Below are 535,464 nucleotides of genomic sequence, written 5' to 3'. Positions count from 1 at the left end.
GAGAACCTGACAGTGAAAGTGGCTGTGTAAACTACAGACTTCATGCCAGTTTACTGGCTCATCTGAAAGGAATGCAACAAGGAAAAAGATTAGTGATAAGTGTTGTCAGTTTTAATCTACCATTGTATTAGCAACAGAGGTAAATTAATGGTTTATTCAGGATTTTTTTAAATTGACAGTATCCCACTTACACCTAAAGTTTAATCTAAACCAGTGAATTTATATGTTAGAGAGACAAGGTGAGGCAATAACTTATTGGACCAACTTCTGTTGGTAAAAGACAAGCTTTTCAGCTTACACAGAGCTTTTCTTCAGGCCAGCTGAACCTCTAAAGGGCACCAGGCTGGAATGACTTATTTCATCAAAATGAATGAATACAATTCTGGATCAGTTCTTACATCACCATAGTATAGCACACCCTCCCGTCATGCATTAAATCACATGACTAACATCCGTCATACATGTTCTCTCATCCTCTCCCTAGGGGGAGAAGTGTACAGTAGAGTGTCTTGTTTTGGTAAGGCTTTTTTTGTGAATGGTAGGCAGGAGTTAATATGCAAGTTACATACTCGTTAGAAAAGGGAAATCAAAGAAAACACCAAACCTTTCACTTGAGAAATTTAGAATATAGATTTTAAAAATATATTGACAAGGGATCTGTTTTGTCAGTTCAAACAGTAGAAATTGCCCTCTCTCTGAAAAAAAATTACTAAACCACCTATCTAAACTCCACAGCAAAACAGTTGTTTATAGAAATACAGAAGTTCAGCAAGTGAATCCTTAGTACACACACGCCTTGGTGGGGGGGGGGGGAACTATCCTTTTGTCAACTTCATTTGAAGAACAGCAGTATAGAAAAGTTCATAGGACTGGCATTTCAGTAGTTTTCTTCTCTAGAGTCGTCTGTTATCATGCATTTAAAAATAAATAAATAAAATAGAAAATCAGCACTTAGCTTACCTTTCATATAACACTTACCAGTTAGAAAAGGTTGGTAAAGTAAATGTGGCAACCCCTTATATTCTCTTATAAAGGCAGCAATTTTGCACTGATATGATTTTATACATGTTCAAATCACTGGATAGATATTCAGGCCTCTGTACACTCAGGAGTAGCCCCACGTCAGTAATGAAGGGTGCAAACCGCAGCTTGTCCTTGTCTAGTTCTACTTAGTTGCACTGGTATTGAGTCCTATGCCTAGTGCTGGCCATTGATTGCTGAATCATAAGACTGGAAAGGACCTTGAGAAGTCATCTAGTCCAGTGTCCTGCACTCATGACAGAACTAAGTATTCTCTAGACCATTCCTGACAGGTGTTTGTCTGACCTGCTCTTAAAAATCTCCAATGATGGAAATTTCACAACCTCCCTAGGCAATTTATTCCAGTGCTTAACCACCCTGACAGTTAGGAAGTTTTTCCTAATGTCCAACCCAAAGCTCCCTTGCTAAAATTTAAGCCCATTGCTTCTTGTCCTATCCTCAGAGGTTAAGGAAAAAGATTTTTCTCCCTCCTTGTAACAACCTTTTACATACTTGAAAACTGTTATATCCTCCCCCTCCCCCCTGTCTTCTCTTTTCCAGACTAAATAAATCTGATTTTTTCAGTCTTCCCTCATAGGTCATGTTTTCTAGACCTTTAATCATGTTTGTTGCTCTTCTCTGGTCTCTCTCCAATTTGTCCACATCCTTCCTGAAATATGGCATCCAGAACTGGACACAGTACTCCAGTTGAGGCCTAATCAGCACAGAGTAGAGCGGAAGAATTACTTCTTTAGTGCTAGACTAAATTACCTAGGGAGGTTGTGGAATCTCCGTCATTGGGGATTTTTAAGAGCAGGTTGGTAAAACACCTGTCAGGGATGGTCTAGATAATACTTAGTCCTGCCTTCCAGGTCCCTTCCAGTTCTATGATTCTCATGTCTTCCTTACAACACGCCTGCTAATACATCCCAGAATGATGTTGGCTTTTTTTGCAACAGTGTTACACTGTTGACTCATATTTAGCTTGTGATCTACTATTACCCCCAGATCCCTTTCCACAATACTCCTTCCTAGGCAGTCATTTCCCACTTTGTATGTGTGCAACTGACTGTTCCTTCGTAAATGGAATACTTTGCATTTGTCCTTATTGAATTTCATCCTATTTACTTCAGACATTTCTCCAGATCATTTTGAATTTTAATGCTATCCCCCAAAGCACTTGCGACCCCTCCCATCTTGGTATTGTCCGCAAACGTTATAAGTGTACTTTGTATGCCATTATCTAAATTATTGATGAAGATATTGAATAGAATCGGACCCAGAACTGATCCCTGTGGGACCCCAGTCGTTAAGTCCTTCCAGCATGACTGTGAACTACTGATAACTACTCTCTGGGAACGATTTTTCAACCAGTTATGCACCCACCTTCTCGTAGCTCCATCTAGGTTGTATTTCCCTAGTTTGTTTATGAGAAGGGCATGTGAGACAGTATCAAAAGCCTTACTAAAGTCAAGATATACCACATCTACCACTTCCCCCCCATCCACAATGCTTGTTACCCTGTCAAAGAAAGCCATCAAGTTGGTTTGACATGATTTGTTCTTGATAAATCCATGCTGACCTTTACTTATCACCTTATTATCTTCTAGATGTTTGTAAACTGATTGCTTAATTATTTGCTCCATTATCTTTCCAGGTACAGAAGTTTATCTGACTGGTCTGTAATTCTCTGGGTTGTCCTTATTTCCCTTTTTATAGATGGGCACTGTATTTGCCCTTTTCCAGTCTTCTGGAATCTCTCCCGTCTTCCATGACTTTTCAAAGATAATCGCTAATGGCTCAAATATCTCATCAGTCAGCTCCTTGAGTATTCTAGGATGCATTTCATCAGGCCCTGGTGACTTGAAGACATCTAATTTATCCAAGTAATTTTTAACTTGTTCTTTCCCTATTTTAGTCTCTTCTGATCCTACCTCCTTTTCACTGGTATTCACCATGTTAGACATTCAGTCACCACCAACATTCTTGGTGAAAACCAAAACAAAAAAGTCATTAAGCACCTCTACCATTTCCACATTTTCTGTTATTGTCCCACCCCCCTCCCCCCATTGAGTAAGGAGGCCTACCCTGTCCTTGATATTCCTCTTGCTTCTAATATATTTTTAGAATGTTTTCTTGTTACCCTTTATGTGTCTAGCTAGTTTGATCTCATTTTGTGCCTTGGGCTTTCTAATTTTGTCCCTACATACCTTTGTTTATATTCATTCTTTGTAATTTGACCGAGTTTCCACTTTTTGTAGGACTCTTTTTTGATTTTTAGATCATTGACGATCTCCTGGTTAAGCCTATCTTTACTATGCAGTGGGATAGTTTGCTTTTGTGCCCTTAATAATGTCTCTTTGAAAAACTGCCAGCTGTCTTCAATTGTTTTTCCTCTTAGTCTTGCTTCCCATGGGATCTTACCTACCAACTCCCTGAGTTTGCTAAAGTCTCTCTTCTTGAAATCCATTGTCTTTATTTTGCTGTTCTCCCTCTTACCATTCCTTAGAATCATGAACTCTACCACTTCATGATCACTTTCATACAAACTGCCTTTCACTTTCAAATTCTCATCCAGTTCTTCCCTATTTGTCAAAATCAAATCTAGAACAGCCTCTCCCCTAGTAGCTTTCTCCACCTTCTGAAATAAAAAAAATGTCTCCAATAAAGGATATTCAAGAGTGTAGAAAAGGCCTAATCTTTGCAACACCACTGTGAAATAGTTGAGTAAACATTAATATCCCTATTTTACAGATGAGGAAGCACAACAAAGTACAGGAAGTGATTTGCTCAAGCCATGCCACAAGGCAATAGCAGAACCAGCATTAAGCCTCCTGACGCTGGACCTTGTGCTCATTCCTCCTCCACATCACACTGTCTTGAGCCAAGCAGTAATGCATACACAGATTAGACTGTTTTAGTGAAGCTGGAAATCTCAGCAAGGCATCAATCTTATGCCATATTTGAAAAAATGAGGGAACTTTTCACCTTTGACAGCCACATCAGATCTTGGTTAGAATAGCTCATCCAAGGACTGCCACGTCTAGCAGTTGTCTAGTTCCGAATTATAGAATCAGAATAGGATTAGACAAAGGGTCTATAGCAGTAGTTTTCAAACTTTGGGTTGTGACCTGGAATGCAAGGCACTGGGTCACCTTGCTGGCAGCCGGCCAGTAAAAACTAGTAATCCCTACCTGTTCTGACACTGCACTGCACCCCGGAAGCGGCCAGCAGCAGGTCCGGCTCCCAGGCAGAGGGGCCACAGAGCTCTGCATGCTGCCCAAGCACCGGCTCCGCGCTCCCATTGGCCAGGAACCGGGCAATGGAGCTGGGGCAGCGGGCAGCGCCTGAGGGCGAGAGCCGTATGGAACCGCTTATGTGCCTCTGCCTAGGAGCCGGACCTGCTGCTGGCCACTTCCGGGGCGCTGCGCAGTCCACGGTTCCAGGACAGGCGGGAAGCCTGCCTCTGCACCCCGGCTGCACTGCTGACCAGGAGCCATCGGAGGTAAGCCCATGCCCCAACCCCTGCGCCAGCCCCCCCAAACCTCTCATCCCTGGCCCCACCTTAGATCCTGCACCCCCAGCCCAGAGCCCTGACCCCCTCCCGCACCCCAACCCCCTGCCCCATTCCAGAGCCCCCTCCCACATCCTGAACCCCTCATTCCCAGCCCCACTCCACAGCCCTCATACCTGCACCCCAACCCTCTGCCTCAGCCCACTCCCACACCCCAAACCCCTCATCCCCAGCTCCGTTGCGTCATGGGCATCAACAATTCTCTTCAACTGGATTGCCAGAAAAAAAGTTTGAAAACCACTGGTGTATGGAACCTGAACCCAACCTTCAGTCTCAAGGGAAAAGATTTCTTCCCAATGTTCCATAGTGATATCTACAATTTTTTTTCTTTATGAAACGGTAAAGAACACTAATGCTAGATATATTTAAACTTTAGTGAATGCTATAATTCAAGCAAATGGCTACCCAGGACAATAGTCACCATGTCACATCTGATAATTGTTAGTAATGAACAATTACTGATTATTTAATTCTATGGAGTACTCTTTACTGTGGAACGGAGCCTTCACAAATAAACTTATGTCCACGGATATGACTAAGGTATGGTATTTTAAAAAAAAATATTCCAGGATTATCAGGTCTCTGCAATTTTCCACACATTCTAAAATTTAATTTGAAAAAAAATTCTATCCCCCCTCCAATATAATAGGCCCTCCACAATATAAACTATAAATGCAGCCCTTCTAAACTGACAGAAAACTAGAAACAGTAGAAACAAAGATGTGAATTAGCTGCTCCTTCACTTCAGTGCCTACACAGAGGATTGTATCAGTAAATTACTAGACTACTCTAAAATTACACTTACTTGGAATCAAGCCATTTAAAAATAAATGTAAAACTTTAGGACAACGTTTAGAATTATGCAAAATGCCCCTTCTCCCACAAATATAAGCAGCATTGTTTAGCCCCTTCCCCTGTGCAAATTAATCTTTCTGAATTATTATACTGAAGCTGTAACATGTTGTGTTATTATTATTCCTCCTTCCCAAAAATCTAACCCACTAAGAAGGTATTATAAATTTGAGTGAAAGAATGAGTCTGAATCTAAGCATGGGTTTCGCATGCTACATAACCCTCTTTTCATTGTGCCACTTTTTGCTGGAGCTTACCTATTTACCATCTTTAAAATAGCACACCACTAAAGTAACTGGATCCAGGTAAATAGCTGAATAATATGTAAGTGACCTGTACAATGCACTGCAGAAGCATACAACAAAAGTCTGTGAAAGTTGGGAAAAATTCCTTTTAGTTTCATGGCTTTTTTTCCCCTGCAGCTTTCTTCTGCAAGAAACACATTACTTTCCATACACAAGTAATTAAACTAATAATATACTTATGTAGTGATCAGATTCCTAATATCTGTTTGTTTAATAAAAACAATGATTTAATATGAATCTAACTGAAATATTAATTTTGTCCTGTTATTTATAAAGAGAAGAAACTCATCAAAATTATCTCTTATTTAGGAAAAGAAAATGACTTCTGCTGAGATGCTACCATCAAGTACCCACACGGAGAAAATCAAATCTGTTCAACTGCCTTCCTGTGCAAATCCTGGCAATCCTGTGTTTTCCTGTATGTTGGACCCAAAGACACTCACTACCAACAATTTCTTGACAAACCCTCAGCTTTTACTGTTTAAAACAACTTCAAGTGAATATGGTGCTATACCACCTACCTCCCAAATGGTACCGTGTACCTACCATCCACAAGATGAAACATTTACAAAACATTTGTTAATTTGTGGTTTGACTCAACATAATTATATAAACACTGCCATTGACAGAAGTAGGGTATATGACTACCCAAATATGCAGCATACTCTGTAAAATTGTACTATCTTACTTTTCTCACGTATTTACTGAAATACTACTCATTTTAGTTTTGGGAAAACAAAATGCAGGACTGTTATTTTTGTTGTCCATTTTGGGAGTAAAGTGGCAATACGTATTACAGTAAAACACTTTTTTGATCATTGTAGTAAACAGGATTTTAAGTGAGTATTTGTTAATACATTTCTATGCATCAACCCATACATGAATAAAGTATCTCTCTTTAAATGAATGTGTTAAACACAACACTTCTTGTACATTAAAGAGCTAAGTGCAACAGAAATTCACTTAAGAGGATAGATCTTTGAGATTAATGTTCAAAACAAGTGTCAGATCCCGTGTTACAAGGCCAGACTTTTTTTTTTTTTTTTAATTGATCAAATCCTGCCAATATTTCCACCACCTGCAACCCCAAGGAAGCCAATAGGGTAAGTGAGTGCAGAATTTGTCTCAATATAATTTTGATGTGAGTAGGTTGTCCTTTAACAGGTTTGTGCTCTGCTTCAGTCTTAGAATTTGTACTGTGCAACTTACGCAGAGACAAATTCTGCAACTCCTTCCACAGTTGAGGAAAGTCAAAACCTTAAAGCTGTTCCCAACCTTTTTTGCATAAAGTGGAGTTGGGACTATACAGTTCTGCATGGAGAAGAGGTTCAGTGGTAAACTTTCTGCACAAAACATGGGGAAAGTATTTTGCATAGGTCAGGATAACAGCCAGTGGATCTGATAAACACACTGATCAACTAGAACACAACGCAAGTATAAGGGAGGTGATACAACAGTTTGCAGCCAACCTACTGGCTGTAATGTAGTGTCCAAAATCAAGCTGTGCACACTGCCTCTGAGTTGCTGAAGGGGGGATGCCATCTATTCTTATCAATGTAGTTTTCCCCATGTACAGCCCTTTGAGGTCTGCATGTGAGACAAATGTTTTAATCTATAGGCACTGTTACAATACGCACCTTAAAATACTAATTTAGACTGAAGGGTGCATAAATATGAAAACAAAAGTAACTGAACATCTATATTTGACCATATTTTTAACAGTAGGTAAATGGGAATTCAGTCACACAAATCTTTGTTAGGTACACACATGTTTGCTTGATAAATAGGGGTTTTGATGGCACAAATATAGAGATTGGGTTGAGGGCAGCTAAAAGTTGGGTTAGGAATTTTATGCAAGAATGGTTCATTTTGTCCTCATGTGTAAAATATAGTCTGAACAGAAGATTAAGTATAAATCACATGCTCTGGAATAAAACATTCACTGCATGGAACAGACAGCTCAGAGGAAAACACACAAAGAATAAATGAAAACTTCAGGCAGATAATATCTTGTGAACATCAGTAACTGTGTCTTTAGGTCCCAAAGAAGAGGCATTCAGAATAAGTGAGAAACAAAAAATTACATTTTAGCAAAAATGGGTGAATGCTAATCACAGCCCTGCATTAGGGATAACAAACAGAGGGAGCACTGGGAGGCATTATGCACAGCTGCTTCACTATGCTTAAAGAGAGCATAATATAGTGTCTGCTAACTGGTTCTAAGGAATGGTAGAGCCCTCTTGCATAAAATTCCCAGAGTGTCAGAAATTCCCTAATTGTCAAATCAGGAACAAATTAGTAACCTAAGAAATTCAGAATGAGATCAAGTATTGCATCATAGCTGTTCGCCATCAGTGCCAAGCATACTCAGAAATAACAGAAGTTTAAAATAAGTATAACTGTATCCCAGACCACATTAACAAAGCCAGTAAGGTCCAATTTTTTCAGCCTAAGGGCCAAGCTTTAGTTCAAAAAAGTCAAAGGGCCACAATCAGTACTCTGGGGGCAGATTCTCTGCCCTGTTCCACTCCATTTGGGCAATGCAACTTCTCTTTTCCTCATCTCTAGGGCTGCCCAACTTGGTTTTGTTCGGGAAGGTAGTCACATTTTGTTGGTGCTCCCTAGTCTCAAACAGGGCCAGTCAAGCTCCTATCCTGCTATCCCCAACATTCCCATAACCACATGTACTTATCTCCTCCCAGAGCCCAGGCTCCAACCCAAGTCCAGAGTGCTTGACCACTACATTCATTCAGTGCAAAAATGCAAACTACAGCTGTGAGCTGATGGAGTATTAAACACTTTAGAAAATGTTTTTTGATACCTGCTTAGCAACCATGAATACCAAAGAAATAACATCTCTAGCAGTTATCTATTTTACTAATTACTTACAAATTGTCAAATCAGGAACAAATTAGTAACCTAAGAAAGAAATTCAGAATGAGATCAAGTATTGCATCATAGCTGTTCACCATCAATGCCAAGCATACTCAGAAATAACAGTCAAAAGTTTAAAATAAGTAGAACTGTATCCCAGACCACATTAACAAATCCAGTAGGGTCCAATTTTTTCAGCCTAAGGGCCAAGCTTTAGTTCAAAAAAGTCAAAGGACCACAATCAGTACTTTGAGGGCAGATTCTCTGACCTGTTCCACTCCATTTAGGCAATGCAGATGGCATTAAGGGAGCAGAAACCATTCACATATCCTGTAGGGATTCTCCAGGCATGAGAGAGTCCCCATGGGACATAGAACAAGTGTAACCCCTGCTTCAGTACTTTCCTCATTGCAGCATGGAAACACGTTGGGCAAGAAAGGAGCAAGTTAGGAGCAGGGAGAAAGTGGCTTGAGAACAATGTGTTCTCACTATATCCAGCTGGGATGTAGTCTTTAGGGACCGTAACCAGTTGGCACAAATTAAGGCAGCCTGCAGGCTGTTCTAACCTGCTTTGGGGCTGGAGGAGAATCAGGGATCCACAACTGGTTATTGGTTCTCAGCTTCTCCTCTTTTCCTCATCTCTAGGGCTGCCCAACTTGGTTTTGTTTGGGAAGGTAGTCATATTTTGTTGGGCTTCCTAGTCTCAAACAGGGCCAGGTAAGCGCCTATCCTGTTATCCACAACAATCCCACAACCACATGTACTTATCTCCTCCCAGAGCCCAGGCTCCAACCCAAGCCCAAACATCTATACAGCAATTTTAGAGCCCCACAGCTCAAGCCCTGGAACCCCAAGTCAGCTGACCCAGGCAAGCCGCAGGTGCTTAATTGCTGTGTAGATGTACCTTAAGATTCTGGCAGGTTTAAGTGATCATTAATAGGACACTTTATAACAAAATTAATGCCATTATGAAATAAGAGATTTACAGATGTATTTAGCCAACAGCAGGCTTGCTGTTTTTCATTTAAAATGCATTACTACTGACAAAATTACAATTGCATCATAACCGTTCGGTCAGTTCAATCAATATATGTCAAATCTTTTTGAATGGGTTAGAAACATTTAATATACATTGCTTAATACTCAAATAACATTTCACTGCATTTTACAAAGATTATATTAACCCTTCTCCAGACCAAGATTTCCCAAGTCGTATGCCTGATATTAAGCACCTAAATTCAAAATTAGACACCTAAATACATAGCCTGATTTTGAGAGGCACCAAGTTTTGAAAACTTTGTCTTCAATGGGAGCCTCTAGTGCTGAGCAACTGAAAAATCAGGCCTTTAAAGTTCACCGCATCATATTTGAATATTTTGGCTCCAGTTTTTTAAGGAAGTGTTTTAGGGTTGTTTGTTTGGGCAAATTCGTATACAATATGAGCATTATTTAATTTCTAGTCCTATGTGAAATATTTCTAATTGGATGACTTCTGATTCCACAACAGTTCTGATGGCTGTTCCTTTCTACATTAGCACTTTAACTTTGGTAGCAGAACTATGAACATAGTTAATAATGTTGACTAACCACTGAAGTTGTTTTAAAAATCCATGAGACTACATTTGTTTACTTAATAACAGATTTGAAATTAAATATAGTAAAGTATGTTCTGTTATTCAGGCTAGCCAATATTTCATAAAAAAAAACAAATGACAATTTCGGAAACAGGTAAGAAAATAAAATGTGTATTATTTACTTCTCTTTCTGCACTATATTTACCCAAGTTATAGTAGTTCTTATGAGAAGTATCTTCTCTTTTACCCAATTTTATAATTGGGATGAGCGCAGAACAAAAATGTCTGGTGACTTCACTGGCTCAGGCAGAATTTGAAATAAGGGTTTTCCAGATTCCAACCTGTTAAATACACCACCATGCTGATTCTAGCCTTTGTTAAGAATCTTGTGCAGTTCCATGAATCATATGTTCAATCTTCTCAGCATCTTGTTCTAAAGTTTTATTTGTAGGATCGATCTTGAGAGCAGCTTCATAATCCTGGAGACCTAATATTAATACAGCAAGCAGATTATTAATCCTATATACAACAGTATTTATACTTTTTAACAGCTAGTTGGAAGTAACTTTCCCTAAGTTATATGCAAGTAAAGGTAGGGCAGCTTGAGTTTCAGATAATTTTACTGAATGGGATTTGGAGCAGAACAAAATATGGTCTTAAATATTTTCATACAGCCCAAAGTTAATTTAATAATTTCATAAGACTAACAATGGTTTCTAATGGAAATATCACACAGTTATATTAAAATCTTAAACTATTATTAAAACTTACAACATTATTCTAAAACACAAACAGAACCTTTTATATATTTACATGGTGCCTTGCAAACTCACTTTGTCACATCTTTGCCCTAAAAAGCCTGCAGCCTAAGGCCTCAAACCTGCAAATGGATCTGCACAGACAGAGACTTGAGTCTCTGTGGTACTCCACTGAAGTTATTAGGTACGCACACAGGCACTAAGTCCAACCACATGGATTCGATTGCAGGATTGGGGTTTAAATTAGAATAGACACATGTACTGTTCAGATAAGCAATGATGCAGTGAATACTGATGAGAAGAAAATAAGAAAGATTTCTGGAAGAAGTGGATTCTGAAGAGGAGAAAAAGGATGTAGGAAGGCATGAAGCTGAGAATGCAAGAAGAAAACTAAGGCTATGTCTATACTATGGACCTTACAGAGGTACAGTTGTAACGCTACAACTGTGCTGCCGTAAGGTTTCCAGTATAGCCGCTCTTTGCCGGCAGGAGAGAGCTCTCCTGACAGCACAGTTAAACCACCCGCCAACAAGCGGCGTTAGCAACATTGCAATGTCCACACCAGCACTTTTGTTGGTGAAACGTACGTCGGTCAGGGGGGTGTTTTTTCAAACTCCTGACTGACAAAAGTTTTACCGACAGAATTGCTAGTGCGGACAAAGCCATAACCTGTGAATAGAGTAGTCTGAAAAGCCATAATGAGTGCAAGGGGGAATAAGAAATTATAAAACAAATGTAAGAGGTGAAAAGGTTTATATAGTCTCAAACTGGATATGAAACAGCAGGAGAAAAGCCAACAAAGTGATTCAAAAGGAGAGGACATGACCAGAGTAGAGGGAAAAAAATACAAGTTTAAATAGTGGCATTTAAAAAATTTACCTCATACCTTCTCTCTCATTTTTAACTTTGCCTTGTGAGATAAGAATGGTATATTATTAGAAAGCTCGATAGATACGCACCATTATTACAGATTTTCTAACAAATACAGGGGAAAATATTTTACCTGTCAAAAATTTATACATTTCAGAATAAAAATAATGTTTTAAAAAGACTTGTTTCTGATGACTTCATAAGAAAATATTTACAGTTTATATTTTTACGTCTTTGGAAAAATTTGGGAGTTTAAGATTTTTCACTTTTTGTGATATATAAACTGTAACTGTATGTTTTTTCATACTATACATATATGTATCTCAGCAATAAAACAGAAGTTCTTTAAACATTATGGCCCCAATACTGAAAAGATTTAAGCATATGAGTAGCCCATTGATCCTAATGGGATTACAGTCATGTAATTTTAAACACATACATAAGAGTTTGCAGACTCAGAGCCTGAATTCTTACCTTCAGCATACAACTCCAGCTGACAAAATGCTGTCCCACGCCTCACATAAGCTTTCACTCTAGCATCAGCATTGTCTGAAACAGGTGGTATCAGTAATTCTAGTGCCTTTACAAATAAAAATATCCAAGATATTTAGAGACAGATTTTCTGTGGCCTAACCTCCCATTTGCAGATACACATGCACCCACAAAAATCTGCATTCTCATTTAAATTACCTGGTTTGTGGTGTAACCACTATGATTTGCATTCACAATTTGTTTGCAGGTGCGAAAACGCAAGTGCAGTTTTAAAAGTGTAAACTGTCCCACAGTAGGGAATCTGGATCTTAGGTTGGTGCATAAAGTGTTAATGATTATTTGTAAACAGCAAATATATTCCATTATCATAGTCCAATATCACAAATAGTGCTCCAAACAAAATATTAATCTCATTACTACAGTTACTAGGAGAAATAAGTTTAGAGCCTCATGGAGTGCTTAGTTCAAGCAAAGATTTTGGGACCCATTTTTTTCAAAATATCCATGTGTGTCAGGTAATGAGTTTTTTTATTTTTTTAGTAAACTAAGTAAAAACACAGTACAAATTGTGCTGAAGCACTATTAGATAACAGAACATAGAGATTTTCGGTCTTTCCACAAGCAGTGGTTGATCAAATATTGAGACATTCCAGCAATCTTTTAAGAGAATCTTTTGGATTATTGTTGGGTTTGTTTTTTTTTAATTCTTCATACTAAGTGCAGAACGAAAGACAGATTATGAAATTTATGTGGGTATATTCTATAAACCTTTGTCACTAAAAGCTTTTTTAAAAGAGTAAGTATATCTGTTTATGTTCTTTTCTTGATGGGCACTATTTTATTAAAAATATAGTTACTGTACTATCAAGTCCCAACTTGTTAGATTATACTGCATGAACACAAAATTTTGAAACCATCATTAGCCAATCATTTCTCCTTTATCCAACCCTTTAATAGTCATTTTATTTATCATTAGGGCTGAACAATCCAAAATGTTGATACATCATTGTCTGTGTATCAAACTTAAGCTGTTATATAGTGTCCATAAGTATTTACATTCTTGCTTGACAGAAAAATTAGCTATATGTTAGTTTAATATCATATCCATGTTATACGGAGATTAACTATAAAAATCTACTTTGTGTGTAATATATGTATACCTTAGATGAATCTTCAATGGTCTTGTGCAAGTTTCTCAATTTAAGGTGACAAGCAGCACGATTCAGATACAGTACTGGAATCTTATTATTTAACAGAATTGCCAGGTTATAAGCATTTACAGCTGCAAGATAGTTTCCTGTGGCAAACATTTTGCTGAAAACATAATAAAAAGTACATTTTAAACAAGGAAAACATAATACAATACAGAATGCCTATCTACTGTAAACAATTTGGACTAAATTAACAATTTCAAACAAGTTAAAAAAAAACATTAAAAACTGATCATTTATGACATTTTGGATGACATAATAAACAATGTAGATGCAGTCTACTCAAACTTCATGCTGGCAGCCAGGTTGGCAAAAGTTTAAGACAAAGTAAGGTAACACAGCACTGAAGAACAGGAAAAGCAGATCATATTTCCATGGATATGGTGCAGACAATTAATAGACGTTAATGCCAGACTTTTCTCAGATAACGATCACCTAATCTAAACTCCTGAATAACAGAGGCGATAGACTCCCACCCAGTAATTCCTGCATCAAGTTGATAACTTCTATTTGGGCTTTATCGTATCTTTTACACAGATATCCAGTCTTGATTTAAAAGACTTCAAGTGATCGAGAACCCACCACATCACTAGGTACATTGTTCCAATGATTAATTACCCTCCCTGTTAAAAATTTGCAATTTACGTCCAGTCTGAATTTGTCAGCATCTGCTTCCAACCATTGGATCTTTTTTGCATGATTAGAGAGCCATCTGCTATTAGGAATCTCTTCCCCATGTAGGTACTTATAGATTATGATCAAGTCCCCTCTTAACCTTCTCTTAAATAAACTAAACAGATTGAGCTTCTCATATTATAACAATAATATTAATATACCATCTAGTTGTTATATAGCACTTTTTATCGATAGTTTGCAGAGTTTTACAAAGGAGGTCAGCATCATTATTCCCATTTTACACATGGACACAGGGAGGGAAACGATTTGCCTAAGCAGGCCAGTGACCTCGCAAGCCTGTGGCAGAGCAGTCTTCCGAGTCCAATCCAGTGCACTATCCCCTAAGCCACAGGCTCACTATAAGGCATTTTTCCTGGAACTCAAAGATGTGGTGTATACATTATTTGTAAATCGTCCAGTGAAAATGATGGAAAATAAAATTCTGCATGGAAAGATAACATACAAACTAAAAATTTTCTACACTAAAAAACGGAATCAGCATTTAACTTCCGAAAAATAATGTATTCGGTAGTTATGTTTCTGATACATGCTTGTAGTCATATCTTGGAATGAGTTTAACTCACTTTCCTTTGTCCTTCAACCAGTCTGGGTTCTTCTCCTCCTCATTTAAATCCTTCAGCTCAGAAAAATTAGCATTCATTGCTCTACGAGCCTCTGCTTGCTTATGCAGCCACTGTGGTAGGAAGATGTGTGTGCAACGTGTTAGCATTTTGTTTGTTTGATTTACTTTTTGAGATTTAGGTTTTCATTTTGCTTTCATCCTTTCACTTACTTATTGAGGAAATATTTCTTTACCCCATTTTTAGTAGAAACACCTAGCTGTTGATTCAAGATCAGAAAAGCTCTAAGTTTTCCCATATATTTTGTTTCTAAATGAGCAGTAAGGGTGCAGTACTGCCTGACTACTAAACTGTTTTTTGTTTATTGTGATTACAAAGAAGAATGTATCAATGCTCATCCAACAGAGTCCCAAAGAACAGATTGTGAATTTAGACCAAAAAATGTCATAATCTAGTTTGATCTTAACCCCACAAGAGGATAGAATTTATAGACTGCATTTCATCCTTGTATGTGAAGTGAAATTTGGTATGGAATTCAAGTATAAACGTATAATTCTTTAAAACTGTTTAAAATAAAAACAAGCTATTTCTGTAAATCTGAACAATCACATCTTAGGTGAATAGTGATTTAGTTGGAAACATTTCTTTTAATATTACACATAAATAAGATTGAAGAATCAGTGGGAAACTGGTGTCTTTTCAGCTGCCATCCAGGACTGAGAACAGGGGCTCCCACTGTCAGCCTCCTGTATGGTCGGGCTCCTGCTGTCGAAATTGCAGTTGAAGCCAAATATTGTGGGATCCACAATTTCTGCAATATCACAAATTAAGTAGGGCCTTACTTATAGTACATATTCAAGGTGATTACAATAACTTGGTACCGTTATGTTTCTTTTAAAAATACAATTTCAAGAAATAATGTGACTGTTTTTCCAGACCAACATTTAATATAAATTATTTCAATTACTTCAATTTATAGTCCTGTCTTCCCTGCCATAATAGTCATATTACACAGTACAACCAAGGTTCCTATTTGCAGTTTATCCGTGATGAAAAGTGTGATCAGTGATATAGAATAGTTTACTTTTCAAACTAACTTAGCAACCTGTACATATTCAGTAGGAAAATCGATAGAAAATACAGGACTCAAAGAAATATATAAAGGATGACAGGAAGGACCAAAGCAATGCTCAGCACTCTACAACCACAGGAATTGCTTAATAAGGGATATAGCTTTCTTAAGTTAAAGGTGGATGACCACTACTCCACATAAGTATAGAAGAGAATATATTTGTATCTCGGTTAAATTAGAAGTGACCATTTCAATGGCTCACAATATCTCTAGTTTAAACTAATTTCAACAAAGAAAAATAAATGAGAAGTACATATGACTTCATGAAATGACAGGAAGATTGGTAAAGATGTATCAGTCTCATGTCAAGAATAAGACTTCCACATTGTAACTTCTATTTCCAACAGTATTACTACCAAAATGTGAGCTTCCCTGCTTGGTTTAGTAAAGCAATCGAAGACCCATTCCTATAGGACTGTAGTTGGCCACATGAATGAATAGCACTACAAGCACCTCTGAGTGCAGTGAGAGCACCCTCACAAAATGGAAAAATATCCTTACCTCTTCCTCTTCTGCTACTCGGGATTCTCTGAGAGCTGTAGGAAACACTCGAGATGTGAAACTAATTTTAATAGTACCAGCAGATCGAGGAGCAGGGAAAGATTCTTCTTTTAACTTCCCTGAAAATATATTTTCAGAACTACAAGCTGCAAAGATAGGAGTAGAACAATAGAAGAAAGCAAATTTATTTTTCCATTTTCTCCTTTCCCCATCATATTTTCAAGTAGACCTAATTTACAGTTTTATAAAGTAGAAGTGCACCTCAAGTTTTTCTGTTTTGTGTCCTGAAGGAATAGCTCTAAACACATTAAAATCACACTTTTTTATGCAAGTTGGTTATATCGCCATACACAGTAAACTCACAGTATGTACAATTCCTGTAGGATGTACAAAACCTCTGTAAAATTTGAGTTTCATATAAATCAGTTTTGGTTTTCATATGAATTTCAGATACAGGGACAGATTTGAGGTTTGGAAAATGGGGGCTTACACTGAAGGCTATATGCAGAAGTCACCCAATCATTTTGCAGTATATTTTACACTGAATATCATGTAACATTTTGGGGCATTTCCGCTTGTATTAGGAACTTGGTAGCTATGTTCCATGAGAGAGAAGGTTTTTTTAATCCAATACTTCTGTGGTTTAGGAGTGCACAGAAATCACTAATTAATTAGCATTAAGAAGCAGCATTTAATGGAATGGTATTATTTGCAATGAAGTATTATGTTGAGGGGCTCGGAAGGAAAGAAAGGGTAAAAAAAAATGCTAAGAACCAAAATCTCCCCTTACGTGTGACTCAATACATTGACAGCAAGTAAACAAGAGACTAAACCAACTGGAGTCAAAAAGAAAAATAAGTAGTTCAGTACAGTACCTAGATATGAAGGTAGAACATACCAGAAACGCCTAGAAAGGTTTAAGAATTGAATTTTTAATACCACAAACATAGTATATAGGTTATAAAAAAGGTAAAACTTTATTCCACAAATACCACCTCTTGTAGATATACTTCTAGTCTTGGAAGTTCCTGCATTTAGAGTTTTAGCTTTATTTATTTCTTGCTTTTTCTTCTCCTCTATTAGTTTCCTTTCTCTGCGTATTTCCTCTTCTCTTTGTATCCTTCTTTGTTTCTCCTCATTTCTCTGCTTTTCTTTCCATCTCTCCAGCTCCTCAGTGACCTTCTTTCGCTCCTCCTCTTTCAGATTTTCAATTCTCTTTCTCTCCGTTTCTTCTAGCTGTTTGAATTGCAGAACTATCAGAACACGTAACGTTTGGTGAAAATGAGCAGAACAGAAATGAGAGTGCATAAGTATCTTCCCAATTCTACACAGCACTATTATTAATATGTGACATTATATACAGAATTGAAGGATTCTAGACAAATAGTTGGAAAAGGAGGAAACTGATTGGCTTATACGTATTAATACGTAAAATAACTCACAGAGCTTGAAAAACATATGCCTCAAGCTATTTTAATATCACTATTAGAGGGGCAGGCTTAGGAAAATTTAGGAAAGTGTGATGCTTATTGAGTTGTTTTATTCTGAGGAAACTACATTTTTCTTAGCACTTTGGGCTGCTTTATAGTACTTGGTGGGAGACTCACCAAGACTATGTAGAAGCTTAGCATGTAACATTCTTTCCTTCGATTCAGTAATGGACCACTCCTCCAGCATGATACTTAGGAATACTTTGCTACTGGAGCTGCTACACCCTTCTGATGGAGTCTCTGACCACTTCTGCTTACAAAAGATCCTATGGCACTATTCAAGAGAGTAAGGGTTCTACCCCAGTATCCTAGCTACATTTCAGCTCAGTATCTCAGGGAAATTTAGAGCTGTAAAATATACAGTTTCATTTGAATACATTATTCTTAATTTCCCACTTCTCCTGAAACTTAGATGCTCATGTAGAATAGCTAACACATGTCTACTCAAGAAATAACTCCATTTGCCCGACGCTGAAAGTGATTCCTGCATATGCAATCTTGAAAGCTCTAAGATTCTGCTTGTTATATTTTTAAAAGCTATGAAGTTTTGACAGTCCTCTTGCATTTTATGAATATCTTAACAACAAAAAAAGTTAACATAAATGGTCATTTCATGAGGTATGCAGAAAAGCAATTTGGTGCAAATAAAGGAATATAAAAGTTACCGTTTTTTGTGAGTGAAAGCATCGTAGAACAGAGGTAGGTGACTAAGGATCAGCCGTAGCGCAAAAGCTGCATACCACAAATTTTATATTCCAGAACGAAGGTGAATAAAATATTTCTTAGAGTCTACATTGCTTAATCCATATATAGAGCTCACCTTACCTTTTGTGCCAAATTATTGCAATCCTAATCTCCCTTTAGATACCAACACCTGCCTGATCTCACCAAAAAAAAAAAAAAAGTCAGTTTATAATTAATGTGTTAACAGTCCAAATTTTTTCACAACTGTTTTCTTCTATATGGATATACCCAAACTAAAAGTAAATGAGGAATTAAGAGTTATGCAAATTCTCCTGCCACTTTAATAAAGATGACTACTTTAGAAAAGATATTTTTAAACAGCATATTTAACCCCAAACCTGTCAGGTTAGTTGGAAATTATGTAAGATTATATTTCTTGTATTTAATTATTGTAAAGTCGCATATAAATTTACCTTCATTGTGGCCTCCAGAGCATATTTGTTATGTTCTCGTTTTGTAACAGCTTTTGATTTTTCCTCTTCATCTGCCTTCTCTTGGGCTTTTATTATAGCATTCTCCCTTATTCTCTGCATTTTCTCTTTGTCACCTGAAAGAAAATCATTTGAGAAATTTAAGACTGAGGTTCATGTGTTATTCATTGTGTACAGGACAAGAGAATTTCTCTCATTATTGTATCTGAGACAGAGTGGCAAAAATGTAGCCCACCCAGGTGCACAATACAACCCTCTGTTAATCACATCTTTAAAAGGGACAATATAAACTACACTTAAACACAACTACTATGTTTTATAATAAGGTTCGACAAGACCTATAATCTGTAGAAATGTTTCGTTTTTCTTTTTAATTCTCACAAAGAATAATTTGGTTTGGATTTAAATATTCCTCTACAGAGCTTGCTATCCAAACATTGCACAGTACAAGACACAGAAAGCAACTATAACAAAAGTTAAGCTAATTTATTTTCATTGTCAAACATAACTGCAATGCAAAAAGGAAGCAATCAGCAGTAACAGAAAATGATGAAATGAGATAGCTATCTATCTGTATAATCTAAGGTTCCTGGTATTTCAGGGAGAGAAAAAAAAAAAAAAGAAAACCCAGTAGTTTTCTTCGAACACACCCATATATTCCTCTCCCCCAAAACGATTCATAAACATTATCTTCCCCAAGAGCTGGAAAATATGGACATGCACAGCTGAAGTCACCCAAACAACCTTTACTTTGCCCCATGCCATTGCCAGCATTCCATGTTTCACACAACATATACTTCCACACTTACTATATAAGAGGTAACCTTACAAAAATGAGTTTTGAAAGCTCAGATTTATTTTCCTTAAGTCCGCAGTCATCTGTAGGATATTAGCTTTATACACATCTCAAACATCAAATGTGATCCTTTGCCTTTCCAAAGCTCCATACACTTGACACATAGTCACTTCTGGTCTTAGATTTGTTTGTGTAGCTATGGACTATTTATGGCAATTTTAAATACAATAAACCAGAAATTTCAAACAATACTTATACATTTGGAAGCAAGAGTTTGTTTGGAGATCAGGGCAGAAAGTTTGCTGTTATTTATCCCAAAAGCAAGTTTGTATACTGCTGAGGAGTTCAAATGGCTCTTCATAATCCCAAAGTCATTAGTATTTGTGATGAAACTGAAAGGTTTCAGTTGAAATGTCAGTGAGGAATCACTCTCTAGCATTAAGAATAAATCAATCCAATAAAATGTGTTCTTACATTTGGAAGTAACTTGTGTGTTAGCTACAGCCTCACATTGCCTAAGTTTCTGGTTCTTCTCAAAGGGTTGCTAATGAGGCAGAGTTAAGGTTCTTTGAACTTTGATTTTCTAGGTTAATATTTGCTGTTGTGTGTATGTGTTTCTGCTACTCTGTTCAACTAGAGCTTGAGGTTGGAGAGAGAAGAAATGCATGAGCTTTGTTACAAAGAAAAAAACTACAATGTGCTACTTCATGTACCTATGAATTCTTGCAGGGAAAGGGTTTGGTATGTTTTTGCCTGTCTTTTAAATAGTCCATCTATGTTCCACAGTAGACAACTTACCGTTTTCCATAACCAGGGATTCCCACATGGCCACTTCTTTTTTATATAAAGTGAAGAAAATGGTCTCATTTCTGATCTTTGCTGTACTACTAGTGTCATCAATAGGAGCATACAGAATGGCTTCAAATAAAAATGGAGGAACATTTACCTATAAAATGTAAATAGCAAATAAATATACATGCGTATTTATTTTAAAAGTGCTTCATTAAATAAAATTTTTAATAAGATTGTGGCTAAATAATAAATCCCCAACATATATTTTAAATAGTTAGCAAATGTTTTCTCATAATAAACCAAGAAAATCATAAAAGCTGGTGAGTGAGAGAGACTCCACTAACTAGACTGTAATTTGCAGTAGAAGAGATCATTTACAGTAGCTTAACCATCTCATTAAAATATTAAAATAAAATTAACATTTATAAATGAGTCCCAATTCTAGTATACAGTGTGAAATGCCAAACAACATTGAAAGAATTAGAGCTGCAGTGATAATGCAAATTATTATTTGCTTGCAAATGCTTATAGTATTAACCAATACCAAAAACTAATAATAAGTAATAAAATATACTACTTTGGAACACTAGTTGCAGCTTGACAATTTCCATTACATATACTGTAGTCACAAAAAGTGCAATCATGTGAAAAAAACCACCCAGCAAAGTACAATGAGAAACACGGGACACTGACAAGTACTTTTTAAGAAAAAGATTTAGTTTAATACAAACTAAAAGTGTATGCACAATTTCCCAATAATTATTGCATTGATTACAATGTTGTATTTTTTCTTCTTGTTACAGTAAAGGAAACTTTTCAAAGGCATAAAAGACAGCTTGATGCCCAACTTCCATTAAAAGGCTTCCAGTAGGAGTTAAGTGCCTAACACCCAGTGATTGAAAATCTCTTCAAAGGTGCCAGAATCTGCCCTCGTTTTTTCTTGTGCAAGCCACAGGGTTGCGGAGCTGTAAATGAGTGGGAAATTTGACCAATGGATTACAAATCATTGACGGATGGAGTTTGGCTTAAAATCCTGAGTCTACCCTATATCTGATTTTAAATCAATAATATAAAGAGAAAGTAGGAGATAAAGTATAACCACAGAAAATTGCTTCATGTAGTTAAAGTGTGATAAAGCAGCAGTGGTGGCTAAAGAATATTTCCCCAGTCACCTATCATAGGTCAGTTTAACAAGAATACTGTTATATTACGAATCAATATTTAGTTTTTAAATGGTTTACTCCCCACTAAATTGTAGTTTGTTTGGGGAATACAAAACAAAACAAACAACTCTCTATCACTTTTCCCTTGTCTAATTCATTCATTTATGTACATAATATGCCATATTTGCAGGGGTGAAAGTAAGTTAGAGGACTTACCCATAGGCCAGAGACCTGAGCAGGGGGCGTGGCCTTAACCGAAAGAGGCAGGACCTTAAATCCCCGGGGCCCTTTAAATCAAGATTTAAAGGGCCAGGCTCCAGCTGTAGTAGTGGCAGCTGGGAGCCCAGGGCCCTTTAAATCATCCCCGAGCTACCAGCTGCAGGGGTGGCTGGGAACTCCAGGGTTCGGGGGTGATTTAAAGAGCCCAGGGCTCCAGCTGCTGCTACCGCAGCGGAGCTCGGGGCCCTTTAAATCACTGAGGAGCCCCGGGGGCTCCCGGCTGCCACCACTACCCCAGGGCTCTGGGCTCAGGTAGAGCTTTAAAGGGTCTGGGGCTCCGCTGTGGTAACGGCTGACAGAGCCCCGAGCCCTTTAAATCCCCGCCTGAGCCCTGCTGCCCGAGCCCTGGGGTAGCTGCGGCCGGGCTCTGTCAGGGATTTAAAGGGCCCCAAGGCTCCAGCTGCGTTACCGCCCCAGCCCTTTAAATCCACTCTTGAGCCCCGCCGCCGCTACCTCAGGGCTTCGGCAGCAGGGCTCCGGCAGAGATTTAAAGGCCGGGGCGGTAGTGGCGGCTGGAGCTCCGGGGCCCTTTAAATCCCCACCGCAGCCCCACCGCCACTACCCCAGGGCTTTAAATTGCCATCTAGGAAAGCCGGTCCCAGTACGGCGCACCGGCTCTTACTGGTACACCGTACCGGGGCATACCAGTTTACTTTCACCTGTGCATATTTGTAACATAAATCAACATAGCTCCCAAAGGTTAATTTCTGTATCTGCCAACTAGCATCCACATACACACACGGTGGTCGCAGAACCATGTGTCTGTCCTGAAGAACAACAAAACACTGTGCCTGAGAGACATCTACCACCTTTAAGCAGTAAATCTGAAGGCCTCTCCTTCCTGCTTTAACGAATTGTAGTCAACCTTTCCCTGCAAATCCCTTTCAACTCTCTTAAAGGGTTGCTCGGCTGGTGGCACAGGTTGAAGAGCATCAGTGACAAAACCCTGACTTCTGGCAGGCTTGGTGCCCAGCAGCGATCCGGAATCGTTGCTCGCGTTCACTTTGCTATTGCTGCCATAGTCCAAGCGGCAAAAGGGAGAGTCAGACAGACAGATGAGAGTGGAAGGGACACGGGAGGACGGGTTCCCAGCTGGTGGAGGGGATGGGAAGCGGAAGGGGCGCTGCCTCCTTGCCCAGACCGACCTACGGAGAAGTCGTCGGCGGCTAGGGACTCCCGCGGAGAGGCGAGTGGGGAAGGCGAAAGGAAGACAGTGCAAGGCTCTGCTCAGGCTGGGAGCGGGGGAGAAGAGCAGAAGCCGCCCCACCTTCAGATATTGGTCAGTACAGAAGATGTTTGCCTGGGTGACCCGGACACCCCGCATCGGCAGGGAGAGGAAAACAGCAGTGTCCGTCTGCCGCCAGCTGTAATCGCGCACCCAGACCGGCATGGCCGCCGCTGCTAAGGGCGCCCTGCAGCGGTTACTAGGGGAGGGTTCAGACTTTCCGCTGCCCTCCCCCTAGCACTTCCGGGTTTGGAACCAGGCCTGAGTGGTGCCCCGCTGTTACGTAATACGGGAAGCGAGCAGCGGGGATACAGGCAGGAGGACTTCTGCCCAGCCAGGGCACCGCTGCATGCTGGGACTTTGGGCTATCCCCGCCCCTGGGGGAACGTTGCACGCCGGGATTTGTAGTCTGCAAGGTGTCGCCGGCTGCCCAGGCGAGCCCTTGGCAATGAGGCCCGTGGGCGGGCAGCTAGGGCGTGATGACCGGCGTGGCCAGACGCATCATCCCCGCCTCACCGGAACGCTCTTACAGCCGCCAGGGGAAGGCCTGGTCGGGCACCACCTGTGAAGGGCTCGGGGGCAGAAACTCTTCAGTCTCTCGGGCCCCCTCCAGCACCGGCTCCGGGTTGGGGCCCCTCCCCGCGCAGGCCGGCCTGGCCGCTGGCAGACGCGGCCCTTGGGACCGCACCTGTCCGCAAGCCTCCTGTACGCTGTGTCAGGCTGTCCCCAGCAGGCCTCTCGCCCGATGCTGTACGAGACCCCCCCACACACACACACACCCACACACACCCCCCAAGCCAGGGGACGGAGCTTCTCTCCCACGCTCTGAAAGGAGCAGATGACAGAGGGCCCGGCCCTTCAGCCTTCTGCGAGGGTCACCAGATGTCCCGATTTTGTTGGGACTTTGTCTTATATAGTCTCCTATCCCCCCATCCCGATTTTTCCACACTTGCTGTCTGGTCACCCTACCTCCAGCAGTGACTGGCTGGAGGTGGCATTTGGGCCCACAGTATTTAAAAAAGTTCAGACCAACCAACGTCATATGGCAGGTGACAGAGCCCCTTAAAGTCCCATCTCGCCTCAGCTAGAGGAACTGCGGAAAGCAGAGGGCCAGATGCTCTGGCTATTTTCAGCTGCGCAAAGCCCACCAGCTGCCACGGGGAGTCCAAGAATAAACCAGTTAAACCTGCCATGTACCGTTTTAGATTCCTGCCCTCCAACCCTGCACAAAATTTAGAGAATCAGGGCCACTATTACGTTGTGTTTTTTTAGTTTTGTGTAGTTTGTAGCTAGGGAATGAACTCGTGTAAATAATTATGGTGTACTAGTTTAAAATTGTGGATTTTCCAGGATTTTTAAACATTTTAACATGAGGCAAACTTCTTTTGGGTGCAACTGAGTGATCGCTGTAGCTTTTCAAAACCGATCACGTGTATGAGAAGCTGTTTCCAGAATCAGGACTTAAATTAAGTGAATCGTGCTCGCATTAACTTTGTGAATCCTGCAATGGGCTCCATGGAGGTGGATCCTCGTGCCTGTAAAGAGCCAGTTGCAAGACTGAGGCCTTAGAAGACCCTCATCCTGCAACTGATTTTGCCTGAGCAGAGTCCTGTTAACTGCATTTGAGCTCTGAGTTGGTGCATCCACATACAGTAGAACCTCAGAGTTATGAACACCTCAGGAATGGAGGTTGTTCATAACTCTGAAGTGGTTTTTAAAAGTTTACAACTGAACAATGACTTCATACAGCTTTGAAACTTTACTATGCAGAAGAAAAATGCTGCTTTTAACCATCTGTAAATGAAACAAGCACAGAAAGTTTCCTTTGTCAAAAAAAATTTAAACTTTCCCTTTATATGTTTAAGTAGTTTAACACAGTACTGTACTGTATTTGCTTTTGTCTCTGCTGCTGCCTGATTGCATACTTCCAATTTCAAATGAGGTGTATGGTTGACTGGTCAGCTCATAACTCCGGTGTTTCTACTGTACAAGAAATTGCAAGATAAAAGCCTTAGCTCTTAGATTATAAAAAAAAGTTTGGGCAGGAGCCCTATTATGTTCTGTAAACAGTTTGTGTTAAATAATGAAAATTTACCTTCCATGGAGCTCAAAGTGTTACTGTGGGGAAAATAAATGCAAGTTTAAGTACTATTTTTAGGTCTTTCCATAATGCTACAGCAAAGGTTAACTGACAAATAAAACCCTACTGCAAATATTGGTTCATTTACTCACCAAGATCTAAGGTCAGGCACACAGTTCTGCTTTTCATCACTCACACTTAAAGCAGCAGAGAAAGGAATGCAGCTCTTGTTATCCAAAGTATGTTTCCATAATAGACTGCTAGTAGTTTTAGAAATTCTGGAAAAAAAACTATTGAAGGCTGCTGATAAATTGAATAGTGATACACTGGAAATTCCAGATGTCATGTAAAAAGTAATTTGGCTGTACTTATCATTCCAGGTATTAGCTTAAATAGTTTGACTATTTGGAGTCACTCTCTTTCATAAACTTAGGAGATAATTTGTGGATTGCTGTTTGACCTAGTCCATCAGACAAACAATAATAGATCTATCTGCCGAAGTTAAGCCTAATATAGGGGAACAATTAAATATATCCTGCTTCTGATCTACATCCCTTGAAAGTCAGGCCAAACACATTAGGGTCAATCTCACACAATACAGATTTTCTACAATTCAAGTAGGTTTTTAGTTGCTCAGAAGCATACAGATCACTGCAGTTAGTTGCAAAAATCCAAAAGAACCAAGAAGTCTTCCTTGACTTACCTGTTCTAGTGTGACCTAGAGAAATTGAGTTCAACCTTACATACATACATACACACACACACTCCCTCCCTCTCTCTGAAAAAGAACAAAAAAGTTAATTTACTGTTTGTGAAGGATATCAGATTTTGTTTTCTGATAGTCATGTAATTTATATTTTCAAAGGATTGTTCAAAGAATAAGTGGTGTATGAGAGTTAAGTATTGTTATTGATTTTATCCACATATAATCAGGAATTGCAGGGATTCTAAAACTTCTTCAGATCATGAACTACATATTAATAGAGATTTTTCTGTGGATCCTTTCTCTCATTCACCTGTGGCAACATCAGCAGTTGCTTACATGGAAAAGGCAGGGGACTGGGACTGAGATCAAAGTTAAATTTCTGGTTCCATGAATGAAATGTCCAGGGGAAAATCTTCATTGAAAGTCAATAGGACTTACTCTCCAAAGTCACTTTTGAAAAATGGGATTTAGGCACTTGAAAACTTTGCCCCATATAACCTTTAACATGTGACTTGGGCATGAACCTGCAGTAACGAAATGGAAGTTTTGCCACCGACTTCAGTGGGAGCAGGATTGGACCTTGAATATTTCTGTGCCTCAGTTCCCCATCTTTAAAAAGACAATGAAAATATTTCCCAACCACACAGGAGTTTAGTGAGAAAAAATCATTAATCTGAGGTCTTCAGATGCTACAGAGATAGGTATAAGATAAATAAATCAGCTGATAAGGAAAAGGTGGAAAGATTGTATTTTTAAATTAAGGTAGCTAGCTGGCAGAGTTCCTGTTTAAATGATTATTTTAATGTTTCTGGGATTTTTGTTGTACTACTCGTCAGATGCTAGGAACCAGGAGTCTTGATTATTACATTTAAATAAATAAAAATAAAACATACCTATCCAGAGCCAAGCTGTGTTCACTCAAGGTGCATACACCACTTCTTCCATGAGCTTGGAGGGTTCATTCATGGAGGAAATGAGTCCTAAATCTATCCTAAACCCTGGTCTTCTGCTTAGGTTGCTAAGATGTACTTCTGGTTTAAAAAAATTAAATTATGCAGTCAAAATGAAAGTACTACAGACAAACTGCTCATTATTTATTCTTCACCTAAAAAGAACATGCTGTAATTATAGAGCATAGTTTCTAGAAGGACAAATTAGAATTATAGTTACATCTACTTCTTTGCTTATACCAATCAGCTCCCTGTGTAACTTAAGAAAAAATACCTAACAAATTCTGATCTGTTTACTTGTGAGCTGGGACTCTTAATTTAAGCAAAAACTAAACAGCATTACTTATACTAGTAACGAAGTAAGTAATATTGATTTTTTTAAATTAAGCTAGGTCTGCTTGTTTGTAGACCCTTTAACAGAGAGAGAGGAAGTGGGCTACGTTTCAGACCTCCTTCATGAACCACATACTGGTACATGTGCATTGACACTGCCTTCCTTTCAGGCATTCCACCTCTCTGGCTTAATTCTGCAGATGATGGAGCTGTTGCTATGACGACTCATAGGAAGTGAAACCTTACAAGACTTGCCATACCGGACCAGACTAGTGGTCCATCTAGTTCAGTATTCTGTTTCTAATAACGGCATGTGCCAGCTGCTTCAGACAAAAATAAGAAACTGATGTATACAGTCAGGGTATAGAGTATCCAGACGGAAAGTTTATTCCTAATCCTCAACAGTGACCGGTTGGTTTGTGCCCTTAAGTAGGAGGGTTTATATCCTTTCCAAAATTCTTATAGTAAATTATTTTTAAAACAACAACTCTGGATCTTCTAGTTATTAATATAACTGAAAATTTCTGAAAATGTTCTGAAAATTTTTAATTTCTCAGCCTCAACAACATCTTATGGCAACGAGTGCCACAAGTTAACTGTGTGGGGAAAAAATACTGATTTTAAATTTGCTCTCTTTGAATTTCATAGGATGTCTCCTTCTTCCTGCTCCTTTCAGATATCCACCTATGCCTTTCTCATTGAAACTTTTTTCCAGAGAAGCTTTCTATTCTAAGTAATGCTTTCTTGAGTAGAATCCAACCCCTTGGCTTTAAACATGGGTCCATAGCACTGGGCTTTTAAACATTATTAAATCATAGACTTACTACGTTTTAAGTGCTTTATATAATACAGTGACCAAGCAGGGTGAAAGAGCTATAAATTAAATAACGGTTAGCACGTCACATGTTTAAAGAACTCCACAAACATCTGACCCGATGCAAGCAGGCAATAGGGCCCAGGTTGCAAGAAGCCTTCCAGCCTCTGCTCCAGGACTGCTTTGGGCTCGTGCCCCTACAAGAGAGTAACCTCTCCCAAAGGGGCAAGGATAGGGAGGTTGCTGACTGCAGAGGACATGCTGCACTCTCTAAAGGTTGCCACATTAGCTGAACAGCCCAGAAGCTACTGTGCCAGAGTTCCTTCTCAGAACAGTGAAATTTTACATTGTTCCCTGCCCAAGTTTGGGTCTTAGCCAAATTAATCTTCACAATATAACTGCAATGCAAATTAAAAATTGTGCAAGCTGCATTCTCTGTATTAAATCAACAGGCATTTCCCCCTCAAAAATTAGCTTTATTTTGAAAGAAACTGAAGCTGAACACCAGAAATGCAACAATGTTACATGTAGCATGTGAGAAAAGCTGCCATATACATTTGCTACTAATGCTGGACCTATAATCTAATAAACATGATATACCCACTACTAGACAGAATTATAACATTTTTTGTTTTAAGAATGAAATGTCAACAATATTTATCAGCTCATATTATGTACTGTCTGAATGTCAATAGATCTGTAACTTCCTTACATTAACTCAACATTACACTCGGGAAAAATGCGCATAAGGGACTAAATATCAAAAGGCCATAATGAAATGCAATATCCACTCCGAACTCTATACGTGCAAGTAGTTAGGAGGATTGTATGTACAATTTTAAAAATCCACAACTATATTTTTCATTTTAGAACAGAAGATTCCAACATCAAGGAAGATAAAAGAAAAAGAAAAGAATAAATATAAAAGAGATGAGAAATATAATTGCCCTCTGTATATTACACAGTTGTTCAGATTTTTAAACGATCTTTGACACCTAGGTGTACCAAAGAAGGTGAATGGTTGGGAATATAAAAGACATACATTGGCATTGTCAAGGTTTTCCTTTCATTCTTCATAAAATATAATACAGCACAATGAGTAATGCTTAAATTATATTTCTCCTGAACCAAAATAATCGAGTTTGTGACAAAAAATGCAAATAGAATGTAAAAATTCTCCCTGTGGAATTTAAGTCACAGCATTATCTTTCTCCCTGTGAAACATTTTTCCCTCACAGTTATCTTTGACACAGCAATTCATGAATCAGAGTGCATGGAACACTCCTTTGAAGGATGAGAACATGGAGCTGAATCCATAATCATTCAAAGACTTACAGCATGGGTCAATACAAGAGAGTAAGAGAAATCTACAACATAGGCCACACTCAGACATGTGAAAAAAAGGTATTTCTTATGCTCTTGGGATGAGTCATTTCTGCAGGTGGCTGTGCAGGGTTGTACATCTGGACCAGCCAGAATACAGGCCCACATTAATACCTCTATGCTAAGGACAGAGAGGTGCTGAGCTCCCTTAAATTTCTAATTAAGTTAAGAAATGATGACACTCAGCACTTTATCGGCTCCAACCTAAAAGCTCTTAGAGCCTGAAATCGAACATTTATTTTTATATAAAAACATGAGCCTCTGAGAAAGTATACTAGTTCAATGCAAACGAGAGAACACTCATACGCCAAATGTAATGCATGGTAGTTATATTGCCTTGTTTTAGAGTTCTGCTTTTCAGTACACTTAATTCACTCTGATTTAAAAGAAGAAAGTATTCTAATATAGCAAATCCTCAAACAAAAAATGGACCTTGACCATTACAAGAATAAATTCAAAATACATTGATGTCTACAATAGCCTGCATTTTCATATCTATGTCCAAAAGAGAAATAAATCAATGAAATTACTTTTAAACCACATAGAAAATGATGTAATGGGATTGTCACACTTGTTATATGCCATCAAATGTGCACTCATTTGTTAGCGATATACTGTGAAACTCTTACTAACCAAAAACACTTATAGCAACAAATTTAAAAATCAGGCACATTGTACATAAATTCTATGTGTTGTGAAAAGTACTCACTGTATTAGTTATCATTAATTGCTGCCATCTACCATATCTCATTCTATGCAAGGATACCAGGCCAGCTACCAATCCATAAAGTGTAATGTTTCACATACTTCATAGAGTAGTTTAAAACACATCATGATATGAAATAATTTGTATTACATAGTAATTTAATCCCTTGCAATAGGGTTAATGTTGGACAAAGTCTGGACACTTTTTTTCCAATTTGAATTACGTACATTAACTTTGCCACACACCACAGAACTAATGCATGTATTACTTCAGACATGCTTTAATTTATAATCAAAACAAAGAAGTTGTTGCAAAAATACATGTCACCAATGTGGAACACATTCAAGATTGTATAAAAGTACTGAACTGATATCCCAAAACAGGTATATGTAAGCAGTACATAAGGAAAGACTAGTTTTAATATGAAACAGTCATTGAAGTCACATACAACATAAGAAGCATGACCTTTTTATAAAATGTCACAGATACTTTTAGGCAGGCAATATTAGATATAAATGAGAAGTACAGTTATTTTATGCAGAAGTTATTATTAATTTCTATTATGTTGGAATAAAGAAAATGTAAAAAGGTGCTAAATTTCAACACCACTGATTTTGTAAACATCTCAAACCAAGAAATACATTTAAGAATATCTAATTATGAAGTCCAAATGAAGGTCCCAATCCTGCAAGCACTCTGAATTTTTCTTAACTTCATGCACATCATTTCACTTACTTCATTAGGACTATTCACCTCCTTACAATTAAGTACATGTGTAAGAGTGTTTGCAGGATTGGGGCATAAGCAGAAATTTATACAGATAGCAAAGTATCTTCTTTGAGCAGCCGTGAAAATTATACTTTTGTTTTTAATAGAGCAATCACTAAATATGTTATAATACTTGGCACTTCTATAGTGTCTCTCATCTAAAGATTTCAAATATTAAGCCTCTCAGCACCCTGTGAAGTCAGTATTAATCCTATCATACAGATAAGTAAATTGAGGCACTGGTAGTTAACTGATTTGTCTAAGGTTACAAAGATAATCAGAAAAAGAGCCAGGAACAAAAGATAGGATTTTTGACACCCACATCTCTCTAATCAATAGATGGCAGTGCCTCTTATCCTACCACTAATTACAACACAATATCAGAATATTAAACCGGTACATAAAATATTTGCGCATTTAAAATGGTCTAAGGCAGAGGTTCTCAAACTTCACTGCACGCGACCCCCTTTCAACAACAAAAATTACTACACAACCCCAGGAGGGGGGACCAAAGCCTGAACCTGCTTGACCTCCATCACCCGGGGGGGGGGAAAGCTGAAGCTCAAGGGCTGCAGCCCCAGGCAGGGGGCCGGTAACCTAAGCCCCACCACCCAGGCCTGAAGCCCTCAGGTTTCAGCTTCAACCCCTGGCCATGGGGCTCGGGCTTCGGCCACAGGTGGTGGGGCTCAGGCTTTGGCTTCAGCCCCGGACCCCTGCAAGTCTAACAGCAGCCCTGGCAACCCCATTAAAACAGGATTGCGACCCACTTCGGGGTCCCGACCCACAGTTTGAGAACCGCTGGTCTAAGGCAAAATAAGTTTGTCAGTGTAATCGACTATTTAATTAAGTTTCCAATCATTTATTTCATTTGGGATGAAAAATTAAAAAACTTGGGCAGCCACACACTGAGAAGTCATTCTATGAAGCAGCATTCTGAGCCATTTTATAAAGAAGATGGAATTGATCCACTTCCTCCATAAATCTCCAGGTTTGCAGATTTACAAAATCCTTACAATATTTTGGTGTGAAGCACCAGTACAACCTAAAACACTAATACTGAAAGAATTACATAACAGCTCAATACAAATTGTTTCATGTAGAGTATTACAAAAATCAGGTATACTAACCAACCCTCCTAATCCCATAACTAACATGGTTCTAATTTTAAGCAGGTGACATTACTACTACCCTACTAATAAACATGATTGTTCTTTTTCTCATACATACTTGAAATACTATTAGCTAACACACTCCGAAACAAATGAATCTGCTCTCTGTAAATAGAGAGCAGAAATACTGAGACTACATCAATATCAATGCTATGATAGCTATTTAATTTTGGTACTTTGATGGCATTTGCTAATGCCTTTTATTTGTAGGACTAAACATTTGGGTGGAAACTCACAGGTTTTCACTCCATGCCCACCCCAAATGCTAACCAATTAGTACATTTGGTTACATTCATATGGCAATGTTTTGCTAACAAATGTAGAAAGCATATGGCTACTCTGAAATACTGGAATTAGTAGGGAGGGGAGGTGCAGGAAATTCTGTGATCATTTTAAACACAGTATCTGACTCCTGCACCAGATTGTAAAATGTCCAGTGGACTTCTAAGGACAAACACCGGAATCTTTTATTTGTATTAGGAATCTAGAAGAACTCACATCATCACAAACTAGCAAAGAAAGCATGGTCCCTAAGCCTCTGGTGGATTTCTTAGGTGCTGAGCAGAATTCTGATTTCAGTTATATCAGTGTAAATCTGGGGTAACATCACAAGCTTCACAATTTCCACTGGTGCAACACAGATCAGAATCTGGCCCACAGGAACCTATGCTATCTGAAAAAGGTTTTGGTTTTAATTTCTACCTCAATACTACAAGCAAATTAGAATTAAAGTAGTAAGTCACAGGTAAAATTCCTGAAGACATTACTTTAGCAGAGATTACTAATGTAAGTCATCAAATCAGTAAGAAAAATAGGAACACTAAAGGTTAGCCTTTGAATTGAACTAGTAATGTTGAAAAAACAGTCCCAAATTCTCCTTTACACCTCTAGGAGATTCTCAGTGAGGCAATGTAAAAGGTGTGAGAAAGTACAACCACCTCTGGTCATCATTCTCCAGATACTGCAGAAGGTCCTTTAATAATGTAAGCAAGCCGTACGTAGCCCTTTACGCTCATACATAACCTATAACATTACTGGGGAGCTACACACATATACCAAAAGGAAAGCACATCTCCAAGTAATGTTTGGAAGCACAGTTACAGTAGAACCTCACTAATTCACACTCAGTGGGGGAACCTTGTAAACTATTGAATTAATAAACAATCAAAATTAATTAAAAGAATGATGATATATCACAAAATGACCTTTATGTTTTATTCTATTTAGGTTCTTACACCATCCTTACCACCACAGTATCTGAGCGCCTTCAAGTAGTGCATTAAGCAAGATGATTAGCATCTGTCATGTTTGACAAGTGTGGTTTGGTTTTAATGATTTATTATTATAACTTATTAGCATAAGGGTAAATATAATAGACAGATCTAGTAGTGCTACCTATTATTAAGGCTGCCCAACACCTTTCATTATAAAACCTCATTTTCAGTTGCTTATAACTTCGCCAAATTTTAACTGTTCGGGTTGAACTTTCATGCCGGGTGTCTGGAAAATTAAACAGTTTAGCTGTGTCCAAGAACAAGTTTAGGAAAAATATGCTGTGTTGCCCATGTTACAATATATCTTAGAATTATTTAAATTGAGAAGCTCTATCACTTCCATACTTTGGACAGGGACTTGAGGTTTGGCAGGTAGATCACAATTTTTCCAAGCCGTATAAAAATTCACCCAAGTTGGCCAAATTACAAGACACTGAAAAAAATCACAGTTCACACAAGCTCAGTAAATATGAGAGCAGGGAGATGGTCTCTCTTGTGCTGTCAATGCTCTACCAGCTGGTGCTCTGGCACCTCGGAGGAAGCATGCAATCATGTCAAATTAAAGACTATTTCCTACTGTGTATGCACAGAAAGGGCCAAATTCTGGCATTCCCTAACTTTTGAGAGCTTGACTTTGCAACCTTGATGTTATTTTAAATGTAATGCTAGGATATATTTTGTAAATATTTTAGTAACGCAAGGCTTCACTAGAGTTCTCAGCTATTAAATATTTGCTGAGAAGTCAGGAGGCACTGTAATCTGAAGTGTAAACATCACAAATACTAAAACAATCAAATGCAACATTGCTTCATTGTTTCAGATGCAGAATAAGAAAAAAAATTTAAATCCTTAGTACTCATCCTAAAATAAAATTCATTAGTACTCCTCTTTCTCCATGTCACCTTCTCCACCTTTTCTCCTACCCACAGAACAGATAACATTGTATATGAGCAAAACAGTAATGGACATTCATAAAACATAACAATAATGAATGTTTCCAATACCATCAAGTACCATCAAGGCTCAGCACTATCTGGCAGCCTGTATTCATCAAGGCAGATGTTCTGACAGCAATAATTCAATAATTCCAGTAGTTCATTTTTTAATGCAAAACTTGCTTGTGATCAAACAAATACCAGTCATATTTTGGATCTTCAAACGTTGTCTGTGTTTCTGATCAAAGTTTAAATACTCACATAAACAGGCATAAAACAAAGAACACAGAAACAGATGGAATTTCATGAGTGAAGATAGTTAGACCAAAAGCAAAAACAAAACAAAACAAAACCAACCTTGATTGTCTATAGAAAATGAAGTACACCATCATGAGCTACACCTCTGTAGTATGTATTTCAATACTGCATCAGTAGATGTTGTCATCCATCAGCATTCAATGCGGGTGGCCCTGCAGTCTCCCTAGTACGCATCAACTGGACATCCTTTTCAGCCATGCAAGTATCACAGCCCCATACTGCTGATGCTTCTGCAGTGAGGAGGCCATAAGCTGACTCAGTCATGCCCGTGCAAATCCGATGAAACCACTTTTGACAAGAAGCTTCACACAAGATGGCATCCTGGTCATCATTAACTTCATGTGTACAAATTCCACATGGATAGACTGGCTCAGAGGATGAATGACCATGACGACTGGGGTGGAGAGATGTTTTGCTGCTCTTTTCAGAGTTGCATCCTTCAGCTGTAACCCTAGGCTGACGGGACTTGCTCTGTGTCCCATTAGCATGGCTACTGTTAGTGTTATCTGCATTATGAGAATGGTTGCTCTCTTGATTTACTACACTGTTTCGATTAACATTTTTTAAGTCAGCACTACCTTGGTTCATGATGTCATCTGTTCTGTGGTGATGCTGATGTGTAGCAGTGTTCTGGCTGGGAGTTTTGCCTGCACCTTGACTGAAGTCTTGCTTTTGTGCTGATGGTTTTGTCTGATTGTAGGTGTTGGGTGGTGGAACAAAAGAATGATTTGAATCTAACTGGGAATTAAAATTTGGATTGCTTGCAGGTCCAAAGTTAGATGTCATGTCAGGGTGTGGTATTTGACTAGTATTTTGTGGAGGAATGTGACCAAAGTTCTCACCAGGATTTGGTCTGAAGTACTGACTGGGCATATTGATATTTTGACTCATTTGACCACTGTTATAAGATGGCTGATTTCCAAAACCTGTGTTATCCTGTGGACCAAAGTTGAAAGCATGAGGTCGATTAAAACCCATTCCCACAGGGTTCTGAGGAAGTGGGTGTGGCTGGTTTCTGAGGGTGTAAGAACCACCATATGGCGAGGACATTCTGGGCAGCATGTGAGGTGGCATTCTGAAAGTGTTATAACCTCCAAAACCAGGGTAACCAGGATTGCTGAAATAAGGACTTCCTGAAGGTAAGGGTTTATAGGAGACAGTATTATAGTTATCATCAAATGGGTTAGCTGCTACAAGGTGGTCTGAACTTGGATTCGGCGGTGGAGCATATTCAGATGGAGGAGGAAAGGAAGATCCCTGAAAATATTTAGAATATAATATTTAAATTAGCATTCGTATAAACCTCCCTACAAGAACACATGGGCTTTCAACCATAAAAAAGCTGGATTGGCAGCATGAGTGAACCAAAGTCTTCTGTTTATTCAGTTAGGTGCCACATGGGCAGCAACAGTCAGTGTAAGCTTCCCCAAACTACTCTGCCAGTGAGCCTTAAGTCTCATCAGAAAGGGAGAGAGAGAATAGTTCAGGCTCCAGGCTCATTCCTCCCTGGGCCTCTCTTGCAAGGCTGCCAATATGGGCACCAGTTGTGGTGGTGATTTTTGTGATACAGCAGCCCCTGGAAGAGTGGATCCCTTTGCAGGTATACCAGTCTAATGCCACAGTTGGTCTTTATATTATTAGGAGTCTGATCCTGCATTGTCTCCCACACAGAACCCTGACTGAAACGAACTGAGTTCTGTGGTTGGAGTACATAGAAAATATTTGATAAAATAAGAGTGAGTTTGTCTTAAGAGCTATTTCATAAAACTCATGATGCCGTTAAAGCGATTTAGATTAATTTTACTATTTTTAAAAACCGTTCAGCTGTACAACATGCTGCCAAAAATGCTCACTGTGTGGTTTTGTTTCCTTCTTTTATTTAAGAAAAGCAGGATTCCCACAAAATCATATAATTAAAAACATAAAAACTCATGTTTAAATACTGTTTAAAATAGATTTTCCTTTGTTTCCTCTCAGGCTAAATTCACTAAATTAAAGGGCAAATCTTTCCCCTGACCCATCCCACTTTTGATGAGGCTATGCAAGACTTAAAAGATAGCAATACTACTGTATCCATGCTGCAAGGTGTACAGGCAGGAGACAGTCTGCCCAGCGGGACTCTCCATCTTCTGCGAACCAGAGGGATCTGCTCTACTACAGCACTTTGTGGGGCTTGGCTGGGCGCATGTGGGGTTTAGTGGACACAGAGGCTGCATAAATGACTGTAGAGAGTAACTGCACAACTGACTGTCATTCTGGTCCAGTTTGTGGGGAGAGTTCTGGCCTGCTCACCCCCACATAGCTCCCTCATGCACAGAAGGCAAGAATTTGGCCCCAAATATTTAGTAGCCTCGGCTGGGGAAATGATTCTCCAGATTTCTGTTGCTCTGCAAACCTTATTGGAGGTAACAAAAGAGGAGGAACTTGATCTGCAACACCATTATATTTATCGTCATTCTGCTGCGAAAGGAAAGCTTCATTATTAGAGAGAACTAAGACATCCAAAAGCCTGACATTAATTGTATATGCCTACAACAGCGGGTTTCACCACTACTTGAACAAGAAAAAGCAATAGACACCCAAGTCAATGGGAATTGGGCATGCATATCACAAGGTGGTAACTGGCCCTACCTGAATAAGATTATTCTCATTATTTGCCACAAAGTAACTAATAGCAGATATTCTGAGACAGAGTGCTGAGTGGACACAGGAGAGGACAATTCTACTTTACAGGTGACCATCAATATCTGTGTTTTGCATTAGCACCCAAATCCTATGTCTTCCCACACACTCTCTGAAAGCCCCATTTCAGGAAATGGAAACCATATATTTCCAGTGGACAGAAGAGCCAAATGGTATAAATTCAATGTACCAAGTGTTCCTCATGGCTCCCTGCATTGGAAAGCATTATAAGGGTGTACTGAAGGTGTGGCCAATGGGTTCATGAACTGTATGGACCCATTAGTCCACAAACCTTCATATATGGAGAAAGCAGCAGCCCACAGCTACCACTCATACCCTGGAGAGTCACACCAAACAACTGAAGGCTGGGAATTAAATTCTGTTCCTCAGAACCATGTCCACACGACTGAATGAACAGCCTGTTCATTCTGTGCATCTTTACCAAAGACTTTATATTCTCTCGTTGCAGGATACAAACAATCTCCAGGGATTAAAAGAACTTCATCAGGCGTTACTAGTAACCAGTAGGGGGATGGAGAGGGATCTAAGATTTTACCTAAACACTTAATTATAAAATACTGAAAGCTACTAATCTGTGCCTGTGATAAAGGACTGATATTCCTAGATGAAAGAGATAGTCATATTAGTAAGCAACATCTGAGTGTGTTATTTATTCAAAAAATTGAGGAACATCAGAAGCAATTTACCTGTGTATTTGACTTGCGCTTTTTCTTATCTGGGCTTCCAAGTTGTAATCCTGGTCCTCCTAACCCATCCAATCCACTGTCACCACCTACAAAATTTCAATCAATATAATTCTGCATTTGTTTCAATATAGATTTTATATTAATGTGTGCCTTTCTGTGTCAAACATCAAAGTATCACTAATTCTAGCTTAAAACTACGAAGTTTATACAATGAACAAATGAATACAAAGTTTATACAATGGAGGTAACACACCTACTGGAGTCCATCTCCATTAGAACATTAAGGCCTGATTCAAAGCCCATTAAAGTCAGTGGAAAGACCTCCATTAATATAATTGGGTTCTGGATCAAGCCCTTGGTGCTTAAGACTTCGCTCACCAAAAAGGAATTATCTAAGATTCATCTCCCACTTAATTTACACAGATGTGGTGTTCATCAGCCTGGGACTCCCCATGCACAGTGGGCAGTTACAGTATGTAGTTAAGGAAAGAGCAAGCAGAAACAAGTCTATGAATGAAAATCCGGCATTCTATTAATGAAAATCCCTGAAAACCTGGCATACAGCTGAGACAAGACTCTCAGCTTGCCATTTCCAAACTCCCATAAATTAAGTCTTGATCATGCAAAAGGTCACTGCAGGAAAAATCTCACTATAATCAATGAGCCAGCACTGGGGGATTCCTTTGCAGAGGCCATATATCCTTATGTAGCAGTTAACAAAAGCTATTTTGGTACAAATACAGTTTCCTGCAATATGAAGGATGCTTATCTTCTTGATCCACTTTTTTCATTTTAACTAAGAGAAAGAAAATCCAATGTGAAATCACGTGAAGTTCAGCTACACCTTTCACCAGAATGTGACAGACGCCTGAAGTTCTACATGATCCTGTAGTACAAATTATGAATTTTAATTTTTTAATCCCTTGTAAAGCTATAGCTCAGTGGTGGGCAACATGTGGCCCATGGGCCACACACAGCCTGCCAGGGTAATCCACTGGCAGGCCACAAGACAGTGTTTACATTGGCCGTCCGCAGGCATGGCTGCCTGCAGCACCGGTTCGCCATTCCTGGCCCACGGGAGCTGTGTGAAGCAACAGCCAGCACGTCCCTGCAGCCCACACTGCTTCCCCAGCTCCCATTGGCTGGGAACAGCTAACCGCGGCCACTGGGAGCTGCAGATGGTCAATGTAAACACCGTCTTGCAGCCCGCTTGCAGATTACTGTGACAGGCTGCAGGTTACCCACCACTTCTAGAGATGGATAGAGAAGATTTTAGTGATAAATGTCCCATTACATTAGTAGAAGAAATTGTTAATTTGTTTTGGGAATGAAGAGTAACCTTGAGCCAAAGCCTGAGTGTTTAGAAAGTCACGGAAAGACGATGTTAAGGTGACAATTTTTAACCTGGTAGAACCATCAATATGAACAGACTGTATACAAGTTCATTCTTTTTTGCCCATGTTCTGTCTACATCTTTACTTTGATAAACAATTATTCTTTCCTGCTACATACAGTGGAATGCATGTAAAATGACCTCAGATTGGTACTATCATTTGATATTTTTTAGAAAAGTGTGATGTGTCCCTATGTTTAAAATTCACATTAAAAAACTAGCTAAACTCTACCAAGATACAAATGTTTTGCTGCACATGAGAATATGTTGCCACTGAGAATTTGTTATTATTGCAACACTCTCATCTGGTTACATAGGGTCAAATTTTAAAAGGTATTTAGGCATCTACAGAGAGGCATCTTGGGCTGCTAAGCAGGCTAGGTGCCGAATTCCCATTGTCTTCTGTTTAGGTGCTTTTGAAAGTCCCATTAGGTGCCCATCAGTATCTGTAAGCATCTAAAAGTATTTGAAAATCTGACCCATAGCAACAATGATTCTGACCCTTGAGCCCAGCTAAGGAGGGCTTGGTCCAAGTCAAGACCCTTTGCACCTCACCCATCCTCAGTCCTGGATTGTTCTGATGCCAGTTCAGGTCCCTAGCATAAATTAGAGAAGTCTGAAGTTAACTGTGTTTTACTGGGGCATATGGATGCTAGTTCACGTTCCTTTCTTCCCACACGTCCCCTATGCCAGTAAGGGATACAGCATAGGAACCATTACAACAACTCTCCGTCACTCACGTTCCTTTCTTCCCACACGTCCCCTATGCCAGTAAGGGATACAGCATAGGAACCATTACAACAACTCTCCGTCACTCAGAATCCTCCAGCAGGCAGCTGAACCACGGCTGCTTTGCACACACAGTATCACAAAGCTTCTCCCACACGGAGGAAAATCAGGCCAGTATACCAGTTAAATTATCCTCAGATATTTCAAATATTTTTGATGGATTCCTTAGCCTCAAAGTCAGTATTTTGCTAGTCAGCAGGGATTTCGTCTTAGTCCCCTCACTAGGAGGGCAGAAAAAGCCATTGGGACAATTTCCACTCAGATGACTCATACTGCTTCAGAACAAGGCTTTCAGGGAAACTACTTCCCACCTCATGGAGGAACCCTGTTCTGTCCCTGCTTTAATAACTTCCTCTTGGCTCTGGCTGTCAAAGTTAAAATTCCCCCTCATATTTCATATCGTCTGTGTGTGTATATATATTTATAAATATTTATATATTATAAAAAAATTATAATCCCTAAAATATTTCACCAAACACAAGGAAGAAAAGTGACCGCCCCAAATCATTGTGACTGGAAGAAAACTGGTAAATTCAAATCCTATTAAATATCAGGCAAGGGGAAATTTTTTATCATGTTCAAGAGTTAATATACCACAGCAGATCACCACAAAATTTGTTGCGAGAATAACTCTTTGGGATTTGGGAGAAGTCCGATTCTTACAGTTTATAATGTAAAACCGTGTCTCCCCTTATGGTGCTATGTAAAGTATAGCAGCCCATAGATTGTAAATATTAAATATTCCAATATAAGTTCTGCAGGAGGAAGGGATCATTACAAATACTCTCAAAATTCCTGCCAAAATGTCCTAGCTTGGTAAACTATAAACTATCTCCTCAAATTTTTCCCTCTGTTTTTCATCACCCAGGTGTTCTCAAACATTCTTATAGACGTACCGCAGTTTAACAGAGAGATTGTCTCATTGGCACCTTCTCTTTCATTCACAATTACACAAACAATTTTCTCTCCCATTCATGTTCACATAGCTTCCACGTGTCAACAAGAGCAATTGCTGATATGGAAAAATATTATCTGGAAAGTGTTTAATGTATTTTAGATTCTTTTAATGAAATTCAGCAGCTAAAAATAAGGAGAGTGTTAAGTGTGTGACCAGACAATTCTATAAGGACCACCAGCAAATGCTCACCTTCCTGTAGCAGTTCAAAATACAGCCTAAATCTCTGTAAGGTTTGTTAAGTATAAACTAGTACTCAAGGATCTGATCCTGCAAACACTTAAGTACATGAGTAACCCTACTTATGTGAGTAGTCCCATAGGAGTCAATGGGACTACTCACATGAGTAAAGCTACTTGGATGCTTATTGATTTTCAAGACTGTTTGATGAAGTACTAAGCTTTTGTGATCTCAGCTTTCTCTATGTGAGGCCAATAATGTAAGTTAGACCTATGAATTTATGTATTTTTCCTTTTGGGTTTTATAAGAATTTAAAAGGAAAATTAATGTTAGTCCTCACATACCTCCAAGAAAAGTGAACAAGGGTCATTATCAAGCAGCCAAAATAAACTTTCCTGAAAGTCACTTCTTGTATCCACAGTCTTTTCAGTAAACGATACACTGAACATTTTGGTATTTTGCAATATACTAGAGTTAAGGTTGCAAAATGGTTTCAGCATAACTCCCTGTTCTCAGACACTCTTGGCTTTCTATAAAAAACAAACAAAAAAACCCAAAGCATTTTGGCTTCGACTCTCTATGCTTGTCACATATGAAAGCTATTATTCCCCTTTCAAATTTTTGAAAAAAAATGTAGTTTACCCATTTTTGAATGTCGGGAGAGTGGGGGACTAAATCTGCGCACTTTATTTTACACACACACTCAAGACAGGTGACGCTTAAAACTTTATATGTAAATAAACAGACCCTGATTCTGCAAAGACTTTTATGCAACTTTACACAGTAAGCACAGTCCGGTATTTTACAGTATGTGAAGTAAAGCACATGTAAGCCTTTGCAGGACTGCGGCCATAACCCTTGATGAGTAAGTAGTCCTTTAGCTAAGTAGGGATTTTGGGTTTTTTGTTTTAAGAAATAAACAACCAAGAGACTATAGATCATAGAACATTAGGGACCTCAGGAGGTCATCTAGTCCAATCCCCTGCTCAAAGTAGGACCAACACCAACTAAATCATTCCAGCCAAGGCTTTGTCAAGCCAGGCCTTAAAAATCTACAAGGATGGAGATTCCACCACCTCCCTCAGTAACCCATTCCAGTGCTTCACCACCCTCCTAGTGAAACAGTGTTTCCTAATATCCAACCTAGACCTCCCTCACTGCAACTTGAGACCATTGCTTCTTGTTCTGTCATCTACCACCACTAAGAACAGCCTAGCTCCATCCTCTTTGGAACCCCCCTTCAGGTAGTTGAAGGCTGCTATCAAATCCCCCCTGACTCTTCTCTTCTGCAGACTAAATAAGCCCAGTTCCCTCAGCCTCTCCTCGTAAGTCACGTGCCCCAGCCCCCTAACCATTTTCATTGCCCTCTGTTGGACTCTCTCCAATTTGTCCACATCCCTTCAGTAGCGGGGGAGGGAGACCAAAACGGTACGCAATACTCCAGGTGTGGCCTCACCAGTGCCCAGTAGAGGGGAATAATCACTTCCCTCGATCTGCTGGCAATGCTCCTATTAATACAGCCCAATATGCCGTTGGCCTTCTTGGCAATGAGGGCACACTGCTGAGTCAAATCCAGCTTCTCGTCCACTGTAATCCCCAATTCCTTTTCTGCAAAACTGCTGCTTAGCCAGCCTGTAGCTGTGCATGGGATTCTCACTAGTCCTTGTTGAACCTCACCAGATTTCTTTTGGCCCAATCTTCCAATTTGTCTAGGTCACTCCGGACCCTATCCCTACCCTCTAGCATATCTACCTCTCCCCCAAGCTTAATGTCATCTGCGAACTTGCTGAGGGTACAATTAATCCCCTCATCCAGATCATTAATGAAGATGTTGAACAAAACCGGCCCCAGGACTGAGCCCTGGGCACTCTGCTTGATACCGGCTGCCAATTAGACATCGAGCCATTGATCACTACCGTTGAGCCTGACAATCTAGCCAGCTTTCTATTCACCTTATAGTCCATTCACCCAATCCATACTTTTTTAACTTGCTGGTAAGAATACTGTGGAAGGCTATATCAACAGCTTTGCTAAAGTCAAGATATATCATGTCCATTGCTTTCCCCATATCCACAGAGCCAGTTATCTCATCATAGAAGGTAATCAGGTTGATCAGGCATGACTTGCCCTTGGTGAATCCATGTTGACTGTTCCTGATCACCTTTCTCTCCTCCAAGTGCTTCAGAGGACCTGCTCCATGATTTTGCTGGGGACTGAAGTGAGGCTGACCGGTCTGTAGTTCCCCGGGTTCTCTTTCTTCCCTTTTTAAAATATGGGTACTGTATTTGCCTTTTTCCAATCGTCCGGGACCTCCCCCAATCGCCATGAATTTTGAAAGATAATGGCCAGTGGCTCTGCAATCACATCAGCCAGCTCCCTCATCACCGTTGGATGCATTAGATCTGGACCCATGGACTTGTGCATGTCCAGCTTTTCTACATAATCCTTAACCTGTTCTTTCACCACTGAGGGCTGCTCACCTCCTCCCCATACTGTGTTGCCCAGTGCAGCAGTCTGGGAGCTGACCTTGTCTGTGAAGACCGAGGCAAAAAAAGCATTGAGTACTTCAGCTTTTTCCACATAATCTGTCACTATGTTGCCTCTGCCATTCAGTAAGGGTCCCACACTTTCCCTGACCTTCTTCTTATTGCTAACATACCTGTGGAAACTCTTCTTGTTACCCTTCACATCCCTTGCTAGCTGCAACTCCAATTGTACCTTGGTCTTCCTGTTTACACCCCTGCATGCTTGAGCAATATTTTTCTACTCCTCCCTAGTCATCTGTCCAAATTTCCAATTCGTGAGCTTAAACTCCAAAAGAAAGCTTACAAGAAGATTTCACTGTTAAGCCAAGCTGGTCGCCTGCCATATTTGCTATTCTTTCTGCACTTCAGGATGGTTTATTCCTGCGCCCTCAATAAGGCTTCTTTAAAATACAACCAGCTCTCCTGGACTCCTTGCCCCCTCATATTAGCTTTCCAAGGGATCCTGCCCATCAGTTCCCCAAAGGAGTCAAAGTCTGCTTTTCTGAAGTCCAGGGTCCGTATTTTGCTACTCTCCTTTCTTCCTTTTGTCAGGATCCTGAACTTAACCATCTCAGTTGTCACGGAGTGTGGGGGAGTCCAGGCCCTGCACCCCTCTTCCTGGGATCCACTGAGACTCTCAGCCAGCCAGTAAAACAGAAGGTTTATTGGACAACAGGAACACAGTCCAAAAACAGAGCTTGTGGGTACAACCAGGACCCCTCAATCACGTCCTTCTGGGGGAGCAGGGAGCTTAGACCCCAGCCCTGGGGTTCCCTGTGTTCCTCCACCCAGCCCCAAACTGAAACTAAACTCACCCAGCAGGTTCCCTGCTGCAGCCCCTGTTCACATTCCTGGGCAGAGGTGTCACCTCCCCCTCCCCCTCCTGGCTCAGGTGACAGGTTCTCAGGTCTCCCATCCCCAGGGCACATTCCCAGGTCAACACTCCCCCCTCCCTGCTGAGTCACATCGTCACATCTCTCCCCCCTTTGAGACTGAACTGAGCGGGGTCACGCTGACCAGTGACCTGGGGAAGTTCGGGGCCCCCTCTCCGGGACAGCGCATCCGCTATCAGGTTGGCACTTCCCTTCACATGGACCACGTCCATGTCATAATCCTGCAGGAGCAGGCTCCATCTCAGGAGTTTGGCGTTGGCTCCTTTCATCTGGTGCAGCCAGGTCAGGGGAGAGTGGTCGGTGTAGACGGTGAAGTGCCACCCGAAGAGATAGGGTTCTAGTTTCTTGAGGGCCCACACCATGGCCAGGCACTCCTTCTCGATGGCCGCGTAGTGTTGCTCCCGGGGTAGCAACTTCTTGCTCAGGTACACGATGGGGTGTCTCTCCCCCTTTTCATCCTCCTGCATTAACACCGCCCCCAGTCCCGTGTCTGAGGCGTCGGTGAACACCACAAAGGGCTTGTCAAAGTCTGGGTTTGCCAGAACTGGGCCACTGACCAGAGCCTTCTTCAGCGCCCGGAAAGCCACCTGGCACTGCTCGGTCCAGACCACCTTGTCTGGCTTCCCCTTCTTGCATAGCTCCGTGATGGGGGTGGCGATGGCGCTAAAGTGGGGCACAAATCTTCGGTAGTATCCTGCCATCCCAATAAAGGCTTGGACCTGCTTTTTGGTGTGGGGAGCGGGCCAGTCTAGTGGTCACTGCTGCCTAGGTTGCCACCCACTTCTACTTCCCCTACCAATTCTCCCCGTTTGTAAGCAGCGGGTCAAGAGGAGCACGGCCCCTAGATGGGCGTCACGGGGCACTAGTTCAATGGGCATGTGTTGTGGCCCTAATCGTGCAATGGTTTATGCACCTATGTAACTTTATGCCCTTCATCAGTATCCTATTCAAATCAATTGGCTACTCACAAGTATAAAGCTATACGTGTACTTAAGTGTTTGCAGGATCAGAACCTATTATTTAAATTAACTTAATAAATTCCAGTCTTTCTGTGACATACTTTCTCTGCCTAACCTGCTAGGTACAAGTAGTGCTCCTCTACAGGTGTTGCTAGAACAACTGAAAGAAGTGAATTGTAAATATCTGAATAAATACACACAGCAAAATCCTTGTCCTCTCCCCTCCCACCCCCCCCAAAAGGCTAACATAAAGAACATTAGAAAAATTCCAGGGGTGAAGGGAAAAGGAACAATGAATCCCTGACTTTATAATTTCACCACAATTTTCGATCCTTTCACAGACACTCTGTACATTCCATTATTTCATTCCAAAACAAATGTCTCTTTTGCCTTTCTAAAGATACAGCTATCACTATGTAAAGAGATGTGCTGCTGCCCTGTTAAGCCAGCCTTGCAGAAAATGGTCTCCAGCCAAACAGCAGCAGCAGGGATGGGATGGAACTGTACTTTCCCAATACATTTCAATGAGGCACGAGCTTCAAAACCTCACCGGGACCATACCAATACTGCCATTATTAACAGAAGGTAATTTTTTTCTTCTCTTTTCCAACAAATTAAAAAAAAAACACCAAATATTAGTTTAGTATTAAGGGTCAGAAAGTGAAAACTCAAAGTTTGGAAATGCAATTGACTCTCTGTGCAGGAGCGTTACTATGGGCACATGTACTATACCTATTGAACAATGTATACTAATATATTACACACCAAGAAAACGAGTAGAAATACTGCCTGTGTGTAACATGGTTGGACAAGTTAACAATGCTCCTGGATCCTTCAATATTAACTTTTGTACTTTAAATCCCCAATCCTACAACTGAATCCTCGCGGCTGCAGGGGTCCACCCATGCAGATCAGTTCGCGGAATCGAGGCCTCACTGTAGACTTAATACGGCATTCAAAGAAATGCACTTGAGCAACGCTACTTCCAAAGGCAGCTGGAGCCACGGCAATGCATACAACAGATCGCAACAGCGATGCGTCAGCCGGACACACCAAGTACACATCCACATAAATGACACCCCCATGGGGTGTAATAGGAGCTGGGGCGAGCGGGAGCCCCGCGTCCCGCTGCTGGAGCAGCTCCCTGCTCAGAAGTGCGGCAGGGGCAGCCCCGCCAGACGCCCGGAATGCAGGCGCTGCCTCCAGCTCCCCGCGGCAGGCAGAGGGCGGCGGCAGGGGGGACGCTTTGGCTCAGACGGCGAGCGGGAGGATGCCATGTCTCCTCGGCGGAGTTAGGCCCGGGACCCCCCGGCTGTCCCCAGGGTGCCTGCCCGGCTCCCTCCCCCCCGGCCCGCTGTACCTCGGGATCTCTTCAGCGCGATGGGATCCTTCTCCTGTTCCGCTGACATTACAGACGGCGGCGCATGGCTCCCACGGCAGCAGGAATCGAGGCGCTTTGATGCGGCGGCGGCGGCGGCTGGCCCGCACCCCGCCTCCTCCTCCGCCTGCTGCTTCGGCTGCCTCGGCCGCCGTAAGCCGGGCCGGCCCCGGGGAGCTGCCAGACTTTGCAAAGTTTGGGAGCGGGAGGGCGCCGGGGCTGCCTCAGGCGGGCGAGGCGCAGGGCGGGCTCCGCTCAGCGGCGGCTCAGGGGCGGCTGCTGTGGGCAGAGCGGCCGGGGGTCTGCTCGAGGGGCCTGGGAGCGCGCAGCTGAGCGAGCCCCCTGCATATCGCAAGCATGTGCCTGGCTCGGCGCCCGCTGCCGCCGGGCTGTCAGGCTAGCGCGTCCCCTTGGCTGCGTACAGCGCCCTCTGCGGAGACAAACCCCGCGCCTGCCCCTTGGAGCTGCAGGCTCCAAGCCCCCCAAGCCTGCGCCAGAGCCCTGCAGTGGGGCTGGGAACTGCCGTGGCTTCCCTCTTCCTCCGGTCCTCTGCCACGATCGACTGGGGAGAAGCCTGGGAAAGGATCCCCTCCAAGCCCCTGCTGTTTCCAAATGGGCCATAGCGTCCCGGAGAGGGTTTTACCCTGCCTGCTCCTCTGTAGATTTGCCTGTGGTTTGCATTATCAATAAAGTGCGTAACAGATCCACAGCTACCTAAAGCCACGAGCCTGCAGTCGGATCAGTGCAAGCAAACTGCGTCCACGTGGAGGCCACTGAAATCTTGAGGATTCCGTTCTGCAGGCCCGTCATGGTCGGCCAGCACAGTCAGATGGCAGGATCAGGGTTTGGTCTACGCTTAAAAGTTAAAAGAAAAGGAGTACTTGTGGCACCTTAGAGCCTAACCATTGGTTAGTCTCTAAGGTGCCACAAGTACTCCTTTTCTTTTTGCAAAGACAGACTAACACGGCTATTAATCTGAAACTTAAAAGTTAGGTGGACATAGCTCCAGTGCACAGGCGTGTCAAAAATTCAGGGCGCAGAGCCCTGTATCTATGTAAACGTAACACCCAGAATGTTTCCATCAACCTACCTACCTTCACTCTGGGAGGTGGATTAAGCAATGGAAAATTCCTTGCCTCCCTGTAGAAAGTGTCTACAACACAGTGACACAGGTGTGCAGCTGTAGCTGTGCTGCTAGAAGTCCTGGTAGTGTAGGCATAGCCTGAGGCCTGGTCTACACTAGAAAATTTAGTGAGTTTTGACTTGTCTACACTGGCAATTTACAGCATTGCAACTTTCTTGCTCAGGGGTGTGAAAAAACACACCCCTGAGCGCAGAAAGATTCAGTGCTCTGAAGCGCCAGTGTAAACAGTGCACCAGTGCTAGGAGCTACACCTCCCGTTGAGGGGGGGGTTTCAGCGCGACAACACAAGGCACGTTAAAGCACTACCAGTGTAGACTAGCCCTTTAACTATCACAGTCAGGGGTGTGAAAAATCCAAAGCCTAAGTGGCATAATTAAATCAGCCTAACCCACAGCGTAGACAGCACTAGATGGACAGAAGAATTCTTCCATCAACCTAGCTTCCTCCTCTCTAGGAGGTGGATTACCTATGCTGCTAGGAGAACCCTTCCTGTTGGCATAGGTACTAGTGTCTATGCTGAAGTGCTACAGCGCTGCATTGTGCTGCTGTAGCATTTCAAGTACAGACAAGGCCGAAGACTTCACAGTAGCACATTTTGCTGCTTAGTGGGAAGTCGCTGCAGCATCAGAGATAGAACTTGGAATTACCTGCTCCAGAGTACACTTGTGCAAAATCTCCCTTTACCATTAGCAGCACAGGTCCCGTGCCACACAGCTGAGCAGAGTTCGGATTCCATCTAGTACAAGGCAGCAAGCAGTACACAGGAACACTAGCCACTCACTACAATATATTACAACCCACTATACACTTCACTCCAGTCTTAAACAGCTGTGTATCTCACATAGTATTATTTATGTGGACTGCAGTAGTGCCCATAAAGTGTTAGGTGCTTTCCAAAAATACCTAAGATGTCGTCACACTCCTGAAGAGATTAGAATCTGAAAGAAAGAAGAAGAAAAAAAGAAAAGGAGGGTGATCAAACACAATCCAAGGGTTCCAAGTGATGGCTGGCTCACAGATTGGTATATACACTTTTTGTGTTATTTTATTTTTTATTTATTGCAGGCAGTCATCTACCTCCACTGTTCTCCTGTCTAGAAATTTCTAACTATACTATCTGTTGTTCCCTGGCTTCAAATGTGCAATCACTTCCCAACACTTGGGAGTATATTTTGCTCCTATGTTCTGTATATTTTTGCCATTTATTTACCCCCGAGCGATGTACTTATACTGAATTCTGTACTATAGACCTGCCCTTAGCTGCTAAAGTTCAGGCAGATCTGAACCAAGAACTGATCCCTATTGGTTTACTGAATGTTTCTGATAAATAGCAACTTCCAGCAGGAACATCTAGGGCCTTGAGCTTTGACTACCCGCTCACAGTCTCATCAAAAATGGAGAACAATAAGAAGATAGAAACACAGTGGGGAAAAATACATACAGATCAAAGAAGTCTACTGGAATTAAAAGGAATGCAAAAAAGAAAAAAGGGAGAAATCTTGGCCCTGCTGAAGTCACTGATAGCACCCCACAGACCAGCAGGGCCAGGATTTCACACAAAGAATAAATTTGGAAAAGAAAAGGGGGTGGGGGAAAATAAAAAGAAGAAAAGAAAATATAAATGAATGCCTGGAATCTACAACAATCCTATTCAGTTATGGTCACTAACTTTTATATTTTTGCTGCATATAAACTATATTTATTTTAAAATAAGAATATCTTCCAAATTTTATAAGATCATAATTCTATTGACATAACAGCTCCTCACAATAAGCGTTCTCTCTCATGCACTGACACCAATCTTTTAAGGTTTGTATATTTGAATTCCACTATTTATATAGTAACTTTTCTCTCATAGTACTGCTAATGCAGTGTATTTATTAGCTTGATTAGAGGTTTCTTTGCTAACAACACTGACAATTAAGCCCGCTTTAGAACTTGGAATGGACAAAGCTGTACAGCCTTATAAAAAATTGTACTTATTAACCAGTTCCAGAGCTGTCGCATAAGCTAAGCAAACACTCTGAATCTTCCAGGCTGTCTTGCATTACAAGAACCATTCTTTGGCTTAAAGTACATTTGAAATGACCTAAAGAACATTAAGCACAGAGCTGCTATACACATCTTAATTTTTGCTGAGTGTAACCACTGCTCAATTAATCTTTACAGGTTGTCAGCTGGCTGTGTCCAAGTGCTTTAGCAAGTATTCCAGGTAAATCTTGCATATTACATTTATGAAAATGATGAACATGAATGTGTCATATCTGTCATGTGGCTAGCTGCTAGAGTAGACAAATGAGTAGAATTAGTCAAAATGGTAAGTATGTTTCATTTTAAAAAAATGTCAAAATTTTTGAAGTTTTCTAATTTTTTGACAAAGCCCCTGAAAATTGAAAAAAATCAGAGGTTTTTTTTGCTTTCTCCTTCTCTCCCCCTTTTCAGTGGCAAAATGGAAAGAAAATGGGGAGAGGAAGGGAGGGGAGAGGCAGGAAAAACACCAGCAGGAGAGTGAATTTGTGTGGGGGGTGGAGGGTGAGAAAACCTGGATTTGTGCTGGAAATGGCCCACCTGATGATCACTTTAGATAACTAAAAATAGATCACTATTACCAGCAGGACAGTGGGGTGGGAGGAGGTATTGTTTCATATTCTCTGTGTATATATAAAGTCTGCTGCAGTTTCCACGGTATGCATCCGATGAAGTGAGCTGTAGCTCACGAAAGCTCATGCTCAAATAAATTGGTTAGTCTCTAAGGTGCCACAAGTACTCCTTTTCTTTAAGTGAGGAAGAGAAACTAAAAATGGTTGTAGTTGTTTCTTTGGGGAAAGTGATCAGAATTACATTTTTTTTTCCACGCAAAGGCCATTTTTAGTCAAAATAGTTTTACAAATTAATGTCACAAGCCTGCAAACATGCACATATTTATCTTGACTGTTGTGAGTAGTTCCACTGAATGTTACCATTGAACGGTAATGCATTTAAGAATGTGTGGTTTCAGAGTAGCAGCCGTGTGAGTCTGTATCCGCAAAAAGAAAAGGAGGACTTGTGGCACCTTAGAGACTAACAAATTTATTTGAGCATAAGCTTTTGTGAGCTACAGCTCACTTCATCGGATGCATGCAGTGGAAAATACAGTGGGGAGATTTATACACACAGAGAACATGAAACAATGGGTGTTACCATACACACTGTAACAAGAGTGGTCAGGAGAGCAGGGGTAGAGGGGACCTTTTGTAGTGATAATCAAGGTGGACCATTTCCAGCAGTTGACAAGAACGTGTGAGGAACCGGGGGGAAGGGGGGGGGGAATAAACAGGGAAAGATTAAGAATGAGCTCTCAAAACTGGATACTCTCATAAAAAACCAACCTTCCACACAAACTTTCTCGTGGCTGGACTTTACAAAAACTAGACAAGTCATTTACAACACACACTTTGCTTCTCTACAAAAGAAAAAGAACACAAAACTATCTAAACTATTACATGCCACGAGGGGCCACAACAGTGGTTCCCTTAACCCACCCAGCAATATTGTTAATCTATCCAACTATACTCTTAGCCCAGCAGAAGAATCTGTCCTATCTCGGGGCCTCTCCTTCTGCCTCTCCACCCCCACGAACATGATACAGTTCTGTGGTGACAAGAATCCTATTTTCGATGTCTCCGACTCAAGGAATATTTCCAACATACCTCTGAACAACACACTAACTCACAGAGACCTTCCTACCAAGACTACAAAAACGAGGATTCTGGGTGGACTCCTCCTGAAGGTCAAAACAACCGACTGGACTTCTACATAGAGTGCTTCTGCCAACGTGCATGGGCTGAAATTATGGAAAAGCAGCATCACTTGCCCCATAACCTCAGCTGTGCAGAACACACCACCATCCACAGCCTCAGAAACAACTCTGACATCATAATCAAAAAGGCTGACAAAGAAGGTGCTGTCGTCATCATGAATAGGTTGGAATACGAACAAGAGGCTGCTAGGCAGCTCTCCAACACCACTTTCTACAAGCCATTACCCTCTGATCCCACTGAGGGTTACCAAAAGAAACTACACCATTTGCTCAAGAAACTCTCTGAAAAAGCACAAGAACAAATCCGCACAGACACCCCTGGAACCCCGACCTGGGGTATTCTATCTGCTACCCAAGATCCATAAACCTGGAAATCCTGGATGCCCCATCATCTCAGGCATTGGCACCCTGACAGCAGGATTGTCTGGCTATCCAAGACTCCCTCCTCAGGCCCTACACTACCAGCACTCCCAGCTATCTTCGAGACACCACTGACTTTCTGAGGAAACTACAATCCATCGGTGATCTTCCTGGCCACTATGGATGTAGAAGCCCTCTACACCAACCTTCCACACAAAGATGGACTACAAGCCGTCAGGAACAGTATCCCCAATAATGTCATAGCAAACCTGGTGGCTGAACTTTGTGACTTTGTCTTCACCCATAAGTATTTCACATTTGGGGACAATGTATACCTTCAAATCAGCGGCACTGCTATGGGTACCTGTATGGCCCCACAGTATGCCAACATTTTTATGGCTGACTTAGAACAACGCTTCCTCAGCTCTCGTCCCCTAATGCCCCTACTCTACTTGCGCTATACGGATGACAACTTCATCATCTGGACCAATGGAAAAGAAGCCCTTGAGGAATTCCACCATGATTTCAACAATTTCCATCGTACCATCAACCTCAGCCTGGACCAGTCCACACAAGAGATCCACTTCCTGGACACTATGGTGCTAATAAGCGATGGTCACATAAACACCACCCTACACCGGAAACCTACTGACCGCTATTCCTACCTACATGCCTCCAGCTTTCATCCAGACCACACCACACGATCCATTGTCTACAGCCAAGCTCTACGATACAACCGCATTTGCTCCAACCCCTCAGACAGAGACAAACACCTACAAGATCTCTATCAAGCATTCTTACAACTACAATAGCCACCTGCTGAAGTGAAGAAACAGATTGACAGAGCCAGAAGAGTACCCAGAAGTTACCTACTACAGGACAGGCCTAACAAAGAAAATAACAGAACGCCACTAGCCATCACCTTCAGCCCCCAACTAAAACCTCTCCAACGCATCATCAAGGATCTACAACCTATCCTGAAGGACGACCCATCACTCTCACAGATCTTGGGAGACAGGCCAGTCCTTGCTTACAGACAGCCCCCCAACCTGAAGCAAATACTCACCAGCAACCACACACCACACAACAGAACCGCTAACCCAGGAACCTATCCTTGCAACAAAGCCCGTTGCCAACTGTGTCCACATATCTATTCAGGGGATACCATCATAAGGCCTAATCACATCAGCCACACTATCAGAGGCTCGTTCACCTGCACATCTACCAATGTGATATATGCCATCATATGCCAGCAATGCCACTCTGCCATGTACATTGGTCAAACTGGACAGTCTCTATGTAAAAGAATCAATGGACACAAATCAGATGTCAAGAAATATAACATTCAAAAACCAGTTGGAGAACACTTCAATCTCTTTGGTCACTCGCTTACAGACCTAAAAGTGGCAATTCTTCAACAAAAAAGCTTCAAAAACAGACTCCAACGAGAGACTGCTGAATTGGAATTAATTTGCAAACTGGATACAATTAACTTAGGCTTGAATAGAGACTGGGAGTGGATGGGTCATTATACAAAGTAAAACTATTTCCCCATGTTTATTTCCCCCACACACACTGTTCCTCAGACATTCTTGTCAACTGCTGGAAATGGCCCACCTTGATTATCACTACAAAATGTTTCCCCCCCTCCGCTCTCCTGCTGGTAATAGCTCACCTTAAGTGATCACTCTCTTTACAGTGTGTATGGTAACACCCATTGTTTCATGTTCTCCGTGTATATAAATCTCCCCACTGTATTTTCCACTGAATGCATCCGATGAAGTGAGCTGTAGCTCATGAAAGCTTATGCTCAAATAACTTTGTTAGTCTCTAAGGTACCACAAGTCCTCCTTTTCTTTATGCGAATACAGACTAACACGGCTGCTACTCTGAAACCTATGCTAAATTTGTTTCAAGTGGAAGTCACTCCTGGTATTTACCACAGAGCAGCTTTGCCCACTTTCTGGTGAGTGGCCTATATATGGATGGTGTAAATCAGGGCTTCCAAGCCTTACATACAATTATGTTTAATGTATATTAATTTCTGTTGATTAAAACAAAATGTTTTAAGGAACCATCTGCGTAATACAAAGTGAAAAAATAAATAAGAAATCCATAAACTTGATATTAGCCATTTATGTTTCAACATAAAATTAATACAAAACTGTGCTTAAATTTGTAGGAAAAATAAGTGCAAAACAGATTGCTTTGCCAACTAGTCAATGAAAAGAAGACTTTTTGTGTAGTGTGAAGCATTTAGAAAAGGAGTACTTGTGGCACCTTAGAGACTAACAAATTTATTTGAGCATGAGCTTTCGTGAGCTACAGCTCACTTCATCTGATGCATTTGTTTTCTTTCATATGATATGCCCTCCAGCTAAGTAAACATGCAAGCTGAGGCAGCATATGACTTGAAATCTAGTCAAATACTTTAGAAGTAATCATCCTTGTTTCAGTTCACAAGGCAAAAATTATCACCAAATGTTCAAATGCATTTTTCAAGACAACCTGTAATTTGAGGCAAATTGATAGCATAACAAACAATGAATGTCCCAGAAGTTCATGTTTAGGGCATGTTAGTGGTGTATTTATGTTGGAATAAAATAATTTACATCCAGGGCCAAAATTGTTGACAGGTCTTAAAATCATCATGCACAGTTGTCAGCCTAAAATTGTGCTCCTAACTTTTTTGTTCATGTTCAAACAAAGATTATATCCCAGATTCAAAATTTTGCATGCACAAAAATTAGGGTTTGTCTATACTACAAATTTAGATTGATGTAAATCACCTTGCGTCGAGCTGGTTGTGCATGTATCTATGCTTAAATTTGTCTCCCACCAACATAGTAACACTACTTCCCCAAGCAGCATTGAGCCATAGTTGATGTACTGAGGTCGATGCATTTCGACTGTAAACGGTGCCTTACTTATATTGACCTAAACAGTCTTCCAACAGCTGTTCCACAATGCCCCACACTGACTGCTCTAGTCACAATTATCAGCTCCACTGCCCAGGAGTCACAGAGAGCAGAAGGCCTCCCCCACTCAACCCTTTACAACTCTCTGAATATTTGAAATGCCTTTTCCTGATTATCCAGCGTGGTGAGCACACCTACCAAGTCAGTGCTGCATCAGACTTCAAGCAAAGGGCCTGGAGGGTGAACATTGCAGACACCCTGGAGAAGGAAAGGGAAGACAGGACAAAGGTCCAGAAGTCCCAACAGGAAAAGGAGAGGGAGATGCATGGACACAATGGGGCTTCTCCTGCAGCAAACACAGATGCTGCAGACTCTTGTGGACTTACAGGTACAACAGTCACAGGCTTGCCTCCCTTTGCAGTCCATAGAGAACTCCATTGCAGCACCTCCCTACACCCTTCCCTCAACATTCCATGTGGCATCCAGGGCCACATCCCTTCGCACACCACTCCACCCCAGGACATTAAGGACAACCACAGCTTCACATACACTGACCTGTGAAAGCCACGGTTGCTGTATGTATAGGTAAAAGGAACACAAATGATCTTTCCTCATTATATTCTGTTCCATTAATTTATTAAGTTATTAATCTATTTGCTTGTAAATTGCACAGATTTTTCTTTGCACTGATTTTGTTACTGAATAAAATTCTATTATTTGGAAAAGAATTCATCTTTATTAGTTTACAACACATGCTGCAGTGTGCCTAGTAATTCTGAAAGCACCCACTTACATCTTACTGTACAATGTGAAGACTTATAGGATCGAACAAACAGAGTGTAATCATCATAAATGTTCAGCAAGCACCACAAAATTAATAGATGCAATGACAGTGTTATATTCATAGATATGCACCAGGCACAGTTCTTAACAGGCCCCAATCAGCAGGCCAGGTAAAGCGTAGTCCACAACACATTACTGTGGCTCACTGTTAAAGTGCTCTTTCAAAGCCTCCCTGAGCTCTCCTAATAGCCCTTGGCATTTCAACATTGCCAATGGTAATTCTCTGGTTGGGAAAGAAAGCCTCTGCCAATAGCTTTCTTAACTTTCACTTTCTGTGAAACTTTCACTTTAACTCTGTGTTCTTAGCGATGTGAGTATCATGCATCTTCCCTGACTAGCCAACACTGATGTCAGTGAAGTATTCCTGGTGATGCATCAATGTTTGTATAACCATAGAAAGGTAGCTCTTTCTGTTGATGTATTCAGTGGCAACGTGGTCTGGTGCCAAATGTGCTATCCATTGTTCCACCACAGTTCGGGAACCCCATTGCTGCAAATCCATCCACTGTGTTCTGCACATTGCCAAGAATTACAGTCCTGCATAGTAGGAGACCATTAACGGCCCTGCACACTTGCATGACAAAAGCTCCCACTGTGTATTTCCCAACTTCAGAATGATTTACCACTGACCAGTAGCAATCCAGCATTTCAAGTTTCCATAGTGCGATCACCACTCACTTCTCTACCATCAATACAGATCTCATTTCGGTGTCCCTGCACTGGAGGTCTGGGGTGAGGCTGGTGCACAGATACAGGAATATGACATTGCGCATCCGAAAGTTCTGCAGCCACGGCTCATCATCCTAAACCTGCATTGCGATGCCATCCTACCAGTGCTAATTTCTCAAGTCCAGAAGTGGTCCTCCACCATTTGCAGCTGCTTCGTGACGTGAACACCACCAACAACCTTGAACTGGTTCTCACTGTGTCCCACAGCAATCTGTCTTCCAAGAAATCATCACTTTCACCGCTGATTTGGTTCTTCTTATGGCTCTGCAAATACCAGAGGATCACACGTCCTGTGCTTGCAATGCTGATGACAATAGTGCAGATCTGTGCAGGCTCCATGCTTCTGTCAGAGATGGCATACAGCAAGGAGGGCCATGTGGGTTCATGGAATTTTTAAAAAAGATGAGAAAATCATGGTAAATAGGTGACATTATGGGATGGAGAGAGTTGCACACTGGGATGTTGACCCCTTGTTCCCAGTTACCCCTGCACTACTCATTTCTGCCCCACCATGCATTGCCAAAACTTCCCAAAAAACAGAGTAGTGGATGGTGGCAGGTTGCACATTGGGATACCTACCCATGGTGCACCACACAGTGCACCAACACAAGCATTCCTGGTGAGTATGTGCAGCAGAGATGCAAAAAACCAAATACACACATGGCACAGGTGGTATGTTAACTGTGGGGGGTTTATGCCAATGTAACTTGCATCCACCAAAGTTTGTAGTTTAGACATGGCCTAAAATGCTAGTATTTAGGAGTACAAGCTGAGGCATGCAAGTTCAAAGTTGAAAATTTGTCTGATAGTGTTAAACAGCAAAAAAAAAAATATGTATAATATGTAGTGTAAAATTAAATAAAATATAGAAGCTAATGTTTTCAAACCTAAGCAAGGACCACTAAAAATCAGGTCCTACTTATTCAGGAGCTTAAACATGGAATAATAATATTTTTATGCATCCAAGCCTGAAAATTTTGGCCAGAATCACAGAAGTTATAGGTGAATAAATTCCCTAACTAGATTCTCTAGTCATTAAAGAGCATAATGTTTCTTTCCTCTCTCCATCAAGAACAGTCTGAAGTAAAATGCAACTTTTAATTTGTTGTGTTAAGTCTATCAATATAATACAATGATAGCAGTGGTAGTAGTGATAAGCAAATGTTTAATCATCCCTCACTGGAATGATTTAGTTGGGGATTGGTCCTGCTTTGAGCAGGGGGTTGGACTAGATGACCTCCTGAGGTCCCTTCCAGCCCTGATATTCTATGATTCTATGAATCATAACTCTGTTAATCTAATCTTTGAGGCCAACTTTTTTAGATGGGCAATTTCTCTACTCAAAAATGTTTTTCAGCTAAGCAATGAATAACATAAGGGCAATTCTCTGTGGGGCAAGAGAGGATATGCACTTTCTTAGTTCTTCTGTATTGTCATCTCCTTTAAGCTTTTCCATTTGTTCCTGTTTACCATGAAGAACAAGGAAGCTTCTATTTAATTCTGTCAGTCTTCTCAAGAGTCCTCTGTGGACTTTTCCAAAGGCTGATCAGATTTATGTAATAATTGGTTAGGCTCGTGCTCTTGGAGCCCAGACTCTCCAAATTCCTTTGTTAAGAGTTATAAAATGATAAACCTGTTCAGAGCTGCTTTATGCATCAATGCACACATAATTAATTTACTGTGGGGAGACAACACCGTTGGGACTTGAACTGGGGCAACGCCAAAGTGAATTCTCTGCTATGAAGCCAAGGGAGTAGTTACACTAAATTCAGCCAGCGGTCTCTGTTGTAGACATAGTTTTCCTTAGAGCATGTTCTCAATTTTCTATGCCTTCTATTACTTAAAGTCCAGGAGTGTCACTGCACGGAGGCTGGAGGATTGGCAGAATGGCTCCATGTGGGATCCTCCTCATTCCTTGTGGGTGTACTTTGTGCGAGCTGAGAATTGGCTGGCATGGAGGATGCTGGCAAGGGAATGTGGGTCAGGTGGCTCCCACTGAACTAGTGGCCAAGAACCCCTTCATAATTGACTCTCAGAGTCTGAAGCCAGTTAGCAGAGATGTCTCATTCATCTTTGCGAGACAGGCAAGATGGCATTTCTAGGGGCTTTATACCAAAGAGGACTTATGCTTAAAGAAATCTTGCTGGACTGATTTTTCCTTTGTTTAGCGCATAGGTGGTTCCCAGCTCTTTGCGTACTGAGCTATCTAACTCATGTCACTGAAATCAGCTGGTAGCATCTGTACATAAATGAAAATTCAGGGGGCAAGCCACGAGAGCCCACAACAAAATTCATGTCTTGGTTCAGGGGTGGCCAACCTGTGCCTAAGGAGCCAGAATTTACCAATGTGCATTGCCAAAGAGCCACAGTAACACGTCAGCAGTTTCCCATCAGCCCCCCACCGCCGCCCCCAGAGTCTCCCACCCGCCAGCAGCTCCGCCAATCAGCACCTAACCCTTCATCCCTGTGCCTCCCACCCGCTGCGATCAGGTGGTGTCCAAGAGGTTTGTGGTGTGCAGGAGGCTCGGGGTGTGTGTGGGGGAGGAGGAGCAAGGGCGCAGCAGACTCAGGGGAAGGGGCGGAGGCCTTGGGGGAAGGAGTGGAGTGGGGCCAGGGCCTGGGGCAGAGCCAGGGATTGAGCAGTGAGCACCCTGTAGCACACTGGAAAGTTGGTACCTGTAGCTCCAGCCCTGGAGTTGGTACCTATGCAAGGAGCCACATATTAACCTCTGAAGAGCCGCGGATGGCTCCAGAGCCACAGGTTGGCCACTCCGTCTTGGTTGGTGGCTCTACCTGGGTTGAGAACATGAGATGCACTGGCTAACAGAGATGGTTCTGTCATTGGGATGCTACGCTCACCAAAAAGATGAGTGAATTCAATCAAATTAAAGCAAAAATAGAAATTTGCTTTTGTTTTATTTAATGGCCAGTAAATGAACGTCTAGTGTAGTGCTTTAGATGAAGAGCCCAGGCTGAGTAGGCTGGGAAAGTAATGCAGCCAAAGACCCACAGGGTCTGCCCGGCATGTCCCTTCCTCTGAGAGAACATAACACGTTTGGTAAAGAACAAAATAATAACTGTAGCAAAAAACCAAAACAAAACCAAAAGCAAGCAAACAAACATCCTGAACACAGGGCTCCTAGCCCAGAGTCCTGGGTTCAGAGTCGAGCCTCTCCCCTCTGCCTGAAGCAACTATTATTATGGTTCCTCATTGGTTTCACCTACATAGTAAGCTTGAGTTGTTCAACCTCTCATGTTTCAGGAACAAAACGATCCCTAATCTGTCACATGCATACTCCATTAGAGGACTCCAAAACAGCAACTGGATTTCAGTGAGGGTACTTATATTGCATTAAAAAATCTTGCAGCCAGAGCAAAGGAGTGGTATGGCTTTCCCTTTTCTCCATAGAGGAGAAAGGTAGCCACATCTTTGGGTTGCATTTAGTATGTCCTTGAGGGCAAAAAAATTAGTGGAATTGAAGCAGGATGCTCTGACATCAGCTCCACGATTAAACAGCAACTGAGGCCAACATTGTAGAATCAAAGTGCAATTTTACAGAATGACTATTATTACCATAGCACCACACTTATTTGCGGTATTCATTAAGAGATCCATTCAGCATTGCCACAATTTTGTAGATTAGCAAATAAGTGAAGAAACGTGATTAAAAAAACCCACCAAGCTGATTGCCCTCAAAATTTTACTTTGTTAATTTGTTTTGACAATTGTCATTCAATTTTAATTATTTAGGATAATACTTCAGAGTATACACTAGTAAGCATCCTGCAGTGAGTCTGCTTTGGAAAAGTAATTAACTCTCAGTAACATGAGATCTGTGGAGGAGCGGGGAAAGACTAGTTAGTGTTTTCCGGGAGAACTCTCGGGGAAAGTTGTAGATTAGTAAAGTGAGAAGTAGCATAGATTCCTGTATAGGCATTTATGCAGGGCCACTCACTGTGGCAACTAGCCATGCAACAGGAAAAGCACATCATTAAAAACCACAGAGAGAAAATATCAAATCACAAACATGACAACTATAGAAAAATATGTAAGAGTCCTCTAGAAATCTCCTCGGGATTATCCCGCAATTAATAAAGAGGAAACAAAGAATCAAGGCTTTGAGCTGTTTGTTCTTTACACAACAAAAATAATCTGAAGAAAACATATGGGCACAGTTTGATTCCAATTAACCATGGTGGGTCTGGGGAAATGTGCCAGCGGCTGCAGGTTGAGGGTCTGGGGCTCCCCATAACAGCCCGGCTTCAGCTTCCAGCCTGGCCAGGGGACATGGCCTTGGGAGGAAGTGGAGGGGCAGGGGTCGGGCCACAGAGGGGGAAGGGCTCCTTCATGTGTCCAGCTTTTGCCTTTTGAAAAGGTGATCACCCTAATTTAAAGGGTGCATAGTTTTGTGCTGGCCCTCTACGGAAAGGTGAATTTCACCCATTTGAGAATAAACTACTGCTACCAATTAATGGGATTACTCTTTTAGGTCAAGTGATAGAGGCCTATGCTTCACAGCTGAGGGTCTTGGGTTCTGTCCCTGCTGGCAGGGGTGTGCACAAGGTGGGAGCAAGCAAGGGCAAGGGCCCCTCCAAATAATTGGCAAGGGCACAGAACTCCTCCAGCCCCAGGTCTGTGGCGGGGAGAGTGAGCTCCTCCAGCCCTGGGGGCTGTGGCAGGTGCACAGAACCTGCCCCTTCAAAAGCAATGACATTCCTGTGCACACCCCTGCCTGCTGGTAATCTATGGTATTGTGTTTATTGGACCATCAATACTACCAACAAAGGTGATCACAGCTCCATTGCATTTGATTGTTCACATCAGAAGGAATAAAGGAGCAAGCTATCATTCTCTGACTAGAAAACACCATTGACAGAACACACATCAGGTACAGTATAGCGCATGGTATACACACACAGAAAGTTAATTCAACATGAAGAGAGGCGTGACAGTATCTGCACCTTAGCAGTGGTAAATCAAGTCAACTAGGTGTAGTCTATGCAGACTACTTTCACCCCCAAGATAGTTAAGGAGGGGGAGCCTGCATCTCTAGCTAGCAATCATGGCTTCAGATGAATTGTGGCAAATTAGCCGCTCTTTTGTTGGCATGCCTGACACAGATATGAATGCATGACAGCAAGCAGACCCCAAGACTGTCTGTAATTTAACTGTCTGTGGCTTCCTTAACTAGGCATCCCAGTGACCTAGATATGTGAATCCAATTAAAATACTTAATTAAAAGTGGCACTACAAGAAATCGCAACTTTTCTAATCTTTCAGGAAAAGGGCACCATTGGGTCCATGGGTGTTGTACTCTCTTAAAGTACCACATCCTGGCAGTTAACTCCTAGATCTAGGGAAAGAAAGCAGGATATTTTACACCTGTGATTAGGGTTTGTAGGGTGAGGACAATAGCAATAAAAGAAGATAAGACTGGTGGGGGCAGGGGACAACTGTGGGGTGTTCTTCATTAACATTTTTGCTTGTTTTTTGCTGTATTCACCCACCTCTACCTTTGTAGAGGAAAGTAGTAGTCCTGATCCCTTGTCTAAAAACCCTGGACAGTCCTGAAATTAGACAACAAACATTAAATCAGTTATTTCAAATACATGTTCCATCTGCCTTTGAACACTGCCTAGATGAACTTCCTTTGCACTTACCTGCGTTATGCATAGTAAGTAGGACATTAGAGATGCCAGCCTCTAAATCTGAAAGCTTCATGCTCTGTTAACTGCTGGGTGGCTCACGGAACTTTACTGCTGTGTCTAAAGGGAGTCATAGCATCTAGTCCTCTATAGCTGGAGACTAAAGATTTGAAGTGGGGGCTAGTGGAATGATAGAAGGATTACAGCAGGAAACCATTGCTGTGGATATCCAGGGCCTCTGTAAAGCACAAAGCAAAGTTATGGAGAGACCCCCCCACTAAAAGGATAAAATATAACTAGGGAGACAGACAAATTCGGTGAACAAAGGAGGACAGCTACTGAAAAATAATGAAGGGAAAAGTACTAAAACAGGAGCATTGAGCTGAAACCAAAACTGTGTACAAAGCTGTACAGGACAGTGAAGGGAAGAATCTCACCTCAGCTTTCAAAGTCCACTGTGGCAGAGGCTTTTCCTGTAGATGAGCACCAAACTAAGAGAAAATGGATTAGGCTGGTTGGACATGGGAGATACATGACAACCTGAGGAATTTATTATGTTCGGTGGAACTGGCAGTGTCGCCTCTAGTTAAAGTTGCCTGATACTTCTCATTATACAATTGCATGGACCACCTTAATTCTGGCATTTCCTAATTTTTGAGTGCTTGACTGTACAATATTAATGGTCTTTTAAAGTAGCTTTTTGTGTGTAATGTATTAAAACTGATAATTCTCCAACACATTGTTGCTTAAATCACCCTCTGTTCCTCCTCTTTTCCCGAACACCAGTTGTGGTGGTCACATGCATCAGAATCTATTCACTTGGAGCTGCGTGAGTTCCCTGTTGAAGCTGAAAATTGCTAACTGCCTCTTTATGCTGTTGAGGCGTGAGTGTTCTGCAGAGGAAGGGTGAACAATTCCACATGGGATGGCAACTATGATTAGTCTGAAAAAGCATGAGCTAGTTTGTAAGGCCTTGATTCTGCAAATGCCAAACGTATTGATTTCAATGGTGCAGAATCAGATCCTTACTGGGGAGGACTACTAACCATACTGAGAGAGGAAAAAAAGTGACTGGGGGCAAAGGAGATCCAAATAGAATCACTCAAGCACTGAGGTCAGGTATTAAATAAACTGGAGAGCTATAGGTATGAGGGTCAAGACTGGGATAGCAGGAGTGTTAGAAGCCAAAACTGAGGTGCAATGGCAGAAATTCAATTCTGCCACCAGGCATCAGTACAGTAAATTCTTCATTTACAGACCCACACCTTAGTTTTTACCTTCTCCATCTGTGGCTCTCTCAACTAGAGGTGAATTAGAAGTGTTCTCCCTTTTCCATCAATCATAGGACCCTTTTCCTCTTAAAACAAGCTCAGTCATTGTTCCACAACGTTCTGTGGAGTCCAGTATCAAACTGTTCTTCCCTTGTGGGTATTAAGCACACCAAAAAATCCTCTCACGTTTCAGTTTTGCAGAAGAATTGGAATGGAAAGTTTTTGGAAATCAAACTTCCAGTCAGTATGATCCCTGAATTTGGAATCTTGATCTCAAGAAGTTCATTATACCTCTACTTTGTGGATTTTGTATGAAGCTGAAACCAGATTGTTTTCCTTGGTAGAAAATGAGTTGTTGCTTTTTCAGCATTCAATATTCTAAGCATGAGGGAGGCTGACATGACTGATGTCATCATTCATGGAAATGCTTATGAATTGGGTTTTTAATTTTACAATCTGTGCTGCAAACTAACCAGCCTCCAAACTCTGCTGTGTTCTACACTATTTCAACTGAGTCAGAGGATTAACTAGCATATCAGGCCAGTGCACTAGAGATCCAACAGCCTGCCATCTCCATAGCAGACAGTAGTCTTGGCCTCCCTAATGGAGGGGCTGAGCTAGCCTGTTGGTACATGAGTAACATGCACCTTCAACTGGCAGTTTACACTGCTCAACAATCTAAGCATCCCGGGGAAGCCCTAAGCCTGCCCTCCCCATTCTGTATTTAAAGATTGAGAGAAGGTCAGTTTCTGCAGAGCCAGTTGCGGAGAGATCAGTGTTTTTGCTGCCCTCAGAGGCTGCAGCAGCTTTGGCAGCCTTGCCATGATGTCCTGGGTAATCCTGAAGTCCCATGTTTTATGACTTTGCTGATAAAACTATCAGAGCTTTTCTCTCCATGATTTTGCCCTGCAGACAAAGTGATTCAAAACAATTTTGTTAACATGACTTTCTGGGAGTTCACACTGATTTATTTCTTTATATGCATAAAGTGCCATACAGCGCTCTGAACACTGTACTAACACTTTAAAACAATTCAGTTTAATAGGTCAAAGACTAGAAACATATCCCTCAACCACCCCACAAATTAATTGCTCCCATAATTTTAAACTGCAGAAGGAGATCTCAGCATCTAATGTTTCTTGTCCCACTAGATTCCAGCCAACCCCCTGCTCAGCCTCCAATTATCCCTCAGACTCCTCCCCAGGAAAAGTCTAGAAAAATAGGAGGATCTTTTAGAGTGTTGCAAAAGTCACCCAAACTGGGTTCGAATACACCAAGTGGGAAAACACATTACACATAAAAAGACCTTTCACTAAGGCCATGTCTACACTACTGGATACATTGGAACTGCTGCGATCAATGCAGCAGTGTCGATTTAGCGGGTCTGGTGAAGACATGCTAACTGTGTAGATTTAGCAGGTCTGGTGAAGACATGCCAAATCGATGGGAGAGTGTTCTCGCATCCATTTGTGTACTCAACCTCCCTGAGAAGTGTTAAGTCAGCAGGAGAGTGTCTCCTGTCAACACAGTGCAGTGTAAACACCGCGGTATGATCTAGCTACATCAACTTCAGTTATGTTATTCATGTAACTGAAGTAGCATATCTTAGATTGATTTACCATGGTAGTGTAGACCAGCCCTAAGAATGCCTTATTGCCAGCGGTCACAGTTTAGGACAAGTGCACCTGTATTCCCCTTCTATTGCCCACCACATGCATCTCTCTCCCTCCTGAGTGGGGCATTTTCAGGCTGCACAACTCCCTGCCTACACTATGAATTCCCCAGCAAAGTCAGGCCCTAAACAGGCATGCTTTACTTTTCTCCTGTGAGAGGGTAAACAGTGTAATTGCCACAGTTAAGCTCCCACACAGTTCCTTCTATGCAAGCACATATATTCTTAAGATAAAAGTATTAAAGAAAACATTATGATCCTCTTCTAAATCAGCCTGGAAACAAGGTAAGGCTGCAACAATGATCAGCCCTTCCATTTGATAACCATTTCTTTCGTATGCTCAGTGGTTATTGTCTTTAAGGGCTACAGTGGGAGGGGATATTATTTTCCTTTTTAACGTGAGCACCTCCAATTACTTCTGCTAGTCCCACAACAGAGGGAAAGACAGGAATTTTCTCAAGTAGACAGGACTCTAACCATGTAGGGCTTTAAAGGTCAAAACCAATACCTTAAATGTCCCTCAGAAATCAATCAGTAGCAGCACATATCTCATAACACCAGAGTAATAGGTCTTTCTGCATAAGACACCGCTTAATAAGTGAGTAGCTGGATTCTGCACCAGCTACATTTTCCAAGTGGTTTGAAGATTCAGCCTCATGTAAACTGCAATAATCTAACCTCCAGGTGTAGAACAATGCTTATGGCAATTAAAATAAAGGTTAAGAAAAGCTCTGCTCTTGCAGAATGAAACAAGGTTGTTTCTCTCAAATCAAACTTCACAGATTGAGTCCCTGTTAGCGTCTCACATGAATGAAGGAAAAAGTGACTGGAAGTGAAAGGTAAACCATGGAATGGGAGGCCGAGGCCTCTAACATGGGTTTGGAGTAAGGTGTGTGTCTCTGTAGGTCAAGCATATTGTTCAAACAAGAAGCCTACAACAATTTATATTCTACAGATTTCTCCCAGCATCCCTTTTACTTTTAAATTATGATATGGACTCTCAACCTTAACTCCTTTTTTTCTTTTTCTTTTTTTTTTTTTTGAATTTTTTTGCTTTTTAAAAATTATTAAAAGTTGCACATGCAAAACCAAATGAAGGCCACCATGGGCTAGTTCTAACAATTTTAAGATATGTAGCATCCAAGTTAGCAGTGAAGTCAATGACAAAATTCCCATTGACATCAGGGAGGTAAGGACTTCACCCTATTCTTTTTGTTAACTGTTATGGGCTTCTTTAGTGGTACACCTGAGCAGCTCAATACAGCTTGAGAGTACTGGCCAGTTAAACTGGATTCACAGATGAGTGCTGCCAGAAAACTACCCAAATACAAGCATGATTAGTGGCAAAAAACCCAAACCCAAAAAATATAGTGGGGGTGGAGGCAGAGGGGAAAGGGTTTGAATTTCTAGTCATGACACTGGGCAGAGATTTGTGTCATAATACCAGGGGGAGCATAAAAATAAAATAAAAAGCAACCCAGAAGACAAACAGCAAAAAATCGTTGCTCTTGACTGCCTAAAAAATGCCAGCCCAAAATGGTCAAAAAAGAAGCAGAAAATTACTTGTTTTAAGTAGACCCAGCACTACCAATCAAATTGTTTTATACAACTTAGTTGCAGAACTCATGATTAGTTGAGTTTCCTCTCATGCCACTTAAGAATTAGTCCTTTTGCTGCTGAATTCATGAATCTGACACAAGAACAATATTCATGCAAGTTGGAGAAGAATTCTAATGGATTTGTTTTAAAAGCAGTTTCATAAAGGCAACTTTTTTCCCGCAATTTCATGAAACCATTTTATCCATGTTGTGAAATGTAACTGTCAAAGGGATTAACTGGCCTGTAGCGTCAATGCCATGAAGGAGCCTTCTTACTCCCTACGGAGTCTGCAGGCATTTGCCAACAGCAACCTGCAGCTGTGTCCCCCTTTATAAGGCCCAGGTGCCTTCCCTGAAGCCCAACTGGGCAACAGGTTCAGTTCAGGTGCAATGGACCCCGTTCCCTCTTAAAGGGGCCAGTCACCCTCTGACAGTAACAAAAATGAGAAATAAAAACTTAAAGATGATATAGAATCATAGAATATCAAGGTTGGAAGGGACCTCAGGAGGTCATCTAGTCCAACCCCCTGCTCAAAGCAGGACCAATCCCCAACTTTCCTTGTATTTTGCCTTTGATTTGTTTCAATAGCAGTAAATCTCCACTCTTGCCTGCTTATTGACAATTTTATTCCACTGGATAACAAGGGAAAGTCACTTGTTTCAAATGTCCGTATTTCAGCATTAGCCCATGCTCCGTTCCCCTTGTCCAGGTTGTGGGCCACACACTGCCTCCCAGTCATCACAGCTGGCTTTTTCTTGGGAAGGTGTTTGTGTGTATGGGGGAGGCTTCTCCTCCTGCAGCCCTTGTTTAAGAACCATTCATTTACTAGGCATATAAGAAGGAACATCGAGTTTAAACCACATCATAGTTCCCATTGTAAAATCCTATTTTCAAGAATTTTAAAATGTCTATAAAATAGTATTTCCTTCCACATAAGTGAATTTAGTGCCTGTGAAAGGTGCCAGATGGACAGCTCATAGCTACTGACACCCGCTGTGAGCAGTGGAAGAGCAGGCTTCTTTCACACAAAGGTTTTGGAGCTCCAGAAAAATTGTCAGTGTAGTTCGGTTTCTGTGGCTGTTCTGGTTTTGTCTTCTCTCCTGGGTCTGTAAAGAAGGGGGTCAATTATTGCAGTTTTGTTACATGTACTGTAAGAACTGATTTGAAACCACCATCTTATTTCCAACTTAATTCACACAGGCCACAAAACAGACATCAGATGGTACTGACCCCCTTGTTTAGTCATTGGCCTGGGCTGCATTTCAACTGCCTTCAAAGTGATAAGAAAAGGAGGACTTGTGGCACCTTAGAGACTAAGGCATTTATTTGAGCATAAGCTTTCGTGAGCTACAGCTCACTTCATCGGATGCATGCAGTGGAAAATTCACTGGGGAGATTTATACACATAGAGAACATGAAACAATGGGTGTTACCATACACACTATAACGAGAGTGATCACTTAAGGTGAGCTATTACCAGCAGGAGAGCTGGGGGGAGGAAACCTTTTGTAGTGATAATCAAGGTGGGCCATTTCCAGCAGTTGACAAGAATGTCTGAGGAACAGTGTGTGTGTGTGTGTGTGGGGGGGGGTATAGTTTTACTTTGTGTAATGACCCATCCACTCCCAGTCTCTATTCAAGACTAAGTTAATTGTATCCAGTTTGCAAATTAATTCCAATTCAGCAGTCTCTCGTTGGAGTCTGTTTTTGAAGCTTTTTTGTTAAAGAATTTCCACTTTTAGGTCTGTAAGCAAGTGACCAAAGAGATTGAAGTGTACTCCAACTGGTTTTTGAATGTTATAATTCTTGATGTCTGATTTGTGTCCACTGATTCTTTTACGTAGAGACTGTTCAGTTTGACCAATGTACATGGCAGAGGGGCATTGCTGGCATATGATGGCATATATCACATTGGTAGATGTGCAGGTGAACGAGCCTCTGATAGTGTGGCTGATGTGATTAGGCCCAATGATGGTATCCCCTGAATAGATATGTGGACACAGTTGGCAACGGGCTTTGTTGCAAGGATAGGTTCCTGGGTTAGTGGTTCTGTTGTGTGGTGTGTGGTTGCTGGTGAGTATTAGCTTCAGGTTGGGGGGCTGTCTGTAAGCAAGGACTGGCCTGTCTCCCAAGATCTGAGAGAGTGATGGTTCGTCCTTCAGGATAGGTTGTAGATCCTTGATGATGCGTTGGAGAGGTTTTAGTTGGGGGCTGAAGGTGATGGCTAGTGGCGTTCTGTTATTTTCTTTGTTGGGTCTGTCCTGTAGTAGGTGACTTCTGGGTACTCTTCTGGCTCTGTCAATCTGTTTCTTCACTTCAGCAGGTGGCTATTGTAGTTGTAAGAATGCTTGATAGAGATCTTGTAGGTGTTTGTCTCTGTCTGAGGGGTTGGAGCAAATGCGGTTGTATCGTAGAGCTTGGCTGTAGACAATGGATCGTGTGGTGTGGTCTGGATGAAAGCTGGAGGCATGTAGGTAGGAATAGCGGTCAGCAGGTTTCCGGTATAGGATGGTGTTAGTCGTGATAGTCTCTCTACTCTGTTTAGCCATCCAAGTCATCCAGTCCTCAAAGAAAACATAATTTCCTTGCTAATTAAACTGGATTCATGTTAATCTAAAATAAATTCCTCTCCAGAATGGTTTTCAACTAACAGCAATTGCATTTTAACAGTGTTTTCATAATTTGGTATGCAAGCTTCAATAGACAAGTGAAAAAATGTTGTAAGTGAGGTAGTTTGTGCCAAATCAGCAGCAGCAAACTTTCAAAATTTTGTGGCAACACACACTGGAACTGCAGATCTCTATCATTCTCAGTGAAACTAGCGTGCCAAAGCAGAGAATATGTGTGGTAATGGGAGGAAGGCATGAGGTGGATGATAATATCCTATGGTAGATCATATATTCAGGGGCAGTGAGTTATAATGGGCCCGTGGTGCCCGCGCTCCAGGAATATTCAGGGCCCAGGAGTCCAACTCCACGAATGTTCGGAGACAAGTCTCTCCCCCAACCCCGCCTGCTGCCCCCACATGCCTTCCCTGAAGCATGGCCCCGAGAGCCAACTCTGCAGCTCCCATTGGCCAGGAGCTGTGGCCAATGGGAGCTGCAGGGGTGGTGCCTGCAGGCAGCGGTGCATGGAGACTCCTCTGAACCCCCCACCTTGGAGCCGCTGCCATAGTGGTTTGCGGGTGGCTTTCGGGAGCTGCCCAAGGTAAGCGCCCCACCCCTTACCCTCTCCTGCACCCCAACCTCCTGCCCCAGCCCAGAGCCCACACCCAAATTCCCTTCCAGAGCCTGCCCTCTGCACCCCCAGCCTCTGCCCCAGCCCAGAGCCCGCACCCAAACTCCCTCCCAGACCCCACACCCAAAACTCCCTCCCACACCCAAAGTCCCTCCCAGAGCCTTAGGCAGGTGAGCCGGGGGGGGGGGTGGCGGGGAGGGGAAGGGGGATGGGACATGGACTTCGATCCATTCTGGGTACCACCAAAAATTATACAAGCCTGCCACCCCTGCACATATTAGCATGTGCTTGGGAAACTTTAGGATACATGGTGGCAAGATCAGTGCTTTATACTCACAGTCTGTCTTCGTAATGAAATGCTATGGCACACAATAGCACGAAACTGTGCTCAGTCTGAGAAGAGGCCAACACGAACCCAGACTTAAGCGCCCTCCTCCAAAACTTCCTTAAGACTCATATCTGTGAAGAATACATCCTACTTTGTTCTAGGCACTAACAATCTCAGTACCCTCCTTACCTGATCTGTTGTCATGTATCTTGGTTTGTCTAACTGCAAACTCTTTGGGTCAGGACACCCTGTATATTGTAAAACAACATGCAGATTTATGGCATTGTAAAAATTACAGTGTCTTCCCATGCTTTGAACCACTAGCCACAGAAACTGAAAAGAAAATGAATTCCTTTTAAAAAAAGAGTATATTTTTACTAAGGAAAACTTTTATTTAAACTGTGCAATCAATCAGTATTTAGACAGCAGTTTCATAAACATTTTGGCATTTAAACTTCTATTAATTTTTGGCATGACCTTTGGGTAGTACATAAACAACCCTGAAAAAAAAAACACACACACACTAGGTAACATTTACTAGAATGCTATAAAAAGAAAAACAAATCCACATTATTAAACAAAATATTTTTAAAAAGACATGAAAAGGGTACATTCAAAATCAAGGCAAGCATTAGCCTCCCTCATGCAATGGAATTCACAGAGCTGATCCCCTGAGTCAAATATAAAATTAATATAATTCAGCTCTATCCTCCATTAGCAAGTCAGCCATTGCTGCCCTTACAAGAAAATGGCATACAGGAGTGAAAGGATCCAGAACACCCACCATATGAGATACATAACTGGGTCCTACACTTGCAATTAATTCACACTTTTAAAAAACAAAACAAAACAAAAGGCAAAACAACCAAAAAGCAACATTTTTGTATATAAAAAAAAAAGTAGATTTCATATACAATCAGTTTTTACGGAAAACACCAGGCAGATACAATGAAGGTATATGTAATACCAATGTAATAGCAAATTCCTACAATGGGCTCAATTCACTAATAAAATTGTAGGATTTCTGCTCTCAGGCCCCAGTTCAGCAAAGCACTTACACATGTATTTAAGTCCCTTTAAAGTAAATCAGGGCAGATGTTACAGTGGTGTAAATCTAGAGAAAATCAATTGAAATAAATTAAATCACACCAGATTTATATCAGCACAGCTGAGAGCAGAATTTAGCCTGAATTCAACTTATTTTTTGATGTTAGAACCAAGATGGATTTAACAATATGATGATAATATGAATCAGGTACTAGTTTTTGTGTTAAATATTTGAAGAGTAATGATATTTTTAAAGGCAATTTCATAGAAAATGAGGTTTCATAAAAAGAAAAAAATTGTCTTAAAATACAGTTCTTTAAGTTAGTTACAGACACGCTCTTAAGAGTTCCTAGAAATAGACAGAGTCCAATCTCCCTCCCCTGATAACTACTGGGTACCAGCAGCTCTAGAGTTCCAGTAGCTAAGCTCAAGATATTTAGTAGCATTAACTGATCAACAGTGCACTAAGGTTAACCAGGAACATTGGAAGACACTGGAATTAGCACTTACCTGTCCCTGAAAATATTTTTTCAAAAACCTCCAACAAGAACAGATTGCGTAGTTTCAAACAAATACTTAAATTTGTTAATTATTTATTAATCCTACTCTAGTACAAATCATTAGTAAATTGGGCCCATTGTCATTTAAATGCTGACTTAGGTTATACTTCAAAGACTTAGAAATACCTTATGAACAGGTATTTATTTGGAATGAGCATTTAAAATTCTTTTTTGTTACACTGAACTTCTAGCTATCCCAATAATTTTAAATATCTGGTAAAAGGTTGGTTTAAATCACTATGAGAAAAAAAGGCCTTTTGAGGTTACTGCATTACAGTGTCACTTTCCAAAGGGCTTGTTCTGAATTATAAAACCGTAAATACACACATGAGGCAGTGTACTTTTCCACCACATATTAGTCTAGATTCTGCTCTCAGTTGTATCAGAGTAAATCCAGAGTAACTTTGCTGACATAAGTGAAATCACTTCTGATTTACACCAATGCAAATGAGATCAGAACCTGGCCCTGCTATGCTGTGTTTTCAGAAGACTTTCATACAATGGCCTTGATCGCTGCATACCACTCCTTCTGATGTCAATGGGAGTTTTGCCACCAACTCAGAATGATGTTATGAATAACAGTCCCTCTGCAATAAATGGAGTGAACATGATCATGCAGCTCTTACTCGATTTTAATGGGAATTTTGCCTGAGACAGGATTGCAGAATTAGGCCCTTTGAAGTACACTTAGGACACTAAAATACAGTTTTTAACGCCCAATTCTGTTTGTTCACATCAAGCAAATAATCCCACTGAAATCAACAGAACTATTTATGGGCCTGATCCTGCACCACTGAAATTAATGTGAATTCTGCCATTGACTTCAATGGGAGCAGGAGCAGGGCCTATGTGAGCAAGACAAACAGGATTCAGCCTTAGTTTAAAGCAATGGGATAAAAACACAGAGCAAAAGAGTGTGACAAATAATATAAACTGGTACACACACCTTAGAATACTTTCTCTTTGTCAAAATCCCATAAGTTTGGGAAGAAGCAGCTCAGTAAACTGATGTCTATACTGTGCCATAGTGCAGACTATGGGGGTGCAGGGCACACCGAAGTGTTGTGCTCTAACTGGTCCACATGGACAATGCTGGTGTGAACTAACAGGTACCTAAGTTTGCGATTATGTAGTGCTGGTTGAAGGAGGTAGCTAGGGCACAAGACTTTGTGCGCTCTGCAATTCAATTCACACACCCCACAGTCCGCACGCTGTGGCACAGTGCAGACAAGCCCGCAGTCAATGAATAAACCGATAAGTGTTTCTTTTACAAGAACAGATCTGTGAAAAAGACGTTCAGTTGAGATGCAGCAATTCTACAAGGGAAAACTAAAAGCATTCTTCCAGGAGAATTCTTGAAAGCTGGCAATTGAAAGACTTTCATGGTTTCTGAAATGCACAGAAAATAAATCAATGCAGCCTCAAGCATGCTGGGTCTTCTGGTTTGTTCCCAATTCATTAATTCACTCAGTCAATTTTAGGATTTTCTCTGTAAGTTTTTACATGCAAGCTTCCAAGTCTCTTCAACTGAATTTCACTTTTAAAATACAAGGGTTGCACATACGTTCATTACACCAGCCATGGCTCGTTAGTTCTTAACACAGTTAACAAAATCAGTTCACATGGTGTAACAGAAAATTCCACATTTATGGTCGTCTTCCAAAGCATACTCAGTAAAATTCATAATTAGAGAATGGGTGTTTTCTCGTCTCCAGAACCCAGGATCTGTGGACACAGACAACAAAAATTTCTGGATATTCTATTATTATTTTGCCTTTAGAGTTGTCACACATTCCTATGGCCAACGGAATGGACAAAGTCTGCATATGAAAACTGCCCTTTAAGAATCATAAATGTATTTGAAAGTTCATTCCCATAACTGTCAAAGTAATTACATGCATTATTAATCATATGGCACCCTTACTGGCTCTATGTCCTGAAGGATACCACAACAGTTAAATTGTGTGTTTGATTTTGCTCCCACTGGAGTCCATAGGAGTTCTGCCATTGATTTCAATGGGAACAGCATCAAAGCATATGTGTAGGAATTACCTTGCTCACACTAGGCTTCTCCTGAATTGTAAGAAAATTTGTTTCCCATAAAATACTATTTTTGTGATAAAGTCCAAATTATCATGAGGCCACATAAATCTTTGCTGTGATCATACTCTTTGTTCCATAGTAAGAATGTATATTAGTTTGGATTAGGTTTATGACAAAGTAAAGGGAAGTATGTCCATATCGGCTAGGTTCTGGAGATAGACATTATATTTGGTTAACATAAAACAAAGAAAAAGACAGAACAATTTATTGTCTAACTAAGTTTGCCTATATGCTGAGGTAACCTTAAATATCTTTGGTTTTCTTCATTTGCTGATAAAAAGTACTTGAATGACAATGTATGGATAAACAGCATTGTGGATGTATTGCTCTTTAGTAAATTTAATACTTCAATCTCTTTGGCTACTGAGGCTAGCTAGACTCTCTATCAGACTGAAAAATATTGGTATCTAATCTGTTCCTCTCTGATTATTTACAGGTTAACCTATGTAGCTGATCTTTGGCATGAAAAAGTTGAGGAGTAGAGTTAATGGTAATGTGTGGCATAAAAGCTGTATCAGTGTATCAGTACTTACAGCAAACAAGTCTTTGGAGAGGAAAAATAGTTACCCTTTGCATATCAGCACTTTTTGAGTGAAACACTAAAATGAGGCTAATCTGAAAGAAAAAGTGTGAAACTTCATGCTATGGTTACACATTCTTATCTAGTTTCAAAGAATTCACATTTTAGCTATCTAGAAACAGTACTTTGCTGTACACTAAATATTTTGCCTGATGAGACCAAAAAATAAATCTTTGGTGAAAAGGTTTTCTTTTTCTTCAGCGAGTAGATATAAACTATTCAAAAATATTTTATCTAATACTGTATTGTTGAAGAACTACATGCTGAAGAAAAAAAACCAAATTACACTTGGAAGTCTTTGGAGATATCTGCTGGTAAGACATTATTACAACTTTCTTTAAAGGCTCTTGTAACAATAAGGTAGTTAAAAATTGTAGAAGCATACAACTAAACTATGCAATCAACTACTACAATCAATAGAAGCCCTATTGTTTTTCTGTTAGTAACAACTTATACAATAAAATGTATTCAGCTCTTCAAATCTATAGTTTTTAACTAATTCAATTATTTTTGGAAAATAATATGCAGTTTTCTTCTTTTTTTTCCACAGAAAATTCTTTGGTATAAGATTATTTTAAAGCCTTTCTATCAACAATGCTATGAAAAGGTGAACATGTACTGTCTGGTACAGAATGAACAAACAGTTACAAGCTAAAGATCTATAGTAACTACAGGCCGCTTCATCAAAAAATAAAAATAAAATAAATAAAAACAGAACACTAGGGCTTATTGATGGCTTTTGACTAGCTTCTGAGTTGTAAGTAAGCAGCCAAAAGTAATTCAGATCACATAAGGGGTGAAATCTTGGTGTTAATTAAGCTGATGGGAGTTTTGAAACTGAGGATTTCACCCGAGCTGTTTTTCCACAACCTTAAATTTTTGACATTTTGAAAAATATAAACAAACGTCTAATTTTCTTTTTCAAAATGAACTGTGGGGGGAACTGTCTATGAACTAGTTTACGACATTGATGAATTCGACCCCCATCCCCACCCCGCCCATTAAAAACGAAAACATGATACCCTGTCAGTTTGCCCCACATTTCTCTGAGGCAGGTCAAAAGTAATACACTGTTCCCTGAGTACAGGAAAAAAAATAACACTAGAATAACTTTAAAAGGAGGTAGTATAAAACAGGAATTGTATGGGTACAAGGCAGTATCAACATTCACCCTTTCAACAGACTTTTCAACTAAAGCTCTGTCTTTTTATTTTTCATTGAGGCTTAATTAGAGTTTTAGACTGGCATGTGGTTGAAGTCACTCCCTGAACTAAAATTCCTCACTAATAGCATCCTAAACTGAGGCAAGAAACAGGACTGCATTTTAACAACAGCTCAGACATACTGCAGAGCTGGGTAAAACTGAAATATAATTACTAATCTCACAATTTACCCAGAAATCTAAGAAGCATTTAAGGCATCTTTCTATGCTCCGAAGCAACTTTATGAATGCTAAGAAGGCATAAGGCAAAGTAGTAATTTCATTATATATAATGGAAGGCACCATTGCTATGAAGTACAGGGATACTGAAACATTCAGCATTACTTGTCTATTCTATGTGTTTTTTTCAGGCAGAGTTTTCACACCACTCCAAGCTGGCTGGAAGCTGAATACTAATTAATTTCACCAAGCTTTCTAGCATTAATCGTCAATAAAGGAGCAGTTTTATGTCTTTGTGGGGAATCCAGCATGCCCTAGAGCCCTGTGGATTTAACATACATCCCGTCAGCAACTGCTGGCACAACAGAACTGTGTGGAAAAGGCACTGTCCTCTGTAGGCTGGGACACTGGAAGATATAGCAATCAAGTGGGTTAAAAGGAAAGCCCAATTACTTTTTAGAGACTCAAAGTAGCGGTTTACTGAACATTTTGAAGTACTAACTCCATTATTCCCACACTGATGCACAGTTTTCTCAAAGGTAACAGCCCTACAGTTTTCTCATTTGATGTTCTTCAGGTCAGTCATGTTAAATCATTTACTAATCCCCTCAGGGGTCCCTCTTTTTAAAGTCAGAGCTTCAGCTAAACTGTCTTGTTCATCTACCTATACAACTCCTTTGATTTCTCTCTCTCTCTCTCTCTCTCACACACACGCAGACAACATACAGCCAAAAAAAAAAAAATCCTACTAGGAAGTATCATCAGTTATGTAGCTGAGACCAACTATAATACAAATGAGGTAAAGCAGTTGTCATTCAGAGTTCGCCATTTGGCAAACTGAGGTAGATATTCAGCAAAGGGGCCAACAGCCTTCCCTTTGCGCCAGTGATAGATTTTTAACTCTAGTCAGAAAGCTTTACTGTCCTTTCACATTGTTTACCACTGAAAATTCAAAGTGAGTGACTTAACAACAAAAAACATTCAAAAGAAATACGGAATCACCTGATGGGTTATCAGGCTTTTCACAATAAACTTTGGCTCCCTGTTCATTGTCCTTCGAACAGATATACATTGTGAAGATATCTGGCATGACTGTCAGGATAGGTAACTCAGTTTTGTACCGTGCACTGTATCTGAAGAGATGAGGTAGAAGTCTGGTCAGTAGCCAGTGGTACTGGAGGCTCTTCACAGTTACTCAAGACAGGGTTCACGTTCACACCTGAGTCACTGCCTACAAAGGAACTGGAGGTGCGTGGGCTGGCACTTCTAACAGAAGAAAGGTGTATCTCATCATTGGACTCATGAGAGAATCTTCCAGAGTCTCCTGTCTCGTGGCTTCCTTCACTGTTGGCTGAATGCTCTGTATCAGCTACAATACTGAATGGCACCTGGAACTTAGATTGCTGGCCTGGGGAACTGGGGGAGTCATCTTCACAGATCAGTACAGTGGTTCCTGGCTGATACAAGCACACAGCTTGGACAAATCTTCTCTGAGGCTGGATAAAAACAAGGTGTGAGAGAGAGGTTAATCAGCCTCTGTCAATAGATACATGAGCAGTGCTTGTTTAATTCCCCACCCCATTTGGCTGGAATGCCTAAAACAGCACTACCTGGGAGCAACAATCTGTGCCATCCTACAGGAGGAGAAAAAAGGTATAATCCCAATTCTCTCTCATTTTCTTCTACAGTACTAGATGAAATAATTAATTCTACCTAACTAACCACAGATAATGGAGGCTGATTTTCATTGGGGACCCTGTTTGTATTTTAAAGTTATATTTGTGTATCTGTTTTCCCCTCCATGGATTTTCTTTCATGCAGCACGTTTATGGTTGCTCCAAATATTTTACCTGAAGAAGCATCAGAAATATGCAGCTGCATACCAGCTTCTGAGCAAGCTTTTGGCTGGAAGTGTATTGGAATATACATTTTAAACATAGCTATGGACAGTCCCTATTTCTTGACTGTATGAGAGAACAATACAAGTTATAATGATTACATAAACATAAGTCAGAGATGATTCTTTGCAAGTATAAGCTGGCATGGTTGTCCTGTAGACTTTACTATTATATACTGCCTTTTATCCAAAGAGGGTGTGGTCAGAGCCCACACAGTATTAGGAGCCATTGGCTCTGGAGTTCCAGTTCTAGCTTTACCTCAGAGTTCCCTTTATACTTTGGATGAGTCATTTAATGTCTCACGTTCTGTTTTCCTTTTGTAAACACAGAGATAATACTACCTACTTACTTAGCACTCAGATTAGTGGGAGGATTATTTAATTGATGTTCATAAAATAAGTTGCAAATTTAGTACTATATCTGTGCATAGGATTGTAATATGCAGGAACCCCTTCATCCACTGATGGAGTGCAGTCAGTTTAAGGTAAAACTTAGCACCTGTTTAATGTTAGAGAGCCACACTACACAACAGATTAAGGGACAGGAAATGAAGAATTTGCATTTATAAGGAGACAGTTTAACCTTCATCCTTTAACACCAAGACACAGAAACCATCCCCTTAGAGGCTAAGCCCTTAGTAATGCATTTTAATAACCACAAGCCTAGCCATCCTTCCTTGCAACGTCATGGGACTGTACCAGGCCTTTCATGTTCACAATAATTTGGGTAGGTTACCTCCTCCGTTTTCACCTTCTTAGAATCTTGGAAGAAAAGCCACCTTTTCTTGCAGCTGGTCTTTGAGATAGGACCATAACTGTTAATAATCATATCAGTTCCCCCCTAAAATAGAGAGAGGAAAAGAGAGAGAGAGAGAATCTTGCTTATTAAATTAAAATGCCATGAGTTTAAAAATAAACAGCAGCACAACAATCATGACAGCACCATGAATACAGCAAAACATTTCAGCCACCATTGCTTCTAGACATCTCCACTTTGAGCTAGCATCACGGATGGGTGTGTGGTGTTAGTCTCTAAGGTGCCACAAGTCCTCCTTTTCTTTTTGCGAATACAGACTAACACGGCTGCTCCTCTGAAACCTGAATTAGGACTGGTTCCTGCAAACACTCTTCAGATGAGCAGCTCCATTGAAGTCAGAGTACTGTGTGTTGTACATACATCAAGTCAATATGACAACATACGAAAGTAAGGATAACTCAGGTTTGCCAGATTGGTCCCTTAGAACTGAAGTTTCACGGGGAAGGGAGCGTGTTTAATTATATATCTGCACAGTGGTGAGCATCCTGCGAATACATGCTTTATTATACAACTTGACTCTAGTAAACCTGCGTCTGTAAGATACATATCGCCTAACGTACTTTACCCATTAAAATATACAAAAAAGATATTGATGCACATTTTAGTACCTGCTCAGCATCACACTCATTGAATGACAGGTTTCAGAGGAGCAGCCGTGTTAGTCTGTATCCGCAAAAAGAAAAGGAGGACTTGTGGCACCTTAGAGACTAACCCATTTATTTGAGCATAAGCTTTCGTGAGCTACAGCTCACTTCATTGGATGTGTAGCTCATGAAAGCTTATGCTCAAATAAATGGGTTAGTCTCTAAGGTGCCACAAGTACTCCTTTTCTTTTTACTCATTTAATGGTGCTGCTTAGAATATTTATGAGCCTGAATGGACTCAGGGCTCAGATTTTTGACAAGCCCTGTTTCCCAGTGCCTTGAATAGAACCCTCTGAGCCAGCAGAAGGATACTCTGAATAGCAGGCTCTTGGCCTGTGGAACACGCGTCTTCTGACGCTTGTCAATCTCAGAGCACAGTGTAAGGCACAGGTAATGGGCAGACATTTAGCTGAAATTTATGATGAATTTACTGGCAAATTAACGTTCCCATCAGACTGCAACACTTGTGGTTGTCCTACCTCATGTGGATGATTATTATTATTGATAAGCATTTATATCGCATATATCTTTAATGATGGGAGGCACTCAGGTGCTATCCCAATGGGCACCATGGAAATATTTATATACTGGAAGTGAATAAGGCTCACAGTACCTTAGCATCAATGAAGCTGTTTCCTACTATCATCGGCAATAAAGATTCTTCATTCTCTGTGATTCCTTCAGTACTCTTCCCCACCTCATTCGCACTGGCTAAGGAGATGCTGGTATGTGACAGCTGGTCCGTGCCTTGCTGCATAGTTTTAGGAGCAGACGTTTTCCTGTGCAATATTAAGCAGGAGTATAACTGTCCCAGAGATAATATGTATAATATAAAGACTAATGCCTTTCATTGAAGTTTTATGAGCCAAATAATACTGATAAGTTCTTGATCTTTAGCTTTTATTCGTGTGCTATTCTAACTCATACAGAATTCAAATGCCATCATGTGCCATAAAATCATATTCCCCCAGGAAATCACACTGCACAGTCTGTAAATGTATATATGGAGAGCATTTCTCATGAATGATTAGTAACATTATCCAGGGGGAGTAAACAATCAAGAATATTAGAGCAGTCCTAGAGCCCCAAGAAAGCTAAGGAGACCCTCTCATCATACTTGCACTCTGCTGGACACTTTTTTTAAATGCATGTTTAAGCTGAACTGAAAAGCTTTTTATTTTTAAATAACTATTAAAAATCCCCAAATCCCAAAACCATGGGTTAAGACTTACTAATTACTAATGTATTAGTCCTTTTCTTACCAGCCAAGACCCATGAGTTTGTGTACTTTGTATTCCCTCCAGAAGTTAATCATATAGGGTCAGATGGTGACCTCCACTTGCACTGGTACAAGGGAGCTGGGCTCTAATTTGATGGTTCCTCCTGCCCCAAAAGCTTACAGAAGCTCTTACATAGGAATACTGTGGGGCTGAGACTCTGTGGCCTGGCTGGGGCCAAGCAGGTGAGTATTTGATAAATACCAAATATTCATCTGAGTCTGGAGGGAAACCTGCCAGAGACTTAATGACACTTCAAGCAGCATTAACTCCCCTTTGTGTCTTCTACTGCTTCCACAGGAGAAGGGGGTTGTGTGAAGCAGGGAGGGCCAAAGAAAGCATGGGATCTGAGGGAGATACCCATCTGTGGTATGAACATGATGAAGCGAGGCTGAGAGCTTCAGAGTTCCCTCATCCAAAGCACTTGGACAGTACTCTAGTAAAGAAGCGTCCCTGACGGCTCACATAGATACAGGAGCAACTGAGAACGGCTTATACAAAAGAGTTCATTTCTCAGTAATAAAAGCATACCTGGCTTTACTGCGGTAGATTAAAATCAGGATGCAGATAAGGATGCAGGTCAGGGCTATGCAAACTCCTACAACAATGCCAGTCATTGATTTCTGGTCCAGGTGGTAATAGCCAGAATAAGCTGCAGCACGAAAGAACACATGGCACTTAAAGACTCACTGAGTAAGTATAGTCATCTCCTGTCTTTATATCTGGGAATCGAAGGAGTCACAGCCACAATACCGACAAATTCTTCCTTTCAACATGACTTCTTGGCTTTTGCTATCATATATTTTCACATTGCTTTTGAAATAACTTGCAGTGCATATAAATGGCTTGGGGCATTTTCACCTGTGAGGGCTCAATACCATAGGGTTGGGGTTTTTTGTTTAATATATCATATTGCACCAAATCCTGGGAGCGTGTACTCTGTTGTTACTCAATGTGTATTCAGGCAAAATTCTTATTAACGAGAGAGAGAGAGAGAAAATAGTTGCCTGAATAAGGAAAAATTCAGTTTTTGGCCTATAATGTGTAACATCTCAGCCTAGAAACAATAAAAGGCAAAAAGTACACATCTCTGAATAACTACTGCCCTGTCCTTATTTCTCTCACACTCACAGCTTTAGAAAAACCTTCCAAATCTTGATGAACACACACAGATAAATTCCACCCAGCGACAGCAGAGGGCAACTTAAAATTCCATTCACATATGAAAAAATTACTAAGAGCTATAGCTTAATTTTCACAAAGTATATAATGGATACAGACGTTCACAAAAAGTACCGTAGGTGGGATGCCTTCTTTGGTAAGGACTGTTTACAGGTAGGTAATGACTCACAAAGTCTGTTCTGGGGCTGCTGGAATCCCAGGAACCAGAGAAAATTTTCATATATCTACTTAGGGAGCCATCTTGCCCCTGCTGGCTTCATCCTTACAGGAGTTCTTACCATAACTGACCCCATGACTCTAATATATCATATTAAATATGGGTTGTCTTTACATTTTAAATGCCATAAGGGAGTGATCACAGATTGAAAAAAATACAGACAGCTACAAAGTTGAAACTGATGCAACATTCTAAACCACATTCAAGACAAGAATGCGCATTTCAGTCCTACGTTCTCTGTAGCTGGAGAAAAACTGAAACCAGCAACTATGCAGACTGAGACAAAAAACAGTTACAGATCTTTTTCTCTGGGACTTGACAATGACAGTAACTAACACATTTTTACTAACTTGTGGCATCTGCTGAATCTAATCGTTTAGGCCTTTGATTGGACTCCGAAGTCTCCTTTGGCAGGACTGCAAGCTCCACTGCATTTGAAAAAGGTCCTTCTCCCACCTCATTGGATGCTGCTATTTTAACAATGTAGACATTTCCAGCCACCAGGTTCTCCAGCAAAGCCATGGTTATTGCTCCTATTAAAAGATTTTTTTAAAAAAAGTTTAAGTTAGGCAAACAATGCAAGGAATTTACTGGAAATTTGCTAGCAGGGGCTAGATTCAGCCCCTTTCTTCCTCACAACCTCTGAATCTTGTGTAGAAAAGAGAATACAACCTTCATATTCTAACCATCAGATACAGGATTTGAAGTGAACAGTGACAATCCCTTCTCATTCTGTGTGTTGTATTCTCTCTGTACTGTATGGGTAAAGCACACACTGGTAATTCTGATGTTACAGTAAAGATGTGCTGATACAGTGCGGACTCAAGATTCTCGTACTGTCCACAGAGTCAGCAAACTTAAACCTGACCCTAACTGCATTTCAGTATGACAATATTTGCATTGTGATCCATGCTCCAGGAGCTTGCCCAATATATTCTGCGATGTGTTCCCAGATTACAGCTCCTTCTTCACTGACATCATAATGCAAATGTGACACGGCATTGGGATGCAGGCAGTTGAATTGAAATACACAGAATTTCAGGTCAGTTTGGCAAAATGAATGAGACAGGTTTGGGCAGCATCATACTGTAATTTTAAGATCAATTCAACCCTATTTAGTTCCAGCCAGGTTCATCTGATTATCATATACTGAAACAGGACTACTAAGAAAAAGATTAGAAAAAATGTCTCTCTCACATATGAAGACAGGCAGAAACACAGATTACATAAGTGAATAGGACTCACTCACGTAGTACTTACACAGGCAAAACTCCTATCAGAGTCAATGAGAATTTTTCCTTCACAGGGATTGCAGACTGGTGCTTACAATTCCAACTGCTTTTTAAAATGCCATAGACATACATTTCTGTGTTTCTTCCTACTATAGAAATATGTTACTTTTCTTTCCAAAATCGTGGCAGCTCCAGGACCTAATGTATCCCTGTGCTTCTCCATAGATTCCACTCACTTAGCTACCCCAGTTTTTCCATAAAAAACATCCATTAGCTGAAGGCATTTGAAGTAAAATGTAAGGTATCGGTAACCAAAGAAGCTATAACCATCAAGGGTGAAAGGTTATTTTTCAGTACTAGAGGCTCTTTCCCCCAGCTCCTTTTGCATCAGCTGCAATTCTAAAGCAACTAAGCAATTTGTGCTGATTTACTGCATACCGAGTGTGTAAAGGCTGTAACTTCTGATCCACTGCAAGTAAGTTTGGAAAAAGGGGTAGGGGGGGAAAACAAACCAAGGAAGAAAGATTCTTCACATTGCAAATAAGCAACAAACTGCAGCAACATTTCAGACTCTGCTGTTGTTGGCACGAGCTCAGTCAAATTAAGGATTTTTTAAAACGTTGCTGAATGCATAATAATCCTCAGTGTTACTTGAAATGTACCCCTGAAGTCTGAGCTGGGAAGAACTCTTAGATCTCTTGACATTTTGGAATCTTCTGCAGAAGGTTAGTTTGGGGATAAATTAGTACCAGGTGTTACATGTGACTCGCTATTCTTGTCAAAATGAACATTAAAAATGCTACTACCTCAGCTTTCCTGCAAAGGGAGGAACATGGGACTATCATTGCATTTGCCCAACCTTCCTTTCATGCCCCCCTCAACATACCTATCACTAGACTATTTAAATCTAAACTTAAAAGAGCATAACAACTTATTTTAAAGTGTCAGAAACTTGAATTCTTCCCTAACCCTCAAGCTTTAACCTATCACTCAAAACACAAAATCAGTGACTGCAAAGCTGATTGAGATTTATGGTTTTCCATTTCCCTACCTTCTACAGCATTTTTAATATGACATCATATGAAAATGGACAGTGGTCTATATAAAAACTATAGGTCTCCATATCCCTTGTTCTAAGTATACACAGCAAGTTTTTACTGGAAATTCCCATAGTTAAGATTGAGTTGAACTATATATTTAAAGCAGGGATTCAACCACTTAATACTATATGATGAATACAACATGTCTTCCCCAATACTACAGCACTTATACTTCGAGTACAAAATAAATTTTCTGAGATTTACAAGTAAATCTGTTAATTAGCTTAGTAGTTAAAATGGTTCCTTTAAGAAATTTAGCACTGGGTGTCAGTCCATTCTTGGACTCAAATGGTCTTAATAGCGTTCATCAAACATGTTAATCAAACTTCCACTTCTAGTCAAAACTCACTGAAATCTCAGGTATTGGCTACATTTCAAGACTTCTTTAGGATCAATGACCTTTTTGCTGTTATTCTTCAGAGCTGAACCCTTCTCTTTGGGCAGAAGTTGATGAATAATGTTCTACTACACAGAATTTCATCGAGAACTACCATCTTTCAAAATGTCTGCCATCCCCCAATATTCTCACTGGGATTGAGGACACAGTAGCACTTAGTGAGTGGCTGTTTGTAGAAAAGCATCTCTCTCCAATTGTTCTCAAAGGGGTTGTATGTCTCCATCTCCTGACAGAATAGGGGACATCCATCATTCCTGAAGTGCACTTGGCTTCACTCTCATTGAAAGTAATGGGACATTGAAGCCATTCTGAAAAAGGGCAAATTCTTTGTGACTTTCCCTGAGGGACAGTCTTTAGATTCCAGAGTCCAGCCTCTGCTGACAAATACATTTTCAGTTATGAAAACAAAAAGAATTAAGCCTAGATTTTTTTCTTCAAAAGTTACCTATTGCACTACTCTGCCCTACAACTCCCTGGGTTTCTAATGCTTGTTTTAAGGATAATGACATTACTGGTGGAATGTTATTTATCCTAAACTACCGATATGTATTCTGACCTCCATTTTCATAGTTTTTCTGGGAATAAGAGAAGCCTATTGTTGAGATGCAGCTCTTCAAAGAGCAAAAATCCTACTCTATAAAAATGGCACCTTCTTACTCACCAGATCTGCTTTCTGTTTATTCAGAGTCATCTCAGATTACTTTACTGACAAAAATAAGCTTTACTTTTACTTTTTCTTTATGTTAGTTCTGCAGATCCAACACAGCTATATGAGAGAATGAGGTGGATTATATTCTGGCTCTTGTATCATCAATATAATTAGTTAAATTCCAATTGCAAAATCTTTATGATTGGGGGTGAAAAGCCAGAAAGCATGATGTTTGGAACCCAAATTGAGTTTGCACAGTTAACAGTGAGTATTATACAAAAAACATGGAGTCCTGCAATGTCATTTTTACAGTCACTTTACAGAGTATTGCAACACTTTAGGAACTTGAGGTCTGCACGTGTGCGCTTAAAAATGAAACCTCCACTATTATCCTGACAGTGGAACTATGTGGAGCTGATTAAGTATAACTGGATTTATGGAAAGTTTCAGTTCATTGTGCAAGCTGAATGGCAATGCACTGCAGAAAGCTTCTCTCCCCGCTCATTTTGTTCTATTTACCAGTTTTAAATGTCTTTCCACCACAATCCAGTGAATAATTCTAAACTAAACACATTCAGAATTGTCGTGGTATTGCCATGAATGTTAGCAGCACTTTTTTCTTTTGTTGTTGATCACAAGACATTTTGCTATTTTCAGTTGTCTTACAGTGGATTGCCATAGCTTTTCCAGCTCTAGCCTTTATGATTATAGTTTACCTTCTCTGTGTAGCACCTGCCACTCTCCAGCAATCCAAGCCTTCCTAGATGCATAGAGGATAGTATAGCGAGTAACAACTGTTTCAGGACCATCAGGTGGCTTCCAGGAAACCAAAGCAGTATCATCTTCTATCAAAGTCACCTTCACTCCAAGTGGAGGGCCAGCTGGCGCTAGGAGGATAGTAACACAATATTATTAGGGTAAACACATTCATATGCACTTAAATTACTCCAAAGGAAAAAGATGGGCAGATTCTAATACCATAGCAATGGCTATAGCTAAGTTCTAAGTAGACAACTGGGCAAACACACACCAGTGTGCTCAAAAGACACTTTCTTTTCAGTTCAAATTTAGTCTACAGCTTAGATTTTGTAAAATCAAGCTTTTAAAAAATCATGATCATGATTTTCCTTTTCATTCCAATGGAGACAGTTGTTTATAAACAAATTAACATTTCCCTTAGTGTGTGCCACTCAAATACTGCAACACAGAGAAGGTGAAAGTGAAACTGACTTTACTACAGATTTTCATAGTCCAAGTTGACAAATGCAAATGTGTAAACAAGCATCTCAAATAGTGAATAGGAAATTGGATTTTTAACATTGTTTTAGTTTTGATAGTTTCAGGTTTTGATAACACAGATAAAGATCATTTCCTCCCAAAATATATGATTTAAAAGTTGACAGTCTCCCTTTAATGTGATAATTTAAAGCTCTTATTTATGTTATTTTAATCCAAATGATATTAATGGAGGAAGCAAGTTACATTTTATACTCCATCATCTGTGGATTTTCTCTCAGAATTCCTATACATTTTCACAGCTGCAAAATAGTGAGGGTGTGCAGAAATGCAGTTAGAAGGACAATCCTGACAAACAGGAGCAATAGCAAAGCAACTGGGAGAAAGATGAAAGACAAAATTCACTTAACAAAAATCAAAACAGACTAGATGACAGTTTCCAGGCCCACTGACTTAGAAAACGTCCTTTTTAGTACAGTATTATTATTGGTTAACTATACCCTACTGCCCTTACCTTCTGGAAGTGTGGTATGGTAAACTACTGGACTCCAAGGACTAGACAACTGATCCACATGCAGTCGAACTGCAAACTCATACTTGGTTTTTGGTTCTAGACCTTGAACCAACATGTGAGTTTCCGACCTATACAAAAGAATTAATAAAAGATATTTAATAGTAAGAGTGGCTGATGGTTTCAAATCCAGATGAGATCCCTTGGGAACTAATATGCAATTCACCCCTGTGCAGAGGGCTAGTACAAGGCTTGTGGACCAGTTAAACCTATTTTGAGTTGTCCACCAGTGAATGTCACTCTGGGTATTTAGAATGATGCTTATAAGTCACAGTTTAGAAGTTGGTCACAAAATTAATGAGACATTTGGATCCGCTTTGACTCTTTGGGGCCAAATTCTGCTCTCAGTGATACCCGTGTTAATTGTAATGATACCCGACTAGCAGTACTGAGATCAGGGGAGTAACTCTGAATTTACACTGGCATTACAGAGCACAGAATCTGCCTCTGGCCATTTATTTAATCTCCCATGTACTGTTTGCATCTTCTGTGTTCAAATTTTGCAAGCCTGTATTTGAAATTTTTTATTTTTGTCAGAAATGGGAGTTTACTGCCCTGCTGCAGTTATTTTAAGTACAAGTAACAATGTGAAAATTATACCACATCTAATTTTAAAGTCAGAGAAATGGAGAGAAATGTATTAGTAATAAAATAAAACCTAGGTTTTAAAACACCACTTTTCCTTTCCTAAACACATGTGCAATACTTTATTAATAAACACAATCAAAATACTCAGCACTGACAGAAGTTTTCATTGTCTAAGTCCTTTACAAGCATTAACAAAGCCTTACAGCACCCCTGTGAAAGCAGGTAAATATTAGCCCCATTTTACAAATGGGAAAATTGAGGCAGAGAGGTTATGGCCCAAATGCCATAAGTGATCTCTAATTTTGGGTGCTCATCTTAGGACATCCAGGGCTAAATTTCCAGGCATCCTGAGCACCCACAACTCCAGATGAAATTAAGCAGAGTTGTGGGTGCTTAGCACCACTGAAAATCAGCCAACATCTCAAATCAGGCACCCAAAACTAAAGAAGAGTTTGGGGCCAACGTCATAGAGGGGTATGTCAGAACCACAAGTAGGACTTGATCCTGCCAGGGGTGCAAAGGGAAGCCCTACCATGTGGATGGGATCCACAAAAGTGCGGAGCACAGCTTCATACTGCTGGCACAGATCTCTAGTTGTGCTCGGAGCAGAGTGTGTTACACATACACATCTCTCAGAGTGGAGGAGGTCCACAAGCATCTGGCTCTGCAGAAGCAGGCAGAAGGAGTGTGGTGCTACACCCGCTGCACACATGCAATCCAGGTGGCAGCAGGTGAATGTAGATGTCCCTCTCTCACCAAATTCCTCTACACCTATCAGCGGCAACTTTAGGGGCCATATGCACAGGCATGGACTGGGTAGGGACTGGGCTATTTCTTGATGAGCACCATGGCCCCAAACACAGGCAGCCTTAATGGAATAGCAGCATATTGGAAGGCTGACCAGCCCATGCTGTGTGCCCACCTCAACCAGCTGGAGAGGTGACCCCTGACAGACTCCCCCGCCCTGTACAGTTGCAGAGCCACGCGTTCCTCTGATGCTTGTGCTGCCTCTCCATGGGAACTCGTCCCCTGCCACACAAGCGGGCTTTGGATTCTGCACCACTCCGCACACTCTTCAGGGCTCAGTGCATTCAGTGGCATGCTGAGATCAAGCTATGTAGTTTAATCCTGGGATTAGATCACTTGACCATGTCCTATCTTTGTCAAGTTTATCTGTAAATAGCACATCTATTTCATTTTGAACACTCTTCCAGTCTCTCTTTTCTTTGGACAAAGAAGAGCTCAGAGATACATTAAACTTGCGTCACATCACTGACAAGCAACTCAACATTCGTGTCCTCATTCCATGACTCAGCTACACTTGGAGCAGGGCTGGAACTGAACACCTCAGCAAAGAGAAAGTGGCAGGGAGGAGACCCAGTCTGTCAACAAGGGTGAAGAACTACAGTGTTCTAATAGCACCTCCTAAGAATCAGAACTGGCAGAAGCCTGGGAAAAGTACCTGCCTTGCAGCTAGAGGGAAATATTACAGTAAGCGGTAATCAAAAGGGGCAGACAGACGAGACAGTAAAGAGGAAGGATCTGGGGAACAAAGAATAACTTGCAGAACTGTACATACGTTTGAAGGTAGAGCACCAAAGAGGCATTCTGCAGCCCCACAGGATTACAGCGAATGGTGTAGTTAATGACTTGTGCAGAGGTAAATGCAGGCCTTCCCCAGTGGAGGTAGATAGAAGATGAAGTGTTAGCTTTGGCATATAGGTGGTGAGGTGGTGGTGGAGGAGGAACCATACGATCACGGACAGCTGTTTAAACAAAGAGAAGTAGGATTTGTTTCATGAACTCTTTACAAATGTTGGCAGATTAGATAAATCTGAGTAGATAAATTTGGATCCAGATCTGATATTGTCCAAGGTTAGACAGTGCTCAGGGGTCTGGTTCAGACTGTTACATGATTTCTAGCAAAATCTAGCACCACATCAAGAGATCGGCCCTTTAATCTAATTAAAAATGGGGACAAAACATCAGCAGGAACAGTGGAAATATCTCTGAAAAAATCATTGACGGGGCAGGTACTAACCAGAATGACAAAGGAAGGAAGTGCTGCTTGCTATTTATCTTGCTTTTCCCAGTTGTATTTCATGTTTTATAAGTACAACTAAATGGTGGGTAGAGAGGATTCGGGGGATCTGTAGTTGACACAAATGTTATGATTTTTAAAAAAAGTTTTATAAATTGATATTTTAAGAGATTAAAAACACAGACATGCAGGGCCGCTATGGATCCTGAACTGCTCAGTTGTTAGTAGAACTGGTAATGCAACTTCAGCACTTACAGACACATCCTGGAGTACTGACTGTTTGATCTGCCTGGTAACCTTCTTCCATGCTATTATATGCCAATAACCTTACATGGTACTTTCTTCTGGGATCTGCACAGAGAGAAAAGGAATAATTAGACTACAGATGAAGAATACAGATTTTCAAAAATCTACAGAAACACTAGGATGCTGTTACGATCAGTTTGGTCCTACCACAATTCCGGTTCAAAACTTGCTCACTGGAATCAGAGAATAACTCCAATCTTGCTCCCATTGGCCTAAACCAGAGTTATATCATAGACTTCAGTGGAGTGGGATTAATCTCAATTTCCTTCCACAGCACTGGCTCACTTTTGTGAACATTAGTCAGTGCACAGAAATAACATTCAGAATATAAGGTAGGCTATTGGAGTAGAGTATATAGAATGAGTTCCAGAAACCAAGATTTGTTTCTGGAGATACAGGATAGAATGAGATGGGACAAAGACAGGAGAGTGGGACTGGAATCAACCAAGAAACAGGCAGAAATTATATGGCTATGGGCCTCCAGAGTTTATACAGTGAATACAGTAATGCCAATTAATATGTCTTCTGACTTATAACATTAGATTTTAGGTATTTTCTTTAAAGCTGATTCTGGCTTGCTTAATGGGTCACTGTCTACTTGTTTTTTTTTTAAAAGGTGATTAGTTTTTAAAACTTCTGTTTTCTAATACAGCTCCTTTTATGCCCTACATTTTTTTTAAAAAAAATCCTTTAAATATTTTGTTCTAAGGGTTTTTCTGCTTCCCTGGTGGGTTTTAGATGGATCTTTTGGGTAGGCCTGAGAGTAATGCCACCAAACATGCTTAGGCCTTTTCTTTTTAGCCTTTGAAAATCTTCACCAAAGTAAACAAACTGAAAAATATAGGGAAAAAGTGTATTTTTTTCCTTCTAATCTCTCAGTTTTATTAAATGTGTGTGTTATTTGCAACAAGAGTGTACATAAAGTTTTCAGGTTGATTTTCAAGTAGATAAGTGTCCCTTTAAGGAGTAAATTTTCTGCTACTGCTACATAAATTCTCCATTGCTGTTGCTGGAATTCTTATAGTGCTATAGCATTGGGAGACACGTTAGGATGTTTCCCTGTGTTATTGTTTGTGGATACAGGATCTATTTCCTTCCAAGATTTAAGTTAAAACGGAAATTACAAAAGTGTGTTGGCCTTGTCTGATATTTTCTTCATCCTAAAATATCTGCATCATAATTTTATTCTTTCTGAAATTAAACTAACTTCTTTTCTGTTTAAACTAGTATTTAATGCAGCTCATCTCAGACAATTCAAGTGGACTTAATTCAGTGACATTTCTTAAAACAAAATATGACCCTTTGTTTAAGTTAAATTCTTAGCTCCTTCTGCAGGCCCTCTGCATTTCTCGTACCATTTTAACAAAATCTCGTTAACTTGAAAATTATCATCATTATGGAAGTGTCACAATCTATATTTTGTAAAATGCTTTCATGATGGTTTTGAAATAAATGAATATATTGACATAGGCAGATTCATATACTTAGACAGTATCTAGGAGGGATTAACAACAACTTTTAATGGGATTCTGTTGGGTAGAGAATAAAGTGTTGCAGTAGCACAGATAAGGAATATTGTTTAATTTTATTTAACCTGAAAATATATCTTTATAAAGATATATTTATCTTTATAAACCTATTAAGTCAAGTGCTACTAGACCACAGACTACAATTAGAAAGGCAGACACAGATACTTAGATTGATCTCAAGGAAAAAATAAAAAAATGTCTGGATGGGTTTTAAAACTGGAAATTTCAGCAGAATGTCAAGATCTCACTGTTGTCTCCCAAGTAATTAAAGGAAATGAGAAAAACATCTAAGCATTTGAAAAACCAAAAATGAGAGAGAGATGAACATCCGAAGTACCCAAAAGTTGAGATAGACCAAATCCAAACTATTAAAACCTCTTGGCGCTGCAACATTAGGTAGGGAATCTCATAAAAATGGGATCTTATTCTTTCCAGGGCTTCCTGCTTGGCCAGCAACACCATCCCATGATATTTAGGCTCCTCTGCTTCTAGCTGAGAGATCTAAGAAAACTTTATTTTTTAACATACATTTAGTTATAAGAACTTCTTTCAACATCCCAGAGAATTACTTTTGCAGTGAGGTCTGGAGGAGTTGTTTTTCATTTATTATTTGAATTGAATTCTCCCATCCTTTCCCAGCAAAATCCAGAATTCAAATACTACTTAGAGGGCCTTTAAAGAGACACCATATAGCCAAGTGGTATTCAACTGACCAAGTTTCACAGTCTATCATTTTCTTTACAAGTTCCTCCAGAGGAGACCCCTGCTGCATTTCTGCAAGACACAGGATGACAGACATGACAATCTATCATCCTGCTGAGCACCTTCAAAAACGTCTTGTGCCCTTTGAAAGTGGTCACCCAGAACTGATCATCTTCACTGTGCAATGAAGAATAGCTAAGGCCTAATGTCCTGCTGAGCTGAATGAGCCTGTGAGGTCTGTTTATACTCACTGCTTTTTTCTTAACCTGAATTCCTCATTAACACTTGATAAGGCTTGGGGAGCAGAGGGAGAATTTCACTCCCAAAAATCAATAAAGTAATTTTTTAAAAACGTCTTCCCGTCACACTATTTTTAATCAGACTTTTTTAAATAAAAGCATCTGCATTAGTCTGCATCAAGTACAAAATTTAATATAATTGCTCTTATTCGGGCACAATATGAAAAGCTTCAAAGACTGATCACATAAAGAACATTAACTTTATATATAAACACAAGCAATCTGCTCCTTTTTTAACACAGGAAGATCTCTGAATTGTCTTTACTGTTTAAAAGCAAAGTTCTTTACATAACGAATCTGCTACACTTGAGACAGCATGGTTCAATTCCTAGCTAGGTTGCCTAGATCAGAAATTGATCCATAATCCTTGTAGAGAGTTTACTAAGCTGCTATACATTGCTGCATTTCACAAGACTCTAGGTTTCATGGCTGAGAAAGCACATATTGGCATTATAGCCTGTTACTACTAAAGGGTGCTGCACTATGTACAAGACTGAAACAACCTAAAAATAGTGGAGATCAAAAAAGACAAAAGGACAAAAAAAGGATGTAAGAGGAAACTGTACTGGACAGACAAAGAAACCAATATAAAATCACAAATTACTCTCATAATATTGGTGCAATATCCAATTCAAAGGATATTTGCAAAAGATATATTGGTCAAGACAAAACATATGTAAAACAAAATCACCAGTACCTACAGATCTGGATCTAGCTCAGATAAATCAGGAAAAGGAATTTTCACAATCTATTTTATGAAGGGGAAAGAAGATATTTTTGTTTTGAAATAGCCTGTATTTAGAATATGAAAGGCATTATTTGTTGGGTTGATTTACTGTCTTGAGAAATGATTTATTCCTAGGTGGCAATCCCAATACATACTTGGCATAAACACTTTTAACTTTCAGTTCATCAACTGGATCAAACAGTCATTCCCTAAAGCCAGGCATATCCTGGGAGAGAAAACAAACTTAAGGGGCTTCCTTATCTTTATCCAGTATGGGTATCCTGAACAGTTTAAACATAAATCACTGATAAAAGATTGGTAATGGCATGCCAACCTGGGGGTCTGACAGTTTGGAGTTTAATTTATGTCATCCATGTACATTAGACAGCAATGGGGTGGCTTCAGAGCCTCAGAAGTCAACGCAAAACCCACAGAGGCCATCACTCATGTACAGAAGTAACACATCTCTGCCACAAAAGATTGTTGCTATTCAGCAACAACTGGGCTTAGGGATTCACTTAACCAACTTCACACAAAATGCAGTATCTTAATTGAATTCAAAAACTGAATATAACATAAAGACATTGGCTGTGTGTGATATATTTGAATAGTTTGATATAACTATGAACTGTTTCATTTAACTCCAGAAAGTCTGATTTATTTGACTGGGTTTCACTAAAAGTATGATCCTGGAGACAAGGTGAATAGGAGCTATTTTTAGTTGATTCGCTGGCTGAATTGAGTTAACTTGTTCCTTTCTTTTTTTCTTTAAATAATGCTGTTGCCTGTATAATATATATATTATATATCGTAAGATTGAGCGCCAGGCTACTTAGAGCTTTTCTGTAGGCATCTTTTTTATTATTTAAATCTAAATAAATATACTGGTGAAAAGGACCTAAACTGTACAGCTCATGTAGATCAAAAGACCAGCACTGTTGAGATATTAATATAAATTTGGTAGACCTATTTCATAAGTTTTACTGTAATTGTACTTCTACAGTACATAAACTAGTGCATAAACTGTGAAAACATTATGGACCAGATGCTCAAATGATATTATCTGGCATAGCTCCAGAGGTCTCAGTGAAGTTATGCTGAGGATCTGGTCCATATATCTAGTACCACCAATAAAGTCAACATTAAAAGAAAAATATATGACTTCAACCATAAGTTGTACTTTGATAGTGAGACCAATAAAATAAGCGTTGGCAAGAGCCAACGTGTCTAAAAAGACATGGATTAGTTTAAAAAGTATTTACTTAAATGTTCCTGATTCTGATTAACTTTCTTTGCTCAAAAGTATTAATATTTAACCCGTCTTGATGTAGGACCTACAACATCTTCTCACTAGGCTGCAAAGCTGTGCAGTTTCTTTAGGTACTTCAGTATCTTCTGGTGAAATGACATTTTGTAATCCACATCCCTTTAGTTCACCCTCCCACAAAATTCCTCAGTGAGCCAGTACTACTATCTGCAAAAATAACAAGGAGCACGTGTGGCACCTTAAAGACTCACAAATTGGAGCATAAGCTTTCGTGAGCTACAGCCCACTTCATTGGATGCGTGCAGTGGAAAATACAGTAGGAAGAGATAGATATAGATACACACACACACACACACACAGAGAACATGAAAAAATGGGTGTTGCCATATCCACTATAACGAGAGTAATCAGTTAAGGTGAGCTATTATCTGATATTTCTCACAGCAACAGGACACTAGGGGGAAGTATTCTCTCTCTTCAGCAGCTGACTGACAGGTTTCACATAGTAAAACTACAGATCTAAATAAGGTTAGCACATATTTTAAAATGTATGTTTACTTAAATTTTAAATTGCATTTTGGACTTTCAATTAAAAAGCATATATTATAACCTGAAGTAATAGAAAATTGTGAAAGTGGTTAAAATTTCTCATAAGAGGTCTTGGTAACAAAGTTTCGCTCCTGTACTTTATCTGGTGAGATTCCAAAGGTGTGGTTATACCCATGCAATTCACAGTTACTAAGCATATATATAGGTATAGCATATTGTTATTACTACTATACACCGAGTTATCAAAATCAAGTAAGGGCTATAAGAAAAATCTGACTCTGGGAAGTGTTTTTTTCTATTAAGTTAGCCATATTTATTCACTATTTCATATAACAGAATGATCCTGATCTCGGCACTGAAAGGTGATGGATTATACAGGAATCCAATTAAAAAGGAGCTCTCAAGTTACAGTCCTATTTTCATGGAAAGTCAATTCATTTCCCAGGAAAATGGGGGTAATATTACTACAGAATTTTTCTATGCACAAGGAATCCAGAGAACTGCTGAGCACTGTGAAAAGTTGAGGAGACTTGACTTCTTGGCAATACTGCTACTCTTAGGTATTTTAGAGCCTGCCATGCTTTATTAAGCATAACTATTTTTACCATTTACTTAATAACTAGATCTAATGACGTCAGCTCTGCTTCTGGCAAATCTTCCACTTCCCTTTTAGTGAAGCCAATTGATATAAAAATAAAAGAGTACTCATTACAAAACGACAGTCAGCTAGGAATATTTGTGTCTGAAGTAAGTCTTTTTTATAATTCTTTAAAAACTAGATTGAATAGAAACTTCTAAAGCTACATGAAATTACCATCTAAATACTATTTAAAATATCCATGGCCAAATTTTCAAACAAAGGCACCCACTTCCAAATGTAGATATTCTAAATGGTACAAGAAATGCCCTTTATTGTACACTGGTATAGAAGTAGCCAGTCTATTAATGTAAACAAGGACTTAACCACCAATGCGCCAGAACTGACTTACAGTGTATGTGGCAGAGCATAAAATTCCTTAGGATGAATAACGTCACAATGTTCTTATTTAGTTCCAGAGTTTCTAAAACATTGTGGCAAATAAAGAAAAATATACAAGATGACCTTACATTGTCCAAAACACAATAAACTTCTGCTGACACTCAGAGGCCTCTGAAATTTAAGTTGAAATCCTAGCTTCTGCTGGAATATGAGGAGATCACAGTAGCAGTTATTGCCATTTTACAGAAGGAAAAAGATTCCCTTTGTTTTGTAGATGTTTCCCCAGGTGGTAAAAGCAACATGGAGAGAGGAAGGGATGTCTCCCCACACACAGGTTGGTTCCATCTGCTGGAGTTATACCTCGTTACTGCCAGATGGTGTCATCATCCACTTCCATTGAATACACTGCCAGAAAGAGTGGGGGCAGTGAGAAAGGAATGTCTGGATGAGAAATCAGAGGATAACAAAAAGCAGCTCCTGATACCTTTGCCACTGGTGAAATTATTAAATATAATCATTCTGCTCAAGACTGCACAAACAGAACTCCCAGGAAAGTCACTAAGAATGATTTTCTGCAATTGTCAATTCTGTATTTTCTGTAAACCTTCAAAGACCTTCCATTATACAGATGGACCTTCCACATTATTTTATATATATATATATACACACACACACACATACACTCTTTAAAGTAAAAAAAATAAAATAAAATAAATCAGCAATAGCAAACTGTATGTCCTGATAACTTTTTAACATTATCCTTTTAATCAGTTTTATTCAAATAAAAAAAACCAGGAACTGTTTGTTCTATTGAAATTTTGGTAAATCTTCTTGTCTCCATGACTTCCTTTTACTCCAAATGTACCCATAGTGTTGAAGATGGATAGTGATGAAGAACATTTAGTGTGTGCTCCCAAGAGCATATTTTACACATCAAACACCCTGCAGGACAAACTGATGGTCCTAAATCAAGAATTTTATAGAGCTGTGTTTGCTGATGTTAACACAGCCAACATTTTGGCTTTCTGGCAAATGCATCATAGAAAGCATTTGTTTACAAACTATTTAGCCGAGGTTAAAAGAGAGTGTAATATTGCAGCCCCTAAAACTCCTGTCATTGTTTCTTTCAGCTGCTGCATGTTTGTGAAGCTCCAAAGGCCTTGAAAGGAGCCAGAGCAGAGCCAACAGGTCAGGGCTAGATAAAATTAAGAAAGAATCCGAGGTCAGGACCATGAAAGAACTCCCTCCCTTCACCCCCCCAGAACAGCGAGTTCACCTCCAGCAGCCTTTCATTCAATACTCATAGAGGTTTAAAAGGCGAGAGGGCACTCCAAAAGCTGAATTTGAAATTTAAAAAATAAATCATTCTTGGCGACATAAACAGATAAAGGAACCTAAAGAAAATAGGGCATTTTAGTATCACTTATTACTGGTTCATATTAAATCCAGATACTGGACACTCTCCTGTACCTCACTGCTCTGAACATCTCAGTTCTCTGACACACTGGAAAGAAAATGATTTCTCAGTAGATAGAAAGGAAAGGCTTTCTCTCCCGCCTGCCCTGCCTTCCTCCAGGATGAGAATTGTGTGGGATTGCTTAAGAAAACTGTCATTCTAGTGCTTGAGATTCTGAGCATACCAGCAACTTATACTTTTCAGCCCAATATAGTGATTTAAAAAGCTGGGGTGGGGGAGAAGAGAACCACGTCAGTGTTGCTCTAACATACTAAAACAATTTTAAAACATTTTTTTCTTTCAGTTTAAAAGTTTTTGAAAACACTATTGCCCTTTAAAGGCAGAAAGAACTGATAGGGTTAGATCCTTAGGTTTAAGTTCTAAGAATAAACTTATCTGGCCAAATGCCCATTTTAATTTAATCTTTTGTGCTGCCTTTTTTTGCATAACCTACAGGTCCATTGTTGTGTAGCAGTCCGGCTGGATAGTTCATTGGTCTGGCTTTCCAGGGTGACTGCACTGCCCCCAAGCCCATCCCTTCAACACAATAAACTCCAGATAATTATTCAGAGAAGAGGCCAGCAGCATGGGCTGCTGTGACATCTGGGTCATGGCCTTTGACATAGAATCTGGGGCTAGCCAAAGTCTGCTCCAAGCAACAGAGGTCCAGGGGAATTATTAAGGGGGAAGGGTGGGAAAAGGACAAAAGTGAGAAACACTATCCTTAAAAATGCACTTTTGAAGCAAAGTAATGTAAATACCACAGAAACTTATTAGAAAAATAAGCAAATACATTTCAGATACACAAGGCAAATGAGAGGGAGACCAGCGCATCACACAACACAATGAAATAAAAAAGTTTGAAGCGGTATTACAATATATATTGCAAGCAGTTTCCTTCCAAAATAGGCAATCCCGCTTCAGTAGTCCTCTCACGACTGGATTTTTATGTATTTCCATTTTTAAAAAACTGTGCCTATACACTGCCCTAGGCATGTGTACTAGATAAAATGTATGGGTGAAATACACAAACAAAAAGTTATTATAGCAACACTATCACATTATACTTTAAACAATCTTCTATATGTGCATTGTGTGACTTATAAATGTACAAGTAATTTATAAATATTTTTACTAGTTAATTTGTGAATGTTTAGGGAGGTTTTCTTTTTTTAAAGGGACTTGGAATTTCCTTAGGTAACTACAATTAAAACACAGCTCTGAATATACAGAATGACACTCTGAAAGATTTAAAATACCAGAATTTCACATCTCAAATAGTTTACACTTCAATTTAAAGATAATTGAAGATGGAACAGAGATTGTCTGTGGTACTCATTTCAGAGTAGCAGCTGTGTTAATCTGTATCCGCAAAAAGAGAAAGAGTACTTGTGGCACCTTAGAGACTAACAAATTTATTTGAGCATAAGCTTTCGTGAGCTACAGCTCACTTCATCGGATGTATTTCCACTGAATGCATCCGATGAAGTGAGCTGTAGCTCACGAAAGCTTATGCTCAAATAAATTTGTTAGTCTCTAAGGTGCCACAAGACCTCCTTTTCTTTTTGTGGTACTCATGTTTTCCAAGTAACTAAAAGGGAAACGATACATTTTTTCTTTCTACAACATTGTGAAAGTTTATTTGGGTAGAAACTAGACCATATGACAGATGTGAGTCAATCCCACTAAACAGTCTAGCTTTCTGTGGCTTTGGATGGCTCTCGCTTATTTGTCTAAACCTGAAAAGGCTCCATATATCCCTTTTGTAGCTTTGTTCTATCCCCTTGAAGGGCCTCAGGACAAACACCACCTCACACCCCCTTGCAGTAAAAACATCACCTCTCCTACTGCCCACAATCAGCAAAGGGGGGTGGGGAGCTGCTGAAAGAAATTGCCTGACTTTATCATTTAGGTATCTGATGGCTACTGAAATAAGGGATCTATTTCAAGAGTTTCAAAATCTTTATGAAAAGTCTAGGCAAATTTCAGAAATCCTGGTTTAGTTTGGCTAATTTTTTCTTTAGAGTAACATAACGCAGTATTTCTACTAGTAACTTGCATATTGTTTTGGATCAGTTCCTTCTATTTAAACATTTTTCTAAAACAGGAGGAGAAAAGCCATCTCCCAATATTATACTAGTAATACACTTTAAAACATTTGAGCTATCCTAATGTTAACTAGTTTGGGTTACAGTTTTCAATATGAGCCTTACTAAAGAAGATTTTGGTCCATGTTCTTAAAAGCTGACTTGAAAGTGATACCAGAGGCCTGGATAAACACCTAATTTTGATCTTTTGTGCTCGTCTTTTCTTTTAGGAAACCTTTTCTTTTGTTGCTGCCCAGTGGGAGGAACGTAGCTCATTGGTCCTGCTCTGTAAGATGACAGCACTGCCCCTAAATCCACCCCCTCAGAGTACAATCAGTTTAATGGAATTATGTAGAAAGAGGCCATCTTTGGAATAAGAAAGGGGGTAAAGAATACCCAGAAGAGTCAACAGAGCCTTAATTAACCCATATTTCTAACATGGATACATCCGCTAGGAATTCATATAGTGAGTCTAATTTGCAAAGTTGTGCAATACTACGAGTATCCATGTCTATATTTAGTGAATCGAGCAACAATACACTACAGGATAAAACTAGCTAAATGATTCTATAACCACATTTCAACAGAGACACGATAGAGTTAAGGATTTACCGTTCTGGATTAGCAGGAAGAGACCAAGAACACAAATGATTTCCACAATGAAGTTCAACCTTTCCCACTAAGCAGAAACAGTTTTGATAATTTGCCTGATCTTTGTAATCATAGAATGCTTTCTCAAAAAGCATCTAAACAAAAGGGTAAAACTGTGCTACCAAATTTGGTTTAACATCTGTTTAAGTAACTGCCATGATAACACACATATATTGACTGTCAGACGTATAGCATCATCTTACAAACAATACATTTTTATGCTCCAACAGAAGAAATCTATTCACGGCACCCCAAACTTCCCCTGAAGCTATGAAATAAATTTCCTTTCAGAACTAACATTTCTCTGTTGGGCTGTCATTGGCACCCTATGCCATTTTGACCCTTTTGTGCAGCAAAATGAAAACACCATCTATCATTTCTTGTACTTCAGTGACTTTCTAGGAGGTGCACAGTTTCATTGCAAAAACATCTGTGTTTGGTGACTCCCATCCCAAATCCTGAGAATTAGGAATTCTGCTGTTGCAAGCATGTTTACAAAATGCAAGAGTTTCAGGTAGGCTCCTCACAAACAGCTTAGCTTTTTCCCATGGGCATAGTTTGGGAAGAGCAGCGGGGTGTTGCCCCTCCCAAGGGCAAACAGTGGACAGGCACAGAATTTGCCCCTCCATGCATGGCCCTATTGGCCTCAATGGAGCTCCCCCTCCAAATATTGAAGTCAAACTAGACTTATGATTTCTCCTTCATTTGATGGCAAACAGGAATTGCAATGGTTAACTTTCAAATTGCCATGTATAAAACAAGTCAGTAGCAACAGGAAAACTAGCAATGGATGAAAACAAAATATGTACAATCAAATGACCCTTTATTTTATTTTTATTATGCCAAATATTATTTACACATCTCATGCCCAACTGCAGATAGGGCCAACATTTCAGTCGTAGATTCCAATTTTGTGGGTGCCTAAAGCCACCTGAAAGCGTTTGTGCTGGGGCCTATGTCACACACCAACTGGTACTCACAGGTACAAATTAGGTAGCTGGGTACCCAATCTGCACATGCAGTGTATATGTATATGCAATTTTGTGAGCCCAATCACTTACCTGCTCAATTTGCAGATGGAAATTCAGAGGCTGGTTAAGGACAATGAAAAATGTAGCCCGTAACTCCACTGAACTTTAGGGTGACAAACTGAACAGCTGCTACAGAAAAGTTAAATAGTGATCTAGCTAAATTTATCTAGGCATTTATAATAGACCAGTCTTGCCTTTAATACAGCTTTCTATAGCATCTTTAATATTTAATTTGCTGAAGTCAAATCAACCTGTATTTAAAATGACTTAACAGACAGGACTGTGAGCAAGTTGCCTTTGTAAGTCTGTTTCAACACAAGATTATTTCAGTGCACTCTCTGAAACTTTGGCACATGGGATGCATAATGTTAAATTTGCAAAGCAATTTCCAATTACAAGGGTTAATAAACCAGGAAGGAATGGATCCAAATAAGGATTCTTGAACCAGCCATCTGTTATCACCTTCTAGGGATTCCACCCTTGTGTCTCAGGTCAGCAGGTGATCATGCATTTGTGTGGTGGGCCCTCGGTTGTGGAACTCACCCCATCTCAGTACATCTCTTCACACATGTACATTTCTGACTATTTCTGTAACCTTTCTCTTCCCACCCCCTTTTGCTTGCCTCTTTTTTTGTAGGAGATTCTTTGATACGTTGTCTAGCTTCCTTCAGACTTGGACATAATAGATTACTCTTATTAGCCTTTGATATTTCCCATGAACAATACCCTAACATGTGATAGCACTTCTAAAATATGCCTTGAAAAAAATAGCCATTTGCCACTAGATCAGAAATAATATCCAAGAAACTAGTACAACCTCTGTTCTAATGCTATACTCAGTAGTATGTGTTGTTCATAGAAAGTGCTTCAGGAGGAATCTGCACAGGGGAGCTACATGAAAGTACATTAACAATAAAGCTTTATCAGTGGGAAATAAACCCTGAGATGCATAAATTTAATGTTTTTGTTTCTTGGGCATTTTCAAGCAGTCTAAAATTTGGTACAAATACTCCTCTGCATGGCCAGGTTTTTCTGCTCCTGGTACACAAAAATCATATTAACCTTTCAGAATAAATGGATTCTATCTAAAAACTTGTTCCAACAATAGTTTCATCTCTTTGCATGCCCAGGCTCTGCTGTCCTAGGATTATGCCAAGATGAGTTACAGAATTCGTTCTAAGTGGAGCAGCAGCTCAAGCTAACATTGTTGCTTTTGTGAGTTTTAGTCAAACACGTAATGTTAACACAGCTTTAAAAAGTATTTAATTCTGAGTCTTCTGGTCACGATTCTGGGAAACGCTAGGAGCTAAACTTCCTGCGAGTGTAAATGGGCCTACCTCATTTCCACCAGCACGGAAGTTGGCCCTAATGTTCTCAGGTGCTCATATCTTTTCCTCCTCTTCACTGAACAGCAGTTTAATTCTCTAAGTTTTTGCTCTAAGCATTGATATGCTTCCCCAAATGTTGTTTATTGTCTTTTAAAAGCAGCAGCAGCAAAAGGGGCACTCTGACACGTTTTTGGGCCACCTGAAGCTTTTTGGTAATCCTTAGCTCCTCTGACTAACAGTACAGACTCTGCTATATCTTTACTCCTCGTGGGCTGCCCCCTCTCTGCATATTTTGTAAAGACAAAAGTTATTTCCCACTATTTGGAAATGGATCAAAATGTTTTGAGCCCCAGATAGTTCTGTTCTTTAAAAGGAGGTATTCTATATAGTGTAGCCACATGAAAATTAAACAGTAACTGACTCGGGGGGTGGGGAAGTCCACAAATTTAGAAGACTGGAACACAGTTTCACTGACTGTATGTGTCCCTTTTCCAGATATCTTTAGATGCTTTCATACTTCTAAGATGTGTTTCTTGGTCTTATAAACTGGAATAGAGAGGGTTGAAAATTTTCTATCACAACTGTTTTGACAGAATATTGGTTTTAAGAGAAAACAATTTTTTCCAAAGAAAGGGTCTGTTGTTTTTGTCAAAATATTCCAGCCAAAAATCCAAAAGATTTTTAGCTGAAATCTTTTGGTTTTTGAGGTTTATGGCTGAAAAATGGAAAGTTTCCACAGGAAATTTTTTTAAGATCAGCAATAATTCAAATTCCTACCACCATTTTCTTCCAAGTGAGGTCATTTTGTGATGGGGTTGGAATAGAGCAAAGCGTCAAATAGTCTACTAAAAATTTGAAAGTTGCTAACCACAGTCAAAAGTTATTTTTATTCATCTTTCTTAATGCATTCAGGATTTAGATCTAAGATATATTAGCATCTTGATTTAAAGAAAGACCAAAGTTCAAACAACTCCTGCTTCAATGTCTCTTCATGTGAAGGTATATACAACATTTAGAAACTTGAGCCATGACAAAAAACTTTGCTAGACTGGTTGATTGATTACTTAAATAAAATAAACAAAATACCACTGAGCTCATATTTAGCCATTTTCATTTGTAGATCTCTAAGAGTTTCCATTTTATGTTGGGGACACTGAGGCTGAGAGAACTTAAGTGATTCACCAAAGGTCACATAGCGAGCCAGTAGCAGAGCAAGCAGTAGACTAAATCTACTGGCCCTGTTCTATTCACTTTCATCAGTGCCTCCTATTAGTAGGATTGGGGTCTAACAAATTCAATGTTCCTGTAGCTAAAGTTGGATTAATTAGAGTTGGGTTATCCATGGTCAATTATAGGAGAGCTGTTTCTGATAAACTATCACAGCAATAGCTACAGGTGTATAATGATCATCACATACTTGGTACTCAGATTATATGGCAATTGGTGCTCTGTACATATATTCACATTACATAAATGAAATACTGTAGTCACGTCTGACCATCTACTGCACTGAAAGTGCAGTGTGCCTCATGTTATTACTGCAGTGCCCAACCCAGGACAAGACAACTTGAATAAATGACTTTCATAACTTGAAACCATCTCTCTCCCAGACAGGTGGGCAAGTGATTGTTTTGACTCTTGCCATTCCTGAAGGCGATTGGTGTGATCATGATGCCAAAAGCAATTTACCCAGAAAACACAAGGGATGTAATAACCATATTATAAATTCCACCAATGAGGGAAGCTCCCCTAAAGAGCAAGCTGTGATCTAATCAGCTGAGCACAGTGTTGTGAATCTGGAGACCTAGGTTCAATTCCCACCTCTGCCACTGATTCCATGTGGCCTTGGGCAAGTCATTTAAGGGCTGATTGTTGGAAATGATGAGCAATACAAACTCATGCTGAAGTCAATAATAGCTGTGACTGCTCAGCTATTCTCGCCCTTACTTTCTCTGTGCTTCAGTTACCCAATTTGTAAAATGGGAGTTATAACACTTGCCCATCTTGTGAAGCTCTTTGGTGACTATGGATAATAACACAAGTGCGAAGTATTATTAGTATTACTAACAAACAAGAGTAAAAATATGAGAAATTGATGCGAATAACCATAGTATCACTGATATAATCAGGAAATATATTATTAGGGCCACAGTCTACCACTGCCTGCATCCCCTTGGCTTTCCTTCCCTAGTTTCAGAGAGGAAAGACTGTATGTTCCAGCACAGGTCTTTAAGCAGCTGCAGAGGAGGTAGGCCCAGGCAAAAGGAGAAAGAGGTAGATTATTGAAATCTGATTGAATACCATCTAAATAGTGCATGCACTTTAAATAAGCCAAACAGTTTACCTTTCAGTCCCGCAGCTTGAATATTTTCATGTTTTCTATAAGGTATTATTATTACACTGAATTCAAAGCAGGATTCAGCTTTCCTTACTGAGGAAGATTTGTACAGATCATCTCACTTTATTATTGTGCATTACACCCAGGTCCAAATTTTCAAAAAGTGTGTGCGTGCCATTTTGCACTCCTTTGCATACACAATTACCACATCTGCACATTTAGACGGCCATTGTGTACACAAATGGGTTCATACTACAGGCAGAAAATGTGGCTCAGGCTTAATAAAATTATTAATTCTACTAAGCATGGGTCAACTAATAAATTCCCCTTGTCCTACTTCTATAACTGTGTTCAACATCTTTGCTTTGCAGGCATTGACCAGTTTGACTCAGGGTAGTACAATTTTGCCATTTGAACACTGAACACAGAAATTTTTTAAAAATTTTTATTTGTGGGGTGGAGGGCAGTGGTGGGGAATGCAGGATGCAAACATTCCACTTTTTGTTCAAAACTAAGTTTTCATGAAGCTATTTCAGGCACAAACTCAAAGGTTTTGCAGAGAAATTTCACAGCAATTTTTCTACCCCACAGCAAAAACACCCTTTCCCAACTGCCAAAATTGCTCTCTCCCCCTCCCCGCCACCAAAAGAAACCCAGGCAAAATTGAAAAATAATTTGCTTTTCCACAAATGCAAATTTCACTAATGGTGAAAACTGCTTCATGATGTAAGGAAGGTATTATTCCAGGCATGTGAATGCCCAGAAAGCATATTTGCTTATCCTTACAAGTGTGTTTGCTTATCACCAAACCCGGGGCTTTTTGCAAACACAAGGTATTAACTTTCCCATACAACTTTATCACAAGTGCTCAAGTATCAATTCCTGGACAACAACAAAAATCCAGCAGCAATTTATCACTGACCCTAACATTTTGATCACAACATCTGGATTTTAGTTAAACAAATGAAGTTAAAAAAAGAAAAAAAGGAGAGGAGAGAAAATTAAGAAATGTAACTAGCACTATACAGCAAATGTTTTCTTCTGTCCACTCTGAAGTCTCTTTCATGTGCTAATGGTGGCATTTTTTTAAACTCTTCCCCTTTGACTTATTCAGACCTTTAAGGACCTCACACATCTAATGGTTCCTCACATTCACTAAGAACAATCGAGAGAGAGGTCTGGTGGCTGACATGCAGTATGATTAATGGACAATGTTTATTTAATTTTCTACAACAAAAGTTTTCTCTAAGCCTTCTACAAGGAGCTGCTGCTTTACAATTTGGGCCTTCATTAGTAAAATACTTAAGTCCAATAAATAGTGAATTAAATAATATTGCCCAGATATATGTGCCCTTCCCTTTAAATCCACATATTTAAAAGCTTTACTGGAACAAGGAAAGCAACTTTTGTAACAGCACGGTAAGTAGTTGCTTCTTTGTAAGAAATGATGAAAAATTAACTATCATTTACTGTTGTTTCAACTGACTTCTTTTAATAACAGTTGAAACATGCTAAATATTAAGCATTCTATCAGAGGAATGTTATTATTTAGCAATAGACTAGAGCAGTGTCAGTTTCAAAATACAGCAATTTAAGAACATTTATTTTTAAAAAACTTCAGTTAAAAAGATATTTAAAATTAACGACTTTTTGAAAATAATCAGGAAATCTCAGTGGTTTGGTTTGAAATGATGCTCACTGTATTTTTGCATGAAATAAACTAATTTTCTGCCCAGCAAGTGAGTTACTGAATACTATTTGCCTAAAGCATAACTGTTACCTAATCAATATAGCATAATATTCCTAGCTGAATTCCAGTGCATATTCATTTTTAAATGGTGGAGTGTCTAGGACCAGGAATGCCAAGTGGCACAGAGTTTTCTTCAAAATTCCATGCACTCTCACACCGGGCAAAAAATTTTACATTTAAATACTTGAAGGGGATACAGTTTGCTGCATTAGAAACCAGTGGCTTATCTCCAGGCACAATGCAAATAACATCCCTTCTCTTAGCTTCAAGAGAGATCCTTTAATCCAGTTCTTCAAACAGTTGCTACACATTCGGCCTCTCTGTTGTCCCTAAAGAAACAACTGTATCTGATATTTCAGCTGGGATAGCAGCTGGGGGTATAGAAAAAAAACAGAGATCCTCATTGCAGGTAACTGCCCTTCATGCCACTTGAGTAGACATGTCTCCTGCCTCCTCCACCCCCTTTTAGTCTCCATGGTAGTTTCTGCTGTTGGCATATCAAAGCCTGTGTTTTCTCATTCGTATTTTATGGATTCTTGCAAAGCATTGTCACTTGAAATAATGGAACTTCCTTCTTCCTGATAGCTCCCACTGACTACTCAGGAGGCCTTGCTTAGCTGGATTTAATGCCCTATTTAGTTATCTGAAGCCAAGTTGCACCAGTACAGAAAATCTTTATCCAGTGCTGGGGTTCAAGTGGTATGTACTCTGTACATTTTTAATGCCAAAGAATTGTTTTCTCCCCTTTTTAAAGAAAAACAAGCCTTGGAAGTTAAAATGAGCTACAACAAAAATGAGCGCATGTCTTAAGTAATGACAGTAGACCTAATTTCCGGTTTCAAGCTGAACCCCCACACACACCACTTTTAGAGCAGTTACATACAAAGAATAAAATCAGAGAATCTCTCCAACACACAAACTGCCAGTTTTCAAAAGGAAACTTAACTGCACAGTTGAGAAGGCAATAAAACAGCTTTCAGCCCCCAAAATAGTGGTTATCATTTTGGCAGATAAATCATTTTCCGCTAGTTTTTAAGCCATTCAATGACATTACATTTAATCCAAAGAGGCCTAGAACTTACTCATTTTTTTAAATGAGTGTTTGTCATGTTTGTCAGCTGTAACACCCTAATCAATATCGAAACAGATATGTTGCTCATGCAGATGTTATAGCTTTCAGTATTTTAGAACTATTAAACTTGATTACAGGATAAACCAGTAAATTACAGAGTCCTGATGGTGTAATTTAAAATTGACAAATACATGAAACTTTAATTAAAGCTTTGCATTATAAATGAATTGGATAAAATAAAATTTATTTTCAAAAGCAAAATGAAGAGTGATGTATTCGTGGTGCTAGATTTTTTACAAATTCCAAAGTTTCGCATTCTTTATGAACACTAGAATTAATAGCAAATATGGCAAAAGGAGTGTCTTGTGATCATCCAAAGTAAACAATATTGGTTGATACCATAAAAGAATAATTAAGGCTCAATATATTTGCCTTGGAGATAAATATGCACAGGTACTCAGAGTATGAGCCAAGTATAGTCATACAACCACAGAGAAAGGAAAGTGGCCACATCAGTAAAAGTCTGGCACCGAGTTATATAATAAAAATGCCACATTGGCAGCTGATGGTTTTCTGGTGTTTCTTGACAAATATGGCCAGAACAAGCTGACATTTATCCAGGATTCGCTCTCCATGTCATATACTGGTGGTTAAACAAACTGGGCAATATTCAGAACTCATGTTAGTGAATGCCATTCCAACAGAATCCAACAAAGTGGCACCCAATTACGACAGGTCTGAATTTGACCCTGTGGGAATTAGATTTACAGTCTGGATAACGCAATTTGTTATCCCAACAGAGTGAAGCAGTTTATGTTTTAGGGGAGGGTATTTTTGTCATAAAAAATGGAACATAAGAAGTGGGTAATTTTGCAAATGACTAATTTAGCCTGTCTGGGCACATCAGCTCAGTTTATTCTCACTGTGAAGTCTTTTGATATTTAGCACCTGACTGTCCTGGTGCACGTCAAACTTCACATGTGTTAAAAATTACATAATCAAGCATGCTGTGAAAGAGAGATTCTTGATTCCTTCCTTTTCCCACCACCCAAGCTAATGCTTGTACATTCAAGGCCCGGTTATGTCACTGGAACTCTAGGACACAACTTCTCACTGTAGTTGGAGCCTGATTGATAGTAGTTTTACCTGTACCAAATGGCAAAATATTGTACAAGTTTGCAAATTCCTACCATAAAAGACAAACAAAAAACCCACAACACCTGATTTATGTTCAGAATTAAGGCCTCCAAAAAGTAATCACATGAATGGGAGGGAAGAAGGCTTTCCAAAGCACATGTTGCCTCAATGTTTTGCAGGTGAAGGAAATCTAGTTTTAATAAACCTCTCTCCTTTATATGTCTAGTTCTAAAATCTTTTTTTTTTTTTTTAAAGTCTGGAGGAAAGTCCAAAAAAAAACAAAAAAACAGATATGCAGTGTCTGAGGTTAGAAGACAGGCTCATACTTGATAAGTGATGACAGGTCTACAATTTATGATTATAAAGTAAAGAGTATAATATCTCTTTGCTTATTGAGTAGTATCCTATCAGGACTAGCTGGAGGATTTTGTTTTATTTTTGTTAAACACACACATGTATTAAACTACCATGGACCTGGGGAGAGCAAGAGATCAGAACCAGCTGAGGCAAAGGGTGCCTTTAAATGCACCCAGTCTACTTCTAGAGCCTTGGTTTTATCACTTTGCAGTAAGACTGACTCCTCCACCTCCTCCCCCCAAAATCCCTTATGTTTTCGCTGATAAGTACAGTAGCAAGCTTGTTATACACAATCAGGAGAATTAATAGATAAGAGGTTTAGTTTAAGGATGTAATCAGGGTGAGTAAACACCAGGCTGACCAGCTGTAAACAGTGGTAAATAATGATAATATTTGTCCTGGTCACCTACTGAGCTATTAACACACTTTCCACTAGGTAACAATGTAAATATGTCTTTCCAATGTCTACAATATATACAGTGTACCAGACTATCCTTTAGTCACATAACCAACTAAATAAGCTCTCTTTGTTGATCTTTACTGAGAACCAGTGTAATATGGATTAATTTTTATTTTTGTTAAACAAAGGTGAACTTCCGTCCTGTCAACATTTTCACTAGCTCTGAAAATCTGACTCAACATGCAACATTCAAACATACAGAGTCAAGATCAGTAGTTACTGTATTCTATTTTACAGAATGCCATGTGGCATAACTGCCAACACGGAGATGTCATAAATAGGGAAATTCACAAAGAAATGTAAGGATAGAACTTTTTACTTCATGGAAATATACGGGATACAAAATTTTTGGGAGGGTTAAGAGTGGAAAACCTCTGGGGTTCAAAAACATGGAACTTAAAACCACTTCCTTCAGCACCTGATTTTCAGATTATCTCAAATTGGCCTGCAAGGTTGTGTTGCTAGAATGCACACATACTCTGGTTCCCTCAAAACTGGGAATGAAAATTAATTGCTTGGATTTCCAGCTATATGTTTCCATGCACCAAATGGACAATTTTCTGGATGTAAACATTTGGGAATATATTTTGATTCCCACAAAATTTGGGGCTGCAGCTGAAAATCTGGCCCTAAACATCAGGAACAGAATACACTGACAGAGCAGATGCCATGGTCATAAGCATGTTATAAAAATCTATGATAGCCATTGCAAGTATTAATGTCTGTATATACACATTTATCATTTCTTTTTTCACCTTTGTAAGTTTGCTTCTGCTCTGTGGTTTATTTGGAGATTTATTTATGCAGAAAGAGGTCATCAATTTATAGTTAAGGTCTGGAGAAGCCTCCCATTTTAAAGACAATTCTCTCTCTCACACACACACAATTTGATAAAAGCCAAAACTACATGCCACATCTTATCATCAAATTGATTTTGTTTTGCTTTCTTTTTTGCAAACTTTGTGATAAATAAATAAAGGTGTTTACAAGATATTTGGTTGCAAAGCTGCAGGTGGTTGAACTTTATAAAAATTCCTAACTTTTTTTCTGGTCTACACTTATTCCTTTATCTTTTCACTCCAGAATGTTCTTATTCTCTTTACCTCCATGAGCAGTGGTACCTTTGTTTTACTAGAGTTAAGAGTATAAATATGTTCAAGCATCTTAAGTGAAAATTAAATATTAGAATGCCAAGCTTTTGATATAATTCATAGTGCAGTAGGCTGGTTGATTCTTTGAAGGAAACCCTTCTCCAACACAACTTGGGCACCCCAGGCATCAAGAAGGAAAGTTGGCAAACCATTAAACAATTGGCTAGAGCCGGTTGCTTTAAAAAAAGGTACACATCACAAAAAATTTCAGGAGAAACTAATTTTGATTGCATCATTTAAATTTCGTTAAACTTTTATTTTCATGTCAACTGAAACTTTCAAAATTAAATGTTTAAATTTTTTTTTATTTGAAAAAAAAATTCCATTTGCCATCATTTCTTTAGTTTTTTCACCGGGGAAAAGGTGGGAAAAAATAAAATGACAGAAAATGATTTTTTTTTTCTTATTGAGATGAACCTTTCTAAATTATTTTGAAACCTAGTCTTTAAAAAAATCAATTTAATTTTTTTTTTTGGTTTAAAATAAATTTCTTTTGTCAGAATGCAAAATTTTCCACAAATATTTTGGATTCTGTCAAGTCCTTTTCCATCTAAAGAAGTTTGACCAACAGTTTTCAATCAGCAGTTCTCCTGACTGATATCTTCCATTGTGTGATTACAGAACATCTTGAAAAGAAAGATTTTGAGGAACCCTCTGCTAAGACAGCCTCAATCAGGGATCGGCAACCTTTGGCACGCAACCCGCCAAGGTAAGCCCCCTGGCGGGCTGGGCCGGTTTGTTTACCTGCCACGCCCATAGGTTCAGCCGATCACAACTTCCACTGGCCGCGGTTCGCCGCTCCAGGCCAATGGGGACTGTGGGAAGCAGCGCAGATCGAGGGATGTGCTGGCCACCACTTCCCACAGCCCCCATTGGCCTGGAACAGTGAACCTGCTGGTGGGAGCTGCTATCGGCCAAACCTACGGACCTGGCGGGCCGCATGCCAAAGGTTGCCAATCCCTGGCCTAGATGCATCCAGAGGTGAAAGTAAGCCACTGCGGGGAGCCCCAGGCCCTTTAAATCACTGCCGGAGCCCTGCTGCCACTACCCCAAGCGGCAGCAGGGCTCCAGCGGTGATTTAAAGGGCCCGGGGCTCTGGTCTCTGTGGGGAGCTCCCAGGGCCTTTAAATCTTTATTTAAATGCCCCACCTCTTCCAGTTGATGCCACGCCTCTTCCAATTGAGGCCACGCCCCCACTCAGGACTCCGGCGTACCGGTAAATCCTTTAAATTACTTTCACCCCTGGATGCACCCAAAATAGAGGGAGTCTTTCCAGCTCAACCCTCAGAGAAAAGCACCAAACAAACCCTCAGAGCATGGGATAAGTTCCATTTCATGATCCCCAAATCATGCAGTGGGTTCTGTCTGGTTTTCAATCTAAAGCCCTTAAATATGCCCATCTCGCAAAACAAATTAAGCAAAGTTAACACAGATTAAGCGAAGGACAGGAAATGCCAAAGGTTCTTCTGGAAAGGGGAAGGTGTTGGTGTTTGGTCTCCGCATGCCCCAAGGGTTTTCACCAAGGTTATCAGACCAGTTTTTCCATCTCCTGAGGCCTCTGGGGTGAAAATGGTTATTTACTATATCATTATCCCGAATGCAGCAGACAGGAGAAAGCCTAGGACTGCACATCTTGGCCACCATCCATTTGCCTCTGGGTTTCTAATAAGTACAGTATTAACCACCACTTCCATTTGGAACTTTCTGGGATTCTAATTAGAGCTGTCCTATACAAGGTGTAATTGTTACTGCATAGCAACAATGAAACCACAACTACATTTAGGGAGTGAGTCTCCCTTCCTCTCCTCAAAATTCAGGAGCCTGAATGGCACAAGAAGGGACAATTTGCATTTCCTCATGCCATCCATGATTAATTTGTTTCAGTGTATTTAAGCATGACTATTACTAGCATGGTTTTGTGCTGAGGGCATTGGACTGGAACAGTGTGTGTGTGTGTGTGTGTGTACTGAAAGCACAAGCGCAGAGAGAGAAGAGTGTAAGAACAGGAGCAGGTGCCTATCTCAATGTGCCCTAAAACAAAATCCACACATTATGTAGAGTCAAAACTCACCCCCCTTCCTTTAGTTTAGTTAAGAAAGAAGCTGACAATAAGGTGACAAAGTTGATTTCAAGGCTTCCACCTGCAGTTGGCCAATCATAAGGCTTCTATCTCTGTCTCTCAAGAGAGACATTCCTGCTTCCAGTATATCTAGGCAGGGTAATGAGTCAGTAGAACCCACTTAGCCCTCTCTCTGCTACAACTGCTAACAAGGGTAACTGTTTCAGTCAAACACTGTCAGCCTGTTACAGATAGAAGAGTTTCAGATATAGCACAAACAGGGCCTATCTGCCTGTACTTACAACACCAAGCATGTTATAGCTGCAGCAATTTGAAAATAATATTGAAAGAGTAATTTGAAGATCTTTAATAAGGGGAAATGAGCTTGTGTCTTTTTATGTCCATTTCCTTTGTTCTGTTTTAATTGGTTTTCACACTGCGCCAGTCCCTCTCCTGTGCTGCACAGTGGAAAGCTTTCCAAACAAATGCCTCTAACAGGAAAGCTAATCTGATCCCCTGACTGCATTTACTCTGAAACCATATGGAAACAAAGGTTGGAGGAGCAGGTTTACAAAGTGTCACAACCTGAGTTTCTTTGGTAGGAGTCAGAACTTCCTAGAGCAAGAGGGAGCAAAGGAAGAATTAAAAATAGAGGCAAAAATGCATAGCATGCACCAAAGGTCTGTTCTTGTGGTAAATTCAAGTAATAATGTTAATGGACTTTTATGCTGGAACTAGGAAACAGTCTGCTGCTGAAAAATAAATGCCAAGACCTTTAACATAAACAAATGTCAACATGAAGCTGGGGATATTTATTTTGAGAGTGACAGGCATGGATCCGGTCACAATGTTTAATTCCATATACATGGTGACTATCATGGCAAATAATCCAGTTAAAAAATAAATAGGGGTGACTGGGCAGACCTACACTGGGGTGGGAGATGTAGTCTGGCAACATACATTAGGAAGCAATATGAGAGTGAGAAAGAGAGTGACATTTAATATTCATTAATCTTAACATGTTTAACATTTAACATCTTTTTGTTGGCATCCCAATTCCAAGTATTCCTCTGTCCCTCCACCTGGCACACTGGTGCCACTCACAAGGAACTGACTTTAAAATATTAGCTCGGCCAACATTCTTCCTGCTAAAAGGAGACTCCCTTTGACTTTGCAGTGTGTAACATTGACCCTCGAGCAGGAAAGTGAATTGCCTTTCATGCACAGATAGGCTTTGCATCACAGACATAGGTGAGGACACAGCTTGTCTATTCTTTGCTTGCTGCCACAGCCATGAAAGTCTGCTTACCCCTGTTCTGACACACACCCAAACCACATTGGCATGAGGATATCTCTGCACTATAGTAACTATACGAGCATAGCTACAGTGCCATAACTATGTCGGCATACCCCATAGTGTAGTTGCACCCTACACAGACTAAAGGGGTTTTTCTGCCAGGGCAGGAACCCCACCAATCTGAGCGATGGTAGCTAGGTTAATGGAAGCATTCTTCTGTCGACCTAGCTGCATCTACACTGGGGGTTAGGTCAGCATAGCTACATCTCTCACAGGTGTGGATTTTTTGACCAAAATTTTAAGTGTAGACCAGGACTAAGGTGAAAGAGACCCAGCTGAATCAAACTCTACACCTGGCAGAAGAGGAAAGTGCCAGGCTGATAAATCCAGCCTCTGCAAAGTAGTGTGGATCACTAACAACCAAGCCAGTTGTTAGATTTATGAAAAGTTAGATTTATGAAGTTAAAGTTAGATTTATGAAAAGTAAGAAGATGAAACTCTAGAGCCAAAAAGCCAATCAGAAACCAGCCTATTCCAATGATCTTTCATGTAATATAGTGACAGACAATCCATGTTCCTGAAAATCTGCATTCCAGCTAGGCTAAAAAAAACCCAAAAACACCTACGTCAGTGTTACAAATTAGCAGGTTTCAGTTTTGTCTTTTTTTCAATCACTCCAGATACATATGTAGAGTCAGCACATTCAAGGTGTCTTGGAGTTACCTATTTGCATCTGCGTTAATAATGTCCAATAACATACTGTATCAATGGTTAACTTAACAGAAATAAAAAACAACACAAGAAACTTCTTTGAAGCACAAAAGTTACAGCTGATTGTCTCTCTCAAGTATTGAGGAAGCCTTCTATCCTGAAACACTTTTTGTACAGAATTCGTTTTCCTAAAACACTATTAAATCTGGACAATATAACTTCAAATTCCTACAATCAGTCTATACAAACAGGCTCTCCACAACCTTGGTACTTAAGGACTCTAACTCAGGATTGAAAAACAACCTTTAAGACATATTAATAACTAGGGAGAGAGACACAGGGATAGTTAACATTGTTATTTCAATCCAACAGCCTATTATTAAGGAATCATAGGCTATTGTTCTCTTTACTTTTGTGTTCTAAATGTATATAATAGGAAAAAGTAAAACGTTTGAGCTTGAATGAAAGAAGTTACAATGAAAATTATAATAGGTATTAAGGCTTTTGAGAATTAAGGTATCCCTCACCTTCTGCCATGAATAGGACCTGGGATACAAAAAAATATTCCCAGGAAGTTTAGAGGGATGTGGGATTAAATTTCTTGCATAAGTAACATTTCCTATAAATCCTGTGTCATGATCTTCTTGTCTGAAGTAAGTGATTTACAAAAAATGTGAGAACAACAACATTTGTGTGGGATGAAGATCAGTATGGACTAAAATAAGAGGGCAATGGCAAAGTCTGAAGTAAATTAATTTCATAGGAGTAGGGTATAAAATAGAATTTTATCACCAGACAAGGACATTTACATACCAATATAGCTCATACGCATATGTGGAGATGCACAACATAATCTGCACAGTTTTCCAGTTTTCAAATGCTTAGTGAATATCAATACCTATGCCCAGAATAGTGCAAAGCCACGCAATTTCACCCACAGGCACAAGTCCCATACAGGCCTACACCTGTTGTTTGCCCCATTAGATCATGTCACAGCACCTGATTCCTAAAAAATTCATTAGGTGCTTATTTGCAAGGGGGGGGGGGGAAATAAGAAGCAAAAGCAAAAATAAAATAATATCTGGCAGTTGTTCCAAAATAGGAAGGGGGAGAAGAGAGAGAGCAAGAAAGGGGGTGGGAGGAGAGAAAGTTTGGAAGCCAACACCAAAACTTCTCATGCATTGCCTGTTGATACTGAAAGCATTGCCAGGTTCTGGAGTTACTTGTCCTTTTGTATTCTCTGCTGCTGGTAAGTACATAATAGCGGGAGAGGACAAATATCATGACACGTACAAGCTTCCACGTATTCACTCAATTTGGAAATAACCCTTTTATTAACCAAAATATATAACGTGCCTGAGACTGCTAATTTGACATGCCCTTTCCCTTGTGTTCTCATACACCTCCAGTGTCCTATCAATGCCTACAACTCATTTTGAAGATACTGAAGGTCCCTTAAACCACTGATATTTATTGATAGCCACCCTAAAACATGTCCTTAGGAGACACAAATGGTTGAGAGAACACTAGTTTTCTAAGCCACTGTCTGGTCCACTAAGATTCCATTTACGGTAAACAGGTAATCCAGGGAGATGGGTTAAAGAGTGATTTATCTCAATATTGCCAGGTACAGCAAAGCAAATTCCCTACAAGTTCGTTATTACATGAACACATAACTAATTATCTGAAGTGATATTTTAATTAGCAACAGAAATGAAATAATGTTGTCAAGAATGATTGTGATTACTCATGTAAAATCCAACAAATGAAGAATCCAATTCCTTCCTTTATTGGGTGGAGATCTACTCCTGGAGATTAAATTCTCTGTGGTTTCTTACACTGCAGGGCATAATATTGGAATCATCCTCTACGCATGCATCTGTAAACAAAAGTATTTCCTCATGTCCTGTTGGCTGGATAAAAGTTAAGTGTTCACAAAATTTGAAGCACGCAGCTCGTGTGTGAGTGCAAATCAAGCAGTTCGGCATCTACAGTAACTACCTGAAATTTGAGCAGAACTACCCCAAGCTTAAGCAAGTGTAAAAAACTTAGGTGTGAAAAACTGCCTAAGTAAAATTTCACAGGCCAAATGGAAACCCCTTTGAAAATGCAGCAGTTTGTGACTTGGATGTTTCGCTTAGATAGTAAGGGGAAAAAAAGAATGCCTATATTTCAGGGGCGGGCAAACTTTTTGGCCTGACGGCTGCATCAGCTTTCTGAAATTGTATGGAGGACCGGTTAGGGGAGGCTGTGTCTCCCCAGACAGCCAGGCGTGGGCCGGTCACTGCCCCCTATCCGACACCCCCCCACCCTGCTTCTCGCCCCCTGACAGCCCCCCCCCGGGACTCCTGCCCCATCCAACACCTCCTGTTCCCTGACGGCCCCCCAGAGACCCCTGCCCCATCCACCCCCCCAGCTCTCAGTGCCCTGACCGCCCCTGGACCCCCCACCCCTACCTGCCCCCTGCCACTACATCCAACGCCCCCCTCTCTTTCCTGACTGCCCCCCCAGGACCCCTGCCCCATCCAACCACGGTTTCTCCCTGACCGCCCCTGGACCCCTCTCTCCTAACTGCCCCCCACCACCCCATTCAACCAACCGCTCTCCTTCCCGACTGCCCCCCCGAACCTCTGCCCCATTCACCCCCCCCCTGCTCCCTGTCCCATGACTGCTCCCTGCCGCCCCATCCAACCCCTCCTCTCCTTCCTGACTGCCCCCCGGGACCCCTGCCCCCATTCCCCTCTGACTACCCCAACCCCTATCCACACCCCTGACCATGCCCTGAACCCCTCTGCCCTCTATCCAACCCCCCCATCACCACCACGTGCCTGGAGCACCGGTGGCTGGCAGCACAGCTGCACCAGGACAGGCAGCCTCACCGCGCAGTACAGAGAATTGCGCCGCGCGGCAGCAGGGGATGGGGGACAGCAGGAGAGGGGCCGGGGGGACAGCCTCCCAGGCCAGGAGCTCAGGGGCTGGGCAGGACGGGCTGGATGTGGCCTGCGGGCCGCAGTTGAAAGGCACATTCAATAAATCTTTAGCCACAACTTGTTAAAAGTCAGCACACTAGCACTTACTCTGAATCTTCTTGAAGAATACTATGTAATCAATACATCCATCCTATGGCAGCATAGATGATGCACGGCCGGGGTGGGTGGGGGGGGAAGGATTCATCCATGTAACCTTAATCTGAGCCATAATGTCCAGTTTTAGATACTTGTAAGTAAGTAAGTTAGAGTGATGCAGGCCCATATTTTCAAAACCATGTGTACACAATTACTATGACAGCATGTACAAATTGTGAATGTGAATTTTTGCACATCTATAATTTAAAAAATTTGGGACACAATATGGCAAATTACAGATTTTACATGTGCAGATTTGATTGGTCTAAGAAGTTTCCACTTCTCCCTAAATGCTTATTAGTAAAAGAAACCATCAGATATGATACCTTAATGGAAAAAATGTGTGTGTGTGGGGGGAAATATTTTGTTTGCACCATTCTTCGAAACACATCTGATCAGAGGAAAATTGTTGAACGAAGAAATTCTATGTGAAAAGGGCTACACAGTCCTTTAGAGTTTACATGTGTTTGGAATATAGTTTTGTCAACTGCATAATGAGAAGACCCCCCCCCCCCAAAAAAAAAAAAAAAAAAAAAGAATTTACTTCTTAAGACCCAGAAACACCATCTCCTCCTAAGCTACTCTCTTTTGGTCTCACTGCTCTGTTAAACAGTCAGCTGCTGCCAGATGCTCTGGATAGAAGTGGTTGCAGATGGTCAGTTGTCCAGTTAACAGAGCAGGATGCTTTCCTCAGTCTCTCCTTAACATAACGTCTGGGCTATCTATAGCAGAGGCCATTTGACCTAGTTAAGACTACAGGTCAATTTTGATAATTTAGTCAAGATTAATTCTCCATCCTGTCCGAAGTAAAAGTAAACCATCTTGACACATTAAGAACATGAAGTGTCAAGCCTTGCAGTGATTTTGCAGATTTTACTATAGATCACATCTTTAAAGAAAATTTGAATCCCCCTGTTGCGTAAACAAACAGGGGCACCTTCAACCTATGCGTCTACTTTGCTTGTTTGAACTGCATGTTTATGACTGACATTGACTATAAGCGCTATAGGGAAGGAACTGTGGGTCTAATCCAAAGCCCACTAAGATCAATCAGTGGGAAGACTCTAGCTGATTTAAAACAGGCTTTGGATCAGGCCCCGTGTCTTCTTTTCCATACCCAATCCTGCAAATGCTTTATGTTACAAATTGGATGATGCATGGTAGTAAGCATGCCTACTAGCAAGTATTTGCAGGATTGGGCACTAAAACTATACTATACTGAGCCAACTGTTGGTGGTCAATACATTGCTAGAAATAGTAAAGAGATCAATCCTCGATCCTTTGTAGTAATATTTCAATTCTAATAGACCAGTTACAGAGATATAAAAGCAGATTACCATTCAGAAAGTGACTTGTATTCCTTATAGATTGCTGGTCAAAACTGTTTTAGTAACTGACAGCCTCAAAGGTTCTGATAAATGACCTGGCAAATTTATATTCCCAATTATACACGGTGACAAATTTACCTAATTTTGTTTAAAGCTGGTAAATATATATTCAAGAACTGGATTAGTTTGACAGCAATGTAGCTCACACTTAAGATTCCTATTACGGGGGAAATAAGTAGTCTAACCTAATCTTGCTGCCTTGTACAGAATGTTATGGTATGATCCTAAAAGTTAAAAAAGCTTTCAGCTCCTATTTAGATGTCATTTGACTTGATTTTCTACCGCAACTGTTCTGGAGTGTGTCATTTTTGCCTGACAAAGTGTTAGACAATTAATGCATGTACTCACCCAAACCACTGAGAGTATACACAAGGTCACTGGCAGCCAGTAGAATTGGTCCATTCTCCTGCTGGCCTTCTTCCTTGTAGTACAATTTGTACCCTTCAATAGTTGCTGTATCCTCAGAGTCCTGATGCCACCTCACTGTAATGATTGTACAGTTCAGTGGTTCCAAACTCAGCTCAGGAGACTTTGGTGCTAAGGTAAGAAATTATATATTTTTACATATTAGAAATAAACAATTCTTGCAAACACATTTCTTCAAGATTCAGCATTTCAAACCCCAAAGCTCAAGATTACTCAGAACTGGGGTTCTGGTTCCAGCCCAGCTGTATAATTGATACTGTATAATGTAGGCCAGCCTTATCTATGCCACCTATCTAAAAGCATATCAATCTGGGCTATCTTGGAGAAAGGGTCACTTTGTAATTTAACATTTTTATAATGGAGAATTAAACTTTGAGTTAGGTTATTTTAGTTTTGTTTTAAACTAAAGTCCCCACAAGATGCATTTGACTGAGCACAGATTAAGTCCAGATTAAACTTTGGTGTCTATCTATAAAAATGAAACAGTCACTACTCATGTTTTAAAATTATTCAGAGCTGGAATAATTGATAGCTTGTTCAAGAAGGTCAAGCAGGGAAAAAAAGGAGGAAGTGTTGCATTATACATCAAGAATATATATACTTGTTCTGAGATGCAGAAGGCAGAGAGTTAAAGGCAGAGAAGTTGAAAGTCTCCAGATAAAGATAAAAGGGGGAAAAATAGGGATGACATAATGGTAGGGGTTTATTATAGACCACCAAATCAGGAACAGGAGGTGGATGAGGCATTTCTAGACAACAGAAAAATCCAAAACACAAGACATGGTAATAATGGGAGACTTCAAATACCCAGATATCTGTTAGAGCAGTAATATGGCAAAATACAAAACTTACAATAAGTTCTTGGAATGTATTGGGGACAACTCTTTTTCTTTCAGAAAGTGGAGAATGTACAGGTGGACAGCCATTTTAGACATGATTCTGACCAACAGGGAGGAATGGGTCCCCAGGGAAGAAATTCTAAAGAATAAAGGAGTTCAGGAGAGCTGGCAGCTTCTCAAGGAGACAATACTAAAGGCACAATTGCAACCTATCTTGATGTAAAGGAAAGATAGGAAGAATAGTGATCCAGGAAGAATATGGATGACCTGAAAATCAAAAAAGAAACCTATAAAAAGTGGAAATATGGATGAATTGCTGAAGAGAAGTACAAAAGAATAACGCAAGCGTGTAGGAACAAAAACCAGAAAGGTTAAGGCCCAAAATCAGTTACTCCTAGCAAGGGACATAAAAGGCAATAAGAAGAATTGAATACATTAGGAGGAAGAGAAAGACATAGGGAAGTGTAAGTCATCTACTCTACTGAGTAATAGGCACGGAAGGAGAGCTAATAACTGATGACATCAAGAAGGCTGAGGTGTTTATTTAATGACTATTTTACTTCAGTCTTCACTAAAAGGATTAACAGTGATCAGATAGATACTGAACAAAAGTAATATTAACAACAGGGGGGGAGGAATGCAAGCCAAAATAGGGAAAGGACAGGTTACAGAATATTTAGATAAGTTAGATGTATTCAAATCAGCAGGGCCTGATGAAATTCATCCTAGGGTACTTAAGGTACTAGCTGAAGCAATCTTGGAACTGTTAGCAACTATATTCAAGAGCTCATGGAGGACAGATGATGTCCCAGAGGACTGGAGAAGGGCAAACACAGTACTATCTTTACAAAGGTGAACAAAGAGGATCCAGGGAATTCTAGAACAGGGAATTCTAACTTCAATACCTGGAAAAATACTAGAACAAATTATTAAACAATCAATTTGTAAACACCTAGAGGATAACAGAGTTCTAAGGAATAGCCAGCATGGATTTGTCAAGACCTTTTGCAGTCCCTTCCAGCCCTACATTTCTGTGATTCTATAATAACCTCCTACTTCCCCTCTGCCCCAAGCATAAGAATTTAATAAATGATTACATCACCCAATATCAAATATGGTCTATCTAGGCTACTGCCTCATTAAGTACATTTAAGAAATAAACCTTTACACAAAAACCTACAAGTTTCTGAATATCATATTCTTGCTGAAGTTTAGTGCTTTCATAAGTGTTATTACTGAGTAATAAGCTTGATTTACACTACTGTAAAACACACTGGATCAGACTGAGGACTAATGGATCAAAAAATGAGGCTGACTGACATATGCAGAAAAATATAGGCACAAATGTGACTATATTGATGTATGCACTTCAAGTAGCCACATGCACAGCTGGTATGTGTAAATCCCCTGATTTGCAACCACAATTTTTCGCACTCCATTTTTTAAATTATATTTATGCAAGAGACTTCAACATCATTGTTAAGGAGGCCAAATGCTAACATGCTTGAGCTGCTTCTGGCTTAGAAACATGGCTTAATGCCCCATAAAATGAAATGTCAAACTTGGATATATCAAATATGAAAAGAACTCAGACCAACACAGTGACAGATCAGCTCTTTGCCGTCAACACCATGCAAAAGGCCCCACGTAGTACAGATTAATTAAAATAGTTAGGTATAAATCAAATTGTGTCTCAGAAGCAAGACTGATCTAAATTAATTAATTGATTGAAACACCGAGTAGGTTAAGCAGCTTGAGCTCTCGAGATTCCACACACAAAACGAGGGTCTTAGCAATATCTGCTGCAGCACTCCAAAAAAAATTCACCTACTCTCTCCCCCACCCAGAAAAACATTGTATTTCAAATCTGCACAACATGGCAGGAAATCATCATCTGAAATTCACTAAATAAAAATGCAGAACTTCTAACAGTGGTCTGGTCCACACTGAAGTCAGTTGGAGTCTTTCCGTTTTCTTTAATAAGATCTGGACCAGGCCCACACTGAACTTTTATCCAAGGAATTTTAGGAAAAGAGAATCACCTTTCACACTTGTGGCTTTGGGGGTCCGGTGGGAAGTCCACAGAGAGGCTTCTCCCCAGCCTATCCTCGTCGCTGCAGTAATACGAACCAAGTAGACACTATCAGGCTTCAGGCCTCCCAGGAGATACTCATTTGTGGTCCCTGGAAGCTCCAGAACTTGGATAGTGCTTTCTGCATTGAGGCGAAAAGATACACGATACGAGACCACTTGGCCTCGCCTGTATTTGGCTGGGATAGGCAGCCAGGAGATGAGAATATCTGTGGGACTTCGACTTGTCAAACTGATTTCAGGAGCTCTCAAAGGAACTAAAAATAAAGGAAATAAAGTTTTGAAAACTTGATGTACGTAAAAAAAACCATAACATATAAAACACAAAACCCTTAAGCAACTGTCTTATTACTGTGCCCTTCAATAAAATTTCCCTAGAATATTATTAGGCTGCCAGCCAAAGAAAGTCTGGTGAATCCAATTTATTTATTTTTTAAATAACGTGAAATTGGTTATATTTCTACCTTCTGTATACAATAGTGACCACAATAAACCTGATCCTAGAAGATGCTCAGTACTTTGTCTCCTACTAATTTCAATAGGAGTTGATTGTAACAGCATCTTGCAGAATTGGGTCCAAAGTGAGCACATTTTTGTTGCAGCAATAAGGCACATGTTAACTAGATAACAGCAAAGGAAATAGGGAGAGAGTTTTTTCTCAACATTTGAGATCTTTGCAATAAGCACATTCCACTCAAAGAATAAAAGTCCCTCTTTTTTTTAATATATCCTTTTAGGTAGAAATGGATTTCCATTCAAAGCTAAAGAAAATGCAATGAATATACAGTTTAGGTTACATATCTGATCATTTCAGATGTTTGTGAACAATACAGATTCTGTGTGAGCAAACAATGAATCTCTCGCTGCTAACAAAATGAGAGATACACATGTCCCAGTGAGGGGTTCTTTACTGGCAGAGAGGTTCTATCAGACATTTCAGACACCTGGCTGTTACCTGATGGGTAAAGATCCAAAAACTGTTTGTGGCTGGGTGACGCCCTAATTGCCACCAGGTGAACCTACAGAGAGCTAGGGAAAAGGCACTTTGTTTTGAGGGTAAGACGACAGTAGATATTCCTGCTATTTTGAACTGCCTCTGGAGATAACCAGAGGAGAGCAACAATAATGATTAAAAGGTTTAGATATAAAATGGTAAAAGGTTTAGAAAACCTGACCTATGAGGAAAGGTTTAAAAAACTGGGCATGTTTAGTCTTGAGAAAAGAAGACTGAAGGGGGACCTGATAAGAGTCTTCAAATATGTTAAGAGTTGTGATAAAGAGAATGGGGATCAATTGTTCTCCATGTCCCTTGAAGGTAGGACAACAAGTAATGGGCTTAATCTGCAGCAAGAGAGATTTAGGTTAGATATTAGCAACATTTTCTTATTATAAGGGAAATTAGGCTTCTAAGGGAGGCAGTGGAATCTCGATCACTGGAGGTTTTTAAGAACATCTATCAGGCAGTGTTCCCTCTAATTTCCCCCCCCCCCAGGTGCAGAATGAATTTTGTTATGTGCACCAATATGGAGGTGATATGTGACACATCACCTTCATATCGGTGCACATAACAAAGTTCATGTGGTGGGGATAGGGTGGAGGGGTGCAGAGCGTGGGAGAGGGCTCAGGGCTGGGGCAGAGGGTTGGGGTGCAGGGGTGTGAGGACTCCGGCTGGGGGTGTGGGCTTGAGGTGCAGCCAGTGATGAGAGATTTGGGGTGTAGGAGGGTGCTCCGGGGATACAGTGGGCAAAGAGGACTCCCCTCAGCTCTCTTTCCCCGCAGCAGCACCTGGGCTGGGGGGGAGAGGCACCTCTCCCCGCCGCGACATCTCCAGGGCTGGGGCCACAGGATAGACACCCCTCCCTCGGCCCCTGCAGGTTCGGACCAGGGCTGGGTTCAGGGAGGGTGCGCCCCGCGATAGGTTCGGGCCAGGCTGCCCCAGGCCTCCCGATTCCAGCTGCGGCAGGTCCAGGCTGTGGCATAGTTGAGGCCGGGGGGCTGCCATGGCAGGTTGGGGGCCGGGCTAGGTTGGGGCCAGGGGAGAGGCACCTCTCCCGCAGCAGGTCCCCGGGCGGGTTCCCTGAGCGCCTGCATAGTGCTGAATAGTGTGCCACACAGCTCACAGGGAACTTAGCTATCCGGGATGGTCTAGGTTTACTTGGTTCTGCCCCAACGTAGGAGGCGGCACTTGATGATCCCTCTAGGTCCCTTCCAGCCCTACATTTCTAAGATTCTATGATTGTATATATGGTTTTGTTAGGCCCAAGCAGAGAAACGTTTCCATTTAGCTAGGTAACATTTTCTGATGGAGTCTTTTCTGCTGTTAAGAATGATTTGCACAGCTTCAGGACAAGAATGTTCCAGACTCAATGTCCAAACAAACACCAAGTCATGAGATGAAGATCATTGGGCTTTGGTTGCCTGACCCTGTCATTTTGCTGGGTCAAGATATTTGGAAAGTTCCAAACACTGATAAGTGGACGGAATGACACTTGTAGGAGGCTTGGAAACCAGAATTACCTGGGCCATCTGGGGGCCACAAGGATGACTTGTGGCCTGTCTAGACAAATCTTCTGTAGACCCTGAGATAGTAGCAGGATGAGAGGGAAAGCATAACCAAAATGATCTAAGGAAGGAGGAGGGCACTGCCCATGGAGCATTGACCTTCAGCTCCCCTGTAGCAGTATATGTTGAACTTCCTGTTTGCCTGAGATGCAAACAGGTTCCAAATGAGGGTTCTCCACTGAGTAAAGATACTATTTACTAATGAATCATGTAACTCCCACTCGTGATCAGTGGCAAAATGCCTGTTGAGGCTGTCTGCTGGTTAATTCTGGGTTCCCGAGAGGTATACTGCCAATAGGGTGACATGTGGTTCTGTATGCAGCAGTTTCATAAGCTGACTGCTTCTATTCAGAGGGGGATGGAGCGCGCCGTCCCTGCTTGTTTATTTAGAAAACAGTGGTTATGTTTTCTGACATTATCAGGATGTGCTGGGAATGTATGAATGGTAGGAATGCTTTGCAAGCCTCTTGTACTGCTCTCAATTCCAGAAGATTTAAGTGCATTCTGGCTTCTCGAGGCATCCACGTGCCTCGTGCTCTGTGATGGCCCATGTGGGCTCCCCAGCATCTGTAATTATCATCTTATTAGGTGCGGAGGACAGAAAGGGAACTTCCATACAACATGTCCAGGGTCCTTCCACCATGCCAGAGAGGCCCTCACCTCAAAGGGAATTGTCACTATGGTATTCATGCTGTGCTCGCTCGATGTATATAGTGTTCAGAGCCAAGCTTGCCAGCAACAGAGGTGGAGTCTGACAAATGGCATCACATAAGTACATGATGCCATATGGCACAGAACAGTAAGGAATACTGAGAGGTGAATAGCCACATGAAAGTATGCAACTTTCATACTGAGAGCCGTGAACAATGTGCCTTTTTCTAGGGATGGTATTATTAATGCCAATGTAACCATGTGGAATTTCAGTTTGTGAATAAAAACGTCGAATTGACACAGGTCGAGAATAGGTCTCAAGCCTCCTTTCCTCTTGGTGCTAGGAAATATTTTGAATAGAATTCTTTTCTCCTGATGTCAAGGAAGTATGTGCTGTATTATTCCTCACTGAAGAAGAGATTGTACATGTTGAAGGAAGATCCCTTCATGAGAGTGATCCCTGAAAAGGGATGGGGAAACGCGTTTTGGAGGAGGTGCATAGAGAAACTTGATAATCTGGAATGGATGACGTCCAGCACGCCTCTGTTGTCACCCAATTGTGGGAAAATTTTGCGAGGTATCCCCTGAAATGGATCTCAGAATCATGTGGAGATGGGATCAGTATTGGTTCACAGCTCCATAGCATCATGTCAAAAAGTATATCTTGATTGGAGGGTGAGGATGGGTAGCTGTGGCTGAAATGGTAGGTGCAGGGTATCTTGACCTCAGCATTTTGTGTTATTTGTGAGGTGGCTCATAGGAATGCTGGTGATAGAAGGGTTGTGGTAAAGACCTTGGTTTGTAGGGCTGTTTATTATATTTCTCTTTGGGTCAGGTGTATATATATCCAGGAAGTAGAGGGTTGCCCTAGAGTCTTTCAAGGAGTGCAAACACTCATCCATCTTCTCACTGAAAAGACTTGTCTCATCATAAGGCGAGTCCTCAAGTGTATTTTGAACTTCCCCAGGAAACCCCAAAGAGCGTAGCCATGATTTCCAACACTGCAAAATGCTGGTTGTCCTGGATCTTGATGCCATTTCAGCCACACCAACTGCAGCTCATAAAGCGGTTCTGGCCACTAGCCTGCTCTCATCAATAAGGGCTTGAAACTGAGCCCTGTCTTCCTGATACTTTGAGGTTCTAAACTGGAGGCTGGCAGATGTAAACACCATTCTCCCCATAACCACCTGGCTTCCTTATCTGAGAGGATGGCGCTTGGGTGTTGTGTTGCCTGGATCTTTCTGTGTCTGCCTGAACCACCAAGGAGTTCAGGGCAAGGTGGGTAAACCAGAACTCTACTCCCTTAGCTGGGACAAAGTACTGCTTCTCTGCCCTTGTGATAAATGAAGGGAGGGGCAGCTCCCTTTTATGGACTCCCAGCCAGACAGTTAGCTATAAAATCCCTCTTAGTAGCTGTTCTCTACTTGCTTTACCTGTAAAGGGTTAAAAAGTCCATAGGTAAAAGGGAGGGAGTGGGTACCTGACCAAAAGAGCCAATGGGAAGGCTAGAACTTTTTAAAATTGGGGAAAAAACTTCCCCTTTGTCTGTCTGTGCTGTACTCCCAGAGAGTAGAGACAGGACTGGAACTATGCTGGAAAAAGCTGTGGCCAGGTATGAAAGATCACCAGATCATACCTGGAAACTACTCATTTGAAACCCCAGATATGTAAGTAGATCAGGAAATGTCTAGGAAGACATGATTAGGTTTATCTCTTTTATTTCTTCATGGCTTCTGGCTTCCTCTGTGCTAACCCCAGATGCTTTTGTTTTGCTTGTAAACTTTAAGTTGGCCTCAGGAGAGCTATCTTGATGCTTAATCCTTGTAATTGTTTTTTTTAAATCGAGCAAAAAGCCTAAGTTCCAAATGTATTTTCTTTCTTTTTGTTTTTAAACAATTTTACCTTTTTTTAAGAACAGGATTGGATTTTTGTGTCCTAAGAGGTTTGTGCATGTTGTTTAATTAGCTGGTGGCAACAGCTCATTTCCTTTGTTTTCTTTCTCAGCTCTTCACTAGGGGGGAGGGGGATGTGTGAAAGGGCTTGAGGGTACCCCACAGGAAGGAATTCCCAAGTGTGCCTTCCTGGGTTCTCAAAGCTTTTTTTTTTTGCACTTGGATGGTGGCAGCATCTACCCATCCAAGGTCAGAGAGAAGCTGTAACCTTGGGAGTTTAATACAAGCCTGGAGTAGCCAGTATTAATTTTTAGAATCCTTGTGGGCCCCCACCTTCTGCACTCGAAGTGCCAGAGTGAGGAATCAGCCTTGACAGCCCTCTTGAGGGTAGGGACATAGGTAGCCAGTTTGTGTCATACAGCCCTTGCCAGTTCTAGTATGGCTTCGTTTACTGGGAATGCAACCCGTCTGGAGCCTGTAGGTTGCAGGATATCTAGGAGCTTATGTTGACGGTCCTGCACCTCCCCTAAGGAGTTTTAAAGCTCTTCTACCACCCTCTGTAAGAGCTCCTGGAACTGCCTATGATCAGCAGGAGGAGACAGAGAGGCTGGAGTGACCATTTCATCAGGTGACGAGGATGATACCCATCAGAACCAGGGGTACCAGCTTGTTTTCCCCTTCTTCCATGAGTTCAGACTGTCCCCTTAGAGGAAAGGGGAGGTAAGACTTCCTGTTGGAGTGGACAGATTCCAGGTAATGTGTGTAATGGTTCCAAAGGTCCCAAGCAAGCCAGTAGGAGGGGCCAACAGCAGGTTGTGATGGTTCCCAAGGCATTGGATCCAGCCACACATCTCCTGTCTGTATTGGGCAAGGCAAGTTCCAGGAGATTTTCGATCCCCTGTCTGGGTTGAATTGCCTGGGTGGGAGAGAAGCTGGTTAGAGAACTCTCCTAGAGATGCAATGGTCAGATCTGGGTCCACTGGCTGCGCGGGTGGATCTGTTGGGAAGAAACTGTTACTAATGGATGGGACAAAGGATAGATTTCTTTCAAAATCCTGGATTCCTGCAGGTGTGTGTGTCTCCCTGGTTAGGATTTGTCCCAATAACGAGGGAGACGTTGGGTCCGGGAGGACAAAGATATTCTCTGGAAAGGTATAAGTCACAAGCACCTTCAGAGGTTGCATCTTTTCACTCCATACCATCACAGTAGGTGTAGATAGTGATTCCTTAAGGGGCCATGGTGCTGAATGAGTCTCCGACCTTGTGAGTTTTGACAGTACCAGCAGTTCCCACTCCTTCAGGACCAGCGTTTATTTTTAGGTGACACCGCAGTCGGTGTTGAAGATGATGCAGAGGCTGGTGCTGAAGGAGTCTTGCTCCTATGAGTCTTTTGAACATGCTCATGCGGTTAGAAGGGCCTAAATCCTAATGGCTTGGGCATGAAGGCTCACCCGACTTGTACAGGGTCAGAGAGGGATTTCTTCTCTTAGAGGACTCTGGTTTTGTTTGTGAGCGTGCTCCTTACTCTCATTAGGGGCCCAGCCAAAGGTTCCTTCCCCTCCTGCACTCTGGAGTCAGACATAGTACCAGTGGTGCCCTCCTTGCTGACTCTGGTCACTGTTCAGGGTGGTCTGCCCAGCCTGGGTCTGACTAGGGCCTCATTGAGGGCTCCATAAGGTACTTTGAAAGCCCAAGCTACCTTGCCTGTCATGTTCTGCTGGGAAAAAAGAGTGGCAGATACCGCATTTAGTTGAGATATCTGCTTCTCTGGGGCAGCACTGGTGGTCACCGCTGACCAAAAAGCAGGGGCAGGAGATGAAGGTTGTTTAAGCCCAGTATCCTCAGCATAATCTAAGTCCCCTCCTGGTCTCCCAGTGCACTTCCCCATTGTGGATTCTAACACTAAATAACTAAGAATAATTTATAACTTTGAATATATTTACAGAAAAAAGTGAAAAGACATGAGGATTCCAACTCAGGTCATGCAGCAGAATGGAGGAACTGGAGAGGCAGTTGGTCTGCCCCACCCCACCCCTTATACCCTCAGTGCAAAGCAGGAGGAGAGCAGGGGCACAAGTGCAGACCAACAGACACTATCTGCAAGCATTCTCCAAACTCGAACGCATGTGAACTCACAGTGGAATACAAAGAGGGACCAGCACTTGAAGAAGGATGTTCTTTCAGCATAAAATACATATACCCTTTGTAATAGAGCATGTTTTTTATCCTCATTCATTTCAGTGGCCAGTTCAATTTTGTATGTACCCAAAACTTTCAGTGATGTCAGTGGCACAGGATTGCGCATCTGTTTTAAATAGATAAATAATTATGCATATTTTGCTCTACAATATTTATTTGACTTACCATCTTCAAGGGTGTGCTGAGTCACATGATCCGACATCTGACTGGCTCCCATGGGCATGTAGGCCACAATATAAAACGTGTAATTGCTGGCTGGTTCCAAGTCATCAATAATGTAATGAGTTGTGTCATTTCCAATAACCACTTGATACTCTTCATTATTTAAACCTGGAATAAAACAAGAAGTTAACAGAAACAAAAATTGCTGTCAGTCTCTTAACGCAAGATGATCCATTGCTGCCAGGATGGTGGTCATGCAAGTTAAAGGTTGTTTAAAAATAAAAATCCTACAATGTAGTTCTTTTGTGCATGGAAGTAACTGTGTCTTGCTATAAATTACAGTGGTTCAGGATTTTTTCTGAATAAAAGATGCTGAATTGCATTAATCTATTCCAAAATCTTTTCACGAATTAGTCACAACAAACTGTGTCCAATGTACAGTAACACAACAGACGAGCTCTAATAACCTTATCATTTGTAGCTAATCTTTAATTCTACTTATTTAGAACCAGTGTGTTTTTTCAAAACCTATTTACAGAGCCTTCATATATTAGACTGAAGAATGTGAGGCTCCATTCTGTTTAAAAAAACAAAACAAACAGAAAGAAGTCATTCTGCAAAGGATCTCATTTTAGCCCTGGGAATTCTATTAAATTTGATTGACATGCGTTTTTCTCTAATTCAGAAAGAAGACAACGGGATTGGTACAGAATGAACTTCAAAAATGTTTTGCTCCTTAATGAGCTGTAAAAAAATTCTCAGCAATTCATATTAAAATATGCATAGCAATGTATAGAGCAGGCCTTGTCTTTGTCGGGCTTTATTCCTATACAGAGAAGCTGCAAAGTAGAAAAAGTTTGGCGAAAGCTGCTGTGCTTAACAAACAATTCACACCAAATGCATGTCAACTTAATCAAAACTCTCTAAGAGCCAGCCCCTCCTCTTCACAATTGAATTTATAAACAAAACGAAAGGCAAATTCCACCATTAAGTTTTCCCACATTTCTGAATTAACTTGATAGCATTTTAATTAGACAAGATTATGACCATCTCATAACAGACTAGTTAACGGCTTGTTAATTAGGAATTGCATGTCACGATTTCTGACCTGCTAAACAAGATCCTTGAGCTCAAATTAAAAGGACTTGTTCTTTCATTGAATGGATTGCTAGGCCTCATGTGGAGGTCCTAATGAAACAGCCATAATAGAGAACAAGGCTTGCCTTCCACCACAATCAGTATCCCCTTTGTACCTTTTCTAAATCACTAACAAGGAATTAACACACTCCAACATGTATTCTCATCAGACTCGTATTCTTCTTGCTACCATGACCCCTGATTTGAATGTAAAATATTCTGCTTTTAAAAATACAAAAAACACACCTGTTAGTTTCTTCAACCAACTTTGGGGGCAAGAGGAGATTGAGGCAGTTTTGAGAGTGCATTTTATAAATGTTAGACTTTTTGTGGAATTAAACAAAGAATGCAGGGATCTTTTGTTTTTAACCACCTACAATGTTGTGAACGTGAAGAGGGAAATCTTTGGAACTGCATATGATTAAGTGCATTATAAAATATTACTTTCTGTTTAAACTAGAGTTTATGAGATCCTGATTATCTTCTAATTTAGGAGAGCTCCATCTGAAAAAATTGTTTCATTTGGATATTTTAGCACAGGATGACTTGCTTACTTTTACACTAACCATTAATGTGAAATTCCATCCTTCTGCTAATTAAGAAAAGCTTAAAAACCCACACCTATATAAACACAGAAAAAAACATTACGATAAAAAGATAGTATGCATTATATTGCATGTATGTATGAAATATTTTCCTGTGGGATTTTTATGCCAGTACGCACAACATACAATTTGAGCAAACATAGCAAAAGAAAACAAGAGAAGGAGATTAAAGTGGTTTCACATGATTACTAATTATTTTATTTTAGTAAAGCCCAGAGGCTCCAATGAGCTCAGAGCTGCAAAGAATTTATACACTAGTGCCCCGATCCTGCAATAATTTACGCACATGAGCAACTTCAAGAACATGACTGATCCCATTAAAATCAAGCCCGTCTGTGAGCTTTGCAGTATCAGGGCCAAGTTAAGATTCCATAAGTAAGCATAACAAACAGGGAGAATGGAGAAAGGTAGGATGCGGATAACAGTGATAGTCTACTATAGGCATGTGTTCCTCTTTCCAATGAACAGCAGAAAGAATTTAAGTTTTTGAGATATAAACAAGTGAGCTCTCAGCAGTCCAGTCCATGCTGGTCACTTCCCTAGCTATATGATAGGCTCAATGACTTATCAAGCCATCTGTTTTTCCTTATTAACAGCTAGCTTACATCTCTCTCTGTGCAGTATGGGCACACACATATACAGCTGCTTCTGTAACAATACAAACTGCCTGATATGACACACACTCATGAAAGCAGAGCTTTTCAGGGCAATTTTTCAGGCTTTGATTAATATCTGTGATGTGGAGTAACCTGTTCTCAAATGGTTTCACACACTTTCATTTGGGAGAACAATTGTATCTGAAGCAAGTACAACCCCAGACGCTTCTGAACCCTTATGCTTTTTCTACTCTAAAAAAACCTGAATGTGTTTTTCCGCACAGGTGCAGGTCCACAGGTGCTACCCACCTGGAGCAGGGCTGTGACAAGATGGTAAAAAAAGCACACATTCTACTTACATTTCGGTTTCCATAGCTGAAGTTACCCAGTGAAAATACACCGGTAAGTGTTAGGGGTTATCTATATGAAAGCTAAACAACAGCCTTCCACACAGTCAGGCTATTACATGAAGGTCTGGAGGGATGAGCAAGCCCTTTGGACAGTTGAACTAACAGGCCCAGCAGAGCTCAGGGCTCACTTGGCTTTCCCAAGGCCACCCAGCTGTGTACCACCCAGCTGTGTACCATCACAGCAGGTGAGCTTCAAACTCTGGAACATGTTTGACCTTTGGATAAGTAAGAGTTTCAGTTAACCAGGGGCTGGATAACGGATACACATCTCTTCAAAGAGCTACTCAGCTGGTGCACTTCCTGTACAAATATTCAGTACGATATTACTTCCCAGTTCCCCATGAAGTTACCCAGGCCCTCACATACTGCAGTAATGGAGGCCATATAAGTACCCAGATAGATTATATAGCATGACTTTAACATTCATATTTAATTTGAATGGGAGTTGTGTGGCTAATTCCTCAGCAATTTTGAAAATTTAGGGGAACTTCCTGAACTTCATCAATTCTCTGTCCTCTTATCTTTTAAGGCTCTTTCCTCCCTTCAAACAAAATCATCTCCTGTCCTGAGAACATCCCATTTACAAAAGCAAAGACAGCTATTCCTGCATCAGTATTAGAGTAATTATGCTGTCCTTCCTGTCTTCTGCCTACCAGATGGCAAGGCGATATTCCACATGGAGAGCCAAGCATCTGCAATCCTGCCCTTGAATAAACTAGTTGCTGAACAGAAGCAGAAAAAGCAATCATTCCACTTAGAAAACTGAGTCACAGCTAGGAGATAGGTGCATAGATTAAACTAGGCTGCAGTATAACTAATTTTCAAGTCACTTGTCAGACACTATCATAGAGAATAAAAACAGGTGAAAATGTCTAGTTACATCCTTCTTCCCTATTTAACTATGCTTTTTTATAAAGGAAGGATGTAACATTCTAGAGGCTACAGCAGAGCCTCTAAATAATTAGTTATTTCAGCAAATTTTAAAATCTCTGATACTGGCTAGCAGGATTGCTGAACTTGACACAGTTTCAGCATGGACGTTACAAAGATCACTGGGGCTGTCTGGGTCTGGGATGATTTAGCTGGTGTTGGTCCTGCTTTGAGCAAGGGTTTGGACTAGATGACCTCCTGAGGTCTCTTCCAACCCTAATCTTCTATGATTCTGACATACCTTCACTTTAGTCAAGGAGGGGATGAAAGGAGAGGAAAACCCACTCCTGCGGGTAAAATTCTATCAAAGGGAAGGGAGTAGAGCAAATTGGTCACTAACTGTCCCCCTCTCAGTCTAGCCCCTATAGAAGCCCCTTTGCACAAACTCCATGAGTTTGGGGATCTGCAGTAGAGAGAGGAATCTGGGGAAAAGCTACTCCCTGTGAAACCACTGGGCCAGCATTATCTTAGGGCTTGTCTGTATGACCACTTAGCTTGTGGCAAGGTGGGATGTAAATGTACCTTGCACTAGCCTTACAAGCAGTACGTATTCTGTAATGTGCTTTGATCTACTCCCAACTGATCAAGTGCACCAGGGAACTTTTACCATGCAGCAGCATGGTCCACACAGACACTTAGGCTATGTCTATACTACTGCCCAGGTCAGCAAAACTTATGTCACTCAGGGGTGTGAATATTCTACCCCCCTGAGCAACATAAATTACACTGATGTAAGCGCTAGTGGGCACAGCGCTATGTCGGCAGGAGTACTTCTTCCACCGACACAGCTTATGCTGGTTGCGGAGGTAGGTTTTTTATGCTGACAAGAGAGCTCTCCCCCATTGGCAAGAGCATCTTCACCACATGTCCTACCTCAGCACAGCTGTACTGTTACAGCTCCACTGCTGCAGTGCTGACGTGCCATTAGCATGCAGCAAGCTAGCAGGAGGCAGATTCACACCCCAGTGTTCATATAGACATGCCCTTACATGAACCCTACTTCTGTGGTGTATGCTCCCTAGCCTAGCATACATGTGGGAGGGAAAATTGGCAGACGCTCCTGTTTCCATGGGAGATGAAAAGCCAAAAGAGAGTAACATGGAGGCACTGGGCTGCTGTACCAATGCTCCTGCCTGCAATGAAGGCCATATTCTTCATCCTGAAGGTGGAGAGGTAAGCCATGTACCCAGCCCCATGAATGAAATGATCTGCCAGAAGCTTTGAAGGGTCAAGCATGTAGAGTTTACCATCTTAACCTGGCTGTTCTGTGGGAGCGTGTGATTTATCCCCAAAATTAACATATGAGATCTTTGTTATTGGCAGACTCTTCCTATGATGAACTACTGCAGAAAACCCTGGATGCATGAGACTGTAACAAATATTACACAATCCACTTCAGACTGACACTGCTTACCTTCTGCTTTCATGTAGTGCACTGAATACGCAATCACTTTTTCTGAATTATAGAGTGGCCTCTCCCAAGCTAGCAGAATTGCTGAACTTGACATTGTTTCAGCATGGACGTTACAAGGAGCACTGGGTCTGTCTTCTGACATAACTACAGTCAATCTGGCCCGGGATAGGATAGACCCCTGGCTATTTTCAGCCATGCACTGATAAATGGCATCATCTTCAGGAATGATCTGGTTAATCACCAATTTACTGAATTTAAAAAGAAAAAGAAAAAAAATCATGTCTAACAATAACTTAGCTCAATGTAATGCAAGCCACAACTTGGCTTTTGCCCCTGCTCCAGGAATCTACTCTAAATATCTCATACTCCATTTTGTGTTCATTTTTTCTTAACATAAATTTATATTTAGTCATAAAAATTAGCCTCTTCTGGTGCTCTTCAAAAACTTTCATGCAGGCACCCAGACTTGCAATGCTAGTGCCCTACAAAGTCAGGGAAATTAAAAAGAAAGAAAGAAAAAAATGTTCACAAGCTCACTTTATTAAAAAAATTACTAAAATTGCTCTTTAGTAACTTTGTACTTTCTCTTTTGTAATTGATAGTATTTTTTACCTTTGTTTTTATTTTTATTTTTTAAATAAGAGTTTCTCACTCTAAGTTAATGAAATAGGAGTTCAAACTATGGGCCAGATTCTGATCTCTGCTACACCAATATAAATCTGGATTAACTCCACTAAGTCAATGAAATCACTCCACTTTTACACAGGTATAGCAGAGATCAGAATCTGGACCTATATCCACAGAAGGTTTTAGCTGTGGTATTTATGTATAAGCTAATTTGTGTTTATTTGTGTTCCAAGAAGTAGTTGCCTACTGTCATAAAAAGACAGATTCAATGTTTAATTTTACTTCCAAATACTTTAATGAACCTGGGAAAGCTGTAATTCACTGACCTGAAAACTCTGTTCTCTCCTGTTTAGCAACAATTTATAACTACTGTATATTTCATGACATAAATTATAATGTAATGGTAATCTCACCTGTTGTACATTTTAATTCTACCATTGGAGTGTATCCTTCTTCCATTTTTCAACCATGACATTTTGGGTGCTGGAATTCCTTCTGCCTGACATGCAAAACGGGCAGTACCAGCTCTGGGCCTTGTTAAACTTTCCGGCCATTCCACAAATGAAGGTGGTGCTACAGGTAAATAATACGCAAAAATAAAAAATACAAAAGGTCTAAGGTGTGAATAAAACCAAGAGAATAAGAAGCACGACTCAGGCGAAGTGAAGTACATGTGGACATCTCCATGTGAAAAGCACGTGTGTTTCACATACACATATAGCATGTCTTTTGTTTTTTTAAAGTTGTATGTGTGAAGTGAACATATGAAAGTAAAGACTTTCATATTAGTTCATGTATGAGTGCATATCATATTAAGTCCAATGTATAAAATGCTGATCATGAAGCATTCACATGAGTTACATATATTTATACACATTGCCATATTTTTTTTCCTGTTAGAAAATTAATCTTTCAATAGCAAACGTGTAAAAACTCCATTACATCTGACTGTCTTTAAGAGCAAGCAAGCTGCCATACAATTCTTAAGTTACCAGTATATGGCACTAACGCATCTATCTAGTAACTCCATTTCACTGTGTGACCTCACTGCAATCCATATAGCTATATGGGTATAACAGAGGGTAGAATTTGGCCTAAAGTATCAAGTACAGAACAAAATTTCACATAGTAGCAGGCCGTTCTGGCACACTGTGGAATTCAAAGCAAGCTCACCTAATACAGTGAGAGTTGCCATTGCAACTGTGAAGTTCCGTGTGCCTGGAATAGTTGCTCGACAGACATAAACTCCAGCATGCTGCACCTTCACATCAGAGATCATGAGGTTCCCATTTCCGAGGACACGGGTATTGAAGACATCAATGGACTTGTGGTCTATTTGAGAGGAAAAGTTATTTTACAATGTTGCTCCCCAGTGAGTATTTAATCTAATCTACATGCTATATGGTCAAAAGCCTGGGGCAATATCCGATGCTGAAAAGATACAGAGGGAATTCATAGATGAGTTTATATAGGTTTCCATTTGTTATTTGGTTTGCCTGTGCATGTACTTTACTATTACTGGCCTACATGTATAATCCATTCTAGTATATATTTGAAGTTCTGCCTGTTTGCTGAATTCACTGCCAGGATCCCATGCAATCTACTGGGCACATTTTTACATCCTGTCCTTTGGCATTTTTTACTTCCTGCCTTGGGCTGGGACCGAATTCATCCCAAGTAACGTCCACATGCTTTTCACAGAGAGACAGAATTCAACTACTTGTAGGTTATATTGGGAGTGATCACCACATATTTTCTATAAACCTCCCAGCAGACACGATGCAGAAATCCTATTAAATTAACCATCATTTTTCCTTTTTCCTTATTTGTTTTTCTATATGTCTCCAGGCTCATTCAAACACATCTCTATTTATCTAACCTACCCTTAGAAGATGTGAAATACAGAAGCACCACTTTTGTTAATTTGTAAACCAGGTCTTCTATCAACACAGCCCTATATTTCCTTTTTATTGGTAAAGAACATTAGGCATGTGTGCAGAGGGAAGAAATAAAACGTATTCTTGTAGAAGAGTGAGACTTACTTGTCAATATTAGTTACAGCAAAATTCCCTCCCCCCTTCTTCCCACTCATTCTACTTAGGGGCAGATTAAGGCTCAATGTGACTTGAACCCCAAATGGCATTTGTATATTCCTCGGAGGAAGGTGAGGGGCAGAATTTGCAGGACCGTTTGTTTTGTGGTACATAACCACTCAAATCTGTCTGACTCCACCACTGAGTCTACTCTAGTCACAAAGTCCCCAAAGGTCATCCCATGCTCCACCTTGTCAATATCATACCAGGGGCAGCGCAGAATTGACAGCAGGAGGTATGTAAATCCTAAGTGCCAAAAAACACCTGCAGGCTTATTTACAACATTGTGGAAAGATTGTGCAGAATGCTTTTCACTTATTTCACTCATCCCAACCTTTTCCACTAATCCATGGCATACACAAAACCCAAATAATAACCTAATTGTTGACATTTTAATGCCTACCTAAACGGCTCCATGAGATGATCGGCTTTGGATTCCCTGTAGCAACACACTCCAAGATGACAGTCTGATGAAGAGATGCTGTAATGTTCTGAGGACCAGCTATAATGGCTGGCTTCTGGAATGGCTTCAAGTCTAAGGCTTTAAAAAACAAAGATGATGCACAGGATTAAATTCAAACCCAAAGGATCATATGAAAATCCAATCAATCAAGAAATAAACCATGATAACCATATGTTAAAAATGAGGCAGCTTAAAGGTCATGCCTAAAGTTAAAATTACAACAGAAACACATTGTTTAATTGTGATGTTGCTAATAATGTATATTAAGGAAAGGACAAGAGGACGGTGAGGGGAAGAATTTGTGGGGAAAAGGAGCTGTTACTTCCACAGCTAATGGGTCATTTTCAGAATACATGCATCAAGGACAATTAGAGCACTATACTGCAGGCATGTTTGTATTTTGTAGATTCTATTAAGTCCAAGGCTATCAAATATGGGGAAGATGTTAAATGAAGGGATTATATATGTGTACCTGGAATAACACGTAGTGCTGCCTCAACACTTTTCCGTCTATTGGCTACAGTTGTAGCAACACATCGATAATTCCCAGCATCCCTCTTTTCAACACTATAGATCTGCAAAACTCCTGTTGGTAAAGCAGTTATCCTGTCAGGAAAACAAAAATACAGTATAGTTATGAATATTCTATTTATTGTAGAAAAGAACACAGACCACAATTTACTGACTTATCTGAGAGCAATCACCACATCAGTCTGAAAATGGCTGGCAGGAACCTCATAAAAACTTCTAAACACATGACTCACCTCTCTGTATTCCTTACCTTCAATGATCTATCAGGGAAATCTGCTCCATGCCCCATCCCCCACTGATGAAAGCATAGGAATTTACCTGTAAACATTGTTCGGCACCCTTAGGGCTTGTCTACACTACCGCGTGGGGTTGATCTAAGATACGCAACTTCAGCTACGTGAATAGCGTAGCTGAAGTAGACATACTTAGATCTACTTACCACGGTGTCTTCACTGCAGTAAGTCTACAGCTGACGCTCTCCCGTCAACTCTGCTTTGCGGCTCCTCATTCTGGTGGAGTACTGGAGTTGACGGGAGAGCGCTCAGCGGTCAATTTATCGCGTCTATATTAGACGCAATAAATCGACCCCCGCTGGATCGATCACTGCCTGTCGATCTGGCAGGTAGTGTAGACAAGCCCTTAGTGTAGACAAACCCCTCATTATTCAGCCTATTACTCTCAGATTGGTGGGTCTGAGGATTCATAGTCAAATATTTTCAAAAACGTTAACTGGTTTTCAGTGGTGATTTCCAGTTCAAGTGAATATCTGATCTCTAGAGAAACACACTCCATGCTGCCTGTAATTGCATCTACTATGCTTCCAACTCTTCTCCTTTTTCTCCCTCTGTTGCAACCAGGGAAGAGCGAACACAGACAGTCAACAGGAGTTATCTGGTGAAGTAGAAAGTTTGCCGGGGGGAGGAGGGGGAAGAATGCAGCAAAGAAAGGTGTAGGGGGACAAAGAAAAATCTATTGGGAGCATGCTGTGAGTTAAGTGATGATCAGGTCAAAGGAAAAGCACTACTGAGAAGGAATTCAATAGTATTAAGTGTTCCAGCCCAATTTACCCAGATACCATAATTCTTTATCATACCTGTCGGGAAAAGTATGCCCAACACTAGCTTTCTCACAGCAAACCTCATACATACCACTTGCGAAAAATTCCTCCAATTCAAATTGCTCCAGCAGCCAAACCCGCCCACCCGCACAGCACCCCATGACTACACATCGCCCTTTTACTTTAGTCATGGCTCCAGGCCAGAGATGGCTCAATTTTTTCATTCTATAGCGAGTAGCGCAAGGCAGCAATTTCCTGATGATTCCACTTCTCACAATCTCCTAATAATTTGTTTGATTAATTAACAGTCCAGTGAGTATCTTGAAACTTAAAAAAAAAATCCTTAAAAATAAACATAGATGGGCTTTCTATTCCTTTGTTGGTGTCTTTTGAGTGAGAAAATGGTTAAATAAGGCTTCAGTTCTGTGATATTTATTCATGTGAGTAACTTTATGGAAATAAGTAGTCTCATTGACATTAGTGGGACTACTCTTTTATATAAAAGTTACTCACATGATTAAGTGGTGCCAGGATTTATTTATTTATTCTGAAAGTCTGGACTGCAGTCCCAGTTTCTGTGTCAGACATATAATGTTATTCTGGTTGTTAATGATTCTGAGATGTTAACATCTGGGGTATAGTGCAGTTAGTGCTTTGTTATCAATAACGGCATTGAAAGGGTAAGATTCTCCATTCATACTGTGGTTTTAAGAATGACAGACTCAAAATGAGCACACAGAGTAAATATCATTCCAAAATGTAAAAAATCTACATACCTGTCCAAGGCTAGAGGTAAGGTTGTTCGATTCACTTCCCATGTGATTACGGCAGGAGGGTTTGCTGTTATTTTACAAGCAAACCGAGCCACTCCACCTTCTTGGACCTCAATTGAAAGTGGTTGGACTTCAAATGCAGAAATGGCTAAAAACAAAGAATGAAGAATTAAAATGCTGAAGAAAAATAAATTAGAAACAAATAAACCATACTAGAATCCAGTGAAGTTAAACATCAGATTACACAAGAAATGTACTTGCAGATTAATTTGCATAAAAATTGCCCAGAATGGTCCACTTCCCTACATTTAAAAAAGCAAGCATCTTTTAGGCTTTGTCTACACTAAACTTGCATTGTTTTAACTGAAGATGTGCTTTTAGACAAACTTAGTTAAACCAGTGCAAGTTTGCCTCTGGACCCACATAATATGATCTAAGAGTGGCTTATTTTGGTTTAGCGTAGCTGTTAAAAAATAAAAAAAATAAAGTATTAAACTAAATCAAAATAAACCACTCTTAAACTAAATTAAGTATATCTATAAACAAAATGGGCTCTGCTTTAACTAAAAGAAAAAAAGACCTCTCGTTAAATTGGTACAACTGTATGTTTACAAATGAACTCCAATCTGGAGCCTGATCCGACTATCCCAACTCTGGGTAAATTCCCATTCATTACAATTGGAACTTTGCACAAACAAACTGGGCTCCTGCCAGTTAAGTTTTGGTCCTGACTTTATAACAGCAGTAATTACTATCCTTCCTCAGTTCCAGAAAAGGCACCTGTAGAATTGTACAAATTTGGTTAGGATATTATTCTCAAGCCTCCCCAGGAAAGGGGGTGTAAGGCCTTGGGGGGATATTTTGGGAGAATAGGAACTCCAAGTGCTCCTTTCCCTGATTCTTTGTTAAATCACTTGGTGGTGGCAGCGTACCCTCCAAGGGCAAAGAATTTGTGCCTTAGGGAACTTTTAACATCAGCTGGTAGAAATAAGCTTAGGGGGTCTTTCATGCGGGTCCCCACATCTGTACCCTAGAGTTCAGAGTGGGGAGGGAACCCTGACAGGTGGGAATTGCGTGATGAAACAAGAGACCAGCATAATCCTACAGTCTCTTTGCTGATAGAACTCCCATTGACTTCAAAAGATGTTTGGTCTGCATAGGAACTGAAGGATTATGCCCACAATTTCCTGGTGTTTGTTTGCGATGTTATTTAAGAGGATTGTCAGGCAATCGATACTTAGGTTTTGTTAGAAGTTGTACAATCCACTTGCTCCCAGTTTTAAAGGGAACTATGTTCATAACATTTTAAAATGCCAGTGACAATAATGTATTTCCATGCAACACATACATTGCAGCTGGTGCAAGAGAACTTAAAAGTAGCACGCACCAGGGACACAAGTGAAACTGAAAAAAAGGAAGAGCAGTGACCTGCAAAAAATAAAATTGCATTAATGATGGATTGCTAACAGATTTACCAACTATTTTTATTTAAATAATCCAAGGTATATGTCAGTTACAAAGACAAACATTTTAAGTAGATTTTTTTTCCTTTGAGTGCCTTTTAAAACAAGAAAAGGAGTACTTGTGGCACCTTGTGAATGAGGTCTTAGGGATTCTAGATATCATGATTATGCAAAAAGTTGCACAATATTTTCACAAATAGCTTCCTATTTATTAATGTTACAAGGTTGGTTTTAAATATATATATATTTTTTTACTTCCAATCAATCCCAGTTCATAAGCTGTTCTTCAACATAGCTCAATACCCACTCCTTCTACATCTTGCTTCTTTATGCAAATCTCTGATTTCTTCCTAATTCTTGACTTGTTTGTGCCAGTAAAATCAGTTTTTACAAGTCTATTGCGGTCTCGTGAAACCTGACCCTTTTGTAACATGCCTGTTTTCATTGAAAGTGCTGATACTAACTCCGTATCCAAGAACAAGTCATTATAAAGCAGTGCGGTTAAGAGGCCTGAGCTCTATAAAATTGATAAGAAACAAAGTCTCAAGACACGTGCATTATTTCTGAAAACAACCCTACAAAATGCAATAAATGTAAATCCCTTTTTATTTGAGGTTTCCTCCTCTTCTGTAGTCTAATTATTTTGTTCCCAGATTTACAGCCAAGAGAAAACTAACATTACTCCAGGAAGTTGGTGCTATCACCATTAACTTGTAAAATACAGTATCAAGCATACATAGCAATAATGAACTAGTTACTAACTGTACTCAGTTTTACAAATTCCAATAGTTCATTTGCTGGGAACCTGTGCTTGTACAGCTTCTTTGGAATACGTATATTTGTGTTATCATACATATTTCCTCAAAGGCACATTACAAAAGTCACCAATTCATAGAGGATGAAGAGCCCAATTCCGGAAGGTGCTGATCACCTGGAATCTTAGCATCTTTCAAAAAACAGACCCTAGAAAAACAAAAGAGCACATGATGTCATGCACTGAGGCAATGTTCTAATATAACATATTATTTATATTTATATAATATAAAAATGTGGATCAAGGTTTCTTGTACATGTATAAAATGCGTGCACAACTGGCTGAAAGACCATACTCAAAGAGTAGTTATCAACGGTCTGCTATTAAACTGGGAAGGCATATCTTGTGAGGTCCTGCAAAGGTTAGTCCTGTGTCTGGTACTATGCAATACTGTCATTAATGACTTCGATTACAGAGTGGAGAGTATGCCTATAAAATCTGCGGATGACACCAAGCTGGAAGGCGTTGCAAGCGCTTTGGACGACAGGATTAGAATTCAAAAAGACCTCAACACACTGAAGAATTGTTCTGAATTCAACAAGATGAAATTCAACAAAGACACGTGCAAAGTACTTCACTTAGGAAAATAATAACATAAACAAATGGTATAGAAGGGTACATCTTGCTCAGGAAGGACCGGCAGGGAAAAAAAGAGAGGTGGTGTTGCTTTATAACTAAAAATGAATACTTGGATTGAAGCTGAGAGGGAAATAGGAGACAGACTTGTTGAAATTCTCTGGGTAAGGATAAAAGTAGTAAAAAACAAGGTTGATGTCAGGGTAGGGGTCTACTACAGACCACCTAACCAGGAAAAAAGAGGTGGAAGAGGCTTTTTTAAACAACTAACAAAATCATACAAAGTACAGGACTTGTGGGGGGACTTCAGCTACCCAGACATCTGGTGGGAAAATAACTCAGCAGGGCACAGATGATCCAACAAGTTCTTGAAATGTATTAGAGCAATTTTTTATTTCAGAAGGTGGACAAAGCTACCAGGGGAGAGGTGTTCTAGATTTGATTTTGACAAACAGGGAGCAACTGGTTGAGAATTTGAAAGTGGAAGACAGCTTAAAGTGATCATGAAATGATAGAATTCATGATTCTAAGGAATAGTAGGAGGGAAAACAGCACAATAAAGATAATGGATTTCAAGAAGGCAGGCTTTAGCAAACTCAGGGAATTGGTAGGCAAGATCCCATGTGAAGCAAGTTTAAAGGGAAAAACACTTCGAGAGTTGGCAATTTTTCAGAGACATTATTACGGGCACAAGAGCAAACTATCCCCTCAAGTAGGAAAAATAGGAAATATGGCTCGGCTGCTAGTCCTAGCTGGGCTGGGGGGGACCAGACTTGCTCTTCCCCTGCAAGGAGCAGCCAGAACCAGGCCCGAGGCTGGAGCTGGGGCTGGGTCAGACCTCCCCTGGCTGCAGGAACCTCCACACCTCCCTCTGTTTGGGTGAAGGGGTGGGATCTGGATGCAGAGGGGGGTCTGGGTGCAGGGAGCCTCAAATGCAGTGGATGAGGCTCATATGTGGGACACTGAATGGAGGGTTCTGAGTGCATGGGGGGGGGCGTTGAGGCTCAGCAGGGGGGCAGGGTATGGGGGAGTCCAGATGTGCAGGGGTTATTAAAAAGTAACAGAGTCCGACATATGCCAAAATCCTTAACAAATATTATTACTTAACTGATCCACCACTTGTCAGAAGCTAAAAATTTACTGGTCAGTAAAGATAATGCATGCTTGTATTGTACAATATCTTTGTACTGTATTACTTGTAGAACAGGTTCAAACTAACTGGTAGCCAGAACCATGGGGGTAAAAGGGTAAAGTTTAAATAACTAAAGGCCTTCAAGTCAAAAATCATGCCCAATCTCTGTCATGGTAGATGTCCCGCCGGTGACAGCCTGGAATACTACCAAAAATTTCAGTGCTTCCCTTGCAGCTCAATAATAAACTGTATGATAAATTTCATCTCCAGGACACCAACCCTTCAATCAACATGTTAATCTACTTTGTGGTTTAACAAATCAAAACAATCTAAAACACAGTTGTTACTTCCTAGAACTGTCAGACTTTATTACTGCCCCATTCATTGAGAGCCAGGGCTTCCAGTCTGCAAGCTCTACATATGGCAGGGCACAGGAGGCTGCAATACACCACAGAGAAGAGCCAACACGTAACTGTGCTCCTTTGATCAGAGCATCAGGGAATGGAGCACAGAGTCAAACAATCCTGCACAGATAGCAACACCTAGGTGATTGCCACCCAAAACAAAACACCTGGTTGCTATGCTTTCTAGGGACCCCTCAACCTGTCAGATGTAAGCTTCATGTCATTAGGTGAACCCTGATCTGGTATTTAATGGAAATTGCAGTGTTTCCTAGTTGCTTCACAGTAATTTGCACCAAATCAAGGTAATCTGAAGTCTAACCCTGGAAACAGGGTCATAGTCAATAACACTCCTAATAAATTGGCCTACAGGGAAAATGAGAAAAAAAGGCACCATCCCCTCCTTTCCTAGAGGGCGATTTAAAGGAGATATTCTCTGCAAGTTTATATTTAGAGATGGGCATGATCCACAAAGTCTGGACCTGAATCCAAACTTCCTCAAACTTTGCAGTCAGGTATGTGCTCACTTCTGGGGCTTGGGGTGAGGCCAATTTCTATTTGAATAATAGCAATATTTAAATAAGGAACAATCTCTGTTTGCATCGGACATTGTAGGGCTGAAGATATTTGTTTAATATCTACATATACCCTCCCCTCCCATATTGGCCCTTAGTGGTTTTGAACTGTGTGCTGGTCAGAGGTAAATTTCACACAGTGCTGCATGGTAGAGTGATTGGGCTGTTCAGGACACACAAATGAGGATGTCCTTGTCCTGAAGAGAGATACTTGTTTGTTAGCCATAAGCAACATGGTTTCTTATACCGTCTCTTGAAAATATTTAAGATAAAGTTTAACTAAGCTCTGGTTAAGTCACAATTTAAAAGACAGATAGATTAGGAAGAGTTTAAGGTTGAGCAACAAAAATAAGAGGTTTAGAAAAATCAGACCTATGAGGAAAAAGTTTTAAAGAATTGGAAATGATTAGTTTGGAGGAAAGGAGGCTGAAGGGAGACATAACTGCCTTACAAATACATACAAAGAAATATTAGAAAGGACAGAGACCAATTATTCTCATTAATCAGTGATGATTGAACAAGTAGTTTGAACTAGGCATTGAACAAGGCTTTAGCAACAGCAGGGGAAATTTAGGTTAACTACTGAAGGGAAACTTTATAGCTATAAGAACCACTAGTCCATGGAACAAGCTACATTTGGTACCTATCTATCAGAGAGTATTTAAGCATCATAAAATTGATCCTGCCAGATCTCAGGGAGTAGATGACACACTAGAGATCCCTTCCCAATGCAAATTATTCCTTCCCCAGGAAATCTCTAGAATCTGTCCACTAGGCTTTTCAAACATATCAGGGCATGCATGCTTCCACTGGTATGTTACATGCTTTCATTGCTATGTTATGGCATGATGAATCTTTGCATAGCTGGCCTTCCCTCCTTCACCCCTCCCTTTTCTTTTACACTATTCTTCTCTGTCCAAGTCTTATCAATGCAGTAAGCTGTGCATCAATAAACCCTAAAACCTATGTAGATAAGATACTGTGGATAGCCTATACATGAAAGGACATCTAAGTAAGAAACAAAGAGTAAGAGAAGCAGCACTAAGTGGAATATGTAAATATCAGAGAATTCAGGAGTTCAGTAAAACAAGTTAAGAAGTGTAACACTGCCAAATAACCAGGAGCTATATCTTCAAATCCTCATTTAGATACTTTTTCCCCATCTGTAACATGGATGTGTTTACTTCAGGAAAAAAGGGGTAGTTTTATGGGTGTTCTGCTATATCTGTATTCTTTTCAAAGCACAGCAAGTCAATGTACTTTATCTGTTACTTGAGATAAAAAGTGACAAGATGATAGAAATCTTTAGACCATTTAACTAAAAAGGGGGGGAGGGAGGGGAGAATCACAATTCCTTGTAGGAAAGAGAGCCACAGATTCCCCCCTTGCTGTCTTGGTAACTGTTCAATTATATCAGAAAGAATGATATCCTTGTTGCATTTTAAAACAATTGATAAGATTTTGGGAAAGATTATTACTATTTTTAATCTATCTATTTATTTAAAAACATAGCTGAATTCAAGATACCAAATTTATTTTACAGATGTCTGAACGGCATGACCCTAAACCTCTCAATCATTACAGAGAAGAGAAATCTGACTAAATCAATATACCAGCAGTAAAAACAGCTGTGCTTTTTTGGAAAGCTGATAACTTTGTAGAAAGAACAACAAAAAAGATACAAAGAAAAAAGATGGTTTCAAATTAAATGTTGTTTCCTTTTAATCATAAAACAATTTATAACCAAGTCAATGGATTATGTTCCTGTATATAGCTCATGATGTTTATAAAAGACTCCAGCATACAAATATCCTAGTTCCCAGATGACTTTCCATGCAAGAAAAATCTTTCCAGGAGACTGCAAACACTTTTCAAGAATGATTTCCAGGATGCTGGCAGATGACAGCTTCTTGAGGCATTTAAAATTCCATGTTTCCAGTAAGCTGCTAAAGGCTCTTCCCTTGCACATCAATTGACTCAGCAGCACAAGGACAGTGAGTGCCATCTAGTAGAATGTATGGTACCCAAAGGGCTGTGATGTATTCCTCTCAGCTTACTGAACAACACTGCAGCAGCCTGACTTCAACCAGAATTTGTGTTCTAGGCAGGGGACATACAGACCCCTCTTGCTTTTGTATTTGAAGCTAATACAATAATCCTGTCAGATCAAGCCTCCAAGGTCCTGACTGCCTCTTGGGAGGTACTGAATACATTTACCTTCAACTCCCATTGAAGTTAGTGGATGGGGTTCAGTATCATCAGGCCCTCAACAAAAAATAAACACTGAGGGTAAATTTATGTTAGAGGCCAATAAAAACTCTCGCATCCAAAACTTGCTTTATGTTTTAATATGAAACTTTATCTTGAACCAATTTAAAATTCATAAACTAGGGAGTGGGATAGTGCCTTCCTCCTGCTATTTATTATCTTTTCTCTTCTGTATTAGGCCACTCATCCTTTGCTTTGTGGCTGTATTTATTATTCAATGGAACTACTATATTGACAACAAGGGAAATGATCATTGGTGAAGGGGGTTACTAGGCTTGTCTTTTCCCTCTGGAGTCCTGTTCACAACTGGCTTTGTTCAGAAATCAAATACATTTGATGATTTTATTATAGTCCTTTGTGGACATTTGCCTGGAACACAGAACCTCCCAGGGATTCAACACAACTGGGCAGCGTCTGCTCAGCAGAAGCCCAGAACCAAATTTCTAGAGTAGCTGCAGTGCTGGGGAACAGTAGTAAAATGCACCAACACTTATGTGGAGCAAATCTGCAAAGTGCCTGCCACCTCCTTCTCACTGCACACTCTGCCTCTCCCTTTTAAAGCAGTAAAAATAAATAAATAAATAAATAAAAATAAACCGAAGCAAAGTTTGTGGATGTATTAGCCAGCAGACCCATTTTGATTATTAATTAATTAGGACACTAGTATAGAAAAACTCTTTTGCAGGTAAAGTCAACAGGATATATAATCTGGAAACCAACCTGGAAATGAGGTAGATAGTATATTTCTACCATAATGCACTGGAAAGTGGAGACAGCACTCTAGCTTCCGTGAAAGGAATGCAATGAGAAACAAATCCATGTTGCTCTCTAGTGATTTTCACTCATCCACAGTGAAAGTGGCGGTGTCATACTAAAATGGGGGCAACACCAAGTTGCCCTGATATAAGGAAGGGCTACCATAACACCATGCCCCTTTTGGAAGAAAATTACTTGGCACTCTCTACACCATGCTCTAAGCTGAACATGTCCTACACAATCTGAAGCATGCCAAGGACATGGAGGCTTTAGGAGGCGATCATGGTGGAGATTACCTGATGCACCCAGTCTCTCTCTCCATTCTGTCATTTCACTAAAGACACGCTTTAAGTCCAAGGGGAGATGGATATTTATGATCTTTTGGACCTTGGCACAGGATGACTGCTCCAAAATGCAACCTGACACAGGTATCTTATCTAGACTCAACACATTTGGCTCTCTTGGTCTTCTTGGCCAACCTGTAGATTCTTCTGAAGCAGTTTCTGAAGTCTGGTTGGGCGACTCATGGGAGGGACACAAGGGGAGGCACCACCTAAAGGGGGGCATGTGACCCCCCCATGTGACTCCTCCCTGCCCCCAGCCCAGGGGCCCCGCACTCTCTCCATCCCCTCCCCATCCCATGTTACTGGGGTGGGTGGGGGAGGGGTGTCCTCCTGCTGCACTGGGAACCGCAGTGGTGAAAGGAACAGAAAGTGGGGCTGACAGGCAGCCTCACGCCGGCAGCTCCTCCGGTGTGCAGGTGTACCAGTACCAGCCCCGCCCTCCCCACCACATCCCTGTCCTCTGGCGGGGCTGTACAAACCCTAGAGACACAGCTGCGTGGAAGGACTGGGGGCAGGGCTGGGAGCAGTCCAGCCATGCCAGAGGAGCTGCCGGCCTGGGGCCACCCAGTGGACCCACATTCTGCTCCTTCTGCCACTGCAGTTCCCTGTCGAATGTGACTCTTCTTGCCCCTCCCAGGCATCACCTTTCCTTCCGATCTTCCTTCTTTTTCTGCATAGCCATAAAGAGAGCTTGTTTAACTACTGGAGACAAACAGTTGTGAACTGCTAAGCTCCTTCTATAAAAGGGAGTGACATCACCCTAAAAAGCCTCTTTTAGACTGTCTCCATCTAATGGCAGGGAGGAAGCGGGTCAGTGTGCCAGACTGTCCTAGAACAGTGGTTCTCAACTAGGGGTATGTGTACCTCTGGGGGGTACACAGAGGTCTGCCAGGGAGTATATCAACTCAGCTAGACATTTGCCTAGTTTTACAACAGGCTACATAAAAAGCACTAGCGAAGTCAGAACAAACTAAAATTTCATACAGACAGTGACTTGTTTATACTGCTCTACATTTCATATGACTCTATATACTATACACTGAAATGTAAGTACAATATTTATATTAAAATTGATTTATTTTATAAATGTATGGTAAAAATGAGACAGTAAGCAATGTTTCACTAATAGTGTGCTGTGACACTTCTGTATTTTTAGGTCTGATTTTATAAGCAAGTAGTTTTTAAGTGAGGTGAAACCTGGGGGTAAGCAAGACAAATCAGACTCCTGAAAGGGGTACAGTAGTCTGGAAAGGTTGAGAACCACTGCCCTAGAAGAGCAAATAGTAAAAGATAACTCAAAAAACAAGAAGTGAAACTTACCTGTTATGGACTTTTCTTCTTAGATTGGCAGAGATTTAGCAAATGTCTTATTTAATTAAAAGCATGGCTTTCCCTGGAAACCACCAGCTGCTTTTCAATTATACCAGATATATACATTACCACAACCAAAACTTCTTGATAAAAAATTTAACAACATGAAATTCTGTTCACAGATTAAATTTCCTTTTCCTATATTCTTGCTTTTCATTGAGAACTTTGAAATCGGGTATTTTTGCAAAGGAATAAAATATGTTACATTGGGATTCCTGGAACTTGAACAAACAAGCTAATTTCCCATTTATGTTAGAGTTATATATATGAGGCTACCCTTTGAAGAGAGATCAGTAATAAAAATACACAGTCAATAAAAGCAGCACCCATTTTATTCAGCTGTCTGAAGAGTCACAGGCCAAGTTCTTGCTATTCATGCTGAATAGGGAAATATATATATTGCTAGTTTTTCACTGTTCTTGGTATTTTTGACTCTAGTGGTGGAGGTGGATATCGTACTGAGAAGACACTAAGAGCCAGATCCTACAAGGGGGTGAGATCTCTTATGAGATCCTAAGCACTTTCGATGGACATTCAGCACCTCACAGGATGCGATTCTTAATCTGTGATGCCAGAAGGTTAAACCGGATTATAAAATGTTTATGTACATTATTTCATTGAAGGTGAATGTTTTCCAAACATAGCAATGTAATAGGCCACTGTAGATTAACTCATCTAATTTCTCAGAGTGCTATTCCAAAAAGAAGTTGATGGCAAAGCAAAACCAAAGAGAAGTATAGCCGTCCCTTGATTAATTTCCTGAATTTCCCCCAATTCATTTATCGATCGTTACGATTGGTAGAAATGGACAGAGATGTTAAAATATAGGGACACTGCAGCAAACACTGACCTTATTCACAGCTACTACAGTAGCTGCTCACTTGAATCCTTGGAAATGTTCCTGAAGTGTCTACGGGAGGAAGGTAACAATTTCTAAGCCTCTTCCAACCACCTGAACATTACTATATATTGTATCCCATGTGCTTGAGGTGGATAGGAATAGGATATATTTATTTCAATAGTACAGGAAATTGTATATTCATCCTTACATACACACAAAAGACAGTCTAGTTTTCAAGTTGAATTGAGTATCATCCATTTTAATATTCATTTGCTCTTCAGACTAAACTGAATCCAAATCCACTTCCAACCCCAGGAAAGCAATTGGTTGGGTGAGAGGGGAGCCTTGCCCTTCCTTCTCTTCAAGATTTCAAGCCCTTAAAGGTATGGTCTCCAGATTCCTTCCCCAGCCACCATTCATTCCCAGGACACGTAGGTCTCTATATGCACCTACTGGACTCTTCCAAATCCTTAAAGAGCCAAGCCAGGTGGCGAGGTAGGCCAAGCATTGGGCACTATTGCCCTCAATGGTAGACTACCCCGTCACAATGATGGAACGTTTTTAAAGTCACTTTTATTTAGCATTTACTCTGAACTCCAATTACCCCCCTTTCCTATTAAAACCCCCAGAGGGAACTCAGGAGCATGCACCAGTAAGAAACTCAGCAGCTGACTATGTTAACTGAAAATGTCAAAGAGTATGTTAACATTCAGTGTACCACTAGAGAATGTTTGCTATTTGTTGGTAAGAAATAGCACATATGGTACATATTTTTCCAGCTATTGCTCAGACTCAATAAGTTGCCAGGATAAAGGCTGACAACAATTCTGTATCTTCCTAAAATTAGAGTGATGGATGAGGATGTATTTTCTCTGACTTTACCAGTGTTAAGGGACTTCAATATTTGGAACACCTAAGAGGCACAGTTTCAAAGGAGGTTATTCTAGATACTACTGGAAAACATTCCAGTCTCATGCAATTACCTTAGACTATTACAATTAACTAATAGGGAGGTTAAATGAGACTGAATCAGGACTGATATTGCTGCATTGATTTGACCTTAACAATAATTGATGTGGGGTATTTTTTAATCTGTTTATCTTAAGGATTTTTCCTGTTTCCCATTTTGAACTCTCAGCCAGGCAATTAATTATTTAAAAAGGAGATGAATCAGAATTACAGGCTCACCACTGAAAGTCTGAATTGATTTCTATTATTTTGATGGTTTTGGAATGTATCTATTGAAGGGAATTCTGGCACTTGTTTTATTTTCCTGAGCTGTTTATTTAGTTATATTAAAAGCTACATTTCTTCATTCTTCTTCCTCAACATTTTTTCCAAGCCAGATTGTAGATTTTATTGAAGTGGGGATGGGGGGACTTGGAGACTGTATATGCAACAGGAAATTTGGCATCATTGGGAGTTGTGTAACTAGATCAAGGGAAGAGTAGAGCCCAATACGTTTAAAACTGTTAATGGACTTTTTTCCATTTTCCTTTCTCAGAACCTGATCCAAAACCCATTGAAGTCAACTGGTAGCCTGTCCCTTGACTTCAATAGGCTTTGGATCAGGCTCTTACTTTTGAGGCACTGGATCCTTTAAGAGTATATTAGTTCTCTGGTCTGTTTTTACAGCAGATGTGTGCTTTGGGGTCAGAGTGCTCTGGTGTATATTTGGTTTTACAAATACCAGTAAAAAGAAATTTAAAAAACCAAAACAAAATTAGTGTAAAGTTAGCCAATTGCTTAGTTCAACCTAAAATTCAAACCTATAAGCTAGAAAGGTGAAAAATAGGTTGTCCAAACACTTGGATAAATAAATAGCTGAATTACAAATCCTGTTTCAATAATGTGAAAGATGCTTAAATACACATAATAAGCCAGATGTGATTATGAGCTTTTACACTGTCACTACAAACATCCTGATCACACATGCAGTGCACTCCTCAGACATAATTTTTCTCCAAGTTATATAAAATTTCATTATTATCAGAGCTCAGAAGCTAGAGTACATATTTGAAAATCCAGCAGTCAATAGCAGGTAGACTACACCAGGAGCCAATTCTTTTGGGAACCTTAGTGCTGATGTTCCTTGCTTTCAACAACATGTTTGTTTTTTTTTTAATTTGGGGGGATATAAATCTGCCTTACTTACAGAGGTAATCACAGAAAGCTTTCATCAATAAATAGTGGGGGGATTCCAGATGTAGTAATGAGAAAGGATTCTGGCCATCTGCCCCTTCTGCTATCCTCAGTTCATCACCTTTGCCCTAGACCAACCTTCTCTAGGGCCTGGATCACTAAACTAAAGGCTGATCCCCTTCACAGAACTTACTGCAGTTCTGGCTTCCAGTAACCTGTCAATCACTCACATCTGGGAAACCCTATGCTCTGATGAGTTTGAGACTCCATGGCACTCCAACAGAAATTTAATTTCTAACCCACATGAGTTAATGTCATCAAACACTTTAAAAAAGTGAGGCGAGAGAGAAAGAGAGAAAAAGACTCAAAAACACTATTCTGTAGAGACTCCAATGCATCTTCATCTGATCCCTGTCTCTTAAACTTAAGCAATTTAGAGTAGGATTTGAGTCTGTATGGCTTGTACAGCACCAAGAAACTGTTGATTTTTAACAAATAAATATTAACTGCTTTGTGACAAACCCTGTGTAACAGAGAGATGGTTGAATTGAAGATAATGGAGATAATAAATGAAAGATATCTATTAAAGGTTCCCCTAGGATTACCCTTGGGTCAATATTACAGCCACAGTAAAACAAGAAAAGCTTCTGGAAAATAGGTTAACCCAAATAAGCCACTCAAGTAACAGGTAGCAAAGTGAAATAGCTAAACTCCTGCAGCTGGACTGATCTGTTTTCTACTTAATGTCAGCTTTAGATGCAAACATTCACTAAGACCTGGTCTCTACTAGGAATTTACTTTGGTATAGTTACGACTCTCAGGGGTGTAAAAAATCCAGGCACTCAAGAGACGTAGCTAAGCCGACCTAACTCCTGGGGTAAACAAGTGCTAGGTCAACAGAAGAATTCTTCCATTGACCTAGCTACTGCCTCGCAAGGAGGTGGATTACCTACACCGACATGAGAAGCCTTCCCAAAAGTATAGGTAGTGTCTACACCAATGTCCCCTCTAATTTTTGACAGGCCGTGTGCTCAAAAAATTTATTCTGTGCAAATAGTTGTGCGCGTTGTGTTTCACCGTGTGCGCGGGGTTTAGGATCTGTGTGCGCATACACACATGCATAGCTTAGAGGGAACAGTGGTCTACACTGAAGCACTTCAGCAGCACAGCTGAAGCATTTTAAGAGTAGCCCTAACTGTCAAAAGACAGTTGCAGCTACATCTTATCGATCACTAAACATGAGCACCTTACCCATAAGCAGGGTGGATTTGATTTAAATCAAATTGATTTAAATCATGGTTTAAATCACTAGTCAGGAAGACCCAATTTAATCATGGATTTCTACATAAAAGTGCATTCTTCTTGGTTGTTATATCCTTAATATATGTTCTTCACAACTCAGAGATAGATATAGGTTTCATTTTTAGAAGGTACAAACTACACATTTTTAAACAGGGATGTACTTTGAAAACTTCATATTAGTTTTACAGCTATATCAGAAAACAAATGATTGTTTGGTTATTTCATTTACCAAAGGTAATTGAAACAGATATTTATGAAGTCATTGGGAGGTTAACTATCTCCAATTCAACCGGTTAATCATATATATTTGGAGGATTTTCTTGCCATGCTGTTTTAGGAGGAGAACATCACCAGACAGACATTATTTTATTTAATTAAAACAACGTTAAGTATTCTGGATTTTTTTCTTCAGCAGCAAACATATAATATTTTAACAAAACAAACATATGTCCTTCGCTTCTCACATTTATCTCCAGACTTCTTCTCCGTGTCCAGATCTATTCCGTCCCCAACAATCTTCTATTCATTGAACTTTTTGAAACTTTGCACTTTTAGAGAGCGGTAAAGCATTGACTCTGTGTATACAAATTTGCAGAGGGACAATAGAGTTGAGGTCTGTTATGTATCACCTCTATACATTATTTATTTATTTAAAAACATTTTTGCTGTTAACAAGCATGTTATCTCTGGAGAGACAAATCCACAGTTTGAGAACTGCAAAACTAAGCATCTCTGATGGTATCTTCTAGACTGAGCACTAAGCCCCATTGGCTAGATAGAAAGATTAACCTAAATAATCTATACAGAAGCCCCTGGAACCTCATAAAATTGGGTCCCTAATCCATGAACTATTGGAACTCATTTGCAAAACTTTTCTTAAACATCACATGAATATATTGTCTCATGCTATAGAATTAGAAATTTATAATCCCTATTCCATGATGAGATATCTTTGAGCTATCTTTAGATAGGTTTTCTCCTCAAAAAGCATTTTATCAAAAACATCCAATTTAAACCCAAAAAAAATCCAAAAAATTTGATTTATTTTAAAAAATCATTGATTTTTATCCACCCTGCCCATAAACTCTATGGAAACTGTTCTTTGCATCTACATGTGCACACATTTTCATTTTCTGAAGTCTGGGTACCTAAAGTCAAGTCTGCTAAATTCTATTTCCTCTCTTGTGCTGGAAATCTTCCAAGAGATAGTCACAAAATTACATATTTACACAGTAATTATGAAGATAGAAGACAGCTCATCATCAATTTAGATTAAACTGATGTGAGGCTGAGAAAAGAAATTATCTTGTCGGAAAAAAACAGGCTTTGAGAAAGCAATGCAAAACTTTTATACATTAAAAATATATTTGCAAAATAATGTCCAAAGATTATTTTCTGTTTTTAAAAATTTCCAATTCTAGGAATCAAAGATTTTATAGCGCTTAACAGATAACTTAACTAAGAGGTCAAGGCAGAGTAACAAAGTTTTTGTCTGCCTAGACTCCTCAAACTAACTGCTGATTTTCTGGTATCGAAGAATGCTACAATCCAAAGACAATGCTGCTCCTTTCTTGAAGGCTCCTAATTTAACAGCTGACAAATGATCACTCTGAAATCTCCATATGGGGAGGACACATGAAGACTTTGGTTATTATGAAGAGATGCTAAACCACAGTTAAGGCTGGAGGTAGCTTCTCATAATAAAACCAATTATGACCACACCCCCTCATCCCCACTAGCTTCTCAAAACTAAATTAATCCATCTGAAGTTTCATCGGTATGATTTTCTCTTTCTGAAAAAGTTTGAGACTGGGCATTTGGGGGAAAAGGTAAGGAGAAGCACTCACGATTTTGAACATTTTTTGTAAATATTTAGGCTCTTCATAAACTTCAATATGGCTTGGCCTAAAAATTCCTAAACCTGTTTTTCTCAGGGACTGGGACAGAAATTGAGAAGGCAAATTTCCTGTTTAAGAGGAAAAGCAGAGACCACCTTGGAAACGAAACCAGGCTAAGTCAGAAAACTTTCTCCTTACAGAAGTCACGTGCAAAGACAGCAATTGGCCTGCAGGCCAATGTTATGGCCACATTCCAGAACAGAAGGGCAAGGAAAGGAAGAAGCTCAAAGGAGTCTATACAGAGGTAGTTCAGAAGACAGTTTTGACTTCAGGCAAGGAGCAGAGCTTTGAAGGGGTGGATAAGTAACCACCTTGGATAATCTGGATACTAGGAGGTGAGATTCAACTGATACTCCACACCCATCCACGGAGGACACTGGCCTGGACCCTAAAGGAATTAGCTGAGAGGCCTCGCTTGACCCCATCCTGGAGGAGCTCTAGAATGGAAGAGGATCTTGGCTTTCCTGGCCAGGATTCAGTAGATTTTACTCCAGGAGGAAAAGATCAAACAAATTCTGCTGGAGATATAAGAGGTGCCCATTTTTCAGAAAAGAAGGAGTATGTGTGAAATTCCTAGTCTAGGTAAGCAGATTCGCTAATAAATCCCACTATGAGGGTGGAGAATGGGCCTTCAGGACAGGAGATCCTTTCTTTCTGGAAGGGGAAAACTGCTCCCTCTCTGGAGAGGCTGAGGAAGTCTGCAAACCCAATTCACCTTGGCAAACCTGAGGCAGTGAGGATCAGGGAGTTACAATCCTGTCCTGCTTGAGATTATAAGGAATTCATTCTGAGCCCAGGGCCTGGGGTCACAGTATCTGCTGCAGTACTTGTGTACATTTCAATTGCTGCTTCAGGCAAACTGATGGATGGTCCTGGACTGAATCCTGAAAACTACATGGAAGACCGCTTTCCAAAGCAGGGAGCCTGAATGAAGGCAAGTGTGCTTTAGGCAATCTGGTTGGAGACTGTGCTGATCAGAAACATGGAGAGCCTTGCGCACTTCCCAGGTGTTCTGCTCACTTGACCAGGATGATGGATCCAAAGAGAAAGATCTCTTCAAGGAGTTGGCTCTGATCAGTCACCAACCATGGCAATTTCCTGGGGATAGCAGTCAGGGGAGGAGGCTACAGTTCCACTTCTGTAGAATGGACAGAAGAAAGCAAATGCTGAAAGGTCCAGGCGTGGAACTGAGCCCAGAGGACCAGACCCTGATAGGACACCAGGACTGCCAGTAAGGCTATCAACAACCAGGAGTTTCTTGGTAGGGGAGAAGAAAGGATCCCATAATTCAGAAAGCCAGAAGGCCACAAACTGATTCACATCATGGCTCTCACGTGGCCGGTGTCCATGGATAAAAAGAGCAGTTCCTGCCTAAGACCATCCCTCCAAATTTTGTGTCCATCAGATCTCCTGTATGATCTATCCCTCCAGGATGTAAGCACCCAGTTGAGTGCCACTTTTAGACCCACTCCCACCATTTTAACTGGAGCAGAACTGCTTGAATTAGTGAGGGTGGAGATCATTCCCAACAGCACAGGCCTACAATGGAGGACAGGAAAGTCTTTTTCTGCTCATCCTCGTTAGTTCCATAAAGGAATTTTTGGCTTTCTTTTGCTCCATGGGGGGTTCTGGAATCTGAGGGACACGCAGATGGTGGTTCAGATAGACTGTACGAGCTCCAGCTGCTCAAGAGATACATAGGAGAATAACTGGGAAAAGTCTGCCTACTTGTAGCAGCGGGAGGGACTAGGCATGAAAATTCCAGGCTCTGGATTGGTTGCCTGGAACCAACTAAGAGATGCCCATTGCACATACTAGTAGTAACTACATAATGGAAAAATAAATAAGAGTTTATAGCGTTTTTGAACTTTGCAGAATCAGGTTATAACCTATAGGTACCAAGTTTCTTCTGATGATTTCTCAATGCTATATTGAATATGTGACTCTGATTCCTGCCTGCACTTGTCAGATGATGTTTATGGCATAAACAAGGCTCTGTCATCCTTGTCTATCCTGGGCTGCTCTCTGCATGTCCACTATGTTGTTAAGCCCCATTAGTTTTCCCTCTGAGTAGTGTTTGACAGAGAGATTGAACAGCATATTGAACACTGAGCATATAAATAAAGACAACAAAAATTGCCAGTATATGCTTTCCTTTTTAGAAAAAAACTGTGGATTTGAATTATTGGAATAGGTGCGTGTGAGGTGGGGGTTAATGTACAGATCCATTTTTCCCAGGTTCAGAAGACAAAGGCAATCATTTGACCTCAAGAGGAGCGTGATTTCATTAAGTGTGCTCCCTATCTTTCCCCAAACAGGAAGCATGACTATTCAGTGTTATTTTTGCAGGACATTAAGAAAGTCAGCTTAGGAACAGAAAATGTTTATAAAGTATAATAGTGGATGTAAATTAAGAACAAACTTAAGTGTTTGTAGTAGGGTTTTTCTTACTGGGGTTACATATTTAAAGTTTAAGGCTGACTTTAAAAAAATCATAATAGAAATAATAGAAAAGAGAAGGTTACTGACTGGAGCGAGGTCACGAGGCGCAGTTTTTAAAACTGCCTTGATGGGGCATAATCCCCGGGCCAGGGAAGGCAGAGAAGCCCCTGAAGAGGAAAGTCCAACGAATAATCTAACTATGGACAAAGAATGGACAACTAACTAACTGAAAACTAGGAGAACTATGTACAGTGAAAAAAAGGGTTGAACAGAGTAATTTTAGGTGACTAAGAGCACGGAGGAACAGGGTTTCAACTCTGGCCATGTGGTGATAAAAGGGAACTGGAGCAGCGTCGACCCGCACAGCCTCTTAAAGCCTCGGACCCACCATGTGGTCGACCCACAAAGCATGCAGGGGTCAAAGGAGTATGAACAGTTCTGGCTCCAGCGCATGGTGCGTATGTGCACCCCAGTTTGGAATCGACATAGGGACCAGCACTCAAAGAAGAATTACAACTTCAAGGATAATTACAGGCAGATTGACAAACATTACCAGTTTTCAGGTAGTTTGTAATACTTACAAAGGATTTTCTAAAGTTTGTTGGCCTCTTCAATCACTGAATAAGATAAAGATTATTTGAAATTTGTGATATTTTAACATATCGCCATCATAAAATGGGATCTTAGCCTAGATGGATGTACATAAAGAAATAAAGACAGGTTTCAGAGTAGCAGCCGTGTTAGTTTGTATTCGCAAAAAGAAAAGGAGTGTTGGTGGCATCTTAGAGACTAACAAATTTATTTGAGCATAAGCTTTCGTGAGCTACCACCAATACTCCTTTTCTTTTTATAAAGAAATAAAGGTACCCTTAAACAGAGTCTTAGTAACATTTCCAGAAATAAAAAAATTAAGATCCATAACATGAGATCTGAGGAACTTTTTTAGCCTTTACATTTCTTTTACCCTTTCCTCTTTTGCACATCAGCTGTTTTTAGGTCCAGATTCAGAATAGGATCTTGAATGAATGTGCAAGATTTATCACTAATAAATTCATCACTAATACTTCCAATCTGTGGAATGGGTAAAGTACAGAAATAATACACACAGATGCCCCCGTGTTTTTCCTAATCAAAACTAGCTGAGTTCAATACCACCTCAACACTGACAGCAATTTACTGCTAACTGTAATACTCTCCCCCATTTGTAACTGGACTGTAAATTATTCAAGTAACTATGTCTAGCACATTATTACAGACCTAGATGCCATGCTTTTAATATTACTATGCAGTAAGATGTATACCACCAACCCATTTTCCAACTGATCAAGCATACGCTTGGGCATATGGCGTCACCTTAAAGAAAGGGATGGGTGAAGGCTTGGAAGTTTTTGGCGCCATACGTTCAGCAGTTTCTTGCTAGTGCTGATGACATACTCAGCTGAATCATGTAAAGCCAACAAGTGAGATTTGATCTTCTCACTTTTTAAGGCATCCCAGCTGGGTTTTTCCCTTCTCAGCTTATCTATCATCCAGACAACAGTGTGTGGTCATAGAAGTGTGCAATAAATGTTAATATATTTATCAGGTTCCCCTCAGTTCCTCAACAGACAAGAAATGCAGGAAATAGGATAGAAAAGGTGCACAGTAAGCAGCTTCAAAGCCGTTCAACTTGTGTGGCTGCTGTGCATTCAAGAGCAGGAAGAATGCACTGCTTTGCCTTTTGCAAGGGCTGCTTTTCCTTCAGCAGCGTGCCAAGTGATTATGCCTTCGAGCACTGATGCTTAATCCTACAAGATGCCTTTCTTTGGGCTTGTTGTCATACACAATTAATTTGGCTTAATAGCTGGACTGTTGTGTGAGGAATGTTCTGTGCAATCTTATACTTTGGAGCATCAACAGAAGGACGGACCTCAAGCAAAATTTTCGAACAAAATGCATATAACTTCATTACTATCCTAATTTCAGATCACCCAACACAAGAACTGCAGCCAGTTTTCAACTCTTCCACTGAGATTCTCTGGTTACCCAGAAAGGTAACTCACAAGGATAGAACAAGCAAACCATACAACAAACGTCAGTACATGTAATACAGAAGACACAATTTTAATGCTATGCAGCATACACTTAATATATTACTCAAAGGCCTTATGCTACTCCCACTGAAATAAATGAGAGTTTTGCTATTGATCCCAATCATAGAAGGATCAGTCCTCTACTGATCTGTGTTGTGTGTCTTAAAAAAAAACAAAAACAAACCACCAAAAAATGAAAAGCAAGTCACTGCTGACCACAAATAAAATGAAACTAAGTTAAAGAGATTGCACTGCCCTCTCAACACCACACTGCACCCTAGCTCATCAATCAATGCATAGCAATACTAGGAACAGCGTACGACAGAACCCGGACCCTAAGCATTCCACAGGTATGCAACCTGCCATAGGACCCTTCCCTTCCATCTGAATCCTAAGTTTCCATCTACACTAAGGTCTGGTCAACACTATAGATCTATATCGGTATAACTACGTCACTCAGGGCTGTGAAAAATCCACACCCTTGAGCAATGTAGTCACGCCGACCTAACCCCCTTTGTAGACACTGCTGTGTCGGTGAGAGAGCTTCCTGCTACCACTTTTTGGGAATATAGATTAAATAAGCCAACAGGAGAGCTCTCTTCAGTTGGCTTAGATTGTCTTCATTAAAGCGCTACAGGTGCAGCTGCGCCAATGCAGCGTTTTAAGTGTAGACATGCCCCCCGGGGGGGGAGGGGGGCGTTTCCAGTCCTTACACCTGCAAAGCAAATCTTTCATGTGTGAGCCAAATATAAACTAATGTGGTGATGTCTTCCTGAACCTTCAAAGGCCTGAAACATTAGCTCTGAGAGATCTGAACATTGCCCATTGCTATTCTGGATAGAAAGCTGGCTATATTGTCTGGCTCAACAGGTAGTGATAAATGGCTCGATGTCTAGTTGGCAGCCAGTATCAAGCGGAGTGTCCCAGGGGTCAGTCCTGGGGCCGGTTTTGTTCAACATCTTCATTAATGATCTGGATAATGGGATGGATTGCACCCTCAGCAAGTTCATAGATGACACTAAGCTGGGCGGAGAGGTAGATACGCTGGAGGGTAGGGATGGGGTCCAGAGTGGCCTACACAAATTGGAGGACTGAGCCAAAAGAAATTTGGTGAGGTTCAACAAGGACAAGTGCAGAGTCCCGCACTTAGGAAGGAAGAATCCCAAGCATAACTATAGGCTGGGGACCGACTGGCTAAGTGGAATTTCTGCAGAAAAGGACCTGGGGATTACGGTGGACGAGAAGCTGGATATGAGTCAGCAGTGTGCTCCTGTTGCCAAGGCAGCTAAGGGCATATTGGTCTGCATTAGTGGGAGCATTGCCAGCAGGTCGAGGGGAGGGATTATTCCCCTCTATTCGGCACTGGTGAGGCCACATCTGGTGTATTGCATCCAGTTTTGGGCCCCCTACTACAGAAAGGATGCGGACAAATTGGAGAGAATCCAGCAGAGGGCAACAGAAATGATTTGGGGGCTGGGGCACATGACTTATTTAGGGAACTGGGCTTATTTAGTCTGCAGAAGAGAAGAGCGAGGCGGGATTTGATAGCAGCCTTCAACTACCTGAAGGGGGGTTCCAAAGAGGATGGAGCTAGGCTGTTCTCAGTGGTTGCAGATGACAGAACAAGGAGCAATGGTCTCAAGTTGCAGTGGGGGAGGTCTAGGTTGGATATTAGGAAAAACTATTTCACTAGGAGGGTGGTGAAGCACTGAAATGGGAGGTGGTGGAATCTCCATCCTTAGAGGTTTTTAAGGCCCACTTGACAAAGCCCTGGCTGGAATGATTTAGTTGGGCTTGGTCCTGCTTTGAGCAGATGGTTGGACTAAATGGCCTCCTGAGGTCTCTTCCAACCCTAATCTTCTATGATAATAGAACACACACTGCGAAATAGCAGATATTTGCGATGGGGACGTTGGTCACTGTGAAAGGTTGCTGGGAAGGGGAACTAGGAATTCAAGCCCTCACCCCAAATGTCAACATTGCTGCTCCCACAAGGAGGAGAGAAAAGAGGTGAAGCATTCCCTCTTCAGAGCCAAAAGCCTAAATTGCCTCCACTTCCTTCCTGGCTGCCAACAGTCCTAATCATCTTCCAAAGTCGACTGCTTTCTCTGTGACAACTTCAACAGTGCCATCATGTGCTACTAATGCAAAACCTGCAGAAGACAGAATATGTGGGAGCACTGACAAAACACAAATGGAATAGCAAAAATAAATAGCACAAGAAATACTGAAATGACTGGTTCAGACCTCTTCATATTGCTAATTCAACAGAATCCTCCAATTTGAAATTTGTTGCCAGTGTTGCCAACTCTTGACATTTTTATCGAGAGTCTCACATTATTTCATTTTCTTCGGAAAACTGCAATTCCTGGAATCCTTTGATTCCATGGCAATCTCAGCTTTTGGGGTTTTTTTAGAAAAAGAATATGTCTAGCCCGAATGGGTAGGGAGAAAAGCTTGAGAATGTGACCTCAGTGCACCTGAAAGGTTTAAAAAACAAAAGGCAAATAAAAAGACCCCCAAATTTATTATTTTTAAACCCATCACATAATTTTCTTTAATGGTTAGAACTGCAAATAGTCATTTCCAGTTAGCCTATGGCAGAAACCAGAGTGCCCAACCACAAAGTACACGGTATTCCCTTGCCTATGTTTTATATAGCTAATACATCCGATTATTGTATTATTTCTATGCTCAATGCAAAATAAATACAATCACTAAATGCCATGTTTTTACACATTGGAATGTGCATAGAGCAATTAAACCTCTAGCAAATCAGGCCATTTACACCTACTTGAGAATTTTCAGTCTCCTTTCTCCCCCTCCTCCCTGATTTTCAAGAGCTCATGCTGTATTTCCAATGCAAGGCCATAAGCTGAGGCTACCAGATAGGCGCCTAGGTAATGTTATCTGCAACACAGAGGAGCCAACGATCAGCTCTTGAAGGACATTATTCCCCTGTCTAAAAGACCCACGTACAGGCAAAAGGAATTGATGCCTGGGCTGGGAACATGTATTGTTGTTATTGTTTGTATTTGATCAGTATAAGATCAAAACAAGATTTCCAGGCTTCAGTGAGGGGATTATCAAAGTGCTAAAGGAGTTCTATGCAGCGTAGTCTGTTATACTTAGCCCAGATTTCCTGACACACACATAAAAGAAAATCATAACAGAGAAGAGTTCAGCAAGGCAAGGTTATCCCAGAGTGCCTTCCTCCCTTACACTCAGAAGAAAGCTACATCGCTCATTTATCTCAACAAGTATAAAACCCTCCTTTGCCCTGGAGGCGGGGGGGGGGCACAACAGACCAAACAACACCCACTATACAGTTTCTTATAAATTATAAACTTGTATTTCTACGAGTAACATCTTGGCCTAAAGCCAGTCAGAAATCCCTCATAATACATTCAATAAGCCAAATCAAAACAATACATAGTTTATATGAGTTAAGTTAAAGAAACTTGTAGGTCATATTTCATCTGTTGCAGCCTGTCATGTTCATTCAAACAGAGACAGAAGGTTAACTGGAGGGATCTGCTCTTTAATGCCTATTATTTCCAGTGGAAGGAGCCAAGCAACATGCTTCATTCCTCAGAAGTTTATAATGACCCTCAGCAAAAAAAAAAAAAAATCTTATTGCTCAAAGAAATAGGACACAGCTGAAGGGAAGACTGAGCAAAAAAGCTAACAGTACTGTGGGGGTGGGGAAAGGTATCCCCTTTGGTACCTAAAATCAGTTTCCAAGGGTCACAATAATGAAGTCCAGTTAACATGGAAACATATGGCCCCTTTTGTCTAAAAAGAATACAGTACTTGACTAGAACGTGACAGCAGCATCAGAAAAAAGTCTTTGGACCAGATTACAGTCCACATAAAAAATGCACATTTTAGAAAGTGCTTGGTTATGCACAAATGCTTGGTTATACAATGAAGTTTAAAATGCCTCACAAGACACAGGATTTAGCAACTGCATCACGGCCCTTGATACCAGAAGCTTTTGAGTTCTACTCACAACTTTGCAACTGACTACCTGTATTGTGTGAAGTAAAGAAGCTTATTTGTTAGGTGTCGTTGTGTTGGACACTGAGCTATTTACTCTCATTTCAGTTTTCTCCATCTCTAAAATTGAGATGAACACTCATTTGCTTTTACTTGCCTGAGGTTTTTCTTTGGCACCCATCAGCGTTATATCTAAAGGGTGTTGTGGGGATTAATGTTTGTACAGCATACATTTTAAAAACTGGTTGTGATGTCATTTTAACAAATGTCTGTCAGCCTCTCTGCCACACCACCTAACCAAAAAAACAGAGGGAAAACTACATGCATGACCTTTAAACAAAAAAAACAAAAAAAAACCCCTATAGACTCACAGGCAGAAGGCTTTGAGCTCAGGGAATGAGAATCATACTGGAAAACAAGCTATTGCATTGCTGGATTTGAAACAATCTGTCCTCTTCATGAGCAACACATCGTGCTGATAAAAACCTAAATCCCTCTCTGATTGAAGGCCAAATTAAAACAGAGCAATGCAGGAACTCTTCTGACCCAAAAGTAATCCACTCAGTCATATAATGCATCCCTTTCCTTTTAGTAAAATGAATAGCCCTTCACAGAACCTTTTTCTCCCTTGACAAGTCCTTGAGAATGTGAATCTGGACAGTTAAATGAATCAATCACCAGCTGCTAGTGTATGGCCAAGATGGTGAACCGAAAGGCCTGCCAGAGTTCACTGACCACTGGTCAAAGCAGGACAAAGGCCTCGCCTCTATGAATAGTCGGCTTCTGGGACCCAAAGGTCAGTTTTGCTGCCCTGGAAACAGTCACCCCTAGTTATTTAAAGTTCTCAAGATATTCCACTGCAGATATTATTGTTTCAGGTGGTCAGCATCTTTTCCTGTTGTGAGTTCATGAAAGGCCAAGCTACTTTTATTTAGGTAAATACAAAACAGTGTAGAATTCACTGGTCACCAAATAGCAAGGAAGGGAATAATCATAATAAATAAAATAATCCTTTGAACTTCAAACTGAATTCAGCCTCCCAATACTCCAGTGAGTTCAGCAAATAATCATCACCATCATTTTATAGATGGGGAAACAGGGCCCCAAGAGGTTAAGTGACTGGTCCAAGGTTACACAGGGAATGTGGCAAACCAGAAAAAAATCCCAGGTCTGAATGCTGTGCTCTAGCCAAAAGATCAGCTGTCCTTTTAAAAAAAAAAAAAGCAGAATTGGGCTGGCACAACTGGGTGGATCTCTAGCTATGTGCTGCAACATACGGGAGCGCGCTTCAAAAATTATCTGCAAAAACACTCCATTATTGGACTGGTACCATCCTAAGTGTGCCATTTACAACAGGGAAGAGATTAAGTGTCCTCCTCTGCACAGAACAACTGCAGTATTTCTGGAAGGGAATTAAATATGAGAGAAGTGGGGAGAAGGCAGCCCAACACATGAAGGAGTGGGTCAAAACCATGGAACCCATACACACACTGGACAACTCTACAACTGTACTGGAGTAATGAAGTCCTCCTTGATATATATACAGTGAGGGAAAACCAGCCGTTTCAAACCTAGAGAGAGAAGCTCTCTTCCTCTAGATCAGTAAAATTTGACTCCCAATATGGATTATTTTGCAAATCTAGCAAAGACTATATCGGGGCGGGCAAACATTTTGGCCTGAGGGCCACATCAGGTTTTCAAAATTGTATGGAGGGCTGGTTAGGGGAGGCTGTCTCCCCCAAAACAGTCAGGCATGGCCCAGCCTCCGCCTCCTATATGACCCCCCCCGACTCTCGCCCCCTGACGGCTCCCCCAGGACTCCTGCCCCATCCAACCCCCCCGTCCCGTGACAGCCGCCCAAGGACTCCTACCCCATCCGCCACCCTCTGCTCCCTGACCACCCCCGGATTCCCCACCCCTGACTGCCCCCTGCCGCCCCATCCAACCCCCCCTCTCATTCCTGACTTGCCCCCTGGGACCCCTGCCCCATCCTACCACCCTTTCTCCCTGTCCCCTGACTGCCCCCAGAACCCCTGCCCCTGATTGTCCCCCACCCACCCCATCCAACCCCCCCTCCTTCCTGACTGCTCCCCTGGGACCCCTGCCTCATCCAACCCCCCTGTTCCCCACCTTCTGACTGCCCCGACCCCTATCCACACTCCCGCCCCCTGAGCAGCCCCCCCAATTCCCCTGCCCTCTATCCAACCTCCTCTGCCCCCTTACTGCACTGCCTGGAGCACTGGTGGCTGGCAGCAATACAGCCGCACCGCCGCTCTGCAACTGCGCTGCCCAGCTGCCCAGAGCGTTGTGCCGGCAGCATGGCGCGCTGAGGCTGTGGGGGAGGGGGAACAGCAGGGGAGGGGCAGGGGGTGAGCCTCCCGGGCCAGGAGCTCAGGGGCCGGGCAGGAGGGTCCCGCAGGCTGGATGTGGCCCGCAGGCCATAGTCTGCCCACCTCTGGGCTATATGAAGCAGCAGAAAACATCAGAGAAATGTATGGCTGCATTCTTAAGCAGAACATGCTCTGCATTTAGGCCCTGACTACACACAAGCCAAAAAGGTGCTTAAACATGGTTCTTGCTAGTAAAGTGCTAACAGGGTTTACTAAGCTCCAGGATGAACTGAGCTATAAACCAATTTATAAAACCTTACTATACACCAGGGGCTCTACACCATATATGCTGGTCTGAGAAACTGTGTTTTTACACCTTGCTAGCAAGAACCAAGTTAACACACAATTCTAGCTATTGTTTGAATTGCATTGTACATATGTGATTAAATATCAGTCCATCTTAGAATATGCTATCTTGAATCAAGCAGTCAGGAGGATTAAACTGAAAACTTTATTTAACCTGATTCACAATTTGTAGCAGCTCTCCACCATTTTGTTATTTCCTCCCCCTTCCTCTGACTCCTTGCCTGAACTCCTTCTAGTATTCCAGTATGTGTTGAATTAATTAATTCACTCTTACACATTTGATACAAAAGTAGGTAATTTCATGGTGAATGTGAATAGCCTAAGAAGTTTCCAGTAATATAGTTTCTGTTTGTTTTTATACTATGTCTCATGTCTGTCAGACACACACACACCAACCAAACTATGTTAAAAACATTAAGAACGCAAAGTCAAGCACTCAAAAGTTAGAAAATGCCAGAATTTAGGTTGCCCGTGCAACTTTCATTTGGCCCCCTTGTGCTTTTGGATTATGATACAGTCCAATTACATGATCACATACTATTTTTCCCCTAGGATCCCTATCGCATTCAGTAAACAGAATGGATGTGGTCACTGAATGAGCATCTATTCGATATTTTGCTTTCTCCTCATTGTGCAATGTGTGGCCACAGGTCTTATTTACTGAACCCAATTCAAATCCTGTTCTGGAGACAGAATTATTAATTTCCTTAGGAGCTTTTCTATGGTATTCAACACTGTAGTTAGAATCTGGAGATTTTAAAATAAATTCATTAATATTTGTGAACTCCCCTCTGACATGAGGGGATATTATCATTCCAGTTTTACAAACTGGGAACTGAGGCACAGACAGATTAAGGTCAAAAGTATCCACTACTTTTGGCTGCCCAAATTGAGATGCCTAGGACCTGACTTTTCAGAGTTCTTAGCATTATATAGCACTTGATATGTTCAAAGCATAGCGCCCATTGACATCAGTTGTAGCTGTGTGCTCAGCACTTCTGAAAACCATACCCTAGGGTATCAAGTTGGGTACCAAGAAATTGAGGAATACACAATTGTGAAAATCTTGGTTAAAATGACCTGCATAACATCATAAAGGAATTCTGTGGCAGAGGCAAGGAAAGAATCCAGTTCTCCAAGATGGCATTCAACTGCCTTAGCCATGAAACTACCTTTCTTTTCCTGCAATCCTCTGACTCATTGACTCCTACAGCTTCCAGCTTCCGCAACAAATGAGCCACAGGTTCTACAGACAACAGTCTCCTTTGCTACATAACCTTGATTCATCCCCAGACCAGCTCCAAATTGTGCACTGAATAAGGCTGGGGTCCTGTGGAAAAAAATCTGATCATGTAATTAAATACTATATCATAATGCATATGCACACAAGGGATTGAATTAGCGTATTAATAAAGACATTTCTTAACTTTAGAGTGCTTGACTTTGCAATCTTAATTTACTTTTAACATAGTTGTGAGAGTATGAGAGAGAGAGCGAAAGCGAGAGCGCAAGAGCGAGCGCACGGAGAAGGGGTATAATTTCCTAGGTTTTTAAAAAAGTAAACTGGAAAAAATAAACACAAGAATTCTATCAGGTAGCAACATTTTGACATTGACATAGTTCAGGGGTGCTCAAACTGGGGCTTTTGTGGGGTGAGGGGGTCACGAGGTTATTATGCGGGGGGGGGAGCAGTCATGAGCTATCAGCCTCCATCCCCAAGCCACACTTCGCCTCCAGCATTTATAAGTGTTAAATTTTTATAGTGTTTTTAATTTATAAGAGGGGGCGCACTCAGAGGTTTGCTGTGTGAAAGGGGTCACCAATGCAAAAGTTTGAGAGCCACTGACATAGGTCATTAACAGGTTGGAAACTTTACTTCCACCAAACAGACATCTGCCACTTAAATTGACAGAGTACCTGTAGCAGATTGTCATTCTCAATGTGGGCCAGCACTAGAGGGAGATGGGATACTTTGCCAGTGGATTTCACAGATATTTGGTGACAGAGAAATGTAGAGACTCAGCAATCTTGGGTTCCACTCCAAGCTCTGGAGGGGAGTGTGCTCCAGATTTTTCTGTCCCCGCCCCCAAGCTTGCCCCCTTCTGCCCTGTCCCCTCCAATTTGTTCCTGTCACAGTCCTGTCTCTTCCCCACCCCTTGCTCCTCATCCCAGCCCCATTCCCCTCGTCTAGCCAGTCCAGTCTCCACTCCTCAGGCTTCTCATTCCTGTCCAAGTCTCCTTGCCCAGCCAGTCTTAGTTCCCCCCTCCTGCCTCCTTATCCTATCTGTCTCTCTCCTCCACCATGGTCTCCAGCCACCACCACCCCCCCCAAACCATTTGAATCAGACAGCTTTCTCCTGCTCACTGTCTGACCCCAGCAGGGATTCACTGAGTGCCCAGGAGATCGGATTGGATCATGCTATACCTTTCTCTACTAGATGGATGAGCCCATTATTAACTATTTGTTCCCTATATAGATACTATGTAATCAAGTCACCCCTTAACCTTCTCTGTTGTAAACTAAATAGATTGAACAACAAAATATTCAATCTGAGGCAGTCACCTGGCATGGAAAATTTCAACCAAAATGGTTGTAGTTTGGCAAAGTTATAAGCAACTGAAAACGGGCTTCTAAATGGGCAACTTCAATGACAGATGTATTACCAATTCCACCTATAATAAGAGTAATTACTTTCACTTTAATAATAATGAATAATGACAGAGAAAAAATGAAGGCAACCATCAAGATTATTTTAAAACCAATGATTAGTTAAAATACACAAGCAGGCTAAATGCTTACTCCATAAGAAGAGAGAGTTCTCCAATCATTTTTTTAGAAAAATTCGTAGTTTGTTTCAGTATCTCTCGGCATCATCATGCATGTACAACTCCTGATGCAGTTAATGGAAGTTTAGCATAAAAATCTGCTGCTGATTATGGCCCTGCTAATGGTGCAAATGTTTTTACTTCAGTGGGAGCTTGGGAGCTGACATTTTGATGAAGTTTGATTATGATAGCATGTAGGCTGAGACACAGCATCAGAGATTTTCAGAGTTGTTGTAGAGCTAGTTCTAGAAAATTTGTAAACAATTATTAAATTAAAAAGTGATGAAATTTACATTACAATAATTTTCAAAAGTTCTGATTTCCCGGGTATTCAAATGGAGATCTGCATTTCCTAATTCCTATTCTATACATTTTAAAGTGCAAGATGGATAGCTGTTGCATTATTTTTAAGACATAATTTTTAAAAATAAATAATTATTTTTCTTCTTATTTGCAATCACTCGTAGTGAATAGAATTCTTTATATTACACTTCAGTTTCTTTTTAAGTAGTTTCATTGTGATACCCTCCATATAGCTTCATGTCTTGTTCAGACCCAAAAACCAAGAAACACTCACTAAGGGATAAAGGAGGACAATAAAGCAATGGTCAATATTATATAAAATTAAGCTAAACTCAAGGCACAGCCTTGGAATATAGGGACACAGGAGCTTTTCTAGCTCTGCAGAGTTCATTTTTCATTCTTATTGTGGGATCTACCTCCAGTGTCACCTCTGGTGCACAAAATGCAATATATTATCTTTGACAAGCCACTAAAAGAAAAAAATAGCATGTCTAATCCGGAAAATAATTTCTATCTTGTCTTTGAAACAATCGTTTGTGAATAAGATTGGCAGTGAAATTCCTCATGAAATCATGGAAAATATGGACTGTTATTCTTAAAAAGGCTTAGTTTCTGCATAAAAATGATCAATATTTAGTATACCACAATATGTCTCATAATGGGACCTGGTACTAGATTAGATTCTCTTTGTTTATGCAGAGGAAAAAAGTTTTCCACTGTTAACTTATAATAGCTCAATAGTTTTGTTTGTTTGTTTTTCAAAAAATCAGGCTGCCCTAGTAATTCTGTGCACAAAAAGCAAAAGGCCATCGTGTGGATTTCAGGGATTCGCCATCTGAAAGCTTTTATTCTTCCACAGTGAAGGAAAGTTATGACCTTTGACATGTGGCTATGGTGCCAAAGAAACTGCTCATAAATGTGTGTCACTAAAGAAGCAGAAATCAATAAATTCATTTAATCCAGTGAACTATTATGCAGTGGGATACAATATATTTTAAAAGGGCCAACTGCTCTCCTGTTAGTTTTTTTTTTTTTTTTTTTTTTTAAAAAAGCATATTGCTTCTATGGACATTTTGGATAGTCACTTTTCTTAATGGTAATATAAAATACACAATAATCTCTGATCAATTACTCAGTTATATTTTTAAATTATTAATTATTTTAATTCTGACCTGAATCTCAGATACAGTCTGATTCAGGCAAGATAATAGGAACATTAGCTAGTAGGCCCATGTCCTGTTAGCACCCTCAAGATAGCTACTCACAAGAATCAAACAGTCAAGCATGTGTTATAAGCAGGGTCTTTTCACACTGGGAGCCCAAGACCAAAATGAATGAGATACTGTCATTCCAAGCTAAAAGTAATTTTAAAAGACAATTTGCATGGCCACCTACAACAAACATTATGAAGCCTGTCAGCAAATCACTCAGTCATGCACAGTATCGTTTTTATGTCAGCCAGCAATAAGCATGGTCAGATAGCATAGATGAGATTATCATAGACAGTTGGAGGTAAATATTCAGTGCCATGTGCTGGGAATTAGCCATGGAACTCCCATTAACAGTAATAGGTCTCTCACAGCTAACTGTCTGAGCATTGTATCCATGTCTGCTCCTTCAAGCATTTAGTGCACCCAATAACTCCAGACGTTTAGATATATAAAAGCAACATCTAAAATCAACTACAAACAAAATAAGTTTCATTCTACTAACTGGTTCTATAAAAAAAGCACCCTCCCAACAAAATGCCTGGATATGCTTTTCTCTTAAAAAAGAAAAACATTAAGTTTGCTTTCAGGAATACTAGACAGTTTAATGTTAACTTCCTCACAATAAAAACTCCTACTTCTTAGTTGTGTTACCCATTGCATGTGGAGAACTGTGTACTTGGGGTATGCCAATTTTTACAACAGTGCAATAAAGTGAAATGGATGAGTTGCTTTCCTGGCACAGATAGGTTGAAATAATATGAGTGTGTCCATTTTCAGCCTCCATTGGAGATCAATGATAAATCTGTTTGACAGCTGAGCCACTCAGTGGCTCACATACATGAGTTTAAAAAAAAAAAAAAAAACTTGTCACGTGCTCATTTATTTATTTATTAAAACAAAGACGTCTCACCCTTGTAATTTGGGACATGCTTTATACAACGTTTCTCTCTCCTCAGGCAAAATGACTGAGTTGTGCCAGAACTCTCAAAGAATATTTCTAGTTAACATCAATTTGCCGGATGTCACAGACAAGTTTAATGAACAAAATGATGAATGTCTGTCAACGGCTTCATAAACTCAATGAATTCTATTTACAAAGAGCATACATAATGCACAGCTCTGCCTGAGGCACATGTTACAGTTATTAAGGATTTACCAGAGGCCACAATGCAGAGAATAATGGTAATTTAACATTTACACTAGTTAAATAACTAAATCGGCCGATAAATTACCTGAACGCTTATCAATCTACTGAAGCCTACAAAAGCACAAGTGAATCAAAAAGTTCTTTAAAACTCTTTTTCATGTTTAAAAAGGAGCTTCACATTTGATTAAAAGTGTAAACTACTCTCTTTTCAAATAACATGATAAATATTTTAAAATATAAAAAGAAAAGTGAGAAATCCCACAACACACAACACTTGGTAATATCTGGTATTCTTTAAAATATGCATAAAAAGAACAAAGTGGCCTTCTCTTTAATTGTAGTCAATATCTGGTGTAAAAATGATCATCTTACCATGACAAACAAAAATCTGGGCCTGTGACCCATCTTTGAGAAATCTCACCAAAAGAGCAAAAACAGCCTTAAAACAGATCTAACTGCCACTGAATAACCCTGGGTTGTACAAAGAAAAGGAGTACTTGTGGCACCTTAGAGACTAACCAATTTATTTGAGCATGAGCTTTCGTGAGCTACAGCTCACTTCATCAGATGTGAAAAATCCCTGAAGGTAACAGCAGTGTAAAAACTAAATAGGCAGTTTTCTCTAATATTTCCAGGGTTAATTCAATAGATGGGAACATTCAAACCTCAGCCTAGAAAGATCTTTTTTCTACGGAATATGAAGAGTGGCCTTATAAACGTAACAAAGTCATTCATTTAGGGGCTATTACACAGAATGAAGTCAGTGGCAACACTTCCATAGACATTGGATCGAGTCTTTTCAGAAGCCTACTAAATTCCAACATTAGAACAGAGCTTAAGGCCCCAACTCAGGAAAGCAGCCCTATTCAGGGAAACACTCAAGCATGTGCTTAACTTTAAGCTTGAGTTTAAATTCCACTGAAGTCAATGGAACTTTAAAACACATGCTTACATGTTTTCCTGAATAGGAATGGATTTAAGCATATGCTCAAGTATTTCCTTTAATTGGACCTAAGCAAGGGACCAGTGCTGGGAAAGATTCAAAGGATAAAAGTGTTTCTGTTAGCTCTTCAACCTTGAAAGTAGCATTGCCAGGAGAAAAATCATATATATTTAAAAAAACAAGTGTCCTTTCCTGTGTTATGACATCAGTGTAGATTATTAAAGCTGAAACTAGCTTTTACAAAATTAAAGTAACATTTTCCACTGTTTTTCACTTTCTGCACATCTCTCAGTTTAGAAAATGTAAACAATCTCACCGTAGTTTACAATTAGTTACCGCTTAATTTTACTGCAAGGTTCTCACACGCTAGTACTAGGCAAGAGAATATTTCTTAAATAAAATGTATCCATTAATTTAAAAAAAGGATGAAATTTTCTATTAGTTTTAGGTTTTGCAAATGCTTAGTTTTTTACTAAGTCTAAATTTGGGGGCAAATTTGACCTCCATGTGTCTCCTAACCCCCCCTCTATCACAGCTGTGCAAATAAGTCTGCAGAAAAAGAGCACCTCCTCCCAGTCATTAGAAAATGCTGTTTCTTAAATTGCTGAAACACACATTGGGAGAAAGGGAGGCAAAACACATTCAGGTTTGAAAAAAATCAAAAACGAAGTACAGACTACGTAGAATATTTTAAAAACCTGACTGCCTGTAGAAGGATTGATGTGCATCAGGCATGACAATTAGGAAATGGCAGGGAAATCAAGGAACAGAGCAAAAGAAGAGAGAGAGGAGACTTTATAAAACAAAACTGATGGGGAAAAGAAATGAGAACAGAGATGGAAGGATGTTAAACAACTGAGGTGGGAACACAGATCAGAAGGAAATTTACAACACTGGACTCCCTGCTTTTATGATGACAGGTTTCAGAGTAGCAACCGTGTTAGTCTGTATTCGCAAAAAGAAAAGAAGTACTTGTGGCACCTTAGAGACTAACAAATTTATTTGAGCATAAGCTTTCATGAGCTACGATGAAGTGAGCTGTAACTCATGAAAGCTTATGCTCAAATAAATTGGTTAGTCTCTAAGGTGCCACAAGTACTACTTTTCTTTTTAGTTATTTTAATGCACACAGGAAATGAGTAACAAGCCACAATTTTACAGAAGAGCAGATAGTACCCCCTCACTGATAGGCTGATGGAGGGTCCCTGTAGAGGCAATGCTGGAGAACATAGGGCTGACCATTACCACCTCATACTTGCTCAATACTGCCTCGAGGCTTAAGGAGATTTAAGAAATAAAGGCCAGTTGTTTTTCTCTTCCCAGTTCTTCAGGTACTACTCAGTCCCACATGGTCAAAGGTGAATCTGGAATCAAAACCTAAACTCTTTTTGCCTGAGGAGCAAAATCTTTGGCAGATCTGAACAGTGAAGTCACACAAGGCTGTAAATGAGCTGCAGCTCTCTCTTCTGTGATGTGTCTACTAAGAAGCTCTGATAATTCTATCCATTTGCCAATGAAATTAACAAACATTAACTTTTCTTGCATGAGAAAAGTTCTGACACACAGAATTACTTTTCCTGAAATGAAAACAAACGTAATCAATCAATGCGCAAAGGAATCTAATCTGGAGACACTGAAAATCAATCAGGAATTATAAAACTGCTTCTATCCATGTAATCCCTTTCAGCTTTCATATTCACCCATCAGAGTGTATAAAGATACACATCACAGTCTCCTATGAATTAGTTTAACTTCCCTCTAGCTATATATTAAAAGGACAACAGATGACATGTTCAATGCTTGTAATAACTTTGGTGTACTCCTTCCCTCCCTCTGGCCAATCAGACTGGTTATTTATTTCAAAACTGTTTTTCATAGGGGGAAAAAACACACACTCACACACTTTGAAAATGACACTACAGTTCCCCAGACTAACATGCATCTTCTCAACACAAAGTCTTACTGTCATTAATATCAAAATTACAATTCTAGTACTTAGTGCAGTGGTCCCCAAACTCTTTTCATCATGCCCGCCCCCCACCCCGACCCATAATGGAATCTGTCCTGGCCCCACCCACCCCCGCCTTTCTCTGGGAACTGCAGTTGGGGCCGGGAGTGGGGCCACGGCTCGGGGCAGAGCACAGATGGGTGGTGCTCCTTCCCCGACCCCCATGGGAGCTGCCACCAATGGTCCTCTATGCCCCTGTAGGGAGGCACACCCCGCAGTCTGGGGACCACCGACTTAATTGAACTAAGTGAGTATATTGGACTCAGAAATGTGGTTTAACTGTATCGAACTGGTTAACATTCTCTGCTTTTGCAGCATTATGCCAATTACTATAAATTGTGATTAGAGTTAAGCACCTCTATCATTCTGAGCACATAAAATATCTGAACAGCAGTGTCAGAATTAAGCTAAGATTCAGAAAAGCATCCCTATTTGGGACAGCACTTAAGCACAGGATTTAAAAGTTTATTCTTTTATTTATTTTTAAGAGATGTCCTCAACAGGAACGGACTTAAGCATGTGCTTCAGGGCTTTTCTGCATCAGAGTCTTGGTGCAGAGGTTCTTGACCTGAATAAGAGTCAGAGAAATGATAATGGTCTTTCTATGGTCATATCCAACACTGAGATCAGAACCATGCTACAACCAGGCTTGAATTCAGTATTCTAGCCTGGTTTCAATACCTAATATGGACAGGGATTTCCCCCCCCCCCCCAGCAATTGTGGTAAGCAGCCAAGTCACAGCGAAGACACCTTCCCTGCTAGCGTAGTGCATCCTTTTCACCAGATTTCACCAACAAAATCCTGCTCCACTTTGCTCAGAGAAATTATACCAGAGAACCCTACTAGGGACAATCATATTTAAACATAGCTGTAGCTAACATGGTCTTGATCCCACTGTGAACTAGGAACATACTTAGCATTTGACTATCATAACAATTAAAGCATAATTGCAAAGCTCTACAGTTTTGTTTTTTGAAGGAAAGGTTTTTCTAGGGAATATTTTTGGTCAGTATATCTATAGAAAAGGCTTCCTAATTCTTATTGGCTGAAGAGACCAGCAGGGATGACTGCATAAGAAAATTATATCATTTCTCACTGAAATTTGTCATAAAGAAAGTCATTCACAGGGAGCAAGCCTTAGAGGGATTGTCAAATTGCATGTCTGTGGTTTACAGATTATTACTGTCAATATTTTAGACTAGATTTAATGTAATGTTCAGCATTCACTACAAGACAAAGTATATTCTAAAAAGAATGGAAAAGGAGAGACTAACTTCCAATGCCCCATCTCTCCACGCACCCTTCTGCAATCTTGACATCTAGTAATCAAGAGGGCCTTTAGTACCACATGCTACTGCTGATGTTAGCATAAGGTGGAAAGGATACATGTAACTGCTAACCTGCTAATTCCCTGACGGTTCTACTATCTACAAAAAGGCATTCTCCATCTTATAGACTCAGACCTGTATTATCCTTCAACCTCTCCATCTCAGCTGCCACTCACCCACTAAAGTTACAGATGGATTGCTATTTGTATGTGTGTTAGAAATATGGGGAAAGATGTATTTTTAGTACTAGAAACTTTCCTCCTTACTACATAACTAGAATATAGAGACTCCAAAGAATTTGTAGTGTCCTGAACCATGCCAGTTAAAAACAAAATGTGCTACTGTGGATTGAACAGGGGGAAAAATGCATATTTGAAAACTCAACACACAAAAATATCTACTTGAGTAATAAATAGATCACAGATTTAAATTTTATTCCACATGCACCCTGGAGCATACAGCCAAATTTGAAGTTGGTAGCATGGACAAAGCAGCACATTTGAAAAAACAGGCCTTAGATGCTTAGACAGTCTAGCACAGTGGTCACCAACGTGTAGATCATGATCGACTGGTCGATCCTGGAGCCTCTGCCTGTTCATCACGATCTCCAGCCACTAAAAGTGCAGCGCCGCAAAGGCAGGCTCCCTGCCCTGGCCCCATGCCTCTCCCAGAAGCGGCCAGCACGTTCCCGCGGCCCTGGGGGTGAGGGTGCAGGGGTCTCCACGCACTGCTCCTGCCTACAAGCACTGCCCCTGCAGCTTCCATTGGCAGGAAACAAGGAACTATGGCCAATGGGAGCTGCGGAGGCTGTGCTCGCAAGCAGGAGCAGCGTGCACAGCCACATGCTCCCACCCAGGGACCCCAGGGGTGTGTTGGCCACTTCCGGGAGGAGTGTGGGGCTGGAGCAGGCAGGGAGCCTGCCTTAGCCCCGCTGTGCTGCCGACCAGGAGCCTGCACCCCAACCCCCAGCTCTGAGCTCCCTCCCAGAACCAGCACCCCATACCCTCTCCTGCACCCCGAACCCCTTCCTGCACCCCGAACCCCTGCCCCAGCCCTGAACCCCCTCCTGCATCAAACTACCTCCCAGAGCCCACCCCCCCACCCCCCCCAACCCCCTGCCCCAGCCCAGTGAAAGTGAATGAGGGTGGGGGAAAGCAAGCAACAGATGGAGGGAGGATGTAGGGAGTGGGGCGGGGCGGGGCTCCAGGAAAGTGGCAGGACCTCAGCGAAGGAGCAGGGTAGATCCTGGGTTGCACTTAAATTCAAAAAGTGACCTTGCACGTAAAAAGATTGGAGACCACTGGTCTAGCAAAACATGCTGCATGTTTATACCAGTTTAGGTCCCGAACCTGCAATCTGACCTGCATAGGTGGACTCTCAAAGAGTGGTTTTGCCTTTTCCACTTCTTATGGAATGTTCTAAACTTCCAATGCCACCTCTCTCCCACTCACCCCACCAAACAAGATCAAAATCACTGTGACTCTGCAATTTTTAATTGTTCCCAAAATGACTGAATTAATTCTAAAAAGTATGTTGTTTCATGTTATTATTTATGTTTTACCAAATAAGACTGGAGAACAAAGGTACGGGAGATAGGAGGAGGATTCCTAGGCAGGAGTTTTAAATGTTGTACAGGACAAGAATGTTTTTCATTATTGATCTAAAAAGGTTAAAAGTCGCCTTGGAATCATTTCCCATTAACACAAAGATTTCAGATTCTAACATTTTTAGGTTACTACAGCGAGAATGGTCTAAATAATCTTAATAAGTACAAGGCAGACCTTAAGTGCATTTAAAAAAAAAAATTCCACATCTGATTCTTCCATGTTACAATTGCACCAATATGTCAAAAATACCTTCCCAGCAGGCCCAACAAAGTCAGGCAGTTGAGGAATAAGCATTTTAAAATAGGACCCTGCACAATGATGGTATTATCCAGATGTCACTTCATTTATCTTCCCTTTGCAAATGTTCATGTCGTAAAAAACCACAGTGGGTAATGGGTAAATTTTCTAGAAAGGGGAGGGGAGAAAGCTTTTTATTTTAAATTTGGCCCCACTAGATAAGATATTAAGAATTTGGTCTTTAAAGACTGTTGAGAGTTAAGAGACAATACATATAAAAGCTAGTTAAGTAGTAAAGGAAATACTTCATATGAGTGCTGAGCCTTCACTAGAAATGTTTGCTTTCTCCTTTCTAACATGACACAAAGCACCTCCCCGCCCCTCAAGATCCTCTGATTAGACTTAAGAATGACAATAAATTAGCAAGGGTTGGAATGATGAAGCTAATCATTTTAATCAAGTACTGCCCCCCTGTTGTGCTGCAGTTTCAACTCCATCTCCTTCATGTATCAGCTGTTTATCTTTTGTAAAAAACATGTGTTATGTAGAATTATGTGAGAATATTATGAGTGCAATGAATAATGCAAAACAAAAAGTTGTTCCAGTTTGAGTTCAGGTTATTAGGTCTACCCACAGACTCCAAATATCAGCTGGTTTTTAAGTAGTTAGACATAATACCAGTTTTTCCCCTCCCCTAACTTTGTTGTAGAGACTATCAGATTTAAAAATTGGGATTGCTGCTCCTTAAGAGCTTCCTAAAGGCTGACTCTAGTAACTAATGCTGACCATACAACCCACACTTGCTCAACAAAATGCCAAGAAGTTTACATTGTTGATTACTTTTTCACTTAGGTGGCAATTACCAGTTATAAAGACTGGAAGTAATCAATCCCAATTTAACAGCTGGGCCTATTGAAGGAATAACAAAAACAATACAAAACTGAAACAAAAGATTAATCTCCAAAATTCTAGATATAAAATGTAGTAGATGAAGGCATTCCATATTTACTTTTAAAAAAGGAAATTTCCAACAAGAGAAATCACCATGTTTCTGTATTAAAATACTTAATAATTTTAAGCTCTTTCCTGAAGATTCTCTTTTGTCATTGTTTTAAATTGTTCTGCACTCCATCAATAGGCCCAGCTGTTAAATTGTGAAGATGTGACAACAAGTATCTAGGCAAACAACTGCTCAGAGACCCTTTTCTTTAGAATAATCAGAGCTGGCTGACAAAAGGGAGCCATGCTGAATACCCTTTCAACAATTCCTACAAGAAGCAAAGGAAGACTTGTAAGTAGAGCACCATCCCTTGCTTCAGTGCATTGCTTTGCAATAAAAAGTCTTGCAGTTTAGAGCAACGGTCACACATGGAACTTATGCAAGTGACAGAGTCATAGCTCTGAGCAACTGCACAAGGAAAGAGTGGTACTGGGCTACATTTCTCAGGTACATGAAGATTTTATTAGCTTCTAGGCAAGCTGCCAATAAAAGTGAGTGCTCCTTTAAAAAGGAGCCTGTAAAACTATTTACTACTTTTATCACCTTACATGTATAATACATAACAACATAGCCTTGAATTTACTAGCTGAAAAGGAGAGCAAGGTCAGCCAGAAATGCCAAACTGAGGCATTTTAACACAAAATTAAAATTCAACTGTTGTGAAAACTCACCAAAACCATATTTCTCCAAAGGAGATATACTACTGCATTGGCCAGGAAATGAACCCAGGTCAACTGCTTGGACGACAGTTATGCACACAACTATACCACCCATGCTTCTCCAATAGGGATGCAGAAGAAAAAGACACTGTAAGAGTGCATCTAAAATAGGCATTGCCTTGCCTGTTTTTGGCAAGGACACTGGCAAAACCCCCAGCATTCAGTTCACACTAGAGCATATGTGGTTCGTAAGACCAGTGCAGCTAAATCATTGCTGAAAAAGGGGTAAGAAGTTTCCTAGTGCACAAGGCTAATTAGTGCTGGTCTGATATCGCAACTTGAAAGAATGGGTGTACTATTTCTTTTAAATGGTTGCAGGGGGGGAAAAAGCTTTGAAAGGTGGCTGGGGAAGGTTCCAGAATGAAGCTGTACAGTGAAGCCGGGCGGGAAAGTGTCAGTATCGGTTTCTCATTTGTCTAACACTGATCCAGGAACTTTTATTAGGAACAAACTCCTTTGTAATTATTTACCAGTGCCACGTGACCAAATTCACTTGCAGGAGGCAAAACACTGGGACAACTCTAGTTCCTTCTCCCTCCACAAATATCAAAATCAGACTATCTCAAGGGCTGACCACCCACTTTTGTTTCTAGCAAGGTGTATTCTCCTAGAGATGCATGCTGAGAAAACCTACTAACCAATATGTCTGCAACCGTGGAATTAAAAAGAAAAAAGCATTCAGCCAGTCTGTAATCCTAAATGTTTCAGAATTAGTACCTTCATACTACTCTTATTACAGGAGTGTTCTCTTCTAGAGCTCCTGCCATCTGCAGTTATAACAACCTCAGTTGAAAACCATCTCTTTTCTTCTATACTTGTACCTCATCACTTGTTACTAGTATATGTATGATATTAATAACGTTTTGAAGGTAGTTTGAAAGTAAAGTGATATACAAAATGAAATAACATTGGATTGCTGTAAATGCCTTTATAAAAGTATTTTCTAAATCCACGTATAAATTTTGTTTTTATAACAGGGGAAATGTTTTCAGTGTGGATACACATTCATCAACATTCAGCTCACTGCTCTTTTAAGTAGTCAAAATATTTAAAAACTGAAAGCAAAAGGTTGCATTAAAAACACTGGCAAACAGCATTACCTAATCCCACTGTAATGTGACTAGAAGTAAATAAGAGGTTACAGGCACCTCACTGTTTGTAGTGGTCAATCAAAATTTTAAATTTATGTCACTGATGCAAAGTTTAGCCTGATAAGTTCAAAAGGATCTGCAGCTCATGAGCTGCAAGTCAACATGAGATTACTGTTGTGCTCACAGGAATTAAATCATAGTGTTAAGACATGTTTAATATTCAGTCAACCTACCGCTTGTGTAACCTTTCATTCTCATGTAACATAGAAACAAGCATGTTAACTGTGGAAAAATTACGTTTGTTTCCGTTTGATTTAAAATCGGGCGTTTAAGATCAATTCAGCTGAAGCCTACAAGCTGAGAAAAAGGGGTTATCTCAGAATGTTCCAGGCAGCTGTATGTGCCCCCTCCATCCATCTTAAGACTTCAATTTCCACCTTTTGTGGAAAGGAAATAAACAATTAGCATCCTGCCCAATCACTACTTAACAGCCAGCTTTACTGACTTCAGAACACAATCCTCCTCCTCCACTTTTTCCTAATGCCATGTTATCTCACGACTAACTTTGTTGCAACAGATGTATTTTCAGACAGTTCATACAACTCTGCACTGTGAAATTTTATTCCCATTTTAGCATTTCAAGTTTACAAAGTCTAGGTTTGTGTTACTTTTGACTGGTTGTCGCGGTACCAAAAAAAAAACTTTGAGAAGTTATCCATATAATACTGCTTTGGTATTTTGGCAGTGGGAATCCTGCTAGAAATAGCAGGGATGGGCTGAACTTTGAATAAACTATTTAAATCTTCAGGTATTAGCATTTTCCTCACACATGGCACCTCACAAAGAATTATGCTGCAGAAGGAATCTCCTTCTCCCCTTCCCCCACACTTCAATTACCCTAAACTGGAAGTAACTACAAACATCAACCAAAAATAATATTTATTTTTACCTAACTGATATCTTAACTCAAGAGTATCCTTTAAAAAAAAAAAAAGAGTAGGGGGATCTTCTGGAAAAAACTAAATTAGTCAAATTCTTTTGTGCATGGATGAACAACAGGAAAGCAAAGCCTTGGGGCCTCTAGGGAGGAACCTTGTCCCTGCAGACCTGCTCTGATGTGCTCATGAGATAAGGCTCCATAGTGACACTTAAGGAAAGGCCTGCTCACATTTGAATTTCTGCATTCCTCAAGAACAATTCATGGCAATCACTAACTTTGCAGAGGAGCTACATGAAAGCTTTGGCCAATGAATGAGGGTCATCTGCTCTTTATCACAAGGGTAAACCTCATCCTGGCCAGTTTCTAACCTTTTAACCCTGTGAATTCTTAATTTGCACATGAATAATGGAATTCTTGCCTAGAGTGCAACCTTCAGCTTCCAGTTCCTAACTTTAGAAACCAAGACCTGATCTCCTTGTGTGTTCAGATCTTAAACTCTTGGACAGATTAAAGTTTTAGGTTTCCAAATGCAACACGAAGTATTACACTTCTGAAGCAAAAGATAAGCTTGCTGGTGAAAGCTATGACAATGCAAAGTAAAAGAACATCCTTGCACCCTGCTGCTACCAGTAGCTAAGACAGCATTTTCTTTTTTTTCCTCCAAAGAAAGAATGCCCATTTAATGCCTATTCTCCACCTGTTTAATATATATAGTTCCTTCTTTACCTTGATCACAAGATAAAGTCATTTGCTTTTACAGCAACTGACAACTGCTCTGAAATACAATGATTTGAAAAACTACACACCCCACAAAACTTTATTTTCATAAGTTCAGAATGCGGGCAGTTCATTCAGATCCTGTTAGTAGATAGAATCCTTATGAAAAGGGGGCTTTAAAACAGTTTTGCATCCATATTATATGGGTTTCAAAATATAACAATATCAGTTATCACCTTATTTCATGGGCTAATAACAGACTGACATTTCAAGTAGTAAGACTGCACTATGACAAGGAACACATTTCAACACAAGATTACATCATGTTTAGCTATTATTTAAAATAATCATCTATATGCAGCTAACACCTATTACAATCACTGTACCCACTTGCCTTTTTAAAAAACATTCATCTAGAAATCCAGTATCTCTTCCAGTTTTGTCAATGAATAGGACAGCTTTAAACAAAATAGACAAAACACGTTTTTTCCAAGGGAAGAATCTTAATTTTTTTTAGTAAAAAGAAAAGAGGAAAGCACAACCAGTAAAACAAGAATGCCATTCCACAACTCAAATCAGTTAGTCACAACTTTTCACTTGTTAAAGTCTTGAATAAAGATTTATCACAAACAAAATTACCTTTTGAAGAAGTAATGTTTCATCTGGATTTAATACTAAAGTTAAATACTCTCTTAATACAGACTCCAACAAGAAACTCCAGGAGTCTTATACTAATATCTTTCAGGGTGCATGATGCCACACCACTCTTCTGGAAGTGCCCTGTATTAAACAATGCCCTGGATTTTCTGAAAGTCTACAGGTCTAGACACAGGATCCATCACCTCCTGATGAATCTAAGCTTTTTTAAAGTTAAGTCTTGCTCCCTCTGGTTGTTAAGAAAACAAAAACTTCCAGATGTGAACCAATGCAACACTGTCTTCCTGAGTCTGCCAATACACTGCCTGAAACAATGACTCTAAGAGAGACAAACTGTCTCAATTCATCTCAATGATGCATAAAAATGCTAAAATCAAATTTAAGTTTCAACTCGGTCACTATTTCACTTCTGACCATTCTATCAGAAATATCCACCTAATATCTTATCCATCAGTTTTTTATTTAAATGGAAGTTAGAAGTGGGGGTGGAGGGATAGCTCAGTGGTTTGAACATTGGCCTGCTAAACCCAGGGTTGTGAGTTCAATCCTTGAGGGGGCCATTTAGGGATTTGGGGCAAAAATTGGGAATTGGTCCTGCTTTGAGCAGGGGGTTGGACTAGATGACCTCCTGAGGTCCCTTCCAACCCTGAGATTCTAGGATTCTAACAACAGATGTTGCTTTCAAGAGTAGAGAACTAGAGTTCAGTCCCTCTCAAGATGATGCCTTCCCCAGTGTCAAATACCCCCCACACCCAAAAAATCATCACTTCAATACCTAAAGGCCTGATTAAACTAACACAAACCTTCACTTCTCCTCCTGACACCTTCTAAAAACCAATGATATCAAATCCTAGAGCACAGTGAAATTGTGGGTGTATAAATAAACTGAAAGCTTAATTTTCTGAAAAAAAGTATTAAAATTAATAACATTAATCTAGGAGTACTGCACTGATTGTATTAATTAGCTTCAAATTAGGTAGCACCGCACAGTTCTGAATTTATTTTAAGCTGCCACAGAAGTCATGGTGGAAATGAGTAGAGGAAGACCCTGCTGGAGAAATTAAGACTATCTTCACAGAGAAAACCAGAGGCTTGACTATAATCATACAAGTTTATATGTACTTTCTGGTATGCTGTTTCTTTTGTTCCCAAAGACACAGCATAGCAGAAAGTACATATAACTTATATGATTATAGTATATAAATCACACACACACACACACACATTATGTGGAAGGAATCAGATAACTTAGTGGCAGACCTCTTTATTGTCATGCAGAAGACCGGAGTTCAGTTCCTAGTCTGCAAAGACAGCACATTCAGGGGCAGAATTTTAAGGATATTTAGGAATCTAAAGAGGCAGATGGATGCCTAGCTTAAATACATTCAATAATCTGACCCTAGTAGTAGTTACTAGCAGTACTCAACAGTGACCTCTGGTTCAGTTAAATAGTAGCATCAACCAATTCCAGAAGGAACCCAGTTCAGTTCTCCCTGGCTATAAGAGTGTGTCTGAGTGTGGCCTCACCTCAAGAGTTCAACCCTCAGGGCTCCTCAGACCCTAGAAAACCACCTTACACACATTAAGGTTCTCCTCTGTCTTGCGATATCTTAAGAACTGGTCAACAATTGAAAGCCTGTCTTACAAATTTATCATTTCACTTACTTGTAGGCAACAATTCTAATGTTACAACTGTAGTGTTTGTAAAACAATTCTTAAAAACGGTTTGAAACAGAACATGATAACTTTATATTACCAGTGTATTTTACCAAAGGGAATGCCACAAATAGTGGGTCAAATTAACTCCTGGTGTCATTCCAATGGCTTCTGTGGAGTTACAGGGAAGGATCTGGCCCATAATCTCACACACATTATAAATAACAAAGGTTTTAACAGAAATTAAATCCATTTGTTTTATTTTTGGTAATATTTGTTTAACCTGTCTTGTACATAGAACAATACAGGGTTGTGCTGTCTTAAAGGTAGTGAAGCCACAAATATGGAAACAGGTTAATAAATTGGTAACTACATGTAACTGTGATAAACAAGAGATTCAAGTGCTAGAACTTACTTGCTAGTGTAAGGTGACCTTTTTGACTGAGAATGGCCCCATATTTGTTCAGTGCTAAACACTGGTAAAATCCTTCATCAGATGGTTCTCCTCTTTTTCCTTCCACCTCACTGATGTATAAAGAGCCATTGGATAACGTGTAGATCCGTTCATTTTCAGAAACTTTTGCTCCATTTTTCAGCCATGTGATCGTAATGGGAACTTCGCCATGTGCCTGGCAATCTAAAACCACTGGGTCCTTCCTTGTGACGGTTATATCCTGTGGCTCTTTTACAAAAAACAGCTCACTAAAGCACCATACTCCTGAGAGAAATAAAACCATTTTTGTCTGTAAGTACAGGTATGCAAGCATCATAAAGCAGTCTTGCAAAGCATATCACAATTGTACTGGTGTGATAATTATATCTGTGCCCTGCGAATACCAGGTGCTACTCCCACTGAAGTAAAATCTCTGTGTTCTGGGGAAGCAAAAGGATCAGGCCCCAAATAACTACACAAATATTTGCTTCCTTGTTCAAATGTATGAGAAAGCAGGATTAGAGTTTTAAATATTTATGTTATCATAACCAAGATTCAGCACAAAAAATTGGAATCTGAATATTCAAACAAACTTTTCTCCATCTCTCTCCTTTCCCTGATTCCCACCAATCTAGGCAAAAAGATCTGATGCTTTTGCAAACAGAGTAATAAAATAATCCTCATACAGATGTGGAGCTTTTGCTGGTAAAGTATTAGTATCATCTTCAGGGGAATCAGGGAGCACAAACTGTTTGCTAATTTTACAAGCTTGTCAAAAAGATCTTGAACAGGGTAAGTCATAAAACTCTAATTTTACAAGAAATCATTAGCAAAACCCTGTCTTTGGGAGCTAGAGGGTTCTTTCCTATGTCCTCAGAAGTGTCTGGCCCCTCTGCACCTATTTCCGTGGGAGAAACTTTTATCTTTTGTGACAAATTCGGGGGGTTGGAGTCTTGTGTTTTGGAGGCGGCAAAATGTCAACTCTGCCAGAAAACCTGACCAATTTGCTTCACTTCTGCAGTTCAGCAGAGGTATTTAGAATACAAACAATGCAATTTTCCAGAGTTGGTAATTCTTGCCACTGGTACCCAGCGGGGGAGGAAAGGCAGGAATTAGCAAACCTTTATTTCAACTTGTGTGTATGGCCAACTGTTCCAGAAACGCGTGACTAATTGATCGCTTACTGTCTAATGGGGGTGGGGGAGGTTTAATTAACCAATACACATTTCGTTAGAAGAACCGCTTCGCAGAGGAAACCAGGTTTTCCCAGCCTTACTCCCGCCCCCAACACACGCCTAAATCGAGATAAAGTTGATGAGTAGCGAAGAGTCCCCGTACACCCATCCCGCTTCCCCTCCACTGATAAAGGCGAGGGGCTTTATAAAAAAAATATGTTCTCTCTGCAGAGAGATGGGGGGGGGGCTCACTGAATGGGCAGCTCTTGATTAGGACAGAAACTCCTTGGCAATAGATTTCTCGGGTCCTGATCAATAAACGTCCAGGAACCCTCCAATCATGCAATTTGCCCAGGATCCGCACACATCTGAGAGCTCCTGCCTGCTCCCTTTCATAGCAGCTCCCGGGCTATGCAGATTACGCCTGCACCCTCCTCTCCTGTTGTGACTCCAATCACGGGTCCGCCTTTGATCCCTTTCTCATGCTAACAAAGATCTGAGCCGGGAAAGTGAAAGCCAGACACTGGCAATTAAAAAAGAAGGTGCAGGACGGTCTCTAACCCAGATGCAGTGAATGAAAATGCCAGCCAGTGCAAGGATTCAATTGGCGGCGGCTTCCCCTGGCATAGTATCTTCCCCAATTCACTCCCAGCCTTCCCCAAAAGCATCTCCCACCACTCCGTTTGCCTGCTGAAAATCATCCCCCACCCGCTGCCCCTCTCGGGCCTGGGCCCCTCTTCACGCTGCAGGTAACTGGCTACACGGGAGCAAACGGCAGCTACCCAGGCTCGCCCCCCCCCCCCGCGGCTCTGTAACTTTCCCGGCGGCTGGCTGGAAGCGGGGCAGAGCCGGGCTCCGGCACTGCCCCCGCTGGAACAATATAAATAAAACCACGTGCGGCCGCAGCCCCAGCCCCCGTTCTCCTGGCTGCACAGAGAGCCGGGCCGGAGAAAGCCTCCTCCCCCACACGGGATACCCGCCCTTGCCCCGGGAGCACTGGACAGTAGCAGCCCCCAGTCCCCCTCCCCGTCGCTCCCCCTCGCCCAGCACAGGGCCGGAGAGGGGACAATGGATGGGGCCGGGGAGAGCAGCCACCACCCCCCGCCAGCTCCCTGGGAGCGCTGCCCACGCGGGATGCCCGGGCTGCGGAAGGTCCGTGCAGCAGCCGCCCCGTCGCCCTCGGGCTCGTGGCCGAAGAGGAACCCCGGGCGTGCAGGCGGGCTCCCGGCCGGCGGCCACCGGGGACAATGGACGGGAGCGGGGGAGGCTGGACAGCAGCAGCGCGGCCATTAAGGGCAGCGGCCGGCCGGGGAAAGAGAAGCGGGGACCGGTGCCCCCCAGCTGTCGGCACCGACGCCCGGGGGCTGCCCAGGCTCCGCGCCAGGCGGGCAGGTCCCCGAGGGCGGCGCTGGCTCCCCGCCCGCCGCGGAGATGCAGGGGCCGGGCAAGCGCTGCAAAGTTTGCGGCCGAAGCAGCCCGCCCCCGCCTGGACTCACCTGGGATGGGGACGATCAGCGCCCAGAGCAGCATCCGATGGGGAACCGGCGCCATTTAGTGGGCTCTGCCTGGCATGCTCCCGCCGCGCGCCCCCAGCGTCCTCGCCTCTCCCCGCTCTGAGCCGGAGCCGCGCCTCCGCCGCGGATTCCCACTCCCGCGGACTCTTTCCCTGTGGCCGAGCCCCGGCGCACGGACACAGTGCAAGGGGAGAGAGCGCGCCCCTGATCAATGGACAAGGGGAGGAGAAAGGGGATGGACAGAGCCTCCCTGAGTGCGCGGCTGTCCCGGCTCTACTTTCTGCATCTAGTCTCCATTGGCCTGGGAGCTGGGCGAGGGGCAGGGCCGCGGGGAGGAGGGGAAAGAGGGACCCTGAGGGAAGACGGGGGCGGGACACTGGGGCTCTCTGGGGGTGGACAATGCACCTGGAGCCAGGCTTGCAAGTTGCCCTGGCGGCTGCGGTCAGGGCTAGTGGCTCGCGTGCCTGCTGCAGTCAGCGGCCAGCCGAGGAACCTGCGCAGACTCCTCTCCTGCCAGGGGCACCTTAGCCCTGGGGCGGTGGGTGATGCCAGGGCCCCCGCGGGCTGCTTTTGTGGGGAAGGCGAGGCGCGAGCGCAGGCTCTATCTTTCCTGCCCGTCCCCCGCTCCCCCAGGGGTTTCAAGCTGTAAATCTCCAGGCCGTCAGAGCCAGACCTGACCCCATGTCTCTCCCTCTCCCTCATCTCCGGATTAGTTTTGAAGGCAGCCTTTAAAGTCTCTCCCCTTCGAGTGATGATGGATTTTTTTTTTTATTACCATGTGTACGTTTCAAAAACTAGAGGGGGGAAACCTCACTCACCCTGATCTGAATTCTCCCTTCTTCATTTGCACACAGCTTGCCCCAGTGGAGAGAGAGCACGTTGGTCCTAAACAGTTGTTTGAGGGGCTTGTTTAAAAACAAATGAGGAAACAAGTTTTACCTCATTCCGTGTTACTGTCATTTTTCCTTAATAATGCGATTAACCTTCAGAGCTTTGAGGTTCTCATCATTATCAAGCAGGCAAAGGAAAGGAAACACTATGAACAACCGTTTTAAAACCAGTTTGAACCATGTTATCTTGACATCGAATCTGGCTTTCTGGGTGGCAGTAGCCACTCCACAGTTTAGGTTTCAACTGAGTGCATTACTCATAAAACGGGGATAATGATGCTTCCTACCTTTATAAAACACTTTGAGATCAGATGAAAAACACTACATAAGAACTATTATAAACCTAGTGTTATTCCCTCCCTTTTAAAATCCATAAAAATGTCATATCATATTCTCAAAACTAGTAGGTTAGACCTAGGGCTAAAGTACAATTTTTTCTGAAAAACTTGAAGACAATCAGATATGGGGTTCCTGCATTATGACACACTAAAAATGTAGGTACTCATCAGAACCAAAGATGTTTTTATTATTGCCACAGTTTAAGGAGGGGTGGAAGTGAGGAAGAGAAAGGAAAGAGATAAAATCTAGTTTACTGGACTCTCCTAGCAAAGTGGTGGTGCCCAGGTCTACAGATGAGCTAATAAAAGTGCAATTTTCCATGTTATTAACTTTGAATTTGGAATGTCTCTGAGGGTAATTGGGCCTGGCAAACTTAGTACAGGGCATGATATAGCTGCTGGAGATCAAGCCTTCATTAAAAACAAAACAAAACAGTAAGTCTCCAAGCCTTTTCGTTTCATAGATAGATGTCAAAATGGAACCAATTGCCAACAAGGCCTGTCCATGGGAAAAGGATTATTTTCCACCAGAAGGTTTGTGGGGATGGGAGGGTGTGACAAACCTGCTGAGCCCCCTAAGCTTTGCAGGAGGCTGGGACCTTCAGGAGATCCAGGAAGAGGACAATGCCTCCAGATCTCACCCAGTCCCCCTTTCCTAAAGCAAGCAGGAGGGAGGAATGCCTAGCAAACCATAGAAGATGCACTTGCCCCCACTTCATGCCCTAGCCTGAGGATGCTTTTTGCTGCTGCACCCTCATACTGTCACACACAGACTCCATGAGCACTAGACTCCTTTGTGGCCACCTCCATACCCTCCTATAACCTTACGAGTTTCACTGGGAACCCCCAGAACCTTTGGAGATGCATCAGAGGCAACCAATAAAGCCCTACAAGCCTTAGGATCATTGAGGAACCCACACAAACACACACTTCAGGAGGCTCATCAGGGGCCATCCTGACCTCCCCCACACACACAAACTTTAGGTTTACTGGGGGCCCAATATTGCTTCTGTGCCTTAGGTAGCTCATTGAGGAGCATCCCATCCCCACAAGCATTCCAGGGCTTGTTTGCCCCACCCAAGTCTATTTTGGATGATCAGAGTGGGGCCTGAGAAGTCTATTTTAGTACCTCAGAGGCTAAGACTATTCTGATCATTTGGGGGCTCAGGAGCCTAAGGAGGCTGTTGGAGGACCCTCCTAAATCTCAGGGCTGGGGGTAGGGATAATGAGCCTTCTGGGCATGGGGGTAGGTGCACGAGGCCCCAAAGAGCCTACTGAGACTCATGAATGTGCAGGGATGTGCCTCGCAATGCTCAGCCAGTGGCCACAAGGAGGTTGGGAGCCCTGATGAGCATTCTACACCTTATCTACACTTGCAGTGATATGTAGGCTATGTGTAGCTACATGCTGCAGTGAAAGGCACGCTGCATCTATGCTTGTAGTAACAGGCTCCAGCAGTGGGGAGTCAGTGGGGAAAGACTCTGGCAGCAAGTAGCAGGACACTGCACTGCTAAAAATAGCTATATAAGTGTGGGAGGTACTGCTTGGCTGTGTAGATAGATGCACAGGGTATTTACCATTAGGTTCAGACGTGTAGACGTGAACCTACCCTACTGTACTTGTGTAAGCAGTCCCTCACTCTCCACAGTGCTATTTATATCCATACTAGTTGGGCATGCAATATGCTATATATGCTGCATAAGTATAGATGTACTAGTGAATTGCTATCTCTTGACAGAGAAACGAATGTCATGTGTTCATTTTAAAAATTGTGTTTCCCACGTGCATGGTGACAGAGTGTATTTTGAGTGAGTACTGGAAAGGGAGTCTGCAATAGAGTGCAAGTAGAAGGAAGTTTATGATAGCCTAATTCCAAGGGTAGTATCAAAACTACTGTCTGATGACCATTTAATGTAACAGAATTATTTTTCCCTTTCAGGTATGAGTTTTCCCCATTTGTTGTCTCCAGAAGAATTAAGGCAGAATTAAGCTTGGGGCAGAATTAAGCTTGTGGTTGATATGTGGGGCAGAATTAAGCTTGTGGTTGATATGTGAATGGGACTCTGTGGCTTGTTTAAGTGCAATCTGAATATATAATTTGGGAATCTTGTTACCATGGCTGTACTTGACTGGCAGTTTGTATAAAAGGTGTTATAAAGTTATATGTATTTATCACTGGAGGTTTTTAATTCCTCTTGACTTGTAATTTCTATCCATGCATATGATCTGAATTCTTTGCTCAGGCTAAACCCTCAGTACAAAATTTGTAAAAGAGTGCATGATAAATCACAGTATGCACACTGGTGGCACCAGTTCAGACATTTCTTTGCCATGGGCAGAAAGAATTCTGGACCCCTGTCTTCCCCCACCAACCCCCATAGGGACACTGGGTTTCCCGTGGCCAGGAAGTCTCCCTTATCTCTTACCTAGACACTGCATCAGCAGGTGCTGCCAGCCGGTGCTTTCTCAGAGGATTCCCCTGTGCTCTGCAGTACAGGACTAGACTACCCCTGTATCAGGTCATACCATCATTTAGCCCAGCCACCCTTCATCTGGATGAAGGGGCAGGCAGGCCAAATTTGAGTGATGTTGCAACCCCATGTGCCAGTCTGCAACACCTCTCACTCACATTTGGCCCAGCTGCTCCTCCATCTGTCAAATTTCGGTGCCATTGCCACCACACAGTCGGAACAACACTCCGGTAGCAGCCATACTGATTTAGAATGGGACCTCTGCTTAAAAGTGGTCAGGACATGCCCCCCACTCCAGAACCTTTGGAACTTTGAGCAAGTGCTAAAATCTTGGTGGGTAGGGTTGGCACACGCACCCCAACCCCTCCTAATTGGTGCCATTGATGCACATACTTTAACACATTCCCAGTTTGTATGCCTGCAAATTCCAAGGCACACATATGTCCAGTCCCTGCTTTGTACACACACAAGTACAAAAACACACAAATCAGGATCTGTGCATGCTCAGAAGTGAACACAGACTTTTGAAAAATGTGGGCCCTATTGTTTTCAATGGGAGTTTTGCTTGTTTAGAGCAGTTCTATTCTCAAAAGTTACGATGTAAAAAAGGCATCTTCTTACTCAGCAGATCTGTCCCGCATTGTATTCACTGTCATAGCTGCTGACTTTAGTGACAAGCAAGTTTTAACTGCTTTTTGTTCCTGCTAGCACTGCACAGCTGACACAGCCAAGAGAGCATGAGCTGGGCTATGTTCCTTGTGCTGCATCATCAACGAAATTGTTTACTAAATTTCAAATAGCTATTCCTCTGCAAACCCAGAGAAGGCCTGCCAAAAAAAATGGCACCAATTCTATTAGACTTTGATATGGCCAGGGTGAGCCATGTGTATGTGATTTCCAACCATTATTATTGGAACTCACCACATCTAGGAACAAAACAACATACCACATTTAGGAACTAGAAAACCCTAGCTCATACAAAATGCAGCAGCCTGTTTGTTTAGCAACACAGGTCTCATGAATGTGTCACTCTACTCCACTCTCAACCCTGAGTGTGACTTCAGTGAAGGCTGCTGTGTGCTCAGTACTTTTGAAAAATCAGGATACTGATTTAGATTCCTAAATCTTTTGTCTCCAATAATTAATTTTCCTTTGACAACTAATGTTTCAAAGTGTGTGTATACACGTATGTATACATGCTTGAAATATAAATGTTTGGGAGTTATAATTTGAAATTTCTTCCCCTTCTTCCTCATTAGTAGTTATTGACCCCTCTTAATCCTCTTTTGCATGTGGCAGTGCGGCAGGAATGCTTTGGACCTGATAAGATGAAAGCAGAGTGATAGAAGTTCTGCAGAGCAACTGTGCAGAACAAAAACATCCAAACAGTTAAAATGTGAATAATTTTTTACAATTTCTTATTTTTGCAAATGTTAGGTCATGCAAAGCCTCAGAGAAATACATATTAAGCACACGCAAAATTTGTGTTCTACCTTGAGGTATTCAGTTGTGAAATAATTTACAGAACTCTTTTAAAATTATTTTTGTTAAAGTCATTTTTATACTATATATGCAAGTGATAATATTACAAAAATAAATCAGGAAAATGTATCTCAGGTTTTTGAACAAAAAAATGTCCATTCTTTAAACCTGTGGTACCCTTCATCTTTGGATCACTGGTAACCACTTCCTGCTGCTTCTCTGAGAAGTAAAATGTTAGCATGGCAGAGTGATGGAAGCAGAGAACTTTAGATCCACCCAAGTCCACTACAATCTAGTTACATTACTGCAACAGTTATTAAATAATTACAGGGCTAGAAGTACCCAGTATTTGCCCAGTGAACAAGACTGATAAGAAGTGTAACTGTCTAATAAACTATTCCTATTATTTCTCTGGCTGTATTTTGCCATGGGTTTCTGATGATGACCATATAATGAGAAAGTATCTTGAGCTATTATAATCTGATGCACTACTGGATGTTTTTTGTTTTGTTTTTTTTGAATAGCAACATAATAAAAAATAAAAACACAATCACCCACTCTTTATTCTTCAGGAATCAGAGGGAGTGGTGGGGGGATGAGCTTCTCAGGTTTGGTTCCATACAGGCACTCTTTTATTTTATTCCATGCTCTTAAACACATTCAATTAGGCCTACAGACCTTCTTCACTGTTCCTACCTGAAATCAGTCAACCTGTGCGTGCCATCACCTCAAAGACCTCACATTGATGGGGGAGTGTTAACTCTTCAAAGCCTTCAGATTGCCTTAAGGGGAGGGCTGACCCCTTTGCAGGAGTTCAGATTGCTTACAGTGATTGTCTTTCCACATCCTTTAGAGCAGTCGTTCTCAACCAGGGGTCCGAGGCCCCCGGAGGGCCGCAAGCAGGTTTCAGGGGGGCCACCAAGCAGGGCCAGCATTAGACTCACTGGGGCCCAGGCAGAAAGCCGAATCCCTGCTGCAAGGGATTGAAGCCAAGGCCCTGAGTCCCACCACCCAAGGCTGAAGCTGAAGCCTGAGCAATGTAGTTTTGCAGGGGCTCCTGTGGCATAAGGCCACAGACAACTGCCCTGCTTGCTACCCCCTAATGCCGTCCCTGGCTTTTATATGTAGAAAACCCGCTACTGTCTCACAGGTGGGCCATGGAGTTTTTATACATGTTTGGGGGGGAGGGGAGGCTCAGAAAGAAAAAGGTTGAGAACCCCAGGTTTAGAGGTTGTTTCACTTTGTAATTTTTAATGTAGAGGAAGGTTGGCCATTGCCACCCTTTGCAAATTTCTCACATGAATTGGAGGGTGTCCATATTCTTGTGTATTCAGAGTAGGTCTTCCAAAGTTTTCTTCTTTGGAAGATTTCTGTTTTTATGGGACATGCCCCCTTCAAAGAGATGATTCCATCTGGTACCATTTTAATTTCAGGGTCTTGGAGAAGCCCCTCACAAGCTATCATTCAGAATACATTTGTGGAAACCTATGAACAGGCAGTTACTCCAATTTTGAATATATCTTAGCAGCATCCTCACACAGACCTTTTAAAGAAAAGCTTGTAAGTTCTCCATTAGTAACTGATATGGAGGAAATCCAAATGCTACGGATTTCACAAGTACCTTAGCACTATAGTTCGATCTACCAGAAATTCTTCTGTCACCAACACATTTTTCACACTATTTATTGATCCTTTCCCTCATTCCCATCATTAATGTAGTATGTGCTGAATGATAGCTACCCCAGGTACTTCAGTGACTTTTCTGTACAGCATTCTTTGATCAAAAGCTTTAGATAATTAAAAAAAATTATAGAACTATATTTTAGCTAATTTCCTGTCCAATTCAATTGTAAGCTCCTTGGGACAATGACTGTTTTTTTATTCCATGTACAGTATGTAGCTCAGACCCTTCATGACTAGGACTCCTAAGCAATACCACAATATAAACAAATAATAACAACAGTAAGTTCAGTGCTGGGTTTCACTAACTAGGGGCCCAATCCAGATGCCACTGGAGTCAATGGAAAGATTCCCATTGTCTTAAATGGGCATTGGGTCAGGCCACAGAATACTAACCATCCACTTTCAAATGACAGTTGAGCAACTGTGTTGCCTGTAGTGTGTCCTTCCATCAAACCCATCTGGTGAGGGATGTCTCGATTGCCTAATTAATTAAATCCCTGAAACCAGAAATTACACACTAATGGGCTAAGGCATAAAAATCAATCAAGGCGGGGGAACCCTCGGCAGGAAACCCTCCCAAAGGATAGATAAAAAAGGAGAGTTTGATCTCTTCCAGTGGGCTGGTTTCCCATAAACTGGGTCATCTGTTCTTACTACTCCAGAAGCCCTGCCTGGGCGGACTCGCTGCAGGAAGTGCACGGTGTGGAAGGGGATGCTGAATGCTTCGAGGTCAGACCCAGGAAGGTCAAAGCTGTGTAAGCTTCTTGCCCTGGAGAAAGTATGCTCAGAGAGAGGAGGCATACTCCCCCAGAGTCCTGACTGGCTTCATAGGGAGTAGTTCCAGAGCATCGTCCCGGTGACTCCGTGACACACACCTTCCAGTTTCAATGTGGTTATAATTCAACCCATAACAAGGTTTTGCCCAGCTGATAATACTTTGTTATTGTTCTGGAAACTGCATTATTGTCAATGTGAAGTTTTCACTAGGGAGATTAAATGTAATGTAAATTATGAATGGTTTAGAAATTAAGAGTCAGAGAATTTTAGCACACTACATGTCTGTATTAGGGTCTCACCCTTTGAGACCAAATACAGCAGAGATACCAAGAGCAACCTTTAATTAACATGACTAAAGCCTGTGGACACATGACCAAAAAAAAAAAAAAAGACAAAAGACAATTTACAATAAACAGGCATTGTGCCAGTTAAATCCTGAACACACTCTGAAAAGCCCATTATTTATTATAACATCTGTAATAGACAGCTGGTACAGCTCCTTGATATCTATTTTCAGAACAGTACAATTCCACTTCCTGTACTCTCTCCTTAACCAATGTGCCTACTAATCATATTATCATTTTTTAGCCCTCTAGTTTGTGAGCATCCTTCAATACCAAAATGCCCAGAAGTTAACAGATAAGGTTGAAGAAGTTATATTTAAAGAACCATTACCTCTCTAGCCTGGTCCCAATAATGCCCTACTGTATGCTTCCCAGAAGGCCATTTATTTTTATTACAACTGTATCACACTGCACAATCCTGATTAATTAATCTACTATCACTACCAGGTCAGCCTTGGCACTACTGTCCCCTAACCATATTCTGGCATCCCAAGGGCTAGATCTCACGCCATATCAGCACACACCACCATCTATCAGCTATAACACATCTAATGGCAGAGACTACAGCCTTTCCTGAGCCTCTTTGTATAATGTCAATTAAACCCACCTGTTTTATTTTTCTTTCATGAAGAATCAGATTTGTTTTTCTCCTGGTTTCTTTGGTCAGTGCTCATACCCCAAAACAGTCAAATCCAGCTGAGGTAGCCTTTCAGCAAAATACTATAAGATACTAGATAAGAAAACACACACAAAAAGCATTAAACTTGCTCTCTCTAATCTTGAGCTATTAAGTGCTATGCAAGGTTATTCTCTAAAAGCTTCGGGCTTTAAGTGTATGGAGCAGGCTCTTAATTTCTTGGGGCTGATTATCACCTAGTGTAAATTGTCTTTACTCTTAACTTCAGTGGAATTATAGCAATTTACCTCAGCTGAGGATCTGCCAGAGTTCTAAAAATCTACACATGCTTCTCCTGGAAGCTATCTTACATTCTTCTCACTCATGGTAGGGTATCACTGAGTTTTTTTTCTCAGGGACCCCTTTCTTCTTTATAGTTCTTATTTTGAGTGATTTTAAGATATTGAAGTATCATAAGCACATTTAGACATTATCTTGTTTTTCATGCAAACTCATTGCACAATTGCAATTGTATTCCCAGATTTACAGAATATTTGACTAACTCCATTATGACTCCATATACATATAAAAGGACTTTTACTTTCCTTCTGCATGTTTGGTCATTTCAAAGAACATTTGTTCCATTTCAAATAGCTCCTTTGAACCTGCATACAGTTACCATCTTTGTTACCTTTTCAAAGGATATTCTCTCCTTCCACGGGTATTTGGGCAAACACAACTTAGAGCCAGGCCCTTTAGCATGCTAATTAACTCTCTCCCCAGGGAGTCTTCCTGTACAGTAAAGCCACAATTCCTTTACAAAAGGACAGTAGCACAGATTTCATATAGCTATAAACCCACAGAAATGTTTAACTGAGGGAATAGGTACAATTCTTTATCACAAAAGCATTCCCTCATTTGGTATCCTGTATGATATTCTCCCATTAACTCAAGTCTCTAATTTGTGCATTTAGTAATGCTCAGTCTCATGTTACTCATCAAGATATCCTCTAAATGTTTACAGAATATGGGCTGGCTCCTGCTCCCACAAAATGAATAGGAGCTGTGCTATTGATTTCAATGCGAGAAAGATGAGGTCCCAGAGTGCTAAAACTTTAAAGTTTCCCATGTTGAAATTAATTGGTGATTAGTTCTTGGGACTTGCTTTTTGGAGGCTTGCAAGTATATTTGCTTTTCTCCCTGGCTTTGCTGCTGCTCTTAAGTGATTTGTGTTTAAAAACAAAAATTATAGCCACTGGCTCTGCTATTTCCGTTGATACTTCCTTTAGGACCCTTGGCTGCAAATCATCAGGTCCTGTTGATATTTCTGTCTAATCACATGGCTATTGCAGCAAGAAATTGCAAATAGCCCAGCAAACTTACATTATTCCAAGCAATATCTCCCCCCACTCTGATCCTTCACATACCTATAGCGGCTCTATGGCCGAGATCAGCAAAGCACTTAAGCATATGCTGGGATTTAGGCACATGCTTAAAAGGCATGATTCAAAATCCACAGTAAATGAGAGTCCTCTGTCAACTTCAATGAGCTTTGGCTCAAATTCCAAGGGCCAGATTTTTTGAGTTATTTTTAGCTGCCTACCTGCACCTTTAGACACCTGCATATCTTTTCAGATATGATCCTAATAGCTTGATCCTTCACTGTATTGAGCACCCTCAACTCCCATTTACTTCAATGGGAGATAGGGATGCTCAACACATCACAGGATCAAGTCCCAAGTGCTTTGCTGAATAGGGATGGACTTAAGCACAGGCTTAAGTGCTTTGCTGAACTGGGACTTAAGTGGCTGTAGAATGTATAAATGTACTGCTGAAGGGTAGATATATGCCAAGATGCCAAGGAAATGCATGGAATAACTTCATTAAGTGTTGATGGATACACACATGTTACACAAAGAGAACAATAACTAAAGACACTTGAAGAGATGCTTCATTTGATTACATGCTGAGATATTTTTATTGGCTCAACATTTTCCCTTCCCCCAAATAAAAAAATTCTGCAGCACTATGCTTTCATGTTATTGTCTATAAATCAAGGTGTCAAGTTATTGGGTCAGTAAAATATGAGACAATCTAGCCCAGGAGAAACTGACTAGAAACAAAATAAAAATACGCAATAATTTACCATCCGGTCACCATTTATTAATTTATTTGATTCTTCTAAGTAATCTATTAAATCGGCCAGCTAAATGTCTCTTTTTGTTAATGTCTTTTATGTCATATTGTCAAGTTAACACAAGACTCTGCTGCTTTAATTTTAAGAACATAAGAATGACCATACTGGGTCAGACCATTGGTCCATCTAGCCCAGTATCCTGTCTTCCAACAGAGGCTGGTTCCAGATGCTTTAGCAGGAGTGACCAGAAAAGGGCAATTTATTGAGCAATTTATCCATGCCCTGTCATCCAGTGCCAGCTTCTAACAGTCAGAGATTTAGTGATACCCAGAACATGGGCTTGCTTCCCTGACCATGCTGGCTAGTAGCCATTGATGGACCTTTCCTCCATGAACTTATCTAATTCTTGTTTTAACCTAGTTATACTTTTAGCCTTTACAGCATCCTCTGGCAATGAGTTCCACAGGTTGACTGTGCATTGTGTGAAGAAATACTTTTGTTTTAAACCTGATGCCTATTAATTTTATTGGATGACCCTGGCTTCGTGTTTTATATGAAGGGATAAATAATGCTTCCCTATTCACTTTCTCCACACCATTCATGATTTTATAGACCTCTATCAATCTCTTTTCTAAGATGAACAGTGCTGGTCTTTTTAAGCTCTCCTCATTTGGAAGCTGTTTCATCCCCCTAATCATTTTTGTTGCCCTTCCTTGTACCTTTTCCAATCCTAATATATCTTTTTTGAGATGCGGTGACCAGAATTGCTTGTAGTATTCAATGTGTGGCTATACCAGGGATTTATATAGTGGCATTATGATATCGTCTGTCTTATTATCTATCCCTTTCCTAATGGTTCATAACATTCTGTTAGCTTTTTTTGACTGCCACTGCACATTGAGTGGAAGTTTTCAGAGAACTAACCACTCCAAGATCCCTTTTTTTGTGTGGTAACAGCTAATTTAGAGCCCATCATTTTGTAGGTCTAGTTGGGATTATGTTTTCCAATGTGTATTACTTTGCATTTATAACACTGAATTTCATCTACCATTTTATTGCCAGTTGCCCAGTTTTGTGAGATTCCTTTGTAATTCTTCGCAGTCAGCTTTGGACTTAACTATCTTGAGTAATTTTGTGTTATCTGCAAACTTTGCCATCTCACTGTTTACCCCTTTTCCGAGATCATTTATGAATATGTTGAACAGCATTGGTTCCAGTACAGATTCTGCTATTTACCACTCTCCACTGTGAAATCTGACCATTAATTCCTACCCCTTGTTTCCTATCTTTTAACCAATTACTGATCCATGAGAGGACCTGCTCTTATCCCATGACTGCTTACTTTGCATAAGAGTCTTTGGTGTGGGACCTTGACAAAGGCTTTCTGAAAGTCCAGCTACACTATATCCACTGGATCACCCTGGTTCACATGTTTGACCCTCCCTCAAAGAATTCTAATAGATCGGTGAGGCATGATTTCCCTTTACAAAAGCGGTATTTACTCTTCTCCAACACATCATGTTTCTCTATGTATCTGCTAATTCTGTTCTTTACTGTAGTTTCAACCAATTTGCCGGGTACCAAAGTTAGGCTTATCAGCCTGTAATTACCGGGATTACCCCTGAAACCTTTTTTTTAAATTGGCATCATACATTATTAGCTATCCACTGGTCATCTGGTACAGAAGCTAATTTAAGCAATAGGTTACATACCAGTTCATAGTTATGCAATTTCATATCTGAATTCCTTCAGAAATCTTGGGTGAATACCATCTGGTCCTGATGACTTATTACTATTCAATTAATCAATTTGTTCCAAAACCTCCTCTCTATTGACACCTCAGTGTGGGACAGTTCCTCAGATATATTATCTAAAAATAATAGCTTAGGTGTGGGAATCTCCTTCACATCCTCTGCAGTGAAGACCATTGCAAAGAACTCATTTAGCTTCTCTGCAATGGCCGGGTCTTCCTTGAGTGCTCTTTTGGCACATCGATCATCCACTGACCCCAGTGATTGTTTAGCAGGCTTCCTACTTCTGATATACTTTTGTTTGTTTTTTTGCTGTTAGGTTTTCGGTCAAGGTTTTTGGTCACTGTCTAGCAATGGAGATTAGTTATATTTATCAGTTCTGTATAAATGTTATTCATAGCTCTGTTCTACTGTTACAATGGGTATATACTCATTTCTTCTGTTTGTTTCTTATATGCTGATTATTTTCTGATCGTTAAGTACTGAAAATAAAAATACATTAAAAACAGCAGCTACCTACAAACCCTGTTTTTTAAAGACAGGAAATTTGCAGGACAAACTGCTTAACAGACCATAGCACTGAAAATAGATATTCGTTCCTGTGGTGAGAGATTGCAGGTCTTTTCTGTCCCTGCTGATTGCTCAGCTTTCTAACAATGCAGTCTTTTCCTTTATCTACAATTTCTTCAGAAGAACTATTAAAAAGAAGGATTGGAGTAGGCTTCCTGCTGGTCTTATCCCATTTCATCTTATACAGACATAAAGAATTGCTGGTCAGGGAAAGGCCACTTGGCCCAACAAGCCTGCCCCTTTAAGTTTATCTTAACCTCACCTCCTTGCTCCCTGAATGTACCTCACTACAGTACACTCTGTTGTCACAGAGAGAGTGATTACCTCTCAGGAGTGTGAAGATAAACAGATTTGAAGCCTTCAAGGCATGTTCCCAGCACCTCCTCCCCCTCACACACATACGCAGATTCATCCTGGTAACTCCCTTGGGTAAAACAAGACTTTAAGGATGGACATGGAGATTTTTGAAAGACTCTTGTATGCTGTTAAATGCCCATCACATAGAAGAGCCTCTCAAACAATAATTCAGGCCTAGCTGTTAAAGGCAACACCCAAGTGCAATGTGTCAAAAAAAGAGGAGGCCAAACATGGAGAGAGACAAAAGCAGCAGGGCACAAACAGTTTTCCCTCAGTGGTGGAATTGCCACCAACATTAGCAACAGTTGTTGGAATCTTATCTCAACTGGGCTGCTAGATTCATGTTTGGAGGGGGAAGGGAGAAGGTTCACATTTTTTTTAGAGGCTGTTGCTCTTGCAAGATAGAGCTGTCTGCCTCATGGTGAACTACAGCCAAATACAGAGAGTTCTTCCATAGTTCTGTTGTATTTGAATTATAAGATATCAATCACATCCTTCACTCACTGTGCTGGGCCTACTGTAAATGAGTGCACAGGGTGTTTTAGGAGCTCTGCTTGTGGCTCTATGATTGTACTTCCAGGGTGTGTTTTTTGTTTGTTTGTTTTTTGGGGGATGGGCTAGTGGGGACGTGAGGAGCATGGCTTGATGGTTTTACATAAATCAGTGAAAAGGATGAGCAGGAATGTTTCACTGCTTAATTAAATTAAGCCAGTTTGACCATTTCTGAAGGGGAAAATTAATACGCTGTATTGTGTCCCCATATCCAAAGCAGGTCTGTCTTTAGGTCAATCATTTTGCTGATTAATAGTTTATGGTTTAGAATGACATTCACAAATAAGATGGAGGGGGAGCACAACACTCAAGCTTCCCTTTAGGGCTGCATGCACGGGGTGCTGGCAGAGGGATGCGTAGAGGGGTAGGTCCCCTGAACTTCTTACTTGCTGTTAACAGAATTTTCTGTAGGGGACGCACGTAGGCTGGTGTGGAGGATAGTCCTGGGGGAAGGCTGGGGTCACAGGATTGTTCAGCTGTTTATGCAGATCCCGTGGCCTTGCTCCGCTTGTACAAGTGGCACTACAGCCAACACTTAAGACCAAAGGCTGCAAAAGCAGACAGTGGGAAGGAAGAGGACTGTGCTCATGCTGGAGCCTTAGACTCTGAAACCAGCCTTGGGATGGTTGATTTAATCTCTCCAGTTACCCCCTGCCATTATACTTTACCCACATAACCCTCTCTCCCCCCGCATATGCAGGCTTTATGTGCATTAAATGAATTTCACCCGAATAGATACAGATTTCAGCACAATGCATGCTGAGCAGCTAACACTCCAGCTAATGAGTATGTACACACAATCCCCATAGATGGGAATGGAGGTGGTATGTATATTCATCATCAGGCAAACCGATTCTTGCCTTTCTGCCATGTGTGATTTTTATCACAAAGACTTAACATACATGCACAACAGCAAAGTTAATAGTAATGGATCATAATCTGTGAACAGCAGGTTAAAAAAGATTTACTTAATGATCTTCAATAGCTCCTTACAACCCACTACAATCAATAAGTGCTAACGAATATGGGTCAGTTCTGCTCTCAGCTATGTTGTAAATCTGGAGTAACTCCACTGAAATCAATTTTGTGACACAGCAGAATTTGTACTTATATGATGGACAGTAAAAGCTCCCTCACGGGGTAAATAATATGCATATAAAATATACATAATATGCATACTAGAATACTATACTCTACTGGATGAATATTATGCCTCAGTCACAATTATGCAGCCGAGTGTAAATGCTTATGCCTGCTGCAGTGTTTTTTTACTGGAATGGGACTTTCAAACTTGTGGTAAAAGACTTTTTTTTTTAGACTATACTTATAGAAAAACAAAAATCAGTTTCTTAATAATCCAGAGATTATGGCACAAATGGACAAAAGTCTGTGGAACATACAGTTTGGGTTTGATCTTCAGAGGTGATGACCTGCAACTCCTCATGAATTGCAGATGCTCAGCATTTCTCAGGATTGGGGCCCTAATGCGCACACTTTAGGCTAAAACACTCTTGGGCCAAGATGAGCTGGTCAACGCTACGTTGCTCAGGGGGGTGAAAAATCCACAGGCCTGAGCAGCATGGGTAAGCCAATCTGAGTCCCCATGTAGACAGCGATAGGTTGATGGAAGAACTCTTCCATTGAACTAGCTACCACTGACTGAAGACCCCATCCTGGCAGAGCTGGCATTGTCTACACTGAAGTACTAGAGCAGCACAGCTGCAGTGCTGCAACTGGGCTGCTGTAGTGTTTCAAAAGTAGACAAGCCCTAAAGTCGGGCACCTAAATCCATCTGCAGGTTCTTAAATAAGGGACCTGAACTCACTGACTTCAAGGGAAATTGGAGGCTGCTCACCATTTTTGAAAATCGGGCCGCTGATTTAGGTGCTCAAAAACGGTTTTGAGATTCTGATTCCTATTTTTGAAAAATCTTAGCCCTGGCACATAGTATCATTAACTGCTGTGGGAGCCTGACACTGCGGCAGAACAATGCAAGTAAGTGGAAGTAGAACATGTTTATTCATTCTACATTTCACAGTTCACGTTTTCTGTGACTGTCGTGAAGACTCACGTACTTTGCTCTGTTCCTTTGAAATAACTAGGCACAAGAACACTTAAGGAGGGGGCTATTTTCATTCCGAATTTCTGTGCTCAATTTCTGTACACTGGGCATAGGAGTTTGTCGCTGGTATTAAAATAAATAAATCCACTAAGCAGATTGTTTTAGGAAAATCTCCAAACCCTCAACCTAAGCATACCTATTTAATGATTTTGTCTTTGTCTTTGCTTCCAGGTATGACTCTTTCAGGCTCATTTTGTTTGAATGAATCTTCAGTGCATCCCCAGCACACCATGGCACCCATCTTCAAACACCCAAAACATTTGCCCTTGGTATGGTACATTACAGACCTCCTCCTCCTCATCCCCCAAGCTATTGCAATGAAACATCAAGCCCAGAACTTGTGTATTCAGGATAACGCAAGCCAGAATTGTTCATTTATATTTGTTTTAATTAGAAAAATAACAGCGTGGCTGTAGAATGATGCATGGTGTGATTTTCAAAAATACTCAGTTTTGTCCTAATTCTGTTCCCATTTAAGTCAATGGAAAAACTCGCATGAACTTCAATTGGAGCAGAGTTAGACCAACACTGAATACTTTTGAAAATTCCACACATAATATCTATAAAAACCATCAACTTAGCTCGGGGTGGCCAACCTGTGGCTCCGGAGCCACATGTGGCTCTTCAGAAGTTACTATGCGGCTCCTTGTATAGGCACCGACTCTGGGACTGGAGCTACAGGCAACAACTTTCCAATGGAGCAAGGGGTGCTCACTGCTCAACCCCTGGCTCTGTCACAGGCCCTGCCCCCACTCCATCCCTTCTCACCTCCTCCCCTGAGCTTGCAGTGCCCTCACTCCTCCCAATCCTCCCCAGAGCCTCCTGCACACCACGAAACAGCTGATCAGAAGGTACAGGGAGGGAGGGGCAGGCGCTGATCAGCAGGGCCGCTGGTGGGTGTGAAGTGCTGGGACCAGGGGATGGGGGGAGCTGATGGGGGGCTGCTGACGTATTACTGTGGCTCTTTGGCAATGTAAATTCTGGCTCCTTCTCAGGCTCAGGTTGGCCACCCCTGATTTAGCTGTTAATTTATCAAGTTAATTAATGGTACATTTAGGGCTAATTTGGCTCCACAACTATGGGACATAATCCACTCACAGGAGCTCTACCAATAAAATTGCAAGAGCTGGCAGCACTGCATACTTTTGCATGATGAGTTAGCAGCAGTTAGAGGCTCCTGGGCTTGTTTGTTTGCTGCTCCCCCTGGAAGAGAGCTGCCAAAAGAGCATCAGGTCTGGGGGGCATCTCAGGGGTCCCTGTCTCATGACAGGCCATCAAGGTTTGTAAATGGATCCTGAGCCCAAATAAGTTGAAATCACTGTTGTAGAGGATATTAGTCTAGAAGATACATTGTGAGCTTTCTCCACAACATTACACATTATTTCCCACTCAGAAGCAGGGGAGATGAATTATATGGGCCCGTGGTGCCCGTGCTCCAGGAATATTTGGGGCCCGGGGGCCTGGCTCCACCAATGTTGTTCAGGGCCGGGTCTCTCCCTCCCCACCTGCCACCCACGCACACCTGCCCCGGAGCGTCCCCCAGCCCCACCTGCCACCCACAGGTGACGTAAAAGGGCCCAAGGGCCCCCGACTGCCGCTGTCACCACCACCGGTAGTGCAGTGGGGCTAAGGCGGCTTCCTGTCTGCCCTTGCTCCGCACCACTCCCATAAGCAGCTGGCACATCCTTGTGGCCCTGGGGGGTGGGGGTGTCCCTGAGTGCCAGCAGTGCCTGTGGGCAGCGGCGCATGGAGACCCCCCCTAGCTCCCCTGCCAAGGAGCCGCAGTCAGAGGGGCGTGCGGGTCACTTTCAGGAGCAGTCAGAGGTAAGCGCCGCACCCCTCACCCTCTCCCACACCCCAACCCCCTGCCCCAGCCCTGCACCCCTCCCAGAGCCCGCACCCAGCACCCAAACTCCCTCCCAGAGCCCATACCCCTTCCACACCCAAACTCCCTCCCAGAGCCTTAGGCAGGTGTGGGGGAGGGGCAGGACTTGGACCCATTCTGGGCACCACCAAAAATTATTCAAACCTGCCACACCTAAGTTTGTGTGTATTTTAATCTTACATTCTGCTAATATCATAAATGTGATCCCTCTAAACAGCCAACCCCCTTCACTCCCTCAAGTATCTAGTTGCAGATTTATTTGCCACTTCTAGTTTTAAGATCTGTGAGGAGGGGATTCAGCCATTTCCCCCACAGAATAGTTTGGGGAAAAATTAGACCTCTTCAGTCAAAGGAAAAGCACACTGAAGAAACTTCGCTAGGGGTGGTATTTGTGTCCAACTTCTCCTTATGACAGCTACAAGAAATGCAGGGCACATTTTCCCTCTCCAAATCACTGCTTCCTATGGGTCAGTTTGTGGAGCACTAACTCATGCTGGGTGCTACATTAGATGGCAGTTAATGCCCCTTGGGATATGTCTACACTGCAATAAAACACCCGCAGCTGGCCTGTGTCAGCTAATTGTGGGTCAGGCTTGTGGGGCTATTAAATTGCAGTGTAGAAGTTCAGGCTCTGGCTGATGCCTGGGGTCCAGGCCCCCATAAAGGGGGAGGGTCCCAGAGCCCAGGCTCCAGCCCAAGCCCCAACATCTATATTCCAATTTTATAGCCTTGTATACCCGAAGTCAATTAGGCTACTCGTGGAGTAAGATATTAGTCCCTCTGAGTAAAGGCAATGGGACCGCACCCTACCCGTACCCACTTAAATTAAATTGTCCTAATTTGCTTGAGACTCCACAGTCTCATCACGAGGTTCCCAATATTTGGTGACTCTTTGGACAAACCTGGTTCAACTGTCACTTCGCGAGAGTTTATTGATTGAAATTTTACTTTTGCGCCTGCCTAGTGTAGAGACAGCAGTGATCCACTTTGAAACCAGATGGGTATTATCATAGGGGACCTAGCAACTTTTCAACATAAAGGAACTGAAGTTGGCTTGGAAAGCAGAAGCAAGTCGCGTGACAAAGGCTGGTACCTCCTTAAGGCTATGAAATCTACTAAAGCCACTTCTGACCACAGCTAGCTCTGGCTCAGAGACACTCCTCAAAAAAGCAATTAGGAGAGCAATTTCAAAAATACCCAAATGTAAAAAGTACAATGACAAAATAAAATTAATACAAATAAAATATGCATATTGCTCCCAGATCCCTGGTGTTTTCCAGTGTGCCAGCCAAGTGAATAGTTAAGATTTGTATATAACCATATCAAATAAATAATAAAATACTAATAACTTTGCCTTTTATCTGTATCTCTCTCAAAGTCCACGTACAGACTTTACCCACAGACTCCAAAAGCCAAATCGGATGTTTTATAAACAAGAAATGTGTATTTTGGGTGTTTTGGGGAGAGAAAGGGGTTCTTCTGCAGATATTTTCAGCCTCTCTCTTCCTGAACTAAAAGCACCTAGAGACAACTTCCAGTGACCCTGGTCCCTCTAGACCAAACTGGAACACAGACAGGCATACTTTCATTTGGGGAATGGGGTGTTTAGGAGTAAGAGGAATAAACCCTAAACTAAAGAAGGGCTGAGGAGGCATGGTTCAGGCCCAAGCTGCTTTGGGGGCTAGAGGGGTAGGTTTTGGATTCAGCCTGCCTTGTGTGCCTGTTGGATCATATTAAAGAAGTTCTGTATTAAAATCACAAATGAGTTTGATTCCCCAGAGTTTAAATTCCAGGGTATTACTAATTAAGAGGTCTCTTGGTTTTTGGTACTGTTTCTCTCCCTCTATGTGTGAAACTTGCAAGCTGCTAATTGTGTTAGTACATTCTAAGACAGAGTCTGTTCTCAAAGCAATTCACAGAGAGAGAGACTCAAAGCAATACTCTAACAACAGAAACAGCACCCAGAGACTCCCCGCCCTTTTGTTGTATTAACAATTGTGATTAAAATAGAGATAGAGGATGTATGTGGATGGATGCTTGGTGTGGATAATAACTGAATGATCAGGGAGGTGCCAGACTAAGAATCCAGTGTCCATCGGCTGAAGAAGGCGTCAAGTGGAAATAACCAGAGGACCCCCCCCCCCCCGGAGGGCAGACTGGAATCCACCCAACAGCCTCAAGAATGGGAGAACCAAAGAACAAGATAACATCTTGGAGCCGTCAGGAATGTGCTATCTGCTGATTGATTCAATTCCCATAGACTGGCATAGGAAGAAATTCCTATAAAAATAGACTCTAAAAAGTGAGAATTTTGGGGTCTGATTCTGCAAACCAACTTCCAGGAGCATCAGATGAGCATCTGACAAGGCCCTGCTCCCTCCTTGTGTCCAGGCCACCTGGCCAGTGGCTTGGCATGAGCAACTCTAAGGCTGGTAACTATGATAACAACCTTGCAGAACCTGTGTGTGTGGGTGTGTATGTGTGTGTGTGTGTGTGTTTGTATGAATGAATGTGTGAATAAATATGAGATTGAATGGAATGTTATAGCTATAACTAACTGCTTACTATGTTTCTTTCTGTATTCACAATAAATGTGGTATTTTGCCTTTTTCCCTTTAATAAGATCCTGCTGGTTTTTATTTTATTGGTACAACATGCCCACTGAGGAGGCAGACTGGGTACTTCTGCTGCTTCTCTGATACAGGAAACCTACAGACTCTTTATTTATAGAAACTCTATGGAATCCAGCAGAAACACAATTCCTTAAATTCTATAGTTTCTGAGAGTAATTTCTATAGAAGCCTGTCGACTTAGTCCCCTATTCAATTCCATAGGATTTTTTTTTCCATAAAAGGCACGACTTCCTGTAATTCTTCTGACTAACAGCTGTAGTGCTGCTCCTGTAAGCAGCCCAGAGCATGGACATCTCATTAGTCAGGATTGTCAGACATCAGTTCATAGGACAATACGAGAATTCACAACTCTTTTCCCACCAGAAATTATTGCATCATATATTGTAACTGGACTGGATTATAAATGATACCATCATATATTACTGATAATGCTGTAGTCTAGTCAGATAAGTACTGCAACTTCAGTTGGACAATAATAACCAATCTATTCTATGTAGCAAACAGCTATGCACTGTGGTAACTGGAGAAAGGAAGAGGTTCTTTGGCTAGCAGAGTGAAGGTATGGCAAGGAGAGCTACTAACTAATGGTAGCTTCTATTAAAACGGTATAGCTTGGTATATAGAACACAAACTCACTGAAGAAAGTTATCACCAATTAAAGGCCTCACTCTGCATTCCTTAAGTATGCAAACCATCCCTTTGAAATCAATGGGAATTTTGACTGGATAAGGATTCCAGGATCAGGCATTAATTTCTTCAGAGGGATTAAAAATCTCTCTCATAAAAAGAACAGAATTATACTCCCTTTGCAATAACTCCACGCTGATGTGGGTTTTCCCTAACAGGGATCTAGAACAGGATGAGCTGCTGAATGTTATTCAGTGACAGGGACTTCCCAAGAGTCAGGAACTGGCGATTTTCTGTTCAGATTGATCCACCTTAAATGTTCTTCTCTAGTTGGTGTCTAGTTGAAGGGTTTGACAGCAGTTGCATTCAAAATGTCAGTAATCAGTCCTCTGGGTAGTTTGATTTAAACCCTTAGCATTTAGCATTCTCTCACCCCGCAATGCTTAGTGGGTCTACAGCTTCCAACAGGTTAAATAAACTTAGAGGCCTTTGGAAGAAAATCTGGGTCAAAAATATTCCAGCCTGTAGAAAATATTAGAGAAACAAGGAAACATTATTAAAACATTTTGCTTAAGATGCATTAAAACTTTTAAGTTAACTTTACACTTTTGATCTAGAGCTTCTTAAAGGGATTATGAATCCTTTTAGACCTTTGTGTGTATTTTTAAAACATAGACTGGAAATCCAGCTCTTGAAATTTATTTCACATCCTTGCATACTTAGGAATGCTGTTTATTCCACCTTTTAAAAGAGCTGTATCCACTTAATGTATGTACTGTGACAAAGTTCTTGCTCTACCTTGGTGGGTCTTGTGCTCATTGGCGAATTTGGTGTCCTTGGAGCTTCACAGCAGCCCTCAGCTTGGCCGTTTTTCTGAACCCACAGTCCAGGTTGACTCCTCCTGTGTCTGACCAGGAGGTGGGAGGGTTTGGGGGGAACCCAGGCCCACCCTCTACTCCGGGTTCCAGCCCAAGGCCCTGTGGAATGCAGCTGTCTAGAATGCCTCCTGGAACAGCTGTGTGACAGCTACAGCTCCCTGGACTACTTCCCTATTGCCTCCTCCCAACACCTTCTTTTTCCTCACCATAGGACCTTCCTCCTGGTGTCTGATAATGCTTGTACACCTCAGTCCTCCAACAGTCCGCATTCTCACTCTCACCTCCTAGTGCCTCTCACTCCCAGCTCCTCACATGCACACCACAAACGGAAGTGAGCTCCTTTTTAAAACCCAGGTGCCCTGATTAGCCTGCCTTAATTGATTCTAGCAGCTTCTTGATTGGCGGCAGGTGTTCTAATCAGCCTGTCTTAATTGTCTCCAGAAGGTTCCTGATTGTTCTGGAACCTTCCCTGTTTCCTTACCCAGGAAAAAGGGACCTACTTAGCCTGGGGCTAATATATCTGCCTTCTATTACTCTCCTATAGCCTTCTGGCCCGACCATCTCAACCCCCCCCCAACACTACGGGGTTGGGCAACTTGGGACGTCAGACAGTGTACTCATGACAAGCCATCTGCATTGCCATGGTGGCTTCCAGCCTGGTGTTGTATGGTGAATTGGAAAGGTTGTAGGGACAGAAACCATCTGATCACCCTTGCATTCTCTTTATTTCACTGCATCCGCTGGAGGGGTGCATGGTCGGTCACAAGGGTAAACCGTCGTCCCAGAAGGTAATAATGTAGTGTTTCCATGGCCCATTTCACAGCTAGGCACTCTCTTTCAAACACGGCATACTTCTGCTCTCTCAGGAGGAGTTTCCTGCTGAGGTAGAGGATTGGGTGTTCTTCATCTCCGACCATCTGCAATAGGACAGCTTCCAATCCTACTTCAGATGCATCTGTTTGTAAAATTAATTCTTTGTTGAAGTCTGGGGCTATAAGCACGGGGTTACTGCAGAGGGCTGTCTGTAGATTCACAAATGCTTTCTCTGCGGCATCTGTCCACTTCACCATGACTGGACCCCGGGCTTTTATCAAGTCTGTCAGGGGACTCACTCTGGTAGCAAAATGGGGAATAAATCATCGGTAGTACCCCACCACTCCCAGGAATGCCTGGACTTGCTTTTTCCGATTCGGCCGGGACCAACTTTTGATAGCCTCTAGTTTGTTTAGTTGGGGCTTGACCATGCCCCTTCCTACAATGTAGCCAAGGTATTTAGCCTCGGCTAGCCCTATAGCACACTTGGCTGGGTTGGCTGTGAGGCCAGCCTGTCTTAGCGTGTCCAGAACCGCTTCCACCTTTCCTAAGTGGGTTTCCCAGTTGGGGGTGTGAATAATCACATCATCCAGGTATGCCGCTGCATAACTGGTATGGGGCAGTAGGAGCTTCTCCATAAGACACTGGAAGGTGGCAGGTGCCCCATGCAGTCCAAAAGGAAGAACAGTATATTGAAACAGACCCTCTGGTGTAGAGAATGCCATCTTTTCATTCACATCTTTGGCAAGGGGAATCTGCCAGTATCCCTGTCATAAATATAAAGGGAAGGGTAAACCCCTTTAAAATCCCTCCTGGCCAGAGGAAAAAGGGTTAAGGGTTAAGAAGGGTTAAGAAGCTAAAGATAACCTCGCTGGCACCTGACCAAAATGACCAATGAGGAGACAAGATACTTTCAAAAGCTGGGAGGAGGGAGAGAAACAAAGGGTCTGGGTCTGTCTGTATGCTGCTTTTGCCAGGGATAGACCAGGAATGGAGTCTTAGAACTTTTAGTAAGTAATCTAGCTAGGTATGTGTTAGATTATGATTTCTTTAAATGGCTGAGAAAGGAACTGTGCTGAATAGAATGACTATCCCTGTCTGTGTGTCTTTTTTGTAACTTAAGGTTTTGCCTAGAGGGATTCTCTATGTTTTGAATCTAATTACCCTGTAAGGTATCTACCATCCTGATTTTACAGAAGGGATTTCTTTACTTCTATTAAAAGTCTTCTTGTAAGAAAACTGAATGCTTTTTCATTGTTCTCAGATCCAAGGGTTTGGGTCTGTGGTTACCTCTGCAAATTGGTGAGGATTTTTACCAAACCTTTCCCAGGAAGTGGGGTGCAAGGGTTGGGAGGATTTCGGGGGGAAAGACGTGTCCAAACTACGTTTCCCAGTAAACCCAGTTAGAGTTTGGTGGTGGCAGTGGAGATCAAGGGCAAAGGATAAAATTAATTTGTACCTTGGGGAAGTTTTAACCTAAGCTGGTGAAAGTAAGCTTAGGAGGTTTTCATGCAGGTCCCCACATCTGTACCCTAGAGTTCAGAGTGGGGGAGGAACCTTGACAATCCCTTTGTTAAATCAAGGGTGGTCAAAAATCGGGCATTGCCCAGGCAACCAACTAACTCATCGATACGGGGTATGCATCGAATTTGGATATCTCATTCAATCGGCGAAAGTCATTACAAAACCTAGTGGTGCCATCAGGTTTGGGCACCAGCACAATCGGGCTTGACCACTGACTATGGGACTCTTCGATGACTCCCAGCTCCAACATCCTTTTTACCTCTGCCTTGATCTCCTCCCTTTTAGCTGCTGGGACCCGATAAGTTACCTTTGCCTCAGGGTCTGTGATAATGTGGTGATATGCATCGGTGGTCCGGCCTGGTTTGGTTGAAAACACGTCCTGGTATCGGTTGATCATCTCAGTTACTGCCTTCTTCTGGTTTGGTGTCAAATCAGTGGATATCCTGATCTGCTCCTGCATATTATTTCCCTGGATCGGGGTCTCTTGGGCCACTACACATGCCTCTTGTTGGTGCCAAGGCTTTAAGAGGTTAATGTGATAAATTTGGTCTTGTTTCTGGTGTCCTGGCTGCCACACCTTGTAGGTTACTTCCCCCACTGGTTCAGCCAGCTGACAGGGCCCCTGCCACTGGGCCAAAAGCTTGCTTTCTGCTGTGGGTACCAACACCATCACCCGATCCCCTGGTTGGAACTGTCAGACTTTTGCCTGATGATTGTAATGGGTTCGCTGGGCCTCCTGCGCCTTTTCCAAATGTTCCCGTACAATAGGGGTGACCCGGGCTATCCGTTCTCGCATCTGCAACACATGGTCAATTATATTTCTCCCCTCATTGGCTTCCTCTTCCCAGATTTCTTTTACAATATCTAGTGTGCCACGGGGGTGGCGTCCGTATAATCATTCAAAAGGGGAAAACTCAGTTGAGGCCTGAGGTACCTCCCAGATTGCAAACATAAGGTAGGGTAATAGGGTGTCCCAATCCTTCCCGTCTCGACTTACCACTTTCTTTATCATTGCCTTGAGGGTTCTGTTAAACCTTTCTACCAGCCCATTGGTCTGCGGATGATAGACTGAAGTTCTCAGGGTATGTATATGGAGCAGCATACAGAGGTCCTTCATTAGCTTCGACATAAATGGGGTACCTTGGTCTGTTAATATCTTCTTTGGTAGCCCCACTCAGGCAAAGATCCCCACCAACTCTTTAACTATCGTTTTAGAGGCCGTGTTCCACAGGGGGACTGCTTCTGGGTAGCGAGTAGCATAATCCAGAATGACAAGTATATATCGGTGGCTCCGAGCTGTCTTCTCCAGGGGTCCCACTAGATCCATGGCTATTCACGCAAAGGGGACCTCTATGATGGGGAGGGGTACTAAAGGTGCCCTCAAGTGGGGATGGGGACTGTGTAGCTGACACTCCAGGCAGGACGCACAATACCTCTGCACTTCTTCATGTACTCAGGGGCAGAAGAATTGTCGCAGGACCCATGCCAGGGTCTTCTCTACCCCCAAATGCCCCCCAAAAAGATGACTATGGGCCAGACTTCATACAGCATTCTGGTGTTTTTGAGGTACTAGGATCTGCTGTACCTTCTGCCCCTGTACTGGTGCAACCCAGTATAAGAGATTATTCTTCATTATGAAGTAAGATCCTGGTCCCTGGGTTTTCCCTTCCACGGGGGCGCCCTCTATTTTGATCACCTCCATCCTAAGGTTGTCGTACCTTGGTTCTTCAGCCTGGTCCCGTCCAAAATTTCCTCTCCCGGGGCTAATCTGCCCAAGATCTAGGGGGCCAGTCTCTGTTGCCTCTACTGGTTCAGAGGCATTAGTGTGTGGGTCAGACTTGGGTGCTTCTCCCTCCTGGGTGGCCTCCTTTTCAGCTGCTCAGGTCCACCTACCTACGAGAGCGACCCTCTGGCTTTGGGCCAGTATTCGGGTTCCCAAGGCCTTAGCTGCCCTTCTTTCCCTTTTCATCTTTCTATGCTGTCTGGGAGTGGAGAACAAATCTGGGGATATTTCAGAGAAGGTTGGGAGTTGACAGTCTACTGTAGATGCCTCACTACTTTCAGGGCTTCCCCCTTTCTCCAATTCCCCTACCGGGGGTAAGTCTCCAAACCCTGGGAAGTCCTTCCCTATGAGCACTGGGTATGGGAGTTTAGGGACTACACCTGCTGCTACCTCAGTAGTGTTCCCCTGAATCTCGATTTTTACTAGGATGGTGGGGTAATAACCAACTGTCCCATGGACGCATGTTATCCCCGTACGCTTAGCCCACAGCAGCTGACTATGCTTCACGAGCTTCCCCGAGACAAGCGTGATAGCACTCCCCGAATCAACCAGTGCTGTGGTCTCTACCCCATTTAGCTTCACTGGTCTAGTGTTGTCAAGGTTCCTCCCCGACTCTGAACTCTAGGGTACAGATGTGGGGACCTGCATGAAAACCTCCTAAGCCTACTTTTACCAGCTTAGGTTAAAACTTCCCCAAGGTACAAATTAATTTTATCCTTTGCCCTTGGAATTTCCACTGCCACCACCAAACTTTAACTGGGTTTACTGGGAAACGTAGTTTGGACACGTCTTTCCCCCCAAATCCTCCCAACCCTTGCACCCCACTTCCTGGGAAAGGTTTGGTAAAAATCCTCACCAATTTGCATAGGTAACCACAGACCCAAACCCTTGGATCTTAGAACAATGAAAATGGATTCAGTTTTCTTACAAGAAGACTTTTAATAGAAGTAAAGGAATCCCCCCTGTAAAATCAGGATGGTAGATACCTTACAGGGTAATTAGATTCAAAACATAGAGAATCCCTCTAGGCAAAACCTTAAGTTACAAAAAAGACACACAGACAGGGATAGTCATTCTATTCAGCACAGTTCCTTTCTCAGCCATTTAAAGAAATCATAATCTAACACATACCCAGCTAGATTACTTACTAAAAGTTCTAAGACTCCATTCCTGTTCTGTCCCTGGCAAAAGCAGCATACAGACAGACCCAGACCCTTTGTTTCTCTCCCTCCTCCCAGCTTTTGAAAGTATCTTGTCTCCTCATTGGTCATTTTGGTCAGGTGCCAGCGAGGTTATCTTTAGCTTCTTAACCCTTTACAGGTGCGAGGATTTTTCCTCTGGCCAGGAGGGATTTTAAAGGGGTTTACCCTTCCCTTTATATTTATGACAAGTGTACATATGTGGGGTTAGGAAGCATGGGTCTGCCCAGTTCCCCAGGTTACACTGCTTAGGCTCCTCGGCACTGGGACACTGTGCAGCTATGTGTCCCCCCTCCCCGCAGGCGTAACATCTGTATGGAGCCCTAGGCGCTCCTCGGTCTCTTGGTTTGGGTAGTCTAACATCACGATCCTCTTCCCCCTCAGTGCTCCGACTCTTTGTGGCTTCTGGTGGGCCTTCAGCCCCTCTCTTTTTCCACCTGGGTTCTCCTGGCGGCCCAGTCACCTGAGCTCTAGGGCTTGGTGCTGCTAGTTTAACCTGGGGTGCTTCTTCCTTAACTGGTCAGGTCAGTTCCCTCGCCGTCCTTCACCTTTCTACCAGCGCGACAACTTCGTCATAGGTGGAGGGTTCATTCTGGCTTACCCAGGTGCAAAGGTCTGGTGGTAGTCCTCTCATGTACTGGTCGATGACCAGAACCTCTAGTATCCCCTCCGGACTCCGGCACTCAGTTCATAACCACTTTAGTGCGAGATGGATGAGGTCATATAATTGGGACCATGGGGTTTTGTTTTCCTGGTATCTCCACTCATGATATCACTGGGCCCGCACTGCGGTCGTTACCCCAGATCTGGCCAGGATCTCTGCTTTCAGCTGGGGGTAGTCTGCCGCAGCCTCTTCAGGCAAATCATAGTAGGCCTTCTGGGCCTCCCACACAGGAATAGAGCAAGGATGCCAGACCACTGTTCTCGGGGCCAAGCCTCCCACAGGGCTGTCCTCTCAAAGGCCAGGAGGTATGCCTCTACATCATCCTCCTGCGTCATTTTCTGCAGCCAATTGCTGGCCTGCATGATCTGCGTCCCATCATGGCCGCAGTTCAGCTCTGTAAAGGCCTTTACCTGGTTTACCAGGTCCCGCAACATAGACGGTCTTGAGCAGCCTGGTCCATCAGCAGGCGATTAGTCTCTTGCTGCAGCCACACTGCCTCCTGTTGAGCGGCTGCCTGGACACGAGTAGCCTCCTGCTGGGCAGCCGTGGCTTGTATCAGTGCCCGCACTACTGCCTCCATTGTGGTGAAAAAAAATAAAAATAGACCCTTTTCCCTTTTTCTTTTTTCCTTTTTTCTTCCTTCCAAACACCCTCCTTTTTCTGCCGCACTGTGGACACCAGATCCCACTTCCGACACCAGTTGTGACAAAGTTCCTGCTCTACCTTGGTGGGTCTTGATCTTATTGGCGGATTTGCTGGCCTTGGAGCTTCACAGCAGCCCTGAGCTTGGCCGTTTTTCTGAACCCACAGTCCAGGTTGACTCCTCCTGTGTCTGACCAGGAGTTGGGACGATTTGGGGGGAACCTGGGCCCGCCCTCTACTCTGAGTTCCAGCCCAGTGCCCTGTGGAATGCAGCTGTCTAGAGTGCCTCCTGGAACAGCTGTGTGACAGCTACAACTCCCTGGGTTACTTCCCCATGGCCTCCTCCCAACACCTTCTTTATCCTCACCATAGAACCTTCCTCCTGGTGTCTGATAATGCTTGTACACCTCAGTCCTCCAACAGTCCGCGTTCTCACTCTCACCTCCTAGTGCCTCTTGCTCCCAGCTCCTCACACGTACACCACAAACTGAAGTGAGCTCCTTTTTAAAACCCAGGTGCCCTGATTAGCCTGCCTTAATTGATTCTAGCAGCTTCTTGATTGGCTGCAGGTGTTCTAATCAGCCTGTCTTAATTGTCTCCAGAAGGTTCCTGATTGTTCTGGAACTTTCCCTGTTACCTTACCCAGGGAAAAGGGACCTACTTAGCCTGGGGCTAATATATCTGCCTTCTATTACTCTCCTATAGCCATCTGGCCCGACCCTGTCACAGTACACATTTTCCATACTGGATTGATTTTTATCTTCAACCTCTGTTTGAACTGAGATCCTGAAACCGCAAATGCAGATTTTGATTGAGATTTCAGTAAGCGAGAAACTTAGAGTTAAGGACAGCTCAGCTCAGTTAAGGACAGCAGACCTATATAGAAATAAATCCTAAAGCATAATTATCCCATTCACAAGTTTTTAATATTCCATAAGTGGGGCTTTTTAAAATGGAATAACAATGATCCATAGAGAAAAGGGTATGTCTACACTGCAATTAGACACCCATGGCTGGCCCGTGTCAACTGACTCGGGCTCCTGGGGATAGGGCTAAAGGTAGGCTTGCAAACACTCCAGGAATTAAAAATTAATCTTTAATTAAAGATTATGTCATGTGATGAAACCTCCAGGAATACATCCAACCAAAACTGTCAATCCTAGCTAAGGGGCTGTTTAACTGCGGTGTAGACATTCGGGCTTGGGCTACAGCCCGAGCTCTGGGACCCTCCCACCTCCCACGGTCCTAGAGCCCAGGCTCCAGACCAAGCTCTAATGTCTACACCATAGTTAAACAGCCCCTTAGCATGAGCTCTAGTAAGGTGGCACAGGCCAGTGACGCATGTTTAACTGCAGTGTAGGCATACCCATAGATGAGTGATAACTTGAAAGAAAAATGATTTAGTGGCATCCCCTAATGGGAGAAAATATTGAGCACACACTGAGTGTTCAAAACCAGTTACATGGTCCAAGGTGGTGCTATGGGGCAGATTTCCAGAAGTGCTCAGTTTCCATTCAGAACAATGGGAGCTGCTGGGTACTGAGCACTTTCTGAATATCTAGCTTTTTCCAGTAGGTGCCTAAATGGGAGCTGAGCTCTTTTGAAAATCTGGCCCTAGGTTCATAAGAAAATGCAATTATCTTAAGTTCATGCATTTGTATCTTGAGGGCCACCTACAAAAGTAACTATCATTTGTTGTGTTATTGGCTAAGCTCTAATTCTTTAAAGGGTTTGTCAAAGCTGATTCCCCACTCTGGCACTTTGAGTGCAGAAAGTGGGGACCCGCAAGGATTCTAAAAATTAATACGGGCCACTTCAGGCTTGTATTAAACTCCCAAGGTTACAGCTTTTTTCTGACTTTGGATGGCTAGATGCTTGGATGGATAGATGGGTAGACCCAAGTGCAAAACCCCTTTGAAAACCCAGGAAGGTACACTTGGCAATTCTTTCCTGTGGGGTATCCTCAAGCCCTTTCACTCCCACTCCAGGGAAGAGCCGAGAAAGAAAAAACAAAGGAAATCAGTTGTTGCCACCAGCTAATAAAAAACAACAACATATGCACAAACCTCTTGAGACACAGAACTCCAATCCCATTCTTAAAAAAGCTAAATTTTACTTAAAAAGAAAGAAAGAAAATACATCTGAAAACTCAGGCTATTGCTAGATTTAAAAAGAGCAAATATTAAGCATTAAGAACAATTTTCTTGAGGTCCAGCTTAAAGGTTACAAGCGAAAGAAAAGCACCTGGGGTTAGCACAGAGGAATCCACAAGCCTAAAAGAGATAAACCTAATTGCATCTTCCTAGACATTTCCTGATCTACTTATATATCTGGGGTTTCAAATGAGTAGTTTCTAGGTATGATACAGATGATTTTTCATACCTGTTGGAGACATGTTGGAGGCTTCTTCTGACTCAGATTGTATCCCTACAAAATTATGTCCCCCCCATTAGTACTGACTTAGCACCCAAAGCGTGCTACAGACTTTACAGGAAAAAATGCCGCAAAAAGCTTACAATTCAGTTTTAGACATGAAACAGAGAAAAAACAAATCAAAACAGTGGAGTTAGAGAGGGAGAAGTTAGATGAAAAAAGAAAAGAAAAGAAAAAAAAAAGAGCTACAGTAACATATTTGCCCAGTTTTGGTATAAGTGGATTCCCCAACCCCACCCTAGTTTAAAAAAAAAAAAGTGCTCATTATAGGAGACACTACAGACGTGAGGAAAGATTGAAGAGGATTTGCCTTTAAAGTCTGGTTCTGATGGCCTCACTTGACATATATACCACAAGAAAAGTGAAGCCCCCAGTTGTAGTCAGAAGAAATTATTAGTCATTCTAGCCCTGTAACAAACCATTTAAGAGATGCCTTATGTTATAACTAGAATGTTGCAATGGAATTAGAGAAAGGCAACACTTCATCGTGAAATAAAAAAGAGAAATATAGACTGTACAGAAAGCAAGAGGACTAAATCCATGCCAAAAAGTTGCATCAGTTAAAGACAGAATTGAATTTTCAACAAAAATAAAGAAGTTGTCTTGTTGAAAACCAGTGCTTCTAATGCATAAGGGAAGACTTAGTTACACAACATATGGTCCTGAAGTGGTGATATATATGCACACATGTCCCACCAGGAGGCTACCGTTTTGAGCTACAAAATGTCAGTCTCTGCACAGCATGACCTTGCAGGTATGGCGCATGTGAGGTCACGCTGTGTGTTGTGGGTCCACCATTTTGTAGATCAAAACAGCAGCTTCTTGGTGCAGTGTTTGTGGAGTAGGTCTGGACACATTGGCTGTGCAGAGGTGACTGTGCAGATGCTAATTTGGCCATTTGCACCATCTGGCTGTACAAGCATCCAGCAAAGGAACTTGAATGTAGATAGGATGACCAGATGTCCTGATTTTATAGGGACAGTCCTGATTTTGGGGTCATTTTCTAATACAGGGTCCTATTACCCCCCACCCCATCCCAATTTTTCACATTTGCTGTCTGGTCACCCTAAATGTAGATTTCAGAGTAACAGCCGTGTTAGTCTGTATTCGCAAAAAGAAAAGGAGGACTTGTGGCACCTTAGAGACTAACCAATTTATTAGAGCATAAGCTTTCGTGAGCTACAGCTCACTTCCTCAGATGCACCTGAGGAATTGAGCTGTAGCTCACGAAAGCTTATGCTCTAATAAATTGGTTAGTCTCTAAGGTGCCACAAGTCCTCCTTTTCTTTTTCCTAAATGTAGAAGATCCTTATCTGGGGGCAGCAGCCTCATCAACAAAGCATCCTCTCTGCTCCAGCTGGTAGGAGCCTGTGCTGGCCTTTTTGGAGATGGGATCTGCAGTGGCTTGTAAGCTCCTTAAGGCAGGGCCCATATCTTCTTTTATGGCACCTCAGTCTCCTGTTGGCACTCTAGAATAGAGAATCATTGTAAGTCATGGTCTCTGTGCTGCCCTAGTATCACCCCACAGAGTCTTCCTAAGTCCTGGCCTCATTTTCTCGACAGTGAATTCCTCTTTCTGATCAGTGATAGGAGGCACAATGGACGCTTTTTTACACAGAGTATCTCCTTCAACCTTCAGCAGTGAGTCTAGTGATGAAGTTAGGAATGAAAAACAAGAACCCAAGAAATGTGCTCACAAGTATGAGGAGGCTTTCTTAGCAAATGAAGTTGTTCCACCGGGTGTGTGGACTCACTGCATGATTCATACAGAACAACTGGTAGCTAAAGCTCTGGGCCCAGAGCTAGGTGAAGTTTTGCAGCAGGTTTCATCTATTGTGAACTACATCCAGACTCAGCCTCTTAGTGCATGTCTGTGTGGAGAAATGGGGTCCGCTCATGATACACTGAAGCTCAATTGTTCCCTACACTGAAGCTCAATGGACCTTGAGAAAAATGTACCGGGACAATTTTTTGAACTGAAAGATGAGCTGTGTGCTTATGCAATGGACTGCAAAAAAGAGTGAATTTGTTGATTTTCTTTGTGACAAAAGGAAAATGAGCCCTCTTGCCTATGTCACAGACACATTTGAGAAACTGAATGAATTGAATACACGTCTGCAAGGAAAGAACTCCCACCTCCTTCAGTGAGTGATCGAATCACAGAATTCATGAAGAAAATGGTTTTCTGGACTAATCTATTGAAGACAAACTATGAATCCTTCCCACAGCTTTGCAATTTTTTGGCTGACAATGAAATTATTCAGCCTCCCACCCAGGTGAGCAGCTCAGCCAGCTGGAGGAACAGTTTGCATCCTTTTTCCCTCAACATGGACATGACAAAGTATGATTGGGTGCAAAACCCCTTTCACTGCAAGCTTGATGCCATGGATTTGCCAGCAGCTGAATATGCTGCATGCTGAACATGCACCTTGAAACTGATGGTGCCATTCACAAGCATGTGTTTGTGTGAAGCTGGTTTCAGAGCACTTGTTTCCATCAAGGCTTGGACACAATCTATCATTGATGTCACATTGGAGAGTAGATACGCAATTTCTACAACACCGCTGGACTTAGAGAAGCAGTGTTTCAACACACAAACCCATCTGTCACATTAGAGAGTATTAAATAATGTACTTAATGTGTAAATTCCTTAGCACTATATGTTGCTGTCTGGGGTCACAGGAAACAGTAAGTCACAAAATGGGGTCATTCATGCAGGCAAAAAGTTTGAGACCCCCTGCCATCAATCAAACAGAATTGCCTCCCAAACCACATTCATCCAGGAACATACCTTCCATCTTTCCTCCAAACCTGTGAAATGTTTTTTGCAGCATGCCTTATCTTTCCTCTTGTACAAGCAGAATTCATTTTATTATAGTATAGGTCAGTAACATCTACATGGTCAATATCTCTCTTTTCCTCCCACCCTTCGAAGGATGAGGACAGTGATCTTTTATTTTGTTAGTAACTTCAGTGGGAGGTCAGGATTTCAACCTTGATCTTTTCTGTCTCCTTGGGGAATGAGAAATTATTTTTTCCATGCATACTTTGCTTGTATACTATCACTCTAGATCTTACATAATGATTTCAGCCATAAACCTATATACAGCTGGTTTATAATGCCCTCTGCTGGATTTTGTTAAGTAGTGGAGGTTTTTTCATGCTGACTATTATTTCACATTATCAGTTAAAGAACGTTAACTATAAGCCTGTGAGCTTGATGTTTAATGAAACATAGAATGCTTGATCCTAGGAACAAAACATGCAGTCAGACTGCTGGGGAAGGAGCAGGTTGCAGAAGAACAAAATTGAACCACTATTCTAGAAAAGAAAATTCAGATGGTTTACTTAAATTGAGGCACCTAGACTTTCTGGAAAAGACAGTTACCTTTTTCCGTAACTGGTATTCTTTGAGATGTGTTGCTCATGCCCATTCAGCTTAGGTGTGTGTGCTTGCCAGAAGTTTGTTCCCTCAGCAATATGCATAGGGGACCGGCTCTGGCGCCCCCTGGAGTGGCATGCACAAGCTGAGGTATATATGGTGCCACTGGCTCCCCCCACCCTCAGTTCCTTCTTGCCCCAAACTCTGACAGTGGGGAAGGAGGGCAGGTTGTGGAATGGACTCTTAACTGTTGTGCTTTGAGATGTGTTGCTCATGTCCATTCCAATAGGTGTGTGGGTGCGCCATGTGCACAATTGCAGGAAGGTTTTTCCCCTAGCGGTACCCGTCAGGTCAGCTGTGGAGCCCCCTGGAGTGGTACCTTCATGGCAGTGTATATAGGTCCCTGCCGACCTGCCGCCTGCTCAGTTCCTTCTTGCCGAGATACTCCGACAGAGGGGAGGCAGGTGGGATTTGGAATAGACATGAGCAATACATCTCGAAGAACAGCAGTTACGAGAGGTAAGTAACCATTTTTTCATCTTTGAGTGATTGTTCATGTGCATTCCAATAGGTGACTCCTAAGCAGGTTCCTCGGAGGAGGGGTCGGAGTTCACCTTGTTGCTAAATGCGGGACTGCCTTGTCAAAGGCTGTATCATCCCTCGCCTGTTGGGTGATGGCATAGTGTGACGTGAATGTGTGATTTTCACCAGGATCTTGCTGATGAGCGGAATCAGAGGGAACATGTACATCAGGCTTCCTGCCCACGGCAGGAGGAAGGCATTGGAGAGGGAGCCCTTGCCCAGATCCTGTCTGGAGCAAAATCTCTGGCACCTCCTGTTCTGTCTGGTGATGAACAAATCCACTCAAATCACTTGAGTTCCTCACCTCTGGAAGATCGTGCTGACTACCTCTGGTGGAGCACCCACTCATGGTGAGAGGAGAAGTCCCTGCTTAGGTGATCCACTATTGTGTTCTTGGCACCCAGGAGGTGACACACTTCCTGGTGGATTCCGTGGTCGATGCAGGAGTCTCAGAGACGAAGTGCCTCTTGGCAGAGGTCTGAGGATCACGCTCCCCCTTGTCTGTTGATGTAGAACATCAAGGCTGTGTTGTCCATCAAGACTCTGACCCCTCTGCCCGACAAGTGAGATAGGAAGACCGTGCACACCCTGAGCTCTTTGACGTTTATGTGTAATGTCATTTCCTCTGGGGTCTGGAGATTGTCAAGGTGCGCCCCCCCCAGCTAAGGTCTAAGGAGTCCAAAACAAACTTGATTGAGTGAGGAGTGCTGACAAAGGAAACTCCTTCCAGGATTTTCCTGGGGTCGGTCCACCATCGCAGCGAGGTAAGTATTATCACGGGGATGGCAACAACCTTTTCCAGGTGGTCCCTAGACTGGGAGTAGACCATCACCAGCCAGCCATTGCTGCAGGGGTAGCATCTGGAGCCTGGCATGGTGCACCACATATGTGCATGCTGTCATGTGACCTAGGAGGCGCAGGAAAACCCTGGCCATGGTCAGGGAAAATGCAGAGACTTCTGCGATGAGGTCCATCAATGCCCTGAATCTCTCCAGCGGCTGGAACGCCCTGGTGCAGGTCGAGTCGAGCACCACTCTGATTAACTCTATCCTCTGAATCGGAACTAACATGGATTTTTTGTCGTTTACCAACAGGCGGAGGCAACAGTGGCTAACAGCATTGCAACATCCCTTTGGACCTGAGACCTGGAGCTGCCTTTGACTAGTGAGTTGTTGAGGTACAGTAGATCTGGACACCCTGATGTCTGAGGTAAGCAGCCACCACCGACATGCATTTGGTAAATACCCATGGTGCTGTCACTGAGGACCCCTTGGTTTGATGTTATAGATGCCCATGCAGGGAGGAAAGGAGAAAGGCAGTTGGCAAAAATAGGGGAGGAAGGATCCTGAGAACAGTCCAGTAGGTCACCCTCGGGCATACCCTCAAAATGGGCGCTTAACTGCCTGCTTATTGCGGGTCGAGCAGGACTGGGAAGCCTGCGGAGGCTGGTGGCTAGGACACTGCTTGAAGCCTCTGGATTTCTTATGGGGAGGCTCCTGGTGAGCGTGGTTCCCCTGGCCCTAAGGCTGCTGTGGCTTGAACCACTTGTGGGCAGGGCCGGGAATGTACAGGCCCAATGTTTTAAGGGTCATGCAGAAGTCCTTGAGGCCATGGAACTTATTGTCCGTCTGTTCCGCAAATGGGGCTTTCCCATTGAAGGGGAGGTCTTGCATTGACTGATGCGCCTCCATGGACAAGCCAGAGAGGAGGAGCCAGGATGCCTGGCACAGAGCGACAGCTGAGGCCATAGTTTGAGCAGCAGTGACTGCTGCCTCCACCACTGCCTGGAGCGTTGCTCTGGCCACAGTTGTGCCCTCCTCTATGATTGCCCAGAACTCCTTTCTAGAAGCCTCAGGAAGGGAGCCCTCGAACTTGGCCATGGCTTGCCACATGTTAAAGTCATGGCATTCCAGGAGGGCCTGATGGTTGGCTACCCTCCACTGGAGACTAGAGGATGAATAAATTTTACGCCCAAACAAGTCTAGTCTCTTGGAGTCTTTATTCTTAGGGGTAGCCTCAGGTTGACCCTGTCACTCCCTGTGGTTAACCGCCTCTACCACTAGGAAATTGGGAGCAAGGTGGGTGTACAGATACTCATGGCCTTTGGATAGCACAAAGTACTTGCACTCAGTCCTCTTGGAGATGGGTGGTAGGGAGGAGGGAGTTTGCCACAGGGCATTGGTAATCTTTGAGACCCCTTCACGAAGGGGCAGAGCCACCCTGGCCGGTGCTGTGGAGCAGAGGACATCGAAGAGAGAGTCCAAGGGCTCCTCTAACTCCTTTGCCTTAAGGCCCAGGTTGACGGTGACCCTCTTCAGTAGTTCCCGGTGTGCTTTAGCGTCATCCGGAGGAACTGGGGAAGGGCGCCCTGTTATAGCTTCATCTGGTGATTATGAGGAAGATGCCAGTGCCGTAGGGTCCTCCACAACCATTGGTGGCCCAGTGGCCTATGTGACGGTTGGGTTACAAAAACTCCCTCAAGACTGTCACTAGATGTGCTGGGATACCACTGAGAACAAACCCCCCTGCCAGAGAAGGCTTCCCTCCACTCCCATCTTGCTGAGCTGAACACACCATTTGGCTACAGCATGACCAAAAGATTGGGCCATGCTCCCCTGCAGTTCACAGAACCTAAGATTCACTTAGCCCAGGGCTTCTCAGTTAACAGGCATTTTCCCAGCACCCAGTATTCAGTCTTTCTGGGAGCCTAAATCCCAAATGAATCCGTTTTACTCTGTGTAAAGCTTATACAGGGTAAACTCATAAATTTTCTGCCCTCTGTAACACTGATAGAGAGTTTGCTGTTTGCTCCCCAGGGTATGAATTACTTACTCTGGGGTTAATTAATAAGCAAAAGTGATTTTATTAAGTATAAAATGTAGGATTTAAGTGGTTCCAAGTAATAACAGACAGAACAAAGTAAGTTACCAAGCAAAATAAAACAAAACATGCAAGTCTAAGCCTAATACAGGAGGAAACTGAATACAGGTAAATCTCACTCTCAGAGATGTTCCAATAAGCTTCTTTCACAGACTAGACTCCTTCCTAGTCTGTGCCCAATCCTTTTCAGACCAACCTTGTGGTTTATGGCCTGGGTTCAGCAATCACTCATACCCACGAAGTTACAGTCCTTTCGCCCAGTTTTTTTCAGACATCTCTTTGGGGTGTAGAGGACATCTTGAGAGCCAACTGAAGACAAAATGGAGATGCTTCCAGGGTCTTTTATATTCTCTCTCTTGTGGGCGGAAACCCCTTTGTTCTTCTGTGCAAAATCATAGCAACAAGATGGAGTTTGTAGCCACCTGGGCAAGTCACACATCCATGAATGATTCAGCTTTTTGCAGGTCAATGCCATTGTTTACATGTTAGTTTGAATGTTCCCAGGAAGCTCAGATGTGGATTGGTGTCTCCCAAAGTCCATTGTCAGTTAAGTGTTTCTTGATTGGGCACTTACTCAGTCCTTTCCCAAGAATCTGACCAAATGCTTCACTGATGCTACTTAGAATCAAACACATTGAGATACAAGTACATAGCCAATATTCATAACTTCAAATACAAAAATGATACACACATACAGACAGCATAATCATAATCAGCAAATTACAACCTTTCCATACACAGCTTACTTGACCTACTTTATACAAGATTTGTTGCAACTATAGGTCCATGATTGCAACAATAATTGATACAGTCACAGTTCTTGTCAATAACGTCATAGCCTGCTCCCCTACTCCCTCTTGGACCTGCAGAGTCCTTGTGTCCCAGGCTTCGTGTACTGGAGGAGGGTGGGAGACAGAGGCAGCTGGTCTCTCTGAGGCTCCGGACCCTGAGCAGGAAGCCTGGGGGGCTGGGTGAACCCCTGTGGGTTCTGTGGGTACCATGGCGCCAAACACTGGGCTTGAGGCCACGGGGCCAGTTTCGGTGCCAATGACGTAGCCGGTACCGCTGGTGTCGGAGCTTGTCCCACCATCAGGGAACCTTGTTCAGAACCAGGGCTGGATCCCGAGTGGTCGCTCCCAGGTGACCAGGACAGAGTGGATCGGTGCCAGTCACTCCGCCTGGAGTCCGATCTGGAAGGGGGTCTTGGGGACCTGCGGTGCTTGACGGATCCGTGACAGCCTGGAGCCGGCAATATACATCTCACTCTTGACGAACGGTACCAGAATGAGGCATGGGACCATGAATCAGAATGGGCCCGGTGCCGGAAAGCACCAGCATGTGGTGACGCCCTTCTAAGGAATTGGTGACAGTCGGAAGAATCGTAGTGTCGATCCGTCGACTGGTCTCTGGATTGATACCGGGTTCTTGGAGATACTGGGTACCAGGACTGGTACTCCTGCCAGGGGGCGTGTGCCTCCAGAAGTCTGTGCCGGCGAGCTGTGCCTCAAGCCTCTTTGCCCGTGCCCAAGGTTCGTGGACTGAATGGGGCTGTGCTGTGCTGTGTAGGTCTTTCAGTCAGAGATGTGACGGCTACCGGAGGGCGAGTGCTGGTGCTGAGGTGGGGACCATGGTGATCTGAACGCGGATTTACCCTGTGACTGGGGAACCACTGGAGCCAGTGTTGGCAGCACCGGGAGGATCATGATCTCCTGTGCTGCCTGCAGGGCCTCTGGTGTGGATGGTACCTGGAGCTGACAGAGGCCTCTGCCACTATCCAGGGTGGCCTGTGGGGAGCGGGCTGGGCTACACCACTCAACTGGAGCTTGGGCCCCAGTTCCTGACGGGGGTAAAGACTTGCCTGGCCCGGGACCTAGCTCTCACTCAGTCTTATCCTTTCCCTTGCGGATGAGTTATATGGGCCCATGGTGCCCATGCTCCAGAATTATTCAGGGCATGGGGGCCTGGCTCCACCAATGTTTGGGGCCAGGTCTCTCCCCCGGCCCCACCTGCTGCCCCTGCGCACCTCCCCTGAGCATCCCTGCCTATACCCTGGGTAGCAGGCAGCTGCCCCCTGCAGCTCTGTACTGCATTCTGCCGGCTCCTGGCATCAACTGCTGCTGCAGGGTCCTAGCACCCCCCAACCACAAGCTGTCCCTGACCCTTCCCTTTTCCAGTGGGACCTTCCACCAGCACAGGGTCCCCCACCCCACCCACCACCACTGCTTCTGCCCCATGCTGGGCAAGGAGTGGCCCCATCCCCCACCTCCAGTGAGGCTACAATGAGGGGCAGTAGCAGGGGAGGAGGCGCACACATGATGGCAGCCCCCCTACCCATCGCACCTATCACAGGGGAGGCGAGGGACCTGAGAGGGGCCCTAGAAACACATGCAATGACAGTGGTGCAAGGGGAGCGTACCAGAGCTCGCTGCTGCCAGCAGGGAGAGGGCTGTGGGGAATCCTCCTCCCTGGCCTCAGCCAGGGGCAGCCTACCTGCACCCCATATGCCTCATTCCTGGCCCTGCCCCACCCCACTGCCTGCACCCCAAGCCAAAGCCCTCATCCCCCAGCACCCCAACCCTCTACTAAAGCCCTGAGCCCCCTCCTGTACTGTAAACCCCTCATCCCCAGCCCCACGCTGCAGCCCTCACCCCTGCACCCCAACCCTCTGCCCAAACCCCTCCCACACCCCAAACACCTCAGCCCCAGCCCCCACCCAAGAGCCCTCACATTTTTACGTTATTTTAAAAAATATATTTCTGCTTACAAGGCAAGTGCGTGCGGGGGAGGAGGAGACTTGGACCCATTCTGGCCACCACCAAAAATTGTACAAACTTGCTGTCCCTGCTTGCGGGAGGTTGGAGACCCACCTCACACTGTCTTCTTGGCCAGAGCCACAGAGGGGGACTGGTGCCGGCCAGTGGATGGTCCCAGTGGGACACCGTGTACCGCGATCACAGTTGCTCGGCCTCACGTTGGACCATTGCTCCACTGCTGGGGTGAGGGCCGACTCCATAGGGAGTGCTCTTAAACGAATATCATGGTCCTCCTTAGTCCTTGGCTTGAAGGAATTGCAAATTTTGCACTTTTCACTAATGTGCCCTTTGCCCAAGCAAGACAGACAGCTGCTGTGTGGATCGCTAATGGGCATGGGCCTCTTGCAGCCATCACAGGGCTTAAAACCTGGGAAGGGGGGTATGCCCTGTGCCGAGGCAAAGTCCCGTTTGGGACCCATGAAGTCTCTAACTATAACTAAGGGATTTACTAACAGGAAAACTATATACACTATAATAAAAAAATCAACAAGTTCGTATGAACGAGAAAGCAACTACACTAGCTGAAGCAGCAAGAGTTCCAACACTGTCACTGGTGGCAAGAAAGAACTGAGGGTAGGGGGAGCTGGGGCGCCCTATATACTGCAGCATGTGCATGCCACTCCAGGGGCACCATAACTGGTCCCCTATGGACGCTGCTGAGGGAGAAAACTTCCGGCACCAGTGCATTTGGCAAGCACACACACGTAAGTTGAATGGACATGAGCACGAAAAAGAAGAACCACAAGTTCTGTTACAGTGGGATTGACTCAATTATCTTTTCAGAGGATGAAGACTTAACTACAGTGAAATCTATTCTGCATCTAGGTCTCAGGGCTGAGAGAGATGCCCTGTTTGAACATGAATACCAAAAGCCCATGGCATGTTCTACACAAAATATTTATGTTAGTGGTATTAGGCACAATAAGAGCACAGTGGCCAAGGTTAGGAGCCTACCCAGTTGTGCTTGCCGGCAAGCCTCTCTCTCCCACACTCTGCAATCCAACTCCCCTCTCCATTAGGCTTAGTCACCAAGGCAGGTGAGTCATTCTTTAGTGATTTCCTTTCTCTAGTCAAGCTTGCACCTTAACAGACTAACAGTGACCTCATATGGTTTATCAATAGATTGGCACATCCAACTGTCATATGTGGGGAGTTGTTGTTTTAACTTTGCTTTGGTTGACGTTAAGGATATGTGCTAGAGCAGGTAATGCAGCTGGGATGCATAATACATTTCAGTAACTGTTGGAGATGGAAGTGAATACCTTAAGAAATGGTAGAGCACATTGACAGCATTGTAAGTAATAGTTAGCAGGAAGGAACAAAGGATACTTATCCACAACTTACCGGTATTCCTTAACATTTTGGGTTGTGTCCCATTACCTTACCTGTCACACAACAATGTTTCTGTCATTCCCAGGGTTTTTTTTTCATACCTTTGTATATTTCAGTATGACTTTTTTAAGGCCAACTAGGGGACTTGGAGGGAGAAACTGCACTGCTTGAAGTGCCTTGCGACTGTATTGACCCTCCAGAAGGCTGTGATGTCCTGCAGGAGGATTTTTGTCTCTTATCATCTTAAAGTTATTGAGAGTAACTATGCCAAGAACAGCTACCACTTCAGTCACTTACTTTTGTGGATTAAGTAACATTCATTCTGGTGAAAGGCTTAACTAGCAAGGAAACAAACAAGGATGTTTGCATCCTTTACCTGGATCACCAGCACCTTTTGGGAGCCTAATGAGGCTGAAGGACACATGGGTGAAAGGGGCTAAATTCAGGTCTGGGGGGACAGTCAACTAGGGACACATGTATGAGAGCTTCCTAAGGCTCAGACCACCATATCCATCATCTGAGTTAGTACTGGCTCCATGAACGTCTGCAACTCTTGACCTGTGATAGAGGCAGTAGAGTGGCGTGCAGGGAAAATCCTATGTTGGGTTCCTAGGCTGGAACTTCTGTGCTGGAAGAAGCTGTCCTACTTTCTTGCCTGCAACATTGTCTCATTAAATAAACCAGTGTCAAAGCAAAGCCTATGCATAAACACTGTCAGCCTAAGACAATGGCTCTCAACCTCTCCATACTACTGAACCCCTTTCAGGAGTCTGATTTGGCTTGCGTACCCCCAAATTTCACCTCACTTAAAAATGACGCTTACAAAAATCAGACAAAAATACAGAAGTGTCACAGCACACTATTACTGAAAAGTTGCTTATTTTCTCATTTTTATCTTATAATAATAAAATAAATCCACTGGAATATAAATATTGTACTTACAGTGTATAGTCTATAGAGCAGTATAAAGTCACTGTCTGTATGAAATTTTAGTTTGTACCGACTTGGCGAATGCTTTTTATGTAGCCTGTTGTAAAACTAGGCAAAAAGCTAGATGAGTTGATGTACCCCCTGAAAGACCTTTACGTATCCCTGGTTGAGAACCACTGGCCTAAGACATATGCAGAAAATATCTGCTGTGTCTGATACATTGTGTCAACTAATTTCTGGGTGGAAAACATGGTTATAGTAACTTACATAGTGAAAATAGTGTCAACACTTACAAATATAAGATGGAACTGAGCTATTTAACAGTAACTTTTAAAATAAAGAGTAAAAAGGGTACTTGTTTCTAATTGTTATTGTTCTATTAGCAGCTATAATGTAGGAGCCAAATATTGTAGCTGTTTTTTGCTGAAGGGATCCAAAAAGAGACAAGTTGTTTTTGTTTTTTTTAAAAGTAATTATTTTTGAAGTGTCATTCTGTGCAAATGCACCCAATCCATACCAAACCAATATGGAAAATTTAAATACATATGTATGTTTTAAGTTTAGTTTATTGCAACTTATGCATTCTTGGTCTGCAGTATCTGCTACAAATTTAAATTTGATGTCACTCCTGCTCCCATAGTGTGTATTAAAACTTTGTTCAAGTTCAAAACAGATTGTGTTCTTCTATGTGACCAGAAAATGTGAAATGAGGTTGGAACTTTGGTCCATTTAGTCCAATATCCTTCTAAGATTAAGGGCTAACTAAATCCTGGTCCCATTAAAGTCAGTGGCAAAACTTAAATGGAACCACAGTTTCACCCTAAAAATCTTCCTATGAGTAATGCTTTCATATCTACTCAGGCAATTAATGGTGAAAATTATCTAGACCTTTTAAAAAAATCCATCCACATTACTTGTGTACATCTTGGGGATGGGGAAGGATAGTCAAAGCACTGCAGAGCAGTGCTTCTATAAGTCTTCTCAATACATTAACAAGTCTGAACTGAGAACTAAATGCTTCTTTAAGCTTCTTGACTTGAATTTGAATTCAATGAATCACAATTTCTTTATTAGAATAAATTTTTATTTACTGCTTCAGGATCTTTATTTGTGAATATTTTATATTTTAAAGTACGCAACAAATACTGCTACATTCAAATCTATACAGATTTACTGATATATCATTCCAAGTTTTACAAAACTGAATCTAGATTATCAGAATTTTGTATAAGTTACTTTTATTTACATGTAATACTCAGCATTAAAGACCAATTTAAAGAAGAATAAAACAAAGTGGGATTTTAAATATCCCTTAAGACCGATATTTGTTACATAATTTACATGTCTTTATAGAGATGATCTACACTTTTGTTTTTGCATATTTAAAAGACAGTGACTGAATAAAAAATTGCTGGCCAAAGCTATGTACTGTAATTTCCTCAGAGATCATATTGGTTAATAAAATGTTCAAATTAAAGCATGCCAGGTATGTAAACCTATATATTTTTCAGAATTCAGTTTGATAATCATTTTAACCAGCACTTGCCAAAATAACCAGTGCTGACACTCATATCAAAATATCCACAGGTACAAAACACAACAAGCTAAGTTTATAAGAAGAGCTGACCTACAATAAATTACACATTATTGGCTAGGACTTTGGTTATACCGTATGAACAAATTTGGTTTCTAGACTAACAGAGAAGAAATAAAAAATATAAAAATGCAGCTATAGAAACAAGCATAACCTGTAAACATATTATAGGGCCAAATTCTGCTCCTGGATTCATATGCCCAATTCCCATTGATGTCAGTGAAGTTTGCACATATCAGATGGCTGAATTTGGCCCATAAAACCCTGTAAACATGTCCTTACTGTTTTGTTGTGCAATACTGCAAGAATGGATAACAAAGGCATTTAACTGTCAATTTTAGCTAATACTCTGTGGTATTCAGACAAATTCTGCCTTAAGATTTATTTTGTTGCAAAAGGCTGAACTGAAAACATTATCCATTGTTAACATTTATCAAAATCTGATTAAAACTCAAGAAACGAACGGCAGCATATGAATTCAGACAAAAGAATATAATTTCTTATTACAAGTCAGAAATATGCTACTCAAGTGTGTCTTACAAAAGTTCTTGGTTTTGTCAAAACTGTATTTTAACAAAAGCAAGGCAGAAACAGAATTCTTAAAAAACCTTATATAAGTCAGTCCATATTCTGCAAGCTGACGTGAGTAAGAAATGCAAATGCTTTCCAATGTTTTACCCAATATGCTAAATAATAAGGTGCTTTGGGCAGATCTGTCAAACAGCCTGAAGCAGCACAGAATAGGATATTGCATTATACTGAATTTCCTCAAACGGTTTAATCATTTCAGTTACTCTTCAAAAGAGCAGCAATGTTTCAAATGTACACTCGCAAACATTGTTTCACAGTTTTACTTTCAGTAGTTTAATGTAGGACAATCTGGCAAATACTGTAGAAGAGGTAATTGTTGAAAGACATTTTACTCTTTGAGGCATTGGTGGGGTTAAGCTACTCACTGTACATTTTGTAGCCACTAATAAAATACGCATTACTGAAAATGGCAAAATGTATTTAAGTTGGTGAATTTTTAACACTTATTTGTTTTACAAATTACACTATGAAAGTTCAATAGCCAAATAACTGTATGCAACAGTAGGTTCCCTGGAAATATTTAAATGGTTTGTAAACCCTTAAAAAGAAATGGCAGCACTGGAACAACATAGCATGTTGAACGGCCTAATCAACCCCATCAAAACCCTGAGTATTTTCAATTGCTATCAGAAGTTTGTCCCATAAATCTTCAAATGACTCATATGGAGGCAAATCCAAGCGATTAAAACTGAAAAAAAGGAAGAAAGCTCTTAAGTTTTTGTGATCAAAGTTACTTCTCAACACATGAAAATCTACATAAGTTAAGAGAATATTTACCAGGTATGAGCTCTTGGCAGTTTTTCTGGGGTGCCCCACTGTTCAACTGTAAACAACTGTGGTCCATTTGAACCTACAGGAAGAAGTAATGCTTTGAGATTCATTCCATTCTGTGAGTCTCTCTCTTTCTTGCTTTTTTTTTTTTTTTTTTGGGGGGGAGATTTAAGTCTTTTCAATATATTGCTCTAGTTTTATGGTAGAACTTCTGATATCAGTGGATGTTGTACACATGACTCAAAGGCAGTGTGCGTATGTTCCAATGATTGCTTTCTAAATATTTCTGGATACACATTTACTGCAAGAGATTTTTTTATACACCAATACTGAAGTCTAAGGGTGCATATTTATAGCAGTAGTAGCTGACAGATCAATGCTCTACAAGGAACAATTTTCATACTGATATATATTACTATATCTTGTCCATGTGTGGTTAAATGATACTTCTAACTAGTTACAAATTGCTACTTAACGGTTTAAACACAATTGCATTTTTTAAATTGTTATGTAATAGGCATATGGTTCAAGTCAAATGGTGAATCATCATGACAGTTTGAAAAGCAGGTTCTTTATGTCGATTAGCCCAGTTAACAATTTGGGAGAATGGCACTATAAGAACTCACCATACAACTCAGCAAATCCATTCATAGGTACACGGGATGTGCCAGTGACAAACTGAAGTAATCTTATTCGCTTCTCAGAATCCATCATTAACACTGCCTGTACAGGGCAATTATATTTAAAGACTTAGTTGAAAGAGTTCAATTTTTTAATGTTACACTGGTTAGCAATTTTATGAGATACACTATTTATTTTTCTACATCTTAAGGGTAGCCTAATTCTTGTTATTTTCTATAATAAATACAACTTATTTCTCTGCATGCTGTTAAAAGCCATGAAGTCTACATATTTTGGTTGAATCTTTTTTCACCTTCAATTAGTTAGTAGCACAGTAACAGCAGGGTTACTGACTCAGAAGGCAGTTAAAATACTTCCCTCCCACATTTGGCCCCTACTTTCTTTGAAGTTTGTTGATGTTATAAAACAAGCAGCCAGATTCCTGTAACTTAAACACAAGAGTTTAATACCTCTTTAGTATTATAATTACGCCTGAATAGCTACAGTGAGTGTATTTAACCCCAGCAGCCTATACAGCTTTTTGAAGGGGATAAATATCAATACTGTATTATATTCCTAAACATGCATCATTTCTAGTTCTTATGTTCCCTGTTTGTAGCTTTCATGTACAAATATTTACTTTTTTCTATTAAACAAATAATATATCTGTATAGCTGATAAACAGCAGTTTTAAAAATGTAGATTTTTGCATAAATAGTAAGTTAGAGCTTGTTGTTACCTTCCAAAACCACTGTATAACTTGGTGATTTATGCTGTAGCCATTTTTGTATTTTGTATATAGCTTCCAGTCAGCCACATCTACATCTCCCAGTCCACACATTAGTAACTACACAAATGAGAAATACCAAAACGTAAGTCAACAAAATATGGTTCCAACAGAATTTGTTTCCTGTTCTATGATACACTTACCTCTAGTTCATTTTCATCAAAAATTTTGATTAGATCTTGTGATATTAGTTCAAAAAACCCCTAAAATATAGGAAAAAAAATGCTGAAAACCAAGTTATATTTTAAACTGCCCCTCCCACCCATTAAGAGTTAGATCTCCACGTTCCAAGAGTTACAGGCAAGGCATTACATTAAATACAGCACTGTTTTCAAACACACCTGGCCACAATTTTGGGTCTGGCTAAGCTGTACTTCATGCAGATCCTGAGAGGGCAGGGTGCAAAGGTGACTGTATGAAAACTTTGTTCCATCATTCCTGGGGAATGCTGGAAACAGATTTGGCTTCCAATGCAAACTGAAACAGTTTCAATGTTGTTCCAGCTACACTGGGCATGCTCATGCTGACATTACCACTTCTGTCCATTTTTATCCATGAATACTGGTCAAGGCCTTATATTCCTGACTTCGGAAGCTCATAAATAATTTCTCCCATTTCACAGAGGATATAATGAAGGATCTGGCAAGTTGCACATAGTCAATTCTGGAAGAGCCCCAAATAGAATCCAAGTGTCTTCCATGGGAGACCCAGAACCAGGAATAAAATCCAGAAATCTCAATTCTACTTCTGTTGGATAAAAATTTCTGCCCCTTGTGCATATTCATTATGCTAGTCTAATTCCATTAAATTTTTTTCCACAGGACTCCTGCTTCATTCAATGAACAGGATAGAATATGCTCAGTCAATGAGACAGCTGTTGAATATTTATGCTCATCAATCAGTCAGTGTCATCCTTATTTACTGAAAACCATACAAACTTTGTAATAATGCAGGGCATTAATTTGCTCATAGGGTACAGGGTGTTTTTTTGTTTTAAAAAGAGCAGGCCGAATCAGAGAAGACCAGCTCATTCACCAGCTCCTCTCCCACTTATTACTGAGACTTCTGCTCCTCCTGCTCTGTCCATTCACAATCACAACATCCCTGTGGCAATTACTGTACTGTGGCAAGTATAGTAATTTCCTACACATGGAAAAGTATATGTATCTGCTTATTAGCCTATAATAGTGTTTAGCAGCTGGAAAGTCAGGAAAGCCAACATTGTGTGACTGGCTAGCTCTTCATGGACCACCAATGATTCACAAACCAGTTTGGGAACCACTGAGCTAGTGATTTACAGAGTGTCATTTGTATAAAGAGGAGAAAAATTAGTTAAAGTCACTTAATTCCAGTAAACTTAATTTTATTTATACTTTTGTTACTTAAAACTATAAAAAATGATTTCAGAATTTGTAAAAAAAATCATTTGTATTTCAACTAGGATTGTTCAGGATTGGACAATAAGTTAATTTTTAGGCATGTGACGGGAGATTGATAACGAAAAAGCTGATAAGTGTTTTAACAATAGTGCTGCATCATTAAAGTAACTCAGAGCTGAACCCATACACCACTAAATATCTGATTGCTCTGCCTCTTTTACAGTCATAGCAACCTAGCCTGTGAATCTTGATGTTGTGTTACAAAAGATTTTTCTTAATATTGGGTATGAAAGATTTTTAAAAGATACAGTGTATTTAGAAATTAATACCTCTTTAAAGGCAGCCATCTGCTTCTGGACTCTGCTCACAAATCTCCATTGAATTACAAGACTGTAAAATAAAACTGAATATTTGAAGTACAAACAATGCACATACCACGTCAAGGCTACTGCTTGCTGCAAGACAATCAGAAGCTCAACGGAACACAAAATACCAAGACCACCCTGTATTTAGAGAAACTGGAATGAGGTGAGGTATATTCCATAGACTGTCCAACTACTTACTGAATGTAGTCTCGCTTGTTCTTGTTGGTGACAACTATTTCTGATCCACCACTTTTCAGCTCATGTTGATGGGTCTAAACAAGACACACACTTTTACACAAAGTATGTGCTCAACAGAATACAAGTTTAAATATTAAGTATTTTTTAATTCACTTTAATTCTTCAAGAATCTGAAAACTATGACAGATAGCACCACTCTCTCATGCCACCAGAATAAATACCATTTTTATATTAGACATACATACATTGCAATCTGGCATCACTGAATTGTGTAACAGCTCAGTTATCTGAATCAAGTACAGTAAATCACTAAGTGTGCACAGAAGTTTTCAGTAATACTGTATATTTTTACTAACTTCACAATCTGCACTTGCAGTGAGCCAAACTTTTTCCTCAAGATTTCTTAGAAAAACACCTACAAAACAGTTACAGCATTTTTGGTGAGCAGAGCACTGACACACACATCTGCTACACAGTGGTTTAGTATTACCAGAACCTCAGTATACAGCCTGAGTTTTCAGCCTGTTACACATCTAGATTTTTATCTTCCTGTCTTGCAATCTTAATTACTTTAAGGCCATGCCCCCACAGAACCATAAAACCTACTAGTGTGCTTATATCTAGTTAATCATTGTAAACTGGGATTTCTGTGCAAGACCAGTGGTAGATCCACATTACTTAAGTCCTGCACAGATTTTCTCCACTGACATAAAAAAGTTTGTTCCATAGTTTTGCTTGTGTAACTCAAAAAAGCATGGTCACACTTGTCAAGGGAACCTACTTCTAACAGTATTTTTTAAAAATAGCTCTATTCATTTCCAGCACTTCTAGAACCATCACAAGGATGCAGCTTTCATTAAGACTTAAGTGACAGGACATTTTAATCTGCAGAAGTATTCACCACAACAGCTGTATTCTAAAGAGGTAGCTGCTGTTTAGTCAAAAGAACAATTTATTGTGTCAAAAGCTTTGCTGAAACAGCCATTTCCCAGTCATTTCTCAAATTACAACTACTTTAGCAAAACATTAAGTTATCATGTACAAGCCACAGGAAGAAGCAGGAGTGAACAGCCCAACACAATTCTGAAGTGCATGTGTATTTATCACATTATCCTATTTTTAAGTACTGTACAGAGAAAACCACTCAGTTCCACTGTACAAATGTAAAGTAGAATAGATGAAACATCAATATACAAACCTGTCCAAATAGTTCTTCATCAACAATAAACCTGAGATCCAATTCTGTTGGATCATTTTCAAGAATCCATCTCAGAGAATTGTAATATTCACTATCCTAAAAATGAAAGTTGCATGCTTAATAAATAAGTATAGAAGACTTACTTGAAACAAACAGAGCATGTTCCACATTTATACCCAACACAACTGAATAAAGATTGAGGTCTACATTAAACTCACTGTAAACAGAGTAACTACTTATATTTGTCTGGTTAAAAACACAGAGACAAATCACTTCCTTCAACACTGAAGACCAAAGGAATTACATTTCAGTACTTCAAAAGTGAGGCACAACTCATTGTTTTTTGCACGGTAAAATTTCAAAACAAAGGAGAAGAATTTGGTCAAAGAATAAAGTATTTTCTTTCATTCACTTTAACCAGTATCCTCAAATGCCAAGAACAATGGATAGTACCTACTCTCTCCTTTGCCAATTTCAATACCATTCCTTATCCATTAGCAGGATGGGGTATTGACCACCACAAGTTACACCCTCCCAATAAAGGAGGGTACTCTGTTTAAAGTACTATTCAAGATGGGCATGGGGTGAAGGATTAGATAAACTCTAAAATATGAGTATGTTTGGGCTACTGCTTTGATTCTCCAGTCTGCATGCAGGGACTCCTGCTGTAGTAGAACTTTTCAAACCTCTTGCAAAATATGAATCTTCTAGTTTGCTATGTGAGCTAAAAAAATCTGGAAAAAGTAGATCAAGCCTGAGAAAGTTAGATGCTGCCGTTAGTATTTGGTCACTAGTCTTTCATTCTCAAAATGATCAAACTCTGGAAATTAGCCAGAAAACGCTTTATTAGATATTAAGATATAGAATGGTCAGTTACCTTACAATGACCGTGGTTCAAGATTTGTTGTTGCCACAGGTTCCACGCTTGGTAAGCACATATCCCATGTGAATGAGATCAGATTCTTTTGAACAGAAGAGTCCAGGGAGTTGCCCGGGACCTGAGTACCTTCTGCCTTGCTGTAGGTGAGGGCATAAAGGGTGTGGCAGCTGCAACCCTCACTCATTTACACCACCAATAGGAATCCAAAAGGAGCAAGACTCCAATCAGTGGGGAAGGAGGACAAGTCATTGAATCTGGGTGGACACCGCCTCTCAAAGAACCATAGTTATTTTAAGGTAAATAATAGTTCTCTCTTATTCTCTGAAAGACTATCTATGGATTCCACTGTTGGCAAGTAACAAGCAATTGCCACAGCACTACATGGGGAAGTGGAGGCCTAATTATAGACTGTAGAACAGCCTTACCAAAACCAGCATCTGATCTGGAAGCTTGGGTGGGTGGTTTAGTAATGACCTCCCATAGCCTCTCAATGAAAGGAGAATCCCAGTGCCACAGGAAGATCTTGGTACCACATATGGTAGTAGTGCTGACGTAGACAGCAGGTAGCATATGCTGAGGAAAGGGGTCTTAGTATGGGAGTGCTTAATGCCATGACTTCCAGTGCCTACGTGGATGGCAACCTTGGTATCACTATATTTGGCACCAAGACTGTCTTCCTAGAGATTTCGGCAGCAACGAAGTTCTTGGAATAGGAAAGGACAGTTGATGTCAACTTGGATTTGCATGCCAAGGGATTGGTATGGGACTCCACCTTAAAACTTCTGGAGGATGGAGCCCTAGGAGAAGCTCTCTGTCACCAGCTCAGGAGGAGGGAGTGGGAATCAGAGCCTGCCGTGATCCTGGCAGTGGGGATAGGTACACACTCGAGACACACTACTATTCAAAAGAATCCAATTTCACATGCATGCACACCAAGAATGAAATCTGTGTACATGAACACTCAGAGAAGAAACATAGGTTAAAAAAGTTTAAAATTGAAGTCCTGAAATATCTTCAGTGCTGATATAACATAAGATGGTGATAAGATGTTTTGTACACATTGTTGTGACCTTACATTTTAGACTTCTCTGGAGTATTCTTCTCTCCTATATTGCTCAGCATAACTATAAAGGGTCTGAGAACGTAAAGCATTCAGAGGATGCAATAGTACAAAAAAAGATGGAATCCCATTAAGGGTAAAATTTTAAGGCAAGATCTTTGTTACTGTCAGAACAAAAAGATTCCAATGTGGTCTATTTATATTAACTGTATACATTACAGAAAAGAACAGTGGCACTGAATAGAATATTCTAAACAGAATACTCTAAAACAACTGTTCTAGATGGGGCCCATCAAAAATCCAGATGCTGTCACTGGAACAATATTTTCCATAATGTGGCATCTGGTTCCCAAAGATGGAACCTCAAAAGGGTGAAAATTTAATGCAAGACCTTTAGTACTATGGGAACAAAAACTGTAATAAAAGATAACACTTTGCATTTATGACATTTATTTTAAGGATCTCAGAATACTTTGTATTAATTAAGCTACCCAATATCCCGGTGTGGAAGGTATATACTGCTTTTGATAATCATACGGCAGAAAATTAGTAGTGAACTAGGAAGAAGACAGGAAACCCAACTCTTGGTCCTTTGTGATAAGACATTAAACAACATTGCTGTCCTAGAAATAATTTAAGTGAACATCACAGATGGTTTAGAGTAAAGTTTTTAAGAGAGCTTAAATGAGTTCGTAGCCTAGGACCCAGTGACTTTTTGTTGACCTCAGGCTTCTAAACCACTTCAACATCTCTGAAAATTTTACCCGTAGTATTTTGTTTTAAAAAGCAAGGAGCTAAAGATTCAAGTGTACATTTGTTTTAAATATTTAGTATTCAAAAACTTTTAGTGTAAATATTAAAATGTAACATGGATAACGGGAACAGAATTGACATACCACAGATTCCATATCTTGAAGTGTTATTGGTTTTTGAAGCATCATCTTATAAAAAGGTCGAATAAAAAAGCCTTGAAAGAGGAAAGAGTAAAGAGTATTCAAGTTAGATAAATCAAATTCAAAACACAATATTGATCTGCATACTGTATTATGAAGAATAAATACTAACCATCCAGTAGCTTGCCATGGTAAACGGCCATTCCAGCTACACGTCCTATAAACTTGAAGTATGAGAGATGATCTTCATTGCATAATCCAGAGTTTGGATTGATCTGCAGAGTGTAGTTATCCCTAAGAGGAGGAAAACACCACTTGCAAAATCTTGCATGAACAATTACCACAGCAAATGATTTGAAAGAAATCTTAGTATCTCTCATAAAAACACGTGGTTTATACAGTTACTAGTTTAATATTAAAAGCATGTTCAGTGCAGGCAACTAAATTTAGTAGGACTGAAATTCTGAAACACAAATAGAAACTATCAGTGAAGTCATGGCCCCACTGAAGCAAATGGTAAAATTATTTTAATGGGATCAGGGTTTCACCCTGTGTGTTTTGTTTGTTATCGTTAACTCCCTCTTATATTACAAAATTTGTTCAGTCATTTCTGTAAAGTGAGAATGGACACACGCATTAATTCAAGAAGAAATGCTATCGTGTTTGTTCTAAATATATAGCCAATCATGAATGTGATAAAATTATAGGAACAGAGACATTGGCTGCAAACTGACATTTGTCTGTATAAAGACTACGAAGGTTCATTTCAGACTGTCAGCAAAATATAGGACTATGGTTTCTGGGACAGCACAATGTTCTCTTGCTGAGCCAACAGTACTATGTACCAAAAAACTTCCTTAAATGCTGCAAAAGTTATTATTTTCAGTTTATGTCAGAGATTAAACTGAAGCTACTTTCCCCAACTTGCATTTTCTTTTTTACTTACGTGGCAGAATATTCAAACAATCCATAATAGGGATTAAACATTTCTTTAGAGAGAAGGAAGAACCATTCTCTGGCCACTCCTCCATAATCTAAGCCTTTTTCACCATCAAACTCAATCCAGAGTCTTGCTTTAAGGAAATCTGCTCTCTTTACAGCTATAATTCTTCTGTAAGAATCTTCAAGGATTGTTGTACGGTGAAGTTTCATTTCAAATCTGTTTGGAATATCACTCTGAAAAGGAATAGGAAAAATAGGAGAACTGAAAAATTCAATAAGGCAAAGTCAAAAGATGACATGCATGTCACTTTATTTCAATAGTATGTTCTGTGGATATGCAACATAACATGGTTGAAAAAATGGCTATTTTCAGAAGATTTAAACAGCATGGAGAGATTTATACACCAGGTTCTACTCCCCATTAAGGAAGTCATATGTTAAAATAAATGCTTACTGTGATTGAGCATCTGCTTTGTTGTTGAAAGGATATCAAAGTGTAGAATGCTTTAATACTGTACAGTAATTACATCATATGTTTAAGATTAACCCCAAACATTTTAATTTAATCTGCAGTCATAAAGCATTTTGCTCATAGACTTTCTATTTATTTATTCCAATTTCTAGTCCACTGCCCCTAAGATCTTCCTCTCCTTTTGCATATGGCATCCAGGCGCATATTATTACATAAATAATCAAGTTTGTGGTGATTAAGACGACAAACAGTGAACATTTTATTTCATTCTTAAGGAATATGATTGTCACAAACTGATATGATTATGTTGCATGGTTGAGCTCACTATCACTTCCTAGATTAGGATCATGCTGTATAAAATGCAGTCTGGGTTTACTAGACCAGGTGCACATAACAGAATGAAGTGTACCAAATGTAGAATTTCTTCAAGATGCTTTTCTGTTCAGAAAACATAAGCTTGAAACATTAGGGAAGTTATCTGTTTTTACAAGTGAAGTACATGTCTAACCTAAAATTTTCATACGGATATAAAACACATGTTCTGGTTGGCCACTCTGTATACGTTCTTTAATATTATTTGCATGTCAGCTTTTGTTCTTTCCACTCATTTTTGCTTCATGCTCATAATCCATACAATACTTTTGCTTTGAACATGTGTAAATTTTGTATTGTGGTAAATATTATGATATTTTAAGGCCAGAAAGAACTATTATGATCTAGTGTGACTTCTGCATAATAATGGTCAGAGAGCCATCCCCAATAAGTTCTGCAATCAAGCCCAAAACTTCTGTTTGAGCCACACAATATCTGCCAGAAAGATATCCAATCTTGATTGAAAATAATTAAATAGTGGAGAATCCACCATATCCCTAGGTAAGTTGCTCCAATGTTTAGTTACCCTCACAGTTAAAAATGTGCCTTCTCTCTAGTCTGAGTTGTCTAGTTGCATCTTCCAACCACTGGATATCATTATGCCTTTTTGTACTAAACAATCATCTATCATCAGAAATCTCTTCTTTATATACGTACTTGTAGACAGCGATCAAGTAACCTCTGAACTGTCTCTTGGATAAATTACGCAGTGAGAAATTTAAGAAGCTAAATCTATCAGGCATGTTTTCCACACTTTGAATAATTTTTTGTAGCTCTTTTCTGAACTCCCTCCAATTTTTCAATGTTAACTATTTATTGAAACAATAAGAATTTCAAGCTACACTATATTAATCAATGATGGACTAAATATGTTCAGTCTTCATTGCTGAGTCCCTCTAAAATCTTGATCCTAGGTCCCAATATTAAATATTCAATATTTGGTTGATGATTAGGCCATACTATCTATGATCTAACCAGCTGCATTCCTAAATTGAATGATAGCAAACACCATTAAGTGATGCTGTTCCAAAGTTCTTCCAATATCTCCCCTCTGGTATAGTGCAGCATACAGAGTCACCAGCATTCAGTGTCACAAGGAGTACAGGTAACGATATCCCTAGTATGGATATCAAACCAAGTGCCCTGATGCCAGATGGCACACTGGCACCAAAATTTCTTCACATTATGTTTTTCCAGTTCTCAACAGATCACGTACAATAAGTTCAGTCATTTTCAATGCAGTCCCTAGCTTACAGCTTGTCTACGCAGTGTGGCAAAGTGCACTAGAGGGATGTGAATTCTAAAATGCACCAAAATGTTGCATTAAATGGCCCATGTCATCCCTGATGGCACAAACCAAAAGTTCCCAAGTGCACATTAACATATTGCTGTATCAACATCTCTCTAGTCCATATTGCCAAACTGTATAGATAAGCCCTTAGTCCACATTTACAAAGACAGAGCCGGTAGCGATGGGTGAGGAGGGAGATCATGACCACCAGGGAGTTGGTTATGGCTCCTTGATTCTTAGAGAAAATCTGCACTACCCTGACTTCCTGCATTAGTTATAGAAGCCTCAGGAATGCTCTTAGGTTAGTTGAGAGAACACAGAATAGTTGAATCAGAACACAGCCTGCTCCAGCCATACTTCCTCCTTCCTCTCCCCCAGACATGCTCTTTATGCTAGTGTCAAGAGGGAGAGGTCAAGCACATTGGGTTTACGCCATCTGAAAGCTCCCGATGGGGAAAACTGTCAGCTGCCTGAATGGATTGCTTTTCAGCCCCCATATGTTGCTCTTGGAATGGAGTAAGCTTTGGAAAATCTAGCCTATTGAGTTTATATTGAAAGAGGTTTCTCACATTTTTGTAAGGTATTACTAGATCACTAACCTGCTTCTTCAACTTCTTTCTGAAGAATTCATATTTTCGTTTATAATCCCTGGAGTAAGGCACAGCCTTTGAACAAACAATTATTGAAATAAGACACTTCATTAATAAAAAAAAAAATCAATATTTTGAAACTGAAATCCGGTCTGAAATTGTAATTTGCAATTAGTATTGCTGGCAGTTTTATCTGTCACATTAAGTATCAAAGCTAGAAAGTTAATTTCCTTTTGGAACAGAAATACATTTCTTTTAAAGAAAAGTTTAATTTTCTGAAAGTTTATGTTAGGTCAAGGATTAAATTAGTCTTATTTTGCACAACACAGCTAAATATCACACAGAGTTGATTAGTAACTTCGAAAATATTGCTTTCTCTATTGAGGAAATTCTCTGCTTTCTGCATGGACTCAATGTTTCTTCTTCATTTAAAGATTATTTCTAAGGGTAACAGATCTAGAAATAGATATTTCACTTTCAGATATGCCTTCTCAAGTCTGTTAAGTTCAAGCACTACAGACATTAGGCACTCCAGACTGAATATTTGATAATAGTGGTAAAATTTCATTTAATTTCTGTTAATATTTTTTTGCAAAAATATACAAATCTATATAAAAAGTCTTACTGGTCCAGTTATTGCTACATTCTGCAACCGAGGATCTTCCCATTGTGTTTTTTTTGTATCTGCAAGACATTTTTTAAGTTAGTGTCACCAATTTAGATCTGATTCAGTAATAAATTACATAGCAACTTACAAGGAGATACTATATTGTACATACTATGGTTTATGTAGAATATTCTTCCATCTGTGTGAGTTCTCTCTTCCCATCCTGGCTATAAGAAAAGTGATCTTTTAATACTAATTCTTATACATCCTGTTTGCAACAAATGCTAACAATTTAATCACTATAGTAAGTGAATTGCAGTATTTGTATATTATAGCAAGTTACAATCACTGAAGTCTCAGCAATGTGATTCAAAATTTGAGTGTTGGCTATATACTTTATATTAAATATATTAAAAGTGTATCATAATTTTGTTTGCACTAAATTTAGAGATAGTTTAAATATTTAAATTAGATCAGCCTCAGAATAAAAAAAAAAATTTCACTTACTGGCAAGGGGCCTAAATCTACAGGATCTAGTGATGTCTTTTTCCTCAGATGAGCTGGAATTTTCAATCTTGGATCTTCCTTTGAAAACATAATAAAACACTTGTTAACAAAGAGAAAAGGATTAATGCTACTTTAATGTTTTCCTGATTTTGTAATGACCAAGTAAGACTACCCTTACTCAGAGCTAGACAATTAATACACATTTCCCAGCCAAAGTAGAGTCACAGGGATTTTCAATCCTCCATTTGCTTATGGTCACCTTTAAGTTTCCAGGCTTATCTAAATTCTCATTTTATTAGCAACAATATTCATGAATCCAATTTAGTTTAAGAAGAGTTGAACCCAGGTTAACCATTCCACAAAATGTCTTTGGAACACCTTGATTTTCTGAGTGAAATTCTTCTGCAACCAAGAGACTACTCTTCATTTTGAATCTAGTACCTAAATCTGAATGTTTCTCTCCCACCTGAAAAGAGCCCTAACTCGCTGTCTGGGAAGGTTTGGATCTTCAAATATTTAAACTATTCACTAAGACCGGATTCACAAAGATGATCTGTACTGTATGCTGTAGTTTTAAAAATTCATGGATACCCCTACACAACCTGAATTGTATATGAGGTAAGTTCACGGTAGTAAGATTTACAGCTGTGCTTATTAGCTACTCCACACTAACTCCCCATGTGGATAGTCTTCCTGAGCAGTAAGAGTGCCTTTGTACACGTTAACTTAATGCACTTCAAAAGTGTATTAAGCTAAACCACCTGATGTTGGATCATATTAAAGAAGTTCTGTATTAAAATCACGGTTTAAATTCCAGGGTATTATTAATTAAGAGGTCTCTTGGTTTTTGGTACTGTTTCTCTCCCTCTATGTGTGAAACTTGCAAGCTGCTAACTGTGTTAGTACATTCTGAGACAGAGTCTGTTCTCAAAGCAATTCTTTGTAACAACAACTACTCACACAGAGAAAGAAAGAGAGAGAGACTCAAAGCAATACTCTGTACCAACAGAAACAGCAGCCAGAGACTCCCCGCTCTTTTGGTGTATTCATCTCGCTTTGTTAACAATAGTGATTGAGATAGAGGATGTATGTGGACGGATGCTTGGTGTGGATAATAACTGAATGATCAGGGAGGTGCCAGACTAAGAATCCAGTGTCCATCAGCCGAAGAAGGCATCAAGTGGAAATAATCAGAGGACCCCTGGAGGGCAGACTGGAATCCACCCAACAGCCTCAAGAATGGGAGAACCAAAGAACAAGATAACATCGGGCAGCACGGAGCCGTCAGGAATGTGCCATCTGCTGACTGATTCAGCAACAGCATGATGAAGCAATTCCCATAGACTGGCATAGGAAGAAATTCCTATAAAAATGGACTCTGGAAAGTGAGAACTTTGGAGTCTGATTCTGCAAACCAACTTCCAGGAGCATCAGATGAGCATCTGACAAGGCCCTGCTCCCTCCTCACGTCCAGGCCACGTGGCCAGTGGCTTGGCATGAGCAACTCTAAGGCTGTTAACTATGATAACAACCTTGCAGAACGTGTGTGTGTGTGTGTGTGAGTGTGAATAAATATGAGATTGAATGGAATGTTATAGCTATAACTAACTGCTTACTATGATTCTTTCTGTATTCACAATAAATGTGGCATTTTGCCTTTTCCCCTTTAATAAGATCCTGCCGGTTTTTATTTTATTGGTATAACACTGATGGCACTCTTATGGCAGGTCCCTAGGTGGACCTAATTATGCAACTCCAGCTATGTGAATAACATAGCTGGAGTCGATGTACCTTAGGCTAACTTATTGCGGTGTCTACACCAGGCTGGGTCGACGCGAGACACTCTCCCGTCAACTTAACTTATACTTCTTGTTCTGGTGAAATACCAGGATCAATGGGAAAGTGATTGGCAGTCGATTTAGCGGGTCTTCAGTAGAGCTGCTACATCGACCCCCAGTGGATCGACTGCCACAGCACTGATCCATGGCAAGTGTAGACATGCCCTTAGTGTGCAGTAAGAGTAGCTACATGGAAGCTAGTGTAGAGAGTGTGCTTTAAATTTACACCCTAGCTCACTGAGTGCTAGCTTCCCCATGTAGACAAACCTGAAGTTTACAAAGGTGTTTTCCACTAACAGCACATGCCTGCAACCACCTCCAACAGTCTTACAAAACTGCTGTAGGACAGTCATCTGCCAAAATATAGGCGTTTCACAGCTGCAAGAGAGATTCCTTTACCGATCAATTTCTTCTTAGTACAGGTGTTCACCTACATACATCAGCCTTGATTACCCAACGGAAGGATAAGAGGGGGAGCGACTGAAACTTGGTTGGGTGCAGCTGGTGGGGGAGGAAGAGGAACAGCCAGCTCCCAGCTGGGAAAAGGTATTTCCAGCAGTTCCTATTGCCATTCCTACAGCAGTTCTTTATTGTACTGTGCTTCCCCACCCCTCCTAGCAGCTGGTGCACTATGTGTTGATGCCCCATTACTCGCACCTAGCCCTGGTGGCTGGGCACATGCTCCTGCCCCTCCTTCGGGCCTGATGTCTCCACTGGGACCCACGATGGCTGGAAAGATGGGAGAGGAAAGGAGAGGAGAGTTGCTCCTACCCGCTCTGTGGCAGGCAGTCTGATCTTGTGCACTGCAGCGGGAGCCCTTCCCTCTGGGTCCCACTCTCACCTCCACCTTCTTGTGTGTGGAAACAGAGTTCTGCTCTTGATTCCATGAGATATTGTGGAGGCAAAAAACATTAGGGGGCCAGAAACATACATTAGTCTTCTCCAATATTTCCATTGCAGAGGCACTAGGCCCTTCCTGTCCCCTGATTTCGCCATCCCTGATATGTCCTACAGAGCCCTCTTACTTCCTTACTGATTCAATGAGAGAAGTTGACAGTATACCACCTCCTGCATGAGGCAGGAACATAAATACTATGAATAGGTTACTGGCACAACCACTAGTTTGACTGACACAACTAACACATTAAATCTATAATAGGATAACACCACTTCGAAAAAAGATACGTGATGCAATCCTGGCCCCAGTTAAGTCAATGGCACTTTGCCATTGACTATAATGGGGCCAGGATTTGACTTTAGGAGATTACTTTTGAATTGAAAGCAAGTTACCCATGTAGTAGTTTTGGTATTGTGATCAATAAAGAATGGTCTCCCATTTGGTGCATGTCGGACTTCCCAGCCTTTAGGGAGAAATCCTTGCTCGACTTCAGCTTGTTGATTAGAAGACTGTTGTGATGGATCACTTGATGTTTGTGGTTGACGTCCTGTAGAAGTACTTTGGACACTTGATAGTTGACTTGTTTCTATTATAGTCTGTCACATATTAGAGGAGAAAAATAAAGTTATGTACATTTTGGTCTGAACACAAAGCCAGTGCAATGTTAACAATTCATGTTAAAGCTGAAAATAGCAAGGGGCTTTTGGAGATGTGAATGGAGTGGTCCTAATTTGTTTACTGTAAAGAGACACCTTCGTATCTGGGAAAGTTAAATATAATTACTCTGAGTCCTTCCATTATTTTTGTTTTTCCGGAGAGTGTTCCGCAACCCTTTTGTTACTCAAATATAATTTGTTCAAATAAGGTTCTCCCAAATAATTCTCTCCTGTTACTAAACTCTCCATTTAATTCTCTCAATACTCAACTCAATCTGACATCATAATCAAATCATTGACTGATATGATAGATACAGGAGTATGATCTCATTGCAGGCATGTCAAAATTAGATAATGCCAGTGGAACATTTAAACCCTCAAGTGAGCATAGTGAATTCCTATCAAAATAAACTACTTTTGTTTCCCTGTTGTTCCCAGTAAGAGTCCCTCTTACTCTCACAAGAGATGCAGCACTGTCTCTGAAGCAGTATGTTTCAATACAACAATCAACACTGTAACAGAGTATTCACACTAATGAGAAATTTAAGATATACAACAATGCCTTTGCTCAGAACAGAAGGAGTGCTGAAAGTGTACTCCAAATCTAGCTCCAAATGTAAGTTTCTATTATCAGTTTACATTTAATTGCTGTAGTTGTACTGAGGCTGACTCTCCTCAAGTTGTCACGAGGGGGAGCAGTGTACTCTAAATTATTTTCGTTTCAGAGTAACAGCCGTGTTAGTCTGTCTTCGCAAAAAGAAAAGGAGTACTTGTGGCACCTTAGAGACTAACCAATTTATTTGAGCATCCGATGAAGTGAGCTGTAACTCACGAAAGCTCATGCTCAAATAAATTGGTTAGTCTCTAAGGTGCCACAAGTACTCCTTTTCTTTTTGCTAAATTATTTTGTCATGTATCATGTTGTGTAGACTGGGACTCCCTTCCCATTGGTAGGTAAGAAAGCTATTGTCTTTCCTTGGAGATCAACATACTTCTTTCTACTGTAGTACCTGTATCTTTGATTGGTGGTGACTTTTTCATAAGACTACTACTACACATTACACAGATTTGCTCAAGCCAAGTATCAGCAAAACTGAGTGATAAGCCACTGATTAAGGTCTCAAAGTTTACTGCAGTCTTAAAGGCCTCTCACAATATTAAGATGTTTCAGGGCATGATTACCTGGCCCATTTACACATCTTGTATTGTTTAATACATGAGGTTCTATACATTAAAATGCATTTGATAAATGTGGACATTTACATAAAAAATAACCCTTGTAGTACAGTCAGATATTCAGATTCTCCACGTAAAATTTTAAGGCAATAAGAATTTCCTTAAAAACTTCTTGAAGCGGGACTAGAGGAGAATTGAGGAAAAAAACGGGTTGTCAAGGCTTCCCACTGTTAATACATATTACAATGCAACTTCTTTGAAGCAAAGGATGTCTGTTTTGTGATGCCTCATACAAATCAATGGCCTAGAAAGAGGTAGGGTGATAGGTCATCTGACACATTAAAGGATCAGAGAAATTTCAATTTGTATAATTAGAGAATAAGTTAGTGTTTGTACCCCACTCTGGTTTAAGAATTTGAAGGATCTCACTGACAGAAGAAAACTTGTCATTTACTAATTCAGAAACATCTGGATTTATATAAGGATGCGTACCAGGAGTTCTGAAAAAAGAACACTTGCAATACAGCAATAATAAAGAGGACTGGTTTAACATATGAAAAATACCAGCCCCATACCCCTCACATATAGACCACTAGTCTTTAACATGGTTTACATATTTCAGACATTTGGTTTCATCGAACTGGTCTCTAGACAAGTTCAGTAATTGTGCAGTGTATTTAAAAAGATTATTTGATATGTATAGCTATTCAATATCTTTTCATTCCAGGATATACGAATGAAACAATGGAGAGAACTCAAAAATACCTGCACAACAGGTTTTACCCAGGTAGTAGTTCTGGAATTGTGATCTATATAATATGACCTTCCTTTTTCATCTTGCCTTTCTTCCCAACCTGGAGGTAATCCAGATGAAGTAGGGAGTAACTAAAATTAAGAGGAAAAAATTACTGACTAGCAAATAGACTTCATCCATCAGATTTTCCCAAATCAGAAGTCATAAAGGGAAAGTTTTTAGTTGTTTAAATCCATATTGGATAACATGACACCAGAGAAGTCAACCACATCCTTATCTCTCAAAACAATTTGAGTGATGGAAAATATGTTTTAAAAAAATTCTCTTTTGGTTTGGCTGTTTTAGCCTAGAATTTATGGCTGTTAAGTTACTATGAAGCTGCAAAGGCATATGGGAGCACAATGCAAAAATGCTAGAATTGTACTGTTGATAAAGCAAGATGATTTACCTTAAAAAAAAAAAAGTCTCACATCTACATGTTAAAATTCTTCCCTCCTCCAGGCTACAACCATATATTAAATCATCATTAAACTAAAAATGTGAACTTGGAAGATGAAAGCCTTCTGGTGGGACTCAAATCTTGCAAGACCCACAAACTGATTTTGTTAGGATAGCTACCAGAAGCTGAAGGCTAAATCTCACCTGCATTTCAATACTTTACCCATGGTAAAAAAAGTTTCACAACAAGTGAATTTTCAGATTCCTATGCTCTACAAAATGATGTTTTGGAATATAACCTACCACAGGAAGTGCAGGCTGTTCCTCAACTCTGTATGTTTGCAGGCTACCTCTTCTGCTGGAATCGTTCTGGAAAGTATGAAAGAGAACTGTAAATCACTTATGATTGTTGCTTTTTTGATGCTACCAAGCAATGCAATGATAATGCAACAAAGAAAATATTCAGTTTTCATTCAAGCTGCCTCATTGTTTTTTTCAGCAAAATAATATTTAAAATGAAAATTTGAAAAATATTGTAAGAGGTATTAACCATCTACTCATGGAGTCTATGACAACTTGTACTTCTGTTTAGAACCTAGTCAAGCTAATGCCAGTTGCAACAGACTATGAATTGATATATAGGTATTAAGATACTAGAATTGTTACCACTCAGTCACATTAAGTATTTAAATTTATAAAATACAGCTGAGCCTGAGGACACAGCTATTACAGAATTACTACTGTGTCCTGTAACTAGACTCATGCTTTTGACATGGTAAATTTTGAGATCCCTAACAGCAGACAACTATTAGGTAGAGGAGTACACCTACTAAGGAGGCAACGTGCACGTCATCTAGCTTCTGAGTAAGGTGATGGAATTCCAACAGCAATGTTAACTCTGGACCTTACTCAAGCATGTCATATTATTAGTATATATACTACAGCTGCTGAAATTGAGCAGGCTTTGTTTCAACTCCCTTCAAAAGCTAAAGGGCCAAAATCCACTTGCTATAGATGTAAGATCTTAGCTACAGTTTCTGCTAAGAACTTTTCATATAGGCCTGGAGTCCACAGCATAGCCTGGGCCATGGGAGCTGGCTAACAGAGAACAATACATGGCTATGAGAAAGCTGGGGTAAAACAGATAACCTTGTGTGTTTCAAGTCAGTGAGTGGAGTCAGCATAACTCCAGATGTAACTGGGCATCCTTATCACAAGTTATAGACATATGAAGCGCTGACAAAAGGCCTCACAGTTACTCCCTAATGCAGGGAGGAAATAGTGGTACAATACCCCTCAGATCCCAGACAGAATTCGGGGAGAGGCCTAATATGATTGACATGAGTTATAACATCCTCCCCTCACAGATGTATGCCAATCCAAGCCCACAGAAAAGCACGGGTAAACTTACAAACAATTGTTATTGTTAAGTACTAATTACTGCTTTTTTGCTTTAAATCTCCAGGGAAGTACCTGTTGGTCAACCGGGAGAGCTGCTTCCTAATTTTGGGGTCCAGGGAAATGAGATTTTAACCCATACACTTTAATAGACATAGTTTGGGGATAATTACCTGTGGGTCAGCAATATGTTAATTTGGTCCTTGGATGGAAGCATTATGTAATCTTTTAGACCATTGGCTTATTGTGCTTATCTTGTCTTGCTGCTAGAACCTATCCAGGGGTTTGGGAAAACCCATCCCTGTTGCTTCTCTCCGCCCAGTGAGCACCATATATAATCTATTGTAACTAACTGTTTTGCAGTGTCTCTGAGCCTGATAAGCAAGGGGACACTCCACCAGCGCTGTGTGTAAAACTCCTGTGCTTGACTCTACACGGTTCCATTTTGGTCCTTCAGAGGCTAACAGCTGCGAAAGGATGGATCTTCCTTATTCTGGACACTGTATAGGAAGAGTGAGGCTCTACTGCTATACCTCTTCTTTGGGAGGGAGGGGCACACAGGATACCTTCTGCACCTCACCTTTCCCTAGAAATAACTTTACCATCTGCCTCTTTTCCTGTTCAGACTTCCAAAGCAGCCACAGTATGAAGTGACAGTTTCACTGCTGTCCACGGGATTCTGAACTTCAGAAATTAAGGGCTTGTCTACATGGTGGGGTAAAGCGTACTATGGGGGTGTGATTTCTAAAGCACACTATTATGTTGCGAATTAATTGGTCCGCGTAACCCCGCTGGTGGCTCACTAAATATTTAAAGTATGTTAAATCACATCAGCAGGATGTAATACAGACCTATTAATGCACAACACATTAGTGAACTTTAAAAATCACACCACTTAGTGTGTGATACCCCACTGTGTAGACAAACCCTAAGTTGAGTACAGTCTTATCAAGTAAAGCAAAGAGCAGCAGCACTGGAAATGCCCGCATCTTCACAATCAGAAGGGCTAGAGATGTAAGTGAAAAAACTCCAAAACCCAAAAGTTCTGATGGCTTAGCATACCTTACCTCCCTGGGTAAGCTTCTTTCAATGGTATGGTTTTTTTTCAAAATGCATCAGATTACAACAAAGTTGTCTCCAATCCCTTGATTTAACGGTCTTGGTAACGTAAATTATTTCTCTCAAGTTTACCCCACACGAGAGGACAATGATATGGTATTGATATTTCCTCAAAAATGTACTGCTGTAAATTTAAGTACAGTTCTAGAAGTGTTCTTCTGTAGTACTTTTTGGTGGTATTCTAGACAGCATGATAGCTAGAACACAAGCTAGATTTGCGAACTCAAGTAATTCAATGCAGATGCTACTTTAGGTCTCATGGAAAAAGTCTTGTTTTACAAAAACGAAGTGGGGAAAAATGAAAAAAAAATATTTTATTTGGCGAGTAGGTCTAGTATACCAAGATTATCCTTAAGCCTCTGCATGAACTGAAGTAAAATGACGGATGCTCTTGGTTTGAAATATTGATTTTAGCTCTGACAACATAAAATAAAAAAATCTAAAGCTAATTAGGACTGGTGTTCCCCTTAATTTAAGAGTTTCTCAGTACAGTAACTACAAAGTGATATTACATAATATTTGCTGTAAGAAATTTGGGTTAGAATTAGCTTTTGGGAAAATAATTTGCAGATTCACTATTCATGTTAAAACAATTGGAAAAATGTGTGCTCTCTCACACTGCAGGAAGTTGGTTGGCCAGTGGCTGAACTCCCAGAGATAGTAAGTCTGGTATTCAATTCTTCTGCAAGGCGAGACTGCATATCAGAGCTGCTCTGTGGCGGTAGTGTTGGAAGATTCTGATTGCTGTACACAGTGGCCTCATCTTCAGTTATAACTTCCCAGCTCTTTTTTTCAGAAAAAGAAGAAAAAAAAAGTATATTTAGGTTACAAAACCTCAGATCAAGCTTTTTGACTACAGGAAAACATTGATTTGTATCTTAAACCCATACAATTTTTACCTCAGGAGAATCTCTATTGTCTATATTTTCTGTTTCCTCTGATATCTGTCGCCGATGGGTGAATGCATGCTGTGCCTCCAAACGAATATTACCATTGTCAACATCAGCTAGATTGTCCCTGCACAAAAGCAAGCAACAGTAAAATAGTCATCTGTATCTTCCAACAGTAAAGTTCGTAACAGACCAGACTAGCAACAAAAACATTGCTTATGGCCACTTTTGCCAATAGGAGTAGCAGCCAGAAGCTACAAAATGAACTTAAGTTCAGTAGAAAGCAGAAGACTAGAGAAAAACAGGGAGCAGGAAGTAGGAGTCAAACAAAGCAACTGAACAGGTAATATACTTTAATAGTTCATGTGCTGGAAGGAGAGATCATTCAAACTACATGAGAAGGATTTCAGGTGGCCACTACTGGTAAGGAGGAAGCAGTCTTTGAGGCATCAAAGGAATTTCTTCTCCATACACAGTCATTATTAGTCTCTGCTGAGACTACAAGTAGCTTCCATTATGCAGGAAACATACATTGTGAATATTTGTCACTTTGGAAAATGGACTGAGTACCGTGTGAGCTGAATTGCTCACCAGCCAAGGTGTAATAGCTTTTTTAGTCATTATAGTAGGTCTACACTTTAAATAAAACGTGTTAAGTTGGGTTAGCTAACTTGCAGTAGTTAACTGACTGAAATAGCAGTAAACTAACATAGTTTAGCTAATCAGACTTAAGAACACTTTTTATTTGAATTGTAGACATACAGAAAAAATTAAAATGAAGATCTCCATTACTAATTCTTGAGCTATTCATTCCCTGACTTGCATTATTATACAGAATGACAAAAGTGAATTGCCAGTCGCAGTAAAGTATACTTTGAATCTTAGAAGTCAGAAGACATACTGAGCAGTTGGTCTTTTCCATTGTGTTCTTCTAGATTCATGGTTGACAAAGTAGGTTCTACCCAGGATATCTTGTCTTTCTTCCCAGCCTGGAGGTAGAGGAGGAGATTCTTGTTGCTGCTGTTGCGGCTGGCAAGCAGCATCCGGTTGGTCCAATATAATCCACCCAGGCTATGAGACACAAGACTAATAACTAAGTAAAGATAGGTTTCAGAGTAACAACCGTGTTAGTCTGTATTCGCAAAAAGAAAAGGAGTACTTGTGGCACCTTAGAGACTAACCAATTTATTAGAGCATAAGCTTTCGTGAGCTACAGCTCACTTCATCAGATGCATATCGTGGAAACTGCAGCAGACTTTATATATACACAGAGAATATGAACCAATACCTCCTCCCACCCCACTGTCCTGCTGGTAATAGCTTATCTAAAGTGATCATCAGGTGGGCCATTTCCAGTAAAGATACTTAACATTCATCAGTGTTAAACCTGTAAAAGGAGATGTGTCCCAGTTTAACAAGCCACTGTCCTCTTATTCAAGACCTTATCAAAAATGCACATCTTCTGTGATAATTATGGAAAAATAAAGTATTAAGCTATCTTCACTCCTGGATTTTAAGTGAATCCTTTAGACATTTTATATTATGAAGTCTTCAGGACATGAACTGATTTTAGGTATTTTAAAATGACAATCAGCACTAACAAAATGTTAAGTGAGATGTTATAGTGGAACTGGACCTGTACATCTCCTTACAAATCTCACACCATTTAGTTTTTCCCTATGAAGTCCTTGATAATGCATTTTATTAGTTGTTCTTCCAGTGTCAGCATGTACATACCATGGGCCTAGCCACTTTAGAATTTATTGCCACGAACTATATTTAGACCTGTATGGATACAGAGAAGTGGAGGAGCAGTATCTGTTTTTATTATTTGTATTATTGTAGCACCTTAAGCTTAATACTACTTAAGCTTAATATATAGGAATTTGTTATTTTCTGGTTTGGGAATAGGAAAGATACTCAATGGATATTAAAATTAAGGAGTCTTATATGCAAGGTTCCAGTCCATAAATTTGCAGTAGGTGTATCTGCTTAATTTATGGGTTTTATAACAGAAACCATTTTAATTATACCTGCAGAAGTGGTGCTGTTGAAATAGCTGTTTAAGGTGTTGGGGAAAAGATCTTTACATCTAAATTGGATGTAATTACTTACAATTAGAAAACAAAATAGCTAAAATAAAAAATTTCTCTTCCACTAGATAAATTTCAAGTTTTTGTAACAGAGCAGATCATCATCATGATGACTAGTTAACAATATTACATAGGAAGATGGAAATACTGGAAAGTGTTTATTCCCAAGCACTTATGGCCACTAAAGCTAGAGGTCAGCAAATAGTTTTGCTTGTATTTTGTTGACTTAGATTTTTACAACTGCTGTCTGTTTCCTGCGGAATTACAGCTATATAAAGGCGAGAAGTAATTCTTAAAAAATGATGGGAATGCTTTGACATCACAATTACACAAGAGACAGTACAGGAATTTTGGATCTCCTTCTGATGCCAAACTAACCGATTTATCAAATTTCTAAAAGGTTGCTCGCAGCAGCATCATTTTTAAAAGATATTTTTATGCCTACAACCTTTATTAGGTAGAGTTACAAGAACAAGTCAGACTATATGCTCTTCAGCACCAAACACTTTTCTCACCTCCAGGTCTTCCACCTGTTCTGTGTTTTCTTCTTCAGATCCACTGTTTTTAGGCAAGTATGTCATTTTTAATCTTAGGTGACCTTTAACTCTTGACTTGTGACTGCAGAAGAGAAAAAATTGTTATTGTGCAATGATATTAAATAAAATCATTAGCCATTTTGTCACACTTGTGAAAGATACCAGATTATTTTGGTAACTTTCGGTCAGACCACGAATCCTATGTAGAAGAAGCATGTGATTTGGTTTTAACGGTGTGAAAAAAATCTATACATTTTTGGCTATATAAAAGCAATGGTAATCGAAATCTACTGTGACAGTTGCAATTGGGCTTTATACTTTATCTTGAAAGTAGAAGGCTTTGAAATACTCTTGGAATTTTGTAACACAAGAAAAGCTACTCAGAAGACCCAAATATTTAATTAGGAAGCCTACTTAGTTCTGTTATCAAAAAATCTCTACAGGGTGGATGTGTGAATACATCAGGTTTAGCTGATGATAATCCTGAAAAAGTGTAAGTTTCTTGGGGTGAGGATCAGTAGTGCAACCAGAATAATCAGTTACCAGATTTTCAAAGATAAATAGGAATTTACCATTTATATAATGAGTACTGACAATACAATGCCAGCTCTCTCACTAAAGTATGTGAGAAAGATTCTTTTGTGAAAATGGAGTTGAAACAGTTTTATTACTTCAAGTATTATGGTGAAATAATGATACTGAAAATTTACAATTATACACACAAGTTTAATCTGAAGTGCCAAGAAACTTACAAACTTCTTTTTCAAAATAATAACTAATTAGCGACAATTACACAGTGGTAGTGAAGATTTTTTTGCCCCCCCCCCCCTTTTTTTTTTTTTGAGTAGTGAACTGAAAAGATATCATTTTGCTCTCATGAAAGTTTCCATAATGTGCAATACAAACTGATAAAAAAACAACAGGAATAATAATGCAACCATTAACATTATCGATAGCCAGTATTTGAACTACTGTTCAGCGTAGACGTCACTGAAAAAGCTGTATTTAGAGGAACTTTCAGTCCTGTATGCCTAGTTTTCTCCTCAAAACCTTAAATTACCTTTTAGTATTTAGCGCTATGCTGCAATAATACTAGGAATGTGAAAATAACTTTTTTCATACCAATTTTATCCTTTTGCTTTTTAAAGAGAATCAGCTACCCTGGTTTATTGATTGTTGAGGTCAATTTGAGCACAGTTCTGAAAGTGGCGTTAGTTAATTTGCCTATTGACTGGCTGGCTTTACAGCATGCCTGGATCTGTGGCACTGCCTTTCCATTGCAGAGCACTGTTACACTCATGTCTTGGAGACAGTATTGAGGTAGATTTGTGAACAATAGCAGCATTTGAAGTACAGCAAGCGTGGATTTTTCATAGGTTTGCAGAAAAGAAAAATGTGTGTGTCTTTCCTAACTCTGGAAGGGAAGTAACTTGGAGATGACAGATTAATTTATTCTTTTGCATTTGAAATACTTCCCTTACTTCTTAGTTGGTTAAAAAGAAAGGAAGATTCCACTAGAGCACGAAGACTTTCCAGCTGTATTTCTAAACAGAAATCAATTAGAAAAAGTTAACATCCATATTTCCTTAAGAAGTTTATGTTTATTAAACTTAGGCACATTGTCAGCAATACTTAAGCAATGTTCAATTTTCTGTAGCTTTAGTGCCTGCACGTAGAAAGGGAAATAAAATCTGTAGTGTTTGGGTCAGGGATGGAGTAATAAGGTTCACACTGTTTGTGTTTTTAAATTCCTGGCTTCCCTAATACACTCCTATAGGACTAAATACTTTTCAAATGAAAAAATAAGTTATATTTTTAACTGCAGTCAAATGCAATTTACTTGGATTAAGCCACACACAAAAAGGAACATCGTTTCTAGATTAGAGGAGGATACAGTTGATAGCTAAAATGATTCAAATATGGCATAATACTGAGTAGTGATTTTACTATGTAATGTATAACCATTACTAATGGACTATGTTATTACTTTAACCCCAGGAACTTTACCTCATATGCTGCTGAAAAAAATGTTACAATTTAAAATTAGTTTTCAGAAATTTAAACAAGTGCCAGCACTGATTATTACTTTAATATACTGCTCTATTGAGGTGCTCAAATACTACGGTGACACATAAAAGTACATAAAGAAGCTACAGTTCATAGCAAGTTACAGTTTGCACAGGAAAGTTAACATTTTAAAAATGTTTGCTATTTACTGACCTTCTTGGATGAAGAACAAAATCTTTAAAGGTGTATGGTCTCTCCATATTTGGATTTTCTGTCTGAAATGAAACAATGTTTTTTTTTTTTTCCAAGTCTAATCTGCAAAACCAAACATTTGCATCTTCAAAAATATTTGAAATCTATAAGCCCTCTTTCCCCCCCAAGAGGATAGACATTTTCTTCATGTAACCAAAAGATTTTAGTAAAATAAGAAGATATTAATGTCTGACTCTTAATAGTTAACTTAGTTGCCACACTGAAGAAAAAAAAACTGACTTTTTTCCTCACAGTATAGTTTCTAATCCTTGGGGGAAGCAGGAGCAGGGGAAGTTTGAGGCAATTGTATTTAGCCTGGAACAGAGGTGATTTCTTTATTTTCAAATACTCCACATTTAATACAAGTGTTACCATATCCCTCCCCTCACTCAATATTTTTCAAATAAAAAATATAGGTCAGATTTATTAATTGCATTCCAGCTCTAGTGCCAGAGAATCCACAAACAGTGAACAAAAAGTTATGAGTTTTTGCAAGCCTCTGGCTTCTCATGCATATAAGTGAATCTGACTCACAAGAAACCACAAGGCATATTACATACTCAGATATAATTTATAGCAATGTATCTGAGGTCACAGGTACAAAGAACTTTTTTTTTTAATTCTACCTTCTGATATATGCAAAGAGCCATCCTAAAAACATTACACCATCTATAATTTACTCTTTAAAAATTATATGCAAGTCACAGCTGACACTTATTTTGTAACCATTACAATATCATCTGAATTTTACAGTGCTATGCGATAAGTGTGTTAGCCTTAACTTTGAATTTCTTGCCTGACACAAATGTTTACTAAGTGATAGGCTGTTCAAAATTTCTGGGGCATAGTTCCAAACTAGTTAAATAATAAATTTTAATCATTTGTATCATATACTTGGGGGAGGAGGGGGGGAAGATGGGAATATACACATTTACTGTATCTGAACTCCACTCAGTCATAAATGATTTTACATCGAACTGTCCCAGCTTTAAAGTGGGAAAATACTACCATCTATCCAGGCATGTACTTTAAAAAAAAAAAAACAAACAAAAAACCTGGCTATTGTGTATCCAAAGGCTTCTGGTCTCCTTAGTAGATTTAGCATGAATGCTGCGTGCCCAAATAGATCCAGAAACTGGAGAATATATAATATTCTAGACTTATAATATTTGCACGAAAAGTGTAAAGTTTATACAAAATGCAAATAGCACAATTAGAAGAAACAGATTTCTGGATTATATGATAACTACTCAGGCTGACAAGTGCAAAACATTATTAGCACTAATTGGTTGTGGGGTACCATTTTCCATGTCCAAACTCAGAAATGCAAAAAGTAAGTTAGCTGAAAATAACTTAACATGGGAAAGAACATCAAGGATTAAACAAAGTATCGCTTTCAATGTTATTAATTATATTTACTGTAGCGCCTACGAGCCCCTATCATGGACCAGAACCCCATTGGGCTAGCTGCTGTACAAACAGAACAAAAGGACAGCCCCTGTCTAACATAAAATGGGATTATAAACAAATTGTTTATGTCACACTCCACAATGGGTTAAATTTGCATAAATGGATAGCTAAACTGCATATGCAAACTAGATAATTGCACAATCAATAACAGTCTAAAAGGCAAACTACATATATGAAAGTTTAATTTTATGTATATTTATAAGCATATTTTTGAAAGTGAAGTTTTTTATCTCAAGCTTAACAACAAATGATGGCAGACTATTATCAATATGAAGATAATGTAACAGTATAACAGACAACTCTATTCTGCTGCATATGGAAATGATTTTCACCTTTTAAAGATGTTAACAGAGCAAAAGAAATTCATTTCGCTGGTAAGAGGAATGTGTCAGATGAATAAAATAAGAAGTTGCAACTATTTGTTGCAATAATAAGACCAGAGGGCTTTTCTAATGCAGTAAGTAGGAAAAGCTACCATGTTATTGTCTTTTCAGAATATCCAATACCTATCGCCCTGAAAAGCTCATTACTTCTGTTAAAGAAATGATACAGTATTAAAAAAATACTCATTAACAGTCTCTGAAAGTAAGAAGCATTCTACCATCACTTTTTATAAGGGCTGTCAAGTGATATAAAAAGTAAATTAATCACACTGTTAAACAATACAATACCATTTATTTAAATATTTTTGGATGTTTTCTACATTTAAAAACATATGGATTTCAATAACACAGAATACGAAGTGTACAGTGCTCATTTTATATTTATTTTTTATTACAAGTATTTGCACTGTATAAAAAAAGAAAAGACGGTTACTCACCTTTGTAACTGTTGTTCTTTGAGATGTGTTGCTCATACCCATTCCAAATAGGTGTGTGCGAGCCGCGTGCATGATCGTCGGAAGATTTTTACCCTAGCAACACTCCGTGGGTCGGCTGAGGCACCCCCTGGAGTGGCGCCTTCATGGCGCCGGATATATGCCCCATCCGACCCAGCACCCCCTCAGTTCTTTCTTGCCAGCTACTCTGACAGAGGGGAAGGAGGGCAGGTTTGGAATGGATATGAGCACCACATCTCGAAGAACAACCGTTACAAAGGTGAGTAACCGTCTTTTCTTCTTCGAGTGCTTGCTCATATCAATTCCAATTAGGTGACTCCCAAGCCTTACCAAGGCGGTGGGGTCGGAGTGAGATGTCACAGAGTGAAGGACTGCTGAACCAAATGCAACATCACCCCTGGACTGCTGAATTATCGCATAGTGGGTAGTGAAGGTACGCACTGACGACCAAGTCGCTGCCCTACAGATTCCTGTATGGGAACGTCTGCCAGGAAAGCAAGAGGATGAACTCTGAGCCAGTGTGGAGTGGGTGGTAAGGTGCATAGTTGGGACACCAGCCAAGTCATAGCACACATGGATGCATGATGTGATCCAGGACGAGATGTGCTGGGAGCAGACAGGAAGGCCCTTCATCCAATCTGCCACAGCAACAAACAGCTGCAATGTTTTCCTGAAAGGTTTTGTTTGCTTGATGTAGAAGGCGAGGGCCCTGCGAATGTCCAGGGAGTGCAGCTGTTGTTCCCGTCAAAAGGCGTGCAGCTTCGGGCAGAAGACAGGGAGGAAGATATCCTGGTTGTGATGGAAGGCGGACACCACCTTAGGGAGGAAGGCTGGGTGGGGTTGCAGCTGTACCTTGTCCTTGAAGAACACAGTATACAATGGTTCCGATGTGAGTGCTCTGAGCTCAGGACACATGCCTCGCCGAGGTGATAGCTACGAGGAAGGCAGTCTTCCATGAAAGGTACAGGAGTGAGCAGGTGGCCATCGGCTCGAATGGGGCACCCACGAGTTTGGAGAGGACCAGGTTAAAATCCCACTTAGGGACCGGTTGCTGAATACGTGGGAACAGGCGCTCCAACCCCTTGAGAAATCTGCTGACCATGGGATTGGAGAAGACTGAACGCCCGTTTTCGCCCAGGTGGAAAGCCGAAATAGCTGCCAGGTACGCTCTGATGGATGATATTGCCAAGCCCTGCTATTTTAAGGACAGGAGGTAGTCCAAGATGATAGGTACTGACACCTGTAGGAGGGACGTATGAGTGAGGGCACCAGCAGGAAAAATGCTTCCACTTGGCTAAATACGTGGACCTGGTAGAGGGCTTCCTGCTACCCAAAAGGACCTTCTGAACCAAGCGAGAGCACCGCAGCTCAGATTGAGTTAGCCATGCAGAATCCATGCTGTAAGGTGGAGGGACTGCAGGTCGGGATAACAGAGTCGTCCGTGGTCCTGAGTGATCAGGTCTGGCCACAGCGGGAGTGGAATTGGAGTGTCCACCGATAGCTCTAGGAGAGTGGTATACCAGTGCTGTCTGGGCCACGCCGGGGCGACTAAAATCAGACCGGCTCTGTCCCTGTGCAGCTTGAGCAGGACCCTGTGGACTAGCGGGAATGGAGGAAAGGCATAGCACAGGTGATCCTTCCACTGTATTAGGAAAGCATCCGACAGGGAACCTGGAGAGCATTCTTGGAGAGAGCAGAACACCTGGCATTTCCGATTCTCACGAGAGATGAATAGATCTATCAGGGGAAAGCCCCACTTCAGGAAGACACGAGTGGATGACGTCCAGGTGAACTGACCACTCGTGAGCCTGGAATGATCTGGTGAGGTGGTTATCTAAGGTGTTTTGGACTCCCGGGAGAGACGCTGCCACCAGATGGATCAAGTGGGCTATGCAGAATTCCCACAGATGAGTGGCCTCTTGACAGAGGGGGGGATGACCGGGCTCCCCCTTGCTTGTTGATGTAAAACATGGCTGTTGTGTTGTCTGTGAGGACTTCCACACAATGGCCTGGAATGCGCTCTCGGAATGCTTGACACGCCAGACACACTGCTCCGAGATCCCAAACGTTGACGTGAAGGGATAACTCTCCTGCCGACCATAGCCTGTGTGTACCGAGGTTCCCGAGGTGGGCTCCCCATCCCAGGGACGACGCATCCGTGACTAGGGACATGGAGAGCTGCGGGGTGTAAAATGACACCCCTTCGCACACTGATTTGGGGTCCAGCCACCAGCCTAGAAAGGCTAATATCCCTGACCGTACTCAAGCTGTCCCGACCTGTACACTGTTGATAGCCAGGCTTGGAGTGGACATAGTCACAGCCTGGCGTGCTGGTCACATACGTGCAAGAGGCCATGTGTCCCAGGAGGCATAGGCATGTTTTCACGGTCAAGGTCGGGAAGCTTTGCAGGCTCTGGACGATGTTCGTCAGGAATTGGAAGCGTGCTTCTGGCAGAAGTGCCCGGGCTAGGCCTGAGTCTAAGACTGCTCTTATGAATTCTATCCTCTGGGTTGGTACCAGAGTGCATTTCACAACACTGAGCAGGAGGCCCAGTCGATCGAACATGTTCATGGTGAGCTGAACATGAGACTGCACCTGATCCCTAGAGCGACCCCAAATAAGCCAGTTGTCGAGATATGGGAACACTTGGATCTGTTGTCGACGAAGGGAGGCAGCCAAAACAGCCATGCACTTGGTAAACACCCTGGGGGCCCACAGACAGGCTGAAAGGAAGGACGGTGAATTGAAAGTGCTGTTGATTGACCACAAAGCGAAGGAAACGTCTGTGCGCTGGGTAGAATGCAACGTGGAAGTATGCACCCTTCATGTCGAGGGCGGAGTACCAGTCTCCAGGATCTAGGGAAGGAATAATGGTCCCTAGTGAGACCATGCAGAACCTCAACTTTACCATGAATTTGTTGAGTCCACCTAGGTCCAAGATAGGCTGAAGCCCGCCCTTGGCCTTGGGGATTAAGTAGTAATGGGAGTAAAAATCCCTGCTCCTTGACTCTCTTGGAACCTCCTCTATCGCTCCCACAGCCAGAAGTGATTGGACCTTCTGTAGAAGGAGGTGCTCGTGAGAAGGGTCCCTGAAGAGGGACGGGGAAGGAGGGGGGGAGGGGGGGAAAAAGCAAATTGGACGGAGTATCCCCTTTCCACCGTGTGTAGGACCCAACCATCTGATGTTATGTGAGACCACACAAGGAGGAAATGGGAGAGACTATTTTGGAAAGGTGGGGAAGGATCCTGAATGGAGACTGGTGCTCCATCCTCGGGTGCACCTTCAAAAGTTCTGCTGATGGCTTGGAAGGGCCCTGGACTTGGTTGGCTTGGTGCTCTATTTGTTTTCTTTTACCACCTTGGCTGCGTCTTCTAAAGAACTCCTGTCTTGGCCGAGGGGGAGGGTAGGATCTCTGAGGCTGCGGTCTGAAGGGCCTTCTCTGTGTTACTGGGGTACGCATTCCCAGAGAGTGCATGATAATTCTCGAGTCCTTCAGACTCTGCAGCCTTGAGTCCGTCTTTTCGGAGAACAGGCCCTTGCCATCAAAGCGCAGGTCCTGGAGGGTCTGCTGCAACTTTGGTGGTAAGCTAGAGACCTGCAGCCACGAGATGCAGCGCATGGCTATGCCCGAGGCCAGGGTCTTAGCTGCTGAGTCCGCCTCGTCCAGAGAGGCTTGTTGGCCACCCTGAGCTGCAAGCCTCCGTCTGAGTACACCTTGTGCCCAAACAAGTCTAGTCATCTAGCGTCCTTTGATTTAGGCGCTGGGGCCTGCTGATCGTGCCGTTCCTTCTCATTGACCGAAGCCACGACAAGGGTGCATGGTTGGGGGGTGTGTGTAGAGGTACTCGTATTCCTCTGAGGGGACAAAGTACTTCCTTTCCACCCCCTTGGCCATACGTGGAATAGAGGCTGGCGACTGCCAGATTGTCTTGTCATTGGCCTGTATATTCCGTATGACGGGGAGGGCCACTCTGGACGGTGCCTCTGCCGACAGAATGTCAACCACAGGGTCCTCTACCTCCACCACCTCCTCTATCTGGAGGTTCATATTATGTGCCACCCTGCGGAGCAGTTCCTGGTGGGCGTGAAGGTCCATAGGAGGAGTGCCCGAAACTGTAGTCCCCGCCACTGCCTCATCAGGTGAGGACAAGGAAGATACCCCCAGGACTAAGGGACCTGCGTGAGGTCCTCTTGTGGAGGATCTTGTTGCCCAAGGTCCACCACGCTAGGAGTGTGGGCCTGTATTGATGCTGGAGCAGTCATCTCAGAACCCCCCAGGGGTGGGCATGAGACACAGTGTCCTCTGGTACTCGGGGCTCTGAAGAGGCAGAACGGGAAGCCCCGAAGGAACCCCTTGGACCTGACGGTATGCCCAAGGGGTCCAAAAAGACCACTGTGGAGGTCCTTGGCCCAAGTCCTGGCCTTCGTTCAGCCACTGGCCTGCACCGTCCTCGCCCTGGTCCTAGTAGCCACCTTGTGGGCATGACGACGTAGAGGTGGAAAGAGACAGCCAAGGCAGTGCCGTATGTGTCGGTGCAGAGTTCTCCGGTGCTGTGATGCAGAATAGTACCGAGACGTCGATCGGTGCCTGCGGTTGTATCGGTACCAGGAGCCTGATCTGGCTCTCGATGGTGACCTCCTGCGACATAGGTGCTGGGAACGGCTCTGGGTCAAGTGCCGCTCTAACTGGTACCTGGAGCAGTGCCAGGAGTCCGATCGGTACCGGCCGTACTGCAATTCGGATCTCTGCAAACTGGACAAAGGCCATGACCTGGGCCAAGGACCTCCACAGTGGTCTTTTTGGACCCCCGGGCATACCATCACAATCTTGGTCCCAGCACCAGTGCCATTTTGCTTCACTTGGCAACGGCAGTCGTATCAGGGATTGTTTTCCCTTCGACGTCACCGTCCGTACCCGAGGTGCCGCCGGCTGCAGAGGAGTCGGCTCTGTGAGCATGATCAAGTCCCTCACTGTTGAAAAGGTCTCTGGTGTGGAGAGCAGTCTCAGCTCAACCGTGGTGTGCACTACGGAGTTTACATGCACCAGACTCGACGGCCCTTGGGGTGCTGGAGTCGACGGTGCAGGAGCCATTACTTGTCCTGGGCGCTCTGGCAATGGACGCGGCTCCAACTGCGGTGTCCACTTTTGTCGGTGTCGAACCGACAAAAAAGAAGCAGTTGGCACCTGCTTGGGCTGCTGCTTCTTCTGGCCCGGAGATAGGGACCGGTGCCGTAGTGGTGGAGGTGCCGGGGAGACCTGGTGCCATGAGTCTTTAGCAGAGTCTGAACGCGGTGCTGGACCAGTCGGTGCCGCAGGGGCACTCCGCACTGAAGACTATGCCGAGTCCTGGTGCCTAGAGGAAGGGACCGGGCTAAGTCCTGCTCCTTTTTGGTCCTCGGCTTGAAGGTTTTGCAAATGTGGCACCTGTCCATTTGGTGGGATTCCCCCAGAGACTTTAGGCAAGAGTCATGAGGGTCTCCTGTTGGCATCGGCTTCAGGCAAGCCGAGCAGGGTTTGAAGCCCAGAGACCCAGGCATGGGCCCCAGTACCGGGACAGGGGAGAGAGGAGAAGACCCCGTTTCCCCCCCACTTACTAAACTAAATCTAACTATACTAAGTAACTATTAACAACTACTAACAACTAATCACAAACTATGAACACGTACTAAAGCGAATGCTAGGGAGAGTGGAGATCAGCTATGCTGCGCTTCACAGTTCCAAAGACAGTCATGGGCAGTAAGAAGGAACTGAGGGGGTGCTAGGTCAGCTGGGGCATATATCCGGCGCCATGGCGGCGCCACTTCAGGGGACGCCTCAGCCAACCCACCAAGTGTTGCTAGGGTAAAAATATTCCGATGATCATGCATGTGGCATGCACACACCTAATTGGAATCGATATGAGCAAGCACTCAAAGAAGAATAGTATTTTTCAATTCACCTAATGTAAGTACTGTAGTACAATCTTTATCATGAAAGTTGAATTTACAGATGTAGAATTATGTACAAAAAACTGCATTCAAAAATAAAACAATGTAAAATTTTAGAGCCTGCAAGTCCACTCAGTCCTAACTCTTGTTCAGCCAATTGCTTGGACAAACAAGTTTGTTTACATTTGAGGAAGATAACGCTGCCCACTTCTTGTTTACAATGTCACCTAAAAGTGAGAACAGGTGTTCTCATGGCAGTGTTGTAGCTGGAGTCACAACATATTTATGTGCCAGATGCATTAAAGATTCATATGTTCCTTCATGCTTCAACCACCATTCCAGAGGACATGCACCCATGCTGATGATGGGTTCTGGTTGATAACAATCCAAAGCAGTGTGGACCAATGCATGTTCATTTTCATTATCTGAGTCAAATGCCACCAGTAGAAGGCTGATTTTCTTTTTTTTTTGGTGGTTGGGGTTCTGTAGTTTCAGCATCAGAGTGTTGCTCTTTTAAGACTTCTGAAAGTATGCTCTACACCTCGTCCCTCTAAGATTTTGGAAGGCACTTCAGATTCTTAAGCCTTGGGTTGAGCGCTATCTTTAGAAATCTCATTGGTACCTTCTTTGTGTTCTGTCAAATCTGTAGTGAAAGTGTTCTTAAAATGAACATGTGCTGGGTCATCATTCGAGACTGCTATCACAAGAAATATGTGGCAGAATGCAAGTAAAATAGACCAGGGAACATACAATTCTCATACAAAAACAAAATCTACATTTGTAAGTTGCACTTTCACGACAAAGATTGCACTACAATACTTGAATGAGTTGAACTGAAAAATACTATTTCTTTTGTTTATCATTTTTACAGTGCAAATATTTGTAATACACAATGTACAGTTTGATTTCAATTACAACACAATACTATATGAAAAAGTGGGAAAACATCCAAAGTATTTAATAAATTTCAATTGGTATTCTATTGTTTAACAGTATGATTTAAACTGCGATTAATCATGGTAATTTTTTTAATAATGATTAATTTTGAGTTAATCACATGAGTTAACTGCAATTAATCAACAGCCCTACTTTTTAATGTACAAATCAGCAGCTGTAGAAGTCAATGGGGCCTATTCTGAGTGCATTTGTATAACTCGCATAAAAGTGAATCGGAGTTAAGTCTATGCATCTTTAAGTGATTTGAGGGCCAGATCCTCAATTCTATTACTATTACTTCATCCTAAATCAGCATAGCTCCACTGAAGTCATTGCAGCTACACTGGATTTACAAAAAGAAAAGGAGTACTTGTGGCACCTTAGAGACTAACACATTTATTTGAGCATAAGCTTTGAGCTGTAGCTCTACAGTGCCACAGGTACTCCTTTTCTTTTTGCGGATATAGACTAACACGGCTGCTACTCTGAAACTGGATTTACACTCACTGAAGACATAACCCTAGAACTTTAAGTTCTCCATTGGTAAGGATGATCATATTATACAGTGCTCTGTTATAATAAATTCCATTGTGCATTCTTCCTTTTGTCTATTCATTCTTCACTAGAGGAGCTGGCTAGCAGCTCCTCAAAAACAAAGGCCACCATGTCCTATACAGCATTGTATCTAGTACTCTAAACTCAGTTTTTCCAGTAGCAAAGTGTCTTCTTTCTAACTGGAACTTGAGACACAGGCTTGTGCATAATTCTTGTTATCCCGAGAATACATGGGATAACATGGTATTCCCATGTATTCATCATGGTATTCTTTTGAGGGTAGTTTAGTACTATTGACATCAGCAATAAATCAGTTATGTGCCCAGTATTCCAATATACTCCTCAAATTTAGAGCTAAGACCATGCAGCTACTGGTCTAAAGAATTTTAGAGTCAGTTAATTCTCACCTCCCGTGGTTGTGGTATTTCCATTTTATAGATGGGGGTGGGGGGAACAGGATAAAGCGTCTAAGGGCACAAAATTTGAGAATTCTTTTTACCTTCACGGTGAACAGGAATGCATTGTTATATTTGCTATATGGAACACATTCCTTTTATTCATAGGTAACATTTGAAGAACTAGATCTTGATCTGGTCTAGAAGGAGGGCTTTAGAACCGTAAACATGCTTTTAGCTGGTCATTGTGGATAAGTCAACACGTGGTTGCTGAGCATATTTTCCAAAAAGTGGTTCAGTGAAATAATAATATTTTCAGTGCAACTGGGACACAAGTGGGGATAGGAAAGAGGGAAAATCATGAGGAAGAAGGGACTAGGAATGAAGAGGGAAAAGGAGCAGAAGAAAGATTAAGTGAAGGCTAGGTTTATGCATTTTAAAATGTTTCTCGCCTATGTGAAACCCAATTTAACCTGTCAACCTTTTCTTTGTTTGAGTAAATTGGGAGTTGGAGATTCCCCATCTCTTACCTTGAACCTGCAAAGCCTCAAGGGCCTGCAGCATTTTGTAGTCCTCATTGTATTTTGCCTTACTTTAAAAAAAGTAAAAAAGGTAGCACCATTGTTTCTCATATTTGCATTTCTATAAATATAACAAATCCTTGACTATGCAGGTGTAGGTGGTCTAGGATTCTACTGCTGACTCTGATCAATTTGCAGTGTGGATTATTTATGGTCTTTAGGTAGCACCCAATGGCCTCAGTTAATGTTGGTGTCTCCTTGTATTTTGGTGTTATGTGTCTGTATAAGACAGTCTGACCCAAAGCTTATCAAATGAGTGAAAGAAAGGGATAAGTCAATTACACAGTCAGAATGACTGCTGGCAAATGTTAATTCCAGTCTTTTATTTTAAAAAACCTGTTATGTGAGTGAGCAAAGGAGTAGGAAAAGGAAGTACATGTGACATTGAAGAATAGGAAAGGAAAGACTGAGAATGGAGAACATACAGAGTTACAGAGGAAGATAGGTGAGAAAAGGTCAAAACTAACAGCGAATCAGCGAAGAAGAACACACAGAGTCCAAACTGGAAGGGGGAAAAAAAAAGTCTGATTTCACTTGTATCCAGAGAACTGTGGGAAATGCGGTTGCCTCCTCAGTTCCCGCTTGATGGGAACGTCTCCCCTTGAGACAGCACCACATCAAACATTGTACTTCCTGCCCCATCCCATGTGGCTGGGATTACTGTGAAGCCTAGACCTCTACTAAGGCCTTCCCACTCTGGGAAATTCAGCACAGCTCGTCAAGAGAGGAAGGAGAACAACTGCTCTTGGCTGGGTTCTCTGTCTTAGTTTTCCCACTTTAAAAAGGCTGCTTCAAGATTTCTTTAGCAATTTGTGAAGTTTTCTGATCTTTGGATGAAGGCACTATATGCAAGTGGAAACATTCGTCTGAATTTATTTTCCTCCCATCCCCAGTTTTGCTGCATAAGTTTCCTTAAAGCTGAATGGTTTTGCAAATGGATGAAAACTGAAAAATAAAAAAAATGTACACAGCTAGATTACTTCAATTGTATTTCTTACTGTGCCAGTTTTCTGTCTGTTTTCAGCAAAAAAGGATATTTAAAAATAAAGATGTTTAAAATTAAGAGTAACCAAAAAGAAAGCCCTCTAAATCTCCTCTGTACCTTACAGGAAGCTAGAATGAGAAATAAGAAAACAACAAGAGTCAGTCTAATCTTTAGGGCAGGGGTCGGCAACCTATGGCACGCGTGCCAAAGACGGCACGCTGCTGCCTGCTGGGTCCCAGCCACCGGCCCCACTCAGCCCGCTGCCGAACCCAGGCCGGGACCCTGGCAGGCAGCAGCGTGCCATTAAAAATCCTGCCTGCCCCGGCTCGCTCTTCTCCGCCCCCACACTGGGGCAAGGTGAAGAAGCTTCGTCCTGCTAGCTGCTGCTGCAGGGCAGGCAAGGTTCCGCCCCTCCCCCACCATGCTGGGTTCCTGCCCCTCCTCCTCTCCCTTCCAGCCACCAATCAGCTGATGGCCCTTGCGAGGGAGGGGAGAAGCGGAGCCACAGCGTGCTGGCTGCTCCAGGGAGGAGGCGGAGAAGAGGTGGGGCGGGGGGGAGGGCTTGGGGAAGGCGGGGAGGGGGAAATCAGGGCATATCCCCTCCAGCCCCCTGCCGTGAGCTGCTCTGGGCAGGGAGCTGGGAGCACCCCCACAACCCTAGCCCACACCCCTCTGCCCTGACTCCAGCACCCCCCCACACCCTATGCCCTGACTCCAGCACCCCCCCCAAGCTTTCTACCCTGACTCCAGCACCCCCCACACATACCCAGCCCCCCCATGCCCTGACTCCTGCACCCCCCCAGCACCAAATGGGAGCTCCTGTACCCACCCCCCACATTCCTGCCTGCACCCCACGCACCAAATGGGAGCTGCACATGTAAGCACTCCACACCCAAACCTCCTGTCCCGAACGAGCCCCTTCCCTCATTCTAGCTCCTGGCCAGACCCTACACCCCAACCTGCTCCTTCACCCCCAGCCCTGTGCTCAGTGCACTCCCACCCTCAGCTCAGTACAGAAAGAGAAAGAGAATGGGCTAGAACCAGGGAGAAGGTAGGTACCCACTCTATGTAGGCAGGGCCGGGATCCCAGACCAGCAGTGGGCTGAGCAGGGCCGGCAGCTGGGACCCTGGCTGGCAGGAGCTGGCGGACGGAACCCCAGACTGGCAGCGGGCTGAGTGGCAGCAGGCTGAGCCGCTCAGCCCACTGCCGGTGTGGGATCCTGGCTGCCAGCCCCACAGCCTGCTGCCGGTCTGGGGTTCTGGCTGCCAGCCCCTTGCCAGCCGGGGTCCCGGCTGCAGGCCCTGCTCAGTCTACTGCCAGCCTAGGTGAACAGAACCCCAGGCTGGCAGCGGTCTGAGCGGGCCAGCGGCATAAGATCAGCATTTTAATTTAATTTTAAATGAAGCTTCTTGAATATTTTGAAAACCTTGTTTACTTTACATACGACAATAGTTTAGTTATATAATATATAGACTTATAGAGAGAGACCTTCTAAAAAACATTAAAATGTATTAATGGCACGCGAAACCTCAAAGTGAATAAATGAAGACTCAGCACACCACTTCTAAAAGGCTGCTGACCCCTGCTTTAGGGTGTGAACATCAAACCTTAGTTTCTTCAGGAATAAAGAGTAAGAGAACTCATATTTATTTGTAGAAGCCCATACCCAAGCATAACATTGTTTAGGTTGCATTATTTTAGTTCTGAGGTAGATCTGTGCCAAAAGATTAGAAAAGGCAGAATTTAATAAAGTATATTGATACTATACATTTGTCCCAATGAATAATATATAATTGTGTATGCCAACAGGATTGCTTTAGGTCATCTTAAATACAAACCGGTAATTGATGAAGAGGAACATCCACTTGACCTAGGAAGTCATCTCTTGTCTGGGGAAAAAAAAGGAAAAGTTTTAAATCATGAAAAATGTTATGAAGCGATAAACCCATAAGATATTGTCTCTAGCTCATGGAAAGCCCTAATACTGCAATGCATTCTAAGAATTTGAAGTTATCCTATGTAATGTAAATTGTATAAAACTCAGATACAAATGTTTACTACCCTCTCTTCCAATACCCTCCCTCAAGCCTGACATCTTTTATCATACCTAATGGAAGTACTGATTTAAAGGACTCTTGGAAGTCAAGCCAGTTCCCTGCTCACCCCCTCAATCAGTAAAAACGGATGGGCTCTTAGTATACACAACACCACTTGAAACAATTATAGATGGGGCTGATATCACAGCATATTAAGGTTGCCTGATACTGCCAATTACAAGACCCTGTTTTCAGTTCCTTATAACTGGCAAATTTTAACCACATGGGCTGAAAGCTTATATGCCAGGTGTCTGCCACAGGCATAAATTGATTGGTTTTTGCTGAAATTTTCCATTCAGCTATTTCTGAGAATGAGGTTAGTGTCAAATTTCAAATCCTTGGTCCAAAGAAAAGGTCACCAGAACTTAACATGGGGAAAATATGTTTTACCCATGTTAAGTTCTGGTGACCTTTTCTTTGGACAGCTTTGGACCAAGGATTTGAAATTTGACACTAAGCCCATCCACTTGCAGAGATGTGCCTTTTGCCATCCCATGAAAATCCACCCAAATCTGACCTTTGGGGGGAAAAAGATCAGTTTGCATAAGCTCAGAGACTAGGTTTTAAGCAGCAAACATCAATTCACTCCTCAATGAGCATGTTCCATCCTCTTTATAGGTCCTAGTGCTGACCAGACAGCTCCTACAACATCCCTACACATAAAATGAGCATACTCCTTCCAGCCCAGGAATAAAACCAGAGTTTCCCTTGTAATGTCTGCTTTGGGCTTAGCACTGGAACTGAGATCAGGGAGCCTGTCTTTCCTGTGCTCTTACTGACACACATCACCTTCCCAGTGGCACTTAAGTACTGTGGAGGAGGAAACTGATGCAAATGCAGAAGGGACAAAAGCCAGCCCACAGAGGAAGAGAAAGGAGTAGAGTGGGAGCCTGCTGAGACAAAGATTGGATTTTGGGGAAGGAGGGGGAAATACCAGGAAAAAAAATTGGGACTGTCTGGGCAATGAGACTGAACTAGAAACCTAGAATGCCTACAGCCTCATTTTTCAGAGTGCTCAACATTATATAGGTCTTGGCATCTTCAAGGAACAGCTCCCATTGACTTCAGTTGGACCTGAGTGCGCCCAACACTTCTGCAAATCAAAACCCAAGGTAGGGTGACCAGATGTCCCAATTTTATAGGGACAGTCCCAACATTCAGGGCTTTGTCTTACATAGGCGAGGCGCCCATTATCCCCCACTACGTCCCCATTTTTCACACTTGCTATCTGGTCACCCTACACCAGGGTCTCGGGTTGGGCACCCAGAAGATGAGGACCACAAAGTTAATGAGCACCTGCGAAGGGTTTGGTTCAAGTGATTTGCCCAGCATCACACAGGAACTCTGACAGAGGCAAAGATTGAATGCCACCCTAGGGAATTGGATTCTACAGCCTTAACCATTAGACAATGCTTTCTTTTTGTACTTTCTTTACACTGGGTCTACTTTTATTCTTAATGGAATGTTAGTCATGTACCCTCCCACTGACGGAGCAAGTATCTATTGAACTCAAATATCCAATGAGCATGCTTCAATAACCTATCCATGCTCAGCTATGAGAGCACACTGAATGATGCATGCTGGTTACTGAAGCAGAGCTAGTCACCACCGTACATAAACTATTTATGCTAGCCGTAAACCTCCCTCCCAAAATGGGAAGGTCAGGGTGGCTGTAACCCCCAGACACCTGTTCATGGCATTCTCCTCACTGGGTGGAGGACTCACAACTTAAGCAATACATTTCATCTAGAACAAAGAGAAACAAAAACAAGTTTACACAATTAGTCCTCAGCACAGTTACTGAAGGATATGAAATGAAAACTGTCCCATTCAACTAGTATAATTATTTTCATATGAATGAACTAACAACGAAAATTAATATGGTGCTTGCTTTTTGGTATTAATGCCTTTCCTGAAAATATTCAATTTATATTTTCAATGTCATTTTAACAGCGGTAAATCACCAAATCATAAGCAAAAGTGTCACCATCATTGAGTAATTCAAATTCAGTTTTTAAGTTTGGAAAAAGTTCTGGCCTACACCACAGACTCCTGTTTAAGATACTTCCAAATACAATGCAACCAGCCTTAGTGCCTTTACTAAAACCCACTGAAGTCACTAGCAGTCCTTTGATTTCTATAGGCTTTGGATCAGGCCACTAGGTTCTCATTCTTTGATCTACAGAGCACCCAAAATATATTTTAATGTGATTAGAAGATTCTCTCACAGAATGCTTTAGTGTTCAGAGCCTCTGTATGCAACCTAGTACTTATGCCATGAAAAAAAAAAGTTACTCTTGCTGGGAAGAAATTTTCAAGAGAACACACTTAAGTTTTCCAATATTTTGTTCCCTAATCTATTTGATTTTCCAAGAAGCTGGAGAAACTGCATCCATCTCATTAACATTTACTGTAGCAAGCAGTAGTATTTAGAGTTTTTAGACTATTGTCTTGCAGGTCTGCAAAATTAAAAGCAGATCATTGTTTGCTTTGAACTCAGCCTCCTCTTAACCTCGGCGTTTCCTTATTACTGTGGTTTACTATTTTAGCTCCCATTTTAGAGGGGCTTTCAAATATTAGACACTGTGACAACTCTCAGCATTCTAGGTGGAGTAGAAGTGTACCTCTCAAACTCCTGCTCACTTGCAGTTTTAACTCTTGTAGCTACTTTACTCTTTAGAGATCTGCACCAAAACTGAAAATTTCTCAGACTGGGGCAAAAACTAATCAGACAGCAAGGATAAAAACCAGCAGAACTTTTCAGCATTGCAGAAAGTGAAGAAGAAACATCTGCAGCCCCAGTGGAGTGACGGTGTATTGCAGAGATAGCTGCTCAATTTAAAGCAGTCCTGGACACCCTCCTGGAAAAATTGTAAGCTAGAATTTAACCAACACCCTACAGTTTAAGGAGCAAAAAAACCCACTTTAATAGATTCAATATGCCCACCACTTCAATTAAGGGGAGAGAACTCTCAAAAGGGAGGCCTGCAAGCAAGACAAAGAGGAGAATCTATATGCCTGACATTTGCAAAAGTGTAGTTATAGCCATGTTGGTCGCAGGATAGTAGAGACACAAGGTGGGTGAGGTAATATCTTTTACTGGACCAATTTCTTTGGTGAGAGAGACAAGCTGTTCAAAGAAGAGCTCTGTGTGGCTCGAAAGCTTGTCTCTCTCACCAACAGAAATTGGTCCAATAAAAGATATTACCTCACCCAACTTGTATCTCTAATTTCCAAAGCGAACAAAGGACTACTACACGCATATTTATCACATACATGTTAGTATGTTGCTTTACAGTGAGTCTTTTAAAAAGGGCACAAACCCATTTCTGACCTCTAACAAAGCAACTTGGAAAAAGTTGCAAAATTGGCTCAAATCAACTCACCACAGGGCTAACCATTAGTATTAGAACTGTATCAGGTATGTTCCATACTTGTAAAGCAGCTCATGGCCTAGTCATGAAACAAACTTTAAAGAGAAAGGAAGCAAATGTAACACAAAACCAGTATGAGTGCTGTGTGTTGAAACTCCATAGCTTGTAGAAATCTGCCTTTAGCATTATGAGAAATGCTACCTAAGTTAAGTTGATTCTGGCTAAACCAATCAGAAATGCAATTTACCTGAAGTTACCGAAGAGCCTAAGGAGAGATGGATGTTCCACTAGAATTAAATTCAAGTGAACAGACACTTAAGTGTATGAAAGGAAGTAAAGGCTTTTGGCCTAAATTGGGTTACTATAGACCTCTAAAGCATGTTCAGAGATCCACCTCTTAATGAAGCAAGATTCTACTTGTATCATAGCTTGGTAAATACCCACTGAGCCCTTTATACTGTGAAGAGAAACTACATTTTAGGCTACTTTCTGGACTATAAGCAAGAAATTACTATTTACCATCAAGCTTGAACCCAGAATGTCTAATTCAGACCATTTTACAGCTTCAGACAGCTTGTTCAGATTTCAGCTTTATACACTTAAGGCCAGATTTTTAAAGGTAAGTAGGAGTCGAAAGGTGCAGACTGGTGCCTAAGTTTGAAATCAATAGGAGTTAGGTGTATAGGCATTTTTAAAAATCCCATTAGGCACCTAAATAACTTTCAAAATCTGGCCCTTAGCCCAAGTGCTATAAAAGAATTTCATTCGGAGAGACATGGAACACAAGACTGCAGGTGAAATTGCCACAAACGTAAGAGGCCTGCTCAATTTAAAAGGATAACATGAAATATAAATAGGGATCCCCTTCCTGATATCAAATAGAATCCAGAATGGTGACTTAAAGCAGAATATTGGGATGTAGAGGCTACAAATTCACAATGAAATTTGAAATTATGAATAACCTTTTTTCCTGTTAAGCTTTTTGTGGTCTCATGCTTGATGAAGTTAATAGCAAAACACTATTTAATAAGGCATTAAAAGCAAGGAATTAGCATCTTAGTATGGTGGCTCTACAATATAAATGAAGGAAGCTACATATTTTTTTATTTCAGAAGTTGGAAAAATCAGAGTATCTTAAGCCATCTGTTTAGTAAAGAGGAGAAGAGAAGCTTAAACACTTGGGGTCTGTCTACAGCTGAAAGTTAAGTAAGGACATTGTGTGTGTGTGTGTGTGTGTGTGCGCACACACACACACACACACAAGCTATTTCATTCAAAAACTTGTATGCTTTCTTGATGATGCCAAAAAAGTAAGTTCAATGAAAGGTTTCTTATCTAGTTTTAGAATCAGATTTGGAAATCTGATACTGAAACTTTTAGAGAAGAGAACAAAAGGAACAGTTTCCTGAATTTCATGCTAGATTTTCATACAAATGCAGCCATCCAATTTTTAAATTGAAGAATTAGTTTGCAGTGGAATGGAAGGTTTGCTATTAAAGGGAGACCAACTTGAAAACTAAATTTTTTGTTTTAAAGAGATCAAGTTAGTAATTGTTTCAGGTATTACGTCTATCCCACACCAATATGGTTTTATGATCTCTCCCCCCGTTTTTAGATTTTGCTTTCCCTTCCAGCTATGTGATTTACATCCAGGGAAAAATGTAAAATGGACATACTGAATGCTGTCAAATGCAAATAAACTAAGAAACAAAATAAAAATTCTAATTTCAGTCATACTAGTAATAGTAACCATAACAGACTACAGTGTTACTTACACAATAGTTAATGTTTTCAGACAGAAGTATCAGTTTAAAACCACACCAACTTAAAATTGACAAGTACTAATGAAGATGAGAAACAGATCTTAGGAACTAGTCACATATATATAGGTTGGTACAAATTTACCCACTACTCTCACACTTCAATGTTGACTTGCAATCTCTGCTTCTGCCAATCAAGACGGTCACACTACTTGACACATTTAGCAGTTTTGCAGTGTGAACCAGTCTATATTTAAAGCCAGGCTGCAAGAAGGGGGCGGGGAGAAAAAGCATTATACTCTGTTCATTCATCTACCAGCAACACCATTCCACATGGCAGAATCTCTGAGGAGTCATTTTCATCCAATTGTGATTGCTCTGAGGCATATTCACTGGCAAAGCACCAGACTTCTAGATATATTATTGGACAGGTTAAGTCTTACAGTGTGTAGAATCAGTCTAAACTTTAACCTTTGTAGGCTTTTCACTTTCATACAAATTATTAAAAACAGATTTTAAACATTTAATATTAAATTTGAAGCAAAACCTATCAAATTAGAGGATTCTTTTTAGCAAGTCATGTAACACGATTAACTTTTTGAAACCAAGATGTGAATTCTGCTCATTTTTACATAATGGGTATATGTCTACATACAAGGACAGTGCTATTTTTAAATAAGCTATGCCAGCAAATGGCAAGCCCCTTAACATTAGCATAGGCACAGTTTTAGCATCTTTACAATCATGTCAGCTAGTCAATGTGGCAACACAACAGTGTGCTTACTTTACAAGCCATCAATGATCAAGTGTCACACAAAATCAGCCTATTTATAGTACAAAGTCTGGTGACTGATAGTAAGTAATAATGTTGTACAGTTTACTCTTGATTGCCAATTCTGTCCTTCCAAAGAAAGTAAGACTTTAAACAGACACTGAACAGTTAGGATAAACCTAAGGTCCATTGAAAACAATACAGGAAGAAAAAACTGATTATGCAATGATTATTCCCTGTATCATTGCAACACACCATGTGTTGTTTTATGTTCTTATAGTTTGGGTTTTGACAATGTTTGTTAATGCTAGAGGCCTTACAAAGGCAACAAAATATTTTATATAGGTCATGTAACTAAAGACACCACCAACTGCAGGCATTAAGCCAAACATCTAGAAGGCATTACGATTTTTTTTTTAAAAAAGGAATGAATTAACTTGCTCTCCAACACTGGCTACTCTGCCTCCTTTCTCTATCTCTTACCACAAGTGCTCACAATATCAGCTTAATAGAACTCCCCCACTTACCCTCTTCCTTCACTTTTTGTCTCCCATTGCCACTCTCTCTCTCTCTCCACGTTGTGTGTCATGGCTACACCACTCTTCATGCCCTCATAAAACATCTCTGCCTCTAAAACCTACTGGTACCTCTTCAAACAATTGCTCCCTCCCTTATCAATAATCCTAACACCTTCCTTCTTCAGATCTGTTTGTCAATTTTGTTTTTAGATTGGGGAGCTGTTGACAGAGGAAACATTTGATTTTGCTGAACACAGTAAGTTAGCTTATGATACTACTCATTAGTATTACAAAAATTTTGGTGTTCTCCTACAAACAGAATTTATGACTAGTTCTTGGGGCCCAGCTTAAAAGGATAATGTATTACAAACTGGGAGACTCGTGATTTCAAAAGCCTCAAATTACTGAATGTGTATCTCTCATTATCAGTTTTTAGGGCAAAGCATTTCCTAGTTCACAAATTTGTATGGGAGAAAGTGCTGCAACAGCTTTCCTCTCTGAAGCTTCCTTGCATTCCCAACTGGAAGCAACACTGCTACTTTTTACATCATAACCCCCACGAGCTACTGGAAAAAATATAGCTATCACTTTTGCCTACAAATTGATTTTAAAAAAAAAGGGGTTAAATGCTTATCTCAAACGTGAGAAGTTTTAACATTTGTCAAGTTATTGGCAATCCTCAAATGAAACATGCCTTTTCAAAAAAATGTGGAATGTGGGACCAACCTCCCTCCCTGCCCTCCCACCCCCCCAAAAAACCAAACTCTACTTGACACTTTAAAAAACAGAACTCTCTTATTGCAAGTGTCTTTCTTCAGCATGGCTTATTGCTATCCACTTCATTCTGGTACTCACTCTCCTGCTATTTTAGGCATGCCAACCTTGATAATCAACCTTTTAGCAGTGCTTTCTTCCAGCCAGAGATTAAAATTCTTTACTGATACTAGTAGTTTGGAGGTCAAGAGGAGTCCATACTAATACATGGATCAGGTAGCAGGGGTGTTCTTTAGCAACACATCATCTTATAAACAAGTCTGACTGCCACTGGCTTCAGAGAATAAATGCCAAAATAGCACTGAAATCCAGAAATCACATATGCTAACATAATACACTGGCAGTAGATTTTAAACTGTTTGTTTAGATATCAGTTTCATGAGAGCTTGGACCCACTTCTTTCAGAAGAGGCAGGGAAAGTAGACGCTTGAATGCAAGAACTAATTTCTTGACAAGTAGAGAATCTCAGAGTTTCTGCTTGCCAACCCAAAAGCGTATAAATGAGTGGTTCTCAAACTTTTGTATTGGTGACTCCTTTCACATAGAAAGCCTCTGAGTGCGACCCCTTCTTATAAATTAAAAACACTTTTTATATATTTAACACCATTATAAATGCTAGAGGCAAAGCGGGGTTTCGGGTGGAGGCTGACAGCTTGCGACCCCCCATATAAGAACCTTGTGACCCCCTGTGGGTTTCCTGACCCCCAGTTTAAGAGCCCCCGGTATAAATCAACATAAAATACATCCATTTTTAAAATTTTACCAATACCAGAGTTAAAAGTACATGAGGATGCAAGACAGCTGCTCAACATTCTCAGACAACCCTTAAAGGACTCTAATACAATGACAAAGTGAGTCTTAATGAGAAAAGCTGTTGGAAGAAAATAAGCTAATCATCCTGAAACCCAATACAATTAAACATGTAAAGTATATTCATTCTCATCTGTTTGAATACTTGAAGTTCATAAGTCTGAAGTCCAAGTTAACAGTGAGGCTTCTGGACATGTCTTCATTTACCATCATGAAGTGCATAAAATCTGTTTTTAAACTTAATTGGGGTTGGTTTGTCTAGCTGAACATCCTAGGATTGTCCTCAAAGTGCTCCAGTATATCACATCATTAAAAAAAACAAAAAAACACCCAACACCCGCACACTGGTTAATTACTACATTGTTCAAAGTAACTTTTTAAGAAGCTCTTGTACAAGACCAAAGTGTTCAAGTAAGGGATTTTCTCAACCAGCTTTCCTTATTAAAATAAACATTTCTGTGCTTGTACCACAAAAAGCAGAAACTCAACATGCTTAGTTTTTCCTGCATAAATATTTGACCAGTTGCACATTAAACTAGTCTTCATACACAAGTCTATGGCTGTACGGGAGATGTGAAAGCGTATAGTTTTTATTGGAGGAACATAAGGTATCAACTGAAAACAGAAAAAAGGCCAAAACAAAAACAAACATGGATCTGGACTATTGCCACTTAAGAAAATAAGAGCTCAATGGATCCCTTTTAAACCAACATTCTTTTTACTAAAACACCCAGACATCAATGTTCCTTGTAAGTCTGACGAGAATGAACAACTTTTCATGAGCCACCAAAGTTTCCATTTCATACTACAAAGAATTATTTGGTTGATTTACACTTTAATCAAGAAAGGTCTGCTATTGCAGTTTGTTTAATAAAATGATAATATACACCATTGAGAAATGGTAGTGGTAAATTAGGAGAGCAAAAATTTGATTTATACAAATTTCAAAAAGGTTTTTACATAATTCACAAAACAATTCTCATGAAAATATAAAAGCCAAAATTGAATGACAACAATACTCTAAAAATATTAATTCCATATGTACCATAAAGTTTTTATTCAGTAATATATTTAATATCTAATAGGAAGGATTTCAAGTCAATTTTACCTATACTGTCGCATGTACTTGAAAAGTATTTACTTTGGTTGGTTCTTCATAGATAGCAATACCAAGCCTAAAAACAATCTTTTAATGTGAGACATGAAAGGAATCTTGAACACTTGCTCTGTTAGATAATATACAGTGCTTGTCAGTATTTATTAAAACTAGAAAGAAACGTTACAAATATCTATTTCCAAACTATTGGATTCTAGAAATTGTATTTACTGTATCTTGCCACACAGGCCCATTGAGGGCTTGTCTACATGGATATTTAATAGGCTGCAAGCCAGGATGTAAATGTATAGAGCAATAGCCTGCCATGCACTAACTGGACAAATGGACCCTGCTACTATGCACCAAGTTCTATAGCATTCTCTGATATACTGCTATTTAGTATGTCAAAGTGCACTATAGAACTTCAAGTGCATGGTAACAGGGCTTATACTTTGACTTAGTGTGCAGCAGACTACTGCGCTGTAGATTCACACCCTGGCTTGCCATGCACTAAGATCTTGTCTACAAGCAAGGGTTAGTTCACACTGAGTTGACACACATTAGTTGATATGCAATGTGTAAGCCATATTAATAGCATGCACATGGGATGGCTGTCCCCTCTTTCAATTTGCATCATTCTGTACATGTTAGGGGTTTGTCACATAGTGAGCGTGTGGTGTTCTTGGAGGGTATCCCATGGTCCTTTGCTTCACAGCTGAGCTTGATGCATTCTGGAATTTCTCTCATCGCACGCTGTGGGTTGAATAGCAGAGGCCAGGTAGAAGCCGGTGGTATTCTGGGACATGGGCTCAAATTAAAAAAACAAAACAAAAACCCTGATTGCGCTCTCCATCCCGTGCATCCTCTCTTTCTGGGTAAGCTAGCACCATTTTAAAAACTGCTGTGTGTCAGCCTGGACCCAACAGTACTCTGCACTGCTGTGCCAACAACTGAGAATACAGTCTGGGCTTCATTTGAGCTCTTGGTGGCAGGTGACTTCTGTTTTGGACTTTGTCTGCTGTACCACTGACATGGCAGCAGTAGTGGAGGAAGAAGCACAAGGATGACTCCAAACAACTGCTACAACACAAGTTTTCCTGCTGTAGCTTCACATCATACAGTGCCATTTCTGGACCCAAGAAACAAGCATCAATTGGTGGGAAAGGGTCGTTCTGCAGACCTGCGATGATCAGCAGTGGTGAGAGAATTTCAGGATTGCGAAGACAATCTTCTGTGAAATGTGCTGAACTAGCCCCAGAGCTGCGGCTATAATGTACCACATGTGGTGCCCCATATCCATGGACAAGAGGTTCACCATTACTATCTGAAAGCAGGCCTGAATGTTACCAGTATAGCCAACCAATTTGGCATAGGGAGGTTGACTTTTTGGGCCTCTGTCATGCAGGCATGTAATACCTTGCATAAGGAACTGTTGCACTGGGTTATAAAGCTTTGTAATGCTCAGAAGACAGATGGCTTGTCCATGTGGGGTTTCCCAAGTTATACCGGGGAAACTGATGGTACCTGTGTGCCTATCATTCCCCCCCACTCCCCCCCCACACTAGAACTTGGAGTAAGCAGTTTTTCTCCATGATGCCCCAAGGCCTGGTTGACCACAGTGACAGGTTCACACACAAATGCAGGGTGGACTAGAAAGGTCCACAATGCTAGAATCTTTCAGAACTCAGTTTTGTTTACCGTAATGAATAAAGGAAACTTGTCTGTAGGATCACTATAGACATTGTGTGGAGACTGCTCCACTTATCCCAGAGACCTAGCTCATCCTCTGTTTTCCTGACTGATCAAGCCATTCATAGGCCACTTGAACAGAAGAAAAGAACTAGAACTATCACCTCAGTAGTTGCAGAATGACAGTGGAGCATGCTTTTGGCCATCTGAAAGGAAGGAGGTGCTGTTTAGTAGGTTGGGAGCTACAGAAAGAAAACTTGCCTAAGTTAATAATTGCATGTTTTATTTTGCGTATTTGTGAGAGTAAGCAAGAAAGTCTTAACACTGCATGGGAAGCTGAAGTGAAGAGATTAGTCCAACTGTTTAGGCACTTAGCAGGATGTTCACTACAACAGTGGTTCTCAACTGGGGTCCAGGGCCCCTGGGGGCCGTGAGCAGGCTCCGGGGGTCCTCCAAGCATGGCCAGCATTAGACTCGCTGGGGTCAAGGGCAGAAAGTCAAAGCCACAACGAATGGGGCTGATGCCTGCGGCCCTGAGCCCTGCCACCTGGAGCTGAAGCCAAAGCCTGACCAATGTAGCTTCATGGGGGCCCCAGTGGCACAGGGCCCCAGGCAACTGCCCTGCTTGCTACCCCCTAATGCTGGCCCTCACTTTTATATGCGGAAAACCAGTTCTAGCACAGGAGGACCCTGGAGTTTTTATAGCATGTTGGGGGGGCCTCAAAAAGAAAAAGGTTGAGAACCCCTGCACTAGAAGATGGAAACAGTCAAGGCAATACTGTCAGGGTTGCTACTACTCTCACTCTGAGGCTCAGGCATGAATAGGTGCAGTTGTACATCAGCTGTTATCCTGGGGAAGGAGGGAGTTGGAAGAAATGGACTGTGAGCATTGCAATTTCTTTTATGGGTTGTTTTGCCATGTACCACGCCCTGCAGATTCTCTATGAATGAATTTTAAATGTTTTTGTTATTAAACAATTATATAAAAACTTTTAAATTAAAAGAACAATGAAATACAGCTTTACAGTACTGTGAAGTGCAGCACACAATGTGGGGCTCCAATTCACAGGTGAATATATGTCTTGCCTCTGTTCCTTGTTCTGTCGCCTTCTGGTACTGAGCGCCAGGGCTCAAAGTTATCAGGGATATTAGATGGCTCGGAGGAGCTGGGCTCCCAGGTGCAATTATTCTTGCTGGCTTGAGCTTGGGTTGGGGAGGGAATGACATCTGGGAACACAGCAGCAGTGGTACAGCGGGAAACATATGATGATGTTCCAAATACCGTACATTGTACAGGGACTGCAGAACGTGGCAAGCTCCTGGTTGAAGATACTAGATTGTCTATATACAATCTGCGTACAGATGTGGTCCCCTCATCTCGAAAAAGATATACTGGCATTAGAAAAGGTTCAGAAAAGGGCAACTAAAATGATTAGGGGTTTGGAACGGGTCCCATATGAGGAGAAATTAAAGAGGCTAGGACTTTTCAGCTTGGAAAAGAGGAGACGACGGGGGGATATGATAGAGGTATATAAAATCATGAGTGGTGTGGAGAAAGTGAATAAGGAAAAGTTATTTACTTGTTCCCATAATATAAGAACTAGGGGCCACCAAATGAAATTAATGGGTAGCAGGTTTAAAACAAATAAAAGGAAGTTTTTCTTCACTCAGCGCACAGTCAACCTCTGGAACTCCTTGCCTGAAGAGGTTGTGAAGGCTAGGACGATAACAGGGTTTAAAAGAGAACTGGATAAATTCATGGAGGTTAAGTCCATTAATGGCTATTAGCCAGGATGAGTAAGGAATGGTGTCCCTAGCCTCTGTCTGTCAGAGGGTGGAGATGGATGGCAGGAGAGAGATCACTAGAGCATTACCTGTTAGGTTCACTCCCTCTGGAGCACCTGGCATTGGCCACTGTTGGTAGACAGGATACTGGGCCGGATGGACCTTTGGTCTGACTCAGTAGAGCCATTCTTATATTCTTATACACTTGCTAGCAGCATACACTGCAGCAGAGCACTCTGCTTCTGTATTGCCTCCAAGACTGGCCTCTGCGTGTTCCTGTTTTTCTCTACAGTGTGCCTGACCACTGTAACACTGTCTTTTTCTCCCTCTCTGACCTCAAATACAACCCCCAGTTCTCTTTTTAATTGTTTTAGGGGAGTCTGCAATGATACTGGCACACATTTCATTCCATATTCTCAGTTTTTCCCCTCAGGATAGCCAGGCACTCAGTTATTGTTCATATTCCAGAGAGACTATGATAACAGTTTTTAAACACTTACTTCAGTTTTTCCCTCCCTAAGACTCTCCCAAGTATTGCGGGCTGGGGGGGAGGGGGAAGAGAAAGAGAGGGGAGGGGGGAGGGAAACAGAAATGTTAAGTGGCAAGTGCACAGAGAGTAAATGGGGATTTCTGCATGTCCAGTATATGCTGTAGGTGTTTTCTGTTGTGCCTTAGAGGTTGTGCTAGGCTGGGAATTATTTTCTCAGTTTGGCTTTGCAGTCCAAGCTATGGCTTGGAGATGCTTGTATGGTGCCAGAGGGGTTGAAGGGAGGCATCTGGGGATGAGCTGGATATTAAACCTCTCTAAACAGCCTTAATACTGTCCTGATTCTCAGGCCTGGTCTACACTACGAGTTTATGTGGGATTTAGCAGCGTTAAATCCAAATTAACCCTGCACCCGTCCACATAACAAAACCATTTTTTCGACATAAAGGGCTCTTAAAACCAATTTCTGTACTCCTCCCCAACGAGGGGATTAGCGCTGAAATCAACATCGCCGTTTCCAATTAGGGTTACTGTGGACGCAATTCGAAGGTATTTGCCTCCGGGAGCTATCCCACAGTGCACCATTGTGACCGCTCTTGACAGCGCTCTGAACTTGGATGCATTGGCCAGGTGTACAGGAAAAGCCCCAGGAACTTTTGAATCTCATTTCCTGTTTGGCCAGGCAAGCTCATCAGCACAGGTGACCATGCAGTCCCAGAATCAAAAAAAGAGCTCCAGCATGGACCAAACAGGAGGTACTGGATCTGAATGCTGTATGGTGAAAGGAATCCGTGCTATCAGAACTACGTTCCAAAAGATGAAATGCCAAAACATTTCAAAAAATCTCAGAGGCCATGAGGGACAGAGGCTACATCAGGGACGCAACACAGTGTCGTGTGAAACTTAAGGAGCTCAAACAAGCGTACCAGAAAACCAAAGGATCAAACAGATGCTCCGGGACAGAGCCCCAGACATGTCACTTCTACGCTGAGCTGCATGCGATTCGGGGGGGGGGGGGATGCCAGCACTACCCCACCCCTGTCCATGGACTTCAATGATGGGGTTCTCTCTGCCATGGCTGAGGATTTTGCAGACGGGGAAGATGAGGACAATGACAAGCTTGGGGAGAGCACACAGTACACCATTCTCCCCGACAGCCAGGATCTTTTTATCACCCTGACTGAAATACCCTTCCAACCCAACAAAGCCGGAGAAGGGACCTCTGGTGAGTGTACCTTTTAAAATATAATACACGTTATAAAAGCAAGTGTTTTTTAATGATTAAGTAGCCCTGAGGACTTGGGATGCATTCGTGGCCAGTGCTGCTACTGGAAAAAAGTCTATTAACGTGTCTGGGGATGGAGCGGAAATCCTCCAGGGACATCTCCATGAAGCTCTCCTGGAGGTAATCTTAAAGCCTTTGCAGGTGGTTTCTGGGGAGAGCAGCTTTATTCCGTCCTCCATGGTAGGACACTTTACCATGCCATGCTAGTAGTAAGTAAACTGGTATCACTGCATGACAAAGGCTGGCAGTGTATGGTCCCGGTGTTTGCTGGCATTCAAGCAACATCCGTTCTTTATCTCTGTGTTATCCTCAGGAGAGTGATATTGTTTATGATAACCTGGTTGAAATAGGGGAATTTAATTAAGGGGACATTCAGAGATGCCCGTTCTTACTGGGCTGTTTACCTGTAGGCTGAAAAGAAATCCCCCCTGCAGTTAGCCACGCGGGGGGGAGGCACTGGCGCTGAGCTGTTCGCATTTGGCTAGCAGGGATCTTCCCTGATACCAGCCAGGCGGTGGTGGGAGGGGAAAAGCGATCATCCCAGAGAACTGGATGGGGGGGAGGGGGTTTGTTTAGTTTCTGCTGCTGTACGTTAACATGAAAACTGCAGCACTAAGTGGACAACTCAACGGGCTTTGCTTGGTATGGGAAAGGAAGGGGCTGCTGTTATGAAGGTTGCAGAAGCCAAAAGACTATGGCTTACCATGGCCGCCTGCAAGCCGAATTCTGTTGCCCGGCCCTGCGTGTGTGATCTCTAACACCAAAGCCGCAGGCACTCAATATAAGATGCAAAATGCGACCTTGTACCAAAATCACATGCGCTATGTAATATGAATAGTGTTGTTCACCGTGAAAGAGTATAGCGTTGTTCTGTAAAATGTATCTTTTTAAATACTTCACCCCCTTTTTTCCTTCAGCAGCTGCAAATCTTTCAAGCCTCCCTCCTCTGTCCCATAGGCTATCTCAGATAAGGCGGCGAAAAAAAAAAACGCATGTGCGATGACATGTTCTCTGAGCTCATGCAGTCGTCTGGCACTGACAGAGCTGTGTGGAGGGACACAATAGCAGAGTACAGGACAGTGGCCGATGAACGTGAGGAGAGGTGGCGGCAGGAAGATCAGAGGAGGCATGAGGCAATGCTGGGGCTACTGCGGGATCAAACGGACATGTTCCAGCATCTGGTGGAGGCTCATGAACGGCAGCAGGATCACAGATGGCTGCTGCAGCCCGTGCTTAACCGCCCTCCCCAAGTTCCATAGCCTCCTCACCCAGACGCCCAAGAACGCGGGGTGGGAGGCTCCTGGCACCCAACCACTCCATCCCAGTGGACAGCCCAATCAACAGAAGGCTGGCATTCAACAAGTTTTAAAGTGGCCTTTTCCTTCCCTCCTCCCACACCCCACCAGGGCTACCTTGTGAGTTATCTCCCTATTTTTATAATCAATTAATAAAGAATACATGTTTTTTAAACAATAGTGACTATTTCCTTTGCAAGCAAGCTGTGATCGAAGGGGGGAGGGCGGGTGGTTTACAGGGAATTTAGAGGCAGCCAAAGGGGTGGGTTTTCATCAAGGAGAAAAACAGAAGTGTCACACAGTACCTGGCCAGTCATGAAACTGGTTTTCAAAGCTTCTCTGACGGGCAACGCTTCCTGCTGTGCTCTTCTAACTGCCCTGGTGTCTGATTGTGCATATTCAGCGGCCAGGCGATTTGCATCAACCTCTCACCCCACCATAAACGTCTCCCCCTTACGCAGAGATTGTGGAGCACACAGCAAGCAGCAATAACAATGGGAATATTGGTTTCGCTGAGGTCTGAGCGAGTCAGTAAACTGTGCCAGCGACCCTTTAAATGTCCAAATGCACACACTACCAACATTCTGCACTTGCTCAGCCCATAGTTGAACAGCTCCTTACTACTGTCCAGGGTGCCTGTGTACAGCTTCATGAGCAAGGGCATTAAGGGATAGGCTGGGTCCCCAAGGATAACTATAGGCATTTCAACATCCCCAACAGTTATTTTCTGGTCTGGGAAGTAAATCCCTTCCTGCAGCCGTTTAAACAGACCAGAGTTCCTGAAGATGCGAGCGTCATGAACCTTTCCCGGCCATCCCACGTTGATGTTGGTGAAATGGCCCTTGTGATCCACCAGTGCTTGCAGCACCATTGAAAAGTACCCCTTGCGGTTTATGTACTGGCTGCCCTGGTGGTCTGGTCCCAAGATAGGGATATGCGTTCCATCTATTGCCCCACCACAGTTAGGGAATCCCATTGCAGCAAAGTCATCTAGTATGACCTCCACATTTCCCACAGTCACTACCTTTGATAGCAGCAGCTCAATGATTGCGTTGGCTACCTGCATCACAGCATCCCCCACAGTAGATTTGACCACTCCAAATTGATTACCAACTGCCTGGTAGCTGTCTGGTGTTGCAAGCTTCCACAGGGCTATTGCCACTCGCTTCTCAACTGTGAGGGCTGCTCTCATCTTGGTATTCTTGCACTTCAGGGCAGGGGAAAGCAAGTCAAAGTTCCATGAAAGTGCCCTTACGCATGCAAAAGTTTCGCAGCCACTGGGAATCGTCCCAGACCTGCAACACCATGCGGCCCCACCACTCTGTGCTTGTTTCCCGGGCCCAGAATCGGCGTTCCACGGCATGAGCCTGCCCCATTAACACCATGATCTCCATATTGTGGGGGAAACGCGGTTTTAGAGAAAAGTGCGTTCGTGTCCTCATCACCTCCTCGCCTGGTTTTTCAGGTGCTGGTTCTGCATACACTGCACAATAATGCGCGAGGTGTTTACAATGGTCATAACTGCTGCGGTGAGCTGAACGGGCTCCATGCTTGCTGTGCTATGGCGTCTGCTCCTGCTCGGGCAATCCAGGGAAAAGGGCATGAAACGATTGTTTGCTGTTGCTCTGATGGAGGGAGGGAGGGGTGACTGACAACATGGCTTACAGGGTTGGCTTACAGGAAATTAAAATCAACAGAGGGGGTGGCTTTGCGAGAAACAGAATGGCCCTCCTCAAGGATAGAACTCAAAACTGGGTTTAGCAGGCCATTGATTTCATGGAGGGAGGGAGGAGAAAATGAATACAAAACACATCTGGTCTATTGCTTGTTTTGATCCACTTCATCTATCTTTATACATCTCGCTGGCAACAGACTGTGCAGTACGACTGCTAGCCATCGTCATCTCCTGGGTGCTCGGCAGAAGACGGTTCACTATGACTGCTGGCCATCATCTTCTGCTGGCTGCTGATTAAAAGACAGTGCGCTGCCGGTAGGACTGAATCGCCATGAGACTAAACTTAAAAGGGAAATGACCTGGCTGAGTCACTCCCATGTTTGCCCAGGCACCCCTGACCTCATCAAGGTCAGTTAAGAGAGCACCCTGGACTAAGCTGACGATGGCTACCAGTCATGCTGCACTGTTTGCTGCCAAAAGGTAATAAGCTGCTGCTGTGTAGCAACGCAGTAGCATGTCTGCCAGCATCCAGGAGACATATGGTGACAGTGAGCTGAGCAGGCTCCATGCTTGCCATGGTATGGTGTCTGCACGGATAACCCAGGAAAAAAGGCACGAAACGATTGTCTGCCGTTGCTTTCATAGAGGAAGGAAGGGAAGAGGGGCCTGATGATATGTACCCAGAACTACCCACGACAATGTTTTAGCCCCATCAGGCAGTGGGATTTCTATCCAGAATTCAAATGGGCAGCGGAGACTGTGGGAACTGTGGGATAGCTACCCACAGTGCAATGCCCTGGAAGTCTATGGTTGCCTCGGTACTGTGTACACACTCTGCCAACTGCATGCACTTAGAGCATTTGTGTGGGGACACACACAATCGACTGTATAAAAACGCTTTCTACAAAACCGACTTCTATAAATTCAACCTAATTTCATAGCGTAGACAAGACCTAAGTGATGTTACATTGAGGAGAGTGACTAAGAGACAGAGAATGGCCTTATTCAAAAAGGCAAACAGCAGACTACTGAGATATGCTGTGAAATCGTTTACTAAGATGGTCCCCTGGAAGCGCAGCAGGAGTGGAAGAAAGTTGCAAGATTTGCCGGGGGTAGAGACCGCACAGCTATCCCACAGAATTCCTAAACAAAAAGAAAATTCTCATGTCTTAGGCTATGTCTACGCTGTGCTGCTAAAGCCTTGCCACTGTAAGGCATGCAGTGTGGCCGCTCTTCGTTGCCAGGAGAGAGCTCTCCTAACAAAACACCCCCTTGTTAAAACTTCTGTCATTCCGGGGGTGGGGGTGGGTTCCCGCACCCCTGAGTGATGGAAGTTCTAACCACGAAAGTGCAGTGTAGAAAGCAGACTGAGACTATGTATTTCCCCAGCAGACATGCGGAAAGTACAGAAAAATAAGAACAGACTGGGTTCTGCACTAAGCGCCAGTGTGGACAGCATTATGTTGGCAGGAGAGCTTCTCCTGCCAACGTATCTACTGACACTTGTTGGGGGTGGATTAAGTCAACAGGAGAGCTGTCTCCTGTTGGCACAGAGCAGCTACACAGGAGATCTTACAGCAGCACAGCTGCGTGAGTACAGCTGTGCCGCTGTAAGCTCTCTAGTGCAGACATACCCTTAGAACCCTTACGGGCATGCAATGCCCATATCTGCCTCACAAACTGAGAATACTAACCAAACTTTTTTTTTCCTCATTTCAATCTGCTGAATTTCACACAACTGAATTTTTTCATTATTTGAGTATGTTGCACGAGAGAAGGCAGAACAGAGGCTGTGGCTGTACCATACTGCCCGCTACCATTTTGAGCAGGCAAATGGTTGGAGTTTTGTTTGGGGAATTGACCAGGAAGGACAAATGCGGGGAGGAAAAAATGGAAAATGAAAATAGGTGAATGGGAATGTGCCCTCATGGCCTGGGCTTGTTAACAGTCTATGATTGTTTCTTTAGCACAAGACAGAAGCAGACTGTCCAGGTGGTTCATCTGCCATTTTCAAATCATGTATGGGGCGCTGAATAAAGGAAGGGGGAAAAGCATGGGCTGCAAGAGGCAGGGAAGAAGGAGCTGGAGACTCAGAAAGGCTCCTAGCTTACATCTGGCAAAAATGGTTAAAGCCATGGGATACCTGGACCAGGAGTTGGCACAGCAGTATTTATAAAAAATTTTCAAGATAGATATTTACAAGCTGAGATTCCCGGTATAGGATCTGCCTTCTGAGTCCCAAGCTGGGCTTCTAGCTGGGAATCGGGATTGCTTCCCAGACTCCATCAGGCTCCTGAGGCCCAAACAGATCCTAGCTTTCTAGGTAGAACTCATCACTGCCCCTCTCATGTTCCTCTCCAATGACTCTTGCTGTTCTTCCTCAGGAGTGCTGTAGACTCAGGAGTAGTGCAATTGCATAATATCCTGTCCAGATCCTCAAAAAATGGACAGGTTATATTTCCATCCTGGCATCCCTGGTTTTAATACAAGTTCTCCTGAGCGGTTTTCTCTTTATTTGGCATTGGTCGGCGTCCCATGTGTGACTCCTTCAAGACATCTGAATAGCAATGTCCACAAACATATCTTTATTGCAGTGGCTGATCCCAAGAGCTTGTTGCACTGATGCTTCTCCCCAGACAGTGACAAGATCTAGGTTCTCAGCATGGCTCTAAATAGCTGCTTGTGGCACATTGTAAAGGCTGCTGTAATATTGCTGTAATGCCAATATATTGGAATCCAGGAGCAAATGGTCCAATATTAGTACTGTGCCAGTTTTTAAACAGAAGAGAGGACCATCCAGTCAGCTTGACCCCAGAGCAGCAGAGGGCACGCAGGTACACAGACAAGTAAATAATGGATGCCTGCAAAGCAACGTGTGATAGCAGTTGAAGGACTGCCAAAACTAGTGTGCAGAAACATTGCATACACATGAATAACTGACTGCATTAACTCAAATTAGCATCAAACTTAGTACACTTTTAAAGAGGACTCCAGAGATTGAGATAAATGCAGTATTATAAGCTGCCTGTGCTAGGTATAATATCATGAGGTCCAGGCACCAGAACCCTATTGCGTTTTCAGTGGAGAGTCAGGTCAACGTTAGGCATTTCTATTTAATTGTCTCGTGTGTGTAAATTGACTGATAGAAGTGACAGCTAGTCAGATGTAAGATCCTATTAACATTTACACTGGCTGAAACACCTACAGTCAGATGGAAGGTTCTTAAACAAAACATGTTGCTAGGTGAACCGCATCCTTGATAGTTGCTTCAAGAGCAAGGCGTTGGCATAACATGCTTCAGCAATTTTACCATCTAACAGGCAGCAGTTAGAGATGACTCAAATTATCTTCACTAATTCCTACTTATGAAGATATTTTAAGTGCACCAGTGCTCCATATAGACCAGAGCAAAACCGACATCTGTTTCTGCACTTGTATATAGATAATACCTTTTATATAGAACCTACATTTTAGTCCACAGTAATTTCTTCCCAACATTATTTGTTATTCCATTTAATGATTGTTATTTTGAGTACTTGGGCTTACAAGTTTACCATCCAAACAACCTCATTAAGATCTTGTTTACTGTGGAAGGTTTGTAAATCACCTTATTTTCACAAGGGTTAGAGAGGGACAGAAGCCAGATATTACTTGAACACACTTATGCACAATACAAACATAGTATGGGTCAGTAGTTAGCAATGTGAACAGTTTAGTCCTCAGTAATTCAAGTTCCCCTACTTTGACATGCAGATGTGCCAAATAAGCTATTGTGCAAAGAGCTAGGCCACCAGGTCTTAAAGCAAGTCAGTATACAATAGAGGAATTAATCCAGAATTGGGCCTTCTGTGTTCTACTGGCCAACTCCCAAAAGTCTATTCAGAAAATATGCCTAATCAAAGATTTGGCACTAGCTAGAAAAGCTTCTTTCATCATCAAGACCCACCTTTCATAATTTTTTTCCGAGTACTGTAAGAACACACAACTGACTGTGCGGCTGTCCAAGTCCTTGCAGCTGACTGTGGGCCCGTCAAGGACTGTAGAACGAACCCCCAGAGGACTTGTTCCAAGAACAAGGAACACTTCAACTTTGCCTTCTCTAACTAAACATATAGCAGTGTGTACATTTAAAAAACACAAAAAAACTCAATTAAGAACCCTACAAAACCACACTGCACACACAATTCTCTCCCTAGGGCGGGAATAAATAAACAATGTCACAGATGTTAGTCACATTGTTTAATGAATTACTGGGAGGCACTCTTTAAAGCGATGACGGCCGTGTAAGAACTTATTATAGGTGGGGTTGATAGCATCTCCTATTAAGATTGCCTGACACTTCCCATAAGCCCTGTTTCAGTTGCTTTTAACTTGCTAAATTAATTGTTTGGGCTTAAGTTTTCCATGCAGTAACTGCCCCAGGCTTTTTTAAAGTTTCAGTTAAAACAGTTTAGTCATTCCTGAGAGTGAGGTTACCAAAAAAAAAAAAAAAAAAGTGCTTTGCCCATTCTAAAATTCTGGTGACCTTTTCTTTAAAAAAAACTCTAGCATTCCCATGCTTGTGAGCATGAGCTTAAACGAGGTAGGGGGTGCCCTCTGTGGGGATGGCAAAAGCATTTTTGGCACAAAATGCACCCAAATTTGGCCAAGTTATAAGCTCTAGGGAAAAGAAATGCAGTTCCCCCACGCTCAGTGGAAGCTTGCTGGACCTTCACAGCTAATACCCCTGAAGAGTCCATATGCACTGTTAATGCAACTGTTTCAGAAGTGGTGGTAAAGGGGGGTTTAACCCTGCAATTGCAGCTCTGGGCTGTTGCAGACCAAGTTAGGCATCAGATCTGAGAGCAGAGAGAGGCTCTCTCCTGTTCTCTCAATGCTCCCCAGCTGAGTTGAGACAGCATGGAGCACAAAGCTGCTGGATTCAAATACAAAGGGGGTAAGAGACAGGCCTAGAGTGGGGGACTGGACTGGATCCTGGGGTGGAAGGGTAACTTGGTGTTAGACTAGAGACTGGAACTGGGATGAGAATCTCTACTCTTGAGGCTTACGACAGGCTAAGTGAGAATGGAACTTGGACAGGACCAGGATCAGTGCCCACTAGAGCACATTCCCCTCCACAGCCTGGAAATAGAATCCAGGATTTCTGAGTCTCACCATTCCTATGCTGTCAGCAAGCATTGTGAAGCCATCTGGCAAAGAGGGTGTCCAATTCCCCTCTAGTGCTGGTCCACATAACAGTAGTAGGTTGTCATCCTTGTCAGTTATGCCATTAGTTCAAGTGGCAGAGTTCTGTGCGGTTGATCTAAAGCAGGGGTTCCCAAACTTGGTTCGCGGCTTGTTCAGGGTAAGCCACTGGCGGGCCATGAGATGCGGGAACGGTGAACCGCAGCCACTGGGAGCTGCGAGCGGCCATACCTGCAGACGATCAGGTAAACAAAGCGTCTCACGGCCCACCAGAGGCTTACCCTGAACAAGCTGCAAACCAAGTTTGGGAACCCCTGAGATTCTAACCATGCTGATGAGACATATGGTGTCAATATGCCGCCTATGGGATTTGTTTTTTAGTTTGCTTTTTTAAACCTGGGAAATCATACACACAGAAAGCTATATTTTATAGCACACTAAGGAGGTTGTGAAATCTAGTGCTCAAAAGTTCAGAAATGTCAGAATTAAAGTTGCCTGTGTAATCTTAATTCAGCCCCTTTGTGCTTACACAATAGTTTCTAACAGAACCCCTGCTTCATTCATTACACAGGACTGGCCTGTTCTAGGAACAAATGAGTGTTCTGTAGTAAAGGAAGCTGTTTGTGGGATACGGACTCATTTGTTGCCGAAGTTGGAAGGTGGGGAGTGAAAGGGATTTCAGAAAAAGCAAGGACTGGCTTATAATTAAGGCAGCTGACTGTTTTCCTGGAAAACTTCTATCCCCACCTCTGCCACAGAGTTCCTAGGTGATGCTAGGCAAGTCACTTAAATCAGGTGATCACTAGTGGTCAGTAATTGTGTATTCTTTATTTTCTGGGTCCCTGACATGGAACAATGAGATCTGATTCGCAGAAGTGTTGACCAATCACAGCTGCAACTGAAGTCAATGGAGCTGTGCTTTAAACATATGAAAGGCTATATAATGCTAAGAACCTCTAAAAATCAGATCCTACGCATCTCAAACAGGGCACCCAAAATCAGTGGATGTTTTGACCTTAATCTCTGTGCCTAAGTTCCGCATCTGTAAAAGGGGGACAAGAGGTCATCTCACAGAGGTGTTGTGAAGAAAAAAAAATTAGTGTTTGTAAAGCACTCATACTAGGGGAACAAACAGATAAATTAAAAACAGTAACCAGTCATCAGGACCAGACAGTATTCACCTAAGAGTTCTGGTGGAACTCAAAACAGAAAATTGCAGAACTACTGTGGTAGGTAACTTATTGCTCAAATCAGCAAATCTAACACAGTTTTTTTAAAAAGGCTCCAGATTCAATCATGGCAATTACAGGCTGGTAAACCTAACTTCAGTACCAGGCAAATTCGTTGAAACTAAAGTAAAATAATTATCTATAGTAAACAGAATTATCAGACACAGATGCACATAATATGTTGGGGAAGAGTAAACATTGCTTTTATAAAGCAAGATCAAACCTCACTAATCTATTAAAATTCTTTGTGAGGGAGGGTCAACACACATGAACAAGGGTGATCCAGTGAATATACTGTACTTGATTCAGAAAGCCTTTGACAAGGTCTCTCACCAAAGGCTCTTATGCAAAGTAAGCTGTCATGGGATAAGAGGGAAGGTCCTCAGGGATCAGTAACTAGTTAAAAGATAGAAAACAAAACGGTAGGAATTAACTGTCAGTTTTCACAATGGAAAGTGGTAAATAGCAGGGTTCCCCAAGAATCTGTACTGGGACCAGTGCTGTTCAACATATTCATAAATGATCTGGAAAACAGGGTAAACAGTGAAGTGGCAAAGTTAGAAGAGGATACAAAATTACTCAAGATAGTTAAGTCCAAAGCTGATTGTGAAGAGATTCAAAGGCAACAAAATGCAGATGAAATTCAATGTGGATAAATGCGAAGTAATACACATTGGAAAACAATCCCAAATATATGTACAAAATGATGAGTCCTAAATTAACTGTTATCACTCAAACAAAAAAGACCTTGGAGGGTCTGAAAACATTGGCTCAATGTGCAGCAGCAGTCAAAAAAAGCTAAAAGAATGTCAGGAACCATTAGGAAAGGGTTAGCTAATAAAAGTAAATACCAGAATGCCACTATATAAATCCATGGCATGCTCACCTTGAACACAGTGTGCAGTTCTGGGCATCCCATCTCAAAAAGGATACATTAGAATTGGAAAAAGTACAGAGAAATGCAACAAAAATGATTAGTGATATGGAACAGCTTCCATATGAGGAGAGAGAAAAAAATATTGGCACTGCTCAGTTTAGAAAAGAGATCAATAGGTCTATAAATTCATGAATGGTGTGGAGAAAGTAAGTGCTATTTACCCCTCCACAAAACACAAGAACCTTCAGAGTAGTGTCTGAATAGCAGGCAGTAAATAAAGTATGGGACCACATATTAACAGTGAGGATAAAACAAAAATACTGAATAGGTACTCATTGAACGAGCACCGTTTGTTCTATGCACTGAATGAGGCAAAATCCAGTAGGGGGGATAAAAATAGTATGTGATCATGTAGTTACACTATTATAATGCATATGCACAGGCACAACAGGGCCAAATTAAAGTTGCAAAGGCAAACAATTCTGGTATTTCCTAATTTATGAATAGTGGACTTCGCAATCTTAATGTTATTTTAAAATGTAGCTTTTTGTATGTAAAGTAGAACAAAAACAGAAATTTTATTAATTTTCTTGTGTTCCTATTTTAGAGCAGCTACATTTTAGCTTTAATATGGCCTAATAGGAGTACCTCTACTGGATGAGGCTACAGGCAAGCATTCATAATTACCCCTTTCTTAAGCATCATGTTTACTCTGATACCCTTTTAAAATTCATAGTTTCTCAGGATTTTGCATATATGGATTTCAGCTTCTTCAAATTATAATGTAGACTTTATTTGAAAAAGCTGAAATCCATATATGTCTATAGAAACAAGGTTGGTGAGTTAATCTCTTTTATTGTGTTAACTTCTATGGGTGAAAGACAAGCTTTTGAGCTAGAGAGCTCTTCACGAAACTTTGTCTCTTTCACCCACAAAAATCAGCCTAATAAGAGGTATTACCTTACCCACCTGCTCTCTCTAATATCCTGGGACGAACACATCAACAACACTGCAAATAGTAGATATTAATATACACACAGAATTTCCCATTTGCCCTAAAGCTTCTTGATGAAAAAGTGATGATGTAATATCTGGAACTGGGTACGATTACAGATAATTCATAAAGTAACACCAAAATGAGCAGTAAGCATTTCACAGGCTGCATTCCCAAAGCAGAACTCTTCGGGCATCATGGAGACTTTAGAAGCGAGTTCATCTGAAATAACTACCACTTAACAGGAATGGATAGCAATCCTTCAGAGTGGGGTAGAAAATTACTGTAAACAAATGACTCATTTGGAGGGTGGCAGTCACAATTTCACTTGCTTGCTCAACCTGTGAAACTCATTGGCTTTTGGAGGGAGAGAAAGACTTGTGCTGAAGTGTAGCACAGAACTCTGAGCCCAGGGCAAGGGGAAAGCTAAGGTAGCTTTAATTCTGGGCTGTTTTAGGGGCTGGATGGGCATCCAGTGTAAACAGACAGGCCTCCAAGACTGTTTAGGTCCCAGCAGCTTGCCTGGGCTGTCCTATAGGCTGCAGTGCTGCCCAGAATTTCTGTAGTAGTTAGAGTCACAGTCCTGCTCCGGATATTCCCCTCCCACCTTTGCCCTGCCTTCATGCTAGTGTTTTTAAGGTGGTTCTCTAAAGCTAATCTTCTGGGCCATCTTCCACAGTGGGGAAGTCCTCCCTCCTAGATCTTGAACTGGGGGCTTTTAGGACCCCTTTATGCCATTCTCTTGCCCTTTTATCCAGTATAAAAGTGCCAGAGTAGGGTTGAGGACCTCACCCAGGCATTCTCATGCTCATTCCAAAGGATGGAAAGAGTTAGCCAAAAGGATTGGGACGGAAAAGAGAACATAGTAAAAATATATAGTGGAAAAGATTTTAAAGGGAGAAAACACTAAATTGATTAAAAAGAGAGAATTAGCCCCAAGAGAAAACGTCCGTTAATCTCTTTTCAAAATAGAAATGGAGCATAGAAAAGGGAAAAAAAATAAAGACCTATGTTTTTAGCTTTTAACAGAAGTTAACTGTTGGAAAACTAGGAGATATTCAACACCATATGATCAACCAGCTCTATGGACTACTAATAAATGCAGTGGATTTGAGATCCATTGGTCAAAGATCATTTCTGAACTGGGATAGCCTGATTGGCAGACAGTGTGTTACTAGATCACATTAGTAGGCCAACCAAGGGAGTGTGTTTATTTATTGCCGAGATCATTTTACAGGATCCTGAGTCCTCTAATAAAGCCCCACAACTCTGGCTCAAAGAGCCATACAATATCGATTACTAAAGAAGTTTGGTAAAACAAAGTTGGGCCTGGGAAATAGCTATTTCCCACCCACCCCCACTCAACTGTATTCACCTCAACAAGTATTACTACCTATAATTAAAAAGTCCTCTTAATAAAATGTGCATCTTTACACAATGAATTTAACACTGAATTGTTGCTTCTTACATCTTGAACTGGAACAGAATTTAAATTATTTCACAAAACTGTAAGAATGTTTTTGATAAATGCTTTGGAAAATTTAATTTGCAATCTCCCTCAAAACTATCCATAGCGAACCTGACTATACAGATTATGTACAAACTGTTGGGGGGGCTGGATGACTCATTATTGATAACTGAATACTAATCCTTTTATCTAATTCAACACAGCCCAAACTGATAGTGGCTTAAAAGTCATTAGTATCATTATGCTGTTTGATAGCTTAATTTAAATTTTTCAAACCTTAAGTGTTACTTTGAACAGTAAGTAGGTAGATTTCACTTACCGAAACCAGTTTTCTTTTATTAAGGGACACCTGTAGGAGGGGGTCCTGTGGCAATAAATGGATAGCATAAAATACCAGCTATAATTTATCCTAGATGAGTTAGTGGCCTACAGGACACTTAACATTTTAGTAATTTATCTCTAGTGTCAGTTCCCAATTAGTTCTTTATAAATAAAAGTTCATGGACGACTAGATTTGACTTTGACAAATAGGGAGGAACTGGTTGAGAATCTGAAAGTGGAAGGTAGCTTGGGTGAAAATAATCATGAATGATATAAAGTATCAGAGGGGTAGCTGTGTTAGTGTGGATCTGTAAAACCGGCAAAGAGTCCTGTGGCACCTTATAGACAAAACAGATGTATCGGAGCATAAGCTTTTGTGGGTGAATATCCACTTCCTTGGATGCATGTAGTGAAAATTTCCAGAGGCAGGTATAAATATGCAAGCAAGAATCAGGCTAAGGATAACGAGGTTAGTTCAATCAGGGAGGATGAGGCCCTCTTCTAGTAGTTGAGGTGAATGATATAGTTTATGCTTCTAAGGAATGGTAGGAGAGAGAACAAAATAAAGACAATGGATTTCAAGAAGGCAGACTGTAGCAAACTCAAGGAGTTGGTAGGTAAGATCCCATGGGGGATCTTTCCAAAGGGGAAACAAACAATAGAAGACAGTTGTCAGTTTTTCAAAGAGACATTAAGGGCACAAGAGAAAACTATCCCACTGTATAGGAAAGATACGAAGTATGGCAAGAGACCATCCTGGCTTAACCAGGAGTTCTTCAATGATCTAAAAATAAAGAAGTCCTACAAAAAGTGGAAACTATGTCAAATTATGAAGTATTAATATAAACAAACACCACATGTATATAGGGACAAAATTAGAAAGGCCAAGGCACAAATGAGATCAAACCATCCAGAGACAGAGTAAAGAGAAAACATTCAACAAATACATTAGAAGCAAGACGAAGACCAAAGACAGGGTAGGCCCGTTACTTGGGGGCGGGGGGGGGGGGGGATAACAGAAAATGTGGAAATGACAGAGGTGCTTAATGACTTCTTTGTTTCAGCTTTCACCAAGAAGGTTGGTGGTGATTGGACGTCTAACGGTGAATGCCCGTGAAAATGAGGTAGGATCAGAAGAGGCTAAAATAGGGAAAGAACAAGTTAAAAATTACTTGGACAAATTAGATGTCTTCAAATCACCAGGGCCTGATGAAATGCATCCTTGAATACTCAAGGAGCTGACTGAGGAGATATCTGAGCCACTAACTATTATCTTTGAGAAATCATGGAAGACAGATTCCAGAAGACTGGAAAAGGGCAAATATAGTGCCCATCTATAAAAAGGGAAATAAGGACAACCCAGAGAATTACAGACCACTCAGATTAACTTCTGCACCCGGAAAGATAATGGAGCAAATAATTAAGCAATCAGTTTACAAACATCTAGAAGATAATAAAGTGATAAGTAAAAAGTCAGCATGGATTTATCAAGAACAAATCATGTCAAACCAACCTGATGGCTTTCTTTGACAAATCTTGTGGATAGAGGGGGAAGCAGTAAACATGGTATATCTTGACTTAAGTAAAGCTTTTGATATTGTCTCACATGACCTTCTCAAACAAACTAGGGAAATGCAACCTAGATGGAGCTACAATAAGGTGGGTGCAAAACCGTTCCCAGAGAGTAGTTCTCAGTGGTTCAGTGTCATGCTGGAAGGGCATAAAAAGAGTGGGGTTCCACAGGCATCAGTTCCGGGGTCTGGTTCTGTTCAATATCTTCATCACTGATTTAGATAAAGGCATACAGAGTACACTTAAAGTTTGGGGATGATACCAAGCTGGGAGGAGTTGCAAGTGCTTTGGAAGATGGGATTAAAATTCAAAATGATCTGGACAAACTGGAGAAATGGTCTGAAGTAAATAGGATGAAATTCAATAAGGACAAATGCAAAGTACTCCATTTAGGAAGGAACAATCAGTTGCACACATACGAAATTGGAAATAACTGCCTAGAAAGGAGTACTGAGGCAAGATATCTGGGGGTCATAGTTAAATATGAGTCAACAGTGTAATGTTGTTGCAAAGAAAAAAGCGAACATCATTCTGGGCTGTATTAGCACGAGTGTTGTAAGCAAGACACAAGTAGTAATTCTTCTGCTCTACTCTGCGCTGATTAGGCCTCAACTGGAGTATTGTGTCCAGTTCTGGGCGCCACATTTCAGGAAGGATGTGGACAAATTGGAGAAAGTCCAGAGAAGAGCAACAAAAATGATTAAAGGTCTAGAAAACATGACCTATGAGGAAAGATTGAAAAAAATGGGTCTGTTTAGTCTGGAGAAGGGAAGACAGACAGGAAATGATAACAGTTTTCAAGTACATAAAAGGTTGTTACAGGGAGGGAGAAAAATTGTTCTTCTTAAGCTCTGAGGATAGGACAAGAAGCAATGAGCTTAAATTTCAGCAAGGGAGGTTTAGGTTGGACATTAGGAAAAACTTAACAGTCAGGGTGGTTAAGCACTGGAATAAATTGCCTAGGGAGGTTGTGGAATCTCCATCATTGGAGATATTTAAGAGCAGGTTAGACAAACGCCTGTCAGGAATGGTCTAGATAATACTCAGTTCTGCCACGAGTGCAGGGGACTGGACTAGATAACCTCTCGACATCCCTTCCAGTTCTAGGATTCTACAAGCACGTTAGGATTTTGAAGACGCCAGGTTGCTAAGGTAATACTATTGGAGCCATAGCAAAATGTTCTTTACAGCATGAATATTTCACATAAAAGTTACAAACAGTTCAGAGCTGCAGGCTTCAAGAAGCTGGAACTGTGGATTAGCTAGAAACAGGCACATATGTGTTTCAGAGAGTGATGCAAAAGTGAGTGGTGATGCATTATTTATCAGCTTCCCTCACAAGGTAGTTACCAGCTCTTCAGCTAGAATTAAGAGTTATTGGTGCTAGTTTTGGCAATGAGAAACTAATTCAGACTCCTTTTTACTCCTGAGGGGGGGATTATGTGTGACTGCATGCCTGCAGAAAATGCCCCCACCCCTAAATTCCTGTACTTCCCTGCAGAAAATGGCAGGGAAGTAAAGGGTCCCAGAGCCCGAGCTCCAGCCCAGTTGAAACATCCACACAGCAAATAGCTCCAAAGCCCAAGTCCTGCGAGCCAAAGGCAGCTGATATGAGTGAACCAGGGGTGTTTAATGGCAGCGGAGACGCACCCTTATAGGCCACTACTAGACCGGAGGGAGAAACTAAAGAACAAGCAGTATAAGGTAAAGTGATAAAAAGACCACAAAAAACCCTGAAAACAACCGATAATTTAGGGGGGGGAAGCTTAGAAAAAGAGGAACACTGGTGAAAATACAATATAGGAGCTGGCTGTAGGAAGCCTGTGAAAAATCTACAAATAGTGTAATCTTTGTAATATAAAAAGGTTTTAATTCTTTTTAGCTAGAGTCACCATAATGACAAGATCTCAGCTTTTCTAAGTGAGTAGATCTTCAATTCTCCTTTAACGCTTTAGAGCGCACTATGAATCTTGCAGACATGTCACACATCTCAACATTTAGAATTTATTTCTAAGATATGCAAAATTGTTAATTATGTTCTTTAATACCTCCTGTTAAGTTAACATAGGGGATCCTATTTCACTATTTTTTAAACTATTAAGATAATGGCGTGGGCTAGGCTCACAGTTAAGTCAAAACATGTGAATATCTTTGATAAAACAAACTACATAAGATTTTTCACCACCACAGTAGTTTCTGCAGGTCTTCTCCCCACCAAAAGTCAAGCACTTAGAGCTGTGTATCTGATCATTTAAGACAAGCCAATTTAACTTTCTAGAGCTAATATTAATATGTTTAATTTCTGATAGTTATTATATCTACTGGTAGTTTTTTTAATCTGGCTTCCACATGAGGAGAGATTAATAAAACTGGGACTTTTCATCTTGGAAAAGAGACGACTAAGGGGGGATATGACAGAGGTCTATAAAATCATGGCTGGTGTACAGAAAGTGAATAAGGAAGTGTTTTTTACTCCTCAAAACACAAGAAGTAGGGGTCACCAAATTAAATTAATAGGCAGCAGGTTTAAAACAAATAAAAGGAAGTATTTCTTCACACAATGCACAGTCAACCTGTGAAACTCCTTGCCAGAGGACATTGTGAAGACCAAGACCATAACAGGGTTCAAAAAAGAACTAGATAAATTCATGGAGGATAGCCATTGATGGACCTATTAGCCAGGTTTGGGCAGGAATGGCGTCCCCAGCCTCTGTTTGCCAAAATGAGTGACAGGGAATGGATCACTTGATGATTACCTGTTCTGTTCATTCCCTCTGCGGCACCTGGCACTGGCCACGGTCAGAAGACAGGATTCTGGGCTAGACGGACCTTTGGTCCGACCCAGTAGGGTCATTCTTATGTTCTTGCCCCAAGTTGAAGCAGTTTATTGGGGAGCAGTCCATAACCTGTAATATACCTTTTCAGGGTCTGAATAGACTTCAGTCTCTAGTGCTGTTGACCCAGCACCTTACAAAAGTACTGAAACATTTCTGGAGGAGAAAGATGTTATAACAAGAACTCCTCCAAACAGGAGCAGACTATACCTGGTTTGCACAGAGAGGAGACAAAAATGGCAGATGAAATGCAAAGAGGCTAATCAAGGTTTTACTAAGTTTAGCTAAAGGCCATGATACATTTAACATTAAAATGCACTAATTAGCTCAGTGACTTCCAATAAAAATGTGCCTCTCCCCCCACTTCAAAGTCAATGGGAGAGGAAATGGTAACTGGACTGTAGGGAATGTGACAGTGTCTGGAGAGCATAGGGGAGATACACGAGTGTATGCATCAACTGTGGCAAGATGAGGCTGCCCTCCCCTTAAGGGCTGACTTCCAGTTGTGGGGGGGACGGAACCAGGCTAGCTGATTGGCTCATGTCACCCAATCCCCCCACCACCTAGTCAAATTCTCCCAGACTTTCCAAAAAAGTCTCCTGCTGGCTGACCCATCCTGCCTCCCCTTAATTTTAGTTTAGAACAGTGTTTTTAAGATGGTTTGAGCAACTGCCTGTTTTGTGACAGGGAAGGAATTTGTCTCCATTGAGGCCAAATTGGCAAAGATCTGGTAGACTTTTTTGTTCCTTGCAGCATCATGTAGGGACAGTCGGATTGAAAGCAATCAGACTTGAAAGTTTAAAATTAGCAAAGTTAAGACCATTTAGCTTATCACAAGTTGCGGCTGGTGTCCCCTGCAATTAAAGGCTAGAAGGGCCAGTTCCCAGAGGTAAATGAGACCTGGTATTCTGCTGGTGGAATGTGTGCCTTAAGAGCAGAAGAGACCTGAAGTCTTCCCAGCCTGAGGTTCCCTCTTGATAACCTTTCCCTTCCTCCACACAGTGGGGAGGGAGAAAGGATTCAGCAGTGAGTTGAGTCCTAGGAGTGGGCCAAGGAGTGTCTACTTTGAGTTACTGGTTATATAGTGGTAGCCCTGAAACCTCACATGGGAACCAGTTAAATTCCAGGTATAAGTACAGCATGGACACATAGCACCCCTCGCCAGCATTAAATAAAGTCACGGCTTGCTGCTTATATCCATCACATGCATCTGTTGTTTGCTTGCCTGTGTGTCTAGATCAATGCGAGTCTCCTAAGAGATAGGACTTCATGCTGAAGTCTGATGCTCCATGCAGCTTAAGTTTGACATAGTTGCTACAAGAACTTCAGATGCATTTCCCCCAAGTAAAACTCACTATGGAATACAGAGTTTTTTGGTTACCAGTACACTCTGGTTCAGAGGGGTTTGAGAGTTCAAATTGAAACTTCACACAAAACTAGTTGTACAAAAGCTTTCATGAGCTCTAACGTGCAAGTTTTAAGGTTTTTTGCTCTAGTAAGTGTTGCCAATTTCATTCACCAAACCTAGAACTCCAGCAAAATCAGTAAAGTAAAAAAAGGGAAGTATTAACATTATCCTCATATATTTTAAAATGTACCTTAAAATTTTTAATACAGAATTATACTCAATTACTGGGGATAGACTTCCCAGCTTAGTTAGCATGTTCATACATTCAAAGTAAAAATGGTTCTGATCTAGGAGGAGTGGTTAAGCTTGTGACTGCCAGTGACAAACCATAATAGCAGAAACTGTAATGTAAGCAACTCCACCTGAAGGTCTGAAAGTAGACTTGTACTACTACTCCACCCTCCCTCCCAACAAAATTGGAAATATGCCTTTATAAGAGACCAGGTAACTTGTTCTATCCCTCTACCTATTTCCACCCCTTCAAAAAGCCTAATTCATGATATGAACAATTTAAATTAATTCAACACTTCTGCTACAGAATAATTTCCACCCGAACAAAAAGGCACATGAACTAAAATAAGTCAGCAAGTCAAGGCCATGCACCTTGATATTGCAATCAGGGCATTTAATCCTCTCCCCTCCCGCACATACATTGCACAACTTACTGCAAGGTTCCTGTGGCACATTTCAAATAAAGATTAATATAGAGACATGGTCCAGCCATTCTCCCACACTTTTCAACTGAAATAGCTTAAGGCCTGCTGTTACAGAAATGAAGTTTCTTACTAAACTTTAAAAAGCAGACTTAACAAGCTGCTGATTATGGAAAGCAAGAAACCTGATACTATGTGGCTGAAGGCTAGTAGCTAGGCACGTAAGAAAAGAATGCATAGACCTTTCACTGCTTCAGACACTGGAGTCTCTAACCAAAGTACTGATTTAATTTCATGACTGCTCTGCGCAGATAGCTGACATTACTAAATGCTACTCCCATATCAGCTTGTTAAATTTGAACCCAGACTCAGCATATCAGTATACTAAGCCAGACTAACTGGAGTCAAGAGAAATATTTTGGGAGTTGTTTTTAAATGAGTCACAATACCCCCACTATAATTAGATTTACTATATAATTAACAAACTATTACAGTAGAAATCTATTATATTTAAAAAAAGACTGCTATACCACTCGTATTACTGTTTACAGTTTGTCTTCTAACAGGTTGCTGAATTACTACAAAGTCAATTCAATCTGATCTTTTTGCTTATTTTGGTAAACTGTTTTACAGAACTGTTTGTAAAAGCTCGTTTTACACTAAAAGGTCAAGGGTCAATTGAGGAGAGAGAGGTCTCTGTGCATGTTGTCTTACACAAAGGACCTGAAACTCACTAACTGCTGCAGATCATATTCAGCATCCAGTTTTCAAAAGGCAGCCATCATTCTGTTTTGCATGCACAAATCCAGGTAATTTGCATGTACATGAAAAAGTGTTTTCACAACTGTGAGCACAATTTGAAAGACACTTCAGCCCCTTTGAAATTTGACTGTCCAGGATCATGTTTCTAGGTTTTAACCATGAAGCTTAATACACACTGCTAGAAAAAGGCCAAACCTCCCCCCACCCCCCAAAAAAAAAACAAAAAAAAAAACCCTACACATCAAATCCAAACCACACATTCTTCAGTAATAATCATACACTACTTGCTACACAGTGCTTCAAAGGTTGAAGCCAGAATCATAGAAGGGGTTAATCCATGAACATGTCTACCAAGAAACTCTATTACAAATTATTTTCTTTAGAAGACTGAAGTTTGCCTGGAGTTTTTACTCAAGCATTTATTTTCACAGGCTGGGTTTCTAATTTGAATGTGCAACAATTTAATTTGATTTACATTTTTAGACAAGTGACATTAACAGCACAACAGCTGTAAGTGGAAAACCATGAGAAGGGCACTTTTAAGCACTGTGATTAAACAGTTTTTCATCGTCTCAATGGAATTTCTGTAATAAGCAGGTTCAGACTACTTGGTTTTCTACATATTAGGGAATATTTCACAACCACAATACCACTGCAATTTAAGTAAGAGTTCCCTTACTGATTTAGGTTTCCAATACAATCTAGTACAGCCCTTTACCCCAAAAAGTACATACTCCAAAGAATACACACTGATAACTTATGATCCACTGAGATGATTTTTCTGTCAAAGTTTAAAACTCAGACCAATATTTTAAGAGTTTTTTTCCCCCATAAAAAGTTGTGGACAGTGATTTTAATAAAGAAAATAAACAAACCGCAAAGGACTGCAGGTGTGGGCCCTAGGCAGGCAATACTTTCACTGAAAGAGCTAAAATCTGCAGGATAGGACTTCAAGGTAATATTACAGCAACTCTCCAGATTGGTGTTAACTGCAGATCACTGGCAGCGCCCTTTTCATTTGTATCAGCAAATTGGTAAAATAGTGGAAATGTCAATTCGCTAAGGCTAGTGTGTACTTAAAACTTTAGTAAAGTTTGTAAAAATGCCTAGTTGTTGCATTGTTACACATTTTTATTCATAATTAAGAGCACCATGCAAGTCTGAAATTTTGCAAGAATTTCTGAATGACTTTCAAAAACAAAAGGATCATTTAAACAAGTTTATAAACCAACGTTTCTTGTGGCTTTGACTGTGGTTATTAACAAATATAAATTGCATCATCAGTTAATACAAGAGGGACAAATTTCTGAAGTTTAGTTCAAAAGGCGTTTTATTACTCAAAAAAGTTAAGACTACTAAACTCAAGAACTAATTTGAACAGCAATGTTGTTGGAAAAGATATTAAGTTACAGTGTAAAGCTTGGGCTGAACTAGTGGTTAGAGAAAAAAGGGGAGGAAACGCTTAAAATTCCTGTGGCTCAGGGTGTATACAGATCTAAATGGTATTTTAAGAGTTGCTCTGCTCAAATACTACTTATACTTAATTCTCTACACACAGCAAGTTTCTGCAAAAGCATTTAAAAAACCTTATATAAAGTAAATCAAAGATTATATAGTAACCTATTCATTCTTAGGTTTCAGAGTGGTAGCCGTGTTAGTCTGTATCAGCAAAAACAACGAGGAGTCCTTATTTGGACATAAGCTTTAAAATCTAGATATTTCAATAAAAAAATAATTCTGTTGTGGATTAATGTTATACAGTTGAAATTTTAGCTCAAATTTGATTTTAAGTCGAGGAGAACTTCAATATCTAGGATTACTACATAATAAGGTAAACCATTTATCCTCATGCGAATTAAATAATCAGTTATGAGTCTGAATTAATATTTGAAAGTTCAGGTGCTTGACTGAGAATTTTGACCAAAAAGGATACTAGACTCTAGAAAAGACCAAATGAGAATTCTCTGTCTCACCCAGACCCCATTTAGAATACATAATTTATTCAGTATTGCAAAATGTTTCAATAAGTTAACATAACTAACATTTATAAATGGCGTGTATTTATGCTTCGATCATAGGCTATTGTTCTACTGCTTCAGATCCACTGGCAAAGAAAGATTTATAGTGTTAGTTTTTCCTTCAAGAAAAACTCACCTTGTGGGGCTTCCACAAAGTACTACTTGATTCCCTTTTGCAGATACTGGCATTTTTTGGAAAGCCACTAGTTTTTCCTTCATTTCCAGGTGTGAACTGTATGTGCAACTGGGATGTCTCTGCCTTCGGACACTTATATTTAAGACTGGATAAACAGCAAGAAACTTTTTGACAAGATCCTTCTAATGAAACACTTCTTTGCAGAATATGGTGGGTTGTCCTTATTTGTGTATTTGGTCTTTCTAATTCATTTACAAGAATCTGATACTCAGAATGGTTTGAGGGTAAACATGCAGATGTGCTACGTATCAGTTTTAAATTAGGGTACTTTGCATCAGAGTACAAATTTAATTCCTTTTCTGATAACTCTGGACTGTAGCAACCATTAACCGTTTCATCCCTTGATGCAGATTCTCTTTGAGTGAAATGAACTGAAATACAAGAGAAGCTATCAGATGTTTTTTCACAGGTTGTCTTCTCAGCGCTACTTGCGGCCTGATTTTTGTCCTGTAATGAACTATTCAAGTAAAGTGGTCTAATGTCTCTAGTTTCACCAGGAGAGCAAATGGTTTTAGAGAGTCGAAGTCCATTGACTGCTGTTGAAAGGAACCCTTTAGAAGAAGTTGTTTGATCTTCATTTTTTGCCAGTTCAGTAGGAGAAATAATGAACTGATGTGATGTTTGATAAGGTCCCCTGCTTGGTAGAGGACCCAAGCATGTTGGAGAAGTTGGTGGGGTAGTGGAGGGACTCCTAGGAAAGATTACCAATGACGAAAAACGTCGTAGTGGAATTTTAGTTTTCCTCCTCATTGGCAATTTCACTTGTTCCAAACCATCTTGATCAAAAGTAATATTATTTTTACTTCTACATAAAGTTTCCTGAGATATATTGTTCCTATAGGAATTACATTTGTTTGCTCTGCTTCCATACGAAGTACTATATACAATACTACTACAGAAAGTATCATCACCAGTGGAAAGAGTGCAACTACTACTGTCACTAATTATACTGTTGCTGTATGAGTCTCCATCACTCGTGATACTTGTACACGATTCATAGTCACTGCCAGTGCTGTTGAAGGATCCGCTGTTATTTGCTGCAATACCGCCAAGACTGCTATTGCACATGGTAGCATTGCTCAAATGGCTGCTACTGTTTAGCATATTAGCTGTGTAATCAGCCATATTCCTGCTACAAGAGTTTCCTTCATTACCAACACTGAAGAAAGTGTCTTCACTAGCAACTACTGTATCAGATTGAAAACATTCACTGTACCTTCTAGACTGCAGAGAAATCTGCAGTGAGGTGCTCTTTTTGTTGCTCTTTTGCAGTGAAGAAACAGCTGAATGCTGCTGTTGATTAATTATTTCCTGCATTACTGTTGGAAAGACAGCTTGCCTGGGAGTCAGCTTCATTTGTATAATATCAGGTGCAGAATTCTGTGAAGGTCTTTGGAAATACATATGAATGTTACTATCCAAACCATTTCCAGAGATTTCTGATAACGGATCAGTGTTGCTTCTTCGGGCTGCAAAATGCAATCTTAACCGCCGTGCCATTTGTTCTCATTTGCACACATGTTAGCAAGTAAGAACCATAAAGCTCCTTTTGCAGAAAGGCTAGAGGCAGCTGCACAGAGTTGAGATCCAGTTCAAACACATCACAAAAGTAAGATCCCATGAAAGATGCAGCCTTTGTCCCAACTTCAACAAGATACTAACTAGCGTATAATAAAAAGCACCTCCTTAAAAATAAGTCAGCCAATCCTTTAACTGCGGTTTCTGGACTCTGATTGTTTGTAGTCAGAATGCATCCACTTACAAAGCACTTGATTTCCAACAACCGTCAAGCTTAACTCAACTGCAGCACACAGACACACACTGCCAACCTTGTTTCAACATTACCTTCTGTAATTTGCATAAATGAATAAAACCCAAGAATATTCTAGCTCTTAGAGTTTAAAACAGCAATTCTTGCTGCAGCTACATTAGCTGAACCAATGTGTCTGTGCTTTCTGCAGCAGTGTATGACTACTAATATTTTTACCCACAGGTTTAGAATTACAGGAAGTTGGTAGGAATGAAGTCCCATATAACGGAGTATCAAATCTAGGATTGAATTTCCGAATAGTAACCCATGCGAGTAAACTGGTGAAGTCTGAAGTTATGCAAAAGCCAATGAACTAAGCCATTTCATACTCATAAAAGGTTAAAAAAAATTAGGAGTTATTTTGGGAGTCCTAAGAAAGCTTTTGGGCAATCACACTTAAATGATGACACTTAATATGAATTTGCATTCTGTGGAATCCTACAGTGCCATATTACTTTGGATTAAATAAAGCAATAAAAATGTCTTTTATCACTCAAGGTTTCAGCCTAGCATAGAGGTTCTTTCCTAATGAATATATTTTTGCCTTTTTCTGGTTAAAGGTGTGCTTTGTTAGACTTTTTGCACTTTTACAACTGTTCACATTTTAAACTCAAGTGCTTAAATTGTTGGCCAGTAGTCTGTGTTCTGGACTAGTATCTGGTTATTTATGAATTATAGATGCAGAGTACTAAGTGTTCTACCGTGCTTTTGACATGCAATCTTCAGGTCTGTACAGGTACAGATTAAGGAAGTTTGAACGCAGTCTTTCTAGAGATGTACAGTATAGGTTGCATATTTAAAAATGACTGCATAATCTATGGAGTACAATTTACAGATGAAGACTACTCGAAAGCCACATTGTATAAGATATTGTATGCAGACTGTATAGTAATCTCATGCATTCAGTTAACTACAGTAACAAGAATATATTACAATTGCACCTCTTTTGTAAAGTGCTTTGACATCCATTGATGAAAAACACTATGAAAACACAATTAGACTAATCAAGGTAAAAATATACTGGCAACTTTTCCCAAAAATGTAAGACTAAAATGACAGAATTTCTCTGGGTGTTTGCCACAGTGACAGAAAAGGCCCTTTGCTGGCACCTAGTGGGACTTTTGGAAAAAGGTAGTCTCTCTGTGAAGTGTCAATAGCAGTAAACATTTGGCTATGAATGACAGGTTTCAGAGTGGTAGCCGTGTTAGTCTGTATCAGCAAAAAGAACGAGTACTCGTGGCACCTTAGAGACTAACAAATTTATTTGGGCATAAGCTTTCGTGAGCTAAGTGGGTTTTAGCCCACGAAAGCTTATGCCCAAATAAATTTGTTGGTCTCTAAGGTGCCACAAGTACTCCTCGTTCTTTTGGCTATGAATGTACTTTTAGCTACAGAAACTATACTTCATGCAATACTAAATGCGAACATACTAACATGGAATGAATTACTGCTGCCGGTAAAGCTCAAACAGCAGAGAACACTAGACCATTTATCCTTTCATAGGTCATACTGTTGGATAGTTTCTGCTCAATATTTACATGACCCTTGCTATATTTTTGATTAGCGTGCACTAAAACTAACAGTTTTACCTCCCCTCCAAATAATAGCCAGGACTAAGTTTACAGTACTTTTTGTTTGCAAGCAACAAGTTTCTTTTTTAATACTACTCCAGGGTTCATTTAACCTGGTTACCCAAATTTTGCGGTTAGAAATGCATCAACAACATAAAATAGCTTAGTCACAAAAAGACCAATAAGTAAAACAGTTCAGCTATTTCACCAAGTATCACTAATCAAAGTTACACTTGGAGAAACAACTGTTGGAATCCAAAAAGAACCTTTTTGGTCACAAGTTCAGAAAGATACGTATAACCATTAAGCAATATATTTTCTTTGAGTTTCAAGTTTTGGTAGAAAAGAAAACATTGGTTCTAGTTAAAAAAACAAAACAAAGTGACTTTATAATTTTATAGCCTGACTTGATTTAGTCCAAAGGACAACAAAATTAAACATATCATGTTACCCAAGTTTTCAAGTACATAAAAGGTTGTCATAAGGACGAGGGAGATAAATCATTCTTGCTAACTTCTAAGGAGAGGACAAGAAGCAATGCACTTAAATTGCAGCAAGGGTGATTTAGGTTGGACATTAGGAAAAACTTCCTAACCATCAGGGTGGTTAAGCACTCGAATAAATTGCCTAGGGAGACTGTGGAATCTCTGTCACTGGAGATTTTTAAGAGCGGGTCAGACAAACACCTGTCAGGGATGGTCTAGATAATACTTCGTCCTGCCACAAGTGCAGGGGACTGGACTAGATGATCTCTCGAGGGCCCTTCCAGTCCTATGGATTGTTTTCTCCACCTCATCAACTTCAAAAGCTCACACTTTGCCCATCTTTATACCATGATTTTTAATTTCATACTGTTTCTGCTGCCTTCCCCCCCCACATACTCATTAGGGTAAAATTCTCACAAGCGCTTAAGTGATTTAGACCCCTAACTATTAAAAATGGGATTATAGAAATTGTACCCCTAGTTAACAGCCAAATCCTAGTGCCTTTTGAGCACTCCTACTATAGTTTGAATGAAAGCTGAAGCACAGGGCCTGAAGTGTCATTCTGTGGGATTCATTTGCCAATCTGCTGAAACAGTTGATGCTCTTGATGGCCAGTCTCCAAGAGGGTGGATAAAAAAATATTTTTTAAAAACATTACAGAAATATGTAACTGAAATTAGCAAACATCAAATTTAGAGTTCTAAAAATAAATTTGTTTCAAGTTATAACTTGTTTTATAACCTCAAATTTAAGCCTTAAAATTTGCTAAAATTAATTAAAAAAATTCTGTGTCAATGATCTGAGTGTAAGGGTGCTTCTTTTTAAAATATATACAAAAATGGGGGAAAACCTCAACCTTTTGATATCAATTCAAGCTTTCAGTTTTGGTTGTGGAGAAAAGATTTTGCCATAATTATTTTTAGTTTCAGTTTATATAGTAGGTGCAGAGAGAATATTTCCCTTCATTTTAGTAGGTCATTCAAAGTTAAGAAACAGAGTTGAAGAAGGAAAGCTTGTTTGTTTTCTTCTGCCAATCTATGACTTAAAACCAGATGGGAGAGGATAAGCTCTACTACTTTTAAGAACTTGAAAGACATGGGGCCAGAGTTTCAAAGATATTTATGCACCTCAAGATGCAGATAGTTGCTTTTGAAAATCCCACTAGGCACTTAAAAAGGCTAGGTGCCTATGTGCATCTTTAGGTGCTGAAGTACCTTAGAAAATCTGGCCCATGGTGACCAGGAAAAGTCAACTAACTAACTACAGTTAATAAGTTGTTTAATAAGTCCATTTTTAAAATGTAAGATGTATTTTGATAATTTTTCTTCTCTTCTGTATCCAGTATAATTACTGTAGTGCTACTTAATAAACAGACCCATTTTAAAAATGCTTTTTCTATACATTTTTAACTGAATTCCAGTTTTCATCGAACCATCGGTTGGCACAAATCCAGACTAAAAAGGCATCTAGTAAAGAAATATCATTTACCTTTTCAACAAAAATGTTTAAATTAAGAATTCGAATAAGTATCTGTTAATGTTTATTTCATAAATAAATGTGTATAGACCTAGTGTATCCTGCTGGCTAGATTTAGTTAAAAGGCTATATTTGGTTTCATCAACATATTTAATCATCATACCAATGCATGGGAATTAACCTTCTAGGTAAGGTACAATTGCAAAATAAGTTTAAAAATCAATGTTTCCTTCTTGCTGATTTAAATTATGATTAAAATTGTGGTTTTAATCACTGATTTAAATCAATCCACGCTGGTCTCTGAGAAACCTTGATCTTTACTATGGGGATTTTAGTAGTGGTAAAACAAGTATTAGATCGTTTAAGAGAGTTACCATAACCAAACCACTCAAACTATAAAGGTAATCAATCACCTGAAAGACTAATCCATGAAAACATTTTGAACAAGCAGATATTATATCTAAGACACTGGATTCCAAAATTTGTAATACAGAAGAACTACAGAAAGTAGTGACTTCAAACAAGAAAAGATGTGTTGCAGTTCAAATACAAGACAGAACAAGGCTTTAAGCAAGCAAGCAGGCTGGTCTGCTGACGGCTGGTCTCCTGTCAGCTTTCCACCCTCTCTTTTATTCTCTCTCTCCCCCCGCGCATTACATACTCCAACAGATAAAAGGAATACACTGGCTTTGTTTAATATTCTTATTTACCAATATCTATCTATCGCATTCCTTGCTCTCGGGCCTTGAGCCCAGTCCTGGGAGGCTTCCCATGGTTCATGTCATCTGGGCAAGATTCCAAGGTTCATGCCCTTGAGAGGAGCCGTGTGTGCACTGCTCCTACACAACACTCTGGGTGTGCCCTGAATGTTGCCAAGTGCATGAACCTTGCATGAATGCTACAAAGATGAGCTGTCAGATTTAGCCATACATTTGACGTTTGTCAAAATTAATTTCTTTATGGAGCTGCCTTTTTAATACATGTCCATCTAAACTTGATTTCATGCTCATCTTCAAGAACAAATATTCTAATATATAATGACCTACCAAACGGTTTTCATCAAATACTTCAAAAAGAAGCCTGTGCTGCTGAGGATTAACCTAGGAAAGAGGAAGAGATTAACAGTTATTAGTCAGTCAAGGTATTTGGAAAGTTGCAGTATTTATTTTTGCTAAGCAAATATTCTAAAAGTTCAAATTAATTTAGAAATAATTAAGATTAGTATCAATGCTGACACAAATCTTGTGCACTTTATAGATTCACAGAATTTAAAACCAGAAGGGAGCCTTAGATCATGTAGTCTGACCTTCTGTATATTACAGGCCAAAATATTTCACTGTTATTCTTGTATTGAGCCCCAATAACTTGTGTTTCACTAAAGAATATCCTCCAGAAAGACTCCAGTCTTGATTTGATGACAAGGAATAGAGAATCCAACACTGCCCCTAGCAGTTTGTTCCAATGGTCATTATTCATCACTGTTAAAAATTGTGCCTAAATTTCTGATTTCATTTTGTCTGGCATCAGCCAGACATTGGTTTTTGATAGCGCTCTTTACTGTGTTTAAAGAAAATGATTGACAGTCCTACACAATTAAGTTCACTACAGAATATTTGAGACTGAACAGTCATTGTTCTAAAGAAATCTTTTGACAAGCTGTTACTGACAGCTACAAAGTTCTAAGTCAAAACAGAAAGAAGTGTTTGAGTGGAGATGTGATGCAACTCAGAAAGGCAGATGAATTCTTACAAGAATGGAACATATTTTACGCTTCACTTTATTCCATATACGGTTGCCTGCTTTCATCCACAGCAAAACAAATGCTGCAGGAACCAAGGTGCTCAAAGAACTTTAACATATTTGATGGAAGTGTCACAACTTTAAGTTTTTGAACAGAAAAAAAGGTGGCCTGCCACAACCTGGAGTACACTCATCCCGGTATCTGTTTAAACACCCTTGTATGAGGTAATATCCTTCCTAACTGTATAAATAACTTTGTATATCTGAAATATTTACAACAGTTATAGAAAACCTAGTATTTCTCTGGTTCTTTCTTAAAGATCTGCCTGCATAGAGCCGTATTTCAGATTATGAGCAAACCTTGGATATGCAGGCTTCGTACTTTCTAGACAGCAATGTTCATTAATGTATAATTTTCCCCTACACACTAATTGTCCAGATAAGATGCAAAGGTGTGCAATGAAACTATTTTCATCAGAAAATTTCCAAATCACTTCTGCTGTCAAGTAGTCCAAAACTTAAGGAGGTGAACCTGAGGAATCTTATTTTAATTTGATATTTGTTGGTGCTGTAACAAAGAAAAAGGAATCCTGATGCATGCGCTATGGGACCATCCAACAGCAGTGGAAAGAGGTGAATACAAGCATTAAAATAGTATTTGACTTCAATAGCCAAACCTCTGCCAAAATTTACCTGCCAGTTGGGTTTACTCTGTCACAAAAAGACTTTGGTTCTTGAGGGCAACAATGATCATCAAGCACATAATTTTACCAAAGTGGAAGAGTAGCTTTGTGCCCAGAACAGAACTGTGGTATTTGGAACTGTATGAGTAATCAGCCAAAGAAAGAATAGCCAATTGCTGTAGAGAGCAATTATATGAATTGAAAGATATTTGGATCGTGTTTCTAGACAGTGGATAAAAAATAATCTTGAGATACTCAGAGTGTGCTATCTAATCCATTCTCTCCCTTTCCTCTCTTTATTTCTCCTTATTCATTTAGGTCTTTACTTTATTACTGTGAGTCCCATCTTCCTATCGTATTATGTGTATGTAGTATTCTATTGGAAATCCTGCAGTTTGTGCAATTTTCGGAACATATACTGTCATTAAACCTTTTGTATTTTTCATTATCTGTGTCTTTATAAAAACTGACAAAAAAGATTGCAAGATGGCTTTCCTTAACCTGCTGTATCACATAGCAGCTAAATCCAGCAAATACTCCTCCATGAAGGTACAGTATGGCCATAAATCCAGGTAGCAGCGTTCTCTATGTAGATATTTAAAGCATTCAGTAGAGGATGCCTTAGATGTGGTGCAACATGCTCATCTCCTTTTTGGTATCTGGATCCTTGCTAACCAACAACAGTGATGGAGAGTCAGATCCACTTTGACAGAAGTGAAATTAGCCCAAAAGTGGGTATTTTGTAGTGATTTTGTCCACGCTCAGCACAGTAACATCTGGTATTGTAACTGCATGCACCTTTTGATTGAACTGGCTACTGCGACATACTTTAGCAAAATCTCCAATCTTTTTGCAATGATTGCACTGAGCTACTTTTGCCGGACATCCTGTGTAGCTTGCAAGGTGTTGTGGAGATCCACAGCAAAAACATGCTTTTACTGTATTTTGAATTTGCTGATTCAGTGGTATTTCATTAGTTTTCTTCTTGCAATTGTGTTTCTGCAGTGGTAGTGAACTTTTCTGCAAAGGAGTCACAGCCTGGACTGTGCCTCCTGTATCCATGCTCATTATTTTGAGTTCAGCTGTAGCTGACTCAATCTGAGTAGCAATGGTTATTGCTTTTTCTAGCGTAAGTTGTGGTTACAGAAGTAAGCGCTCTCTTACAAGAAGTATGGTTGTTTTCTCAATGAGCTGGTCTCTGATCATTTCATCTGCCATATTCCCAAAGTCACAAATTACAATCAGACTCCTCAGGGAAGCAATATACTGCATTATAGTTTCCCCTGGTTTCTGCTCACACTGGCGAAATCTGTAGCGATTAGCTACTACATTTACTTTTGGGCAGAAATTAGCAACCCCTAGTGTAGCATATGAGGGTAACTAATTTTCGAAATGGTTTAGTCCCATGAGGTAAATAACCCAGCCTCCCTAGGTAGTGAATAAGGCTTGTGGTAAAATACTGTAGGTTAGAGGATTGATTTAATTAAAATTAGAAGCCACTATTGGGAGAAGTTTACATTGGGTCAAAAGATCTTCCTTATCTTATAAGGACACAGCATAGAGTGTGCCACTGTGGGTCATCCATTAGTTCGTCTAGATTATAAACTCACCTAGTTGATTCACCACCAGGAATGCCCTCTTTTTCAAGATATGGAGCTATTACCAGAATTTCCTTGCACTGTCAGTTTGAAAAGCAGCATGTCCCAGGATGGAGACTGCTCTTGAATAGGAGGTAAAACATAAACCAAGCCTTTTAAGTACAAGGAAAGAATACAAGTGCCATGAACCAATGTACAACAGAAAAACAAAACTTTCAGAGGTAAGGGGGAGATCCAATAGTCCAGGACAAATGGAACAGAAGACTGGTGAAGATGAAATCCAGTCTTTCCCAGATGGAGAAGCAGTTTCACTTCAGAATAAGTTTCTAGCACACCATTAAATTAGGCTTGAATAAACACTGGGAGAGGATGAGTCATTACACTAACTAAAATCTATTTCCCCATGCTAATTTTCCCCCTACTGTTACTCAGACCTTCTTGTCAACTGTTTGAAATGGGACATCCTGGTTATCACAACAAAAAAGTTTTTCCTTCTGATAATAGCCCACCTCAATCGACTGGTTTTGTTAGAGTTGGTATGGCAACCCCCATTTTTTCATGTTCTGTGTGTGTGCATGTATATCTATTTATCTCTATCTTCCTACTGTATTTTCACTGCATGCATCTGATGAAGTGGGCTTTAGCCCATGAAAGCTTATGCTCAAATAAATTTGTTAGTCTCTAAGGTGTCACAAGTACTCCTCGTTCTTTCTTGCAGAAGATTCCTTGCTCTGGAAAAATTCAAAGAACTCTCTTGCAGAACAATAAAGAACACATTCATCCAGCAAGCATACAGCTGTCAGACTGGACCTCAAGTTGAGTGGTAGAACCGGACCTCAATTCTGAGGCAAAGAAATCCAGTAGGTTGGGCACAAGGGCTTGAAAATCCACTACTACATCCAGGAAATCAGTGTATTGGAACTGATGAGGCAAGGCTGGGGCTATGATCAAACCCTGGTTCCATCATGTCTCACTTTTTAACCAGAGGATAAAGGAGATGCACTCCTTTATGAATTGGCTCTTATCAGGCAGTCATCAAGGTAGGAAGGCCATTACTACTGCTAGACTTTTCTGTGAGCTCTCATGGTGCTGTAGAGTGCCCAAACTAGTTAGGTCATTCCCCCACACTGACTCAGAGATACTTTTGACTATCCAGGTGAAACAGTGCAGAAGTAACAATGAAACTATCATATTGGATCAGTAGTGCAGTCCATTTAATTTACTGCCCTGTCCCCAGCAGGAGCTAGTACCATGTATTTCAGAGAAAGGTGCAAGAAACCCTGTACTTGCCAGATAACTTGGGGGCAGGTTAAGTTTTCTTGTAACCCTTCCCCACGATCCAATAGTTAAAATTTGGCTTCTAAATCCTGGTGCTTCAGGGTATATCCCTGTCAAGACTATTACTATAAGACTGTATATTTGCAATACATTTAAGACCATTCTTTTTTAGAACTCCTGCAAGGCTCTTGACCTCTGATATTCTATGGAAATCAGTTCTACAGTCTAATTTTAGATTGTGAGAAAAACTGTAAAGTTAGTTTTGAATCTCTCACCTTTCAACTTCATCAATGTACCCTTGTTCTTGTGTTACAGCAAAAAGTGACCAGAAGTTCCTAGTCTGCCTTTGTTATACCAATTCATTATTGCGTCTGCTTTTGGGTCCACACTTAATCATCTCTGCTCTGAGTTTTTCCATTTCTTTAATTCCTCTCAACTCCATCTAATTCTGCTATGTTTTTGAGATGCAGCAGTCAGAACTCACAGTATTCTAAGCGAGGGCATACTATTGATTTATAAGGTCATTATATTCTCTACCTTGATCTTTATGCATCTTAACGTTCTATTTTCTTTGACTTCTGCTGCACATTGAACAAAGGTATTCACTGTTCTAGTCACAGTGATGCTCAGGTCTTTTTTCCTTAGGCAAACTGAATTTAGTATCCAGTAACACATACAAGTAATTTAAATTACTCCTTCCAATGTGCATTACTGTGCACGAAGGCACACAATTTCATTTGGCACCTTGCCTGATTGCATCTCTGAAAACTCCGCTCTTTAGTCTTGACTAACCTCAAGCAGATGTGTTATCTGAAAGTTATCACCCAACTGCGCTCCCCTTTTCCAAAGCAGAAAATCCAGTCTTAAAATGGAGCCTTGTCGCACCACTGTTAACTTATTCCAATGGTATCCTGTCTTAACCAGTTACTGACCCTTGACTATTAATATACTTCTCACTCCATGACTACTTAGTTTCTTTAGTAATCTCTTGTAAGGGCCATCAAGAGGCATTTTGCAGGTCCAAATAAATGTCAATTGTTCTCCTTTATCCACTAGTTTGACGTATTAAACAATTCTAAAAAAAGTTAGTGAGGTCCAGTTTTTCCTGTGTAGAAGCTGTGCTGGTTAGTCCTAGAAGATAATGATCTTGTATGTCTTCTATATTTTAATTATTTCTACTAATATACCATGTACATGAGTCCGCTTACTGGTCTCTTAACTCTCAAGATTATTCCAAGCACTTTATTTCAAAGATACACGTATTACAGTTGCAACCCTCCCATCCTCTAGTACAGTAGTCTGTTCTAACAAGGCTGCACATTTTTGCAAGCAGCTAATTCTTAAGTTATTTCAGAAGTCTTGGAGATAGGTCACAAGGTCCAGGTGGCATGATGCTTATTATGTAATCAATTTGTTCCAGCACCTCTTCTTCTGACACATCAATCTCTAATAGTCCCTCAACAACTCTCCTGCTCTAGTAAAGACCTCACCTCAAAACAGTTTCTCAGCAACATCCTTATTTTCCTAGATTCTTACCTTTTGGTGGCCCAGTGGGTCCACCAGCTCCCTCAAAAGCCTCATTCTGAAATGCTTACAGAATCTCTTATTTGTATTTATATTTTTAACTATTTACTCTGCAATATCTGCCTTGGATCTCTTAATTTCCTTCTTACGTACGGCCTCATGAAATGGTATCCTGAAGAGAGGATGGGGAAAGGCATGGCATGGAGCAAAAATGGATTGAGTATCCTTTTCTTACGGTCTACAGGATCTAATGACTTCCGTTTCGCTGCTTCCTCCCCACTCCCGATACTCAGCAAGCACATCTTTCTGCATTTTTCTCTAGAAACTTTACCAATATAACTCTGTACAAGTAACCACAAATTCAGTAGTTACATACTTTGTTTAAATGGCTCAGCTATCAAGCTTATATATCCATGTTTTTCCAGGTGTTACCATTGCTACCAGATCAATATAAAAAGACTGACTAATATGACTAAGCAACTCTTATCAATATTTTGCTTTGAATTATCTAATTTACTTTGAAATAGATGTATCTTTTTAAATCCTGAATTGGAGTCCAAGTTAGGAAGAGAGTTAAGCAGAAAATGTTAAGTTGTTGCCTGCCCTCTAGAGGCTGGTTTGGTGCACATAAAAAGGATTAATAAGCCCTTTAAAAAAAAGTTAAAGGTTAGATCTAACCTTTCATTATTATTATCATTAATATTATTAATTTCAGAATATTAAAATTTCTCCTTCAACTAAAAATCAGCGCTTAATAACCCACCTCAAACAGATACAGAACCAGTTAGTCTGTTTCTGATGTAGATATGAGCTTTTCCCCCCCTCATTCTGTAAATTTCTACCCCACCACAAAGAAAATTCGCTACAAGATGGTATTTTGCACTACAACACAGCAAGTTGTGCGAGTATTTGTTTTAGTAGTATTAAGTGCATATTAGTAGCAAATATCTTCATATTACATTAAAGAAGGTAAAAATATGTAATCAAACTAATAAAGGCACTTACTCTAAACAAGAACTCTTCATTCCACTTTGGATTCAAGGTCTACAGATAAAGAGACAACATTTTGATTATACATAGTGTTCTGTACTATTGTCTTGCTTGAAGATCTGCATCTATGTCAGTTGATGTGACACTCTCTTAAGCATAAATACGTTTTTAATGTTGCTAGTTAAGATACAAACAGTCAGAGGATAAAAACCAGGCCTCATGCTCTCCTCCAGTGTAGTGCAGAAGGGAGCCAACTCACACAAATATTGCTAGATTTTGGCTGGTGCACACGGAAAAGGCGCAGAAAGAATGCCACTGTGGCAGTTATGGAGTGCATATTAAGTTGGGGAACAGTGATTCTGCTAAATGCTCTCCTCCAAATCCAACTCATTTTGTAGTTGTTAGTGGCCTTGAGGTTAGTGAGCTAAAAAACTAACTTCTACTTGTCCCTCTATGTGTCATAGAGGGACCAATAGCAGCATGGCTCTTCAGTGAGCTATGCTAGAGATGGAGGAAGGGAGAGAAAAGGTGAAGGCCCCATGATGGAACCAGGCCTTCCCATGAATGGCCTGCTTTTGAGACTACACACCCCTTTTCCATTCCCTGCCATTAAGAAACGCATTGAAATGAGAATTCCACAGCAATGCCACAGCTAAGTTGCAGAACTAACAGTGTAAATTATAGCATGTTCCCTTCCTTAGATCCCCCCAACTCTTACCCCCAAAGAGGTAGGGGGGAAATGCAGTCCTATTTATTCCAATCTGAACTTTCTGCCTGGATTCTTGATAAAATAAGAAAAAAAAAGGAGATAAGTCTAACCTTTTTAATAGTTTTTGTTTGAACACTGGTAAAGATTCCATTCACTGGCTCATACACTGTCACTTTCACATAAGGATCACTGGAAAAAAAGGGCTGAAGTTAAAAAAAATAAATCTCCAACAGTTGTCAGTGTTATTCTTAATTAGTTTTTAAAATGTTTAAATGAACAAGAGTTGTGAAAATTCTTACATTTCAAGGGCAGAAGGGACTACTGTGATCATTAGTCTGACCACCTGTAGAACACAGTCCAAAGAACTTAATCAAAGCAATTCCTTTTTGAACTAGACCATAGGCTTTAAAAAACGTACTATCTTGATTTAAAGATAGACAGTGAGAAAATCCATCAGATCCTGAATTGCTCCAATAATTACCTCTACTGTTAAAAATGTACAGTTTATTTCCAGTCAGAATTTACCAAGTTTCAACCTCCAGCCATACCCTTATCTGCTAAAGAGCCCATTATGAAATAACTGTTCCCCATATAGGTAATTATAGACAGTGATGAAGTCACCCCTTAATCTTTTCTTTGTTACCTTGCAGAGCTCTGCCTGTTCAGTTTATGTTTACTAATCCTTTAACTCTTGTGATTCTTCTCAAAACCCTCACCAGTTTATCAATATTCTTGATTTGCTGACCACTAAAACTGGGAACATGGTGTCACAGTAGTTGTCACACTAGTGCCAAATACACAGATAAAATAACCTCTCCCCTCATACCTGAGATACCCATTTATGCATCTAAGGATCCCATTAGCCCCTTTGACCAGTATCTCACCGAGAGATCATGTTCAGCTGATTATCCACCATGACTCCCAAATCTTTTTTGGAGTGCTTTCCCAGGATAGTTCCCCATCCTGTAAATATGGCCTATATTCTTTGTTTCCAGATGTATGCATTTACATTTAGCCATATTAAAATGCATTTTGCTTGCTTGCACCACGCTGACCACCCAATCCAGATCGCTCTGTATCAGTGACCTCTCCTCCTCATTATTTATACCACCCCAATTTGTGTCATCTGCAAACTATCAGCTATTTTGTGTTTTCTTCCAGGTCATTGATAAAAGTGTTACATAGTGTAGGGTCAAGAACGAATCCCTGTGGGACCCCACTAAAACCACCCCTTCTCCATGATTTTCTGTTTACAATTACATAGAGACCGATCAGTTAGCCACCTTTTAACCCATTTAATGTGTGCCTTGTTAATCTTGAATAGCTCTGTTTTTTTTAAATCAAAATGTGCAATACTGTGTCAAATGCCTTACAGAAGTCTAAATATATTACATCATCACTATTACCTTTATCAACCAAGCTTAAAACTTCATAACGAGATATCAGTTTGACAGGATCTATTTTCCATAAACACTTATTAAGTGGTATTAATTATACTGCCCTCCTTTAATACTCAATTAACAAAATCCTGTATCAACCACTCCATTATCTTGGCTGGAATCAATGTCAGACTGACAGGCCTATAAGCAAACACATCATTCTGTTTACCCTTTTTAAATATTGGCACATTGTGGAAGTTCCAGAGGAACTTAAGAAAGCTAGTGTTCCAAGATTTATTTAAAATCAACATTAATGGGACAGTGCTCAGCCAGCTCTTTAAAAACTCTTAGATTCAAGTTATTCAGACATGCTGATTCAAGAAGTCTAACATTCTCTTGAGATACTGATGAAATGGAAAGTGTTATATGATCTGATTACATTTCCCTACCCCCCCCAAATACAGACCAGAAATATTTATTGAATACCTCTGCCTTTTCTCCATTATCAATGCTAATTCTACCACCTCCATCTAGTAATGGTCCAACACCATTACTAGGATTCTTTTTATTCCTTATCTACTTAATTGTCTATTAGCTTTTAAACAACATAGCTCTGCCTACACTAGATAATTCTAGACAATTAATTTAAGCACATCTGATTAAATGTGTCCATACTAGTCATCCCGTTTCACATTCTGCACATCATTGTAGATTTGCTCTGTGTTCACATTTGCACTGTTCTAAACCATTTCAGTAGAGACTTCTGGAACCTCTCAGAATCTCTCAGTTTCCATCAAACTTCTCAGAAACAGTGACTTCCTGTACATTTTAAAAAAAACCCACTAATTTACTATAGGTCAAGATTGGATTACCTAACTGTGCAGTGGGACTGTTTTCAGTGCCATGTATTTAAGTGCAACCCATTGTTCAGTGAGGTTTATGCATTCATTCTATAAAGGACTGACGGAGGATACCAATCAGTTAAGCCTCCCAGCTAGAGAGTGTGGCTCTTCAACTATAGCTGTAGAAATCCAGGCTTTCAGCTCTGGAAGTCCCTGGCTCAGTCTGTGGTGTTGGGCAAGCTGGAGAACATCACATTAGCTAATATTTGTAAGCCAGCCCGAGCACTGGCAGAGATGCTAGAAAATGGGCTAAACAGCTTAGAAACATACGTGTGTGTGATGAAGACACAACCTGTGAAATTAGTAGCATCTCAAAGGAACAGGTACTTAAGAATAACAAACTTCATATGTAAAAGTTATCCCAATGAGCCAGGTATGCAAGCTCAGTATTTTTTTTTTTTAAACAAAATCTTGACAAACTAGTTAAGTTACTGTATCAGAGTGGTAGCTGTATTAGTCTGGATCTGTAAAAGCAGCAAAGAGTCCTGTGGCACCTTATAGAAGAACAGACATACTGGATCACAAACTTTTGTGGGTGAATGCCCATTTCGTTGGATGCATGTAGTGGAAATTTCCAGAGGCAGGTATAAATATGCAAGCAAGAATCAGGCTAGGGATAACGAGGTTAGTTCAATCAGGGAGGATGAGGCCCTCTTCTAGCAGTTGAGGTAAGAACACCAAGGGAGGAGAAAGTGCTTTTGTAGTTGGCTAGCCATTCACAGTCTTTGTCCATTCACATGGACTCCTTCTGAGGGCCGAAATGACAGTCTGGACCTATACATAGAATACTTCCGCCGACGTGCACAGGCAGAAATTGTGGAAAAACGACATCGCTTGCCTCATAACCTAAGTCGTGCAGAACGCAATGCCATCCACGGCCTCAGAAACAACCCTGACACTATAATCGAAGAGGCTGATAAAGGAGGTGCTGTTGTCATCATGAACAGGTCTGACTACCAAAAGGAGGCTGCCAGACAACTCTCCAATACCAAATTCTACAGGCCACTTTCCTCAGATCCCACTGAGAAATACACTAAGAAACTGCACCATCTACTCAGGACACTCCCTACACTAACACAGGAACAAATCAACATATCCTTAGAGCCCCGACCAGGGTTATTCTATCTACTACCCAAGATCCACAAACCCGGAAATCCTGGACACCTCAACATCTTGGGCATTGGCATTCTCACTCAAGGACTGTCCGGATATGTGGAGACTCTATCAGACCCTATGCCACCAGCACTCCCAGCTATCTCCGTGACACCACTGATTTCCTGAGAAAACTACAATGCATTGGTGATCTTCCAGAAAACACCATCCTAGCCACCATAAATGTAGAGGCTCTCTACACATAGATGGAACACAAGCTGTCAGGAACAGTATCCCTGATGATGCCACAGCACAACTGGTTGCCTAGCTCTGTGACTTTATCCTCTCGCACAGTTATTTCAAATTTGGTGACAACATATACCTCCAGACCAGTGGCACCGCTATGGGCACCTGCATGGCCCCACAATATGCCAACATTTTTATGCTGACCTGGAACGCTTCCTCAGCTCTTGTCCACTCACGCTCCTTTTCTACCTATGCTACATTGATGACATCATCATCATCTGGACCCATGGGAAAGAAACCCTGGAAGAATTCCACCATGCTTTCAACAGCTTCCACCCCACCATCAATCTCAGCCTGGACCAGTCCACATGGGAGGTCCACTTCCTAGACTCCACGGTGCAAATAAGTGACCGTTACGTTAACACCATCCTATACAGAAAACCCACCAACCGCTATGCCTACCTTCATGCCTCCAGCTCCCATCCCGGACACACCACACAATCCATTGTCTACAACCAAGCGCTGAGGTACAACCGCACTTGCTCCAACCCCTCAGACAGAGATCAACACCTACAAGATCTTCACCAAGCATTCTCAAAACTACGATACCCGCATGAAGAAATAAGGAAACAGATCAATAGAGCCAGACGTGTACCCAGAAGCCTCCTGCTGCAAGACAAGCCCAAGAAAGAAACCAACAGAACTCCACTGGCCATCACATACAGTCCTCAGCTAAAACCTCTCCAATGTATCATCAGTGATCTACAACCCATCCTGGACAACGATCTCTCACTTTCACAGGCCTTGGGATGCAGGCCAGTCCTTGCCCACAGACAACCCACCAACCTGAAGCATATTCTCACCAGCAACTACACACCGCACCACAGTAACTCTAACTCAGGAACCAGTCCATGCAACAAAATTCGATGCCAACTCTGCCCACATATCTACACCAGCAACATCGTCACAGGACCTAACAGATCAGCCACACCGTCACCGGTTCGTTCACCTGCACATTCACCAATGTAATATACACCATCATGTGCCAGCAATGCCCCTCTGCTGTGTACATCGGCCAAACTGGACAGTCCCTACATAAAAGGACAAATGGACACAAATCAGATATTAGGAATAGCAATATACAAAAACCTGTAGGAGAACACTTCAATCTCCCTGGACACACAATAGCAGATTTAAAGGTAGCCATCCTGCAGCAAAAAAACTTCAGGACCAGACTTCAAAGAGAAACTGCTGAGCTTCAGGTTTCAGAGTAACAGCCGTGTTAGTCTGTATTCGCAAAAAGAAAAGGAGTACTTGTGGCACCTTAGAGACTAACCAAGAGCTTCAGTTCATTTGCAAATTTGACACCATCAGCTCAGAATTAAACAAAGACTGTGAATGGCTAGCCAACTACAAAGGCAGTTTCTCCTTCCTTCGTGTTCACACCTCAACTGCTAGAAGAGGGCCTCATCCTCCCTAACTGAACTAACCTCGTTATCCCTAGCTTGATTCTTGCTTGCATATTTATACCTGCCTCTGGAAATTTCCACTACATACATCCGATAAGTGGGTATTCGCCCACAAAAGCTTATGCTCCAATATGTCTGTTCTTCTGTAAGGTGCCACAGGACTCTTTGCTGCTTTTAGTTAAGTTACTGATAGTTAACCACATGAAATGAGTCCTAGAAAACCTTTATAGGATACCAAATCATATTCCCCCTATCCTTTTATCCATATTCCACATGTGGAAGCACACTACTGGTGTTAGAGTTAAGCAAATTACAAGAGATCCTTTCCAAAAGGCATTGCTCTGATTAAGTAGCATCAGCTCTGAGGCACCAAACTAAATAGAAACTTTGAGTCCCATATTGAAGATCCAAAGCTTTAACTCCCTGCTGTGATATCAGAAATTAATCTTACTAAAGGCGGCAATGGTTTCAGTTGCATCTACATTAGGCAACTTTACACCTTAAATTCAGTATCGGTGTTAGCAACTATGGAAGGTACAACAGAAAGGATTCAGACATTTAGTGTTAAAGGACAGTTTCAAACAATTGGTATTTTTACTGTCAAGTCTTGTCAACACTACAGCTTCTACTGGCAACAATGCACTAAACTAATAGCAGATTAAGGCTATAGCAGTCACCCCACTCTGGGTTACACAAGTCCATTTAATAGTAGATAACCTATACTGAGGAGATGAAAACAAAAAAGTGGTTTTTGTTGTTGTTTGTTTTTACACAGAACCTGTTTCCAAGTATAAGATCGGGCTCAAACGAAATACTGCTTCTTGATCCCCAAATGCTCTGTTCTTCCTAGCTAATACTTGGGTGCAATCAGGATAGAGTCTGATCTTAAAGGTCTTTGTATAGCACATCCACCATCTGATTACTTGAAACTGTTTTTTGCATGTCTACAGAAATGATCAACTGGAGTCATAATATTTTCACAGCTAACCAGTTGATTCGGTCTTAAAAAGGTTGTAAAGTCAGATTAACATTCTGAGCTCACAGGTCTGGCTTTTCAGCAGGCTTCCTTTTACATCTTCCACCTACGTGAGAGTGTGCTGAGTCCCTGTGTCATTGAGAGAATCAAGAGGCTGTTTCACAAGCTGAGAGAGATCTGAACTAAGGCTAGTTAACGTATAACAGCTCTTTGGACAAATGCACTTTTGTCTGCTCGAAGGAGAAATAGTAAAAAATAAGCTTTAGACTTGTACAAGAGCCATTTTAATTCAACTACCTTGAACAAGGACTGAACTAGTCTGTTATACAAAGCCAAAATGCAATGCTATTTTAAACTGGTTTCTTTGTGCTGGGTGAATGCTCAAGGAGTTTTGTTCAGATTTATTAAGTATAAAAAGTTTTGGCATAAGAACAGTTTTGGCATTACAACAAAAGATGATGATTTCCAAATGAATATTTAAATTGTAATACAGAAAGCTATTTATTTTTGAAGTATTGCCACCACCATATTTGAGGTTAACTATTGTTATATACAGAGAAGTAAAAAGGTAAAGAGATTGTCTGACAACTTTACAATACTCTGACTTCAGTTTAATGTCAGAGAAATACCATTACACATTGTGGTATCTTCCGTAAAGCCAGTGTTAGAATCATGGTGTTACTATACACGTGCCTGAGCAACGGGCAAGGATATTAATACTAAACATAGCTATCTGTGTTGAGTGGGCCTTCCTAAACTTCGAACTGTGCCACAGGAAAGGCTAATTTTACTAAGAGTTATGTAGCACCAGTCTCCAACCCTACAGGGGATCCCTGCTAATTATTTCCATTAGTACAGGGGTTCTCAACCTTTTTCTTTCTGAGCTCTCCCCCCTCCTGCAACATGCTATAAAAACTCCATGGCCACCTGTGACACAATAACTAGTTTTCTGCATAGAAGAGCCAGGGCCAGCATTAGGGGCCGGCAAGCAGGGCAGTTGTCTGGGACCCCATGCTTCAGGGGCCCCTGCAAAGCTACATTGCTCAGGCTTCAGCTTCAGCCCTGGGTGGCAGAGCTCAGGGCCTCCCCACCCCAGGCTTGAGCCCCATGCAGTGGGGCTTTGGCCTTCTACCCTGGGGCACCAGCGAGTCTAATGCTGGCCCTGCTTAGTGGTCCCCCGAAACCTGCTCGCAGCCCCCAGGGGGCTCCAGACCCCTGGTTGAGAACTACTGCATTAGTAGACAGTCTGGTCCTCACCCACTGAAAATGTTTTAAGTCAGTCTGATCATCCCCTGCCCTATACAGACTGCTAGTTTGATAGCTGTGTTAGCTGAGTGCTTCTCCCTTCTACAGTCACCCACATCTATTGAGCTGGTGGATTGTGTGCCATATTCTAGCTCAACGGTCACCAACTGCTTGATTGTGATTGACTAGTCGATCCTAGAGGATCTCCCAGTCAATAGTGATCTCCAGCAGCACAGTAGGGCTACTGCTAAGACAGGCTCCCTGCCTGCCCCGGCTCAACGCTGTTCCCAAAGCCTGCCCAACGCTATTCCCGAGAGGGGAGGGGTGAGAGGAGGCACGGAGCCTGTCTTAGCAGCAGCCATGCTGCACCGCCAACCAGGAGCTGCTGGAATTAAGTGCTGCCTGGTGGAAGGCTGCACCCCAACCCCCAGCCCTGAGCCCCCTCCCAGAGCCATCACCCCAATCCCTTCCTGCACTCCAATGCTCTGCCCTAGCCCGGAGCCCCCTCCTGCACCCAAAATCCCTCCAAGAGCTTGCACTCCTCATCTCCTCCTGCACCCCAAACCCCTGCCCCAGGCTCAGCCCAGAGCCCCCTCCCACCCTGCAAACCCCTCAGCCCCAACCAGAGCCCACACCCTCTCCCAAAGCCCAACCTCCTACCCCAGCCTGGTGAAAGTGAGTGAGGGTGAGTGACTAAGGGATGATTGAGTGAGTGGAGCAGCGTAGATCCTGGGTTGTCCTTAAATTCAAAAAAGTAATCTTGGGCGTAAAAAGGTTGGAGACCACTGGTCTAGCTCCTACCAACATTCAATGCAGGTGTTACTCCCAGCTGCTAAGGCACAGATAAGAACAGTGATTACAGCATTCACAGCTAATATTTTGAGCTATTGTGATTTAGCTACAACCTTACCTGCAGAAAAATATGCATATGACACCTGACCAAGTAGACTCTTGGGCAAGACTGCAAGGAGTCTTCAGTTTGACAGCCTTATTAGAAAGGGGCAGAGACTGGATAATTAGCATATTTTAATTTTTTTTTTTGGCACAAGGAAGTTTAACAGGTCTTGAAGGTACATTGGTACTAGTTGGGATAGTAAACAGAGTATTATCCAATATTAGATTTCTGTGAAGAAAATGATGTACCATCAACTCTGCTTCTCCAGACCAAGCATATACCCTTACCTGGCTCCTAAGATATCCTTTTTGGCCAGACCAATTCCAGCTATGATCTTCACCCTCACAATTCGTGTGTTTTCCTGAAACATAAAATAAAGTTTTCACCCTATTTATAGTTAGAGTCCATCCCAACCTCAATTTAAACTTTATTTTACCATAGTTTAAAAACAAACAAAACAAACGAACCTTTGGCATAACTGATTTCAGACTGAAAGCTAGTCTAATCCAGATACTATATTTTGATGGAAATCATCCTGAATTTCAGTAGCAGATTTGTTTTACTTGCATCCCTTATTAAATACTACCACCACTGATTCAAACCATGCTAAAAACAGAGCTTAGTTAACTTGAATTGCCAATATCCCAAAGTTATCATGATATGTCCTCCAGATTACACATTTCTTTCCTGGAAGACCAAAAGAATGAAGAGTCTGCTCAACAGGATGAATCAGTCAGTAAGGAAGGAAATTCCCAGAGACAGAGGACAACCGAAAGAATAAAGGATTGTTATACGCTGCAAACGGGTTTTTCATTTGTATATAAAAACCTCAACATTACCTCTGCAAAACGCTCTCTTATGGGAAACATATTACTTCAAGTGGTAGGTATCATAGAATCATAGAATATCAGGGTTGGAAGGGACCCCAGAAGGTCATCTAGTCCAACCCCCTGCTCAAAGCAGGACCAATTCCCAGTTAAATCATCCCAGCCAGGGCTTTGTCAAGCCTGACCTTAAAAACCTCTAAGGAAGGAGATTCTACCACCTCCCTAGGTAACGCATTCCAGTGTTTCACCACCCTCTTAGTGAAAAAGTTTTTCCTAATATCCAATCTAAACCTCCCCCACTGCAACTTGAGACCATTACTCCTCGTTCTGTCATCTGCTACCATTGAGAACAGTCTAGAGCCATCCTCTTTGGAACCCCCTTTCAGGTAGTTGAAAGCAGCTATCAAATCCCCCCTCATTCTTCTCTTCTGCAGACTAAACAATCCCAGCTCCCTCAGCCTCTCCTCATAAGTCATGTGTTCTAGACCCCTAATCATTTTTGTTGCCCTTCGCTGGACTCTCTCCAATTTATCCACATCCTTCTTGTAGTGTGGGGCCCAAAACTGGACACAGTACTCCAGATGAGGCCTCACCAATGTCGAATAGAGGGAAACGATCACGTCCCTCGATCTGCTCGCTATGCCCCTACTTATACATCCCAAAATGCCATTGGCCTTCTTGGCAACAAGGCACACTAATAACCTAAAGACGATTAACAGAGAGCAAAGCCAGATCTAGACTAGGAACTTTTGCCAGTAATATCAGTTAGGGGTGTGATTTTAAAAAAAAAATTACATTTGTGTACTGGCAAAAGCCTTAATGTAGACAGTTAAACAGATCTGAGTGCTTTTGCAGGATAGCTTATTTCATTCAGGGGGACTGGTATAAACTATATACTGGCAAAAGCACTCTTACTGATGTAAGTTGAGTCTATACCAGCAAACCATTTTTTAGTGCAGACTAGACCTTAGTATCACTACAGTTTGGTTTGTTAAATTCTAGGTGTTCCTTCAGCGGGGGTGGAAAGGATTGCTCATTATTCAGGGTAGAACAATAACAGCATAATTTAGGAGCTATATATTCAGAACAAAGTTGGCATGCTGTAAGGCTCTGTATATCATAGCATAGGATGCCTTATCAAGTTTAATAGATTAGACCTCTTGGGATGACCTCGGAAACCAACACAATTAGGAATGCTAGAACTGTTCCAATGCCATTTTGGAAGGAGAAGGATTAACAATTCCCTGCTTTGATAATAGCTTTGTAAGTGACCAGTAGTTTGAGACCTCTCTGCTGGACCCACAGATAACTCATGCCTCCCCATGTGGGTGTGTGCGAGAGACAATCTAAAGGGGAGAACACGTGATTGCCCCATATGTCTCCTCTGCCCAGCAACATTACCCCCATCCTGCACCCAGCCCAGGTCCGCTGCCACTCTCCCCACCCAATGTTACCTGAGTGTGGGGGAAGGGGATTCCGTCCTTCTCCCGCTACGCCACACCCTCCCGGCACGTTTGGCTGCTCTACCTGGCAGCCGTGCCCGGGCGGGCTGGACCTGCTTCTCATGCAGCTAAAGTGGCCACCCTGGGTCTCTGCTCTATGTGGTGCAGCAGCTCCCTGAAAGAGCGTGGCTGCAAAGGTGGTGGTGGTGCCCCCACACTCTGCCTCTGCAGACCTGGGCCAAACAAGCTGGAAACATGCAAGAGGGAGCGGACTCCAGCTCACTTGGCCCCTGACCTGGGCAGCCAGGCTCAGGCAGGGGGATGCTGCTACATGGCTAGCAATCACGTGGTGGCCAAAAGCTTTGGTGGCATAAGATTGCCAATGATGACCATAAAATAGTGTGGATCGATATTCACTTTAAGGACCTAGCTAGAAATTGATCCAGGTGATGCTCAATCTGTAAGGGAGCTATGGCCCTTTGGGATTTGCCATGATGGAGTGCAAAAAAAAATTTCCTTCCCACAACCTCAGATTGGGGAACAAGAGATTCCCCCCATTCCCAACTTTACAATGTTTAGAAAGTCACTTTGGGCTAATAACCTTGAAGAGATAATGCTCAAATGGTAGTTTGGTGTGCTCAGCACAGGGAAGAGGGCAAGGACATGTGGTGTGGGTTTTAACCAGGCCACAACTTTTATTAGTCAAATTACATCCATGGTTCCTGCTGGGGGACAGCCCACCAGTCACTCCCACCTCACTGATCCTTTGCCAATTCCCGAGGGTTCCCTCTGCAGGGGCAGCCAATCATCACACTAGGAGGGTCTCTGGGTGCCTCCACTCGCCCACTAGCATCCCTGCCTCTTTCAGGGGTTGAGGCAAGAGGGGACAAAGACCCCCTGCCCCAGCCAGCACTGCCATCAAGTGCATTGGTGAGGTGGTCCCTTATGCTAGTACCCCACCCCCTGGTTTGCATTTGTTCCTAGGGGGTTAGTCACAATGCCCCCATTTTGAAAGGAGATGCCCACTACGTTGCCTTTTTGGATCTGGAGCCTAAACCAGTAAGTTCCTGCAATGGGCACCTGCCAAAAGTTGTGACAATTAAATGACTCAATGGTCTAAACTGTGACCTCTGGGAGGGGGAGAATTCCAGCCCTTCGGTAGCCCAAAACCCCACCCTGAGGTTCTGCTACAAGGCAGGTAAGAAACCCAACCAGCATTGGCCAATCTACTGGTACAGTGAAAAATTCCTTTCCAGCCCCAAAGCAGGCAACAATCACAATCCACAGTGACCTAGATAAGAGAGGGAGGGTGGATAAACTATTGGAAATCAGCAAACAGGAAGTGGCTCTGAACACGACTCCTATCATGGATCTAAATCTCATGCGAAATCCCTCAAGATCTTATGGTGCCAAATCTTGTGAGATCTCAAGCCTACCCCAGAAGTCCGGCTGGAGACTAGAAATCTTGCAGGACCCAGTCTATGCTGTCCTTTTGCCCTCCCCCATTTCAGGAGCCACCAAAACAAACCCCTCACTAGGCTTGGGACCCTCTTTGCAAAGCTGCAACTATATTATGCTATTTTTTGCCTCACCCCCAAGTCTGTTAAACATATTAGCTACAATAGATTTTGGCGCTTAACTCATTTCTATCATCATAAAAACAGAACTACCAGGTATTAGACTTGATAGTTTGTTGAATAGTTCAATGAGGGAGTCTTTAAAAAAAAAAAGCAGCAGAGTGTAATCAGTCAAAAGCTCATGACCTAATACTAGATTAACCTAGTAAATATACAAAGCTAAGTACAGCAGTCTGAATATACTAGACTGTTGGTATGAACAATGTACTCTTTATCAATAAAGCTTCAATACAAGAATTAAAGAATGAATGGCATTTCACATCATGCATATAACAACCCAAGACAAGTCTGAGTTTATGCAATAATTTGATAGGCTTAACAGAGATGAAATTCAACAAATTCCAGCATATACACAGCTTCTCAGAAAAGGAGATAAAGCTTGCACTGAAATTTTTTTAAGTAGTTCAAGTATTTTTTATTCACCTGAATGACTAGGCCTGCACATTACCAGTCTTAATTTTAACACTGGGTGAAGATGCAGTCTCAGAAGATTCTGTAGACCAAAGAACTTTTGAAAGGCACAACCTGTGACAGCATTTTCAAAACTGGAGACCTATTGTAGTCTGCTACTTTGTGTGGTTAAAATGAAGTTTGGTTACATAAAAACGTGGGTGCCAAACATAAAATCCACAAAGGGAATTTAGGCTCCTAATTTGTATTCAGGTTCCTAATGTCCATTGATTTCAATGGACATTATGAGCTTAAGGGGCTTTATGGATTCTGTCCCAAAAGCCAAAATTTATATACAGTACATACAGTTTAATCTTAAAAAAAGGCATAGTAACACCATATCTGCACTGTTAAAACTGGAGGATTAGGCAGTAATAAACACCCACATTCTTCAAAAGCAGATCTGTTGGCCACAGGTAGAGTTCTGTATTGGTCACAACGTGGGCAAGGTAATATCTTTTATTGCACCAACTGTGACCCCAGACCTGAAGAAGAGCTCCATGTGGCTCAAAAGCTTCTCTTTCTCACCCACAAAAATAGGCTCAAAAAAGATAGTACCTCACCCACCTTGTCTCTTTAAAATCCTGGGACAGACATGGCTACAACTACACTGTATTAGTCTCGACAAGTCAGTTGTCCATGATGGTTTCATCCAAGACCAACCTCTTCTGAAAATCTTTAATAGTGGAAAGGAGTGGGAGAGAAGAAGTCCATGATGTGGTAGGATCAAAGGCCAGGTCAACACTACTAAGTTAGGTCAACACAAATCTACTTGCATCAACTTAGTTATACATGTGGCTGCACTTAAATTGGTCTCCCACCTGGTAAGCGGCCAGTTACAGTGAAGCAGTAGCACCACATCTCAGAGCAGCACAGAGCCATGGTCATCCTAGTGAGGTCAACACAGCATGAGTAGACACTGCATTAGTGATGTTGACTAACAGTCCTCCGGCATGAATTCCACAATTCCTCTCTCCCTGCAGTGATAATTCCAGTCACAATCTCCACTGCCCTGGAGTCACAGAGGCTGGATGCCTGTTCTCCTACCAGGACCTCCTTTCAGCTCCCCCCGAGGCTGTGCAAGTACAGCTGTGGCTCACTCACAGAAACAACAACTTTAGGAGTAGATTGAGCAGGGGGATGCTGGCAATGGGGCATGACAGGGATCAGCAGCAATGCAGCATGAAAGTGAAGGAACTATGCTAAGCATACCACAAAGCAAGAGAGAGCAACACAAGACCTGATGCTGTACTGCAGACCTGCTGCTTTCACTATGAACTGCATGCCAATCTTAGCAGTCACCCCATTGGTACCCTGCAGGTGACTGTTGATATTAGGGATGTAAAGCAGTCAGCGGTTAACCGGTAAGCATTACTCTTATCAGTTAACGCAGCCTAACTGTTAACCCCCAACCCTTGGTGGCCCGCGTCTACAAGCCGACCTCAGGAGTGGCCCCCAGCCTGCATCTGCTGGCCAGAGAAGCCCCAACCTCTTTCCATTTAAATCTGTTAACCGATATCATTTTAATTGTTTAACCGATGAACTTTTAAAACAATATTTAAATCCCTAGTTGATGCCTATAACAACAACCCTCCTCCTTGCTGTTCATGGCAGGGAGGAGAGGACAGTGGACTCAAAAAACGCTGAGAGCCTAGAACTATTTGAAACTCCAGAGGAGTCTAGCCAGTCCTGCCAGGAAAGCGCAGATGAGCTCTCTGACAAAGGGGGAGGAAGCTTGGATAAGTGTGTACATGAACTAATCTTTGCAGTGTGTTTTGTTTTGTTTATTTGTTTTCCTTTCCCTCAAACCTTCTCCCCCCTCCATTCTTCCCAGGACCTTTGTCCCCATATAAAAATGGCACTTGGCCTCTTCACAAGTTAAGACAAACTGATTGATTTTTAATTGTTTTACTGGGATAAAAAGTGAGAAAATAAAAGGTTAGAGAATACATTCTAAAAAGAGTTGTACGGCGGTCTTGTTACACAATCCACATTAGGTGAGCATCATGTGCTTGGGTGTAAGTACAACAAACGGAGGTAGAATCAGCCTCCACTTTTCATTTCTTTGGCTTGCTGTGCTATGCAGGGGCCCATGAGAAGTATGCTGTTTATCACAGAGGTGGGCAAACTATGGCCCATGGGCCACATCTGGCCCACAGGACCCTCCTGCCCAGCCTCTGAGCTCCTGGCCCAGGAGGCTAGCTCCCAGTCCCTCCCCTGCTGTTCCCCCTTCCCAGCAGCCTCAGCTCACTGCACCGCCGGCGCAATGCTCTGAATGGTGGGGCTGCGAGCTCCTGCCGGGCAGCGCAGCTGCAGAGCAGCAGCCTGACCCGGTGCTCTGTGCTACGCGGTAGTGTGACTGGCTCCAGCTGGGTGGCATGGCTGCCTGTCCTGGTGCTCTGGACAGCACGGCTATAGCGCTGCCAGCCACTGGTGCTCCAGGCAGCGCGGTAAGGGGGCAGGGAGGCTGGATAGAGGGCAGGGGAGTTTGGGGTGGTAGTCAGGGGGCAGGGAATAGGGGGATTGAATGGGGGCAGGGCAGCTTTAGGACAGCTGGGCTTTGTGCCTCTGTCACCCTCAAGTGAGAGATATCAGCCAAAAATCATTGCTTGTGAGAACAGTGCCAATATATTTACTGTCATTTCCCTGTACCGAGAGAGGGGGCCAAACCATATAGGAACATGTGACATTATTCCCCCCTGCCAGGCCACATTCACCATGGTTTTGAGCTTTAGAGAAGTCTGTAGCAAGGTGCTCCAAAGCTACAGGGTCAATAAGCATTTCTTATTAAGGGTATTTGGGAGAGTCACGTAAAGGGAGTTGAGAGACTTCCCCCCTTTCTGTTGTGACTGTAAATCTAACAGTGTATGTTTTTATCAGCAGCCCCTGGCACTGTGGCCTTGAGGGGTCTCCCCCTGCTCTACAACTGCTGAATGTCTGACCCTGATCAGAATGACAAAGAAGAGGACTAGGAAGGCGATATTCTGTGAGCTCCTTCAAGCCACAGTTGTCTTGGACCATGATCAAAGATCTTAGAGGACCCTTTATTCTCAGTCTTTCCTCCTCTTTTGTATTCTACAGTGGCTGCTGCACTGAGAGTGGGAAATGCACCATGACATAATGGGGTTGCTTAGGCAACACACAAGAGTTGCTGAGCATGGCTGGCCTATAGCCCAAAGATCACACTCAGCAACCTTTGCAGTCATTGAGAACTCCTTGGCTACTGCTCTTTGCACCCCCAGCATTCCACATGGCACTGTGGCGTCTATCCTTACCTCTACCACCACACAGTGGGATAAGAACCTTAGCTACACACATCCAGACCTGTGAAAAAAAAAGATATCACAGGTTGGTGTGTATACAGCCACAATGAACTTCATTGGACTACAGCTTACATACACGGGCATAAAATGTTTACTGTTTATTTCTTTTTCACTCAGGATTGTTGGCAAAAGCTTTTAACCTTGTTTGTTTTTATTTGGATTTTATTGTATGCCAAACAGCAGTTAACAAAACTGAAGTTCTATTTTTAGAAAGCCTAAGTATTTTTATGAGTTCACACCAGGAGTTGTGGAAAAGCAGAAGGCAAAGGCCCAGTGATATTTATGAATGTACTTCAAGCATTATGGAACTCAGCAGCAGGGAAAGACCCTACCAACTCGGGTGACCGCAAGTCCCATTTTGGCCAGGACAGTCCTTTAAGCCCTATCCTGACTTTTTTTTTTTTTTTTTTGGGGGGGGGGGGGGGGCGCAAAAGTCAGCATTTGTCCCATTTGCGCAAGAGCAAATGGGACAAAGACCCACTTTTGTCAAAACAGTACAGTGCAGAGGAATGTGGTGGGGGCGTGTGCATCGATGCCAGCCCCATGCAGGGGGGCAACGCCAGCAACATCAGCCCCAGCCCCACACGTGGGGGGGACAGGCAGGTCTCTGGTGAACAGTGACCCCAGCCCCACATGCAGCTGGAGCCAGACCTGACCTAGCCCCACATGGTGTCCCCATTTTCCCTTCAAGAAATATGGTCACCCTATTACCAACATAAAATCTAAAATACACAAAACACACTGGTGATGGGTTGGATCACAGAAACCCCTTTGGGACTGACACCTGACCTGCCTAGACTACCTTGGAGCCGGTTTTCCCTGCCAGCTTGGGACTTCAGTGCCTTGCCTTGTTTGAGCCAGACATGCTTGCCTGCTGCAAACACAGATCCAAGTCTGAACCATATCCCGCACAAGCTGCAGGCTTAACTGAAAACAGCCTAAGTGCTCCTGTCTCCAGCACTCAGATACCTGACTCTCAATGAGGTCCGAACCCCAAATAAATCTGTTTTACCCTGTATAAAGCTTATACAGGGTAAACTCATAAATTGATAGAGAGATATGCATAGCTGTTTCCCCCCCCCCCCGGTATTAATATATACTCTGGGTTAAATAAGTAAAAAGTGATTTTATTAAATAAAAAGTAGGATTTAAGTGGTTCCAAGTAATAACAGACAGAACAAAGTGAATTACCAAGCAAAATAAAACAAAACATGCAAGTCTAAGCCTAATACAGTAAGAAAACTGAATACAGATAAATCTCACCCTCAGAGATGTTTCAATAGGCTTTTTTCACAGACTGAATGCCTTCCCAATCTGGGCCCAATCCTTTCCCCAATACAGTCCTTTTTCCAGCTCAGGTGGTAGCTAGGGGATTTCTCATGACTGTAGCCCCCTTTGTTCTGTTCCACCCCCTTATATATCTTTTGCACAAAGTGGTAATCCTTTGTCCCTTCTGGGTTCACACCCCTCCTTCTAAATGGAAAAGCACCAGGTTAAAGATGGATTCCAGTTCAGGTGACATGATCACATGCCACTGTAAGACTTCATTACCAATTGCCAGCACACACATATACAAGAAGACTTACAAGTAAACAGAGCCATATACAACCAATTGTCCTTGTTAATGGGAGCCATCAAGATTCCAAGCCACCATTAATGGCCCACACTTTGCATAATTACAATAAGATCTCAGAGTTATATTTCATAACTCTAGTTTCCAATACAAGAATGATACATTCATACAAATAGGATGACCACACTCAGTAGAGTATAAGCTTTGTAATACCACCTTACAAGAGACCTTTTGCATGAAAGATATTACAGTTACATTATATTCACACTCATTAGCATATTTTCATAAAATCATATAGAACGTAACGTCACTATTTCACAGAAAAAACAGAACTCTACTGTGGCTGACTAGTAAAGTGCTCTTTTAAAGCCTCCCTCAGCCACAGAGCTCCACGGTTGGCTCTTCTAATCGGGACTGGTGCAACCACTAGGCAAAGTAGGTGGCCGCCTAGGGTGCCAAGTGGTTGGGGGTGGCCAAAAGTGCACTCTGGGGAGGTGGTGGAGCGGAGGTGAGCTGAGGTAGGGGGGTGCAGCACGCAGGGGAACCGCTCCCCACCCCAGCTCACCTCTGCTCCGCCTCCTCCCCTGAGCACGCCGCCCCACTCTGCTTCTCTCCCTCCCAGGCTTGCGGCGCCAAACAGCTGATTGGTGCCACAAGCCTGGGAGGCGGGAGAAGTGGAATAGTGGCGGCGTGCTCAGGGAGGAGGCGGAGCAGAGGTGAGCTGGGGTGGGGAGCTGCCGCATGGCTCCCCAGGCTGAGGGGAAGAAGGGGGGGGGGGCAGGGAGCTGCCGCACGGCTCCCTGAGCCGGCAAGCACACGGTGGAAGTTTCACCTAGGGTGCAAAACATCCTTGCACCGGCCCTGCTTCTAATGGCCCTCCGGCTGTTCCAATTCAGCACACAGCAGGTCAACCTCACCCTCCACCCTGGAGCAGCTTCCCTCCTTTGCCAATCAGATATTAAGCAGTATACAACATGCAACTACAAGCAGTGGGATGTTTTTCCTCACAGGGATCAAATCTAGTGAATAAAAAACTCCAGCATTCCTCCATCTACCAAAAGTACATTCAACTGTTATTCTACACTTGCTGAGCCAGTAGCTAAATCATTCTTTGGTGCCTGTTAAGATGGCCAGAATACAGCTTCATGAGCCAAGGGAGCAAGAGGTAGGCTGGGTCCCCCAGAATCACTACTGGCATTTCAGTATCACCAGTAGTAATCCAGTGGCGAGGAAAGACTGTGCCAACTGGCAACTTTCTGAACAGTCGTGTGTTCTTAAAGATGCAAGCATCATGCACCTTCTCTGATCAGACTGCACTGAAATCAGAGAAGCACTTCCTGTGATCTTTTAGCACTTGCAGAACCACAGTAAAGTAGCCCTTTCTATTGTGGCAATGCAGGCAAAATAGGGATCCGTCCTCTCTATTGCCCCACCACAGTCCAGGAACTCCACTGCTGCAAATCCATCCACTGTTTCCTGTACATCGCCAAGAATCATAGTCCTGCATAACTGGAGACAATTAGTGGCCTCACACACATGAATCAGAATGGCCCCCACTGCAGATTTTCCAATTCCAAAGTGACGGGCCACTGACCAGTCGCAATCCAATGTTGCAAGCTTCCAGAGTGCAATCGCCACATGCTTCTCCATTGGAAATGCTGCTCTCAATTCTGATGATCCTGCACTGGAGGGCTGGGGGAAGCTTGGTACATAGCCCCAGGAACGTGGACTTTCACACTCCTGCAGCCACTGCTCATCATCCCAAACTTGCATTACAATGCAATCCCAGAACTCAATTCTCCTTTCTTGGGCCCAGAAATGGTGCTCCACCATGTGGAACTGCTTTGTGAATGTGTTCAGCAACCCAGCATTGTATTTCACCTGTCCATCAGCATCCAGTTACTGTGCTGAAATATCTCTGCGTCATCCTCATTGTGATCCCAACTGTAGCAGTACTCCCTTAGGTTGTGCAAATACTGCAGAATCATGCATTAGCAATGCAGAGAAGAACTGGTGCTGAGCTGTGCAAGCTCCAAGCTTCTGTCAGAGAGTTGGCAGACACTGCAAAGCACCATTTCTCATTTGTATGGGTTGGATTTCACTGAGGTTGGTATTAGGACCTAAGTGTATATACAGATCCATAGACCATGAGTGTGAAAGGAATTTGGCACTCTTCACAAAATAAATTTGAATTTCCTATCTTTAGAAACCATGCAAATCCAAGAGTCAGCATAAACTGATCTACACACAAAAAATAGGACTAATATAGAATGCTATTTGGAGAAGGCTTACTTTGCTATTATGCTTATAATATACTTCTACCAACTTAAAATAAATATTCCACACCTCAACTACTTTCAGTCTGTTGGCAAAACCCACATTAAAAATGGTTTTAACAAATCAAGTACTGACAGGTTTTTTTCATACTTCAAAACTACTGAGCTGTTTTAACTAAAGCTTTCTAAAACAAAAGGAGTACTTGTGGCACCTTAGAGACTAACAAATTTATTAGAGCGTAAGCTTTTGTGAGCTACAGCTGAAGTGAGCTGTAGCTCACAAAAGCTTATGCTCTAATAAATTTGTTAGTCTCTAAGGTGCCACAAGTACTCCTTTTGTTTTTACAGATACAGACTAACACGGCTGCTGCTCTGAAACCTTTCTAAAACAAGTTCATCCTGAGGCTGACAGCAAACATGGAAGATATCAGCCTACACAGTTAAAGCTGGGCAGCATTATAAGCAAATGAAAAACTTATGATAAGAAGCGTTAGGCAACCTTAACTACAGATGAAGCTACTAGCTCAGCTTATCAGAATACTGACTACCTTTATACCATGAAACAGCTGAACATTGTATGGGATGCTTGTTGATCAGATGCTAGAGACCTCTAACTGGTCAACAAAGGCAATTCTAAACAGTCAGCTATACTAGTAAAGGGAATAGCTTATATGTGGATAGAAGTAAACACAACTTTCAAATTTTACCAGGTCATGTGACTAACTCAACAATTAGAAGCTGTACAATATGTGAGTTAATGGCTCACCACCAAAACATGATAGTCATGAAGATGCCATGCTTCATGTTGGAAGTTTAGTAGCACCCAGGTCTAAACTCGTAAAACAAATGCTGATACAGGTCTCGTTTCAGACACTGAACATTCTTGCAGTACCTGTAGTGACAGCAATTAGTGTTGGCAGGTATCGGAAGTATTTTGCAATACAGATAAAGATTATTTTCAGCTATTAACTTTCAGAAGAGAAAGAGTCAGAGAGCAGTAGCATGGGAGGAAAAAAAAACAGTAACGCATCTTTCAGCACCAGTCACAGCATATTTATTCCTGATATCTGTTAGAGAGCTATTGTACTGTTTTGACTAAAGCAGCAAGAGGAATTTATCGAATTAAGCATTCAATTAAGCAGAAGGCATTTGCTATGCAGAACATAATATTTGAGAATGCTCCTCAAATCCAGGCAGCAACTGGCACACAAGATATGCTGACTATCAAGCTGAATATATTTTGAGGACAATCACTGGAAGGGTCAGAGGTATTAAATCCCCCAAGTAGAAAATGGAATTGGTGAATAATAAGTTAAGTCAAGTCTACTCTTAGCAAAGCTGTAGAACAGTGGGTTCTCAATGAGGAGTATGTGTACCTCGGCAGGTACATCAACTCATGCAGGTATTTACCTAGTTTTACAACAGGCTAAGTCAATACAAACTAAAATTTCATACAGACAAAATGAGAAAGTAAGCAATTTTTCAGTAATAATGTGCTGTGACACTTCTGTATTTTTATGTCTGATTTTGTAGGCAAGTAGTTTTTAAGTGAGGTTAAACTTGGGGTATGCAAGACAAATCAGATTTCTGAAAGGGCTTCGGTAGTCTAGAAAGGCTGAGAACCACTGCTCTACAAAAATACCATTAGCTATTCCAGTGACTATGAAGACTCCATGTCACTGTAAGTGCTCTTTGGCCCATCTTGATTCAACAGTATTCTGTAGCAGAGTTGGAATTTGCTATCCACATTAGTGTGCATTCTTCATCAATAGCTACTGAGAGAAACTGAACCCGTAACTACTACCTTTGTAGTGATGACTACAGTGTATTGATAGTTATAAACCCTGACAGGCATTTAAATGTCACAGCATATATACCATCATTGTTTTCTAGACATGTCTAAGTAGTAAAATGGGTATAATGTTTGACATTAAAGATGGGTTTTAAAAAGTTTTAAGTACAGAATAGAATACGTTCAAGAAAAAGGCTGTACCAGGGGTTACATATTAGATGAGCCTCTAAAAAGAGCAGGTATTTCATCTAGCATCATGCTTTTAACTCAGAGTGCAACTTTTTTACAGCTTTGCTTTCTCAATACTCCTACTACCGAAGGAATTCACACAAGGTATTATAAGCCATCTAGAGCAGAATAGGGAATTTGGTTTGAAAACATTTAAAATCTAGCATAAGTTATTCAAGCAGTTTTAAAGAAGATCAGTGTTTAATGTTGGCTATTCTACATCATCCTTTTCAAAATTTAAAATGTCTAAGTCTTGCACTGATCTTAGCTGGTAATGAAACAATGGCTTGGGGTGAAAACATCCTGCTATTCTTTTGTTCTAATCACATTCTTATTTTCCCCTATTTGCATAGGTCAAGAAACAGTCACCACTAAACTTAGCCAACAAATGCAGTTTCAAAACAGTATTCAAATAAAGGATGTTACAGCAAATCAAACAGCGCAGTAATTAATCAAAAGCATGACAGACTACATATTAAAGTCAATATGATGTGAATTATTAAGATCTTCAGTCTGCACACAGTATAAATTAAGAGCATAGCAGCCAAGACCCAAGTTATTCCACTTTGCTATTTTTCTGATGTGCGAGTACTGAAAGCTCAAGTGAGAAAACATACTAACAATTTAAAAGTTCACATTAAAGTCTGATGGAGAGCACAACAGAATAAACTGAGTTAGATGATCATGGAAATTGGGGTGCTGGTGAGGGGAAGAGAACAGAATCTAGACTTGAGAAGTGTTCTGTGTACTGCAGTACATAAGGATAGTCAAAGAGCTGCAGAAAAAGATGACAAGAAGAAGAGAATGAACTAAGAATTCAAGAGCTGGCTTTACACAAGCTATGTTTTGGGTAAGTAGATGCGGTGATCTCTAAAGGAGAGAGACAATTTGCCTAATTTCATGAAGTCATAACTTTGCAAGACACTAAAATTCATGGATTTAGGACACTGGATTTATGACTTATTACAACAATCTGCAAACCCACTAACCCCCTTTTTGTCCTATGACTGTAGAGATTTTAATACGTATTGTAAGAGACCATTCAAGGTGAACTACTTATGTTAAACAATCTCTTCCACCTTGTGTTTAGCGGTGATACAGAGTACCTTTCCCTGGCAGGGAGTGTCTCAGGGACGCTTCAGCTCAAACATCTATACGGCAATTTTATGGTCCCACAATCCCAAGTCAGCTGACCTGGGCTCAGACTCTGTGCCACTTTAAAAAAAAAAAGAAGACCATTACACTATAGACACTGTGTAAGTGCGAAAATGTCTCTTTCACCAACAGAAGTTGTTCCAATAAAAAGGTATTACCTCATCTATCTTGTCTCTATGAATCGCTAAACACCATTATGAAATGGCATGACAGAAATGCACCAAGTCTAAGATCACAGTATGGCATGAGTTACACTCATTTATTGCTAGCATAAAAACCTTTTTACAATATTAATTTATGGAGTGCCTTTTCCAGCATGCTTCCCAAACCAGCATTCTACCACTCTTAATCTATCCAACACTTAATCTGTAAGGAGCTTGCATTTTGAAAATGAACACAGAAATCACAGATTAATAAGTGCCATCACTCCATAGAAATTTCCAAGCCTAAGAACAGTTAGCAAATGTTTCAACTTTGTTTCCCATCAGCAGCCAGAGGAAATGTATTCGTAGCAACTAGATGATTACTGGAAATGAGAGAATCAGGAAGCAGAGTTCTGAATCTTCTATACACACAGAAACATCCCTGGAGTTAAAGGTGACATAGATCAATGAGATTGGGTACACATCTTATTTGCTTCTGTATTATCTATAAACACCTGGAAGTCTCCCTCAACCTTCCTTCCAAAAGCATTATTGAGTTTTGTCTAAGTATTTGAATGAAGCTCTTCTCTATCTCAGTGCACTCAGTGACTAGAAAATTAGTGAAGTAATGGTATTACAAAATTTGATGCTGGAAGCTGAGCAACCGAATGGAGGAGGAATTTTTATTCAAGTGTTCAACAATATGCATCTGAAATGAGTGACTGTTCAAGAGAAACTGTTAGAATTAGCAACTCAGTTAAGGTGAAGCTCAATAATACAGGTTCAGAAATTCTCCCCTCAAGTAGTCTTCAGCAAAATCAAGAACAACTATACTTAACATTCTAGATTTGTCCAAACTTTAAAAGAAAATAAGAATTTAGATATTTATACATCAGAAAGCAGCAAAAGGCAATGGGCACAAGCCAACTTCTATAAAAATGCTGAGATCACCGAATGCTAAAAGCAGATGTACTGGTGACCCAAGACATAATTTGACCAACTCCCTAGCTCCACAGACAGACCACCTGTACCTGATAACAAGTGTCAGCAATGGGTGCAGCTGAACTAGCGTTAGAACACATGGCATTATTTTTAAACCCATTTCATCATTTAAGAAATGACTACTGAGCCCTCCTTACACAAGTTTTTGTTGTTGTTTTTACACTTTTCCACCAGTAGGATCATTACTGCAGCCATTTATGTGTTTAAACATAGTGTCATTCAGTCTTGCTCTGAACAGGGTTTAAGACAATGTAGTTAAAAAGAAAAAAACCAACACACATTAGTGGCCACCTGGAGCCTTCACTACACCAGTGGAAAATTGTTGCCAAGCAGCTCTAGTGTAGTATCATAATTTTAAACCTCATTCCACACACGTGACATGTAAGGGAGCAAGATCATTTGACCCACCTGTGAAAAAGAAATCAACAGCTAACAGTAAAGGGCAGAAATTGAGTACTACATCAGACTGAAATTGATGAAATGCAATTCAACAATGTTACCTTAGCTGGAATTTCACCAGAAAGCCAGGGTTCACATCTGCTTTTTCAAACAAACAAAAAAAACCCAAAAAACATGTTTGTAAAAGACTCAAGGTCTTTAACTCGAGCTTAGTGATCTTGAGCATTTAAGTCTCATCTGAAAGACAACATTTTCAAGAGAAAAATGTCCCTTTACACCATACTGAGCCAATGCTTTAGTAATTACTATCAGGAAAGGGTAACAACTCACTAATTTAACCTAATGCTCCCTGAAGGTCTCCTAATCAAGCATAAACTGCTTAGCTTGCAAGATCTGACAGTGTAATACTACTTTTCCATTACAATCAATAAATGCAGTGGTAGGGTGAAGAAAGGTAATCAAGCCAAAGAAAGCTTCACCTGAAGGTGAGCATTCCACTGTTATGTCTGAGCAACCTTAAGCATGAATTACTTTTGCCAGGGCAAAGTAGTTTTGTAGGGTCCAGTTCAGGTCCCTTATCACATGCCTATGACAGTACCCTCCACCTCAGCCACCCCATATCTGGAGGTCTACTCCCATGGGCATACACAGCTAATATATCTGAGAGACTCTGCATCTTCTTGGAATCCTTCTCTACAGATCATCCACATCTTCCCCATTAGAAAGGGCCACGATGCCAGCAAGAGAGCCAAAGGATAAAATTGGGAAGCCTCATGACTACAGCTTACCAGAATCAGATAGGACTAAAGATGGGAAATCTGACCTGCCAGCCAAAGTACCATTCTAGATGTGCATATGGTCCAAGGCCCTCTAAAACTGCACAAGCCGTATAGGCATAAGATAGTCACCACATAGCAAAGTCTTACAAATGGAATGGCATCAGTGTGTCTTGAGCCATGCCAGTAACAATGTCAGCTTTCTTTAATAAGTTTTGATAGACTATGCCATTAAACCAGGGGTGGCCAACCCGCGCCTGAGAAGGAGCCAGAATTTACCAATGTGCATTGCCAAAGAGCCTCAGTAACACATCAGCTCTACCCTGCCCTCAGTGTCTCCCATCCACCAGCAGCACTGCTGATCAGCACCTAACCCTCCATCCCTGCATCTCCCACCCGCTGCGATCAGCTGTTTTGTGGTGAATAGGAGGCTCGGGGAGGGGGAAGAGGAGGAAGGGCACAGGGGAAGGAGTGGAGTTCTTGGGGGAAGGAGTGGAGTGAGGCCAGGGGCAGAGCCAGGGGTTGAGCAGTGAGAACCCTGTAGCACATTGGAAAGTGGGCACTGTAGTTCCAGCCCTGGAGTTGGCACCTATGCAAGGAGCCACATATTAACCTCTGAAGAGCAGCAGGTGGCTCCAGAGCCACAGATTGGCCACCCCTGCATTAAACAATAGAAGATTAAACAAGATCCTTAACAAAAATGAAACGTAGTGACCAACATTTTTCCAAAACTTCCAGTGCCCGGTGAACGGACTTAGTACCAAAGGGCAAAGATTACACAAAAGTGATCCTTATTTCCTTAACTTTTGCATGCAGCTGCACTTTGAAATGATGATGACTCATAGCTTTGTATTCCCTTGTATAAATTGAACATTTCTGCACTTAATCAGTGCAGGCCCCACGGTTCCTGATGTTTTCTCTCTCTCTCCAGTGTTACCTCTGAAATAGGACTAAAAAAAATTGTTTTTTAAGATCCCAATGTCTCCCATCATCATTTAATCAGTAGTCCAGAGTAAGGGCTATAAATCAAATTATTTTAAAATAATCATAGCTAAGAAGGTGGCCTATAACAAGCTATGATGCTATGTAGATATTTAATTCAATGCTACAAGTATGAATTGTTGTAGGTAACTCAAAAAACAGTTTGATAACCCATTTGTGGCTCCGTCGTCACTAATTCTGAACTAGAATAGCAAGCCATGGAATCCTATGCATCTACTTCCATGCTATTGCATAAAGTATTTTTACATAGCTATATTGTAAGCTTTCATCTCAGGTTCCAATGATATGTTCACCACATGAACTTAACACCTCCAACTGTTGTGAAGTTTTTAACTTCACTTGAGACTTGAATGATAGTTAACTGAACAAGGCTGTAATAACAACGTCAATAGAAACACTCAGGTTTTAGTTCTAGTGTCAGAACACCACCACCAAACCATTACAGTCTTCTTTTTAAAATATGACTGTTTCTCTTGTGAAACAGGAGTCATGTCCATGTTTAAGTTTTCTTACCACAAAAAATGCCCATGTGGATTTCGTTTTTACAAGGAAGAGCTCCTACCCAGTCAGCTTCAATGGCAATCTCAGCCAAGCTCAGAAAAGCTTGTAATTAATAAGCATCTCATCAGTAAGAAATACTGACTGGTTTGTATTAAAATAACAGTAACTCATGAATTCATCTTCCTTCATAGGAAGAAAGACTATTTTATAACATTACCTACATTTATTAAATTCTCCTCTTTTAGTTTGTAATATTTGCCACTAACAGGTATGGACTGAATCGTCTCACTAAAGGTCTACTGATGCTTATAATTCTTTACTCTTAGTTCTGCAGTGAAATTGCCCCTAACTCTAATCCTTAGCTGCATAATTATAGCTTTTTGCATTATTTATAAAGAATGATTGTCCAGGCATTTTAATCAAATGGTCCCAATTAATCAGATGTTCAGATCCGAGTGAGGTAAATAAGGTGCTGGAGCCGAGGTGAGCAAACTTTTTGGCCCGAGGGACATATCTGGAAATAGAAATTGTATGGCAGGCCACGAATGCTCATAAAATTGGGGTTGGGGTGTGGGAGGGGGTGCGGGCTCTGTTGGGGGTGCAGACTCCAGGGTGGGGACAGAAATGAGGAGTTCAGGGTCCGGGAGGGTAGGGTAGTTGGGGTTTGGGGGGTGAGGGCTCCAGCTGGGGGTGCAGGCTCTGAGGTGGGGCTGGGGATGAGGAGTTTGGGGTGCAGGAGGGTGCTCTGGACTGGGACCAAGGGGGTTCAAAGGTCAGGAGAGGATCAGGGCTGGGGCAGGGGTGCAGGCTCCAGCTTGGGGTGCAGGCTCTGGGGTGAGGTTGGGGATGAGGGGTTTGGGGTGCAGGAAGGTGCTCCAGGGTACGATCAAGGGGTTCAAGAGGAGGCACAGGTAGAGGCTCAGGGGTGTAGGCTCCAGGTGGTGCTTAACTTAAGGGGCTTCCGGAAGCAGCGGCCATGTCCCCACTGCGGCTCCTACGCCACCCCATCTGCAGGCACCACCCCTGCAGCTCCAATTGGCCGCTGTTCCTGGCCAATGGGACCTGCAGGGGCGGCGCTTGGGGCGGGGGCAGTGTGCAGAGCAGAGCCCCCTGGCTGCCCCTCCACATAGGAGCCTGAACAGGGCCATGCCATTGCTTCCGGAAGCACTGTGGTGCAGCCCCCGACCCTACTGCCCGGCTGGAGCGCCAGAGGGGGGCCATGCCACTACTTCCAGAAGCAGTGTGGAGCAGACCCCGACCCTGCGCACCAGCTGGAGTGGGGAAAGCCCGAGACCCCGCTCACCAGCGGGAGCTTGAGGGCTGGCTTAAAACGGCTGGCAGGACGGATCTGGCCAGTGGGCTGTACTTTGCCCACCCCTGTGCTAGAGAGATGAGAGCTCCCCACTTCACTGCTGCTTGTTTGGCTTGATACGTTTTGCCACAACTAGAGCTCATCTGAAATTTCCAGTAATGATTCACCAAGTCTGAAATGTTTTGTCCAAATGTCACTTTAACTCACCAGCAGCCAGGGCTCCCAGGGTCCATCCCAGACCCATAGTACCTGGAAACCCCAAGTCCTCAGTCTGTGACAGGCCCGGGGACCTCAGCAGCTGCAGAGTGAAGTTGACATTGTCCGTTCTGAAATGGACAAGAATGTCAATTTCACTCACCAGCTGCTGGTCCAAATGGAAGAAACACCATACAGCAGTGTTTCCAAAATGAAGTTTTCAGGTTTCTTAATTTGTGAAAAAAACGTGGGAGGGAGAAGAGTTTTTGTTCAACCCAAACTATTTTTTTTTTCAGTCCAGCTTGCAAACTGGAAAAAAAACCCGAACACCAATTATTCCCTCAGTTATAACCACAGATGGGTTATAGTAGGGCAGCTGCAAAACTGGAAAAAAAAGTCACACGAGAATAAGCATCTGACTACCAAGTACACTTTGTCCCATTCTACAGTAACTCACATCGTTCAAAAGTCCTTCTTTTCTTAAAACTTAACACAAAGGTTATCTCGAGGTTGAGATTAAGCAAGGAGAGTTTCAGACCAAAAAGTTTTCAGAAAGTTCTCAGTAGGTGAAAAAATGAGTGGATTATAATGTAATTCCAATTCAATATCATCTATAGCAATTACTATTTCCTGATTTATCAATAGGTGCAGTACACTCAAAACTACATTAAAACGTTAAAGTTATTAAGTCAAAGACTCAAAACCTAGGCAATGCCAGAATTAAGGTTGCCTGTGCAACCTTAATTTGACATCATTGTGCATATGCATTATGATGTAGTCTTTAATTACATGACCACATTTTTCTCCACAGGATCCCAGCCTCATTCAGTGCACAAGTTAGTGCTGCTCTGGGGATGAATCAATGTTATGTAGTGAAGGCGACTGTAGGACCCATGGGTAATTTGCTGCAGAAGTTGGAAGCTGTATAGTGAATGAAGTAAGGAATTGAAGGACGAGAAAGGATGGTCTCATTGTTAAGGAAGTTGAATGCCATCATGAAAAACTGGATTCCAAGCCTGCCTCTGCCGCCGAATTCTGTTACGATGTTATACAAGTCACATTAACCAAGTTTTTCACAGGTGGTGACTAACTGCATGTCCCTCAATTTTTTGGTGCCTAACTTGACACTAAGGTCTGATTTACAGAAGTGCTGAGCACTTGCAACTGAAGTCAGTGGGAGCTGTCATTTGAACCTATCAAGTTCTATATAATGCTAAGTACTCAAAAATCAGGTCTCAAATTGGGCACCCCAAATTAGTGGATACTTCTGAATTTAATCAGTAAAGTGTGATCAAATATCCACTCATTTCCAGGCGTATTTTGAAAATAATTAATATTTGAGCAGCATTCAGATCCTGTAGTGGCGAGCACCAAAGAACTGCCCATACGGAAATTAATAATTCTGTCTTCACAGCAGGGTTTGGATAGCACTAAGTAAATAAGAAATGGGCCAAACATTAAACAATGAGTAGAAAAGTATTGAATAATTGCTCATTAAATGAGCATTGTCTATGCTGTGTGCTGAATGAGGCCTGGGTGTTGTGGGGAAAAAAAATAGTATGTGATCATTAATTAGACTTTATCATAATACATATGCACAAAGGGACCAACTTAAGGTTGGGCAGTGGTATGTGTAATTTCCCAGGTTTTTAAAAACCTGGGAAAAACAAATTCCATCATGTAGTGTCATACTGACACCACACTGGATTTCAACAAAGCTGGAATCTTTGATCCATGTCTCAGACCTCATCCAATGGTGTAAGTGACAGCAGTAATAGGTGAGCTAACTTTTATGTGGACTTGCGCTACAGGGAGATGGGATGCACACTTCATGAGTTTCACAGATATTTGCTGACAGCAGAGGAATGGTGAGCCTCAGGAAATCTTGAGATCCATCCTAGGCTCAGAAGGGGTATATGCTTTAGTGGGCAGAAACTCTTCTGTCCATTCCTGCAAGCTTGACCTCTTCTGCCTTGTCCCCTCCAAGCTGTCTGTCCCACCACTGGCTCCTTGTCCCAGTTCCAGCCTCCACTCCTCAGACTTCGGATCCTAGATTCCTTCCCCAGCAAGTCTTAGTCTTACCCCTCCAGACTCCTCCATCCAAGTCTCCCCCTTCCCAGTTCTGCCCTACTCCTTCTCCCCATCTCCTTGCCTATGTATTCCTAGGCCCCACTGGTTTTGTTCTCAGTCCACCAATTCCCAGTTCCAGCCTCCCTTCCCAGGGCTTTCAACCATCCTCATTATCCTCATTTTCCCTAGCTCCTTGACCCAGTCTGCTTGCCCAGCTAGTCTCAGTTCTTCCCCTGCACCTTGGCTCCTCGTCAGATCTGTCTCCCCTCCTCTCCACTGGTTCCCAGACTTCTTGCCCTGCCACATGGGCTGAGTAGTAGAGGAAGTAGTGACCGGCCTCAGAATTAGGTAGAGAAGAGGTTGAGCAGAAGAAAGTTCTTCTGCTAGATAGAAAGAAAAAGGGGAGGTCTACTTGGTTTCAGACAGATAAGTAATGGATTGGGAGATTAATTTTTTCCTTTTTTTTTTTGCTTTTTAAATTCTCTATTGGTTTTTGGGTAGTAAAAACCTTTTAGCCTGATGGCCCTGGCCAACATAAGAAGCTACATTGCCAAGAAGTACATGCTAAGGAATGAGAAATTTAGATGAGAATACTTTTTGGAATTCATGAAATGCCAGATGTTCATAAAAAGTCTTTTGTGATTTTCAGAAAAGATGAGCTTTTGTGTAATGGAAGTCCTCTGAAAAGTGGATGCAAGATTGAAATATGAAGTGCATGGAAGCAGGAAATGTACCATAGTGTTCTATTACTAAACTGATCCCTGAAATGCAACATGAAGAATTCAAAACATCTGCTACCTTGGCACCACAAGAGTTCTGTTTTGGAAATTTTGAAATACTCTGCAATTTACAAGCCAAAAAAAAAAAAGTGTCCTTAATTCAACAAGTGATCAGAAGGGTTCTCTCCAGGCAGAGTACATAGGAAAGAATTTTGATATGCTTCTTTAACTAAATAGGCTATGAAGTCATTATTCATCTGGAAACAATTTCATTGTGTAGCTATAGATCCATTTTCAACGTCTTCCAGTAGGAGAGAAGGGAGGCATTTTGGTTGAATACATATTTTGTCATATTCTGGGCAGGCTTCTTTGCGAGCCCTACATCTGTAGTATGACAATATTGGTCTATATCCAACTTGTAAGGAATAACACTTCCTTTTTTCAGCATACACAACTGAGATTGCTCTTGTAATGTCTAATTTAGGAACTAGAAGTTAACACCGGTTGATACCTTTCCCCTTCAATTTTAGTAGATTGCTTTTAAAATAGGCTGCACCCATTACATAAGAATGGTCTGACCCAGTAGGGCCAAAGGTCCATCTAGCCCAGAATCCTGTCTTCCGACAGCGGCCAATGTCAGGTGCCCCAGAGGGAATGAACAGAACAGGTAATCATCAAGTGATCCATCCCGTGTCACTCATTCCCAGCTCCTGGCTAACAGAAACTAGGGACACCATTCCTGCCCAGCCATTGATGGCCCTATCCTCCAAGAATTTATTGAGTTTTTTTTTTTTTAACCCTGTCATGGTCTTGCCTTCACAACATCCTCTGGCAAGGAGTTCCACAGGTTGACTGTGCGTTGCGTGAAGAAATACTTCCTTTTGTTTGTTTTAAACCTGCTGCCTATTAATTTCATTTTGTGACCCCTAGTTCTTGTGTTATGGGAAGGAGTAAACACTTCCTTACCTACTTTTGACACCAGTCATGATTTTATAGACCTCAATCATATCTCCCCTCAGCTGTTTCTTTTCCAAGCTGAAAAGTCCCAGTCTTATTAATCTCTCCTCATACGGAAGCTGTTCCATACTGAGGCAGATTCAACCACCCAAAGCAGACAGAAGAAATGTCTTCCCTTGTACTCCTTCAACAGATTAAAGTGTCCCAGTGATAGCAAATGCTTGACCAATGAAAGTAAGAGAAAAATGCAAGACTACAAGTCAGTAAGGCTGAGATTTTGTGTGCCACCTGAAGGAATTAAATCCCACAGCCAAGGACTTTTCACCAAGAACTGCACCAGTACTAACGCAAGCACATTTAAGAAACATCAGCAGGATCACCACTACCCTGGTACAGAGGCAGTCATAATTTAGTCTGTACACAAATTTACTGTTCCGAACTATCACCTGGATTTGCAACCTTTAACCAAGCAGACAATAATTTTAGAGCACACATTTAGTGTGCACACAGCTACCCATTTCATAAAGACAGGTCGGACTCCTCTTTCAGCACTAGCTGAAGCTTCTGAGTGATTTTCAAAAACAGCCTCAGGAAAAGAGCACTGTAAAAGAAAGTTCCACCTGGAGGTGGAAAATGCACTTTAAAGCATTGCTTTCTTTAGCTCAAGGCATAAACGCAGACTCTGTGGAGCACTCACAGAAAAAAAAATTAGCGGGTGCTTAGCACCCAACAGCAGCCAAGCACCCACCCACTCCCACCTGCCTGCGGCCACCACAAATTAACTCCTCCCCCTCCCTCCTGGCGCACCCTGCATGCCACAGCACAGCTGTTCAGAGGAGTGCAGGAGGCGCTGGGCGGCAGGGGGAGAAGCAGGGACGGGGCGCACTTGGGGGAAGGGATCTGGGGTGGAGCAGGGCTGGGAAGTTCAGGGACGGGGTGGGGGTTTGGGAGAAGAGATGCAGATGGGGTGGGGTCTGGGGCTGAGTGGGGATTCAACACCTCTGGGGAAAATTAGAAGCCAGTACCTGTGGGTCAGGGTTAACAACTGGAGTAAGAGGAGATTTGTCAACATAATTTTTTAAAACTTTATTGAGACAGTAGCGTTTGCAAAAGAATTATCTGCACACTTGTCTGTTTTGTGTTCAGTGACTAGTGTAATACTAAGTAGATGAGGGCAAGAAATGGATAGAGAGATCTGAGAATCTATATTTCATGAGTATATCTAAGATTACTCATGAAAAAACATTAAAACACTAAGATTACAAAAGTCAAACATTCAAAAGTTAGGAAATGCCAAAATTAAGATGGTTTGTGTAACTTTAATTCAGCCCCCTTGTGTGTATACGTCATGATACATTCTTTGATTACATGATCACATACTACTTTTTCCATAAGACCCCTGTCTCATTCAATGCACGAAGACAGACTAGCTGCTGAGGCAAATCAGGGCTGTGTAGTAAAGGAGGCTATTGTCTGTTGGGCCCCTTCATCATTTGCTGCAGAAACTGGACGGTGTGTAGTGAAAAAGGCAAGAGATGACAGGAAGAGAAAGGACTGTCTCCTGGTTAAGGCAGTTGAAACATGCCCTAGAGAACTGGATTCTACCCCTACTTCTACCATAAAGTTTGTGTGTGATGTAAGGAAATTATTTAAACCAACCTTTTTACTGGTGGTCACTAAGGATGTGTGCCTCATTTTCTGTATATTCAATTTGAGACCATGGATCCAATCTGCAGAAGTGCTGAGAACTCATAGCCAGAACTCAAGTCAATGGCAGCTGTATTTTAACATATACATGCTATATAATGCCAAGTACTCAAAAAAAAAAAAAATCAGGCTCTTTGACTCCAATTGAGCATTCAAAAAAAAAAAAGTTAGTCCATACCTCTGACCTTAATCTCAGTGCCTTAGTTCCCCACCTGTAAAAATGTGGATACTACCACTCCCTTACCTCAGAGGGGTTTTGTAAAAACAAATTAATGTTTGTGAACCATTCAAATAGTGGCAAAGGTTGCAAGGTAACCATTTCCACAAAGCATGTATATGTTCTGATACACAAGAGATGATCAAAGCCAGCTTTGGTAAAATACACCCTGCTGGTTCAAAGATAACACTCCAGGCATTTCACACAGGACACCAAAGTGCTCTCCAATGGAAACAACTTTTAATCACTACACACCTGGAAAAAAAAAGTTGAGTTTATTTATCTTGGCAAGAGTGTATGCCACCAGCAGTCCCTCAAGAAAGTTGTTCCTACTCATATTTCACAGGTGTATTACAGATAGTATACAAGAGTGGTACCCCTAAGTTTATCCACAACTGGAAAACTTCAAGGATTGTACCTTCAACTGAAACAAAGTTCACTAATAAAGAGTCATGAACTATTTGCTACTTTATTCCTCCCAGATGGCCAATATCTACATCCTGCATACATTTGTGCAATTTAAACCACCTACATATATTACACCCTTCATTACCTCCTTCAGGTGGCAAACTCACAACATAAGTTTATAAAATCACTGTTACCCAAGAGTTAAAATTTTAATTACACTACCCCCCCCCAAAAAGTGCACAGCCCATACCTAAAGTTTCTTAGTGTGGTTAGAAAAAGTGGATCATCTAGTCTCCCTTATCCTCCCTATGCATTGTTTACAAACAAGTATTAGTTCAGATTATTGGAATATTGACTTTGGTAGATTTAGGAAGTATCGTACAGAAAAGTTTCAGATTTTGTTCAAAGAGGCAGGCAATCCAGAAACCATTCATAGCATACAGTTAACTTCTCTTATCCAGATAATCACTGGAGCGTCTACCAACAGTAAATTCTGTTACCACTAGACGAGGAAGTTACCAGGTTACCAACCCAAGCACCTCGCCCGAGGGGCCATCGCCGGATGACAGGACTACCCAGCAGCCAGCGCCCTCTGGGCAGGACACTGGGAGCCCTGCTGCCACCTTCAGAGAGGGAAACAGACAGCCGCTGGATGGGTCACATCCCAGCCCCTAACAGGTAGGTTTTTGCCAGCCCCAGCCCACTGCCCACGACAGCCACAGCCTGGGCTCCTCCCCTGCCTACACCGCCCGGCACCACTCTGAGGCCGGCACAGGCAGGGGAGGGCCCCCCGGCCCCCCACGACAGGGACTCACAGTCACAGGCCCTCATGCCAACAGAAGAGGCCTGTCAGGGGGAGGGTCCGGCACCGCGGAGGGGAGCGGATGGAGAGAGCGAAAAGCAGCTGCCGCCCGCCTCCCTTCCGGAAAACTGGGAACCTAGGGCCGCGCAACGAACCTCACCTCCTCGCTCGGCAGCCCGACCACCTCCACGGGAGAGGCCGCCATGGCCGGCCAGGCAGCGGTATCCTAGACCAACGGCTACACCACAGACGCACCTTCCTCCCAACGGCTGCCTACTCGTGTTTACACTCTACCCCGCCCCGGCCAAGCCCCGCCCCAGCCCACAGCGCGCGCGGCTACAGCCAACAGATGGCGCGTGCGCGCTCCCCCGATCCCAATCCGGTCCTCCGCCCCGGAGACAGATCCCCCCTTCTGATTGGTTAAGAGTCGGGTCTTCTCTTCGCCCCTGGAGAGAGATACTCCTTCTGATTGGCTGACAGCCCCGCCTTTCCTCCGCTCCTGGAGACAGATACACCTTCTGATTGGCTCAGAGCTTCGGCTTCTTTGCGCTCTAGGAGACAGATACTCCTTCTGATTGGCTAAGAGTCCAGCCTTCCCGCCCCACTTGGAGACAGATACTCCTTCTGATTGGTTAAGATCCCCGCCTTGTGTCCGCTTCTGGAGATAGATATACCTTCTGATTGGCTCAGAGCCTCCCCTTCCCTCCGGCCTTAGAGATAGATACTGCTTCTGATTGGCTCAGAACCCAGTCTTGCCTCCGATCCAGGTGTCAGATACCCCTCCTGATTAACTTAGTAACCTAAAGCCCGTTTAAATGCTGAGCTGCGCCCTCAACAGGTCACAGGGTGCAGCGTCTCCCTGCTGTGCTCTGGGTAGCGCGTGGAGGTTCCCGCCGCGGTGGCCCCCTGAGCCAGGCTACAGGCATTGTGCCAAGCAGGCAGGGAAGTGCCTTTGATGGGGGCTGGGACTCCCCGGTGCTTTAGCCCTTCCAGGTACAGTACCAGCCTGAAGGATTCAAAAGTCATCAGATTTGCCCTAAAAATTGTGAGATTGGTTTAACAAGCATGAGTTTTACTAATTAATAGGTGTGGCCTTCGTCTTATACATCCTCTGCAGTTGGTGACTTTTCGAGTCACATTGTCAAGTTTTTTCTCTACAGCCACAAGGCTCGACACTTACTTTTGGGGGGAGAGATTAATAGATGGTGAGGATGGTCCTCAGGTAACAAAATGATTCCAGCAATTGGGGACTTTACAAAAAGCAAACAAACCCCAAATCACCAGACTTATGAATAACTTGCAAGAGTTGTTAACATTGATATGGGAAAGGGCCAGGAGTGAAAGTAACTTAAGGGACTTACTGGTACACAGGGCCGGGGTCCTGGGAGGAGTGCAGGGTCTCAGGCAGAAGGAGCAGAGCCTTTAAATCCCCTGGCCCTTTAAATCACTGCGGGAGCCCGCAGGGCTCCAGGCTGCCTCTGCTACCCCAGGGCCCTGGCAGCGGGGCTCTGGCAGCGATTTAAAGGGCTAGGAACTCTGGCCGCTGCCGGGAGCACAGGCCCCTTTTAAATTGCCCGCCTGTGGAAGCTGCCCCCTTCCAGTATGGTCGGCTGTGTATTGGCTCTTGCCGGTACGCCGAAACAGAGCGGACCGGCTTACTTTCACCACTGGAAAGGGCAAAACAAATTACCTGTACACACTGAAGCTCTCTCCGCAATATAGGGGAGGTACCGTGATCTTCAAATGATGCACAGGTGCTGGAGGAAGTTACCTCCTCCTCCCACAGACTAAGAGAAGGGTTTTGAGAAATAGAGGAGGAAATAAATAGCGTGAGACACAAAGATCCAAAGTAGATTTTGTAACTTAAATTTGAAACCAAAATGATGGGATCGCCCTTGAAGATCCATAGGTAAGGTTGACCAAAGCTTTCTGTTTTTTCAAAGTATTCTAAAATCCACATGCATAATCATCTTGACCTGAACATTTCTATGACCAGTTTCAGAGTAACAGCCATGTTAGTCTGTATTCGCAAAAAGAAAAGGAGTACTTGTGGCACCTTAGAGACTAACCAATTTATTTGAGCATAAGCTTTCGTGAGCCACAGCTCACTTCATCGGATGCATACTGTGGAAAGTATAGAAGATCTTTTTATACACACAAAGCATGAAAAAATGGGTGTTTACCACTACAAAAGGTTTTCTCTCCCCCCACTCCACTCTCCTGCTGGTAATAGCTTATCTAAAGTGATCACTCTCCTTACAATGTGTATGATAATCAAGTTGGGCCATTTCCAGCTGGATTTCAGCCAGCAATCCATCACCCACCAAAAATCTACCCTTTCTTTTCTCAGTTAGGGCTTCAAACTGACGATCAACATTAATTTGCTCTAAAGAAATGTTTTCCTAAGCTTCTTTCTGCATTTCTTCTAATTCCAGATTCACTTCTGAGATATTAGACAGACATTCACCATATAAACTGCTTTTTTGATGGGGCAAACAGCTATTTTCCACCATCCCAAGGCTAGAGACACTCTCATCCTTGTTATAGCATACCTGGTTAAACACATAGAACTGCTTAGAGTCAAACACCCCTCCCACCCCCCTTCACAGATCTCCCTGTCAGTTACAGATAATACAGAGGATTCACATTTATATTTTTTCTGGGACTGGGTTATGACATTACCCTGATAAATAGAGTTACCACATCATTATTAAACAACATACCAACATCATTATAAACTGGATTTTCAGTAAGTCTGGCCACTTCTGCTTCAGGTTCCAGTCTTTGCGTTCTGCATTCCTGGGCAGCTTTTTGCATAGCAGCCAGCTGTTCGTCCGTCTTTGATGAGCTTGCTTGGCTCTCTCTTCAGCTAATCTTTCCTGCAATCGAAGATCTGCCATTCTTTGTTCATGTTCAAGACACAGGCTCTCTCTCAGGGCTTTCAGTTTTGATTGTGGATCACTCGTGATTAACTTTAACTCTCTGTATCAAAATTTCAAATTTGGAATAGCGTGGGGTTCTGATCCAAAACCCAAATGATCTGGTTCTGTGGATCCTGCCAAGACTACTCCAATGTGACCCAGGGTGCCTGGAGCAGCCCTCACTGGAAATGCCAAGGTCAGGGCAGGCTGCAAAAGGGAGAGCAGATACTCCCAAGACTGGTGGGTAACACTGAAGTTAAACTCCCCAACCAGTCACAAACTGTGCTTCTGATCCCCCACACTGATTATCAAGAAGCAAGGAAAGAAATCACACAGCCCCCTTTTATTGCATTCCTGTCCTCTCGCTCCCAATCAGCACCTAGGTCCAGTACAGTGAGAAGTTATTTAAAAAAAACCTCTGCTCACATATACAAAATGTTCTTCTGACACGAAAGGGTCAGCCACATTACCAGGTCAGTATAGTTTTGGATCTTACCCTAAATATCCTACTGCCAGCCAATTCTTTAGTGTCTAAAACTAAAGGTTTATTATAAAGAAAAAAGAAAGAACAAGAAGAGAGATGCTAAATGGTAAAACAGTTATTATAGGGCTTGTCTACATTACCCGCTGGATCGACGGGGAGTGATTGATCCAGTGGGGGTTGGGGGGGGTGGTGTCAATTTATCGCGTCTAGTCTAGATGCGATAAATCGACCACTGAGCACTCTCCCATCAACTCTGGTACTCCACGAGGGTGAGAGGCGCTGGTGGAGTTGACAGGAGAGTGTCAGCCATTGACTTACCACAGTGAAGACACTGTAGTAAGTAGATCCTAAGTATGTCGACTTCAGCTAGTTTATTCACGAAGCTGAAGTTGCGTAACTTAGATCGATCCCCCCCTTCCTCCCTTCTGTGTAGACCAGGCCTCACATACAAAGACTTCAAAGTCCATATATCAGGTTTCTAGCAGTACTGGTGAGTTTTCTGGCTTGAAAATCCCTCTGGAATACATCCACAGCTTGGATAGGTCATTCAGTCCTTTGTTCAGAGCCTCAGTTTGTAGCAAAGTTCCTCCAGAGGTAAGAAGCAGGATTGAAGACAAAAAAGAAAAGATGCAGCTGCCCTTTTATAGTCTTTTGCCATGCGGCTTGTGCTTCCTTTGTTTCAAACACAAACTGCCCAGCACATGGCTTGGAAGCCTTTTCTGTCTGTAGGCATGCCTCTGCATGAGTTGTTGAGTCCTAAGGTGTATCCCTTACCTTCTCTCAATGGGTCACTTGTATAGCTGACCGTTCTTAATGGGCCATCAAGTAGGCTAGGTAGTGCTGATGCCAAACTGTCTGGGGGTGTCACCCAGAAGCATAGCACAAGTTTGAAATACCGACGTACATACATATCAATTAGGGCTGTCAATTAATCGCAGTTAACTCATGCGATTAGCTCAAAAAAATTAATCGCGATTAATCGCACTTATAACAATAGAATACCAATTGAAATTTACCAAATATTTTTGGATGTTTTTCTACCTTTTCCAATATATTGATTTCAGTTGCATCAGGGAATACAAAGTGTACAGTGCTCGCTTTATATTATTTTTAATTACAAACATTTGCACTGTAAAAATGATAAAAGAAATAGTATTTTTCAGTTCACCTCATACGAGTACTGTCGTGCAATCTCTTTATCATGAAAAGAAAAGGAGTACTTGTGGCACCTTAGAAACCTGTCTTTATCATGAAAGTGCAACTTACAAATGTAGATTTTTTTGTTACATAACTGCACTAAAAAACAAAACAATGTCAAACTTTAGAGCCTATAAGTCCACTCCGTTCTACTTCTTGTTCAGCCAATTGCTAAGAGAAGCAAGTGTGTTTACATTTGCAGGAAGTAATGCTGCCCGCTTATTTACAATGTCACCTGAAAGTGAGAACAGGTGTTTGCATAGCACTCTTGTAGCTGGCGTTGCAAGATATGTACGTTCCAGATGCGCTAATCAGTCATATGTCTCTTCATGCTTCGGCCATCATTCCAGAGGGCATGCTTCCATGCTGAAGACGCTTATTAAAAAAATAATGGGTTAATTAAATTTGTGACTGAACTCCTTGTGGGAGAATTGTATGTCTCCTGCTCTGTTTTACCCTCATTCAGCCATATATTTCATGTTATAGCAGTCTCAGATGATGACCCAGCACATGTTATTCGTTTTAAGAACACTTTCACTGCAAATCTGACAAAATGCAAAGAAGATACCAATGTGAAATTTCTAAAGATAGCTATCAAGGCTGATTCCCCACTCTGGCACTTCGAATGCAGAAGGTGAGGACTCTAAAAATTAATAAAAAAAAATAAAAAATAAAAAACCCGCAAGGACTCTAAAAATTAATACTTGCCACTCCAGGTTCGTATTAAACTCCCAAGGTTACAGCTTTTTTCTGACCTTGGATTGGTAGATGCTGCCACCACCCAATGCAGAAATCCTTTGAGAGACCAGGAAGTCTCACTTGGGAATTCCTTCCTGTGAGGTACCCTCAAGGTCCCTCCTTCACCCCCTCCCCGGGGAAGAGCTGCGCGAAAAAAAAAAGGAAAGCAGCTGTTGCCACCAGCTAATTAAACAACATGTGCACAAACCTCTTAAGACACAAAAATCCAATTCTGTTCTTAAAAGTAAAGTAAATTTTTTTAATAAAAAAAAGAAGAAAATACATCTGGGAACTTAGGCGTTTTGCTAGATTTAAAAAAAAAAAAACAATGACAAGGATTAAGTATCAAGAATAGCTCTCTTGAGGTCCAGCTTAAAGGTTACAAGCAAAACAAAAGCATCTGGGGTTAGCACAGAGGAGTCCACAAGCCATGAAGAAATAAAAGGGATAAACCTAATCGTGTCTTTCTATACATTTCCTGATCTACTTACATATCTGGGGTTTTAGATGAGTAGTTTCTAGGTATGATACTGATGATTTTTCATACCTGGCCCAAGCTTCTCACAGCATAACTGCTCCCTCTCCCCGAGCACAACCGACAGACAAAAGGGGAGTCTTGTTTCAATTTTAAAAAGTTCTAGCCTTCCCATTGGCTCTTTCGGCCAGGTGCCCACTCACTTCCTTTTACCTATGCATAGCAGTGAGACTTTTAACCCTTTACAGGTAAAGCAAGTCGAGAACAGCTACTAAGGGGGATTTAATAGCTAACAGGCTGGCTGGGTCCATAAAAGGGAGCTATCTCCCCTGCCTTCATTTATCACAATAGTTCTGGCACTGAACCCAAGATTTAGGAATCTGAAGTGCCTTCCAAAATCTGAGAGGGATGAGGTGTGGAACATGCTTTCAGAAGTCTTAAACGAGCAACACTGTGATGTAGAAACTACATAACCCAAACCACCAAAAAAGAAAATCAACCTTCTGCACGTGGCATCTGATTTAGATTATGAAAATGAACATGCGACGGTCTGCACTGCTTTGGATTGTTATCAAGCAGAACCCGTCATCAGCATGGACAAATGTGCCCTGGAATGGTGGTTGAAGCATCAAGGTGGTTGAAGCATCAAGCATTTAGTGCATCTGGCATGTAAATACCTTGCGGTGCTGGCTACAACAGCGCCATGCAAACACCTGTTCTCACTTTCAGGTGACATTGTAAATAAGAAGCAGGCAGCATTATCTTCTGCGAATGTAAACAAACCTGTTTTTCTGAGCGATTGGCTGAACAAGAAGTAGGACTGATTGGACTTGTAGGCTCTAAAGTTTGACTTTGTAGAAAATGTAGAAAACATCCAAAATATTTAAATAAATGGTATTCTATTATTGTTTAACAGCGTGATTAATCACAATTAATTTTTTTAATCGCTTGACAGTCCTAGTTTTTTTGTTTGTCTCTCTCCTCCAGTTGTTGTTTTTTAATAAAATAATTATGTTGGTTTGAAAACAATCTTTATTCTATTAATTGGAAGCAAACAGAGCCCTGTAAAACAAGAGACAATTATCTTAAACCTTCAGATTGCATCATCTGCACCAATCACAATCACCTCCTAACGTTACAAGCACTGCACTCCCGAGCATAGCAACAAATATTAATGGCTTTCAGCTTAAAATTGCTGCCTCAAGGCATCCCTGATCCTTATGGCCGTGCACTGCGCCCCTCTAATAGCCCTGGTCTCTGGCTGTTCAATTCAGCCTCCAGACACTGAGCCTCAGCGGTCCAGCCCTGAGTGAAGCTTTCATCCTTCCCTTCACAAATATTATGGAGTGTAGAGCATGCGGCTATAAGCATAGGAATATTGCAATCTGCCAGGTCCAGCTTCCCATATAGGCAGCGTCAGTGGGCCTTTAAACGGCCTAAAGCACACTCAACAGTCATTCTGCACTTGCTCAGCCTGCTGTTGAACTGCTCCTTGCTGCCGTCAAGTTGCCCTATGTATAGCTTCACAAGCCACAGCATTAAGGGGTAGGCAGGGTCTCCCAGGATCACAATGGGCATTTCAACTTCTCCTACAGTGATTTTCTGGTCCAGGAAGAAAGTCCCTGCTTGCAGCTTCCTGAACAGGCCACTATTCTGAAAGATGCATGCATCCTACACCTTTCCGGACCAGCCTGCATTAATGTCTGTGAAATGCCCACAGTGACCCACAAGTGCCTGGAAAACCATTGAGAAATACCCCTTCTGATTAATGTACTCAGTGGCTAGGTGGTCTGGTGCCAGAATTGGAATATGCGTGCCATCTATGGCCCCTCCACAGTTAGGGAAACCTATTTGTGCAAAGCCATCCACAATGTCACACACGTCATGTCTTTCGGAGCAGGATGCGATTAATGGCCCTGCACACATCCATCAACACGAGTCCAGCGTCAACTTTCCCACACCGTACTGGTTAGCGACCAATCAGTGGCAACCAGCTTCCACAGTGCAATTGCCACGTGCTTCTCCAACGGCAGGGCAGCTCTCATTCTCATGTCCTTGCGCTGCATGGCTGGGGTGAGCTCATCACACTGTCCCATGAATGTGGCTTTCCTCATCCGAAAGTTCTGCAGCCACTGCTCGTCATCCCAGATGTGCATGACGATGTGATCCCATCACTCAGTGCTTGTTTCCTGAGCCCAAAAGCGGCATTCCACTGTGGTCAGCACCTCTGTGAATGCCACAAGCAATCTCGTGTTATAGCTACTACGTGTGGCGAGACCAATGTTGCACTCCTCTTGCCTTTTTAGTTTAAGGAATAACTCCACTGCCACTCGTGATGTGTTAGTCAGAGCGAGCAGCGTACTGGTCAACAGTTCGGGATCCATTCCTGCAGACTGAAGAGGCAGAGTGCGTAGTACACAAACCATTGGAAGATGGCAACAAATGTGGACGGAAGAACAGGGATTGCTGGGATGCGAAGCAATGCATCAGGGGGCATTGGGACAGGACCCAGGATGCCCCGCAACCCACTCTGCCTTCCCACAACTCTTAGCGGCAGAAGAGGAAGAGATGTTCTGTGGGATAGCTGCCCAGAGTGCACCGCTCCAAATACCACTGCAAGTGCCGCAAGTGTGAACACGCTATTGCGCAGGCAGCTGACGGTGTGAATACATAACAGCGGGTTTCCCTTCAGCACTCTCTGAGCAGCGCTGTAACTGCCGGCGCTGTAACTCTGCCAGTGCAGACATACCCTACGAAAAACCCTACAAAACGTTACGTTAACAAGATTTTTTTAGCTATAAATATTTTAGTTTTTTATTTTTCTAAACATTTTTTCTTTTCATATCTTTACTTTATTTTTACCATTTGCAAATAAATTAAATGTATTAAACTCACGATATCTTTTGCTTCAGTAGCTGAGTGTTATGACTTTCCCTTTCTGCAGATAGAGAAAATGAGACAAAGGGAGGTAAAGGGATTTGCCCAATGTCTCTCTCTCTCTCTCACACACACACACACCCCACCCCACCCCTCCCCTCCCCTCCTCTCCCTACACTCACAGTGAAAGAGCAAGAATATTAACCCAGGATTTCTGACTCTGAATCCTGTGTCCAAATCATAACACCAGCTTGCCTCCCTCTTCCACCTGTCTTAAATATATATATATATATATATATATATATATATATATATATTTAAAAGTAGTGGCAAAGGAAGTTTAATTCATTCATAGTTTAGAGTCTATTAAGCATTTATAATGGGAGATAGCACAAAGTATTTTTAAAACATTAAAACTTTTCTGTAAGTATTATGTCAGATATGGGAAATACAAAATAGTAGAAATTAAAATACTTCACTGCATTTATAGCTACCTTTTGAGTCAGTAATGTTATAAACAGTATAATTAAAAATTCAAAGCGGCACCTTCTGGATGTGCCACCACTGAAATAATATCCAGTGGTGGCTACTCTCACTGATTCTCTGTTCATGTATCTAGGATTAGGATTTTGGGCTCTCAGAGGCAGCCACAGTCAAGGCTCACCCTTGCAAGTGGTTTTGCTGATTTCAAAAGTTTATTTGCGTGCACCGCTCCAAACTTTTATTCAAAAGTTTATTTATAGACTGAGCCCCTTCTGAGTCTCTCTTTGCCAGCTCATCTCCAATACTTTTGTAAATCAAGGGTCTTTGTATCCAGCAGTAAAGAATGTTCTGCTCTTTCAAGCACCTGTTCCTAATTTGCATTCCCCATGCTGTAGAAATCTAAACAAGTCCTGTCAACTTTTTGTTCATAAACACAGTTATACATAATTCAACTGCATGCACACAGCTTTTCAAACAAAGTGTTTCAAAATGTATCTTATTTCCCCAGGGTCTGGAGAGAGTTGAGCTTGGTTATGTCAGGAATTGATTATCACAGCTCTGTGGGGCTGGGGGGCTGTCTGTAAGCAAGGACTGGCCTGTCTCCCAAATCTGTGAGAGTGATGGGTCGTCCTTCAGGATAGGTTGTAGATCCTTGATGATGCGTTGGAGAGGTTTTAGTTGGGGGCTGAAGGTGATGGCTAGTGGCGTTCTGTTATTTTCTTTGTTGGGCCTGTCCTGTAGTAGGTGACTTCTGGGTACTCTTCTGGCTCTGTCAGTCTGTTTCTTCACTTCAGCAGGTGGGTATTGTAGTTGTAAGAAAGCTTGATAGAGATCTTGTAGGTGTTTGTCTCTGTCTGAGGGGTTGGAGAAACTGTGGAACTACCTGATCAACATCCTCTATAGCAAACAGGGAAAGATTAAGAATGAGCTATTTCCCTCCCTCCCCCCACTGTTCCTCAGATGTTCTTGTCAACTGCTGGAAATGGCCCACCTTGATTATCACTACAAAAGGTCCTCCCCACCCCCGCTCTCCTGCTGGTAATAGCTCACCTTAATTGATCACTCTCGTTACAGTGTGTATGGTAACACCCATTGTTTCATGTTCTCTATGTATATAAATCTCCCCACTGTATTTTCCACTGAATGCATCCGATGAAGTGAGCTGTAGCTCACGAAAGCTTATGCTCAAATAAATTTGTTAGTCTCTAAGGTGCCACAAGTACTCCTTTTCTTTTTGTGAATACAGACTGACATGGCGGCTAATCTGAAAACTAAGAAGAAGAAGTTTGTAGCCAAGGGGAAGGTGTAAGGGTCCTAGGAGCCTAGTTTATAACATGGTAGTTTAGGCTACAATACAGATATAGATGTATGTTTTCCCATCCACACTACAAACAACAACAAAAAAAGGATATGAGAAGATGGATCCCACTAACTGTGTCTGACATCGTTCGAGTTGTAATGGTGTGGCCACCGGACCCCTGACCTGTAGAGTCGCACAAGAATCTATTCTTTCTCCATTCTTATTAACCATCTACATGCAGCTATTAGGAAAACTGGCGAGAAATAATGGACTCAAGTGCCGCAAATACCAGAGAGGACACAGTTCTATCTGTCCTTTACAACATATGACAACTCTACTGTCAACAAGCTAGTCCAGTATTTGGTCAAGATCAGAGCACAGATGAAGAAGAATAGTGGGTTGAAGCTGAGCCTGGGCAAGAAAGTCAGAGGTCAGTTGGCAGAGGAAAATCCTCTGAGGATTTTTAAGCTACAGTGCAGTCTCTTTTGGTTGAAGATAAACAACCACAACTGGCCAATTCAGTCCACATTTTAGGAGTACTCCTGGATTTCTCACTGACACAAAGCTCTTACATAGCAGTATCTGCAGTAAGGCATTCCATCATCTACAACAGCTACCTAGGTGGTTACATCCCATCTTTGAGAATGAGGACATGGGCTCAGTAATACACACCTTTGTCTCCCAACTCAATTATAGCAATGCTACCTACTTGATTATCAATTCTTAGAAAACTACAGCTAGTAAAGGATGCTGCAGTGCATCTGCACTGGCTACGAAATGCATACCAAACCTGTCCTCCACTCTTCTTGTTGATTTCCCATAAAATATTGAGTCAAGTTCAGGGTCTCAGCCCTTATCTTCAAGATGCTCAATGGCCTGATCCCAGGAAATCTAAAGCAGTGTTTCTCAACCTATTTTATAACAGGGACTGGCTTGCTGCTTTCCTAAACTGTGCCAGGGAGATCTCCAGGACTGGTGCCAGTCCATGGACTGGTCATTGAGAAACACTGATCTAAAGGATCATGTAAAGTTCTAGGGTGAGAACTGTAGTCGACAGTTCAATTCCTCAGGCACAGTGCAGCTCTCTACCGCAAGGGTAATGCTCATCTGTATAGGAGACAAAGCTTTCTTGAGGGCTGCTCCAAGATATCTGTACGAACTATGAACCACCTCAACCTCAGCTCCAAGTGCAAAGGTGAACTCCTTCGACTTACCTTCATTAATAAAAATACATGGAATACTGTACATATATTACATTTAAAAAAAAATCCTCACACAATTTCTCCCTGGGCAGGGAAGAAAAAAGAACCATGTGACATGTTACTTGTGAAGAAGTGGAGCTGCTCTGAAATGATTTATGAATTCTGTATGTTTACCCTGGTTATTGAGGTATTTATTGTATGACTATATTGCTTTGGTTTAATAGTAGGCTATAAGGAAAGGCAAGCAAGAATGGAAGAACAGCTCAAGATACACCACCCCTCAACAAGCCCTTGAGGGTTGTTACAGGACAATGGCAGAGCCAGAGGCTCTGAGGAGACTGGCTTGACCCTCAGTCAAGCCTACCTAACTGATTTTGACAAACAGGCTAAAAGCCTGGGAACTGACAAGAACAAAGGAACTCTGGTTGGAGTATAAGGGACTCTCTCTCTCTCTCTCTCCCCTAGGAGGAGGAACTTGTTCGGGAACTGTATTGAGAAAATAGACTCACAGTAACTCATTGGGGCTAGAAGAAATAAGGCCTGCCTAAGTTATTATCAGGGGATGGTAAGTCTTAGGTAAATTAGCAATGTGTGTGGTCTATTTGTTGTTGTAAAATACTTATCTCTCACTTATGCTTTGTCTCTACTGTGAGAAAAAACAATATTCTGGTTTTACAACACCTGTCCAGTCATGATACATACACCAGTGGTCACAAACTCCCAAAGGGAAGAACTGCAGTTGCCAAACCAGGTCAGACCTGTTGGGTAAACAGGGTTGATACACTGGGTACTGCAGTCCAGGGCCCAGTCTAGGGGCTTGTCTACACTGCTGAACAGTGTAGACTAGGGCAGTAGGAATAGCTGTGTGCCCCAAAATGCTGTGCTGTGTTTCCCCCTAATGGATATGGATGTTGCAGCGGCCTACTTCTCATTAACCTAGTCCTCTTCAACTAGGACCACATTAAAGCAAAATAGGTACCTTTAGTTCACACCTGCATTGTCCACATAGGGGAGTTACAGCCCAGCACTTTGGTGTACACAACTATTCACACCCCCACAGTCTGAACTATGGGACAATTTAGACATGATCTAGAAGTGAGAAAATTGTGGAATTCCACCCCAGGAGGGGTAAAGGCATCAGGCCTGACACCTGAGGGGTACACTCAGAGAGACCACAAAGGGGACAGAGGCGCAGCTAGCCCTGTAACCATGACTAGCTACATCACCTAACACTTGGGTGGCCACCTTTGTTGGTGGAAAGAAGGGGAAACTACATGATCAATATGGGACATAAGAATGGCCATACTGGGTCAGACCAAAGGTCCATCAAGCCCAGTATCCTGTCCTCTGACAGTGGCCAATGGCAGGTGCCCCAAAGGGAATGAACAGACAGGTTATCATAAAGTAATCCATGCCCTGTCACCCAATCCCAGCTTCTGGCAAACAGAGGCTAGGGACACCATTCCTGCCCATCCTGGCTAACAGCCATTGATGGACCTATCTTTCATGAATCTATCTAGCTCCCTTTTGAACCCCGTTATAGTATTGGCCTTCACAACACACTCTGGCAAGGAGTTCCAGAGGTTGACAGTGTGTTGCGTGAAAAAAATACTTTCTTGTGTTTTAAACCTGCTACCTATTAATTTCATTTGGTGGCCCCTTGTTCTTGTATTATGAGGAGTAAATAACACTTCCTTATTTACTTTTTCCATACCACTCATGATTTTATAGACCTCTGTCATATCCCCACTTAGTCGCCTCTTTTCCAAGTTGAAAAGTCCCAGTCTTATTAATCTCGCCTCATAAGGAAGCCGTTCTATACCTCTAATCATTTTTGTTGCCCTTTTCCAAACCTTTTCCAATTCCTATATATCTTTTTTGAGATGGGGCGACCACATCTGCACGCGGTATTCAAGGTATGGGCGTACCATGGATTTACATAGAGGCAATATGATATTTTATGTCTTATTATCCTTCCCTTTCATGATTCCCAACATTCTGTTCACTTATTTGACTGCCACTGCATATTGAGTGGATGATTTCAGAGAACTATCTACAATGACTCCAAGATCTCTTTCTTGAGTGGTAACAGCTAATTTAGACCCCATCATTGTATATGTATAGTTTGGATTATGTTTTCCAATGTGCATTACTTTGCATTTATCAACATTAAATTTCATCTGCCATTTTGTTGCCCACTCACACAGTTTTGTGAGATTCTTTTGTAGCTCTTCGCAATCTGCCAGGGACTTAACTATCTTGTGTAGTTTTGTATCATCTGCAAATTTTGCCACCTCCTTGTTTACCCCTTTTTCCAGATCATTTATGAATATGTTAAATAGGACTGGGCCCAGTACAGATCCTTGGGGGACACCACTATTTACCTCTCTCCATTCTGAAAACCGACCATTTATTCCTACCCTTTGTTTCCTATCTTTTAACCAGATTTCAGAGTAGCAGCCGTGTTAGTCTGTATTCGCAAAAGAAAAGGAGTACTTGTGGCACCTTAGAGACTAACACATTTATTTGAGCATAAGCTTTCGTGAGCTACAGCTCACTTCATTGGATCGGATGAAGTGAGCTGTAGCTCACGAAAGCTTATGAAGTGAGCTGTAGCTCACGAAAGCTTATGCTCAAATAAATGTGTTAGTCTCTAAGGTGCCACAAGTAGTCCTTTTCTTTTATCTTTTAACCAGTTACCAATCCATGAGAGAACCTTCCCTCTTATCCCATGACTGCTCTTATCCCATGGCAATTCTTTATTTTAAGGGACATTTTAGGGAAGCACCATTTCTCTTAGTATATCATATATTTTTCTCTCCAGTGTACATTTCTATTGTCCTCAAGTATACAATGCAATTATCATAAACTTCAACTTAATGTTCAAAATTGTTAAGGGACAGGTAGTCACCCTATGAGACAAATCAAATAAGGGACAGGTGGTCACCGTACCTAATGCACTATTAGAAGGCGCTCAGATGCTACAAGGATGAAGGTGGTATGAACTTGAATAGAATAGACCCTAGTACTCAGTTGGCAGCAGCAACTGAAGGCATAAGTATAGGTAATACTACTATGCCTATAATGACTTGGCTATGCTATGCTATTTGGCTAAGCTACAGTACCTGAGGCCTACTTTTAAACTTTAGAACAGAGTCATTCATTCCTGATTGCTTATACCAGAAAGAAGGACTTTTGCTATGAAAATGTAACACTGTAAACTCTCGTTGTACTTCTGCAAACATTTAAGCACTTCAGTAGGAATAACAAGAATGAAGTTACATATATGCTTAAGGTTCTGCAGGATTGGGGCTTATTGTCTAACTTTTTCTTTTGTTGTTTGTGAAGTGCCCTTTTGAAAAATGAACCCTAATGTTCAATCCACTGCAGCTAAAAGATGCCTGGATCAAAAGCTTACTTTGTTTCTTCTTTTCTCTTTCTTTCTTTTTTAGAATAGGCTAGAGTATTCAAAAAACCAAAACACTCTCTCAAATGGTGAAAAGTTTGTTGTGTGTTAGCCATCAAACTGATTATACTGAAGAACCTTTACAAATTACAGGTGTTAAGCCACCTCAACTCCTGATAAAGTCAGTTGAAGCTGAGAGACATTGCAGGGGGTGCTCAGAACCGCCTATGTTTAGTCCCTCCAATAGAAGACAACCAGAATATACTTCTTAAAAATACAGCAGAGTCATTTGTGAAAGGGATTTTTAATGCCTTACGTGAAAATACTATTGTCAGAACTAATTTTACCAAGCTTTAGGGCTTCAGGATCAAACATATTTAGGCCTCAATTCTGCAGCTGGATCCAGGTAGGCTTGAGGGTCCACCTGCCCAGCTCTGATCGCAGGATTGTGATTAACATGCATTTATTCCTACATTTTGGCCACTTTGTATAATCAAAAAAGTTCCTTTTAATGTAGGTTAGCAACAAGTTGTGGATAATTATCTTTGAAAATTTAAAGTTTATAAAACATTGGATTTTGCTATCAATCATATTAATCAAAATATTAAATCAACTTTTACAAAGAGTTTTTGTTTTGTTACACTCCTGACTCATGGGAACACCTTACTCTCCAGTTTTACTCTGTGGAAAACAAGCATGTTTTGGAAATTACCCTGTAGGTCCCAGTCAGGAAAAAAATAGAAGAACGAAACAAGGAAGGTGTAATTAGTTATCAGACTCCACTTTTGTTTTCTTTGGCATTGTCTTCGATTTCAGATTCCCCTCAGGGAATCCTGAAGCCCTGTCTGATTATTAGTCCATAATGCTCTTTTCGAAGAAACTCCTCATATAACTAGGGGTATGTTATTTTCATATTTACTTTGCATTATATTCACCTCCCTAGTAACAAGGTATCTATAGACCTACTGCACCACACACAATTTTTAAAGGGCCTGTGTATCAACTGTCTTATTACCCAAGGTCTCTACACTAGCATCCAGAATATTTGCTGCTGCAGCCAATGGCAAGCACAAAAACACATAATTGTATACAGAGGGCACATATTTGCCTGCCTGCCTGCTTGGTGGCTTTCTGCATGTGCAAATAGGGCACCTATTACAAAGCTGCATGTTTGGAGGCCCAATGGGTCTCCTCTTTTTCAAATAAAAAATGTCAGAGGGACTTTTCAAATTAGTTTAGGGCAGTGGTTTTCACCTTTTTTTCATTTGTGGACCCCTAAACAATTTTGAATGGAAGTGTGGACCTCTTTGAAAATCTTAGGCAGTCTGTGGACCCCCAGGAATCTGCGGACCCCAGGTTGAAAATCTCTGCTTTGGGAGGGATGTTAATTTTTGTATTAATTTGAAAATATTTCTAAAACAACACAACGGTTGTGGACTAGATTCCAAGAGGAGTGGGAAATCAGTGGAGTTGTTAGATGATGGGAGTAATGTGGTCACACTTTTTTGCATGGGTGAGACATTGGGCAGTGGCATTTGGCAGACGCTGGACTCTGATAGCTGAGACATTGCGACATCATAGAAGGGAACTGAGCTACTCCAGCTGAAGAGGGATGAAGAAATTGATGACGTTTTCAGCAGAGGTAGGGTGTAGGGAGTTGCCCAGAATTACCAAGGTTATGAACTTCACAGAGACACGGTGGGTGAGGTAATATTTTTATTGAACCAATGTCTGTTGGTGAGAGAGACAAACTTTTGAGCTCCACAGACTTGAAGAAGAGCTCCATGTAGCTCAAAAGTTTGTCTCTTTCACCAACAGACGTTGGTTCAATAAAAGATATTACCTCACCCACTTGTCTGTCTAATATCCTGGGACCGACAAGGCTACAACAACTCTGCATACAAGTTGTGAAGGAGGGAGATAGGAGAGATGGAGTTGTGTTTCAGGATGCTGCTCTTCTAACTGGGAGACAATTAACTGAAATAAACTGTGATGAAGTCACTAGTTTATTTGGTCACAAAAAGTCTGGACGGAGGTCAAAAGTTACATGCAGTTGAGTATAAAAGTGGTAGTTTATTAGAAATAAGGTAGCGGAAAGAGAAATAGTTCAGAGGGCCAAGAATGATGACTCCACAGACAAGACAGCGAAAAAGCTATTGCACAGGGATGGAAAAGAGAAATGGGATAGTTATGAGTGGACCCATGACTGCAGAGAAACTGAAGGTGCTTGCTTAGATATACAAATGTTCCATGAGGATGGAGTAGTCTGCAGTGTCAGAAACTGCACTGAGATGAAGGGGAATGAGGAGAGAGAAGACATTAATAGCAGAAAGGAGTTACTTGTATTTAAAATATAATTTTATAGATAGAAGCATTAAGGAGTTTATAACGGTAAATTTGAAAGTTATTAAGCTATCTGGACAGAGGTCAGTTTTGACTTTGTGTTTTTTCATCTCTTGTATTTCAAAAGATATAAAATACATTTGTCAGAGTAGAACAAGACATCCCTCCTCTAATATAATTCAACAAGCTGCCGTAACAACCTCTATACTTCACATGCATTCTAATAACGGAAACAAAATGCGATAGCTATACCATAATTACAAAATACCAGCAAGTAACAGTGTGTTACATTTCAAACCAACTGTTCACTGCGGTTGTTGAAATGCTGGAAACTCCAGGAATGAGAATGCAGTATCTTTAGCACCTTACATTTTAAATCGATCCTCAGTCTGTGCTGATTTCACCTATGCCATGCATGAGTTCAGAAAACAGGTACAGTTAGTAAAACTGGATCTCTGACAAGCTGAACAGGAAATGCGGGGAAGAACTGAGCCCTAACAAACTCAAAAGACATAATAAAACCATAAGTAACCTTGCAGAGATAACAAGTTATATGTATCTTTAAGTGTTCACAAGTTTCATCTTGCCTCTCTAACCACTACTCAAAAACAATGGTTATATTTTTTGAAGAGTACAGTTCAGATTAGTGCTGTTTTTTTTAGTCCCTTGAAGATTTCAGATATTTCATCACTTACTACACTTTACTGTTAGAAACATTCATCCCAGATTTTCCTTTGTTCAATGTCATTTTATTTATCCAAATTGAACTCTAGACCATGGAGGTCTAGGGAGGTGGTAGAATCTCCTTCCTTAGAGGTTTTTAAGGTCAGGCTTGACAAAGCCCTGGCTGGGATTATTTAACTGGGAATTGGTCCTGCTTTGAGCAGGGGGTTGGACTAGATGACCTTCTGGGGTCCCTTCCAACCCTGATATTCTATGATTCTATGATTCTATGTGTGACAGAGTGGCAAGATTCTACTGTTACCCATGTCAGCGTATTGGGGCCCCTGCAGGAAGCTGTAGATGAATTCCTCTTAACTCATCAGAGCAGGAGTAGTCAGCATTCAGGTGGGAACACCGAGGTTGGCCTTGCCCAGGTGAGAGTGGACATACTGCAATGTCATACTTGAGTGCATCCCACTCAACTGCATCCACCTTGGTACTATGCTCACTCATGTGAGATGTTGGGAATTGTTTGGGACATACCCATGGTTCTTTGTGCTGCAGTAAGCTATGCTGGGCTATGATTTTTTCCCAGTGAATTGTGGGAGAATTTGTTTGTCCTTTTGGGCACATAGGGAGAATTATGGGAAGCCACTGGAGTAGTTTAGCCTGCATCCACAGTGCAAAGTGGATCAGTTACCAGCCCAAATGTAAACAGTACTCCAGGACAAGACAGCTCCCGTAGGTGTAAAGCATGAACACACTTGGGTCAGAGGTTTGTGTGTGTGGATGGGAGCCAGTCAGGGACAACACCCAAGCAAGAGACCAAGTTAACTCCACAGTGAAGACAAGCCCTCAAATGCTACCCTCAATATAAAGTAGGTGGGAATGTCTCTAGAATATAGGAGCTAAAGTTGGGGACGAAAGGGTCCTAGGGTGGGAATTTATGGTAGCCAAGTCTTGGGTGAATGATGCAAACTCTACCTTGTAGGATATCTAATGAAAGCTGGTAGTTAGCAATTTGAGAGGTACTTTGAAATATATACATACCTGCAAAAATATAAAATTGGGGGGAGGGCCCACCTTGAAAACCAATCCCCTTAATATATCTAGTATCCTGTCAAGCCATGTTTCTCATTTAGGAACACAGGAATTACCATGCTGGATCAGAACAGGGGCCCAGCTAGTCCAGTATTCTGTCTGAAAGTGGCCAGCTTCAGCTTCTTTGGTGAAAGAAACCCTGTTGTAGGTAGGTGTGAGACAGATAACCTGCCCCCAGCAAAACTTCCTACTAAACCAAGTTAAAGGTTAGCTTATGGCCCAAAGGTTATAGGTTTATATCCTTTCCAAAGCTATTGCTTAATGTTTATGCTGAATATTCTTATTATTCATATACATGTGAAACTCCTTTTTGAAGCCTGCTAAGCTCTTGGCTTCAGTACTATGTGGCAATGAGTTACAGAGTCTGTGAAATAATATTTCCCTTTTATTAATTTTGAATCCCCCCCTTCAATTTTATTGAAAGTCCCCTTGTTCTTGCACTATGAGAAGGGGTAAACAGGAGATTCCCCTCTACCTTCTCTATGCCATTCCTTCTTTTGATTACTGTTATGTCTCTTCTTATGCATCTCCAAAGGTCCCAGTCTTTTTCAGTCTCTCCACGTTTTTAATATCACTTCTGTTTTATCTTTTCTTACATGGGGTGACCAGACCTGAACATTATTCCAGATGAGTGCACACCACTGATTTCTAGAATGGCACTATAATTCCCAGTATTATTCTCTATCCCATTCCTTGTACATCCTAATATTTTATTTGCATTTTTTATTGTTGCGGTACATCGAGAAGAGATCTTCAGTGAGCTGTTCACAACGATGCCCAGGTCTTTTTCCATAGGCAAGTCACTTTGCATTTGTTGACATTGAATTTCATCTTTCTTTGTGCTGCCCATTCACCCATTTTACTCAAGTCCCTGACATTTCTCATAATCTTCTCAAATCTTAATGCAAAATGATCTAGATTTGTCCTCATCAGATTTTGCCATCTCACTGCTTGCCTCCTTTTTCAGAGCATTAATACACTGAACTACATTGGACCCAGTATATAACCTAGTTGCACTCCACCGTTAACTTTCTGACATGATGAAAACTGATCATATATTCCTGCTCTTTGTTTTCTGGTTTAGCAAGTTTCTAATCCATGACAGTACTTTCTCTCTCACACCTTGACTACTTAGATTTCTTTAGTAACCTCTTCGGAACTTTGTCAACTGCCTTTTAAAAGTCTAACTGAATTCCTGTTCTTTATTCACTATTTTACTGACATGTTCTTCCCTTGCAGGAGCCACAGTAGTTAGACTTATTTGAACATTTCAACTTCTACCCGTTCACCAGGTTCAGATTAAGGTTTACCTGGTCTTTTAATTCCCTGGATCTCCTCAGTGTCTTTTAAAAATACAGCAACATTTACTGCCTTCCATTCCTCTGGTTTAACATCTGTATTGGACATGTAACATGGAGCAAAATGCTTACAAAAAAGCTCTATGGTATTTATTGTTCTGTTGCATTCAAGAGAACTCAGAGTGCAAATTAAGGTCCCGATCCTGCAAAGATTTAGGCACATGCTTAATTTTAAGCACATGAGCTAGTCTCATTGATCTCATTGGGACAATCCATGTGTTAAAAGGTAAGACTGTAAACTATAAATCTTTGCAGGATCAGGGCTTTAAGATGTGACTGGATAGTTTAGTGACCTGCTTTATACAAATCAGAAAGGTCCTTATTTTGTCAACATCAATGTACCTTCCCATATGATTGCTAAGAAAACGCTCAACAAGACAGTTTAATATAAAATGTTTTTATTGTTTTTGAAAACATTTAAAAAACAATTTTTGAGCACTTTCAATAAAAAAAATAACTGAAATGCTACTGCAATATTCAACTACTGTAGTTTCAGCAGTACAACAGACAACAAAACACTGGGGGCGGGGAATCGGATTTCCTGCACTAAATGAAAATGTAGAACAGGGATATTTCTTTCCTTATGGTGCAGCAAAGAAAGCACAGTATAGTACAAGACTATTATATGAACCTCAGATGCACTGCACAAGAAATGCTTTCCTTCTTTTCAGTTCAGAAGTCAGTGCTTATCGCAATTATTTGCAAATTCTTTACTTCATGAATTCTTATCATGATAAAATGGTACAAAAATGTTTTTCAACACCAGAACAATAAAAAATAATCCAAGAAAGGAACATATTCAACAATAACTAAGCTAATTTAGTAAACATAAAAAAGTAAATTACTTGTGAATAACTATGCTTGCCTGGTTAACACGGAACCAGTTTCAATACAGCAAAAGAATAAAAAAAATAAAGTGGTTACAGGAATATACCTAGTACTGTACAAGATAAGTCAATAACACTCATGCACATCTTGTGATCATGTATTAACATGGTGAAGCAAACTAAACTTAATTTCTTCCTGCTGTAATATTCTCACGTAAGAGAATAAGAAATAGAAATATCTCATTGAGATCAATGCACATTGCTACATAAGACAACTTCATCTGTCATTTTTATGACATTTTGCCTTTTAATAATGAAACACATTAAAAAGTTTTTATCTGTGGGCCGTATTGGTTGCATTTATCCTAAGGAACGTGCCTGCCACAGGTTCAACAGAAATTTAGTGCAATATATGAACCCCAGAAAGTTTGCTGGACTAACCAACCAAATTTAAAGTGTTTGCTGCAATACTGTACATGGGGTACAAATTCACTAGTCTTTATACTTTAGCAAAATATGCTATCAAAATAATTTCATTATTTTCTCATAGTAGGAAGCCAGTAATGTAAACAAGGGGTCAGAACTGTCTCAAATTATTATTTTTGGAGTATCTGACACAGACAGGCTTCCATTAGTTAGAATCACAGAGTTTTCCTTTGGGTATTGCATACTTTGGTGTGCAGTAGTGCTCTGTCTCAATGTACAGTAAAGAAGTAACTAGCACTAAGAACAGGGATCTAACAGATTATTAATTATAACAGCAAACACATGAACTCCAATAAACTAATACATACCAATATACAAAGCTGTGAGCTAGCCTAGCACCATTTATTGAAGTGAAAATGTTTTACCCCTATGTGTGGTAATTTAATGAATCCTTATTGAATTAAACACACATTTGCCTTAAATCCACTGATTAAATAGTACTCCTATTTGCCTGCTAATTAAGTTAAAGGAAAATTTTCTGCCAGGCCCCCATGTGGCGTTTGCATTTAAAAACCTTCGGTGATGGCTGCATAATTTAGAAAAAGCCAGTTTTTAAATTTACTTTAACTTTGCTGAGAAATGTTCTTAGAACACAAGAATTTGGAGGGGACTAGTTAGACTGAGCTACTGTGCAGTGCCAGCAGCACCAAGGCAAGGGAAGAACGCCATGCACGTACATAGAACACCGTAATACCAGTGCAGATGTTCCCTCCTGTATGTGCCTTCCCTTGTCATCCCCCCATGTCAGGCCTGCTGGAAGTGCAGGGTTGCCATATGCACAGTGGTGCTGGCACTTGATACAGGATCAGATTTGCGATGCACTGAGCATCTCAAAAGACATCAGTTCAAGATCCGCCTTGGGCAACTTCTTTCAAAAAGGGAAATGGCTCTAATGTGTACTTCTTGGTAGAAATCAACAGAACATGGAAATAATCAACCCAAAGCTTACCCTATAATAATACCTCCCCCACAAACTTGAAAAAATTTGCAAGCCTCTCTTAAGAAAACAAAAGGAGTCTGCCTGAGGAGGGGCATGAACTCTCTCTGTGGTCTGCTGCCCGTGGGATCAGGTGCTGCAGTATGGCACAACTGTTTGTCCTTCATCAGACGAGCTCACGGGCTGGGGGCTGCCTTACTTCAGGGCTTTGATCCCAGGGACCAGGAGAAGCAATGATGTGCTAGCAGCTGGAGTGCTAGTGAGCAGCACCATGGCAACGAATGCTGTCAAAACCAAATACTGAAGATTTCAGATCATTAGCAGAAATGCAAGAAATTACCAAAATACATTTCAAGAACCACGAAATTGAAAAAATACATTTCAAGAGCTGAAAATCTGGTCCTCTCTTCCTCATTTGCCCAATCTAGATGGCGGCATTCTGCCTCTCTCCTACATGAGCTGATAACCTAACAACCCTCTAATGTGACACCCTGCTTTAAGTTCTACTGATGTCATCAGTCCATAGGAGAAACAACAAACCCCTTACAAAGCTCCAGGAACAATACTACAAAGTGATTTGCCTGCCTGGCATCTGTGACACTCCACATGGGAGTCAGAGTTTGCCTGTGCAGATCCCCTTTGTAGCATTAGGACCTTGGATGGTTAAGTTTCTTTTCTTTATTCATCATTAGAGATTTTTACAACACTCAAATTCTTCTTTTACTTTTAATGACAAGGGTTAAAGTTTTCTAAAGCACCTAAATGACTTAAGAGCCTAAATCTCACTGACTGTCAATGAGATTTAGGATCCTTAGTACCTAATACAGTTTTGACAATGGGACATAAGCACTTTTGAAAATTTTACCCAAGGACTTCATGTGTCTTGCTGCATGTTTGTAAAGTGCCTGGTAACATTATGGCTCTATAAAAGTTATTTTTAATAGTTGTCAGCCAATATCAGAACATTTTTATCATCTTCTTTATTTTCAGGAGGCACAGAAAGGGGCAGCCTACTGAAAAATACAGAGGAAAAACACCTTCCTCTACTCCCCATTAGGTTAGAACAGATGGGTTTAATAACAAATCTTAAACATAGTAATATTTTAATAAGCTCATGCAGCCATTCTACTGAAAAAAGAAAACAAATGTCATGTCACCTTCGCTAATTCTGATAAATAATAAAACAGTAACTATCATTTTCTAATATACATATGTCTACTTTTATTAAGCCTCAGTGCTCAGAATCTTTTATCATGCATTTTAAACTCATATTAAAATCCAACATTTAAAGTGAAAACTAAAATAACATTAAGGTGAGGTCCTGGATATCAATGGATAAAAACACTAAATATATATATTTAAAATAAAATTTTAGTGCATTTTTCTCTTTCCTTGATCGTTCCCATTATTTTCTCCTATCTTAGCCCTTCATCATAGATGTAAATGGTGTCACACATATTCCTCACGATTCACCATAGTACTGCAGCTCTGGGTAATGCTCAATGAGACAACACCACTTGTATGCCCTACATCAAGCTGTAACCCCTCTCTCTCATCAACCACCTACTTGTCTACAGGTCCCACACATTTCTGACTTGAATAACACAGGCCAATATCAAACATCTCCTCAGAAGTAGCAGGCAGTACTAAGTACTGAATCTCTAGTAACAAGTAAGTTGGATTTAAAACCCTCCCAACACCTCTCCTGAAGTTGTGAATGCTGGTTTTCAATCACTATGTATATATATTTTTGCTACAATAAGAAATGCTATTAAGTGGGAACCCTATAAAATTTAAATTCTAATACTGGCTCTTCAATAGCCTTCAGAAATTTATTTAAAATTGAAAAGACTGCCTATTCCCAGCTAAAGAATAAGCGACTTGTACAGCAAACTCTTTTTTAAAAATGCCACAATTCTTAGCAAGTGTTTCTGCTGCAGGAGGCACTTCCATTAAGACAAATACAATACGTCTGTCTTTCAGATACAGTGTGCTACATACATATTATTAAACAAATTTAACCCAACATTTCAACAGCAGGATGGTCCTTACTCTCCATCCACTCAAAACCTGATGTAGTCATTGAGTTTATGGATTCACTGCAGATTTGTTGAAACAAGGGGTCGTTCTTTAACTCCTCCAGTGTAGCATCGTCGTCTTGTCCCTGCTGACGACCTGGATCAAACAGTAGATTTGTATCTAAAGTATTCAGATCATTAATGCTGCCTGAGAGGTCGGAAGACAACCTGATGTCGCTGGAAAAGACAGATGCACCGTTATTGAGATCTGACACCACCTGATTCACCAGCTGCTGGTTGGTTTGCAGATTGTCTTCCCCTAAAAAGTCTTTTACAGTGCTGCTGAAATCTAATTGCTGTTCTCCAATTTCTGATTGTGCTTGGTTATCTCCAGAAGAAAAACTGATCTGATCGGTGCTGCTGTTTTTTGTGAGGTAACTTGGTGTTTGGAATTCATAAACTGAAGTGCTGGAATTGATCATATTTTGTGGGTTGGCACTAGGAAAAGTGGTGGATGTTTCTAAAATCTGAGTGAGATTCATCCTCGCTGTGTAATTTGAAGGCATGTTGTTCATTCCCAAACCTCTTACTGCATCATCGCTATCAGAATCAAGTTTGCTTAACAACACATTTGTTATTTTTTTAGTGTTTGTTTGTTTCTGAAGAGACGGGAAGGCTGTCTGCATCATGACAGTCAAAGGGACTGACTGACTCCTTTGAGCTATATTATTGGCACTAGTGTCTGCATGAATATTTGTGAACACATTGTGAACTTCAGGTGTTACTGGACTTCCGAAAGGGGTCAAGTTAGAGCGTGGTATATTAGAAACTGGATAGACAGTGCTTCCACTAAGATTACGCTGGCGATGGACAGCAGGGCTTACGCTCCGGCATCTGAAACTGTGATTGAGAGAGGAACTTGTTCCTTTGTTGTCAAGAGGGGCAGGAACAGCAAAGCCTTCCTGCTTGTTGGTGCTATTTACAGAGGCTCCCTGATGTGATACAGGTGACACAGGAGTCACACGACCAAAGTGAGTATCATGGTGCCGGGACTGAGACTGATACGACTGGCCAGGAACTGCAAAAGCATGAGGTTTCCTGAAACGGTCTTCCACTAGCTCCTGATAGCTTGGAAGAATGCCATGATTTGAAACTGATGAATTAGTGACTCCACTGTACCCGTTATTCATCCACTCAAGTTTGGTTTTATCAGGGTGAGTAGCCATAGGTCGCTGCATTGGTTTCACAGGGCTACTTGAGACAATGCTGGCATCATGGTATGCCATACTGGAGCTTATTGGAGTAAATGCAAAAGGATTTCTGCATTCCACGGGACTAGGAGGGACACTGCTGCTGCAGTTTGAATGTGGTGTGCCAATGGGTGTATGCCGGCTACTTCCCAGAGCACTGTCTACAGGAGTAGTCTGAGCCAGTCGTGAGCATGGGCTCTCTCGTGACACACTCTGAGATCCAGCAATCATTTCTGACGTGGGTGTTGGGGTCGGAGTCGGGGTAGGTGTGGGAGTCGGGGTAGGTGTGGGAGTGTGAATTGGAGTGCTATTGTTGTGGATTGAATGGTAGAAGTGCGTATTGCTTGGATGAGATGACATTGGAGCTCCTTGAGCTGCTGTCTGATTCTGCAGTGCCATTCCCAGACAACTACCATAAGGATGAGAACTGTTCATTGACATTTGCTCCTCCATGAGCACCAGTTCCTCCACAATGCTGTCCTGTGTAAGGTCATCATCAAATGAAAAGAAGTTTTCGTTTGATTGAGGGACTGTATGTTCGAATTCTTTTAACTCAGACTGCAGAGGTAACGGTAACTGATTTGAGGACTGTGCTTGTATTTGACCCAAAGCTGATTCTTGGATCTGGCTCTGTAACTGCTGGCTGTATGTATCCTGTTGTATTCCTTCACAGTGCACTGGCTCCCATCCAGATTCCTGTAAATCATTAGAGCCAGACTGTCCTGCAATAGTCATAACACTGATATCTTGCTGCTGTTCAGCGTTCACAGATGTAAAGTCAGAGGTTTTAGTGATATGCTGCCATGCATTTGGATTAAAGCTGCCATCAGATTTTGAATCATTTTCTAAGATAAACAAATTTCCTTCCAATTTTACTTTTATATCTGGAGATGAGGCTGTGAGCTGCTGTCCCAAAGTGGAATCACTGGTATTTATAACGTTGGAATTCAATGGACAGTTTGTCACTAAGTGTGTTGAAGCTGTAGAATTTACTTTTATAGTGACCTTGCTAGGAACTTGAGCAAGTGCTCTAGCACTGTCATTTCTAGCTAATGATACAACCTTCTGAACCTTCTTAACACTGCTTCCTTTTTGACCTTCCATGCTACCTGCTGAAAGCTGCCCCACTAGTGGTTTCTTTACAGGTGGTACCTGGGACTCCTGAAGCGTAGAAGGTAGTCGCTTCCTTGGACTTTTAGTGCATGTTTTATCTTTAATAGTAGAATCACCACTAGGAGGTGAACTGATGCTGGTGTTGGATAAGTTTTGAGTGGCAACTGAGAGAGTGAGAGTGCTTTGATTATTGCCTGCTGAAGAAACTGGTATGATTTCTTTAGGTCGAGCTTTATATTTGGTCCTTGCTCCTTCAGGTCTCTGATCACAGCCCTTAACTGTTTTCACTTCACTGATGCTCTCAGTGGAACCTTTCAAGGTTGTTCCCTCAAAATGATTACTTTGAGCAGTAGGCAGGCCTGGTGCTCCTTTTATAGCTTTAGACACATCAGAATTCTCTTGGCACTGTATTGGGTTCTCATCCAGCAATGCTTCTGGTTCCATTTTGATCTCAACTGCAGGTGTAGCTACAACACTGCTTGTCTTGGATCCTGGAGACTGAAGTGAAACAACAGACCCATTTTTAATCTGCGGAACAGTCCTCGATTCTTCCATTGCTCCTGTACTGCTGTTCAATGAAGTAGTGTGTTTGACGGGTACACTACTGCTGCTAGGGGCAAGAGATATTGCTGTCATTTTTACCACGTTTAAGGAATTTACATGGGGAGCTGGCACAACTGTCTTGATTGGGCTACTGGTGAAAAGCACCGTAGTAGGCGAGCGGATGGTGAGAGCACTGGTGTTTGCTGGCTTAGGTAAGATCTGTGGGTAACGATGCCGGGCGGAACGGTCACCAACTGGACTGGCTGGAACATTCTGAGGAGTCTTTGGTGACTGCTTGACTGACTGCATGTGCTGGGTGACCACCTGAACATTGAGCGGAAGAACCTTGCCATCAGAGGAGCCCATGGGACTTGGAGATGTCACCAGCTGTCTGGTCCTCGGTACCTGTATGTGGAGAAAAAGGACAGTCAATTTAAACAAAAGTATGCATGCCCTACATAATCTAATGGATAGAGTTAGATTAATGGGGAGTAAGAGTGCCACATCCTAAGGATTAAAAGGATGCTGCACTGTTTTTTATATATAAAACTGCAAACAGGCACCCATCCTACACTCTAGTTGCTCTTCCAGAATACGAACACTCACATCACCACCATCATGGACAATCCCAAAGAGATATAGCCTCCTTGCAGACTGTCACAGTAAATACTCAAAACATATAGTAAAGCTGCTCTTCCACCTCAATGGTCAACTGCCCCACAACTTACACATCAGATCACGAGAACAGGTATAATGACAAAGCAACAAGGCCTCACTATCCCTAGGCTCACCTCTTCCCCAAGCTCCTGGGGAAAGGATGAAAGACAATAGAGTTGAGTACTAAGGCCAGCAAAAAATCAGAACAGAACAAATAATCCTTGTTGCCTAACCCAAAGGGACCCTGGTCCATGACTAGGCTCCTAGGCTCTACGGTAATACAAATAATAATAATCCAGATAACTAAAATCTGCACTAGATACTTGGGGCTTGATTCTCGTAAAATTGAGGCCCTATTTTAAGTGCATTTTTGCAGGAAAAAAAGGGGCATTCATTGACATGTCCAGGTCCCTTCCAGCCCGACATTTCTATGATTCAGATGCAGGACCTTGGAGTGTTGATTGAAGATAGACAGAGAGGGGAGGAGATCTTCAAACATTAATTTTTAAACTTCCACCAGTGAGTAAAACACAAACCAAACATTATTCAGGCAGAAACTGGCTTAGCTATCAAAATATACAATAAAGCCAAAAATCAGGTTTTGTTCAGCCAAAACAAACAAGTCTGTACTACAGTATAGATATTCAAATAAAGGTTAAACAGATGCCAGTACAAAGCCCTCTGGACTAATGAAGCCACATTTACATACCATATGAAGGGCTTAAGCAATGCATTGGGTCTTGTGCAAGCTTCAGAACTCATGTAAATTTTGCCCTAAAGGTATAATGATTCCCATTTAAAATCCAAATTATTCCTGGTTTAAGTGCCACTGTCACTGATTTACACCAAGGATGAATGTGGCCCGTGCTGTGTAAGTATCATTCTAACACATCCACATCCATCAGACAAAATTTTTACATTTCTGGCTTTGTCACTTATTTGGAACAACAGAAAAAGTCCCTGGAACAAGAAAAGAAGGGTCACCGAATCTATCTCTCAACATTCATATAGCAACAGGAAGCCATTAGTCTGTGATAACTTTCTATTTGCTTAAATATTTCCAGAATAAATATAAAATAGAGAAAAACAGTTTTATAAGGTTGTCTGGGTTGAAGACTATTGGAGCACATTACCGGTATGGGGCTGGGTACAGCTGCCACTACGATACCAATAGGCTGAGGAGACAAGATTGCAGGACTTCCATTAGAAATACTTGTTACTCCATTGGCTGTAGCTCCTTCCGTTTTCTTTGCTGGAGACTCTCCTGGCAAAGGAGACTGCAGTTTCTGTTCCTGTTGCTTCTTCTGGATCTTACGCTGTAGCTGCTGCTTGGCATCAACTGGTGATGGGAGAGTTGTCACTTGAGGCTGAAAAGAATTACTTTCAGCCGTGGGTATAAAAGCAGAGGGTTGAGGGATCCCTTTTATTCCTGAAAGTGAAAAGAACAAAAGTGATTTATGCCATGTATGTCGTGTGATATTTCTAGATCTAAATAAATACATGGCAACATGTGTGCACATGCACACAGACACAATGAAAATATTCATGAGGGGTTTTGTACTTGGAATAGTTATTTACTGATTAAATTTATTTCTAATACTGATGATAAACCCCCTTGGTGCTGGGCAAGCTGGATACGCTTATGTTGTTGCTCAAATATTTTGCATCGGCATTTTGTTTCTAGAAATCCCACTTTGCAGTATCCAAGTTAACACAATACTGACAGCGTGTCCTTTGCCTAACTGGCAGTAGATGGCAGTGAATATACTTTTAAAGCATCTTCAATCTGTTTTTTGTTGTTAATGTTTATATCACTTTTAAAAATTACACATTCCAAAACACAAGGTTGTGCCATGGACAAGACGTGCTGAACAGATTATACAGCATTTAAATCCCCTTGAACAGTCTGGGGAGAGTCCAGCAGTATACAGTGTCGAACACCAGTTGCAGTACAAGTGTGGCAGGGATATTAGCTTGTAATAGGTAATGCTAGAAGTGCTTAATAGTGCTACTAGTGCACAGAAGGGTGGGAGACACAACATGGAGAAGGTGAAAAATGGAAAAGACAATTGAATGCAGAAGGGGAGATGGAGATACAGAAGACTGAGAAAAATACTCTCTGGAAACAATGTCCCTGAAAGTCAGAGACAAACAGCAAAGCCTCCAGGCAACTGTTTTTACCTGTGTAGTCAGGACTAATCCACATTTTAACCTGTAACCAAATCATGTTACAACCTTGATCTTCAGAAAGTTTAGTAACAGTTCCAGGACTAGCATGTTCTTAAAATGATGCCTGTGTAAATGGGTTCTAACATGGTTTCCTTTCCACATCACAGGTGTTTAAAAGCTGTACATGAGGAATGCTGCAGCATGTTACAGCCTTCACCTCTCAATTCCTTTTTCACTTAAGAACTGAATTGTCCACATCTTGAGTGACCTGGGCTGAATGTTGAAGGGGAAGAACAACTATGGGAATGCATGCAATCATGCTCTCTTTCGAATCTGCACTATGGACAAATTGTTCTCTGCAAAAAAAGCAAAGGTAGTTTGGTTCCAAAGAGGAAAGAAGAAGAGGTCTGGTGCCCAGACCATGGACAGAGAGGTGTGCGAGAGCTATCAGCTTCTATGGACAGCACAGAGGGAGAGAACTTCTGCAGTGTCCTCATGAGCCCTCACGAGTGCTTGCAAGAATGATCCACTCACTCCCTCGGACTACCATCTCATCTAGAAGGGATGGAAAGAAGTTTCCTTGGCTGAAGTACTGAGTGAAGGGTCATTTATGGTTTTCTTGTGGTGGCACTGCTGGCAGCGCTGCTGAAGCTAGGAGCATATATCTGAGGGGCAGTATGAAGGAGATGGAGATTTGCACTGCCATGTATCAGCCCTGGATATGGGCAAGGAAAAGATAAGGGCCATCCGGAGTAGGAACTCTAGTTATGAGCTAGGAACTCTAAATTATGAGCCACAGATGCCAGTGGCTGAAAAGGGGGATGAGCCAGAGTATAGCAGGGGAGGGGAGATTAATCTGTGATTTTTCCCATTTTATTTATTTATTTAAACAAATGATCATCGTGGTCAACCACCCTTTTTACATTCCAAAGGCTCTCTTTGTAGCCAAGAGAGCTACCTGGGTAGGATGCACAAGTTTACACTGATCCTTAACAGAACTATTGAGAACTTCTCAGGCCAGATGCTTTTTGAGACACAAAACACAAAGTGAGAACAAGTTTTGATGCACAAGAAATCATAGCTTCCCCCTTATAACTCAAGAACAGCCTTTTGTACTTCAGCAATTTACTTCAAACCTTCCACACCAAACAAGTATTCTCTGATTTCCTCTTAATAATCACGGGACATTTAAGACTAAAGGGAGTCTCTGAAAATGATGAGGGAACATGAGGAAAATTTTTTTTACACAAATAATCACAAGTTATTAAGCACTGGAACTCACGGCTACAGGATATATTTGAGACAAAAAACTCAGTAAGATTCATAAAGGGACTGGACATTTATATGGATAACAAGAATATCCAGAGCTATAATAGTTACTGCTACTATAAATTTTGGAAGAGATAGTAAACCTCATGCTTCAGGTCTTAAGCCAGTCTCAATCTATTAAGGATTAGGAAGTTCCTTGCACCTTTGTCAAAACCACTGGGTTTTGGCCATTCTTGGAGATAGGATACCGGACTAGATGTATCAAGGGACTGTTTCAGTATGGCAATTCCTATGTTCCTATGTGTAAATTGTCTTTTAACTTTAACAATGGAGTATTTACTGCAGCTCCTTAATCATAAATGAAACGCTAACTAAGATAAAATATTTGGGAGAGCTGCACAACCTCACAAACTTGCACCAGCAGAAGCCCATCCACCCCGCCTCCACAAGCTCTATTTTTAGTATGGTTGATGCTGACACCTGCTGACCTACTTGTGTTACCTGAACCAGAGCAAACATTTCAGGACAGTTTGCACCTGACATGCATCAAGATTGCCCCTGAGAACATCAGTTGTTGAAAGAAAATTAAATAAGAGCTGAGATAAATTCACCTAACAGAAAATTCACACCAAATCTATCTATATGTATTTCCGAAGTGCTGTCACTGTGCTACTACAGCCCTGCTCCAACGAAGTATGTAAGCACATGCCTAAATTTAAGCATATGAATAGTCCCTGTGATTTTAATGTCATTGATCATACGCTTCAAGTTATGCATGCTCTCAAGTCAGGCTGGATTTGATTTAAATCAAATTGATTTAAATCATGATTTAAATCACGAGTCAGGAAGACTCGATTTAATCATGGATTTCTACATAAAAGTGCATTCTTGTTGGTTGTTATAACCTTAATACACATATTCTTCACAACTCAGAGATAGATGTAGGTTTCATTTTTAGAAGGTACACGCTGTGTATTTTTAAAGTGATTTATTTTGAAAACTTTTCAGATAGTTTTACAGCTATATCAGAAAACGAATGATTGCCTGGTTATTTCATTTATCAAAGGTAACTGAAGCAGATATTTATGAAGTCACTGGGAAGTGAACTATCTCCAGTTCAACAGGTTAATCATTAATATTTGGAGGATTTTCTTGCCATGCTGTATTAGGAGGAGGACATCACCAGACAGACATTTAAATGGTTTTATTTAACTAAAACAACATTATGTATTCTGGATTTTTTTGTTCAACAGCAAACATATAACATTTTAACAAAACAAGCATATGAATTTTTGAATTTAATTAAACATTCAAGTTTTTTAAAATCAGGTTTGTTTTTGTTAAAATTGTTTTAAACTAAAATAGTTAAATGAAATATTAAAAAAAAAAAAACAACAAAAATTAAATCGACTATGTCAGCCAAGTCAACATGAGAAACTTAGAATACTGGCTTCTGCAGCTAACTCAGTCGTCTTCACTTTCATTTTCCTGTTTGTTCGTAATCTGGAAAAGAAAAACAAGCTTTCCTGCTTTTTCAGGTCCCAAACGATTTCTCAATTTGGAATGAATTAGTCCAAAGGAAAAAAATATTCTTTCTACACCGGCAGAAGAAGCTACTGCTGTTAAAAGTGAGATTATCACTTCAACAGTCTCTGAATCCAAGTGCTTAAGTGACTTCCACCAGTTCACTAGTGTGACTTTCTTTAAAACATCATCAGCAAACATACATTTCTTGAATGGTTCGCCCTTAGCTCTGAAGTTTATTATAGTTGGCATTATGGAGGGATGATTGCTGGTTGTCCATGTCATAGCCAACTCCTCTTCTTCAGCAGTTAAGGTTTGACTCTGGTGCCGAGTATTGAGAATATTTGCAAGAAAATGAGCTGGAGATAGTGCTTGCCCCATTCGTTTTTTTAATGCTTGTAATTTAACTCTGTCATTGCACATTTCTCTTTTTAAGATCTCACTCAGTTCCTTCCAAATTTCAACAGCATCAGCAATAAAACAGCTGTTTCCGTGCATTTTGTTCAAGGCTACAGAAATAGGTGTCAGGGTACTCAGCATGTGTTCAACATTTCTCTTAAGCCCAGTGTTGAGAACTTGGGCTGTGACAGTGCCGTCTATTTTTTCACGATTTTGTTCACAAACTGTCATCAGATTAGGCCAGTTCTTGATACTGTGCTCAAAACAGTCTGCTACTGAGTTCCATCGCACGTCTTGTGGGAGAGTTAGCTTGGTTCCTCCCACTTTTTTCAGAGCAGCTGCTGCAAAGTGGTTGTTACAGAAGTATTTTGCAATTTCAACAACATTAGCCTTTATTCTGGAACACTGAAGTCTTTGGCTAGGAGGTAAATCAAATGAGCACTGCAACCATATGTAGCTTGGGAACTCTCTTCACTCTCTTCTAAATAATTTCTTCTCATCTTGGATACATTTGCAGCATTGTCTGTGACCAAGCTGTGTACTAGACATTTGAATTTTTTTTCACAGTTTGTTGTAGCTTTTACTGCTACTTCTTGTAAGGATTCTGCTGTGTGTGCATTTCCTGATGTATCAATTCTTTCTGTAAGGAAGACATTCCCTTCTTTTGTTGTCACACAAGCACATACAACAGGATCATTGCAGACATTGCTCCACCTATCAAGACTCAGGTTAACAATTTCACCCTCTAGACCAGTGGTTCTTTACCTGGGGTGCAAGATGCCCTTTCTGGGGGTGCGAGACATGTCAGATTTTTTAGAAGGTAAATCATGGGGGGAAGGGATAGCTCAGTGGTTTGAGCATTAGCCTGCTAAACCCAGGGTTTTGAGTTCAATCCTTGAGAGGGCCATTTGGGATCTGGGGCAAAAATTGGGGATTGGTCCTGCTTTGAGCAGGGGGTTGGACTAGATGACCTCCTGAGGTCCCTTCCAACCCTGATATTCTATGATCAAAAACACAAATTAAGCACAGGCACATAAGTACAACTACTTTGTTTCATCAAACCTATGTATTTATTAACATTAACATTTACATTTTTTAACAATTACTGTAATATACAAAAAAATATATTTAGGTTTAAAGAACTGACCTACTTCAATGATTTTTGATAAGGGGTGCGAGAACATATTTTGAGAACCAAAGGGGTGCAGGCTGCAGTAAAGGTTAAGAACCACTGCTCTAGACCTTTTGCACACTGCTCAATTTCTCTTTCAAACACTTTATCCAGCAATTTGCCTGTGACATATACTCTGTTCGGTGGACTGTATCCTGGTCTTAATGACTGAACCATATTAATGAAGTGTGGGTTCTCAATCATAGGGAAAGGAGAGTTGGTTGCATAAACAAACGGGGCAATTTTTTCATCAATTACCTCTTTTTGTAATCTGCTGGTTCTTATCACAAACTTATCTATGGTTGTTTCTGGATGATGGAGATTTTTTTTCTTTTTGCTACAGGTGATATACTGTGGCTATGTGACATACATGATGAGACTGAAACACTATCATTGGCAGATAACTCTGAAACTATAGAAAATGATGGTGATCTTGAAGGTGGATAGTCTTCAGAATCCTGTATGTTGAGGATGGATTCTCCTAAACAAAATAAGTCAATGCAGTTATTTAATTATTACCACCACACTGCTCATTTAGTATTACTCACTGAATTCACTGACACTCAGTACTACTTTAAAGGTGAAATTGTAAAAGGAGGAAGATCTGCCTATTCCAGCTATTTATTTTTTATCACAACTGTATCTAAAATGATAGTACCAGAGAGTAACACCTATATTTTTTGCTCAAACATGAGAATTCAAGAATAGTCCAGAAGGAAGACAGGCAGTCCTTAAGAAAAAGTATGAAATAAAAGTTTACCAACCTGACTATCCTGCATGTTCAGACATGTTCCTTTCATCATCTTCAATGCAGCTTCCTCCTGAGAAGTAACACTTCTCATGACGTTGTTTCCTTCGGGCAACCAGGCCTTGCATTTCTTTGTTGCACTGTTTGCATTTTGCCCGCTTGCCTGTCTTACCCACAGGTAGAGGAACTTCATTAAAATATTCCCAAACTCGATCTCTTTTATGGCTTGCTGCCATTATAGGTTTTCCCTTCTAGTGAGAGAATGGTATGGTAAATCTCAAATCAATGAAGGCTACACTCAGAAAGACCTCAAGACTTCTGGAATATGCTGCTCAAACAGTTTCACTTTTGTTTCTACTGCCTGTCCCTCCCTTCTCACATTTATCTCCAGACTTCTTCTTCTTGTCCAAATCTATTCCGCCCCCAAAAATCTTCTAGTCATTGAACTTTTTGAAACTTTGCACTTTTAGACAGAGGTAAGGGATTGACTCTGTGTACACAAATTTGCAGAGGGACAATAGGGTTGAGGTCTGTTATTTCTCACCTCTATATATTATTTACTTAAAAATATTTTTGCTCTTAACAAGCATGTTATCTCTGGAGACACAAATCCACAGTCTGAGAACTGCAAAACTAAGCATCTCTGATGGTATCTTCTAGACTGAGCACTGAGTCCCATTGGGTAGATAGAAAGATTAACCTAAATAATCTATACAGAAGCCCCTGGAACCTCATAAGATTGGGTCCCTAATCCATGAACTATTGGAACTCATTGACAAAACTTTTCTTAAACATTACATGAATATATTGTCTCATACTATAGAATTAAAATTTATAATCCCTATTCCATGATGAGATATCTTTGAGCTACAATGTATCTTAATTAAAACTATCTTTAGATAAGTTTTTTCCTCAAAATCCGATTTAAATACAAAAATCCGTTAAAATTTTTTTTTTTAAAAAAAATCATTGATTTTTATCCACCATCTCAAGTGTTTTGAGAACCCATCTGGGACTAGTCTGGAAGGGATAGTCAATTCACCATCCAAGTGCTGATATGCAGCAGGGTGCACTGATGTCAATCAAACTGATTTAATTTAATCTTAATTTAAATCAGCAACCAGGAAACCTTTATTGGTTGTAATCTTGTTTTGCATTTGTACTTTTTAGTTATTTTTCTACAAAAAAGGTTGATTCCCCTTGGTTGGTATAACCATTAACATTGATGTGCAACCAAATATAGCCTTTACACTAAATTTGCACATACACATTTATTTAAGCAATCATATGCCTCAACATACATTTATTCAGATTCTTTTTACTTTTTTTTGTTAGAGCAGCTGAGCAGCGGGGGACAGCAGAGCAGCAAATAGCAGGAGTTTGCCTGGGATCTGTATTGGTGAGTGTGTGTTTGGTGAGAGGATCGGAGTGTTTGTAGTGAGGGCCGCTTGAAAGTTTGAGCGAGTGCTTGATTGGTTGGCTGAAAAGGGCGGGAGTTGGGAGTGTTTTGTTTCAGGTGAGCCTGGCTGTGTAAAAAAGCCGGCGCTCTGCAGACCAGCTGAGCGGCGGAGAACCAGTTGAGCAGCAGGGGACAGCAGAGCAGCAAACAGCAGGAGTTTGCCTGGGATCTGTGTTGGTGAGTATCTGGGTATCTGAGTGTGTGTTTGGTGAGAGGCTCGGAGTGTTTGTAGTGAGGGCAGCTTAAAAGTTTGAGCGAGTGCTTGATTGGTTGGCTGAAAAGGGCGGGAGTTGGGAGTGTTTTGTTTCAGGTGAGCCTGGCTGTTTAAAAAAGCTGGCAGCTCCAAAAGCAAACCAGCTGAGCAGCGGGGGACAGCAGAGCAGCAAACAGCAGGAGTTTGCCTGGGAGTTCGCCTGGGGTGAGCCCACTGAGGCTTACATCTTAACTACTTCTCTGAGTAATTACTGCATCTCCTGAGGAAGCTCGTAGTAGGAAGGTAATATGGATGGGGAGTGTTCAGCTGTTGTGACCTGCACTGGATGTACCATGTTTGTCTTTCTTCCACAGGACAGAAGCGACTTTGTGTGTACAAAGTGCAAGCTGGTCTCCATATTGGAAGAGAAGGTTCAAGGTCTGGAGCAACAGGTATCGACCCTGCGTTGCATAAGAGAAACTGAAGATTTCCTGGACAGACGTCAGGATATGCTTCTTCGAGCACAAGGTTCTGAAGATTCAGAGCAGGTTGCGCAGCGGGGACAGGAGGACGGTGATGAAATTTGGCAACGTGACCTCCAGAAGAAGGGGGAACGTCCATGTACCAGCAACGCAGATACAGGTAAGTAACCGTTTTCATGTTCTCTCCACAGGTACCATTGTGGGGAGTGGCCCAGATGATACGTCTGGGGAAAGGGAGCAGAAGGAGACTCCACCAGTTGAAAGGCATGAGATGCACTGTCCTAAGGTTGGGGGTTCCACGACCACCACTCCCAAGAGAAGGAGGCGGGTGGTGGTGGTCGGGGACTCTCTCCTCAGGGGGACTGAGTCATCTATCTGCCGCCCTGACCGGGAAAACAGAGAAGACAGCTGCTGCTTGCAAGGGCTAAGATTCGTGATGTGACGGAGAGTCTGCCGAGACTCATCAAGCCCTCGGATCGCTACCCCTTCCTGCTTCTCCACGTGGGCACCAATGATACTGCCAAGAATGACCTTGAGTGGATCACTGCAGACTACGTGGCTCTGGGAAGGAGGATAAAGGAGTTTGAGGTGCAAGTGGTGTTCTCGTCCATCCTCCCCGTGGAAGGAAAAGGCTGGGGTAGGGATCGTCGAATCGTGGAAGTCAATGAATGGCTACGCAGGTGGTGTCAGAGAGAAGGCTTTGGATTCTTCGACCATGGGATGGTGTTCCAAGAAGGAGGAGTGCTAGGCAGAGACAGGCTCCACCTAACGAAGAGAGGGAAGAGCATCTTCGCGAGCAGGCTGGCTAACCTAGTGAGGAGGGCTTTAAACTAGGTTCACCAGGGGAAGGAGACCAAAGCCCTGAGGTAGGTGGGGAAGCGGGATACCGGGAGGAAGCATGAGCAGGAGCGTGCGAGAGGGGAGGGCTCCTGCCTCATACTGAGAATGAGGGGCGATCAGCGGGTTATCTCAAGTGCCTATATACAAATGCACAAAGCCTGGGAAACAAGCAGGGAGAACTGGAGGTCCTGGCGAAGTCAGGGAATTATGATGTGATTGGAATAACAGAGACTTGGTGGGATAACTCGCATGACTGGAGTACTGTCATGGATGGGTATAAACTGTTCAGGAAGGACAGGGAGGCCAGAAAAGGTGGGGGAGTTGCACTGTATGTAAGGGAGCAGTATGACTGCTCAGAGCTCAAGTATGAAACTGCAGAAAAACCTGAGAGTCTCTGGATTAAGTTTAGAAGCGTGAGCAACAAGGGTGATGTCGTGGTGGGAGTCTGCTATAGACCACCGGACCAGGGGGATGAGGTGGACGAGGCTTTCTTCCAGCAACTCGCAGAAGCTACTAGATCGCATGCCCTGGTTCTCATGGGTGACTTCAATCATCCTGATATCGGCTGGGAGAGCAATACAGTGGTGCACAGACAATCCAGGAAGTTTTTGGAAACTGTAGGGGACAATTTCCTGGTGCAAGTGCTGGAGCAACCAACTAGGGGCGGAGCTCTTGACCTGCTGCTCACAAACCGGGAAGAATTAGTAGGGGAAGCAAAAGTGGATGGGAACCTGGGAGGCAGTGACCATGAGATGGTCGAGTTCAGGATCCTGACACAAGGAAGAAAGGAAAGCAGCAGAATACGGACCGTGGACTTCAGAAAAGCAGACTTTGACTCCCTCCGGGAACTGATGGGCAGGATCCCCTGGGAGAATAACATGAGGGGGAAAGGAATAACATGAGGGGGAAAGGAGAGCTGGCTGTATTTTAAACAATCCTTATTGTGGTTACAGGGACAAACCATCCCGATGTGTAGAAAGAACAGTAAATATGTCAGGCGACCAGCTTGGCTTAACAGTGAAATCCTTGCTGATCTTAAACACAAAAAAGAGGCTTACAAGAAGTAGAAGATTGGACAAATGACCAGGGATGAGTATATAAATATTGCTCGGGCATGTAGGAATGAAATCAGGAAGGCTAAATCACACCTGGAGTTGCAGCTAACGAGGGATGTTCAGAGTAACAAGAAGGGTTTCTTCAGGTATGTTGGCAACAAGAAGAAAGCCAAGGAAAGTGTGGGCCCCTTACTGAATGAGGGAGGCAACCTAGTGACAGAGGATGTGGAAAAAGCTAATGTACTCAATGCTTTTTTTGCCTCTGTCTTCACGAACAAGGTCAGCTCCCAGACTGCTGCACTGGGCAGCACAGAATGGGGAGGAGGTGGCCAGCCCTCTGTGAAGGAAGAAGTGGTTCGGGATTATTTAGAAAAACTGGACATGCACAAGTCCATGGGGCCAAATACGTTGCATCCGAGAGTGCTAAAGGAATTGGCGGATGTAATTGCAGAGGCATTGGCCATTATCTTTGAAAACTCATGGCGATCGGGGGAAGTCCCGGAAGACTGGAAAAAGGCTAATGTAGTGCCAATCTTTAAAAAAGGGAAGAAGGAGGATCCTGAGAACTACAGGCCGGTCAGCCTCACCTCAGTCCCTGGAAAAATCATGGAGCAAGTCCCAAAGGAATCAATTCTGAAGCACTTAGAGGAGAGGAAAGTGATCAGGAACAGTCAGCATGGATTCACCAAGGGAAAGTCATGCCTGACTAATCTAATTGCCTTCTATGATGAGATAACTGGTTCTGTGGATGAAGGGAAAGCAGTGGACGTGTTATTCCTCGACTTTAGCAAAGCTTTTGACACGGTCTCCCACAGTATTCTTGTCAGCAAGTTAAAGAAGTATGGGCTGGATGGATGCACTACAAGGTGGGTAGAAAGTTGGCTAGATTGTCGGGCTCAACGGGTAGTGATCAATGGCTCCATGTCTAGTTGGCAGCTGGTATCTAGCGGAGTGCCCCAAGGGTCGGTCCTGGAGCTGGTTTTGTTCAATATCTTCATTAATGATCTGGAGGATGGTCTGGATTGCACCCTCAGCAAGTTTGCAGATGAGTCTAAACTGGGAGGAGTGGTAGATACGCTGGAGGGTAGGGATAGGATACAGAGGGACCTAGACAAATCAGAGGATTGGGCCAAAAGAAATCTGATGAGGTTCAACAAGGACAAGTGCAGAGTCCTGCACTTAGGACGGAAGAATCCAATGCACCGCTACAGACTAGGGACCAAATGGCTAGGCAGCAGTTCTGCAGAGAAGGACCTAGGGGTGACAGTGGACGAGAAGCTGGATATGAGTCAACAGTGTGCCCTTGTTGCCAAGAAGGCCAATGGCATTTTGGGGTGTATAAGTAGGGGCATTGCCAGCAGATCGAGGGACGTGATCGTTCCCCTCTATTCGACATTGGTGAGGCCTCATCTGGAGTACTGTGTCCAGTTTTGGGCCCCACACTACAAGAAGGATGGGGAGAAATTGGAAGGGCAACAAAAATGATTAGGGGTCTGGAACACATGACTTATGAGGAGAGGCTGAGGGAACTAGGATTGTTTAGTCTATGGAAGAGAAGAATGAGGGGGGATTTGATAGCTGCTTTTAACTACCTGAAAGGTGGATCCAAAGAGGATGGATCTAGACTGTTCTCAGTGATAGCAGATGACAGGACAAGGAGTAATGGTCTCAAGTTGCAGTGGGGGAGGTTTAGGTTGGATATTAGGAAAAACTTTTTCACTAGGAGGGTGGTGAAACACTGGAATGCGTTACCTAGGGAGGTGGTGAAATCCCCTTCCTTAGAAGTTTTTAAGGCCAGGCTTGACATAGCCCTGGCTGGGATGATTTAGTTGGGATTGGTCCTGCTCTGGGCGGGGGGTTGGACTAGATGACCTCCAGAGGTCCCTTCCAACTCTGATATTCTATGATTCTAATTAAGCATTTCTTATTTACTAGATAATAACGTTATACTCAGAATTGGTTTTAAACTGCATTTGGATGGAAGCTGGAATTCAATTAAAAATGTACAAAACCAGCATTTTTAAATGGTATTTATTAGTAAAATTATATTACCTTAAGTGCTGGATACATAAGAAAAAAAGTTAAGTTCATCAAAACATGTTTTGCATTTAAAACTAACTGATTTATTAAACAAAGGAAATATTAACTGTGGAGTTAATCAATTGTTACTGGTCACCATGGGTCAGATTTTCAAAAGTATTTAGGTGCCTAAAGATACAGATGTGTGTCTATGGCCTAACTAACTTTGAAAATTTAGCCCCATTTCCTTCAAGTTTTTAGAATTAGTAGATCTCATTCTGGTTTTTAGTCATAATCTGAAAGAGGAACACAACTTTTTCAACTCCCAATTGGTTTCTCAAATTTGAATGAACTAGACCAAATGAAGAAAATATTCTCTGTGCACCTACTACTTAAATGAAATCAAAAGTAATTAAGTCAAAAGCTTTTTTATACAACAGAAACTGAAAATACTTACATTTGGAAAAATGTAAGTAACATTTGCTCCACTGTAAGACTGAAAATAACAGATACTTAATGCAATGCATGACATTGTAACCTATTTATAAAGCTTGCGTTGACCTCAATAAACATGTTTTCCCCCCGATTCTGTATAAAATTAAAAAAGCAGCACTCTTTAATTCATTTGAGGAAGGTTCACTGATGCAACTTTTTATTTTTTTAAATTATTTTAATATATAATAGTAAATGTAGGCTTAACACAGATTATCATGATTTCATATGCAACTTTTAACATTTTACATTTTAAAGGAAAAATGTATTTAGTTTAAATTGAAAAATCCTTTTAAAAAATCCATAATCGATTTGATATGCATTCTCCCTATATGTTGCTTTCAAAGAGCCACCAGTATTCAGGAAATTCTCCTGTACAGAAAGGGAACAGACGTTCTTTAATTCTACATACAAACTCTGGAAACACCTGTGAAATGGATGCCAACTTGAATGTCCACGCTGAACTAGAGTGCTATATCCTGACTGTAAAATGCCTCAATCAGGGGATTTACCCCCACTCTCCATGAGATTGTGAATTCATAACCAGTTTCTGGAGACTGGGGAAATGTATTTGAGAGAGGCCACCCTGAATTCTTTTAGTAACAATTAATGTAGCCAAATATTCCTCACTTCATCTCCTTTACTGTTCAGATGCTTGTGACATCTGTATCCTTATGTTCACCCTTTTTACAAGACTATGATGAATTTTGTACAAAGTATGCTATGTGAGGTATCATTTGAAAACATAATCTGCTGAACGTTGTCCTGGTAAAATATTTTACTACGTTGCATGTAAAGTTAAAAAATTCTACTGTATAATACATGTTCCAAGTCTAGGGAAACCGCTTCAAACTAGTTCTCCAGAGATAAAAGGCTAGCCAGGCATCAGCATAATCAAATGGACTATCACCTGGTTAAGCAGCCATTCTTTGGCAAGAAGGCTGTGAGAGAGAAATTTACATGTTGGCAAAGAAACAGCTGGAAGTTCCCGTCCCACAGACTCTCTGTCACCTGAACCCCAGCAGAAGATAATTCTCAATGAAGAGAATTGTTATAAAAAAAGGGGACCAAATCCCTCAGATTATCTCTCCTCCCTTTCTTGCTGCTCACAACATCTACAATGCCTGAAAGAGAAGGAAAGGAGCATTGGATTGGGGGAGAGTTTCTGGCTGAAACGAATCCAGCCAGTAAAAGTGCAAAATCATGTGGTGAGAGAGACATTTTACTTGGAATTAACTTTAGCTTGTTAAGTTAGATATTAGTTGCGTTTTACCTCTTATTTTCTTGTAACCAAATTCTGATTTTTATGCCTCATTACTTGTAAACACTTAAAATCTGTTTTTCTGTAGTTAATAAATTTGTTTTATTGTTTTATCTAAGCCAGTGTGTTTGGATTGAAGTGTTTGGGGAATAAGGTTGCCAGGTGTCCAGTTGATTGAAAAGGGGACCTGGCAGTGTCTGGTCAGATGTACTGACTGGACACTAAAAGTCCAGTTATTGTGGGTGGAGAAGGAAGGATGCGCGGGTCATCAACACATGCTAGCCGCTGCTAAGCTGGGGCCACCTCCTACCTGCATCTTGTGGGCAGGCGGGCCCCGCATCAGGCTGCAGCTTCAGAGCAGAAGGAGCCCAGCTTGGGGGGGGGGGCAGGGAGGGAGGTGAAGATGATCCAGCTACAAAGAAGGGGGAGGGTGAACAGCAGCAAGCAATGGGGGGCGGGGCCTCAAGGGAAGAGGCAGAGCAAGGGTGGGGCCTTGGGGGAAGAGGTGAAGCAGGTGGCAGGGCTGGGGGGTGGGGGGGTCCGGTTGTCAGCAATTAGAAAGTTGGCAACCCTATTGGGGAACTCTCTTTGAGATGAGAAGATTTGTGCCTATCATTTTCTATTAATAAAATGATGGACTTTCTATGAGCTTGCATTGTTAAGGAGGGTACTGGGCAATACAAGATGCAAATTTTTGGGGACAAGTCTGGGACTGGGAATCTGCTGGTGTTGCTCTGTAACATAATTCAGGAGTGGCTGGCTAGAACACTCATACAGTATATGAGCAATTTACATGCTGGAGGCTGCGTGCGGGCAAACAAGGAGTGGTTGCTCTCACAGTGAACCAGTCTAAAAGGCACCCCAGGTCGAAGAATTGAGGGGGAAAGCTGTCCATCACTCCAGATTGTACCATGTGTACTGTCACAATTAACATTAATGTAGCCAAATATTCCTCCTGTCACCTCCTTTCTCTACTGTTTAGATGCTCACTGGATTTCAGAGTAGTAGTCCTTTTGGCAGCAATCGGGGTTCCACAGTCCCCATGAAATAATCCCAGTGACTGTAAACCATAGTTTATGTAAAGGCTTCTCTCTCTTCCCAGGTAGAAAACTGCTCCAACCAGATGTGACAATATTTTACTCGACATCTCCACTCCCTTTCCTTACAACTAACAAACATAAAAATCTCAACTGCAGCAAAAATAGTCATAGTAACTTTCTCCTCTTATAGCACTGGTGAAAGGAGCCATTGTAACAGCCTGGGAAACTAAAGTCACAGAAGAGGCACAACACAGGCAATAGCAATTCATGCTTCCCCTTTCCAGCCCTCCAAGTCCACTGCAGGGCTTTGCAACTTCAATCCCTAGGCCTCCACGCTCAGCCAGCCAACAAGGGACCCAACCAAGTCAGCAATTTAGACTCTGCTTCAGTCAAAGCACTTTAATATTTGTTTAAATCCATCGCTATTCAGGACATGCATAAGGTATGGGGGCTTTCTGGAACCAGGGTGTTAGTGAAGTGGATGCTTACTCATTACGGACTGGACTCACACTACTAACTCATTTCACCAAATGATCATCAGACTAACGTATCTTTCAGTCACTCCTCAACTGGGCCACATTCCAACGTGTGACAGAGATGGCAAATTCTGTATCCAACTGCTAGTCCTGGATCACCCAGTCTCCCCAGTTCTCCCTATTTAAATTCTCCCTATTTAAATTTAAAAAGTTATCATTACACAAAATGCATAAATTTTCTTCTAAAATAAGAGATTACCCATCCCAGAGGTTCAGAAATAAGAGTTAACCCATTACCTGCTGGCGCCCCTGCCATTACAGTTAAAGCTGCCATTGATTTGGTGCCGATGTAGTGACTTTTGACAAGGAAACGAGCTAAATCCAAGACTGAATCAAATGGCTGGCTTAGGACTTTCTGGGCCCATTCGCACACAAGTCGACAGGCAGCTGACACAACTTCCTCATCAGCACTTTGTAGTTGCCCTGACGGATCTGACCCTTCCAACTAATGCAAAGAAAAAGCAAAGCTCAGTTATTAAAAAGCAATGAGAACCCTAGAGCAAATGATGATACAGCAATGTACACATTTACTTAATTAAAAAAAATCTATACATTCTACATCTAGATCAGTATTATCCAAGATGAAACACATCAATATTTTCCTACCACTTGTGCACAAGCAGACACATGTTACGTTACTATTGCCGTTCTGGAAGAATACTGCATGAGTAATTCCAGTGCTTTCACTACCCACAATCCAATGCCCCTGGCATGAAAAGCCAAACTAAAATTAGCAAAGCATTTTTAATGTTTTGCTACTTTTCTTCTGAGCCTACCAATTTAGCATGCCACCTGTTATCTGGAAGATGTTTACGTCATTATGACTCCTGCTCCCTTTCTAACACTGATCTTTTGGGTTTTTTATAGTGAAGGCAAAAATACACAGAGAATTATGAATTTAACAAATAATAATTTGTAGGTGGTGACACTGTGAAGAGCTGCTAAATCAGATCATCATTTTTATTAATAGCATTCCAATTGTTACTTAAGTTTAAAGCAAATCCAACTAGGCTTGTTTTGGGATATGAGAGTTTTGTAAAAAAAAAAATCTTATATATATATATATATATTTTTTTTTAAACTGCACAGCTCTTTAGCTGTATACTTCTTATGAAATGTTTTTTGTTTCAATAATGTTAAATATTACAAGAAAATATGGTAAAAGTTAGTTTGTACAAATACATATGTAGATACTGTACCCCATCTCCAGTTTTATGGAAGCCAAGGTTGGGCAGTGTTGGCATATGCACAAAAGCTTTCTTCCTCAGTCCACTGTAGCAATATGTGATCACAAATTAAGGTTTAAATATTCTCTGCTCCTTGATTTGTAACAAAATGACAAATGTTTTCAAACACTCTTCTGCTTTCCAAATATGGACTTTATAAGCAAAAGGCCCCACACTTGTTGGCATTACATTAAAAAATCCTTTACATTAAGCCAGTAATCAAAACAGCGTAAATGATGGACCCCAGTCCTGCACTGTCATCCGCATGGGTAGAGTCTTGTACCCCCCTGGAGTCCAAATGAAGTCAGTGGGGTTCCATGTGAGCACAGCAGTCTGCCTAAATGGTGTCATTTGCAGGCCCTTGGTACGTTTCATGGATTTAAAGGCCAAAGGGGATCATTAGATCATGTAGTTTGACCTCCTGCATCACACAGGCCAAACAATTTCAACCAGTTACTCCTGTATTGAGCCCAAGTACTGGTGTTTGGGTACCCAGTAAGGTATCCAATCTGAATTTCAAGACCTCAAGAGATGCAGAATTCACCACTTCCCTGGATAGGTGGTCCCAATGGTTAATCATCACCCTCCTTGTTAAAAATGTGTGTCTTATTTCTAATTTGAATTTGCCTGGTTTTAACTTCCAGCCATTGGTTCTTTTTACGCCTCTCTCTGGTAGATTAACACCCCTTTACAAGATAAGGCCATATTTTAATCATCCTGACTTGATAAGAGAACGATTTTTTTAATTCGTAATTTTCCGATTTCCTATTACATGAAGCACTGACTCTCTAAACTAGAGGGCATATATAGTTAACTGCTACCAACTAAGCACTGAAGTCTCTCCTTAAACAGATTCCAAGGCCAGAAGGGTCCAGTGTGATAATCTAGTCCAGTGTTTTTCAAAGTTTGGGTCACGTCCCAGTACTGGGTTGCAGCATGTAAGGCACTGGGTCGCCTTGCTCAGCACCCAGGGATCCTAGTGGCTCTGGTCAGCACCACCAACTGGGACGTTAAAAGTCCCATCAGTGGTGCTGCCCAGCTAAGGCAGGCTAGTACCCACCTGTCCCAACACCGCGTGTGCCCCGGAAGCAGTCAGCAGTGGGTTGGCTTCTAGGCAGGTGGGCCACAGGGCTCAGCACGCTGCTCCTGCCCCGAGCACCAGCTCCACAATCCCATTGGCCGGTTCCAGGCCAATGGGAGCCTGGGGGATGGGGGCGGTGCCTGCGGGTGAGAGCCGTGTGGAGCTGCTTGCACACCACCGCCTAGGAGCCAGACCTGCTGCTGACCGCTTCCGGGGAGCAGTGTGGTCCACGGTCCCAGGACTGGCGGGAAGCCTGCTCTGCACCACGGCTGCCGGAGGGAAGTCCGCACCCCAACCTCCTGCCCCAGCCCTTAGCCCCCCCACACCTGGACCCCTTCCTGCACCTCAAGCCCCTCATCCCTGCCCCCACCGCAGAGCCTGCACCCCCAGCCCAGAGCCCTGACCTCCTCCTGCACCCCAATCCCCTGCCCCAGCCCTGACCGCCCCCACCCAGAACCCCTTCCTGCACCCCAAACCCCTCATCCCAGGCCCCACCCCATAGCCCTGACTCCCTCCTACACCCCAACCCCTTGCCCCAGCCCAGAGCACCCTCCCATACCCAGAACCCCTCATTCCTGGCCCCACCCCTCAGTCCTCACCCCCGCAGCCCAACCCTCTGCCCCAGCCCTGAGACCCTCCCACACCCCAAACCCCTCATCCCCAGCTCCGTTGGGTGACAGGCATCAACAATTTTCTTCAACTGGGTCCCCAGAAAAAAAGTTTGAAAACCACTGATCTAGTCTGACCTGCTGTATAGCACAGGCCCTCAACCTTCTGCAAAATAATTCCTAGAGCAGATCTTGTAGAAAAACATACAAACTTGATTTAAAAATTGTCAGTGATGGAGAACCCACCATGACCCTTGGTAAATTGTTCCAATGGTTAACTCTCACCATTAAACATTAAAATGTGTGTTTAAATGAGTGTTCGGGGAATGGATAGAATTGTCCTGTATGCAGCGCATGCCTTGCATACACAGACAATATGCCAGTACCATCCAGTGTTTCAAGTCATACAGACCTTAGAGGACAAGAGTCAATCTGTGGTGACAGAAAACTGTAGATCACCAGTGAGGAATGTAAAACGTGATACCCTCCCAGAGATCTATCTCCCGTGTGCCTCAACATTTATGAGGCCTTCTCATGATCTCATTTCTAAAGACATGGGCATGCAAATTATATAGTTACATATCTGTTGCCCCATGGAGTCTGAATGCTCAATCTTAGATGTGGAAGAATGATTGGCTGACTTTGCCAGCTGGATGCATCAGAGCCACCCCCTCTTTATTTGAGGTGACCAGCACATCTTTCATCTTATGTAAAGATACATAATACACAGACTGATCCTCAGCTTTAGGAAGACAGAATTCTTCCTGACAGACACAAGTTCTCACTGCCTTCATGTCTCTGCTTACTGAGTAGCCTTGTTCAGAGCTAATGTGCAAGATTAAGTAACTTGATGTAGTTTTCAACCAGTTTTTCCAGGAACACCTTATCTTGTTAGAGATGGAATAGAGGTGTTTCAGTTACACAACCTATACACGCTGCTCCCTTACTTATGTGAGACAAACTCAGAACACCAACACACGTCCTCATGGCCTTTAGGTTTAATACTGCAATTCCTTCCTGGCAGGGCTTTTTCACTGCTTGCTCATGATGATAATGCAGCACGTTTCCTCACTGGCTAGAGCAAACTTTTTCATATTATGCTTGACCTGAGTTCTTCACATTGGCTGCCTGTTAAGTGATGGGATGACATAAGGTTGGGCCTGTTGGCTTTTTTAATGCCTTTACCTGTGCATAGCCCTGTCTATAGTAGAGATACCTATTTGTGCTCTGACATCATCCTTTCAGGTATCCCAAGTTACATCTTAGGTCACCAGTTAATTGTATTATTGCTTTCGTGGATTCTTGCATGCGGAATGCCTTCCTCACTGACATCCAGTTCATTCCTCTCCTCTTTTAAGCAACAATTAACCTTTCTTTCCCCCTACCAAAAAACAGTGCTCTGTAGCCTGAGCACTTCTTTGGGGTGAGAGGTGGCAATTTTAAACAACAATTTAATATGGCTTAAGAGGCATCAATGGCTTCATCTTAATTTCTCACATTACTGATCTGGTACAGGACAAGGAAGTTAAGATCACAATTCTCCTTACTTGTGTTATTACAGCATAAAAGGTATTGCATGCATCTAATGCAAGTTGTTTTATCTAAGACCCTTCTTTTTATTTTTCAAGGTAAATAACTACAGGAACAACTAAACATTTAGAATCAGATGAACTCAAACAGACACAAAATTTCTGAAGACTCGTCTTACATCTTAACAACAGAAGATTAACAAATTTCCAAGTATTCTACAAAGCACTTTGGGGAAATTGTTTTCATTTCTTGATTTAATTTTACTTCTAAATTTAGCTGGTAGTTGAGCTACAACAACAGATGTTCTTCAAGCAAGCGCAGAAGAGATTACTGAAAAGCATTCTAGCAAAGGATATTTTGATTTGCCTCTTGTGCCCAGACGGCGGGCCTTCATATTTGGAAAGACATTTTTCATGATCTTTCCAAAGTCAGCAGCACTTAAAGGATGGTAGCCAAGATTGTCACAATAGCTCCTGAAAGACAGGGAAAGAAAATGTGAATGAAACTGGTATTAATGCAAAAGGCCATCCTACACATTAGACTTCCATCAAAGGCTTCAAAACAAAAAACCCTCAGACCCATCCATATTTAGAACCACATTTAACATTAATGAATCTATCCACAATGAACTGAATACATTAAAAATGCATCAACAGAGCTGTTAATACTGTCGTTTCTGCCTTGTACTCTTTCAGGTTCAAAGGCAAGTCATGTGGAGATTTAATACACAGTGACATTATCTGGAGAATGGTTAGGATTTGCTGTACAATTTGGTTATTATTTCAACACGTTTCATTACATATATTTAAGACATGGCTTGGATAAAAGAAGAAATCTGACTGGTCAATAACATGGGTTAAAATTGCTTGGGTGTAACAAGGTGTGAGGCCATGTATGAATAGTCGAAAAACAGAGGGTGAGAGATTTTGCTTATATGTCAACAGAGTGGAAGACCCTGCATGTGAAAACTCCAAAAAAGTTAGAACTTAATTTAATAAACTCATCTGGGATATTAGTACTAATGGGGAATAGCTAATTAGCCACAGAGCCCTGTAGGAGTTTGTCTTTACACAAACTTGCCCTGGTTTAATTAAGCCAGTTTAGTTAAACTGGTGCAAACCCCTGTGTGGACACACTTCTATAAGTTTAAAACTGGTTGTATGGGTTTGGCAGGCCCCTGTTAATCCAGGGCTGGTCTACATAGAGTTTTTGTACTGTAACAATTATTGGTTTAGAAAAAGATAGCAGTGCAATCCCATAATGTGACCTAGTGATATTGGTTCAACAATGCTTATATCTGTATAGAATATTCCTGTACATTTAGGGAAATAAGCTATACTGATTGAAGCATGGTTGTATCTTTTCCGCATTCCTCCAATACTCAGAAAACAGCAGAAGGAATTTTGCTCTAACATCCATTCCTCTCCCCGCAAAAATGTGACCTTACACAAAAACAAGAGAACAAGAATGGATCATTTCAATCTAAAATGTGAATGTTCTGGAAAATAAGAAGCATGTTAAAGCAGGAAATAATGGAAGCTGTTTTGGAACCATACCCACATAGTAAGTTCTTAAATCATTATGTCGAAATCTGTATGTACTTATACAGAACCTTTTCACAAACCACAGTGCCTGGTATTCTAACTAAACAGCACAAAGCACATCTAGGCCAGCAAAATTCAGCTTTTATGCATGTAACAAAAAGCTTTCTAGCTGAAAATAAACAGAGAAAGCACAATGATTCTATAGATTAGAGAAACTAACTTACAGATGCTACAGCACTCCAGAAACTGGAGTTTCATTCCCAGTACCACCTGCTTCAGCAAGAATAACAATGGCACTAAATAGCAGTGATTTTCTGTATGTCAATATGTCAACCAAAGGCTCCCTTCTGAAATCATGACTAATGTGGATGATTGAAGAGATGCTGGGATACAAGCAAACCATATTTTCACTGTCAATATAACAGGGTGGCCTGCTCCTTTAAGGACCAGGAGACCTGGGCCACTCAGATCTGTTGAATTTATGAGACCCAAATGGGAAGGGATCAAGTGAGCCCTGTAAAGGGCTGAAAGAGCTCAGTAGAGAGGGAGTAACAGGAGATATGAGACGAGACAGGCCTCTGGGAGCTGCAGCACAGAGTGGGTTGAGGAACTGTTTTTGTGTTTGTTATTTTGTGTAAGTTAGAAGTATGGAGAACAAAATGGTGCCTGTAAAAACTTCTTTCTGATCTAGGGGGGAGGGCCAGCACCTTACACATGGGGGAGAATGCAGGCAGGTGATCAGTCCATAGAACTGAGAGGAAACATGTAAAGCAGCCCTATGACAGTCAAGGTCCCACGTATTACTGAACAAATATCTGCTATTCATATTTTGCATCATTATCATTATGAGATCAGAGAGTATACAGGATTGGTAGATAATAACCTCCATTTCCATGAGTGGAGGGTACCCAGATCCAGTAATCTGCCCTGGGAGATACAAAGGAAGAAAGGAGTACCAAAAGCATGAACCCTCAGTGAGCTCCTCTGTAGCTGCTGTCAGTCAGCATGACTTAACCCAAGCCATACCGACATGGGGAGGCAGCCAACAGAGAAGCTGGGAGGATTCAGTCATCCATCTGGAAGCCTCTGCTGCCACACAACTGAGGCGTCTCTCACCAGAGGATCTCCATTTCCCCTTCTACACTCCCCCAAAGCGATGGGATGATTGCAGTAAAATTCAGAGAGCTCAGCCTTGTACGATTTGCTGGCCCCTCTAGTAAGTTTCTCTTGGGACAAGATCATCTCATGCTTTTTGCTTTATTTAGGTGAAAGAGAATGGTGGAAACATAAAAGTCCAGGGTGCTGGGAGTCCAAGAAAATTCTTGGACTACTCAAAAGCCTGGTCTACACTACAAACTTAGGCTGACATACGTTGCCTTCTGACAACTTATTTGTGCATGAAATTTGTCTCCTGCCAGCGTAAGTGGTGACACAGTAACACTACCGTCCCAAATAGCATTGAACCATGCTCAACATACTCTAGTCAATGTAGGGCGAATGTAGATGCTGCCTGACCTATGTTGATCCTAACAGTCATCCAGCAGCTGTCCCACAATGCCTGACGCTGACTGCTCTGGTCACAATTGTGACTTCCACTGTCCAGGGTCATAAAGACTGGAAGCCACCCTCCCCCTTGTATACACCTGCATATTTTTGAAATGGTTTTTCCTGATTGCCCAGCTTGGTGAGCACACCTAGCAGCTCTTCTGTGTTGCGGTCAAAAGCTCAATCAATCATGCTGGCTATGCACTCTAGATGTGGTCCTGTCTGGAGTAATGTCAACAAACTGGGACAAAGGCAGTCTAGCATAGTGGTCAGAGTGGGCATCAGGCCTAGCGGTTGGAGCAGACATCTGTAGTTTGGAGCCAAAGTCCAAGGTCAAATGAGAAGGCAGGAAATGGATACCAGAACCAAGGGTCAAGCCAGAGTCTGGAGCCAGAGCCAAAGGTCAAACTGGAAGGAGGAACTGGAGCAAGCAGGGGAGCAGACAAAGGGGGGAGGGTTCAAGGCTGGGGCAGGACAGAGGCAAGGCTGGGTAGAAGGCAGGAGCTGCAGGAACCATGTAACGAAGGAGCAGAGAGAGTGGTCAGCAGGAGCGTGGACAAGCCAGCGAGCTGCTTCTAGTGCTGGCTAGAACCAGCCTGCTGGCCTCTGTAGCCAAACAGATGATGTGGCTAAGTAGGCAGCCTGCTACAGATCATCTGTACTAATGAGGCTGCCCGGAGACTAGCTCTGCTGCAGGCCCTGATTCTTTACAAGCAGACAAGGGACACTGGCTCTCTGGGCCTCTGAGGAAAAGAGACTGGGCAGACACAGCTATGGACAAGCCATAGAAACATGGACATCTATGAAAAGATTACGCTGCGGATGCAGACAAAAGGATATGACTGGGATTAGCAGCAGTGTCACATGAAAGCGAACGAACCGCATTAGGCATATCGCAAGGGCAGGGAGGCTAACAACTGATCTGGTTCCAGGTTGTAGACCTGCTGCTTTTACAATGAGCTGCATGCCCTGGCAGAGACCCTATCAGAAACCCGCAGACCACTGTGGATACCTTGGAGGGGCTGAAGAGGAGGAGGGATATGCATCAGGGGGTCCAACTATGCTGCAAGACAACTGATGGGGAGGGCATGTGACCTCACTACGTATCTCCTCCTTGGGCCCCGTGCTCTCCTCATCCTATGTTACCGGGGAGGGCGGTTCTGTCCTCCCACTGTGCCAGCTCCTCCTGGCACCCAGAGCCGGGCGACAGAGCCACTCCCAGATGCTACCTGGTGCAGGGCAGCAACGGCCCGGGAGAGTGCCTGGCTGTGGCAGCAGTGGGCTGCCTCCTGCCCAGGCTTGCCGTCCGGGATAGCATCTGAGCAAGTTGGGGGCCCCTCCCGCAGCATGCTCAGGAGTCAGCTCCTGTCCCCAGAAGGTGTGCCTGGGCAGGGGGCAGGCTGGCACTGCTCCCCTCCCCAGCCAGGCTGCTGGCTCTCTCGCAGCCATTACGCTGAGTGCGCAGCAGCGGCTGGCTGCGAGAGCCTGGCTGGGGATGGGAGCTCAGGCTAGTTCAGCCGCTGTCCCCGGAAGCCAAGACTGGGTGGGGGGCAGCCTGCTGCTGCTGCCGCAGCCAAGTGCTCTCCCAGTCAGCCGGGACCCTGCGCTGCACCGGACAGCCTCTCAGGCAGTGGAGCTGGAAGAGGCTCTGGCCCTGTCCCTTCCTCTCCCCACTCAGACTAGCTGCTGGGGAGGGGAAAGGGGGGCACGTGACCCTTCTTGACTCTCCCACAAGTCGCCTCAGCCTGAGCACGGAAGAGCCCAATCCAGGGGGAAGGACCCTCACGACAGCGTGTGCATGCGTTCTCCCTTAGAATGTTTAAATGTGAAGATAGTGCCTGGCTCACCCTCGTAGAACTGGAAGGGACCTCAAGAGGTCATCTATTCCAGTCCCCTGCATTCAAGGCAGGACTAAGTATTATCTAGATCATCCCTGACAGGTGTTTGTCTAACCTGCTCTTAAAAATCTCCAATGATGGAGATTCCACATCCCTAGGCAATTTATTCCAGTGTTTAACCACCCTAACAGTTAGGAAGTTTTTCCTAATGTCCAACCTAAATCTTCCTTGCTGCAATTTAAGCCCATTGCTTCTTGTCCTATCCTCAGAGGTTAAGAACAACAATTTTTCTCCCTCCTCCTTGTAACAACCTTTTATGTACTTGAAAACTGTTAGTATGTCCCCTCTGAGTCTTCTCTTCTCCAGACTAAACAAACCCATTTTTTTTCAATCTTCCCTCATAGGTCATGTTTTCTAGACCTTTAATCATTTTTGTTGCTCTTCTCTGGACTTTCTTCACATCTTGCCTGAAATGTGGCGCCCAGAACTGGACACAATACTCCAGTTGAGGCCTAATCAGCCCCGAGTACAGAGGAAGAATTACTTCTCATGTCTTGCCTATAACACTCCTGCTAATACATCCCAGAATGCTGTTTGCTTTTTTTGCAAAGTGTTACACTGTTGACTCATATTTAGCTTGTGATCCACCATGCCCCCCAGATCCCTTTCCAAAGTACTCCTTCCTAGGCAGTCATTTCCCATTTTGTATATGTGCAACTGATTGTTCCTTCCTAAGTGGAGTACTTTGCATTTGTCCTTATTGAATTTCATCCTATTTACTTCAGACCATTTCTCCAGTTTGTCCAGTTCATTTTGAATTTTTAATCCTGTCTTCCAAAGCACTTGCAACCCCTCCCAGCTTGGTATCATCTGCAAACTTTATAGGTGTACTCTCCATGCGATTATCTAAATCATTGATGAAGATAATGAACAGAACCAGACCCAGAACCGATCCCTGCGGGACCCCACTTGCTATGCCCTTCCAGCATGACTGTGAACCACTGATGATTACTCTCTGGGAACAATTTTCCAACCAGTTATGCACCCACCTTATAGTAACTCCATCTAGGTTGTATTTCCCTACTTTGTTTATGAGAAGGTCATGCGGGACAGTATCAAAAGCCTTACTAAAGTCAAGATATACCATACCTACTGCTTCCCCCCATCTACAAGGCTTGTTACCCTGTCAAAAAAAGCTATCAGGTTGATTTGACATGATTTGTTCTTGACAAATACATGCTGACTGTTACTTATCACCTCATTATCTTCTAGGTGTTTGCAAATTGATTTCTTAATTATTTGCTCCATTATCTTCCCAGGTTCAGAAGATAAGGTGACTGGTCTGTAATTCCCCAGGTTGTCCTTATTTCCCTTTTTGTAGATTGGCACTAGATTTGCCCTTTTCCAGTCTTTTGGAATCTCTCCCATCTTCCATGATTTCTCAAAGATAATCGCTAATGGCTCAGATATCTCCTCAGTCAGTTCCTGTTTTACTTGTATGAAAAGACGCAGAGTTATTATCTGCTCTTCATTCCCCTGTAATGTTAGGCAGTAGGAAGGTGGGGGCATGCAGAGATGTTTGTTTATGTATACAGGGATGTCCTTGTATCCTCCTGAGAGACCTGGATGTAATTTCCATGGAGATATCTGAAATCCTCTCCTGAAGGTTTTCAGGGGTGGCTTCCTTATTTCTTCCTTCACAGTAGGACACTTTCCCATACCACTCCATGCGGAGCCAGCCTTAGGGAAAATGGCACTCTGAGCCTAGATGCACTGGGGTTGGGCAAATGGGGGGATAGCTCCCCTTACAGTGACCCCTCCCACGTGGCTAGGGAGCAATGGGGGCAGGACACTGGGGGCAGGGAAGGGAGGGTGCAGAGCTTTCTGCAGCCAGAGGAGGTTACCGGAGATAGGTCTGACCTGGCCCCGGAAGCAGCCCATGCAGGGGAAGAGGAAGCCCCATCCCTCCCCAGCCGGGCCAGGATTAACAGCTGGAGCCCGTCGCATGGTAGGTGCCCCCACCCCTAGCCCTCCCTGGCTCTGGGCCCTGTGCTCAGGAATTAAGGGGGCCTTAGGCTGTTTGTGTGTGTGTTTGGAGGGGGGGGGGAGGTTGACCATGACATCCCTCTGACCACGGCACCCTGGGCGGTCATGCATGTCGCCAACTCCTAAGGCTGGCTATGACTCCATGAAGATGTTGGATCATATTAAAGAAGTTCTGTATTAAAATAACAAATGAGTTTGACTCCCCCTAGTTTAAATTCCAGGGTATTACTAATTAAGAGGTCTCTTGGTTTTTGGTCTCTTGGTTTTACTGTTTCTCTCCCTCTCTGTGTGAAACTCGCAAGCTGCTAATTGTGTTAGTACATCCTAAGAGGGAATCTGTTCTCAAAGCAATACTTTGTAACAACAACTACTCACAGAGAGAGAGAGAGAGAGAGCGCGAGAGAGACTCAAAGTGATACTTTGTAACAACAGAAACACCACACAGAGACTCCCCGCCCTTTTGTTGTATTTATCTTGCTTTGTTAACCATTGTGATTAAAATAGAGATAGAGGATGTATGTGGATGGATGCTTGGTGTGGATAATAAATGAATGATCAGGGAGGTGCCAGTCTAAGAATCCAGTGTCGATCGGCCGAAGAAGGCATCTAGTGGAAACAACCAGAGGACCCCCGGAGGGCAGACTGGAATCCACCCAACAGCCTGAGAACCAAAGAACAAGATAACATCAGGCAGCATGGAACCATCAGGAATGTGCCATCTGCTGATTGATTCAGCAACAGCATGATGAAGCAATTCCCATAGACTGACATAGAAATAAATTCCTATAAAAATGGACTCTACAAAGTGAGAACTTTGGGGTCTGATTCTGCAAACCAACTTCCAGGAGCATCAGATGAGCATCTGACAAGGCCCTGCTCCCTCCTCGTGTCCAGGCCACCTGGCCAGTGGCTTGGCATGAGCAACTCTAAGGCTGGTAACCATGATAACAACCTTGCAGAACCTGTGTGTGTGCGTGTGAATGAATGTGTGAATAAATATGAAATTGAATGGAATGTTATAGCTATAACTAACTGCTTACTGTGATTCTTTCTGGTTTTACAATAAATGTGGCATTTTGCCTTATTCCCTTTAATAAGATCCTGCTGGTTTTTATTTTATTGGTATAACAAAGACTTCAGCAGGCAGCATTGCAACAAACAGGCTAGCAGCATAGGGGTCCGGGCAGCTTTGGGATGTGAGCAGCAGCAGCATCTGTGTTCTCTGGGCCTTTGTGACCCTCAGTCTTTGACAGATGTCAGCTAAAACCACCCCTGCCTGTGAAAAATAATGCCAGTATTCAGTAACATTGTCCTGTATTCATACCATGGAATCAAGGGCTGGCCTTTTATTGTTGTTTGCAGCCAAACAATTCCTTCCTCATTTCTGCCCGCTCTTACCCAATGTGAGCCATACTCACCATGGTTGCAGCTAGAGAGCAGTGCTGTGCAGAGGCACGCCAAAGCTGAAGCATCAATAATGTCTTATTTAAATCTCTTATGGGAATAAGAGAAGGGAGTGCTGAAACTTATCTTTTGCCTTCCATTGTGACTGTAAACACAATGTTATGTCTGTTTTATCTGTAGCTGCTCCATTGAGGCCTTGAGGGGGGCCCCCTCCACACCCATGGAACAGCTGACCCTGATGAGGAGGAGAAAGTAGAGGACAAGGGAGTACATGTTTACTGAGATCCTGCAAGCTAGTGTTGCATCAGACTATGAGCAGAAGGCCTGGAAAACGAAAGAGTGAACAGAAGAAAGGCCCAGGAGTCCCAGAAGGAAAAGGAGAGGGAGGTGCACCAGGACAGAATGGGGCTTCTCAGACAACAAACACAAATGCTGCAACTCTTGCTGACTGACAGGTCCAACAGTCACAGGCTTGCCTCCCTTTGAGGTCAACAGAGAACTCCATTTCAGCAGCTCCCTACACTCCACAACATTCTACAGGGCACCATGGGCTGCATCCCTACCCTTACCACGGCACGCTCAGCAACCGTAAGGAAAAGTACAGCTTCACACATGCTGACCTGTGAGAACCACAGTCAGTGTATATTTGGCAGAAATGGACACACATGTTATCTACCATTCTAATTTCAAAGTTCTATTCTGTTAATTTATTTTTATAAATAAAATGTATTGTTTTTTAATAGTACAGTAATGTTTGGCATTGTTTTTGGTATACAATCATTTTTTGTTTTTTGGAAATAAATTCATCTTTAATACTTGATAACATACACTGCACAATGCCTAGTGCTACTCAAAGTACATATTCCTTGTAATAGAATGAGACCACAGAACTCATATGTTGAGTTAAAAACACAATGTGATCATTACAAATGTACAGTAAACACCGCATCATTCATAGGTTCATTACAAGATGGTGTACATGTATGAATATGACACTAAGCACTACACAATTCCTAACCACCCCCAAACTTCAAGCCAAGATAGAGCACTGTCCAGCAGAGCACACTGCTGTGTCTGACTGTTAAAGTGCTCCTTCAAGGCCTCATAGCGCCATGTTGAGCTCCTCTCCTGACCCTTGTGTCTGCCTGTTAACAGTCAGCAGATAGCTGCTCCACCTCCGTCTTCCACCTTGGCAGCAACTTGTCCCCACCTTTGCCTCGCAGATATAATGCAGGACACAACAGGCAGCTATAACTATTGGGATATTTTTCTCACTGAGATCTGATTTAGTGAGTAAACACCCCCAACATCCCTTCAATCTGTCAAAAGCACATTCAGCTTCATTGTGCACCTGCTGAGCCAGTAGCTGAATCTTTCCTTGGAGCTGCCAGCATACAGCTTCATGAGCCAGGGGAGGAAAGGGTAGGCTGGGTCCCCCAAGACCACTACTGGCATTTCAACATTGGCAACGGTAATCCACTGATTGGGAAAAAATTTCCTTGCTTGCGGCTTCCTGATTGAGGATGCAAGTGTCAAACACCTTCACTGACCAGCCCACACTGATGTCAGTGAAGCGTCTCTGGTGATCCACCAACACTTGCATAACAATGGAAAGGTAACCCTTTCTGTTGATGTGCTCTGTGGCAAGGTGGACTCGGGCCAAAAAGGGATATGCACGACATATATCGCCCCACTGCAGTTCAGGAACCCAACAGCTACAAAGCCATCCACAATGTACTGCACATTGCCCAGAGTTACAGTCCTACATAGCAGACTACAATTAATTGCCCTACACACTTGCATGACAACGATCTCTGCTGTGGATTTTCCAACTCCAAAATGGATTTCCCACTGACTGGTAGCAATCTGTGGTTACAAGCTTCCACAGTGCAATCACCACTCATTTGTCAACAGTCAGTACAGCTCTCACTCTGGTGTCCCTGCATGGGAGGGCTGGCGCGAGTTTGGCACAAAAATCCTGGAATGTGGCATCTCTCTCTTCTGAAAGTTCTGCAGGTACTTCTCATCCTCCCAAACCTGCATTACGATGTGATCCCACCAGTCAGTGCTTGTTTCTTGGGCCCAAGAGGCATGCCATCATCTGCAGTTGCTCCATGAACGCCATCAACAAATCTGAATTGTTTTTTGCTATGTCCTTCAAAAAAATCGTCATGTCCAGTGTTGTTGAGGTACCTCCTGCTGATCTGCAAATACCAGAGGATTATTGTCTTGTGTTTGCAACGTTGATGACCATACTGCCTAGTTGTGTGGGCTCCATGCTTCTGTGTCAGGGCCAGGAGTGCGTGGCCTGGCCTAGGAGTTAGATGTAAACAGAGTCCAGGAGCCAATTACTAGGAATCAGCCTGGACTGCAACACCAGGACATCAGAATCAAGAGACAAACCAAAGGGCAGGGATCAAGAGTCTGGCTGAGTCAGGATACGAGGTGGTCAGGTTCAGGTGATGGAACTGTAGGGCAGGAACCAGGAGGCAGTTACCAAGAGTCTGGCTGAGTCAGGACACCAGGATGTGAGGATCAGAAGGCAGAAACAGGAAAACACCAGACCTGTGGTCCATGTCAAGTGAAGCCCAGTTGTACAGATAACTTCCTGTTTCCTCCCCTGGCTTACACAGGAACTGAGGCCCAATCAGGAGTCTTGGAGCTTTCCCAATCAAGAGCATAGGGATAGGGCTTGTGCCCCAGTTAGGCTTCATGGTCCGCAGTCCCAGCTGCTGCTTTTGAGCTGCTGGATGGAAGATTGGAACGTGGTGACTGCCAAGACCCAGGTTCATGACCTGTAGGTCTTGACACTCTGACACAGATGCTACAGCAAAAAGTAGGATTGAAAAAAAAAAAAAAAGACAGACAGACAACAATTATTGGATTGGTATGGAATTATGGGATGGAGAAAGTTGCATGATGGAAACTTGACCTTTTGCTCCCAGCACCCACTTGTACGACTCACATGTGCCCCATGATGTATTCAAAAATTCCACAAAAGGCATTGCACCAGAGGGTGGAACATGGCACAGTGGGATACCTACCCATGGTGCACCACACTGTGCATCAACACAAGCTCTCCTTGTGCATCAACACAAGCCAAGCTCTCCTTGTGCATCAACACAAGCCAAGCATGCAAGCGCATGAGCAATATTCTAATTGCGGCCTTATTCTAATTGCCGTAACTTGCGTTGACCAAAGTTTGTAGTGTAGACATGGCTTCAGGAGCAGCTTTACTTTCTGCCGTAAATTGGCTCTGAACAGACCTTTGCCAGTTTCACCTATCCATTTTCAGATGTCACCAGCCTCCGCTGGACTGTGACTTTACTCTAGGGGCTCTCAAAGGTGGGATAATACAGCTAGCTGATGCCAGTTGTATTCTGGCTTTCAGCTGCTGTACAAAGCATCACCTTCGTAGCATACATCTGGGTGTACTCTACAGTTTCTTTGATGTAGTCAGTGAAAACAGAGTGTGAATACTGAAAATCCTTCTTTGAAGTTGAACAGTACAAGTAAAACCCACTTAAACTAGCAAACACTGGACTTGGGACCTTATCGCTCACTTCTTTTCAAATGAAAATTTTCACTCTAAGGGGAAAAAGAAAAGAAAAATATGCAACCACCAAGAACAGTAGGTCTGTTTCTATAAAGGACTTAGCAGCAGTCACAGATCTACACAGTTGCCTGGGGTTCCCTGGGTCCAGGCTGGAAGCTCCTGCAAGCTTGTGACCTTTTTGAGCTACTACTATTTTATAATGTAATTTAAATTTACAGACAGACCATTCCATGACATTTGCGACCCCTCCTCCAAGCTCAGCCTGGAAGAGCCTCACGTGGTCTCACACTGACTCAGCACCACGCACCAAATGCCTTTTCTTAATGGCTCCCCTCTCTGCTTGTTGCCCGGCTTTGATATGCCCAGAAGCTTTCGTGCTTGAATGGAGGACAGATTGAGTGAAAGAAGATGGGGGTGGAGGGTGTTCAAATCAGAGATGGTAAAGATACTGGAATCTTCCATACTTTTCTTTGTAAAGGGCCTCCTCTCCTCCCTACACTACCCATAGTAAGGTTGACTCAGGGTTTAGCTACACATTGCCTTAATCCACACTAGTGGGGGTGTAAATTCTAACACGCACCAGCAATTGTACACTAACTGCTCCATCTGGACCATGCTGGAACACACTAAAAGTTCCCTAGTGTGCATTAATGCAGTACTGTTTGAAACGGGACTACAAGAATACATACTAGAGAACTTTTAGTGCACGCCAACAGAGTCCATATAGGCCAGTTAGCATGGGACATATTAGAACCCATTAGAACTTATACCCCATCTGGTATGGACTAAGGCACCATGTTGACAAGCCCTCAGAATAAAGCACTTTTTCTGTGAGACCTACAATCTGAATATGCTTGAGACATAAAATTTAAATTACTTGGAACATAAAATAAATTAATGAAATAAAGGCCAATAAAGACACAAGACTTTATAGAAAGATTGCCTGTAAAGGTAGGTCCAATTGGCTTCAGTCTTAGGGGACTGCATTATATATTCTTTTGAACTCTTTTTTTATTTCCTTGAAAGAAAAGTGCATGCCTCCTTGCAGCATGGCACAATGTGGCAATGGCTCTGCCTCTGTTTCCCTTCCGCTCTTCCACTGCTCCACCCAACCTCCAACACCTTCTGGGTGGAGGTGATTTAGCCCTCCAGCTAGGTCATGTAACAGTTCCACCCCTTTCGAGGTACCCAAAGTCCCAAATAAACAGTGAGAAATGTAAAACCTTCCCTTCCCTCGGGGACGACCAAATACACAACAATCCACCCCAGTTCCTGGCCCAGCCAGTCTTCTCTTTCTTAGTGAGAGCTCAAGAGCTGCTCTCCTTCCCAGCTGGGCACCTCTCTCTTTTTAGTTCCTCTCCCAGCCTGACACCTGCTTAAGTGTCATGGGGCGGGGTTGACTGGGCCCCAAGCAGCCCATCAGCCCTAGGGTTTGTACATCCATCACGGAAAGCACTGCCGAAAGTGTTATCAGCCAATACTGTAGTGTGTAAGAAACAAAGAAAATGTGTAACGCTTAACATATTTGCCAATCACATCCATCTAGCTGAGTTTTCAGCACTCAGGCCTTGGCTGCACTTCCAAGTTAGAGCGCATTAAACCAGACCCGGGCGCCCTAACTCCTGAGGCGTCCACACTGGCAAGGCACTTAGAGCTCCTGGACTCTGCAGCTGGAGTGCTCCTGGTAATCCACCTCCACAAGAAGCATAGAGCTTGCTGCGCCCCGGCTGAAACGAGTGTCAGTGTGGACAACGTGTTGCATTACTGCACTATGACTGGCCTCTGGAAACGTCCCATAATCCCTTGAAGTGAAGTGGCCACTCTTGTCATTGTTTTGAAATCGGCTGCAGGCATGCGGATATCCCCTTTCAAAGCTCCGTATCTGACAGCCAGCATGATTACCTGCTCTGGGACAAGCAGTTTCAATGCACTTTTATCTGTACACTAATTCTTCCTTTCTGTACATATTGTGACAAAGTTCCTGCGCTACCTTGGTGGGTCTTGCGCTTATTGGCAGATTTGCTCACCTTGGAGCTTCACGGCAGCTCTCAGCTTGGCCGTTTTTCTGAACCCACAGTCCAGGTCGACTCCTCCTGTGTCTGACCAGGAATTAGAAGGATTTGGGGGGAACCCGGGCCCGCCCTCTACTCCGGGTTCCAGCCCAGGGCCCTGTGGAATGCAGCTGTCTAGAGTGCCTCCTGGAATAGCTGTGTGTCAGCTACAAACCAAGTGGTTGCCCTCTACAGACAGTGAAGCAGTGATTAATAATTTACAGGAGGAAGATGGGGACTAAAGAACTTCTGATCAAAATTTACCAACTCTATCAGAAACTTAAATGAACAATTAGCTCCATTACCTCAAATATTTGAATGATCTGATGATACACTTGTCTCAGATCATCACAGTGGCAGCAAGACTTCAGCAACAGAAGTCCTTATAGCAGAGCCCAAACAGAGCTAGAAACCAGTGCAGCAACATGTGCCATCTTTCATTTTCTTCTTGAAAGATTTTCTCATCATTTGAAGACAATCTTCTGTGTAGCTGTGACTTCGCCCATTAAGCCCTGCTCAGACAGATCAGTCTTGCCTGAGCAACGGCTGCAGGATTGCACTTTATGCATTAAATTCATCTATGGTCTATACTGGTTTCTGATGGCATAGGCCCAGATAGAAAATCCTTACTGCTGGGGAGAAGTTGCATCAACAAAACTCCTCTTTGCTGGATGGGTGTGTCAAACAGAATGGTGAGGGGACTTGATAAGGGGATGCATTTATTCTGTGCATCCCCAATACATACCATGCAGTCCCCAGCTCATTTTAAAGCTGCATCTCCCTGGTGTAAACCTGAAGGGCAGCTCACAGAGAAAACATCACCTGCCCTTCTTCTCCGGCGTTAAAACCTTCTAGGGCACAGGGAGCCTTGCTCATGATGGTTGGTGCAAACTGCACCTCCTAATGCCAGTGAGAGTGGATCTGTCCCTGTGAACCAACTCATATCAGGAATTAAACTTCAATTTCTTAATCTTCCTGGGCTGCTACTATTTTATTTTGTAATTTAATTTTCATTTATTTTACCACTTTAAAGGCAAGATGAGTGTAGTCACTTCTATCTAATAACAAAATTCAAATCTCTTCCTAGACACCCAACTTATAAAACCATAAAGAGAAGTAAATACGTGACAGGGTCGGGCCAGATGGCTACAGGAGAGTAATAGAAAGCAGATATATTAGCCCCAGGCTAAGTAGGTCCCTTTTCCCTGGGTAAGGAAACAGGGAAGGTTCCAGAACTATCAGGAACCTTCTGGAGACAATTAAGACAGGCTGATTAGAACACCTGCAGCCAACCAAGAAGCTGCTAGAATCAATTAAGGCAGGCTAATCAGGGCACCTGGGTTTTAAAAAGGAGCTCACGTCAGTTTGTGGTGTGCATGTCAGGAGCTGGGAGCAAAAGGCACTAGGAGCTGAGAGTGACAATGCAGACTGTTGGAGGACTGGGGTGTACAAGCATTATCAGACACCAGGAGGAAGGTCCTATGGTGAGGATAAAGAAGGTGTTGGGAGGAGGCCATGGAGAAGTAGCCCAGTGAGTTGTAGCTGACACACAGCTGTTCCAGGAGGCACTCTAGACAGCTGCATTCCACAGGGCCCTGGGCTGGAACCCGGAGTAGAGGGCGGGCCCGGGTTCCCCCCAAATCCTTCTAATTCCTGGTCAGACACAGGAGGAGTCGACCTGGACTGTGGGTTCAGAAAAACGGCCAAGCTGAGAGCTGCCGTGAAGCTCCAAGGTGAGCAAATCTGCCAATAAGCGCAAGACCCACCAAGGTAGCGCAGGAACTTTGTCACAATATGTACAGAAAGGAAGAATTAGTGTACAGATAAAAGTGCATTGAAACTTGAAGAAGGAGGTAATACAAGTAAAATTTGTCTATGCTGGATTTGGGTAGATTCTGTGCTTCTGCCTTTAACATTTCAAACAATATTGTAATAAAACAGGTTAAAACCACCACATCATAGTTGAAGCAGAAATTCAGTATTTCTGTAAAACTACAAAGAAGAATCTCTGACTGATATTTACAGCAGGAATTTAAGTGTTAGCTTTATGGTGCAACTCCTCAAAAGTCTTGTTAGCTTTTGATGGACATATGATCCCTTCATATTTTATAATATTAATGCATTTTCATATCTGTGTGTATAAAGTGCTCATTGTGAACTCCAAACAACATCTGTCTTTACAGGTGGAGGATGGAAATAACAGCTCATGAGCGACACAGACAAAAGTAGGTTTTGAGACGTCTTAATCCCCCTAAGAAGGGAGAAATGCCTTATCAGAACTAATGCTACTATTTATATGCCATTTCCCACCACCTCCTACCCTGTTTCTATTCTCCTTTTGATGCATGAGGGTAACTCATAAAAATATTAATGGAAGCTAAATGTTTTTAAAAGAGAAAAGACAGCTACTTACCTTCTCGTAATGGTTGTTCTTCGAGATGTGTGTTCACGTCCATTCCACATTAGGTGCACACACCGCGTGCACAAGCATCGGAAACTTTTTCCCTCAGCAGCTCCTGTCGGGCCGGCGGGGGACCCCCTGAGTGGCACCATTGCACCGTGCATATATACCCCTGCCGGCCCGACCTCCTCCGGTTCCTTCTTGCTGGCGACTCCAACAGAGGGGTAGGACAGTGGGTGGCGGAATGGACGTGAACAACACATCTCAAAGAACAGTTACGAGAAGGTAAGTAACCATCTTTTCTTCTTCGAGTGCTTGTTCACGTCCATTCCACATTAGGTGGATCACAAGCTTACCTCTGGAGGAGGGTAGGAGTCATGGAATAACTGATCCGAGGACCGCTCTGCCAACTGCCACGTCCTCTCTGGCCTGCTGGTTGACCGTGTAGTGAGTCGTGAAGGTGTGCACTGAGGACCAGGTGGCTGCTCTGTAGATCTCCTGGATCGAGACCTGCACCAGGAAAGCCATGGAAGTCGCTTGTGTCCTGGTCGAGTGGGCCGTGACCACCGGGGCCGGAATACCTGCGAGCTCATAGTATGCCCAGATGCAGCTTGTAATCCAAGATGAGATCCGCTGTGCCGACACTGGGAGGCCTTTCATTCTCTCGGCTACAGCCACAAACAGCTGCGTGGATTTTCGAAAGGGCTTGGTGCGCTCCAAATAGAATGCCAGCGCTCGATGGACATCCAGGGTGCGTAGGCTGCGGTGACTCGGGTCCGTATGGGGTTTTGGAAAAAACACTGGCAGACAAATGTCCTGGCTCAAATGGAATTGTGAGACCACCTCAGGGAGGAACTTGGGGTGCAGTCGCAGCTGCACCTTATCCTTGTGAAACACTGTATATGGTGGCTCAGAGGTGAGAGCCCTCAGCTCAGACACCCTTCTGGCCGAGGTAATGACCACCAGAAATGCCACCTTCCAGGAGAGGTGGAGGAGGGAGCAGGTAGCGAGGGGCTCGAAAGGGGGTCCCATGAGCTTAGAGAGGACCAAGTTAAGGTTCCATGGAGGGACTGGGGGGCATGAGTACGGAAACATCCTCTCCAATCCTTTAAGGAACTGTCCCACCACTGGGTGGGAAAACACCGAGCCCCTCGAAAACCCCGGATGGAAGGCCGAGATGGCCGCCAGGTGCACTCTGAGTGAGGACGGGGCCAGCCCCTGTTGCTTGAGGTGCAGGAGGTACTCTAGGATGGCTTGCACCGGGGCCTGGCACGGCTGCACCTGTCGGGGCTCACACCAACACGAGAACCTTTTCCACTTGGCCATATAGGTAGCCCTGGTAGAGGGCTTCCTACTGCCAAGCAGAATCTGCTGCACAGGAAGGGAGCACTGGCTCTCCAAGGCATTTAGCCACAGAGCTTCCATGCCGTCAGGTGCAGTGATCGCAGGTCAGGGCGGAGAAGCCGCCCGCTGTCCTGCGTGATGAGGTCCCAGCGTAGGGGCAGAACTACCAGGGCCTCATCCGACAGCTCTAGGAGCATTGTGTACCAGTGCTGGCGGGGCCAAGCCGGGGCAATGAGGACTACCGCTGCCCTGTTCCTGCTTACCTTGAGCAGGACCTTGTGTACGGGGGAAAGGCATACATCAAGCCCCCTTCCAACAGAATCGCAAATGCGTCTGCGACTGAGCCCAGGCTGTGGCCCTGGAACGAGCAGAACCGCAGGCACTAGGCGTTGACCCTGGGGGCAAACAGGTCTACCTGGGGAAACCCCCACCTGCGGAAGAACGAAAGCACGACGTCCGCTCTGAGCGTCCACTCGGGCATGCAATACGACCTGCTGAGGTAGTCCGCCAGCTCGTTTCGCACCCCCGGGAGATACGACGCCTCGAGGTGAATGGCGTGGGCTATACAAAAGTCCCAGAGGAGGAGAGCCTTGCGACAGAGCAGCGAGGAACAGGCCCCTTCCTGCTTGTTTATATAAAACATGGCAGTAGTGTTATCTGTCAGAACTGTCACGCTGTGACCACTCAGAGTGGTGTGAAAGGTCTGGCAGGTGAGACGAACTGCCCTGAGCTCCTTCACATTGATATGGAGCAACCGCTCTGCTCTGGACCACAAGCCCTGAATCCTGAGGTCTCCCAGGTGAGCCCCGCATCTGCAGTCTGATGCGTCCGTCACCAGCGTGAGGTCCAGTTCTGGGGTGGCAAAGGGGATGCCTTCGCAAACCACAGGCTGGGACTGCCACCACAGCAGGGAGTCCAGCACATCTTTTGGGGCTGTCACTACCAAGTCCAGGGGATCCCTGCCTGGGTGGTACACCCGAGCGAGCCACGCCTGCAGAGTCCTGAGTCTCAGTCTGGCATGCCTGATCACGTGCGTGCATGCTGCCATGTGGCCCAGCAGCCGCAGGCAGCACCTGGCTGTTGTCATTGGAAACTGGCACAGGGAGGTCACCGCTTGCTGGATAGCCTGGAATCAGGATGCTGGAAGGCTTGCCCTGGCCTGCACCATGTCCAGGACTGCCCCTATGAATTGCACTCTCTGCATGGGCACGAAAGTGGGCTTGGGGACGTTGACCAGGAGCCCCAGCTTGCGGAACAATCTCAGGGCCACCTCCACATGAGCCCGCACTTCCGCTTCGGATCGATCCATCAGAAGCCAGTCGTCGAGGTACGGGTAACCCCGGATCCTCTGCCTCCGTAAGAAGGCCGTCACTACCGCCATGCATTTTGTGAACACCCGTGGGGATGCAGCTAGACCGAACGGGAGAACCGCAAACTGGCAATGTTCTTGGCCCACAGTGAAGTGCAGGAACTGCCAACGTGCTGGGTGGATGGCGATATGAAAGTACACATCCTTCATGTTGAGGGCAGCGTACCAGCCCCCCGGATCCAGGGAAGGGATGATGGTGCCCAGAGAGACCATGCGGAACCGGGCCTTGACCAGGAACTTGTTGAGCCCGCACAGGTCTAAAATGGGATGAAGGCCCCCTTTGGCCTTGGGGATGAGGAAGTACCGGGAGTAGAAACCTTTCCCCTTTAGGCCACGTGGCACCGCCTCTACCGCCCCTGCCTCTAGCAGTGAGCGAACCTCCTTCTCTAGGAGATGCTCGTGAGAGGGGTCCCTGAAGAGGGACGGGAAAGGGAGGGGGGCGGGAGGGAGGGAAGGAAGAGAATGGCAGCGAGTACCCGTTCTGTACCGTGCGTAAGAAAGACCCAAAGGTCTGACGTAATGCTGGACCTCGCACGGGAGAAATGGGACAGGCGGTTCAGGAAACAAAGGCACAGATCCAGTGACTGGTCTGGTACGCTGTCTCCGAGTGCACCTTCAAAAGCCTGGACTAGTGCTCGGCTGGGATTTGTGCTGATTTTGATTCTGACCCGGCGCATTATTGTTATTATTGCACCATGGCCTGTTATCCCTGCCTCGCCTACGGTAAGGCTCGTGCCTATGGCGAGGCTGGTACTGGCGTGAGGGGGAGGCTGCGGCTTAAAGGGCTTCCTCTGGGTCGCCAGGGTGTGCATACCCAGCGACTTAAGTGTAGCCCTCGAATCCTTGAGGCTATGCAGCCTTGCGTCTTGTCCGGTCCAAAAAAGCCCGGACCCTTCAAATGGGAGGTCCTGAAGCATATTCTGGACCTCAGGCGGCAGGCCTGACTCCTGAAGCCACGCCGAGCTCCTCATGACCACCCCCGATGCGATTGTTCTGGTCACTGCATCTGCTAAATCCAGGGAGGCCTGGAGAGAGGTCTTCGCTACTGCCTTGCCCTTGTCCACCAGGGCTGTAAACTCCTGTTGGAAACCTTGTGGGAGGTTATCCTTAAACTTCCCCACCGCCACCCAGGAGTTAAAATTATGCCGATTGAGGATGGCCTGCTGCTTAGCAATCCTCAACTGAAGGCCCCCTAACGAGTACACCTTTCTGCCAAAAAGGTCCAGGTGTTTTGCCTCCTTGGCCTTAGGGGCTGGGGCCTGTTGTCCATGGCGCTCCCTTTCGTTCACTGCCGAGGCCACCAGGGAGCATGGACTTGGGTGGCAGAACAAGAATTCGTAGCCCTTTGACGGGGCAAAGTATTTGCGCTCCACACCTCTGGCCGTTGATGCGCTGGAGGCTGGGGTCTGCCATATAGTCTTATAATTCGATTGGATGATCTTAATGAGGGGAGCGGTATTCTAGATGGACCTTCGGGGCTCAAAATGTCCACCATGGGATCCTCCTGCTCAACTGTCTCCTCGGCCTGCAACCCCAAGTTCTGGGTGACCCTACGCAGTAGCTCCTGGTGGGCTCTGTGGTCTATTGGTGGACGGCTGGACACCGCTGTACCCGCCACCGCCTCATCCGGGGATGATGAGGAGGTTAGCAGCTGCTCATCCCCCTCTGGCTGCTCCTCCTGCTCTCCCTCTCCCATGAGAGGGGCCTCCGGTTCGGGCCGGGGTGGGAGACCTTGGGGCGGCATCGGACACGGTGCTGGTCTTTCTGGTTTATCCTGGGGGGATGCTGGAGGCCTGGATATTGTAGCTTCCGGTGCTGTCGGGCATCGGTGCGGGGACCAGGACCGCTGCACCGAGTAGCTCGCCCTGGACGGGGCACCTTGGTGCTGTTGATAGGCCCAAGGAGTCCAGAAGAGCCAATGACCTGGCGGCTCCCATTGGGGGTGCCTACCCGTCTGAGGGTCCCTGCTGTCCGGAGCACGGTACGAGAAACTGTAACGGCTGGAGTCGGTGCCGGACTGCGGCGATGCTGACCGCGAAGGCCACGGCAGTGCCAACGATTTGTGCCCGTGTAGAGCAACAAGCGGCTCCTAACCGAACGGGAGCAGGGCCGGTACCGATATCCCTGGGACCAGTACCGGGATCTGCACCAGGACCGGGGCCAGCGTTCCCGGGACCAGGGCCGGCATCTGCAGGAGTCCTCCGGCGAGGGCCGTCTGGACTCCTCCCGGTGGCGGTCTCTGAGTGGTGCTGGAGAGCGTTGTGCCCCTTCCATTACTTCCTCGTGCTGACCCACTCCCGGTACCGCAACTTCCTTCTGAGCCACAGGTAACTGCGAGTCTGCGGATGCAGAGCTCGACTGGGACCAACTCTGGGAGCAACTCTGAGATGGTGTCCTTGAACGGCACACCATTGCCGGCTTACCCCTCACCGGTACTGGTGGCATGGGTGCCGGAGGATTCTCTCTGTATGGGACGGGGCTTGCCGCCGACAGCTCAATGAGGTCCTTTGCCGCCTCAAAGGTGGCAGGCGTGGAGGGCTGATCCATTATGTCCTCGAGCCCATCGTCCGCACTGAGCTCACTTAGGCCTGGGCTCGGTGGGACTTGTGGTGCCGGAGCCACCGGCGCCGGTATAGTGGCCTTTCTGCTCTTATTGGTGCTCGGGGCCTTGGAAGACGCCTGCCTCCTATGCAGGGAACATCCGCACCTTCCTTCCGGCTGCGCCGTGGGCCGCACCGGGGAGGACGAGCAGTGTCGGGGCCAAGTCTGGTGCTCTGGGGCCGACAGTTTTTGGTGTTTAGCCGGTGCCGAGTCTCTCGACAACTCCAGGGCACTACGCACCGAGGAAGCCGGAGCTGACGGTGGGTGCTCCGGGTCCGGTGGCTGCAATGCAGCCTCCATCAACAACTGCTTCAAAAGGAAGTCTCTTTCTTTCTTTGTTCTTGGCTTGAACACCTTGCAAATCTTACACCGCTCAGTTTGATGCTCTTTCCTCAGGGAATGTAGACACAAGTCATGGGGGTCACTAACTGGCATAGGCTTGCGGCACGCGGTACAATCCTTAAACCCGTGGGCCTGGGGCGGGTGCTGGAAGCCTCCAAGCACCTAATCACTTAAGTGTCCACAACAAAGGTATGTTAACTAACTGATAACAGCTATCTAACTCTGAGAAAGGCTAAGGGACTGCTCTCATGAGAGAGAGAGAGGTTGTTCCAAAGCCACCATGGAGGAGGGGGTCGGGCCAGCAGGGGTATATATGCACAGCGCAGTGGTGCAACTCAGGGGGCCCCCCACCGCGAGCCGCTAAGGGAAAAAGTTTCCAACGCTCGTGCACGTGGCGCGCACACAGCTAATGTGGAATGGATGTGAACAAGCACTCGAAGAACAGATGCTTTAAAAGGAGGACAGATTACAGATCTATGATATTTTCCCAGATATTTCCTCACCATCCTTATTTTGTGAAGGAAAAAAAACACATACACAAAGGCTTGATGTAGCTACACAAAATCTGTCCAAGTTTCACACTACACAATCTGTAGATGATTATATTTCTGGGCATCTGCAGCTTGGCACAGCATGGAAGCCAAGCAGATTTGTTGCTGAACCAGGCTATAAACTATTTAATAAGAAATATACTGAAGCATAACGCTTACATTTTTCTCTTGTGCAACAGCTGCTGTTGCTTTTGTTGCTGTGTGTATGGGTAACTGACTGCTCCGTGATTGGTTAGTTCAACATACTTGCACTACTGGTTATGTTTCTAGCCTACGTCACAACTTGAGTTGATGGTGAGATTTCAGAACTAGGTGTGCGTATGTTCAGCAACTCCAGGCAAGCTAATACCACCACATTTCAACTCAGTCGGAGTAAGTGACTCTGCCAGACAGCGTTAATTAAGGTGATGTATATACACACTGCAGAGGAAATCTGGTCATAGCACTGCGCACCTTCTGTGAGCTGAATACTAAACACCTTGCAGTTTACTGTAATCATTTGGAATGTGAAACTGCTAATACCAGATCATAATACTTTATTCAAATTCATCTTCTGGGAATTGGGCCATGGTTTTTTGCTTTGATTAATTTTTGGATTTTGGTTTTAAATACAATCAGAGCCAACTCTTGTCTGACTGCTCCCTTCCTCCAGTCCTAATCTCTTTCTAGCTGTATGGTAGCTTTGAGATCTAACTGAACACAAACGTGTGTTGGCTTGGTTACCAATTCTATGACCATTATGATGTACTGCAACCCGTCGGAAACAGGTTTCCCGCACAAGGGCTCATTCTCTATGACAGTCACAGTACTTCGTGTATTATTCCAGAGAGAATCATTTAGTGGACTAAATCTTAGTTTTGAAATATATCTACAATTCCTTGAACTACTTTTCAAACCCCAGCAAGGTCGATTCAGTCCTTCATCCTCCTGATGCAGATAGAGTGACTTTCATGCCGTTGACTTTGTGTGATGTCGTCTTTTGGGTGACCAGTCTTACCCAATGTATTGTCTGGGCTTTAAGATCTCTTGGCACTTTGAAGTTATAGTTTACTCCCATCTGCTTGACCAAAACTCCCCCATTTGCCCTGCTGTGCAATGTGTTGGGCACTGGTTAGTTGCCACAATCTTGAATGTAAGAAATCACTGCATTTCAGTGGTGATGTATGTACACAGTTTGCAAAAAGTCATTTGGACCCTTTTTGCATGAAAGGGACAATATAAATGTACTGCAAGAAATTATTAGTGTTCTGTATACAAATCCTCTTTTTCTATCATAATATAAATAATATTCATTTAAATCCTTATTTTTGAAAAAGTTTCTTAACTTTAGATATATTTAATCAGCAGTTTAAAACTATGATCTTACTTTTAATAGTGAAAATACTGAATACAGTAGCAGTTGCATCACTGTAGTTAGTGCATCCTCAGTCATTATGTTAATGCATAGGAGCTGGTCTTATATGCACTTATTACCAGGAATAAGTACTAAGGCACTGAGACATGTAAGACAGACATGTATGTGTCAATGGAATAATGTATGTCTTGCCCATTCTCTGAATTAAGTAAACTCTGGTCACTAATTATGACATGTGTTAATTAAATGCATTTTTAGGTTTCAACTCTGTAACTGGCTCCACCTGAACACAGGGGTAGAGTCTCAGGAAGCAGGGCCTTTCTGTGTATACTTCACTCTAATTTGAGCAAGTTTAAAATACAGATTATAAAATGAAACATAAATAATAAAAACATTAATAACTTCCTTCCTCAAAGTCTGAAACTGCAGAAAAAAAGATTTTTCACTTCTTTATTGTTCTGCACAGATGGTGAAATCCTGGCCCTATAAAAGTCAATGGCAAAACTCCCACAGACTTCAGTAGGCCCAGGACTTCATCCACAGTTCCTCTCATTTAAACCTCATGGTCAAGTAATGTCAGATTTTAAGTTCTAACCCGCACCATACTTAACTATACTATAGTCAAGGCAGTTCAAGCCTCTGCTTATAAAAGAAGCAATTGTAGCATCTGGTTACATATCTGTACTGTGTACACTACTCTTTATGCATTGCTACAACTAGATGTATGGATTCAATTTAGCAGTACTCACTTGTACTCATCATAAACTTCCTGTTTGGGAAGGGACGTCTCTGGGTGCTCCTCCAAGGTATTCCGAATCCAAGAAAATGCATGCATTTGCTGCGCACGGCTTGATGACATCGAGATCTGATCGCTAAGTGAAAACAGAAATAGTTCTGATGAAGAGAATGTACTCTCTAGCTCCTCTTCAATTAGTAGAGCTAAGTGTTCAAATGGGCTGAAAAGATTCACATGGAAAGAAATCATGTTCCTGTGCAGGCATCCCATAAGCGCCATTCTTAAAATTTACTCCATAATGTCTCATCTATGAGCTGTTTTTGCCGAATAACAGTAGGCATAAAAAAAACCCTGAACTTGCATGAATGGCTTTGTAAGGAATGATCAAACATCTATTTATGTATGCATCCATACAACCCCAGCTTCACTGAGTTCTAGAACCCTGGAGGTGGGAGGGAGAAAGGGCCACTTCAGACAGGTTCAAGTACCATGCCTCCTATGCTGTCCTAGCCACTGCACTTCTCCTCCACTACATGTACAATGGCTCCCTGAGATCCTAACAGGACATGCAGGGCTTCTTGTTGGGCTTGTCTTCCCAATGCACCCCCATTTTATATGAGCACAAGGAGCTTTCATGTCCCTTATTATTGTATAAATCAGGGTCAGGATATGACACATAATGAAAACAACATTAAAGAAAGGACAATTTACTGCATTCCTGAAATAGGTTTCTGTGAGTCCAGTGAAGCAATGGGCAAACTGATGGGAAAGCTGTATGCAAGGTAACCCATCAGTCAAGCACAATGGAACCACTGAGTATAAAGAACGGTAGCACCATCTGGATCTCTCATGTGGTTCCCCTAACTGATGCTTTAGACTTCGTATGGTCTGCACTGAGGACATACAGAATGAAGAACTTCATGTAGCCCATCATATTTAAAAGGTTATGGTCATCCCTCATATCTCCCAAATGCCTTTTACAATTTACTTCAAAGTTTCCAGAAATGTCTGTCTTGGCGTAAGTTCCTGCCTATACACTTTCATGTGCATTGGTTATGTTTTGGTGAAGTTAAGAGTGGGTCACAGTAAGGCCTATAATGGAAGGCAAGATTCTTCCTTAAATTGTGGAGACAATGGAGTCTCTTCATAATTAAAAAAATCATGAGTACTCAAAATATGGGAAATTTCAATCAGCTCAAATAAAAAACACTTTTCTGGGTATCGGTATGAGGGAGAAATGATTAATTATTACAAGTATGAGATGTGGAGTGATTTCAGACATGGCAAGGACCTAACAAACAAATACTGTCAGACCCACCATGAAGTAATAATCATTCTTTCCAATAGTAATATTTTAAGTGCTACATTATTCCTCCATTATATAAAAATTGAGGCTAAAGTCAGACCTGGTCCATAATCAGACTCCCAACCAAAAGCACTTCCTCATAAACATCCTACCATGCAAAGCTTATATTGTCAGATTATTATGCATCAAGGGTTCCCAAAGTTCAGATTTACTGAAGAACTAGTTCTCTGAAAATATTAGACACTTTTCCTAAAAAATAAAAAAACGTTACTGTTTCCAGAAACAGTAGATAAATGTGTGTTTGATGGGGAAAAAAAATCTCATGGGAATTATACCAATATTAATATTAAACACCCACATACCTTTTCTCTCCATTGCTGGGACCCGAAGGCAGTTGAAGGTAGAGGTAGAGTTTCTCTAGGTCTGTAAACTTCTCAACTTCTTGCTAGAAAACAAGGTTTTTTAAAACAGCAAATGGTAAATGAACAGCATGACGGGTTGTAAAAAAAACCAAACACACATTTTCAAAATGATCCCAAATAAAACAACACACAACATTTTGCAATGTGAAAGCATTAGACGGCAAGCTCTTTGGGGCAGGGACCACCCTTTTGTTCTGTGTTTGTACAACAGAATCCTGGTCCATGACCGGGACGTCTAGAGACATTACAGTACGGTAAATAATAATAATAAATGTTAATTATGATCACCACTTAAAACAAAAGTGAACACTGGAATATTTGCCTGTTTTTAACTGTAAAGGAAAAAGTTAATCTTGATAACCAGAAACAGATTTCCCAGCCAAAAAACTGTAATGAAAAAAACGTTTAAATTGAAACCTTTCATTACGATTTCCCATTCTTGGAGGGTCACATTCAACACCCTAAGACCAAAGCATCAGATAACGGCTCTTCTGTAATAAAGCACGATTGTTGGACTGATTCATACAACTGCATCAATGGTCAAACAGAGCAAGCCCTAAAGAAGACTTTTTTGAAAGTCAAGTTTCGGTATTCCTCGTAAGTGGCTGTCACAGATTGATTACAATCGATATTGATGGCCAGATCCTCACCTGCTGTACATCATTGTACCTCCACTGACTTCAGCAGAGCTATGCCCGTTCCTATCACCTGAGGATCTGGCTCAAAGCCGAGAAATCAGTGGTTCTCAACGAATTTACCAGTGTGGGCCGCATATGCAGCTCTCTCTGTGTTATGTGGGTCGCCTCCACACAATCTATATATACTATCTGTATGGCCCTGAGGATGTCACATGGGCCACAGCTATGTGCTGGTTGGGTTGCAGGTTGAGAACCACTGCTTTAAAGCAAGGAAGGTGGCAAACACAGCAGGCATATGCACAGCCAAGCAGCAGTGTTTCCTGACACAGCGTTACCAGGAAAGCGCCAGGCTTCGGGTGATCCCAGTGCAGTAAATTGGACTCTGAAATATTAGCAAAGTCAATTTCGGTAACCTGGGTAACATATCCAAGTGTAGGGCACAGACAAATAAACCAGACTTCCCAGAGCAAGGAGCAAATAGTTTCCTTCAGGGAAGTACCAGAGTTAAGGTGAACGTATGTTATTTAAATTATAATATTTATATAAAAATTCACACTTCATTTGTATTAACACTAACTTGAGAAGACTATTGCTAAAGTAAAACTAGTTCATGCATAAGCAACATTGAGTAAATATGAGCTTTTTTTTTTTTTATAAAACATAGAACAATGCTATCTGGAATGTGATTAATTCATCTCTCCTTGACCGTTATGTCACTTTTAAAATTGTTCAACTGAAAGAGAAAACCAAGGCATCTGCTTATTGAGTCTAAGAGTGAATGAAACCAAGGAAGAAAGCAGTTAATCAGAACTTTAATTTCAAAGCAGGGTGTCCCCTAAGTCAATCAAGGCTGAGAGGAATCTTGTCAGGTGGCCAAGAGGTCAACACCTCTGAAAAACGACAAAGGGGATGTACTGTAAAGTGAAGTACTATGTTAATATCTATTTTGCTTTGTAATTAGTGTATAACTAGCAGCATCACAGTGTAAAACAAAACAAACAATCCTGAGAATGATACAACAAACAACACATGTAAAGTCTCTTGAGAGGACTGAGCCATTAAGTAATGAGAAAATATATTCTGAGGAAAGAAAGAACTAGACAAAAATTTGTCTGGGGGAGGTTAGACCAGAGAACCAAAGAGCTTTCTAATCCTAAATGGCTACAGCTGGCTAAGACCAGACTGGGGAAAAAAAGAAAAAAAAGAAAAGAGAACTTGTAAGAGCCAATAGACACAACATGTTGGGCACAATCCATCCAGATTCACCACTTTTATAAGCTGCGGCAGTAGCTCACCTTACCTGATCACTCTCATGACAGTGTGTATGGTAACACCCATTGTTTCATGTTCTCTGTGTATATAAAATCGCCCTACTGTATTTTCCACTGCATGCATCCGATGAAGTGAGCTGTAGCTCACGAAAGCTTATGCTCAAAAAAATGTGTTACTCTCGAAGGTGCCACAAGTACTCCTTTTCTTTTTGCGGATACAGACTAACACAGCTGCTACTCTGAAAGCTGGTATTTTTACTGACACTAACCCCTGAAACTTGCTGACTTAATGATTTCTGTGTGACTTTTACTGCAGTTCCTATTAAGGTTGTGGTACTTAAATCGCCTTCTCTATGGACAGGTCTCATGTATTTTTCAATACATACTGTGGGGTCACCGAATTCTCTCTGCCCCATGGTCTCCCACCACTGTGGAAGTGTGAGGAAAGAGAACTGATTACCACTATATCTGCTTTACCTGGGCTTAGGCTAAGCATGTGATGCTTCAACAACAGCAGGGTCTTTTTCTCTTAGAGCAGGGAGCAAACTGAAAAGGCACTGCGAAGTGTAAAAGGCAGCTGCTCCTAGAAGGAGCCACAGGGAAAACCCCATCCCCACGAGAAGAAAAGGAAAAGAGACTCTCCCACCATCAACCCAGAGTAGAGCTCTGTCTTCTTTAAACATTGCCCACTGCATATTGCTTCACTATATTTTTAGAATAGGATTTTAGAAAGAAAAACAAATGCAAATATGGTAATTTGAGCAGCAAAGGCCCCCGTTTCTGCACATGACGAACTTGCCATCTTGAAACATAAATAGAGAATGTAACAGGAGTTGAAAAAAGCCAAATCTTCAGCTGGAAGAAAGGGAGATACAAGAAGCAACCGCCTATGGTGAAATGGCCACTTTGGGGTTACAGCTGCTTGTAATTTAAGAGGCCACAGGTCAGTATCCAGAAAGGGCATGCTGGGAAAATAGCTCCTATAATAGGGCAGTGGTAAGACCATGCAGTGGTAAGAACTAAGAAAGTCCAGGAAGAGACAAAGAAAAGGACTCTGGTAAAGAGACAGAAGATGGCTTCTGTGTTAGGGTCTAGAATTTCCCCCCCTCTTTCGTACAAGTGACTCCCGCACTCTACAGAAGCAAGCAAAATATGTCTGCAAGTAAATTCAATAGGAGGCTCCAGTATGCATTTGCATAGATAGTCATCCACCCTGATCTGTTCCAGGGTTGAGCTGTGTCTTGCTCCTTCAATTTCAGACAGATCCAGAACTGCACTTGCCTACGATAATGTTCTCTTTTTTGTTCCAACAGCCACTGCAGGTTTGAGCAAAAGTCAATTGTGAGTTGTAAGGAGCCAAAAGATGAGAACTGCTGATGCATGCAGGGCTGTAGTTTTTTTAAATTAAAAGAATGTAGTTCCCAAACTACAGCTGGTAGAAACAGTAATGAAACTTTCAATATAATGGCAGATTTGCTTTAAAACTTGTCAGACTTCATTAGAATACATATTCATTCATGATTGATTGATTCTATAATTTGATCTTCTACTCTCGTCATTCAATCTTGGCCAAGTTCAGTCTGTGGCAGAGTAGATTCATCTGATTTATAACTCTGCTCCTTAGTAACACAGCCGGTGGGGGTGGGAGGGAAGGAAGGATTACTAATAATGAAGAGTTCATCCAAACAGCAGTTACTATTTTAAAAATGGATGTTTTTAAAAATAACTAACTGCAAGTAAATAAAACTGACATGCTGTGTCTCAGGATGGAAAAGTCACTTGTATAAACTACATTTCTGATGCTATGCATACTAACATAAGCATGCAAAATTCATGCAGGAATGAACTTGCCTTGTATTAAGTTGGTAAAACACAGAACTTACTATGACTTATAAGAAGAGCTTTGTGCTCGCATTGAAACATTGCCATTTTTGACTCTTCCTACCAGTTTTCACACCTTATATTCTTCAACAAAAAAGTGTGAGGTTTCTAAAATGTCTCTGCAGCAAAGCTTGAAACACACCTGACATTACCAGTCTAGCTTCCCTTGTCTTTCTGGAGCAGTGAAAGATCATACAACCTTTCAACATGGTAAAATTATTCATTTTTACTCAGAAGTATTCCATCAAAGCTCTGAACAAACACTAACACACAGATAGATAACTCTTGCAGAAAACATCAAGGATACTAAATATCAACAGCAAATTATATCTGTAAACTGCAAGGTAATTTATGCCTACGGATTTTCCCCCCTATCTATTTTTTAAGTGTCCTTTAACGCCTTTTGTAAAATTATCTGACCAGAAAAGACTCACAATTGTGAAGTATAATACAGAATCAGCATGTCTGACCCCTTCAAACTCTTAGAATATAGCTGAATGGCTAAAGAGAGGTTTTTAATTTAGCTCTTCATACAGTAAATTCTGCAAACAAACAGTTCTAGAATTTCTTGAGCTTTACCGGCTTCTCCACTCCATGGAGATCATCCAGAAGCAGGTTCAGATTTCATCACATTTATATTACCAATCAGATCAGCATTTTAGCTGGCTTCCGGTGTACATTCAGAGACAAGATTTCACGACCATTATTAGAACACCTTGAGGTCAGTGAAGTTACAGCACAGACGAATTTGCTCTGAACCTACTCAAAACACCACAATGAAGTGGTTTTTACTAAAGTTGTGTCTTCACTGAGAAAAAAGGTGTTAATTCTAGTGAATTAACACAAGTTAGCAGTCCAAGGTAAAACCTAGGCTCCCCTATAGCGAAGTAGAGTTAAAGACTATGGGGGAGCCGTACCTCACCTTGATCTGCTAATTTGTGTAAAAACTACCAACTGACCCTTCTTCACTAGGACTTACCATACCCTTTTTCCTGCTGAAGAGAGCCTTCGGCTGCACAAGATTTCTATTTTAAAAACAACTCTCCCTCCTCCCCCAGCCCAGAACCAAATTTGAATCCACATTAGTACTGACCAAAAGTGTTACCATCTGAAGCTGTCTGGTGGCCCCTGGTCAATTTACTGGTAGTCTCAGTTCAACTGCAGATGCCAGTATTTGGAGGAGGGGACAGTCACTATCATAATACAGTACAACACTGGAGAGCTGAAAGTCCCTTTCTCCCCTACAGGATAATAGCTATGCAGAACAGGACTGAAGCACTTCAGTGGTAGAAGAAGGTTTGTACTGCTGCTGCCCATTCTCAAACTCCTCTGTAGATCAGGGACTTCAGTGATCATTTCCATCAACCCAGCACCTCTCTCCAGCACTGAATTCCTTTTAAAAGACAAGGGGCAGGGCCAAGAACCTTAACCTTCTTGCTAAATGATGAAACTGTGAGCCACATAATCAGGTTCAGGAGTTCACTTAGTATGTGGCAACATAAATACAACAATCAATGTCACACTAAGTGAGCACCTACTTCTAGACATGTTTACTACAGTTTAAAAGATGTTGCAATAAATCTTTAATGGATGTTTACCCCACATTTCTTTCTAATTATCCCTTCTGGTTTGCACAGCACGGAATGATTTTCTTATGATCTTCCAAAAATTGATTTAATCTGTCAGGATGCAAACAGTACAGCAAGACACAAAAAAGGCTAAATAACTATATGAACTTATTACTGTTATCCTCTCTCCTCCTAAACTTAAATTAGGTGGCCCCTGCCCCACGCAGCTTAGTCTTCCTGCATGTTTGTAAAGTGCCCAGCACACTGGGGCTGTGTGTCTGGCTAGGATTAGGTGCTACCATCATGCAGATGCTGAAGAATAGTAAATAATGTGAGTCTCTACTTACAGTGAAAATGTGTTTGCTAAAAACCTTAAGGCAAAACCTAACCGGACAAGATTAAATAGATATGAAGGTGGCAGTAGCATCTTCTCACAGCATACATGACTAAGGAAGAAAGACTTCTTATAAATCCAGCTACCTGAATCAAGGTAAACTGCTAAAAGGTGGCTTTTCCTCCAAATGACTTGTTCTTATGTTCTCTACTGCAGTCAGCAATTAAAGTGCTATGACAAAACGGCACTGCCCTGGAACATTCCTTGGTGTTATTATTAAAGAAACTGAACAGATAAAAAGAAAAGGAGTACTTGTGGCACCTTAGAGACTAACCAATTTATTTGAGCATAAGCTTTCGTGAGCTACAGGTCACTTCATCGGATGCTCAAATAAATTGGTTAGTCTCTAAGGTGCCACAAGTACTCCTTTTCTTTTTGTGAATACAGACTAACACGACTGTTACTCTGAAACCTGAACAGATAAAGGATATGGATCTGTTGTACCTGCATGCCTCATGGGACTATGCACTCAAATGGTGCCAAGAAGTCTGCAAGTCTCTTGAGGAAGCACAGACCATGAAAACTACACGTAAGGCTGAACACTTAAGCGGACTGAACGGACCTTCCCCCAAGCTTGGTTTTAGGCTCTTTGGAAGCAGAGGGGGTGTAGGGGAGAAGAGATCTCACAGTGTCTAAATGTCCAGATCACATGGAATCAGTTGCTGATAATCATATAAACCTGTTCATACTAAGGCTTGACCTACACTTTAAACTGATATTGGCATAGCTACGCCAGTGAAGGGTGTGGAAAAAACATAGCTATGGTGACACAGGCTCCTTACTGCAGACATAGCTGAAGTGTGAGATCAGTAAATACGGTAGACAGCCTTTGTCCCCTAGAGGGTAGAGGAGAGAATGGGCTTGCAGAGAGAAGCTCCTAACACAAGCTCTCCCATAAGGATTTTTAAAAGTCAGCGATGTTGTAATTTCATTGGGCTTGGGAATTCTCAGACTCTCACACAACAGCTCACAGCTTTACAATAGCAAGATCAGATCTCCTAGCTGAGTTTCCGTGTTGTGGTTGGTGTATTCACCACTTCTATTTCCTGTAACCTATTTTGATTCCAGTCTTCTAAACAATGCTATGCTGTATTTATAACTGACTGCACTACATTAAATATGTATCCTGTCTCAAAGGTACATTATCCAAGAGAGAACCATTCCATTATGAATGGAGATCTGATCCCATTAGCAGGACAGACGGGGAAGCATTTGAAACACAAGGTCAGAGCATAAGGAAACCCTTGTGATATTCTAAATCAAGTTGTGGAGATTGTTCTTTAGCATTACAGGCTAAGGCACTATCTAGAAAAATGGCCAAATTGTCCAGCTGACCAGAATAATCCAAAAGCCCATCCAACAAGTGAAGGGAAACATTTAGTGTATGTCCACACTGCAAACAAAACAAAACAAAAAAACCTGCAACAGCAAATTTCAGAGTCCGAGTCTACAGACTTGGGCCCTGAGACTTGCTGCCAAGGATTTTTATTCCCCCACCCACCAAATGTTGACTACCCGTGGTGGCTGCTAGACAAGCCAATGATCTGCACTTAAAAATCCTAAATCCAAGACTCTTAGTATGAAACCTGCTTCCAACTCGAACACCATTTTCTTGTAAATGCACAGAATGCAAATGATTTGCTCAACTGCTATTCTGCTATATTCTTCTTCTGGTGCTGCTTAAGCAGTTCTGCCCCATACTGCACTGTGGAAAGAATTAATTATATAAGCTTCTACCTGCTGCAACTTGCTTTTGTGCCACTGACCTCCCCTGTCAGGGTCTTCTGCTCAAGGATGAACTTCAACCTACATTAGAGACAATACGGGGAGCAATTGCCATTGGCAGCATTATGGAAGAAGGAGGCAGGAGGCCACTTTCATCCTCAGGCTGAATATCGAACGCACCCAAGAATCCTTTTAAGTGTAGGCAAGACTGGATCAGGAGCTGGTCCTTGAAAGGACATGGATACAAAAATACAGCTTAGTTTAAAGAAATATCATTTATCTACCATAAATTAGGGTAACTTTATTCTCAGAAAAAACACTTTGGAAATCCAAGTTATCCTTTGACAACTCACCTTTAAAATGTTCCTAGCGTGCTCAGCCATATGGCTACACAGATATCATATGAAGGTAGCTAGAGGGCAGCTTGAGTCACAACTTTATTAAATACTCATTTCTGGGTGAAATTCAATGACCTCTTATGCAGGGAGTCAGACTAAGTGATCATAATGCTCCTTTTTAGCCCTAAAATCTATAAAAATGGATGCTTCCTGGCTTAAACATAGGTGCAAGATCACAGTATTAAGGGAGTGGGACTTATGCTGATTTAGAGCATAAACTGTTTCGACTTAGGGTATGTCTATACAGCAATAAAAGACCCAAGGCACAGCCATGGCAAGCCTGGTAACTCAGGCTTGTACTGGGGGTGGGGGGCTAAAAATTGCAGAGTAGACATTCAGGCTTGGGTGGAACCCTGGCTCCAACCCGAGCATCTACACTGCTGATTTTACCACCCCCACCCCCACCATCCCGAGCCCTGCCAGCCCGAGTCAACTGACCCAGGCTCTGAGACTTGGTGCCATGGGTTTTTTACTGCTGTGTATACATACCCTTAGAGCCCTAAATGGCTTGGCATCTGTCTTCCTGAGATGGCTCTCCCTGTGAAATACTACTGCAATTGCAGTCAGCACAGGCATTCTAGGCAGAGCTCCTTGTGTATGTAACGGAGGGAGCTGATCAGAGGACATACTTTGAGGACTCTTAACTTCAGAAATACACCCTTCTGCACAAAGCAGTCAAGACCTATACGGCAAAGCTGGTCTCTGGGCGAATGTTTGGGATCTTGACAATGGTGTGGAATTCTTTACAGAGGGGTATGGATTCGCGTTTTCAGGAGTGACACAGGATAAAGAAGGTTGTATTTATGGATGGGCTATATCTGAGCAGAGAAGCCACTAGCTTGCTATCAGAATGGATAAAAGTCAATGCATTTAAATTAAATTTTTTCATTTAAATTAAATACAGGTTTGTTGATTAAAACTAAACCTATTTAAAATACATTTGAAACTGATACAATAATTTTATGCCTTAACATAGGTTATCAGAATAATTTAAAGTAAATACACAAAATATTAAGTCGTACATATTTGCTGCCAAGTTTTAAAGAAAGTTAAACCCTGAACTGGTGGATGTCAATCACCTGGAATCAGAGTCTGTTGAAGTGCTAAACCTGCTTTTGATAGCACTAGTCTCCTTCTGCAGGTGCAGAAATTATTTTCTTCATTTCAGTTTATTCAGCTAGCTCAAAGTTAAAAACCATTTGGAAGCTGAAAAAGCAGGAAAGCTTGTTTTCCTCTTCCAAAACTAAGGGCTTGTCTACACTAGCAATTTACAGCGCCACAACTTTCTCACCCAGGGGTGTGAAAAAACACCCCCTTGAGCGCAGCAAGTTTCAGCACTGTGACGTGCCAGTGGAGGCAAGGCACCAGCGCAGAGAGCCACGCTCCCAGCACTGGTAGCTACGCCCCCTGTGGAGGTGGTTTTTTTAGAGCGCTTGGAGAGCTCTCTCCCAGCACTGCGCCGCGACCACACAAGGCACGTTAAAGCACGGTAGCGCTGCCAGTGTAGACTAGCCCTAAGTGTGAGAGAGTGTGAGAATTTCTAATTCTAAAATCCCGAAGGACACAGTAGCACACAGAAATAATTGAGTCAATTCACTAACTACAATTCACTAAATTATTAAACTACTGTTAGTTTTAAATGCAAAATTTGTTTTGGTACATTTTTCTTATGTTTCCAGCACATTTAAGGTAGGTTTATATAATAAAAGTTTTAAATGCTATTTTTGTACATTTTTAATTGCATTTCAATTTCCATCCAAATAGAACTTTACACAAATCACAAGTAAAAAATGTATCATCTAGTAAATAAGAAATGCACCATTCACCATTTTCTAACATAATAAAAAATGTTAACATTAAGAATCTGAATAAATGTAAATTAAGCTATATAACTGCTTAAGTAAATATGCATAAGATACATAGTGTATACAGCTAATTACCAAAAAGAAACACCAATTTAACGCAAAGACTATATTTAGTTGGCAAGCAACATGTTTTCATCGTTACTAACCAATGAGCATCAACCCTTTTTTAGGAAAATAACTAAACGGTATAATGGCAATACGCAATTAAAAGTGATGATTTAAAACAATGTTTCCAGTGTGCTGATTTAAATAATTAGTAAAATCAGTGATTTAGATTGCTTTGATTTAAATCAATCCACCCTTCTTGCTTTGGCAAGTTTTGGATTAGTTTGACTCTTATCCTTTAGGGCTCAAAAAGCTTGGAACAGGCATTCTTTGTCTATCCTGAAGCTTAAACACGTAGAAGAATCTTATAAAATTATAATGTATATTATAATGTGATAGTACTTAGGAGTCCCAGTCCCTATTGTGCTAAGCACTGTACAAACGCACAACCAAAATATGATATCTGCCCCAAAGACCTTGCAAAGGATGACATACTGAAATTAATCAAACCATTGTAATAAATCAAATGTAACTGTACAATCCCTGCTGGTAAAAGGGCCTGATCCTGTGAAGTACAGAGCACCGTATGAGGCTAATCGGAGGCTCCTAGCAGGATCAGGCCTAAAGATAGTAAATGTCCCTACAAAACACTGAATGACTGGGGGAAAAAAATCAATAGCTCCTGTGAAAGCAAAATTGCAAAATATCCCTTACTGCCATGGCAATATGCAGTAGTTTTCAACCTGAGGTCTGCAGACTCCTGGCGGTCCACATACTATGGCTAAGATTTCCAAAAGGGTCTGCTAAGATTTCCAAAGAGGTCCACACCTCCATTTGAAATTTTTTAGGGGTCTGCAAATGTAAAAACGTGGAAAACCACTGATCTAGCATGACTGACCAGCCCTACAGATGAAATAATTGGACACTCTGGGCATCATCCAGTGGTATTACTAGCAAGGGCACCATCAATCTGTACCAATCTTGAAGCTGGCTTGTGTGATGTGGGCACATGTCCACTGAGAACTGAACTGAGATCACTAAATTTACTTCTCATAGGTCACTGAACTTCTGACAGATGGTAACTACCTTACTTCACTACACCAGGTTAATTTTTCCAATGGTGTATAGTGATAAAGGGCTCCATAATCACTGCCAATTCCCATCAGCCATCCATAGTGGTCTTAGAATGCTTTTTAATATTTGGAAAAACTTAAAGTTCTACTTACCAAAATGCAGTCCACCTTAGATTGTACAGTTTTGCTAGGGGGAAAAGAAGAGAGAAGTCTCAGGTTAACCTATACAGCAATGAAATAAAATGTTACATAGTAGAATTTCCAACTGCTGTTATGTTGAGAAGCTACAAGCTTAATTCCTGGTTATTTATACAAGAATACTCATCCTGTAACTTTCTAGAAGAAATGTTTTCCGGAAATAGTTGTTACTTAAAACACAGTTTTTTTCTGACAAGGGATATAAATTTAATGCAATCTGATGCTGCAACTGGAAAACTTTATTCTGAGTTACTGAGTGGCTACCACTTCCACAAAGTGGCACTGACAGATGTTCATTATTTCTTGGGATTGGGCTTTGGGATGGTATTAAGTGTTTTTGCAACTGGTAACTGCTTCAGATTCATTTGATTTGTCCACCTATAAAAACAATTTAATTAAATCTTATTTGAAATATGAATTTCTGGTTGTCTTGGACAGCTTCTACAGTCAACTACACCTTTTTTTTTTTTTTTTTTTTTACTGACAACTTCGTGTTTACAATAAATAACTGAGTCAATTTAATCTTACTACCTTTCAGCTGGTTACAGGAGGATGAGTGAGGGAAAAAGTAATGAGAGTCACATCACAAGTAAAAAGAAAAGGAGTACTTGTGGCACCTTAGAGACTAACCAATTTATTTGAGCATGAGCTTTCGTGAGCTACAGCTCACTTCATCGGAAGGTGCCACAAGTACTCCTTTTCTTTTTGCGAATACAGACTAGCACGGCTGTTACTCTGAAACATCACAAGTAATTTCACTTAACACCAGCTGGGCAAACCAGTCAATTGACTGCCTATTGTTTGACCAGGGCCAAATACTGTCAGATATTCCAGCAAGAGTGCCCTAGGGTAGGCGGCGGTGATGGTGTGATTGCATCACGGTGCCATTCTTTCATTTTTTTAGAACACTGCTTCACATTTTTTTGAATTAAAATAACTTAAGTAATTTTTAAATTTTTTTAATAATTAGGCATAAGTAAGGCTACATTTTAGTCACAGGTATTTTTAGTAAACGTCATAGACAGGGTCATGGGCAGTAAACAAAAATTCACGGCCCGTGACCTGTCCATGACTTTTACTATATACACCCCTAACTAAAAATTGGGCCAGGGGGCTGCAGGTGCTCTGGGCGGAGAGGGGGATGGCGCGGGGGCACCGCGGGTGCTGGAGGGGGTGGCCTGGGACCCTGGCTGGTGCTGGCGGGGGCAGCAGTGCACAGCCCGGGACCCCCACTGGTGCTGGGGGAGGAGGGGTGGGTGGCGGCACATGGCCCGGGACCCCTGCTGGTGCTGGGAGGGAGAGGGTTTGCAGGGCTAGAAGACTCCTTACCTGGCTCCGACCTGCATGTTCCTGCAGCTTATATGGTGAGGGGCGGCCGGGGGGCTACTCCCGCCACAAACGCCAGCTCCGCAGCTCCCATTGGCTGGGAACCGCAGCCAATGCGAGCTGCGGGGGCAGCACCTGCAGGCGTAGGCACCACGCACAGATCCCTGGCCCCTCCGCCTAGGAGCTGCAGAGACATGCTGGTCAGAACCCAGGAGGCTCCCCCGCCAAGTGCCACCCCACACCCCAACCCTTTGCCCGAGCCCTGGGCCCCCTCCAACATACCCAAAGTGCTGCTGGTCCAGGGGCTGCCCGAGCCAGCACTGGCCACTGCAGAAGTCACGGTGGTCACAGAAAGTCACGGAATCTGTGACTTCAGTGACCTCCGTGACAGATACACAGCCTTAGGCATAAGAATCTAAGCCTAAACTACTGTAGAACATGAAGTCTACAAATTTACATCGGCACAGCTGCACTGCTGTAGCACATCTGGTGAAGACACTAATCGATGGGAAATCTCTCTCCCATTGGCTTAATAACTCCACCTCTGTGAGAGCAGTAGCTATGTTGGCAGGAGAAGCTGTCCCACCAACACAGCGCTGTCTACACGGGATTAAATTTTGGTGGATTTTTCACACCACTGATATCAATGTCGTGATACCAAAGTAAGTTTGTAGTGTAGACCAAGCCTTACACTTCATTACTGTTCTACTGAATTAGTCCTTTCAGATATTTGACCATTTTTGACAATATCTGATGAATATTTGACCTGTCAATTGACTAGTTATTTCTAGAACTATCAAATGACCAACCCTAAGTAAACATGCCCAAAAAAATGCACTCTGGGGAATCTAGTCTACTTTATCCCATAAGTGGCTCTAACACTTCCAAATACAGTCATGTACTTCATGCTGACTCTACAGCCTATGGAAGCCAGTTGGATATTTACCATTGGCATCAATGAAAGCAGGCACACGCCTCTAAGATATAACACTAGATACTTAATTACTGGATAACTAATAAACAAGTATTAAACTAAAAGTTTCAAAATTCAGTGAACAACTTTGCTCCCACTGAAGTCAATGGTGGCATGAATTAGATCCTAACTCCAAAGCTCGTTAGCTCAGCTTGGCAGGAACAAGACCTACTGTGATCAGACTTATTTTCCTCACATGCAGGTGCCAGGGCAGCAAAGAATGGCTAGAGAAAGCAATCACTAGAGATAAATTTAAGTCAACAGTAAGAAATAAGTAAACCAAAAACAGAAAATGGCTCGGTTACAGGTTTGGTCACAGAGACCCCCTTGGGACTATCACCTGACGTGCTGGAATTACCTCTGAGCCCATTTTCCCTGCCAGCCTGGGACTTCCAGAACGCTGCCTTGTTGAGCCAGTCATGCTAGCCTGCTGCAACACAGACCCAGGTCTAGTCCATGCCCCCAAAGCTGTAGACTTTAACTAAAAACTGCTCAGCAGGTTACCTATCCCCAGCTCCCAATGGGATCCAAACCCCAAATAAATCCATTTTACTCTGTATAAAGCTTATACAGGGTAAATTCATAAATTGTCTGCCCTCTATATCACTGATAGAGAGAGATGCACAGCTGTTTGCTCCCCCAGGTATCAATCACTTACTCTGGGTTCATTAATAAACAAAAGAGATTTTATTAAGTATAAAAAGTAGGATTTAAGTGGTTTCAAGTATTAAAAGACAGAACAAAGTAAGTCACCAAGGAAAATAAAGCAAAAACACGCAAGTCTAAGCCTAATACATTCAGAAACTGATTAGAGGTAAAAATCTCACCCTCAGAGTTATTCCAATGAACTTATTTCACAGACTAGACTCCTTCCTAGTCTGGGCCCAATCCTTTCCCCTGGTATAGTCCTTGTTAGTTCCAGCAGACATCTTAGGTGGAAAGCAGGGGTGTTCTCATGACTGGCAGCCTCTTTGTCCTGTTCCACCCCTTTTATAGCTTTGGCACAAGGTGAGAATCTTTTGTCTCTCTGGGTCCCCACCCCTCCTTCTAAATGGAAAAGTCCAGATTTAAGATGGATTCCAACTTCATGTGACATGGTCACATGTTCTGTGAGACTCCATCCTCCATTCTTTCTGTGCTGGCCCACACTACACAGGAAGGTTTACAAGTAAACAGAGCCATTTACAGTTCATTGATTCTGAAGCACCCTTAATGGCTTTCACTTAATATGTTTACATTAGTAATACAAGTTTATATGACAGCTTTCAGAGTAGCAGCTGTGTTAGTCTGTATCCGCAAAAAGAAAAGGAGTACTTGTGGCACCTTAGAGACTAAAATTTATTTGAGCATATGCTTTCGTGAGCTACAGCTCACTTCATCCGATCCAATGAAGTGAGCTGTAGCTCACGAAAGCTTATGCTCAAATAAATTTGTTAGTCTCTAAGGTACCACAAGTACTTCTTTTCTTTTTACAAGTTTCTATCTTATTCCCCTAACTCCATAGAAATAATACATGCAAACAAATATATTATAAGCTCAGTAGATTATAAACTTTGTAACGATACCTTACAAGAGACCTTTTGCATAAAGCATATTCCAGTTACCTCATATTCACATTTATAAGCATATTTTCATAAAGTACATGGAGTACAAGATCACAGGCTCCACTATCTGACTTTTGTATTGGGAGCTGGATCTTACTGGCACAACCACCATTGCTACAACGGACGTTCTGAGACCTCAAACCAAAGAAGCAAGAACCAGTGTTGTCATCTTGCCAGGTAGCTTTGTTTTCTCATTTTGGTGCTCAAAAAAGGCCCAATATTTATGCTGCAGGGGTCACTGTTGCTACTGAGGACTGCCCCTCCTCATGCAAGATTGGTATTTGGCTGGAGGGCCAAGAGAAATAACTAGAAAGGGGCAATAGAAGCTCCCATGGGTAAAGGCAGCTAGTAATGCCACTGATGCTGTCCACACATCTGTTCGCTGCCTACTTTTGTTCCAGAGGCTACTTAAGGAACTGCTGTCAATGGGATCAAGGCATGGAAAGAGCCAGCTGTGTTCCAAAGGGCTTAGCAGTGACCTCTTATTATATCTGCTGGTGGCTGTCAAATGGGTAGACACACTGATGAGAAACTTCCCAGGAAGGGGGTGAAGCAGATCTACCTGAAACTTCTCAGGCTATATCTACACTTACCATGCCACTAAGTCTATATACTAAGTTGGGGAAGGGGGAGAGGGGCAATCTGACTACTGTACTGCCTATAACCTTGGTTGTCTTATTAGGAGGTCTAATGACAAAGAGACACTAAATGTGGTAATACCTGGAGAGAAATTATTCCTTCAGATGATTACAGACCTCACCTTAAGGGACCAATCTGGCCAGGAGAGGTTGCTGATCTAATGGGAGCCCAATGCACTACCGTGTGGGGAAAAATCAGACTTGAGCCTGCATATGACTCTCTCTCCAGACTGACTGACTAAGCAGTGTGCTCTTTCAGGAAAAAGGCAGAGAGCACCTCACTGTCATTAGGCAACTCTCTGGGCTGATGCATAGTGCAGCACTGCTGAATTATGTCAAGCTCTCCTTTCTCGGGGGAGGTTTGCAATAACATTTGTTTCTTGTGTGGGAGCAGGAAGGGAAGTGGAAGTGGACCCCCTAGACCCCATTACACCAATCTAAGGCTGTTAAAAGGCATATTACCAAGCCACCATCTCCTCCAAGAGAAAAGTTTGAAAATGTCAGGACTCAATTTGCTGTCTGGAAAGCACAGAACAGCAGAGTGCTAAGAGGGGAGCACTTGGTTCTATTGAAGTCCTTTACCTCACGTACAAAAAAACTCAAACGGTTTTGCACTCTTCTAGCGCTGACCTCTACTTCCATAAGAGCTCATCAAAATTCTCCTGACCTGCCTCTGAAAAGTTCTGCAACACAAGAATAACGGGCACAGGTAATATCAGCCAGTTAACTTAACACGTCATGTGGGTATTGTCAGCTGATAGGGCAAAGTTCCCATAAGCTACATATAGCTGATTGGTGGCACACAAAGCATGGTAAAAGAAAAGGAGTACTTGTGGCACCTTAGAGACTAACAAATTTTTTTGAGCATAAGCTTTCGTGAGCTAGAGACTAACCAATTTATTTGAGCATGAGCATCCGATGAAGTGAGCTGTAGCTCACGAAAGCTTATGCTCAAATAAATTTGTTAATCTCTAAGGTGCCACAAGTACTCCTTCACTTTTTGCAAATACAGACTAACACGGCTGCTACTCTGAAACAAAGCATGGTTATGCATACGTAACCTGGTCTGCAAGCACATGCCCTGAGAGGCAAGTAAAACACTGGCCAAAAAAAAAAAAAATCCTGTCTGTTAGGGTATCTGTTAACAGCAGTGAGCAGTTAGTTATATGAATGTCCAGCTCTGCATTCCTTAGCCTCACAAAGAGACACCGTATGCTACAGCTTAATATAGACAATCTAAAACTTCCATCCTAGCTGATATCTCAGAGTTATAGACTAATCCTGCAAAATCTTTGTTTACTTGCATGAGTGGCTCTACTGCCATACAGTGGGACCATTCATGTGAGCATTAAGCATAAGCAACTTTTTGGAACCAGGGCCCTTCAGTGGTGGCAAGTTATATGGGCCTGTGGTGCCCGTGCTCCAGCAAATTCAGGGCCTGGGGGTCCGGCTCCACCAATGTTCGGGGTCAGGTCTCTGCCCTGGCCCCACCTGCTGCCCCATGCGCCTCCCCTGGAGCATCCCTACCTGCACCCTGGGCAGCAGGTAGCTGCCATGACACTCCATGCTGTGCTCCCTCACTGGCCGCTGCCGGCTACAAAAGGGAGTGGTACCAGTGGCAGGCTGAGGCAGTCACCACCTGCAGAGGGAGAAGGGGAGGAGGCGCACACATGATGGCAGCCCTCCCCCCACCACAGGGGAGGCGCAGGGGCTTCCTGGACCTGAGAGGGCCCAGCTCCTAGGAACATGTGTAGTGACAATGCCGGGTGAGTGGGAGAAGGGGGCCCCTCTCCTGGAGCTCACTGCTGCTGGTGGGGAGAGGGCTAGGGATACTGTGGAGTCCTCCTCTCTGGCCCCAGCCCCAGGGCAGCCTGCCTGCACCCCAAACTCCTCATCCTCAGCCCCACCCCAAAGCCCGCACCCCCAGCCAGAGCCCTCAACCCCCTCCTGCACCGTGAACCCCTCATCCCTGGCCCCACCCTGCAGCCCTCACCCCCACACCTCAACCCTCTGCCCTGACCCTGAGCCCCCTCCCACACCCCAAAACCCTCATCCCCAGCCACACCCCAGAGCCGCCCCCCCCCACCTCCATTGTGCAATATAGGGAAACTGTTAAATGCTTACTGTTTCCAGTCCATTTTTATATTATTTAAAATATATATATATTGGGGCGGGAGGGGGAAGAGCCAGGAAAAGACTTGGACCTGTTCTGGGCAACACCAAAAAATTATACAAACCTGCCACCCCGGGGCCCTTTGATTGTAAAGTTGTTGGAACAAGGACGTTAGCCTTGTGTCTCAAGTGCCATGTACACTTAGGAAACTATAAAATGTACAGTATCTCCATTAGGTCAGGGAATAAAAAGCAACAGGGATGATGGTGAAACAGTCGACCTAGTTAGAACAGACTTACTACCTTTGTCTACTACTTACCTTTCAAATAAGCCAGCAAAGGGAAAACAGCTATTTCTTGAAAACTTACCTCGAAATTATTCTACAAATAACTATTAGTCTGTAGCTACTTAGATTGTGCATGTATTATCTGTACAGGGCATGTATTAGCTAAATCAGGGGTCGGCAACCTATGGCACGCATGCCAAAGACGGCACGTGAGCCGATTTTTAATTGCACACTTCTGCCTGCCGGGTCCCAGCCACCTGCCCCGCTCAGCCCGCTGCCAAACCCAGGCCGAGACCCCGGCAGGCAGCAGCATGCCCTTAAAAATCCTGCCTGCCCCGACCCACTCTTCTCTGCCCCCCCCACAGCGGCAGGGTGAAGAAGCTTGGTCCTGTCGGCTGCTGCTGCAGAGCAGGCAAGTTCCCTCCTCCCCCGCCATGCTGGGTTCCTGCCCCTCCTCCTCTCCCACCCTGCTGCCGATCAGCTGATGGCCCTTGCGGGAATGGGGGAGAAGCGGAGCCCTGCAGGGTGTTTGCTGCTCTGGGGAGGAGGCAGAGAAGAGGTGGGGAGGAGGCGGTGGGAAAGGGGGGGGTGGAATCAGGGCATATCCCCTCCAGCCCCCTGCCATGAGCCACTCAGGGCGAGGGGCTGGGAGTACCCCCATGACCTCAGCTCTCTGCCCTGACCCCTACACCCCCCTCACACACACCCAGCCCTCTGCCCTGACCCCTGCACCCCCTCACACACACCCAGCCCTCTGCTCTGACCCCTGCACCCCCTCACACACACCCAGCCCTCTGCCCTGACCCCTGCACCCCACTCACACGCCCCCAGCTCACTGCCCTGACTCTTGCACCCCCTCACACGCCCCCAGCCCTCTGCTCTGACCCCTGCACCCCCTCACACACACCCAGCCTTCTGCCCTGACCCCTGCACCCCACTCACACGCCCCCAGCTCACTGCCCTGACTCTTGCACCCCCTCACACGCCCCCAGCCCTCTGCCCTGACTCTTGCACCCCCTTCACACGCCCCCAGCCCTCTGCCCTGACTCCTGCACCCCCTCACATGCCTCCAACCCTCTGCCCTGACTCCTGCACCCTCCTCACACACTCCCAGCTCCCTGCCCTGACTCCTGCACGCCCTCACATGCCCCCAGCCCCCCCACCCCATGTCCTGACTCTTGCACCCCCACATTCCCACCCCCACCCTGAGCACCAAATGGGAGCTCCTGCACCCCCACCCCCTCACATTCCCACCTGCACCCCTCACAACAAATGGGAGCTGTCCAGGTAAGCGCTCCACCCACAAACCTCCTGCCCCAACCCTGAGCCCCCTCCCTCATTCTAGCTCCTGGCCAGACCCTACACCCCAACCCCCAGCCTGCTCCTTCACCCCCAGCCCTGTGCTCAGTGCACTCCCACCCTCAGCTCAGTGCAGAGAGAGAAGAAGAGAATGGGCTAGAACCAGGGAGAAGGTAGGTACCCACTCTATATGGGCAGGGCTGGGATCCCAGACCAGCACCGGACTGAACGGGGCCGGCAGCTGGGACCCTGGCTGGCAGGAGCTGGAGGACGGAATCCCAGACTGGCAGTGGGCTGAGCCGCTCAGCCCACTGCCGGTCTGGGGTTCTGGCTGCCAGCCCCTTGCCAGCCGGGGTCCTGGCCGCAGGCCCCGCTCAGCCTGCTGCCGGACTAGGTGAACGGAACCCCAGGCTGGCAGTGGGCTGAGCGGGCCGGCGGCATAAGATCAGCATTTTAATTTAATTTTAAATGAAGCGTCTTAAACATTTTGAAAACCTTGTTTACTTTACATATGACAATAGTTTAGTTATATAATATACAGACTTATAGAGAGAGACCTTCTAAAAAACGTTAAAATGTATTACTGGTACACGAAACCTTAAATTAAAGTGAATAAATGAAGACTCAGCACACCACTTCTGAAAGGTTGCCGACCCCTGAGCTAAATATTACTGCTAAATAACTGCAATGTTTGTACTGAATTTTATAATAACCGAGGGCTTCATCCAGTCTACTTTCCTGTGAGACTGCTGGCAGCTGTTACCTCAGCAGACCTCCCGAGACTGAGAGACTGCTGGCAGCCCCCAAAAAACATGGTTATTGTCAGCTGGATTGGGCCCTATATGCAATAATTGCTAATGTAAGCAGAGTCAGGATGAGCTCCACCCTGACATCTGGTGGTGAGGTGTGGCAAGTTGTGGAAAAGAACTTCAAAGGCTGAACTCATTTGCATAGGCACACCCACCCCGCCTAGAATGAGCCCATAGCTGCCCAAGTGGTCACTTTGGCTGCTGTAGGATCCCCAGTGTCTCTGTTATTGGGGCAGGAAGAATAAATTGTTATTATCCTGATTATGGGAATCAAGGACAGTGGAACTGTACTTGGCCTTTTGTTATGATGGAGGGACTCGCCATCAACTAAGTAGCACTCGCTAGGCAAGGGACATGGGTTCTAAAACTCTGTGAATTGAGAGAGGTTGGAGACAGCTATTAGTATCTGGTGGTTTGTGCTCCTTTGTGAGAGCCTGAAACATCAACTGCATCTCTGTTTCTCTCCAGTGTAGAACATCAGAGCTAACTTTGGGTTTATTAGGAGTCTAGCTACAGGTGCTGAGCTGAATTCACTTTGGCCTTATGGTGCACCAGCACTAAAGCTCCTACTACTACAAGCTGAAATCACTGAGCACTGTGTTCAGTAGTGGGGAGCCTGAAGATCTATTGTGGAGCGGAGCAGTTTGCGGGACACTGGAGCTCCTTGTGGAGCAGAGTGGTTTGTGGGACGGCTCATGGGGCGGATTGGAGTGAAGCCCTATGGAGCTGCAGGGCAGTCAGCTTCAGATTATGTAAGGCGCCCTTTACCTCTTCCCCCCCTCCTCACCACACACATTTTCACCCAGACTAGGGAGTAACACTCTGCAGATGAACTTTTGAACTCTGGGGCTGGACTTTTGGGTTGTTGGACTCAAGAACCCAAGGGAAAGGACATGGCCCAATTTGCTGGGGTGGGTCCTTGCTCATGCTTTGGTTGATGAATTCTAGTTGTGGTGTTTTCCCAATTTAATGCTGATGTTGTTTACCTCGTGTTATTAAAGATTCTCTGCTACACCGAGACTCTGTGCTTGCGAGAGGGGAAGTATTGCCTCTTTGAGGCGCCCAGGCGTGAGTGTAAGATTTTCCCAGGTCACTGGGTGGGGGTTCGAGCCAGTTTTGCATTTGCTTTGATGAGAGGGAACCCCTGTGTACTGAACCCAGCCCTTGCTGCTATCAACTCGGCCTGGCAGAAGGGTTACACTAACATTTGGAGTCTGTGATCCAGGCGCTTTGCTACATGTCTCACAACAGGTGCAGGAAAGTAGAGAGGTGATGGATGCTCTCACTAATGAAAATAACCATTTGAATCTATTAATGACCTAAGACCATCTGAAAACTAAATACAGAACTAAAATTATCAACCACAACTAGCATTGCTTCTCCTGGACAGGTGCTTCTGGAAGCAGTATTTGGAGGTCCAAAAAAATCTTAGTGAAGTTAAAATGAACTAATCTACTTAATACAGGAAGTCATCTTTAGATGACTGCTTGAACTAAACTGTCTTAAAATTAATTAAAAGTTAACTACCCTCATATCTGAAAGCTTCAGTCTGTTTTGTGATTGACAAACTGATTATTCTAACAACTGCATTGGGTTGACAGCTTTAAAAACTTTCAGTTTGGTATAAAACTCGCAGTTATAAAACTATGAAAATCAAAATATACAAAAATGCCAATAGGGACACCACCATAATCAATAGTACAACTTCCCATATTAGATACTGTTATGTAGATTGCTTACATGAAATCAAAGATACAGAAATTATGTTCACAAACAGATATTCAAGAAGACAGTATACTATCCTCTGTATGAAGAAAATCCCATTTAAATTAGAACTTTGTGCAAAAACAAAAACTCAAGGCTATAGTGTGGTCCAAGTCAGGTATTAGAAACCTAAAGCAGTGTCAATAACCATCAATTTAAACGCTTGTCAAAAAAAAACAAGAGACCACTTGCTATACTATGAAGCTTAGAAAAACTTAATTATGATCAAATAGAATAGAATGTGAGGCTAAAAAAGGCTGAGGAAGCACCGTGTAAGACAGAAGCTGCTTTTTAGAATGACTGCATTGAGAATGAAGTAGGCTTCTAGTTCTGTGTTTTATTCAGAGATAAATGTGTGGGGTTTTTGTTGTGTTTGTTTGTTTATCATTTTTAACTGTATTGGCTATGTAGTTCAGGTTGAGTGCCATTTTATTGTAAACCCTTCCAGTCAATCATAACTGTCTCAATTATTTAACTTTGGAGTTAAAATATCTCAGGACTAAGGTAAAGTTTTCAGAAAAGACTAAGTAGCCCAATTTTTCAGAAATGACAAGCACTTAAGAATATAAATCATGTTGACCTTCAATTAGACAAACTCCTAACTCATTCTTGAAAATGAGACTGCATATCTAAAAAGCTTTGCCCCTTGTCTCTACCCAGAGTGTTTTTAATGAAGAAAATCAGTTATATGAAAGGTGAATGCATAATTCTTTCAGTGAGCTGTTTGTGCTCTGACTCAAATATGACTTCATTTTAATGGATTTGGCATGAACATAATGCAGAATGAAGAATGTGATCTTCGCTAAGTTTGCAGAGGTGGGTGTAGGTAAATAGTTAAAATATTCTTACAAAGTTTTATAGGGTCAGATTCTGTCTCCCTGGCTCAGGTAAAATAGTACCTTGGTCAATGAGTAGTAACAGTGATGTTACTACACTGAGTCAGGTGGGAATACTGAGCAGCGGTAGCAGAATCTAGGACATAATACATTGAGCACGCTGCATATAGCTGAGCCCACCTAGCCACAAGGGATTTGTGAGGACTTCAAGACTTAGGGAGAGCAGAAGGGGAAGTGGTTGGGAAATGTTACTCACTCAAACTTTACTGGCTATTGCCTAGTATCTTCATAAACCCTCTCAAAACTTGTGCAATCACTGACACTAACCCCTATCAACTCAAATGGCAAAGCAGTTCATAAAAATGTTATAGCTAACGGTGTAACAAATTCATACTGCAGATATACACAAGCACCCTGGGATCAATAAATTCCGAAACACTGGTCTTTACAACAGAGAATTTCAACTGCATAAACTTACTGACTCTGTAGTCCTACACACTGACTTGGACTGTCCCAGGTTGGTACTGGACGCTGCAGCACAGAGAGGGAGGACTCATTCATTCCCCCAGACAGCATCTGTACATGGGATAGGGCCAGGGGATTCATATCTTCCTCACACAAACCCAAAGGGGATGCTCCATGGGTACCCCTCCCCATGACTTCCTTTTGTGAGAGGGAAACCTCCCCTCCCAGAGCAACGTACTGTTCTGTGATAGCCATGTGTTAATGAATGAGTTGCGTTTAATTTGTTTTCTTGCCCAGTAGAAATGCTCTATAAAGTTGCATGGGACACCTGCACTAGACTCTTAATCCTGTTGTTTCACTCCCTGAGGCCTCTTTATAGATACGAACAACAGAAATCCACTAACTTGCAGCCTATGGTCCTGTCAGATCTCTGAAGTTAAACAATATTGAGTGAGATGCCTGTCTTCCTTGCAAGACACAGGTATCCTTTCCTGCAGTGCTGGTCGAATTCCCTCTCTCACTGTCAAGTTCTTTGTAAAACTAAATCTTACCCAAGTCAGCCAACAGTTAAGATTCCCACAGACTAAGCCTGTTCATAAACTCTACTTTAAAAAAACTCCTAACACAAGATTCCTGCACAAAAAAGCTGACAAAGTAAGGGCTTGATCCCACAAAGTCTACTCCCATGCCTAATCACCACTGAATTCAATGTATTTGCTCACAAGTAAAGACATGAATAGGGTTTTTCAGGACTGGGCACTAAATCATAAGTGACTTACGGTCCCACAGTTGTGGTGCAAGAAATCTTAACAGATTGCCTATATTAAGCCTTAGAAAGCCAAATGGGTCACTTTTCATTAGACTCTTGCATGCAGGGGCAATGTTAGTATAGTCTGTTAAAGGAACTAGACATCCTGTTATTTAGTCCACTTCTGCAAGCGGCTTGCATAAGCACAGAGCATGTTTCTGAAACCAGGTTGTGTGCATAGCCATACTCTGTATGCATACAACTCCCACGCACTCACTGTGTCTGATTAATATGGCCCCAAAGTACAAACATCTCATCTCTGCTACCTGCTAGTCCCACGCTCCATTCTATCATGAAGACAGCACACGGTTCCTGATCAGATAGCATGGAGTCATCACTGTAGGTCTGCAAAGCAGCACTGATTTTCCAAACTACCTATATTCGGCTATATTACACTGCATATACCAATACGCAATAAGAAAAGATTATGCAAGCTACAATACATACCTTTTGCAATAGTAACTTATGTGTCTAGTATTGTACGGTGGATATATCAGAGAACCTACCTTGTTCAAGTCAACCAACCTTAATGAATAAAGTTTGTAAGTACAACTGAGACTGATGGTCTCACACACACTTTCTATTCCCTATATTGTCTACCCATTATTCAGTGCCTGAAGGATTCGCTTCACAGAAATATACAAGACAGCTTTCCCTGAATGCCTTTACCCATCTTTTACATTGCTAAAGGACAGAAACAAAGCAATCTAGGCTGTCCTAAGTTTACATGCTTCTAATTATGGGATGGATACAGAGGTTTGGACTTCTCCCTTTTAATTTACTAAAATTTTAAGGGAAAAAATCTAACTGCAAAAAAAGGACAGAAAAAGTTGAAGAGGTAGGTAGCCTGCTGTTAGGTATAAGGATACCTAGTCTAGGGAGTCAGACACAGCACAGGCATACATGGGATAGGAAAACAAGGTTCTAAATATCATGAACGAATAACTAGTCAGAGCCTTATTATTATCATCATCTTAGACACTAAACTTTACAGGCATGTGTTTCTTTAGTGCCAGTGTGCAAGGTTCTGCAAAATCAAATATGCAAAATTCTAGCACATACATAGGTTAATTAGGCTAGCCACCTAACAGATAAGAATTTGAGCCTCATCTAACTTCCTTTGGGGGGAAAAAAACCTCAGGGCCAGATTTTGAGCTCTTCTGAGAGATGCAGCCCAGAGGAAAGCAAGGCAATGGTACAGCTACACCTTCTTCTACCTCCAACACATGCCCAGCCTCCTATGCCAGAGCTTGCAAGGAAGGACTGGTGTAGGGTGTTCTTGGCTGGGAACACATGCTTCTCACACATCAGGAGAATTCTCATCCCTTCCCCCCTTGCAGTTCATATAAGGCCCCTATATTCTACTCATATGCTATACAGTAGCTAGAATCTTCCCCAATATTTCTACTCTGGTGGCTGAAAAGAGAACCTTTCAAATGTGAACTGAGTGCAAACCAAAGTATAAACTGAATGTTGTAGCTGTTGCCAAAGAGACACTTTGGCCACATGGCCTTTTAAGAATCATTCGGCTATGAAAGAACTCATCACCTCCTACTGCATCAGGCATTTGTTCCCCTCCTATGATCCCCAAGAGCCACTGTCAAATTATTTAACAGTAGTGTCTGGGAAGTCTTAAAAGGCTAAATGCACACCATCTATAGTCTTTGAACCAATGAGGTTTGTTGTCCAGTAGCCACAGGGGCCATTTTAGTGTGAACACACTCTTTCCTCCCCCTCTGATCTTGAGCTTTATTTTCTGTTTCGCTTCCCTGTCTCCTTACCTCTTGCAAACTCTTGTTAGTGTTTTCAAACAGAATGATATACCCATGGAAATTTACCAGATCGATAGAAGCAAACATCAACAATGTTTATCGTTTATAATGAATGTCATGTTGGTGAAAGCCATACTGAGAAATAAGGAACTTTTTATGTGCTATATCTTTAACCTGAGCACACACTGAAAGAACTCCCTTTGGAATAGGCCTAACAGTCTTCTCTAGAACTCTAACCAGGTTTAACAGCAATAATTAAACCATTAAAAAGATACCTATTTATCCTCATCCTGCATGCTTTGTTTAAGAGCTAAATTCTGCAAACATCTGTAACAGTGGTGTAATGCTTAATACCGTAAGTTGTCCTATTAAAGGCAATGGGACTTCTCACATTAGGTAAGCACTATCCCGCACTAGCAGTTGCAGGATTAGGCCCATAATTTTTAACCTTACCAAATCAGTCTACTTGTCTTGCATATAACCTTCTCTTTAGAAGCGTAATGAAATGTTAAAATGCAACCAGGGATAATCAGAGGAAAAATTCTGAAGCCACTGCCTATATATGTTGATACCCAACTAACAGATATTCACACAGGGCATGTTACATTCTCTGGCACAGCTCACACTACTAGTGGTAGTAGTATTCAACTAGCTGTAAAAAAAAAAAAAAAAAAAAAAAAACACACTTTTTGCCAGTCATTGTTCCAAAATTTTGCCACATATATCTGAAATATTATGTATTGCCCAGCTTTTTTTGATCAAGCAATTTATTGATCAAGCAATTTTTGAGACAATTAAAAAATTAGCCTGTGGTAATATTAGTTGTTGCACACGGAAACTACCTGAGAATGGAATTCCACTCTTCATTCCGGCCAATTCAGAACAGATGAATTAGTCTCCAGCCCCAAATTGGTACTTGTGCAAAATATGAATGATCCAATAACCAAGCCTTTTGGTGCCACCTAGAGGCTCTCTCCCTGGCTACAGCTTTCTTTCCCCAGTGGATACTTCTACAACCTAACGTACTAATGGATATTATAAACCTTACTAATGTGAAACTTTACCACCCGAATTTCAGAAGTGTTGAGCATCTGCAACCCCCACTGATTTCAAGTACAGCTTGTGGGTGGGTGCTCAACACTACAACAAGTCAGTCTATTCAAAGAACGTCAAGAAAGAAATGAATCTATGCAGATCTCAGGTACAGTGGCTGAAAATATGTGGTGCTAATTCAATTCCCGAATGATTCATTCCCTGCTGGTGCACAGAGATGCAAAAATCAACTTAAATCAGTGAAACTTCTACCTTTGCATCCTGAATTCACCAATTTGAAACTAATGGGGTCTGACTCTTGATCAAACTTTGGCTAACACCAGCAGCTAAGAGAATAAAAGGATACAAAAGGGGGGAATTTTATTTCAGCACTATGAACTCTGAGGGTAGGAGGGGGAGATGTTACTTCAGCACTGCAAAAGAACTAGAACCCTGCAAAGAGACAAGTGCATAAGTGACTAAATGGGAGGAGTGCGAGCCTTCATGGCCCTTCTGACTGTGGTCACAAGCATCCTACATTGCAGGAACTTTCTGCTCTTCATGGCTCAGAAAACTAAGTCATTGAAGGGCATAGCAGAGGGGGAGAATAAAGACACTATTTCCCTCTGTCAGTACAGCTATGCTAAAAATGTATATCCACTTTTTAGCAACAGCACAGCTGCATCAGTACAAGGAGAGATGCAAACAGTAGCATAAGTGGGTGTCTTTACCACCGAGTCACAAAAAGCAGAAATGTTCATGACAAGTGGTAAAAACGCCCATGCTTATCTACACCACTGCTTGACAAACTGATACTAGCTTTCAGAGTAAGGGGAGCTTAAATGTTATGTATATGAATGGAAGCCAGCAGAGCATCTCAGTAGGAAGACTTAGCCCAAGTGAGTGTGGCTCAGTCGATGCACCATTAGACTGGGACTACAGAGGCCTGGGTTTTATCTCTGGCTCTTCCTGCTGTGTGATGTTGAACAAAAAAATCACTTTGCCTCTCTGTTCATCTGTTTACTTCTCCACTCTTTATCTTGTCTATTTAAGGCTTATCTACGTGGGGAAATAGACTGATATAATTATAGTGGTATAGTTATACTGCTATACCAATCCAGTACAACCCCCTATGTGGGCACACGATTCTAGAATAAAGATTTTTGCCCCCTGCGGTCACTTATTCCAGCACAGCATGTCCACACAGGGAGTTATGCTGGCATAGCTACCATGGCATAACTATAGTTCTATAGTTCTGTCCATTTCCCCATGTAGACGAACCCTTAACCTCTGCCCCCAAAGAGCTTACAATCTACTTTCCTAGGTATTTCAGACAGCACCTAGCTCAATTGAGGCCCTGACCTCAACTGGAGACTGTAAGCTCTATAGTAATATAAGTGGCAGAGTTTAGGAAGGTTTGCAGTGGGGGGTGATGGTAGAGTAACAAACCATGAAAGTCTAGGGAAGACAAGGTTTGAAGAAGTGGGGAGTGCAGGATATCGAAGTGGGGAGTAGAGGATATCAAAGTGGGAAGATAAATTGAGCAGATAAACTAAGAGAAGGAAGTTTTTGCCATACTAAAACTACCATACTAAAAGTTACCATGAAAAGCAATCATGAGTTTGAGAGGAAAGAAGGTTTTATTTCATAAGACACACTAAGATTACTACCACCAAAATCCATATTTAGTTCTGACACATGCATTAAGACAGACCTTAGAGTAGTGCCTGTGGCTACAAAGAATTAATGTTTGGTATGTATATAGTTATTTATTGCAGTAGTGTCTAGGAGCCCCAGTCACAGACCAAAGCCCCACGGCACTAGACACTGTACAAACTGATTGCCTCTGTCCTTAAGATCCTATGCCTTACACTGGAGGATCTCAAAGTGCACTAGAGACACTAATCTTTATTACACCTCAAGGCATATGCCAGTTTTAAAGATGGTGAAACTAAGTTATGGAAAGGTTACATGAGTTACCTAAGGCCATACACAGTAATCACACATAACTTCTTCCATTTTGAAAGATACTAGAGAGAACCTATGCTTAAAATGTGGGATTACCATTAGAACTGGTAATCTTGATCAAAATGGGAGAATCTTTATGTGTGACCCAGGGTAGTAATCAATGGCAGAGCCAGGAGCAGAGTTCAGGTCTAACACTGTCCTGTATTCTAACCACAGGACAAGGCACTCCCTTAAGGTATAATCAGTTTAAGAATTAAAACAACAACAAGGATCTAATACTCAAATTATGCCTTGAATCTAAAGGTACAAGAAAGAATGTCAAGAAGGGAGAGTTCAAAGTACAATAATTGTACTATACTTGTACCAAATAAATGGAGTTTTCAGTGTAAACGCCCCAACCCTGCAAATGGGTTTGCCTACACTGGTCCAACTGCAGGATCAGGGCCTAAAACAGGCTCTGGTAGGATACAAAAGGTGCAGCATCAGAGACAGAATGGAGATGTTGGAGGGAGATTCCAGTATATAAATACAGACTGAGATTTTAAAAGGACAAGGTGCACAGAGACACAATTTTAAAAATCATCCATGCAGGTTTGTTTCAAGGTGATCCAGGGTGAACACGCTCAGTCTATTGTAGGAATTAATTACATTAAGTGATGAGTGGAAAGAGCAGGATCTCTGTGGTCTATCATCAAATTAACACCTCATTTAGTCTAAGTCAGTAACTTTCACCTCAAACCACTGCAGTGAAATCATTAACAACCTAGATTAGTCTATCCAGTTCAAAAATCCTGGATGGCATCTACAGAAGAAACAAATTTTGCACCACAATTCAATACATGCTTAAATCTGCAGTTGTCCCCATTTTTCACAAGTACAAAATGAGTGTACTTTAGCTATCTGCTAAAATGGCACCTCCAAAACAACCGAGACCCAAAACTTAACTTGCCGACCTTGGAAGTGTTCCCGTAAAACAACAGTTGGGTAATGCAGATCCCAAGTCTGACTACTTCAGTCAAGACACTGCTGGCCCTCTGTACCAGCTATGCTGATGAATTCTATTAACGCAAAGCTAATGTAATGTAATATTTAGTAACACAGGTGCTGTACATTCTGCTGGACAATATTGGACATTTAATCTAGCAGTTATGTGGAGTGGAATAGTGTCCAAAGGACTGCAAGTGTGTTAAGACTCCCCACTTTCACTGAAAAGATTTTTCTAAACAAACCTTCTTTCCTAAGATGTACACTAAAGCAGTGCTTTGTGCTTGCCTGTTGTTCCCTATGCATCAGCAGGTATCTAGTGAACACTAGGGAGCTGGGCTCGCTCCTGCTGACATTGATGATATACAAATAAGGAAGTAAACAAAAGTGAACCATGTTGTCTTCTGTTTGAAACAGGAAACAAACCCATCTTTGCCAAATAGAAGACAAATCTTGCTGGTCAGGGGGCCGAACATCCTTGCTGAAAAATTCAAAGCCATGAACAGCTGAAGACATTCTTCCACCAGAACTGGTATTACTCATACACATAGTTCTTCAAAACACTACATCAAACAACTGAACTGGTCCTTACGATCAGACCGACTTCTCACACGCTGCACTAGCTCTGTCACATATAAGTAAACTGTCATGCCCAGTACACGCTGCGACTTTAAGCTACTGAAGACTGAGCAGTGTCAGAAGGCACAACGCTTATGTTTAAAGATGGTAACACGTATGCTATCTCACACGTAACTCAGTCTGTCTCTGGTTATAACTGTGAAACCTCAGTAAAGTTGACTGGAACTGCAGGGTATAAATGAGGGCAGAATCTGGCTCCAAGTAGATCCAAAATAATAAAGATACGGCAACTGCTAACAGCAGCAAAAGTCATGGTTGGCTTGCCTGCAGCTAACAGATTGAAGCTGATCTAACCATTTAATGATACCAGCTCATTAGTATTAAACTGGGCAAAGACACGGTTACTACAGATAAGCTCTAAAAAGCTCAGTGTAAATATGCTTTAGAAGCACATGAGGGATTTTGATTTTGATTTTTTTTTTTTTTTTTTTAAGAGCAAGGAAATGTTTTTTGTTTTTTTTAAGAGCAAGGAGTTTTGGAATTGTCCTCTAGATCAGGGGTGGGCAAACTTTTTGGGCCAAGGGCCACATCTGGGTGGGGAAATTGTATGCAGGGCTGGGGCAGGGGGTTGGGGTGCGGGAGGGAGTGCGGGGTTTGGTGTGCAGGAACGGGCTCAGGGCAAGGGATTGGGACAGAGGAAGGGTGCAGGGTGTATGAGGGGGCTCAGGGAAGGGGGTTGGGGTGCAGGGGGGTGCGGACTGCAGAGAGGGCTCAGGGCAGGGGTGCAGGAGGGGTGTGGACTGCGGGAGGGCGCGCCGGGCAGGAGGTTGGGGTGCAGGAGGAGTGCAGGGTGCGACAGGGGGCTCAGGGCAGGGAGTTGGGGTGCGAGGTGCAGGCAGGGGCTTAGGGCAGGGAGTTGGGGGGTGGGGTGCAGGAGGGGTTTGGGCTCTGGCCCGGTGTCGCTTACCTAAAGTGGCTCCGGGGCAGCAGCAGCACGCACCGGGGCCAGGGCAGGCTCCCTGCCTGCCTGCCCTAGCCCCACGCTGCGCCGCTCCGGGAAGTGGCAGGCACCATATCCCTGCGCAGCCTCTGGGGGAGGGGAGGCACAGGGCTCCATGCACTGCCCTTGCCACGCCTCAAGGTACCTCCCCCGAAGTTCCCATTGGCTGCAGTTCCCCGTTCCCGGCCAATGGGAGCTGCGAGGGGGGGGCGGTGGTGCCTAGAGGCAAGGGCAACACATGGAGCCCTCTTGCCCCTCCCCCAGGGCCCCAGGGATGTGGTGCCAGCCGCTTCTGAGAGTGGCATGCGGCCTGTGGCACCACGGGGGGCAATCCTGCTGGCCAGATCCAAAGCCCTGAGGGGCCAGATCCGGCCCATGGGCCGTAGTTTGCCCATCCCTGCTCTAGATACAGATGTTCAAACACGTAATATCTTTTATTGGACCCACCTCTGTTGATGAGAGAGACGCTTTCAAGCTACACGGATCCTTCTTCAGGTCACAGAGCTCTGTGTATCTCAAAAGCTTGTCTCTTTCACCAACAGAAGTGGGTCCAATAAAAGATATTACCTCACCCATCTTGTCTCACTAATATCAGAGGACCAACATTGCCACAACTACATTGCAAACAACACTTGCAACTAAGCATACTACTTACAATATAGGATTTTAAAAAATAATTTCAACCCCTTCATTACATTTTCTGTTTCCAAAACTGTTACAGGTTTGATAAGGATTTAAGAACAACCAGATGAGTAACTGATGAAAGAAGGAAGTTGGGGCTTCTAATGTAAAACCCAGTTCTCAAACTTGGCCCACAATAATGAAGAGCTGACTTAGAGCAGTTGAGATGTGGTCAACTGACCACGACTGTATCCTTCCTGAGAGGCTAACAGAATGTTTTCCCAAATAGGTCAAACTTCAGATCCAGTCACCATGACAGATGTCAATCTGGCTTTTATATTTTTTAAAACTCCTTGTCTTGCAGCTCTTATAAAATGGCTTGAGGAAAATTATACCTACCCACTGATTCTAGGTGCTCTGTTTCAGCAGCAAGACACTCTCATGGGGTAATCTTTTCCCTCCTACGTTCCTACTTTTTGATATTTTGCCACAAGTTACTTTAATAAACTGGAAGTGGCAAGAAAGCTGCTTAGATACTTGCATTCCTAGATTTTTAAATCACTGGGCTATGCAGAGTTAAATCCAAGCAGTTTCATTGCTAATCAAGGGCTGTGATGCCTTCTGTACATCATATGGGACGATAATATGGCTTCAGAGGAGCCATGTCGTGTATATATTATTGTTAACAGTTTAGATGAGGCACTGCAGAGTATTCTAAAATCAGAGAGATTAAATACAGAAAGTGCTGAGTGATCTGGCTAGTATTATAGGAAAAAGAACCTGCTTGTATAGGACAGTTATATCTAAACACTTTCAGCTAGAACAGCAGAATGAATGGACATGATCACCATATGTGGGATCTTACTTAAAGGTCAAAGCATCCATCATAGCAAGCACTATGAGCTTAAGATTCCAATCTGTAAAGAAACCTGAACTCTTGTGGCTAGAAAGATGCTGACCTGCTTCAGAATACCGTTCAATAAACGTTTGTACCAAGAATCCCAATGACATAAGCAAGAACAGCTATAGAAGCATCTGAATCCAGGTTGTCAACAGCTAAGAACACCAAAGGTAGGATTTTCAATAGTGCTCAGTGTTGTCCTAAACTAGAAAAAGTGTAATCCTTGACGTGATTTCTTGTAGAATTTTAAATCTCCAAAATTCTGTAAAGAACAAGCTCAGTGAAATTGAAGGTAATGTTCCCCAATAGTGCTCATAGTTACTGCAATAGCTCTGAACTGTTTTAAAGCCAAAAGGCATGAATATATAACAGCCACATCTCGCTTGTAGTACATTCATAACTTGGACTTGTATTTATGTTACCCAGTGTAACACACTATTACTCTAATTCCTTTTTGGTTCCTGACAACTCTACAACTCTTGTGCTAAAAGACTGAGTTGGGGCAAGTTTACACTACAAAATTAGTCAACCTACTTTACATCGATGTACAGTCACTGCAATAATTGAATCCATTTTACAATTCCATACTCTGCTCCTTGTGTCAGCGCGTCCTCACCAGGAGTGCTTGCACAGATTTAACTGCTACTGTGTGGGCACTGTGGAACAGTTTCTGAAAGGCAGCAACAGTCGATGTAAGCAACACAGTGTCTACACTGACACTGCGTTCACCTAACTATGTCAACTTAACCACTACGCCTACCATGAAGGTGGAGTTATTAAGTCAGTGTAGTGGGCGAGTTACATAAGTGGGAGCTACATTTTAGTGTAGACGCTTATAGAATTAGGTCAACGTGAGGCAGCTTATGTCGACCTAACTCTAGTGTAACCAGGCCTAGGACATCCAGCCTCAAACACCTAATTGTCTTCAATTGAGTAAAACTGGATTATTTGTCTCCCCTGCCCCTCTTTCAGCACCTGTCTATTTCCTTTTCCTGGATGCTTATTCTGATAGAAGTTTTAGATAAGCCAGTAACTTTACTGCCTTTGGAGTTCACTCCTAAGGATCATATGGAAAGAACACTGAAACCTTTGACAAAGGAAGCACAGAGCACTCCTACCAGAAACCAAATACCAGAGATCTGGGCCTAACAGATGGTCTCTCTCCCCAATCCAGCAGAGTACTCCACACCAGTGGGGTAGGGTAGAAGGGAAGGGTGGAGTATCATTCCATATAGCACCAACTCCTCCAGTTAACTAAGGTATAGTGCTGATGGTCTCTTTGGGGTGACAGAGGGGTGACTAAGTACATGATGTTGATTGAGAAAATAAACGGATCCCCAGATTTGCTAACATATAGTGAGAGGTGCCTCTGAGGGAGATATGAGTGGCAAGTTTCAATCCTGGTCTTTTCATTCTTTGTCAAAAACAAAAGGAGCATTTTTACTTAATCTGGTCTACAAAGCTCATGGGTTAAACCACTGTAAAAGCAAAAACTGATCCTTGATCATGAGCATGATCAAGAATGTCCCATTTATTTTCTGTTAATGAACAGGTTATTATTAGTTGTGCCTCTTCAGTATCCTCCTTTGAGGAATAAGCTGTTCAGTAACTTTGGAGACCTTTGGGGTCCAGACGGCATTATTATTAGGGCCCTACCAAATTCCTGGCCATGAAAAACACGTCGCAGACCATGAAATCTGGTCTTTTGTGAGCTTTTACCCTATACTATACAGATTTCATGGGGGAGACCAGCCTTTCTCAAATTGGGGATCCTGACCCCAAAGGGGTTTGCAGGAGAGTCGCAAGGTTATGGGGTAGGGGTGTGTCACGGTATTGCCACCCTTATTTCTGTGCTGCTGCTAGAGTGGCACTACCTTCAGAGCTGGGTGGCTGGAGCACGGTGGCTGTTGGCCAGGCACCCAGGTCTGAAGGCACTGCCATACCAGCAGCAGCGCAGAAGTAAGGGTGGCAATACCATACAATGCCACCCTTATTTCTGTGTTGCTGCCTTCAGAGATGGGCAGCCAGATCATAAGAACGGCCATACTGGGTCAGACCAAAGGTCCATCCAGCCCAGTATTCTGTCTTTTGACAGTGGCCAATGGCAGGTGTCCCAGAGGGAATGAACAGAACACGTAATCATCAAGTGATCCATCCCCTGTCACCCATTCCCAACTTCTGGCAAACAAAGGCTAGAGATATCATCCCTGCCCATCGTGGCTAATAGCCATTGATGGACCTATTCTCCATGAACTTATCTAGTTCTTTTTTGACCCCTGATATAGACTTGGCCTTTACAACATCCTCTGGCAAGGAGTTCCACAGGATGACTGTGCGTTGTGTGAAAAAATACTTCCTTTTGTTTGTTTTAAACCTGCTGCCTATTAATTTCAATTAGTGAACCCTAGTTCTTGTGTTATGAGAAGGGGTAAATAACACTTCCTTATTCACTTTCTGCACACCAGTCACAATTTTATAGACCTTTATCATATCCCTCCATCATATCCCTCCTTAGTCGTCTCTTTTTCAAACTGAAAAGTCCCAGTCTTATTAATCTCTCCACATATGGAAGCCATTCCATAGCTCTAATAATTTTTGTTGCCCTTTTCTGAACCTTTTCCAATTCCAATATATCTTTTTTGAGATGGGGCGATCACATCTGCATGCAGTATTCAAGATGTGGGCATACCATGGATTTATACAGAGGCAATATGATATTTTCTCTTATTATCAATCCCTTTCTTAATGATTCCTAACATTCTGTTTGCTTTTTCGACTGCCGCTGCACACTGAGTAGATGTTTTCAGAGAACTATCCACAATGACTCCAAGATCTCTTTCTTGAGTTATAACAGCTAATATAGACCCCATCATTTTATTTGTATAGTTGGGATTAGGTTTTCCAATGTGCATTACTTTACATTTATCAACACTGAATTTCATCTGCCATTTTGTTGCCCAGTCACCCAGTTTTCAGAGATCCTTTTGAAGCTCTTCACAGTCTGCTTTGGACTTACCTATCTTGAGTAGTTTTGTATCATCTGCAAATTTTGCCACCTCACTGTTTACCCCTTTTTCCAGATCATTTCTGAATATGTTGAACAGTACTGGTCCCAGTACAGACCCCAGGGGGACACCACTATTTACCTCTCTCCATTATGAAAACTGACCATTGATTCCTACCCTTTGTTTCCTATATTTTAACCAGTTATCAATCCATGAGAGGACCTTCCCTCTTATCCCATGACAGCTTACTTTGCTTAAGAGCCTTTGGTGAGGAACCTTGTCAAAGGCTTTCTGAGAATCTAAGTATACTGTATCCACTGGATTCCCACTGTCCACATGCTTGTTGACCCCCTCAAAGAATTCTAGTAGATAGGTGATTTACAAAGATTTCCCTTTACAAAAACCATGTTGACTATTCCCCAACAAATTATGTTCATCTATGTGTCTGACAATTTTGTTCTTTACTATAGTTTCAACCAGTTTGCCCAGTACTGAAGTCTGTAATTCGGCCTGTAATTGCAGGGATCACATCTGGAGCCCTTTTTAAAATTGATGCCACATTAGCTATCCTCCAGTCATTTGGTACAGCAACTGATTTAAACGATAGGTTACAAACTATAGTTAGTAGTTCTGCAATTTCACATTTGAGGTCTCTTCAGATTTGTCACCTAAAAAGAATGGAACAGGTTTGTGAATCTCCCTCATATCCTCAGCCATGAAGACTGATGCAAAGAATTCATTTAGTTTCTCTGCAATGGCCTTATCGTCCTTGAGTGCTCCTTTGGCATCTCAATTCTCCAGTGGCCTCACTGGTTGTTTACCAGGCTTCCTGCTTCTCATGTACTTAAAAAATTTTTTGCTATTACTTTTTGAGTCTTTGGATAGCTGTTCTTCAAATTCTTTTTGGCCTTCCTAATTATATTTTTATACTTCATTTGCGAGAGTTTATACTCCTTTTTATTTTTCTTCACTAGGATTTAACTTCCACTTTTTAAAGAATGCCTTTTTGTCTCTCACTGCTTCTTTTACTTTGTTGTTTAGCCACAGTGGCTCTCTTTTGGTTCTCTATGTTTTTTTAATTTTGGGTACACATTTAAGTTGAGCCTCTATTATGGTGTCTTTAAAAAGTTTCCATGCAGCTCGCAGGGATTTCTCTTTTGGCACTGTACCTTTTAATTCTGTTTAACTAACTTGCTCATTTTTGTGTAGTCCCCTTTTCTGAAATTAAATGCTACAGTGTTGGGCTGCTATGGTGTTTTCCCCGCCACAGGGATGTTAAATTTAATTATATTATGGTCACTATTACCAAGCGGTCCAGCTTTATTCACCTCTTGGATCAGATCCAGAGTTCAATTTAGGACTAAATCAAGAACTGCCTATCCTCTTGTGGGTTCCAGGACGAGCTGCTCCAAGAACCAGTCATTTAAGGTGTCCAGAAACTTTCTCTCTGCATCCTGTCCTCAGGTGACATGTACCCAGTCAATATGGGGATAGCTGAAATTCCCCATTATTGTTGAGGGGGTTTTTTGTTTGTTTTTTTTATAGCCTCTCTAATCTCCCTCAGCATTTCACAGTCACTATCATCATCCTGGTCAGGTGATCGGTAATATATCCCTACTGCTATATTCTTATTATTAGAGCATGGAATTACTATCCATAGAGATTCTATGGTACAGTTTGGTTCATTTAAGATTTTTGCTTCATTTGATTCTATGCTTTCTTTGACATATAATGCCACTCCTGCACCAGCATGACCTGTTCTGTCCTTCCGATATATTTAGTACTCTGGTAGTACATTGATTATCCTCAGAGAGTGGCGGCTGCTGACTAAGAATCATAGAATATCAGGGTTGGAAGGGACCCCAGAAGGTCATCTAGTCCAACCCCTTGCTCGAAGCAGGACCAATTCCCAGTTAAATCATCCCAGCCAGGGCTTTGTCAAGCCTGACCTTAAAAACCTCTAAGGAAGGAGATTCTACCACCTCCCTAGGTAACGCATTCCAGTGTTTCACCACCCTCTTAGTGAAAAAGTTTTTCCTAATATCCAATCTAAACCTCCCCCACTGCAACTTGAGACCATTACTCCTCGTTCTGTCATCTGCTACCATTGAGAACAGTCTAGAGCCATCCTCTTTGGAACCCCCTTTCAGGTAGTTGAAAGCAGCTATCAAATCCCCCCTCATTCTTCTCTTCTGCAGGCTAAACAATCCCAGCTCCCTCAGCCTCTCCTCATAAGTCATGTGTTCCAGTCCCCTAATCATTTTTGTTGCCCTTCGCTGGACTCTCTCCAATTTATCCACATCCTTCTTGTAGTGTGGGGCCCAAAACTGGACACAGTACTCCCAGCTCTGAAGGCAGCAGCGCAGAAGTAAGGGTGGCAATACCATACCATGGCATCCTTACTTCTGCGCTGCTGCTGGCGGGGGCTCTGCCTTCAGAGCTGGGCTCCTGGCCAACAGCTGCCCCTCTCGGTTTGCCCAGCTCTGAAGGCAGCACTCCCACCTGCAACAGTGCAGAAATAAGGACAGCAGTATCGCAACACCCCCCCACAATATCCTTGAGGAGCTCCCCCCACACCTCCTTTTCGGTCAGGACCCCTACTATTACAAGACTGTGAAATTTCAGATTTAAATATCTGAAATCGTGAAAACTATTTTTAAAATCCTAATGACCATGAAATTGACCAAAATGGACCGTGAATTTGGTAGGCCCCTAATTATTATACAGAAGATATCGCCAACCACACCAAATTGATCTTTTTGTGCTTTTACACTTCAGCTGCACTAGCTCACAGAGTTGAGAGAATCTTGCAGTACTCCACAAGGCAGGGCCTTCGGCACTGATGTAACTGCCCATCATCAATGAATGACAACCTCAAAAGGAATTAACTAGTGGTCTTCAGCTAGTCTGTGGAACTGGCCTCCTCACAAATGAAAGAGTAAAAATTCATAGCTATTATCAATTTGGAGAGGAGTCACAATTCCATCACTGGATGGAAATTATCCATCATACACACCTATGTCATCTTAGTGCTGTTTGGGGCCTGAAAAAAGCCTAGAAGGTAGCAAAACATCTGTCCAGATACTTCTGGAATTGCTCAGCAACCACACTGAGAAGCAGTGAGGCAACACTGATTTAGTGGGGAAAGTACTTCATCACTGGTTCTTACGTGTTATTATGGTTTGTATGCTGATCTCAAATAGTTGGTATCTATGCCACAATGCCCTCCCATTTCCAAGCCAGGTGCTTCTGTGCAATGCTGGATGAAACAGGGTCAAACAGGCGGGAGAGAGGGAGAATTTTTACTCCTCACTTAAGAGTGTTCTTACAGGAAGCCAGAGTGGGTCTAATAACTGCACTTTTACAGCAATTACACCTTATGCTTCAGAGGGAATGAACAGAACAGGTCAATTATTGAGTGAATCACCCTGTCGTCCACTCCCAGCTTCTGGCAGTTATAGGCTGAGGGACACCCAGAGGATGGGGTTGCATCCTTGATAACTTCCTGGCTAACAGCCATTGATGGACCTATCCTCCATGAACTTACGTAATTCTTTTTGAACCCAGTTATACTTCTGGCCTTCACAATATCCTCCGGCAATGAGTTCCACAAGTTGACGTGCACTGTGTGAGGAAGTATTTCCTTTTGTTGATTTTAAACCTGCTGCCTATTAATTACATTGGATGACCCCTGGTTCTTGTGTTATGGAAAGGGGTAAATAACACTTCCTTATTCCCTTTCTCTATACCATTCGTGATTTTATAGACCTGTATCATATCCCCCCTTAGTCGTCTCTTTTCCAAGCTGAAAAGTCCAAATCCTTTTAATCTCTCCTCAGATGGAAGCGGTTCCATACCCGTAAGCATTTTTGTTGCCTTCCTCTGTATCTTTTCCAAATCCAATATTTCTTTTTTTGTGATGGGGCGACCAGAACTGCATAAGATATTCAGCGTATGCATGTACAATGACTTTCCATAGTGGCACTATGATATTTTCTGTCTTATTATCTATCCCCTTCCTAACGGTTCCTAACATTCTGTTAGCTTTTTTTGATGCAAATAGCTTCTCAGAGTTAGGTTTCCAACTGGAGTCCAGTTATAGGGAAACTCCCAGCCTGCCTCTTTTTTTTTTTTTCTTTTTTTTTTTTTTTTTTTTAAATTAAGCCCTGTTAACCATTTTTTAAAGTACAGTCTCTGTATGCAATAGCAGCAAATGAGCTGGAGGCATCACTGCAAGATCCGTTGAAGCTAGGGGCTGGCTACCCCTCCGTCACCCTTAAAAAGACCACCGGCTACTGCCCAAGGAGACACAGACTAGTCAGTCCTAACATCCATAGCACCTCCCTTCACTGATACTGCATTCCCCTGACCCTTCACATCAAACACTTGGTTGCCCAAAGCATCATCTTCCCCATGCCATACCCATTCATTTGTTTTCCTGTACTTCATATTAACACTAGCACCCACACTGGGTCCCTCTAACAATCCACCTCCTTCCAGGCCCCTCATAGCCTGACTTCCCACATGCAATACCTAACTGTTCTTTCTCTTCCAGCACCACGGGCCCCCCATCTCTCTTCATGCTTCCACAAATTGCCTGACTCCTCCCAAACCCCACTCCTCTCATGGTGTTCCCTCACACTATCTCTTTCTGTCCCCTTTCCCATCTAAGGAAGAAGCTGTAGGACTTAGGCTGAGCATAGTGTCTAGACTTAAGCCCTGGCTCATAGACTCAGACAAGGAACCCACCTCTCCCCCCACCACTAGTTGAGCTTCCCCGTGCTGCGTAATTCCCAAAATATGAACCCGTCTTCTCTAAGCAAAGGGACATCTTGCCCATTGAGAGCTGAGGTTTCTTTGTGCTGGACATCTCCACATCAGACAGGCAGGGATTCACCAGCACAGGGAAACTGAGCATGAGGAAGGAACTTCCTGTCCCACCCTAATCGTTGCTCCCTACTCCCAAAACTGATGTCCCCACTGCCTGTTCTTCACTCTTATAAGGCCAAAGTTGCACATACAAATGACTCACTAAGCACTCCTGCCTCAAGTTCAACAGCCCCACTACCTCCCAACCTACACCAGGCCCCTTCCCTCCCCAACACCCCAAGGTCCCTCATGCCTCCTGAACTCACCATCCCTTGTGCCCTCCTTCCCTGAGTCACGTCCTGGCACAGGCAGAGTTGATGGGAGAGCATCAGCCGTCAACTTACCGCAGTGAAGACACCGCGGTAAGTAGATCTAAGTACGTTGACTTCAGCTACATTATTCACATAGCTCAAGTTGCGTAACTTAGATCGATCCCGCCCCCTCCCGCCCTAGTGTAGGCCAGGCTCCAGTCTTTAGGGATTTTGTTTATAAAGCTTGAGTCTCCTTGGCTGAATTGTAGCTTACCAATGGACTCTAGGGCTTGTCTACAATCATAAGTCGTACCAATTTAAATCTGTAAAAACTCAATTAGAGTAAACCAGAGTAACTGAGTGTGCTGACACACTTCCATCTGTTGTAGTTTTTGCCTGTAAAGCAGGCTTAAACAGCTATGAGTGTCCACTCAAAGTTGTACCAGTGTGACTAAGTTGGTACAAAAATCACATCTTTCACTATTCAGTACAACTTTGTGTAGAGCATGCCAAACACTATATTTGGAGGCCTTCTTTGTCTTGCCTACACTCCAAGAGCCTGTGCTGCTTTATTCCCAAACAAGCAAGAACTTCATGTTAGGTTTGCCAGGAAGAACACATGTTGCCAGATAACTTCCTATACATACACACACCACACATGTGGAGATGAGAGCCATGTAATATGCACTGTTGACTACTTCATCTGCCTACTAATCTATCTTTGCAAAGACTAATTCCAACATGGAGCAGCCAAGCAGCTAACACTAAAGTCCGCCAGATGTTTCCCTCCCCTGAAATATAACTCATCAGAAAACTTCATGCTACACATAGGCCCTCTAGTCAAGTTAAGGTTCAATGTTTCATCTTTTCAGGACTATTGTAACAGGCATTTAAACAACTAGGAATGGGGTCAATCCCAGCTTTACATGGGGTACACAACACATAAAAGGCCCTGACATTTTAAGTGTGCATGAGATATTTTAGATCACTTTTTCCATTTCAAATCTCTCCCCCTAACTTAATAGTAACTAAAGCACTTGGCTTCGCAGGCACAGAGTTACAAAAGGGACCTTGATACATTTTTTAAAAACTCTAAACTTCACGTTTTCTCTGCAACACATGTAGCAGAATACATGCTAGCACAACATGAAGTATTTATCACAGGGGTGGGCAAACTTTTTGGCTTCAGGGCCACATCTGGGTATGGAAATTGTATGGTGGGCCATGAATGCTCATGAAATTAACAATTCAGAGATATTCAAATAAATTTTATTTAATAAAGACACATTTTAGTAGAAATAAACATTAAACCTTACTTACCATTATAAATATACCATCATTAAGTATTACAGTAATTAAACCAAACTTACCTCCTTTCCACGCCCTCTTTGATTAATGTGAACAATGCAGCTGGCACTCCCTAGCCAACTACTCTTTGTTTTATCCTCAACAATGGAAAATTAACACTACTAAAACAGCAGTCACCTAAGCCAACAAGTAGCAGGCACGTGGGCTTACACGTTCCAGGTTCTGATGGCGCGTTTGGGTTGTGCAGCTGCAGTAACATGCATGCCCTCACGCAGGTCCCACCTAACACGTGGGAGTGTCGGGCAGGCAGAGCAGGGCAAGCCCCCAACCCCGTTCCTGGGGGGCCAGATTAAAATGTCTAAGGGGCCGGATGCGGCCCACAGGCCGTAGTTTTCCCACCCCTGATTTATCAGCACCCAAATGGGAGGACCTGCATAACTCTCTTTGCTTCTCTGCTCAAGAGTAACATACCTCTCCCAAACTCATGCCAATAAAACCTTTAAACTACATCATTTATTCTCAGGCTACGTCTATACTTAAAATGCTACAGCAGCACATCTGTAGCACTGCAGTTGCACTTCCGTAGCACTTCAGTGTGGAGACTCACTACAGCGATGGGAGAGTTCTCCTGTCACTGTAGCTAATCCACCTTCTCGAGAGGTGGTAGCTAGGTTGATGGCAGAATTCTTCCGTCAATCATCTATACTGGGGGGTTAGGTTGGCTTAACTACATTGCTCAGGGGTGTGAATTTTTCACACTCCTGAGTGATGTAGCTGGGTCGACTTAACTTTAAGTATAGACCTGTACTACGTTTACATGAAAAAAATTAAGAGAAACATAAAACAAAAAGGCTGCTCTTTATCAAAGACCCAAGACAGGTGTCCTAAAAAACTTACAGTAAAAGCTGAAATTTCTTATGCGAAGTGCCACTTGTTTGCACAGCACCAAGGAGTTCAACTCAGGACAGGCTTACAGACACAAAAATACCAATCAAGGAAAAGACAATATTTACCTAGATGAACTTTAGAAAGTCACCTGCTCAATCTGGTACATGATTTGCTATCGCTTCATCTTCAAACAACTAACAATTTTTCTGAACTGTTTGCATAAGTACTATACTGAGGTGTACAGTAATCTGTTTGACCACTAATTCTAAAAAGAGGGGTTCCATAAAAGAGGGCTATGTAATTGATTATACTCGATTTTCACACCAATGAATCCTCTCACAAATGTAATGGAGAACAGACTTGGGCATCAAGGGGATTGACTCTCTCTTGTGAACACGACAGCGTCTTTCACTGGCAGGTATAAATATGTTTTTGATTTCACAGCTGTATGCCTATTTTTCAGTGTAAACTATTCAGGATATTAAAGGAACTGTTTCTGTATATTAAAAAAAGAGAAGAGAATTCAAACTAGTAATATTCCAGTATGTTTTCTGAAACTGGCAGGGAGTTGAAGAGAGAGCTCTTTTCTTGAACGGAATGTGATAGATAGGCTGTATGTATCCTACCCTTCAGAAAAAGGTGAAAGGGGCTAATACACAGGCTCAGAAAGCAGTGCAGTTAAAAAAATCATTTTAAAAAAGGATTTAGACTCATTTACATATTGCTAGTTCTTTATTTCCCCCTTTAGTCTTAAATTGTTAATATGGACGTTTACAGTTGTTAGTTTCTTAATAGTTAGAATTTTAGATTTTACATAGATTTTTTTGTGTGTTTCACATTTTCAGCTTATGACTATTTTAAAAGAAAAATCCATGACTACCTTAATGTCCTTACTTGTGAGAAAACCTGAAACACAAGACAGATAAGCAAATAGCTTGTGCTATACTTAAAAAACAACACTACCTTCTTATATACTAAATTTCAACACTTCATAGCCATTGTGCTCCAAACAGCTCACATTCCTCAGAGTCTGCAGTATGAAGTCAGTAAGTCATTTAGGTGCTTTCGAAAATTCCACATTAGAATTCTAACTTATCGGGGTCCTATTTGTGAAAACTTTGGCCAGTGTATAAATTTCACAACAGCTATGATGTGTTGAAAGTGTAACTCTGAAGCAATTTTGTTTTGAAGTGGCAAAGATTTGCTACTAAAAAGTTGTTAAACTATAATTTTAGTCCCTTGTGCTGTAAATACTTACACACATGCTTTAAGCACATAAATAGTCCCACTGAACTCAAGAGGACTAGTCGTGTGTACCGTTACATACTGCTTAAATACACCTGTGCACAATAGTGGTTTTTTTTCCTATAGCAGTTTTCTAAAATTCTCAGATGATATATCCTACTACTAGTGACATTAAAATAATAGTTTATTTATACACTAATAACGCAAATTTTCAAGTTAGATATATGTACAAAGCTTCAACCTGACAAATCAAAAATTTGTGTTTCTTTTAAAATCGAGTTAATTCTCCTGGATTTGAATAACTACACCTTGCAATTAAGTGAAGAATACCCCATGCCTTCAATCCTTGTTAAATAGTCTTCCTCCAAAAAACCAGTTGGCCCATAGGCAAGACCCCTGCAATGTAAGGAACACGCTACTCTACCAGAGCCCTAAGAAGAGAGGATCCTGTCTACACCATGTTAACACTTCCAAACTGTAACATGATTCTGGGCCTTTCTGCAAGCAGTCTCACCAGAATATAAAATTGGAGCTTTCGTATGAATTTGGGAAAGCAGACACAAACACACTGCCCTTTTGGCTAGGGAAAGATTAACTGAATTGCAAGCACAGAAACAATGAGGTTCTAACCACAGCTCTTCCTCTGACTTACTATTCCTTTGCCCTTCACAACCCTTATTATGATTCAAGGCTTCATATTGCTATCGTGATGTACTATCATTCACCCATTTGACAGATAAAAGAAGAACTTGCATAAGATCACTTGTGGCAGAGTTAGGAACAGCACACAGCCGTCCGGTTCACCAGTGCCAAGTCTTTTTCACTTTGCTATCATTTTTCAGAAGGAACATGACAAATCAAATGCTTCTGTAACCCATGCTAATAGTGTGGCTCTGCTACCCTCTAGCTGCTAGACCACATAGCTGTTTGACTCTGCCATTGCTTCCATGCCAGGAGATCTGGTTCTGTCCTCTCAGGGCATGTCTACACTACAAAATTAGGTTGATTTTATAGAACTTGATCTTTAGAAAGCGATTTTATACAGTCGACTGTGTATGTCCCCACCAAGCGCAGTAGGTTGGCGGAGTGTGTCCTCAATACCGTGGCTAGCATCGATTCACGGAGTGGTGCGCTGTGGGTAGCTATCCCACGGTCCCCACTGCCCATTGGAATTCTGGGTTAAGCTCCCAATGCCTGATGGGGCAAAAACATTGTTGAGGGTGGTTTTGGGTACATGTCATCAGTCTGCCCTCCCTCCTTGAAAGCAACGGCAAACAAAATCGTTTCATGCCTTTTGCCATGCAGATGTCATAGCATGGAGCCCACTCAGCGCTGCCGTTGTGAGCACTGTAAACACCTCGCGCATTATCCTGCAGTATGTGCAGAACCTGGCTAGGAGATGCCAGCACGAGGACGACTGTGAGGAGGACATGGACATAGACATTCTTGAAAGCACGGGATGTGGCAATTGGGACATCATGGCGGCAGTGGGGCAGGTTGATACAGTGGAACGCCGATTCTGGACCCGACAAACAAGCACAGACCGGTGAGACCACATAGTGTTGCGGGTATGGGATGATTCACAGTGGCTGCAAAACTTTCGCATGTGTAAGGCCACTTTCATGGAACTTTGTGAGTTGTTTTCCCCCGCCCTGAAGTGCAGGAATACCAAGGTGAGACCTGCCCTGACAGTTGAGAAGCGAGTGGCGATAGCCCTGTGGAAGCCTGAAACACCTGACTGCCACCGGTCAGTCAGGAATCAATTCAGAGTGGGCAAAACTACCGTGGGGGCTGCTGTGATCCAAGTAGCCAAGGCAATCAGTGACCTTCTGCTAGCAAGGGTAGTGACTCTGGGAAATGTGTAGGTCATAGTGGATGGCTTTGCTGCAGTGGGGTTCCCTAACTGTGGTGGGCCAACCTAATCAGAGGCATCATTACATTTGGCTATACTATCTCTAGCAATTAGATGACAATTTGCTCCCTGAGGAAGAGAAACCAAGAATCCAGATACTCAGGATTCAACTGCTCTAACCAATGGCTTGCACGTGTTCTTTTTTTCCTTTGTGGATTCATCCACAGAGGATAACAGCATGCCTTCACTGCTCCAATTATTCTGATAGCAGAAGAAGAAACGATGTGAGCTGTGGATCAAACACTGCTGATGACTTGTGGGGATGAAGAAAAATATCCATATACTAGTATACAGGTCATTAAGTAAGGATCTGTGTTAATGGGAGTGTCCTTTAGGAAAGGATGTGGCACTTTAGAATGTCTGAGGCTGAGCAAAGCCTGGGAGATTTTGCTTGCATGAAAAAGGAGTGGAAGACCCTGCCTGTGAAAGTGCCAAAAAGTTCAGAGCTAGATTAAGGCCTTGTCTACACTACACAGTTTTGTTGATGCAAGTTAAGCCGACAATCAGAAACCGGTATAATTACATTGCTTGAGCACATTCACACAACGCTCCTTCTGTTGGCGGAGTGCATCCACAGTTGGTGCTCTAGGATCAACAGTGAGAGCAGTGCACTGTGGGTAGCTGTCCCACTGTGATACTCTCCACCTTCTACAGCTAGGAGTTGTGGGAAGATAAAGTGGATCACAGTGCATCGTGGGTGTGGGCTCAACATCTCATGATGCAGTTTTTTCCGTCCCAGCATTCCGTAGGCTTCCGAATGCATTTCGTGGCATTTTTCAAAAGCCGCTGCTTACTGTGCACCAGCCATCTGTCTGAAAGGATGGATCCCACACTGCTCTCTACTGCTGTGGTCACTGTTATGAACACATCGTGGATGGTCATACAGTATATCATGAACTCCCAATCTGAACAGAAATCAGAGTTGCCTGACCTGCTCTGTGCCATTGAAAGAAACAATGCCCCATTACTTTTGGCATTCATGGAACAGTTGAATATGGTGGAGCATTACTTTTGGGCTCAGGAATCAAGGACTGAGTGGTGGGATGACGAGCAGTGGCTACAGAACTTTCGGATGCAGAAAGCCACCTTCCTGGAACTGTGTACGAAGCACACCCCAGCACTGCGGTACAAGGACACCAAAATGAGAGCTGCTCTCTCAGTGGAGAAGCACGTGTCAATCGCTGTGTGGAAGCTGGCGACTCCAGACTGCTACCAGTCAGTTACGAATCAGTTTGGAATCAGGAAGTTGACCATTGGGGCTGCGGTAATGCAAGTGTACCAGGCCATTAATCGCATCCTCCTACGAAAGATTGCGACTCTTGGCAATGTGCATGAAATATTGGATGGCTTTGTGGCAATGGGATTCCCTAATTGCAGTGGGTTGATAGATGACACCGTACTCCAATTTTGGCCCTGGACCATCTTGCGACAGAGTAGATCAATAGAAAGGGGTACTTCTCTATAGTATTACAGGCACTTCTGGATTACAGTGGGCATTTCACTGACATCAACGAAGAGTGGTCCAGGAAGGTGGATGACACATGCATCTTCAGGAACATTGGCCTGTACAGAAAGCTGCAAGCAAGGACTATCTTTCCAGACAAGAAGATTCCAGTGGGGGGATACTGAAATGCCCTAGTGGTCCTGGGAGACCCAGCATACCCCTTACTTCCATGGCTCATGAAGCCTTACATAGGAAACCTGAACAGCAGCAAGGAGCACTTAACCAATAGGCTGAGCAGGTGCAGAATGACCATAGAATATGCCTTTGGCAGATTAAAAGTGCGCTGGTGCTACCTTTGTGGCAGGTTAGACCTAAATGAGGAAAATATTCCAGTGGTCATAGCAGCCTGCTGTGCGCTCCATAATATTTGTGAGGCTGAATTTGAGCAGACAGATACCAGGGCTATTAGAGGAGCACAATGGGGGGATATTCGAATCAGGGAAGCTTTCAGGCAACATTTTGACAATGAGCACCAGTAATAAGTCTTTCTATACAGCAATTTGCCATGCTTTGTTAATTTGCTGCCTTGGATGAAAATGGTTATGATTCCTAACCAGGATTTGTAGTCAGCAAATGATCAAATTGCCACTATGTATTACTACCAGCAGCAACCACCATTTATAGGATACAAATGAAGATTAATTACCTTTAACAGAGTTTGTTTTTATTAAATACCAATTAACAACACACACAAAAGACTTGGTGCGAAGGGAGATAAGAGTGCAGGGCAGTGCAGGCTGTCATAGCTGTAAGTCCAGCTATCATTTTGTAAACTGTCCAAAGGGATAGAGTAAACGGGGTACCAGACCATTCCAGAAAGTTGCAAGGAATCTGTGGGAGGAGCCTGGGGAGATCCTGGAAAGCAGTTCTGGACCAGCTGCAGGGCTGGGGCAAGCATGCATGTGTTCTGCCTGGAGCGTGACTAGGGACTTCAATGTCTCTGTTTGCTCCTCCATCACTTTTATCATCCGCTCCTGGCTCTTTACAGTGTGCTCCTTGCTCTTCTTTCTGTCCTGCCTTTCTATTTTAAATTTTTCCTTCAGGGTCTCTCTCCATTCCCTGTGTTTGCTTTTTGCAGCCTCTGAGGATTGGAGCACCTCTCAGAACATGTCCTCCTCGCTTCACCTTGGTCATTTCCTTATCTGAGGGAGGTGCTCCGCCAGCGTGTAGGGCATTCCCCTGAAAGCCACATCTGCAGAAGCACAAGAAACAATTCACAGAAGCATGACTGTTAGTTCACACACAGCATTGAATCATGATACTAAAATATACCTCTTTTTACATACAAATTACTTTCTCACTGTCCCTTGGCAAGCACACATCTCAGCAAACACCCTAAATATGGTGAGTTCGGTAGGGATGGGGGCCTCAAGATGGAGCAAAGGGTCTAGGTGTTTTTTTAAGGGGATCACTGCAGGCAACTAGGGACAATATTGTAAATTCCACCACCATTTTCCAGACGGGGTCACTGAAGCCGATATCTCACTCTTGAGGGTAAGCAAGGGTGCATCTCCTGCACATGTGCAGATTCAGACCCGTCTCCATGCTGCTCACCTGTGTGCCACTTTGGTCCCTGCACCAGTGATTGCCAATTGACGCAGGAAAGTTTCCTACAACAGGGGAAGGAACGAAGCAGTTCTGCCAAAGAACCTTCAGCAGAGGACTGGCGAATACCTCCAGGAAAGTTTCCTAGAGATCTCTCTGGAGGATTCCCATGAAATCTTGGTGTGCATTAACACACTGTTCCACTGCACTGCTTAGCTGCAAATGGGAATGTGGAGCACACTCGAACACAACTAGTCTTGTACATTTCCATCCCTTCAGCTACTGAAGAAATGGTCTGAAGTAAATAGTAAATGCAAAGTACTCTACTTAGGAAGGAACAATCAGTGGCACACATACAAAATGGGAAATGACCACCTAGGAAGGAGTACTGTGGAAAAGGGATCTGGGGGTCATAGTGGAACACAAGCTAAATATGAGTCAACAGTGTAGCACTGTTGCAAAAAAAGTGATCATCATCCTGGGATGTATTAGCAGGAGTGGTGTAAGCAAAACACGAGAAGAATTCTTCTGCTCTACTCCGTGCTGATTAGGCCTCAGTTGGAGTACTGTGTCCAGTTCTGGGCGCCACATTTCAGGCAAGATGAGGACAAATAGGAGAAAGTCCAGAGAAGAGCAACAAAAATGATTAAAGGACTAGAACACCTGACCTATGAGGGAAGACTGAAAAAAGTGGGTTTGATTAGTCTGGAAAAGAGAAGACTGAGAGGGGACATGATGACAGTTTTCAACTACATAAAAGGTTGTTACAAGGAGGAGTGAGAAAAATTGTTCTTCTTAGTCCCTGAGGATAGGTCAAGAAGCAATGGGCTTAAATTGCAGCAAGGGAGGTTTAGGTTAGACACTAGGAAAAAATTCCTGTCAGGGTGGCTAAACACTGGAATAAATTGCCTAGGGAGGTTGTGGAATCTCCATCATTTTTAAGAGCAAGTTAGGCAAACACCTGTCAGGGATGGTCTAGATAATATTTAGTCCTGCCATGAGTGCAGGGGCCTGGACTAGATGACCTCTCGAGGTCCCTTCCAGTCCTGTTATTCTAGAATATAACAGAGCAGCAGCAACTCAAAAAGATCACTTACCAGGGCTCTCCTCTCCTGCATCATGCGCTCCAAAGACAGGCTGCTGGGACTGGTTAGACCCCTCCGGAGTGGAAAAGAGGTCCCAACTTGTTGCACAACCAGACGACCCTGCCATGGGCTCCACATTGTCCTCTAACTCAACCTCGTCATCCATGACTTTGTCCTCGGGATTGAGTCCACTGTCCGCCGCCTCCAGCCCTGCTGATATATCCACTAGGCTCTTGGCAGTGGAGGTGGGGTCACCATCAAGGATAGCATCCAGCTCCTTATAGAAACAGCAGGTCTTTGGCATAGCACCAAAGCAACGGTTGGCCTCCCTTGCCTTCTGGTATGCCTGCCTCAGCTCCTTTATCTTCACATGGCACTGATGCATGTCCTGTTCATAGCCCTTATCCAACAAGCCACAAGAAACCTGACCATAGGTATCGAAGTTCCTGGGAAGATATGATGAGACCACTCCACGCCAAGCAAACAGGAAGAGAAATTTCAAAAATTCCTGGGCCTTCAGAGGGGGAGGGGTAGATACCTGTGAACCTGGGTGAAGGGCAGCAGAGTTCAAACTGCTGACCAGAGTGGTCAGGATTGGCATTGTGGGACACCTCCTGGAGGCCATTTACAGCGGCATAACCAAGAGCAGTATCTACATTGATATTTTGTTGATATAACTTTGCCGGAAAAAGCTCTACGGCTCTCACTGAGGTGGTTTTATTTTGTCGGCAAAGCAGGAGTTTTGTCGGCAGAAGGAGCATTGCAGTGCGTACAAACTGTGTAGTGTGGAAAAGGCCATAGTGAGGTTACGTTTCCAGAAAGCCAGCCTTATTATCAAGGGACTAGATGCCTTCGGGCATTGCAAATGAGATACAGTCTTTCACTTGTAAAGTCACCATTGTGAATCCTGCCCAGCTCAGCAGGCACAAAAATCCTGTTCAAATCTAATGCATGTCTGGCTTCCATATGAGCTTGGTAGTCCCAGTTCCAGCTCCGATATCACAATCTTACCACCATGGTCTACACTAGCTTGTAAACTCTTTGGGGCCGGGATTCTCTCTTACTATGTATTTATCCAATGTCTAGCACAATAGGACCCTGATCAGCTAGTCTTCCAGTGAGAGTTCCAGCAGCACCTGCCACAATCATATTATGCCAAGTTGCACAAGTATTGGTGTCTCAAACCATTTCAGTGAAAAAAGGCTCATCATGCTAGAGCCAATCTCATTTTGGGGGGGGGGTCTAGCTCATGATTTTTTTTAACTTCTGGGACTGGCAGTACGTTACAGCAGAGCTCTGAACAGCAACAAGGGTGAGGCAATCTGTTTCTCTGACTGTGGTTGCATCATTCTCTGGAGAACAAGAACTATTCTATGGTAAGGTAACCCCTTCCGGGGACTGGAAAAAACTGCTTAACACTTACAGTGGTGGCATGCCTCAAGGTTGATCCTAAAGCTGGTAACATCATTGAGGCTGTCATACAGAAAAGAGGCAATTTTCAGATTTTACATCAGAAGTTTATCCCTTGGTAGTAGGGATCCCCATTTTTAAAATGCAAGTATTGGCAATCCATTTACACACACCTTCCTTAATAAAGATATCACTGTTCAACTGCAACACGTAGGGTCATCCACAGTACTGAGAGTTTAAAATTTTTTACTTCTTTGTTATTAAAGGGCTCTTTGAGTCAGCTTGGGATATTTATTCAAAAGAAACAGAACCAGCCACTAAATTCTAAAACTTTGTCTTGTTTTGGGGAAAAGGGTGTTAGCATTCCAACATTACCATTAACAATAGAGCCAAAGCAGATTTTTTTAAAAGGGTGCTTACAGTCCGATCCACAGAACACTTTTTACCCCAGATAAAGTTTAGAGACTTCAAATTCTGGGCCTCATGTGTCTTTAACTTCACTAAGTTATTACTTATTTCTATAGTGTTCCACCCCAAAATGCTGCATAATGTAATTCAGCTTTTGGTCTCTATTTTAATATGGTACCAATTTTTTAAAAAGAAAGGCTGAAGGCCTGCTGAGGGGTTGCCAAATTATAACAGAAAAAAATTCTGAAGTAGTGTTTTCAGATGAGTTTTTGAACATGGGCAAGGAGCAGCCATGGAAGATGCTCAGTAGGAACAAGTTACAGATGCTAGGAACCACTGCATCAGTAGCACAAACTCCTGCCAACCCAAAGCAGGTGCTGCTGGAGGACAGGCTTCCTGAGGATGTAGCACTTGGTGGTGCTCTCAAATGTACTTAGGCAATTGCTGGCTTTAAATTTAAAAAAAATACATATTCACTGTTATAAGCAACCAGTGTAATGTAACTGGGTTGGGAGGCAGTAGTGCTCCTACTTTTTGCATTAGCAGAGAAGTTTTAAGAACCTCGTAGTGGCAACTGCACATGTTGCTGGTACAAAGTCACTGGAGTATGGATGCAGCCCATATATATTTCTCATCTGAAAATGAACATTTTGTTCCATGTCTGAACCACCTACCTGACCATCAAAAAGATGTGTTCCAAAAATAATGACGAAGTTTATAACTACTTTCAAGCTTTCCCTTAAGTGAAGATATGAACCCTAGCCAGCAACCAGACCTCTCTTTTTGGAAATGAGGCATCTTGACAATGAGCAGAAATATCACCCAAGCACACCTCCAGGGGGAAAACTGGGCTTGAAGGGTCTATCAGGCAAGATAATTGTGAAACACCACACCGATACTCTATTCCAGAGTAAGAAAAGATCATGTGTACATGAAGACAGGCTAAAACCTGGAGGGATGCCACCTTTCAAGTCTTCAGAGAGGGCACACAGTGTCACCAATTTATTCCTATTTCGGATACAATCCAAACAACTAGAGGGTCATTCCAAACATACCAACAACATCCCTTAGTTATAAGGCCCAGATTTTTCAAGGTATTTAGGCATTGTTGCACTCAGCGCTGCAATGCCTACCTGATTTAGGAGCCGAAGTCTCATTTTCAAAAGGGATCTAGGCACATAGGAGTTTAAATTCCAAAGTGCATAAACCCCTTCTGAAATTGAGATTTAGGCTCCTCAGTCAGTTAGCCATTGCAATGCTGACTACAGCAACGTTTAAGTAGCTTTAAAAATCTGGTCCTAATGCAACAGCTCCAGTCACTTACATGAAGCCTTGAGGGGAAGTTCAGTAAGTCCAAAATGGCCACCTAACCCTTTTCTGAAGCCAGTGAAACATCATTTTACTGCAACGAGCATAGTTTTAACTCTGTACGGATACCCGAACCCAGATGAGAGACATCTATCACAGTGCAAATTAACCTGAAAAGCATTAAAGTAGCATTTTAAACTAAATAAGCAAGATACTCAGAGTGATACAGGTGTAAGAAGTTTGTACAAAACCACAGTTTAACTATGTAGACTGCACACTAGTCGTGTACTGTAATATCCAATTGAAAGAGCAGTGATCAAACGGAATACAACCCATTTTTGCTTAAAGAATAACAGAGTGGAGGAAATCAAGCTTTAATTTTCTACAGCTATGGTATGTAACAAATGGCATAAGTTTAATAAGTACAATAGAACTAGTTCAGGTGTATATTGGATTTTTATAGACAAATGTTTTCAAAATTATTTTTATTTAATTTCTGAGTTATAATTTCAGACCCCATTATCTTATTCTCTTTCCTAGACTGTGCTTTTCGTTCCCAGTTCTTTGTTCTTGCTGGTTCTTCCCAGAATTTTTTTTCAATCAAGGAATTTTGGCTCAAACCAATACAGGAGAAACAAAGCACTTACTTCTGTGCTTACCTGAGGAAAGAAAATAGTCTCTGTACAACTCTGAAAGCAAAGTATTCAGTACATATACTGAAAAACTGAAGATGATTTTAAAGGTAACTATCCTCCTGGTATCATCATTACCATTAAAGACAATGCACATCATAAAGAAGGAGTTAGTCAACCAATTTTTTCCCCTAGTTTACTTCACACATTACCACTAGAAACAAGCTTACAGTGGTCTGGCATGAACAGTCACTGTTGACCACAAAGGGGAAAACCCGCAACTGAGCTATTTCATACCTACACTATGTAAACAATTTTTATCCAGAAAAAGTCTCTGCAGTCGATAGGAATGTACTAAACAAAATTTTAGTATTCAGGATAGTAAAAACTTTGTGTAATTTTAACAATCTGCCAAAAATTTTGTTTGTGTACATCGAGTTTATTCTTGCAATACTAAATTCAAGAATTAGCCAATTTAATTAATTAAATAGCTCCAGCTTCAGAAAGTCGACAAAGAAATTTGTGCTTCATAGTAAAAGATAGGCACAAATATCAATTCTACCAGGCGTTCTGAAACCTACTCAAAGCAGGGGCCATATGTTAGATCTACTCATGGACACACTCCCTCCCATCTGAAATTGCACAGACCACCTCCCCATCCTGTTTCACTTGTATAACATCACTATGACAATTACAGCAAATAATGACATGGAAAAATATCTGACAGCTTTGAATTAACTTTTAGCTGTCTTAATGATTTAGCAGGTAGAAAGTGGAGCTCTTGTTGGTAGTCAATGAAAGCTCACTGATAATATGATGGCTGGCAACTAGCTTCCTATTTGCTTGTTGGTAAATTCAAAGTTCTCCTATTAACCAATAAAGGTCTATAAGGGTTGGAGCCTAGAACCTGAAAAACGGCTTCTGTCCCTACATTCTTCCACAAAGAAGATCTATTGAGGGGCTATAGCAAGAAGTTCCAACACTCAAAAGTATGGAGGCTGGTGGCAGGGTATTTCTGGAAAACTCCAGAATTCACTTCTCTTGTAAGTCTGGAACAGCTCCTTTCTGCTGACCTTCAGGGTAGAATTTTATTGGTAGGAATGGCAGGATTGCTGCATTTTTATTTATTCCTTTGATTTATGCTGAATGTGGTCAACTAAAATTTGTTACTGTTGTGAGACTTTTTGCACCAGGCACCCTGAGATATTCTGATGGGTGCCTTTTTGTAAGGTCAATGTATGTATTTGTATCCATCTATCTATTTTGAAGCTGTATCAGCTTTTTAGAACTATTTTAAATAAACTAATTAACACTAGAGATGGACTGAACAAAAAACCCAGATTTGGATCCTGATCTGAATTTTGCAGCTCTACCTCAATTCCAAATACTTCTGTTTGGCAAAATGTGCAGAATTAGGGTAAGAAGAGAAAGCACACACATTAGTCATGGAAGCTGCAATCCCCTCTCTCAAGACTACAAAAATATGTCAGTGCTTTCCATGTAAATCTGGTCAGACCAATTTAAAATTAAACAGTACGATCTCCAGTAGTAGTATATTTTTTATTAAATTATATAGCAGCTAGAAAGAAAACTGGGAGTATTTTTAAAAACATATATCAAGATTTGGAATCAAACTTCCCACTAGCACACAGACAGGTGCAATGCCAATGAAATCAATTGAATTGCACCAATTTACAGGGAACTGGGCCTTTTGGGCTCAGGGGAGGTTAGATTATCAGCCTGAGATGACAGTCCAGACAATTCTTTGCTTATTAAAAATGAATTAGAAATGTATTCTATATTACAATGTTGCACCGTCTGACTTGCTGCAACAAAGAGAAAAAGAAAACACCTGTGGTGGCAAGTGGAATGTTTATGAAAAAAATAAATCATATATGTTTATGCTGTGAGGTCAACAATCTAATGCTCTCCTATATATTTTAAATGAAGTTAACGGTAGTGGCTCTTTTTCAAATAATAAGAGATGTGACAATGTTTTTTAATACATTTTCTTAGCTCCCAGTGTTTCCAAATAAATGTGGAAAAGGCTGGGTCTGATTTTGCTCCTAGCAGCTTTGCAATGGTTCACTTCTGCAAAGTTATTTCTGCCATGTTCAGAAAGTCAGAGTCTTTTATAAAACCTCAACTCGCTCTCAAAAGTTACATAAAGGTCAGTGTTCATTTTATTCAGATTATTTTCTAATCTCGTAAAAATATGCTCCCAGAGCTAGAGAGACTCCCCTGTCCTGGTGGATGCTCCCCATTTTGAAAAGTTGCTTCTCCCTACTCCGCTCTCCCCGCCCCCACCATCTATGCAGCTAAGTTTGTCCATTCCCCAAGGACAGAGTCGCAGGCTGCACCTGTTGATGGGAGGGATGTTGAGGATGCAGAGTTTGCCAAGAGCAGCTCCTTGCCATTGTAAGGGGCAGAGCAAGTGCTTTCTTAACCAGCTAAATGAGGGAAGACATTTTAGATGAGCAGGTATCCAGAGGAGGAAGTCTCCTTGAGGAAGAAGGTATTGCCTCCTCCCCCTTCACATGACAGATATGGGGCTAGCCAGCTCTCCTGGTCAAGGGGCAGGCTACCCCCATTCACTGATCAAGGATGGAACACACATTTCCACACCCAACTAAGGTAAAAGGGTAACAGGCAGATGGTGCCTACCCAATCTGGAGAGAACAAGCAGTCACACCCAGATAACTCCAGCCAGAGAGGACTGATCAGGCTGACCCACATTGCAGCCAGCACGCACTGACCTAAAAAGTACACAGTCTACAATTCATTATGTATACAGTAACAGCAGTACGTTCTGGACTGGAAAGTCTCCCTACACAGCCTATGACAGTAGAGCCACAAAGCCAAGGAAAACTGAGTTAGCTACAATAACACTTGGCAATTTTACAGTACCTCTTATTTGAGGATCTCAAAAGTACTTACAAAGGTGGGTAAACATCTTCATTTTATATATAGGGAAACTGAGGCACAAACATTGGTGTGACACGTTTCAGGTCACATAAGCAAGAGACTACAGGAACAGTGATAGAGTTAGGAGCATAACCAAAAGGTTTAAGTTTGGTCTACACTTAAAAATTAGGTTGATGCAGCTACATTTGCTAATGTCTGAAAAAACCCACACCCCTGACCAAACAGCGGTGCCAACCTAGCTCACTGTGTAAATGTAGTTACTCTGACAGAAGAATGCTTCCATTGACATAGCTGATTTTGTATGGGAAGGTGATCCTACACCAATGGAAAAACCCATTCCAGTGGTATAGACTGCATGTACTCTACAGGGTTATGCCAGCACAACTATGCTGGCATAGCCTCTGTTGTGTAGACACAGCCCAAGAAACCTACTTCCCAGTCCCCTACTCTAGTCATTAGACCATCCCTTTCACTTAATTCTTTATTTGTCCCATAGTGCCTAGGTATTACAAGGGCCTTGGACTACGTTGCATTGCACACAGCTCAATCAGACAGAAACAATACATAAATATACACAATATTACAAGTCATGGAAGATTTCAGATACTGTCTATACAGACACTGTCACCATGTCAAAGTATTCTGGTTGTTACATCTGTCCCCTTCCAGATGCAGAGGATCTGCACTTTCGCTGGGATTGTTGGAGGACCATAAGGGAATTAGGTATCCAAATATCATTGAAATTTAATGTGTTGCTCCTAACTCCATAGAGTCCTTTGAAATTCCCAGTCTGCACCTTTATCAATAGTCTGGTTAGGAAGCAAAACTCAAACAGATAAGTCTTCTTACTCATTAGCCAAGTATACATGCTGTAACCCCTTGTATTTACAGGGCATCTGTGAAGCTGTACTGCTTCAATGCTGTTGACGACCCCTGTCATTAGCAGCACGTCAATATTTTAACAGCAAGATTAATACAACCTAGCTACTGAGCCAAATTCATCCCTGATATAACTCCACTGACTTATGCCAGGGATAAACTTGGCCTACTGTGTTGGTAGATTTAACCTGGTGGTAGATTTAACAATAAAATATACACAAAGACTCCATGACTACAAAATTCCAATAAATGTGAGCGACCGACACCCCTCAGCACTGAAATACCAAGTTTGGTGGATGGGGGAAATTAAGAGTCTCTTGTTGATAAAGTTTATTTCTATACTCATTTTTTCCCCTTTGGATTAAAACAATTTAGTTTTGTGATTTTTATATAGTAAAAACAATGTTTCCCAAATCATGGCAGATGCTCCTTGTGGAGGCATGAAAGAGTTGCTGGGTGTGGAGGGGCCTGCAGACAAACTCCTAAAACTGTCCTCCAAAGTTGCAGCATTTCTCCCCCTCCCCCCACAACAGTTTTTAGCCTCCATGATTGCAGAATAAATCTGTCAAACATGTTTGAGCCTGAGTTTGCAGAGAGTCTGAAATAATAACTCTGAGGTGTGAACTGCCCCTTCATTTCAATAGTGATTCTTTAAATGTCAACACTTAACTATTTCACTGCTCATCAAAGCATGCAAAAAGGAGAGATTCAAATTATGAAGGCCCACACCAGTGTTTTCCAAAGCACAGGGCATGAAGAGTTATCTGCAATTTATGAGCAGATGACATATTAATTAAGAGAGGTGTGATTGCAGGGGATGCATGACTTGTTTCATTCTCCAGAAGAGGGGCTGTGCTTTCAAGAGATTAGGAACTTGATATAAAATCCAGCCTAGTTTCTTAGCACAAAACCAAGAGCCTAAAATGAACAAGGGCCAATTCAACTCCCACTGACTTCAACGGGACTTAAACTGGACCCTGCCACACATAGGAGTTTGCCACTGAGCAGCCCAGCTCATGCAGTTTTGGCATAGCGCACCATACTACTAGCTAAAAGACAGATCTGAGGACAAAATTATGATCAGAAGCCCACGCCCAGTGCTGCTTAGCCAGACTGCGAATGCTTTGTGTTCTAAACTCCACACTGCCTAGTCCTCAGTGCGATTTTTATGTCTGATATGGGGAAAAAAGCCTTCACCTCTCATGCAAAATTAATAAATTAAAATCATAGCAGATGCCTTAAGGACAAAAATAAACTGCTGGGATCTAGGCTAGGTAAGCAAACCCAGGGCCTGACTATGTGTGTGGATGTAAACAGAAGACAATTTACAGCAACAGTAAACAAGCCTTAAATTTAATCATTTTCGCCAAGCAGTCAAAATAAGGATAAAGAAAACAAAACAATTTCCACTAGCTATAGGATGTGAACTGGACCTTGTGAATAGGGTAGTAAGAGAGGGTTGAAATTGCCTAAAACCATTGGGGCTACTGTTTACTGCACATAGTGCAGAATGTCAGCAAATACTTTTCTTTGTTTGCAATCCAAATTTCTTAATCTCTGTCCACATCATTTTTATGCAAGTACAGTACTGGCTGATTTTTTCCACCAACAGGATATTCTCTAGCAACCTAATGGAATTCTGAGTAGACTCAAAACTCATAGCAGTATGTTTGTGTATACAGGCTCCATATATAAATTAAACACTTATTTGATAATACTATATTCTCACTCCAAAAAATTAATTGAAATTCCATTAGTCTATATGCACAGACAGCTAAACAGGGTAAGGTTTTCCCTCCTAAGGCTTTAGTGTCTGGACAAAAAGCTATTAATATAAAAGCTTTAATGAATCTACAATGATATGCAAATAAGCATATTGAGGCCCAATGTCCAGGGAAGACTAAGGCAATTTACAAACCCTGATATTAATCAGAGAGTCTAGGCTCTGTAAAGACAGGTTCTTTCTAGTCTAGACTTCTAATCCGTCATTGGGAAAAGAAGTCTAATATTATTTCTGTCCTTTTCATCAGCACTGTAAGAACATATCCAACTGTCAGAGCAAGTTATATGTGCAATACAAAATAAAAATGGACAACACTTCTTTGGGCCCATTCAAGCGGGTCAGCTGAAAAAAATGATTCTGTGGACAGACAATACAGAATCCTTAATCTTTTAATCAACCAAGTGTTAATAAGCCATAACTATCAAACATACCTGATTGTAATGCTAATGCTTCCTGGTCATTTTAAAAACATCTGAGAAATTTCCCATTTATCCCCTCCAGTGGACTCTTAAAGTGTGAATAAAAATATTAACTTAAAATGCTGCTAAATACTTTTGAAAGTCTTCAATATGCACCATGCCGTCAACCTTAAACACTCAAATTTAATCCAGTGTTTAATTTTAAAGAGATACTAGATGTTTGCAATTATAGAAGAGTTACTTCTTTTGTCAAATTGCATTTTAATTTAATAAACAGAATAAATTAACTATAAGCAAAGATAATGAATAACTCATTGTCCTGCTAGAGGCCTACATCACATACTATATTTATATTTGTCTGTACAGTGGAAGGACAGGCACAGACTTGTTTGTGATCAGCAAGTCCAGTATTTCAGTAGTTGCTATATCCTGCTATACTATTTTGATTGAAAATATGTTTTGCATACTAGAAAACACGTCTTTTAAACTAAAAATGTCCATCCCCTATACTCGCAAATGGGGGGGGGGGGGCGCGAATAAAACAGCAGAGACAACGCTAAAAGGTACTCATTTAAATGTGTTAAATCCTTCAGGATTTAAAAAACACTGACCTCCTAAACCACAAAACCGAGGAGAAAATACTCTTCTCAACAAGTGATAAGTTAAAGCTACTCATAAAGATGGAATCTTGTCATTTTAGTATTATGCTCAAGAATAGCTTGTACAATACATTAACTACCAGTACACTCCATCTACTGTAAACAATACTAATTCTTGGGTTGGGAGCAGGGAAGAAGTGAGTTTCCAGTGCATGATATAAGTACTGTATGTATATTACTTTTCTTTTGCAAAGCTACCTTAATTTCTGGTTAATAAGAATAACTGAATCTGCACTAATATAGTATATAGGACACTAGTAAATAGTAAAAACAAAAAAAAAATAATAATCAGACATTCAGGTGAAGATTGCTTGCTAGCAGTACAGTACTAAGAGAATACACAGGATTTCTCATGTTAGCTCTCCACAGATAGAAAAACAAAATGTAAAGTAAGGTTTGAAAATGAAGTGCAATTTTATTATAAATAAGTTGTTTCACATATTATATGTTTACAGTACAATATGCAAGCACTGATACTATCTGGAAGTGCTGCAGAAGTTTTAGACCTGTCAAGAAAGCTGTCAGGACAGTCAAGAAGTAAAGGTCATGTGTATGTGAAGGATGGCTAATCAACTATCTATTAATTCTACAAACCATATTGGGAGAGGAGACAATCACAATGTACTGGCAAAACCTCTGATGGTTTCAGATACTTTGGTGATGCCTATGCTAGTACATTTGGTGAAGCTAATAAAGTTCTTTTGTACTGAAAGTGAAGAAAAGTTATTTACTCAAACACTTTACATATTTGAACCAAGCTATCTTTGAATGTAATGTTATAAGACCCAAGTCTTCTTTTTAAAAAGCAAGTTCTTATTAAAGGAGAGGTTTTACTTAGTAGCCATTTTGTCTTCAACTTGGACATGATACCTAATCTGAATGCAATGTAAACATGCTGTCTGAGAAGCTGATTTCCAAGTACCATGTTGATGGGAAGAGAAGGGATAAATCATAAATATGTACCACAAAAACCTATTATAAATCAGAATAATCTGAAGGTAACACAATCGAAAGATCCAGGAAATTCATCAGTTAATACTGTCTCCTGAAGTCACCTTATTGCACACAAAAACTAAACAAAAGGCTGTGTGTGGATTAAGGACAGAGAACGTGATTTACTGTTTAATTTTAATTTCCTAGGCTTTTTTAAATATCAGTTTAACAACATAACAACCTCCCTAATAATATTTTTAACATTTTTGGACTCCCTTTTAAAATACATATTAATTCAACATACCATAAAGCTAACTATAGTATGAAGCACTATAAACACTGGATCAGTACATTGGCTATTAGGCATCAATAATATGGATACTGCAAAAGGCAAAAATTCTTGTAACTTATAGAATTCCCAATTTTCAAAATGTACCCAAAGGGCTCAATCCCTGCATAACATATTGCAGGTGCGAGGCCTCTGCAATACTTCAAATAAAAAAATTGCTTTGTTTTGAGAGTGGAGGACAAACATAACTCAATTAACTTTTTTTAACTAGTTTTTAAAAACTAATATTAAATTCAGCAGAACATGGGTTTACTGTGAGGTGATTTTGTTTAAAATTTGTACCAAAAATTGGATTCTTGGAAATGCCACCATGCCAAGTTTTAGCCCAAATCACATTTTAATTGCAAATCCATGAAAATAGAGGTTTATAATAGGAACACTGATACAATCTTTATTATGACATTTGCGCTCCTTGATGCATTAATACTTTGTATTATTGGGGGATGAGATGAATTCATATATCAAAAAGACTATTAATAAGCAGAAAACAATATTCAATTAGTAAGATACCTTAAATAGGTGAGGCTACATCCATTATCTTGACACAAACCTACTATAATTACCATTATCTCTGGATACAATGAATGTAAACATAGCCAACCAAACCCTTGAGTACATTTGACTGTATATAATTCCTGGGGGGAAAATGCTGGTATCCTCTAAATAAAAGAGATACACATTTATGTGCATGATATAATATATATTATACACACAGGTGTGTGTATATGATATATATTTCCAAAAGGTGCGTTCTTCCCAGGAAATGCAGAACCACCACCTCTCCTGGATGGTTTTTAATCTTGAATAAACAATGGAAAAACATTTAGGGAAGGTAACTAATCCTACAGCTGAGCAGGTTTTGCGTTGCCTATTAATATTCTTATGGACAATGGTCCGTCTGGCTGAAATTCACAATACGCTTCTTCCTGTGTGTGTGCGGGGGGGGGGGGGGGGTCTCTCTCTCTCTCTCTGCAAAGCCAAGTAAACACATTTTCCATTCCCCATCCCCCACCCCTCAGATACACACCACCATCATGCAGTGCAAGTTATCTCCCAACCTCCTTTCTTTTAAATGCACCAAGTGTTTCGATCCCGATAGATTTTAAGCAACTTGTTTTTCTGCAGCTCAAAAAACAAACAAACAAACAAACAAACAAACAAAAAAACCCCAACCACGTTTAGCGTTTATTTTCGGGGGGAGGGGAGGGTGGTTTCAGATATGCACATTAAGGAACAATTTACCCCCAAATAAACCCCCCCAAACAAAGTCAAGGGCCCTATCAGCGCGCGCCAGGCTCCGGCAATGCACATGCGGAGCCTGCAGGAGCAAACCTCCGGCTCAGCGCTCAGCCAGCGTGCCATGGAGGCGGCGGCGGCGGCTCTTACCAGATGGAGTTCTTGATTTTGTGTTGCAGCGCGTTGGCTTCCGTCCCTTGCAGCCCGGGCACCAGGGCTGGCAGAGCCCCCCCTGGCGCGGGGGTGCCGGGGAGCTGCGGCGGCGGCGGCGGCTGCTGGGGATCAGGTTGCTGTTCTTCTGCCATCATCGCCGGCGGAGGGGTGCGGGAGAGGGAGCGGGCGCGGGCGGCGCTGGAGACACTAGGCCTTCACCCCAGCACTCGAGTGAGTCGCCTTTCCCGGCTGCCTGGGGGACATCACGGAGGAGAAGCCGCGTCGGGTCCAGCCGCTGCTACGCCGGAGGGGGGGGAGCCTTCCCAAAGGGAAGGCGCATCGCGGCGCTGCCCCGCGCTCTGGGGTCGCTGCGGGCTCGCCGCCGCCCCCCGCCAGCACCTGGTCCCGCTGCAGCCCCGAAGCAGCCCGCACAGCGCTGCCTGCCGCTTGCCCTGCTGCTGCGCTGCCAGGCGAAGGCAGCCCGTGCGCGCAGGCTCACTGCCGCCCTGTGCAGACAGCAACAACACGGCGCAGACACAGGGGGGGGGGCGAGGGAAGGAATAACCAGGGCAGGGACCCAGCCGGCGGTAGCCGGGCGGGGAGGGGGGCAGAGTTGACTCCCGCAGCAGCGTGCCTCCGGCTCCAGGCAGCGCGGCGGACTCCGGGGGGAAAGGAGCTCCCTGCCCTTGATTCCGGCTGGCTGTGTCAGTGGGGGTCCAGGCTGGTTGTGCAGGATTATGCAGTGTTGCCAGGTGGCCATGCGAAGGAGAAGGCTGGGCAGGGCACTCCCTGCACTAGGCACCCAGCAACAGATCCAGATGCAGTGGTATGGAGGCGGCCCCCGAGATACAGGGCAGCCCTTCACCTGCTACCCAGGAGTCGCACAAGGCATCACACCAGGGGAAGGGATCTGGGGTAGCCCACTCAGAATAGCACTGGTAAAATGTGCCCCTACACTGCACATCCTTGATTAGCCAAATGCATAGATGACATTTTTTGAGACTGGGCTGTTGGTTTTGTTAGTCATACCTACAGGGCCATAGGTCTGCATGGCATTTTACAGATAAACACATCACAAGAAGGGTCCCTTGGAATGCCACATAGGTGCAGGGGTCTGCAAACATGGATCAGATTGCTGAGTTAGGGCCCAGGGCCCAATTTGTAACTACATACAGTATTACCTAGCATTTTGTTTACTCACATGAACAGCCCCATTTCATTAAAAGCTACTCACTGTAGTAGGCAAAACACCTGTTGGTTAGAATTCACACACCCAATATTTAAGAATAACTGAGGTTGTATTGTGCCTGTATACATAGATATGTACTTTAAATTTACACTCTGCCATACCAATTATCTAAACATGTCTTCCCTGATATTCTGTTATCAGCATTCTACTGCATATACAGAGATTCTCCAAAGTCAGGCAATGTGGGTTAATGTTTGTGAAACAACATCCCCACTGTATTTTCTACTGAATGCATCCGATGAAGTGAGCGGTAGCTCACAAAAGCTTATGCTCAAATAAATTGGTTAGTCTCTAAGGTGCCACAAGTCCTCCTTTTCTTTTTGCGAATACAGACTAACACGGCTGCTACTCTGAAACCTGTCATTTACAAATACTGTTGTTTATTATTTTACAGTGCTCTGTGTTTCCTAGAAACCCCACAATACAGATAAAACCATGAATGATAGGCTTCATTCTCTCTTGCCCTACAACCATTTATGCACTCCAGTGGCATAAAGGTACCATGAAGGCAGTGATCTTCTTTCCATGCTTGGGTCTTACCCCTAGTGTAGGGGCCTCCCATTCTGGCTTAGAGCCAATGAAATAGCTTTGTGGTGGCTACCGTAAAGCTCTCAGTATAGGGGAATTCTGGATGAAAACTAGAGCAGTGCTGCACTCTGCTTACTCTTGGCCTCCTATGGCTTCTGTGGAGCTGTGAGCAGTGCAAACTTAGAGCAGCCTGGAGGCTGATCTAACATACAACAGCAGCTGGACTTGCTTCTGGCAGGATGGAAAATACAGGAGGCACCAAGGGGGCTTTTATGTACCTTTCACTCTCTCAGCATTCCTATATTTATTGCCTCTCAGACGGTGTGGAGAATCAAGCCATATGATCCCCAGCCCAAAGAGTTTACAAACCCAGGGCCCAGTTTTGCAACTAGATCAACACATGTAGTGTCTTAGACCTACGCAGAGTCCTCTGAAAGCAGTGGGGTTCACCCAAGTCTACCTGCATGCAGCGCCATTGGATTCCATGAGATTTTATGCAGACATGGAGTCCAGCCATACAGATCTGATTCAGGGTCAGAATCTAATTTCAGACAGGATGCAACAAAGTGACTGCAGACAAACTGTCAAAGGAGGTTAAGGAAGGAAGGGGATAACAGTAACACTACAATGTAGTTATTCAGCACAGGCCTCCCTATCTCATAGGGGAGTTGCAGAGATAAATATATTAAAGATTGTGAGGTGCTAAGATACTACACTGATAGGTGCCAGAGAAGTACATTAGATAGATCAGTACAACCTCACTTATGCATAAATATTATCAGTGTGTGTATATTCTAACTAATAAGTTTTGTGCCTACTACTGTGAGTAGTTTTTAAGATAATGGGCTGTTCATGTTAGTAAACACAATGCTCGGTAATAAGCATTTAGACTGGAGAATACCTTGCAGGAAGACAATGAAACTGTGAGTTGGGCAGGAGGGAGCAGTCACTATCAAAAGGGACAGAAGTTCAAGAAACTATGTTCAACAGTACAGAATAATGGTGAACTCAACAATGAACTTATAAGCAGAACAGGAAAGGCATGGACTAAAGGGCGAGAAGTGAGTAGAGTGATCTGCAATAGAAGAATGCCGATCAAACTGAAAAGTAAGGTCTACAAGATGGTTATCAGGCCTGCACTTTCGTATGGCTCTGAATGCTGGGCACTGAGACAGGCACAGATCTTGAATCCAGTGGAAATTAAAATGTGAAGATGGATTCATGAGAGTTACAAAGATGGACCATGTTTGGAAGTATGAAGGTGGAACCAATTATAGAAAAGACGAAGGGACCCAGGCTTATGTGGTATGGGCACATGAAAAGAAGTCTGTAAGAATATATAGGAAACAGAGTGTTAAACTTAAAAGTGGAGGATAAGAGAAAGGTTGGAAGATTCAAAACTGGATTGATGTTATACCAAAGGATTTGATTAGCTGTGGAGTTTCCAAGGAACTGCTTCAAGACAGCCTGGAATGGAGAAGAAGGACTTGAAGAGCCATAAACATAAACAAACTAGGGAAATACAACCTAGATGGAACAACTGTAAGGTGGGGCATAACTGGTTGAAAAACCGTTCCCAGAGAGTAGCTATCAGCAGTTCACAGTCAAGCTGGAAGGGCATATCAAGTGGGGTCCTACAGGGATCAGTACTGGGTCTGGTTTTGTTCAATATCTTCATCAATGATTTAGATAATGGCATACAGAGTAGACTTATAAAGTTTCCAGTCTATACCAATCTGGGAGGGGTTGCAAGTGCTTTGGAGGATAGGATTAAATGATCTGGACAAACTGGAGAAATGGTCTGAAGTAAATAGGATGAATTCAAAGTACTCCACTTAGGAAGGAACAATCAGCTGCACACATACAAAATGGGAAATGGCTGCCTAGGAAGGAGTACTGCATAAAGGCATCTGTGGGTGATGGTGGACCACAAGCTAAATATGAGTCAACAGTGTAACACTGTTGCAAAAAAATAATAGTAATAATAATTAAAAAAAAAAAAAAGCAAACATCGTTCTGGCATGTATTAACATGAGTGTTGTAAGCAAGACACAAGAAGTAATTCTTCCACTCTACTCCGTGCTGGAATAGGCCTCAACCGGAGTTCTGTGTCCAGTTCTGGGTGCCACATTTTATGAAAGATGTGGATAAATTTGAGAAAGAGCAACAAAAATGATTAAAGGTCTATTAACATGACCTTTGAGGGAAGACTTAAAAAAATGGGGTTTGTTAATCGGGAGAAGAGAAGACTGAGAGGGGACATGATAACAGTTTTCAAGTACATAAAAGGTTGTTACAAGGAGGAGGGAGAAAAATTGTTGTTCTTAACTTCTGAGGATAGGACAAGAAGCAATGGACTTAAATTGCAGCAAAGCAATTTAGGTTGGGCATTAGGAGAAACTTCCTGTCAGGGTGGTTAAGCACTGGAATACATTGCCTAGGAATGTTGTGGAATCTCCATCCTTGGAGATTTTTAGGAGCAGGTCAGACAAACACCTGTCAGGGATGGTCTAGATAGTACTTAGTCCTGCCATGAGTGCAGGGGACTGGACTTGATGACCTCTCAAGGTCCCTTCCAGTCCTATAATTCTATGAAAAAGAAGATAGGAGATACACAGCTGAGGGGGTTCTTTTCCCCCCCCCCCCCCCCTTTGTACATAAATAGTACACGACTTAGTTGGCTAATTTCGTGGCAGCATTATGGAAATTGGGAGCCTAAAGAAGAGGGACTAAAATTTTATATTACACCACACACACTCTCTCTCTCTGTCTCTTTCTCTCACTCTCTCCCTCTCCCTGCCCACCTCACCCCGTCCACTAGCTTTTGGAGATGAACATTTATAAACTACTGCATTACCAACCAAAGAAGACTTTAAAAAAATAGCTCCTCCCTCTCTCTTTCATATTTCCTCTGCTCCTATGCATCAGTTTTGTTTACCTTATAAAATACTCTGTTCAAAATTAGAGAAGCTTAAGTTCTCTCATTCTTGCCTTTTATTTAAAAAACAAAACAAAACTGTTCTTTTTTTAGTCTGGAATTGAAAATTTTTAAAGGGACAGCCTCCAAAAGGAATTCAGGAAGGGGAAAGAAGAATGTAAGTAGCTCCTGCAAACAGGAGCAGTTAAACAAAAAGGTCATTTGCTTAATCCTAAAAGTGCTACATTGAAAGTCCCTAAGTGCCAAGCCTTTTTTCAGCAAGACAATATTAACATGCTTGAAATGTTGCAGTATTTGTAAGACCAAGGTGCCTGTACCTAGCAAAATTTTCTAGCTTTGTAGCTATTTTCATTTTGATAATGAGAGTGCTTGCACATATCTGAGAGCAGATTGTGACCCATGTATGATCAAATGAGCATATAATACCTGAATGGTCAGAACTTACCTTACTAGGGTCTCAGTCCTTAAAACATTCATGTATGCATTTAGCTTTACCATCTTGAGTTAGTCCCCCTGAAACTGATGGGACTACTCACAGTGGTAGAGGTAAGCACGCACACATAAGCATTTGCAGGATTACGGTCTGCCATAGTAAACTGGAAAAAATCCAAGCTCTATTTCAACATTATTTTAAAAAATGGTAATATTACTTTCAGTCTAAACCAAAACATACAGAGCAAGTCTGTTTCTGACAACTCAAATACTATGAAAAATGTAAATGTTATTTTTGGAGGGTAGAAAACATAGGCAATGTTCATCCCTGGTGAATTTAATTCCCTCTGGTATTGCTCCAGTGATTATCCTGTAACCTCATATGCCTGCGCACATATTAGCATTACTCGGCCAAAAGAAGACATCCAGCAACAAAAATGGAACTCGGTCCTATTTATTCTGTAAAAGCTATCATGCTGGGGGGGCTCAGGTATAACACTATGTTTCCACTATATAGTTAAAACATGACTCAGTATAAAGTTAGGTGGCAACAGGTCCTCTTCTAACTATATTTCCAAGCTTTGGTTAAGTTCAAGGCTGTAGTATGCTCCAGGAACATGATTATATCATGGGTGGGCTAGCACCAGCAGGAGAGTGAATTTGTGTGGGGGGGTGGAGGGTGAGAAAACCTGGATTTGTGCTGGAAATGGCCCACCTGTTGATCACTTTAGATAAGCTATTACCAGCAGGACAGTGGGGTGGGAGGAGGTATTGTTTCATGATTTCTTTGTGTATATAAAGTCTGCTGCAATTTCCACGGTAAACATCTGATGAAGTGAGCTGTAGCTCACGAAAGCTCATGCTCAAATAAATTGGTTAGTCTCTAAGGTGCCACAAGTACTCCTTTTCTTTTTGCGAATACAGACTAACACGGCTGTTCCTCTGAAACCTGTCATTATATCATGTGTTACTCCCATTTACAACACAAGACCTAACTATATTTAAATTGTGTTAGGGGACCACTGTGTTGTAGCCATGTACCACTCCCCTCCCCAGCATTACAGTTTTATTTATTTTCAGAGTGGATAGTACAGGACTTGGAATTGGGCTGGGCACTCAGACCATATTTAATTCACAGAACAGGTGTGTGTGGCCTAAAAGCCCATGGCTGCACTCTTGCATCTCAGGATTAAACTCACCTTTTCTTGTCTTTCTGTAGTAAATTTCTAGCCTTGTTCACTGTGAAGAAAGTCTTGATATTGTAAAGCAACTGTTAGTGTTAATGATTATATGTTAATGTAATCCAAATGTAATGATGCAGCCGATGAAGTGAGCTGCAGCTCACGAAAGCTTATGCTCAAATAAAGTCTCTAAGGTGCCACAAGTACTCCTTTTCTTTTTGTGAATACAGACTAACACGGCTGCTACTCTGAAACATGTTAATGTATAGCGATTATAATGATTATGTGTTAATGTACAGTGTTAATGCCTAGAGGCCCAAACAGAGAGCAGGGCACTGTGGCCCCATGCCCTCTCTGCACATCCCCTTACAGTATGGCATAGTACAAAAGCGGCTCTGCCTCTATTTCACTCCTGCTCTCCCCACTCTCTATCACCTTCCAGGCTGAGGTGACTTGGCCCTGCATCTAAGTCATGTAACAATTCCATCCCTTCTGGGGTACCCAAAGTCCAAAAGAAACAAACTCTTCCCTTACCTCAAAGAGGCCTTGATGCACAGCAATCTTCCCTGATTTTTGGCGCAACCAACCATCTCTCCCACAATGAGAGTTCAAGGTCTGCTCTCCCACACAGCCAGGCACCAACTAAACTGGGCTATCCCTTTTTAACTCCTTTCTCAAAGCCTGACACACCAGCTTCAGGTGCCAGTGATGACTGAGCTCCCAGCAACCCATTACAGTAAACCCTATCACAGTTCCGTTGTTCTGGGCATTCTATAAACATAGGAAAAGACAATCCCTGTTCAGTCTTTCCAAAAATGAGAAAATAAAGTTCTTTTTCAACCTAATCCTGAGAGGTCCTGGGCATCCTCAACTCTTACTGAAGCCATTTGTAGTTGAGGATGTCCAGCACCTTGCAGGATCAGGCCATTTGTAAAGGAAATCATGTGGGGAATTGGATTGGCAATGTTACTATGGGGTGCAGTACCACAGGCCTATTCCAGACTGTCTCACCAAGATGCAGCAGTTGTGAACTGATTCAACAAACTATTTTTATGAGACATCAGGAAACATTCAGCAGAACTTAGAAGTAAATCACTGGATACTCAGTAATACAGTAGTCTAATTTAGGCCTACATGTTGATGGCTCAAACGAATGAATAAGCAGTATCTGAAAGACTGAAGAAGCTTGTGGTTCTGGAATAGTACTTTAAATGCACTCCACACAAGATGATAGGTTTGTTGCAGGATGGGAAACCAGCAAGTAACAGTATTTACCTGCTGTAAACCCTTCAAACCATAGGAAAGCAGAAATCAAAAGATAAGCAGTAAACACCGCATTTATACATCATGCTAGCTCAGAGGGTTGAAGAGTGTTCTTCTGTTCAAGAGTGGTGTGCAGCAGGACCACTATTTTAGAACTTGGTTGCCTAGAGCCAGACATCTAAATTCATATTGAGACACTTAAATTAGTAGCCTGATTTTCAGAGGTGGTGAGCACCCATAATTTCTTTGTAATAAGTGAAACTGCACATACTCAACACTTTTGAAAAATAAGGCTATATTTATTTATGTGCCAAAGTAATATAAAGTTCAGGTATGAAAATGTTAGTCCAGGTAAATATAATTGCTGGTGAATATTTAAATTGCAAATATGTTTCAGGAGGACCCATGCTGTACAAAATTACAGAGCAAAGGGCCAAATTCTGCTCTCAGTTATGCCTGTGCAAATTAGGAATAATTCCACTTATGTGGAAGAAGAAGTAGAAACTTGTAAATAAGGATCAGTCATGCTGACTAATACATGACAAAGACACTGGGCTTGATTTCCCACTGCCTTTCATCTTGTGTAGCCATTTACATTTGTGCAAAATGAGTGTAAAACACTAACCATAGCAGAATGACAGTTTTTATATGCACTTTGCCCAGGTGTAAGTGACTCCTGGCAACATCTACTTGAGGAAGGCTATAACTATCTTTCACAGTTTTTATACTTAAAGGCATCTACTTTCCTTGTCTGATGCATATACCAAGGCTTCTAATATGCACTGTATAAAAAAATGTGGAAATATATTTCAAACCAAGTAACCTCAGAGAGGTTCACTGGTTGGAACCAAACTGTCCAATTTTAGGTCCCAGCCCTACAAACACTGATGCATGCACTTAACTTTAAGCATGTGAGTAGTCCCATAGGAATATTTGCAGGTGTGGGGTGTTAAACTTTTCCACTCTGTACATATTATTTTAATCTTACATTTTGTAATATTATGAGTTACAAATGAAATAAAGAACTGACAAACTTGATTTCTTTCACTGTAGTTCAGCCATTCTCCCAAGTGTTCTAAGATGAAAACTAATGCCTGCTTTGAAGAAGGCAACAGCTTGATTTAGGCCTTGTCTACACTGGGGTTCTCTGCACTGGTGTAGCTAAAGCAATGCACTTTCCTAATGTAGCTGTGCAGTACCAGTATACACTGGAGTGTAGCTGGACCGGTGCTAAAAACCTCATTGTAGACAAAGCCTTATAGTCTTTAGTCATCTGCTGGAACCCTGCAGGACAGGACAGCTGTCCGCACTAGTGGGTGAACTTCAAAGGTAGTGAGGAGGGAGCAGAAAGTCAGAAATCTTTTGGAGGGAAGAGAGGACCAGCTGCCTGTGAGAAGGCAGCCTCCACTGAGCGCTCTAGATGGTGGGTAAGAGCTACCCCGCAGCATTGCCTGGTTGATTCCAAAAGCCTCAGATTATGTTCTCTCCCCCCACTCTTTTCTGTAGTTCAAATACCACACAAACCACACAAACGTTATGGTGTTTAAAGACTACTAACCTATTTTCCAGGATTTTCTCCCCTGTGCCTTAACACCATTTTGTGATTTCCTTGTTTTTTTCTTCTAATCTGAATGGCCTCTGACAGTTAAATTGGGGAATATACCATCTGATGCTTTCGAGGAAAGAATTATCCCTGTCTTTGTTACAAGTAGACAGATAACACAGAGTGATGTGAGAGTATCTGTGCATTCGTTGTGGCCACAGAGAGAGCTGTGGTCTCTCCTCTTGTGCAGGGCCAAAGAAGGACTTGTGTGGACACAAGGCTTACAAATAAAGACATTTTGCTCTCTTATCCCCAAACCAGGAACGAGACAAGGGCTGTCTAGAAACTTGGCTTTCAAATCTGTCGAGAAAAAGCCCCTTCAAAAAGCTTTAAATACTGCTTCAGTGAACTCAGTATTGGTCCCCTTTTAGTGTTTCCATCTGGGGATGACTCTCTTCATGCATCCCAGCACTATCCCCAGGGCATCTCCCACCCAGATCTCTTTGTTTAATTGTTATCATTCACATGAAGCACTCAGAAAAATGGGATGCAATAGTTGATAATTAAACCTGACCAATTTTAATTAATATATCAGTACTTATGTTTTCAATAAGGCCTGGAATGATTAAAAGGTTTGGCTCACCTGGAAAACTTTCAGGCTCACATGACAAGAATTGGAAAAAACCAGGGGACACTCAGATCAATTAGTGTCATGGGACTACTTGAATTCTAATGGCTCATATCATTCCTGTATGACCAATACTCCCCTTCTCTGGTTCCATTCTCCAGAACCGGGGGGTGGCATTGCTACCTGACCTCACAGTTGGTAGTCAACCTTGAACATACTGAAAAGGTCTAATGAGGTTAACGTGGACCTTCCAGTGATGGATCCGGTCCCATCTCTTCTCTCTAGTAAAGGAGAAGTGTTTTCCATCACTCTATGTCAGGGGTGGCCAACCTGAGCCTGAGAAGGAGCCAGAATTTACCAATGTACATTGCCAAAGCACCACAGTAATATGTAAGCAGCCCCCCATTAGCTCCCCCACCCCCCTCCCACCCACCAGCAGCCCTGCAGATCAGCGCCTCCCCCTCCCTCGCCGCACCTCCCGATCAGCTGTTTTGTGGCATAGAGGAGGCTCTGGGAGAGAGGGGAAGGAGCGAGGGCACATCAGGGGAGGGGACGGGAAGGGATAGAGTGGGAGCAGGGCCTGTGGCAGAGCCAGGGGTTGAGCAGTGAGCACCCCCTGGCACATTGGAAAATTGTTGCCTGTAGCTCCAGCCCCAGAGTCGGTGGCTATACAAGGAGCCTCATAGTAACTTCTGAAGAGCCACATATGGCTCCGGAGACACAGGTTAGCCACCCCTGCTCTATATAGTTATGGAAAATGTTCTCAAGACACCATACTTTCTGGCCTTGATTGTTTGCTGTCTTTTCCAACTTGTATAGTCATTTAAACTTGTGAGAAGTGGGTGTAAGATGCTACCAAATCAGAATTTTACACTCACTTTGCACAGGTGTAAATAACTGTTACCAGAGGCAAGGCAGCGAAGAGCCAGGCTCATTCAAGCTTACTGTTAGCCTGCCATGGGACCTAGGCGGTAGGTAGATAGGAAGCTTTAATCCTCTCAGAGTAACTCATAGATCATGTAATTTCTGTAAAGAAGATAAGATTAGATAAGCTTCACCAGACCTGACTAGGTTCTAGGGTGTTGCAATTAGCTTTAAACCCTTTAATTCTGTAGGCTGTCTCTCAGCACTACTGCACAATAAATCTCTTGCACTGTATAATTTGAACTTGGCTTGACTGTTCCATCTGAGAAACTTCTAGGTGTAGTGTTCTTAGAGCTCTACTTACCTGTCTTCACAGCCAAAAGAAGGTAATAGAGGGAAAGGATATTAACTACTATAATAAAATACTTCCCAAAAGTGCAGAGTGGATCATGAGGACATATTCCAAACCTGTCCTTATACAAGTCTTAGGATAGGTAGTCACTGGAAAAATGGAGCAGATACTACAAGCTGATGCTGATATTGGCGTGAATTAGGGTTTAACATGAGAGGTGTCTCTCTGTTTTCAGTATTGTTTAATATTTCCTATTTATGCCCATGTTGGTGGAAGATGAAGCACTAGTCCGGCAATGAGCTCCCTGTGATCAGAGCCCTGCACAAAGCCTTGTTTCCTTCAGTGGTGCTTCATGCTGGTGCAGAGGCCTGCCTGTTCAGAGCTCCTTGTAGAATCAGAGCATGAGATGGAGAAACAAACACAGGTATTGTTCATGGCAGCTCAGTCTTTTCCTTCTTTCGCCCTCCCCCTTCCTAAGCCCAAGCAGTGGACTGGCAAGGGCCTGCAAGGAGAGGTGTGAAGAAGGGGTTCTAACACATTGTCAGTAGTGCCCAGAGGGAGGCAGATGATCTTTTATCTCTTCAGATAAAGGGGTGGACATCTTCACATTGTGATTTTCTGGTGAGCTCAATATGCTGTGTCCTTTGTTTCCAACTGTGTTGCAATTTAGCATGGCATGATGAGACACCTCAAATCAGGCCTCAGTACACAACATGGTAACATACTAAAATCAAACAAGCAGCAGCAGAGGGCTGCTAGGGCCATTCCCACTCTTACTTGCATCTCCAAATTCTGTGCCTCCCAGCCCTACTATTCCCCAGTGGTAGGAACCTCCAAACTGGACCTATGGATTTAAATTCTGTTGGACCCACAGACCTCTGAAAGCCAGGAGTTGGATACACAAATGAATGGGATGTGTCCTTAATCTTACACTGCTTGAAGGCATCTTGGAGGCCTTCCAGTTCCTGGAGTCTCATAAGAAATTTCCTTGTGTTCCCTCTGATACATAAATGGGCTATCAATGGCAGCACTTGGCCCGTGATGTCTACTCTTGCGAGCAGGCAATAGAATACATTTTTCAAGATACCTGTTCTCAAAGAGGTTGTTCCCCAGAGTGGATGGAAAGAAAAACACTACCTGAATGTTTGTGTTTTTCTTGTTTTGTGTCTCAAAAGCATGACTTTTGTAACACAACAGTGCGTTGCCAGGCCTCAGAATTGTTTGTACTGTCCCTGTATGGAAGCCCTTTATCCCCAGGGCACCAGTGAAATGGCATGTCAGGAACAGCTCAGATCAAACCAATCATTCAGCACCACTACCATTCTGTAACCATCTCTTTTCACAGGTCTAGCCCTCCTTGGCCAGCTCTTCAGCTCCTCTCCCTTCCTCTTATTCTCCTTTATAACCCTCTCTCTCTCTCTCTTTCACACACACACACACACACACACACACACACACACACATAACCCTCTCTCTCTCTCTCACACACACACACCAGTCCTTCACAGTGTACTTCCTCTGGTCAGTGTGCTTCTGAGGACCCCCTTGCCCACACAGCCTGCTTGCTGCTTCACATGACTGACTCTTCAGAACAGCCCTCCTAAAAGCCCACTGCACCTTAGATGCAGGTTTGTTGATTACAACAGCCCTGTTTGCTGGCTGCTTGCAAGAATGGCTCTATAGATGCCTAGTCAGTCCACAGCAGGCAATGTCTGGCTTCTACTCCATGACCATCTGCTAAAACCAGGCTTCCTTTGGCTAAAGTCCAACACAAAGTAAATAGATTTTCACAGCCAGATTTCAAACAACATAACTGAGCAACATGATTCTTTCCAGTCCTGGTCTTTACATTAAAGAAATTAGACTTCCTTGTGGCTGAAATCCTTAAGGAATAGCAAGACTTGTCTGAAGCCAGTGGAGCTCATTTTGATTTCCAGTTGGGTGTATAGAATCTTTACTATTCTCCTAGTGTGGGAGAAAGTCCAGTCTATAGCATATCAGTGTCCTAGTTCTAATTAGACCCCTTCATCCAGTTAATTATTTTAAACATTATTTTTCTTTGTTGATATCAATGAGGAAGAAAAATGAAATAGCCTTTACTCTAGGACACCTGTAACTTACAAAATCCAGGGAAAAATTGATGTGGTGGTGGGACAATTGTAAATGTTACTATTATTGTATGATTTTTAAATTGTATAAAAGAGAGATTCAGTGAAGTGTGAATGATATTTATAAAGAACAGATTGCTCTGTCTTTTAAAATAGGTCAAGTTTTTGGCCTAGTTTCCTTGGAAGTATCCCTTTAATCTATGGGGTTTGACTGTCCATGATGGTGCCTTCGCTTTTTTCCTTAGCCACCTCTACATGGCTCTAGTTGTGAGGGAGAGATGTTCGAAAGTAAAAACCCCATGGAACAGAGCATGGATACCCTTCGGAAATTTTTAATTAGTTCCTATGAACAATAAAATCCTGGAGACATCCAAGCTTTCCCATTACTTATAGTCCAGTTCTTAAACAGATGTGATTCTCAATTATATCTTTGCCATCTTAAAAATAAGATGTTTTGTCAGTAAAGTTAACTCTGCAAATGAGGCTTAAGTTTTGTGGACCTTTACCTGTTAACTTTGCTGATGAAGAGGGTCAATCAGACTTATTTATTTATAAATCAGACTTAGATATGTAAAGATCTAGAAGAGGCCAAGGTTGTGTGTTTTCAATATTTACATTAATGAAAAAAATACGCATAAATAGTTTTAAAAAAAGAAATATACAAAAAAAAAAAAGTTCCTAACTGAAGTGTAGTTAAGCACTGGAAGATATTACCTAGGAAGATTGTGGGATTGTAGGTTTTTAAGAATAGGTTAGACAAACACCTGTCAGGAATGGTCTAGATAATACTTAGTTCTTCCTCAGTACAGGCGACTAGACTAGATGACCTGTCGAGGTCCCTTCCTGTCCTACATTTCTATGATGCTGAAAATAAGATTCAGCATAAACAATACAGTACTTTTATGATCAAATCCATGCCACCTATCCTGCATTAGGCTAAAATGCAGCTGTCAGCTGTCAAAGCAAACTGAATCGTTATGTCTACATTCATTATACTAAGGATAGATGTTCAGGATATATAAATGGGGAGGGGGTGATCCCAGCATCCAGTATTAATATAGAATAAATACCATCTGTTTGTACATGTAGATAGCAGTCTGGCACATAATAAATGTATGGATATAATCTAGCTCTGAAAGAGTAACTTACAGTATAACATAAGGCTCATCTTAGAAAATAGCAACATATAGGGCTCAATTGCGACTGGCCTTAATGCAGATATAGAATGGGGTGCGGAGGGCCAGGAGCCTGTCCCCAACATTGCAGCCCCTGGAAAAATGCAAGCACAATCATAGGCCTTATGCCTGGAGAAGTACAAGGACTGCTTCCTCCTAGCATCCTCAGGGACGCAAGACACTCCCCTCCACTCTTACTTGGGGCTTATAGGGGAGCATTTCTCACTGCAGACTCCTAAGGTATGGGCTAGGGTGCAAGTTTCTCTTCCCTGCCAGGCTGTTCCAAAGGGATTGTGCCTCTTGAGACATAACCCCTCCCAAATCTACCCATGGACACGGCAGATCTCCACAGTCTCCAAAGCAGAGCTGTTGATAAGTAACACAATCTTTAAGTTTAAGTGGTATTTATATTAACATACTGAAGAGCTTTGTATTTCCTGCCATCACTAGCTACATGTTTTCTGGTCATATGCTAGTGCTCCAACAGTTAGATTACACACCAGTTGCAGATTGTGGGCCCAATGGTGCAGACCCATTTAAATTCACATTAAAGTCAATGGAAAGACTATCTCTTTGATTCCAGTAAGAGTTGGATTGGGCCCCATGCATAGAACAGCTACAGTATCAGGCTTTGACTGACTGTGATAGTGTTGGGAATATGTCTGTGTCAAGTTGTGAATTTCATTTAGTGCTGTATCATTTATGATTGTAACCTGGACTGTTGACCAGAACCCCCATGTTGTATTGATCATACTTTGTGTCCTGTGTTGAGAGCCATTTGATTTGGTATACACATATCCTGTTTGTTATTAATAAAAAGGCTGGATAGGAGGAGCGGTTGTATATCACCTTCTGAGCAGCTAACATAGGAAGAGTGTTCCAGACAGCTCCCATAGACTTGTGGCTTTCTACATATTCATCATGCCCCTACGAAACAAGTATCTTGTGCATGTGAACCCAGCCTGACTGGAGCATGGGTTTTTACAGTGGAAGCTCATGACCAAGATTGTTTATAAGTAGGAGGTGTCCTGTGTGCAAGGGGTGGGGGCATTTAGTTAACAGAAAAGAGAGGGGGCAGAGGCTGCAGACAAGGTCTGTAACGTCTGTGTAGATAAAGTGAAAAGGCAGGGGGAGGGAGGGCTGCAACAAATTTGATGTGCCAGAGCCCCACATTTCTCTCAATGGACCTGCTTCAGATTGTTCTCCAGAAACAGGAGTGGGGGTGTTTGGTTAAACTAGGTTTTAGGTAAGACAGGTTCAGAGGTGAAAGTAAGCCGGTCCGGTCCGGCATATGGGCAAGAGCCAGTATGCCGTGCCGGACCGGACCGGACCAGCTTCCCTGGCTGTGATTTAAAGGGCCCAGTGCTCCTGCCACTGCGGGGAGCCCTGGGCCCTTTAAATCACCTCCGGAGCTCTGGCAGCGCGGCTTGGGCAGCACTTTAAAGGGACCAGCGCTCCCTGCAGTGGCAGGACCCCCAGGCCCTTTAAAGCACCGCTGGAGCCCGGCTGCTGGAGCCAGGCTCAAACGGGGGTTTAAAGGGCCTGGGGATCTGGCCACTGCGGGGAGCACCGGGCCCTTTAAATCCCCACCTGAGCCTGGCTGCCGGAGCCCAGGGGCTCTGGTAGCCGGGCTCCAGCAGGGATTTAAAATGCCCGGAGCTCTGTGGTGGCCGGGAGCCCCGGGTCCTTTAATTCACCCCTGAGTCCCAGGGCTCCCAGACGCCTCTGCAGCAGGGTGATTTAAAGGCCCCAGGGCTCCCAGCCAGAGCCCCAGGGCCTTTAAATCGCCTCTTCCTGTTGAGGCCACGCCTCTTCTGGTTGAGGCCACGCCCCCACTCAGGACTCCAGCGTACCGGTAAATCCTTTAAGTTACTTTCACCCCCGGACAGGTTCATGTAGACCAGTGGGTCTCAACCTCCAGCCCACTTGCTGCCCAATCAGCACGCAGCTGTGGCCCATGTGATATCCTAAGGGCCATACAAGTAGTATATATATTGTGTGGATGCGGCCCACATAACACATAGAGTGCTGCATATGTGGCCTACAATGGTAAATAGGTTGAGAACCACTGATATAGACTGTTGTGTTAAAAATCCTTTTCTTGTTATGATTTGATTCCTACTGTTGCTCTGAGGTGCTCAGCCTGAGACACACTGGCCGAATTTGCCGAGGTCCTGAGCATCTGTAGCTCCCACTGACTTAAACTGGAACCGTGGGTGCTCAGCACTTCTGAAAAGCAGGCCCAAGATGTTTTAAGTTGGTCATCCAAAAGTGGAGGCACCTAAAATCAGAGGTCATTAAGTCCTGCATTTTGTTGACCCCAAACTGCCATTAAACTCAATGGGAATTTTGGGTGTGCAAGAAATGCAGGACTGAGCCCTAATTGATATTAGTAACTGATACCTTAGTTATAATTTTGCTAATACTGAGAAACATTATCAACATTTTGTTTGTATTGAACTGATATAAAGCCTGACTGAAAAAGAGTGTCTCCAATGAAAATGTATGTATTTCATGAAGCCATTCTGGTGAATGAAAATTTAAAATAAAATAATGTACATCTGTAGTCCATTTTGTTGTTCAGGATTTTAAAGTTCTTTAAAACAACAAGGTGATCAGCCTGTAGCTCTTATATTCACTGCGCAGTCCATTGCCCTTGTAAAGTGAGATCACAATACCATCCTTCCAGGTGGTTGGCAAGGTTCTAGGTCTCCACATCAATCTCTACACTCAGTCACCACCTGATGTTCTTCATCATTTTGTGCCTAGTGCATTTTCAACTGAATTGTTTTTTCATTAAATATTACATATAAAATTCAGATAAGAGAATAACAGATACCAGTTTAAGATGAAGATGTGTTCTGAATATAGGAAAGAACAGGCTGGAGTATAATGCATACTGGCTCTTGCTCTGTGAGATATGTTTTGAAATGAGCTTTACTATAGCAGCTCAGTTCATATAATAAAAACAATTACATGGTAGAAGAATTTGATGCATTATGCCATCTCAAAAGAGTTAACGATAATACTAAGTTTGTTCTCAATAGTTATACATTTCAAGGCAATTTTTGTGGGGTTTTAATATATTACAGTGAGAAATATCATTCCAATCCATTCTACAGACATGAGGATTACACCTGGCATTATTAGAGTTGTGTGGGGCCAGTGATTAGAGTAGATAAAGATAGGAGGGGAGCTCACCAGTTTTGGTGACTGTCATCACGGGGTCAATGTTATATCCTGATGTGAATTGCATCATCTTCATAGCATCATAGGACTGGAAGGGACCTCAAGAGATCATCTAGTCCAGACCCCTGCACTCATGGCAGGACTAAGTATTATCTAGATCATCCCTGACAGGTGTTTGTCTAACCTGCTCTTAAAAATCTCCAATGATGGAGATTCCACAGCCTCCCTAGGCAATTTATTCCAGTGCTTTACCACCCTGACAGTTAGGAAGTTTTTCCTAATATCCAACCTAAACCTCCCTTGTTGCAATTTAAGTCCACTGCTTCTTGTCCTATTCTCAGAGGTTAAGAAGAACAATTTTTCTCCCTCCTCCTTGTAACAACCTTTTACATACTTGAAAACTGTTATCTTGTCCCCTCTCAGTCTTCTCTTTTCCAAACTAAACATATCCACTTTTTTCAGTCTTCCCTCATAGGTCATGTTTTCTAGACCTTTAATAATTTTTGTTGCTCTTCTCTGGACTTTCTCCAGATCCTTTGTCCACATCCTTCCTGAAATGTGGTGCCTAGAACTGGACACAATACTCCAGCTGAGACCTAATCAGCATGGAGTAGAGCAGAAGCATTCTTCTCGTGTCTTGCTTACAACACTGCGGCTAAATACATCCCAGAATGTTGTTCGCTTCTTTTGCAAGTGTTACACTGTTGACTCATATTTAGCTTGTGGTCCACTATGACCCCCAGATCCCTTTCTGCAGTACTCCTTCTTAGGCAGTCATTTCCCATTTTGTATGTGTGCAACTGATTGTTCCTTCCTCAGTGGAGTACTTTGCATTTGTCCTTATTGAATTTCATCCTATTTATTTCAGACCATTTCTCCCGTTTGTCCAGATCATTTTGAATTTTTGAATCTTGTGATGATGTGCTGCAGCAAAAGGAAGAGAATGGGGACACAAAGAGAAATCCAAAAGGAGTTCATGTCCCCAGGCCAGCCCACAGCCAAAGAAACAAAAGAACATTATTTGGGTGCATAATACAAAGCTGGAGAGAGGCACGATCCTGCTTCTCCCCATTCCATCTTCTAACAAGAGGGAGAATATTAATAAAAATGTGGTTCTGTGTGAGGGTCTCCCCGGAAAGTTCTGAAAAAGCACATGACATTTCCAAGATTTAAAGACATTTCCAAAAATATATTGTGTAAAAATCTCTGTATTATTTATCAACTGTTCTCCTCACAGGACAGGGATCTCATGGTGTCTATCCTATTCAAGTCAGGTTTTTACAGCACCCATCACTATAGTGTCTGAGCACCTCGTTCAGGGTCTCCTTCTTCCCCTCTCTCCCTGGTAGTGATAGAGAACCAACTGGAAGGACAGATCTTTCTTCAGAGAAGAGAGAAGGCAGGAAACTCCCTCCTGGGGTACCTCCTCTTACCCTGTCAAATGCTGATGCTGCTCACTCAGTGGCAGGAAATGCTGGAGCCTCAAAAAAAGCTCAGCCAGGCATCAGCTTTTCCAGTTGCTCCCACTTCAGAATCCGCTACCTGGTGGGTTCTTACTTTAACAACCAAAGTATGTTTCCTCCAAAGTCAGGAAGAGAATGAGGAGTGGGAGCTCTCCTTCTGCTCTTAGCTCTTCTTTTAACCCCTGGACAGAGCTGGTCAGAAAATATTTCTATGAAAAATTTCATATTGTTTGTTTTCTTTTAAATATTTTTTTTAATAAAAAAAGATCAAAATCCAAAACCCTAGCTGAACTACAATTTAGGAATCTTATTATAGCTGTCCTGGACTATTTAAAAACCCAAGGTTTTTAAGGCCAATTTGCCAAGAGAGACATTACTTTGAAGTCTTTAATGTCAGCCAAATTCAGCATACATTACCCCTTCTCTAATGTCAGCCAAATTCAGCATACATTCAGGAGGCAGCTTGGCTGGAGATAAGGCACAGCACTTTTAGTAACATAATGAGCACTCTACCCAAGCTGTGCCTATTCAGTCTTCTAAAAACACTTTTAGGGTATGTCTACACTATGAAATTAGGTCGATTTTATATAAGTCGATTTTTAGAAATCGATTGTATACAATCGATTGTGTATGTCCCCACTAAGCGCATTCAGTCAGTGGAGTGTGTCCTCAATACCGTGGCTAGCATCGACCTAAGGCGCGGTGCACTGTGGGTAGCTATCCCACAGTTCCCACCGCCTATTGGAATTCTGGGTTAAGCTCCCAATGCCTGATGGGGCAAAAACATTGTCGAGGGTGGTTTTGGGTACATGTCGTCAGTCACTCCTCTCTCTCTCCCTCCCTCTGTGAAAGCAACAGCAGACAATCTTTCGTGCCTTTTTTCCTGGATTACCTGTGCAGACGCCATACCACGGCAAGCATGGAGCCCATTCAGCCCACCTCACGCATTATCCTGCAGTATGTGCAGAGCCTAGCTAGGAGCTGCCAGCGTGAGGAAGATTGTGAGGAGGACATGGACACAGACGTTCCTGAAAGCACGGGATGTGGCAATTGGGACATCATGGCAGCAGTGGGGCAGGTTGATACAGTGGAACGCCGATTCTGGGCCCGGCAAACAAGCACAGACTGGTGGGACTGCATAGTGTTGCAGGCATGGGATGATTCAAAGTGGCTGCGAAACTTTCACATGTGTAAGGCCACTTTCCTTGAACTTTGTGAGTTGCTTTCCCCCATCCTGAAGTGCAGGAATACCAAGATGAGAGCTGCCCTGACAGTTAAGAAGCAAGTGGCAATAGCCCTGTGGAAGCTTGCAATGCCTGGCTGCTACCGATCAGTCAGGAATCAATTTGTAGTGGGCAAGTCGACTGTGGGGACTGCTGTGATCCAAGTAGCAAATGCAATCACTGACGTTCTGTTATCAAGGGTAGTGACTCTGGGAAATGTGTAGGTCATAGTGGATGGCTTTCCTGCAATGGGGTTCCCTAACTGCGGTGGGGTGATAGACGGAACACATATCCCTATCTTGGCACCGGACCACCTTGCCAACCAGTATATAAACCGCAAGGGGTACTTCTCAATGGTGCTGCAAGCATTGGTGGAGCACAAGGGACGTTTCACTGACATCAACATGGGATGGCCGGGAAAGGTGCATGACGCTCACATCTTTAGGAACTCAGGGCTGTTCGAGCAGTTGCAAGAAGAGACTTACTTCCCAGACCAGAAAATTACCGTTGGGGATGTTGAAATGCCAATAGTTATCCTTGGGGACCCAGCCTACCCCTTGCTCCCATGGCTCATGAAGCCGTACACGGGCAGCCTGGACAGTAGTAAGGAGCAGTTCAACTATAGGCTGAGCAAGTGCAGAATGGTGGTAGAATGTGCCTTTGGATGTTTAAAAGCTCGCTGGTGCTGTTTGCTGATTAGGTTAGACCTCAGCGCAACCAACATTCCCATTGTTATTATTGCTTGCTGTGTGCTCCATAATATTTTTGAGAGTAAGGGGGAGACGTTTATGGCGGGGTGGGAGGTTGAGGCAAATCGTCTGGCAGCCAATTTTGAGCAGCCAGATACCAGGGCAATTAGAATAGCACAGTTAGGTGCACTGCGCATCAGAGAGGCTTTGAAAACCAGTTTCATGACTGGCCAGGCTACAGTGTGATGGCTGTGTGTGTTTCTCCTTGCTGCAAACTCAACCCCTTTGTTGATTTTAATTCCCTGTAAGCCAACCACTGTCCCCCCTTCGATCACAGCTGGCAAAGGAAATAAAGTAACTATTGTTTTGAAACCATGCATTCTTTCTTTATTAATTAAAAAAAAGTGAGATAACTGACAAGGTAGCCCGGGTGGGGTGGGGTACTGGAGGAGGGAAGGACAAGGCCACATTGCTTATTATAGCCACACTACAGATCAAAACTGTTTGAATGACAGCCTTCTGTTGCTTGGGCCATCCTCTGGAGTGGCGTGGAGTGGCTGGGTGCCAGGAGCCTCACTGCCCCGCATTCTTGGGCGTTTGGTTGAGGAGGATATGGAACTTGGGGAGGAGGGCAGGTGGTTATACACTGGTTGCAGCGGGGGTCTGTGCTCTTGTTGGCTTTCCTGCAGCTCCAAAAGATGCTTCATCATGTCTGTTTGCTGCCCCATTAGCCTCAGCATCACCTCCTGCCTCTGCTCTTCGCACTCACTTAATGCTTTCCTGACCTCTGCCACTGAATGCCTCCATGCATTAAGCTGTGCCCTATCAGTGCGGGAGGACTGCATGAGCTCAGAAAACATATCATCGCGAGTGCAGTTTTTTTGCCTTTTAATCTGTGATAACCTCAGGGACGGAGATGATAGGGGGAGCATAGAAACATTTGCACCTGGGGGGAGATAAAAAGGGAGAGTAAAATTTAAGATGATACATTTCTGAGAACAAAAGGGAGACTCTTTCACAATGAATCAAGCAATTCACAGCACATAGCACATGTGCTTTAGGTACAAGGTCGCATTTTGCCTTTTATATTGAACGTCTGCTGGTATGGTGACACATCACACATGGCTGGGCAACAGAATTTGGTTTCCAGGCAGCTATGGTAAGCCTTTTGGCACACAGGGTTGGCTTCTTCCACTTTCATAACATGTGGGAATGGTTTCAAACTGCAGTGTCATCCTTTCCCATAGCAAGCAATGCTGGTTGGGTTTCACATTTAAAAGGAGGCGCTGCGATTTTCGGGTGGATGTGCAGCACACACCTCCCCCCATCTCACCGCATGGCTATTCTCTGGGATGATCCCTTCACCCCTCCCCCCGCCGCGTGGCTATTCTCCGGGATGATCCCTTTTAGCCAAGCGTGAACAACCCAGCACGAACGTGGTCCTTTTGCTGTTCCCTTACAAAAATTCCCCTATTTCAACCAGGTGACTATGAATGATATCACTCTCCTGAGGCTAACACAGAAAGATAAAGATGAATGTTGCTTGAATGCGACCAAAACCCAGGACCATTCGTTGCCATGGTTTGTGCTGCAGTGATTCCAGATTACTTGCTACCAGCTTGGCGTTGTAAAGTGTCCTACCGTGGAGGACGAAATAAGACAGCCCTCCCCAGAAACCTTCTGCAAAGGCTTTCAGAGTTCCTCCAGGAGAGCTTCATGGAGATGTCCCAGAAGGATTCCCGCTCCATCCCCAGACACGTTAACAGACTTTTCCAGTAGCTGTACTGGCTGCGAATGCATCCCAATTCTTCAGGGCAAATCAAACATTAAACACTATTGCTTTTAAACCCTGTACTGTAGTTACAAATGTGCACTCACCAGAGCTGCCTTCTCTGGCTTCAGGGTCAGGGATCCCACCTTAGGAGGGTATTGGCTCCAGGATGATGAAAAGGTCCTGGCTGCCGGGGAGAACAGATTCACCGCTTGCCTGCTGCGCATTCTCCTTCTCCTCCTCCTCCTCCTCTTCCTCATACACAAAATCCTCCTCCCTGTTGCTTGAGACTCCCCCCTTGCAGGTGTCCACGGACAGTGGTGGGGTAGTGGTAGGGTCCCTCCCCTAGAATGCCATGCAGCTGATCAGAGAAGTGGCATGCATGGGGCTCTGACCTGGAGCAACAGTTTGCCTCCTTTGTCTCTTCGTAGGCTTGCCTGAGCTCCTTAACTTTCAGACGGCACTGCTGTGTGTCCCTGTTGTAGCCTCTCTCCACCATGCCCTGTGCGATTTTGGAATATATATTAGCATTTCTTCTCTTTGATCGGAATTCGGTCTGCACAGAATTTTCTCCCCATACAGTAATCAGATCCAGTGTCTCCCTTTCTGTCCATGCTGGAGCTTGTTTGTGATTCTGGGGGGACTGCACGGTCACCTGTGCTGCTGAGCTCACCATGCTGACCAAACAGAAAATGAAATTCAAAATTTTCCAGGGCTTTTCCTGTGTACCTGGCTAGTGCATCGGAGTTCAAAGTGCTGTCCAGAGCGGTCACATTGAAGCATTCTGGGATAGCTCCCAGAGGACAATACCGTAAATTGGATCTGCACTACCCCAAATTCAACCCAGCAAGGTCAATTTTAGCTCTACTCCACTCGCTGGGAAGGAGGACAGAAGTCAATTTTAAGAGCCCTTTAGGTCGATGGAACGGGGTTGGTTGTGTAGATGCATTCATTTTAAAATCAACCTAACGCGACTAAATTTGACCTAATTCCATAGTGTAGACCAGGGCTTAGTTCACACTGGGCATGCTCATTGGCTTACTGAAACGGTCACTCCCATACGAGTAACTTGATACCTATCCTCAGAGGCCCCATAATACAAGTCAAGCACAAAGAAATATGAACATCCAGAGAAAATTCCTTGAGTTAAAACAAGAATATTATACCTTGCCAAACTAAGGGCAGGACAGAGCAGCAAGACTTAGGTATAAGAATACATGTTCAGCAAGCAACAGTAGTGTAAGAAAAGAAGAGAGGGAATTCAAACAACTTGTTCAACTCTGAAAAATAACTGTGCAAATGGCAGCTTCTCATACAACAAATCTGCTTCTTGTGTGTATCTAGAGTTAGAACAACTTACTAATTTGATTTCTATTAGCACTATAGATCTAACACAGGTGTGGGAAAGGGAGTTGGATCCTATTTGGTCTCACTTGGTGCTGGCAGAATTGTTCACTAAATTGCAATTGTAGGCCCAAATTCTGCCTCGTTTGTATCTGTGCAACCCAATGGCAGATGATATGGTTGTACAAGGATAGCTGAGGACGAACTCTGGAGTGGAATGGTTGCAGAATCTTAACTCGTGATCTACAAGCCAGAAAAAAAACAGCTTGAGTCTCAGATGCCAAGGTGAATTTGCAGAGCAGGCAGTTAGAAAAAAAATTTCTTTTACATATATACAGAGCATATGTGAGCTTAAGACATAGACACAAACAGAGAACTCCATGATATTAATTTTTTTTACAGAGCGAGCCTGCTCTGCTGACTTGTAGTTGCTGCATTTATTTCAGATCTTCATGGTATTCTGCTAATTTTTTGTTCCTGATGGATTTTTTCTTTGTATGTATATATGTTTCTGGAAAAGTACACTCAACACTTATAATACATAGTTGTCTCTTGCTGGAGAATATTGCTATGTCAGTATCCTCTGACCATGCTTACAGCTATACACTTTTGTATTGTAACATTAGTGACTGGTGTGAAGTATTGCCAAATGCTTCTCTGCCCATCCCCCACCTCCAAACAAATTGTGGACCAGTTTACTTAGTTCAATTTCTGAAAGTGTAGGTGAATTCATGAAGACCTACCAGTCTAATAGCATCATGAAAAACAGTCCTTCCAATATTTGCATTATGCTGTTTCAGCTGGTGGTTTTGCTTTGCTAACATGAACCCATTCCTAGTGCAGCTAATACCCTGAGGGTGAAATCATGGCCCCATTGAAGTCAATGAAAGTTTTGCCATTGACTTCAATAGGGCCAGGACTTTACCCTCAGTGTTTAGGCAGGTGATCTTACATACTATATGTCAAAGAGGTTATTACATTACTACTTGTTTGAAAGTCAAAACAGGGGTCAGGGAAAAGGCAGAGGAATCATGCTGAAACCTCTGATAGATGTTGTTGGATGGGAGATCAGAACAGAATGGCAGGCAGACCAAGTAGTGAGCCAACTGAGTAAGCATGTGTGGACATAAGCAAAGGGTTTATGAACTGAAACAGATGTTTATTATGTTCATTTTGTTATGCAGACAAAAGTAAACCACAAATAAAAGAGAAACACTTTTAAACTGCTTCATGCATTTATTTTAAAAAAATAGTACATCTCTGCTTATGACACAATTAAATCAGATCCAGTTTTTAATCTCTTTTATTATAAACTAATCTTTGTTCCTTTGAGAACACCCTTTTTAATAGACTCTAAGAAAATCCCATTGGAAAGGAGCAGAGCAACGGTGCGATCTTAATAGCCATCACAGCAATTTAGATCAATAGCACTATGTTGTGTTCCATACAGCTTGCAACAGAAACAGGGGTGGGTGGAAGAAGAGGAGTGAAATAAGGATGGCTATTGGGTTATATTTCAAGCATGTGATATTGAGTTACACTGCAAACCCATTTTCATAACATCTAAGGCCCAAAGGGACCACTGTGATCATCTAGCCTGAGCTTCTGTATAGCACAGGCCATCAAAATAATTCCTAGAGCAGATCTTTTAGAAAAACATCCAATCTTGATTTAAAAATTTTCAGTGATGGAGAATCCACCATGACCCGTAGTAAATTGTTCCAATGGTTAATTATTCTCAGTGTTAAAAATGTATGGCTTATTTCCAGTTTAAATTTGTCTAGCTTCAACATCCAGCCATTGGATCATGTTATACCTTTCTCTGCTAGATTAAAGAGCCCATTATTAAATATTTGTTCCCTATATAGGTACTTACAGAAGGTAATCAAGTCACCTCTTAACTTTCTCTTTGGCAAGCTAAATAGACTCAAGTTCAAGACTCAAGTCATGTTTTCTGATCCTTCAGTCATTCTTGTGGATCTTCCCTGAATCCTCTCTGGTTTATTAACATCCTTCCTGAATTGTGAGCACCAGAACTGGGTGCAGTTTTCCAGCAGCAGTCACAGTAGTGCCAAACACAACAGTAAAATCATCTTTCTCCTATTCGAGTTTCCCCTGTTTTTTCATTCCAGGATCGCATTAGCTCTTTCGGGAGTTAGTATTTAGCAGAAAGAAAAGGAGTACTTGTGGCACCTAAGAGACTAACCAATTTATTTGAGCATAAGCTTTCGTGAGCTACAGCTCACTTCATCGGATGAAAGCTTATGCTCAAATAAATTGGTTAGTCTCTAAGGTGCCACAAGTACTCCTTTTCTTTTTGTGAATACAGACTAACACGGCTGTTACTCTGAAACCAGTATTTAGCAGATTATTCACTACAACCCCCAAATCTTTTTCAGATCTCAACATGACTGAAGGTCAAACTCAGCTTCAAAACTTCAAACACTTATTACTAACTTAATTCTATTAGCATTAAAATATTACCTTCTTATTGGGGGAGGGGCGGGCAATGGAAGTGGGCATGTGGCTTTAATATGCGTGACAGAACAAGGAGGTAAGTCGGGTTCTAGTTTCTTCAGGGCAAGCACATAACTGCTGCAGCATCTGAAACCAAACCATCATGCAGGATGGTTCAGAACAGTATGAAACCAAAAGTGACTGCCACATACTGCATGCTTGAATGTTTCTGAGCAGAAACATTCTCATAGTTGCTAGCCATGGAAAAGTATCTAAAAAAACCCCCAACACATAACACAATAGTAATCTCTTAAAGAAGAGATTTGTAGCAGTTGCAGGCCCTGAAACATTAACACCTAATTTTCACATCTCTGCTTAGCTAGTGTCACTAAACCCTTTGTCAGCAGGTGAAATAATTGAAAGCATCAGACCAAATTCTGCTTTTATTTACTCCAGTGTAAATCTTGATACCCACTTTGAGTTCAAAGGCAAAAATCCCATGGTTTTCTGTAGTTCAGGACTAAAAGGCAAATTTAATGGTATAAGCCCAAGCTATTTTTGAGTTTTAAAAGGATAAACTGAAAAAGAAACCATGGGATTTTTTCTGCCATGCTTGCAAACCCAGACACAGCTGAACTGCCTTTTTTCAAATTCTCCAAAAAGATTAATTTTGGGCTGAGACTGAACAAGAGATAAACAGGTGGATAAACACCTAATAGGAATTTTGACAGTATTATAAAGGTAGTGAAAACCACGTTTTCTAGGTGAATAACCACTTCTGACATTAGAGTGATAAGGTAGCAGACACCTCAGACATGATCATTGTTTAGACTATTCATTTCTAAGTGTATTTCTTGTTGGCTTCAAGAAATTCAGATGCCTTTTAAAAAGGACAACAATTAATTAATACTTTGTGTTTATATCAGAATCTTGGGAAATTATACATATTATAATTCACACAAAAATAGTGATGTTGTCCCACTTCTCAGCAAAGATCTGAATAGCAGATCCTTGTAGTGAGATCCCATACTGGTAGAACTCATTATTCCTACAGAATATTCTATAGTATGTTTACTTGTGAAATCATAAAAATCTACAATTTTCAAAAAAGGAGAGGATTCCTGAAAATCTGTTTGTTCATTCACTTGCTAATTTGCAAAATTTCCTAATTTTCAGTAAATGCCTGTAGCAGTGTTTCACCTTATCCAGCATTGGACCCTCCACTATTCGAGTCAACCCTGTCACAGTTTGCATTGGCTCAGTCACTCTGGCGCAAGCTGCAATGATGAAATTCCCCAGCACAGAAACAGCTTTTTGGCCTGGTCTCCAACACGCTTTTCCCCATAATTTCTCTCACTGCTGCAGCTCCACAAATGGTAACAAGTGTGGGATTGCTAGTATGGACCAGTCACCAACGTTTCTACCACAATATCTGGACCCTGTTACACCATAGCTACGACAATTGGCGCTACTCTAAAGAGAGATTTTATGAAAATGCTTGTGGATTCAAGACTATGGAGATCCATGGCCTGTTTTATTGGAAAGAACCTACAAGCAGTAAAACCAGCAGCCAGTTGAGTAATCCTGAACTCTTCATGCCACATCTTCCCCTGCAAAGTGGTCCACTTCTGGGCTCCCCACTGCCTCCCTCTTTCTCACCAGAAATACATTTTCAGTTAATTTTAACATATGACCAAGGGTCTCCCAACATGCCTGGTGCACAGTGTCCTAGGACTTGCTGCAACTTCATTTCATACAGAAAATTCCCATTCTTCTAGAAATTACATGGGGAGGGAGGTTGGGAATTGCATTCAAGGGGTTTGTTGGAGCAAAGGGTATTTGCTGACAATAATAAAAGCTCTAATTAATATGAACTAGTTAAGTAGTTTAACTTCTCTTTCAGATATGTTACATGTAATGGAGGTAAACAGTCTTCAAATTCTCCTCAGGTGTTACTGTAGAACTAGATATTACATTCACTTAGCGAAAGACACTATACTGTTGTGTGTTGTACAGTCAAATAACTGGAATCCATTAAAACTATGCTCCAGCTGTGCAATCACTGCCCCCGCAAAAATACAGTTTTACATGTGGTTAATGCCAAGAAGAATCCACAGCTTCAATTATCAGAGCATCAAAATATGTTGTTTATTGCAGAAAAAAGCATTTGCAGCAGTCTAAAATATCCAGTCAACAACACACAGCTAAATCTAGATAATAGAAATCCTGGAGAAATTTGAGCTAAATCTGTCTGGATTATAGCTGTGGGATTATCTGAATGCTAAATTACTGTATATGTTTTACTCACAAACATGAAACAAGATAGTACAGGAAGATGGATTACTATGCAGATCATAAAAAAACCCACCCTAAACAGATTTCTTTACACACTGGGTAAACAATTCTTCTCAATTTATCAAGCATTCTGGATTGAATTAATGTTGTCATTTATTTTGTTGCTGCTCTGCTGAGGAATATGTTTTGGCTTGAATAGCTCTGTTCGTACCAGAAAAGCAACAAGGGCTTTGTTTGTGTGTCATTGTTTACAATACACACAGACAACAGCATTAATTGGCTGCTTTATTACTGTTACTGAATTAAAGAAAAATCACTGTAGTTTTGTTTGTAATCAGAAAAACATATTACACGTGATATTTCCATAAAAGATTAACTCTGACTGTCCCATTAAACGTTCTTCTTCCCCTCCCCCCTTTATTTACACACCATTTTTTCTGGCTTTCTAAGGATGTACAGTGAATGAACCTGGACTAACCTGACACACAGCATCTTTCAAACTTTCCCCTGGAATGATTCACAGATGTGTGAGCTGTGACTAAAAAGGCAAAAAGAGAAAATGCAGGGTACAGTAGAGACTGACTGAGTGAATTTTAAAGAGGTGATATTTGCAAGTGTGTCATTGCTTATGTGTCCCTTCTCTGCCAGTGCATTGTTGTTACTTATTAGCATACATTTATTTGTTGTTAGTTTATTTTTCTTTTAAAATTATTGAGTAAGTGGTGTTGATAAAGGAATTACTTCCATTACTGGGCAATTTATTTGGTCACTACATTTATTCCCTTTTTTAAAAAAATTGTTGGTGAATTCAGCTATAAAGCACTTTGTGTTCATCAGGAAGACAGGTGTAGGATATCAGGCTGATATCAGGATCATGAGCTCTTATTTTTTAATGTAAATAGCATATGTAAGTCTACATGCAAATTAAGGATGACCTTCAGGCTCCTGGCAAATTGCCAGTGCACAAGCTTTGGGCACCTCAGCCTCAGCCAAAGTGTTTAGATGTGCCTGACTTTATAAGAAGTTTGTAGCAGAAAACAAGTGGTGAATGGATGCAGAAACACTGCTTTTTAATGTAAAAAATTGAGCCATGTATAAACAGATGTCATGGGAGATTTTTACTTGTATTTTTTCTAAAAAAGTGGTTCTAAAGCTATGATTATAGACCACTAGTGGTTTGCAGAGAAAGCCTTTTGTGCTGTTCTGTAGAAAGAAACTTTGACTTTTTCCCTTTCCCTTTCCACGTTGCTACTGCCAGTTTACGTCTACTGTAGTAGATGGGAGTGCTAGTGTGGACACAGCTTAGACAGTTATTGGCATTTTAATCACCATATTTTCTTACCCTTCTCATGGTAGGTCTTAGATGACACACTCCTTAAAATGCTGGTAGCTGCCTGAACCTTTTGTACACTAGCAACACAGTTGCCAGCAGGGATAGTGATGGTAGGAAATTTTAGGGATTAAAAGCTAGTGAAATCAAGGCTATAGAGAAAAAAGTAGTAAAGGTTTGGGAGGAGAGGTGGGTTCATGAGACCAGTCATGTTGTATGTTGATGCCTCCTCCAAAGGTTTTGAGAGAACCCGACCTTGTAGGATCAGGCCTAAAGAAAGGCTCTGACAAACTGATATGCAGAATGGAAAAGCTGGAAAATCACATAAGGGAGATAAATGAGTGTTTGTTCACTAGCTAAATAGGGTGGAGTGTTGGGGTCCCTTATTACATTTTTGCAATGCTTTCCAATTTCATGACTCAAACTCACTTATGGGAGATAAGGGAGAAGTTACAAAATAGGGGAGAATTCTGAATCTAAGTCCTTTCTGTGCTGTCAGACATTGCATAGGGCAAAACAAGGCTCACTCATCCCTGTCTCTCCTCTTTGCATGTCTTTTGTGTTAAATCCCATAAGTTTTCCCTCTCTTAGTACTTTTGATGCAGGGATTTTTTCAGTGTATCCCTTTTGTGTGTCCCTCCAGCTGCCCAATGGCACACCTGCTATGACAGGTGCTCTGATTTCATTCCTAACACATCCCAGATATTTCCATCTTCTTTTCTGGATAACTTTAGAAGTAAGGGGGGTGTTGAATTCTCTGAAGAATCTCAGCATTTCTTATAAATTATTCCATTTAATATCAGGGCAGCAGTATAAAAACTAACATTTAAAAAAGTAAATCAATCCAAAAGAGCACAGGGGGAGGCAGTGTGGCCTGATACCTCATTACTGGTGTAAAGGATGGATACTTTGGGGAGTAAAAATGTCATATGAAAACTCCAAGGAATTAGCATGGGGAAAGAAGAACTTGTCAACCTCTAACAGTACAGCACAGATACAGATTAAACTAATGTGATGTTTCGTATTACTCATAGGAATGCCAAAAATGTTTCCCCTCCCTATTTATTACTTATGGAATCTACTCCATTGCATCCCTCTTGTCTGTAGATAATTTAAATAATTTAAATTATTCCCTCTGCAAAAGAAACAATCTTAAGGGAAAAAAGAAAAACCAACTAGCAACTCCTTTTTAGAAACAAAGGTATGTCATGGCTGGCATGAGCAAAATCTCAGAGGCTGGAGTAGTACTTTGCCAAAAAGGAAATTAAATAAAATCAAATCAGATTCAGCAAAGGACCTAAGCACAAGCTTAACTTTAAGCATATCATTAGTCCAATTAAATTACTCATGTGCTTTAAGTTAAGCATGTGCTTAAGTATCTTGCTGAATTAGGATCTTGGTTGCACTATGAATCTTTCAACAAAAATCAGATTCCTTACTCAAATCTTTATAAAGCAATTCACATGGAAAGCATCTTGTGGAGAGAGTAGCAAGGGCTCACATTTTATACATAGCTGGTATTTGTTTTTGTGTAGGCCTGGGATATTTTTACAGGAATATCCACAGTTGTTGCTGTAATAGAGGTAGATTTGTACATCTTTATTGGCATGAATTCAAATATTCCATAAAAAGTTCAGAGCTCAAACCCTAGCCAGCTTGGTAGTTATCCTTAGGTGGCTCTTCATTATGGTTGTCTGAAATGGTGATTTCATTTCAGTTCCTCTTGGACAAGCACATAACAAAAAACACAATCATAAATGGCACTAACTAACATTAATTTGCAGCCTTGTTAATGTCAAACGGTGTAAAGGCTGAATGTAAAATGAACTATCATCTCCTCATTAGAGGCAGGCCTGGATTAACCTTTTGTGGGCCCAGCACCAAACATATTTGCATATTTGTTTGATAGGGTTGGGCCCTATCAAATTCATGGCCATGAAAAATGCGTCACGGACTGTGAAATCTGCTCTCCCTCCGTGAAATCTGGTCTTTTGTGTGCTTTTACCCTATACTATACAGAGTTCATGGGCCCGGACCCATGTTTCTCAAATTTGGGGTCCTGACCCAAAAGGGAGTTGCAGGGTGGTCACGGTATTGCCACCCTTACTTCTGCACTGCCTTCAGAGCTGGGTGGCCGGAGAGCAGCAGTTGTTATCCAGGCACCCAGCTCTGAAGGCAGCACCCCGCCAGCAGCAGTGCAGAAGTAAGGATGGTAATACCATACTATGCCACCCTTACTTCTGCCTTCAGAGCTTGGCGGCCAGAGAGTGGCAGCTGCTGACTGAGGACTCAGCGCTGAAGTAAGGGTGGCAATACCATACCAGGCCATCCTTACTTCTTTGCTGCTGCTGGCGGCGGCTCTGCCTTCAGAGCTGGGATCCCGGCCAGCAGCCACTGCTGTCCAGCTGCCCCTGCTGTCCAGCTGCCCAGTTCTGAAGACAGTGCTGTCACCAGCAACAGCGCAGAAGTAAGGGTAGCAGTACCACAACCCTCCCTACAATAACCTTGCAACCCCCCCCACCTCCTTTTTGGGCCAGGACCCCTACAGTTACAGCACCGTAAAATTTCAGATTTAAATAGCTGAAATCATGAAATTTATTATTTTTAAAATCCTATGACGTGAAATTGACCAAAATGGGCTGTGAATTTGGTAGGGCCCTAACCATGGGACACTACACAGGAGTTGCAGAATCTCCCCCACCCTGCCTCTTTCCCCCGAGACCCCACAACCCTGCCCCCCCTCTTTGCCCCACAACCTTGCCACTCACTGCTCTCCCTCCTCTTCCCCCTCCCCCGGGGTTTAAGCAAAGTGAATGAAGTAATTGTATCCTTTGCCTTTATATGTCTATATACTTCCTTTCTGACAAACAAGCAAAGTTGGTCACGTGGACCAACTATCCACTACCAAGAAATGCAGGCACAAACATGCATGAAACTTTTCCCCATAAATGAGCCTAGTTTGGTCCTTCATAACCCCATATAATTATTGACCGCTCAATGCATGGCACTTTCTAAAGCCAGACCTTAATTACATTTATTACTAAATGTCTTAATCTGATAAAAAAGAGTCGTGTTTAATTTCTTTGGCATCCAAAATTCAAAGATGTCTGGACATGGTAACAAACTCTACATAATAGCAAAATTATAAAACAAATATACCAGAGCAGGATTAGAATTAAAATCCTTGAGATTTCAATATCTGCACAAGATAAAATGTATAACTTCTAGTAACAACAATAAAAAAGTAATGTCTAATGCTCATCTCATTGTGCTGAAGAGGGTGTTGTGGGTTTTTTTGCCTTCATCTATCACTATTCCTTAGTTTCTGGGGGATAGCCCAGGACTGGGCTGGCAGGGGGATGTGGGTCAGGAGTGAGGGGCACCAGCAGAGCTGGGGGAGGCACAGGACTGGACTAGCAGGGTGCTGCAAGTCAGGAATGATGGGCACTGGCAGAGCTGTGTGGGAGCCCAGGATTGGGCTAGCAGGGGGCTGCATGCGCCAGTCCCTGGAGCCAGGCACGGACTGGAAATAAGCACAGCAAGTTGTGGGGGTGCGGATAGGATCTTCCCGGGGCAGCGCGGAGCCGGTACCTCACTGCCATAGCCGACTCCTTGGGAGCCAATCTCTCTTGCCAGCTGAGCTGCAGCTCCTCCAGCTCTTCCCACCTGGTGGAGAGGCTGATTGCAGTTACTCCTATAACTGGACTCTTAGTGTCCGATCAGCCTACTGACTGGACACTACCTGGGCCTCTTTTTTACGGTTTCCGGTCAAAAACCGAATACCTGGCAACAGGGGAGCTGGAACAGAGGTGACTGAGGGGCCATGGTCCCATCATTTCTTTCCTGCTTTAAGGACAAGCTATGGGGTTTGGAGGGGGTTGAGAGGAGTCAGCAGTGGGTGGGGGAGACAGAGAAAAGAGAGCGGTGGGTGGGGCCTCAGGGACAAGTGGAGTGGGGACGGGGCCTTGGGGGAAGAAGCGGAGCAGGGGTGGGGCCACGTCCAGGCACCAGTATGAGCCCTTTT

At 42.0% G+C, this 535,464-nt stretch overlaps 7 protein-coding genes across 10 annotated transcripts; 1 reads left to right on the top strand and 6 right to left on the bottom strand.

Moving 5' to 3' along the window:
• Window positions 1-4,309: 4,309 nt before the first annotated feature.
• Window positions 4,310-6,658, top strand: PIERCE2 (piercer of microtubule wall 2). The gene is made up of 2 exons (XM_073303809.1): window positions 4,310-4,525; window positions 6,061-6,658. Exons 1-2 carry the CDS (start codon window positions 4,343-4,345, stop codon window positions 6,421-6,423), a joined length of 546 nt encoding a protein of 181 aa, XP_073159910.1. The 5' UTR covers window positions 4,310-4,342; the 3' UTR covers window positions 6,424-6,658.
• Window positions 6,659-9,725: 3,067 nt separating this feature from the next.
• Window positions 9,726-23,559, bottom strand: DNAAF4 (dynein axonemal assembly factor 4). Of its 2 annotated transcripts, none has more exons than XM_073303795.2 (9): window positions 23,382-23,559; window positions 20,679-20,826; window positions 19,067-19,200; window positions 17,415-17,655; window positions 16,420-16,565; window positions 14,790-14,899; window positions 13,480-13,633; window positions 12,302-12,407; window positions 9,726-10,686 (listed from the first exon to the last, which is right to left on the bottom strand). In XM_073303795.2, exons 1-9 carry the CDS (start codon window positions 23,502-23,504, stop codon window positions 10,577-10,579), a joined length of 1,272 nt encoding a protein of 423 aa, XP_073159896.1. In that variant the 5' UTR covers window positions 23,505-23,559; the 3' UTR covers window positions 9,726-10,576. The 2 variants fall into 2 exon arrangements, with proteins under 2 accessions (XP_073159896.1, XP_078710786.1); XM_078854660.1 differs by lacking the exon at window positions 23,382-23,559 and adding an exon at window positions 22,924-23,333.
• Window positions 23,560-27,033: 3,474 nt separating this feature from the next.
• Window positions 27,034-47,637, bottom strand: PYGO1 (pygopus family PHD finger 1). Of its 2 annotated transcripts, XR_012153992.2 has the most exons (4): window positions 47,219-47,637; window positions 38,165-38,250; window positions 34,815-36,032; window positions 27,034-27,156 (listed from the first exon to the last, which is right to left on the bottom strand). XR_012153992.2 is itself a non-coding variant. In XM_073303796.2 (3 exons), the coding sequence occupies exons 1-3, from the start codon at window positions 47,265-47,267 to the stop codon at window positions 34,899-34,901; spliced, it is 1,269 nt and encodes a 422-aa protein (XP_073159897.1). In that variant the 5' UTR covers window positions 47,268-47,637; the 3' UTR covers window positions 34,813-34,898. The 2 variants fall into 2 exon arrangements, 1 of the variants encoding a protein (XP_073159897.1); XM_073303796.2 differs by lacking the exon at window positions 27,034-27,156 and having other exon boundaries at window positions 34,813-36,032.
• Window positions 47,638-77,562: 29,925 nt separating this feature from the next.
• Window positions 77,563-190,157, bottom strand: PRTG (protogenin). Its single transcript, XM_073361472.2, has 20 exons — window positions 190,103-190,157; window positions 187,414-187,716; window positions 141,519-141,663; window positions 139,627-139,760; window positions 139,095-139,232; window positions 137,772-137,930; window positions 137,012-137,171; window positions 135,972-136,219; window positions 130,883-131,047; window positions 123,365-123,670; window positions 120,406-120,594; window positions 90,557-90,652; window positions 89,840-90,026; window positions 87,616-87,743; window positions 86,582-86,752; window positions 82,838-83,020; window positions 81,620-81,740; window positions 80,425-80,590; window positions 79,087-79,191; window positions 77,563-77,949 (listed from the first exon to the last, which is right to left on the bottom strand). Exons 1-20 carry the CDS (start codon window positions 190,155-190,157, stop codon window positions 77,563-77,565), a joined length of 3,546 nt encoding a protein of 1,181 aa, XP_073217573.1.
• A 43,735-nt stretch (window positions 190,158-233,892) lies between these two features.
• NEDD4 (NEDD4 E3 ubiquitin protein ligase) lies at window positions 233,893-362,308 on the bottom strand. 2 transcript variants are annotated; one of them, XM_073303793.2, is made up of 29 exons: window positions 362,148-362,308; window positions 335,362-335,435; window positions 326,981-327,059; window positions 326,177-326,215; window positions 319,395-319,448; window positions 275,913-275,963; window positions 262,345-262,406; window positions 260,104-260,206; window positions 258,397-258,566; window positions 257,505-257,622; window positions 257,223-257,390; window positions 254,392-254,457; window positions 253,662-253,781; window positions 251,457-251,660; window positions 248,329-248,406; window positions 247,994-248,048; window positions 247,840-247,898; window positions 247,224-247,289; window positions 244,494-244,723; window positions 243,720-243,841; window positions 243,551-243,621; window positions 240,715-240,810; window positions 239,517-239,590; window positions 239,283-239,343; window positions 237,718-237,777; window positions 237,527-237,634; window positions 236,793-236,889; window positions 236,173-236,245; window positions 233,901-236,083 (listed from the first exon to the last, which is right to left on the bottom strand). In XM_073303793.2, exons 1-29 carry the CDS (start codon window positions 362,190-362,192, stop codon window positions 235,981-235,983), a joined length of 2,706 nt encoding a protein of 901 aa, XP_073159894.1. In that variant the 5' UTR covers window positions 362,193-362,308; the 3' UTR covers window positions 233,901-235,980. The 2 variants fall into 2 exon arrangements, with proteins under 2 accessions (XP_073159895.1, XP_073159894.1); XM_073303794.2 differs by lacking the exons at window positions 319,395-319,448; window positions 326,177-326,215; window positions 326,981-327,059; window positions 335,362-335,435; window positions 362,148-362,308 and adding exons at window positions 277,660-277,670; window positions 312,970-315,002 and having other exon boundaries at window positions 233,893-236,083.
• Window positions 362,309-382,916: 20,608 nt separating this feature from the next.
• RFX7 (regulatory factor X7) lies at window positions 382,917-501,953 on the bottom strand. Its single transcript, XM_073303792.2, has 9 exons — window positions 501,416-501,953; window positions 448,890-448,923; window positions 437,819-437,901; window positions 436,164-436,286; window positions 411,825-411,941; window positions 408,223-408,307; window positions 407,261-407,468; window positions 391,500-391,795; window positions 382,917-390,114 (listed from the first exon to the last, which is right to left on the bottom strand). Exons 1-9 carry the CDS (start codon window positions 501,571-501,573, stop codon window positions 386,803-386,805), a joined length of 4,416 nt encoding a protein of 1,471 aa, XP_073159893.1. The 5' UTR covers window positions 501,574-501,953; the 3' UTR covers window positions 382,917-386,802.
• On the bottom strand, window positions 486,667-491,282 carry LOC140894908 (uncharacterized). The gene is made up of 2 exons (XM_073303791.2): window positions 488,337-491,282; window positions 486,667-486,886 (listed from the first exon to the last, which is right to left on the bottom strand). The coding sequence occupies exons 1-2, from the start codon at window positions 488,947-488,949 to the stop codon at window positions 486,825-486,827; spliced, it is 675 nt and encodes a 224-aa protein (XP_073159892.1). The 5' UTR covers window positions 488,950-491,282; the 3' UTR covers window positions 486,667-486,824.
• Window positions 501,954-535,464: the final 33,511 nt, after the last annotated feature.

The sequence above is a fragment of the Lepidochelys kempii genome, chromosome 10 (genome assembly GCF_965140285.1).
Source record: "Lepidochelys kempii isolate rLepKem1 chromosome 10, rLepKem1.hap1, whole genome shotgun sequence".
Classification (NCBI taxonomy): Eukaryota; Metazoa; Chordata; order Testudines; family Cheloniidae; genus Lepidochelys; species Lepidochelys kempii.
Note: the sequence above shows the minus strand (reverse complement) of the source record. Positions and strands in the feature narration are given on the sequence as shown.

Excerpts from the sequence above, each read along its gene's own strand:
- PIERCE2 (XM_073303809.1), top strand. The coding sequence starts at position 4,343 with ATGGAGCTGGGGCAGCGGGCAGCGCCTGAGGGCGAGAGCCGTATGGAA. Across the intron at positions 4,526-6,060 it reads CTGACCAGGAGCCATCGGAG|GAAAAGAAAATGACTTCTGC; the intron begins GTAAGCCCATGC and ends TCTCTTATTTAG.
- DNAAF4 (XM_073303795.2), bottom strand. The coding sequence starts at position 23,504 with ATGCCGGTCTGGGTGCGCGATTACAGCTGGCGGCAGACGGACACTGCT. Across the intron at positions 14,900-16,419 it reads GAGTAGCAGAAGAGGAAGAG|TGGCTGCATAAGCAAGCAGA; the intron begins GTAAGGATATTT and ends TTCCTACCACAG. Across the intron at positions 13,634-14,789 it reads TGGTTGAAGGACAAAGGAAA|CAAAATGTTTGCCACAGGAA; the intron begins GTGAGTTAAACT and ends TTATGTTTTCAG.
- PYGO1 (XM_073303796.2), bottom strand. The coding sequence starts at position 47,267 with ATGTCAGCGGAACAGGAGAAGGATCCCATCGCGCTGAAGAGATCCCGA. Across the intron at positions 38,251-47,218 it reads CGCGCTGAAGAGATCCCGAG|GTGGTGACAGTGGATTGGAT; the intron begins GTACAGCGGGCC and ends GAAATTTTGTAG. Across the intron at positions 36,033-38,164 it reads AGCGCAAGTCAAATACACAG|GGATCTTCCTTTCCTCCTCC; the intron begins GTAAATTGCTTC and ends AAATATTTTCAG.
- PRTG (XM_073361472.2), bottom strand. The coding sequence starts at position 190,157 with ATGGCGCCGGTTCCCCATCGGATGCTGCTCTGGGCGCTGATCGTCCCC. Across the intron at positions 137,931-139,094 it reads CATCTCATGGAGCCGTTTAG|ACCACAAGTCCATTGATGTC; the intron begins GTAGGCATTAAA and ends CCTCTCAAATAG. Across the intron at positions 81,741-82,837 it reads AGATTCAGCAGATGCCACAA|CTTATTCTGGCTATTACCAC; the intron begins GTTAGTAAAAAT and ends TTCGTGCTGCAG.
- NEDD4 (XM_073303794.2), bottom strand. The coding sequence starts at position 314,506 with ATGGCACGGCGGTTAAGATTGCATTTTGCAGCCCGAAGAAGCAACACT. Across the intron at positions 257,623-258,396 it reads TGGAAAAGACCAACTGCTCA|GGACAATCTAGCTGATGTTG; the intron begins GTATGTCTTCTG and ends GCTTTTGTGCAG. Across the intron at positions 239,591-240,714 it reads ATGAAGAACTATTTGGACAG|ACCCATCAACATGAGCTGAA; the intron begins GTTTGTATATTG and ends TGTCTTGTTTAG.
- LOC140894908 (XM_073303791.2), bottom strand. The coding sequence starts at position 488,949 with ATGGCCTCCAGGAGGTGTCCCACAATGCCAATCCTGACCACTCTGGTC. Across the intron at positions 486,887-488,336 it reads TGCAGGAGAGGAGAGCCCTG|ATGTGGCTTTCAGGGGAATG; the intron begins GTAAGTGATCTT and ends GTGCTTCTGCAG.
- RFX7 (XM_073303792.2), bottom strand. The coding sequence starts at position 501,573 with ATGATGGCAGAAGAACAGCAACCTGATCCCCAGCAGCCGCCGCCGCCG. Across the intron at positions 448,924-501,415 it reads AAAATCAAGAACTCCATCTG|CAAAACTGTACAATCTAAGG; the intron begins GTAAGAGCCGCC and ends TTTTCCCCCTAG. Across the intron at positions 436,287-437,818 it reads CCCAGCAATGGAGAGAAAAG|CGATCAGATCTCGATGTCAT; the intron begins GTATGTGGGTGT and ends GTTTTCACTTAG.